This window comes from Ochlerotatus camptorhynchus, unplaced genomic scaffold, assembly GCF_037179485.1.
Source record: "Ochlerotatus camptorhynchus isolate MF236.1 unplaced genomic scaffold, CSIRO-AGI_Acam_v1.1 ptg000268l, whole genome shotgun sequence".
Lineage (NCBI taxonomy): Eukaryota > Metazoa > Arthropoda > Insecta > Diptera > Culicidae > Ochlerotatus > Ochlerotatus camptorhynchus.
Genome location: NW_027040758.1, coordinates 1,299,999 through 1,872,500, shown reverse-complemented (window position 1 = coordinate 1,872,500; position 572,502 = coordinate 1,299,999). Strand labels below are relative to the sequence as shown.

General features: G+C 41.5%; 14 protein-coding genes and 1 pseudogene across 21 annotated transcripts in view; 5 read left to right on the top strand and 10 right to left on the bottom strand.

Moving 5' to 3' along the window:
• Nucleotides 1–8,309, bottom strand: part of LOC135705577 (sodium-independent sulfate anion transporter-like) — a 31,226-nt gene extending 22,917 nt beyond the window's left edge. The window contains exon 1 of the mRNA XM_065227350.1: nt 7,902–8,309. Coding sequence (XP_065083422.1) covers nt 7,902–8,190 — 289 coding nt within the window. The 5' untranslated portion in view covers nt 8,191–8,309. The remainder of the gene's footprint in view (nt 1–7,901) is intronic.
• Nucleotides 8,310–9,779: 1,470 nt separating this feature from the next.
• LOC135705553 (uncharacterized) lies at nt 9,780–14,975 on the bottom strand. Its single transcript, XM_065227327.1, has one exon. The coding sequence runs from the start codon at nt 14,973–14,975 to the stop codon at nt 9,780–9,782; it is 5,196 nt and encodes a 1,731-aa protein (XP_065083399.1).
• A 15,275-nt stretch (nt 14,976–30,250) lies between these two features.
• On the bottom strand, nt 30,251–55,360 carry LOC135705519 (uncharacterized). The gene is made up of 7 exons (XM_065227295.1): nt 55,084–55,360; nt 45,592–45,683; nt 32,592–32,701; nt 31,298–31,874; nt 30,900–31,235; nt 30,512–30,826; nt 30,251–30,446 (listed from the first exon to the last, which is right to left on the bottom strand). Exons 1-7 carry the CDS (start codon nt 55,163–55,165, stop codon nt 30,330–30,332), a joined length of 1,629 nt encoding a protein of 542 aa, XP_065083367.1. The 5' UTR covers nt 55,166–55,360; the 3' UTR covers nt 30,251–30,329.
• A 32,289-nt stretch (nt 55,361–87,649) lies between these two features.
• On the bottom strand, nt 87,650–206,610 carry kibra. 2 transcript variants are annotated; one of them, XM_065227276.1, is made up of 9 exons: nt 206,136–206,610; nt 168,365–169,431; nt 95,125–95,426; nt 94,897–95,056; nt 92,927–94,827; nt 89,179–89,437; nt 88,957–89,117; nt 88,563–88,890; nt 87,650–88,500 (listed from the first exon to the last, which is right to left on the bottom strand). In XM_065227276.1, exons 2-9 carry the CDS (start codon nt 168,487–168,489, stop codon nt 88,278–88,280), a joined length of 3,459 nt encoding a protein of 1,152 aa, XP_065083348.1. In that variant the 5' UTR covers nt 168,490–169,431; nt 206,136–206,610; the 3' UTR covers nt 87,650–88,277. The 2 variants fall into 2 exon arrangements, with proteins under 2 accessions (XP_065083348.1, XP_065083347.1); XM_065227275.1 differs by lacking the exon at nt 206,136–206,610 and adding an exon at nt 169,511–169,644.
• Nucleotides 206,611–229,660: 23,050 nt separating this feature from the next.
• On the bottom strand, nt 229,661–268,254 carry LOC135705524 (serine-rich adhesin for platelets). The gene is made up of 5 exons (XM_065227300.1): nt 267,713–268,254; nt 248,566–248,787; nt 248,371–248,428; nt 247,799–248,302; nt 229,661–230,911 (listed from the first exon to the last, which is right to left on the bottom strand). Exons 1-5 carry the CDS (start codon nt 267,734–267,736, stop codon nt 230,703–230,705), a joined length of 1,017 nt encoding a protein of 338 aa, XP_065083372.1. The 5' UTR covers nt 267,737–268,254; the 3' UTR covers nt 229,661–230,702.
• Nucleotides 264,564–348,458, top strand: LOC135705514 (uncharacterized). 3 transcript variants are annotated; one of them, XM_065227285.1, is made up of 4 exons: nt 338,828–339,156; nt 345,948–346,030; nt 346,099–347,688; nt 347,759–348,458. In XM_065227285.1, the coding sequence occupies exons 3-4, from the start codon at nt 346,420–346,422 to the stop codon at nt 348,311–348,313; spliced, it is 1,824 nt and encodes a 607-aa protein (XP_065083357.1). In that variant the 5' UTR covers nt 338,828–339,156; nt 345,948–346,030; nt 346,099–346,419; the 3' UTR covers nt 348,314–348,458. The 3 variants fall into 3 exon arrangements, with proteins under 3 accessions (XP_065083359.1, XP_065083357.1, XP_065083356.1); XM_065227284.1 differs by lacking the exon at nt 338,828–339,156 and adding an exon at nt 339,454–339,713; XM_065227287.1 differs by lacking the exons at nt 338,828–339,156; nt 345,948–346,030 and adding an exon at nt 264,564–264,568 and having other exon boundaries at nt 346,207–347,688.
• Nucleotides 283,931–319,528, bottom strand: put (punt). Its single transcript, XM_065227296.1, has 7 exons — nt 318,625–319,528; nt 297,557–297,736; nt 297,181–297,494; nt 296,937–297,122; nt 296,535–296,874; nt 296,178–296,476; nt 283,931–285,046 (listed from the first exon to the last, which is right to left on the bottom strand). Exons 1-7 carry the CDS (start codon nt 318,662–318,664, stop codon nt 284,861–284,863), a joined length of 1,545 nt encoding a protein of 514 aa, XP_065083368.1. The 5' UTR covers nt 318,665–319,528; the 3' UTR covers nt 283,931–284,860.
• Nucleotides 348,459–358,622: 10,164 nt separating the features above from the next.
• LOC135705515 (eukaryotic translation initiation factor 4B-like) lies at nt 358,623–389,517 on the bottom strand. Of its 2 annotated transcripts, none has more exons than XM_065227289.1 (5): nt 389,424–389,517; nt 373,186–374,622; nt 372,898–372,982; nt 360,454–360,652; nt 358,623–360,392 (listed from the first exon to the last, which is right to left on the bottom strand). In XM_065227289.1, exons 1-5 carry the CDS (start codon nt 389,437–389,439, stop codon nt 360,336–360,338), a joined length of 1,794 nt encoding a protein of 597 aa, XP_065083361.1. In that variant the 5' UTR covers nt 389,440–389,517; the 3' UTR covers nt 358,623–360,335. The 2 variants fall into 2 exon arrangements, with proteins under 2 accessions (XP_065083361.1, XP_065083360.1); XM_065227288.1 differs by having other exon boundaries at nt 372,898–372,994; nt 373,192–374,622.
• A 5,533-nt stretch (nt 389,518–395,050) lies between these two features.
• On the bottom strand, nt 395,051–397,163 carry Bap60 (Brahma-associated protein 60). Its single transcript, XM_065227349.1, has 3 exons — nt 396,839–397,163; nt 396,583–396,779; nt 395,051–396,517 (listed from the first exon to the last, which is right to left on the bottom strand). The coding sequence occupies exons 1-3, from the start codon at nt 396,977–396,979 to the stop codon at nt 395,320–395,322; spliced, it is 1,536 nt and encodes a 511-aa protein (XP_065083421.1). The 5' UTR covers nt 396,980–397,163; the 3' UTR covers nt 395,051–395,319.
• Nucleotides 397,164–402,076: 4,913 nt separating this feature from the next.
• On the top strand, nt 402,077–403,289 carry WRNexo (WRN exonuclease). Its single transcript, XM_065227256.1, has 2 exons — nt 402,077–402,943; nt 403,097–403,289. The coding sequence occupies exons 1-2, from the start codon at nt 402,140–402,142 to the stop codon at nt 403,196–403,198; spliced, it is 906 nt and encodes a 301-aa protein (XP_065083328.1). The 5' UTR covers nt 402,077–402,139; the 3' UTR covers nt 403,199–403,289.
• Nucleotides 403,222–403,982, top strand: Lipt2 (Lipoyl(octanoyl) transferase 2). The gene has a single exon (XM_065227258.1). It carries the CDS (start codon nt 403,287–403,289, stop codon nt 403,980–403,982), a length of 696 nt encoding a protein of 231 aa, XP_065083330.1. The 5' UTR covers nt 403,222–403,286.
• Nucleotides 403,983–404,018: 36 nt separating this feature from the next.
• Nucleotides 404,019–413,423, bottom strand: Epg5 (ectopic P-granules autophagy protein 5). 3 transcript variants are annotated; one of them, XM_065227255.1, is made up of 11 exons: nt 412,963–413,422; nt 412,108–412,838; nt 410,299–411,667; nt 409,934–410,235; nt 409,044–409,875; nt 407,489–408,985; nt 407,104–407,430; nt 406,608–407,037; nt 405,490–406,546; nt 405,028–405,426; nt 404,019–404,686 (listed from the first exon to the last, which is right to left on the bottom strand). In XM_065227255.1, the coding sequence occupies exons 1-11, from the start codon at nt 412,990–412,992 to the stop codon at nt 404,158–404,160; spliced, it is 7,503 nt and encodes a 2,500-aa protein (XP_065083327.1). In that variant the 5' UTR covers nt 412,993–413,422; the 3' UTR covers nt 404,019–404,157. The 3 variants fall into 3 exon arrangements, with proteins under 3 accessions (XP_065083327.1, XP_065083325.1, XP_065083326.1); XM_065227253.1 differs by having other exon boundaries at nt 406,608–407,430; nt 412,963–413,423; XM_065227254.1 differs by having other exon boundaries at nt 406,608–407,430; nt 412,108–412,835; nt 412,963–413,423.
• Nucleotides 413,424–428,406: 14,983 nt separating this feature from the next.
• LOC135705531 (uncharacterized) lies at nt 428,407–429,489 on the top strand. The gene has a single exon (XM_065227309.1). The coding sequence runs from the start codon at nt 428,407–428,409 to the stop codon at nt 429,487–429,489; it is 1,083 nt and encodes a 360-aa protein (XP_065083381.1).
• A 65-nt stretch (nt 429,490–429,554) lies between these two features.
• On the top strand, nt 429,555–431,979 carry LOC135705499 (uncharacterized; annotated as a pseudogene).
• A 3,806-nt stretch (nt 431,980–435,785) lies between these two features.
• LOC135705509 (uncharacterized) lies at nt 435,786–527,138 on the bottom strand. 2 transcript variants are annotated; one of them, XM_065227274.1, is made up of 6 exons: nt 526,705–527,136; nt 480,070–480,087; nt 439,401–440,326; nt 437,505–439,343; nt 436,725–437,447; nt 435,786–436,653 (listed from the first exon to the last, which is right to left on the bottom strand). In XM_065227274.1, the coding sequence occupies exons 3-6, from the start codon at nt 440,202–440,204 to the stop codon at nt 436,228–436,230; spliced, it is 3,792 nt and encodes a 1,263-aa protein (XP_065083346.1). In that variant the 5' UTR covers nt 440,205–440,326; nt 480,070–480,087; nt 526,705–527,136; the 3' UTR covers nt 435,786–436,227. The 2 variants fall into 2 exon arrangements, with proteins under 2 accessions (XP_065083346.1, XP_065083345.1); XM_065227273.1 differs by having other exon boundaries at nt 436,725–439,343; nt 526,705–527,138.
• Between the last annotated feature and the right edge of the window lie 45,364 nt (nt 527,139–572,502).

Below are 572,502 nucleotides of genomic sequence, written 5' to 3'. Positions count from 1 at the left end.
CAATCCATTCTTCGTTTTTTCCACTCGCTCCAGTTCCACCCACGATCGACACCAGCTTCACTACGTTGCTAATATTCCCCACCAGTAAACGCATACTGTGTTTGGGCCGACTGCAGTTTTATTCAAATTGACCCTTGGCTATCTACAATTTGGTCGTCCTACAATACCATACCATATGCAAAACTAAATTAAGTTACCGTTGGGTAACAAATGTAAACGTTAATATCCATCAGCAGAATATTTCGTGCTGAAATCATAACATTCATAAGTTGACTTACTAAAAGCACAGTAAAAAATATTACTGGTTAATAACGATTTTGATTCGTTTCTGACCGACTTGAAAATACTAGTTAAAAAATTCTTTGATAATCCCCCTGTACACACCAAATTTTGGAATCGAGTTCCAGCAAAACAAGTTGCTGAATGGCTTCCAGCAAAACTAAATCTTACTGCATGTTCAGTAATTTGAGGTATTTTGCTGGATGCTCAATAATTTGTATGAAACGTCAAAATCATCATCGTTCACTCTCCCGCGTATTCTGTTTTGCTATTGAAGATAGCCACTAATAATGAATTACATGTAAAATATAAGTCGAATATTCACAAATGTATAGTTAACTCAATATTTACTATGGATAACATCGATTCTCTGTTTATCTGTAGCTGCAAGGATTGCCGGATTTAACATTAAATGAGTTTAAGAACCGTCAATAGATCCAACGAAATTATGAATCACTATGAAATTTATTCAACGCCTCAAAGTGAACAATCAATGTGATTGATATATGAAATTTCCATGCATGTAATAAAATACCAAATACAATTGAGTTTTATATCAGTTTGAACTCCAATCCCGGTTCAATTGTTTTGTATCTGATTTGTATATGATATTGTCTTTCAGCAATATCATTGCCACTCTAATTTGCTGGATATCCAGTAAATAGCTGTCACTTTTACGTAGAGTCAATTTACTGGTCGTTCAGCGAAAGCATTTTGCTGGAAGAATTGCTGGTTTTACAGCTCGGCAATATAAAGCGATATAAAAATAGTGTGTAGAGTAAGTCGAAAAGAGAATAACCGCATTACCTTGATAATATACAAATCGCTTTTTCGGCCACTCTGTAACTCTTTACTTCTATGGTAAATTCCGTCGTCAATGCTTACTGAGCATGCAACCATATATCTGCTTCTCTTTCAAAAGAGCAAATGTCGCAAATGTAAACAATTACTATTTCGGCAAATTTCTCGAGAATGAAAAACCACTCAAGTAAACCACCACGATGATTATGTAGAATTAGAGTCCCCCTATCTGATAGAATTAGTGGCTTACATAGATTGAGTTTGAACTACGAGAAATTTACGAAAGAAGCCATTGTTTACGTTTTCAACATTGGTCCTTGTGAACGCTCAGTGTCGCTATCATGAAAAATTTATTTTGACAGATCGATGGCCAACTATACCACTAAGGCAATACAAAAAAGGGGCCAACTTTTAGTCAGTTATTTTGGATGAAGTTTCACATATGTTATGTGCCCGCATGTATGTATAACCTCTATCAATTGGATATTAGTATTACACACACACTTCCAGTTTCAAAATATGTAAATTGTATCCTGGCACGTAGGGGAAATGGCTCTAGTGTTGGCCTATGGATCTAAGATTAGGCCCATCGCTAAAAATCTGCTATTTATCAATTTTATCTAGATGAACGCGTCATTGGGACGGTACAAATGGATATTTTTGGACGCTATTGAAAATTTAGTCGATTGCTGAATTTATGTATGGACCCAAATTAGGGGCATTTAGACCGACGTTACATCCATTTCCCCTATTTAGTTTATGTTTTTTTTTAAGTAATGAAATTGGGTTGTTAGCGGAATGCTTAAATAAAACAGCAAAAAAGGTTATCTTCCATTTAATTCAACTTAATTAATTTTGGTATCCATGACATATACGTACGACTGCACATAGCCGGCGCCGGTGGTGTAGTGGTAAGCGTGACTGCTTTCTAACACCCCGATGGGTCTGGGTTCAATCCCAGCCGAGGTCGGTGGGATTTTTCTGAGGCATAAAAATCTCTGGTCACGTCTTCCTTCGGAAGGGAAGTAAAGTCGTTGGCCCCGGCCCATGTGTGTTTGATTTGATGAATGGGTGCGATATCCTACGCAGGTGTGGAAGCTGCCTTCCTGCACATTCGATTGCCGTCAATGGATGGCAATCGATGTCCGTCGGTGATTGGCACTAGATTGCGGAACAGAGACCGACGTTAAATAAAGGAAAGAAGAAGAAGAAGACTGCACATTGTAGTCGAAATACGTATCTGTCATGGATACGAAAATTAATTAAGTGGAATTAAATGGAAGATAACCTTTTTTGCTGTTTTATGTTTTTTTTTTATTGTAAAAAGTATTTGGACTGGTCTCACCATATTATTCTAATCCATGGGCTCCTTATTTCTGTTTTTCTCTACACTTTGTATCTCATTTCGTGATTCACCTCCACCTCGTGAGACAGGTTTACTCTAAGTTGCTTTTTTGCAGCGAGTAACTCGCGAGTAACTCAATGTACCTCAATATTTATTCAACGTTCATCGATATTTTTTTTTCTCTGCTTACTCCGTTTAATCTCTTTAAGAATAGGCTTCTCATATTAGACGTCAGTTTTGTTTGTAAACAAAGTAATCCCAAGTGTATCCTGAGGCTTTCGAATAGCTTGAATATTATGGAAGAACCTGTGCTGGTGGCTGTTTACTACCAGCAAGAACTTACAGTTCCAGCCAGCTTTCAGCAGCTGTTCTTTCTTCTCAGCAGCCAGTCCCAGTTGTCACTTAAAAAAGATCATCCAGTAGTCGTAAGAGCAGTCCCATTGAAAATGGTAATAACTAACTCCGATCCCCTTCTCGGTAGCACGATGCAAGTTAGCTACAGCGTGAAGATTCCATCACAGCACATCAAGCATAGCGTGGTGAGCAATATTCCAACCGTGGCCCCTCCAATAAAATCCGCCGCTACAGTTTCCGATTTAGAAAACATCTCCCCGGTGGGGCAACAATCGATTAACACCCAATTCCAGCTCCGACGGCAACGCTACCAACCATTACCCCCGCGGAATGTTCAGCCAGAGTAGCCGCCGTCATTTCCCAAGCCGAAGAGGAGGAGGACGTTGAAGTAACCGCTACCAATGTTTCCGGCGAGTGCGATTCTCGTTTCTCAACCGGACGAAATCGAAGTGAAAACCGGTCAGGAAGACGAAGAACACAGCAAGCTGACAGATAATCTTCGTCGAGTTTCTCTTTTCATTCCCACGGCCATGTTAAGACCAGGACCGTCATGAGACGTGATTAAGTTCACAAGATCGCTACCAATCACTCGATATCGTCAGCGCTGCCGCTATGGACTTAGCCAACGAGAAACCGAAGAACACACGTATGTAGTGATGTTCTACTTTAAAGGAGACTGCCGTGGACGGCCGTAGCAAAATCACGGTGGTGTATCGCAGAAACGGTACCGTATCAGGATCATCCGGAAGGCACAGCAGAAGCACCAAAAGAGGAAGGATGGATGCCCGAGCAAAGTCGGTTAACAAAATGAAAGCAAATCGATATTAAAGTTTGCAGTTCGTATCATAATGAAAACTCATTTTGACTTCAATTGTCGCGACAGAAGTCTGATATCATATTGTGCGTTCATTATGCAGTCAATACTTATTAAACTTAACAACTTAACTTGAAATTCTGCTGTTAATTTCTTGTTTAAAATTTGTAAGTTCATCTGTCGTTGAACTAACGATTATTGTTTATTTGTTTTGTTTAACACATTTTAGGTCATTCGTGACTAGCCCGAGGTGACATTTGAACTCAAATCGTTCAGCGTAAGAAGCATGGATGCTAACCATTTACTACAGGCCCGTATTCAGTCAAATATTATGAATGCAAAATCAGTAATCAAATTGATTTCATTGAGAGCAGAATTAGTTTTCCATTTAATTCAACAGTGTAAAATTTTGCTCTCATTTTTGCTGTGTTAACCGTTAAGTCAACCAAAATGAGATCAAATGGAGTATTCAAAATAAGTTACATCATAACAGCAAATTCTGATTTCAATTTGATCTCTAACTTTGCTCGGGTGTCCACCGTTACTAGAACGGCACAGTGGTAATTTAGAGCTCGTTTCGCAATTTCATCCAGCGGCAGTTTGCCATGGGATTGCTTCGACGAGTATTCCCAACAAACGTTCAATGTTGAATAAGAGCTTATTCAGAGAAAACTGAACTTCGTCAGCTAAAAAATGGCTTATTCAGCTCTTAATCAACTCAAATTGTTTGTTGGGTTGTAATACGTGCGGGGTACGTAATTTGCCGGATTTTGAGTATTTTGTCAGGCAGATCGAGTTTTTCCGCCATATCAAGCCGGACAAGCATTCGCCCTTGGTAAGTGTAAGGCAGCTAGGCAGCAATAGGTTTCGTTCACGTTCAAAGTTGGTAAGGTTTGAATGAAGATTATCAAGCAGAGATGATGCAGCATAATCAAATCAATCAATTTAAGTGTCTCCGAGTTTCGCAGAGCTATTGAGTTCTGTAAACATGTTTTTTTATTGTTGTTTTGATTGACAGCAACTTTTCTGCTCCGCATGAAGGTGCGTCTTCATAGGTTGCTGTGAAGCGTGAGAAAGCAAATTACAGTGATCTTTCTCACTGAGCAATGTAAGTTACTCTAGGTGCATCAAAAGCAGCTCCGAAATTGCTCATGATTAGCAGCTGTCTTGCCCCGGGCCTTTGTCGAAATACTTCCTTCAACGAACACAAATTGTCTTGCATTGCCATGGTCATCTGGGAGGAGCTTCGAGTCTAGTGCTTTCCTCAGGAACGTTTCGTGGCTACCAGCTACCACCCAGCGAGGCATCTTTCATATTGCTTGCAATCTCCGACACCGGCGAGAGACCAGCAGCCGAGCACTTTTGCAAGCGGAAAACTTGCTGATTCACGGCAACGTCGGCCACCGCGTCACCACCAAAACTCGCGACGGACACATTATCAGCACGTTCCCGGGCTAATTCACGAACCGGACCGGTTTCAAACTCGCCCACGGTGACGAACCTCTCAATAGAACTACACGTCGAAAGTCTGGCATCCAAACTCGGAGAACTGGGCTCCCGGGAGGCAATGAAAATCGACACCGAACAATGAAACTGAAGCTGCATCGTAGATTTTTTAGGTTAGATTCAAGGTTAACCGAGTCACTCAAGGCAAATACAGACAAACACGATATATCAGTAAACGATAACTTTATGAACACTTAAAACTAAATTTCAGCACACAAATTAACAAATTTAAAGCAAAACATGTTTAATTCGCTGACGAAAAATACGTTGGTCAACGCAAGGGGTGAGACAGAATTACTCTGAGTTGCTTTTTTGCAGCGAGTAACTCGCGAATAACTCAATGTACCTCAATATTTTCTCTGCCTACTCTGTTTACTCTTTTTAAGCATAGGGGAAATGTAGGTAATGTCGGCCTACATGTCCCTAATTTGGGCCCATACATAAATCCAGCAATCGACTAAATTTTCAATAGCGACCAAAAATATCCATTAGTACCGTCCTAATGACGCGTTCATCTAGATAAAATTGATAAATAGCAGACTTTTAGCGACGAGCCCAAATTAGGGACATATAGGCCGGCATTACCTACATTTCCCCTATATGTACGTCTCAGATTAGACGTCTGTTTTGTTAGGAAATAAAGTAATCCCAAGTGTATTCTGAGCCTTTCGAAGAACCTGTGCCGGTGCCTGTTTACTACCAATAACAACCTACACTTCCAACCAGTTTTAAGGGTTGTTCTTCCTCCTCAGCAACCAGTCCCAGTCGTCACTCCGAAAGGATCATCTCTGATCAAAAAAGCTCTCCAATATTCTTCTAAACATCTGAAATTCCACCTATAATGCAGCGATCCCATCATCTTAGATTTCTCCAGTAGTAACAGCAGTCCTATTCGAACAGGCATCACCAGCCAATGTGGTACTAACTAACTCTGATCCTCTTTCGACTGAGCAATATTTCAACCATGGCCCCTCCAACGGCACCCGCCGCCACAGTTTCCGGTTTAGAAAATATCTTCCGGTGGGGCAACAACCGATTAACATCCAATTCCAGCTCCGAAGGCAACGCTGCAAACCATTCACCCGTGGAATGTTCAGCCAGAGCATCAGTGCTCCCGCTGCCACTGCCGAAATCGAAGAGGAGGATGACGATGAAGTCGCTGCTGTTTCCGATGAGTGCGATCCTCGCTTGAACTTCAAACCCATCAACGATCTACCGGACGAAACCGAGGTGAAAATCCGTTAGGAAGACGAAGCACAAATCAAGCTGACAGATTCTCTTCGTCGACTTTCTCCTGGAGACTTCGGTCGACAGCCGCAGCAAAATCTCGGTGGTGTATAGCAAAAATTGAACCGAATCACGACCATCCGAAAGGCCCAACAAAAGCACCAAAAGCGAGGATGGATGTCCCCCGTCAGCAGAACGGCGCCGTGGTAATTCAGAGCTCGGTTCGCAGTACCATTTAACGGCAGTTTGTCAAGCAATGGGACGGGATTGCTTCGACGAGTATCGATTTTGAGTATTTGGTCAGGCAGATCGGGATTTTCTACCACATCAACCAGATAAGCATCCAACACTTATAGCGAATTCGTTTATTATCGGGGTTGGAACCAGTTCCAACGTCTTTCTTGCAGGCAATCTTTCAGGGCATCTTAGCATACTAAAACATTTTCTCATTAATCCATTAGTAGTAATGAATGAAGTAAAGGCTGACGCCGCTAGCACGCCTCTAGTGTTGGGAATCGAAAATCTTTGACAGTGGTTTGTTTACACTTCTATAGAAAACAACTGGCACAGGTTTGATCAAAGTAGTCGATCGCGTTCAGAAATAACGTCAAATGGAACTCTCGAAAGAAGAAAAATATTGTTCACAAACACCTGGAAAATCCGGAGTAGTCCGGTTCCACGCTAGCTAAAGTGCTGAAGATGCCAAAAACAACAGTTTGTCGAGTGCTCAAAACCTACAAGGAAACCCTGAGTGTGAAAAGGAATCAGCAGAGCTACGAAAAAACTGGAACCAGGGATTATCAGCTGCGCAGCAAGGTGTTGAGGTGCGTTAAAGCCAACCCTGGTCTTTCGATCCAAGATGTGGCCAGAAGGTACAACGTCAACTTTCAAACGGTGCGGAACATCCTTGCCAGGGAAGGACACAAGTCGTACACAACCAGTAAACATCCGAACCGGCACATGAAGCAGAATTCCGTGTCAATTCAAAAGGGCTTAACCTCCTGAACATCAATGCAGAAATCTCCTATCGTAATTTCTATATAATCTTCAAATGGTTTGTGCCAAGTCAGTTTATTAGCAAACAAGTTCAAAGTTCCAGATCAAGATTCGATTTGAAACCGTTTGAGCACTGTAGAGCGAATTTTTTTTCATCACTTATCATTTCCGAAAAATATGAATGATTGTAAGAACAATTAATTTCTTGGGGCTCTTCGTCGCATGAAGTCTAATCATGTTTTGAATCAGCAGCGCTGTTGGTGTTTCTTGGGTGTGTTTTTTTGCAGCTTCAAGAACTTTATCTCATTGCAGGGGGTCTTCGCCAGTTGGAATGTGTTTGGATATTTTATTTCCTTGAAAGCACTGCGTAAACTTTGGGATATTCATGACATGAGTGTGATGCAAAGCTGTTCTCAAACCCATAAATCGTCACGATGAGCACTTTCAGCTGAATCCAACGTTGGTTTCGTTATCAACTACAAATCCAAGATAATCTCGGGGCTACCGCTACTAAACCAAACAGTTACACATTTCGCAAACAAATATGTAGCTACCACCTTTCCCTTAAAAAAAACTCACCCATGTACGCAGCATACAGCCCATATTGCGACGGCAATCCGGCAAGGGCCGCATACGCAATACTCTGCGGGATGATGGTCAATCCAAGGGTAACACCCGCGATAACATCTGATATCCCATCTTCTCGGTCGTAGGTCCCAATCCAGTTCAGAATATTGATCCGTTGCCGAAGGTGCCGTCCAATGCAATCGATCCCGCAAGACGCTGCAGATTTCCGATTGTCATATTTGGTTGAATTCCGCTTCTCGTCCCGGAGTTCCTTCAATTCTTCCTCCTGTATGGTACTCATCTTTCACACGCTTTCCCGAGAAGACGACCAGCGTCGAAAATTCATGTGCAGTTATCACAACCTTGCTGCCGGTACTAATCTTCTGCTAGGGAACGCAGCACTCACTTCTAACTACGGTGTTGTTAAACCTAGGAAGGTTTGTCTATCTTCGTAAAAACAGGCCACAAAGAATGTTGTAAAACAATTATCCCAATCGTCTCAGCGGACACACGAGATAAAGCCAGTTTAGGGTGGAGAATCCATCTCCTCACTGTGTCTAATCTAATTGTGAATTGATAGTAGCCGACCTAACCGGCTCGACTACCAACGGCGAATTGTGTATAAAACTCTACAGGTCTTCATCGCAACCACTCGGTATCAACGAGATAAAATCCCAAACTAAACCTACCAAGTCCCTTGTGCTGCTCATCGCTCGTTACCGGACTGTGACAGCACGGTGGAGACGTTTATTTGCATTAAGGGTAATACTACACTAATTAAATAATACTCGAGGAGATGTCATTGAATGCGAGCAAAAGAACAAGACCTATTACAAGTTCAGTTGATAACGCATTAGCGGATGTGAGAGACAAACACACATGTGTTCTCTAAAGTGTATTAGTTCAATTTAGGGAATTGAATTGGCCTCCACCGTTCTCTTACCTGTGCCATTTACTTATCTTTTCGATTGATGACCCTTATCTGCCTCTTTAATTTTGGCGTATCGACTTAAGTTGCAGATGTCCCTTGAGCTCCACTTTTTTTTTGCTTTGTCATTCTGGGAAGATGTTCAACATTCTTCTCATAATTTCAGTAATGGACTACACCTTGGTGGGCAGTTTTATATTTACCTAGAAAAATCGATTCCCGTTATGCTAATGGTAGGCATTAATTACAGGTGCATATAGATAACCGATTGGATAATTTTGCGGATTTCGTACCTGATTGGACTCTTGCGCTAAAAATAAGTACCCAGTAATGTTTTCGCTTATAGTCATAAAATTTAAATATTGAGCTTCTTAATGTTTTCTAGAGCTCGAATTAAATAGTATAGTTTATCACCCAAGTAACAATTCAACAGCTGACAACTCTGATTTATCGTAGTTTTATAACGGCGATAAACAACTTCTTCTGGTTCCACGGCCCAACGAACTGACGACGGAAGGGAAAAGGAATTGTTTGGGTATTAGCGAACTGTACTTTTGCTGATTTAAAGCTTGGACTGCCTTTCGGAAATCGAAAATATACTTATTTTTTTACTACGATTTCAAAACACGTTTATTATTCTGGACGAATGAAACAAAACTAAACTCACTTGACATTTCAAATTCTTTTTTCCGGAAATAGAAAATTGGTTCAACCCGAAGGTAAAAATACGGCGCTCGCAAAGTCGGGGGGTGCTTCGATACTGGAACATCCTCCCCGCCTTGAAGCCACAAGTGGCTTCAATCAGACGGCAGCACACATAACTTATGGATCGGTCGTTGGTACACAGTTGAGCCACGGCGCAAGGTCACCACCCGAACCACTCCTGATGCGTCTGGATGAATCATTTCCACTCTGGCTAATTCCCACTGTGCTGGTGGTGCGTTATCGTTTTTGACTAGCACTTATTCACCCACGTTGATATTTGGTTGAGAAGTACGCCACTTACTACGCAGTTGCAAGCTTGCTAAGTATTCGTCCTTCCATCTGTTCCAAATATTCACGGTATGCCTCTGCATTTCTTGCCACCGATCTAGGCGGTTAGACGGTAGATGCTTCATGTTGGGTTCTGGAACCAGGTTCATAGGCTGCCCGATCAAAAAATGACCAGGTGTCAGTGCCTCGGCGCAGTCAGGGTCACTGGACAAGGGGCACAAAGGCCGCGAGTTGAGGCATGATTCAATCTGGCACAGCACTGTAGACACATCCTCAAACGTAATTGCTCCTTCTCCCAACTCTGCCACCAGATGCTTCTTGACACTGCGTACCGCAGCCTCCCAAATACCGCCCATGTGCGGCGCCGATGGGGGGTTAAAGACCCACTTGATTCCCAAATTAGAAAGATAACGGCTGGCATCCTTACTGTTTGACATAATCTGTTCGATGAATTGCTGCAGTATACGATCGGCGCCAATGAAATTGGTGCCATTGTCCGATCGAATTTCGATAGGGTAACCACGCCGGGATATGAATCTCTTCAGAGACCCAAGGAACGTGTTCGATGAGAGATCGCTTGCTACCTCGAGATGAACTGCTCGAGTTGAGAGGCACACAAACACCACAATGTACCCCTTGGTGATCTTAATTCCTCGTATGCATGTTGCCTTCAGTTTCAAAGGACCGGCATAGTCTATGCCGACATGTGAAAAGGCTCTTGTGGCTAGCACTCTTGCCGGTGGAAGGGTTCCCATGAATTGACCAGCAGTCTTGCCTTTGAGTCGCACACATCGCATACATCCCTGCACTACTTTCCGAACTACCGTCTGGCAACCAACTATCCAATACTGTTGACGGACAATTGCAGTCAGAAGAGACGATCCTGCGTGAAGGTTGCGCAAATGCAGATCGCGCACTAGTAGCTCCGTAACTCGATGATTTTGTGGAAGGATTATTGGATGTTTTACTTCGTATGGCTGGGCCGAATTATGTAGACGGCCGCCCACACGCAAGGTTCCCTCTGAATCCAAAAAGGGATGCAATGCCGAAAGGATATGCTTAGGTTGGAGACACTTACCCTTCCGCAGCAAATCTAACTCTTGGCCGTATACCTCGTGCTGCACAGCTTGCAACAGATGTATCTTAGCTTGATATAGCTCGTCCAAAGTCAGCTCTCCAATGTGTCGCTCGCTGGTGCCTTGCTTGAGTACGACGGATTTGAAGTTGTAGATCACACGGTACACGCATGCCAAGGAACGAACCAAAAGTGAAAAGCTGGAACAATTAACGATTAGCTGCTTTTCAACCTCATAGTTGATTATTTTCGTCGTCAGTGTACACAACGATTTGATCGGTTTGACCTCCAACGAATCTTCGTCGACAACTTGTGGTGCTGGGCTTCGCTTCCAACCCGATTCATCTTCTTTCAGCCACGGTGCTCCTTGAAACCATAGCTGATTGTTGACAAGTTCATCTGGTGATAGTCCACGCGATGCAACGTCTGCAGGGTTATCCTTGCTAGAAACGTGATTCCAGCAGCTTCGTGGCAGGTAATCCAAAATTGCAGATGTCCGGTTTCCTACAAATGTCTTCCACCTTCGGGGATGCGAAGACAGCCATTGCAGAACGATGCTCGAATCTGTCCATGCCCAGTGTTCGATCTGCTGGTGTGGCAAGGCTTCAGTAATCCGACGCATCAACTCTGTGAGTAGCAGCGCTCCGTTCAACTCTAGACGAGGTAGTGACACTTGCTTGATTGGCGCCACCCGAGATTTAGCCGCAATGAGTACCACCGAAACGTTGCCTTGATCATCGACTGTTCTCGCGTACACCACCGCAGCGTATGCCTGTTCGGAGGCGTCCGAAAAACCATGTAACTGCACACGGTCCCGGCTTGGAAAAATACACCGTGGAATTCGGATGGACTCGAGTAGATGAAGATTTTGCTTCACTGCTTGCCATTCTTGCTCGACGGCTGACGGCAACGGGTCGTCCCAGGCGATGTCGAAAAGCCAGAGGTGTTGATAGAGAATTTTGATTTTGACTATTACAGGAGCCAACCATCCGAACGGATCGAATAATCTGGACGAATCTGATATCATCTGGCGCTTAGTGTTGACACTGTGCGGGGAAAAACTAACCTTGAATCCATATTCATCTCGAGACGGATACCACAGGATGCCCAGTGCCTTCACTGCCTCGTTGTAATCCGAAAGCTTCATATGTACGGGTTGTGCTTCGTCCGAAGAGTGGTTGGATAAAAGATTCTCACAATTAGACGACCACTTCCTTAGTTCAAACCCGGCTGAAGATAAGATTTCGACCACCTGCTGCTTCAGGCGGATTGCTTGTTCCTCGTCGTCTGCTCCGGACAGGAAGTCGTCGACGTAAAAGTCAAGCTTGATCCGCTTCACTGCTTCCGGATAAACGGTTTCGTACGGCTTAGCTGATTCTCTCATGGCCTCGATTGCCAAATACGGGGCTGTTTTCGTTCCGTACGTCACTGTACAAAGGCGATAGTGCTTCAACGGCTGATCGGGTTCTTCACGGAAGACGATACGAAGATAGTCACGGTCCGCTGGATGTACCAGTACTTGACGGTAAAATTTGGCAACATCCGCACGGAAAGCCACACGATGTGAACGGAACCGCAACGAAACTGTGAAGATATCAGCGTTATTGTTTGGTCCGGCCAACAATCTGTCATTGAGCGAAACTCCAGATGATGACACACAAGACGCGTCAAAAACAACGCGCAGTTTTGTTGTTGAGCTGTCTTCCTTGATTACGGCGTGGTGCGGCAAATAGTAGCACTCACCGCTAACCTTCTGAACTTCGGCTACCGGAACCTCCTCCATATGTCCGAGCTCCAAATATTCACGCATGAAGTTAGTGTATTGATTCTTGAACTCCGCATCCAGATGAAATCGTCTTTCGATACATGTGAGCCGTTTCGTGGCCACAGCGAGAGAATCGCCAAGCGCTGGCTTCGAATTATCAAAGGGTAGTCTGACAATGAAGCGTCCAGTATCATCTCGTGTCAGGGTTGAACTGAAATAATCAGTAACCAGTTGCTCAGAAGGAGTAAGCGATGGTGGCTTGAACATTTCCTCCTGTTCCCAAAATTGCTGCAAGGTGCGGTTCAAATCCATTTCGACGTGCAGGCTGAGAATTGCGTGGTTGCATTGAATGACAGCTGCAGCGTCGTAGCGGCCTGCTACGATCCATCCGAAAATCGTCCGTTGGGCCACTGTTTGGCCGCTCTCGTTTTTGACTTGATCTCCCTCCAAGAGTGCAAGAAAAACGTCTGCTCCCAGAATGATGTCTATCACGCCTGGTTGATTGAATTCCGGATCCGCCAACCCGTCCAGTTGATTTAGAAGCTTCATGTTATCCACATCGAACGGCTGAGACGGTATTGTGGTAGTCAGTTTGCCAAGAACGTAGGCCTCAATGTTCAAGACTAGGGTGTCCTTGAACCGAGATGCAAGGCGCAATGTCACCACACCGCGTGTCGTTCCGACCTCTTGTTGACCCAGACCGTTGACTACTAGCTTGCCGTTCCGTCGTGGTAGTTGCAATTTCCGGACACAGGATTCTGTCACCAACGACGCTTGAGAACCGGAATCGATGAGAACTCTCGCTGTCATAAAATCGCCATCCACCTTTTGCACCTTGACAACAGCCGTTGGCAGCAACGGGATAGATTTTTGCTTGTTCTCCGGAACTTCCGCCGCCAGTGAGACAATGGCACTTTCTTCCTTTGCAGGGGCCACCGCCGAATCTTCTTGTTGTTCTGCTTCCGGTTGTTCAGCCTTCTTCACCACAGGACACAGCAGCGTATGGTGCCGTTGCTTGCAGTCGGAGTTGTGGCACACAGACTTCGACGTACACGACTTCACCGAATGGAATGGCCGTAAGCAATTGAAACACAGTTTGGCCTTTTGCACTAGTTCACGTCTGTCCTTCACACTCATATTTTTGAATTCTTCACACTGATACGTATTGTGCTCACTGGAGCACTTCGCGCACTTTTTGTCCGTTGTTGACGTATACAGCGTCTTCAGCTTCGTCGAGATTGGCACCGATCTTTGTACTTCCTTCTTCGGTTCATTCACTGGTTTCTTCACGAACGCAGAACAAGTTTCGATCACCTCACAGCGCTTTTTGAGAAACTCCAGCAGTTCCTCGAATGTTGGGTTCTCAATCTCCACTACTTCTTGAGACCAACTGGCTCGTGTGTCCTTGTCCAGCTTCTCCAGGATGAGATGGATTAGCCACGGATCTCGGCTTTTGAACTCCTGCCCCAAAGCATCCAGCTGTTGCACAATCTCGTCCGATGTTGTAACTAGTCTGCTCAACGACTGCGGCGATGCTGGAGTTACGGTCGGTTGGGCCATGAATTCGTGAACCAACGAGAACACTGTGAAACGCTTTTTATCGTAGTGGTTGACCAGTGTCTCCCACGCTTTATCGTAATTCACACCCGAGATAGGGAACTTGTTGACTAAGCGTTTGGCGTCTCCATCCAGATAGGAAAAGAGGTATTGCATTTTGAGCGCATCTGTAATGTCAGCCCGATTGTGGATTGTTGACACGTAGAGGTCCTTAAACGTCATCCACTGTTTACGTTCACCATTGAATGGCTGAATCTGAATGGCAGGCAACCGAACATTCAACTGGGGTGCAGCATTCGACACCTGTTCTCCGTCGGGAAGTTTGATTGCAGCTATCGGAAACTTCGACAGATTTTCGACGGTTTTTGCTGTCATCGCCTGATCCAACAATAGCTTCCTCTGCGTCTCGATGAGCAGATGAAGTGCCTCCTTCCAATCGGCCGTATTGGCAACAGTTTGCTGACTCACGGAAGATCCAACCTCATCCAGATGACTTTCGAAAATATCCTTCACTCTGTAGAACATTCCGAAAAACTCCTCCCTGACCGAATGCACCGATGCGGTGGCTACTGGGTCCTCCTGTTTCTCCTCGATGGAGCTCTGCGTTTCCCGAAAACTAGCAGCAAGCTCGTTTAGCTGATTCAGTCGGTCCCTAACCTCACTTTGGGACGGATTCCGCTCTTTGATGTTGTCCGCGACTGAAAGCTCTTCATTGATTTGAGCCATGAGGGCGTTCCTCCGGCTAATCAGCTTTTGCAGGTCCGACATTATCCGGTTAGAAGGACCAATGTTTGGGTATTAGCGAACTGTACTTTTGCTGATTTAAAGCTTGGACTGCCTTTCGGAAATCGAAAATATACTTATTTTTTTACTACGATTTCAAAACACGTTTATTATTCTGGACGAATGAAACAAAACTAAACTCACTTGACATTTCAAATTCTTTTTTCCGGAAATAGAAAATTGGTTCAACCCGAAGGTAAAAATACGGCGCTCGCAAAGTCGGGGGGTGCTTCGATACTAGAACAGGAATCCAATTCCAGAACTTCATGGGAGCTCCGGCTGAACTGATAAACAACAAGAGAACAGCCTACTGAGAAGAATGAAGTTAATGCGGTCCATGAAGCACTGAAAGCCGTCAAATTCGACTCTTAAAATGTTGCGTCATGTTCTGAATAAAAACAGACCAGCCTTCTCCATAAATTGCGTTTCCATGATGATCTGAATAACATGTGCCATCCTTTGACTGCGGAAATCTGCTGAAACGGAACTACAGAAGTTGTCAGTCAACTGGAAATTGGCTGCCTTTCGACTCATAGCAGCGATTTCATTCGGCGAAAGGGTTAACTCTTCCAAAAAAGCCAAGGAAGCGCACATAAACTTCATTGCATCGTCCGGGAGAAGGGAAACCTTTCCGGAACGATTCAGCCCCTACCTGTTCCAATTTACACTTTCCAGACACTTTCTTGAGTAGCTTCCATTGGGAGAAAATCGTCCTTATTGAGGATGTCCGCAACTCGTTGACCCAACACTGTAGTAGAATCTCGTTGCAATTATCACACAACAAACCTAAGAACAAAACTATCGAAAGATAAACAAGTTTTGACGTTTAACTTTTTCCAGGTAACTTTGCCACCATTATCGTTGATCATTCTCTGATTGACCATCAAGCAGTACAGCTCGGTTTTTTACTCGCTATCTCGAGTGTTGACGCGACTGCTATTCGGGGAAGCGATCGGACAGTGCCAGTGCACAATTGGTATCGAAGAAGCTGTTGACGAATAATCGTTACGCCATGCTGGAAAACGGCGATGAGTCGAAGATGGAAAAGAAAGAGAAAGTTCCACCGTTCTTTGCAAAACGATTCCCGGAAGGCTTTCGGGAGAAAATCGATTTTTACATCGGCAAAGGTCTCAAGTGTACCATGCGCCTGTGCACTGAAGTCATCAAGCTGATGAACCACTAAAAGGGCGTCGAAGCGTTGCTGGAGCAAAAAAAAAACATGGAAGATTTCTGGACGTGGGGTATGGTCTTGCGTGGCCTTCCCGACATGTAAACAGTCAGATGAATTGAAGCAACATGATAAATCGTCATGATGCTTCACGTAAGTATCGCGACCGGCTGTATCTGGTTCACCTGGAAAGGAATTCAACATGCTTGAAGGACCTACAGAACGTTCCGGCCTCTTTTCCACATCGTGGTGATTTGGGAACGGTACAAGCCAGTCCACCGGGATGTTAACCAATGCGCAAACTGCATGCTGTTCAGGCCTGGAACGAGAAACTGCCACATGGCTTACCGCTGCAACAACTGTGGCAGCAGCACGCACCTGATGCCTACGAATTAAAGGAGGACTCAGACCCCAAATGTGCCAATTGGGGAGCAGCACATCGGGAAACCAGCTAGACATGCCCGAAACGAGTTGAATTCATTGCTATCCGCACCTCTACGCAGAATCAACCTGGCCGCAGATGAGTGCCAGAAAATGACGGGCAGAACTTTCCTCAACGGCGCCAAATTCCTGTGCTTCCGCCACTTCCACTCACTTACATCTGCTTACAACTGTGGAGTTTGTTACACTCGTGACAGAAGCCATTATGATCCAGCGCACCTGCAGTACCGAACAGAACAGCTTCATGATGCCGTATACCTCATCAATAAGTATGGACCGTGAAGTCATCAAGATTTCTAATTGGAACGCTTGCTCGCACAACAACAAGAGCATCAAGTTCGTTGAATTCCTCAACGAACGAAACATCAATATCGCCATAATCACTGAAACACACCTGAAGCCCGAGATTAGTGTCTTCCTTCCCGATTTCCGGTTTGTGAAGCTGGATCGATCCAGCTCCGGGGGAGGAGGAGTGGCTATCGCTCTAAGGAGAAGCACCTACTGTTGGCTGCTGCCAAGTTTCCAGCTGAAGATGATCGAAGCCATAGGGGTGGAAGTTTCTACTCCTGTCGGCCACATCACCATCGTTGTGGCTTACTACCCCAAACAGATCAACATCGGGATCTGAACGCCAAACATCAAGCTTGGGGAAACAGTCAGCGCAACCAAAATGGCACCATTAAGTACAATGACCTGCAGGAAGCGTAGTACAACATCCTGAGACCGGACACACGCCACCATCGTCATCTACATCAGCAACTTGGCCAACAACATCTCGCAACCTGTGGTTTATAACTCACCTAGGACCACTATCCAATGGTGGCCGAAGTGGGTTCCTCCATGAATCAATTCGAAGCTTCCTGACGCAACTATCAACGCGCTGACTGGGCGCAGTTCCAACGCTGCGTTGACGCCAGTATTGACTATGACGTCCAGCCGGAAACGACCAACGACATCGACCGGTGTCACCGCTCAATTGATGAAGCGATATCCCGGGAAAGGGAGCAACATGTGCCAGTATCCCGATAGGTGAGTAATGCTCTGAACCTTGACAGGCCCACTAATTACCTCATTAGACTCCGCAACACGATTTGTAGGCAGTACCAGCATAGAGGTAACTCTAAGACTAGAAGGTCCCGAAGAAACGTGCTCAACTTTTTGGCTCAGCTCTGGTACTCTTTTCGGTCCCTAGCTAATCGATTCACCCCTCGAAACATAGGAAATCCCACTAACCCCTCATTTTATCTGTCAAACTTTCATAGCGAATCAAAACAAACATTGTATAGTACTAGAATTTCGCTAGAATGGGGTACGTTAATCATTTGCTTGGGACCAATAGGCTAGTCAAGTAGTAAGCCAATTTAAAATCGTTAGTTTCGTATTGATCGTTGGTACCAGCGTACTCGGCTGCCTAATCTGAAGACCAATTGCAACCGTGTAAAACCAAATCATCCAATCCAGGATGGTGGATCTCAGATATAACGATTTTGCAAACAAGCCGTTCTGGAAAATGGCATCCTTATCAGTGTTCTTGGTCAACACTTTGTGAATTCCCATAACCTTGGCTAAGCCATGGTGAATCCCCACGAGCCTGTAGTATCGGAGGCAATATCTAGAGTAGCTGCCACCCCCGAAGTTAACCCTGACGAAAGTAGAATATCGGCTGATGCGGTGATGGCAGCCATTAAATCAACGAAGAACATGATGGCCGCTGGTGTCCATGGAGTGGTCAACCTCGAGTTGAAAAACTTGAGTGTTGACTTCTTCGAGCACCTTGCAACGGCCCTCAATAAGTTTTGGTGCTTGGCTACTTCCCTGCATTCTGGAAGTTAGCCGAGGTCATTCAAATCCAGAAGCCTGGCAAATACCCAACCAGTGCCAAAAGCTATCGCCCCATCAGCCTTTTGTCCTCCATTTCGAAGCTATTCGAAAAGCTGATACTCGGTCGTTTGCTGGTGTTTTCAAATGATAATAACACTCTCCTCAACGAGCAATTCGAGTTTAGAATGACCACTCTTCCATCCACCAACACTCACGGGTTACTAACATCATCAAGCGGAACAAGTCCGTTTCCAAGACATCTGCTATGGCATTTTTGGACGTTGAGAAGGCGTTCGACAATGTCTGGCATGATGGCCTGTGTACAAGAGCTGCATCGATACAACTTCCCGATCTTCCTTGTTAAGATAATCAAAAACTACTCTTCAAAGGTCTTCTTGAACAATTCACCTTCTGATACGTTCAACGTTGATGCTGGGGTTCCCCAGGGTAAATAACCTCCTTGGTCCTATCCTCTTCAGCATCTTTACGTCAGATGTTCCTCCACTTCCGGGTGGTGATATTTGTCAATGTTTGCGGATGACACTGTCATCATCTATAAGGGTCGAGTGATCCGTGTTCTGACGAGAAAACTTCAATCAGGCCTGGATGTTCGGTCCGACTATTTCAAAAGCTGAAAAATTTGTATCAATGCAGCTAAAGCACAGACCATACTATTTCCGGACTCCAATTCACCTCGGCTTGTCCTGCCTGGTAACAACTTGAAAGTCCACCTTGATAATACTCCCATTGAATGGTCGAGTGAAGTGGTATTCCCCCTCCGTTCCCATGTGGACAAAACATCCACCAAGTGCAACATCTTGATTAGGTCGCTCTATCCTCTTATCAACAGAAAGTCAACCCTTTCCCTCAAAAACACAAGCAAATCATCCTCCCAGCCATTGAATACGGAATGCCAATCTGAGAGATCTGTGCTAGGTGCCATCGCCTCAAACTCCAAAGGATCCAGAACAAGATCCATAGGATGATCCTCAACAGTCCCCCGTGGGCTCGAAATTCTGAGATCCACCACCTGGCTGGTCTTCAGACACTGGAAGATCGGAGTACACTCATCATCGAAAGCTTCAGAGACGCCTCGATCTTCCGAAGCACATTTCACATTAGATTTAATCTGGCACCTAAAACTTGGCTACAATGTGAAAACAGTTTTAATCTTTTTGGTAACTACTTCACTTTAATGAGGAAATATAGGAGGATTTTGTAGAGTTTCAGTTTAGATGAGTTTTGTTTTGTTTCAATTCAATTAAGATCGGATGATATTTTTGTATTCCTTTTCATCTTGATTGATATGGATTATAAAAAAAAATCTTGATTGATGCTTGTTTTTAGTGAATTTAGCAAGCGGCTAAGGTAAATATGGGTTTCAAATGGTTATCAATGCTTTCATCCATCATTTTGAAACAGATCAATCTTGAAGGGCCTCAAAAATATTCCCTTCAAAACCTTCTCCAGGATGCATCAACTGATTCTGGATGAGGAATGAGGTTTTGGTGGATGTAATAAAGACAAAGCTGTCTTCACCAGGGTTCTATGAATGTCGTTTACAGTAGTCTTGTAGTACTTCATAAAACGTAAAATGTTACTTGGACAGTACTGTTCTAAAGCTGCTACTGCTTTCAAATAAGTCAATTTTTAAATTTATTGGCCTGTTCGAAAATATTACTGTGCAATGATTTTCTACACAGGAGTCTAAAGTTGTGCAAAATGCGCAATATGTCTGGTGCAAGTTACATGTATCGCCGATATTTTATTGCTACAATTCATCGTCGTGTTGTCGCACATCATCTACACCTTCTTGACGTGCTATTTACACGGGTAATATTCCGCCAGACAAGCGTACGTCAAACGAAAGATAAGCGTAAGCTATACAATTTAGGGTGTTTCATTTTGAAAAAAGTGATGAATTTTTGATAGGCCACCCTCCAGTTCGATTCATAGCCCCAAAATATGAACCTGTGCAAAAAATGGTAAAGATTGATGAAGGTTTAGAGGTCGCGCCAATGATTTGGATTTTGTATGGAGATTTTGGTGAATTAGTATGGGAAATTATTGATTTTCGTTTACATTGCTCTAACTTTGGTTGTAGTTGTCCAAACGTTGAAAAAAAAAAATATGTGGTTGTCATGACAATGATCAACAAGCCTGTTGTTGTTGCGATGAAATTGGCGTTGTTGCCTTGTACATATTCATCTGTCAATTTACCCTATTTTGCCATTTTTTCACATTTTTATAATTCTTGATACGCTGCAAAACTGAGCGTAGCAACTGTAGGCTTTTTGTTTATTGCCATAGCAATAACATACTAAATTTTTTCGACATTTGGACAAGTAGAAGCAAAGTTATAGCGATATAAGCGATTTTTTAAATTCTTCCATAGTAATTCCCATACAAATTTCAAATCATTGGCGCGACCTCTAAACCTTCATCAATCTTTACCAATTTTTGCACAGGTTCATATTTTGGGGCTATGAATCGAACTGGAGGCTGGCCCATCAGAAATTCATCACTTTTTTCAGAATGAAGCACCCTACTATACATTCACAAATGTTGAATGGAATAGATTTTTTTTTAAAGTTCGTTTATTTACTAGGCTCAGTTGTATGTGACACTTTGTGGAGCCAAAACTCCGTATTTTTTTAATTAACATTTTAAACAGCAGTAAATCTAGGCTAGTATTAGGTACCAATTACTACTAGTGGCGATAGGAAGGAAAATGTGTGGAAAGGAGGGGATGGTCACATCAAACTCTAACATCAGACAAACAAAGGAATTCGTAGATCGCCTGCATGTAAAGGGCGAACACGAAATTATTACGACACCGAAAATGTCATGCTAATTTTCTTATAATGTTTAGAATCAAACCAAAATTTTAGGGTAGTTTTATACATATATTTACTTCAAAAATCAAAAGAAAAGTTAATCGATGGAGCCTTGAGTGTAAAATTGAACGCATTTTCGCTTAATGCCCTCCATCAAAGTCTTTACAGTGTCATCCGGTACCAGTTTCTCAGTTTTTTTTTTTCCATTTTCTTAACATGTCCTTCTCGTCTTTGACTGTCTTCTTGCTCTTCCGAAGTTCCCGCTTCATTATTGCCCAGTACTGCTCCACCGGGCGCAGCTCCGGACAGTTTGGCGGATTCATGTCCTTTGGAACAAAATGGACAGAATTGGCCTCATACCACTCCAGGACACTTTTAGAATAGTGGCATGATGCCAAATCTGGCCAAAATAGCGGAGCTTCATCGTGCTGCTGCAAGAACGGCAAAAAGCGCTTCTCGAGGCATTCAGATTTGTAGATCTCGCCATTTACTGTGCCCTTCGTCACGAAAGGCTCACTCCTCAGTCCGCAAGAGCAGATGGCCTGCCAAATGAGATATTTGGAGGCGAACTTCGACATTTTCTTCTTCTTAAATTTGTCGTCCACATCGAACTTGCTCTTGCCGGTGAAAAACTCCAACCCCGGAATTTGCTTAAAATCGGCTTTTATATACGAGTTTAAGCCGTCGATTGTTGCCGCTCATCGCGGTTTGGGAAGTTCTGTACCTTGTATGTATGTAGTCCAGCTCTCTTCTTTGCATTCTGGACGTAGCTCTGCGATATGCCGGTCTTTTTAGCCAAATCACGGCTTGAGACGTTGGGATTTGCTTTAATCATCCGCTTCACCTTTCCCTCCGTCTTTTTGTTCTCCGGTCCCGGTTTTCTTCCAGCTCCTTTGCCGTGGTCCAACGTCAACCGCTCCTGGAACCGCTTCAACACTCTGGAGACGGTTGAATGGTGAATGTTCAACATTTTTCCCAACTGCTGGTGGGACAGGTCAGGAAATTCCAGGTGTTTGGAAAGAATTTGTTCTCTCAACTCGCGTTGGTTCACCTCCATTTTCGTTGAATCGAAAAACACGACTTCGAGTTTGACAGCATGTACACAATACACATCAATGAGAAAGTGTGCAAAATTTGGTTGATTTTTACCCAATGGTAAAAAAGTTATGCCCTGTTGAATGTGTCGCAATAATTTCGTGTTCGCTCTTTAGATCACGGGTTCCCAATACATCTCTTACTCTTAGGAAGGGTTGTCTACCTCGGGCCACTAGGGTATCCAATAGTCGTGCTCTGGAGGCGTTATTACCCGGGCAATGCTGTGGCGTCCTACCATCCAATCCTCAGCGGGGGATCGGATGGTCGGACGATGCTTGGATGGTCGGCTACTTACTTGATAATACGTCCTATCCACGCGATGGTCCGAGGTGCAAAGAGGCAGAGTCTGCCTCGTGAGAATGCAAGTGCTCAGAAAGGGATTGAAGCGTAACAGGGGAGGGAAAAGGGAGAGAGAGAGAGAGCCGATGATTACTCTCCAATAAGATATTCACTTATGGCAGGGGTGAGCACTAACTGGCGGGATAATAGGCACGAGTGAACTCTCATTCAATAGGGCTGTTCTTATATAATAGAGTGGCCTATATCCCACATCTCTCTCCTTCTCCGAAAAAAAAATGAATTTTGTTAAGTAAACGTCTAGTCATTCGTTTATTTCTCAACATATAGCTACTTCTAGTGTCGATTCATACCTGGCTTTGATTTTCGGAATCGGTCAAACCTGATGGTGCATTATGCTTCTCTTCCTTAGCGCGGACATTCCGGATGCTCTTATGACGACAAGTTGAAGCAAAATGGCCTAGTTTGCCACATCCAAAACATTTCCTGTTCCTGGCCGGGCAAACATTTTGTGTGTGTGTTGAACTGTTACACCTCCAGCAACGAGAACGACGGCCTTGATTACGGTTTCCTTCATAATGCTGCATTTTCCTTTGACCAAATAATTCAGCATTTCCACTGTGCTTTCTAAATGGTTGGTTTTCTTGAGATGATTTCTGAGAAATAGCAAGAACTTCCGATCCACCCTCCGCGCTATTGTGAGCAATTGTGTTCACTGTGAACGCTTCCTTCCGTACAGCAGCCTTCACGATTAGGTCTATGCCGTGACCGTGGATTCTTGCATCTTCCGCCAGTTTTCTGTCACGCATACCTTTCAACAATTGGGTGCAAACAAATCGGTCTTCATCCTGTTCACTGTATTCACACAGCCTGACTTTCGATTTCAAGCGAGCATGGAAACTGATAATTGTTTCGTCCTTTCCTTGAGTCATCCTGCTGAACGTCTCGTGCTCAGTGACTGGATCCGTTAATTTCCGCAAGTGTGCATTGATATTATCGATCATTATTGATAACATCGTGGATCGTTCAAGCCTGGTCTCAGTTTGGCGATACTCACAATGTCTTGGAGTTCATCTCCCATGCACATGAAGAGATGTTTCGCAAGCTGAGCAGGGTCATTTACATTTGAAAGCGAGGCTGCGATCTCGAATTTCTCCAAAAAACGATGCCATTCTTCCCAAAGCCTATTCGTAGGTACATTCTTCGGAAAATGCGGGGCGTTATCCAAACGAGTACCGCCTGAAGTAAAGTTTCCTGCTTGCACGAGAGCGGCCGGTTGAGTGGAATAGCGCCAGCCAATCTCCGACTCACGAGGTTTTGCCATCGTTGACCGTTGATCCTTGCCGTTAACCTCACATTCCTGAGATTCCACCTCTACTGTGGCCCCGATAATTTCTGATTCCATGTTATCCAAATACTCTTCATCTGGATCACAAGGCTCATCAGAGTGACTCAACGACTCCACTGATGGAGCTCGTACGTATGTTCCAGCCAACATTTTACAGAAGTGACTATGAATTGAAAAAAAATAACACATTAATATCCCGGATAAATTGAAAAAAAAAGTAATTACGAGCAATTGCAAAATTGTCAGTAATCGAACAAAAAAAAACTATGCCATCAAATTTAACACTCCACTTTTGACAGCCACAGTCCTCTAAAGTGATTTACTCGTTTACACGTTATTTTCTGCCAAAATGGCTGTTCTAGTGGATCAAGAAATGTCAGTGTCACTGCTGATGCACAACGACTCAACGCACTCTGTTGGATTATCTCTCCTAGCACATGGAAGTACATGATCCAGCTTACTATTTACAAAAAAATACATAAATGTGGCTGTCACAGCGCACTAGACGGTCACCGAGGCTGTCACAGCACACGGAAGCGGTTAACCTAACACGCTATTCATTTATTCTCTCACAGTGGCTGTCACAGCATACGTAAGCGGTTGACCCAACGCGCTACTTTGTTACAGTGGCTATCACAGCGCACTGAAGCGGTTGACACAACGCGCTTGTGCAAGACATTATTGTAGAATTCGCCGAGGCTGTCACAGCACACGGAAGCGGTTAACCTAACACGCTACTTTGTCACAGTGGCTATCACAGCGCACTTAAGCGGTTGACACAACGCGCTTCTGCAAGACGTTATTGTAGAATTCACCGAGGCTGTCACAGCACACGGAAGCGGTTGACCCAACGCGCTACTTTACATAAACATGTCGCAATGGCTGCCACAGCACACTCTCAGCGGTTGACTCAACGCGCTATTGCTAGAAACGCTATTTCCAAGCTGATCCGTCGATTACCACAAACGACGATTGTAACTCTCCAAGCACACCCACACTACAATGAAATCGACGCGATTCACTACACTCACATGTTTGTAACAATTTTTTTCGTAGCTCTATAGCCTTGTAACCGACATGCATAACAATATTATTATTATTTTTTACTCTTTTTTTTTTTATTAGCCGATCCGAAGCAAAATTATTGAAAATGGCCGCACTACTAACCTCAGCCAGCAAAAAAAATAATGAAATTTCTACGAAAAGCTAATGTTTGATATCAAGAATGAAACGATTATCGGAAATACGGCAAATCACTTTCTGAGGATCTACATTAAGTTATTTCGTAATCACAATTTCCTATTTTCGATGCATAAATTCACAAATAATTTCGAAGCTGGCAGGATCGCCAATGTGGCGTCCTACCATCCAATCCTCAGCGGGGGATCGGATGGTCGGACGATGCTTGGATGGTCGGCTACTTACTTGATAATACGTCCTATCCACGCGATGGTCCGAGGCCGAGGTGCAAAGAGGCAGAGTCTGCCTCGTGAGAATGCAAGTGCTCAGGAAGGGATTGAAGCGTAACAGGGGAGGGAAAAGGGAGAGAGAGAGAGAGCCGATGATTACTCTCCAATAAGATATTCACTTATGGCAGGGGTGAGCACTAACTGGCGGGATAATAGGCACGAGTGAACTCTCATTCAATAGGGCTGTTCTTATATTGACGAGTGCACGGATGAATTTGAGTTCACTCACTCGACAAAAAGTGACACAACAGCGGGGCCCTGTTTACTAAAAATGAACACATGAATAATACTCACGTAACATTTGAAACGGGTCTATCAACTTATGTACACAAAACTTGTTAAGCCTTTTTCGCGCGAACCGAATACGCTCACGTAAACTACTAACACCATCGGGCAAAGGAAATTCTCCCCTTCCCCATAGTGCTCTTGGTTTGCGTGGGCGTACTTCGGTTCTCGTGAAAAGGACCTAGCAAATTATTTACAAAAGTTGATAGGCCCTTTTCAAATGTTACGCGAGTATTATTGATGTGTTCATTTTTAGTCAACAGGGCCCCGCTGTTGTGTCACTTTTTGTCGAGTGAGTGAACTCAAATCCATCCGTGCACTCGTCAATAATAGAGTGGCCTATATCCCACAAATGCCAAACTGCGTGATCGATGTCATCATAACCGGTTCTGCACCTACATATATTGCTGTCAACAAGGTTTATTCTGTAGAAATGTGCGTCTAGCGAGTAGTGGTTAGACATAAGTCTTGACATCACGCGCATGAAGCCCCGACTTACATCCAAACCTGTGAACTATGCTCTCAAAGAAACATTTGGAGTAATGAAATGTAACCACCGCCGAAGAGAACTACTTGTCCAATCGTTTTGCCAACTTAGAAGAGAACTCTGACGTACTAATGGGAAAATTCATGATGTGAAATTCTTCTATCATAAATCTCGCCTTCCTGCGCGCCCACCTTTGCGCATATAACGTCTGCCTTCTCATTGCCTGGGATTGAGCAATGTGAGTGAACCCATACAAAGGTAATCATATACGATCTTTCGACCAGCAAACTCATCTGCTCCCTTACCTTTGAAAGGAAATAAGATGAGTGCCTACCTTGTTTCATCGACCGAATAGCCTCAATAGAACTGAGACTATCCGAGAAGATGAAGTAATGGTCTGTGGACATTTCGGAAATCATCCCCAATGCGAAGTTGATTGCTGCTAGCTCAGCAACATGAACGGAACAAGGTTCATGAAGTTTCCGGAAGGCGGTTGAGTATTCATTGAAGACACCGAAGCCAGTGGATCCATAAATGCGTGATCCATCAGTGAAAAGTCTTCTAGGTATACTATATCATATATATAGTATTCTATACTTTCATACCCTTTTTCCACAGCCTTGTCATGAAGGTTTCTCTAGACAGTCCCTCGAGTTACTTACTGACCCCACTGACCAGCGGAAACTACGAACAACCAGCCATCAACATCTCGGCATGATCCACCAAGGGTACGGGGTATCACTCGCGTCAACTCCCGAGGACCCATCACTGCAGGAGATCGAAGCAGCTATCCGAAGTATGAAATACAACAAGGCTCCCGGGGCCAATCGCATATCAGCAGAGATGCTCAATGCTGACCCAATGCTATCCGCACAAATGTTGCATCTATTATTCTGCAACATCTGGGACACCGTGAATTTTCCACCCGACTGGATGCAGGACGTCTTAATGAAGGTTCCTAAGAAGGGGGATCTTACTGTGTGTTGTTCTCCAAGTTATGTACAAAGTTATCCTGAATCGGATATAGGAGATGCGACTCTCCGGCGGCAGCAGATAAAATTCCGTGCCGAAAGATCTTGTGTGGACCATATTTTCACGCTCCGCATCACACTGGAGCAAGTCAACGAATGTCAAGAGTTCCTCTATTTGGTATTCATTGACTGCGAAAAAGTTTTCAACCGACTCGATCACGAAAATCTGTTGAATCGTCGAATTTAATCAAAGCGGAGTATGAGGCTTTCACATGTAGAGTCCTACATAACGGAGCCTTGTCCGATCCTACCCGGGTAGTCGCATAGGAAATCAGGAGATGCTAGCGGTATGTAACGGCGACGTTTCCACTTAACTTTACACAAGTTTCTGATGGAACTTGGACGTCTGTTCTCTGTGGTAAGGATGTATACTATCACCGCTACTGTTCCTCATCGTAATCGACGAGTTCATAGTAGGTGCAATTGACCGTGTGTGCTTTGGCAGCCTATCACTAGGGAGCACCTCAGCGACTTCGATTTGGCTTATGATATTGCACTATTAGCACATTGGTGCTCTGATATGCAGAGTAAGCTCAACGACCTAGCCGAACGCTCCTATGCGGCGGGTCTCACCATCAACGTCAACAAGACCAATATCTTGGCAGCCAGATAGCGTCAGACGGCGGGACCAAGAGCGACATAGGTGCACGAATCAAGAATGCTAGGGCTACTTTTGCGAGTTTACGAAATGTATGGGGATCTATCTAGATAAGTTAACGTCGAAATTCGTCATTCAAAGTCAAAATTCGAATTTTCAATTCAAACGTAGAATCTGTATTGTTAAAGGATTACTAAAGGTAAATTGGTACGCCCCTCGTGCGGCGCTAGCACGCCTCTAGTGTTGGGAATCGGAAATCTTTGACAGTGGTTTGTTTACACTTCTATATAGAACAACTGGTGCAAGTTTGATCAAAGTAGTCGATCGCGTTTAGAAATAACGTCAAATGGGACTCGAAAGAAGAAAAAATATTGTTCACCAACACCTGGAAAATCGGAGTTGTCTCACTCCAAGCTGGCTAAAGTGCTGAAGATGTCGAAAACAACAGTTTGTCGAGTACTCAAAACCTACAAGGAAACCCTGAGTGTGGAAAGTAATTAGCGGACCTACGAAAAAACTGGAACCAGGGATCGTCAGCTGCGCAGCAAGGTGTTAAGGTGCATTAAAGTCAACCCCGGTCTTTCGATCCGAGATGTGGCCAGTAGTTACAATGCCAATTTTCAAACGGTGCGGAACATCCTTGCCAGGGAATGACACAAGTCGTACAAAGCGGGAAATCATCCGAACTGGCACATGAAGCAGAATTCCGTGACCAAAAAACGTGCAAGGCTCTTGTGCGACCAGGCATGGAAAATCATTTACATTCATTTCATGCATTCATTTACATTCATTTGCCTCTAACTTTTTTCATCAACAGCATTCCGCAAAATGATGTATAGAGCTTTAGTAGGTTTTGTTATTAGCTACAACTTTTGTTCATAACTCAAATCTGTATTTCTTATGCATCACGAATTAGAGCGGGCAGATCTTGTTACTGTTTTTCAGTGAATGTAAAAAATATTCACTGAAAAACTGTAGTGGTTTCTGTTCGCTCTGGTTCGTCATGAATAAGAGATATGGATTTGAGTTGTTAACACAAGTTGTAGCTACTAACAAAACATACAGAACATCATTTTGCGGAATTCTGTTGATAAAAAAGTTAGGGGCAAATGAATGTAAATGAATGCACGAAATGAATGTAAATGATTTTCCATGCCTGTGTGCGACCATGTTTTGGCGAAACACAAGGGCTGCACTTTAATCGATGACGAAACATACGTCAAGACAAGTTCGCAAAGAAGGCCATGATTTGGCAAGCGATTTGCAGTTGTGGCCTGAAAACGGAACCATTCGTCACATCCTCGACGATGACAACCCAAGTTTACATCGAAGAATGTCTGAAAAAGCGTGTATTGCCGTTCACCCGCAAGCATAGGGGCAAAGTCATCTCCAGTCTCCAGTCTTCAAGGTGGTTCTGGAGTGGTATGCTGCCAGCAAGATCGATTTTGTCCAAAATGGATGTTAACCACGTGTGAGGTTATTGTTATATTGCTTGTTAAATAAATTTCAACATGACATAAGCCCAAATTTTTACATTTTTCCTTTTACAATCTTGTTTTGAGTGTAAATAAAAGCAAGAAACTGAAATTGCGTTCGAGGGATAATCACACTACGGACAGTTCGAAAACAAAAACACACACCCCAATTCGATTCACTTTCATAAAAATATCATTTATTGTAATGTTGTATTATGCGTATTAGTACGAGTTTCAACCAAAAACATCCACTTGTCGCATAGAAAACAACACTGCTTTCCTACATTATTCGTAACTTTCTTAAAAGAGAAATAGAAATGGTTATAGTTATTGCACTAGGTGATAACGGAAAGGCTGTGTGTGTGTGTTTTCCGACTTGATTTAGAAGGTTTTGGTTCGTATGCTATATTCTAGCAAATGGCGAAAATGCAATAATGCTCCACAGTTCCTTAGGAAGATGGACGAAACGATAGGGTAGTTCTTGTCTCAAATTTACGTACTATGTCTATATTTAGGCAAGGTTGCAAAGACTCATTTCAGCTAAAATAATGTTTTTCGGAATAATAAAACCAAAAGATGGTATGATGGCATGTTTCACTTGTAACTTACAAGAAGAGGTTACAAAGTATGCGTTGGAAACATAAAACCTGTAAATTTTGCTTTCTATGAGTCACAATCAGCGATTATCTGATCGCTGAGTGAGTGAGTGAGTGAGTGAGTGAGTTTGTGAAAAATCGCTGATTGTGACTCTCATGAAGTGAAATAAACAGGTTTAATATGTCAAACACATTCTTTGCAACCTCTTCTTGTATCCTACCAATTCAAAATTTGATCATGGCATCTAATTATTTCATAATTTAAAAAAACATTGTTTTAGCTGAAATGAGTCTTTGCAACCTTGTATTTAGGTGTGTATGTTTGTGTGTGTTTTGTATGTGACTCTACAATTAAATTTTCAACTAACTACATAACGAAACGTGACGGGAGTTAACGGACTTTTTTGGAAATTTGATCAATCAGTTCGTTGATTCGATCGCTTTTGCCCCGCAGGGTCTTCGGGTGTGGTCCAATCATCTGGATAAACTGCGGGACATCTGGTGAGACCTGTTCGGGAGAAAAAGGGGATAATTGATTGTCGGACAGAGATGGCTTGCGATCGAGTGACTTACATTGACAAACTTGGCCAGGGCTTTCATCGTCCGGAAGAGGTGCTCCTCCGATGGTTCCGAGTTGAAGAACTGCAACAGTGCCATCGAGATCTCCACCGCCACGTCGTCGAAGACCACAGTTTTGACTTCCTTACATGCTAGATTGTGGACCAGGGCGGTGCCGATGTCCTTCAGTCGGGGACAGGCCGACAGCAGACAGTGTACGGCGACCTTGGTAGTGGCGCGGATGTTCGATATCGATTGGTTATTGTACTGCCACTCGGAGATGTACAGCAGCCATTCGGAAGCGTTGTCATTCTCGAAAAGATTGCACATCTGGAATTTGTTTAGGGGAGGTGTGTTAGGAAAAGAGTACGGCGATCTGTTTCGAGAACCAATCAAAACTTACAAACAGAGCCATCGCCTGTTGCTCCTCTGGAGTGTGTTTGTCAATGTCCTGGGCAAAGTTCATCAGGACGTGTTCCCGTCTGTCCTGGTGCAGCAGTAGAATGATGTCGTCCTTCAGGGCAGCGTTGGCCATGGCACGAAGCAAGTGGACCCGAACTTCGGTCGACAGCGAACTATCACGGAACATGCGTCCGACGAATACCAGGAAGCCATCACCCAACGCCCACGCGCCTTCTCCCAGCAGGAGATACTGATGAAGCTCGTCTACTGCCACTTGCTCCTCTTCAGAGAGCTTTCCATCGACCAGATTGACCAAACATTCCAATTCGACTTTTGGCTGAAAGAATAAGGAAATTATTATAACTCCAGATAGTCAGTGGCGAACTGTCAAGCCCTTACATCTACTTCCTTGAAGATAATTGGTGGCTCACGGTTCTTCTTCCGCTCCTCCTCCGCCAACCGTTCGGCTTCCTCTTCCTTCAGGACCTTCTCCGAAGGCAGCATCTCCGGTGGAATGGATCCATTGACACCGTTGACGCCGTTCATCGATTCCGCTTCACCCTCAGACATCCCGGTAGAGTTCTGATCACTGTCACCCGAGCTGCGATCCTTTTTGGACTTCTTCTCCTTCTTTTTGCTCTTCTTGTCGATCTTGTCACGGATCTTGTTCCGCCGTTCGTTCAACTCCAGCGACTGCTGCCGGGCCTGTTCGATTTGGTTGTTCAGCTGATCGAATCCTGGACTGCTTTCGCGCCCCGACCTAAGGAAATCCGACTCGTGTTGGAAGTTGGCCGTCGGATCACCACCCGAATCGAGACTGGCAATCAACGGGGCTAGAGTTTGACCCAACGGAGTGGATAGAAATTCCGTCGGTAGGTCTAGGATGTACTTTGGAATGCCGATGCCGCACAGAAACTGGCACAGGTCTTCACTGAAGGTGTTGCAGTTGTGACTCAGAAGGCTGTAATTGCTGCCCCTGTGGATGATAACGAGAATGGAAAGGAATGGTCAGTTTGAGCTTTAACTTGCTTTAAATTGCCACACAAATATAAACACGTCCACAAAATGTCTGCACAAACATATGCGATCCCATCCGTGTCCAACTGCCATCAACAATTGCATCCGCTCGAAACTGAATTGCAATCTAGCGTAGAGAAAATGCATCCCATCCCGATGATGACGATGGTATTAACGCCTTCGCACAATCACACAATCGCAGTACCAGCTTGCAGCTACGTTAGGCCTAAAACCTCTTCGATTTTATTTTTAGTGCTGCTTCAGGCCAAAAAACCTTGCCTAATTTTGTGAAAAACAACCGTCGAAGACGGTGGAAAAGAATCGCACAAAACCACAAGTTTTCCTCGTTTGTGCTGCGCCACTCACTCACCAATACACGGAGTGGTGAACTCACCCGACGCACCACTGATTCGAATACCAACACGACACAATGTATGACGGGACTCCTCCATTTTCCGCCACTCGATGGGTTATTTTTAAACACCCGGCAGATTTTCCTCGACACGCTCACACATTCACACTTTAAGCACACACACACACACACGCACATCCACGTAGGTAACGTCTTGTGTTGAGTAGGTGGGACCCAAATTAGGTTAAATGGTCATCAATCAACTGCGACGACCAAAATGGGAAGAAAATGTATCGAACTAGGTCGTCGCACCTACGCACTTACCTGAAGGTACTTTCCGCCAAGTCACGAAGGTAATCCGTGAGCAAGGTTTGCGGGATAAACGTCTGACCGATCACTTCCTTTCGCAACGGTTCATGGAGCACTGTAGTACCCTGAAATAAGAAAAAAAAGGGGGGAATTTTTCGTTAGTATCATTCCGGACAAAACTACGGTCTGAGAGAGGTAAGATCATTTCTTTGCAAAAACATCCGATCAAATTGGAGATTTATCAGTGAACGCACAACGCACCGGTCCGGAGAAGGAAGAAAATCCTCTTGCAGCGAAAGACACACACACGTTTTCCTTTTTTCCTGAATGGTTAGAATCCTCCTATGGTGAGAACCGCCGCAAGCGAGTAGAACTAACTAAGTAGCACTGCGAGAGAATGCGATCCAACTGCCCCGACTGCGATCGTTTGTGATCATATATTTGCAGTCGCATATGGTAGGCATGGGACGGTGCTCTCTTCTTTTTCTCGGCACGATCTCATTTTCATTCGCTTGCTCTCTCTTTTTCTCTTTCTCGTTCTCTCTCTCGCTCCCTCTCCGACCGTTGATGGCAACGACGACGGTCATCATGTGAACATTTTCACACGCCAGACATTGTGACCCAACAGGAGGCAGCAAAGGAGGCGGAAAACACACGGGAAAAACTCGCAGGAACGTTGGATCATAATACAGGGAGTGGTAATAGAATGGGAACGGTTTTGTTGGCAAAGTTAAGGACAGTTCCACTAATTTTAGCAAAACAGTGGAAACCATCAGAAAGTTTTGAAAATTTCAGTGAAGCCTAAAGAAGTCCAGGGAAGTTTAAAGAACTTCAGATTTTTTTTAGAAACATCGCAGAGGTTCCAAGAAAATCTTGAAAGTCCAAAGAACTTCTGGGATCGTTATTACAAGTCCATTCATTTTAGGGCAGTTTACGAATTCTGTAGGAACCTAATACGGATTGGAGTTAATTCCGAGAATTTCAGAGAAGTTTAATCAACAGACAGATTTCTTTTTCGGAATACATCTAGTATCTACTATACTAGAACCTATCTAGGTTTTCTAATAAGTGGAGGGAATTTTGGGTCAAAATCTTGAAAAACAACAAAAACCCGCTCGGTATGAAAAAGAGTCCTTTTCAATCATTTAGAAACCATCCAATAATCTGTGACTATGCTTTATTGTCAATGACCTAAATCAAAAACCCCTTAAAATGGTGAATCAAGAACACAAATAACTTGTTCGATGGCGGAGTAATCAATTCAAAAAAACAAAACAAAAATCTTAAAATATTAAAAATTCAGGTTTGTCTCGAGGGAACCAAGCACTTTAGAGCAAACACCCTAAAGCTGGAATGACCCGGGTGGTTTCATTAACTTCAGAGAAGATGCAGGAACTCTCAAGAAGCTCTGAGCACTTCAGGGATATCTAGGGAATTTAAAGGAAGTTCGGACTACTTCACAGAACTGCAGACAACTTGAGGAAAATGTGGGAACAGTTCCAAGAGCTTCAGGAAGCTTACAGATCTTTAGGGCAGTTCCGATAACTTCAGAGAAGTTTCAAAAACTTAAGGAAAGTTCAGCCTTTTGGGGTGAGTTGAGCATTTTAGAAAACTTCAGAAATATATCAGGTATATAACGGAAGACGAGTGCCCTGGTGTAGTGGTTAGCATCCATACCTCTCACGCCAAAGTCACGAGTTCAAATCCCAACCCCCGTACAAGTCACGAATGCCCAAGAGCGTTAAAGTGACTATAATATAAAAATATGGGAAAATCATTTCTAGACAGGATAGTTGGGAGTACTTCAAGAATGCTCCAATAGCCTCAGGTAACATTAAAAAGACCTCAGGGCAGTTTCATTAACTTCAAGTAAAGTGCAAAAACTTTCAAGTAGTTCCGAGAACCTCAACAAATTTTTCGATATATTCTGCAAAGTTCCGAGAGCATCAGGAAATTAGCGGAACATGAAGAGAATGCGGGAGCAGTTTAAGGAAAGTTCAATAAACTTCAGAGTAATTCCGAAAACATAAGAAAAAATATAAGATTTCCAACTGCAAAAACTTTTAACATGGTCCGAGTCCTTCAGGGTAGTTCAGGCAATTCATGAGAAGTTTAGAAAAATTAAGGGCAAATTTTATTAACTTAGAGAAAATTAGATTAGAGGAGTAGGCTGTGCGTGCGAATGAATTTCTTTTTTTTCCACGGATTTTTTAAATGTATATTCGGTTGCTGATCCGGTAAAAATTCATAGTCATCATCATAGCTCGATCGCCTGCGCTGTTTATAGTATTCATCGCTGACAGGTGAGGCATAATAGAGATTTTCATGTCCGGTTGTATTGGTGCGTTATGTGAGAACGTGTTAGTGAAAATCCGAGGGAAATACATAACAAATCGCTGTCAAACTCATTTAGGCAGATCTAATTTCATACATTTTTTAGGTTAGCCAGGGGAAAATAATAACAACAACTTCACACTCCGGTGCATCAGGGTTACCAAAACTACAAATAAATCTGTATTTCTACAGATTTTCAGAGTTTTTAAAACCAATATTCTGTATTCACAGATTACAGATTTCTAAAATTTTAACAACAGATTACACAGATTTTTACAATTTGATCAAACATTGAATGAATTAAACATGAGGTGTTTAGTAACAAAACATTATTTTCACTTCAGTGTAATTTTATCAGCACAATATTTTAAATCTATGCATGCTTTTTTTGCGGAATGAAAAAGGAGAATGAGAACATCATTCAATCACCGCATTGTACAGGTGAACCAGTACAGGCAGTACAAACGGGACCAACATCTTAACGAATGAGATAGGGATTCCATCTGAACCTGCAGCATTGGTTTGAACTTCCATAATCTTGCGTGACACTTCGTTGGCTGTAGTCCTTCGGAATTCGAACTGCATCCCACCACGGTCCGTAGCGGTACGGTGCGCCGGTTCAACTTCTGCTCTATTGTCAGTCACAAGCAGTCGATGTCCCTCGCAGAAGAAACGGTTCATCTCATCAGGATCAGCATGTTCAGCGGCAACGTTCTTCTTGGCGTTGTTATGCACACCCTCACGCCGGAGGTTGCTCCAAAGCTTTTTTGCAGGGAGGTTGTGTGCAAAATGCGTTTCCCCGTATCGCTTCTTTGCTGCTGAGATCAACGATGCTGCCTTACTGCGTTTTCGTACAAAGTCGTTCCACTGATTGTCGTTCCTTCTCCTGTTGGGATTTCGCGTGTAGAGTGCGTGTGCTAGGTCTCTCACGGCAATCGCCCTTTCAATTTCTGTTGTAATCCATGTTATAAACATCAATTCGAATGTTATATTGGAAGGATTTTACGCAGGCTTGATAAAAATTATGATTTAATGCTAATTTTCACGAATTTTATATGCAGTCTGCACTAGCGTGCACAGGAATCTTGTTAAGGAGGGGCAATTTTTTTCTTCTATGGTGCATTTAATCTGGGGATGGAGAGTACTCCAAAGTGCGTGGTGGATGGTGCTGTCCACCTACCACTAAAACAGTGCTACTTGTGTTCAATTAAGCTAATTTTATTTATTTTTTGCTCCGGTGGTGGTTCATCTTTTACAATGCAAACTGCTTTCAGACAGCCAATGGAAATTGGCAGTTTAATCCCATCGACGATGTTGATGATGATCGGTTCATCAAATGGTTGCGATAGTAGGTCTTTAACCATTTGCTGCAATGTTGTTGCCTTGGTGGTTGGATTCAGCTGAAGTCACGTCAGATGGGGTATGATAGCACAGACAAACCGACATGAATGACCAATATTTCGCATGCACACTGCGTCGACAAGCACAAGGTTCAAACAGTGCGCATAGCAGTGAATAAACAGTATATTGCTCTTGATCAATCCAATCTTCATCAGTGATGTTGTGTTGAGTACTTGGCACTGATGAAGTCTGCAAGTAGTAGACGCGTATCTGTCAAAAGATAAGCAATTATAACGGAATTAAAAGGAAATAAACCAACACACTCAAAGCCCTTCATGAAAGTATATTGCTGTTTTTGTCCTTGCACCTGGCTTGTAAACCAGCAGTGCTGCCAGCCATTGTGCTGGTATCGTTAAAACATACTGCCATCATTTGCTCCCAAGAAATCTGCTTCGCTGTCAGGACCTCAGGAATTGAGGTTTTGACATTTTTCCACGCTTCCATACTACCAATATGGGTATCACTGCGATTGTGTTTGCCCAGCAACTCGGTCGCTTTCTTCCAATGTCTGAACCCTGTAGGAATCGTTGTAATAATATTTTGCGTAATGTTTTTCTTTACAGGTTAAAAATATAAACCCAGAAAAATATATTCTTCAAGGTCCTGGTATCATCTTTTATTCAGTTACCTTTCTGATATTTTGTGCAGTACGTTTTTGTATATTTTGAAGGCATCGTTACAGTTTATTTTTGACTATTTCAAGGTTTTGTAAGCCTTATATGCTGTTGTAGTTACACTTTACCATAACCGTTGTGAGTACGTTAAACTTGGTCATTTTCAGCAAAAATCGTAGTTAATTTTTTTTTCTTCAAATTTTGATCTAAATGCCAAGGTGATCATTAAAAAGGTTTAAAACATATGTAATTATTGGAACAAAAGCGCACAAAACTATTTTGACAAGCGAGTACAGGATTGTTAACGGAATGATGACTTGTGCGAAGGATTGAGCATGTCAACTCTGTCCCAAAGTACCGCCAGTCGGGGTGACAGAAAGTTATGCCGAATATTTAACATGTTGTAAAGATGATATAAAGAACAAACCCGAAGTTATTGCAGCGCTGTAACATTATAACCACGGTAACAAATGACTTGACATTTTCAGAGAAGATTCTTAGACGAATTTTTAGTACGACAACAATAGACCAAGGTTCAATAGTAAACTAATACAAACTTTTCAATTAGGGAATCCAAAAGCTGTTTTTAAACTTTGTATAGTTGCGAAAAATTCCATCATCAGAATTCCTTGAGGTTCTTTTAGAAATGTTTAGAACTCTATGAGCTCTTTTGAAATTCTTCTCAGAAGTCCACTGGAATTATTTTTAGAACACTTCTTGACTTTTACTCATTACATCTTGGAACTGAAATTCCCCTGAAATTTCAGAAGAATTGCCTCTGTATTCTCCAGAAATTCTTCCCAGAATGAGCTTGAAATTATCCTACGAATTCCCGTGAAATTTTCCTCAACATCCCTTTTCATTCAAAATTTGATTCCCTCGGTATTATTTTCGAAATTATCTTGGAACTATCAGATGCAGGATTCACTAGAAATTATTCGCAGAATTTTCTTGGAATATTCCCCAGAAATCCTTTGGAACTGTCTTCAGAATTCAATATCCTTTACGTTTTTTCGATTTTTTTTAGAACGCTCCTACATGGTTTATTGACATTTTTCTCTTCATATTTTTTTTCTCCGAACACCTTGGAACTGAAATTCCTGTAGAGTCTCAGATATTTTTCCCGGAATGAGCTTGAAATTATCCTTGGAATACGCTTGAAATTTTGCTTAAAATCCCTTTGGAATTTCACTCAAAATTTGATTTTCTCGGTATTCTTTTCGAAATTATCTTGGAACTATCTACAGGATGCACTAGAAATTTTTCACAGAATTTTCTTTGAATTCTTCCCAGATATATTTTGGAACTGTCGTAAAAATTTAATATCCTTGAGGTTCTTCTCGGAATATAGTAGAACTCTTTTTTTCTCAGAATACCTTGGAACTGAAATTCCGCTAAAATTTCAGAAGAATTTCCTCTGTATTCTCCAAAAATTCTTCCCAGATGGAGCTGGAAATTATCCTAGGAATTCCCTTGAAATTTTCCTCAACATCCTTTGGAATTCCATTCAATATTTGATTCTCTCGATATTCTTTTAGAAATTATCTTGCATTCACTAGAAATTATTTTAGAGAATTTTCATGGAATCATCTCCAGAAATCTTTTCTTTTGGAACTGCCCTCAGAATTTAATATCCTTGAGGTTCTTTCACGAAAACGTTGTAGTTTTTTCTACCAGAAATGTTCAATAAAGCTTGTCCCTCCATTCACCAGAACTCTGCTATTTTTACAACAGGAATTTTCAATTCAGCTTGCCCCTCCATGCAGCAGATTGTTGCAAATCTTACACCAGAAATTGTCAATACATACTTGCCCCTAGATAATTTCAATTGACCAGAACGGTGCGAATTTTCTACTGTTAATGCTCAATAAAAATTGCTTCTCCAATGATTGGTGCAGATTTACTTTTTTCCATTTTCCACCAGACATTTTCAATAACTTGCTTCTCCTATCATCAGAATGTTGCAGGTTTTGCACCAAATAAAGCTTGCCCATATTTTCAGATTTTTCATCATAAATGTTCAGTAAAGCAGCTTCCCTCCAATCATCAGAATGGTGCAAATTTTACACCAGAAATTATTCTTAAAGTTTGTTTCTCTATTCAGCAGAAGGATGCAAATTTAGGACCAAAAATTTTCTGAAAAGCTTGCCCATCCATTCACCAGAACGGTGAAGATTTTCCACCAGAAATTTTCAATATAGCTTAATTTTAAATAAAACTTGTGCCTTCATTTACCAGACCAGTGCAAGTTTTCCACCAGAAGTTTTCTGTCCATTTCATTTATCAGACCGATGCAAATTTTGTACCAGAAATTTTCAAAAAAGCATGCTCCTCCATTCACCAAAACGGTGCACCAAAAATTGTTAGTGAAGTTTTTTTCACCATGCAGTTTTGTGGTGAAATTTTCGGGCTATGGCTCTTCATGTAATTTTCCACCATAAATTTTAAATGAAGCTTGCATTCATCAGAACGATGCTAATTATGCACCAGAAAAATGAATAAACCTTGCTTCTACATTCACCACGTTGCAAACTTTCCACCAGAAATTTTCAGTTAAATTAGCACCTCCAAATTTTTAGCGAGATTCCGATTATTCATTTTGATTAGTCCCTCCATGTACCACCTTGATTTTTTTCGATTTACCACCACGTAGGTGAATTTTTATAACCTTTAATTTACCCTCTTCTTTTAACCCTCCATAAACACCCTTGAAACAAAAATTTACACTTGAATTTTTTTGACCAAAAAAAATCATTGATGTTTGTCCCTTCATGCACCTTTGTGGTGCAATGTTCAGGCACCATCTCAAAGGAATTGACGCAATAAAAGGTTTTCAGTGCCCTTATATTATGAAATTGATTAATTATTTAATTTAACTTTATTAGGGAGGCTTTCAGCCTTGGGCTGGTTCACCTCCAATTTATGAAATGAAGTTATTTTACCTTAAATCAAGTTATCAAGATCAAGTTATTTTATATGATAATTTTGTAAATATGGAAAAATCTTATTTATAAAAGGAGGGGCAATTGCCCCACCTTGCCCCACCCTGTGCACGCCAGTGGAGTCTGTCAACATTATCATCATCATGCAGTGGCGACATCTGCGTCGAGCTTTTACGGCAATCTCCCAATAAGGCTGTGAACCATTTGCCTAGTTAAATTCAACTCGTGGTTAAAAGTGACGTTTCGAAAGTTATTCTGTATGTTCGAAAATCCCTGTGCTCTCGATCGACCGGTTTTCGAGAAGAACTCAGCCACGGTTGTCAAACTTTAACTTCTTGTCTGTCAGAAATAAGCACGTTCGGATAGCAGGGTTAATCGATAACTTTCCATCTGTCAAATTTTAACCAAAAGTTAAAAAAAAACTACCAAATGGTTCAGAGCCTAAGAGTCCCGCCAAGAGTGAAGCCTTAAGTACCAATCGAACTGTCAAGCGGGGTACCAAACAAGCAAAGTAAATAAATATTACTGTTCCCACGGCTAGTGAACTAAAAGTATTGCATTCATTACTGACAATATTTCAGTAATTTTAGATGAAAACCATTTCTCCGCTTTATTTAGTACATTGTGGGCGACCCTCGGTTGGTGAGAAAAGGGCCTACAAAGGTTTGTTTACAAAAAGCTTGTATGCCCTTTTCACATGTTGTTCTGGAAGTGAAGAAATGAAGAGTGAGATAAAAGCCAGCTATTCCCGATATTAGACAGGAGATCCAAGGAGGGTTTAACAAGCTTTCTCCAGCGCTACTATCTGCTCTTTCTCGGATTTTCAAGTTTGTTAAATCCAACATGCCAAAAAGAAACCGTGATGATGAAGACGCTTCATCTGATCAATCAGCCAAAATTCTACGTGGCATCGATCCGTGATCAACGTTCTGGGTCTACCTAACCAAAAAATTCACTTGATGTTTCACAGTCAGACATCGAGAAACTCGCCAAGAAATCTTTGAATGTGGATGAAGTTGTTGTGAAATCACTGATACCAAGAAGCCGGCCACTGTCTTTTGTATTATACAAGGTGAGAATCAGCCGCGAATCGAAGTCAAAAGCTATGGTTCCTTTATCTTGGCCACAAGGAATCGAATTTTTTAGGTTGATACAAGGACCCGACATTTTTGGAAGCCGGTGCTGAACGCAGATCCCGGTGCGTCGAACATCAATTAAAGCCAACCGTAACAAATACCTCTTCTACTGCTCTGCCGTTCTACGCATATCTGTCCCATGTTACTTTTGAGCGTTTTTCACTTTTGTTCATAAAACAGTACTTTTTAGGTAGACTTTGGATTGAAAATAGAAAAACATATTGTTTGTTCTGGGTTTGTATAAAAACAACATCAAGCCTAATTGTCCCATGTTGAAATTCTACGCATAACTGTCCCACAAAGATTTTCTCGACTGAATTTATTATTAACGAATCGATTTGTTGTTCACAAATTATTGAAACAGGATTTATACAAGCAAAAGAAACAGTATGAACCATTTTAGGAAGTGGCCGTTTTTATTTAATGTAGATAAATATTAAGAAAAATGGGATTTCATATTAAAATGCCAGTTTCTAATTTCAAACAATGCAATATTACACACTAATGTAGACATTCGCCACCCCCACACTCCCCGTATAGTGTCTACTAGAGACGGTCTAGTATAAAAGAGGAGCGGATTCAAAACAAACTGCCTTGGCAACCTATGCCTGGGTAGTTTCTAGCAACACTGCCAATGCAATTCAGATAGGCGCTGTTTGATTGACTCTGGCTTTGACAGTTCGTTTGGCTCAAAACCAACTTGTCCGCTCCTCTCTTATACTAGACCCTCTCTAGTGTCTACGTGTTTCATGAAAAGCCCCTTATATAATATGATAATACGTAGTATAAAGGTCAACTCCGTACGGAAGAAATATGCATGTGCATGTCAACTCTTCCAAAGTATTTCTTGATCTCATCGAAGCCCACGTTCAACGATCGTGTGACGTATTGATCTTTTGTCCAGAGCATGTCAGCCTTAAATCTATGGTCGGACTTAAATGATTCAGCACAATATCCATTAGGCCTACGTTCATCTTGCTAAGGAGTAGAACAAGATGCTAGGAAGTTTGTGTTCTAAATAGTGCACTCATCATTAGTTTCTTGAGATGCCCATACTTTTAATGGTTTTATAGAAGTGTCAAAAAATTTATTGTTGGTATAATTTAATGATGGAAAGCTATACAAACTATCCAGAATCTTCCAAAACTGCGGAGAACGCAAGCACGCTCATGTAATCACAAGAGTAAAGACGTCAAACGCAACGTGGCCATCAAAGCAACACTGACAGTAACAGTTTCTAGTGGGACTAACATGCGTAGAATTTCCTACTTCAGTGCAAATTTCTAGGCATAACAGTCCCAATACATATTGTTCGTATAAAAATAGGCTTAACTGATTTTATTGAAGGTAATTTCTGTAGTTTTCACTAAAACATATTGATTCTGTTGAAATGTGAACAATGTGTTAACTTATTTTAGCGTATATTTCTTCCAATGAGCAGAAATGATTCGAAGCATTATTCGCGATTTTCTCAGAAGCAACTTTTGAAATATGGGACTGATATGCGTAGAACACTCGTGCTCATTTGACCGTCTACTACCAAAACGTCCGTGTGGTTTTAGGACTAAAACGAATGCTCTTCTCCATTCGCTGCTTTCTTGTGATTTTGACGTCGTTATGGGTGATAACAACCTGCCGAATCTAGCTTGGGACTTCGATCAGGATGTCCAAGGATTGTTGCCTCTCAATGCTTAATCTGAACAGAAACTTGCTGTAGTCGAGTCCTTACTGTCTGCAGGACTTAAGATCTGGTCAACGCGAATGGTAAACTTCTCGACCTGGAGCTCGTCAGTGATTCAGATCCTATTGAGCTGTTAGAGCCGCCATCTGTCTTTTTTGAAAGTTGATCGCCATCATAAGCCGTTAGTTTTGAAAGTTGATATCCTTTCGAGCGACCACCCGTCATCGCATCCAACAGCACGCGTAAAATTTCACACGGTGTCATCTCGATGCTATTAATGAGAGCCTCTCAGCGTTGAATTGGGTGCAATAACTTAACTTACCTACCATTGATGCCACCGGGTCCGTATTCTATGGCAATATTTATAAAGTAAAGGCTGACTAAAAATAAATTGATACGCCCCTCGCACACCGCTAGCACGCCTCTAGTGTTGGAAATCGAAAATCTTTGTCAGTGGTTTGTTTACACATCTATAGAGAACAACTGGTGCAAGTTTGATCAAAGTAGTCGATCGCGTTCAGAAATATAAACGACAATTGGAACTCGAAAGAAGAAAAAATATTGTGCACAAACACCTGGAAAATCCGGAGTGGTCCGGTTCCAAGCTGGCTAAAGTGCTGAAGATGCCAAAAACAACAGTTTGTCGAGTGCTCAAAACCTACAAGGAAACCCTGAGTGTGGAAAGGAATCAGTGGACCTACGAAAAAAACTGGAACCAGGGATTGTCAGTTGCGCAGCAAGGTGTTAGTACAAGGTGCGTTAAAGCAAACCCCAGTCTTTCGATCCAAGATGTGGCCAGAAGGTACAACGTCAACTTTCAAACGGTGCAGAACATCCTTGCCAGGGAAGGATACAAGTCGCATAAAGCACGACCGTGTTTTGACAAAACACAAGGGCTGCACTTTGATCGATGACAAAACATACGTCAAACTCGATTTTAAGCAGCTTCCCGGTCCAAAGTTGTACATCGTGACTGGACGTGGGGATGTGCCGAGAAGATTCAAGATCGTGTTTGCCGACAACTTCGCGAAGTGTACCATCCATAATCGGGTTCTGGTCTACGAGACAGTTATGGGACAGAGATCGATTAGCTTTACGCCGGGAGTTCCACAAGGCCCCATCCTTGGACCAACGCTCTGGAACGGCATGTACTACGGCTTGCGGAAGCTCAAGCTGCCCAAAGGTATCGAGATCGTTGGCTTTGCGGACGATGTCGTCTTAGCGGTAACATGCGAGACGCAAGAACAGGTGGAAATGTGGGGAATACAAAACAATTAACGAAACAAAACAAAAATCCTAAAAAAACATTTGGCCAAGGACGTACCTTGACTAGGCAGAGTGGAGTTCAGCACTATTGTCTGCTCCGGTGTCCTGCGGTTCAATGTTGGTCAACATGCCAATCATCATCAAGCAGCGCGCAAAATTTCCACCGCACCAAAAAAAAAAAATAACCCCGTTTTGAGGAAAAGAAAAATATTTCCTGTTTTGATTTTAGATTTTTGCGCCATTCCACTAACGACCGGCACGTGAACCAATCTCTCTCGCCCGCGAAAACGCGTCAAAATGTTCCCCTTCTCCCACCCACGGGCCTATCCATTCATTATAAAGAGCATCATCGAAGACGAGGTAATTCCACTGCTTCTTCTGATGATGGTGAATGCGCCCCACAAGGCCCGAAGGTGCTCCAATTTTAGACAGGGAATCGTCGTCATTTCGGGTTACATTTTAGGAATATGCACTTGTATACGTGTTTAATATGCTAATGCACATATTGGTGTGCTGCATGCATGCACATTCACATATTGGCTCAAAAGCGGGAATATTTAAAAATAAAACGCATTCCTCGTTGCGCCCGGAGTTAATAATAAAAATGATAATTTGGAACAGATGCATCGTGATGTGAGTTAACGCAGTCTCGCTGTTTTTGGTGTATTCGGTTAATGATAATAAACGGGCAGGTTAATCCACGTTGCAAAGCTCAAAGGTAAACTACCACCTAGTAGAACAAAGGTTCATAGCAAACGCCTAGTTAATGTGCTTTCATCTGTCAAATAGTAGGCAATTCTGCGCCCTGCCGCTGCCATGGACGCAAGTGGCGAGATGAGTAGGCACAGGATTTGTGTTGTTGTCGTGGTTCTATTTTTAAAGTGATGATATTTCCACTGGGGCCGACGCGTTGTATCTAGAGAGGAGACACATATCCCTTAATTCTCGCTTGAAGAAGCAAAATAACGGTCAGGTAAGTGGGCGTTGTTATTCACTTGCACGTAGGTACAATTTCCCGAAACGAAAACGGCCTCTTCCATCGGGATTGGGATGGAATAGTGGAATGCTATTGCCGCAGTGGGAGCGAGCATCACGTCGTCTCGTCATCATCGGGTAAGTTGCGGAAAACTATTTTGTCTCACAGTGACGATTGAACGCTTTTGGAATGCTCCAGATGTTTGAATTTTGGCTGTTTCCGTCTCATTTTTACTCTCTAATGAGTAGTAAATTGAGATGTTTGGTTTAGCAGCCAGCTTTAGACATCCCTCCCCTTCGTGCTTGTTTTGCTATACCTTATTCATGACCGGTCACACCTTCTCCCCAATCAAATACTACATCATTTATGCATGTCCCCTTACCAACAAAATATTTCTAATTTTTCAAAGTTATTTCCAAGAGTGAGATCCATAAATTTGCCTACGTAAACAATTTCTATGAGACCGGGTTAGGCAGACATGCAAATCACAAAATTTATCCCAAAATTCCACGGCTCAAACGACACGGCTGGCCGGCTGGTTGGCCGGCCAGGCAGCGATATATTTTTATCCAACGTAGATCGGTTTTTTTTTTCATTTCCATTAATATGCCACCACGGTAAAGCAAAGGTGTACGTACCTAAAGGAAATCGGTCGATTTACTCACCGGTGAACAGCTCGTAATGCCGTGCGATCCGTAAAAGTACTCCCGGCCGAAGACGACCACAGCCGTGTGCCAAATACCGTCGATGTGGCGACCTGGAATGGTGAGGAGAAGAAGGGAAGTTTTATTACGATGTTACGATGCTCCCGGTTGAAATGGAAACGATTTTATTCTATATTATGGTGGTTGTCTGCAATATGCCCCTTGTCACAATTTATGTTTTTTTTTACTTTTATGTACTAACCAATGGACTGACTGGCCAACAGAATAACCAAATAACAATTAATAACTGATCAAACAAAAAAAAACAAAAGGTTGTAAATGCGAATAATGGTTATCATTGAAGCCCTAATTTGCTAATTTCTATCAGTAAATGACATTAATTTTGCGATAATCTTAACAATTCAAAGAGAATGAAATTGCTTAGCGAAGAATTTATAATTTATCTTTTCAATGCTTTTGCCGAATATTTACACTTATCACGAAGAATGGATCATAAAGGCTGACTAAAAGTAAATTTGTACGCACAAAAAAACCTGCAATTCGTGATTCAATAAGTTTAAAAAGTCCATTAATGGTTGCTTAGCAGTACTTTTATTAAAACTTCAAAGTTACAGCATTAGATGGTTCCATTTCTCCAGTTCGAACGAAATCTCGAACCTTCCTCTTGATCGAGCCCATCAGCGCCCGCACAGTGGAAATGGACACGGAATCAGCGCATTTCTTCCATTTTGTCCTTCGTCAAAGTCGCTGCTTTGAAACTGCCCAGTATTTTTCGATTGGTTGAAATTCCGGGAAAATCGGAGGATTCATACAAAATCGATCTTGTTGTCAGCATACCACTCCAGAACCACCTTAGAGTAGTGGCAGCTGGCCAAATCGGGCCAAAAGATGACTTCGATGTAAACATGGGATGTCATAGTCGAAGATGTGACGAATGGTTCTGTTTTCAGGCCAAAACTGCAAATCGCTTGCCAAATCATGGCCTTCTTCGCGAACTTGTCGGCAAACACGAACCTGGAATTTTCCCGGCACATCCCCACATCCAGTCGCGATGTAAAACTTTGGACCGGGAAGCTGCTTAAAATCGTATTTGACGTATGTTTCGTTATCGATCAAAGTGCAGCCTTTGTGTTTCGTCAAAACACGGTCGTACAAGAGCCTTGCACGTTTTTTGGCCACGGAATTCTGCTTCATGTGCCGGTTCGGATGTTTACCTGCTTTGTACGACTTGTATCCTCCCCTGGCAAGGATGTTCCGCACCGTTTGAAAGTTGGCGTTGTACCTTCTGGCCACATCTCCGATCGAAAGACCGGGGTTGGCTTTAACGCACCTCAAAACCTTGCTGCTCAGCTGACGATCCCTGGTTCCAGTTTTTTCGTAGGTCCGCTGCTTCCTTTTCACACTCAGGGTTTCCTTGTAGGTTTTGAGCACTCGACAAACTGTTGTTTTCGGCATCTTCAGCACTTTAGCCGACTTGCAACCGGACCACTCCGGATTTTCCAGGTGTTCGTGCACAATATTTTTTCTTCTTTCGAGTTCCATTTGACGTTATTTCTGAACGCAATCGACTACTTTGATCAAACTTGCACCAGTTGTTCTCTATAGAAATGTAAACAAACCACTGTCAACGATTTTCGATTCTCAACACTAGAGGCGTGCTAGTGGCGCGTGAGGAGCGTACCAATTTACTTAGTCAGCCTTTATCATTCGAGTGGTTTAAAATGACGTTTCCTACCACTGTATATTTACCATGGAACGATACTATGAGATTTTATCTTCTAGCACTTCGAAAAAAGAGGTCATTTATTTATTTAATCGCATAATTTTCTTTAAATATAGTCCCAAAACTGCTCGATTATGTGATTAATTACTAAGTTTGACACCGAACTAGTTATGTTGTTTGATAGATGCATGGAAAAGTTTTGACTAGGATATTTAAAAGGTAAAAAGTTGAGGGTTGTGTCCAAAGCACGACCGCATGTTGACGTAGAAGTACGAGATTATTTTGCTGTTCCATTCAATAATGCAATACATAAGTGACAAGGTTTAGAAATTTAATTGAAACTCGAAATCCTTGATATTTTTCACGGATGTCCCTTGAACTTTCGTTTGAATTCACTTCTAGCTGCACCGGTGGTGTATTGGTAAGCGTGATTACCTCTTACCCCAGCAGGCCTGGGTTCAATCCCAGTCGGGAAGTAAAGCCGTTGGTCCTTGGTTCATGAGTTGATGGATCGATAGGTAGGGTCCATATGTGGGAGCTGCCTCACTGGCATCGGTAGCATTGGGGCTCAGCACGGAAAACAAGTCAAGGAAAAAATCTTTCTTATTCCCTCAGAATTCAATACTCTCGGAATTTCTTTGAAGATCTCATATTTTTTTCCTGGTTCATCATCAAAACTCACGGACTTCTCCTGGTGATTTAGAATTTCCTGGCTTTTTCACGATTTCCCGGTTCACTGATCACCCTGTGGCCAAGGTCTTATCCATCTGAATAACATTACTGGAGATAGCAATCTCCTATCTAGTCAAAATACAGAAAACGAAACTTTTGCTCATTCGTAAGGATACATTTCTAAAAGCGTTGGTTACTCAGCGCATGTAGTGAATGTAGACAAGCGCATTATAATCGCCGCCAGACTCTAATAAAATATAAGCGGCGCAATAATAAGTCTAGCGACAGGAGCTCGCTGGAACCGCGATGAAAGTTTGAAGGTCGATGAAAGAAGTTCGGCGGAGCCATGGCCGTCGTGTCTGGTTCGATCCAAATGCACTTGGGGAAAACACATAGCGTATCTGAGGCAGAGATGCCAACAGCGAATCAATTTCCTTTGTTCCATTACCGGCACTTCATGGGGAGCCCACCTGGAAGATCTGATAAGACTCTACAAGACTACCATTCTCTCGATTTTGGAGTACGGTAGCTTTTGCTTTCAATCGGCGGCAGGGACTCACATATTGAAGCTCCAAAGGATTCAATATCGTTGCATTCGAATCGCGCTAGGTTGTATGCAATCGACGCATACCATGAGTCTTGAAGTTCTTGCGGGCGTCCTCCCCTTAACAAATCGTTTTGCAGATGTATCGTTCCGGTTCCTCATCCACTGTGAAGTCATGAACCCGCTGGTGATCGAAAACTTTGAGAAGCTGCTAGAGCGGAATCCTCAAACACGATTCATGAGCTTGTACTACGAGTACATGACTCTGGACATCGGCCCCTCCTCGTTCAACCCCAATCGCGCTGTCTCCCATCAGTTCAGTTGTTCTTCCGTGAGATTCGATCCCACAATGAGATTGTCCCAACTATTTTTGCGAACAAATACCGAGAAGAGATTTTTCACAGATGGGTCGGTGATAAATGCTTCCACTGGTTTTGGAGTATTCCACGATCTTCATAGCGCCTCATACAAGCTTCAAAAGCCGTGTTCGGTATACGTTGCTGAACTAGCAGCTATATCGTACACGTTAGAGCGTATTGCCTCACTTCCACCTGACCATTATTTCATTTTTACGGATAGCCTAAGCTCCCTGGAGGCTATGCGTTCAATGAGGCCGATGAAGCACTCGGCGTATTTCCTCCAGGAAATACGATCGTCATTGAGTGCTTTATCAAACAGCTCGCATATCATCACCTTGGTATGGGCAACAATCAATACGAAACTAACGATTTTAAATTGGCTCACTACTTGACTTGCCTATTGGTCCCAAGCCATCGATTAACGTACCCCATTCTAGTAGAAATTCTAGTACTACGCAATGTTTGTTTTGATTAGCTATGAAAGTTTGACAGATAAAACGAGGGGTTATTGGTTTTTCCTATGTTTCGGGGGGTGAATCGATTTGCTTGGGACCGAAGAGAGTACCAGAGCTGAGCCAAAAAGTTGAGCACGTTATTTCGGGACCTTCTAGTCTTAGAGTTACCGGTATGGTATGGGTCCCTTCTCATTGCTCTATCCCGGGCAATGAGAAAGCGGACTCGCTGGCCAAGGTGGGCGTTATGGAAGGCGATATTTACGAGCGACAAATCGCCTACCACGAATTTTTCACGATTTCTCGTCAGCAAGTCCAACTGGCAACAAAAGTGGAATGATGGTGATCTGGGAAGATGGCTACATTCTATTGTCCCAAGGTGTCGATCAAACCCTGGGTTAAAGGGTTGGATATCAGTCGTGATTTTATTCGTGCTCATGTCCAATCACTGTTCGTTAAACGCCCACCTCTTCCGTATTACGCTTGCCGACAGCAACTTGTGTACCTGTGGAAACGATTATCACGACATCGAGCATGTTGTTTGGTCCTGCTCCTTGCATCATGAGGCGAGATCCGTTCTGTGTGATTCCCTTAGGGTCCGAGGAAAACAACCCTTTGAGCCAATTAGAGACGTCTTGGCTTGCCGTGATATCGACTTTATGAAGCTTATTTACGACTTTCTTAAAGCTGTTTGTTCAGATCAAAGAAAAACAAAACCGTTTTTTTTTGTAAATCAACCGTAAATAAAGTTGATCAAACTGCAAGAATTCGTTTAATATAGTGTTAGTGTTTATAGTTTGTGGTTTTAGTTGAAGTACTCACAATTTTAGTTATTGTTCCTCCTGCAAACAACCTTTCTTCTACCTAGACCGCTCTGAAATGTTATTCCGCCTATTACAAAATTCAGTGTTTTAATTTAATTCATTTGTTACAGTGTTTATCTCGTTTTACCTATCTGTGAGTCGTCTGCTTGCCGTTCCGTGTTTTGTAACCTCCACTGACCTAAATTTGTCCACAAACTTTCTACAAAATGCCCAAAGCACAGAATACTAAAAAACTCACTTTTAAGCACTTTCTAATCGATACTGTATTGTTTGTGATTTTCTACCTTCCGTTCTTTGACAGATTATCTTCTATTCATCTATCTATCCTCCTCTCTTCAATCCGTCACTTCATCTGTCATACTACTTACTACCTCATCGTCCAAATTCACTGCAGCGATGGAGGAGGGCAACGGCCAGTGTTGCCAGAACATTCCCCGGCCCGTAACTCTGTCCGGGAAGCCACATCCGGCTCAGGGTTACCCTCTGCTATCTCCATCACGGCCAGTTTCGCTGTCGCTCGTTTGTACCTTCCGGCATTGGTACGCACCCATGCTTGACGGACCCTGCCGTCGCCGGATACGATGATCTCTTCCACCATTCCGCGGATCCAGCACTTCCGGTTGGCACCCTCCACGACGTAAACTAAATCTCCTGCTCGCAACGGTCTTGCCTCACCGAACCACTTCGTTCTTTGGTTCAACGACGGCACATACTCCTTAATCCACCGCTCCCACGTCACGCTGGCCAACTGCTGCGAACGCTGAAACGCATCCCGAAGGGCCACTGCCGGATGGGGAGGTGGACAGATACTACCAGGCTGGTTCGCTGACGCTCCCCGCAAGAAATGATTCGGGGTGAGCGCTTCTGCTTCGTCGGACTGCTGCGACACGTAGGTGAGCGGACGGGAGTTGATAATGTCCTCCGCTTCAAAGATGGCTGTCTGCAGTATCTCGTCCGTTAGTCGCCTTCCATCATCAAGCGCTGTCAGCGCTTCCTTCACTGAGCGGACTAAGCGCTCCCAGACGCCTCCCATGTGAGGTGCGGCGGGGGGATTGAACGTCCACTTCGTTCTCGCGTTCGTTAGCTGGTCTGCACAGTCATCTCTAATGCCCTGTACAGCCTCCACCACTTCCTTACTAGCTCCACGTAGGTTTGTCCCGTTGTCCGAGAAGAATTCGATCGGCCAGCCCCGGCGACCAATAAACCGATATATCGCCATCAAACACGACTGGGTGGTCAGCCCATGTGCCACTTCCAAATGAACCGCACGTGTTACCATACAGGTAAACAGCGCAATCCACCTCTTCTCTGATCTACGTCCTACGGTCACATCGAACGGTCCCATATAATCGACCCCGACGTAGCTGAAAGCACGTAGATTCGGTGTGACCCGCTGTACTGGCAGCGGAGCCATCCTAGGAACTTCAGGACGACAACGATTCACCTTGCACCATACGCAGGACGCTGATACCTTCCTGACTACTGCATCTATGTGCGGGATGTAATACATCTGCCGCAACTCGTTCTTCACTGCTTGACGGTACCCGTGGGCACTCTTCTCATGGTAGTGCTGAACTATCAGCCTCGTGATCCGATGGTCATCCGGCAGAATCACCGGAAATCGCAGATCGAATGGCAGAAATTCCGCTCGCTCCACTCTACCCTCCACCCGGATCAGTCCATTCTCGTCGATCAGCGGAGTCAGCTTGTATAGCGGACTAGACTTTTCGATAGTCATCCACTGGCTCACCGGACGATCCTTGTTTCTCGTTAACACTTTCAGTTCGTCGATGAAGCTCTCCGACTGCGCCACTTTCAGCAGACACTGCTCCGCTTTCTCGTACTCCTTTTGCTGCAACGGAACTCTGACCGATGCAATGGTTCTCGACTTCCGTGCTTTCTTTTGTCCGCTTGTCGCTCTTAGCGTCTCAATCGGCAGCTTTTCAATCCTTCGCTTACAGTTCGACACGAAACGGAACACGCACGCCATCGTTCGGACCAACACTGTCCACTTCGAGAAACGGTTTACGTCCACAAAAACCGCAGGCACCTTCACGTCATGTAATAGGAGGTGAATCCGGAGCTCCTCCCTCGTGTTCGCTGGTAGCATTTCCTTTTCTGGCCACTCCTGCTCACTCTTGTACAAAAACACTGGTCCTCGCGCCCACGTGCTGTCAGTATGCATTTCGGGTCCTTGCCCCACTTCGTTAGTTGGTCTGCCACGTTTAGTCTTGACGGCACCCAACGCCAGTCCGTCAACTTCGTTAGGCTGAGTATCTCGCCGATCCGAAACCCGACGAACTGTTTATACCTTCGCTGGTCATATCGAATCCATGAGAGCACTACGTTTGCGTCGATCCAATACACCACCCGGTCAATTGTAAAGCTATGACTCTCGAACACCATTCGTGATAGACGTGCTCCTAAAACGGCCGCTAGAAGCTCCAGTCGCGGTATTGAGATCTGTTTTAACGGTGCCACTTTGGCACGACTCATGACCAGCGCACACTGCACTTTACCTCGTACAGTTGCCCGAAAATACGCCACGCTTCCGTACGCCGCCTCGCCTGCATCAGCGAATACATGCAGCTGTATGTCCGTAACTTCATCTGATCTGGCATTTCCGAAATAACTCCGCGGTAGCTGGAACGATCCGATGTTCTTCATCATTTGTATCCATCGCCGCCATTTTTCGAAGGAAATCAGATTGATTTTCGTATGCCAATCACAGCCGGTCCGCCAGAGATCTTGGATCAGCATTTTTCCAAGTATAGTAACCGGAGTAAGGAATCCCACTGGGTCGAATTGCGCCATCACGTAACTGAGGATAATCCGCTTCGTAGGATACTCTTCGCCACCGATAACCATAAAGGATTCCGCTTTCGACATAGTTGTGAAACAGAATACGTCTTCCATCGGCTTCCAAACTATGCCCAGTACATGCTCATACTCGGCGTCTTTATCCCGGGAAAAATGAACAGATTATCTTCTATTCATCTATCTATCCTCCTCTCTTCAATCCGTCACTTCATCTGTCATACTACTTACTACCTCATCGTCCAAATTCACTGCAGCGATGGAGGAGGGCAACGGCCAGTGTTGCCAGAACACTGTTGATGTATGTATGTTTAAGTTTTAAATTAGTTCAAAATGCTTTCCTTTGTCCTCCCTCCAAATGATCAATAAATGTAATCCCTAATCTCGAGTAAGCCGCGAGTAATCGGCCCCCGTTCTACTAACATTAATTGTAAGAAAATGATATTCACACACAATCAGGTAAAAAATATTCGGCTCCGCAAAGCTAACGCATTTGAGCCTTGACCAATAACTGGATTATAAAAAAAAACATGTAATGTTTCACAATTCTGAGTAAAATTTTACTCCACTGTGAGTGGATTTCGATAGCCTTGTTGATACTGAGCTGTCAACTGCTAAGCGCTCAATTTACAGTGTTCTAGTCACCTTTCATATCACTAGTGGCGGGAATAATAGAAGAGTGGACCATATTGTTAATTTATAATATTTTCCACTACGCAACGTTGCATTTTTTTTATTTAAAAATGATTGTTTTTTCCTCAAGAGTAACTTTTTTAAAAAGGCGTTTTTAAAACTGTATTAATATTAAAAAAAGACAATCGTAGCTTGAAACAGCTTATCTGATCAAAATATCATCTAAGAAGATGATGTAGAAATGGTCTTTGATAAAAATGCACTGAAAGGGAAACAACAGTAAATGTATGAAATAATAAAACGTTGACTTTATCGGAGGACCCCTTTCGATTTTTTCTAATTTTTATTGTGAAGAAAGCTGATGTTATGTTCTAAAACCTGGAGGAAAGTGTTAGCCTGACGGAAAGTGTTATATGAAAAATGCAACCTTGGGTAGTAGCCAACATATGAGCAAAATTTAATTCAAATCGAAAACAATCATGTCCAACCGGTTTGCGTTTTGGGCTGGAAATGCTCTATTGTTGATTTAAATTAATTTTTGACAGCTTTAACCAAAATGCGCATACTTGCCGTAAAACGGGGTTAGTAATATCTGAAAGGGTTTCTCAAGACTTTTAAAAATATCTGAACCACATTTCACTTCGATTTTCATGAAGATCGATTTTATCGATAGTATTTAGGAGCCATCCTAGGGTATAGATTTTTCCTTAACCTATATCGTTAATAACTAGTTGTTTCGACAATTTAACATGTTTGATGTAATTTTGTTCAAAGTCAGTTACCACTATTGAAATTTGGTTCTTGAACTAATTTGCCTTCAATTTTCAAACTAATTTTCCCAACTTTCTCTTTCACCCGTAAATGCTATGGACACCCATAGGGACCTGATATTGAGAGTCCAACATAGACATCACTTATACAAGTTTTGGATGCCTTTGTGATGGGGACCGTAATGAAATGAAGCTATTTAATACCTTGAGTAATAATCATCGACAAGACATTTTTAGTCCAGATAGATTTATAACATGTTTCATCAGCTCAGTCTGAACCTAGCATAATATTACACGAGAAAGGCACTTGTCACCGGTAGGTTGATCAATCAGGATCAATCAGCCTAATCAAAGAAGCTTCAAATACCTAGAAAGTTTATCAAACAAGAGTTCGAGAAACTAAAGTTGATCGACTGAAGAAAAATCGACACCCACAATTATGTAGTACAAACTATTGAACTTAAGCATTCTACTTTCTAACGACTGGCAGCTTTAATTAGAGAAACAGGAAAATAGGTGTGAGTAGTTTCGTTTGGCGTAATTTCAACTATTTGTCTGTATCTAAAAACTATAAAGGAAAATTTATGGCACCAGCTCGGAAACGAAAACATTGTATTGCAAACGAACCACCACGCGTCTCCATAGAAACCGATTATGTACTTATGTGTGTCATGTAGGTACGATATAACTGAACTTACCTAGCAGCATCTGAGACATCATAGCAGCCATGCCTTGGGTCAAATCGTAAATGTACAGCACCACATCGTTGCTTTCCTCCATTGTTTCTGTTGTTTTATTTTCGGTTTTCCTTTTCACTTGTCCACTGTCAATCAGCAGCCCGATGAAATTTTCAATTATTTTCTAGAAACACTATCACAATTTCCTTCTCGTTAATACCAAGCACCAGGATGATTATGTCACTCAATTTGCACTTTCTTCTTGATTTATAATCAGTCGAGTCTCCTATGACAACAGATCCTGGTAGAGCAACTTTGATTAGAATACTTTATCTATTTGGATGACTAATTATTTCTCGTTCCTCATTTGTACCACATCAATCCGCTTCACTTGACTGACTGATTTCTCTAGTTCTGCTGACCAGCCGTTTCCGCACACAATTTGAACCATTTATCATCCACCTCCGTGGACAAACTGAAAGCACTGAAGTTTCCCTCCAATGATCGCTCTGCCACAACACCACCGGTCCCAGGAGGAAAATTATTCTCTTACTTACCACAGGTGTACCTACTTGGGTACCCGCTTGCTGCCAGCAGAGGCAAAAGTCACGATTCGTTCTCAAAATAAGCTTGCCAAAAAAATTAGGCCTATAGAGAGAAAATAGAGAAAGAGTGAGATCGAGTTTTCGGTGGCGCCTCATCGATTTGAGACTGTGATGGCAGTCCGTGACAGCGGCGGCTTATTCTAGTAGGCTGAGTATGAAATATGCAACATGGAGTAGCAGCAGTATTTAGCTATAGGACGTGTTTTCGCGAGGAGCAACAGCAAGTGATACGAGTAAATTTAATTTTAAAGTGATTGCTCGCGCGGCGCGCGCTCGCAAATACTTTCTCTCACAAACGGCGCGCGTGCGGCGAGGAATTAGTGTTTTCATATTCGGTCTGTATTTATCCTCATATTGCTTCGTCTGTAGGTACCGTAAAACCTGGGGAAGTTGATCACTTTTTACCGATACATCTGAATATTTTTCCTGTCATATGTTTGGCATACAAACAAATGCCTCTCAAAGCTGTACTAGCAAATGCTTTTCTTATGTACTAATTTAGTTTTGGAATTGCATGCTTGGTTTATCTTTTTAACTAAACTTAGATTAAAAATGCAAATGATTAATTCTTTTCAGTACAGTAACTCAAAATTTTTTCAGGCAGTTGATTTCCTTACCAGAAGACGGTACTTTCAATATTGAACGAAATGTTGGTTCATATGTCAGACAGGAAACAACTAGGTTCAACTATGATATAAATATAAAATAGGAATTTTGCCAAATATTCAAACTTTTCAGAGAAATTAATACAATAATAGTCTTCGAACTCTGCAGCGGTCTTGGGTCGTTTCGGAGAACCGCCTGGCTGACGATCCTTCGCATCCAACTGACTGAAAAACATATCTGGTTGCTCTATACATGCAATTAGATTAACATCCGTACCCTAATAAAAATTGTATGGTTAATTTTCTTAACGACGTGTTCTGGGTATCATCCAAACCATTTGTGGAATAGTTCAATGATTTGGGTTATCGTTCGTTTATGGTTATTTTTTATTAGGGTAGTCCAACGTTTTAAAAGTACTATTTAAAATTACTTAACGAAATACTAAACAAATTATTTTATACAATATCATGAAAAATATACTGTTGAGAAACGGAAATTGAACAGTGTACTAATAAACTTCACCTTAATGATCAACTTCACCCCGTTTTACGGTACCAACATTCTTCTGGTGGCATTTCAGTATTAGTCATGACACGTCATGAATACGTCTCTGGGGTAATAATTTTTTAAACAATGATAAGGTGTTCGGAATAGAATTAAAGGGTGAACCGTTTAAAATCCGCACACCCTCAAATTGCTCTAACTTATGATCCGTTGGGTGAAATAATTGAAAATTTGCGTAGACAAAGTTGGGAATCGCGAATTCCACGGTGTCTGGTATCATAAAACGGTTCGAAGAACGTCTGACTGTTGATCTGAAGCGAAGATCCGTCAGGTCAACGAGAACGATCACAAACGCGTGGATGGGGCCTTTAAACGGAAACCGAACGCCTCAGTTCGACATGTGGCTGAAAAGTTGCATGTGAGCAAGACTTTCGTGCAACCAAACCATGACGAGTAACAGAATACGGTCGCACAAAGCCGTGCCCGGAAGTTGTACGACCAGAAGTTAACGAAACCACACTGCTGCGTAACGGATGACGAGACATATGTGAAGGCGGACTTCAACCAGATTCCAGGAAACGTGTATGTGACTGCAAAGGATAAGTGTAATGTTCCCGAGAACCTCCGGACACAGAAGATGTCGAAGTTCGCCAAGAAGTTCTTACTTGCGGAAAGCGGAGTACACCTTTCGTTACAGCAAGCACCATGAATGGACAGGTGTATTAGGAAGAGTGTCTCCAAAACTGGCTTCTCTCTCTCTCTCTCCTGAAGAGTGAAGGCTCACGACGGTCCGACGATCTTCTGGCCGGATTTGACATCATGCTACTACACGAAGGACGTGCGAATGATGTCGATTTCGTGCCGCAAGATCTGAACCCCCCAAACACTCCGGAACTGCGCCCAGTTTAAAAATACTGGGCCATTATGAAGGAGCACCTTCTAAAACGACCTAAAGTGGTGAAGAATGTAGAAGAAATTATGAAATCATGGGTTAATATGCACAAAAAAAAACTGTCGATTCTGAGGTCGTGCAGAACCTTATGGCTGGGGTTAAGGCCAAGGATCGCGCATCCAGATATAAAGGCAAAATAATTTAAATGAATGATGTCAAAACTAACTAACTTTAATTGTTTCTTTTGACGTAGGACTACGTCTTTGATTTCTATATGGGGGTACACTTTGTGAAAACCGAAAATGGAACATGTAACAAATTAAGAAAGATTTTGAACGTTAATAACTCAGCTGCCCCTGGTCCAATTTCAATAATTTTATCACCAATCGATCAGAAATATGGCTACGCATCGATAACAATGCTTGATTTTCAACAAGAAACTATTGAAAAACTGGCAAATGTCCAGCATTGTCCAAAAGCGTCGAATTAACTAACAAATCTACCAATTACCTACATGCATATGCTGCTTCCCCAACACAGTCGTCAGAGAGTAGTAAGTAGACGAAACAAGTCGATGTGGCATTCGCCTCCGATTCTCGGGCGCGTGCGAATAGGGAGGATGGAATTGCGTAATATTTTGCACACTCATCGCCATATTCAGAACCAAACGCAAATTCTTCGAGATAACGAAAAATTCCCGAATTTAAAAAAGTAAAGATTGGATTCACTCAGTCTATTGGTACTACTCCGAGACTGAATAAAATTTTCGTCAATTTCCTCATTTTCTGGCAGATTTTTTGGTTTTCCACAGGAAACCATGAGACAAATTTGCTCATCGCTGAGTTCCTGCACTTTTGGCGATTATGAGTGAACTAAACTCAAATTTGGGTCGTTCTCATTCGCCGTGTACGCAAAAGGACAAGAGCCAGTGTCGCTACTTGATAGCAAACTACTCATAATGGGAGGAGTCTTTGTAGCTTTTATACCACTTGGTTGCACATCATTCTGCTTTAACCTGAAAAGATATAAAAGAGCGCTGAACAGTAATAGCAGCAGTAGGAAGGTGGTGACTTGTCCACTCCTTCACACCTAACAAGCAACAATTGACTGGTCGTGGCAAAGGAGGAAAAGGTCTGGTAAAGGAGGCGCCAAGCGTCATCGCAAAGTTCTTCGAGATAACCACCATCGGTCGTCTGGCTCGCCGTGGTGGTGTCAAACGTATCTCCGGTCTGATCTGCGAGGTGTGCTGAAGATGTTCCTGGAAAATGAGGTCCTTGATGCTGTCACCTACACTAAATACAGCAAGTGTAAGTGGCCATGGTGGGCTACAAATGGTGAGTCGACAAACTGGAAGGAGTGTTGTCCCAACAGCTCTGGTTCCTACCTCACGCTTCCACGGGTCAGCCGATGACAAAGACCGCCAGCAAAAGATGCTGGTAGCGTAGCCTGGGCAATGTCACCACGATAAAAACATGGATCCGGATCGTGGTGATAGCAAAGTGAGGAGGTGCGACCCTCGAGCGTCTGTTCACCATGGAGGTGCGGCTCAAACAGCGTCTGTCTCGGAGCGAGCGACTGAATAAGAAATGCTGTATCACGTCAGCTACACCTAAGGTGGCAGCCCCACCAACATGATGTAGGTATCGCGACCCCGGTAAGGTAGCATACTGAAACCCCCAACATTACTCAGAAAAACGAAGAAAGAGAAAACAACGAACGGAATTTTCGGCAACCGACCCGGCAACGAAATAAGGACAATGAATGGAAACTCGGTACTTGGAATGTCAGAACCTTAAATGAACCTGGACGAGCGGGCCTTTTGGCTCGTGAACTGCAAAAAGTGAATGTGAGCGTAGCTGCTATTCAGGAAGTACGGTGGCCTAGATCCGGAGAACGTGACTTCCGGGCGGTGGATCCCATCGCCAACACTTCCTTCAAGTACCATATCTATCACAGCGGTGGCGATAGGGCAGAACATGGAGTAGGGTTCATAGTGATCGGGAAGCAGATGAAGCGTGTTATGCGGTGGAGACCGGTAAGCGACCGCATCTGTGTATTAAGGATTCGGGGCAAATTCTTCAACTACAGCCTGATCAACATCTATGCGCCAACCAACGATAAATCCGATGACATGAAGGACGCGTTTTATGACAGTCTCGATAAAACTTATGATGAGTGCCCAAAACACGACGTGAAGATTGTAATCGGAGATGCAAATGCGCAGGTCGGGAGGGAAGATTTCTTTCGTCCAATCATTGGTACAGAGAGCCTACATACAGTAACCAATGATAACGGCCTGAAACTGATAAACTTCGCCGCTGCTAGAGGTATGGCCATCAGTAGCACCTACTTTGCACGCAAGAATATCCGAAAGCACACCTGGAGACACCCAAATGGCGAAACTTGCACCCAGATCGATCACATGTTGGTGGATGGCCGGCACTTCTCAGATGTCATTGATGTAAGGACTTTTAGGGGGCCTAACATTGACTCAGATCATTATCTTGTTGTCTGCAAAATTCGGGCGCGTCTATCGACCGTTACGAATTCAACGAACCGGAGATCGATGCGTTTCAATATCCATCGCTTGTCAGTAGATGTTGCTGCAGAGTACCGCCAGAAGCTTGATGAGCGGATTAGCGAAATCAACGTGAACGAGGACCTCAACAATCTGTGGAACACAATCCACGGAGCGGTGAACACAACAGCACAAGAAGTGATAGGTACAGCTCAAAGACGACCACGTAATGGCTGGTTTGATGAGGAGTGCCAGAGGTTGACGGATGAGAAGAACGTTGCCAGAAGCCGGATGTTAGTGTCTGGTACCCGGCTGAACAGAGAGCGGTACAAGGTAGCAAGGGCAGCTGAGAAACGAACCCACCGCAGAAAGAAAAGGCAATACGAAGAACGCGTGATTGCTGAGGCGCAAGAAAGTATGGAACAGAACGATATGCGAAGGTTCTACGCGACTGTCAATGGTGTGCGGAGTAAAACAGCGCCATCTCCCGCCATGTGCAATGACCTTGAGGGGAATTTGCTGACAGATAAAACAATGGTGGCTGCCAGGTGGAAAAAACATTTTGAGACATTGTTGAATGGAGAGAGTGAGGGAGTATCGAGGAACAGAGTAAACATCGCAGACGACGATCAAGCTGTGGAGCCTCCAACGCTAGACGAGGTTAAAAAGGCAATACGTGAGCTGAAAAACAATAAGGCTGCTGGGAAGGACGAGCTCCCGGCCGAACTTTTCAAACACGGAAGTGAGCAGCTGCATCAAGCAATCCACCGTATTCTAACGAAGATATAGGAGGACGAAGAACTGCCTGCTAGCTGGTTGGATGGCCTCATTTGCCCATTATTCAAAAAAGGGCACAGACTCGAGTGCGCCAATTATCGAGGAATAACTCTTCTGAATTCGGCGTACAAAATACTGTCACTGATTGAGACCGCTTGAGGAGTCCTTCGTCGGTGAATACCAGGCTGGTTTTCGTGAGGGCCGATCAACGACGGATCAAATGTTTACCCTGCGTCAAATCCTTGATAAATTCCGGGAGTACAACTTGCAGACTCACCATCTGTTTATTGATTTCAAAGCAGCATACGATTCAGTGAAGAGAAATGAGCTTTGGCAGATTATGCTAGAACATGGTTTTCCGGCGAAACTAATTAGACTGATTCGCGCAACGCTAGATGGATCGAAATCAAGTGTAAGGGTTGCAGATGAGATTTCGACCTCGTTCGTGACCTTAGATGGATTGAAGCAGGGTGATGCACTTTCAAACTTACTGTTCAACATTGCTCTTGAAGGAGCGATTAGGAGAGCTGGTGTGCAGAGGAACGGTACCATCATCACACGATCGTACATGCTCCTTGCCTTTGCGGACGACATCGATATCATCGGAATTGACCGTAGAGCAGTGGAAGAGGCGTTTGTGCCTTTTAAGAGGGAGACGGCGAGGATTGGGCTCACGATAAGTTCTACCAAAACGAAGTACATGGTAGCCGGTAGACAGCGTGGGAGCAATAGTGGTGTTGGTAGTGTAGTGTTGTTAGATGGTGAACAATTTGAGGTAGTGGAAGAATTTGTGTATCTTGGAACACTAGTGACATGCGATAATGATGTTACCCGCGAGGTGAAGAGACGTATTGCAGCTGCAAACAGGGCCTTTTACGGATTACGTAGCCAGCTGAAGTCCCGTAGCCTGCAAACGAAAACGAAATTCGCTCTGTATAAGACGCTGATACTTCCGGTAGCCCTCTACGGCCACGAATCGTGGACGTTAAAAGAGTCTGACCGGAGAGCATTTGGTGTCTTCGAGCTTAAGGTGCTGCGAACAATACTCGGCGGTAAATAGGAGAATGGCATCTGGCGGCGTCGCATGAATCACGAGTTGTACCAAGTGTATAACGGTACGGATATAGTGAAGCTTATAAAACACGGCAGACTAAGGTGGGCTGGGCATGTAGTGCGGATTCCGGAAGAACGACAAGCAAATATTATATTCAGCAGAGAACCCGGTAGAGGTCGTCGACTCCGGGGTAGACCTCGGACACGTTGGCTATTTGCAGTTGAGGAGGACATCAGGTCGCTAAACGTTCATGGCGACTGGAAGCGATTGGCTCAGGACCGAGTCCAATGGAGAAGAGTACTTCGTTCGGCGTTGAATCAACCTGGCGATTCGTAGCCCATCAAGTATCAAGTATCAAGTAAGTGGCCATGGATGTCCTCTTCAATAAAACGGCCCTTTTCAGGGCCATCAAGCTTACATCAGTAAAGAGTTGGAATAGAATTTATCTGGGCTTGTGTTTCTGAATATCGTTGTTTGTCCATATTCAGAACCACAAGCCCCCAACGACCACACAAAATGCTCTCCAGAGTTGTAATCTTGTAACCAAACCTGGAAGCAGGGGTGCAAGTGATTTTGATTGATTCTCTTAATCAACTTTCTCTTTAAAAAAAAATTACTACAAATTTGGTACGCCTACAATTCAAAAACGGAAAGAGTTGAGATAATAGAAAATTGATGAATTAAAAGAACTAAATGCTCTTCACATTTTTCCGTCCACTAGCGGTCCTACGTCAAGCTTCCGTTTGTGCCCCTAGGCACAGACCCTTCTACTTTTTTACATCCTGAAAATTTGGTGATGATCGGATAAAAACTCGAATTTTGAGAATGATTTTTTTGCGTGCGGATTTTGAACAGTACACCCTTTAAACTCAATCAAAATATCGAATTCTTTGGATGCTTAAATATAAGCAAAATTGAAACGACTGATTTTTTTGAGAAAAACATAATAGCCTAAATTTTCTGAAAAGTAAAAAATCTTACCAACCAAGACACCCTCTCCTTGGCCAGCCAACCTTAAATAACCGGGAATTTGAAGAGTAACCGGGAAAACCGGGAAAACCCTGGCATTCCATTTTGACATGGCAAAATATATCAATATATCATATTCAGAATTATCATACAATTCTCCTTCAAACTTATTAGTATATTCTCTCCTCGTAATTATCATGAACTTTTCTTTGGAATTTTCTAGTAATTCTCCTAAGAATTACCTTTGAATCCTTCTTAAAATTCCTTTGCAACTACATATTTCAATCATTAAATTCATTTGAAATTTTTCTCAATTTCTCAACTCAAAACGATCTCCAGAAATCCTCCGGAATTCTCCACAGAAATCCCTTGGAATTTCTTTCGGAATTTTGCTGAAGCTTTCCTATGAATTTAATTTAAATTGTGCTCCTTTTTTGTTGGAATTTGGCTGTGTTGGATCGCACCATGGCGCCAGGCTCTACGGCGTTTGAATATATAAAGCGTTACCAGTAAAAGCCCCCCGGCATGATGGTAGCGATGCGATCCACATTGTTTGGATCATATAGCGAATTCGTTTATTATCGGGGTTGGAACCAGTTCCAACCTAGTGCGAAACCGAACTTTTTGTCGGTGCGAACCTCAACCTGAGCTAGGTTTTAAAAACAAACGAACAAACTGACGTTTGTCAGAAAACAAGCAGACCCAATCTTGATACCCGATCCAGGTTGGAACTGAATAATAAACGAATTCGCTAATAGTGTTTTGTATGCATTTGTTATTGTTTACATTTTGTATAGTTGTTTTTAGTTGTAAATAATTATTGTGAGTGAGTTTTATTGTTCAGTTTTAATATTTAAGAACTCTTTTTTGTAAATAGTTTAAGTTATTCGTTCCTCCTCCGAGCAGGCAGGATGCCTCTTGGAGGCAATAAAACAGTGAACCAAGTGGTAATTGTAGTGTTTTAATTATACTCTGGAAAAGTCGCCTTGCCGATTTCCATCACACCGTAAAAAACAACGTAGGGCCGTATACTGGCCGAAACATTGGTGCCGTGACCAGGATTCACTTGGACGAAGATTTGTGCAAGTCGCCATCAAAGTTTAGTTTCTCGCCATCGCTCCATCATCGGCATGGGATACGTATGGATCAATTTGCCACCATGGCAACTAGCGCCATTGAAGTATAGATGCACTGCAGTTACACTAGCTGCAATTTCATCGGACTCCAACGGATCTGATGAATCCCAGTGTACTTGGCGGACCACTGCGTCCTCCCACTAGATCCCTACATCCATTTGCCGGACTCCTACGTGCACTCGCCGGACACCTGCGTCCTATCATCGGACCGAAGCGTTCACTATCGAACCACAGCGTCACTTTCTGGACCACAGCGTTAAAGGACCTAAGCGTCATTGGACCTTAGTGTCAAATGCAGACACCACCATCATGGTAAATTTAATTTTATTCAAGTTAATTCAAAACATTCGTCTTGGGGTGCCAATATGTTGGAACGCACCATCGCGATGCATCGGCACCGGGCTCTACGGCGTTTGAATATGTAAAGCGTCACCAGTAACAGCCCCCCGGCACGATGGTAGCGATGCGATCCACATTGTTTGTATCATACACAGAGAAAAAAAATACCCTAAAATTAAGTTCTTTTTACTTAATTTTGGGTAATTTTGAGTTTTGCATCCCACTCTCACTTTTTGCTGTTGTCAAAAACGGAACGAGAGATTCGACTTTCTCATGACTATCGTTCAATAAGCTACTAGCACAAACGAAGTGACAGACGGAGCGGCTCGAAAACTTTGGTGAATAACCTGCTATTGTAATTTTTCAGTGTACCACATGGCAACACCACTACTACTGGATTGTACCACATGGCAACACTACTACTGGATTGAACTAGCATTTTTACCAAATGTACTAGAATGTTTTGGTTCTATCTCTTTCACTCTACTCAAAACTGAAATGCATAAAAAAATGACAAAATGATACGCACTCTTTGCACACTGTCAAAGAATCATTGTACACAAAATCAACTTTGTTCAAATCAAAACAAAAAAAACTAGCCCATCTGGTGAATGATGGCACAAGCTTCCAAGAAAATTCTTTTACAGTGAACCACATTATTTAAATGGATTTCTTCGCCAGTTAGTCGTCTGTCACTTCGTTTGTGCTACTAGTGAGTATATGAGATATTCTCAAATTTGAGTTAATTGAACTTAATTTTGGGTAGAAAATACATACGAGTAAGTAATTATTTTTGCCGTAGCCAAATGCAAACTACTATAAGCGATTTACCGAAAATAAGCTTATTGAACGGAACATGGGAGATGAGTGAAAAGAACTTAATTTTGGGTAATTTTACGGTTCCGTGTAGTGTCTTGTATGCCTCCGCCATGGCAGGACGCCGAAGCAATCGGTGCGTTTTTTTTCCATCCGTCTTCGGTATTATCAAAACAATCAACACAACGTAGGGATCCCGCCCGTGCGCGATCAGGCTGATATCCTTCTGATATTTTGTTTTTCAGAATTCTCTTGAAATTATATGTTTGGACTGGATCAGTATTCCTTAGAAATTATCCTCAGAACACCCTTTAAATTCTGGTAATAAATCTCCTCGAATTTTCCTTAAAATTCGTCTGGTATTGTAATCACGGCTCAAATACAAGTCTCTTCAGAATCACTTAAGAATTCAGATCTTTCTTTTTGCTCCCCAAATATATATTCACCTCATGATTTCTTAGAACTAAATCTCGAAATTTTCTTGGAATTCTGAACAGAGCTCGTTTAGAATTTGGCCAGGATTTTTCCAGAATCCTCCTCAGCGTTCCCTTTAAATTAACACTTCAATTCCTATCAAATTTACCCTGCATTTCCATAGGCAAAAGACTGTAGAAAATCTTTAAATTGTTAGATCTCTGAAATTTCTTTCAATCTCCAAAGCATTGAAATTTTGTCAGGGTATAAATCTAGGATCTCGATTTTTTTTTCAAGATCCCACATTTTCTAGGGATGCTTAAAAGTTCAATTATTCGATTGACGATTAATCGTAAAGATTTTTCCAGCTATTCGATTAAATATTTATCGAATTTTCAATTATTCCGTAACCGACATCCTTTCTTATTTCTACTCGAATGATTTAGCACAGTAGATAAAATAAATAAAAACAACTAATTTATCTGAACAGGCATAGCGAAGAACCATGACGTGAAACAGGATCATAAATTCGCCGAAAAAAGTGTTAAGCGTCTTTATGCTAAAGGCTAAGATTTAACAACTTGTTGAGAGAAGGAGTTTAACAAGAAAAACTAAAAAGGGGAGGAGTCTTCCAACCTGTCGCAGACACCAGTTCAACCCTTGTCCAGCAGCAGACGGACCGAGACTCTTGCGAGTGCTCAATCATTGAACCGAAGAATATGGGATTGTCCGGTCTGATTTGCTGATCCAGCTGCCTACACGTCATAATCTTCTTCCAAAGGCTTTAAGCGTGTACTACCATCGGCCCCTTTCAGGGCCACCAAGATCTTCCAAAAGAGTTAAATTTTATGAACATTAAAATTCATATCAAAAGGTTCTTTTCAGCGCAATCATAGTCATACTAAAGAGTATCAACAGAGAGAACCCCGTTCAAAGATACCATCCATACCAGCTGCCTTGACGTTCCTTAGTTGTTTGGCAGTATCCCGAGTCGAATCCTTAACTTCACTTATCGTAGGAGTTGACATGTTTTCCTCGTCCACCGTAACGATAATGCCTTGAAGCCATTAAGATACCTCCATCCTTATCCCGACATATTTCAGCTTTCGGCAATAAGCCATCTCGGGATGTGTTGAGTGTCGTGCTCCCGTGAACTTTGTACAAATCCTGGAATTCATGCATCAGATAATCACTACAGAGCGTGACTTTTTGCCAGTTATCCTCGTAGGTGATGACAGAAGTATGAGGAAATTGTTTCCTCCTAACAGCTGATCAGTGCGTTTGAACCGGACATCTTGAACACGATACAGGCCCACACACTAGTGAGCCTCAAGATAAGTGGTCTACTTCTGTTTCTTGAAACGTAATCCTCTTCAAAGAGTCCCAGAAAGTTGAGCTACATAACTACGAATGTCGAATAAGACTCTGCCTTCTTTTGATAGCTGCTTGTTTTTTTAACGTTCGTGATGATGGCGTTCGGGGTAACATACACACTTAGTTTTTTTTTCTACCCAAGTCGGCTGTGCAAATCTCGGCAAAAAAGGATTTACTGAGATCTCAGTGAAACTTATTTTTGTCGAGATTTGCACAGTCGAGCTCGGTAGAAAAAACTAAGTGTGTAGCACAATCATTTAGCCTGCTGGACACCTGCTCACGGTGTTGATTGTACACACTTAATTTTTCGCCGAGATTCCAACAGCCGAGTGATTCTGCAATTTATTTTGCTGAGATTCAGTAAAACTATTGCCGAGACTCAGCTAACAAATAACATTTTGCTGAGATATCACCTAATAAACAGATATTTTGCGGAGATATCAGGAAAAGTAAGTGCAGAGGTAATCGGTTGTTGGAGATTTTACCGAGCTAGATTAAGTGTGTAGGAACGGTTTCCTTTCCTGCTCAGTTGGAGACCATTCCCCATAGGACTTTTGGTTACATGGCCATGCTGAAGCATTCGACAGTTAAGCATCGAACCCCTCATCTTGGTCGAGTTTATTCCCTGGAGGACATTGTCTCCCTACAACAAGCTTTTTTTTTTAATTTTTTTGATTGTTGAATCAATCGATCCATCACCGTGGAGTTGGATTCGAGCCGTACTTATACCTTTGGAGCATACATACGGTTTCTGGTATATATCTTGATATCTATAACTTGACGTCCATCTGATGCAAGTAGGAACCGCACTGATCATGATCTCATTTGTTTAGTCACTTTAACACATTTTAGATCATTCGTGACTTGTCCGGGATGAGATTTGAATTTAGCGTGAGAGGCATGGATGCTAACGACTACACCGGACCCGTTCCTAGTACCACATTGAACATCCGCAGACTCCAGCGCATGTTTCGGATGCCCGGGGAGGTTTTCACATTTTCAAAGAACCCCGGCATATGGCACTTCCTACATGACCTATGGTTGGCCATGCTAAAAGATCAGTACAAGATTAAATACCCGGTATTGCATTGAAATACCAGTCTAGTACTCGTTATCAAACGGTAATCAGTTTTGATCAACTCCACTGCTGAGGTAAATAATAATTTCTTAATTCTCATTCTATCCTCAAATACTTGGAAAGCCATAATCGAATCCGTAATTTAAAATCGTTAAAACCAATATTTATGCAACATCGATTTTACAGGTGACATTCGACTGGAATGAAATGAGCTGACTCATGTTATGCTCGAGTCCAGAAGAAACAGGTTGACGTAGCCTTCAACTCTTTTTTTTCTGAACTAAGAACGTTCAGTAGTCTGCAGGATTGATGTGATAATAGTACATTTTCACCTACTCAATTGGAATCACTATCGAACAAACTTTTTCTTCGGAAGACACTTCACATCGAAACGAAAATCACTTGATACTGCACCACGAATCCGAATTGTTATTTCATCACCCTCACTCACTAGACTCGACACCGACTGGTCCTACTATCGTGCGAAAACTGCCCTTACAACATTTCACAAGTGTTGTCTTTTTTTCGTTCTGTTTGTTTTTGTTTATTTTGCAATTTCATGTTTTCTTGACAGCTGCCGTCGCCGGGAAATGAAGGAAAATGAACACTGCGGTTTGCTTTGCTTCATGGGCTGCGATTGGCTCTAGGACGCAGCCATTGTAATGGTATACATTTAGGGTTTATCAATAGATACATATTTTCAGCCGTATACAAATTACAATATTTTTTTCGATTATAATGAGCTAACTCGTCTTTACTGAGTTTAAATGTATTTTTTTTTATTGATTTAACTAATTTTTGCATGATGAATGTTATGATTTGGGTTTTTAGTGGAATACATTAAAAATTCGCTGGTTGGGCCAGTTTACCCATATCGACTCTTCCATCGTCCCTTTCATCCAACGAATACAAGGTGATATTGTGCTTATGCTGCCCTCTCGGTAGAATTGTTCTTTCTTATCAAAAAAATCACACCAAAAATCAGAGATGTAGATGTTTTGTAGTTACTCCATCAATTTTTATTCGATTATACGATTTTGTTCGCTGTCCTGTCAATTTTTCCACCAATGAGAGTGCAGAACATGTTTGAAACAATGGGTGATGACGTGGATCATCCTCTGAAGAAGTTAATGCTTACTTTATATGATATAACGGATTAAAAATAGTTGATTTTACTGTTCGTTAATCGATTAATCTATTATTCGAATAAACATCGGACACGAATGAATGTGAAACTTCATTTCAAATATAAGGGCCGCACATAATTAATGAAACAATTTGAGAGGAACCGGGGCTAATCACAAATTACATCCCCTGGTAACTGAATAAATCACGAGTGCTGACCCTCTCAAATTGTCTCATTATTTATGAACGGCCCTTATACGAACAACAGTGTACTTTATATGTCTGTACAAAGTCTAAAATGCCGAGCTGATCAGTGGTGCCCATCTCGGCAAAAAATGTAAATGTGTAGATTAACATGTTAATCACCTTCTGGTGGTTTGGTCGGTTGGTGGCTCTTTTTTTTTTGCTCCAAAATCAGTGAAACATTTGGAAGTCGATGCAGGAGTGCATGAACTGCCCAATTCCGTGGCTATTTCTGTACTCCTACGTTGGCTTTCAGATGTATCACTTATTTTCACAATGGTTTCCTGTTATCACACAGAGATTCCCTAATAAAAATGCTATAGTTAATTTGCTTAACGACGTGTTCGGAGTATCATCCAAACCATTTGTGGAATAGTTCAATCAATTGGGTTATCATTCTATTAAGGTAATTTTTATTAGGGTTTCCGTGGTCAAGTACGCGGGGTGAAACGGAGGAGGATGACGCAAGCAAGTTAACTTACTGGTTCGGCTATCTCAAAGCTATCTGAAAGCGAATTTGACAGGTTTCATGTGTCAAATACTTGCCTTTCAACCTCTTCTTGTATCTAACAAATACAACATATGATTATAACATCTAATGATTTCAAAATTCAGAAAATCATGTTTTTATAGCAAGTGAGCAAGCCTGTTCGGCAATTTTGAAATTTTATTTGGTGACTGTACACACTTAGATATTTTTGCCGGCACCACCGATCAGTGAAAAACTTGCCGAGATTTTGAGCTACTATATCATAAACTTGAAAAGGAGGACATTTCACTTGAGGTTTGGAGATTAATGAGGACAACGATTCCTTTTCTTAACATTAAAGAAGGACAATGAGTTGTTATCAAACGTTTTATTAACATTTGCGCTATCACAAAATTCATGATTTGCAAAAGGTTCATTTGAGATTGTTCATGCCCATGCATTAAATATGTCACGCTAAATCGAGCAAAAAATTACCCTCTCCCCCCTATCGTGACGTTTTTCCTATACTTAATGTATTGCTTGTCACAAAATCTTAGACATACCCCCTCTCCCCCCCCCAGAGCGTGACATAATATATGCATCAACCCTAACTTGTAGTCGTTACCAATTCAATTCATCTTCTCGTTATTTTTCTGAAAAATGCATCAAACTACCGTGCCGATTCAAATTTCGGACACTTAAACTCGAATTTCGGACACTTTTAAAAGTTGATTATCTCGGTCGAATATGATCCACATGTCTTGTAAATTTTAAATTTTTTTGACTAGTGCCCTCCACGATCATCTAACATTATTACTTTGTTTCTAACTGGATGTAATATTTAATTAAAAATGAAAGTGTCCGAAATTTGAATCGTCCGAAATTTGAATCGGAACGGTATAGCCTTCATAATTCAATTGTTGATACTTGGAAATGATCTAGTCTAGCTGATTTGCATGAAAACTACAACTTTACTGCCTTAAAACCATCCCAACTTTTATCATGCACAAAAATCAGGATTTATGTCATCGCTGATTGAAACCAACATGGAACATCTAAGCAACCTGTTAATTTTACCATTGATTCAGCAAGGCCACTGCCATAGTGGGAGCGAAGAGGCGCGCTTAGCGTTCTATATAAAAAGAATTCCTATTATTGATATTATTCCTTGCACTCGATTTCACGCTTCGCGTGCCTCTTTACTCTCGTATGGCAGCGGCTTAAACAAATCAAGCGTAACTATTCAAATCGACGTATCTGCTTTTGTAAACAATCTCTTCGATAGACGATTTGCCTACTAGCTGGTGTTGTTAGTTTCTGTGAGTGAGCTTGCAGTTGCCACAAATCGTCGATTGAAGTGATTGTTTACAAAATCAGATACGTCGACAGGAATAGTTATGCTTGAAATACCTAAAATCCCATAGAACCCGAACGTCAAAATCGAACACATGTTGGATTCAATCTGTGTGGCTGCGGTCCATTTGGTGAATTTTAACTTATATTTGACAGATCGAAAATTTTCAAATAAACCTGCTATTCTACCAGACTTATTTCTGGCAGACCAGGAATCAATTTTGACAAACACCTCAAAAATCACACGATCAATAACAGAGAGATTTTCGACCATTATAATCCCCCTTATTCTGCGAGTCACGTGACTCTCTGTCACCAGTGAGGTGACAATTGTCACCTCGTGTGAGGTGACTCTCCATGTAAATCAAATGGAGAGTCACCTCACACGAGGTGACTATTGTCACCTCACCGGTGAGAGAGAGCCACGTGACTCGCAGAATAGGGGGAATGTATAGGCTACAAAATGGTGAGTTGACAACCTGGAAGGAGCGGAATACGTAGCTCTGGTCCTCACAAGTTCCTACTTCACGCCTCCTCGAGTCATATGATCACAAAAGACTACCAGCTGAAACATGGACACAGCTGGTTGGCGTAGCCTGGGCAATGTTGCCAGTCCGGCAATAGCAAAGTGAAGAGGTGCGACGCGAACACTGGCGCGGTAACCATAGTACGGTGATAGAGGAAATGCTTCACCAAACCTGAGCGTCTGCTCACCATGGAGGTGCGGCTCAAAACGGCGTCTGTTCTCCATGTTAGGAGCGGCTGATCACCGTCCTAGTGCCAGCGTGGGACTCTAAACAGAGCTGTGCACGATGGTCCCCCGGCGAGACAGGGGGTTGGGGCAGGCCCAACAAGCCGCCCTGGAAAAAAACAAAGTTGCAAATACCGAAGAAAGAAATACGGATCGGAACAATCGGCACAGACCTACGCGACGAAATAAGGACTACGATTGGAAACTCGGAACATGGAACTGCAAATCGCTCGGCTTCCCGGGTTGCGATAGGTTAATCTATGACGAACTTCAACCACGCAACTTCGAAGTCGTAGCACTGCAGGAACTTTGCTGGACGGGACAAAAGGTATGGAAAAGCGGGCATCGAGCGGCTACTTTCTACCAGAGCTGTGGCACCACCAACGAGCTGGGAACCGGCTTTGTAGTGCTGGGTAAGATGCGCCAACGCGTGATTGGTTGGCAGCCGATCAACGCGAGGATGTGCAAGTTGAGGATTAAGGGCCGTTTCTTCAACTACAGCATCATCAACGTGCACTGCCCACACGAAGGGAGACCCGACGACGAGAAAGAAGCGTTCTATGCGCAGCTGGAGCAGGTGTACGACGCCTCCCCGAGTCATATTATAACAAAAGATAATATAAAAGGTATACGACTGCTGTTCGCAACGGGACGTCAAAATCGTCATCGGCGACATAAACGCTCAGGTAGGGATCCGTACCGTAGGATGGGAGGCAATGTATAGACCGGCAATCGGGCCAAACAGTATGCATGCCGTATCGAACGACAACGGTCAAAGATACGTGAACTTTGCAGCCTCTCGGGGTATGGTAGACCGAAAGGATATCCACAACCAACTGACCAACACACAGAAAACCAAATCGATCACGTTACAAATCGACGGAAAATTCTTCTCCGACATTATCAACATCCGCACGTACCGCAGGGCCAACATAGATTCGGACCACTACCTAGTTGCAGTATGCATGCGCTCAAAATAACACCCGTCGAAGTCGAACGCCTCAACCCAACATTGAGCAATTACGGTACGCCGGAGTTGCCTAGGACTACGCGCAGCAGCTTTGCGCAGCTTCTCTTGAAGATGGCTGGAGGGACATCCGTTCCGCCATAGGTAGTACTGCTGGGGCATGAAGTAGTTCGCCTCCTCGTGGTGTGCCCTGGAAACGCTAATTATCGAACCCAAGGGAGAGATATTGCGGCTAAACGAACTACCGCAGAGTAGGGACGCTGGAACCCCATCCAGCTCGTCCCAGGAGGTTGAGAAGCCCTGCACAAACCCTCGTTGTGCAAAGGCAGGAGTGACGCCGGGTTCTTAGAGTGCTGGTAAGCGGTCACATCTGTCCTAAGCTGCCCTGTTGGACAGTTGGCTGGCTATCACGTCTGCTCTAGAACTCGGGCGAACAACGAACAGCGAGCAACAAGAGGAAGGCCCTGCACAGCTGCTCACTGTGCAGTAGCGAGTGTCACGTCGGACACAACACCAAGTGATGCGCCATAGCGCAACCGGCCCCCTCCCATGACGTAATGCTTTCGGGCGGTTCCGGGGAAGGCAAGGGCCTAGAGCACAGGGTTAAGGTTTAGTGGGTCGGGAGAGCTATTTCTCCCATCCCCACACCCTGAGTTATCTTCTCAGTTCGAAGTCTGGGAACAGATTCCCCCCTGTATAAAAAAAAAAGTAGTACTGCTGCAGCGGCACTAGGTACTGCGATCCCGGACCAAAGAAATGACTGGTTTGACGGCGAATGCAAATTGTTATTTTATTTTTTAATAAGCCGATATGTGCAAGGACAAGGACCTTCTCACGAACGAGTGTGATGTGATTGAGAGGTGGAAGCAGTACTATGACGAGCACCTCAACGGTGAAGCAGCAGAAAACGAAGGTGACACGGCAACAGACCTTGGAGCACGCACAGAAGACGACAGGCTACCGGCCCCTGATCTTCAAGAAGTAGAGGAGGAGATCGCTTGGCTGAAGAACAATCAACTACACACAAAAAACGAAAATTGTGTATTTAAAAATTATTCGTTTTCAAATTGAAAGTTTCCCTTATTTCGTAGTTTTAACCATGAAAATATTCAAAATGAAAGCAATACAATTGGTTTGAAAGTGTTTCTTTCATTATCGACTCGTAGTTTTAAAAGCGCCTATTTTCAAAACCAAATTGTTTTACTGTCAAAAATACCTCTTGGCAGCAAATCTAAAACCATCGTAAAAAAAAGCCAACAGGGCATATAGTGTTATCTACACGCCCAATTTTTTGAGTTTTCAAAGTGAGCAGAAAAAAGAAGATGGAATACAATGCAACGGAAGCCCCCGCCCTCAGCCAGATCCTTGACAGGAACCTTGACGGGATTCGATTCCAGTATCTCTCCTTGAGTTAATATGAACAAAAAAAAAACTAATTTGACAAAGAATGAAAGTTGCAAGATTGTTTCCGTTGGTGACTTCATAAAAGGTAAGATTGATAATAGTGTAAAATAACTAAATAATCGATTACTTTTCAGGTCACCTATAGTGTTTGTCTCGGTTCAACGACACTGTTGGGATCAATACCAACACGGCGAAGATCATTCCAAAAATGAAACCGGGATTGAACCGGTACCTATCGTTTAATTCATCGTTGTAGCCCAAGTGGCAGGAAATCATCGAAATTTTCGCTGCTATAGGACACTAACGTAGCCCCATCAACAGCCTTTCCATCTCCAACGAGGTACTGACCTGGTTCAGGATTACGATATAGACTTTTACCTGTTTTTCCCTCGGTTTTTCCAAGATTATCTGGTCACCGGTCAAAAGATGTGATTGGAGGAAATCAAATTTCACTATCGTAGCGTGAAGAACGACGATAAATGTCTCTCCCAGCTGGAACCGCATCACATACAGGGATTGGATATCCACCGGTGGAGGAGTTATTGGTCAAAAGGTCCATCGAGAAGATAAAGAAACGGGTAGCTTCATAGTTGCAGAGGAACGACTAGACCGCATCAGACGGGATATGATGGATGAGGTGATGGTGTTCAGGACCAGGATTTTCAATTGAGACAGATATTTTTGTGGATCGCGCGTAAACGGTTGTTGTATTATTGTTCAAAATATATAATAAATATAGTTTTGACCCTTTATATCTTATAATACAATTTTTTTATTTAATATTCAATAAAATTGAAAGTAAAAATACTTGTTTTTAAATTGAAAATATTCGATTCTTCAATTCAAAATTACACATATTATGTCAACTGTACAACACTTTCATTTCAAGAGTTTGATTTGAATTCGCTTTTAATTTCAACACTGCCATGCTTTTCGTTTGACAGTAGTACAATTCATTTTAAAAGTTTTAACTTTTAAAAGTTGTGGCTGCGAAACTTTTGACTTGACAGTTGGCTGACTTTTATTTTGAAAGCAAAACGCTTTCTACCAAAAAGAACCAACGCACACTTTTAATTCTACCAATGGTTTTTTTAATTTTAGCAACGATTTTTCTTTGTGTGTACCAAGTGAGCTATTAAAATACGGTGGTGAAGTACTGCCTAGAGCGCTGCACTGGGTAATTGCCAAGATTTGGGAGGAGGAGATATTACCGGAGGAGTGGATGGAAGGTGCCGTATGCCCAATCTACAAAAAGGGCGACAAGTTGGATTGCTACGACTACCGCGTGATCACACTGCTGAGCACCGCCTACAAGGTACTCTACCAAATTCTATGCCGCCACCTGTCACCATTTGCAAGAGAGTTCGTGGTCAATACCAGGCGGGATTCATGGGTGCCCGCGCTACCACGGATCAAATTTTCGCGATTCGGCAGGTTCTGCAGAAATGCCGCGAATACAACGTGACCACACATCATTTGTTCATCGATTTCAAATCCGCATACGACACAATCGATCGGGATCAGCTATAGCAGATTATGCACGAGTACGGATTTCCGGATAAACTAACGCGATTGGTCAAGGCGACGATGGATCGAGTGATGTGCGTTGTTCGAGTATCGGGGACACTCTTGAGTCCCTTTGAATCTCGAAGGGGGTTACGGCAAGGTGATGGACTTTCGTGTCTGCTATTCAACATCGCAATGGCACGATCTTCAGGAAGTCCATTCAGCTTCTTGGCTTCGCCGATGACATTGACATCATGGCACGGAACTTTGAGACGATGGCGGAAACGTCCATCAGACTGAAGGCTGAAACTAGGCGGATTGGACTTGCCATCAACGCATCAAAGACAAAATACATGAAAGGAAGAGGTTCTAGGGAAGACAATGTTAGCCTCCCATCCCGAGTTCAGATTGACGGTGACGAAATCGAGGTCGTGTATTTCGAACCACTGGTGATACCAGCAGAGAAATTCAAAGACGCATTATGGCAGAGAATCGTGCTTACTTTGGACTCCGGAGGACGCTCCGGTCGAACAAAATTCGCCACCGTACGAAGTTGACTGTCTACAAGACAAGGATTAAACCGGTGGTCCTCTACGGCCACGAGACCTGGACTATGCTCGTGGAGCACCAACTAAAGTGGTGAGCCAATTTAAAATCGTTAGATTCGTATTGATTGTTGGTTCAATCTAGTAGTAGCAACAATCAATACGAAACTAACGATTTTAAATTGGCTCACCACTTTAGTAGCCTATTGGTCCCAAGCAAACGATTAACGTACCCTATTCTAGTTGAAATTCTATTACTACACTATGCTTGTTTTGATTCGCTATGAAAATTTGACAGATAACATCAGGGGTGTGTGGATTCATGCAGAACATGCAGGGGTGAGTGAAATAGCTTGGGACTGCTTGGGACCGTTGTTCTGGTACTGAGTGAGCCAAAAATAATAATGATTTTCTTCGGGACCCAGTGGTCTTAGAGTTACCTCTATGGTAGTAGTGTTGCCATGTGGTACAATCCAGTAATAGTGGTGTTGCCATGTGGTACACTGAAAAATTGCAATAGCAGGTTAGTCACCAAAGTTTTCGAGCCGCTCCGTCTGTCACTTCGTTTGTGGTTCAACCATAGAGGTAACTTTAACACTAGAAGGTCCCGAGATAACGTGCTCAACTTTTTGGCTCAGCTCTGGTACTCTCTTCGGTCCCAAGCTAATCGATTCACCTCTCGAAACATACACACTTAGATTTTTTCGCCGAGATGGGCACCACCGAGCAGCTCGGCATTTTATTTTGCTGGATCTCAGTGAAAAACTTGCCGAGATTCAGCTAACAAACGGGAATTTTGCCGTGATCTCAGCTAACAAACATATTTTTTGCTGAATTTCCAGCAAAATAAAATGCCGAGCTGCTCAGTGGTGCCCATCTCGGCAAAAAAATCTAAGTGTGTAGGAAAAACCAATAACCCCTCATTTTATCTGTCAAACTTTCATAGCGAATCAAAACAAACATTGCGTAGTACTAGAATTTCGACTAGAATGGGATAGGTTAATCGTTTGCTTGGGACCAATAGGCTAGTCAAGTGGTGAGCCAATTTAAAATCGTTAGTTTCGTATTGATTGTTGGTTCAACTTTGCTTTATTTGGTATGCTCTTCCGTGGAATGATCAAGTAAATCTTCCTGACAAATAAATAAATAAATAAATAAATCATGGCTTTCTTGGCAAACTTGTCGGCAAACACGAACTTGAATCTTCCCGGCATATCCCCACGTCCAGTCGCGATGTAAAACTTTTGACCGGGAAGCTACTTAAAATCGAGTTTGACGTATGTTTCGTCATCGATCAAAGTGCAGCGGAATTCTTCTTCATGTGCTGGTTCGGATGTTTACTGGTTTTGTACGACTTGTATCCTTCCCTGGCAAGGATGTTCCGCACCGTTTGAAAGTTGACATTGTACCTTCTGGTCACATCTTGGATCGAAAGACCGGAGTTGGCTTTAACGCACCTCTACACCTTGTTGCGCAGCTGACGATCCCTGGTTCCAGTTTTTTCGTAGGTCCGCTGATTTCTTTCCACACTCAGGGTTTCCTTGTAGGTTTTGAGCACTCGACAAACTGTTGTTTTCGGCATCTTCAGCACTTTAGCCAGCTTGAAACCGGACCACTCTGGATTTTCCAGGTGTTTGTGCTCAATATTTTTTCTTCTTTCGAGTTCCATTTGACGTTATTTCTGAACGCGATCGACTACTTTGATCAAACTTGCGTCAGTTGTTCTCTATAGGTGTAAACAAACCACTGTCAAATATTTTCGATTCCCAACACTAGAGGCGTGCTAGCGGCGCGCGAGGGACGTATTAATTTACTTAGTCAGCCTTTAATTAATACTGAAAACTTGATACTATATTTTACTGAGTTTTAGTCATTCGCAGAAAATCTGTTATTTGACAGAACAGTCAGGACTTGCTCTTACCGTATTCAGTAGTTTGTCGCAAAAGTTACTGAAAATCAGTAGTTTTATTGAGAATAGTCGAATATTCGGTAATTTTTATGATTTACAGTTCGTGATGGGGCTTACCCGTTCCTTTTCGTAGGATTGTCCACCGTCGTGAAATATCGACGGCCCAAAAGATTGGTGTGCTGAAAACACTGTTAAAAAAATATTACCGAACAGGGAAGTCGTGATTAAGTGCAATCACACTAATTTTGAGATTCGGAGACCTTAAAACAAAATTAATTTTGAGACATAGCTTGAACATTGTTCAGGATTTTTTTTTAATTTTTGTTGCTGAGTTAGAGGCCGGCTGTCCCCCCCTTCTTTCTGACCCGTGACTATGTCTATGACAGACTTGCGAAGAGCGGCAGAATAGAGGTAGTTTGGCAGATGTTGCTGATTTCCAATAAATTCATTAATTTAATTTGAATTTGTTGTGAGATTTTTGCTTTAAAATGGTATGCTTAAGGAAGAACTGTCATCGAAACAAGCACATAATACACATAGTTTACATCTCAGATCTTTTTTTCGATTTTATTGGATATTTTTTTCCTGTAAAAACTATGTAAATATATAGTAATAGCTACAAATATAAAAATTAAATAACAAATTCAATATTCAAAACGTTCGCCCGTGTTTTCACTTCTGTTCACTAACTCAATTATTGGCAATCAAATTTCCGTTTTTCTCCAGCAACCTCCTTCTATTTTTATCGCTTTCTCTCTCTCTTTCTCTCTCGATCTCTCACAATCTAGCTTCTCTACTACAGCATTTGTAAAGGCATTTTAATTTGCGCTTTGATTTTCCCTATATTCCTAAAATTCCTACCCTCCTACCTTCGCTTTCCTATTGCAGTCGACTTTTTCGCTTAGTTTTGCTCAACATTTGCTTTCCACTTATACACTTATTGTACACAGCGACTCCACATTAAGGCGAAGGTCAAAAATACTAGATTTATACACAGCGGCTTTCGAAAATAATTTTGTGAAAATTTTCTTCCTTTTTCTTCTGTTAAACATTAAAAGCTCAACCATCATTATTTCATCAACCTGGTTTTTAGTTTAGTAAGGTCAAGGTTTTTTTTCTTTGTTAATTTGCGTCCTTCCGCGCAAGCGCGCATTCTACCAAGCTAATTTAATCTGCATGACTCTCTCCCGTCTCTATTTCCTCCGTTAAATATTATACTTTAGTTAATTTGATTTGTAATCCGTTACATAAGGCACATTTTATACAGTTTATCAGTGTTATCGCTCTTTGTAATAAGTTAAAAAAAAAAACGTTTAAAATCGTTCAAAAATGTTTTGATTTTCACCTAGCTTACTTAGTTAAAAAAAAACTATGTACGTTTCAAGACAAGAATCTAACGCCCTCTCTCGGTCACCACTCGATTTTCCCTCGCTCTCACATTTGCGATTTGTGTGTTTATTTAAAATTTGTTAAGTGCTTTAAACAATTTGTGGCAATCTCAAACTGATTGCGTTGATTAACTTTTTCTTGAGTTTTAAATAGAATATTTTCAAAGGATTAACTTTTTTCTTTGTAACAACAACAATAGCGACAAAAATAGACATTGATTCTTGAACTAGATATTTTTTTGTATAGAACAAACTAAACAAAATCGAAGGCAGTGTGGCAAATAGTTTCCCCGACAGCAGTGTTGCCTGATACGAGAAGTTTGAGAATGGCTGACTTTGGGAATAAGCAAAATTTGAATTGAGCGTCCGTTGGAGTTTTATCCCCGGTTCTTTTACATTTTACAGCTGAAAAATCTTGGTCACGACTCACGATGTCACGACAGGTTACACGCAAAGAGTTATCTCCAATTTGGGTATGTCTACGAAGACAAAAAAAAGTAAATTTAACAAAGTAGTTTGCGTTTAATTAAGTTCAATTGACTCGAATTAGAGTACCGTCAACTATCGCACGTTGGGCTAAACCCATAGCCCACTTAGGTAAAGGCTTTCGTTAGTTGCGCTAAGCTGTCAAGCTTATGAATGATGATCATCACAATCCTTGAGCAACTATCCAAAATGTTCATCCATGAGCCCCTCGAAATGGAATCTGCTCTGTCAGAAATGGCGTTTAACTTCGATTTAGGTGGGCAACAAGCCCAACTAAATGGGATTCCAACTAAAACGTAGCCCACGTGAAGATCTCTCGTTCCTTTTTTGAGAACTCATTCCAAATTTAAGTCAGAAGAACTAAAATTTCAAAGGTTTTATTTTTCATTCACTGACTAACCGATATGAATTAAAGCCCTATCGTAAAAGTATGGACGTCTGCCAAAAGATGTTCCAATCGAACTGTCAAAATGCACTGGTTTGCTCGATGGGAGAAACTTTTTTCAGTTTTATGGTTCCAGTCGTCCATACTTTAACTGTAGGGTTTTAATATGACTGAAAACATGGATGTATTTTGCGAGTCTGTTGCGAACGTGCAAGCTGGCGATGTATTGTACTAAATATCTTAGAGGAAGAGGGGACAATAGGGGGACTTTTATGAACCAATTTTCTGTCAAAGGTGAACCAGCGCCTGATTGGTCGGGCGAACGTATAGAAAAGCGAGAGAATTTTTACAACAGGGAATCTATTTTCTTGTATTTTGACAGACGACTGTGTCGCCCATAATGAAATACACTGAACGAAAACATCCACAATACTTCGACTGGTTATTGTATTGCTCGAGCCCTTCAACAATATGCTGTCGAGTTTCGGATGATTTCCTTATGGTTGAATTCGTCATCAACTGATGAGCATCCATATGACTGTCCTCCAAATAAAGGATGATATTTATTTGAAAATTGGCTGTAGAACATACAGGGCTATTGTTTACATTTCCATATTAACAGCCATGAACATCAGCCATTCATAATGGATACAAAAATAACTTGTTGGTCGAGGAAACATCCTCCACCATAGATAATATAATAGAAATAGATAAACTACGGTTTCCACGCTTTACCAATGTTCGTTCCAGCTCTGATAGCGATGCCTATGCTTCCACCTCGTTTGTCTGCTCAGAGCAGCAAATGACGTTCAATAGAATTATTTACATCATCGTTTTGAATGATTTGCGTTAAGGGGCTGAACCAATACCAAATGCATTTCAATTTAAGATGACTATCATTCTGAAGAGAGCAATACGCATTCCAACTGAAGGCCCTATCCCTTCTCATAACAATGTTCATCCTGTATTCGAGAGGAAAATCATCTGTTTTCAAAACAACCGTCATCCGGTTGCAGCTATCATTCGAAAAGGCGATTTCGATGTTTCGATTTGAATGGTCTGAGGTTTCATTCGAACAGAGGACGGTGGTTTGGTACAGTGTAGTTTTTGCACGATCGTTTCCGCAAGAGAAGAAGAACACGTCACAGACAAAAAGAAGCCAGTTGTCTCCTCTTCCTCTTAGTTAAATATCAGTAGGAGTGTCGATATAGAACTGGCGGTCTCTTCTACACCCTTGGTTTTCAATAGAGAAAAAAAACCACCATAAGCAAAACAGTGACAGCAAATCACCTTTTCCAGACCACGCTGTGTTCAATTTTGTTTCATTTTCATTTGTTTCATGTGAAAAAATAGTCTTATTAAACTTTAACATTTGGTTTGAAATCAGGGGGTGCGACACATCTCAATATCAATCCTAGATGTTTGAAATATCTCAAGCTAGCTAGTCAATCTACGAAAAATCTACATTCATTATTTGCATCTACTTGCATCACGCTTGATCTTTTTGCAGGAAATCTTCAAAATCTCATTTCTATCTATTGAGTGTGCACACAGCTGAGCACAGCAAATCGAAATGTTTCCTGCATCGAAGGTAGAGTCACATTGAAATATATCTAGATAGAGCTGGAATTAGGGCCTAGCAGCTTTTGTAAACAATGGCTTTTCTCGATGATTTCTAGGAATTCAAGGCGTGCCAACGCAAACCAACACAGGCATCGGGTAGGGGAAGACTTCCCATACCTGATGGTGATGTTGACTTGATTGAGCGAGCCTTGAGTTTCTGGAAAATCATCGAGAGAAGTCATTGTTTACAAAAGCTGTTACGTCCTAATTCCAGCTCTATCTAGATATATTCTCCACAAGGGATGGTCATTCTACACACTTATTTTGCGCCAACTTTTTTCTTAGTGTGCCTCAGTGTACCGCAGTTGTGCCGGCAGTGCCGAGAAGTCATTGAACTGACTTTTGTTTGCATGTGAATAGTGTATTGTTTGGCAACCCGGTATTTTAACAGCTCTTGTTTTTGTTTTGTTTTCCGCAACCTGAGATCACAGGGAGTAGGAACAACAGGTTGATTTTGCCAAGACGATCCTGCAACATTGAATGGTTGGTGTAGCAGCAGCAGTAGTAGCAACCACCGCCATGGATGGTATGTCTTCAAGCAGTTCTAGTCAGAGGTGCCGGATGGTATAGTTTTCGTTTGGTTATTGACTTTCAGATTGAAACTCAAACACCGCTGTCAGCTGTTTTGTCTTCTGTTCATCTCGAGGTTCATCTAATGAACGGATAGAGCCCCGATAGGATAAAATGTGGACGAGACTGCCGTCACGGGAGTCTGTGTAACAATTTTGATAACGGAGCTAGAGGATATCATGAACCCGGAAGGGATGAGGACTTTGTCGAGGGTTAAACCACAAATGAAGAGACAGACGACTAACTGGCGAAGAAATCAATTAAAATAATGTGGTTCACTGTAATAGAATTTTATTAGAAGCTTGTGCCATCAGCCAGAGTGTATCATTTTGTCATTTTTTTTGCATTTCAGTTTCAGTAGAGTGAAAATGATACCATAGTTACCTCTATGATAGTAGTGTTGCCATCCGTCTGTCACTTCGTTTATGGTACTACGGTTGTCACCGTATTTTTTGGCGTCATCCCGATCCAAGAGTCATGGGTTTCTCTTGATCGACCTCAACAGCTTCCAGTTCAGCAGCCGATCCAAAGTTCCAGCACGACGTTTGCTTCGACCTTCCGGGCCACACTCTTGCGATCACGGAACCGCTCGAGCACTTCTCCCACAGTAGAAACGGCAATTTTCAACTTTTTCGCTATATTCCGAATTGACCACGTCAGGTTTTCGTCAGGTTAAATTTTCTTTTCTCGTCTTCCATCTGATTCGTACCATCAAAATGATCGCAACTGAACATTTCAAAATTGTAAACAACGTGAAATATCGTCAAAAGGTGGCCAAAACAGGAACATGGCCAATACTGGTGCGTTTCCCCTAGTACACTACTGAAACACGTGTACTTTCAAAACAAATCGCTGTCAAAACATTCAAAATCCGACCACTAGAGGCGCTGCTATAGAATAAATAAAGGGTCCGGATTCGAGTCCGGATTCTAAGTGGTCTAGACTTTATTGCCATTTCAGGGAAAACATTACGACGGAACTGACAGCCGCAGCATGCTATATAAGCTGATAATGGCCCTTATTACCGATGTCACTTCACGGTGAAGTGACAACTTGTCACTCACGGTGAAGTGATTCCCATTTGATTTACACGGCGATCACTTCACCGTGACTGACAAGTGGTTACATCACTTCGTTTTTGCCGTGAAGTCACACGCCAAATGCCAATTTTTCTCTGAATTGGAAATATTGCGCATCTTAAGAAAAATTTCCGTCTGGCAGCTACCGTCAAGGGTATTCTACAGCTGGCAAAACGCCTATATTCAGTGTGAATTGACGTAAATTTTGACGTTCTGGAACCTATGGGATTTGACGGTTTGATACAGAGGTATATTCTTATTGAATGGAAAAATGTACAGGTTGCTTAGATCACCGTAGAGTTCTTCCGCAGCTGTTAAGGTTCTAAAAAAGCTGATAACTAAAAAGAAGCCTAGTTTATGTGACAGCTGCAGTAAATCTTCTTGTTCTTCTTTAAATGAATCCGTAAAACGGAAAGAAAACTCTGGAAACACCACGGTTTTCTTTCACTTATATCTTGAATTAACCTTAATGTTCAGCTGGCATTTAGAGAAGTCTATATTTGTCTGGAGGTCTTGCAGGCTCACTTCAGAGTGCTTCAGGTCGCGTTGTACTTATGGGTATACTTCAAAGACTTTATGGATTAGCTCCAGAGGTCTTTCACTTCTTGTATGACCTCAGGGTTCACTCATCAAGACTTATAGGGCATACTCTAAAGATGAATGGACTTGCTGTAAAATATCACTTTACTTACCCAATAATACCCTTGATATTCTCACTGGAATTAACACAGATCTCAAAACTTGACTTCATAGCTTGGAAATGTTCCACAGAGCTTGTTCTAAAATGCCTCTGAAAGATCTTTGTAGCTGACCTACATGGTTTCTTTACTCAATATTTATGATATTATGGCCTTAGGTGTTTAGGTGTTGATCTGATGGAGATGATCCTAAAACCATTTAGAGCCTTCAAAGTAGTGTACTCCGTAAGGTCTCCGGATCCTCGAAATAACCTCCCCCAACACACAATGACAGTTGAATAAGAGCGTATTCAGCTAAGAAATGGCTTATTCAGCTTTTAATCAGCTCAAATTGTTTGTTGGGCCAACGCTTCTGAAGTTGGCCTAAGATCACCGAAATAGTATAATAGGGTCTCTATACTGAAATCCTACAACCTGTGGAGCTTTGCAAGAGAGTCGCATGCAGAATTGCTTATCCGTAAGGCCTTTCTAGTTAACTTATTTATAAGACCTCCCTAGATGACTCTGGAGATGAGCCATAAGGCCTAAGAATTCGTCACGTAAGCTCTCCGAAGTTGACTAGCATGGTTTGTAGATCTGAGTCGTCAGGACGATGGGCCATTATATTTCCATAGATGATACTTATGGGCAGTGATGCAAAATATCATAACTCTCACGTGACACTCGTCTACGCATCAACCGACTATCGCTGACAGAAGGTTTTGTCACGCAGTGAGAGGCAGAGCCATGGCAAACAACAATCACCAGTAATGGCCGTTGCTCACAAGTAAAACGTTACACTCGCTGCTGATGATGAAATGCACAACGAAAACAGTGAAGACTTCTGCAGTACGATCATGAGAAAAAGTGAAACGACAGAAGAAAATGAAAACAATGCCTACGTATTCCAAGTTCGTCTCGACAGGTGCGACTGTGTGAGCTACAAACAAAGCAGGCACCATTAAACGGAAGCTGTTGGGCTCACTCACCAACACACTCACATAAGCAAGCAAAGCAGCAACTGCTTGAAAACGAGCACAGATGAGTGTCGTGATTGTCGGGAATGACCAGATCGGTGATGGATCACAACCGAAGACGACATTCACCATTTGCATTTTACTTCTTTCGTCAACTTGATGGATGATCATGGAGAGAGCTCCGACGAGCACATCGATAGGAATGTACAAAGCGTTACTACCATCAGCTGTTTGACGATCGTGATTGTGATAGGTTGCAACTCTGCTTATGGGGCCTCAGATAGCCTAGTCAGTAAAGGCACGGTATTACCGAACCGGAGGATTCGGATTCAATTCCAAGGAAATCTTTCGGGTTGGAAATTTTCTTGACCTAAGACATTTGAAGGTGACACATGAGGCTTCTGAAATGTAATTGTTAGGCCTAAAAACTTCGATAAGATCCTTTAATTAGACTTTCCAGATCTTTGAAGGCCCCTAGACTGAAGTCATAAGAACTGTGGACCTATGCCAAAAGGTCTCCGAAGTTTTCCAAAAAAGTTACCAGAGAGTATTTGCTATAAATCCATGATATTTTTGTAATTTATGATTTAAGGACCTACAGAGTTGACCCATAGGATCATTCCGTAAGGTGTTTAGAGTTAATTCGTTGGAATTGATGAACCATCGTATTGCTATAGTTGACAGCAGAAATTGACTCATTAGGAATGTGGACTTATTACGTGAGTTCTCCAATCTATGATCTTCGAATTAGACTCCCCAACCTTCTCAAGGTCATTAAAGATATTCAAACTTGATCTATAAGGCCTCTAGCCTGAACTCGTAATGCATGTGGATCTATACGAGTCGTTGATCCATAAGACCTTTGCTATGAACTCATAGTTCTCCTCTTAAGATTGCTGTAGACAATCCATTATATATCCCGCAAGCTGTCTATAGGTGACCAGTACGGTTTGTAGATTTTATTCATAAGGATTATATTTCTATAGAGGAGGCTTAAGGCATTCGAAGTTGACCCATAAGGCTTATTGACTGAACCCATAAGGTTTCTGGAAATCACTTATCAGATAAGGGCTCCGATTCATTAGATCCTCAAATTAAGATCACCGAAATCGATCGAAGACTTCTAGACTGAAATCACATCCAACTTCACCAAAAGGTCTCCGAAGTTGACTAAAAAGACCGGAATTGACCCATAAGATCGATGATCTAAGACCTCAGGACTTATCTCGCAAGCTGTCCAGAATTGACCCATAAAGTTCTAGAAATTTCAGAGCCTATCTGATATGTGAACATATCTCGTAAGATCTTCCTAGCTAACTCATATGTGATAATGTTTACACTGTTTTCATGAAATAAATTTTCCCTAACCCAGACGTCATAATCGAGTACCACTTGGTGCGTCCATTTTCGCAACGGGCTATGATGCGTAACTATGATGCTAACTATCAAAATATTGAACAGGAGGAGAACCTGTATCCGAGATTTTGCTCTGATTTTGAAATTCCCCTTAATTTCAAATAATGTTGTTCTAAGCACCTACTTATTGGAAACCAAACGTTTGATTTGAGAAAAGTCACTTCTACTTCTACTGTATTTTAAATCAGTATCAAGAAAACTGCGCGAGAAGTTCACTAAACCTGGAAAAACGCATTTCTAATCAAATCTAAGCGAATAAAGACATCCGCGTAGATCCCAAAAACCACGTAAAACAAAACTTTGTAAATTCCAAAATCCACGAAAAGCCGTGTAAAAAGAAACACAAACCACTGTCACATTCAGACTGCTCAGCCCAGCATAGTTGTCCCATTCATTAAAACAACAATATGGAAAAAATGCTGTTGAGAGCCATCTCATCCACTTTGGCCCCAAGCAATGCTCCCCAACACGGACATCAAAATCAATGGAGGTGTTCAAAAAACCTCCCAAATCCCCATGGCTACATGTCCCATAGTTTCAGCACTATTCTCACAACTCGTATCGCAACCCCGAATCGGCTGAACCCACCCAATTAGCTCGCTTTCCCCCCCCCCCCCGCACGCTCGTTTTAATTTAAAAATATGCTTCTTTCCTATCTCTGACGACACCGATACACTCACGCTCGCACACTCATCCTTCCTGTTCGGTTTTTAAATATATTTACAAAGTTATTGCACATTCCACCTTGACTCCATCGGCTGCAACTTTCTCTCGTTCTCAGTCAGTCATGAAACACAATTCCCACCCTCCGCCCCCACATTCGCACTCATACTCTCACTGGCTAAAATCGCGCAAGCTTCGTAGGAGAAATCCTCGCAACGCAACGCGCTAACTTTCCCTAGGTAATAACGCGGAGAACTAACTATACAGCTCAGTTGTAGTAGTAGTAGTCGTAGTAGTACACAGTAGTAATAGTAGTAGGTCTTCTCTCCCGGAAAACCCAACCTTAATCAGCTTTAAAATCTTATCTCGTAAATGCACGTAGAGCTTTGGTTCGCAGAACAAAGCACAGAGTTTGGCTTCTCCTAATGTTTAGTGTAATCAAATCCCCCCCTTTTTTTTCTTTTTCTTAGAACACCATACCTTCCCAGTGGGGTCCAGCATCCATTCCTGTATTGACGATCCCGGAGCCCGTCAAAGTTGTCATGTTCCGTCATTTTTTTGTTTTGTTTTGTTTTGGGTATGCATTTTTCATTGGGTTCAAACCTCGACCCCGTATGTCCGATCAACGTCGTCGTACGAAAACTGGCATCCCTTGCTGTTCGCAGAGGAGGAGGACGGTGGTTCCGCGCTGGGATCCACCGGTTTGGTTGGAGAATTACACGAACTGGTCGACAGGTCTTCGCCATCATCCTGCTGCAGGATATCGGCTGGCAGTTCCGGCACGGAAACTCCCCGGCGGGTGAAGAAGGCCATCTTTTCTCTGTAAATAGAAGAATTCCGGTTAGGCTCCGAACTAGGTGCTGATCGCTCCAAGAAGCGTACTTGAACGAAATTAGATCCAGCTGCCCCTTGCCGGCTTTGGTTTTTCGTAGCTTGTAGATCTCCTTGGAGGTCTTGTGCAGCAGTTTGGCCAGGTGCTTCTCCTCCGGCGTCGTCGCACTGCCGGCGCTCTTGATCAGCTTGAGGAAGTCTTCGTTCTCCAGCGCCCAGGTGGCCACCTTGACGTCGTTGTTGTCCCTCGCCAGCTCCAATCGTTTCTTCAGATCACGCAGCCGGCCGATCTCGTCCGTCAGGGTTTCCAGCTTCGTTTGCTGCGCTTTCAGATCCAGTTCCAGATCCAGACTAGTACGTGGCACTGCCGGGTGCATTTCTGAAATGAGAAACAGCCGCTGAGTAACTGGAATTGGAGGATCTGTCTCCGACGGGGGCTACTTACTGTGGTACACCTTGAGAGTTCGGCTGTGATACCGCAGGGACCGTCGCTCGACGGCCCCCCGCTTGAACGGATGCGGCGTCACGGGGTTGTTGAAGTGCATGGCCGAGTCCGAATCGCTTCGGTTCAACCGGCAGATGTAGCGGGCCTTGCTGGCGACGGCACTGTTTGAGAAACAAAACACATTAGTCACACACTGGATTGCAACAGACCAACGATACCCACCTTGGCGAAAAGGTTTGCGACCGCTTCACGAGCCGATCGTCGATGACTGCATTTTCATCGATCGTGCCGTTACTGCTGCGGGCCGGATCGTGCAAACGCCGGCGGCCCTTCTCCGGCAGGAAGGCACACTCCGTGTTCGTTTCCTTGTCGACCTTCTCGACGGCGGCCAGCGCGATTGCCTCTGCGACGTCGTCCACCTCGGAAGCGACCGTACCCTTTACGCTATTCATGTACTCCTCCAGCATCAGTTGCGTTGCCGCTAGAAATGCAAAAATGGGGGGATTGATTAGCACAGGTGTCGTCGAAAGCTTTGTTTGTTTCAGGAAGCCAACTGATGAACTTCAGTTGCGTTTCAGCTTAAACTTAGGAAGTCAATTGAAGTTCAGAGATCCCGGAGAGTTCAAACAACTTTCACAGAGAAATTCGGAACACTTCTACCAGCAATCAATACGAAAATAACGATCTTAAATTGAGTAATCAATACGAAACTAACGATCTACTTGACTAGTCCATTGGTCCCAAGTACAGCTATAAGCATATCCCATTCTCGTACTAGAATCGGTCAAAGTTTGTGTTTGTTTTGATCTCGAGGGGGACGTGCTGTCTAATCAGCCTACTAATCATTTTGGTATGAAATTGGTTCCAAACTTAAACAAACTGTGTAGGTTTATTATGGCTTGTTTACGTTTGGAACCAGTTAAACGAGGTAGGCGACGATTGTCCGTATTTGACTGCCACATCCATCCCTGGGTTTTGAAACGCCTCATAAATTTGACAGAGTTTAATGAGGATTCGTGGATTTTTCTACGAATCGAGGGGTGCTTCAATTAGCTTTGGACCGAAGGTCTGGTACTTCCTAAGCCAAAAGATTCAGCATTTTTCTTCGAAACCACCTGGTCTTAGTGTTAGCAACCGATGGAAACTAACGGTTTTAAATTGGCTCACTACTTGACTAGCATATTGGTCCCAAGCAAATCGATTAACGTACCCCATTATAGTCGAAATTCTAGCACTACACTATGTTTGTTTTGATGCGCTATGAAAGTTTGACAGATAAAATGAGGGGTTCGTGGATTTTCCTATGTTTCGAGGGGTGCATCGATTAGCTTGGGACCGAAGAGAGTACTAGAGCTGAGCCAAAAAGTTGAACACGTTTCTTCGGGACCTTCTGGTCTTAGAGTTACCTCTATGCTTCTACGGCAAATTTAGAAAAGCAGAAACAAACTAGAGAATTTCCAGAGAAGCCCAGATCTTCCGAGGTAAGACTAAGAAAGGTACCTCTTGTAACAGATGCGGAAACTTCTTTGCGAAACTCCGTGGAATATTTAACCGCTTGGGAGAACGTTCAGAAATCTTCCATGGGTACTTCTGTAGATTGTCTGAAGAAATCAAAATCCTTCCGGAACCTCTTGCGAATGCTTTGGAACTGTTCAGATATTCTTTAGGACTGCTCAGAAAATTGCCATGGTAAATCCAAGTTATGTCTTACCGCCAGTTGAGAAAACCCTCACAGAAATATTTTATTGTTGTTGATATTAGGTAACACCTGGTGAATGGTCAAGGAAGTCCACGTTACATCTAAGTCAAAATCAAGAACCTTCTGGGGTAAGAACCTTCCAGGTAGGTGTTCGGGGAACCTCTGGGATAAACTCCGGGAATGTCGAGACGGATTCGGAAACTTTATTGAGAAGTTAAGGAGGCTTTCAGGAAAACATTCTTAAGAATATTCCACGAAATCTTTCAAGAAAGCTCTAGTAGCCTTCAGGGCACATTTAAAGGAGAAGCAGAGAACCCTGAGGGAAAGCTTACAGACCATTCATTGACAATTCAGGGAACTTCAACGGTAAGTTCTGGGAACTACTTGAATGGAAAATTCGAAAAATCGCTTGTACGGAAACCTAAGGTGCCTTCTAAGGAATGGTCAGCGAAGCCCAGCAAACATCTAGGTAAAAATCAACTATATTCCGTGGTGAGCTAAGGGAGAGCAGCTCCAGGACAACTGACGAAAAATGTCGATAGGACATAGGGTCGAAAGGACAAAGGGTCGAAAGGACAAAGGGTTGAAAGGACAAAAGGGTCGAAAGGACAAAAGGGTCGAAAGGACAAAGGGTCGAAAGGACAAAGGGTCGAAAAGACAAAGGGTCGAAAGGACAAAAGGGTCGAAAGGACAAAAGGTTCGAAAGGACAAAGGGTCGAAAGGACAAAGGGTCGAAAGGACGAAGGGTTGAAAGGATAAAGGGTCGGAAGGACGAAGGGTTGAAAGGATAAAGGGTCGGAAGGACAAAGGGTCGAAAGGACAAAGGGTCGATAGGACAAAGGGTCGATAGGACAAAGGGTCGAAAGGACAAAGGGTCGAAAGGACAAAGGTTCGAAAGGGCAAAGGTTCGATAGGACGAAGGGTCGAAAGGACAAAGGGTCGAAAGGACAAAGGGTCGAAAGGACAAAGTGTCGAAAGGACAAAGGGTCGAAAGCACAAAGGGTCGAAAGGACAAAGGGTCGAAAGGACAAAGGGTCGAAAGGACAAAGGGTCGAAAGGACAAAGGGTTGAAAGGACAAAGAGTCGAAAGGACAAAGGGTCGAAAGGACAAAGGGTCGAAATGACAAAGGGTCGAAAAGACAAACGGTCGAAATTACAAAGGGTCGAAAGGACAAAGCATCGAAAGGACAAAGGGTCGAAAGGACAAAGGGTCGAAAGGACAAAGGGTCGAAAGGGCAAAGGGTCGAAAGGACAAAGGGTCGAAAGGATAAAAGGGTCGAAAGGACAAAGGGTCGAAAGGACAAAAGGTCGAATTCAACTTAGAAGGACAAATGGAAATTCAGGTGACCTTTAGCATAAATTCTAGGAACTATAGAGGATTTATGAAGCTCTTCAGAGAACTTACAAAGGAAGTTCAGTGAACCTCCGTTAGAAGACCTCCACGAGAAATTGAGGGTAATCTATAAGAAAATCTGGGTTTTAGGACAAAATGTCGAAGGACAAAAGGTCGAAGGACATAAGGTCTAAGGGCAAAAGATCAAAGGACATAAAGTCGATAGACAAAAGGTCGAAGGGACAGAAGGGTGAATTGAACTTAGATGGACGATTTTAGAAATTTCTCCATACCTTTGAGTAGGAGTGACTCTCTCTTTCTGAGTTATACTCAGAGGCCGTGCACGCAACTTCAAGGAGAAGCCCAGGGATACTCAGGCAGACGATTTTGAACTTCCAAAAATGGTTAATGGAGCTTTGAGCAGCTGTCTAAGAACTTTACTTAGAACCCTTTTGAGGCTAGGAAACCTTTATGATATTTCGAAACTCTGCAAAAGCACATCCACGGAATTCCAAAATTACTGTCGTAGTCCTCCGTGAAAAGTTCTTGAAAACTGTTTTGAAAGTCAATTTATCAGTTTATTCTATATTCGCACACAAACCCTGCTAGACATAGAATTAAATGATTTTTTAATAACAATGAACAAAGAATTATTGGCTCCGTAAAGCTAATTTGATTGAGCCTTAAAAACTGAACTAGATAAAAAATCAGCTTATTATTCTGAACATACCAGCATCTTACTGAAAACACTTCTAATTCACGCTTCTCTGGTTAGTTTCTGATATTTATGTAATTCGTAGTAATCAGACAATTCAGACAAACTTTTAGATGTAAAAAAATTTCACAAATCAAAGCTACCTTTGGTGAACATTTCAGGGAATCATTCAAGCAAACCCACACCCAATAGCTCCGAAGCATGTTGCATAACACAACCTTACCTTGACTGGCAGCCTCCTCGTCGATCACCACCAGCACCTCTTCCTCCTCCTCCTCGTTCTCCCCTTCCTCTTCCTCCTCTTCCTCCTCCTCCTCCTCATCTTCCTCGTCCTCGTCGCAATCCTCCACGCCCAGCCCGTCGTACACCATCTCCAGCACTGCCTGCAGTTCTTCCTGGCCTTGGTTCCGCGTCAGCGTCGACGTCTGGGACGAAATGATCGTCGAATCGTCGGATGATTCCTCCTTAATACCCGCCGAGCAGCCCTCCAGCCCGTCCAGCTCGTTCATCGACTTCCGGCTGATGATGTTGTACCACTTGCTGGTGCCGTCCGTCGGGATGAACTCTGCCAAGCTGATTTGCGCACTACCGACCCAATCCTCCCGCTGTCCGCCGACGATGATCATCACCTTGATGTGCAGCGATTTCGTGTACACCTTCTCCAGGGGCAGCTGCGTTAAGAGCGACGTCCGGAAGACCGGCTTCACAAAGTCCGTCACGCTGTTAGTTCGAATGAAGGGAGTCGCCGTACCGGGCAGAAGAATAGCCCGGATGAACAGCTGGCACCCGTCCGGTATGCAGAGAGCCGTCAAGTTCCGTCCCTTCTCGATCGCTATACGCAGGGTACTGTCTGCCGTGGTGTACCGTATGCCGATCTGAATCTGGGCGCACTCTTTGTTGGTGAGCAGGGCCCGTGACGCTTCAAAGACTCCCGAATCGCCGGCCACGGATTCGTCACTCACCGTGGTCGAGACAGACCGGGTATTGGAGGTGGAAGACGACCGACTCAGAATGACGGCAGGTGGGATATCTAGGTACGAAGGTTTCTCGTAGATTGGCGAGAGCGGGGCGATTGCGAGCTGACGAATCTTAAGATCCTGCAGCTGCTCTTCCAGTCTCTGTTTGTCCAGATTGTACTCGGAGTTGTAACTCGGCGCTGGAATGTTGTACGGAGCGGAACTCTTACTGGACGACGCTTCGCCGCCATTCCATTCCATCTTCATGGGAGAGGCAGGTGGAGTCTCTAGAGATAAGCTGCTACGTGGCGATAACGACACTTCCGAACTGGGGTGGAATAACCGCTGAACTCGCCGGTTGATGTCGACCATGTCGATTTGGGGTTCCGTCGAGAGTGGATCACCATAGATGTCGGTAAAGCTAAGCCCACTGAGTGATCCTTTGCTGCTCGCCGTTGATAGAGATCCCAAGCTGGAGCTACTGCTGATGGAGAGGGTGCTAGCGGACAGGGATTTGAGTTGGTTTTCGAGGTGAGTGAACTCTTTGAGCGCTTCCAGGAGCTTTTGAAGTAGGGCTTGTTTCTCTTCGTGCAGCTTCAGCCGGGTCGCTATGCATTGGTTGGACTCTTCGTACGCCATGTTCAGATCTGCTTCCAGCTTCTTGCAGATGCTCTGTATCCGCTTCATCTCGGTTTGCGATCGGGATTTGGGCGTAATGCTACGGTACTCGAGTAGGAGTTGTTTCTTCTCTTGGAACAGTAGCAACCGATCCTGGTCGGATTCAACCTCTCCGGGTCGGATCTTTTCCTCCAAAGCGGCCAGCTTTTCCTGTATCTCCTTGACTCGCCTTCGCCACTCGTCGTACCGTTGGCGCATCTTGGCCATCTCCCGGGCTCCCATCGGGAAGCTGTCCGAACATAGGTCCGTTTGGGAAGCGGCGCACACCCGATCCTGCGCCAGGTTGAAAGTGGACGCATCCGGGCTCTCTTGCCGCAGCTGAAGCCTCGTCAGATCGTCCTTGACCTGCGCCAGGCTCTTCATCAGTTCCTTCTTCTCCTTCTCGCCCGTTATCAGAGATTTCTGAATCATCTTCACCTCCTCCAGTATGGCTTGGGCCTCGGTTATGTTGTAGCAGCCGTTGATGTGGGAGTTCAGCTTTTGCTCGACACTGAAACGGAAAAAATGGGGAAGGGGGATTATTTAGGTTTTCACTGCGGTTTTACGCTTGTGGACTTACCCAGACAGGGTATCGACTCCCTTTTGAGTATTATGCATTTCTGTCTGTATCCGGGACAGTTCCTTCTTGAGTCGGAACACGCGCTCCTTGGCCAGTGCGAGGTCCGCTCGCAGCAGTTCTGGATCGAACTTTGTACTACATGAGCTTGTTGAAGAACATACTGTAAGGAAGGAAAGAGAGCGAAGGTCATTTCTGCAATGTTCAAACCGAAGGAAATTGGACACTCACAACTAGTTCTACTGGCGGCCAGGGCATTGAGGTGGTTGTACTCCTCCTGTGCCAGGTGCAGCCGCTGCGTTTTCACGTTGAAGATCTCCTTCTTTGCCTCCAGTGTGTCCTGTGCGGAGCAGAGATATTCGCGAAGCATCTCCTCCTGCTTGCTTTTCCACTCCAGCCGCGGGTCCTCGAGCTGGGTCGCTTGCGAGTTATGGTTAATGTAGTAGGTCCCGATTTGCGGGTCGTAACCCTCCTCCCAGCCGAAAGGCAGCTCATTTCCGATGCAGTCGGCAAACGTTTCTGGCTTGGTGAGTCTGAGCGAAAAAATAAGAAGGAGGGGAAAATTCGAAATTAGATTGGAAATGCATCACCTTTAAGGGGGGATGGGAAATTCGAGGTAAAAATAGTCACACGGAATAACCTCAACTCCGACGGCGCATCATCATCATCAGTATAGCCATCGTGCGAAGAAGAAATATGTGCTTTGCTCGTCATCAGACCAGAACGAGATATTTTATTAAGCGCGAAGTATACGTAGGGGAGATGGGGTAAAATTCGCATGCTAAGGAAGATCCCCGTTTAATCCACAAAGTGAATCGATATGTAAGTGCAATGCTATCTATATGTTGAATTGGGATTAGGTTATTGGCAAGATATTACAATTGATATGCGTAAAGAAGATTGTTAAATTCTTGTTTAACCTGTATTCGAAATACTGCGGGGCAAAATGAGCATAGTGATTTCATGCACAGGAAGCATACATTAAGGCTTTATCTATGTTATTTCGCAATTGAATTTCGAAGGTTCACGCCTGATGGTTATGCTTTCATTTGCATTAACTTAACATTTTCCATCAATCAAATCGTTAATTTTGGAAGTGTTCTGAGATAGTTTCAAGAAATTTCTATTCTTGCGTGATTTTCTGCTAAAAATTTTCAATTTAATAAATTTCCAACGAATTTCTTCTAACTGGTTCACCGTATGGTAGCAATTTTTCGACATCATATCAACTAACAGCTAAGATAGACGGGAGGCACATTATTCCCGCCATGGGCATTTCACACCCGTTTCCCCTACGCCACAACAGGGGAGGGAAACTCTTTCGGCGAGAAATTCTTGGTATGCGAAATATTTCCTCGAACTTTAAACAAACATTTTCCCCCGAACCGAGCTGAGCGGTACCGTTGCTGCTTACTGTAGGTATTCGTGACGATGACGACTGAGCTGACTACCGCGAAGGCGATAGAGAAGACTGCGGAAAAACGTTTCCCTTGACTTGCCGATGTCGGTAGCAGAAAGTGGAATGCGTGACTCATCGGGATCCCGTGCGTGGCCTCGAAGGGGTTTGGTAAACATTATCAGGAGGTCCTTAGAAAGAGGTTGGAAATTCATCCGAATGGGACGGGCAGAGGCGGAAACAATTGAGTTTGACGTTGATGACATTTGACGGGATAGATTATTCACAGCTTATGTTTTTTTTATGTTTTCGTCATAATTCTCATTTGTTGCTTTCGTCTTTTTAACTGTCAACCAAATACCGCGCCAAGTGACCGAGAAAAAATACAAAAATGTAATTGACCTCTTACGATTTGGATCAAATTTGGAGGAGATGTTCATTTTAAGAATCCAAATGTTTGAACCTCTCGGTCCAGGCGAGCATTTTCAATTTTTTGTTATTTCCACGATAGCACTACCATAGAGGTAACTCTAAGACCAGAAGGTCCCGAAGAAACGTGCTCGACTTTTTGGCTCAGCTCTGGTACTATCTTCGGTCCCAAGCTAATCGATGCACCCCTCGAAAGAAAGGAAAATCCACGAACCCCTTATTGTATCTGTCAAACTTTCATAGCGAATCAAGACAAGCATATTCTAGTTCTAGAATTTCGATGAAAAAGGGGTACGTTCATCCTTGTACTTGGGACCGATAGGCTAGTCCAGTGTGAGCCAATTTTAAATCGTTAGTTTCTACAGGTTTGCACTACCTTCTTTTATCAATATTTACGGAATATTTAAAGCTACAATTAATATTGTAGAATGTCTTAATGAGAAAATTAGACAAGGAATCTACATATAAATTTGTTATTTTTGTACAGTGTTGCCAAATATTTCATGTTTGAGTTAAAATCCTAAAACGCAATTTTCTCAGAATGAGTATATTTAGAATTCCAATCCGACAGCACCTCATCCTTTTTTACATAAGAAATTCTTATCGAAAAAAAGTAAATTGCGTATTTCCTGAGATACAGCATTTTTAAGTTAAGAATGTCAAAAACTATGAGAAAAAACATGCGTTCAATGTTTCTTTCCGCCCGCTCTTCGCAGTAAGAGAACTAATTTTTCTCGCCTACTGTTTCAAATGTTTTTTGAAGCAATAAACATGAAATCGAGTTAAAATAAATTTACAGTGATGCCAAATTTAAGTTTAATTTTCCAACTAAAAACATTAATGGAATTTGTCGTGCTTTCTATTTGATATTATAGCATCGTCGTGTTCCGCAGTCTTTATAAGATAAAAGATAAATTAAACAAAAAAGTTGAAAGTAATGTTGCTGTGGTATAGAGTTTTGGTAGTGAAATACAAAACATGACAAGGAGGAGTTAATTTTATTTTTATTTTTTCAAAACAAATTAAATTACTCTCCAGACACATTCTTTGGAATGGTAAACATTTTAATTTCTTTATTACCTCCATTCAGAGGCGTCACGTGACTCATTTTTTTACCTGTGTACCAAACTTTGTTCGTTATAGTTTACCACAACATATAAGTTTTTGTTTTTTTTTTTTTCAATGCTCCGTGAATTCAAGGGACATATTCTCAATTACTATATTAATCACCACCTAACGTAACATTTGAAGGGCCTATCATCTAGTGTAAACAAAACTTGTATGGCCCTTTTCGCACTAACCGAAGTAGGAGGAATTGCAAAACTTAAATAACTCTCGTTTTTATCACAAGGTTAACTCTTTCGACTGAAGTGTAATGAAGAACATCCGTCAAACACTTCCGAAAATATTTTTTGATACAGAACAGTGTCAAAATCTACAGAAAATTCATGAAGTCCCCTGGGTAGCAAACTTGAATTAATCAACTCTTTATTCATCATAACAACACTATCAGAATGAACCAGGGGAAGCTAATAAGTTTTGAAAGGCGCACCGGCGCAACCATCGATAATTGAGAGATTTACAACTGACAAGAGAGCGAGAGCGAGCCTTTGCGCTCTCACTCTCCATTACTTTCTTTGCCTGCAATCAGATATCAAAGTGCACAGTGAGAAATGCACGCTTTAGGCACCCATACATTACAAATCCGGAGAATTTTGAGATTTGGGCGTAATTGCTTTTGTAAACAAACACGTCAATCACCGATTTCGTGCGAATAAAAGAACAATCTAGCAAACAAACTACACCAAATGGTAGAGGAACCACTCCTTTACCTGTTTGTGTATTAGTTTTTGAGGTTGAGCTTCAATTCGCGAGAAATTGTCAAATCGTCGTGTTTACAAAAGCAATTACGTCTTAATCTCGAAGTTCTCCGGAAATGGTGTTCTAATTTCAACTCACACAATCAAACAGATCTGCAAGTATGATACACGTCCAAAGCGTACCAGACTGCTGTTTCCGTGTTGCTCCCGTTTGACGCGTGACTGCTGAAAGTTTTAATTATAACTAATGCTGCAAACCGTCATGTATTGTGGAAAATTTGTGGTATGTTTCAAGCGGTGATAGAAGGTCTGCTTGGCCTACATCAGACATTTGACCATTCACAAACTTGCCACCCGCTACCCAAAAATGCTCGCTTTTAGGTGCACTATTTAACAAGTTTTGTCATGGTAGTGCTATCGACATGCTTAGAAATCAATGCATTAGGGATTAGGAAGACCATCCGAACTGAATTTAATCCTTTTTGAAGCAAACCAAGGTCGAAGATTTAATTGAGCCACATTATAAAATAGTGTATTCATGGTCACTTGTGGTCTGGAGTAAAGAAGTACAGCTATAATGTGACCATACAATCTATAAACATCTAACCGCATTTTTTTTTTTAATTATTTACCCCTGTGTCGTGCACAGGTTGCACATGTGGACGCGACGCCACTGCCTCCATCTACAGAGGGTCTGGTATAAGAGAGGAGTGGACTGGCTGGCACTCCTCTCTTATACTAGAACCTCTCTCCATCGTCTTGATCCAAAGTCAATTATCACAGACAAACAGGCAAAATGCTTAATATAATGATTATCTTCACTAAACGGTTAGTTTAATTATTTGGTAAAGGGTAGCGTTTCCACAGGCAGCACAATTTGCCATCTACTATTCAGTTTTCTGTTTGAACACTACCACCATTTGTTGAGTATTGTGCCTTCGACAGTCTAGTCAAAATATGGCAATAGTGCTTTTTGGACGATGTTTTAAAGCTCGATTCAAAGTAAATCTGGACGCACGGTTTAATACACCACCGCGCCCCTGGTGGTTGGAACAAAAAACGTTTGAAAGGCATTTGTTGTTGTTTCATTGACGAAGAAATTGGCGAAAAGTTCCCAAAGTCAACGGTGAGTCTTGTAATCAAACGTTACAAGGATACTCTGAGTGTGGATAGAGCACAGCGCATCTATCATAAAAGTGGCACTAGGGACAAAGAGCGGATGAGAAAGGTGTTGAGGTACGTGAAAAGCAACCCAGGTGACTCCTTTCAAGAGAAGGATATAAGTCTTTTTGTGCCAGTAAACATCCGAATCGCTCCCTGAAACTAAATTTGGTGGCCAAAAAGCGAGCAGGATTACACTATACGAACGAGTTTTTACGAAATTTGATGGCTGTATTTTAATGGATGACGAAACATATGTCAATTATAAATAAATACCCGGACGAAAATTTTACCTGGCAACTGGTCGTGGGGATGTCCCTTCCAGGTATAAATTTATTTTTGCTGATAAGTTTGCTCGGAAACTAATGATTTGGCAAGGAATCTGCAGTTGTGGCCTTAAAACCAAGGTTTTCATCACATCTCATACAATGAAGTCGAAGGTTTACATTAAAGAGTGTCTGAAAAAGCGGATTTTACCCTTCATTCGGCAACACAAGACCAACGTTATGTTTTGGCCGGATCTAGCCAGCTGCCACTACCATAGAGGTAACTCTAAGACCACTGGGTCCCGAAGAAAATCATTATTATTCTTGGCTCACTCAGTACCAGAACAACGGTCCCAAGCAGTCCCAAGCTATTTCACTCACCCCTGCATGTTCTGCATGAATCCACACACCCCTGATGTTATCTGTCAAACTTTCATAGCGAATCAAAACAAACATAGTGTAGTAATAGAATTTCAACTAGAATAGGGTACGTTAATCGTTTGCTTGGGACCAATAGGCTACTAAAGTGGTGAGCCAATTTAAAATCGTTAGTTTCGTATTGATTGTTGCCACTACTCTAAGGAGGTACTAGAATGGTATAAAGCGGTGGTGTAGTGGTAAGCATGGTTACTTCTCACCCCAGCAGGCTTGGGTTCAATCCCAGTCGGTGCCGCCGGGATGTTCTAAGGCATAACATCTCTGATCACGCCTTCCTTCGGAAGGGAAGTAAAACCGTTGGTCTTCGGTTCATGAGTTGATGGGTCGATAGGGTAGGGTCCAGGTGTGGGAGCTGCCTCTCTGGCGTCGGTGGCATTGGTGCTCAGCACGGAAAACAAGATCGACGGAAAACAAATCAAGGAAAAAAAATGATCAATTTGTAAAACTATAAGCGAAATTTTCCAAATCTTCAGGGAAATTCGCATAACTTCAGGCAAGTCTAAGAATCTACAGTGAACTATAAAGTATTTCACAAAAGTTTGGAGATCCACTGAAAAAATATTCAACATCAGAAAAGTTCGTAGATCTTCAGAACAAAGCTACAGAACTTTGAAAAAAATTACAGAACTTCTGAAAAATCACAAGAATGGTCATAGATCTTTAGATAAATTTGAAGACCTTCAAGAAAGTGTGCAAATTTCAGAACTTCTGGGAAGTTCAGCGATTTAAAAATATATTAATACGATTTCAGGTAAATTTGTAGATCTTGAGAGATACATTTAAAACTTTAAGAAAGCTCAAATATTTGCAGATTAATTTTGAGAAGTTAAAGTAATTTAGGAGATCTTCAGGGTAGCCCGAGAGCCTACAGATGATTTTTCAAAACTTAACAGAAGTTTGCAGGTCTACTGAGAAATTCTTGATGGTTAGAAAGAACCGGAACAGCAAAGTTTAAAAGTAGAATGGATTTTATTTAACGACTAGCTTGAGTGGAGTCTTGAACAGGAATGAATAGTTTTTCACCGTTGTTTATTTAAGAAAACTTAGGTTGCTAGGGGTGACGTTCGGTCTCCAAGGAGGTGATCAGCACACTGCGTTACCGATTTACTCCAACACCCCCCCTGAATCGGTCAGTCCTAGGAGGGTCCTCAGTTCGCGGAAACGTCCAGGTTCCAGGGGCTTGATGAACGTGTCCGCTATTTGGTTTGCTGTATCAATTGCTTCGATTTGAAGTCTTCCTTGTGCCACATGGTCGCGCAAAAAATGGTGCTTTACATCGATGTGCTTGACACGCTTGCTTTCGGTGTTTGTGGCCATTGCAATGCACCCACGGTTGTCTTCGTACACCTTGAATGCCGTGTCCGGTCGAACTTGCTTCAGGTCTTCAAGGATTCCGTGCAGCCACAGCCCTTCGGAGGCCGCGGCACTTAAAGCTGCATACTCGGCTTCACACGACGACAGTGCAACGGTTTGTTGCTTGCGGCTTGCCCAAGACACGGTGTTCCCAAAGACCTTAAAGACGAAGCCACTAACGGATTTCCTATCCTCAGCATCCGATGCCCAGTCAGCGTCTGCGTACCCGACAAGTGCCTCGGCGTCGTCGTTTTGCTTGTACTGGAGCTTCAAGTTCTTCGTTCCCTTCACGTAACGGACCACTCTCTTCAGGGCTTGCCAGTGGGCCTCATCAGGTTGAACTTGGAAGCGCCCTAGGTATCCAACAGCGTAGCATATGTCCGGTCGAACACACAGCATCGTATACATCAGGCTGCCCAGCAATTGACGGTATGGATGCGACACAGGATTCGCAGCTTGTGGTGGCAGGAAACAGCCTTTCTCCACAGCAGCTTCTTGCGCCAGGTACATGCATCCGGTGGCGCGGTCGTATCGGATCTTCATTCCAAGGAAATGATTAACCACGCCGCAATCCGTCATCTGGAGCTTCTTGGAAAGAGCACGCTTGATCTCCTTCACCAGGTCCAGTCGATCGCCAGCAATGAGCAAATCGTCCACGTAGATGATTATGTATACCCCCCCTCGATCGTCGATCCTGGTATATAGACAGTAATCATGCCGGGAACGGGTAAAGCCGAAATCCAGCAGAAGGTCGTTTAGCTTGTTGTTCCAACAGCGGGGGCTTTGCTTGAGTCCGTACAGCGATCGATCCAGCTTGCAAACGAAGTTCGGCGGTGCTGCAACTCCTTCGGGTATGGCCATGTAGACGTCTTCTTCAAGCTCACCGTAGAGGAATGCGGTCTTCACATCGAGTTGGTGAACGTGCATCCTTCGGTGGGTTGCTACAGCAAGAACGGTTCGTATCGTGGCTAACTTTGCTACGGGGGAATATGTTTCGTTGTAGTCGACTCCGGGCTTCTGTTGGAATCCCTTCGCCACCAAGCGCGCCTTGTAACGGATCGGTTCGCCATGCTCGTCCGGCTTGATTCGGAAGACCCATTTCGATTTGAGCGGAACCACACCAGCAGGGCATCTCACCAATCGCCAAGCATGGTTGTCCGCTAGCGACTGCAGTTCCTCACGGACCGCTTGCTGCCAAAGAGCTTCGTCGGCTCGTCCAGCGATCTCCTTGTACGCCTCCGGGATATCGAAGATCGAACGCTCGGCCTCATCTCGTCCAACGGAACCGTCAAATAGTACATCGGAAACGTTATGGGGAACATCTGCAGAATGGGATTGCGCGGCAGTGAAAATTTTTCCAACTAGAAATTCTTTCAACTTACCGGGGAGTCTGCGCTCCCGTTCGCTGCGCCTCGGGGTTTCCATTTCGAGGTTTGAACCACGGTCTAGTTGCGAAGGGAGCGCTCCGGTTTCTTCAACACCGTCGTCTTCAACCTCGCCTTCTTCATCATCAGTCAGGATGTCGTCATGTTGAGCCACCAGCGGCTCATCGGGTTGAACGGACTGTTCAGGGGTTTGCACGTCTTCCTCATCTTGATCCTCGAACTCGTACGGAGCAACAACCAAAGGAGTTTCGTCACGGATCTGGGTGGCAAACGGAAAACTGTTTTCATCGAACTTGACATCTCTGGCTAGGAATAACTGCTTCTTCTCTTTGTTCCACAGGCGGTAGGCGTTCGGCGCATAGCCGATCATCACAGCAGGCTTGCTTTTCGGATCCAGTTTCTTCCTCTGTGCCGTGGACACCCAAGCAAATGCTTTACAGCCGAACACACGTAGTTTACTAACGTCCGGCTTGTGACCAGTCCACATTTCCGCAGGAGTCTTCCAATCAGATACCGCGGTGGTTGGACTTCTGTTCGTCAGGTATACCGCCGCTAGAACCGCTTCATTCCACAGATTCTTCGGAGTTTGGGCTTCAATCAGCATCGCACGCACCTTTTCGACGATTGTCCGATTGAACCGTTCGGACACTCCATTCTGCTGTGGTGTGTACGCTGCGGTTGGCTCGACTTGGATCCCCTTGGAAACGTACCAATCACGCTGGTCATTGGAGCAATACTCGCGCCCTTGGTCGACAGTCAGCTTCGAAATCGAATGTCCCAGAGCGGCACTCGCCATGGCCTCGTACTCTCGAAACTTCTGGAACACCTCGGACTTCTTCTTGATGGGATATACTACTGCAAAGTGCGTGTAATCATCAATAAAGGTGACGAAGTACCGAGAATCATCCCAAGCCGCTGGTGTAATTGGACCGCACACATCGGAGTGCACTCGTTCTAGAGGTCTTGTAGCACGGACTCTAGTACCCGTGAATGGTTCTCGGCACTGCTTTCCGAGAACACAAACATCACAAAAATCCAATTTATCTGGTTTCTCGGGAATACCTGTTACCATGCCATGCTTCGCGAGTGTCTGCAAACTCTTGCTCCCCAAATGAGCCAGTCGACGATGCCACAGGTTACCAGTCACAGCTCCACACATGTTGGCCGCCACCGTATCGACACGGAGATCGAGCTCGTAAAAATCGCCCCGCATGGGACATCTCGCAATCAGGTCACGACCTTGCTTCATGATCGCTTCCTTTTTCGTGAATGTGACATCAAGATCCGCTTTTGCCATCTTCTTCACAGATAGCAAGTTCGCTCGAAGATCTGGTACGAAGAGGACGTTCTTCAAGCTGATATAGTTACCTTCCTTGTTGACGCCGTTGATCGTGCCACTGTGCCGGGAAATCAGGGATTGATCATCCTTCGCCACGTTTATGACGACAGGGTGCTTCAGCTTCGTGAGGTCGGCGAAACAGTGCTTCACATTCACAAGGTGGTCCGAGGCTCCGGAATCCAGCTTAAAGGAAACTGCTCTCTCGTCCTTTGTTTGGGAGCATCTCCCGGTCATAAAAGCCACCGCCTTACCTCCAGCAGCAGCGTTAGCTTCAGCGCGCCCATCTGTCTTCAACTTCACACGACAGTCCTTGGCCTTGTGCCCCTTCTTCTGGCAACGGTTACACTTTCCGGTGAACTTACCAGGCTTCTGCTTCGATCCTTGGAATGCTGCAGGTTTCTCTTGGCAGGAATCCGCTGCCCGGTCGGTTTTCTTGAGCTCCTCGGCAAGAAGGCGCTCGCCAACAACATCCAGTTTTAGGTTTTCCTCACCTAGATTTTCCAGTGCCGTAACCAACGGATCGAACGACTCGGGAAGGGTAGCAAACAGCTGGGACACAATATCGTTCTCTTCAAGCTTCGCTCCGGCCAGCTTCAGTTGTCGGATCAGCTCTTCGAAGGTTTTCAGGTGATCTTTCACAGACGAACCTTCCATCATTCGTAGCTTCGCAAGTTGCTTCCTGACGAATGTCTGCGACGAGACGGACTTCTTGGCGTATGCGGATTCAAGGCTCATCCACATCTCCTTGGACGTCTCCTTGTCCCGCACCAAATGCAGCAAATCGTCATGAACAAATGACGTCAGCAGGAACGCCGCCTTACCGTCATCTTCCTGGAACTTCGTGAGCTCGGCCGCTTCCATCGGAGGATCCTTCTTGATGATATCCAACAGCTTCACGGACTTCAGATACTTCTCCACTCGAAATTGCCAATTGTCGAAACCGGTGCCCGAGAACTGCGGGATCCCGTGGACCAAATCCTTGCGTGAGTCGCCCATAACCTCTTGATTGTTAGAAAGAACCGGAACAGCAAAGTTTAAAATTAGAATGGATTTTATTTAACGACTACCTTGAGTGGAGTCTTGAACAGGAATGAATAGTTTTTCACTGTTGTTTATTTAAGAAAACTTAGGTTGCTAGGGGTGACGTTCGGTCTCCAAGGAGGTGATCAGCACACTGCGTTACCGATTTACTCCAACAGAAATTGATTGAGCCTCAAGGTTTTTTTTTTTCGTAGATCTTGATAATAGAACTACGGAGCTTCAGACAACTTTACAGAATTTTAAAGATATTTGTAGGAATTTTTCAGAAAGTTGCACAGTTTCTAAAAAATGTGAGATCCTCAGAAAAATTTGTTAAATGTCAGAAAAGTAACTCAATTCCAAAAACAAATCGCAAGTACAAAAGTACAAGATTTGCAGAACTCCATGGAAGTTTGAAATAGATAGATCTGAAGAACTCCAGAGAAGTCCGTAGACCTTAAGAGAAGTCTGTAGAACGTCAGAAAGTTCATACTTTTTAGAAAAATTTGCAAAACTTTTGCAAAACTCACAGAACTACGGGAAAGTTTGCCGATCTTTAGAAGTATTTACACAACTTCAGAGAAATTCGTAAATCTTCAGATAAATTTTTAAAACTTCAGCGAAGTTCAAATATTTTTAGATAATTTGTAGAGCTTTGGGGAGTTTCAAAGACTTTGCAGAACTTTATGGAAATCCAAGAAAACACAAAGAAATTTACAGAACTTCAGAAAAGTTCGGAGATCTTCTGAGAAATTTATTGAACTTAAGGGCAGTTCGTAGATCTTTGGAGCAAAAAGTTTACAGTACTTCAGAAAACTTTACAGAATTTGTAAGAAATTTTAGGAACTTCAGAAAAGTTCAGAGGGTAGATCGTAAGTCTACTGAAAAATCTGCTGAGGTTTAAATAAATTTTCAAAATTTTATTGTGGTTCTTGGATTTTAAGAGAATTTTCCAGAACTTCAGGTAAATTCGCTGATCTTTAGAGATAATTGCACAACTTCTGAAAAATTAGTAAAACTTCAGAAAGCTTCCGGAAAGCTCAAACAATTCTAGATAATCTTTTAATTCTTTAGGAAATTGTGTAGATGTTCAGAGATATTTGCAGATAAAGGGTGATACGGTCAAAATTTGGTCAATATCAACTTGACGTATTTCTTTCAATTTTGCATTTAAAAAACCTGAACACCCTTCATTTTGAAGGTGTGTGTGTGTAGAATGTTGCTCCTATTTTGATTTTGGAATTCACTCTTCAGTTGTCAAAATGCCGTCCAAGCAAGAAGAGCAGCGTATCAAAATTTTGGTCGCGCATCGCGAAAATCCGAGCTACTCGCACGCAAAGTTGGCAAAATCGCTAAAAGTTGCCAAATCAACCGTTACAAATGTAATTAAAGTGTTTGGGGAACGTTTGTCGACAGCCAGGAAGTCTGGATCGGGGGGAAATCGAAAACCGGAAGCCGCTGAGACGACAAAGAGAGTTGCCGGTAGTTTCAAGCGAAACCCTAACCTCTCTCTCCGAGATGCCGCAAATAAGCTGGGTGTATCGTCTACAACCGTGCATCGAGCCAAAAAACGAGCCGGACTATCGACTTACAAGAAGGTAGTGACTCCAAATCGCGATGATAAACAAAATACGACGGCCAAAGCGCGATCCCGGAGGCTGTACACGACGATGCTGACGAAGTTTGACTGCGTGGTAATGGACGACGAAACCTACGTCAAAGCCGACTACAAGCAGCTTCCGGGACAGGAGTTTTATACGGCAAAAGGAAGGGGAAAGGTAGCAGATGTTTTCAAGCACATGAAACTGTCAAAGTTCGCAAAGAAATATCTGGTTTGGCAAGCCATCTGTACCTGTGGCTTGAAAAGCAGCATTTTCATAGCTTCCGGGACTGTCAACCAAGAAATTTACGTGAAAGAGTGTTTGAATAAACGTCTGCTGCCTTTCCTGAAGAAACACGGTTGTTCCGTACTGTTTTGGGCGGATTTGGCATCTTGCCATTACGGTAAAAAGGCCATGGAGTGGTACGCCGCCAACAACGTGCAGGTGGTTCCCAAGGACAAGAACCCTCTTAACACGCCAGAGCTCCGCCCAATTGAGAAATACTGGCCTATTGTCAAGCGGAACCTAAAGAAGACCAAAAAAACTGCTAAGGGCGAGCAGCAGTTCAAGGCAAACTGGCTTTCTGTGGCGAAGAAGGTGGACAAGGTGGCTGTACAAAATCTGATGGCAGGGGTCAAGCGTAAGGCCCGGCAATTCGGATTTGGAAAAGCGGAAGCCTAACTGAATATTTTTCCTGAATTTTATACTAATTGAACTTGAAAAAGAAATTTAATTTGATTTTTTAAATAAACGATTTCACCGATTTACACGCGTTTTCCCTTGACCAAATTTTGACCGTATCACCCTTTATTCATTGAATCATGAAAATCTACAGAGAAAATTACAGAACTTTCGAGAAATTCGTAGATTATTAGAAATTTTGCAAACATCAGAGATAGTTGTTGAGAAATCTGTAGAACTACGGAGAAATTTGCAGATCTTCAAGAAAGTTTGTTCATCTTTAAAGATATTTTACCAGAGAACAGAAACAAAACTTCAGGGACGTCCGAAGGTCTTCAAAGAAATAAGCAGAATTGAGTTCTTAACAGAAATTTTCAGAACTCAAGGAATCATGTAGATCTATAGAGAACTTTTCCCACTAGCTTGTAGAAAGTTGGTATCGACATCCTGGCTTTCCTTCATATCGCAGCTCTTGAAGGACAAGATGAACCAGATCCCTGCCGGTGTTCCTCCTGAGCAACCATTTCATACTCCAAAAAGTTCACCTTCTCCTTCTCATTTTATTTAAAATAATAAACGCAAATACGCCTGCCGAAGCTAGAGAAATTTTCCGGAAATTCAAGATGGAAGTATTTACTTTTGATTTCTGATACAGTTTGTTTTGAAATCTAAATTGACAGTTCTTTCGACATGTGCAAGCAGTGTGAACACCAGCAAACAGGAGGGGGGTTCGAAAAAGGGTGTTGAAAGCAAATTCGAGCAGATTTTACATTATGGCCGCGGTCAAAATCAGACCAAGGAATCAGATAGTCTAAACGGACCTTAAGTATTATGTTTCAAACTAAATTATTGTCAGAACTTCTCGAGTAGCTAGTATTGTGATATTGTGAATTAGGCAGATACAAATTTCGTTATGTGTTTGTGTGATGTTTTGTTTTGATGGTGTGCTTGAAATATAGAGGAATTTGTACTATCCTTTCTACCGACTCAAAATTGTTATTAGAAACGGTTGATATTTTCTGGAGTGGGAAAGTGTGAGCGCCGAAATGGTGTTTCGTGGTAGTGGTAGAAGGGCTCTTCGAACTGCACTGTGCGCTGTCCTGGGCAGGCGTGATTTGCGGTGGTGTGAGAGAGTCAACTAGCTCTATTTGCTTCTTTCATACCGGCGCACAATGTAGGAATGCTTTTCCCCTCAAGGGAGAACCGTTGCGGGTTAAGCCCACTCGACTTTAGCATGATTCATATAGGCCTATTCTGCGCGGCATGTGAGGTGAGCTGACACGCTGTCACTTCTGAAGTGACAATTGTCACCTCGCGTTAGGTGACTCTCCATTTCATTTGCACGGAAACTCACCTCACCCGAGGTGACAATTGTCACTTCACCATCATTTCACTGTCATCTCACCTCACACGCCGCGCAGAATAGGCCTAATAGTAGATTTGTATTAGATATTCTTATTGTCCCTTTTCCTTTTTAATCTATCTCTTTCGCTCTCCTCCAGTTGCTCCGAAATTTTTAGAATTCATTGAGATGGTGGTCGAGTATTTGAGAATGGATGAGTAATAGATATATTACATAAATTAATAATACACTAGCTGAGTGTGCCCGGCCTTGCTCGCGATTCAATATTAGTTTTAGTTTATGTGCCGATTAAAAGAGCATACTATTTTGTACGTAGCCCCCCCCCCCTCTCTTATCTAAGGGGCTACCCCCTATGACCTCCACATGCCAAATTTGGTTCCACTTGCTTGATTAGTTCACGAGTTATACAGAAATTTCTGGTTCATTTGTATGGGAGCCCCTCTCCCCCCTTACAGAAGGGGGAGGGGTCTCAAACCATCATAAGAACCTTTCCCGGCCCGAGGGGGACGACTCTATCTACGATGCAAAAAAGATTGTGTTTTGCTGTGGCTAACTGCGCGTACGCTGAGTAGATAGAAAGAAGATTGATGACGATTCTGAAGATTTCCTGCAAAAAGATGATGAGCGATGCAAGTAGATGCGGCAAATGAAAGAAGATTTTCCGAAGATAGATTCGCTAGTGTGAGATTTGTTGAGCATCTAAACTTGAGATTTAGATGTGTCGCCCCCCTCGTCCCGGCCCCAAAAACCCCTGCATATAAATTTTCACGCCGATCGATTCAATAGTTTCCGAGGGTCAGACAGATAGACAGACAGAAATTCATTTTTATATATATAGAAGATAAAGATACACATAAGCTTAAAAAAACAATATATTCTGCCAGCATCGTTTATGGAGTGTTTACACTTGTGCTGATTAGCGTGCTGGTGAGCCTGTAGTTTGCAAACCCACGGTTATTAGCATGATGTAAACAGTTTTTAGGTGCTGATTATCATTGGCGCGTCAGGTTAGTTGTTAGCAAATGCTCATATAACTGCGGAGAGATTTTGTGTGTTGAGTCCGCAAGCGAGTGTCCCGCGCGTGGAAAGCGTTTTTTTGAGTATTTGAGTGTTCGAAAGTGAGTGCAAGGCAGATAAAACTAGGCAGCAGCAACCAGCGAACGCTTCCTGGATGTGGGACTAGGCACTGGAATGCTGGACGTGGTATGCTATGTCAAAACCACCAGGAATGCATTTGCCAATAGATGTGCGAGAAATTTAATTCCGGTTCAATTGGGGCATATTGATTTGACGTAGAACTACGTCTGTGATTTCTATATGGGGGTACAGTTGTGAAAACCGAAAATGGAACATGTAACGAAATTATGAAAGATGCTGAACGTTAATAACTCAGCTGCCCCTGGACCAATTTCAATAATTTTATCACCAATCGATCAGAAATATTAATAATTATTGATTTTCAACAACAAACACGTAAAAGCCAAACTTTTTATGTTTCACACATATTAGAGGGGTATTTATACACAGAAAAAAGTTCTGAACGTTAATCATCGTCTAATTTTGAGCATAAGTTGGAAAATGGAAGCTTAAGGATGACCACCAGTCTTTTCGATACGTTATCTTCCTTTTTATTGCAGTTTGAGTTTGAGTTTTTCCTATGCCTACTAATCGATTCGTACATTTCAGCTGTTCAGAAATATAGGTCCCGCCAACTTGACCATGGTAACCAGCGGTGTAAGTAAACATTGGACTGTTATCGAATCGAAAAATTCCAATCTTATCGATATCGATTTCAATAAAAGATAAACAATGCGCTGGCACTACTATTTCGATATCCATTGTCGTCATTCAAAACATCCTGCCACAGAGTCTAATTAAATCGAACCATTTTCGCCATGCACAAGTCGATCGAAAATATCATTACGAAACAGAGGCAAACCAAGCCGTACGTCGTCGTCATTGTCATTACCGGCTCCTACAATGCAAACAACGAGTGCGCTAAATAAATAAAAGTCTCGACATTCCATTCTTATCGCTCTATAAACAGTATATATACCATTATCTTCCTATACCGATGCGTCTCCGTCACCCAGCAATTTGACTGAAGATAGTCGACGCCTCAGCCCACTCCCCTTCGAACAAGCATGACACAAATAAACAATCGAATCGATTCGATTCGCTTGCAAGTAATCACGACATTGACGATGATAGCAGAGAGGCACTACCGAATGTGCAGATTATTGCAATCACCTAGCTATCATCATCATCATCGTCGTCGGAGGTGGCGAGGTGATTTACCTATGTACCTATAGACTCTTGACGATTCCGAATGGAATTCAACGTCCTACGTGATAGAATGCGCATAGCACAGCGTCCCGCAACGAAGTGCCACCGGATGGACAGACCGCGCGTCATAAGCCACCGTAAGGATTACGCTAATAATTGCTAAGGAATTTCAAATATTTGCATGTCCGAGACGGTGTTCGAAAATCAATCAAATCACGTTTTTCCATTTCCACACCGCACCGAACCGTCGTGATCGTGAATGGTGGACGTGGATAACGATAACGCGTGGTTTTGGCATTGATTGGCAACGGGTTCAGAAGGTACATTCCTGCTAGCTGCGTGCCCTGGCTGATATCATTTCCGTGTTATCATCAACCACGCGGAGAGTGGAGTCGAGTGGAGGATTTGTTTTATCTACGCAGCAAAAGCACTGATAGGTGTACAATTACTCACACGGTTTTCGATATCGATGGATAGCTGTAAGTACCTCTGGCATGCATGTGTACTGGCAGGATGAGATTAATTGGTAGCGATTAGTTATAACTGTGCGAATGGGCGTATAAACTAGTTTGAACAGGCTTTCGCTCGATGGTCTGGATGAAAATTGCGACCACTGGTGGCCTATTTTTCTGCCATTTGATTATGTAGAGCAAGGAAGCTGCCCACTGAATAGAGTTCAAGTGTTTGACACTACCATGGCATGATTATTGAATTGTGAAGATTTGTTGCTGGTCGGCATTCCACGAGTGTGTCGATAGACTACCATAGTCAGATCGAGACCGCTAAAGGCATCGATGCATTCGTCCAAGAAGCTCAGGAAGGCATCCATTTGGCTGAGGTGGACAACATCAGGGAAGTTCCGGTTATCCTACAACCAAAACAAAAAATCGTCCAGAATCTTCAAAATGACCTACGCTTTTGAAATTGGCTTATGGTCCGAAACACCAAAAAATTTGTCCAAAAATGTCAAAATGACCTGCACTTTCCAAAACCAAATGTTTTAATGACGCAGTTGAACCAAAAAACGTTAAGCTAACTAAACCAAAAAACGAGAAAAATTATGCTAAAAATAAGTATAGAAATGGCCAAGACTTCCCAAACTGACTTTAAATTCCTAAATTACTAGGAAGCGCCAAAAATGGTCCAAAGAAATTTGAATAATGAACACGTTAAAAATAATCCAAAAAATCGCTCCAAAAATGGTTCAAAATTGTCCAAATGGTCCACAAAAACGTAAAAACAAAAATACAAAATGGCCTAGACTTTCTCAACTGGCTTCCATAATAATCTTAAAATCGTTAATACAGATTGAATGGTTTATTGTATGGTCCTGAAATTTAATGATCGAAAAGCCCTAAGGACGTCAAAAACCCAAAAGATAAGAAAATAAAAAAAATAACTTTGAAATAACCTATTAATCACAAAAATGGCATTGAGAGCTCCCTAAAGGGTTTTGAAATACCAAAATATTTAGGAAAATAAAATTCTCGTCCGATTCTAGACGAATTAGCAAATCCATTAACTGTCGTATTTTTTTTAATTTGGCTGAAAATTTTCAGAAACGTTCTTCATGACCAAAAATGCCATTTTGCATCTTCAGATCCCCATTTTAAATCGAGCTTTAATCTTAAAATGTTGTAGGAAACATCTGGAACTATATGAAAAAAAAATGCACTCCAGCTTAAAATCATTTTTTTCAAAAAATGATTATTTTTTTTTAAATATGTTTAAGGGAACAATAAATACTCAAGATGTCAAGATGAAGAAATAATGGACATAAAAGTTATGATTTTTGAAAAAAACTCAAGTATTTGGAAAAATATCCAAAACTTACATAAAATTTTGCTAAGTCACATCGTTTTCAAGATGTAGCGGTTTGAATGTAGATTTTTTTAAACGTTGGTAGTTCGTGGTTGGTTGCGGTTCTCCAGTTCCAGCAATATTTTTTTTCAGAAAGATCGGGAAATTCTTGAAATAATGTCTTCTTAAATATAAAAATAAAATAATGGTGCTAAAATGCCAACATACTACCCATTGGTAAGCAATTAATGGTAGGCATGGTGTTTAATTACTAACATCCAGGGCACGATCACTCAATGCGCGCAACCCAAGTAACAATTCAAGCTGAATTGTAAGAATAAAGGTTGATTATTGGTTGATTTAAGGTGTATGAAGCTGATTAACACCAGGCTGAATATACAGTTGATTAGTAGTGCATGAAGCGAATTGTATCCCCGTAATTCAACCTCAGTAAGTTAGCTGATATAAAGACTGAACAAGACTTATTTAAGCTTAATACTACTCCACAAACCAGCAATACGCTACAAATATTCTGATAGCTTGATAGAATAATATGAATTTATTGCACAATATTGTTAAATGTCGTCAGTTGCATTCCCGACATTTTAGTTATTCTAAATTCACTGCCTACCTTTCTAATCCCAAGCAGCACCAGCAGTAGAGACAATTGACAAGGAAGAGGAGCTTTTTAAGAATAGTTCCACCTAGAAGTGGACTGCGACGACGTCGGAAGTATTAACATTAGTATTCCTGTGTTTTGTCTGTTCACCACTTTATATTGCACTTAATTTTCATATCGCATTTCAAAAATAGAATTCAATAATAGCACTAAAATAGCATCGAAATACATCGCGCACTTGTGTCCACTTTGTGTTTACTGCACTTGAAATGAGAGGAATGTTTTACTGTCACAATGTATTGTTTATAATTCGGCATTGCTGTATAATACTCTTCCGGTTGCTATTATTCAACTTAATTTTGACGTGCTTCATGTTAATGATCATACCTTCTGCCTCAAATATGCTTATGTGGTCGAGTGGGTATAGTTCACGCCTGTGAATCAGCGACTGCCGGTTCGAATCCCGAAATGTAAATGTAATTTTTAGACATATAATAATGTAAATCCAATTAGTCAGCAATATTCTAAAGCAGTCTCATAAAAAAATATAAGATATGAAGCGGTCTTCCATTATATTTTTTTTTAAATAAAAAATTGAGGCTGAACAAGAGTTGGAAAAGACTGTTGGTTAATGCATTGAAAAGCTTATAATTTAGATTGTTGTTAAGCTTTGGGCTGATTAAAATCACCAGATTTAGATGTTTAAAAGCTGAACAAAGGTTAAAGTGGTCTATGTACAACAATTATTAAAACTAAGCCTGAATTAAAATCGTTGAAAGAACACTTGTTAAGCATCAATTTGTTACCTGGAAATGTACTGATTTTCTGAAATATACAAAGTGAGAGGCAAGCAAGCACAAAGTTTTCACCCTGTGCAAGTTTAAAGCACATTGGCGTGCACAGGGTGGGGCAAGGTGGGGCAATTGCCTCACCTTTTATAAATAAATATATTGCCTGAAAATTGCACCACGAAGGTGCATGAAGGGTTAAACTTCAATGAAATTTTTTGGTCAAAAAATTGCGCCACATTCCTGGTGTAATTTTTTTTTTCAAGGAGTTAATTCTAAGCAAAAGATTTTAATTGAATATTTCTGGTGTAAAAATATCATCAAGGTGGTGCATGGAAGGACTAATCAAAATGAATAACTCTGGTTCTAAAATTGAATCGCGCAAAAAAATTGGAGGTGCACATTTATCTGAAAACTTCTGGTGGAAAGTTTGCAACACTGTGGTGAATGTAAAAGCAAGATTTATTAATTTTTCTGGTGCATAATTTGCATCGTTCTGATGAATGCAAGCTTAATTGAAAATGTATGGTGGAAAATTTACACCATTCTGGTGCATGAAGAGGCAAAGCCTGAAGGTGCATGGTGAAACAAACTTCACTGACAATTTTTGGTGCACCGACCACCATACCATTCTGGTGAATGGAGGAGTATGCTCTATTGAAAATTTCTGGTGCAAAATTTACATCGCTCTGATTAGTGAAATGAACAGAAATTTTCTGGTGGAAAACTTGCACTAGCCTGGTAAATGAAGGCACAAGCTATATTTAAAATTAAGCTAAATTATAAATTTCTGGTGGAAAATCTGCACCGTTCTGGTGAACGGATGGGCAAGCTTTTCGGATTTTTTTTTGTTTTTAAATTTGCATTCTTCTGCTGAATAGAGAAACAAATTTTAATAATAATTTCTGGTGTAACATATGCACCATTCTGATAATTGGAGGGAAGCTGCTTTACTGAAAATGTATGATTAAAAAAATCCGAAAATAGGGGCAAACTTTATTTGGTGGAAAACCTGCAACCTGATGATAGGAGAAGCCAGCTATATTGAAAATGTTTGGTGGAAAATGGAAAAAGGAAATCTGCACCAATCAGAAGATTGGAGAAGCAATTTTTATTGAACATTAACGGTGGTAAATTTGCATCGTTCTGATCAATTGAAATTTTCTGGTGGCAAGTTTGTATTGAAAATTTCTGGTGTAATATTTGCAACAATCTGCTGCATGGAGAGGCCTGATGTAAAAATTTCACACTTCTGGTGAATGGAGGGGCAAGCTTTGTTGATCATTTATGGTAGAAAAACTACAACGATTTGGTGAATGGGCGGACAACTTAAACTTGTATTCCGAGAAGAACCTCAAGGGTTTTGAATTCGGAAGACAGTTTCAAAAGAAAAGATTTCTGGGGATGATTTCATGAAAATTCTGCGAATAATCTCTAGTGAATCGTGCATATAGTTCCAAGATAATTTCGAAAAGAATACCGAGAGAATCAAATTTTTAATGAAATTCCAAAGGATGTTGAGGAAAATTTCAAGGAAATTCCGAGGATAATTTTAAGCTCATTCTGGGAAGAATTTCTGGAGAAAACAGAGGAAATTCTTCTGAAAGTTTAGGGGAATTTCAGTTCCAAGGTGTTCTGAGAAAAATAAATTCTAAAATATACAGAGAAGAGCCTCAAGGGAATTGAATTCTTAGGACAGTTCCAAAATATTTCTGGGAAGAAATCAAAGAAAATTCTACGGATAATTTCTAGTGCGTTCTGCAAATAATTCCAAGATAATTTCGAAAAGAATACCGAGAAAATCAAATTTTGAGTGAAATTCCAAAGGGATTTTAAGCAAAATTTCAAGCGAATTCCGAGGATGATTTCTAGTTCATTCCGGGAAAAAATTCTGAAACTCTAAAGGAATTTGAGTTCTAAAGTGTTCTGAGAAAAAAATCATGAAGAGTTCTAAGCGTAATTCCAGTGGACTTCTGAAAAGAATTTCAAAAGAGCTCATAGAGTTCTAAAAATTTTGTAAAGAACCTCAAGGAATTCTGAGGATGGACTTTTTCGCAACTGTACAAAGATTAAAGACAGCTTTTGGATTTCCTAATTGAAAAGTGGGTATTAGTTTGCCTTACTAAAAATTAGTCTAAGAATCTTCTCTGAATTTTTTTTTTGTCATTTGTGTTACCATTGTTAGAAAGCTACAGCTGTTTATGTGCAATAAATTCGGGATTGTCCTTTATATCATCTTTAAAACATGTTGAATGTTCGGCATCATTTCCTGTCATCCCGACTGGCGGTACTTTGGGACAGGGTTGACATGCTCAATCCTTCGCACAATTCGTCATTCCGTTAACAATCGTTCCAATGAACCTATTAGCCTTGGACTTTAAATCGAAATTTGAAAAAAATTAGAACTACTATTTTTGCTGATGACCAAGTTCAACGTACTCGCAATGGTAATAGTAAAGTGTAACTACAACAGCATATAATACTCCGTACAGACTATGGCTTACATCATGTAATAACCTTGCAATGAGCACTCATACATAGGATTTCCAGTGAAAACTATATGTATGAGTGCTCATTGCAAGACATGTATGAGTTTGCGATTGTCATCAGGTATATTGATAATGATCGACCGACGGAAACATTCGTGGGTTGGAGACGGGTGTTGAAAACAGACGCGACGACCATCTTCAATACTAAAGCTGAGGTCCTGACAGTGATGCAGATTTCTCGGAAGCAGGTGATGGCAGTATATTTTGACAGTGCGAGCCCAATGGCTGGCAGCACTGCTGGAGTACAAGCCAAGTGCAAGGACGAAAACAGCAATATACTTTTATGAAGTGCTTTGAGTTGGTTTATTTCCTTTTAATTCCGTTATAATTGCTTAGCTTTTGACAGATACGCGTATTTCGTCTACTACTTGCAGACTTCATCAGTGCAAAGTACTCAACACCACTGATCAAGATTGGATTGATCAAGAGCAATATACTGTTTGTTCACTGCTATGCGCACTGTTTGAACCATGTACTTGTCGACGCATTGTGCATACGAAAGAAGAATGCGAGTCTTATGGGTCATTCCTGTCGGTTTGGCGGTGCTTTCACAACCATCTGACGTGACTTCAGCTCAATCCAACCAACAAGGCAACAACATTGCAGCAAATGTATCATTTCGGTTAAAGACCTACTATCACAAACATTTGACGAACCGATCATCATCGGCATCGTCTCTGGGATTAAAGTGCCAATTTCCATTGGCTGTCTGAAAGCAGTTTGCATTGAAGAAGATGAAGCACCACCGGAGTAAAAAATAAATAAAATTAGCTAAATTGAACAGTAGGGAAACAGTGGTGGGTGGACAGCACCATCTCACACGCACTTTGGAGTACTCACCATCCCCAGATTAAATGCACCATAGAACAAACAATTGCCCCTCCTTAACAAGATTCCTGTGCACGCTAGTCCCTAAAGCAGCGGAGTAGAAAAGACAGACACACACACCCAGAAATAACGAAAGCTCAAAGTGTATCCATCGCTCCGACGACTCTGACGCAAAGAGCGCCACTCAGTGTCAGCAAAAAGACAAAATTCTGCAAATAATTCAAAGAAGGCATGAATGGTATGGTTTACACGTTCAATTCGCGTTCAAGTAAATTGAATTCAACTGACTTGATCAACTCACTTGAATTGATGAAAAGTTGAGCCTGGTTCAACTTTTTTCAACTGAGTTGATCATTTGACTTGTCTAGTCTAAACCTAGCTTAAGAGTAAAGATTTGAGAGTCTACGTCATCGTCAATGCTAACTGAGCATGCAACCGTATATCTGCTTTTCTTTCATAAGGGCCAATGCCACAAACGCAAACATTTACTTTTTCCGCAAATTTCTCGAGAATGAAATCTCACTCAAGTAAGTTACCAAAATGATTGTGTAGAGCGAGAATCTTCCTATCCGATAGAATTGAAGGCTTACATGGATTGACTTTGAACTACAATCAATTTACGAACGAAGTCATTGTTTACGTTTTCGACATTGGTCCTTATGAACGCTCAGTGTCGATTTCACATTTTATTTTGACAGATCGATGTCCAACTATGCCAGTTATACCACTGAGGCAACACAAAAAAGGGGTAAACTTTTAGTCAGCTGTTTTGCATGAAGTTCCTCATATGTTATGTGCTCTAATGTTGGCGAATACTCGCAAAGCGTTAAAATTGGACTTTGAAACAAATCTATATCTAGCATTTGACATCACCAATTGATCTGAAGAAAATGAGCTCTGTAAATTATGAAATTAATCGAAGAATTAGAAAGCACATCTTTGCACTTAATGCAGAAGCTAACTTAGATGATGACAAAACTGACGATTTGAATTAAATTATTGAACAGCTTACACAGAGAAGCTTTCGAAAGAAGACTCAACGAAAACTGATGAATTTTTCAGCTCTTGATGGTATTGCCTAGATCATGGATAGTTCAGAAAATTATGGACACATTCGATACAACGATAAATGTGTAACTCCACTAATAATTCGATGTTTTTTTATCCTTGTCGGGTATTTTCATCACTGCGACCATTTTTATGATCTATTGTGATATATTCCCCATTTTTAGCTATATCAAGATGCCGTATTACCAACAATCAATACGAAACTAACGATTTTAAATTGGCTCACCATTTGACTAGCCTATTGGTTCCAAGCAAACGATTAACGTACCCTATTCTAGTCGAATTTCTAGTACTACGCAATGTTTGTTTTGATTCGCTATGAAAGATTGACAGATAAAATGAGGGGTTATTGGTTTTCCCTATGTTTCGAGGGGTGAATCGATTAGCTTGGGACCGAAGACAGTACCAGAGCTGAGCCAAAAAGTTGAGCACGTTATTTCGGGACCTTCTAGTCTTAGAGTTACCTCTATGGTATTACTATTAGTAGGAGTGATCGCCATTGTTTGACTAATCGCATTATCCCAGCAAGGCACTACACTTCGAATAAAGTGCACTGCCGTACTGGGAGTTGTTCTCCAAATGTCAAAGGGTTCTATCAGCCCCTTGTCGAAGAACTTTCGCCTTTTATTAAAAATTGCCGGACAGTGGCATAGCAAATGTTCCGAGTCTTCCTTTGCTATGCCACAGAAGTGACATACATCATCTTCAGATTTTCCAATCAGCTTGAAGTGATAACGGCTCGGACAATAGTTATAACAGTTAACAGTTATAAGACCTGTATATATGCTAAGATCTTTTTTAGAAAGTTCCAGGATTTTGTGGGTCACAGAAATGTTTGGATTAATCATTCGCTTCGACTGCCTAGCAATGGAAGTGTTCTTCCAGTTTTCCTCCACTTTTGAAGATTTACACACTTTTAGCTCCATTCTAAAAGATGCAGCTGATAAGCCACAAAAGAGCTCTGGCCGTATGAACTTATGAGAAGATCCGAGTCTTGCCAGTGCATCAGCTCTTTCATTTCCATCATTGCGGGGACCAGGAACCCAATATAAATTGACTTAATTATGATAAGACAATTATTGAAATGATTGAACACACTCTCACACTCAGTGTACATCAACATGTAGCCGATTTTAAAGCATTTAGATCAGCTTGACTGTCGGACATTATGCATATATTTGAACTCTTATAGTTTCTGCGCAAACATATAATAGAACACTCTAAAATAGCTTGGATTTCAGCTTGGAACACAGTTGGCCATCTGCCCATAGGAACCTGTCTATCCTTGGGCCAGTTACTCCTGCTCCCACTTGATTGTTCATTCTTGGACCATCAGTATAGAAAACAATCGATCCTGGACGAAGAATCGGACTACCAAATTGCCATGAATTCAAGGTTAGGCAGTGGATTGAGTGATGATACAAAGGAACTTGTTCTACAGCGTGATTGTGTAACAATAAGAAAAAATGGTAAGCGTCAGTCAGTTCAAAAAAGATTAATGACGACCTCTTTACGGGAGTCCTACAACGCAAAACAGTCAGGTCCAATGAGTCATTTTCATATGAATAAGAGCTGCCTTATCATTAACTGCCTCGTGAGAGTCTGAATGATTGTGAAGTGAACTAGTCACTGACAGCCGAGCACTCATGATCAATAGCTCAGTCAGCACGTTTATTCCTTCGTAATGGTACCCAATCCTTGTTTTGAATAACTGAGCGTACATTTTCTATGGAATTTTTATTCTAAATTAAAAAAAAAACCAGTGAAATTTTTTTGAGTGCACTTTTTTAAATAGTTCCAGATCCTCCCTACAACATTTCCCAAGGTATCAAACCGATTGGACAAACATGTTTCGAGAACCATTTTTCTGAAGATACGCTTAACATTTTTATTTTTCTATAGGCCCTTTTCAAGATTAAGGTTCGATTTAAAATGGGGATCTGAAGATGCAAAATTGCATTTTTGGTCATGAGGAACGTTTCTTCAAATTTTCAGCCAAATCTAAAAATACGACAATTAATTTTGTTTGCGAATTCGTCTGGAATCGCTCTATACTGTCCGTACTTAGGTGGCTAGAGGGCTGGCAAATGTTTAATTACTGTTGCATGAATTACTATCTACGCAGCGGTAGGGTTCAAAATCTTTCAGAAACTGTTTACATACTTTATGGACTTATGCTATGTTCAGACTAGGGAGTTATAACATGTTATAAGGCTACTTGATGACAGTTTTCTTGTTGGTAATTACTAACACCCTTGTAACATGTTCAGCGAATCCAAACACATAAAGCAACCAACGATACAGACAAAACGCTTACTACTTACGACTACCACGAAAAACTCTCACTGCAACACAGCTTGATCGGAGTGGTAGAAGAATTATAATATATTGCTTGTCTGCTTTGTTTCAACATAAAGTCTGGTACGCGCAAAAATTGGTCAACTTCAAATTGGTGTATTTCAGTTAAAAATGCATAAAAAAAACCTGAAATGCTGTATTTGGAAGTTGAGTGTATAAACAATGGTTGCTATGATGAGTCTTCACCGTTTGCCAGTTTTCAAAATGACATCCAAGCAAGAGGAGCAGCGTGTCAAGAGAATCCGACGTTCTCACACGCCAAGTTGTCAAAATTACTGGTTGTGGCCAAATCGACCGTGACAAACGCTTTAAAAGTTTTCGGGGAGCGTCTGCCGACCACCAGGAAGCCTGGAAGCGGCGGCAATCGTAATCCGGACGTGGCAGCGACGACGAAGAAGGTGGCAGTGAAATATAAGCGGAATCCTAACCTCTCCATCCGGGACGTTGCTGGCAAGCTCAATGTTTCCCATACTACTGTCCAGCGGGCCAAGAAACGAGCCGGGTTGTCAACGTTTAAGATGGCGAACCGAGATTACAAACAAAACACGTCGGCAAAGCACCGGTCCCGAAAGCTATGTACGAATCTGCTTACAAAGTTCGACTGTGTCGTCATGGACGACGAAACTTATGTGATGGTGGATTTCAAGCAGCTTCCGGGAAGTTTTATACCGCAGCAGCAAAAGGGAAGGTGGCTGAAATTTTCAAAACCATCAAACTATCGAAGTTTTCGAAAAAAAATATCTCGTCTGGCAGGCCATATGCACGTGTGGTCTAAATAGCGGCATTTTCATTACTACGGGAACCATCAATCAAGAGATCTACGTCCAGGAGAGCCTGGAAAAGCGGCTGCTACCATTCCTAAAGCAACATAATAGACCTGTGCTGTTCTGGCTGGACTTGGCGAGCTGCCACTATGGAAAAAGGCAACCGAGTAGTACGATGCGAACAACGTGGTTGTGGTACCCAAAGACCACAACCCTCCCAACAGCCCAGAACTCCGCCCTATCGAACGGTATTGAGTCTTGGGAAAACGGAATCTAAAAAAATAAATAAATAAATCCATGGAAAGCGAGCAGCAGTTTAAATCTAACTGGCGTTCGGCGGCGAATAAGGTCGATGAGACCACTGTGCAAAATAAAAATAGTTATTTTAGTGACCATTTTGATGAAATAAGTGACCAAATAGTGACTTATACTCGTAAAAATAGTGACTAAAAAGTGACCTAAAAGTAAATTTTAATGAAAACTCTTAGGAATTTCTGAGGTGCTTCAGAGGAAAATTCCAAGGGCATTCTAAGCATAATTTCATAAAGTTTGTGGGAGAAAACGAATCCGGAGCATAAGCCCTTGGATTTTTTTTTGAAAATGCTAAAGGAGGATTACAATTAAATCTGAGAATTACTCCAGGACATCTTCACAGGAATTCGGAAAATAAATTCAGGAGAGTCTGCAAACAAATTATGAGAAGAAATCGAAGTAATTTGTGAGGAGAAATGCCAATTAATTCTTAGGAGACTTTCAATGTGAGTAGAATTCCAAGGAAAGGAGTGAGATTGAAAAGGAAATCTGAAATGAATTCAATGAATATTCGGAGAATCTTTCGAAAGAGTTTCTTATTGTGGAGAATTCCAAGGAAAACTAAAAGAAAATTGAATTCGGAGGATAGCTTCACCAAAATTTTGAGGAATATTTCAATGGAAATCTCCGTAGAATGTGGAATGGACTATTTTGAGGTTTTCAGAACTACTTGAAAGTTCCCATTTTTCCTGAAGTTAACGAAACTGCCTTGAAGTTCTTTTGTAGTTTGAGAAACTAGCCTGAGACTCACAATACTTCTCATCAAATTCTTAAACTTCCCTGAACTTTTTAGGACTTCATAAAGTTTCCTAATTTTTTTCAATGATCATGGATCTCCTCTAAACGTTTAGCAATTCGCTGAAGTTCTCTAAACTTCTTTAAGATTTATGTGACTTCTCTAATGTTAACGGAACTGCTCTGAGGTTCTTTGTTCTTTTCTGAAATTCTCAAAACTTCTCTAAAGTTTTAGCAGTTCTCTGTGTTGTATTGCGCTGAATTTAATTGAACCGCCTTAAAATGATTAAGCTTCAGTGAGCTTCTGAACGTAAGCGAAGACCTCAATTAACTTTTTAACGTCTCTGAAATTATCTGAAAATCTGGAAACTGCTTTATCTTCCCACTAATTTTCTGAAACTAAAGGAACTGGCCTCCCCAATATTCATAAAAAATCCTGAAGTTCGCGGATCTCTCCTTAAGCTCCATAGATTTCTATAAAGTTCTCGAAAGGTTTGTGAAGCCACAGTCCTTCTGTGAAGTTTCCGAAGTTTTTTCTAAATTTCTGGAACTTTTGTGCTACCGCAATTTTCATGGAATTAGAACGAAATAATTAATATAGTTCTATGATTTTCATTAAAGTTCACTTCCCTTAAATATCGACACTTATTTAAAACTTTTTCAATAGTCTAGACTTTTCTGGTGGTATTTAAACTGCCTAAACGATTATTGAATTTCCTTAAAGTTCTCTAGACTGCCCAGAATTTTCAGTATTTTTTTAAGAACCCGCAACTTTACTGAAATTCAATTATTTGCCTTGAAGTTTCGACAATTTCCCTTAAGTATTATAAAAGGTCCCTAATTTCCCCTGAACTTATCAGTGGTTACATGAAGTTCTCTTAATTTGTTGTTTAATAATCCGGCAATTTGTTTGATATATATTCATAATTCCCTGAGTTTCTCGTAACTTCTTTAAGGTTTTTACAATTTCCTTGAAATTGTTTGAACTGCTCTTTGATTCTATAATCTGTCTTGATGTTCTCGAAGCTTCCCTAAAACTTTCAATTCTATTGAAGATCTCGGTTCTGCTGCTCGGAAATAAACGGAATTCCCGTAAAAACCTTTAAATTTCCCTGAAATTCTCTGAACCTCTGTGAAGTTTCTGAAATATTTCTGAAGTTTTCATAAATTCTCTGAAGGACTCTGTACTTCCCTGAAATTCTCGGAACATCTTAAGGGTTCTCGATTTTTTTTCAGCATATCATGGAACTGTCCTGATTTTTTTCTAAATTTACAATTATAGATATTCAAACTGCTTCAAAAGTCTGGACTAAAGCTACGGAAACTACTCTTAAGGTCTGAAATTCCCCAAAAAAAAAATCTCTAGATCTAGGTTTTCTGAGGTACTTAGAACTTCTTAAAAAATTGCACAATACCCTTATGTTTTCTATATTTCTCAAGTTCGCTTGACACCTGTGAAGTTCTCTGAAATTCTAGGAACTTTATAAAAGTTCCCGAAAATTTTCGGATGCTAAAAGAACCGCTTTGAGGTTCTGAACTTGTACATGCAATACGAAACTTCAAGATATTGAATAATTTTCTATCTTGGAATTACTCAAATTGGTTAAGTTTTTTACAACTTTATTAAGTGAGAAACTATATAAGTGATAAACTTCAACATTCAATAGATTTGATTTTAAAGCTGTTTCTTTAAAACTGATTGACATGTCTTAAAAACTTTTGGGTAAATTGCTGTTGTTTTTGATTACAAAAAAAAAAAAAGAATATTTTTAACTCATTTAAATATTTACCTTCATTATAAACCTGGAATGTATCCGTTAAAATACTGGAAAAACCTGGACGTCAGATAATTTTATTTAGTAAAATGAATAGACACCCTGTAGATAGAGAAAGACGATTAAACGCCTAAAGCAAAGAATGATCAATCTTGAAATAAATTCACGCTAAAAAAGTTGCAAATAGTGACTGATTACAAGAAATAGTGACTTTAGTGACTTGGCCTTAAAAAAGAAACTTTTTAGTGACTGGCTTGAAAAAAGTGACTAAGTCACTAAAAAGTGACTCGCTACCAGCCCTGTGGAAGGGGTTAAGTGGAAGGCAACGCAGTTCGGATTTGGCAAACCAAAAGAATAAACGAACATTTTTTCCTTTAAATATATGGATTGAATTACCAAAAGTAAAAAAAGAAGATTTTTGTGATAAGAATTTTGACTGAAAGAAACGATTTTTTTTTGTCGACCACTTTTGGTGCGTTCCAGTCTTTACATGGTTGAGGACATAGCTTGATCGGAATCGGGAAAAGACATAACACACAAAAATCCCATTAACACACGCGTATCATCTTCGGCTTTACTTCGTGAAACAGCTCGCCAACAATTTGGTCGTTTCCTTCTACCGACCCGAGCGAGCTGTGTTGCAGAAATTGTTTGTCATTCTCAGTCATTGCTTTCCATTTCTGACATAGCTTTATCGTTCGGCTCGTTGATCGCTTGTCATTTTGCCATTTGGAGATATTTTTGATTCCTTGAACATGTTATGTTTGAACAAGGCATTAAGATCGCTGTAAAATATCATAGTCCTAGACCAGTTTTGTGTTTCTTAAATGTCGAAAGCTCTTCAAAGTGTTTAAATTTTTTGTTTAGGATCAAAGAAGCTAATGAAGGGTATTGACCAAAGAGTCGAATTTCGATCAGAATAAAAAGTGGAACTGTAATTATTTTAGAAAATTTCAACATGAACTAATTCAGATCACGAAGAGATGTCAGACTAAGATGAATCTTTAAGAAAGTGGAAGTAACATTAAAAAAAAACTGAGGTTTAATTTAACCACATTTCAAAACCTTGAAAGATCAACAAATTTTGTACCTTAAGAGTTGGTTGGAAATGCTATCTAACGTGAAGCTTTAGTGTGATAATTTATTAGCTCGAGAATGGTCTTAGAAGAGGGTAGGTAGATAGTTCCGTTAGAATGCGGCAGTATAAAAATTTAATAGATGTTGAAAATGAGCGAAGGGCCATTAATGCGACAGTACAAAGTCAAACGCACACTTCTTTGCCTAACCCGTACGATGTACGAGGAGATTTGAAGTATGTCTACAGGCCCTCTTCTAAGACCATTCTCTAGCTAATAAATTATCAGACTAAAGCTTCATGTTAGATGGCATTTCTAACCAACTCTGAAAATGGCAAACTTCAATCGTGAAATAGGTTGATAAAGGGTGTCCCACATCAAATTGCATCACGGAAAAACGCTGTAGAAAATTACCTAGTTGACCGATCTTTTTAAAACTTTCAAACAATAAAATTTAACCCATTAGCAAGCTTTTGGCATATTTATTTCATTCAACTTCAATACCATAACCGTACCTTACGCTTAACTCCACTCATTAGGTTCTGTACAACATCTGACTGCAGCTTCTTCTGTACGGAAACCCACTTTTTCTTCATGCTTTTCTCAGATTTGACCTCCTTGGTATGCTTCCGTAGTGCCTGCTTCATAATGGTCCAGTATTTTCCGATGAGCGTTGCGTTGGGGGAGGTTCATGAGGGTACGCAAGTGACCCCGTTGGCTTCGTACCACTATAGGACAACATTTGAATAGCGGCACGAAGCTAGATCCGGCCAGAAGATCTTAGGGTCCTCGTGTCTGCTTCAACAGAGGAAGCAGACGCTTCTGTAGACACTCCTTGAGGTAGATCTCCTCGATTACAGTCCGAACGGCGTACGCCGTTTGCCAAATCATGTATTTCTTGGCAAACTTTGAAAGTTTCTGCTTACTTACTTCCTCCGGAACATCAAACTTGTGCTGGGCGGTGAAGAACAGTAGCCTCGGAAACGGCGTTGACTGCACGATTCCGAGTCGTTTTCCGATGTCCCGATGAGAGAGTTGAGGATTTTCCAGGTGCTTGCGCAAAATCAATTCGCGACGATGCTTTTCGGGTGACAAACAATACAGTCTAAACTACTTCTACCCAGTGGGTAATTTTCTACAGCGTTTTTTCCTTGATGCATTTTGATGTGGGACACCCATTATGTCATCAAAAGTCTTCACAAAACATTAAATGTCGTCAATATGTCTTCGAAAACATGATGTCTAGTGATGCGCCGGCCAGGTATTCGGCATTTAAACCAACATGTTCCACGGGATCCATCGTCTTTTTGGACCTACGTGAAGAAACTTAGGCGGAATGGCGGTATACCACTCGATGTGTCCTATAAAGAAGCTCGTGCTGACTCCGCGGAAGAAGCTTCTGATCTCTTCGCAAAATTCTTCAAGGATGTTTTTTCGACTACCCCTCCCGCTCGTTCTCCGGATGATCGTCGTGACTGGATGTGCAGCATAGCTTATTACAACTTGCATTTGCCGCAGTTGGATGTATCTGTTGAAGAGGTGATGAAAGTTCTTTCATCTGTAGATCCTTCTAAAGGCCCTGGTCCAGACTGTTTGCCGTCATCGTTCATTAAGAAATTTTCTGCATCTCTCGCTTCACCTGTGTCGATTATCTTCAATCGTTCGCTAGTTAGTGGTGTTTTCCCCACAATGTGGAAGGTTGCGTCCATCACACCTATTCACAAAGCTGGAAACATCCACAACGTTGAAAATTATCGCGGAATTTCGATTCTAAGCTGCCTTCCAAAAGCTCTGGAGAAGATCGTATATGAGGTCGTATATCAAGCGGTTAGGCCAATAATTACCGAACATCAGCACGGCTTCGTGAGGAAACGCTCTACAACAGCCAACTTAATGGTGTTTGTCAACTCGCTGATCAACTCCATTGAAAAACGACGACAAGTTGATGCGATCTACGTGGACTTCAGTAAGGCGTTCGATAGGGTTCCACATGTGCTTGCCGTGGACAAAATGAGGTGTATGGGATTACCTAATTGGGCCACGAAGTGGCTGCAGTCTTACTTAACTGACCGCTCAGCCTATGTGAGCATTAACGGTGTTAATTCGTCTAGTGCCTCTGGTGTTCCCCAAGGTAGCCATTTGGGGCCTTTAATTTTCATCCTGTTCGTGAACGATCTGTGTAGTTGACTGTGTTCTTCGAAACTTATGTTCGTCGATGACTTAAAGATCTTTCGTACAATTAAGTCAAGACTTGACTGTTGCGCACTCCAGAAGGATATTGATTCCCTTTTGCGCTGGTGTACATTGAACGGTTAATGTCACAAAATGCTGCGCAATATTTTTTAGCCGTTCACGCGAGCCCTTACGACATGACTATAGGATAGGACTCAGTAGTTTGCTCTTCGTTTCTTCAGTTAAGGATTTGGGTGTTATCATCGACTCTAAAGACAGATTCAATGAGCACATCTCCATGATAACTGCTAAAGCATTCGCCACATTAGGTTTCTTGAAACGAAACACAAACGCATTCCAAGACATCTACGCGCTGAAATCACTATACTGTGCTCTCGTCCGCAGTCTTCTAGAGTATGCTGTTGTTGTATGGGGCACCCTTTCACGCTATTCAAGCTAACATAATCGAAGCCATTCAGCGAAACTTCGTAAGATACGCTTTACGTGTTCTGCCCTGGAACGATTCGGTAAATTTGCCGCCTTAAGAAGAACGGTGCAGGCTGATTGACCTGGTCACGTTGGCAGCAAGGAGGAAACTACTTCAGTGACTCTTCGTGTTTGGATTGCTTAACGGTGACGTGGATTGCAACTCTCTTGTGAGCCAAATCTACATCAATGCTCCTCAAAGAGTTCTACGTAGTTACACGCTTCTGTGGCAACCTACCCATCGGACCAACTATGTATTCAACAAACTTTGGACTTTGTGCTGTCGTGTGTTTAATGAAACGTTTGATGTATATGATTTTAACATAAGTAAGTCTACTTACAGACAAGGTTGCAAAGACTCATTTCAGCTAAAATAATGTTTTTCGGAATAATAAAACCAAAAGATGGTATGATGGCATTTTTTACTTGTAACTTACAAAAAGAGGTTACAAAGTATGCGTTGGAAACATAAAACCTGTAAATTTTGCTTTCTATGAGTCACAATCAGCGATTTTCTGATCGCTGAGTGAGTGAGTGAGTGAGTGAGTGAGTGAGTGAGTGAGTGAGTGAGTTTGTGAAAAATCGCTGATTGTGACTCTCATGAAGTGAAATAAACAGGTTTAATATGTCAAACACATTCTTTGCAACCTCTTCTTGTATCCTACCAATTCAAAATTTGATCATGGCATCTAATTATTTCATAATTTAGAAAAACATTGTTTTAGCTGAAATGAGTCTTTGCAACCTTGCTTACAGACATAGAATTCGGCACCTAGCCTAGAAAATATCTGTACAACATTATGTTGAAGATTTAATTAAATAAATATTACCTGGTATTCGGTTATTTTCCGCCTGGAAAGTAGCCGACAATGTGTTTGAGCGAAATTTTGAGATTGCAAAGTTTGATATTCGGCCGAATACTATGGTGGTCGAATATTCGGTGGATCACTAGTCTTCACAGATATTGAAATCTCTTCAAAATGAAGTCATGTCTTCGAATCTGTACAGCAGAAATTTCAAATATTACATCAGTCTAGTGGATGGCTCCATAAATTTGCTCCAAAACCTTTTAACAATATCCGGCAAATCCTCTCACCACGCAATTGTATAAGTAAACTGGATTGGTATGGAAGTCCTCTAAAGTAACCTTACAATGCATCGAAATTTTCATAAAACATTGACATACTGAACAATATCTAAAAGTCTTTTGAGAATGCAACAAAACGATTCTAGAAATACAATGAAACTCGTCTGGGTATAGACTGTTCTTGAACACTTCTAAATTTGCGTTGGGATTTTCCTGGACTTGCTTGAGGTGTGTTATCTATTTAAGCCACCATTTCCACCGGATAGAGGAACTCTCCCCCTACATAATCATCGTGGTTCTTATCAACAACCGATTAAATTTACAATAGCGACCAAAAACATCCATTAGTATCGTCCCAATGACGCGTTCATCTAGATAAAATTGATAGAATCTTAAATCCATAGGCTAACATTAGAGCCATGTCCCCTATTTCCTTAATTGCATTTTGTATATTTCATGAGAATTTGTCTGTCGTGTCGCTGTTGTCATCAAATAAAATAATACGCTGAAATACGTACATTTTAAATACTATGCAAATTTTCACTTGGTTTACCCCTCGTGAAGATAAACAACTACATTGATAGCCTTTTTGGCCACCGTGGCGCTTTCATCGCTAAAAATAAGGTTCGCGAACTGAACGAAAAAGTGGATCATATTGTTAAAATAATATATTTGAATTTGGCCAAGCTTCTGCATTCATTTTCCATCAGTTGTCACTGTTTGCGGTGACATCTATCGGAAGCTATGCATAATCTGTTTTGCGTAAATTGTTCGCAGAGGAAAGTGCAGTGCAAAACATGTCTGGTACCTTTATATATGGATTTAGATTAACATCCGAAGTCCCTAACAGGATTTCCCACCGTTTTTAGGAATGGAGAGGGGCTTAAAAGTATCTTTTGTGCAGAATATGTAAAAAGGAGGGACTTCGGATGTTAATCTAAATGCATATATAGAGGTACCAGACATGTTTTGCAGTGCTAGGTACTCTACTTTGTAATCTGTGAGAGTGAAATCACAAATCGAGTGACATCAACATAAATAGCATGGCGAGAGATTGAGCTCGTGAGAAAGAATTTTCTCTCTCGAATATTTTTTTTTGCCTCTGTACGGTAAAAAACCTTTTTACATTAATTTTAGCTAGGGTAAATTATGGCTTCGGCACCCATTGACTGTTTTCGGCAACCGAAATTGAAACGTTTATTTCACTGTATTTTCCCATCAAAACTCTTCGCTGAATGTATTAAACCGATTCCTTACCTTCTCAGCTTCAATCTGATTACATTTTTACGACTGTGCAATCCTGTTCTGCCATATTTTTCTTTAAATGAAATATACACACTACAAAATACGGCTGATTTCGAGTTGCCGATAATAGAACAGTTGGTTAACACGCAGTTCAAATGGAAAGGGTGCCGAAGAAAAAGAGACTGCCGACAATAGTCACACTCACCTGAGAAGTTTGGAGCGTTGTAAAAACATGTTCAACCCGTTTTGATCAATTCTGTCGATTGGAATTGGTAGAACAGCAAGCAGCAGATCAATGTCAACAAACAAATCTGTCATGTATGTGTGTGACGCTGAGAAATCGTCAATAGAAGTTCGGACGCTGCTTAGATTGACGAGAATACGTAAATTCCCCTAGTTGAAGTCCATGCATCAAAAGTGTATTATTTCCATTTTTCCAAATTTCTGTGCGGGGATTTTTATTAATTACTACCAAAAAATACTCGCAAAAATAGTGTTGACTAAATTTGGTTCATTTGCGGAAGTAGCCATTGTTTGCGTTTGCGACTTTGCGGCCCTTATGAATGCTCGGTATAGACCTGATCTGCTCACCAACCCATTGTTATTCAGCAGAAAATCCTACATCAGCATACGAACCTCTCGGCTCTATTCTTCCTTCAACCTGTCCAATAAGACAACATTCCTCAACGGCATCCATCCATACCCACAGGCCACAGGTATCAACATCCCGTATAGCATTTTTCCTCAGAACAACGCCTTCGCAGAAAACAGAAAAGATCAAAACACGAACATTCACCTCCTCGGTCCTTTCTCACAGTCACAGCCATGCACAGCTGTACCGCCGCCACACAGGTAACATTTCCTCCCGCTAGGCGACCGTCCAATCCGACAACTTCGGAGTCATATTTATACAATATCTGCGCTCTTTAGGTTGCGGCATTTCTTCTGTTTTTTTTTCGCTGTGCCCCATCCTTTTCTTCACCGGGTTTTTATTTATATTTTTTTGCCGTCTTGCGGAATACCTCAGTTCTCTAGATTGCATAGTAGTAAGCTGGTAGGAACGTAGGGTACCTTCATATATCGTGTTGTCCTCCTTCTTCTCTACCTTCGTTCTTCCAGGCAACCCAAGCATAGAAAACAGACCCACGGAACCGGGCAGAAAGGAAATATAAATTCTTTCCAAGTTATTGACCCGATTGTTTGGAATATTTTCCTCCCCGGCTACTGCGATGTGTCTCCTCATTGCCCTTCTTCGACACTGCCAAGAATGGGATTGAGAGCAGGTGCATAGAAGGATGAACGTGGTAGTAGTAGGCCTTGCGCGAAAGGATTCCGTTCACCAACTCCGATACTTAGCCTAACAACGAGGCTTACGAAAGTTTGAGCAACATCCCGTGGGAAGAAATTTTAACTTTATCGCTGCAACAGTGGTATAAATTTGGTTCTAGTAGCGCAAGAAAGGGGTCTTGAGATCCAATTTGCTTTTTCCCCCTTCAATAATCGAGCCGTCGTCGGCGTCGTCGTCGTCATGGGTCTTTGTTTTGCTCATTAGCCTTGCCGCCACATCGAATGGACAAATTCCCACCATTGAAGTGTACATTTCCTGTGGCGCGCGCAAGAACAAGAAGACGCGCTGCATAATAATGTTATCATTTTCAATTCAGATGTAGACTATCGGGGAGAAAATGTTTTACTTTGTGTAAAAAATTTTGCCTTCATTAAGCTGCCAGTGAACTCTTGTCGTTCGTTTCCCGGTGGTGAGTCAACTTCCTTAGGATGGCTTGAACCGGGCTGAACTGTCATGTTTCGTGTGTGTGTGAGTATGTCTTGCTGCGGAGGAGTTCTGCTGATTAAAAGTGCCGTTGGAATTGGGTTGCTTCTCCGATCTCCGAGTGCGAAATAGTTGAATGAGCCCGGTCGGTATTGGGAACTTGCCTTATCCGGTTGCGCACGTATAGAATCAGGTTCTTGGCCAGTTCCGTTCAAACTGGTTTGGGTCTCGGCGGCGGATGGGGTGTGTGTTGATGGTGCCGGTATAGGTAAAACGTTCCAAACTGCAGTGTAACGAATGCCAACTTGTTTTCGATGGGTTTGGAGCGAGGAGAAACTAGAAGCAGTTGGCAAAGCTGGTGTTGTAGCGGAAATGCACGTCAAATATTAGGTCCATTCCGGGACCTGGCGTTACTTATAGATTCCGTAACTGGTTTTAGGGAATAATATTCATTAGTCCATTAGCATAGGTACTGACGAAGAGTATCACGCGCTTTAAAACTCTCCTATTGGCAGATATTGTGGTACTTCCATTGGTGATAAATACCATCTTAAAAAAATTCTCGGTTATGGGTCATTAGGTAACGGAACATGTCAGGATGTGACCATTGTGGGCCAGGGAACTCAATATGACCACCAATGATCTTCTTCATTAGTTCTTATGTGATTTAATGTGTCGTTTAATGGGTTTTAGCCAAGTCAGAAAATGGAAACTACTCGGAACATAGCCGGGTAGGGAAATCACAGACAAACTGACATGAATGATCATACAAATTACAAAGAAATTTCTGATCAAAGCACGAAACTGACATCTGCCGCCGTGTTCGCGGGAAATATTTATCCTAGCCACGAACACGCGTACAAACTTTATGAGTTGGTTCGTGTCTAATCTATTTCGGACAAATTATTTTTATCTAGATACGAAATTTCTATGGTTTTGACAGATGGGATCGCTGCACATTTGAATCGATCACGAGTTAAGTTTAAGTTTCATGTCGGTTTGTCGGTGGGGAAATGTTGTTCTGGGCACCTAATATAACTAGGTTTTGAACTCTCATGTTATTTAAGATGTCGCATGATGGGTTTGGGTCCAAGTAAGAGACAAGTCACATCACGGGGGGTATCTGAATCATGTACAGATGTAACCAATGCCTGAGCACTTAATATAGATATCATTGATCTTGGTTTTTAATTTTTATGTGATTTGAGGTGTCGCATGATGAATATTGGTCCAAGTCAGAAGCTTCAGTCACTTCTCCAGTAGTAATTAACATTGTACTTGGTTTTGACTAGCATTGAACTTGGTTTTGAGTTCACAGGTGATTTGGGGTGTAGTATGATGATTTTTGGGCCAAGTCAGAAACTTCCCCTGAGATATCCGGAACATTTTCAGATGTAACCTATGTGGTCCTGGGCACTTAATATAGCTACGATTGAACTAGGTTTTGAATTCCTGTGTTATTCTAAGTCTCTCATGATGGGTTTTGGTACAAGTCACAAACTGGTCCCTTCCAAGGGAGCAGTGATGGTATAATCATTTGCAAATTTTTATTTTTCCGGTCTCATACGCTCTCAATATTATGCGTGATATTGGAGTAGCATAAGATGCTTGATATAGATTTTACAAGCTCCTTTGATGTTGCGAGACTATTCACAACGTGTAAAGTTGAAGCTGAGAGTTGAATCGACGCAAAAATGATTCCGTTGCACCTCGTTTTCTTAGAAAGAGAAGGTATGATCACAGACAAACAGACATAACGCTCGCTAGTTGTTCATCGAACAAGCATTTAACGGACATTTTAAAAGTATCGTAGTTGGTAGTGCTGCCACCTGTGGTAAACCACCAGTGTATGCATCTCCTTTCAATCTACGGTGGATAATTTAGACTCATGCAAAATTTGACTTTTTCGCTCCACAGTGCTTAAATGGTTTCAAATTGGGTCCTGATTAGCCTCCCAAAGTTACAACTCATTTAGTTAGAAACAGACTTCGCACAAGCCATTTGAAGTTTGCATGTAAATTACTATGGGCAATCTTAACTTTTTGTTCATTGCCTTCTGGTCTTTTTCCATATTGAGCTGCGAAACAGTTCGATAACCATTCTTATAGAAAATTTTCTCAGCTACAACTTTGCTGAAGATCGTTTCTATGTAAAACGAGACAGGAAAAAGTTATTAATTATTTAAGGGATTGGTAAAATTATGACATGATCAAGCAGCTGCTCTGTAGGCAACACTGTATTTTGCAGTGTGACATAGTAGCCATGATTTTTGTGTCCTATTCAACGCCCCAGAAACACCAATGTTGCCTACTGAGCAGTTGATTGAGCATGATCATAAGACATCAGCGCATTGATAACTTTCGATCCTTGCATTTAATCAAAAAGTGGTCTTCAGCAAAGTTGTAGCTGGGAAAATTTCCTACAAGAAGAATTGAAAGTTTTTGAAGCAGACCGATATGGTGAATTATTAGATAGACATGAACATAGTAATTCCCATACAAACTTCAAATGGTTTGTGCCATCTCAGTTTCTCACCAAATGGGGTCAAATTTTGAGATGTTAGTCAGGATCCGATTTGAAATCGTTTAAGTATTGTGGAGCGAAAATTTCAAATTTTGCATCACTCTAATGTACATCGATAACTTCACGCATGAACTAATACAAACATGATTAGTTAATGTGGAAACTCCTTTAGAACTTTCCAATTTCTTTTTAAAAAACTTCCTCAGCATAAATTTAAAATTACATGAACCAATAAATGCTGGGATGGGGAGAGTGAACATGTGAACTCCCTGTTGCTAACATTTCGTGGATAAAGGGCGGGCTCTTCTTCCCATTCATTGGGCTGTTGGATGGCTCGTTTTCGGACCAATTGACTGATCAAGTGGTTGGAGGAAGATTCTTAACTGTCCCAAGAATATGAATAGGCGAATTGCCGATCAATCCATCCATTCGGTTTTTGGCCCTTCATACAGCGATTTGCTGATGTCAATCAGAGGTTATTAAGCTTGATCAAGTTCAATAGTGAGGAGAGCCCACAGCTATTGGAATAGTTTCCGTGCTACAATGAGTGTAGACCATCATCATCATCATGAAAAAAATCGGATTCTGTAATAAATCTAGGATTACGAAGAATTCTATTTGTCTCAAATCTCGAAAAAAAGGCATGGGCTCTTAAGATTTATTCTATTAGAGAATAGATAGTGTTAATTTATATTTTATTGTTTCGACGTCTCCAATAGCGGCACCGGTGGTGTAGTGGTAAGTGTGATTGTCTCTCACCCCGAAATGCCTGGGTTCGGAAGCTTCGGAAAGTAAGTAAAGCCGTTGGTCCCGGTTCATGAGTTGTTGGTGGGGTCCAGGTGTGGGAGCTGCCTCCCGTCAGTAGCATTGGTGCTCAGCACGGAAAACAAGATCGACGGAAAACAAATCAAGGAAATTTAAGATTTCATTAACGATTTCTTCTCAGTTTTTAATAGGTAATCTCTCACTAATTACACTTTGGTCTAGTTAGTTACCCATTGAGTGCACTATGATTAGGCCAAATGACTCTGTTTCTCAGTAAATCAGGGAAATATGAGGTCCGGAGATTAAATAGTGATACAAATTTATTGCTTAGAGTATTTCTTGCCGACCCTCAATTGTAGGATGGCTGTACAACGAATGTAACGGTTAAAAACAGTATCGTTAAGATAAATGGTTTATTTTTAAATATTCAATGTGATCCATTCAGATGAATAAAATTCCCCTCGTTAATCCTAACAAATTACGGTTGGACTATCGGTGACAACTTTTGAATCGTACGTAGTCAAACCATACGAAATTCAAACATGAACAACTTAATTTACTAAGGAAAACTATCGATACTGTTGGATTGTAGCCTACTAGATATCAGTTTTCACACTGGCGCCCAATTAAACCATGGCCCACTGAGTAATGGAACAAACTCTTTTGCTTATTACAGCGCTCCTAGTGGACGTTTTCGTAAAAACTATGTAGTACAGTGCAGCGAATTCGCTATCGCGAAGGTTTACATGCATACCGCGCCAGTAGGAAACCAAATCGATCACTCAAGCAGAATATCGTAGCTAGAACCCGTGCTCGAAAACTGTATTACAACCTGCTGACCAAGCCCGGTGGGTGCATACTTATGGATGAAGGCCGACTTCGGACAGCTCCCAGGACCAACATTTTACAAGGCGAAGGCTCGAGGAGGTGTCTCTGGCAGATTCAAATTTGTTTTTGAGTATAAATTAGCACGCAAATATATGTTTCGTCACTGAGAAAATGATGTTACATGATGGTCCGGTGACATTTTGGACGGATCTTTCGAGTTGTCACTACAGTCTGGAAGTACAACAATGGTACAATGAAGACGGAGTCCAGTTTGTTCCGACGATCCTCAATCCGCCCAATTGTCGCCAGTTCAGGTCCATTGAAAACTACTGGGCAATTATGAAGAGGAAACTGAAGGTAAAAGGTACAGTCATCAAAATGGCAGCTCAGATGAAACATTGGTGGGAAAAAATCGCCAAAACAGTGGTCCTATTAAGGGAAAAGATCGAGAATTCCTTCGAAACCGTGACGAATGATTCGTTTCTTATTTTTTCTTTAAATATAATGCACTGGAGGGAAAACAGTTTTCAAATCCGAAAGAGATCCAAATGATATTGCTCCATTACTAAGTGGGCCATGCTTTATAAATGACGTTTGGGAAAGTTTTAATCTGGCATCTTCATATTATCGTCATTCATCCAAAGTTTTCAGATTGTATCAGGCGTACTATGATTGAAATCGATACTGCATAGTGCATGCAAGCTTATCTCCAATCAGTTACGCTAAATGTGAATCTATAATATCTATACTAACGTCTAAACTATACGTTTTACAGCCAAGGTATGTATATAAACACGAAAATTATAGATCATAGTTACCTAACCTCTAGCGATCAAAATTTTGCTATAAAAAATTATTTGGCATAGGTTTTCCAAGGTACAAGTGGAAACCGGAAAATCTTTGTGATTCGTACCGGGAAAAACGGTAAAAGCCGGAAATTTTAAGATGAAAATTCACCAGCCGCCCTGAATAAATAATTCCTAAAAATCTAAAAAAAATCAGGGCAACCAAGCTCTTTAGACTGCTGAAACGACCCATATTCATATTTCTTTATATTAATATTATCAGCGCTTAAAATTCTAATCATCGATAAAATTGATTGGTCAATTTTGATATAAATTGATATATTTTTGAATTTTTGACATTCATCTATTTACGTATTTACGTAGACCATCTATTTACGTAAACAATATTCGCATACATTTAAGCTGAAATAAACTACTGAATGACAAACATGATTAGATTCGTTTCTATTTTTAAAATTTGGCATTCCAATATACTTCGGATTGGCTGGAAGTTTGCACGAGTTTGTTCTAAATACAGATTTTTATGAGCACATTTAAATCTGAATATCACTATTAAAAGCTCTTTTTTAATATTAAATTGATTACTTGAAAAAAGTGTCATGAAAAAATGGAGCATCTAGAAATCTGTGACAAATCTTTCTCTTTTAGTAGAGACCCAAAAAAAGGTGTAAATATTAGAAAAGGGTTTGGTTGCACCAAATTTCGATGCTTCAGAAATATTTGTTCATCTATGACTATAAAGAGTCGACTATTTTCAAAAATCTTATCGTGGCTGCCTCTAAATTACGATTTTCAGAGTTGCCGCAATACAAGAGTTTGTTTGCAACATCCTTGGCTATCATTTGAAGGGTGAGCGCCAAGTTTCCAAGCAAAATGTTATTTTGGGCCACCCTAATGTTCATAATGGAGCTGCGGAATTTAGTGGTGAAACCACACAACTTCTGGCACAACAGTCGTATCATTTGAATATGAAACGAATTTCAAATTTTCCCGAGGTTACCTTCACTGGACCACGTGGATTCCCTGAGAACTTCCTGCAGTTGTCTTTTTCTGTCTCTAAATTGTCGATTGCCTCCTGCGGATTTTTGGGTAGATCCAAAGTAGGTATCTCCAATGCTTCGTCTTATTCTGATTGGGCTACCAATGTGTTTTGTTCATCCCCTTATTTAATCTGTATGACGTGCACTGAAAAATTGATCGGATCTTTAACTCTACGACAGTTGATGACAGGGCTTTCGTTCAAATCCGATGTCCAAGTTAAATCTAACTCCTCGATCCTGTTTTGGGACGCGAACATCGGACGAATCTGGAATGCCTTAAGTGGTTTTCTAATTTCGGGAACGATCAATGTAGCGACGACTCTTGTCTCCCTCCTACATATCATAAGAATGTATATTCGGTGTCATCTGCTGTACATATTTTGATGATTGATTTCGAAATTTTGAACTCATGAGATTGAGCAGTGCAATTACATCTGTTCCTAGTATGTTTACTTTTATGTGATGACACACACTAGGGTTAGTTTTAATTTCTAAAATCAGGAATTTCTTCTCACAGCGAATCGGATGGATTCCCCTTCAAACACCCCGCAATCAGTTTGTTTGACGGGCAATGTTCTGCATTCCTCTTAGGTTAAGGGAAGCATTATTTTTCTCGTAATTTTACCAGGGTTTCCACAAGCATAGCAAAATATTCGTTTTGTTTCCCGGCATTCCCTCCATATAGACCAGTCCTTTTGCAATTCCAACACGGTAACGCGCTGCTATTATTCGGTTGGTGATGTTGTTCTTGTTGCTGTTCCCTCTGAGTGCTAGGTGTCTTCTGTTGCTTCGATAATTTGGGTTGAATATAATTCCTTGCAGTTTTCCTAGAACTGCTATTCATATTTTAAGTGTTGACTTCCGGTGCTTCTTCTGAATGCTCACTAAATTAATCCTCGACACCTAAATGATGGAGCTCATTCCTGTTCCCCCTGATTTGATCTCAAGAAGCTCGGGTCATTAGCGTCGATCTTATGATTAACCTTTATGAAGGCTTCCAGATCTTCAGTGTCCAACACAGATAACCTTGAGCGATAATAGGGACCCATGTTATCCCCAAATCAGTTGGAAAAGTGTTCTAGATGAAAACGGACGTTGCAGACATTGGTTTAGCTTTTCTACCTCTGTCACATATGCTATGTCTCACCCTTTTTCTGCTTCAGTTCTCTAATCTTTGCTCGAATACCCCTGTCTCTATTTGGATTTCCGTAACGAAAACGAATCTCGTTCTAAAACTTTCTCCAATTGGTCAAATTACTTTCTCTCGTAAACCACCAGTCGTATGCATCTCCTTTCAATCTACGGTGAATAATTTAGACTGATGCAAAATTTGAATTTTTCGCTCCACAGTGCTTAAATGGTTTCAAATTGGGTCCTGATTAGCCTCCCAAAGTTACAACTTATTTGGTTAGAAACAGACTTCGCACAAGCCATTTGAAGTTTGCACGTAAATTACTATGGGCAATCTTAACTTTTTGTTCATTGCCTTCTGGTCTTTTTCCATATTCAGCTGCGAAATAGTTCGATAACCATACTTATAGAAAATTTTCTCAGCTACAGTTTTGCTCAAGATCGTTTCTATGTAAAACGAGACAGGAAAAAGTTATTAATTATTTAAGAGATTGGTAAACTTATGACATGATCAAGCAGCTGCTCTGTAGGCAACACTGTATTTTGCAGTGTGACATAGTAGCCATGATTTGTGTGTCCTATTCAACGCCCCAGAAACACCAATGTTGCCTACTGAGCAGTTGATTGAGCATGATCATAAGACATCAGCGCATTGATAACTTTCGATCCTTGCATTTAATCAAAAAGTGGTCTTCAGCAAAGTTATAAATTTCCTACAAGTACAGTTGAAAGCTTTTGAAGCAGACCGATATGGTGAATTATTAGATAGACATGAACCATAGTAATTCCCATACAAACTTCAAATGGTTTGTGCGATCTCAATTTCTCACCAAATGGGTTCAAATTTTGAGAGGTTAGTCAGGATCCGATTTGGAATCGTTTAAGTATTGTGGAGCGAAAATTTTAAATTTTGCATCACTCTAGTGGATATTCATGATAATTCCTGCTTCGATACTCCGATACTTCTCTGATCATCTTTATTCCTCTTTGCCTTGCTCGTTCTGTTGGAGTAATATTCATTACTCGAATCACTCTGACCTTACTATATTTTGGTTTACATTTTCTTGACCTGTCGGAACTACTAACAGAACTAAGACTCTTAAATTTGCTCATTTCAACACTTTTCCTCTCTACACTATCAGTTTTCGGCTCTTATGGTGGTCGTCCATCTTTCTTTACCTTGCTCTGTTTACTTATCTGCTTTCATTGGTTTCACTATTTCTATTTCAATCCTGTCGTAGTATCCTGTTCTTATTGCTCTCCGGCGACCTTCCACCATCATCACTACTACGTCCTCATTTTTATTCTTTTCTTTTTTTTATTTCCTCAACTGAAACTCCTTCCATTCGGTTTCAAATCTCTTCTTCTCTATCTTTTTTTCTGCTTTCTTCCTCATTGTCCCCTTCTTCACCCTCTTCATTCCCATCTTATTCTTCTTGCTCATTTTATTCCCCTCGTGTATTAATCCTGTATTGCCTGAAAATTCCTTCAATTTGATCACACATATCTGCCTAAATCTTCTTTTGTACATCATCTAAATCATCTATTGCAGCGGCGTTAGATGTTCTCACCAAATAATGACGTAATCTTGAAACTGTCGTTCGGTCTACGCGTCTGCTCAAACTCTCTTCTAATTCGCGGACTTTATTCGCAATCAGCAAATTCTCCTCCTTAATGTTCACGATCGACGGGTAAGGAACTTTCAATTTTCTGTCTTCCTTAAACAATCTCCTTAGCAACCGTTTGTTATCCTCTAAACTCTCTCTTTTATCCACTCATTGCTTACACAGTTTTTATTTAAAATCTACCTCATCTGCCAAGCGATGTTCCACAGCTGGTAGAATATAATACGAGCTCATTTTTGAGGTAAAAAATATGAATAATAGACTAAACTTCAACCCAAAATTCAAACTGAAACTCCCCTTTTAAAATTATGCTCACTTATATAATATATAAGTTAAATAAAAACAATGATAATCTAAGTATCTTCCACAATTTTTCAAAACGAAACTAGGGCTCTAAATGAATAAACATAATATACCAAACTTTGACTTTAAGCGAAGACAACATAACAAGCAGACTAGCAACTCTTCCAATTTCTCATACGCCCGCTAAGAGCCGCTTAATGGTAAATGCTCCGATCGAATGTTTTAGCGATGATACCAACCATAGGAGAAAGGTGTTGTCGTGCCGCTGCTGCGGAAGACGCTTTGGTGTCACCCTAAAGGTGTATTCAGATCTAAGCGTACATTAGCGGAGCGAAGCAAAATTTGCGTTGGAATGAGAGAGACAACTAGTACTTTTCTTCCTCTCGTATCTTCACAAAATCTCTCTCCGTGCGTGAAATATCGCCCAGATCTGAATACACCTTAAGCCTTCCTGATCTTCGACGGGTTCGAAATTGTGGTAGAAGTGTAAGGCCACCTCGTTCGAATCGCTCTTGGTCGCACAAATCGAGCACAGCTCGATGACTCTCAAAAAGAATCCAGCGGTTAAACTGGGGACAGATTGAAGTCAGCCAGCGGCAGATTAGGAGCGGCACTTTTACACAACTGCAAAGCAGTTCGGAGGCGTTCATTCTTCTCGTCCGGATCGTTACAGGTTTTGGATAGAAGCAAAATTTCTGTTGCTTCATGCGTCCTCGTGGCGGTACAAATTCGGACAAACCTCACGCAGTTTCGACGAAATGGAACCAACGCTGGCGTTGTCATTGAGGTAGGAATTCATCAAGGTAACAATCAGCAAACCACACAAATCCGAACGCGAGAGGATGAGATCCCGGAATGTATACTACTGCAGGATAGCTTGCTGCTCCTTGGTCAATTTGGAAGATACTCTACGAACACCAGTGCCACCAATTGGTGGTGGCACTGGTGTTCGCAGAGTATCTTCCAAAGGACCAAAATTTCGCAGGAGTGCTTAATCAGTCGTGTCAACGTGTGCAACGTGTGCAACGGCACAACGTGTGTGTATTTGCTTATTCTTCTCTACAGTGCTTCCACCTTCGCCCAAGCGCAGCGCTACTGTATCTGTCGCTTGGATTCTGGCAAAGTTGCCAGACTTCTTGATGTGTTGTCTTCGCTTTAAGGTTATTGCTTGTAGAGTCACCAAATTGCCACCACGTAGGCTATACATGCACTTCCACTTCGAATTTTCAATTACACACATCTCGGAAATTAATGTCCCATTTAACCTGAAATTGCTACTTCATGTATGCTACAGTACAGCAAACGTGACGTAACAGTTACATTGTGGTGTGTATCGTAGAAGCTGATATTTGTACACTTAAAGTTTCGACGTGGTTACGAGAATAAGGATCTCACAGCGAAACACCTTAAGGTGATTCCTTGTAGAGTCCACAAATGGCTGCCACGAAGGCTATACGGGCACTTCCACTTCGAGTTTTCAATTACACAAATCTTAGAAATTAGTGCCTTAATTCACCTGAAATTGCTACTTTATGTATGCTGCAGTGCAGCGAACGTGGAGTAACAGTTTCATTATGGTGCGTGTCCTGGAAGCTGATTTTTGTGCACTTGAAGTTTCGAAGTGATTACGAGAATAAGGATCTCACAGCGAAACACCTTAAAGCTAAATTAAAATAATGACATTCGGTGCCAATGCGACCACTTCAAAATGAACTTCTTGATTCAACTGATCGAAAGTAGGGTAAACTCTCCTATAGTTGCGGTACGTTAGAAGCATTTGGATCCTATAGTTGTGCATGGAGACTCCATACCTAACGCTTCTAACGTACCGTAGCTATAGGAGTGTTTACCCTACTTTAAAACCAATTTAACCGTTGGCTGCTAATGTAACCAACTCACCAATGTAGTGACGCCAATGACGTGTGAGCCCTTTCTATAATTTAATATATGCTATCAAGTCACAAATACTTACCAAGGAGGATAATACTAATTTTCAAAAAAAAAATCTACAGAAGTTTGATCGTTTACAACCTTTTAATACAAATCTGTAAGAGTTTTAAAAATATAAAAATAAATAGTAAGACGTACCATTGAACTCAACAACTACAAGAGACAGCCCTATGGGGTTGTACGCAAAAGTGACTACTTGGTAAATGTTATTTGTTAACTGCAGCAGGAGCTTGTGTTTTGTGTAGGAATAGAAATTTGAGCGGGGTTCTCTCTGTTTATACTCTATACCCTTCGGTTCAATTATTGGGCACTCGCAAGAGCTTCGGCCCGTCTACTGCTGGACAGGGGTTGAACTGGTGTCTGCGACAGGTTGGAAGGCTGCAGAATATCAGTGTCTATCGAGCTAATGCTCCTCCCCTTTTTAGTTTTTCTCGTTAAACTCCTTCTCTCAACAAGTTGGTAAATCTTAGCCCTTAGCAGAACGACGCTTAACACTTTTTTCGGCGAATTTATGATCCTGTTTCACGTCATGGTTTTTCTCTATGCTTGTTCAGATAAATTAGTACTTTTATTTATTTTCTCTACTGAGCTAAATCAAACGAGTAGAAATAAGAAGGGATGTCGGTCACGCGCTCGAATAATTGAAAATTCGATAAATATTGAATCGAATAGATGGAAAATTTTTTCCGATTAATCGTTAATCGAATAATTGGACTTTGAGGCATCCGTAGAAAATAGGGTAATTTAATGTTTTTTAGATGGTCCTTCGAAAATGTCGAACAGCAAAAATGCAAGCAGCAAGTGCAACCCAAGAACCAAAAGCGGTGCGATGCTAGTTTTCATTGTTTAGAAGCTGAGGGATGAAAGTCAATTCCCTCCATCGATTTCCTCTTTTGATGACCATGGCTTCACTAACCTATTTCGCACTATTTCTGCTATGCTCTTCTATCATCCAGAACAACAAACGTACCAATGAATGTGTTTGCCGTCGAGTTATTAACGAAACAGAAAATCGATGAAGAGAATCGATCAAAATCACTTGCACCCCTACTTTCAAGTTTGGTTACAAGATTACAACTCTGGAGAGCATTTTGTGTGGTCGTTGGGGGCGTGTGGTTCTGAATATGGCGGTGAGTGTGCAAAATTTAACGCAATATCATCCTCCCTATTCGCACACACCCCAAAGATCGGAGGCGAATGCCACTTCGACTTGTTTCGTCTGTTACGACTCTCTGATGACTGTGTTGGGGAAACAGCAATGCTACATGGACATTTTTCATCTAGAAACGATTCTCTGATGACTGTGTCGGGGAAGTCGGAAGCATTGCTATCGATGCGTAGACATAGTTCTGATCGATTGGTGATAAAATTATTGGAATTGGTCCAGGGGCAGTTGAGCTATTAACGTTCAAAATCTTTCATAATTTCGTAACATGTTCCATTTTCGGTTTTCACAAAGTGTACCTCCATATAGCAATCAAAGACGTAGTCCTACGTCAAAATGTTCCACTAGAATGCAGAGAAAGTCTACCAACTAACTCACAAGTCGAATTACGACTGGCATAAGAAAATTGCATCGTGATTTCATGGGTGTACGCCATAGCGAATTGTAATACAACGAAGAGGTACACCCTTTGGCCCAACAAAAATCTCGATATCAATGCAAACAAAAAAAAATGATCAATGCGATTTCAACCTTGACAGCTATCGGTTTGTAGGGACAAGCTGCCTTCTAAGAGCCGGACGCTTCCGCTCGGTGCAGATCGGAAAAGAGTCAACGTCGAAAAGAAAAAGACCAAGCTAAATAATCGCACTCACGGCACATATTTTTATCGCCGGCTAATCACCTGAGGAATTTTTATTATCTACAAACACAGGTGAATATAAGGTAAATAAACAAGTTTTTTCTTCCCCCGGTTTGCGGTGCTGATTCCACGAAGAGAACCGTTTCTTCGCCACGCCGCACCGCCGCACTAGACCCCAACCAACAACAGCAGCAGCAGAATGCAATGAGAAGGGTTGGTTCACTTGTCCTGGCCTGCTCCATGAATTAACTGACCCGGTCGTCGTCAGTCAATGTGATGACGATTCACTTCCAACACATTCCTATTGTGGTGGCTTGAAATGGCATCTATGCTAGCTGCCCCCGGGCGGTCGGTGTTGGTGAGACTGTGCTTGTGCACCGAGCCTAGTTTCAGTCCAGAGAAGGAAACTAGTTAAGTCATATGGGCCACAACACCACCACTACCACAGGAGACCCTGAAGGCATTCGAGAATGTATCCACACACCTACCAATATGCTAGAGTGCATAAATATTTCAATGCAAGCAAAAGCGGTTTTGGCTTCGGACCCTGCTTGAACCGCTGGATGATGTAGTGCAGCATGAGAGCATACGAGAGAGGAGCTTAGCAGTTGGTGGCGGCGAAGGGCCACGAAGGAGATGCTGCTCCAAGACGGATAATAACGCATAGCGAGCGCGGAGAGCGGAGGTGGTTGGTTGGACGGGGAGGGCGGAGGGTGCTATACATATGTTTTGCACCTCTTGAATCATCCGGTAAACCGTTTGCTATTTAGCGCGCGCCCGCCGTTCTCATAAAGAGAAGGTGCTGTTGTGCTCTTTTTTTTCTTTTTGCTGAACAAGCAAACACCGCTAACGGAGCTCTGTGCATCGGGTGTTGGGGGATTTGCATGTGGGATTGCAATGTGCTTATGGGTTTAAATTGGCGGGCGATGGCGATGGATTGTCGAATGGGATTGCATTCTTTGTGATTCAATAGAAATAGAGAATTTTAATTCATATTTGATGAATCGTGCAAAAATGTGGTTTTAATTGTAAAATGACCGCTAAGCTACCATTCGAGAAGAGCATAACGCGATATCCAACCATGGCCATTGCAATGTATATATGTAACCTCTGGTTGATTCTATTACAGATTTGCATGACAAGTATGCAGAATTTACAATGTTTCAAGACTTGAATAGACATCTCGTGAAGGTTTTATACAAAAATATGCATTCTGAAAAACTTGCTTGTACGCTGCAGTTCATTTTAAGAAATGCCATTAAATTTGTTGTATGAAACATATGCAGAGGATGCAATAAATCCAACCTTACATTGGATGTAAGAGAAATTTGTTTTGCTTGTAGAAATACAATGCGCTTTTATGAAAAAAATCGTCGCTGAAATCCCACGGTCTGATGGGTTTGGATAATCTCCAGGAAAAGCACATGAAACTACCAAAACAAGTCCAGAGGACTTTCTAAACATGTTCATGATTGCATGATCATAAACAGACTTGTAGAACAAACTAAATTCAAAGGTAAATTCAGTGAAGCTCTATGGCAAGTAAAGGGGACATGACATAAGGCATTTTCATAAAATTCATACAGGAAGCTCCGAATGCTGGTAGAGTTTTTTCCAGAGCAAGACTTCTAGACTTTAATTACGAGAAATTTATGTTAGAAGCCATAGACTCAGGCCCTTATAAATGCTCCTCGTCGAGGTTAGCATTTGACTAAGTTGAAATTATCACGGGAAATTTTTCGGGGTGGGTATCACTTCTACCGCAGACGTAACTCTTTGAAAAAGTTTTTCTTGAAAACATAGTATCTCAAAACATAGGACCTCAGTAACGACATCTCTCTGGCTTCTCGCGGAAAACAAGCTTACTCGCTAACTCGCAAACAGTATTGCATAAAAGTTCTATAGAATGTATAGAAACGTCAAAGGGATCCGATGCCAGCGCTGCCGCGCGTAGTTCGCGGAACTGATAATATTCAAATCAATCGTTAAACGCTTGAACGAAGATACACAATGAATCAATTAATCAAGCTAAAGCTCAAGCTCTAGATCATTGTTGGTAATCTACGGGTCACAAGTCAACGGTGAGTCGTGGGCTGTTCTTAGATGGGTTGCAGGAATTCAAACGGAAGTTTAAGTTTAAGTCCAATTTAAGATAATTTTCAAACAAATTGAAAAAAAAAAAAACATTTGTATAACAATCCACACGACCTAATGGAATCCTTATAAAGAACTTTAGATGAGTACCTAATTTGATTAAGTTCAATGTATTTTTTATTTACAATGATTTTTTACGGTTAATGAGCTATTTTTAGCATGTAGAACTGATTCGTGATTAAAGCGAACAAATAGATCAATCTACAATTTCTTACGTATAAAAGCTCCATCTCGCAAACAATCTATAGTTCGTCCAATCTTCTTGATGCCAGTAGGGAAGTTGTTCTGCAGTGTTACATAGTAGCCATGATTTGTGTCCTCTATTCTACGCGCCATGAACACCAATGTTGCCTGCTGAACAGTTGATTGAGCATATACATAAGACATCAGTGACTTTAATCATTGATAATTTTTGTTTCTTACATTATATCGAAAAGTGGTATTGAACAGAGTTGTAGCTGAGAAAATTTTCAATAAGTTCAGCAATCATTTTCTAAAGTAGAGTGAACTGGTAATTATGAAATTGATATGAACCGAAATTATGGTTTCCGCACAGTAATTTCCACACACTTAGTTTTTTTTTCTACCGAGCTCGGCTGTGCAAATTCTCGGCAAAAAAAGTTTCACTGAGATCTCAGAAAACATTTCATTTGTTTGCTGAGATTCAGCTAAGCATTATCCGAGACTCAGCAATCCAATGTCACTTTTGCTGAGATCTCAGTGAAACTTTTTTTGCCGAGATTTGCACAGCCGATCTCGGTAGAAAAATCTAAGTGTGCATGTAATCTTCAAATGGTTTGTGCCAAGTAAGATTCTTACTAAAGGAGTTAAAATTTTGGGAGGATAATCAGGACCCAATTTGGAACAGTTTGAGCACTGTGAAGCGAAAATTTCAAATTTTGCATCAATCCACAGTGGTCCAGAATGCAGTTTTGCTGGAATGATATGTTTTGAGCCTGAAATTGAAACTTTAGACTAAAAGTTTCTTCTACAAAGTTGTTCCTCATTTTTATGACATTGAATTCTAGGGTGGTTCCTATTATCATTAAAATCAAAAATCTAACTTTTTTGTTTGAATAAATTAAGGTATACATTCTTCGGCAAAGTTATAGCTGAGCTAATTTCAAGCAACTGTGGTGAAAATAACTTTTTTGTATCTCTTAAATTGGCCAATTTAGAGCTATTTTCTTGAATTGAGTTAGGGTGGCTCTCAAAAAAACAGTTTTTTTGCTCTATTTTTCTTATTTCGAATTTTTCAGCAAAGGTGTCTTCAGATAACTTTTAGATCGCAAGAAGGCGCAAATTTTTGCTGCACAAAGCTTGTCAATATCTTTCGCCGATCAAGAGTTATTGATTTTTTTATACTAAAATTATGCACTTTTCAAATGTTAATATCTCTGGTTGGGGCAAACAAAAAAAAAAGTTTTTTTGCAGTATTTGAAAGGGCGTATGTTATTCTCAATAATTTGAAAAAATTGGGGGTATTTTATTTTTTAAACTCGTATAAAATCAATTTGAATTTATTCATATTTTTTACTATATTTGACTATATCTTTTTTATTAGAAGAGATACAGGCAACAAATTCAGCTATAAAACATTCGTCTTAAAGAGTTTTAAAAGTCTCTAGAAGATGACTTTCATGATAAATTTCAAATAAAAAAGTTATTGGCAAAAGATGGATTTCATAGGACCACTCTAATGACAAATTTATATAAAATGTGCTAGTACATTTGTTTCAATATTTGGACATTTAGTGTCTTCGAAGAAGTTTTTGTTCTTAAAAATTCCCTTCTTTTGGTGTTTGCAGACGTCAGGGTGGTCCTCAAATTAAGGAATTTTTAAAACTAACTTTTTTGTTTTACAAAATATAAACATGTGTTGTTTGAAAAAGTTGTAGTTAAGTTACTTGCAAGCAACTTTGTCGAAGAAAATTTTTTTCTATCTCTTAAAGTTCTCATTTTAGAGTAATTTTTCGGAATTGACTTAGGGTGTTCCTGGAAAAAATAGTTTTTTAGCAATAACTTTTTTATTTGAAAATTCTCATGAAAGTTATCTTGGAGAGCATTTTAAAACTCTTTAAGACGAATGTTTTATAGCTGAATTTGTTGCCTGTATCTCTTCTAATAAAAAAGATATAGTCAAATATAGTAAAAAATATGAATAAATTCAAATTGATTTTATACGAGTTTAAAAAATAACATACCTCCAATTTTTTCAAATTATTGAGAATAACATACGCCCTTTCAAATGCTGCAAAAAAACTTTTTTTTGTTTGCCCCAACCAGAGATATTAACATTTGAAAAGTGCATAATTTTAGTATAAAAAAATCAATAACTCTTGATCGGCGAAAGATATTGACAAGCTTTGTGCAGCAAAAATTTGCGTCTTCTTGCGATCTAAAAGTTATCTGAAGACACCTTTGCTGAAAAATTCGAAATAAGAAAAACAGAGCAAAAAAACTGTTTTTTTAAGAGTCACCCTAACTCAATTCAAGAAAATAGCTCTAAATCGGCCAATTTAAGAGATACAAAAAAGTTATTTTCACCACAGTTGCTTGAAATTAGCTCAGCTATAACTTTGCCCAAGAATGTATACCTTAATTTATTCAAACAAAAAAGTTAGATTTTTGATTTTAATGATAATAGGAACCACCCTAGAATTCAATGTCATAAAAATGAGGGCCTAACTATAAGGAACAACTTTGTAGAAGAGACTTTTAGTCTAAAGTTTCAATTTCAGGCTCAAAACATATCATTCCAGCTAAATCTGCATTCTGTACCACTGTGCAATCTAATGGAGAATCATGACTAACATATGAAAAAGGGGTTTCTTCATGAAAAAAAAAACAACAAGGGACAGCCCTATGGGGTTGTACTCAATGGTGACGTAGGACTACGTGGTCTTATATAGTAAATCTTATTTGTTAACTGCAGCAACTGGAGCTTGTGTTTTGTGTAGGAACAGGATTTTGAGCGGGGTTCTCTCTGATTATATTCTTTAGTTTGACGCGCTTGACATATATGGCCCACAGCGACTTACAAAGGGCTACTGATTCCGATCAATAGCGGTGCGGCTTCTTCCTCTTTCTATCGATGCTCACGTGGGCTGCAGCTCACTGCTTGCAGGAAGCCTTTCGTTGTGTACTGGAGAACAATGTTCAACACTACACGCCGAAAGCACTGCCGCTGCTGCACCTGATGCCGAAGACCGGACACCACCACACACGGTGATTGAAACTGAATCCGATCAGCGGTTGAGGCCAGCCTTGGTAGCTAGCTGCTTGCGGGAAGCATTTCGTTGTGTACTGGAGAACACCACTACTAACCACGCGGTGATTGAATAAACACCGTTTGGTGAGACCGGATGGAATTCAACTTTGAAATCTGTGTTCGCTGTGGAAATCGCTTTTCGCAGGAACTCAGTGATACACTGAAGTCTTTTTTTACGCGGTTTTTTTTTACACGGTTTTCCACGATTTACACGGTACGTTTTTAACGATTTCTCGACAACGATACAACCTATCGACTTGATTCCAATCACATTATCCGTTTCAAGCTATAGGTAATCGAATGGCATACTTAAAAAAAATCACATTTTTTGGTGTAAATAGAGAAATTTTTAAAATATGTCTATATGGACCATATCATGCTTTAATTACAAATGGCATCAAAATCCGATTTTTTAAAAACATTTAAGCATGCGAAAAATCAAAATCTCGTAGGTTTTTTTTACACGGTACGTATCCCCCGTGTAAAAAAAGACCGGAGTGTAATTTTAATTATCAAAGCAACAGTTGCACATTCGGGCAATTTTCGATAGTGACATTTTGAAAAATGATAAAGTCTTAAATTTTAGCAGATGCGTAGAAATACATCTGATCGATTGGTGATAAAATTATTTAAATCTGTCCAGGGGCAGCTGAGTTATTAACGTTCAAAATCTTTCATAATGGTGTGACATGTTCCATTTTCTGTTTTCACGATGGATCGCAGTAGGCCGCGCTTGAAAGCTGACGTGTTTTTCTTTTGCTGCGTATTTTTCGTCACTGAATTAAATATTTTTCCTTTAAATTTGTTAATTTGTGTGCTGAAATTTAGTTTCAAGTGTTCGTAAAGTTATCATTAAGTGATATATCGTGCCTGTGTTTGCCTTGAGTGACTCGGTTGACCTTGAATCTAACCTCCAGAAATCTACGAAGCAGCTTCAGTTCCATTGTTCGGTGTCGAAAATTGCCTCCCGGGAGCTCGGTTCACCAAATTTTCGACGTGTAGTTCTGTTCTATTGATAGATTCGTCACCGTGGTCGAGTTTGAATCCGGTCCGGTTGGTGAATTAGCCCGGAACGTGCTGATGTGTCCGTCGCGAGTTTTGGTGGTGATTCGGTGGTCGAAGTTGCAAGTTTCCACTGTGTCGGTGTCGGAGACTGTGACGAATATGAAAGATACCTCGACTGGACAGGTGGTAGCTGGTGGCCACGAAAGGTTCCTGGGGAAAGCACTAGATGCGAACGTCCTTCCAGATGACCATAGCAATGCAAGACAATTTGTGTTCGTTGAAGGAAGTATTACGACAAAGGTGAATCACGAAATGAGATGCAAAGCGTAGAGAAAAACAAAACTACGGAACCCATGGATTTGCAGGATCAAATTAACATGGTGAGACCAGTCCAAATACTTTTTACAATTAAAAAAGAACATGAACTAATTACGTGCCAGGATTCAAAAGAACATTTTGAAAGTGGAAGTGTGTGTGTAATACTAATATTCAATTGATAGAGGTAATACAGTTAGCTGCCCATCGGTGTGCCCCCATGTTTGTCTTGTTCATCAGAGTGTTGCTTAGTTCGAGATCAAGAGCACATTGCTCTTCAAACCTTGTGTTCACAATCCCTACCCTGCCATCCATTTGTTACAATTTGTTACCCCTAAACCTCGAGATAGCCGCGAGTAAACGGCCCCCGCTTTACTAACGTTAGTTTTAAGTAATTTTGTAATCTAAACAATGAATATCGGCTCCGCAAAGCTACAGCAAATGAGCCTGGAAAAATAAACGCATTATAAAAAAAAGAGGTAATACATACATGCGGGGCTTATTGTAAGTGAAATGTAGCCTCGGAATGGGTGTAACTCTCCCGACATTCTGGAATGGGTTGCTGGATCTGCAATAGAGCTATCACCTTCTAACTCCTGGACTAAAGCTGTCTACAATGACCATATATGCGACATTGTAGAGAGATTTCTTCCATCATACCACTGCCGGCCAGAGGGAATACACACACACACACACACACATGTTCCATTTTCTGTTTTCGCCACCCCATTAAGAAATCTGTGACTGCAGTTGTACGTTATTTTGACGTAGGACTACGTCTTTCGGGATGATGGGGGTACAATTTATGAAATGTGAAAATTGAAATTATGAAAGATTTTGATCTTTAATAACTTTGCTGCCCCTGCAAAAATTTCAATTATTTTATCATAAATCGATCAGAAACATTTTTACGCATCGATAACAATGCTCTTGACTGTTGATTTTCAAATTGAAACTATTGAAAAAGTGGTAAATGTCAAGCATTGTCCAACAGCTTCGAAATAACTAACAAATCCACCAATTACGTACATGCATGTGCTGCTTCCCCAACACAGTTATCAGAGAATGGTTCCTAGATGAAACAAGTCGAAGTGACATTTGCCTCCGATCTTCGGGCGTGTACGAATAGGGAGGATACAATTGCGGAACATTTTGTTGCGAATTCAGAACCACACGCCCCCAACGACCACACAAAATGCTGTTTTTTTCCTTGGATTTGTTTTCCGTGCTGAGCACCAATCCCAAGTAGCGTTTCTTGTTTTATTGCACTCTATTAGTGGTTTTTGAGATCAATAAATAAGGTTTATAAAGCATGTTTGAGAATTCAGTTTGGTTCCTTTACCACTTGATGCTTGTTTGTCGTTGAACGGTTGAATCGACACTAAGCCAAAAGCGTAGATAGCAACCTGTTATATAGACAACCGGCTCTGCCGGTACCATATTTTCTCGCAAAGGCTTGGAAAAGGAGGCGCCAAGCGTCATCGGAAGGTTCTGAGTGAAAACATCCAGGGTACTACCAAGCCTGCTATTCGTCGTCTGACTCGACGTGGTTGTGTCAAGCGTCTCCGGTCTGATCTTCAAGGAAACCCGAGGTGTGCTGAAGGTGTTCCTAGAAAATATGCGTGATGCCGTCACCTACACTGAACACGCCAAGCGCAAAACCGTCTCGGCCATGGATGTTGTCTACGCTCTGAAGCGACAGAGACGCACTCTGTACGTAGGGCCACCAAGTTCATTTCAGAAAAGAGTTAGAATAGAATTTATATAGAGTAACCCATGATTCACCCTTTCAATTTGTCACTAAATACATCAAAATGATACAAAAATCAAATAATTTGTTAGGGAAATACATTATGTTATATTTGTAGGCATATCGGTTGGTTAAATTTATTCTGTTTCACTTTCATAAACTGAGAAACCCTCATCGTATGCATTCTCCTGCTGCGTGGCATCTTCGAAAACGTCCGAACCGTCAAATAATACAGAGAACAAATAGTACAGACTAGAAAATCGAACAAAAATTTCGTATCCCTACGTCAACAATGCGGTCGTGTCTTGTACACCACCCTCTAACTTTTTCTTGTTTTTATATTAAAATGAATTAATCCGTTAGTGGTTCACTAAGAGGAAATGTACCGTAAATTACCCCATTTTGTCGATTGAGAACGAAGAATCCGCACACTGAATTCAGATCACTAGTGTCGGTATAGTTTAAATTAATTTTTGAACAGCTGAAAAAGTCGGTAAAATGTCAAATGACTGTTTTATATAAATATATATAAATATTCTTATCTTTCATTTTAACTTAGATGCTCCTGCTACAACAGTAACTTACCAGCTTTACAGACAAACATTATTTTTTATCATTAACTGGGGTTAAGTGCACAGTCGTTACAAGTTTGGAATAAATTTTCTATTTTTTTCGCTGATTTTTAAACTTTTACCGAATAGTTCCGGAGTATAAAAATTACCAAACAGCGAAGGCCTGAATTAGAGTGCGTGTAAATTGATCTCGAAGAGATTATTCGTGAGCATAAGATTTTATGGGTTGAATTTTTCGATTGCATCTACAGAAAGATCAGTGCGTATTTTCACTATTAAAAATTTCTAGAAAACATTAAAACATCCGCACCAGGTGTGACTGTCCCACACGACATGATTCAATTATACGTTCTGTAGTTCAAAAGCTACAACACAAGCGCTTTAAGAGCGCAAAGTATGAATAGTTACTCTTTTTTTCTCAAAAACAAAAGAAGGACTCCAAGCGAATTATTTTTTTCCATTCCAATTATGTCTTCATAAAAATAACGAAGTAAATCCCATGACGTTCCTATGTGTTTTTACAAAATTGAAACCCCATAGGCTGAATTAAGAATCAAGTAGTGTTGCATTTTTAACAAAATATAAACAATTTGAGACTTTTTAGCAAAACCAACAGTGCATCTGAAAAGACAAATAAATTTAGACATCATTTGTTACAGTAGTGAAAACATTCCATGTTGTGTAAAAAATTCATTAAGTGCAAAGTAGGCCGAAAATTAGCCCCTAAGCCCCAATTATTTTAAAGAATCAACATTTGCCACCGAATTTTAAAGCGCTCGTTACATTCATGAATATATTGTTAAAAGAGGGGAAATATTCCCAATAATAACGATGATATTAAGTTACATTGTCATTGATAATGTCAATATTCAAATATTGATGAAATTGAAGGCAACATTGGTCATACGATTGTTGTCAATATCCATTGCACTCATCAAACGTCCGCTTTAGATTCACGCTTCAGCCGAGTGAGTGCCAATAACCGTGCCCTCGCTGAACCGCATCAATTTGACACACATTCCTCAGCTGCGGGGTCAACCAGCCGCAGAGGAAGATCTGGTGCAAAACAACAACACAATGTAGAAGGTACCTTTACCTTACCGCAGGAAAGCAAGCGTAGAAATGTAAACGGAACGCCACCATCGTGCAAACATACGCATGCGGTCGACTGAGCAATCGGACTCGACTCCGGCCCGGGCCCGGCATCATCTTGTTGTGTTGTGAAGTCGGCGATTTTTGGAGAAGCGATACGATGGACGGGACGGAACGGAACGGGACGCGCCGCACCAGTGAAGGATAGTACGCATTGTACCTATGTACAGCATCAGCAGCACAGTGGCAGAGCGAGCATCTTGATGTCTGATCTGATGGTGATCATGTTGGAGGATGGCATAGCATCTCCGAGGCACACGCGGCGGGTTTCGAACGGACCGCAAACGAACAACGAAAAATACAGTTGAAGAAAAAAAAAATGAGATGCTGCGGTATGCCAAGGTCATTAGCAAATATATTTTGACTGACGTGAGCTCTCCTTCCTTTCTGCTCCGGCTGGTTGGCTGGTTGGCTATGCTGTTGATGTTGTTGTCGTTGTTGTTGTTGTTGTTGTTCTTGTCTGTATTGCCGTAAGCTCACCGGTCAAGACTTGAGAGAGGCGCGAGTGTGACGATTTCTTAATAAGCGCGCGTATGTTGTTACTTGGCTTCGTGAACAGACTTGCAGGTTGGTAAATGGATACGTTGACAAATTTGGTAAAGTTTCTCATATAATCTGATTTCAATTGTTGAGGTAAATCTGAATTTTAATCGTCACCTTAAATCTTCTTCATGTGATTAGGACTTAACTTGGCATAGACAACGAACTTGTTTACAAGCTTGAAATACAAATTTGAAATTCACTTAAAAATACTGTACTAAGCTATTGTTTCGGTGCTCATTGTTCATTGCCTGTAGTTCGGTCCCGCAAAATTAGTGTTGTTACCGTGATCAAGCTCAATTCTAAAAAGACAGCGGGACAGTCGAGCTGTGTCACAACATCGACACACATTTAGCTGGTTTGGTGCTATGACGGTCAATTTTCTCATTCAGAAGAGGGATACAATTTATGACGGGAATAAACATAAATGCTTCTTATGCAAACCGAAGGGCACCGGATGAATTCTAGCCAGTGCAAAATGGGTTTTTTTTGCCGCTGGATGCGGTGAAATATTTATGCATCGAAAGATATTTTTTTTTAATGAGGAATTGAATGCCTAGGTGATTGTTCAGGGCACCAGTATTTTTTTCCGTTCCTCAGGGTTTTCACGTTTAGAAATTACAGGGTTATGAAAAACAACCCAACTTCAATGGGGTATTACATATTTCATTTAACCGATATAATCCGATGGTTTCAAACAGCTATTAACCCTACCCTACAAGTCATTAGCTGTCACTGTTTATAAAATAATCATATAATTTCTTCGGCAGAACTGCTCTAGACGTATTACTTTGCAGAAAGAAAAAAAAATATGAAATGGAATTTTCATCAGGACGTTGATGACCTAGATCTGCAAAATATCATGGAATTATGAATTCGCATAAAATCAAAAAGTTTCCTGCAAATAATGAGAGATCTTCAAATCATTGTGGAATTTAAATTTTGAGTTTTACATGCTCAATAAAGTATTATTCGATGGAATTTTTGAGATTATTTAAACCAAATAACATTTTGTATTGATAATCTTAATAGAAGTAGAACCAAAGACAATTTGGAACTCGGCAATCAAACCAGCAACGAACTCAGAAGAGCCGAAGAAGCACTGTTTAAAACAGCTCAAAGTGAGTACTACGCCGATGAAATCGTCATCTTCGTTAAGACCCAAGGGCCTCCAGAAAATTGCCACGCCCTCGTAGACAAATCCAGCACAATCTACAATAAATGTCCGTTCCTGGATGAGAAGGGTATCCTACGCAGTCGTGGTCGAATCGGAGCGGCACCGTATGCACCGGCCGAAGCTATGTTCCCGATCATCCTTCCCAAACAACACCTAATTACTTTCCAACCGAGAAACCATATTGAACGAGATTCGTCAACGCTTTGAGATCTCATCACTAAGAAGGCTCTTGGATAAAGTCGCAAATGCGTCTGCATTTTGCCGCCTAACGAAGGCGATTCCAAGACCACCAGCAATGGCTCCGCTTCCCGAGATGCGCCTGACAGCTTTCGTTCAACCGTTCACGTTCACCGGGTTGGACTACTTCGGGCCAGTACTGACCAAGGTGGGTAGGAGCAGTGTGAAACGCTGGTTGGCCCTCTTCACATGTCTCACGATTAGGCGGTGCACATGGAAAGCGTGCATTCACTAAGTACGGAGTCGTGCATTATGGCTGTTCGACGCTTCGTGGCATGCAGAGGCAATCCAAGAGAGTTCTGGACCGACAATGCCACCTGTTTTCAGGGCACTCGCAACGAGCTGAAAGCGCAAACGGATGCCAAAATCAAGGCCCTCTCGGAAAGGTTTCCAACTGCCGAAACTGCTTGGAAATTCATCCCACCAGCGGCACCACACATGGGCGGTGCATGGGAGAGGCTCGTCCGGTCCGTAAAGTAGCAATTGGAGGCTTGCTTAACGGTTCGCGCAAATCAGACGACGAGACATTGGAGACAATCCTTCTGGAAGTGGCAGACCAGGAGGCTTTGACACCCAACCATTTTTTGCTGGGCAGTTCTTCCGGGTCCAAGTTCCTACCCACCGAGCAGTGAGACTATCGCTCAACCCTTCGAAGCAGCTGGAAGCTAGCTAAGTATATCGCTGATGATTTTTGGTGCAGGTGGCTCAAGGAGTACCTTCCTGTGATCACACGGCGATGCAAGTGGTTCAACGATGTAAAAGATCTGGCAGTAGGCGATTTGGTTCTGGTCGTTGGTGGAACGGCGAGGGACCAGTGGAAACGTGGACGTATCAAGCAGGTGTTTCCCGGCAGGGACGGTTGAGTGCGTCAAGCTCTTGTGCGTACATCTTCGGGGATTCTACGTAAACCAGCCGTGAAGTTAGCTGTACTGGACGTCGAGGTGAAATGTAAACCTGGTTCGGGTGCTTCAGGTGTACCAGACCCTCACCCAGGTTTACGGGCGGGGGTATGTCACGACGAGACCCCTTATCGCGGCGGAGCTGCGAACGCTACGGCCCTGTTGAAGTTAAAATTAAAAAGCATTTTGAGTTCTCCAAAATAGCCTGGATCTAAGATCTTGATGCTCAACATTCCCAATGAATTCTTGTGCCATGTCCTGATTTATCTTACGAATCCGTAGAGCATTGTGGGACCTAATCCACGTCATGTGAGATGTCAGTTGTATTGGCATAAACATATCTTAGGTTCTCTAAAATGCTTGAGCTCCACCTTGATGTTTTACAAACTCGATGACTCCTAACTAATCTTGTGAACCCGGTGCAGAAATTAATGCATTAATTCATCCAGGAACTGCCACGCTCAGACTAAATACGGGAACTACTTGAATTGGGGAACTGTAGCAAAAGAACTCTCAATTCTTCAATGACAGACAAAGAAAATGATGATTTTTAAATGTGTACTTGTTGGCTCTCCGAGAAAGTTAACGAAGGCAAGCGCCGTGAGTGAATCGTCTCCCCATGAGTAACCGAATGTGTTTGTTTGCTCTTTCTTAGCTCCCTCATTCACCGTGTTGTGCAAGGTGTGTGGATAGGGTACCGAATTGCATGGTGCGGCTTATCGGAATCAGCCTGAACAGTCAATAATTTTACGATGTGATTATACCTTGTAAGGTCTGTATCCACAATAATCCAGATACATCAAAACTTAAGTAAAACACAAATTCCACAGTATATTTCAATAGTAGTTGTTTATTTCAGATTCATGGGATATGATTTCAAAATTCACGAAGTCAAAACATAGTTATTCGGTATTTGCATAACTTTTTCGAACTTTGCTCTTAACTCCATCCCTGATGGGTTTGAATAGGCTCCTCAGATGCCGTGGTGGCCGTCTTTGTCCAAATTTGTTGGAAGTGTTTAATATCTTTGATTCCTTGTTTCATCAGAGCCCAGTATCTCTCTATCTGTAGTGACGAAAGATTTACTCTTTCAGCCGCACGTGCAAATTGCTTGTCAAATAAGATATTTTTTTGGGAAATTTAGATGCATTCTTCGTCCTAAAATACTCAGCTATTGCATTTTTGGCCATAGCCAAATAGAAATCCAGCCCAGGAAGCTGCTTGAAATCGTCCAGGACATAAGTTTCATCGTCCATAACAACGCATGAAAAGTTCGTCAAACATTCGCAGTACAAACGTCGAGCCCGTGATTTTGCTGTCAAATTCTGTTTGTCGTTGCAATTTTTGGAACTTTTTTTACTTGATACGACTTCAGCCTCAAACGCTGTTTTTGATTTTTGGTCAAAACCAGTTGACATTCCTATTTTACGAGGCACCATTCGAACATTACCGGATTAGAACGTCCAATGTTTGTATAACTTCTCGGTTTCCTCTCGACCGTCAAACGTTCGGAAAATGATTTCAGCACACCGTGAACAGTGGATGTAGGTAAATCCAATTTTCTTGCAAGTTCCCGTATTGACAAGTCACGTACAAAATCCACTCGCGCACGTGTTTTTCATTCGTCGCCATCTTGAGCACTAAACATGAGATGTAATTGTAAACACCAATCATAGTCTTTTTCATCAATGACTTCCAGCTTTACCTCAGCGAAAGTTTTCACTCCTACGTGCAATATTTAAAAAGCTACAGTGATTTGAAGGTGTCCTGATTAATGTGGATGAAATGTTGGTCGATTCCAATGCCAAACATAGAACTTATTATTATTCAATCAAATATTAAAAATTTGAACTCTCCATAACGGCTTAGAATGAAACGCCGCTTATCAAGGGCAGTTCAATCGATGATGAAAATTAATTGCATTGGGTTTATGTGGCCTTTAAAATTGTTGAACGCATTTGGTTATGATCTAGATTTTGCTCCAAGCAGGAGAAGTTATGATTGTGAAAGATTAGTAACTTTTTGTTCCATGATCAAGTTGCTTTGTTTAGTATTTTCCAATCTAAGTCCGAGATTTTTTGAAATGTTGAGCAATAATTGGGATTTTTGGTAAGCAAATGCGTAGGACCATTCCGTTTCCCATACATTATAGCCAAATTCGTTCAAATTAAGCACAATTGTTGGGGACCTCAATACGCATTGAAAGAGCTGTGGGTAATAGGGGGTTGTAAAGTTGACCCACCCTAATGAGCACTCTATGCGCTCATCTGATGCTTTGAAGTCACCCTGAGTGGATTCCTGAGCACACTCAACTTAACACACCATGCTCCCCACGGCTGTTGGTCGAATTTGGATAAGATCTGAATTTGCAGGAGAGCTCCAACATTTTTATAGAAAAATGTTCGAAAATTCAAAAAAAAAATCAAAAGCAGCTCAATGTTTACCAAACCTTGGATATAGATTGAGTAACTAAGCGGAACAGCTTTGTCCAAAACTGTAAATCGATTCGACTTCTGGACAAAAAGTTATTATTATTCTACTTTATATCAAGTGATCGTATACTGCCTATAATTCCATATCAGTCCCATGTGGAAAAAGTAGGCATTGAGAAAATGACAGTCGAAGTTACGAAATGTAATTTCCATGTAAATATTTTAGAAAGTTAAAATTAGTTGCATTGAAGCTTGCATGTTATGTTATATCAGCGCAAAAAATTGGGGATCCAAAAAGCAGAACTGTAACTTGACCTCTGGACGATCAAATTTTAGGATGGGACTGATATGCAATTACTTTGCTTGATGGGACAAACTGACTTGATGTTGGTTTTACATTGTTCACGATTGAAGTCCGTAGTTTTAGGCAGTATATACACCTGTAGGTATGCGCGGAACACTTGGCCTAAAGTGAAATAATTATAACTTTTTGCCCAGAAGTCAAATCGATTTGCGATCTCAGACAAAGTTGTTCTGCATAGAGGTAACTCTAAGACTGGTAGGTCCCGAAGAAAAGTGCTCAACTTTTTTGCTCAGCTCTGGTACCATCTTTGGTCCCAAGTTAATCGATGCACCCCTCGAAACATAGGAAAATCCAATAACCCCTCATTTTACCTGTCAAACTTTCATAGTGAATCAAAACAAACATGGTGTAGTAATGGAATTTATAGTAGAATGGGGTACGTTAGTCAATTTGCTTGGGACCAATAGGCTAGTCAAGTAGTGAGCCAATTTTAAATCGTTAGTTTCCACTGGTTGGTATTACCAAGTTCAAGGTTGGGTCAAGTTTGAACCATTTAAGAATTTTTGAGAAGTAAATGAATAGTTTTGTTCCCATACACAATTTTAAAATTCTCCTGCAAATCCAGAATCGCTCAAATTTGGCAGTTGTTGTGATCTCAATACACATCTAAAGAGCAGTGGAAAGCAGGGGGTTGTAATCCACCATACAAACGTGACCCACTCTAGTGTTCATTGATCCACTCAAAATTGTGGGTGGCAGGCCTCTTCATGATGGAGGGCAAGCCAACCAATAGAGAGACGCTTCATATTCTAAGCGGTGTCGGTGAGTGCAGTTAAGACCGATAAGATTAGGGTTGAATGGCAAATGGGGATCTTCAGAATCGTACCTGATGAACCAAAAGTCTTGAACAAACAACCAGAGGGCTTCACGGACATCTTTTATCACCTGAAGATTTTTTTTAAATTACTGGTCAACTTGGCATTATGAGTGAACATCTATGGAATGTTGTTTGATCCAATAGGTCTTCAAAACATACCTGACAGATGTTATTTGGATTCCTGAACGGATAGCGATCTTCATAAAAAAAATACCTGGTGAACCAAAAGTCTTGAACAAATATCTAGAGGACCTAATGGACATCTTATTCAAATGGGTTTGCAGTCACTTCTTCCTAATTTGATATTGAAGGGAACATGGAGTTAGGGAGGATATCGAGTTAGGCCGATGCCATAGTGAGAGCCAAGCCTTGAAACAAATGTAAGGAATATCATTAATGGAAATTCCAATTATTGATATTATTCCTTACATTCGTTTCAATGCTTCGCTCGCCTCATCGCTTCTCTTCGCTTTCACAATGGTTTCAGCGTTAACAAGGTAAATTTGTATGGGGAAAGTGGTCCTAGTAGCCTGAATTTCCATTGAGTTTGGTAGACTATCGAGTAAAAGAGAGTTCACTGTATATCCAGAGGATTTTCTGGAGATGATTGATTACTGATTTTGACATGTTGGCCAATTTAAAATTTTCAGAATGAAATCTGATGGACCAGAAATCTTAAATATTTAAAAAAAAATCCAGATATCAAGAGGATTTTTTTGATATTTGATCAAGACTTCAGCTTGATCAGGCATCATTCTGAAGATCTTCAACTGTACAACAATTCACATGAAGATCTTCAACTAACAACATTTTAAATCATATATCCCAGGCAGGGTTGCTTCCACTCACTTGCTATAAAAACATGATTTTCTGAATTTTGAAAACATTCGATGTTTTAATCATATTTTGTACTTGTTAGATACAAGAAGAGGATAAAAGGCAAGTGTTTCACTCATAAAACCTGTCAATTTTGCTACCAGAGTGTTACAATAAGCGATTTTATGATTCGTGAGCGTTCACTCAGAGTGAGCGCTCGCGAGTTGTAAAATCGCTGATTGTGACTATCTGAAAGCGAATTTGACAGGTTTTATGAGTCAAACACTTGCCTTTTATCCTCTTCTTGTATCTAACAAGTACAAAATATGATTAAAACATCGAATGATTTCAAAATTCAGAAAATCATGTTTTTATAGCAAGTGAGTGGAAGCAACCCTGATCCCAGGTAGTTTTCAAGATACCAGGTATTTAGAAATTATTTTAAAGCCCTTCATGTGATCTTTGATCTCAAAAAAATGTTTAAGATTTTCGAAGACAACATATCAAAAAGACTGGCAACTTTGCCTGAATCCAAGCGACAGACACATTAGCGCTGCACTCGAGCAAAGGTGGAAGCCTTGCATAGAAAAATGGGCAAATACACAAACTTTTATTCTGAGGATAGAACCTTTGGTATCCAATTCGTTCGAAGCATTTACCTTTGAGCGGCAGATGTAGCGATTATGCCTGTCTCATACCGGACGTATGAGAAAATGGAAGAGTTGCCAGTCTTATTGATATGTTGTCTACGCTTCAGATTTATCAGGTATCATTCTGAAGAGCTTCAACTGAAACGTTTGTTGTGCTGTGCTGTGCAAAAGATCACTTTAAAAATTTCCTAAAAATTAACAACAGGTCATGAAAAATCTACATTTACGCTGTCCTCGATTCGTAAAAGTTTGTAACGGGAAACGATAGACATTACAACCCTTGAGAAAGACCACAACCAAACGGTCGAAACGTCGGGAATATAAAAAAAATAATCGTTTTTACTAAAAGACTGAGAAAGCCACCCCATAAAGTGATTCCAATCAACCAGTCGAAACCACCATTAGCATTCTGAAGATCTAAAACCACCAAACAATTCAAATCACCTCTCCCAGATATTCTCTCAAATAACAGGTTGCTAGGAAGTTATTTCAAAGACCTCCAAGTGATAAGAGATTTGCAAAATGTTCTCAGGATATTTGCTCAAGTCATCAGCTTGATCATGAATGATTTTGAAGATCTTCATCTGCCCAATCTTTCAAATCACATCTCTCAGATATTATCTCAAACAGCAGGTTGCTCAGATTTTTTAAGGTTATCACACAAGAAGCGCCGGTAGTATAGTGGTAAGCTTGATTGTATCTCATCCTAATGGGCCTGGGTTCAGTTCCAGTTAGCACCGTCGGGATTTTCTGAGGCATAAAATCTCTGATCCACGCCTTCCTTCGTAAGAGAAGTAAAGCCGGTGGTTCTCGGTCCATGAGTTGATGAGTCGGATAGGTAGGGTTTAGGGTGGGAACTGCCTCCCTAGCGTCGGTAGCATTGGTACTCAGTACGGAAAACAAGATCGACGAAAAACAAATCGAGAGATCGAGGTTATCAGACATCCCCAAAGTCCTCAAATATTGGTTCTTGACTTCAAGTTAATCAGGTATCATTCGCAAGATCTTAAACTGCACAACAATCTAAATCAAATTTACCAGATATCCTCTCAAGATACCAGGTAGCTCAGAAATTATTCAAAATACCTCCAGGTGATCATAGAACTCCAAAAAATCCTCAAGATACATGTTTTAGACTACAGCTTGGCCAGGCATCATCCTGAAGATCTTCAACTGCCCAACAATTTAAATCACATCCCCCATGTATTTTTCAAGATACCAGGTTGCTCGGAAGTTATTCAAAAGACCTCCAAGCGATCATAGATCTACAAAATATGGTCAAGATATTTGTTTTAAACTTCAGCTTGATTAGGTATCTTTCTGAAGATATTCAACTGCCCAACAATTCAAATCACATCAAGATATTCTCAAAGATTCCAGGTTGCTGTGCAATTATTTAAAATAACACCTAGTGATAAGAGTTCATCTTGAAAACCACAGGAAGTTTTTTCAAGATTCAATCTGACGATCAGGTATCATACTAAAGATATCCCAGTATTCCATAATCTATATCGCATCTCTCAGATTTTCTCTCACATGGAACATGGCAGCTTAGAAATTATTCCAAAATACTTCATGTAATTTAAGATCTCCATCATAAAGGCGTCTGAATATTTTTCAAAGATTTCAGGTTGACCAGGTACTATTGTACCTGAAGAAATCAAACTGTTCATCAATTCGAATCACATCTTTTGCTTATTTTCTCATGATGCCAGGTGGCTCCAAAGACAAATATTCAACTATACAATAGTTCAAATTAAATTATTAACTGACTCATTGCACATTGATTTGGTCGCTCAAAGCTTAGAATGGTATGGTATTGTCACCTCAGGATGCATTCGTCATCTTACCTATCTATATCTCTTTAATTATCTCCAGCATTCAAAGGGAACTACGATCAGAATTAACACGATCTTTTTCTTGTTGTTCTTGGCATTTCATGCATACTGTGTATCGCATCCAGCTCTCAACATAGTGTGCTTAGAGCACTTCCACAGTTATTAATTGTGAACATTCGATGCCTGTACCATTTCTACATTGGTATAATTGTATGACAAGTACAATCATATTCTATGCCCAGGGAAGTCGAGAAATTTTCCAACCCGAAAAAACCCTAAACCGGACCGGGAATCGAACCCAGCCACCTCCAGCTTCTTTCCTTTGAAACTGCGCCTTTACCGACTGAGCTAAGGGAGACCCGCGGACTTCTGAGGGTAACTTCAAAGGAACACTGAAGAGTATATCAAGGGAATTTTCGGGACGACTACAAGATCTTTCAAAAGTACAGGTTATGCGAATTGGGCAAAAATCAGCGCGGGTCGAGGAAGGTAGAAAAACTCGTGGAAGCCAATTAAGAGGGCCAACACTCGACTACTGCTTAGGTGTTATTTTGGAATACATTGGAAACGAGTTCATTTGAAGGGACAAAGCACGTGGGATTCGTAGAATTTCTTGTGAACAGGATAAAATTAGTACTAACATTTGAAAACGGCGCAAAAGCCATTTGTAAACAAATGGTTTGTGGGCCCTTTACTCGCTACTCGAAGTACACCCACGCAAACCAACAGCATCGTCAGGAAGGGGAAGATTTCCCCTACCCGATGTAGCTGTTGTGTTGCGTGGGTGTACTTCGAGTAGCGAGTAAAGGGCCCACAAACCATTTGTTTACAAATGGCTTTTGCGCCGTTCTCAAATGTTAGTACTGAAATGACCCAGCTTGAAAGATGGAAGACTCTAGAAGGATTGTGGGGAGGGAGTATAAAACTGCTTTGCGTTAAGAAAGTTGTTGTCAAAATGAATATCCATCAAGGGGATATTTCGTGAAGTAAACGATAGTTGAGGTACAAAATATTCTAACTTATTGTAGACAAAATCCTTTCAAAATAACGCAAAATTACACCTTTCCAACGCAACAGAATCTAAACAGAAAATTTTCTAATTTCTGTAATAAATCCAATGCACTTCAACCATGTCGAAGATGCGTCAGTAAAGAGACAATATTATTAGTAAACAACGCTCTTAGTCTACTGTGCCCCATCTTGAAAATAAGGTTTTACTGAATCCGAAAAGTGTCGAAAAAGTAGTGAACAAACGTTTAGTCTGAAAAAAGCAAACAAACGATTATTCTAAGTTTCCTCCGTCGCTGCAGTTAATTTAATCTGCATTAAAATGCTGCCCCAAAGAGAGCATTTTGATTTCCACACTCAGATAGATTGTGAAATGCTCACACTTTTGCAGAACAGAATTGAAACGAGCCCCAAAAATCCAGGTTGTATGGTAGAATGCCAGTTACGTTTCGCTAACACGGTCGACCAATTCAAATACCTGATTTGACGGTGTCAAGCGTGTCACTTTAGATTTAGGAGGGTGTATAACGGTTGTGAAAACATGCTGCCCTAACACAGACATCAAGGCCCAAGTGATAAAATAAGATTTTTTAAACATGCTTTCTTTTAGAAATGTCCTACCAAAATGGCTTGCGTTACCCGCTGCAAAAGTACATCGAGTAGATGTATTATTATGCGACATTCGACATTCGATGCGAAAACATGGTTTGCATTTTACAGTTCAAGGGGAAATTCAACGAAAATTAAAGTAAAAATAAGGAGATCGTTCTCAGAATATTCAGGAAGTGTTGAATTTATTGAGGATAATCGACCACTTTGTCAAGCAGTTTTGACGTGACTTTCTACCAGTGATTTCGTTAAACAGAATCAAAAACTATGATGTGCTCAATTTTTTTCGTGGTTCTCAACATATTGTTTTATTTCAAGGCAGTCGGGTCGTAGTAAACATCAGTTTAACTGCTCGAATGAAATGGTTAATAGAAAAAAAAATATCAAAATTACATCACCATGTCAGATTGGCGATCATGGTCATTTACCATGCCTATACCACTTCCCGTTCCAACCCAAATAGGGAAGCAAATTGTTCGCGCTTGTACTGAGCGCACTGTATCATTATCGCCCACTATCTAATTCTCGAAATCACACAGCTTAGTCAACCTTTAAGCACTTTTACGACAAGCAAATTCCATTTAGATCAATAACAGTTTACACACTTTCCTAACAACCAACGTCATCATAGGAATGTCGGTTAAAGCTAAGCCGTACATCGAACGTCCCGAATTGGCCGGAAAAAAAATACAGACGACTCATTGTTATTGCAAATCTTGCGTTCATTTCTGGCCGTAAGGTTTACGCATAAGAAAAAAATAAATAAAAAATATAGCACATGGGGATTCTTCTGAGCGCGAGTTGTTATTTTGGTTTCGCGGCAGCAGACGGAAAACCGCAGCGCGCACACGGCTTATCGAATTCCATTGCCCTGGCCTGAGCTGTGGAATGCTTTATGTAAATACACAACGCATACATACTAACGTGCACGCATACACATTTCTACTGACATTCCATAATCTAATCTGTATTCCGTGTGCGCTGCGTGCTCGCAAAGTACGCGAATTTTTTTTTCCTTCGCTGTTGATTTCAACATAAATATAGATAGGTAGAGCGACTATTTTGACTTCGAGGAGGTTTGGAATTTTCCATTCTAGCTAAAGTGCGTTCATACTTACTTGTCACGAGGATCGATCCATGTGGTCTTCTTGTTAATATGATCAATAAAATAAACCTTCCCATCAAAATCCGTGTTAATCTCCCAGCCGAGTGGTAAATCTGCATTGCTGGAACTTTTTGGCATAATTTATTCCGTCCTCCAGTGCGGCTTCCCTCTCGAACTGCTGCGGTTTCTGCCTGAAGTTCCCTGAGAGATCTTCGATTGGAACCTATTTCTTCGTCTTCTGCTTCTTCCGCTCGTTTCTTCACTTCTCGCTCGCTCCACAAACACTTTCTTATTAGCTATTTCGCGGCTTCTTTCGCTTCTTCTGCTTATGCTTCGGCTTCTTCTCACTCAACTCACTTAATACCAGCCTTTAACCACTTTCTTCACTTCAGCTCTTGGCTGCCTGGCTGGCTGCTAGATGTGGATGGATTTGAGCCACTTTGAAGAACTTTTTTTTTTCTCGCTTATACTTTGATTTTACCACGATTCAATCGATTTAGAGACACTTTTTGCTCACTTCCAATTCGATTCACTTGGACCAGACAATTTTCACTCGACGACGACGGTGACAATGCTGGATACGACGATCGCCTGCTTCGATTCACAAACTAGTAGGCTATGCGCATTTCTACTCCATGGTGTCCATGGAGCTCACTCACGCTCACGCTCGGCTCACACTCGAGACTTTCGATACCCCGCGAAGACGACGACGACGTTTCCGACACACAAGATCCTACATTTCCTTCGCCCAAATCCTCTGGAGCTCTCGCTGCGCAATCTCGAACGCCAAGTTGTTGCTCTTATTTTCCTCCACCGACCGTTGTGCACTGCACTGAATCTAAATCTTCTTCCGTTTTTCGCTCCAATCAAACTCGCAACGCACACTCACTCCGTGGAACTTTTCCCTCACTTCTTCCCAGGTTGCGCGGCGCCCTGTATTTTCCTCAGCCTGGGGTTGGCCTGGTTGCTGCTGATGGTAAGCCCGTTTTTCTTTTCTTGTAGCGCGCGTGCAGCTCACGTAAACAGCGATCTATCGACGACGACGGTGACGACTGCTGCTGCTGCCAGCATTTTCACACTCTGTACCGAGAGAGAAGAGAAAGAAAATCAAAGTTAAAAAAAAAAAAATCACACTTTTCCAGGCAATCACCGCACGCACTTAGGGAAAACGCACACGAGAACCCGAACCGCAAGAAACTGGAAATGTAGAGCAAACTCTGTGCTGCGATGCAATAGTCCTATAGGTAGGTACCACCTCCGTTCGCTTTGCAATTGCGACAAACGACGAACGACAACGACGACGTCGGAGAACACTCGCAATTAATAAACCATTTCAGAGCGCAGTGCCAGCCATATTGAATTAAATTGAAATTCCAATGTTTTTTCTACTCTTTTCTTCGAACCGTCCAACACTCACATACTGCAAACTGTGTAGTAGGCAGGTTATAGGCTACGTACGTACACGATCGCGATCATCGCATGCTTCTTGGTGTGGAATATGTACTTCTACGACCATCATAGTGAGGAGTCATTGCGCGACGAGAGCACCGCAGCAGGCCATGTGTCTGTGTGCCGTCGTCAGACGCAACTAGCACGCTATTTAAAAACTACCCAAATTTGAGTAGGATCCACTGAACTGAACTCGGTCAAAAATGGATAAAATTTGAGTTGCTAGTGACTAGTTGACAAACGATCAACATCGATTGGATTTTTCATCTGTCAACTTGTCGCTCCCAACATGGTTTATCCCTTTTTTGGGTAGGTTAATTTTTGGTCAATCTGGGTGGATCCTACTCAAATTTGGGTAGTATTGAAATAGCGTGAAGACACACCACGTTTGAAGGTGTTTGCGTTCGCGCAAATGCACTGTTGCCAAGCCTGTTGCCTGCTGGCGTTGTTGATATTGGTTTCGGCTCAAGTTCGGTGCAGTGCGGGATGGAAGTGTTGGGAACCGTCAGTTGGGTTATGATTTATGTTTTCTAGATCAATTTTTTTTCTATATACGGATTTAATTTGAAAAAATAGGGAATTAGTCTTCCACATTGATTTATTAAGCATTACATGATTTCAAGCTTCAAGACTTCTGAGTAATGTGCAGAGGACTTCTGGTTAGAGTCCAGATGACTTCTCCTGACTTTTTGGTGACGTCAAGATTATTGGGTGTCGATAGGACATCTCGGGATGTACATAGCAATTCTCAGAATTATTAGGAATGACTTTTCGAAGAAATTCATAAAGACTTCTGTGGATTCTTGGGACTATTCGGAAAAGTTCCCAGGACTTCACAGTCTATGGAACTTCTCACGGAAGTTTACAGAACATCTCGAGGTAGTTCATTGAACATTTCAGGACTGTCTACAGGACTTCTCAGGGGGTCAATAAGATTTCTCGGATAAGTTCATAGCACTTCTCGGAAATGCCCATAGAACTTCCCCGAATTTTTTAATTTTCAAAATGTTCGAGAATGTCCATAGATTTCTATTACCAGGAGTGCATAGTCTTTTCGGATAAGTTACATTACTCACTACTACAGCCATCAAACGCTGAGTCAGGAGAATTAAATTAACCTCTAAGATTCCTGAAGTCTTTTCCAAAGATCACCTGATTCCGGAAGACTTCCAAAAGTGACCAATAATACCACATGACCTTTCTAATTTCACCATAAAAAGGCTCTAGAAAGGTCATAAGTCTATCTTAGGTTAGACAGCGTTAGGTTTACATAATTTCATATTCTTTCATAATAACAACGATAATAACTGAAAACAAAATGATATCTGGAATAACAAGACTTATTTTCAAGATGATATCAGGTTGTTATTTTGCTTTGCTCGGGCTATCTCCTTATTTGAGGCCTAAATCGCGATTTGAGGTGTTGCGGGTTTGAAATCTTATACTACGTTCATCTCCTTAATTAAGGCCTTAATCGTGATTTGAGAGGTGTTCGGGGGTTTGAAATCTTTCATCGCGTTTATCTCCTTAATCAAGGCCTAAATTGCGATTTTTACATCGACTCGATGAGGGATGTAAGTATATGCGCCTGAATTTTCGAAATATTAGTTTAGTATTTTTTCATATTGAAATAACGGCGCGATAAAGTTAACTTTTTTTTAATATGTATAAATATGTTTTAAGCGGCATTGATTTTAAGCTTATCCAACATGGAGGGTGGCTAATTACAGATGTTATTTCCAGTTATTTGTTTAAATTTAATTCAATATTTTCCAAATAACGTCTCAAAAACTTAAATGAGGAGCTCGTGTAGCTTGATGGCTGCCACTTTTGCTTACTGAATAGAAGATCGTATGTTTAAGACGTACTGATCGGAAATCTCAAATCCTTCTCAAGAGCAGTTGTTGTCGGCGTCTGTGAGGTCACCGCCGGAACCGAAATCTAGTAACAGCAAGTTGAACTGCAACTTGTAATTTGTTTGTGATTTAAGGAGCTCGGTGGCCTAGTGGTAACCGGGTTTGCTTATTGAGCAGAAAATTATGGGATCAATCTCAAACTCGTTCACATTATAGAGCTTCAATGTGAATCGGATGTATTCTAAATATGAGATAAAGCGTATTGAAATTGGGTTCGGATGAGCGAGTACTTTATAACAAATCCTTCTCAAGAGTAGTTTTTTTACTGAGCAGAAAATCATGGGTTCAATCCCAAGCTCCTTAACATTTTAAAATTATACTTTAAATCGGCCTTCTTTCTTAATATGATGTAAAGCGTAACGAAATTCGGTTCGAGAGCTGGGTAGGTAAAAGAAGTGATATTTGATTTTTAGGAAAGGAAAAAGGAATCGGAAATCCATATCAAACTTCAAAATCTCAGTTGTTGTCGTCGTTGGTGATGTCACCGCCGGGATAACAGCAAGTTGACCGGAAACTTGATCGTAATTGTATTGTGCCTTTTGGCGACCGATTTTGCTTACTGAACAGAAGATCGTAGGTTCAATCCCACGCTCCTTCGCGCTATTGAATCGTTAGGGCATCAATTCAGCATATCGTTTACCACCACGAATCCTGCTGCAATCCCAACCCTTTTATTCAACATCCCAATGATTTCTCGTGGAAGTGTTCTCGGCTTTCATTAAGGCGAGTATTACGTCAACATATTCCTACCCATACCCTTTCTTGACCAGCATTCAGACGTGACCGGCGCTGGTATTTCCAAGTTTTAGACCACCAGTTCCCTAGTAGCACGCTTGTCACATATCAGTTGAAGAAACTTTTTTACATCTTATTTCAGTCATAAACAAGTTGCTGCAACTCTTCTTAACGGAAGTGCCCAAGCAACAATTTTTGTTTTATTTAAGTTTTATAGCAGTTGATATAACCAAATTATAAAACCTTCACTGACGACCACATTGCTTTAACAATCTCCTGAGAACCGCAATACAGCCATGTCATGGCTAATTGGCCCAGTTTTAATGCTGTCATTAAAACTTGATATGCGAACTACTTTAGGAGCATAGGATTTATGTCAGTTTTATCACACTCTAGACGTGATTGTTAAAAATGAAAACATAAAACCTCCTCCAGGTCAGAAAGTTTTAACAGCCTTCTAATGACTACCATAAAACTATATTACAACTGCATAAATCGCTCCTGAAGAAGTTGATAAAACATGATACGCAAAACATTTTGACAACTTTGAAGGTTTTACGTTGGGGTTTTTGGATGATAGTTAATATTGAGAAATATTTTATTGTGGTTTTATTCTTTCGATGTTTGATGTGAAATCATGATCCTTGTCAGTTGGTAATAATGGCTGATATTATTGTACATTGAAAATAAGACGACTTTATTTTAAACCAATCTGTATATGCTTCACAGCATGCCGTGCAATATTTATGGTGATTATTATACCAAATAGGAGCATAAATTTAGTGCACCATATGAATACTAAAATATACGGATATTTTTAATTTGTCTGCATTAGCACCATGCATTAAAGAGTCATTCAAAGATTATCTATTTAGTACAAAACTGTTACTACTATTGAGCAATAAGCAGTCACATTTTATTTAATTATACATAGATGTATGAAAGTGTTTTATTGCCTATCAATTAAAGCGTAATTATTCATACTGTGTGAAATTTGTTCATACGGCGACATTTTTTTTCGTTATAACTTGCTACTCCTTAAAAATACCTCAATATAACATATTCTCCTAGATTGGAATACTATAGCATAACATAAACCTAATGGTTGTATCTTAGCATTTCGTAGTCCAAATTGAGAGCGTTAAGTTATATTTAAGCTATATAACTAGCTTGCTGGTTTTATTCGGTACAGCGAATCAAAACAAAACAAAAACCATGACCACCTGTCAAAAAGTCAACATTCCAAGCTATCCTCCTATTTTCGCTTGTAATCAAGATGTAAGAAATGCTTATTGGATCCACTAAAAGCTTTTTCAATACAAGGTTTAAAGCCGTGATGTCAATACTGGCCATCTCCAAACGGATTTAGTGAAACTGTCGGAGTTGCATTAAGAAGGGTTCGTGGATCTTTCGGAAGTGTATCGGAAAGCCGCTTGTTCAATATTTTTAAGAGCTCCTTCACCGCACTGTGCCTTATGTAGGGATCGTATAACTGTAGTTCCTCCAGGAGTTTCATATTGTCGATCGTCTCATCTTCATCGTGTTCAGAAGCACTGAAGGGGTTTTCATTTCATATATCTGAATAGATTTGTTTTTTATAATGACAAAAAATTTCAGAGTATTTTTTGTTGTAGCAGTATATTTCTTATCTGTGAATGTTAGGCCTCTGATAAAGATGATAGTTGTAATGAAGCTTTAATGAAGGTCTAAGACTGCTTCAAGTTTTATATCGGTCATAAAAAGTGTACCATAAAATACAATTGTATGTTTTGTTTTGGTTTTATTCTTCAGTTATAAGCAGTGATGCAGAACCACCTTACAGCTACCGTTAAAACTATGAAGTCTGAGTTTTAATTTAGTAGTCATAAAACAGTTTTATAGACGACTTGACGGCCTGATTTTATGACAAGCACACAAAACCGTAATACAACCACAGGCTGCAAGGGATGCTATGATAAAACAATGATAAAATAAGAATAAATCTTCCAAGCATTTAGATTGTTACTTGGGTGTGCTACTCGGGTTTGTACACATTGAGGATGATTACTAGTCCCAAGCAACGTCTATTGGTTCTCTGTGTAATTACGGTTGATCTGGCAATAACGAAATTGCATCTACGGGCGGTCATTCATGCTCATGATCATGATAATTTCAAAAACATTTAAGAAGTTCAATTCCATTTATGTGAATAATGGGTTATTTCAGCTTTTTTAAGGTTGCCCTGGCGTTTTAGGGCTGTTCAGTCATTTTAAATTTCAGAGCCATTTGAAGGACCGTTTAATCTATTTTGGCGCCTTCAAGACCATTAATTACATTTTGGAGTGTAGATCACTTTGACAAATTTTTTTAAGAGTATTTTGGAGTACAATTTTGCATTAGTGTTTTCCTCGATTTATAGATTATAGATAGTTACATTTCTCCAGTTCGAACGAAATCTCGAACCTTCCTCTTGATGGAGCCCATCAGCGCCCGCACAGTGGAAACAGACACGGAATCAGCGCATTTCTTCAATTTTGCCCACATCTGCTGGATGTTTTTGACTGCCCCACCGCTCCGTCGAAGTTTCTGCTTTGAAATTACCCAGTAATTTTCGATTGGTCGAAATTCCGGGCAATTCGGAGGATTCATTAGCTTGGGGACAAAATCGATCTTGTTGGCAGCATACCACTCCAGAACCACCTTGGAGACTGGAGACTGAAGATGACTTTGCCCCTATACTTGCAGATGAACGGCAATACACGCTTTTTCAGGCATTCTTCGATGTAAACTTGGGATGTCATCGTCGAGGATGTGACGAATGGTTCCGTTTTCAGGCCACAACTGCAAATCGCTTGCCAAATCATGGCCTTCTTCGCGAACTTGTCGGCAAACATGAACCTGGAACTTTCCCGGCACATTTCCACGTCCAGTCGCGATGTAAAACTGTTGACCGGGAAGCTGCTTACAATCAAGTTAGACGTATGTTTCGTCATCTTTTTTTTTTTTTTTTTTTTTTTTTAATTATAGTCACTTTAACGCTCTTGGGTCATTTGTGACTTATCCGGGGGTGAGATTTGAACTCGTGACTTTGGCGTGAGAGGTATGAATGCTAACCACTTCGCCGGGGTCGCCCCCTGTTTCGTCATCGATCAAAGTGCAGCTCTTGTGTTTCGTCAATACACGGTCGTAGAAGAGCCTTGCACGCTTTTTGGCCACGGAATTCTGCTTCATGTGTCGGTTCGGATGTTTACTGTCCCACACCGTTTGAAAGTTAGCGTTGTACCTTCTGGCCACATCTCGGATCGAAAGACTGGGGTTGACTTTAACGCACCTCAACACCTTTCTGCGCTGCTGAGTTTTTTCGTAGGTCCCCGATTCCTTTCCACACTCAGGGTTTCCTTGTAGGTTTTGAGCACTTGACAAACTGTTGTTTTCGGTATCTTCAGCACTTTAGCCAGCTTGGAGTCGGACAACTCCAGATTTTGCAGGTGTTTGTGCACAATATTCTTTCGAGTTCCATTTGACGTTATTTCTGAACGCGATCGACTACTTTGATCAAACTTGCACCAGTTGTTCTCTATAGAAGTGTAAACAAACCACTGTCAAAGATTTTCGATTCCCAACACTAGAGGCGTGCTAGCGGCGCACGAGGGGCGTACCCATTTGCTTTTAGTCAGCCTTTATTTTGGACTATTATAACATTTTTGACGATTTTAGGCCAGAACAGCACTGAAACGGAAGAAGATCGTGTGCAATAGATACGTTGTCGAATGAAGAGGCGCTTTCCTTGTTTAGTTTGCAAGTAGAGGAGGCTTCCTGAACGTGTAATATAACATTATCATTTTAACAATATAACCATTGATCTTGTTGTCTCATGGAATTTGAATTGTCGGATTTTGGCCACTTTCTGGGTCGGCACATGACCAGGTGCAAATTTTGGCCACATCCACAATGTTACCCGGAACACAGAACCAAACATATGTGGAGACCCATCGAGTGCACAAAAGTCGATTTTTACAGTAATTAACCCCCTTCATCAATTGGCGATCGCAGTAGACCGCGCTTGAAAGCTGACGTGTTTTTCTTTTGCTGCGTATTTTTCGTCAGCGAATTAAACATTTTTTGCTTTAAATTTGTTAATTTGTGTGCTGAAATTTAGTTTCAAGTGTTCATAAAATTATCATATGAGTCTTGAGGTACTCAGTTGACCTTAAATCTACGACGCAGCATCAGTTTCATTGTTTGGTGTCGGTTTTCATTACCTCCCGGGAGCCCGGTTCTTCAAGTTTGGATGCCACATTTTCGACGTGCAGTTATGTTCTATTGAGAGATTCGTCACCATGGGCGAGTTTGAACCTGGTCCGGTTGGTGAATTAGTTCGAGAACGTGCTGATAACGTGTCCGTCGCGAGTTTTGGTGGTGATTCGGTGGCTGACGTTGTCGTTAATCAGTAAGTTTTCCGCTTGCAAAAGTGCTCGGCTGCTGGTCTCTCGCCGGTGTCGAAGATTGTGAGCAATATGGAAGATGTCTCACTGGATACGCCCAAGACTGGACGGGTGGTAGCCGGTGGCTTCGAAAGGTTCCTTTGGAAAGCACTAGACGTGAACCTCCTCCTACATGACCATGGCAATGCAAGACAATTTGTGTTCGTTGAAGTAACTATTAAGACAAAGGTGAATCACGAAATGAGATGCAAACGGAATACGTGAATTGGAGGATCAAATTAACATTAAAGCTGTTTTAAGGAGCTGTGCCAGGACGCTGATGTCAACCCCTGGGGAGACGCATATCAAGTCACGATGGCGAAGACCGGAGGTCCGATGACGCACACTGAAATATTTCCAGACAAGCTGAGGGTCATCGTTGAGGAGCTCTTTCCGGAGCACGACCCAACGACCTGGCCACCTACATCGTACAACGAGGAGGAGAGAGACAACGTTGACTAGCGTCCAACGAGGAACTCGTAGTAGTGACGAAGGGAGTGAAGGTGAAGAAAGCTTCCAGCCCAGATGGAATCCCCAACGCTGGCGTTGAAAATGGAGATCCAGACGTTCCCGGACATGTTCAGGATGGTGCTGCAGAAATGCCTGGATGAAGGTCACTTCCCAGACAGATGGAAGGTTCAGAATGCCAAAGCCAGGAAAAGCACCGGGGGATCGCGCATCCAGAGAGCCAAGAAGACGAAATCGATATTGCGCTGTTATAACGATAGACGTAAAAAAACGCATTCAATAGTACCAGCTGTACTCCGAGTGCTTGCAGGTCCTCCTCGAGCATAGTCCATGTTGTCAAAGAAGCACATGGTTACTTGTGTACGGTTGAACTAATAATGACTTTATTCAGGTTTCAAGGTATACAGAACAAGGTAAACTAATCAATGTTAATGCTTGTTAAGTGTGGTGCATACAGAAGGTATGATAATGGAAACATATTCTGTAACATCCCCTTTTCTTTACATTTAAACAATGAATCAAAACATATTATAATCCTGGAACTTCTTAGGCATTTGGACAAACCGTCTGGGGCGAGTGGATTCGGGAATGGTTGGTGAAGCAGTCACTGCAGCAGGATTGCGACCGACAGACGATGAAACTTCCTGTAGATCTACATTCGGTTCCACTTTAACTGGTACTGCATCCAGCGAATCCTGTCTTTGCGCAAACCTTGTCTTGATCATTGTATTGTCCCTACGATACTCAAGATCACCGATAGCTACGACTGTTGTCCTATCCGTAACTGGGTTGATTACGGTTCCGTTTTTCCATTCCGTATCTGTAGGCTTCATTTTAACAAACACAGGTTGTCCGATCTCCAACTCGGGAAGCGAGCGAGCCTTTCGATCATAGTAGGCTTTGGCTTGCTGACGTTGGAGAGTAATCTTCTCCCTCACGTTCTCCTCTATTTTCGGAAGATATTTTCCTTGATACATCGGAACTCCGAAGCGTGTTCGACGATTAAACAGGCGCTGAACTGGCGAACTTCCAGTTTTGTTCGGCTTATTTCGCCACTGTAGTAGAAGTTCCCAGAAATCCTGGTTGGATTCTCGAGCTTTCTTCATGAGTGATTTGGTTATTTTGACGGCAGATTCAGCCTTGCCATTTCCTTGCTGGTGGTATGGTGCTGAAACACTGTGTTTTACTCCCCAATACTGGCAGAACATGTTGAACTCTTCACTCATAAACTGTGGTCCTCCATCACTGCTGACTTCCTGTGGTTTTCCGAACCTTGCGAAGTTGCGCTTACAGACTTTTATTACTGCTGCTGATGTTTGCGTTGTGAGTTCATCTACGTCAAAATAATCGGAAAAGTGATCAACTGTAACAAGGTACACTGTTTTGCGATTTCCAATCTCGCACTCACATATGTCCATGGAAACTTTCTGATACGGGTAAGTCGGAATCTGATGACTTTGCATTGGTTGAACTCGCTGATTTGAAGAGAACTTTGCGCAAACATCACAATGTTGGATACGCTGCCTTCCCGAGCAAAATCCAACATCAAAATTACAGCAAATTGAAATCAAGTTTTGATATCAACATCAAACTGAAATCCTAATTTGATTTCAGTTTATGCAATTGACAAATTTTGTTTTCATTTTGCTGTAAATTTGCTCTTCAAAAATATGTTGTTGCGGGTTTGTTTTCATTGCCTCACCATAACATCAAATTGAACACTTGTTTTGTTATCAACAGGAAAAATTGACATCAAATTGAGTTTTCAGTTTGCTCTCACTGATAGAAGAAATAGTTTTCAATGTGATGTCACAGGAAGATTTTTTTGCTCTCAATTTTGATATTTTAACCGTTAAAACGACCAAAACGACAGCAACCTGCGTAATCATTATCAGCGAAATCACAACATCAAATTTAGATTTTAATTTGATCTCAGACTTTGCTCGGGTTATCTGGTCAGAGAGTCCTGGCCAAAACACCGTGTCACGGGCTAGCTTGGTTGTTGCTGCGATTCCGGAGTGCGATTGATGAAGTCTCTCCAGCATCTGTCCTCTCAAACACCGTGGGATTAGAATTCGATCATTTCTTAGAACGATACCATTGTGAGTGCTGAGCTCGTGCTTGTACTTCCAGTAGATTTGGCCAGTCATCAATAATGCAACGGATGACAGATTGGATATCCGGGTGCTCTCGAGATCTGGCTCGAATTTCGTCTACTCGAGCGTCTGAAATGGGAAGGTAGTCCAATGCACAAATAGTTTCAATATCGGCCATGAAAATGTCGTAGATTTCACGACTAGTAGAATCGTTGTCAATCTTTGCTGCTCTAGATAACATATCAGCGATTACTACTTGTTTACCTGGTGTGAAGTTCAGAGTGATTTGATAGCGTTGTAATCCTAGCAACATGCGTTGAATTCTCAATGGTGCCTCAATCAAAGGCTTATGGAAAATCTTGATCAACGGTTGATGATCCGTTTGAACAGTTACTGTTCGTCCAAGGATGTACATTTCAAACTTCCGACAGGCAAATAGAATGGCCAACGTTTCTTTTCCGATTTGTGCATAGCGACGTTCAGTAGCACTGAGGGTCTTTGACGCGTAGACGACTGGCTGTCCCTCTCGTAGAAAAAGAGCGCCTACGCTGCTACTGTCGCATTGGATAATCGTGCTCTTGGATGCATCGAAGTATTGCAGTACCGGTTGTTGAGGTTATCATCTGTTTCAGTTGATCAAAGGCTTCATCCTGTTCATGGCACCAATTCCAAGGCTGGTCGTGATTTGTCAATCTGCGCAACGGTTCCGCTACTGTGGACAGGCTTGGAAGATAGTGTGATAAGTATGTTACCATACCCAAAAACCTTTGAACGGCAGGAATATCTTCTGGTTTCGGCATATCCAATATGCTGCTCACTTTTTCTGGATCTGGTTTCACGCCTCTCGCTGTAAGTATGTATGTGCCCAAAGTACTTGACGCTATCCTGACACAGCTTGATTTTGTCCGGATTCAATTTCATGTTTTTTTCTTTCATTCTTTCCAGAAATGCTCGCAGATTTTTATTATGGCCGATCAATGCTTCGGTAACAGTATTACCACATCCAAAAATCATGAAGTCATCCATCAATGCTCGTACATTTTTCAATCCCTGTATCGCTTCGTGTGCTTTCAGTTGGAACACCTCCGGTACCGGGGAAATGCCCATTGGCATTCGGAGCCATCGGTACCTACCGAAGGGAGTCCAACACGTAGTAAGCTTCGAGCTTTCTTCATCAAGCTCCACCTGCCAAAAACCAGACTTGGCATCCACAGTCGTAAAAACCTTAGCGTTGGCAAGCTCTGGCAGTAGCTCATCTAGTGTAGGCATCTGGTAGTGTGATCTTTCCAGTGCCTTGTTCAACATTATCGGGTCAATGCAAACTCTCAATTTGTTGTTTCTTTTAACGAGTACTAGGTTACTTACCCAGTCGGTGTGTCGTTTTTCTTCAATGATCACTCCTTGGTGTTCCAAACTTGTCAACTCTTGACGAAGCTCATCTCTCAGCGTTACAGCGACTCTACGCGGATGCTGTACTACTGGTTTAACGCTCCTGTCCACATCCAGATGGACGCACCCCTCCAATTTTCCAAGTCCAAAGAAAACTTCAGAATACTGACCCAGGATTTGTTTTGCTACCGATTTCTGGTCCTCAGTGACGGAAAAACATAACTGAATCAATTTTAGTCGAAGACAAGTGTTGACTGACAACAATGGAATTTGTTCGAAATCCACTACATGGAAAACGGCTTTATATCGGGTTCCGTTGTGAACGCAATCTATCTCAGTGCGGCCCAAAGATCGGAACTGGCCTCCTCCAAACACCTTCAAGACTGCGCTGTGGCTGTCCAGCGACAGCTGACTAGTTCCGAGAATTGCTTTCGTATTGGTTCTTCCGATTACGTTGCAGGAAGCTCCGGAATCTAGGATGCACGATACCCTACGTTGGTGCTTTTTTACATCCAATAACGTTATCGTCGCCTTCAGCAAACCGTCGTTCTCCTTACGTAGACTGTACAGGTATTGACACATGTTAATAGATTCCTGGTCATCATCCCGCTGCTCACCAGTTGCTTTTTCTTCATCCGGCTTAACGGTGTTGACTTTGTTAGTTGGCTTCCTCGAAGAAGTGGGCAAACCCAATGGCCTATTTTGCTGCTTCTTCTTTTTGCACGCCACCTCGAAGTGGTTTTTCAGACCACAAAAATGGCATGTTGCTCCCCTGGCTGGACATTCCAACAAATTCTTGTGGTACGCTCGACCGCAAAAGCCGCACTGCTTGTTGCTTCGATTTCCTCCAACAATTTTGATGACGTTATGTTGCTGAGTTTCAAGCCACCGGTTGCGCTCCATTTCGGCTCGAGTGGCTTCCTCCGTTCGACATAGCTCGAGAACTTTCGCTGAAGTTAAGTCTTCCGTTTCGATGAATTTTTTCTTCAGGTGCACATTTTGAATGCCGGTAATAATTTTATCCCGGAGCATCTCATCTTCCAAAGCACCAAAGTTACACTCTTTCACCAACGTACGCGCCCGGTTGATGAATTTCATCAGACTTTCGGCTTCGTTGCTGTCGTCTCCGGGCTCTTGCCGGCATTGGTAAAACTCGTAGCGAGCTAGTTTTATATTTTTCTGCGGTGTCATGTACGTTGATAGCGATTGCACACAGGAAGCGACCGTGTCCTTTTCATCGTCGCGAAGGGGCCACAGATTAAAGATTCGTCTTGCCTCTGTGCCCAGCGCAGATTTGAAAGTTGCCACTTTCACTCTTTCATCCAGCTGTTCCACTCCTGATGCAATAATGTACGTTTCGAAAGCATCCTTCCATGGTTCCACGTTCTCCCGGAGGTTGCCGTCCAGTTTTAGTGGCTCCGGGAAGGGAATGCTGCTGTTTATAACTGGTGCCACTGGCGGCTGCTCCTGCGGTTGTGCCATTCTTGGTTTCGGAAACGATTATTTCCCCAACGTTTTTTCGCGTATTTACGACGAACGCTCGACTCCCGGACACTTAAACGGATACTCCGCGACAAATCCGGAACGTCCCGCAGAAATTGAATTCGGCTTACGGAACTACGCAGTAATATTCAATGCTTCTTTTGTTATTTTTAACTCTGACACCATGTGAAAGAAGCACATGGTTACTTGTGTACGGTTGAACTAATAATGACTTTATTCAGGTTTCAAGGTATACAGAACAAGGTAAACTAATCAATGTGAATGCTTGTTAGGTGTGGTGCATACAGAAGGTATGATAATGGAAACATATCCTGTAACACATGTCTCGTGTCCATAGAGGACCACCGGTCTTATTAGCGTTCTGTACATGGTACATTTGGTGCGGGGGTGAATCTTTTTTGACCGTAGTTTCTTCTGGAGCCCTTAGTAGGCACGACTTCCACTGTTGATGCGCCTTCGTATTTCATGACTCACATTGTTGTCAGCCGTCAGTAAGGATCCAAGGTAAACGAATTCCTCCACTACCTCGAAAGTATCCCCGTCTATCGTTACATTACTTCCTAGACGAATCCTGTCATGTTCGGTTCCGCCTACTAGCATGTACTTTGTTTTTGACGCACTCACCACCAGTCCGACCTTTGCTGCTTCGTGTTTCAGGCGGGTGTATAGTTCTGCCACCGTTCCAAATGTTCTTGCGATAATGTCCATGTCGTCCGCAAACCACACAAATTGACCGGATTTCGTGAATATCGTACCCCGGCTGTTGAGCCCGGCTCGTCGCATTACACCTTCTAGAGCGATGTTAAAGAGTAGGCATGAGAGGCCGTCACCTTGTCGCAGTCCCCGGCGAGATTCGAATGAACTGGATAGCTCACCCGAAACCCTTACGCAGTTTTGCACACCGTCCATCGTTGCTTTGATCAGTCTGATCAGCTTTCCAGAAAAGCCATTTTCGTCCATGATTTTCCATAGCTCTGTGCGGTCGAGACTGTCGTATGCCGCCTTTGTGCAGGATACTGATGCATTATTTCCAGAGCCGGGTTCTGATCTACGAGATGCAGATGGAACAGGGATCGATTAGAATCACGGCGGAAGTTCCACAAGGCTCCATCCTTGGTCCAACGCTCTGGAATGGGATGTACAACGCTGCCGCAAGGAGTCCTGGCTTTGCGGACGACGTCGTTTGGGTCTGGGTTCTACATTTTTGAGGCTCAGAAATGAACTAGAGTTTTATTTCTTTCATACAACGCTAGCTAGACTATCAGCACGAAACGAAAATGAAAAAGAACCACGCTTAGAACGAAAGGCTGGCTGTGGATTTTCTCGTCGCAGTTGTGCTCACCCTTTTCAATGAAAGTATCGTCGTTTTTCTAGTGAAACAAAACCTGATCATGGCTTTCGATCCCTTTCACAGACACTCTGTCACCGCTCTTTTAATTCGTTTAATATGCGTTACAGGGGATAGATAAAATGATCGGGACAGGCGAAAGTTTGTCAAAATTCAAATAACATTCTGTTTTTGAAAAATAGACCAATTTTGATGCAACCGGATGGATTTGACAGGAAATTTAAAGCAGTTTTAATCAATCATTTGAAAAATTGTATAGGTGTTCCGGATTTTTGGGAGGTAAGTCAAAAACTGACTTTTTTGATCGCTTGAATTTTTTTTTCTGGTACGAAAATTTGTTTAAATTCATATTTTTTCCTGATACAAGAAGCAGTTCTGAATTCAATGGTGGCTACAGTTCCAACATCTATTGAGAAACAACCGAAATCTGGCCATTTCCTTAAAATCGGTTCCGGAATCACGTCAATATGGATACCAAACTCTTCAAGATTTTGCAAGCAAATGCCAATGGTAGCTTTTTCAGGTCCACAGCTTTCCCTGCTTTCCGTGGGGCAGGTTCTGGATGAAACTGCTCCAGAGTAATTGGAGCAAGCTGTGGACATGACAAATGCTATGCTTTGAACAATCTTGAAGAGGAAGAAGTGGAAATGTGGAATCGATAAGATTGGAAACTAGATGCAAGGAGCGAAGTTGCAGATAGCCCACTAAAAAACGGAAGTTAAAATTGTCAGTAACTGTAAAGCGGTGCAGCGGGTAGAAATCACCGAAGGGAAGCTCGCCATAGCCTCGAAGCGTGTGCTGAAATACCTGGGAGTGATGACCGAAGACCGGCTAAACTTTGGCAGCCATGAGAGAAGGTAGCGAAGGCCATCAACGCGATAGCTAGAATCATGCGGAACGGCTCTGGTCCCAGCAAGAGGCGTCTTCTGGCTAGTGTGTCCTCGTCGATACTGGTCCAGCCAGGGTTGTAGCGCTGAAAACCAAGCGGGATCTAAGGAAACTGAATGGTACATTCAGGCTCATGACCATGCAAGTCGTGACGGGTTGAACAGTTTCTCGACATTTTTGGGCATAGAGCATGACTATACTTGCCACAGAATTGTACTAATGCAAAAATTGTACAGGCTATAAAACTCTCAATTAAAAACTGTAGATGTGCTCAAATAACGCTAAGTTGAGGACAGGCCTAAAGTCCCAGTGGGGACATAATAAAGCCAAAAACAAGAATCTACAAAGCAAGACCATGCTGGAGGTGGCTGAGTTCGATTCCCAGTCCGGTCTAGGAATTTTACGCGTTGGCAAATTTCTCGACTTCCCTGGGCATAGAGTATGATTGTACTTGCCACCCAATTATACTAATGCAAAAATGGTACAGCTATCGAAAGCTCTCAAATAATATCTGTGGAAGTGCATCTACAACACTAAGATGAGAGCACGCAATAAGCTAATATGCAATTAGCAATAAGCTCGACGTGCGTGGAAAAAGAATTAGAAGCAACCCGATGACTACCTCAATTTCAATTTTCCGACAAAACATTCTTAAACTCCGTATGCTTTTATCCTCCCCACTAGATATTCCCTTCATTTCCGGAATGGAATATTGTTCTAACTGGAACAGTCCCTTTAACTGCCTAGAAGATCAAATATTCAAGACTTCCTATCATGGTTGAACCGAAGTTCCCTGCTCATCAAGCAACATCACCCCGGCAATTATCACTTCCAATTTCCAATTAGCTTCCCTCGCAAGACTGCATGTCACACTTCCTCGAAAACTAGGCAAAAACCCTGCGTGACAAGCGTGCAACCAGCAGAATGCCTCACCACCGAACCAGCTCCGAACGCGCTCCGTCTGAGTTGGAGGTTGGTGTTGGTTAGCTATAATAGCTATGAAAACTGCAAATAAATATCAAACAAACTTAATAACGATGACTGAAATAGCACACGGAGAGCTCTTGCTTCTCCGCTCGGCCTCTCGACTTTCCTCGGTGAGGCAGGCATGGGGGCGACGCGGCGTGCGCTAAATTCCAACGTGATTTTGACATTCTCGGCGTATTTGGTGGATTTCAGTTTTGCACTGCAGCCCCAAGCTGGGCCGGGTATAGTCATATCCGAGGTTCGTCGGCAAAGATGATCATTGCGGCTGAAGATTGCCACGGGTTGGTGGGGCGGCGAGGACAAGGAGGGTTCTTGATCGCTTTGACCACGACTCTTTGACGAGATCGACGACGAGATACTACACACGTAGAAGTATATAAGGTGGGGTGTTGCGATCTCTGTCTTGTCTTTTACTACATACCCATATAGCGAATGCCGCTTGCTGCAACCGGGGCGGTAGAGAATTCCATCGAATGAGAATTTTCCGAACGAAATTTTATTCAAATTCCAATCGCACTACGTAACACAGCAAGTTCAACGAGCACCGAGGGTCTGCAGTTATGCAGTACACACTGCCGGGCGGGAGCGTTGGAAATCTCTATTTCAACTTGGGAACAAAGTCGAAATTTATGCATCTTTCAAAATATGCATACACAAATGGATTCAAGCAATTTAGAGTGAGCATTTCAAGCCTGTTGTTTATTCTATTGGAAAAGTTTGATTTTTTAATAAAGCAAGTCTCAAAATCCACCTAGGAGGTACACCTACATATTCCGGAGAAGCACAAAAGTTAGTGGAATGTCGAACACAGTATCCTATATGCACAGGTCTTTCGATGGGGTTCTTTCAAGTACCGTAAAACGGAGTATCTTCGATAATGCGGGTAACTTTGATAGTATAATATAAAGAATAAATTTACTCGCTGTGCTTTTTCCAAATAAGAAAAATAGGTTCCATATTGTAGCTTAGGATATTTCCGTTGATATGGTATATAATTTTATGTAGTATGTGTTTCATATTTTACAAAAATACTAAAAAAACCATTTTCGTGTTTTCGCCTTTTTGAAAAAAAGCACTCAAACCATCACTTATGAAATGTATTTCCGATATAGCCACCACAAATTCAATATTGTATTCTTATTGCTTATGAAGTTTTCAAAAATATTTAAGGAACTAAATTGTTGGAGTTTCACTCATTTTTTTCTACATTCATCGAGCATTATCAAAGTAACCCCAAATCAAAATACTGAAGTTCGGTCACAAAACTAAAAAAAATAATAGTACAAATGCTTTAATTTTCGATCAACAAATTACTAACGAATTAACTCTTGGATCCTCAGTACTTGTTTTAAAAATATAAAAAATTGAAAAACAGTCATTGCTGTAAAAAATATTTAGAATATACTTTACAAAACTATCAATGTTACCCCGTTTTACAGTACCTTCTAATAATCTGTAGGATCGTTATTATCTTGAACATCTTAATTCTAACGATCTTTTAAAAATGAATTCCTACCTTCATGGTCCGGATATGGAATCATGAAAATTTATTAAATTGATGGGACAAATACCAAAAAAGGCTCTAGGGCCTTATATGACTTCTTTGTGACTCTTCGGGAATTTCGAGAACTAAAACCGAAAGAACAAATTCTCAAAATACTTCAGCAGTAAGCAAATCAGAGACGTTGATGGCAATTTCATACGACCTCCGGGAAAGTCCCGTTTCCTTAGTGAACATTTCCAGAGGACTTGGAAGGCAAGCCTTGAAGACCTCCAAGCAAAATAGCAAAGTAAAATTGAATTTCAATCCCGACCTTCAATTATTTGTTATGGTCAATAATTCACATTCTTGCGAAAATTTGACCATTTTTCAATCAATAAGGTTTCACCGCCAGGGTTAACCACTCAATTAGATGACAGTTCACTGGTACTGTTTACGTGGACTTAGTCGATTTTTTCTTGGGTAGATTTTCTCAAAAAAAAATCTGACTGCACACGGGAAAAAAATCCGATTCCATTTTCATGAATAAAAAATCATGAAATGAAAAAAACTTACGATCCCATAGAATCATAGCAATGATTCATGATTTAGTGATGGAAATTCATGATTTCATAATACAACGGAATCATGACCACTACAAGCGTTACGTGCAGTGCTGTGTTCCTAAAATTTGAGCTAGGTAGTCGCACCCAATATTGACCAGCACCCTTAAAATATAAATCTGCCTTAAAAAAACGATGCGTCCACCCTCGACGTTGATGACGTTGTTTCAAATAGTGTATTATCTAGTTTATATGGTACGTTGCAAAACATTTGCACTTTATCGAGCAGCACCGTACTCTACAGGTGGCGAAGGTGGCATTTGCTACACAACAAAAACCCGAGGAGTGGAAAATCGCTCTAATGTTCCTTGAATATCTACAAAGTCCCTTTATCCTTTCTTCTTGAAATTATGATTAGTTTCCAAAAGTTCCGTCAGCATTTTCCAAGCGCGATAATTTGTGATATTATATCATATATCATACTTGACTTTTTCCTAATTTCAGGAAAAACCTTGAACAGTTTCTAGAATTTTCCTAAACATTCGTGAGCAAAACAAAGTTCCCGTATGTTATCAAATCAAAACCTCCCTTATTATATTCCCTAATGAAGCCCTTACTGCGCTAACCGAAGCAATGGCGCAACGGACTTTTGTTTCTCCGAGGCCCCCTTCTTAAGCCACAAGTACTAGGCTAAAGAAGGAGTAGATTGTGGATATGATGATAGTTAAAATCAAAAAACAAAAAAATGGATTCGCTTTATGCCAGGTGCCAGGTTTTTACGTTTATATCAGGTTCTTGTTTTAGACGTTCCCAAGAACTCGTGACATTACTGTCGAAAGTGTTAAATCAGTCCAGAAAATTTAACACTTTCGGAAGTGAGGCTATCTTTAAGCGATTCAACATTTTCCCTGTTGAACTCAGGCTTTTCTGAAGTTATTAAATATGTTATGAGCTACACGGATCAAGTGTTTCCAATTTTTCCGAAGTGATTGAAAACCCTTGTAAAGTTCAGTACTGTTCGAAGTTATTCTGTACGTGCTATTTTTTTTTCTTCTGAAATTGTCCAGTACTTTCCAAAGTGATCGTAAGCTTTTGTCAATTTATTCAGTACTTTCTGAAGTGATTCTGAACTTTTCCAAAGTGATTCCAAACTTTCCTAATGTAATGTTATGTCAGTATAGCCAGATCTCGTTATTGGAAACGTAACTACAGTGCACTCTCTACAACTAGAGTTATAGCATTATCGAGTAATAGATAATAATCTCATACAAATTCGTTATCGCAGTAGCCATGACACTCATTTTTATTATGATTATATAACTCGATATCGAGTTAGTGAACGTCGAGTTGGGGAGAGTTGACTGTACTTCATCTATGTTGCCAAAATCGAGACCTTTTTCGATGTATCACAATTGAGTGGCTTAGCGATAATAATCAATACTCCCTTAAGTGAATCCTGTTGAAAAACTATTGAAAAATTCGTGGAAGTGAGGAGGATCTCTCGGTTTTTGACGGTCTAATTGACCTACGTTTCGAAGCGGCCAGCGCTGTTATTGCCTATCGTAAAGTATGAGATCACCAGTTTTTACACATTGCAGATGCATGCTAGTCCAACGCATCGTTTGTTGTTTCTCTGTCAGGTGAGCTAATAATAACGGAATAGCAACCGCGAGTGGTTAATCATTCTCATGCTCAAATATGTCTGTACTATCTGAAGTGATTCAGTACTTTCTGAAGTTTTTTTTGCAGTAATTCAGTACATTTCAAACTGATTCCGAAATTTTCTTAAGTGTTTCAGTACTTTCAGAAGAGATTTTGAACTTTTTTTTTAATGATTCTGTGCTCCCCAAAGTAATTTCGATTTTTATGAAGTGATCAAATATTTTCTGAAGGGATTCCAAACTTTTCTGAAGTGCTTAAGTTATTACAAAGTGATACAACTCTTGAAGAAGTGATTGTAAACTTGAAAGAATTGATACAGTACTTTCCAATGATTCGAGACGTGATACGGTATTTTCCGAAATTATTCAGTCCTTATGGAAGCGATTACAAACTTCCTGGTAAGATTGAGTATTTTCCAAAGAGATTCAGAAATTTTCTTAAGTCATTCAATACTATCCGAAGAATTTCAGAGCTTTTCTGAAGTGATTCATTACTTTCAGAATTGATTTCAAACTGTTCAAAAGTGATTCAATTCTTTCTTTCTTAAGTGTTTCAGTACTTTCGGAAATGATTACATACTATCTGGAATTATTCAGTAGTTTTCGGAGTGATTCCTAACATTTCTGAAGTGATTCAATACTTTTCGGAGTGATTCCGAATTTTTCTGAAGTGATTCAGTAACATTCTGAAATTTTTGAACATTCTGAAGCGATTCAGATTTCCGAAGTGATTCCGAACGTTCCTGAAGTGATTCAGTGCATTCCTAACCGATTCAATTATTTTCAAAGTGGTTCCGTTCTTGTGGAAATTATTACAAACTTTCTGGGATGATTCAGTACCTTTTAATGTGAATCCGAAATTTTCTGAAGTGATTCAATATTATCTGAAAAGATTCCGAGCTTAAAGTGATGCAATATTTTCCGAAGTGATACAGTGCTTTCTAAAATAATGCAGTACTTTCCGAAGTGATCATGAACTTTTCCAAGGTGATTCCGAACATTCCTGAAGATATTCAGTATTTTCCGAAGTGATTCCGAAAATTTCTGAAGTGATTCAATTATTTTCAAAATGAACTTTCCGCAATGATTCTGTGCTTTCCAAAGTGATTCCGAATATTTATTAAGTGTTTCCGGTCTTTTTTCAAACTTATCTAGTACTTTGTGAAGTGACTCTTAACATTTCTGAAGTGATTCAGTACTTTCTGAAGTGATTCCAAACTGTTCTGAATCGATTCAGTACGTTCAGAAGTGATTCCGAACATTTCTAAAGTGATACAATACGTTCCTAAATAATTCAGTAAATTCCGAAAAAAAAAACTTCTAAGTGCTTATAAACAGTACCACCGAACTGTCAAAAAGGTTCAGTCGATTATCACTGAGCTCTTTTGTGACGTCACGCTGCAGTACCTAATTGAAGCACGAAAACGTAACTTCTGATCGAAATGACGTCTGAGACAAAGTTGTTGAGAAAAGGAAAGTCTTTCTGGGAAAAATATACACGGTATTTTCTAAAGTAATTTTGTTGTATATATATTTTGTTTGATAAAGCCCCTGCGCTTTGGTCAGAGAGCGTTATAGGGCAAAGTTGTGCCGATTTGGTCGTGGCACATTTCGAGTATGAGAGAGTGATTGCAGTTAGATCAAAAGTGCCTGACAAAAATGCAAGTACTTTCGCAGATTACCCGAAGTTGCGATAGTGAAGGTATGATCACAGGCAAGCAGACATAACACTCTTAAAACGTTCATCGAAATCGCTTTTAACGATCAATTTAAATGTTTATTAATTGATAGTACCACCACTTGTGGCGCACATAATCAATTTCTTTGCATTTGACGTTTACAAACTACAGCCATCTTTTGAGTGTACTGCCCATCACAGCGTATACAACAGTGTGCACAATGATAAATGTTCAATGTGTTGTGTCTGTTTGTCTGTGATATAAAGGGTGATACGGTCAAAATTTGGTCAAGGGAAAACGCGTGTAAATCGGTGAAATCGTTTATTTAAAAAATCAAATTAAATTTCTTTTTCAAGTTCAATTAGTATAAAATTCAGGAAAAATATTCAGTTAGGCTTCCGCTTTTCCAAATCCGAATTGCCGGGCCTTACGCTTGACCCCTGCCATCAGATTTTGTACAGCCACCTTGTCCACCTTCTTCGCCGCAGAAAGCCAGTTTGCCTTGAACTGCTGCTCGCCCTTAGCAGTTTTTTTGGTCTTCTTTAGGTTCCGCTTGACAATAGCCCAGTATTTCTCAATTGGGCGGAGCTCTGGCGTGTTGGAAGGGTTCTTGTCCTTGGGAACCACCTGCACGTTGTTGGCGGCGTACCACTCCATGGCATTTTTACCGTAATGGCAAGATGCCAAATCCGGCCAAAACAGTACGGAACAACCGTGTTTCTTCAGGAAAGGCAGCAGACGTTTATTCAAACACTCTTTCACGTAAATTTCTTGGTTGACAGTCCCGGAAGCTATGAAAATGCTGCTTTTCAAGCCACAGGTACAGATGGCTTGCCAAACCAGATATTTCTTTGCGAACTTTGACAGTTTCATGTGCTTGAAAACATCTGCTACCTTTCCCCTTCCTTTTGCCGTATAAAACTCCTGTCTCGGAAGCTGCTTGTAGTCGGCTTTGACGTAGGTTTCGTCGTCCATTACCACTTAGTCAAACTTCGTCAGCATCGTCGTGTACAGCCTCCGGGATCGCGCTTTGGCCGTCGTATTTTGTTTATCATCGCGATTTGGAGTCACTACCTTCTTGTAAGTCGATAGTCCGGCTCGTTTTTTGGCTCGATGCACGGTTGTAGACGATACACCCAGCTTATTTGCGGCATCTCGGAGAGAGAGGTTAGGGTTTCGCTTGAAACTACCGGCAACTCTCTTTGTCGTCTCAGCGGCTTCCGGTTTTCGATTTCCCCCCGATCCAGACATCCTGGCTGTCGACAAACGTTCCCCAAACACTTTAATTACATTTGTAACGGTTGATTTGGCAACTTTTAGCGATTTTGCCAACTTTGCGTGCGAGTAGCTCGGATTTTCGCGATGCGCGAGCAAAATTTTGATACGCTGCTCTTCTTGCTTGGACGGCATTTTGACAACTGAAGAGTGAATTCCAAAATCAAAATAGGAGCAACATTCTACACACACACACCTTCAAAATGAGGGGTGTTCAGGTTTTTTAAATGCAAAATTGAAAGAAATACGTCAAGTTGATATTGACCAAATTTTGACCGTATCACCCTTTAACATTGAGGTAACGTTAGGATAAAATCATAACATTGAGAAATATATCGCATCACTTTCAGGAACATTTCACTTCGCAACCGATGAACATTTCGGTTGCTCTTCCTCTTCCATTATTCTTGCGTAATCAGTGTTCACCGAGCTCCGATCCGAAAGCGCTGACGCTGAGGAAGGAAAATTTGCACACAAGCTGGAAAGTGATGTCCGTGCGAGAGGATATAGATTCATTCCATTCGTCCGCTTTTCTGATTAGTTCGTAAAATATTCCCATTTTGTTCGTTAAATTTTTCAATTGTTTAACTATTTTTACAATTTGTAATATAGGGAAAATGGATGTAATGTCAGCCTAAATGCCCCTAATTTGGGCCCATACATAAATTCAGCAATCGACAAATTTTCAATAGCGACCAAAAATATCCATTAGTACCGTCCCAATGACGCGTTCATCTAGATAAAATTGATAAATAGCAGATTTTTAGCAATGGGCCCAATCTTAGATCCATAGGCCAACATTAGAGCCATTTTCTCTACTTCAAAAAATTGCTGGATAAATTCTCCGTCGAATTACATATTGCATGACATATTTCCTATTAATGCTTTTGAGAAATATGCGTTTGAAAACTGCCCCCATTTTCGTTACATGCTACACTTTTGATTTCGTAATGTGACCTTCAGTATAGTATAGTCGAAATCCACCGACGAGAAGCTATTAAACCGGCTGATTGTTCGGTGCACTAGTCGATGAACCACCCGACGAAAACTGACTTCGTCTGCAGATTGATACATCGACGAAAGCTACTGACTTCGGTATATCAATCGGTTGATTTAGATTGATTTCGTCGCTCCCGAATTCGTCTACTGATTAATCAGTCGACGCCCCTTATACGTTGGTGCAACAATCGACCGATTAGTCGGACCCAAAATCGGTTGACTGTAAAATTTTCTTCTATCAAATTTTTATGGGAGTATCCATTGTGCTTGGCCCTTTAGACTGTGCTCCATTTTGGTGAATTTTCACTTTAATTCGACAAATAACGCTGATATTCCAGCATACTTATTTCTGACCGAAAAGAAATCAATTTTGACAAACACCAAACGAAAATTATGCAGTATTTTCTCACGAAGACACTTCGCTGAATGTATTTAAACGATTCCTTAATCTGATAACACTTTTACAACTAAGCAAACATGTTATTCCAGGTTTTTCTACAAATGAAACATATGCACTTCGATAAAGGGCTAATTTCAAGTTGCCAAAAATGGTTACAGCTGGTTAACACGCAGTTCAAATGGAAAGGTCGCCGAAGAAAAAGAGGCTGCCGACAATAGCAGCACTCACCTAAGATGTTTGGAGCGTTGGGAAAACGTTTTCAACCCGTTTTGGACAATTCTGTCGATTGGTATCAACTCCCCGGCAAGGGGACGGATAACCTTAGTTTCACATACCCACTTGCAAATAGTAGATGTCGCCACACAACGTAGACAATGGGATTGTCCTTCACCGCTGCGATGGTATTTCCATAGAGGTAACTCTAAGACCAGAAGGTCCCGAAGAAACGTGATCAACTTTTTGGCTCAGCTCTGGTACTCTTTTCGGTCCCAAGCTAATCGATGCACCCCTCGAAACATAGGAAAATCCACGAATCCCTCATTTTACCTGTCAAACTTTCATAGCGAATCAAAACAAACATAGTGTAGTACTCGAATTTCGAATAGACTGGGGTACGCTTATAGATGTACTTGGGACCAGTAGGCTTGTCCAGTGTGAGATGCCACCGGTTTGTATATTGACGAGAATACGTAAATTCCCCTACTAGAAAATCGGTTGACCAACAACAGAGGAATTTTCGATCATTTTAATATATGTTCCGTAATAATCGAAGCGTCCTAGGACCTTTCCAAAGACTCATAACTTTTACATGAATCCTCATTCAATTGTGCCAGATACCGACGAAAAATGCCTCGACATTTCTCCGGAGCTGGCAACTGAAAAGGTGTTTGGCATGCGGTGGAACACGAGAGACGATGATTTCACATACAAAGTGGGATGGAACCGCTACGCCCGGCTCTGTTAGGAGGCCAACGACGTCCCACTAAGCGGGAAGTGCTGCGTGTCCTAATGACCATTTTTGACCCTCTTGGATTGATTTCACACTTCCTATCGTTCCTGAAGATCCTGCTCCAACAAATCTGGCGGTCTGGTGTACAGTGGGACGAAGAAATCGACGACGACGCATACGATAAAAAATGGCAAATATGGCTACAAGTTCTGCCTCGGGTTGAACAGGTTCGAATTCCACGGTGCTACAACAGTAAATTCCCAACGGAGGAAGCCGACGACATCCAACTCCGCACGATGGTGGATTCCAGTGAGAACGGCATGGCCACCGTTTGCTATCTGCGATTTTTTAAGACCGAGACCATCATCTGCTTTATCGTCGCCGCTAAAACCAGAGTTGCACCGCTCAAGTTCACGTAGATCCCGAGAATGGAACTAGCAGCTGCAGTCTTTGGCGCCCGTTTGGAGCGCACCGTTGAAGAATCGCTGTCCATTCGAATTTGCAGAAAGGTGTACTGGTCAGATTCCCGAGACGTCCTATGTTGGATCAACTCGGACCATCGTCGCTATAGCCAATACGTCGGCCATAGGATTAGTGAAATAAAAGAGATCTCAGAGGCACATGAATGGCTATGGGCTCCGAGCAAGCTGAACTGTGCCGACGATGATGCTACCAAGTGGATGATTCAGATGGTTCAAGGGAGCAGATTTTCTCTGGCGCACTGAAGAAGATTGGCCACCATCGCCCACCCTTAACGGTTCTACGGAGAACGAAATTCACCCTACCCTTCTGGCTCACCATGCACCTTTGGAACCTGTCATCAATTTCAGCACGTACTCAAGCTGGAAGAAGCCCGTCAAGGTGGAAGCCCTCGTTCATAGTTTCGTGAATAACTGTCACCTAAAGCACTGCAGATGACTGGATCACTTACGGCAAACGACCTGTAGATTGCCGAGCGTTCGCTGATACGGCTCGCACAACGGGAATCGTTGAAAAAATCTGGGATCTTTTCAAATATGCACCTTCTCAGCAATCTTAGTGACAAAATCAAGTGATGATACTCAGTCCGCATCGTGCTTCCTTGCCGTGCTGATCTATTTGATTTTTTCTGAAGGAAGTTTTACTGCTATCTAGCTACAACAAATTTAAACAGCATTTTTCAGTGCTAAATATCACCTGCAAGTCATAAAAATTTAAAAATTATTCGATTCTTATTCCTCTTCGATCCTTGTTTGGACCGAGAATTGGACCCTACTCGAGGTAATCTTACTTTGATATCGATTTGGAAAATTCCTCTTCGATCCTTCGGATTTTTATAGCAATCTTTTTTTTTATCTTTATTAGAGAGATTTTTAGCCATAGGCTATAGTTCATCTCTTATTATAGTAATCTACTTAAAAGTCCATTTGGAGAAACGTTTTAATGCCGCCATGGCATCTTAACGCAAAAGAAAAGGCCAATCTCTTGTTCCCCCGTCTGATGAATGTTTTTGAGCAATCAATTTAATATGCTCACGGTTGATAAGAATGATCCATCATTCAGGAAAAATCCAATAAAATTTCCTAGCTTGGTTCCAAGAAAGAAACAGGTCCTCCCTATTGTGATAACCAATTCTAATTTCCATGCTCTTCGCACGGAATTTTTGAACTTTGTTAAATTCAAGTTGTCACTTCAAATTGATCGCCGGGGTGAAGCCATGCATTGGTTGCAACCTTGGACGGATTCAAACGTCTTCTCAAGTATCTTACTGAGAAAAAACACAATTTTTTTTGGCGCACATAATCAGTTTCCTTGCATTTGACGTTTACACACTACCAGCCATCCGTCGAGTGCATTGCCCATCACAGTGTATACGACAAATGGCGGTAGGGTTTACAATGAGAAATGTTCAATGTGTTGTGCCTATGAAATTCGTGCCGTTGTCACTGTACACTTCTCGCGGTGCACCTCTGCGTGCGACAAATCGTCGAACTGCCTTCTTGCACGAGTCGGTAGAGAGGGTGTGCACTACCTCTATGTGGAAGGTCCGAACTGTTATAGCGAATTCGTTTATTATTCAGTTCCAACCTGGATCGGGTATCAAGATTGGGTCTGCTTGTTTTCTGACAAACGTCAGTTTGCTCGTTTGTTTTTAAGACCTAGCTCAGGTTGAGGTTCGCACTGACAAAAAGTTCGGTTTCGCACTGGGTTAGAACTGGTTCCAACCCCGATAATAAACGAATTCGCTATTAGTCACTCAAAAATCGCTACCCAGCGCTTCACGGAGCTACGACCAACTTTCACTAGATAAGGCCTGCAGTAGTCTATGCCTACAAATGTGAATGGTCGAATGAAAGGTGTTATACGAAATTCTGGCAGCTGGCTCATCTTCGGAATTGCCGGAGTAGCTTTGTACACCCGGCACCATTGACAGCGTCTCGCCACGGATCGGATCTCTGTTCTCAGGTTTGGCATGTAAAACTTCTGACGAACTTCATTCACAACCGTTTCATTGTTGGCGTGCCGGAATTTCCGATGGCACCAGTCCAGCAACAGGTTAGTGTTTTTTGGCAGTATTACCGGGAACTTGGTATCTCGTTCTACGTAAACTGCGGCCGTAATTCGACCGTCTACGCGTAACAATCCGTGTTCGTCCAGCATTGGTGGAACATTCACTAGTGGACTGCTCCGGTTAAGGGCTCGCCTGTGTTTGGGTGCCGATAACGCGTTCCGATTCATCGTAGTCACTTCATCTGGATAGCCATCCGACTGCCGGACTGTCCCCAATGGAAATACTGTCCGTGGTGCGAGGGATCGATTCCGTAATTCCAGCTGGGACCCGCTGGTTACTACGTTCGGGAAATTCGTTGATTTCTATGGGCGTTGACGAGAAGACAGGCCGACTACTATGTTCTGATGGAATCTGTCGTTGTTCTTGTGGTGTTGATCGGGTAGCGTGTGAGTCGTTCCACTTTCTGTCGGCTGCTTGTCTGGCTCCGACTGCTTCGTCCACTTCGCACGCTTGCCAAACCATCGTCGTGTTGGCGCAGCAGCTCGTACTTCCGTACCAAATATTCTTTTTCTCGCCGCTCTTCTTCCAGCTGTTCCCGTAAACGCATTTCGTCCTCCAGCTTCTTCAGTTTCCAGGCCATCTGGGCACGCCGAGTACTTGAAGTGCTAGACCGGCCAGTCCTCGAACTAGCGGGGGTGGAGGGACCTTCGGTACACACTTCACACAGATGAAATCACTGGATCGTACTGTAACAATATCCACCTTTCCGCACGAGAAATGATACCAGTACTTGTATTTTCCGTACTGTACCATTGCTGGGCCGCTTACATTCCGCAAAATCGTATTCATCACCGTGCTCTACGTCAATCACCGAAGGTTGAAATTCCCCGGTAGATTCGTCATCACGAGACCGTGTCCGTGCACCGTCACTGGAAGGAGGCTGAGAACTCCTGGTATGTTGGGTCGCTCGAGTGGTCGACCGAGTTTGGCGAACAAACGATCCTTGCTGCATATTGATGCCAAAATGCCTCAAATCTTTGAGAATGTTGCACGCTCGTTCGTCTTCACAGCAACTCCAAGGCTCTCCACAGAGAAAAACTCTCGAACGTAGTCGTGGAGGTCGTTTGTAGCAGTTGCTGAAGGGTTTCGGGGAGCTGCCGTTCTGCCGATCCCGAAGCCTGACGTAATAAACAAAGTTGGATAGTCCTCCGCTGATCCGCTTCAGCTGAAGATCCTCCGCCGGGATGGTTTTCCAAGCACCCGTCAGATTTCGGATTCCGATTTGGATGCGGCTACGTCTTCCTGGGTTGGTCCTCGGGAGCTCCCAAGTTGTTCCACTGAAGCGCGCAGGTTCACCACCAAGTGATGATTGTCCCCCGCACAATGCTGTTGCGCCGCCTGACGCTCTTCTACCATAGAGGTAACTCTAAGACCACTGGGTCCCGAAGAAAATCATTATTATTTTTGGCTCACTCAGTACCAGAACAACGGTCCCAAGCAGTCCCAAGCTATTTCACTCACCCCTGCATGTTCTGCATGAATCCACACACCCCTGATGTTATCTGTCAAACTTTCATAGCGAATCAAAACAAACATAGTGTAGTAATAGAATTTCAACTAGAATAGGGTACGTTAATCGTTTGCTTGGGACCAATAGGCTACTAAAGTGGTGAGCCAATTTAAAATCGTTAGTTTCGTATTGATTGTTGCTTCTACGGCTACCCACTGTTCCGCTGCTGAGCGCTGTTCCGCCGTCGAGATCTGTCCGGCCGCTGAGCGCTGTTCCGCTGCTGATATGTTGTTGCTCAGAAGTAGAGCTTCCAACCGCTCGATCAACTGCTGCTCCTTTACCAGGAATGACTGCTTCTCTTCTGTTTGCCTGGCTTGCTTTTGGGCGTACTGTTGCTCGAAAAGCTTCAGTCGGTTCACCAGATCCAGTTCTCTCTTCCTCCGAACATCATTCTCCTTTTGATATTTCGCTTCGACGTCGTGCTGCTTCTCCGGCATGGCTTCGATTTGTTGCATACGTTGCCTGTCCCGGTCCCGCTGTTCCTCGGATTGCCTCAGTAAATGGATTAACTTCTGCTCACGCTGCTGTTGACACTGGGACACTGGCCCATCTCATCAGAGCGCGGCTGATCTTGCTGCCTCCGCATCTCGTTTGTCTCGCGTTTCCCTAATGTATATGGTATGGTTCCCATTAGCTTAGGGGCGACACTCGTAAGTTTGTCCACAATTAGCGGGTTTGGAAGTCGGGCGTTCTCCGAACTCTGAGCCTGTACTTCGTCCCGAAAGTGAACATACGGCTGGATGTTACTAACGGTAGAAGAAGGACATTCGCTTGACTATCGGCACGCCGTTGTTGCTGTCCGAATGGTTCCTTCGCGAAATCCCGGCACGCCAACAATGAAACGGCCGAGAATGAAGTTCCTCAGAAGTTTTACATTCCAAATCTGAGAACAGAGATCGGATCCGTGACGAGACGCTGTCAATGGTGCCCGGGTGTACAAAGCTACTCCGGCAATTCCGAAGATGAGCCAGCTGCCAGAATTTCGTATAACACATTTCATTCGACCATTCACATTTGTAGGCATAGACTACTGCGGGCCTTATCTAGTGAAAGTTGGTCGTAGTTCCGTGAAGCGCTGGGTAGCGATCTTTACGTGCCTAACAGTTCGGATCATCCACATAGAGGGAGTGCACACCCTCTCTACCGACTCGTGTAAGAAAGCAGTTCGACGATTTGTCGCACGCAGAGGAGTGTACAGTGTACAGTGACAACGGCACGAATTTCATAGGCGCTTGCAAGGAGCTTGAGGACGAATTCACGGACACAAACACCGAATGGAAATTCAATCCATCGGCAGCCCCACATATGGGAGGATGTTTAGAACGGATGGTTCGATCCGTGTAGGCGGCACTCGGTACACTACCCACATCACGAAAGCTGGACGACAAATCGTTCGTCACATTGTTGATCGAAGTGGAGCACATGGTTAATTCGCGGCGTTGACGTTTCTACCACTAGACAGCGAGGAGCAGGAATCGTTAACTCCGAACCATTTCCTGGTGTTCAACTCTAGTGGGGTCAGGCAACCTGTTAAAGCACCAGTGGATGAACGGTAAGCCCTGAATAGTAGCTGGGAGCTGATTCAGAACAGGTTGGACTCGTTCTGGAGACGTTGGATCGTTGAATATCTTCCAGTGATATCTCGACGATCGAAGTGGTTCAGCGATGTTGCACCAATCAGAGAAGGAGCAATGGACTCGTGGTCGCGTTTGCCGTACATATAAAGGCAAGGACGGAGCCGTGCGGCTGGTGGACGTCGAGACATCCAACGGAATTTTGAGGAGGAGAGCGGTCTGCAACCTAGCAGTTTTGGAAGTTAGCGGAGATGACGAAGTGGAATATGCGTACCCAAGTAACCATTTAGTAGCAATATAGCTTGTATTTACTTACTTTGCTTCAGTATGGTTCGTTGGGGAATCTGATTTAAACTATCATTTCTTGAAACTAATCGCTATCACCTTCTAACTCCCGGATTAAAGCTGTCTACTGTCCGGATTAAATGCGACATTGTAGAGAGAGTTCTTCAAGAAATACACACACACATATATATTTTGTTTAATAAAGCTTATGAAAAATGTAAAGTTTTGGAATATGTTAAGTGATATCACCGAGATTCGACTTGCTCCACTGTCGGGGGGGATGCCATTTGGCAGAAGCATTATGGAACGAAGAAAAGCAGTTCTTACTATACCATGCAGTGTACTTGCGGTGGTATGAGAGAGTAAACTAGCCACAAATGCCATTCGAACCCGGACACTGCACGGTGTAGTGCGCAGATCCATTTCCGCTGCTCCTCGTTTCCCTCTACTCTGACATTATCTAGTAGATCCGACCAGGTCAACTATCTGGAAACAGATAGACCCTTTTGTGGACAAACATTTCGGCTGCTCGTCCTCTTCCATTATTCTAGCGTATTCAGTGTTCATCGAGCTCCGATCCGAAAGCGCTGTGGAACGAAAACTTGCACACAAGCTGTAAAGTGATGTCCGTGCAAGAGAATATAGATTCATCCCCTCCGTTCGTTCTTCTGATTAGTTCAGTACAAAAATGCGAGGTTAAAAATTCGATTCAATTATAAAAGACGACGATCTTCAGTTCTTGAACCGTCTGAAAAATGTCCGTAGGCGGCAATATCAAAGAACACGTGATCCTGCCGTGAAAGTTATCTGGCGGGATTTGCAAAAACACATTAACAAGCGATTCTCTGCCCTGAGGAACAAACATTTTGAAAATAATGGTTCGAAATTACACCTTAAAAGCCTATTCATGGCCGGTAGTGCTGATGCGATATAATAGTAGTGACTTTAGTGACTAAAATTACTGGAATAGTGACCAAATAGTGACATGTAACTACTAAATAAGTAACCATTTATATGGTAACTTAGAAATTCAAATACGGTATGATATTGAAATAAACTTTTTATGTCGTGGAACTTAAAGTCAAATTTCATAAATTCCTCTAATTTAATCGAAGCTCACAACGGAATTTCCTGTGAAGAGCATTTGAAGTGATTTGAATAATTTACTTTTGCTTACGTTATATGATACGTTATTAGATGACTAGCAATTTCCATTTTTTAATGATCTTGTGTTTGATTCTGCGTTCGAGATCTTTTAAATTTTGATATATCTAGGTAGATAACTTTGATAATTAGCTAAGAACTTTTCTCAGAATTTATTCAGAATTATCTCAAGAACTTTTTTATAATAATTCCCCTTCTCTTAAATTTAGAGGCAAATAAGCTTTTACAAAAATAATACTGCATTCTTGATTTTTTTGCAGAACAGTCAACAAAATTCTTGGAAATAGATTATTTTCGTAGTTGGAAATGCTTAACATCAAATATCAGAATTAAAATGGACATTTTAGACGATGGATGAGGAGATGAAAGTAAAGAGTTGATAGTTCCGTTATAGTACGGCAGTGTGAAATTTGTATGTAGAAAGTAGAAAGCGAACAAATGACAATTTTGAGGAAGGTACAAATCGGATAGAGAATCTCCTTTACCAAGCTCATCCGTTAATGAGGAATGGTGAGGGGTGTTTCCCCCTGCCATCACTGGCAAAAGGGATGATCGCCGATTTGCTCATGTACCTCCGATGTGCGGAAACAATTATATCGATTGTTTCACACTCGATTCATACCTCAAAATTGTCCTTTGCTCGCCCGCTTTTTACTTTGTATATACAATTTTCACATTTCATTGCCGTACTATAACGGAACTATGAACTTTATAATTTAATCTCCTCATCTGTCGTATAAAATCTCCACTTTAAGTCTGATATTTGACGTCAAGCATCTCCAATTCTGTACATCATTAAATTCACGCATGAAGTAATAACACATGAGTAGTTAAAGTGGTACTTTCGATTTTGTATTGATTCTTCTAGGAACTCCCTGAAGGCCCCTTCCATAAATCCATTTAAAATGTATGTGAGTTCTTCTTAGAATTTCCATGCAATTAACCTCAGAAATTTCATAAATTTCTGCTTAGAATAATCTTGGACTTCTTCCTTGCATTCAATTGTAAATTTAATTCGTTAGAATTCCCATAGTATTTCCTCAGAATTCTCAAAACAAAAATCCACCACAGAATAACTTTGAAACTTTTCTTTGAGATTGAACCTTTAAAATTCGATTCCATTTAAATTATAGGAATTTATTTCTAACTCTTTAGAATTTTCTTGGAATTTCAGAATTTATTTTGAATTGAGGGGGTTAGAGGGAAAGGGGTGTAAGTGACTTTGATCGATTCTCTTCATCGACTTTCTCTTTCGTTAATAATTCAGCTGCAAACACATTCCTTGATTCGTGTGCCATTCTGGATGCTAGATGAGAACCTCCTTTGTCAAACTATGTGGCAGAAATAGCACAAAATCTGTTTATAAAGCTGTGACTATCAAAAGAGAAAGTGGATGAAGAGAATAGATCAAAGTCACTTACACCCCTTTTCTTCTAACCTCCTCAATTCTTATTAGAATTGGACCTAGAATCCTCATCAAATCATCATAGAATTCTTCTCAGAACTCTCGTTAAATGCACTCTCAATTATAATGGAATTATTTCCAAAATTGTTTCGGAGTTGAATTTTGCGTCTCTAATAATTTAAACAATAATCAAAAGCGACGCTGGTATGTGTTAAGCCAAGTTTAACTATACATATAGGCAAACCTGGCTTAAGATTTAAGCAGAGATGAAGAAATCAGTCGTCTCGATGAGTCTCATCGTCGCCCACTGGTCACCATAGCCGGTCGAACTTCAGACGAATCTAGAACCGTTCATACTGGCGACAACGCTCTGATGAGACAACGAAACCCTACTCCCGAGCTCCTCCCCTTTTCCTATCCTTCGACAATGTACCCCTCTAATCTCGAGTAAGCCGCGAGTATTCGATCCAACTCCTACTAGACATAGAATTAAGTGAATTTTGTTACAAGCAAAGAACAATGAATTATCGGCTCCGTAAAGCTAACGCGATTGAGCCTTACAAATAAACGAACTAGATGAAAAAAAAAAGAAATCAGTCCTCAGAACACTTAATTTTACATGAGACTTTCGTAGTCTGTACTTTGGTATTCTCCTCTGATATATCTTGGTGTCATCCCTAGAATCCTTTAAAAGTTTCTTAAAATTTACTTTGGATTTTTCAAAGTTCTTAATCATCCATTGAAAATCTATCACATACCTTTGGAAAGTTTTAAAGGTTTACAATTTATTTTCTGGGAAAAGAGATATCGGAGAAAATGATTTTTAATCGAAATTGAAGGCATTTCCCAATAGTTTTCCTGGTGTTCTTAAGTTTTGCGGTTCACTGGTCAACCTGGTAAAAATTTGAAGTTCAACAGATATGTATATTTTGTTAAAACTCCTGTAGACTGTCTTAGTGCCAAGTACTAAATTTAAACATTTTGTTGATATTTTTAAATTTTACTCTATTTTAGTAGTGAAAAAGTGACTTTAGTGACTATTTTTAGGGAAATAGTGACTTAAGTGACTTTTTGGTGTAAAAAGTGGCTTTTTAGTGACTGACTTCAAAATAGTGACCAAGTCACTAAAAAGTGACCTGCTACCAGCCCTGCTATTCCAAAAAAAATTAACTGGCAGAACTCTACAGGTAAATAATTAAAATCCCAAATCTGAACGACTACCTGTTAGAGCAGGATTTCCTGAGGGTAGCATTCTTGGGCCTATATTGTATAACATTTTCACTTCGGACCTCTCTGCGTTGCCTCAGGGTTGTCATAAATCTTTGTTCGTTGATGACACAGGCATTTCCGCTAAAGGAAGAAGTCTGCGTGTCATTTGCAGCAGAAAGCAGAAAAGTTTAGATATGTTCTCTTCTTATGTACAAAAATGGAAGATTTCTCCCAACGCTTCCAAAACTCAACTTATAATATTCCCGCATAAGCCTAGAGCTTCCTTTTTGAAACCTAGTAGTAGTTACATAGCCACTATGAACGGAGTTCCAATTTCCTGGTCAAACGAAGTGTTGTCTTGGATTAGTGTTTGACCAAAAATTAACTTTTAAAGATCACATTGAGGGCAGTCAAGCCAAATGTAACAAATTTATAAAATGTTTGTATCCTCTTATAAACAGGAAAACCAAACTTTTCCTGAAGAATAAACTTCTAATAATTCCTCCCTGGTAAAGTACTACTAAGTACTACCAAATGCTCAACAAAATAATTAATATTTTCAGGCAAAAATCGTTGCAATCCTCAATTGCAACGATTAATTGCCTTTATATTTAGAAAAGATTTAGTTTTAGTTTTTAGTTTTAAGATGACAATTGTCATACTGACTACCCAAGGCAGGAACAATGTAAAAACACTTAGATGTATATCATAACAATAAAGTTTAGTGAGTCACTCTAGGAGCTGGAGCTCCTAGATTAAAATGAAATGTAATTTAACTTAAATTGGTTGCAAATTTAATCAAGCTCTGCAAGCATCTCCAATTTCAATTACTAAAATACATGATTAATGAAAACCTGACACATTATAACACCTACCCAGTCCCCGAAACGATGTTGGATTCAAATTTCAACCTGACAACAGAGTTTCGTTACAGTCAATATTCCACTTAAGCAATGCGCGATTCCCTACAGCAGAGGAGCGCAGCGACCAAGCGACTTTTCCGCACACACACACACACACACTCTACATTCACATTTGCAATCATTTGTGCCATTCTCCTGCGTTCGGCGTCGCTGTGCCAACCCCTCGCGGCACGCTCGATCATCCGACCGTCGCGTCTATCACATTCACTGGCCGACTACGCTCGAGACCCTCTTGACGTTCGCTCGGAGTCGCATCGCCGCCCGCCCGAGAAGAGGCATAAAATTGTGCAGAGAAAAATATTTAAATTATTTACAGCTATTTTATAATCAGTATTTCATGGCATTTTACATTTGCCGTTTTGCCACCGTCGCCGTCGTCGTCGTCCCAAGTTCCAACCCAACAGACGACGATCAACGCGATCAAGTTCTGAGCGAGTGATTCTCTCCTCGCTTGCTCGCGCTCATTCTCTCGTGATGCTCGCAGCAGCAAGCGGCTGTCCCTCATTCCATTGAAAACCGTGGAAATCAAGGTGCGAGTGTGAGTGAGGCGACTCATAGGAGGCGGTGAGAGCGGTGGTGGGTGGGAACCCCACCTCCCGATTGACATATAGACGACGAAAGAATGTTGAACATTCCACTTTTTTTGCTGCTGTTGTTGTTGGTACTGTTGCTAGTGTACCTACATACATACTTGTTTTCACTTAAAATCACCACTAGCGAATGCGGTTCTGTTGAAACGTGAATTTTGCGAGAAACGCGATTTTGAAAAGGTGAAAATTGGGCTGGCACTGCTCTGCTAAATTTGTTAGCAAATTGTTTGACATTTTAACCCTAGGGTCCTAGGGTGGACTCCCGTTGGTCACCTAATGATTGGTTGTGGGTTGTTGAACTAAACTATTTTGTTGTGAAACTAACCGATAACACTCGTCGATCGTTGAAAAACGCTCTTCCTTAGGCCTCGACCTAATCCGGAGCCTTTGGTTCGCGCGTGTGGTATGTAGTACAAGGCGCCAATGGGATAAACACTGAAACGTTTTGTCCACAACGTTTCTGCTGCTGCTGCTGCCGTTCGAAAAACGTTCGAAAGTATGTAAAAGGCAGCCCTCGCGCGATGAAAGAAAACTAGTTTCCTCCTAAATATGCGGTCCACCACGACACCGTTGCTGCTATTGCTATTCTTGTTTCACTGCTTCACGATTGCTGCTGTTGCTGCTGCTATTGCTGGCGGCGACACTGTTTTGGAGCTCCGTAGCACTCTATACTAAGCTTGATTAAAACTCACTAGAAGCGACGACGATACACACAGCAGGAGCAGAAAAAAAAAACACAGAAACGAATGTCCACGACGGAGGCGCGATACACCAAATGACACATTCTCTCTTTCCCAAGAGGCGATCCGAAAGCAACTGACACCACCGCCACGCCGAACCAGCAACGAAAAGCGCTGAGCTAGTCGGAATTGGAAAAGCAAACACCACCACTACCAGTGGGCCTACTTTAGCTCGCTCAGCATAAACATTCGAGTCCAATACCGAAGTAACCTATGCAATGTGAACACTCAAATCAAAAATGCAACATGTCATTGCAATTGTCACCGATGCTCGGCGTGAATCACGGTTGCTCCGATCAAATGCCTGCCAAAAAGAAGGAAACACTGAAATCTGTCAAAATCCGCATTGAAGTCTGGCAGGGATCGCAATCTTTTGCTAGAGCCACCCTTTTCGGGTGTACAAGTATGCGAGAGGCTACTCTCTTTGCTGCCCCCCAAACCAGCTCTGAATCTCTCAGAGCGAAGTTCCCTGATGATGGCTCGTTGCAGCGGCACATTTTTCCTCCAGTAGGTAGCTATCGGTAATTTGAAACTTTTGCTACGGCATGCAACAAAAGCGTCAACAAAGTGCACCAAGCGACAACGACGACGACGATAGCTTCCATGCCGAGTTGCATGTCTGAAAAGTGCGAACGATAGATCTGCAAGTTTCGGAAGCATGGTTTGGCTGAAGGTCTGTTAATAGTATCCAAGGCCTTCATCAGAACTTATGCAGATCCACGCAAAAAAAAATCAAGAGACTCCAGGAAAACAATTGCATTCTCAAAACACCCCTGGAACTTCTGGACTCACAAGTGAGTCCCTGCGGCTGAAGATTCCGTCGACATTTCTTTGGAGAGTTTCCCCCCACCCGTTCGTGTTACTGGCAGAGGTGGTAAATGTCATGGAAATGCTATGGGTTAAAAATTTCGTGACATTAGTTTTCCCCATACAATGTAGTGGTGACATCTCTGCAGTTAAACTGTACATTTACCACCTTCGCTGTTGCTGGTATGCGTAAGTGAGTTCCGATTCAACGACTGAAAAGTATTAGATGTTTGGTTAGCTTTTTACGTCCCTACTGGGATTAAACGTCGGATCTAAACACATCCCGAAAAATGCATGGACTGAGCTGGGAATCGAACCTAGCCGCCTCCAGGATGATCTTGCTGAATAGCTGTGTCTTTACCACTTGAGCTAAGGGAGACCCCCTCGAGGATCCACAACATCCGTAAAATTAAGTGCTACTTAATTGTTGTATTCCTGGATTTGTCTCTATAACAATATACTGATATATTTATCAGCTAGTCATAGACTCTGAGTGGTCATGGTCAAGATCCAGAACATCCGTAAAATTCAGAACTTCTTATATTTGATTGTAGTATGCCTTGATTTATCTCTATAAATATATGAAATGTGACAAAATGTTGATTGTTGATATATCAGAAAGGGGACACTCAACAACTACGTAAGCAGTTAGTGGGGAGGGATATTTGACATTTCTAATGTTTCCTTACATGGGAGGAAGGGGGTGTCAGACATATCTAACAACTCATATACAGACCATACCAAGGGGTAGGTCACTCCGCACACCAATCTTGGGTCATATTTTAGGACAGTGTGCCGCAGGTTTGCCGATTGTGCCGGTCATAGAGCAAGCTGCGATTGTTTATGAAGAGCTTTGAGTGGGTTGGTTTATTTCCTTTAAATTCCGTTGTAATTGCTTATCTTTTGACAGATACGCGTATTTCGTCTACTACTTGCAGACTTCATCAGTGTCAAGTACTCAACACCACTGAAGAATCCATCTTTTATCTACGAGTTATATACTAAACGTAGATGGATTCTTCAGTGGTGTTGAGTACTTGACACTGATGAAGTCTGCAAGTAGTAGACGAAGTACGCGTATCTATCAAAAGGTAAGCAATTATAACGGAATTTAAAGGAAATAAACCAACCCACTCAAAGCTCTTTATAAAGGGATTCCGTTAAGAGGTTGGACAAATTTAAAGGATTGCGATTGTTTGTAAAATACCCATCCCGGCAACCCGGTATTTCTGACACCTGGAATGTTTTGGTTTGAAATCGCACTGATCGGATTAAGGATTAAGGATGACGCGGGAAGTGGCGGGTGTGCGAAATTTTGGTGTTTTATGTTCTCACGATAATAAAAGCCCTGTGTTTTAATAATAATACCCTCAAAGGTATAACAGAAACCTAGCCTATCGTGCTGTGACAAGCAATGGTCTATCAGCGGCCGGAAAGAGATGGAACCGGTAGGGAACATTGTTGGAGACCGACAATAAAGGATGAATAGATTTCTGTGGTTAGTTTCGTGTGAGCTGCATCATTATTTGAATTAAGGGTATTAATGGGGTCTGAATAACCACCTCTTTCTCTTGAGCCCACTCTAGAACCTAAATTTCGTACTTAGATCTAAAAGTGAACTGCTTGTCTGAGTTCCTCTGGTATATTCTGTAACAGTAAACCTGCTAGAAAGTAGACGACCCAAATTCAAAGCGGTACAAACGGAACGATACGATACCCAAAATCGCCACTTTCAGGGGGAATATGTTACGTATGGCTTTAACGGATTCTGGTACTCAGAGATGAGACGGAATCAGGCTAGGTTGTAGTAGTTTATACCGGACCCTTTCTAACCCGGACCAACGTTGACCAAAAACCCTGAATCGAAATCAACAAATCCGCTTAAGCGCCAACACATACAAAAATGTGATGCGGAAATGCGTGTTTAAGTTTGCCAAGCTAGCTCACTCAGGGCGGGTCTAATGTACGCGATCAAACTCATGCAATCAACGTGTGTCAAAAAAGAGATTAATTCACTAAAAGCATTCAATCAGGTTCATTTAACTATGTATATTTACGGGATCAAAGGTTGAGATTGAATTTGCAGGTTGGTTCTCGCTCACAAAGAGAAACTAAGTGTGGGCAAAGAATATAATTTTGGAAGCTACGTATTTCAGGTTGTTATTTGATACATGATAATAAACTTAAAACTAAAGCGCTCTAACCTTTTCTTTCGATGGCAACCCGGGTTACTTGCTGCTGCTGATGCACGTGGAGGTGATCGAGGTCGGCGGAATGCCAACGCCGTTGTTGCCAATCGCCAATCGGAGTGACGATTCGTTCGCTGAAGCGGACGGCCGGAAGCCGCGTGGGTAGCGTTGTTCGACTGCGGGATCGCTACAGTTCGATCGACGGCCTATTGCTATCGGCCGGGGGCCACAGCGTGCTCTTCGATGTGCTACGAAGTCACGGCGGTGGGAGTCGAGCCTCTCGCGGATCCCGTTGGCTACCCGTGCCGACGAGTGGTGCCGACAAAGGTTCGGAAACGTAGGCGGCGGAGCGTGAAACGATCACGGATTACTAGCGGTCGAGGGCCGCGGCGTGGCTTGCGTAGTGCTGCAGAAAGCAGAGAGCACTTCTTCGGTGGGTGACCACCGAACGACGGAAAGCACTAGAGGGCGTGATCCGAAAACGCACTGCACACCGAGATACTTTGGTGTAAGATGGCTGCTGTGTGCTTGTGTCGACCACGAGGTGGAACGTCGATGACGCCGATAGTTTTCGGTCCCCACCAAGAACCTTCTTTCGAAGGATTGACCTTCGAAACGTTATTAACCTAATTAATTTCTTGCCACACACTTCACTGAATTAACTAATTACCTGGTATGATTCACCGAATCGATAATCTCGGTGATACACTAGCACTATAAATTTAACTATTTGTCTGATGGTGATATCTATCACCCAAAACACTACATTAGAATTTTTATTATTTAATTCGATTAGGAAATCACTTACTTTTCAAAGTACCGATCTCCCGCACTTGACAGTGCCTTAGCACTCACTGCTCGGTAACTTTATAATTTACGGTTTAGCTTTAAATCTTCTAACTGTCTAGCTCGATAGCCAACTTGCAGATGATCTCACCACGCGCAGAGTCGTGTTTATATCCCCTCTGCATTTTACACGCGGCCGATTCTGATTGGCTGCTTTTGTTGCATAATCTTTTCTTATCAATCTGTAGATTGCATGGTATGAGAGGGAGACAGCTGATGTCTCAATACATCAAGAACACGAACGCTTCGCGATGGGTTTGGTTGTTGTCCGCGCTAGAAATAACGATAATGGGGTGTTACGAATGATCGTAACGCCAATATCAATCTAGCCTCATTATGAAGCGTCTCCGATATGCTGTCAGTCTGATGATAGCTAGCGGAGGCGTTACAATTCAAATAGAGGATGTTCCTGAATATACAGTCAAACAGCACGTAATGTTGTGAACAACTTCAATGACAGTTGTCCAGCAGTGCTCCCATTTTATTTACAACAATCCAATGCCTACGAGATTGTGCCGAAGGTATGCTGAAGGTGTGCTCAAGCTGTGCCGAATCTAATTTCGGCGCAATGTGCTGAGTGACTTACCCCTTGGACCATACACATATTCGATTTATGGTCTTAAAAATTTAGGGAGGGGGCGTTTGGTAAATAGTACTAATTCTTACACAGGGGGAAGGGGAGTCTTAAAATCCCAATAAATTGCTATCGTTAGAGGTCTTCAGAAAAATAAGTAACTAATTATAATTATTCATTGAACATTATGAAAGTCGTTGATCATATTTCTGATCAGCCTACTTTCTTGCGGGAATATCTAAAAGTCATTATTTGATTTATTGAACAATGAGAGATCTTCATAATAATTACCAATTAACCAAAATAATTGATAAAATATCCGGAGACCGTAGTGCAGGCACCCGGTGGAAACTAACGATTTTAAATTGGCTCACTACTTGACTAGCCTGTTGGTCCCAAGCAAACGATTAACGCACCCCATTCTAGTTGACATTCTAGTACAACACTATGTTTGTTTTGATTTGCTATGAAAGTTTGACAGATAAAATGAGGGGTTATTGGTTTTTCTTATGTTTCGAGGGATGCATCGATTAGCTTAGGACCGAAGATAGTACCAGAGTTAGCCAAAAAGTTGAGCACGTTTCTTCGGGACCTTCTGGTCTTAGAGTTACCTCTATGGTGCAGGTCTACCAAATAACAATCTTTGCTTTATGAGGGTTCTTTTGACCATGATTTAGACTTGTAGAATGCTTTAAAACATCGGCAAAACTTTCATTGTTACTTGGGCAATAACCTTCTGAAGGTCTTTGGAATAATTCCTGATCAATCAACTCTTTCGAGAATTTCTCAGAGACATGATTTGATTTATTGAACAATTAGAGGTCTTCAGAATAATAAGTCACTAACCAAAAATATCCAGAGACCTAGAATCTTCTGACGTTATTTGGAATAATGTCTGATCAACCTACGTTCTTGCGAGAATATCTAAGAGGCATGATTTGATTTGTTGAAAAATTCGAGATCATCATTATTTCTGGAACTCAGCAGGTCACAAAATGTTCTCATAAGTACGTATTTTCTAAATTGATTATCACAATTAAGTTTTCCTTAGGTAATCAACCATCCCATCCTTATAAAGTTGAGGTACCTAAAGGTACATTCAACCTGAACCTATGTAGATTTTTTTTTCTGTATATGCCCTTTTCCGGGTTTGTTAGTTATCTACATTCAGGGTTAGGCATCCAAGGGTATCGAAATACTTGGTTTAAAAACACGTTTTTTTTTCTAATAAAATAGTGTAGAATACACTTAAGTAATATGTTAAATAAATATTAAATAAATATATGTTAGGCTAAATATTTCCGAGGAATTCAAATCTGAGGTCAGATGTTACATATAATGCTCTACTATAACTATGGTGGCCTGCCGTTCCACAGAAGCTGCATCATCTGTGGGGTACCCTACATCGTCGAACACATCCTGTGCAACTGCCCGGAGTTCCAAAAAATCGAAGGTACGCTATTGGTACACATTGGTGAAGGTTTTTTGAAGATATAACAAGGATTTTGAGAGGTTCGTTTAACATCCTTGAAGGTACGCTGCTGACACACTACGATCCACTTTTGTGAAAAGTGCCCTGCTAGATAAATTGAGTCTCTCAAATTTTGCTCTATAAAATCTCCAGATGTTGTTTGGAAATCCATAAAACATACGACTTGACATCGTTTTTTAAGAACTTGCTTATAATTTCCTGAAACATTCGTTTATGTAAACAAGAAACATGTTATGTTGGTCCTTCAGTTCCATGGCAAATGTCAAATTGACAGTTTCTCACTTGCAATCTACTTGTGTGCTAATTTGGAATCAAAATGGCAACGCGATTTCCCAAACCCACAAAACGACAGGTGCCTCGAGTTCTGTATCACCCCTTCTCTAAAGCGCCAATTTGCGTACGTTCGATCGTTTGATTTCCATCATCGAACAGTTTACAGCTCTCGCGCCGTCGGCCGATGATGGCGTTGTTGCTGGCTGTTATTCTGCTACTATTTATTACCGGACTAATGAATACAATCACGTAAAACGCATAACACACGAAATGAAACATTCTCCACTCTCCTATTCATCACGGCGGCGGCGGCGGCGGCGGCGGTGGCGCGCGCAATAAGTAACCTTCAAACAATCACTTTATTTTCGACGTCAGAGTGCCGTCGTGCTCTGTCGTCACCAAAAGCCGCTTGCATGGGCACGGTGGTGATGTTGTTTGCTCTCCAAGCCGATGTGTAGTCACTCGTCGAGATACGACAAGAACCACATTTCGAGTTTGCCAAAGTGGCACATTTGCATAAATTTGTTCTACAGCGATCCCCCACATCCCACACACGCTTTTCGAAATCAACCATGAATGGTAAACAGGTTGACTTGAAGATCTGGCTTTCGACTGGAGAGTCCAATAGAAGAAGTCCGCAGCCATCACCTCTTTTCCGGTGCTTCTCGGTGCCGCACACCGCGCCTGTACATGCCAGTATATGTATGTCAGAGAATTACTTCCAACATCAACCTGCCTCCACTACAAGCTGCAGCAGATCATTGCGAGCATAACCCAAAAACGGTCAACCAGAGGCTAGTTTTTCCCTGCCGCTTGCTAGCCATATCAGAGCTAGTTTGCAGCGTTAGTAGGCGATATCACACTCAGCAGGTTGGTGCCCCGGCCTACTGATGGAAAGTTGGCATAACCGACCATGAGAACCGACTGACACAGCATTTATCTCGAAGATTGAGAGTACTAAATTTATTGAACACATGAATTGCTTGTTACCCCCGATGAAAAATGACTGTAGTAGTCGCAAAATGCAGCAGAAAGTATATTCTTTAAAATGCTCGGTTCTTCTGGCTTCCTTCAGAAGCTTCTTCTAACTTCCTCCGGAATTTTCTTCCGATTTCATTTGAAAGATTCTCCAGACTTGCCCGGAAGTTTTTTCTAACATCCTCTGAAAGTGCCTTCCGACTACTCCCAGAAGTTTCTTATCTGATCTTTACCAACAAGGCTCTCGGAAATTTCTTCAAACTTATCCCGAAGAGTTAGAAGGAAATGCTATACTTATATGAACATGAAGCTTTAGTGTGATAATTTATTAGCTAGAGAATACTCTGAAGAGGATAGATTGATAGTTCCGCTAGAATAAAGGCAGTGTGAAAATTGAACAGTAGTTGAAATTCTTTTCCAGACTTCCTCCAGATGTGTGGGAGATTCTTCGTCCTTCGAGGACTCTTACTGACCTACCCCGAAAGTGTCTTATGACTTCCTCCGCAAGTTGCTTCAAGCTTTCTCTGAACGTTTCGTCCAGGATGCGAGGAGTTGCGATATTTTTCCAGATTATCTAAAATAAACTCTGCTGCGCCTTTGAATTTCTTGATTAATTGCCTATTCACGGCTGATGATTGGCCCTCATCTTCTATTCCCTTTTTTGCTGCATGCAAATATATCATATCTCATGTCTCAAGCTTGAATCCAAGGGGTAATCAACTTTGCACACAGTGCTGAAACACATCACGGCACACATTGACAAGAATGACACAAAATTTAATATAAAACGTCATCACTGTTTTTTGCTGACGATTTTCCAATAGTTGTAAAGTTTCGCATCTTGTTGACAGTCTTTGATCTTTGCTTCACGATGAATTCAATAAATCCATCGGTCGAGACGATCAGATTTCTGATTAGTAGTCAAACCTATAGGACATTGCTCGGATCTCTCCCGCAGCCAGTACTTCGTCTAATTCCCTGCAAGCGTTGTTACAGTGTGGTGATAAATACCAGTGCCGAGATCATAACCACCAACAGCAATAATTAGGCCACCCTCAGGGGCATCCACTTTAGAAACCAACGTGATTGCAACAATTCCACAGGCATTGTGGGCAGATATATAGCGGCATACGAATCATCCTCCTCGGATGAGCGATCTTCATAGCCACCGGTAGCTCACCCTGTTTAATCAGGATTCGTTCAATAAATATAATGATGCCCTATTGTGCAGTCTGCGACACATTAGATAGGCTTTCTTTAAACATTGTTTTATGTTTTATTCGTCTAGCGATACAGATATACCCTTGGGGCGAGACAGCTTTTGATCATGAGCAATATTGGAGCTAATTTTGTGTTACTCTGAGTAACTCGCGTTGCTCAAAATCATATGCACATAGCAACCTGATTGTTGTGCCTAAACCGATACTGTCAAGCAAAGCAAATTTACGTATTTCAACAACATTTTAAACGGTGCGCTTGCAATGCTTAACCGAGAAGATATTTCGGTAATGGAAGGGCAATTGCACTTTTGTAAAGCACGCGTACAAAAGCAACTACAAGCTGCTGCACCCTCAAAATCGATTGAAAATTTTCATGATGACCATACGAAACAGCCAAAGATGTTTTGCTTTACTACCATGCAGATAACGTTCGAGTACTGCAAACATTAGTAATCGCATAGTTCGGATTCTGACGGACACTCCTAAGGAGGAGGATTCATGACAGTGCCAGGGGGATTCTGGAAAAAAAAACCTAGGGAGGATTCCATACAATCGCAAAGAGGATTTATGACAGCCTCAGGAGGTATTGCGAACAAGCCAAGGGGGGATCAAGACAATCTCAGCAATATGAAAGGTGATTTCGGACAATCCAAAGAGGGATTATGGACTCTATGGACTATCCCAGGAGAGATTCCGGACAATCCCAGGGAGGATTTCATTTAATATTGGGAGGGATTCATGACAATCCCACAAGGGATTCCGGACAATCCCAGAACGGATTTCGGACAATCACAGGGAGCATTTCAGTCAATTCAAAGGGGAATTCAGAATAGAATCAACTATGAAGTTGGCTAGAACTAACCTATTTTGAACTGGAATGATCAGCTAAATAGAAACTGCATTTTACAATGTTCCTTTTGTGCTAAATGTGGATCATTACAACATTATTTCAAACCGTTCCTGTTCACCCTTTTCAACCCGTGTCTATTGATGTCTTTTCCAGGGGTATCAGGGATAACAATGGAAGTTTCTGGTGACAGTTGACCATTATTCTGACTTTTTCTAGCTAAATATTATAAAGGATTTACAGCCCTCTTACGTTATACCCCGTTCACATTACAGCGTATATCACGTGATATACGCTGTCTTGCAATGAGCACTCATACATCTAGTTTTCACTGGAAATCCTATGTATGAGTGCTCATTGCAAGACAGCCTATATTACGTGATATAGGCTGTAATGTGAACGGGGTATTATGGAAGCTTGTATATATAATTTGGCTATTCATTAATAATTATTATTAATGTCGAGTTTTCTCATTTCAGGCATTTAATTCAGCAAAATGAGAAGCCTTTTTGATCGATATTGTGAGACTGAGTATTAATTTTCATGAGCTAAAAAGAATCCTCTCAGAAAATGGAGCCAAATTTTTGGCTTGAAATCACACCACCACATCACAAAAAAAAACTTCGAAGACATTACAGTTTAGCCATCGATTCCAAGAAATCAGAAGAGGCCTTGGTCCCCTGGAGTGGGCAAGAGCAATCTAACTTGGATCTTTTAAAGCATGAAACTAATCATTCTCTCTGAAGGCGGTTGTTTCCAGAATTTCATTTATTGAAAAATGTGAGGCTACTTTGTTTATATTTGAGTAAATATGAGTAACTCACATTTACTCGCTGCAAATATATTTACTCTGAGTACAATTGTCTTGCCCCTTGGATATACCTCAATAAAAGGTGAGGTTAGGTTTTCTTTATTAAGGACGCTTTCAGCCTGGGGCTGGTTCACCTCCAACCCAAGGGGTAGGTTACTCCGCACACCAATCTTGGGTCATTTTTTTGTCAGTGTGCCACAGGTGCGCCGATTGTGCCGGTCATAGGCAAGCTGCGATTGTTTGTAAAATACCCATCCCGGCAATTCGGTATTTCTGACATCTTGTATGTTTTGGTTTGAAATCGCAAGGATAAATCGGATTGAGGATGACGCGGGAAGTGGCAGGTGTGCGAAATTTTGATGTTTTATGTTCTAACGATCATAAAAGTCCTGTGTTTTAGGGTTTTATAATGCCCTCGAAGGCAGACCAGAAACCTAGCCTATCGTGCTGTAAAAAGCAACGGTCTATCAGCGGTCGGAAAGAGATGGAACCGGTCGAGAACATTGTTGGAGACCAACTATAGAGGATTATGAATAGACTTCTGTAGTTTGTTTTGTGTGAGTTGCATCATTATTTGAATTAAGGGTACTAAAGGGGTCTGAATAACCCATTCTAGAACCTAAATTTCGTATTTAGAGCTATACGTGAACTGCTGGTCTGAGATCCTCTGGTATATTCAAATAGAGGATGTTCTTGAATATACTGTCAAACAGCACGTAATGTTGTGAACAACTTCAATAACAGTTGTCCAGCAGTGCTCCCATTTTATTTACAGATTTTGCCGAAGGTATGCCGAAGATGTGCCCAAGCTGTGCCGAATCTAATTTCGGCACAATGTGCTGAGTGACTTACCCCTTGCTCCAACCTCAATATAACGTAACGGTCACTATTGACTTTGATCGGCGATATCTCCCAAATAACAGTTCAATTATTCGAATTGGCATGATCAATAGATGGAGGATTGCCTCACATCTCCGATGGTGTTATTACTTTGCTTGATTTTATGATTGTTAGCTATAAATCAGCGATTGAAGTCAAAAGTGACAGTTGCGTTATATTGAGATATAACTTATACATTTATATTTTAACCTCTTCAAACCGACGGGGGTGACCCTATCTATTTACAATGCAGAAAAGATTGTGTTTTGCTGTGACTAGCTGCATGCACGCTGAGTAGATATAAAGAAGATTGATGACAATTCTGAAGATTTCCTGCAAAAAGATGATGCGCGATGCAAGAAGATGCGAGAAATGAAAGAAGATTTTTCGAAGATTGGTTCGCTAGTATAAGATATTTTGAGCATCTAGAATAGAGATTTAGCTCGCTTCGAACCTTCCCCACATTTGACATCTCGAAGTTCACCTTGCTAAAAGCGGTCAGACGGATCACTTTACTGAGCCCTCGATCCCTGGTCTAGCCAACGGGGATCACTGATTGTGGGTTCTACAACAACCTCTTGTGTGGTGGCGTTAGCTCGAGCATGAAAGAGTACTCTTCAGGGTCAGTTGTGGACATATATATTTTTGTTCGATCAAGAATTCAAAACACTAACTCTCTTGTTAATTATTTGTATATTGTGTATTCGTGTAGTGTCTCACGACGCGGCCGAACAGAAGCGATTCGCCAAACTCGCTCGCTAGAAGTCCAATCGCACGCCAGAATGGAGGATCACCCACTGGACAATTGGGTCCTGATTCTCAGCCATCTTGTAACGGTGATTTCTAAACTTATTTTGGGTTCCTGGCCACTGTGGAATTGAAGGGAATGAAAAAGCCGATACGATAGCCCGGCTAGGATCATCACAGCAATTCATAGGACCAGAACCATTCTGTGGAGTTTCTACTTGTTCTCTTAAAATGGAGATCAAGAAATGGAAAAAAATGAAAATGGAGACCAATTGGAACAACACTTCCATTGCTAGGCAGTCGAAACGGTTCATAATTCCGAACATTTCAATGACTAGCAAAATTCTTGAATTATCAAAGAAAGATCTCAGTGTCTATACTGGTTTGATAACAGGACATTGTCCATGTAAATATCATTTGAAGCTAATAGGAAAACCTCAAGAGGATATGTGTCGATTCTGTGGTATAGAAAAGGAAGACTCTGAACACCTGCTATGCTCTTGTGCAGCAATCTTCAATAAAAGGCGTATTTTTCTGGATAAGGGGCTGGCAGAACCCTTTGATATTTGGAATGCAGGTCCCAGTAAAGTAGTACATTTCATTCGAAATGTAATACCTGGCTGGGAAAATGCTTTTGGTCAGTCTATGTCGGTCACTTCACAAAATAGTGATACGACATAACTGATAAATCAATATAAAAAAGGGGAATATCACAATAGATCAATGTAATGGTCGCAGTGATGAATACACCCAAAACGGAAAAAAACGGTCTATTTCAAACCAGTTTACATGAACTTTTTCTTTTTTATCTGGAGCACAGTAAACTTGACCTGACCTGAGAGCCGTGTCCAGTCCCAGTCCCTGTGTCTATGGCAACTCTCGTTTCCCCCTTTTGGCTCACTTCATACTGCTCTGTAGTGTGTGTTGTGGTGTGAAGTGTGTTAACAAAGTATTTATCAATTATTAGCATTCGCATTTACTAACATTTATAATTATTTACTTTACTAACCTACCAAGAAGTTGGTCACTCCGCCCAGTGTGCCAAAATTACAGATGGGCACACTCATTGGCACTGTTTGGCATCCATGGTTAGAGATGATCAAGATCTTTGAAGTTACTGGCAACACTGTTCTATATCTGCGCCTGATCCGCAGCGCATGTGGCAAATCATTTTTGTTAACTCAATTCGATTTTTGGATTCGTATACCCACAGACAAACAGACGTTACTCTTTGAATAAGTTTTTCTCGAAAACAGTGTTTCTAAAAAATAAGACCTCAGTAACAACATTTCTCGAGCTTCTCGTGGAAAATAAGCTAGCTCGCTAAGTCGCAAACAATGTTGCATGTGAGGTAAAGAGAATATAAAGCAACGTCAAAGTGTGGTGAGTACACTGAACCAAATCACCCTTCATTTATAGAATGAAACATCATTCAGTTGCATCCAATTTCATTTTTTTCTGAAAACCGTATGACAAAATCAGCCGGATGATTTTCTATAAGGTAACGTGTGATGCTCTTTTGATTGGTGAATGAATATTGACATGTTTTTGTATGTTTTTCGTTAGCAATACATATGTTAGATATAATGAAAAACATTCAGCTAAAATCATTTGGTTGCAATTATAAAATATTTCACACCAAACTGGATTAATGAGCGTGTTTTCACTTGCTAAAAAGTGTGATAAAAGTGCACATTTCCGTCTAATCGTCTTGGTGTCCCTGGTGAACTTATTCCTTGGCAAGTAAGCAATAGGTGCACCGAAAACACCAAAACTATTTAACGGAAACGTGCACTTTTATCACACATTTTAGATTATTTAAGCAATCCAATTTCAGTTGCAAGATTTTCTCCCGTGCCTGATCGATGACCAGCTTCACGTTGTCGTCAACTTCATCGATGTTGTATTTGTTGAGCGGTCGGAGGAACTTGATCTTCCGGTCGGATCAGTTTGTCCGGTATCAGCATAGGTGTGCCTCTTGGTCATTGTCTTCTAGTTTGGATGCCATTGCTAGTTGTGTTGTTGTTTCAAAACCAAACAACACATCTTGCCTGTCAAATTAACCGGGTTGCCAAACATACCAACATGCCTAATATGCAAACAATGTCAGTCCAATACTGGCACTCATTGCACTGTCGACACACGTGAGGCACACTGAGAAAATAATTGGTGCAAAATTAGTGTGTAGAGCAGGCCTGCCCAACCTTTCTAAACTTGCTTTTTCATATGGCTGTATCTATGTTCAATGCACATGTTTCTAGCTGCATTTTGTTTATTTCTCATTCATTCTGCACACTAAGATTTTGTTTCCGTGTTCGGTAAATTTTACCGAAATCAGAAAAGCTGAACGTTCGGTAAAACTTTGACCTTCATTTTAAAGGCTATTGAATTTGAAAATAATATCAAAACATGTTCAACCTTGTTTAAATCATCCAATCTTGTCATTTTAATAAAGATTTAGTTTCAAAGTAGCTGAAATGAAATTGAATTGAATAATTGCATAAATTTTACCGAAAAGTTCAGCTGTTCAGATTTCGGTATAAATTACGTCGGCAATAATTTCTAAGTGTGTGTGCAAAAAAATGGGCCAGAATGATATCATTGCTGAGATCCAGAGACCACGAGACGTTGGGCAGCGCTGGTGTAGAATGACCACCCCTTTTCACCTACTAACAATCAAACATTAAAAAAATTATTTATTTAATATATTACACAATCTAGGCTAAGTAATTTCAACAGTATCTCAACGTCGAGGAAATCGATAAACTTTATTTTTTTAAATCCCCACTAATTTGCATGTAGCCGTCCTCCGCTTGCATCCGATTAATCATGTTTTGTTGTTTTTGACATCATCCACATCCAGAGGGCCAGTCACTTCGAATGTATGGGAATGGTAGGGAACCATTTGGAAATGCATGAAAATTTTCAGTTTTTATTCATTATCGTTTTTATGGGCAGTTTTAGGTGCACAAAAATTGCACGAGTACATTACTATGGTGATAAGGTAAACACTCGTTTATTTGTTTCCTTCTGTGAAAGCATGTTTAGTCACAAATCGTGGATTTTCTGATATTCTTCATACTGCGAAAATGATTTTCCTACCACTCAAGGGGCGATATCTCTCGGATCTTCAGTATAGCTACTACTCAAATCATATAATTAATTGAACACTTCAACCTCCACCTCACAGTTGATATCGCTGTCGTAGTGTTCCATAATCAACGCCACGGATGAAGAACCACGTCCAGCTTTCCAGAATCCATCCGACGGAGTATAGCTAAGGAACCGGCATCCACCAGGGCTACAATCAGTCTTCTTGGAACAGATTTGGTTTGCTTTGCCCAGTTGGATTATTCTGGTGAAATTCCAAACAAACAAACTATCACAAAAGTCATTAAAACTTCAGGGTTGCCAGGCTCATAGGATACTTGATTGGCACGTTTCGACACAGCGTTTGGCATAGTTTTAGCCACGGCGAAAACTATCGGCACAGATTGAGTTGATTACCACTTGGTTGAATCTCTTCATACGTTTTGAAAATATGTCTAATTCTAATCTTCAGAATAATACTGAGCCAACCTTTTCATTGCTCAAGACTTTGAAAAACATCCAGAGAATTTTATTGAAATCATATTGAAAATCTATGGATATCAACTAAATTCTATGAAACTTATAGTACGTTCAGACTACAGATTTTTAACATGTTAAAGCGCTATCTTGATGGTGGTTTCTGTGTTGCAACCACCGACAAACTGACATGAATGACCATATCAAAAACAATAAAATTTCTGACCAAAGCACACTTCTGACATCTGACTTTGTGTTCGCGGGAAATGCCATCAACCCGACTGCAAAAATTATGAATTGTTTCGTGTCTGATCTATTTTGGACAAATTATTTTTATCTAGATCAAAAAATCCTATGGTTTTGACAGTTCGGATCGCTGTACATTTAATTCGGCCGTTTACGATTTTCGGCCATAAGTCAGATTTAAGTGTCATGTCCAAGGGGAAATCAACTCTGCACACTATGCCGAAACACCGTATGACACTCTGTTGGCACGTTAAGGCACACGCTGATGCAAATGAAATTTAAAAGAGATATTAATATCATAAACTATGATAATTATAATCTACAGGTCGATAAAAATCTTGTCCACTCACATCTGTTTCTTAACTATGCCTTGATGACAAAAACCCTAGAGGCATTATGGTTTTGGGTAACTTTTCACCATTGCTTCAATTGGAGAACTAACCTTATCGAATGATATTTATCGACAAGCAAACATTTGTGCTTACATTTCACTTATAGAGTCCCCAAAAATATATTTCAATAGCAACAACACCATCATCATCAGCATTATCAACATAATCCCAAATTTAGGAAAAAATAACATTCGTTTCCGTTTTTCAATGAGCCATCCATGATAGCTTGAAGTTGTAAACAAACAATCTCAAAAGTCATAACTGCAAGGTTGCCAAACTCATGGGGTACTGAGACCGATGGCTTGATTGCACCAATGCGGCACGTTCAGCGCAACTCTGGGCACAGCTGTCGGCACAGATTAAGTACCAGGCACAGATTGAGATGTGCAGAGTTGAGTACCTCTTGGTCATGTCGGTTTATCGGTGCCTGTATTTCAACAAAGTTTCTTTAATTCAATTCCATGGCTCGACTCCTACGAAGTTTTCTGAACAGATACGATTTGTTTATAGCTTACAAAAGCTACAACTAAATTTTGCTGAACATGTAAATATTTCCTGTGTGTCATTCACTGTTCCCGGAACTTTGACAAAGATCTCAGAACATCATGATTAATATCTACATTGTTCCCATCTACAAATTCTCGAAACTTCTACATTACTTGCTCTTCAAAGAAGTTTTGTGAAGTTTCTCGATTTTCAATTTTATTGGCTTATCTTGTACAAAGATCGCTGAAGTACTATAAATTCACTGCTCTTCTATGAAGCCTTCGGAGCCGTTCTTCGGATAAGAGTTTCGTTTATTTTCTGTTCCCTGCAGTTCTAAAGGGTGTATCCGTGGAAAAAATGGCACACACATTAACAGCTGTAACTTTGTAACTATTATACCAAATGACTTGAAATTTTCAGTGAAGTATAATTCTAAAACGAAAAAAAAAATGCTAAATTTCAAAAGTTCCGTACGAAGAGCAGGGAAATCGGAAGTGGTCATCACAATAGGAAGGATCTTTTCCTTTTCGGCATTACGCCGGGAATGTTTAATGTTGGATCATTTTCATCATCCGTGAGCATATCAATTGATTGCTCAAATAAATTTCATCAGAAGGGGGATCAAGAGATTTCCCTTTTCTTTTCAAATCGACTTTCAAGCAGATCACTATAGAAATCCGAAGGATCGAAGAGGGATTTTCCAAATCGATATCAAAGCAGCATTACCTCAGGTAGAGTCCAAACAACGATCGAAGAGGGCAGGGCTGGTTTTTATTGACTTGGTCACTTATTTCAAATCAGTCATTAAAAAGTCTTCTTTTTTTAAGGCCAAGTCACTAAAGTCACTTTTTCTTTTAATAAGTCAATATTTTCTACTTTTTCAGTGTGAATTTATTTCAAGATTGACTATTCTTTGCGTTGTGACGGTTAATCGTCTTTCTCTATGTACAGGATGTCTACTAATTTTTCTGAATAAAATTAACTGAGTTTTCCAAGTAAGTAAGTCCAAGATCTAAAAATATTCAATGTCTTGAAGTTTCGTATTCCATGTACAAGTTCAAGTGCCAGAATTAAGTAAAACAATTAATGATTTATTTCAAGTCCGTAATAAACTTGAGAAATATAGAAAACTTGAGGGGTATTGTGCAAATTTTTAAGAAGTTCTAAGCATCTCAGAAAAGCTAGATCTAGAGATCTTTGGGGAATTTCAAATCTTGTATTAATTTCCGATCAGAACCGAGATCTTCAGTAGAACTGAGAGCTGTATGGAAGCTACGAGAACTTCAAGACAAGTCAGATAATCAAAGGGCAGTTAAAATAATTTCAAGGAAATATTAAAAACCATAAAGAAGTTTCGAGAAACTCAGTACATTTCCGGAAACATAAGCAAAGCTCCAAGAAAATTTCTGGAACGTGATACAAATTATATGAACATCTGGAAAACGTGAGAGTATTTTAAGAGTGTTATATTATAGAGATTTAAAGAGTTTAAAAAAATGCGAAAATTTAGCTAAGTTGATTAGAGAACATCAACGAAGTTCCATTAATAAAAAAAAAGCGAGAACTTTTAGCAAGCAGCGATATCATCAAGAAATTCCCAAGGGGTAAGTCACTCAGTACATTGTGCCGGAATTATATTCTACACAGCTTGGGCACATCCATCGGCACATTTTCGGCATACCTTCAGGATAATCTCGTAGGCATTAGATTGTTGTAAATAAAATGGAAGCACTGCTGGACAACTACCATTGAAGTTGTTCAGAACATTACGTGCTGTTTGACTGTATGTTCAGGAACATCTTCTAATTGAATATACCAGAGCAACTCTGCTGGTCTGAGTTCACTTATAGATCTAAATACGAAATGTAGGTTCTAGAATGGACTCAAGAGGAAGAGGCAGTTAATCAGACCTCATTAATACCCTTAAAATGTTGCAAATCACACAATACAAACTAAAGAAGTCTATTCATAACTCTCTATAGTCGGTCTCTAACAATGCTCCCCACCGGTTCCAACTCTTTCCGGCGGAAAGACTAGATTTCTGGTCTGCCTTTGAGGGCATTATAAAACACTAAAACACAGGACTTTTACTACCCTATGGATCACAAAACACCGAAAGTTCACACACCCGCCGCTTCCCGCGTCATCCTCAATCCGATTGATCCTTGCGATTTCAAACCAAAACATTCAAGGTGTCAGAAATACCGGGTTGCCGGGATGGGTATTTTACAAGCAATCGCAGCTTGCTCTATGACCGGCACAATCGGCATACTTGCGGCACACTGACAAAAAAGCTGACCCAAGATTGGTGTGCGGAGTGACCTACCCCTTGGAAATTCCAGAGAACTAAATTTAGATGTTTTTAGAGAGTTTCATCATTTTCAGTAAATTTCCGAGTACTTCAAGTACGATCAGATAGCTTCAAAATAATCCCTTAAGGGGGTATTCCCGATCTTTTTTTTCAAAAAATCAAATTTTTTTTTTTCACGTTTTTTTGTACTTTAGACTATATACTTTCATCCCCCCAAGCCGTTTTCCGATCAGCGAATTCGGTGTACAGGCATAGCTGACTAATGGTAAGAACCCCCAAATGGTTTTAACTAAAGTCAAAACTTTAAACGCGTTTTTCTCGAAACCACATTTTTTTTATCGGGCGAAGATTTTTCTCAGAAACTATAGGAGATATTGACTTGAATCTTTGCGCATTTTGTTCCTTATTAAATTCTTTGGAGCTTCTCCCACTTTCAGCCAAAAATATTAACATTTAACATTGTTTGAAGCACCTTAAAGCTGCAAAAAAGCGGGCTAAAAATCGCCTGTTTTTTCATATGGCCGCCATTTTGTTAATTTGCAAGATTTTTTGCTGCCAACGGGAGAAGCTCCAGAGAATCTTATGCAGATTATTAATTTCATCACGAAATCTGTTTCAGATGAAGCCGTTCCAGAGAAAAGTCTTCGCCCGTCCAGGCGTTTGCGGCGAACAGGGGTCTGTTTGCCGCCATTTTGTGACGTCAATAATGTCTTTTTTATGTCGAAAAAAATTTATTTGTAAACTTTAATGTTAAAAAAAAACAAGAATCCCAAAGAGTTAGGCGCATTACTATTCATTTTCCTTGAAAAAAAATTAATTGAAAAACAGGCCGAAAAAAGGCAAAAGATTGGGAATACCCCCTTAAGCAAATTTGCAGCGACTTACAAGGAGTTCCGTGGAATTATCGAGGGGGACGACTCTATCTACGATGCAGTAAATATTGTGTTTTGCTGTGGCTAGCTGCACGTACGCTGAGTAGATAGAAAGAAGATTTATCACGATTTTGAAGATTTCCTGCAAAAAGATGATGCACGATGCAAGTAGATGCGAGAAATGAAAAAAGATTTTTCGAAGATTTATTCGCTAGTGTGAGATGTTTGGAGCATCTAGAATTGAGATTTAGATGTGTCGCCCCCCTCGGGAATTATAGGGTATTTCAAGAATTCTATGATTGATCCGAAAACGTCAGAAGCGTCAGGGAATTATGAATGTATATCAAAAGATTTGCTGGATTATTAAACAAATTTCGAGAACTTCAGAAAAGCATAGATAAGTTCAGGGAAAATAAGTGAGTGTTTATAATGGTTATAATACTTAAGGAAAATTTTCTAAACTTCAAGCCAAATTAATTAATTTCAGTAATGTTTCGGGTTCTTAAAAAAAATACTGATAAATTCAGGGCAGTCTAGAGAGCTTTGAAGAAAGTCAGTAATTGTTTAGGCTCCAGGAAAGTCTAGACTATTGAAGAAGTTTTAAATTAGTGTCGATAATTTAAGGGACCTTTTATGAACTTCAGAAAAATCGTTCTAATTCCATGAAAATTGCGGGAGCACATAAGTTCAGGAAATTTAGAAAAACGTCGGAAACTGCACTACTTCATAGACATAGAAATCTATGGAGCTTAAGATGAGATCCGCGAATTTCGGGAAATTTTATGAAAATTAGCAAAATTCGGGAGCATTTGAAAGAAGTATAATAAGCTCCGAAAATTTTAGGAATTTCAGGGGGAGGTCAGTTCCATTAGTTTCAGAAAATTAGTGGGTATATAAAGCAGTTCCCAGATTTTCAGATAACTTCAGAGACGTTAAAAAGTTATTTCGCATAAGTTCAGAAGCTCACTGAATTTTAAACATTTGAGGACGATTCAATTAAATTCAGCGCAGTACAACAAGCTTCATGAGCACTGCAAAAACTGTAGAGAAGTTTTGAGAATTTCAGAAAAGAACAGAGGACCTCAGAGCAGTTCCGTCAACATTAGAGAAGTCCCATAAATTTCAAAGAAGTTTAGGGAACCTTTAAAGGAGATCCATGAACATTAGAAAAATTGAGGAATTAAAGTCCAAAAGTTCAGAATTTAAGGAGAAGTATTGTTGGCTAGTTTCTCAAACTACAAAAGAACTTAAAGGCAGTTTCATTAACTTCAGAAACAAATTGAGAACTATCAAGTGGTTCTGAAGACGTCAAAATAGTCCATTCTATATTCAACGGAGATTTCCATGGAAATATTCCTCAAAATTTCGACGAAGCTATCCTCAGAATTAAATTTTATTTTAGTTTTCCTCGGAATTACCTTGAAGTTCTCCACAATTAGTTATTCTCACATTTAATTGTAATCCTCCTTTTAGTATTTTCAAAAAAATCCAAGGACTTGACAAAACAAAAAAGAAACATTTCAAGTCTCTGTATTTTTTTAATTTTAATTGTTACTGAAGATTAATCCACTGTGAATCTATAAAGTTCAAAGCGTGAATGAAAATAACGAGAAAAGTTAAATGCTTGTATTTTAAAATTTATTATTTTCTTCAAAATATCCTTAGAAAGAAAGTTTTGAAATTCTGTGAGACTTCCAGGTATTTTAAGGAAACAAAAAAATTCCTGATGATTCCCGGTTTTCCAGATTTTTGAAGTTAGTAGATTTGAGTCCCCTACTTTTTTTTCTATCGACACGAATGTTTCGTATTTATTTTATGAATCATTCGTTCGCAATAAAATCAGTACTGAGTGTGACCCTTAGAACGAAACTAGCTTCATAAAAACTTCGAATCTATTTCGTTGCAGATAACAACGCATCGATTCGTGGATCAAACGAACGATTTCATGGAATAAACTAAATTTTATTTTCAACGCGAAAAATACATAATGAATTAATAATTTCATCATCTTCTCTGGGGAATGGTACATTCTGGGACATGGTTTTCTGGGTAATGGTGCATTTTGGGAAATGGTTTTCTGGAGAATGATTTTCGGGAGAATGTTAACATCTAAATAATTTCATAATTCCGATAAAACATTTTTTGTGCTTCTAGTACGTTGCTTGCGATACTGAATTGAAGGAGTACAACGGCACTACAATCATGTCTATCGAAGCTATAATCAAGTCTGCTTTCAACTGTAGGAATTCAGGTCCATTGCGCAGCAATCGCCAATGAAACACCATCTCCATGCAAACAGCTTCATCTCCCACGCAACATGTGTCAATCGCAAATACTTAACAACCCGTTCTCCAGGATAATTGATCCATTCTTCGAAATCGACAACGACGACGACTAGGTACTACCCGTACACCATCATCTAACTCGAACTCACTCGACTCCGGCCATCGAAGCAGCGCGTCGTATAAGTGGATATTCAGCAGAAATAAGCAGCAGCAAAAAAGACGCATGGAAATCGCTGCCGTAGCACTTTCTGTCGTCGTTCCGTGCCCAGTCCCAGTCGTCCCCTCCACGCTCTCGGCAATGGCTTCTCCCTCTCTCGAATTGGCTCGTCGATTTCCCGCTCGCTAGATTGCCATTTTCCACACATAGCGGGCCCCTGGCCTACTAATGCTGACTGAATGTTTCTGGCCGTACACATGCATACCAAACCCCCCCCCCCAGTAAGAATGATTTCCAAATGTCAAAAAGCTTAATTTGTCACAACATTTTTGTTCCATACAGTCTTTGATTGCTTTCCAGCTAAAAACCGATTTGTCAACGTCTGAACCGATCCAGTCTTGGGTACCTACTTCTAACGCCTTCATCATGGTATTTAGTAGGCAGAAATATGTGATACTTGTTGAATGTGGGCAAACCGACCGACCGACCGCTCGACCCTGCGCACCCTTCCAGCCATTCCACCCATCCCCATACATGTTGAGGGGCAATTTTCCCGACTAGTTGACATATTTGCCACCAGTCAGCAGCACCGATCGTGTGCGAACTGCCGACGAGAACGCGATATTCCAATGCGAGCGATGCAATGTGCGACAGTGTGTAGGTCTGTGATCAATACAAGGAGGCATAGAACCGCGGTTGGGGCCATCGTCGTTTGCAGCGCGCACATGTTGCAATCGCTGGCTGCCTGTTGTTTACACTGCACTGGTATGCGAAGGTAATGAACATGCTCGCATGTGCTTGTGGTTTTTCGAGGGCATTGCATACCATGGTACCAGTTGGCCAGCAGCGTGGTTATTGTTGTGTGTATTGGGGGGATAGAGAGCTTACTGCTTTGGAGTGGGTAAAACTTGGGAGTGAATTTTTCAAATAGGTTCACCGGAAAGCTAAAACATTATCGAAGCAAGCTTTGCCGCTGTGGTTGAGTGCAATATTGCATGCAAATTTTGCATCCAGGGTAGTAGTTATTTAGCGTGAAAGGGAATGCGAGTGATATTAGAAATACAAACAGATAGAACAGCAGAAATGTACTAGTTACTTTGTTTTTATTACACACTTTTTTTTGTTCTGGTACATGCACACGTTGAGATAACAATAATTTCTTCTGGATCATTCCATTCTATCCAAGTGTCAGTTTTCTGTTGTAATGCGTTCCCATAATTCGAAACAAGTGTTAAACAATCGTACTTAAATTTGTATGCACGGTTTCTACACAAAGTAAACTTTGTTTGCACTCTGTTTCGCATTCCTTTCGTATGTGTTTGTATTATTGTGCAAATCTGCGAGATCCCTTTTACTAATAGTCTTCTGTTTTTTTTTTCACGATAAATCACGTTCATAAGGAACAATTCACTCTCTAGATATGTGCGAATGGGGGAAAAACAAACGTCAATCGAGTCTTTCTCCTTGTTCATCTAAAACGCAGTCCTATCTACTAAATCAAGTATGAATTTGAAAGGGCGATCTCCAATCAACTGCCGATGGCAGGAATTTGCTGTATATGCTATGTTGTTAAACATTCCGATTTCTTGCTAAACACACCCGCCAATCACTTATCTACTGGAAACTGAAGGGAAAAGATCAGTCATTTCGATTACACCGCATCGCTATTACTCGCGCGCACCCTCGTCTACTTCGTATAGTATAATTCACCTGTAAATGTACCTAAAATTGATGTGATTCTTCTATCTCCATAAGAAGTTGGTCTCTCGATGATGGTTATCGGTTCGAATGATTCACTACTCACCGCAAAGGGGTAAATAAACTGCAAATCCTCCTATTTGGGCTACTTGTTCTTCATTTTACTTTTAGCCAGCAGGAACTGATCATATGCGCACGCTATGTGTCACTTTACCAACTCTAGTAGGACCTAAATGTTTCACTTGGTTGATAGAGAGGGGTTAAATATTTGCCAATAATATAGATATATAATATTTTTTTCAGTATAATTAGAAGTAAAATACGATAAACAACAGTTTTATGGGTTTCTTTGGACTGATTTTCAAATATATATATATAGCAAGGCCCTAGGTTCGTTCGAGATATTGTGTGTTAGCTATTTGTGCCTACGTACATGTACATAAAGTATCTACGCAGATAGATCTAGAGATAGATTTTAATCGTTTGCAGAGGAATGTTTGGAAGGTATGACACGAGCGCGCAGCATGGCCACTATTTTCGATGCCAGTGGAGTGCTGGATTGAGTTTTGGGTGATGACGTTAATGACGGTTGAGCTTTGATTGGTTGAGCAGCGACCACCGATGATGACTGATGGGTGTCCACTTTGGAGGATGAGTGCGAAGCCCCGGGACCGTCGCCGGAATCTGAAACAGTGACAAATATGAACTGCTTCATTCTGCTAATATAAGTTATTTGCAATCTAATGGGCCACCATCCATTTTGAATCATAACCCCCAAAATACGAGTCTGTGGTAAAAAATGGTTATGATTGATGAAGATTTATATCATCGAAATAGATTGTTGTAATCCAGTACCACAATTGACGAACTGGATTAAAGGAGTACAATAGTACTTATTTATTTATTTATTCGTCAATCAATCTAATCGTACCGTATGCGTGATAATGTTTGCACCATTGAGCAATGCCAAATTAAAAAAATTCTCAAAAATTTCGTTTTCGAGTTTTTTGTTTATTTGTTCAAAAGGGGGATGTTTCTCAGAGTCTTAAACTATGTTAATCATCGATCGAGTTTTCACTTGCTGCAATTACGGCCTCCACACGCTTCCGGAATGCACGGCAGGTTCTAATATTGTAGTCTGGATACATTTCTCTCCAGGTACGGGTCAATGTTTGTCTGAGGCTTGCTGTACTCGGGTGGCGTTTAGAACAGGCCTTGGCCTTCATGACGCGCCATATTGAGTAATCCACATACCCTTCGCCTAGAACGGAAGATGTTCCTGCATCCACTTCTGAGTGCGGTTCGAGGTGTGGCACGAAGCCCCATCTTGTTGAAATCCAACATTTGGCTTCGGACCGTACTGTTCTTTGATCCACGGAAGAACATACTTACTTAAAATCCCGATGTAGACCTCCGTGTTGACCTTGTCGCCTTCTGGAATTAACACCGGGTCCATTTTTTACCATCGGAAGCCACCAATCCAAACATCATAACGCTAGCAGGATGCTTGGTCATATACACGTTCTTGTGCTCGTTGGCCACGTTTTTTATCGGAAGAGAACTAATATACTGGTCGGTTCTGGAATTTGATACGGTTTCGTCGGTGAACAGTATTACCGGATTTTTTCGCTTAAGGAAGTTCAAGATTTTCGTGCATCGTTCGACTCGTAGCTCCCGGATGCGGTTGGTTATCATGTGAGTTTTTTTCCGTGCCCCCGACTTCGTCCCGCAATCTTCCTTTACGATCTTCCGTGCCGTAAAGTCACTGATCCCGTGTTCCTTTACCATTTTCCTTATTGAACGCACTGGATTCACCCGAATCTTCCTTTTGATAGCAGCGATAACGCTCGGACGACCTGTGGCCACCTTCGCGGATAGTTGTCCTTTCTTTTCTCGGTCTAAAACCCATTTGACCCAATGTTCACCGGGACATTCCCACGGCGATTGAAATGTCTTTTTGCGACATTTGCGCGTTGGACAAATAACGAATACGCTGCCACTAACTGTCAAACTAAGTAAATCATTTTCTTTTATACACAGCCTACTACGGTATGAGCTATAGGTTACGTGCATGCAAAGAAAACCAAGGCATTGTATGCACAGGTGAAACGGGAACCTTATTTGTACGATGGCGCAAACATTATCACGCATACGGTAGACTACATATTAACATTAGGACTTATGTTCTATGACTTCGCACGGTTATATTTTTAATTCTGTTGAACATTAGTATGTTTGTCATTAGTATTAGAGATCGCGGAAATGGTTTGAAGTTTGTATGGCAATAGCCTAAATTTATCAAATAAAGCACTATTTGTCCAAACACCGTAAAAATTCAATAGCTATTACAAATATTTGACCATCAGTTGTCATTCTACAATTTTTGTCGCTTTTAAAGTGTCCAAAGTTTTTATTTTTCTGACTCATATTTTTTATTCAGAAAATTTAGATATTTTTAACTTTTTATTTATTTCTCAAAATTGCCGTGTATAAGGTAGAGAACTCCTTCGGCCTAATCACCCATTTTGAGCCTATCGAGCAGAAAACTTCAAATAAATCCATGATTTCAGAGCTAACAAGTCAATTATGTCAAAAAAATGTCAAATACTTTAGTCACAGACAAACAGACATAACTTCAGAAAATATCATCAAGCGTATTTTTCATGCACACTAGCACTCTCTATCATGTATATTCCCAAGCATTTTTCTGCAACCGGAGCATCCCTTGTTCATGCAATATTTTCACTAGTTGCTTTTCCCTCGTGCTGTCAACACGTCAGCTGTGTCGAATAAAAACAAAACAGATGCAAGTCAGTGATGTCAGTCTTACGAAATTTTCCATAGATCTATATAATTTTGTGTGATTTTTTTTCTTTTGCTGGAAACAAGTTTTTAAACGTGGTAATTCGTCACTAAGCGGTGAGTCGATCTATCCGTGCGCCACTCTATATTGTGTACTCTCCTTGTCGACTCACCGACATCGAACAGAGAGCGAGTAAGCAGAAGCTTCATTACGTGAGTGAGTGTCAAGCAGGTAAGATGCGTCCGGGTCAAAGATGGAAGCTTACGGAATGGGTGGTTTCCTGATGGCAGATCACATCTTCATATTTGGCCACCGTGACAGGTCTTTTCGCTGCCTATTTCATCACAGCGGAAAGAAACGAATACACATTTTGCCGTTGATGCAATTTGGAAGGAAATCACTCATTCCGCAAGCTAAAATAGAACAAATTTATTATACTGAAAGTGGAAAATCAAGATGGCTGCCAGAATGGCTAGTACGGCAAGGAATATTGGTAGTGAAACAAACTTTAGTTTAACACTGTGGAGGTAGTGCCAGTTAAAAAAAAAGCAAGTTGAGAGGACTGCAGGTTTTCGTGAACAACGCTGATCTCTGATTAATAAAATGCGAGTTGTGAGAACAGCTTGTTTTGAGAATGTGTGTGTGTGTTCAATAAAATAGCGTGTTGAGAGGACCGCAAAGCAGAGCGTGTTTAGAGGACCACTCAAGTATGGCGTGTTGCAAGGACCGCAAAGGAAGAGCGTGTTGAGAGGACCGCTACTTTTGGGAGAATGTATGTGTGTTCGATAAAATAGCGTGTTGAGAGGACCGCAAAGCAGAGTGTGTCGGAAGGATCGCAATAGCAGGCCGTGTTGAGAGAACCGCAAAAGAAGAGTGTGTTGAAAGGACCACAAAATTGATAGTGCGTTGAGAGGACCGCTGGTTTTGTGAACAATAGGAAGAGGAAAAGTGCGTCTGGAGCATTTTCCTGCCATTCCTGCCAACACGCCACGCATTTCATCAGCTCGCTGTTGAAAGCACTATCCGTTGGGATAACATCACACCTTTTCCGAAGAACGTCCCGACTACCAAAATGTGGGAAGCTTGGAAGTGCTTCATTCAGGACTTCGAAATAGCATCTTCATTGTCGAATGTTAAGAATCCAAAGCGTCGTGTTGATTTGCTTATATTGTCAATGGGCGAGGAACTGAAAAGTATTGTCCGTGCTGCCAAGCTGCGACCAAATTCAGAGGATGATGCTTGCTACGAGACTTTGGTAAATAACATTGACCGGTATCTTAAGTCCATGACTGATCCAGCTGCTGAACATGAAAGCTTTTCAAACATGCGTCAAGAAGAAGGAGAATGTGCTGTTAATTTCCATGCACGGTTGACAAGGAAAGTTCAATTGTGTGGCTACAGTCCGGATGATCAGGACCGTTTCGTTTCGTTGAGGGGGCTCCGTAATCAAGAGCTCAAGAAAGCTGCTCGTTTGTACGGTCATGATTCAAACTTCATCGTGCAATCAGCAACTCGGGCCCAAGCATTTTAAGCTTAGACTTCACCATCTGCAATTGAATCCATCGTCTTAGCAGCAAGCAACAATCAGTACCGTGGTTCACAATATCGATTCAAGCGCGGAAATTCAAGAGTATTTTAAGAAGACGTGTTTGGTGGCCAGGCATGGCGAGCGATGCAGAGAAGTGGGTTAAATAGTGTGCCGTTTGCGCTGTTAATGGAAGACCAGAAAGGCCGTTTGGGATACCATTGCGCTCGATTTTAATGGACCGTATCTGATGTTGGGAAGCATATAAATTTTTTTCGTGATTGATCTAAGGTCCAGATATGCAATAGCACGTCCTGTTAAATCAACCAAGTTTGAACACACCAAAGCAGTACTAGACTCGATTTTTGAAAGGGAAGGTTTTCCAAGAGCAATAAAATCGCACAATGGACCACCATTCAATGGCGACGACTATGCACGCTATTGTTCTGAACGTGGCATCCAAGTTATATTTTTGACGCCCTTTTACCCACAGCAAAATGGCTTAGTAGAAGGATTTATGAAAATTGTGAATAAAGCGATGTGCACTGCAGTGTCTACAGGCACAAACTATCAGAAAGAATTGCAGTTTGCAATTCAAGCATATAATGCAGCAAATCATACAACCACGAAATTGCCTCCCGAGGAAGTGTTGTCGGGTCGCAAAATCAAGCGTGGATTCACAGGAGTGGAACTTTGGATCAGAAAGTGGCTCCACTTGTCATATGCAAACACTAGCGCACCTAGCGGTAGAAGGCATCTTTTGCCTGCAGTTAAGATAGGCAGCATGCTATGATAGTGTGAGTGCACATAGAATTCTCGCGTGGAACGCTACCACAACACATCGCTTGTTGAGCAGAAAAACGAACCACTTTTTGATTCACCGATTTGTTGCACTTCCCCTTCTGTTCTGTGGTGGATTGTCATTTCTTCGTCCTGGAAAGTCAAATCATGACGAACACGCATTAGAAACTCGAGCTCGTGAAGCGAAATTGCAGTCAAAAGAACGAGAGGACGTTCGACGTGGCGCTAAGGCATGTAGAGTTAAACCAGGAGACACGGTTGCCGTAGAACGCCCATCTAGGACAAAAGATGAAAGATGATTTGGCATGAAGCGATACGTTGTATCCGAAGAACGTAACGGTAGTTTGGTTCTCTGCGATCCCGATGGTCAGCAACTTCGACGTCACGTATCGCAGACAAAAAAGGTCCAAGAATTTCGTGAGCAGAAATCGACAAACACATACGAGCCGATACATACGTCAAATCCAGATGTTCTCTCCGATGAAACTCGTCCTCAACGGCCTATCAGAGATAGGAAGATTCCATCCTATCTGTCTGAATACATGCGTTCAGTGGAAGATAATGTTTGTGATTATTGGAAAGAAGAATAGCTTTGGTGAGGAAACGATAGGTCGATTATTGTTACCGCTGCGTCGATATTCTTACTTAAAATAAACCGATTCGTGCTTCAGTTTTTTTTTCTTTTGTTGAACTTTACACTCTTCCGGTTTTACAATTTTGGTTTTCAAAATTCTTACCAGGGATCTTGACAGAGAATGAAACATGTCTTTTTGCTTTGGAGTCCACGTTGAAAATGGTTTGCTGGTTATTGTCAGGTTGCTATGTCAATTAGTAGAAGCATGGCATACTTTTTTAGGCAACGATTTTGTCCTAAGACACGCTGATGTATGCATATATATTTCTTTTTTTTTATTTCTGTGGAGGAGAAGGGGGATGTGTGGGGTGAGTCGATCTATCCGTGCGCCACTCTATATTGTGTACTCTCCTTGTCGACTCACCGACATCCAACAGAGAGCGAGTAAGCAGAAGCTTCATTACGTGAGTGAGTGTCAAGCAGGTAAGATGCGTCCGGGTCAAAGATGGAAGCTTACGGAATGGGTGGTTCCCTGATGGCAGATCACATCTTCACAATAGCAAACAATCATCATTCCAAATCATTCTCATGCATCTTCAAGATGAGAGTTTAAGGTATACTTTGGTGTAATAAGACCACTGAAAAAGCGAATGGGTTTCCTAGAGCATTAGAAGTTATTTTAAAAAGATTGGGTGTCAAAATCAGGTCATTACTGTATATATCTTGGTCCCCTTATCATTCTCAAGAGTCAAGAGCTGTGATCTACTAAATCGACCTGAAAAAGAACTGGCATCACTGCTAAGTTAGAAATGTAGTGGATTGTTTAACGCTTCAGTGGCGCCACCATGGCAAATGCGAACACATTCCCAACTAAAACCTTATTGGCGAAGAATGTGATTGTGAGTTATGTCTGTTTTTCTGTGCTTTAGTTAATAAGCTATAGACCTTTTTGACGTTTAATCGTCTTTCTCTATCTAGCACACATGGATGATTGCACGGTTTGTTTTCCCACTAATCTGTTTCCCTCTTGCTCGCACTCGTTCGATTTAAATCGTGCAGTAGTGTGCGCCGATTAAACGTCAAAAAGCTCTATGGAACGAAGTCAATGAGAACGCGTGATATGAAGGTTTGCACCCATTATTCCCAAAAACAAAAGAAGTGCTCCGACCAAATCAATTAATCATATTGTCGAGCAGTTTTGGAACAACCTTCTACCAGCGATTTTACGGAAATGAAACAATAAATTCCAGATTTTTCAAGCATATTACAAATAAGACCCTATTTTCTCTAGGTTGTAGAAGAAAAAATATCATAATATTGTTCCACGTTAAAGTTCGAGTGGTAGGAAACGTCATTTCAAACTGCTCGAATGATGTGATCCATTTTTATCTTCATCCGATAGGCATTTCAATGGCGTTCCGATGCGTTAGGCCGAGTTTAGAATCCGTACGCCGAGTTTGGCGTCATGAAGCAGTGTTAGACTTTTGACAATATCTCAACGATTGGTTCCTCTTTATCAAATCTTACGGTACATACGGAAAGGTAAATAAATTTGGAAGCCATCAGTAATAATAAGATTCCGTTTGGTGCTAAACTGCACTAGATTAAGAAATACTATGTGGGGGTTGTGCTTAATATGCCCAAAATGGGGTAGTTAACCCTATTAGAATGACATTGTTTTTTCTTAAGACTTTGTCACAGATATCTTTTGGATTATAAGTGATGTTGTCGTGCTATGATTTATTAAAAAATGTCAAATACGTTATTTTGGCGAAAAAAAAATCAAGATTCTAAATGGCCACATTATAGCACAAATGCGAATGTTTGCCCGGAAACACGAAAATAATTAGTTTGTTAGTCTTCATCTTTGTGATTCCTAATCTGCTTTTTGTTTAGTTTGAAGTGAGTAAGACTAGGGATCTGATACATGGTCATCAACGGTATCATTGCTTGATTTTGTTGCTACGGAATACAGTTTTGACCTAGATTTTGACTGACAACGGGGCACGCCTTTGGGTGGTAGTAGCCCAACAAACATTGACAGTTGTATAAGAGCTTGTTCAAACAAAAATGAGCTTCTTCAGCTAAAAAATGGCTGTTAATCAGCTCAAATTGTTTGTTGGGAGGCTCTGCCCACGAACAGTTGGTTTTGTTTTCGTTGTCGCTGATTTCATGCGTTTTTTTCAACTCGTACCAAGCCAAAACTACAATCGTGTTCGAGTGTATATTGTATTTATTGTGAAAATTCTTTGACAATAACTTGGATCGAGTAACTGTGGCGTCACGTTAGTCAGTTTGTGCCTCGGTCCAAGGGGTGAGACAGCTCTTACTCTGAGTTGCTTTTTTGCAGTGAGTAACTCGTGAATAACTCAATGTACCTCAACATTTATTCGGAGTTCATCGATTTTTCTGTCTGTTTACTCCTCGGCTTACTCCGTTTACCACAGAGCATTTTCTTTCCATACGAAATTTACTCATATTTGAGTTGAGTAACTGCAGTTTTTTTTTTTCAAATATAGCTAAATTTCGTATGAAAAAAAAGCTCTGAGCAAGAGGTAAATCACTCAGCACATTGTGCAAAAATTAGATTCGGCACAGCTTCGGCACATCCATCAGCACACCTTCGATTGTTGCAAATAAATTGAGAGCACTGTTGGACAACTATCATTCTCGCGAAACATTTGAAAAGGGCCTATCATCGTTGATCGATTCTCTTCGTCGACGTTCTCTTTGGTTTACCATGGCAACATAAACGAATTTCTCGCTCAGCTCGCAGCACAGTTCGACAGAAAATGATGTTAGCTTGCGTCTGAAACAACACACTTAATTGGAAATTCATTTGCAGTCAGGTTATTCGCGAAAGAGAAAATCGATTAATTAAAATCGATCAACAATGATAGACTCTTCTTTCGTGTGGTGCGAGCATTGAAGTTGTTCACAACATTACGTGCTGTTTGTTCCTCTAATTGAATATACCAGAGGAACTCAGACCAGCAGACTTCTCGGTTCACGTTTAGATTTAAATCCAAAATGTTGGTTCCAGAGTGGGCTCAAGAGATAGTCGCTATATTTATAGTCTGTGACGTCACGTTAGTCAGTTTGTGCTTCGCTCCAAGGGGTGAGACAGCTCTTATTCTGAATTGCTTTTTGGTGGCGAGTAACTCGTGAGTAACTCAATGTACCTTAAAATTTATTCGGTGTTTAACGATTTTTCTGTCTGTTTACTCCTCGGCTTACTCCGTTTACCACACGGCCAACTGCAATAACCCAGCGACTGAATTCAATTGACTCAGAGCATTTTCATTCCATACGAAATTAACTCATATTTGAAAAAAAAAGCTGAGTAACTGCAGTTTTTTTTTTTCAAATATGATTAAATGTCATATGGAAAAAAATGCTCTGAGCAAGGGGTAAATCACTCAGCACATTGTACAAAAATTAGATTAGTCGAGTATTAGTACAAGACACTGAAGAAGTCTGCACATTGTAGACGAAATACGCGTATCTGTCAAGGATAAGCAAATAAAGTAGTGGAATTAAATGGAAAATACTAATCCTTCTCTCTCTGGTCTAATGTGTTAAATTAATGAGTCTAATGTGTTAAATTAATGATTCAGCCATGCTGGATTTTTGTATGGGGCAGCGACCTTGTTTGTTTACAATTTGCACTAAACCCCACTTTTCCCCCTCACGCTCTCCTCGCCCATATAGTGACAAAGCTGTATCACCATGGGCTCGACTACGCAAACCAACATCATCATCGGTTTGGGAAAAGTTTGCCCTATAAAGGGTGTCCACGATGAAATTGCCACACACAAAATTGATTCGCAAAATTCGAGTTTTCATCCGATTGCCATCAAATTTTCAGGGATTGAGAAATAACGATTAAACTTCATTTTACCATTTTACTCGTATTTTATTTACAGTCCATACGCAAATGCCCGCACCTTGGCCTTAACCCCGGCCATAAGATTCTGCACAACCTGTGAATCAACCGTTTTTTGCATGTAAACCCATACTTTCTTCAGTTCCTCGACTGTCTTCACTACCTTAGGTCGTTTAAGAAGGTGCTGCTTCATAATCGCCCAGTACTTCTCGATGGGGCGGAGCTCCGGAGTGTTGGGAGGGTTGAACATTTTCGGCACGAAATTGACCTTATTGTCCGCATACCACTTCAGCACGTCCTTGGAGTAGTGGCATGAGGCCAAATCCGGCCAGAAGATTGTTGGGACGTTGTGGGCCTTCAGGAGAGGAAGCAGCCACTTCTGGAGGCACTCTTTTATGTACACCTGTCCGTTCATCGTGTCCTGGGTCACGAAAGGTGCACTCCGCTTCCCGCACGTGCAGATGGCTTGCCAAACCAGGAATTTCTTCGCAAATTTGGACATCTTCTGAGTGCGCACATGCTCCGGAACGCTGAACTTAGAACTTGGCCGTGAAAAACAGGTTGCCGGGGATCTGTTTGAAGTCGGCCTTCACATATGTTTCGTCGTCCATGATGCAGCATTCAACTTTCGTCAGCATGTTGAGGTACAACTTCCTGGCACGGGTTTTGGCGGACTTGTTCTGCTTCTCGTCGCGATTAGGGGCCTTTTGTACCTTGAACGTTCGAAGCCCAGCCTTAGTTTTGGCCTTCTGGACAAAACTTCGGCTTAGGTGCAGCTTCTTAGCCACATCCCTAACGGAGGCGTTCGGATTTCGGTTGAAGGCCCCAACTACGCGGTTGTGATTTTTGGTGTTGTACGGAATACTTTTTCCTTCACTTCTGGGCTTCCGATCGGTGGTCAACCGTTCCTCGAACCGCTTAATCACTCGCGACACCGTGGAATTCGCGATTCCCAACGTTTTAGCGATGGAACGATGCGAGAGATTCTTGTTCTCGTGATGAATGCGCAAGATTTTATCACGCACGAGTTGTTCTTTCGACTCCATTTCCGCGAGTTTTGATCACAGGACTTTAAAACTTGCAGGATGTAAATAATGCACTATGAACTAAATCTACCCAAATTTTCATTAAATTCTACCCAACGGTTAAAAAGTTAGAGCAATTTCATAGTGTGGCAATTTCATCGTGGACACCCTTTACGATGATGTTGTTAATATGCGTTCGGTTGGCGAGGAAAGAACTCCAAGTTTTGTTTATAAAAGTAGATAGTACCTTTTCAATTGTTGGTCTACAATATATTGAATTGGTTCCGCTTTCTGATAGCTCGAAATTCTATCCGCCAGACTATAAATATAGCAACTATAGTTTCAACTTTTTCCGGCTTTTGGACTAAGATCGGAAAATTCTGGAAGAAAGCTCCGGGGAATGTTTGAATTAGCTTCTGGAGGAAGCTGAAACCAACATCCAGAGAAATAAGAAAGAAGCTTCCCTGAAGGAAATTTGAGGAAAGTTCTGAGAGAAGTCGAAACTTCCAAGACATAAATTGAGAAACTTCTGGTGAAAATTAAAAGAAACATTTAGAAAAATATCGGATTTCACATTCAAAGGAAGGCAGAAAAGTTTCGGAAATCGGAAATAAATTCCAGAAGTAGCCATTTCCAGGGAAAGCCAGGAAGAGCTCGGAAAAACCTTCCAATAGAAGTATTTTAGAAGTAATTTCTGGGAGAAGATTAATTGAACTTCCTGGAGAAGACGGAAGAAACTACCTGTGGTAGATTGGAGAAAAAAATCTGGAGGAAGTCGGAAGTCAGAGCACTAACGGAACAGTCGAAAGAAACAAGGACATAATTCCGGAAGAAAGAGCTCAAGGGGGATGTTCTAATGATCCAGAAAATTTTCCAAGTGGTCCTAAAAATCCCTGAAGACCCCGCAATGCCCCTGAAGTTTTTGGAACATTCCTAAAATGTACTTAGGAATATTCCATATTTCCTCGGGCTGTTCTGGAGTACTCTGATCATCTTTGAAATACTTGGAACTTTCCTGATTATAATGAGACTACCGGAATATCTCTAATCAACTTTGAAGGTCTCTAGAATTTCTTGAAGATTACGAAATTTTTTAAGCGCTCTCACAATTTTCTTGAATTTATTGTAACATCAGCATTGAAGTTCTCTGATCTTCCCGATTTTTCTAATTTTTAAAAGTTATCAACACTGCGATTAATGAGCACTGAATTCCGCATCAAATGTTCTCACAATGTGCTGATGTTCATGTAACTTCCCTTACGTTCCTTAAATTTGCATGAGCCCATCGGAGCATTGCTGAACTTTTCGAATTGCCTGAGTTTCTCGGATTTCCTTGAAATTTATTGATCTGTCCTGATGTTCTCGGAGCTCTCTGAAGTTCTCTCAATCTCCTGAAACTAATGGAACTGTCCTGAAAACCATTAAATAATTTGTGAAGTATCCAAAATATTTATGATGTTTCCTTATGTTCACTGGAGTCCGCTGGACCGGGTTTTAGAATGTTAACAGAAGCTATTGAAACATTCTTTAATTTATCGAAACTTACTAAAAAGTCTGGACTTTTCTAAAGATTCAGAACTTCCTAAAAGTTCATGCAGCTAGTGTGGATCCGCAATAAAAATCTGGAAGCATCACTAAAGTTCCGGAAAAGTTGAAAAAACTGGCGGGAAAAGAATCATTCGAGCGAAGGTGGAAGAAACTTCCAAGGGAAGTCGAAATAAGTTTCCGAGAGGAATCGTAAAATAATTTACGATGTAAGGTGGAAGAAAATTCAGGAAGGTAAATAATGTTTAAAAGGTATTTCCCGATTCCCCCGGAATTACCAGAAAGAGCCATCGACAGTTTATCGATTCATGGGTAGCCAAAAACGGTGAGGAAATTGAAACATTAATCGAAAGAGTATCCATAAGACAATAATTTTCTCCGAACTTCGAGCGCGGGTAGGCAAAAATCATTTTGATTATTTAATAAAACCGGCATAAATCGGTATAAAACCTCAAAAATCGGTATGCTGAGGAACCTTATGTGTATACCGGTATCTAGTTCGGAAATCGGTATAAATACCGATAATTTGGACAATGGAGTCCCATGGTAATCTAGTCGTATTGGAGTAATGAGAGAAATTTCTAAACATGATAATTTCACAAAAATCGTAAGTCAAAAACGAAGAAAAATACATCGCTGATTTTTTATATATGTTATGTAGAAAAGCCTAAATTTAAAAACAATATAAAAACGTGTTACGCTTATTGTCTACAAACCAATAAAACCATAAAAAACAAATACAATCAAAGTTCTTCTATACAAAACTCCAATTTTTAAAAAAATTATATTTTTTTCTGAAAAGTTTTTTTTTTTTATTTTGATCATTCAAATCGGCTCAGTGGTTCAAAAGTTTTGATTTTATTCGTTCTTGTGCTCGTCGGCCACGTCTTTTACCGCAAGAGAACTAATATACCGGTCGATTCTGGAATTTGATACGGGATCGACAGTAAACATGCTCTCGTCGGTGAACAGGATTACCGGATTTTTTCGCTTCAGGAAGTTCAAGATTTTCTTGCATCATTCGACTCGTAGCTCCCGTTGGTAATCATATGAGTTTTTTTCCGTGCCCTCGACTTCGACCCGCAATCTTCCTTTACGATCTTCCGTGCCGTAAAGTCACTGATCCCGTGTTCCTTTGCCATTTTCCTTATTGAACGCACTGGATTCACTTGAATCTTCCTTTTGATAGCAGTGATAACCCTCGGAACCCGAGCTGACCTCGGACGACCTATGGTCACCTTCGTGGATAGTTGTCCTTTCTTTTCTCGTTCTAAAACCCTTTTGACGGTCCACCGGGACACTCCCACGGTGATTGAAATGTCTTTTTGCGACATTTGCGCGTGGGACAAATCACGAATACGCTGCCACTTCGTCATGGTGCAACTGTCAAACTAAGTAAATCATTTTCTTTTATACACAGTCTACTACGGTATGAGCTATGGGTTACGTCACGTGCATGCCAAGAAAACCAAGGCATTGTATGCACAGGTGAAACGGGAACCTTATTTGTACGATGGTGCAAACATTATCACGCATACGGTGTATATATATTAAATCTTAGCAGCCCTAGTAGTTAAATAAAACTTATTCTTGGAAAGATTCGAGCGGACTTTGGATAGTCGAGCCAAGCAAATGCGATGAAGCGACATGTTTGCCGATTGCATTTGCTTTCTCCTGTGGGGTAATTAAAAGCCGATCGTCATCATTTTCGACTTTGAGACGTGGAACGGGTTTGGGATGATTTTTCAGGACCTTGGCTACCTTCCAGAATGGTCTGGAGCGGTCGTCCAGATTCTGGACAACACGCCCGAAACTTTCATTTCGGAGTGAGTCTATTCTGGAAGCAATCTGCCTGTTCAGATCGGCCATGTCACGTTTTTTGCCCAGATCTCCAGTCCTCTGGGTGTTGGAATCAATAACAACAAACTTACCCCTCACAGGAACTTGTCGAACACACGCCTCGTCAGCCACGGATATGGCCTGTTGGAGTCCTTCCAACGCCCGGTCGATGTCATCTACAGTGTCGAGCAGTGGATTTTCATCGGTGTTGCTGTCCACCATTCGTCCGTACTGCACCCAGTTGACATGGTGGTAGTCTTTACGCAGGCAGCTTCTAGCAGGAACCACGTTGACACCGACTTCAGTCACCACCGGTTGGTGGTCGGAACTGAGATCGTTGTGCCCCTCCGGTTTGGATAGTACGATGTTTGACAGGAAAACGTCCAGGGTGGACGGATTTTCCGCCGGAGAGATAAAAGTTGGTTCGTCCGGAAACTGCACAGTGTACAGTCCATGTTGTGCGTGGTCGAACAATAGACATCCATTCCGCTGGTAGTTCCGCCAAGCTTCATGGCGGGCATTCAGGTCGCCCCCAACGATGAATCGGGAGCTAGTACGGGTGATGGCTGTCAGGTCGTTCTTGAATTGAGTTCCTAGTCCATTGTTGGCGGTGCACTGGCGTAGGCAGTAAACAGCGATAAACCGGACGTTTCCAGTTGGTGATTCCACCTCCACACTAACGGCCTCGATGATAGAAGTGCGGACGTGGGGCAGAGTGCAGAACTTGATTCCCTTTCTGACGATGACCGCTACACCACCCCCCCCCCCCCTGGAGCTGGTGCGATCAAGCCGGATAATGTTGTGGTCAGGCAACCAGAAGCTGTCGCCGGACTTTAGATGGGTCTCGGTTAGTAGGCCCACGTCAATGCTGTGCTTGCGGAGGAAGTCGGCAAGCTCAATCTGTTTTGCTTTTACAGAGCAAGCGTTCCAGGTAGCGATGGTTAGCGGTTTAGACACCATACTGGATGATGAACTTACCAAGCACTTGGATCTGTTCGGGTTTATTGCGGCACTTACGAAGAGCACCGGACATGTTGACGAAAATTTCCATCAGTTCATCCGCTGAGAACAGATCGGGGTTGTTGTTTTGCGCTGGTGGTTGTCTCCAGAATCCAGGGGGGGATGGAGAGCTTTGGCCAGCAGAATCACCAGAAGTTGCTTGAGCGGAATGCACCCGCGAATTCGCTTTCCTTTGCTGAGGAGCACGAAGAGGCGGGAAATCCTCCGTTTGAAATGCCAGGACTTTGTCCTTCTTGCGTCCTGGTTGGTTGTTAGTTGCCGCCTGTTTTCGGATGAGTTTGAAGTCATCGCGTTTGGAGCACTGTCTGTCGGAACCTTGGTGAGCACCACCACAATTGGCGCATTTTAACGCCACGGCTCCATCCGCAGGGCAGTCGGAAGTGGCGTGGTCTTGAGCGCAATTGCCACAGCGTGGCTTAATGTTGCAGTTACGGGTGATGTGTCCAAAGTTCAGACACCGTTGGCACTGAGTCACATCACGATGGCCGCCACGGTATGGCTCCCAGCGGACGATGATGGAATTGATGGAGCGGATGGCCTTCAGCGCGTTGAGCGTCACCGTTCTCTTCTGGAAGTGTACCAGGAAAAGGCTATCCGGATACGCCTTCACATTTTCGTCCTTCCTTGTCATCCGATAGACGGCACTTGGGGCCAGCTTGTACCGGTCTCTGATTTCAGCTTCGATAAACTTCGGGTCGAAGTTTGGTAGGCCCCTAATGACGACCTTGAATGGTTTCTCACCGGGAATGTCGTGGGTGAAGAATTCCACCTTAGAAGTCCTCAGGTGGGCGACGACCAAGTCATACTCCGCTTTGGTACGGAGCACCACCTTGGTGCCGACTCTGCCCAACTTGTATTCGGCTTTAACGCCCAGCGTCGCTAGATCTGCGATGAGCTTATTAAGATGGGCATTTTTCACTACCAATGGAGGTAGCTTCACTTTTGCCGCACTCGGGCCGGCAGAATTTTCGTTGCCGATGGCGTCGCTGAAATCACCGATGTCGCTGGCGTTCGTCGCAGTGACATCGGACTGGCCTCGATTCTTCTTCTTATTCTTGCTGCGTTTTTCCAACACAGCTGGCTAGATATTCCCATCCATGGGGAGAACAGCAAACCTGTTCGAGGTAAGCACACCGGAGCTTCCTTCACCGGGGTTCTGGACCTTCGCCGGGCTTCGCGACCGATGCTTCCCCATTTCGGGGCACACACACACGCACGACAAACCGCAAAAGAGAGAGCGCGAACACTATCGCCACGAACTTTTCAAACAACTCGAGAGAGCGAGCTAACACCGAACTGAACTGCTTGACGATCAAGCAGAGAATGATGAGTCTCGATAGTCGTTTCGACGGTGGTGTCTCGTTTTGTGCCCGTAGCATAAGAAGCGAAACTCCTCCCCTTTTCAGTATTTTACTTCCCACTGTATGTATTGTACCCTCCCTGTATTAATAATATGCTACTCGACGCAGGTATAAGTATACCCTCGACGAGTGAAATAAACCGACCTATCTGGTCGGTCTGTTTGCCATTCACGCAAAGCGTGTCACAAATATGCCAAAGGACATTCAGCTGGCTCTTCGTATTTGTGGTGAACGCTTTTAATTTCTCCGTCGAAATCTATCAAAACCGGCCCTTTACAGAGCCACTAAAAGATTTCACATGAGAGTTGGGAAGGAAATTTCTGCTCCTTACAACTGATCGCATCACAGTGATTCCTGATCTAAAATTGCAACCAGCAAGTGCCCTAGAACCAAAAGCGGTGCGATGCTATGACGATGACTGTAAGGGGCTTAGAAGCAGAAGGGTGAAAGCCAATTCGCTTTTTCGATTTCCTCTTTTGTGATGACCATAGCTTCCTATTTCGCACTATTTCTGCTATGCTCTTCTATCATCCACAACAATAAACGTATCAATGAATGTGTTTGCCGTCGAGTTAACGTTATCTGACCGTGTACTTCGTAGTTGCTCCTCCGTGAATGATCACAACTAATCCACTTGCACAGAGAACTACATAGATGGTGCATGGGATAAGCTTTCCATCTTCAATGTACAAGCACATTAATTCATTCTATAGATCAATTCACAGCGTTGATATCGGAGCGTAGCCCTGATCGATTGGTGATAAAATTATTGAAATTGGTTCAGGGGCAGCTGAGTTATTAACGTTCAAAATCTTTTATAATTTGTTACATTTTCCATTTTCAGTTTTCACAAAGTGTTACAGTACCCCCATATAGAAATCAAAGACGTAGTCCTATGTCAAAACGCGAAATAAATTTCCAATGGTTACTTTGGATATTAGTAAGTGATCGAAGTTCTCAAATGACTTAAATTAAAAAACATCAACGATAATTAGTAATTCTACATCTTGTTAGGTCAGTATTGATTTAAAGACTTTAAGGTCCTTTAAGTTTTCTTTTAACAGTAAAGTCCAAATAAACCAAATAAACAAATTTTCAAAAAAAGAGGATTAAGAGGAAGCTTCTAAAATTACAGAACGCATGAAGCTTCTACACAACGCATACCTCAAGTCCCCGCAACCCAAACCCTTACCATTCTCATCGTCCTCAATGTTCAAGTTGGAGATATCCGACAGTGTTAGGTCCTTTTCCTCCTCCTCCAGCAGCAGACTCGAGTAGGAATGCGACGTATTATTATCCGTAGCCGATTGCGACGGTGGCAACTGATCCGACTCGGTGCTGTTACTATTTATGCGATTCAGAGCCTGTTCATCCAGCTCTTCGCCTCCACTGCCGCTGCTGCTACTGCTGCTGCTGTTGTTGCCACCACTGCTGTTCGAATAGTCCAGAAACGAACTGCAGTTGGAGGATTGCTCGCTTTCACTGCTGCAAACCATCACCACCTCGTCGATGTTGATGTCGTCCGAATTGGACGACGAGGTACTGTAGTTGAAGTTGTAGTTCTCGTCGCTTTCTCCCGACAGCTGTTCTGTCCCACCACCGCCACCCCCGCCATTGCTCGCTTCCGAGGCTATTTTCGACAGGATATGCGGGTAGAAATCCCGAGCCGTGCTGTTGTTTGGCTCGTATTGCAAAACTGGAACGAGGAGTGGTAATTAATCGATTAGTGCTGTAGCAAATAGCCCCGCTTATTGGCACACATACTTAGCTTGCAGTACTTGAGGGCATTCACGTAATCACGCAACATCACCGCGGACAGAAACTGTGTGGGATGGTGGAATAGAGAAGGACAGTGTAAGTATTAATCAATCAGAATAAATTGATTGACTGAAATATGTAAATTTTCAACGGTTTGTCACTCGGGGTGTCAATTTGGAATGTCATACGTTTTTCAATTACCTCGGCGAGTAGTTCCGTGGGTGCCGAGATGCTTTCGTCCGCATCGGTGTACTCGGAAAGGCTCTGGCTGAGGTCATCGTTCGAGGCTGATTGAATGATAAGGGTTTCGTTGGCCACCACCGTTGCTGTAGTCGCCACTTGGTCTACCACCCCCACTGTTGCAGCTGCGCCCGTCGATGGATGGGTCAGCAGCGTGTTGCCGTTCGCTTCGTCCAGGTACGTCTGTGCGAGGGGGGGAGGGGGGAGGAAATTGTACTGACCGATTAGTTAGTGATTAGGAAAATTAGCAATGTAATGATGGACATTTGTTACATAGAACATGCAATTCCTGCACATGAATTGCCCTGATGCAATGTGGTTTTTATTTGAAAAGTGGGTTAATGAACTGCTTTTCAATTTCTTATTTGATTTGAGGGGACACATGAAGGGGCTCAGTTCAAGTCATGAATTGACCTCCTTTCTGGAGGTACCCGGAACATGTAGTCCAAAGTGGTTTTGGGCACAAAATGGGGCCACTAATGAGCTCAATGTTGAATTGTTATGCTATTTGAGGATTCGCCTTGTTATTTTTACTATTTATTCATAACTATACACACTACTTATAAAAAAAAGTAACATTTCAAAAATATAGTTAAAAATATGCATAGTCGGAATATGAAAACATTAATAAAAATACATTAATCTACAACTACAAGTCACTGACTCCGGCTGGGGAAAATCGATGCAAATCTACGATGAAACGCATCGCGTTTGAGGTGGAAGCCAAAGATAGATTAAACTCTGTTTAGACTCGCTGTAATCTACAAATCGCACCAAATGACGACGTAGAGCGCAGAGGTAGCCTTATCGTTAAATTAATCATATTGTCGAGCAGTTTTGAAACGACCTTCGTTCTACCAGTGATTTTTAGAAAATTAAGCATTATATTCCAGATTTTTCATGCTTAGCATAAATAAGACCCTGAGAAACTTCCATGAAAACGCTCTGGAATGTCGGCAGGAGAATGCATAACGTGCCACGTAACGGTCAACGAGGACAAGGAGTACCTACTCTAACAGATGGATTTTTGATTTCGCGCGCAAAGTTTGCCCTGATTCGGTTTCGGTCCGAAACAACACCCGCGATACGTCGGTGGAAAAGAATGACATGGACTCCCCGTTTTCGATGGTTGAATTCTCAATTGCTCTTCTTTCATGCAACAACTCGGCTCCGGGAATGGATCGAATCAAGTTAAACTTGCTCAAGAACCTACCAGACGTCACTAAGAGGCGCTTGTTGAACTTGTTCAATCAATTCCCTGGAGCAGTAGTTTGTTCCGGACGATTGGAGACAAGTGAGAGTAATTGCCATTCAGAAACCCGGTAAGCCCGCGTCGGATCATAACTCGTACCGTCCCATCGCGATGTTGTCGTGCATTCGGAAATTGTTGGAGAAAACGATTCTTTTTCGTCAGGACAAGTGGGTCAAGGCGAATAGCTTACTCTTAGATATGCAATTTGGATTTCGAAGGGCCAAAGGGACGAACGACTGCCTTACGTTGCTTTCAACTGAAATCTAATTAGCCTACAGCCGATGGATTCAGTTCAGATGGGGCTTTCACTTCTTACTTCCTCCTTAGTGAAGCCCACTACTGCATCTACTTACAACACTCGCCTGTTTCGTAGAACTCCTCTTGCTTTGCGATACTACTGGCTGCCTCAGGTAGTAGAGTCCTTCGCTCTTATCACCTACAGCGACAACCTTGCCAGCTTTCACAATTCTGCAGTCCTTCGCACCAAACAGCACATCGTAGCCATTGCTGGTGATTCGACTCACCGACAGCACACTTCCAGATAATCCAGGAACGTACAGTAATCCATTTAGCTTCATATCCACAGCTTCGCCTTCCAATACGGCACCTGTGATCCTTCCTTGCCCACTTCCTCTTGCCTTCACCGTTCTTCCGTCCAACAAAGTCACCTTCTCTTCACTGAACGTCATACTGTCGAAGCTCACAGTCGATCCAGTCATGTGCTTCGAACAGCCAGTGTCGATGATCCAACGACCGTCAATCGACACATCACTTGCAGTCGTCGTCGTGAAGCACACTCCTCGACTACTGCCACTGCTACCGGCATCCGATTGCTTGTCCTTAACCACTATCGACTTCGTTTGGTTTTGTCGCCTCTCCTCGCCGCAAATGCCCTTCTCACTTGCAGTGGTAACAAGCCCGTACAAAACTTCTCCGTTCTTCCGATCGCACTGTGGTTTTCATCGTCATTTCACTTGCCTTTTCATGCACTTTGTTCTCGCATCTTCTTCGCCACTCATCTAGAAGCTTATTTTTCACGTACTCCAGCTGCAGGTCTTCTTCTGGACGGCCTTCAAGACCTGTAACGAGCGGGTTGTACGTCTCCGGTAAACTCGACAGCAAAATCGCCACAACAAGATGTTCCTTGAACGGCTCTCCCATGTTTGACGGCAGGTGGAGTCCGGGGCCAACACAGTGGGAAAACAACTCAGGTGGAACGACTTGAAATCAATAAATGAAACTCGCGAAATTACATATGAACACTTTCTTTATTAAAAAGTATAAAAGAGTACACGCACGATGCGTTCGACTTGCGGTTCGATTTGGAGTGAGGAAAAATAAACTGTGTTATACCTGAGTACTGCGAACTAACTCAAAATGCTTGTCATCTGGGAGCCGAGTCAAACTGTCAAATGGGAGCCAAACATTCAAATGAGCTTAGAAGTCACGTAGGTAGTTACTGTTTGAACCACAAGTAAAGGTATTGCCACCTACTGAAAACAAATTAAGAATTATAATTATGAAACTGTCGAAACATCAACCTTAGTAGGCGGATAATGTAAATCATCGAATTCAGTGTTTTTATTTGATATTAATAATGCCAGAATTGGGTTGCTGAAACAAGAATGTAATCAAACTTTATAAGAGTCATGTGAGCTTTGTGGGCAGGTGCACTCCCATCACCATGTATACGTTATTTCTGGAGCAGAGGAGGAGGAGCCAAGAGTTCATTTGACAGCATGTATATACAATTTCGTGGGCTGTTTCAGCAAAACAATTTGAAACTTCGGAAGATTTTCAAGATGTTTTCTAGCTCACTTGAAAAATAAAATCGGCTGAGTTCGCAGTACTCAGTGTTGTACTACTTATGCTGCGATCTGACAGCAGCCGGCGTAAAACAAGGTCTGTGCGTACGAAAGGTACGCATCGACAGGTCCGGATGTTAACTGGCGCAAGGTACGGTGAAGAGGTGTGGCATTGCACCGTTCCACACTCTCCCTCAATAAAGCATCTCTTCAGCTGTACTCTTTAAGCCAAGCATCTCGCAGAACTCCTGGTGCTTCAGCGGACCCAAGGGCTTGGTCAAGATGTCAGCGATCATGCGATCGGTGGAGCAGTACTGCAACTCTATCTTCTTTATGACACACAACTCCCGCACAAATCGCTCACGGGTGTCAATGTGCTTGGAGCGTCTGCTGGTTCTCTCCGTTAGTACAAACGCCAAGCATCCTTGATTATCCTCCATCACAACCGTTGGTTTTTTTGCTGTTCACCGAAGTCGCTGAGTAACTGTCGCTACCACAGCGCTTCCTGGCACGCTTTGCTGAGGGCGACGTATTCGGCCTCCATGGACGAAAGTGTAACGGACGATTGGCGACGGCTTGCCCACGAAACAATGCTGCCTCCAAACTGGAACACCATTCCGGAAGTAGAGCGGTGACTTGTGACATATCCAGCCCAATCTGCATCGGAGAATCCGACCAGTGGCTGATCAACGGCTCCACCCATATTCAACTGATAGTCTCTCGTTCTCTTCAGGAAACGCAGCACACTTCGCTGCCACCCAATCTACTTCGCTCGGTGTACTAAACCTTCTTCCCAAAATTGCAGTGGAAGCTGCAATATCCGGTCTTGCTACGACGGCCAGGTAGAGCAAACCACCGACAAGACTGTGGTAGTTCGTTGGATCGTCGAAGGGGATTCCGAAATCGGCCAGTCGCAAATATCCAGGCTCCATTGGTGATTTAGCAGTTTTCGCTTCTTCCATCCCATGCACCTTCAACAATGTGTTGATGTAGTTAGGCAAACTGATCTTGAACGCATCGCCTTCACGCCAGCAGAAGATCGTCCACGTACACCAACAGGAGAACCTTCGCCTTTCTGTCGTCTCGAAAATAGAGGCAAGGATCTGCCACCGCTGCCTTGAATTTGTTCTTCACTAGCACTTCATGCAGCTTCTTGTTCCAGGAGCGAGCAGACTGACGCAATCCGTAAATGCTGCGCTGGAGCTTGCACACCAGCTGTTCCTTCCCGGCCTTCAAGTATCCCGGCGGTACCCGCATATAAACTTCCTCCTCGAGGGTCAGCTCACATTTCATCATCTTAGCATGGGTCCCTTCTCACTGCTCTATCCCGGTCAATGAGAAAGCGGACTCGCCGTGCTATTGAAGGCGACATTTACGAGCGACAAATCGCCTACAATGAATTTTTCACAATTACTCGTCAGCAAGTCCTCATCAACTGGCAACAAAAGTGGAATGATGGTGATCTGGTAAGATGGCTACATTCGATTCCCCCACAGGTGTCGATCAAACCCTGGTTCAAGGGATTGGACGTGGATCGCGATTTTATTCGGGCAATGTCCTGGCTCATGTCCAATCACTACTCGTTAAACGCACAACTCTACCGAATAGAGCTTGTAGACAGCAGTTTGTGTGCCTGTGGAAACGGCTATCACGACATCGAGCATGTTGTCTGGTCCTGCACCTCACAGCATGTGGTGAGATCCGAGCTACTTGAATCCCTCAGGGCCCGCGGAAAACAACCTAATACACCAAATTAGAGACGTTCTGGCTTGCCGTGATCTCGATTTTATGAGATTAATTTACGAATTTTTGACGTAGGACTACGTCTGTGATTTCTATAAAGGGGTACACTTTGTGAAAACCGAAAATGGAACATGTAACAAAAGTTTGAAAGATTTTGAACGCTAATAACTCAGCTGCCTCAGGACTAATTTCAATAATTTTATCACCAATCAGTCAGAAATATTTCTACGCATCTGTTAAACTTAAGACTTTATCATTTTTCAAAATGTCACTATTGAAAATTGCATGAATGTGCAACTGTTGCTGCGAACAGCGATTTTCCTAACACAGAATTCAAAATTGAATTCCATCCAGTCTGATGAGTGGTGGTGTTCTCCAGTAAACAACGAAAGGCTCCCCGTAAGCAGCTAGCTACCAAGGCTGCCTTCAACTGGTGATCGGATTCAGTTCCAATCACCGTGTTTGGTGGTGTCCGGTCGTCGGCAGCAGCAGCAGTGCTTTCGGCGCGTGGCTTTGAACATTGATCTCCAGTACACAACGAAAGCCTGCCTGCAAGCAGTGAGCTGGAGCCCCCATGTACATCCATAGGAATGGAGGAAGAAGCCGCACTGCTGTTGATCGGAATCAGTAGCTCTTCGTGAGTAGCTGTGGGCCAACTTTGCCAAGCGCGTCACCCTCATTCCAAACAACATACCTCATAGCCTCATCTGTGTTTAATATCCTAATGGCTCAGCATTACTCAACCCTCACGACAAAACGGTCCTTTTAAGGACCATCATAAATTTATACAAGAATTTTTTTTTGGACATTTAACAAGGTCATCAATCGGATGTCAGTTCCCAAGATAGAGCTGGAATTAGGGCGTAACAGATTTTGTAAGCAATGGCTTCTTTCGATGATGTCTTGAAAGTCAAGGCTCGCTCACGCAAATAAACATCACCAACAGGTAGGGTAAGACTTCCCCTACCTGGCGGTAATGTTTGTTTGCGTGGGCGACATTTGGGGTGCAATTTCAAAAACAAAAGTCGGTCGCGACATGAAGGTGGTCTGATTTTGATCCAAGCGAAAAGCGATTTCCCTAACACAGATTTCAAAGTTGAATACCATCCGGTCTCACCAAACGGTGTTCATTAAATCACAAGCAGCGAGCTGCAGCCCACATGAGCATCCATAGAAGGAGGAAAAAGCTGGAATCAGTAGCTCTTCGTGACTCACTGTGGACCATCTATGTAAAACGCGTCATACTTAAGACTATAAGCATAGAAAACCCCGCTAAAATTCCTATTCCTACACAAAACACAAGCTCCTACTGCAGTTAACAAATAAGATTTATTATATAAGACCACGTAGTCCTACGTCACCATTGCGTACAACCCCATAGGGCTGTCCCTTGAAGTTTTATAAAGTACTGATTTGTGTATTTAGTATTGTTTTGTGTTTTAATTTTCTCCTCACTATCCCAATCCAAGTCTCTTGTATCATTACAGCTGTGCTTTCAATGCTTCGAGATCCACAGCACATGCCCACCCGCCAATACAGTGCTTCATCCACAATCATCCGTCGAAAGAAGCAGAAAAAAGAAGATATCCCTTTCCCTTTGTCGCCTTTCAATCCTCTAAATAAAAGTAATTATTAATCTCGAATAAACCAAGAGTATTCGGCCCGCATTCTACTAACTTTAGTTGTAAGAAATTACAACCATAGAGGTAACAAGACTAGTATGTCCGGAAGAAACGTGCTCAACTTTTTGGCTCAGCTCTGGTACTATCTTCGGTCCCAAGCTCTTCGATGCACCCCTCGAAACAAAGGAAAATCCACGAACCCCTCATTTTATCTGTCAAACTTTCATAGCGAATCAAAACAAACATTGTGTAGTACTTGTGTAGTACTAGAATTTTGATACGCTAATCGATTTGCTTAGGACCATTAGGCTAGTCAAGTAGTGAGCCAATTTGTAATCGTTAGTTTCGTATTGATTGTTGTTACTGTTATGTCCTCACTTCTACGAATGAAATGTTTGCTATAATTGTATATGGAAGATCTGTAATTGTAACCATGCAATGTCGAAATCTATAACGCTTGTAACATCCCAAAAAAGGTATAAAAGAATACAAGGCCTAAGGGCTGGTCTCTTATTTGACTATCTGCCAGCAAAGTGTAAACAAGTATTTATTCATAAATATTGAAGGAAGTTATTCTACCTCCTGTTCGTCCCTTCTTGGATACTATAGTTACAACTGTATTACATGTATAGTAATTTGACTCCGCAAAGCTACCGCACAAATAAATGGATTATTAAAAAAATCAATAAGACCCCTTTTTCTCGAGGATTCCGAATATTTTTTTTCCAAAATATTGTTCCACGGTATAGGTCAAATGGTAGGAAACGTCATTTTAAACTACTCGAATGATGTTATCCATTGTTACGAACTAGTAAGGGTTTTTTACGTAGGGCTACGTTTTTGTGGCATATCCTGGGAATAGCTGTGGAAAGCTTATTTCAAATTTCTCTCATTATCACCTTACAACTACAAGAGCGAAAAATATCAACTGCCACAGAACATACAACTATGAAACTAGAACTCATCGATTGCTGCAATGTGCAGCATACAGAGAGTTCCAATTTCATGAGCAATGTCGCAACAGAGCTCGAGATTTGTGCTTTACAAAACTTGAAGTGATAGGCCACATCAGCCAGCCATCATGGCGGTCATTTTTGGACACTGCAAGGAATCACCTTAAACGCTTATAACTTGACCATTTCTGAATGGATTTCAGAATTCACATCATCTGTTTCAGATTTCATGTAAGATTCGTTTGGTATAGTAGTTAAGTCATCAAGGAAGTGTGTATTAGACTGATGCAAAATTTGACTTTTTCGCTCCACAGTGCTTAAATGGTTTCAAATCGGGTCGTGATTAGCCTCCAAAGGTTACAACTCATTTGGTTAGAAACAGACTTCGCACAAACCATTTGAAGTTTACATGTAAATTACTATGGGAAATCTCAACTTTTTGTTCATTACCTTCTAGTCTTTTTCCATATTGAGCAGGAAAACAGCTCAATAGCTATTCTTATAGAAAATTTTCTCAGCTACAACTTTGCTAGAGATCGTTTCTATGTAAAACAAGACAGGAAATAGTTATTAATTATTTAAAAGATTGGTAAACTTATTACATGATCAAGCAGCTGCTCTGTAGGCAACACTGTATTTTGCAGTGTGACATAGTAGCCATAATTTTTGTGTCCTATTCAACGCCCCAGAAACACCAATGTTGCCTGCTGAGTAGTTGATTGAACATGATCATAAGACATCAGTGCATTGAACCATTAATAACTTTCGATCCTTGCATTCAATCAAAAAGTGGTCTTCAGCAAAGTTGTAGCTGGGAAAATTTCCTACAAGTAAAATTGAAAGCTTTTGAAGCAGACCGATATGGTGAATTATTAGATAGACATGAACAAAAATCTTGGTTTTACCATAGTAATTCCCATACAAACTTCAAATGGTTTGTGCCATCTCAGTTTCTCACCAAATGGGTTCAAATTTTGAGAGGTTAGTCAGGATCCGATTTGGAATCGTTTAAGTATTGTGGAGCGAAAATTTCAAATTTTGCATCATTCTAGTGTGTATGTAATACCAATATCCATTTGATATCGATGATGCATACATGGGGGGCTTATTGTGAGTGAAAGTAATACCAACAATCAATACGAAACTAACGATTTTAAATTGGCTCACCACTTTAGTAGCCTATTGGTCCCAAGCAAACGATTAACGTACCCTATTCTAGTCGAAATTCTAGTACTACGCAATGTTTGTTTTGATTCGCTATGAAAGTTTGACAGATAAAATGAGGGGTTATTGGTTTTTCCTATGTTTCGAGGGGTGATTCGACAAGCTTGGGACCGAAGATAGTACCAGAGGTGAGCCAAAAAGTTGAGCACGTTTCTTCGGGACCTACTTGTCTTAGAGTTACCTCTATGGTAATACCCCGTACAGACTATGGCTTGTATCATATAATATAGGCTGTCTTGCAATGAGCACTCATATATAAGATTTCCAGTGAAAACTAGATGTATTAGTGAGTTTAGCGGTGCCGGTGGTATAGTGGTAAGCATGATTACCTCTCACCCCAAAAGGCCACCGGGATGTTCTGAGGCATAACATTTCTGATCACGCCTTCCTTCGGAAGGGAAGTAAAACCGTTGGTCCCCGGTTCATGAGTTTGATAGGTAGGGTCCAGGTGTGGAAGCTGACTCCCTGGCGTCGGTAGCATTGATGCTCAGCACGGAAAACAAGATCGACGGAAAACAAATCAAGTGAAAAAAAATAGATGTATGAGTGCTCATTGCAAGACAGCCTATACTACATGATATAAGCCATAGTCTGTACGGGGTATAACCAACAATCAATACGAAACTAACGACTTTAAATTGGCTCACTACTTGACTAGCCTATTGGTCCCAAGCAAATCGATTAACGTATCCCATTCTAGTCGAAATTCTAGTACTACACAATGTTTGGTTTGATTCGCTATGAAAGTTTGACAGATAGAATGAGGGGTTAGTGGATTTTCCTATGTTTCGAGGGGTGAATCGATTAGCTTGGGACCGAAGATAGTACCAGAGCTGAGCCAAAATGTTGAGCACGTTTCTTCGGGACCCACTAGTCTTAGAGTTTCTAGATATTCTGAAATGGGTTGCTGGATCTGCAATAGAGCTACCACCTTCTAACTTCCGGACTAAAGCTAGTCACTTAGAAATACAGGCCGGACTCGATTATCCGGAGGCTCGATTAACCGGAGGCTCGATTATCCGGGGCTCGATTATCCGGAGAAAATGGCTCGATTATCCGGAGTCATATTTTTTTCCCTATCTTGCAAATTATTTTTCATAAACCGCTCGGAAAACCGACTTTCGATCCGAGGACGAGTAACATACATCATTCGACTCAGTCTGACAAGATCGGGAAATGACTTTATTCAAGTGTTTGTGTGCCTTTGTTACAAAATCCGGCGTTAAAGGGTTTTCGATTAACTTTGACCTGAAAGGAATCAAACATATCATGTGGCACAACAACATACAAAAACTGAATCCCATGATGGTCCGTTCACTAATTACGTCACGTTTCAGGGGGGTGGGGAATGGCAACCAAAATTTTCTAAGATCCGTAAAAAAAATGTACCAAAGGGTCTTTAACCCTCCGTTACTCGTGCTGTTGTACTTTGTACAACACACATGAGTTTTCCATTGCCATTCTGTTGCTGAGTTACCAATCGATCTGAAACCAACGAGTATTCCTCAAAAAACTTGTTTTGATCTAAACAAGCTAAACTTTGATTACAGTAAACACCTAAAAAATGCGGATAATAGGGAAAATGTAAATGGAAACCGCGAAAACTGTGACCATACTAAGTGGGATTTGACTTAATTGATTACAACATGGAATATATCAAGATTCTGACAAGATGGAAAGTTACTGTCTCTGACAAAGTTGTTCAGGAGATCATAGCCTTGTCGCTGGCGGACAGTAGTTCAGAATTGTCTCACTACGTAGCGCTAGTATACATGTGAAATTCTCGCATGTGATATATCTCGAGATCCTGGCCAGATAAAAAGTTACTGTCTTTCACAAAGTTTTTCAGGAGATCAAAGCCTATTCAGAATTTGCTCACTACGCGACGCTAGTATACACGTGAAATTCTCATATAAAATATCTCGGGTTCCAAACCATATAGAAAGGTACTGTCTTCGGCATAGTTGTTCAGGATGTCAAGGCTTTTTCGCAGGTGGACAGTAGTTCAGAGTTTTCTCACTTTGCGGCGCTACTATAGATGTAAAACTCTTGCATATAAAATATCTCTAGATCCTGACCAGATAGAAAGTAAATGTATTCGGCAAAATTTTTCAGGAAGTCAAGATCTTTTTGTTGGGTGACAATAGTTTAGAATTTTCTCACTATGCGGTGCTAGTATATACGTGCCTTTCTCCCATATTCAATAGCTTGAGATCTTGATCAGCTAGAAAGTTGCTGTCTTCGGCAAAGTTGTTTAGGGGGTCAAGAATTTTTGTCTGGTAAACAGTAGTTAATAATTTTCTCACCACGCGGCGTTAGTATACATGTACACTTCTCGCATATGCTATATCTCGAGATCCTGATCAGATAGAAAGTTGTTCAGGAGGTCAAGGTCTTTTGGCTGGTGGACAGTAGTACAGAATTTCATGATGCTAGTATACATGTGAAATTCTCGCATATAAAATATCTCACGTTCTTGACCAGATAGAAAGTTACTGTCATGAACAAAGTTGTTCAGGAGTTCAAAGCCTAGAGCCTTGAAAATTCTAAACTATTGTTCACCAGCCAAAAGACTTTGACCTCCTGAATAACTTTGTTGCAGACAGTAACTTTCTATCTGATTAGGATCTCGAGATATAGCATATGCAAGAAGTGTACATCTATGCCACGTGGTGAGAAAATTCTTAATTACTGTTTACCAGCCAAAAATGCTTTGACCTCCTAAACAACTTTGTCGAAGACAGTAATTTTCTCGTGTTATAAAAGTTGGCGGCGTTGGCGCGAGTAACGGAGGGTTAATATCAGCATTGACTATGTCAGCATCAGACATAACATCGAATTCCGCATTCTCGTCTTCATTTTCGCCTGCAGCCGTTTTATCAGCAACCATCAGTTGAATTGTTACACTATCATCCCTAGAGCACTGGAACTAATATTTGCAATGTTAACATTTCAAAAATATTAACGGAAAATGGTCGAAATTGATCGAGTGTGTCAAGTTAGGAACCGCGTCAAATATGGTGCCTTCACGCCGTGATTTTTAGCCAAGCTCAACTTTGTCTCTACACACTCGTGAGAGTCGCGAGATTACGATTTTTCTCAAGTTGAGGGGTCCTATGGCATGGTTGGCTACACGTTCGCTTCTCAAGCGGATGGTCCATGGGGTTCAATTCCATTGATCTTCTTATCGAATTTTGATGTATTTTAATGTGCCTCATGATAGGTTATTATCCAAGTCCGATTCTGGTCACTTCCAGGGGCACCTGGAACTTGTCCGGAAGTGGCCAATATGGTCCAAGGTACTTAATTGTTTCCACCATTGATCTGGTTATCGAATTTTGATATAATCTGATGTGTCGCTTGATAGGTTATTATTCAAGTCTGGTTCTGGCCACTTTTCCGGAGGCACCCGGAACTTGCCCGGAAGTGGCCAATATGGTCCAAGGTACTTAATGTTTGCCACCATTGATCTTGATATCAATTTTGATTTAATTTGATGTGTCGCTTAATGGGTTTTGTTCCTTTCAAGTCATATTTAGCCTCATGGCCCATAAACGCCGGAACTTGTTCCGGCCATATCTACGAAACCAGTGGCCCGATTCCATAATCCTTCAATAGTGTTCAATGGGACCACTAAAAACATTAAATGAGACCACATGAGAACAAAAAAAAATTTTTTAATGACTCGATTATCCGGAGGGCTCGATTATCCGGAGTGAATTTTTTTTCAAGACTCCGGATAATCGAGTCCGCCCTGTAACTACTTTTACACGAGACGTAATCCATATTGGACGTAAATCATTGAACTTAAACAAACATTTCATGTAAAATTGATTGTTCTTAAACTGACACATAAACAACTCAACGAAGAGAACATTTCTCGATGAACATTTCAATCTGCAAATGGTCCTATCTGCTTTGATCGATTCTCTTCATCGACTTTCTCTTTTCATAACCACTGCTATGCAAATAGATTTCGCGCTAATTCTACCACATAGTTTGATAAAGTAGGTTCTTATCTAGCGTCCAAAACGTCAAATACAACAGGGAAAGGTTTTGCAGTTGAGTTATTGATGAGAGAGAAAGTCGATGAAGAGAATCGATCAATGCAGATAGGACCTTTTGAAATGTTTATCTAAATTTGATTGAATTGATTTTCTCGTTTCTTTCAACTGATTCTTATGTCAAAAAAGCCTCTTACATGTGCCGGTCTCAGGGAACCGAAATTTACACGACTTTTTCGTAGTGTGTATCTACAATGACCTTAAATGCGACATTATAGTGAGAGTTATTCCATAACAACACTGCCGGCCAGTGGGGGTTAAATGGAATACACACACACACACACATATAAATCTTACTTACCTAAATGAAGATTTATTCAAGAGCAAATTTTCATTACGTCGAATGTAACAAAGGTAAACAAAGTCGAGCTATGAGTGTCAATCGATGCTCCTGCTATTACACTATATACTGTCCGAATATAGGATCACATCCCATTTTTAAATTTATTTACCAGTCGAATTGCCTTTTGACGTAATCACCTTCCAATCAAAATAGTTTTCGATGTTACTTAAGTCACCCGATTTCTATGGAGATGCCGTTTGCCTTAAGTAACAGCACTGAGAAACCCGTGAAAAGCGTACTTTCGTCGTTTCGCTTTCTCATTATTAAAGTGTATAAATCGAACTGTTTGTTGCTAAGATGATTTCGGTGGTCCTAAAATGATGAATGGGCTGCACGTAAGGAGACGTAATTGATAATTCTCCCGAATATCCTGGTAAATACACTTTGACTTAAGTAACAATAGGGGTCACCAAACGACGTATAATAGCTTTTGACTCAAAAACCAGTATTTCTTAGCATGAAAGCTGGCGATTTGCCTTTGTATGATTAAAACCCGGCTAAATATGTTAAACATTGCTATCACTATGAGATTATATGTGTTTAATTGGAAATAGGAATAACTTTTCGGTCATCAAAACAAAACTTTATTTTTCTCGGATCGGTGCGAATGTTACTTACGACATAATGAAAATTTGCTCTTGTATTGATAGATTTGCAAAGAGCATAGACAGTGGTAGCGTGGTAGTGAAAAACCGAAAACAATCTACAAAAAATCTTTTTTTCATCTCTTGCATCTAAATTCATCTACTCATATCGCTCTCCACCTTTTTGCAGGAAATCTTCTAAATCCTCATCAATCATCTCTCTATCTATTAAGCGCGCACGCATTACACAACAGCAAAGCGCAAAAATTCCTGCATCTTAGATAGAGTCGCCCCCCTCGTGAAAAACAATAGCTGCAATTTCAAATCAATCGCTTATGTCAGATGGCGACTTGAGTGTCTAACAATCGATAGAACCGTTTTCGCACATCGGAGGCGTATCAGCGATCATTCCTTTTGTCAGTGGTGGCGGGGGGCAACACGCCTTACCACCTCTCACCAACGGGTGAGTTTGGTAAAAGTGATGCTCGATCCGATTCGATCAAAATTGTCCTTTGTTCGCTTTGTACTTTCTATATACAATTTTTGCACTGCCATACTATAACCATAGAGGTAACTCTAAGACTAGAAGGTCCCGAAATAACGTGCTCAACTTTTTGGCTCAGCTCTGGTACTCTCTTCGGTCCCAAGCTAATCGAATCACCCCTCGAAACATAGGAAAATCCACTAGCCCCTCATTTTATCTGCCAAACTTTCATAGCGAATCAAAACAAACATTGTGTAGTAGTAGAATTTTGACTAGAATGGGGTACGTTAATCGTTTGCTTGGGACCAATAGGCTAGTCAAGTAGTGAGCCAATTTAAAATCGTTAGTTTCGTATTGATTGTTGCTATAACGCGAGCTATAACGGAACTATCAATTCTTCATTCTTGTAAAGATTTTAATGAAAGAAGCGCTTTATATCTCAAATATCCAACCTTCTGGGAGTTTTGGAAATCTAGGTAATTCATCAGGCTGTATGCTTTTCGTTTTCTATTTTACCTATATAATTACAACAAAAAAGTATAACTTTAAATAAAAACATAAAAAAAACAGGCTTGACCGCCCACGGTAGCTGCTCTGTTATTACCAGATCAGCTGCAATTACACAGAGAACCAACAGATGATGTTTGGGACTAACATTCATCCTCAATGTGTAAGAACTGGTGATCTAATATTTAGCAATACCAGCGCCGGCCGTGTCCGAATGCAGGTCAACTAGGGAAAGGGAAAGAATGTGTTGACGTGGTACTCGCTGTGAAGGAAACCGAGAAATCCTCTGCGTTTCCACGAGAAATCACTGGGATGTTGGATGTGGGGAAAGGTTGCACGCACACGCAGGGATCGTTTTTGGTAGAGCGATTATAATATGCACAAACACACACACACACAAACACACGCGCGCGCACTCATCCAATTTCTATTTTTAGATCAGGACCCACACTGTGGTAAGTGATGCGATCGGTGTTAAAGAAGAATTTGTTTTCATTAAAATCTAGTGGGTATAGAATAAGGCAAAGTGAAAAATTGCAAGGAAGGGGACGGGCCTGGGATTGAACTCCCGATCTTCTGCTCAGTAAGCAGAAACGGTAACCACTGAGCTACCGAGCCTCGTCAACCACAAAAAAGCATAACTTTACTTAATAAAGTATGAAGCTATCAATCACCCATGATTTTACGCAGTCAATAATAGGAAGTATGCATTTAGACTATGCAGTCCAATAAGGGTTTTGCAAGTTATTTTTTTTTAATTAAAAATATGCTGAGGACCTTCTCAAGATGCTGCAATATAATATAATATTTTCAAACCTGGAAGTGTGTATGTAATACTAATATCCAATTGATAGAGGTAATACATACATGCGGGGCTTATTGTAAGTGAAAGTAGCCTCGGAATAGACGTGACCTAGGGGCAAGACAGCTCCTAATCATGAGCAATTTCGGAGTTGCTTTTGATGCACCTCGAGTAACTCACATTGCTCAGTGAGAAAGATCACTGTCATATGCTTTCTCACTTTTCGCATCACAGTAACACATGAAGGTGCACCTTCTTGCAAAGCCGAAAAGCTGCTGTCAATCAAAACAAAAATAAAAAAAAAAACATATTTACAGAACTCAATAACTCAGCGAAACACGGAGACACTTAAATTGATTGATTTGATTATCCTGCATCATCTCTGCTTAATAACCTTCGTTCAACCCTTACCAACTGTGAACGTGAACGGAACCTATTGCTGCCTAGCTGCCTTACACTTACCAAGGGCGAATGCTTGTCCGGCTTGATATGGTGGAAAAACTCGATCTGCCTGACCAAATACTCAAAATCCGGCAAATTACGTACCCCGCACGTAATACAATACTCGTCGAAGCAATCCCGTTCTCATGGCTTGGCAAACTGCCGCTGGATGAAACTGCGAAACGAGCTCTGGACATCCATCCTTCCTCTTTTGGTGCTTCTGCTGTGCCTTCCGGATGATCGTGATACGGTCCCGTTTCTGAGATACACCTCCGTGATTTTGCTGAGACCGTCGACGGCAGTCTCCTTTAAAGTAGAACATCACTACACACGTGTGTTCTTCGGTTTCTCGTTGTTTGTTTGTTGCCGTCGGACCTGGATTGGTTTTTAATCGGTTGTTGCCCCACCGGGGAGATGTTTTCTAAATCGGAAACTGTAGTGGCGGATTTTATTGGAGGGGCCACGGCTGGAATATTGCTCACCACGCTATGTTTGATGTGCTGGTGAAATTCCAGATGTTTAGAAGAATAGCTATTTGGAGAGCTTGTTTGATCAGCGATGATCCTTTTGAAGTGACCACTGGGACTGGCTGCTGAGGAGGAAGAACAACTGCTGAAAGCTGGCTGGAACTGCAAGTTCTTCCTGGTAGTAAGCAGGCACCGGCACAGGTTCTTCCATAATATTCAAGGTATTCGAAAGCCTCAGGATACACTTGAGCTTACTTTGTTTACAAACAAAAATGACGTCTAATATAAGAAGCATATTCTTAAAGGGAGTAAACGGAGTAAGCAGAGAAAAAATCGATGAACGTCGATTAAATATTGAGGTACATTGAGTTACTCGCTGCAAAAAAGCAACTCAGAGTAAACCTGTTTCACCAACAATCAATACGAAACTAACGATTTTAAATTGGCTCACTACTTGACTAGCCTATTGGTCCAAGCAAATGATTAACGTATCCCATTCTAGTCGAAATTCTAGTACTACGCAATGTTTGTTTTGATTTGCTATGAAAGTTTGACAGATAAAATGAGGGGTTATTGGTTTTTCCTATGTTTCGAGGGGTGAATCGATTAGCTTGGGACCGAAGAGAGTACCAAAGCTGAGCCAAAAAGTTGAGCACGTTATTTCGGGACCTTCTGGTCTTAGAGTGTAACTATGGTTTCACCCCTTGGCTATCACCTTCTAACTCCTGTCTACAATGACCATAAATGCGGCATTGTAGAGAGAGTTCTTCCATAATAACACTGCCGGCCAGTGGGGGTTAGAAGGAATACACACACACACACACACACACACACACACACACACACACACACACACACACACACACACACACACACACACACACACACACACACACACACACACACACACACACACACACACACACACACACACACACACACACACACACACACACACACACACACACACACATATCTGCCAGAATGACGCACGGTAGAGAACTGTCAGTCAACCTTCTCCTTCGCACGGAGGGGCTAATCTTCGAGTGCCACTTCCTTGAAGCGGATGAGCGGCAAACAGCTCGTTGGTTGAATATTATCACGACTTTTTTCCATCCTTGACTTGAAAATGACACACAATATCAAAAGTCATAAGTGTAGGGTTGCCAAACTCGTGGGTTACTGTGACTGATTGCCACACTTCGGCACATTCAGCAAAACGCTTGACCTAGCTTTCGGCACAGATAAAGTACTCGGCACAGATTGGAATGTGCAAATTTGAATACCCCTTGGAAAAAACACATGAAATGAAGCTACGACACGATTCTACAAAAAAAAAAAAATGAGCATTTGAGCTGTTTGACGTAGCTTTGTCATGATGTGAGAACATGAGCGTTGTACGGCATTTATTTCGAATGCAACTTTTGATTCAGTTTATCAGCTGATTACAATTCTTGGCCCTCCAATTGTTTTTTACACCACCGCCGGAAGACGACTGCTTCAGGGTTGACTTCTCTGTACTGATGGAGTTGGCTGTTTGTTGAGTCTTGCCCTTTTCTCGGGGTCTTTAACCTGCGTGTTTGTCGCAACCCGCAACCACCGGAATGGTGGAAGTCCTATCTTCTTCAGTGATGTGAAATAAACAAAATTTACATCTCTCTTTTAGGGGGATTAATCGCAAAATATATACTTTGAGAAGCAGAAGATAAATTCCCCCAGAAACTTCTCCAATGAAAACAACCCTCTGAGTCTTAGGTTAAACATAATTTCCGCCTTAGCTTTTGGGTTCAGGAAAAATCGTGAACGGTTGGTAAATGGTGGCGTGATGGGAAACAAGTAATTGGAACTTCCGTAGAAGAATCTTAAAATGCATTAATGTGGGGTTTAAGAACATTATACACCCCCGGACGATAAGGTCAACTCACTCTGCTTGGATGCTTTTTGAAACATACAAAAGATCGTAAATGTTTAGTTTTCTTCTTCTTCTTCTTCTTCTTCTTCTTCGCATTTCAAGCTTATTGCATATCGCATATTAGCTTATTGCGTGCTCTCAACTTAGTGTTCTAGATGCACTTCCACAGTTATCAATTGAGAGCTTTCGATGCCTGTACCATTTTTGCATTGGTATAATTGTGTGGCAAGTCCAATCATACTTCTATGCCCAGGGAAGTCGAGAAATTTTCCAACCAGAAAAAATTCCTAGACCGGACCGGGAATTGAACCCAGCCACCTCCAGCATGGTCTTGCTTTGTAGCTGCGCCTTTACCGACTGAGCTAAGGGAGGCCCAAATGTTTAGTTTTCTAAGTTCTTTATCCCGAAAAAAAAAATCCCATACAGATAAATACAAACGCCACTTAACTTTACCTTCATTTAATATGCTCATAAACAGATTGTATTTCACAACACACTAGCACCACTACTCTACTAGATGAATTCCAAGCCAGGAAAAAAAATCGATACCAATATGCGTTTCACACAACATCAACCCGAGTCCTCAGCATCAGGGCGACTAATGAATAGGAAAATAAAATCCACGATTTACTACAACCGGAAACGAAACAACCATGCATGCAGTCAACGAAAAGCTAAATAGAGTAACTAAATATGCAGTGCCACAATAGTACCATGGTCAGGGGGAACGAGAGGAAAACAAAAATCATAAATAAACACTGCGGGGGGTTTCCAAGGTTTCCGGCTCTGAATGTCCGAATGCTGTTTCTGTGGATCCCTGGGGATGTTTCTCACTACATATACTATAGCGGTAGTAAAAGCATTCATGCGGTGGTGGCGGAGTAACCCTGGCAATAAACATTTACCGTATTCATGAAGAGCCTCGACATTGGAAAAGTTTATCTTGTGTCCTCGCCTCTCAAGGTGCTTCACGGCGTTTTTTCTACTACTGGTCTAGGTATGTGGGCTGCGGGTGCAAAGTTATAAAGCCGTGGGAAAACAGATTTTCTTGCCTCAGAAAATAAGCCATTCGTAGCGAAACATAATTGTATTTTTTTTATATTGCTGATTGTGTGCTGTGAGGCGTAAAATGAACCAATTTTTATCGAAAAATGAAAACAAAATTCCGTACACTTTGTGAGCTTTTGCACTGAAATTACCACTTGCACTTGATCACTTTTCACACAGATTTTTTCAGAACACTGATATTGAACAGGAAAATTAGCTAAAATCAAATGTCACAGTTGAAGATTGGGCGTTTGGGTGCGAAATAATTATACTAGGTAGGCGGCGAAGGGACGATTTTCAAGATGAGCTGCTGCGAAATTTTTCCACGAATGGAAATGAATGTCGGGTGGATGAAGAGTGCGCACGCAGAAGGATAGTATAGCTGTTGGTATTTAACATGCAACCCGAAGGACTGACACTCGCAAACTGACGGTGCCGCGATTCAGGACTCACCGAAAGCGAGTTGTTTGTTATGGTTTTTTTCCTTTCGTTTTGGGTGGGTGGTAAAGTGGGTGATTTAGAGAGGTATGCGAGGTACTAGAATTTACGGTTTACGTTTACAGTGAGGTTCAGTGAAAATATTTCACTATAGGTTAAATAAATACACTATTATAAGGAAGACGAATAAGAAAACAATTGATTTTTTTATAAGACGAAAATAGGAAGAGATAATAAAAATTGAAGAACTACACACTAGGTAAGGCCTAAATCGCGATTCTAGGGGTGTTTGGATATAATGTGTAACCCCGTTTATCTCCGTAAATAACACCATAATCAATCTAATTTATCTCCGAAAATAAGGCCGAAATCGCTATTTGGGAGGTGTTTGGTTTTACAAATTTTTAAACCCATTTACCTTCGTAAAAATCCATATTTATCCACCGGGCAACATAGGTGAACACAATCGGTAGCGGAATCCCTTTTGTCAGCGATTTACTAATGTAGAAGAGAAAACATTCAGTGTAGTTATTACGGAGTTATTACCCCTCATTTCCATTTTCATACCCCTCACACATTTCAGTTCAGTGTCTGAGTAATAGCGCGGAGAAGGCGACTCCCACTCGAGGCAGACATTGTTAAGCTAGCTACGATCGAATACGGAAGCAAATAAATTCGTTTTAATTAAATCCTATAGAAATTTCAGAAGTGGGATACACCGCGGCTTTATACGTTGAGCTTCGATTCGCTAGTTGGATTACGTGATTTTAAACGGTGTGCGATTACGAGGAGGCTAATTCTCTGTCTAAGACGTAAAAACCTGACTGAGAAGGATGCCCAGACGAAGACGACGACATGGCGTCGACGAACGAGAATACGATTCACAGGAGGAAGAAGAAAACTGGCTGATGAGGAACGCACCGCAAGCTCAATCCCGTCCGCTCCATCCGGAGGAAGTGAAGGCTTTGATAAGCGAATTCAATGGCGAAAATGCTGTTACGTCATGGCTACGCAAACTGGATCATTACAAAACACTCTACAATTGGACCGATGCAGCTGCTCTTTTGTACGCTACCACAAGGTTGACTGGATCAGCAAAACTGTGGTACAACTCTGTGGAGGAGGACATTTTCAATTTCCATGATTTCAAAGAGATGATAGCTGCAACGTTCCCAAACTACGTCGATGATGCCGATATCCATCGAGAGCTGATGGCAGCCATGAAAAGCAACCAGGAAAGCTACGAAGGTTACGTCTTCAGAATGCAGAACATTGCGAGTAAAGGACAAATGTCACAGTCTTCGCTCATCAAATACATCATTAGTGGGCTGTCTCGTGATAAGCTTTACGAGCAAATAGTATCGGCGGAATACCGAACAGTTATGGAACTCTTGAAGCGTTTGAAGTGGTGCGAAGCAAATTTCCGGATGAAGAAACCAAACTACAACGTGGCTCGCATTTCGCAAGCAAGCCGTCCGACAGGTAACGACGGAAGAACAGCAGCACTGGTACCAGTAACATCACAAGCTGGGTCTAGTGATTGGGTTTGTTTCAATTGCAACGCACCAGGGCACAAATCCGTTAACTGCCCCAAACCGCAACGTCGTTCTCGGTGTGCTTGCTGCTCCAAGGTTGGTCATCAGGAGGATACTTGTCCAGACAAGAAGCCGTCAACTTTTGCACCGAAGTTGAGAGTCGCTATGATTTCTGCATCTAATCAGGATCAGCCGGCGGCAAACGAAGGAATCGATACGGATGAAGACGGAATGATGGAAGGAGAAGCGATTATTGGACGACGTCTCAAGCAACTCAAGCTGTTGGTGGATTCCGGCAGTGCGGTAAGCCTAATTAAGCATTCAGCACTGGCAGCTCTAGTTAGATTGGATAAAGAGGTAGCAAACAATCGAGAAATAATAGGTGTGAATAGTTCGAAAATATGTGTTGAAGGTTGTTTAAAAACAAAAATAGTTCTATTCAGGTCCTTAGTTTATGACGTTTCTTTCTATGTTGTTCCTGATGAGACAATGGAAGTTAGTGCAATTCTAGGTCGAGATTTTATGAAACGAAACAATCTATCGGTTATACGATTCTCGGAATCAGAAGAAAAACCTAAAAGTGAATACGACAGTGTACTAATGAACACAGCATTCGGAGAGAATGCTCTAAACCAGTCGGTCGAAGAAGAACTTTGCTTGATTGTTGGTGATAACGAGGAGACTGTGAAGTTCCGTGAAGAAATTTTGCGTGCTTATCAGACCAATTATTGCATCAAGAAGTCGGACTACGGAAAAGCGGTACAATTTACAGCATCAATTCGTTTGCGGGAAGAGAAATATTATAACGTCTCACCACAACGGTTGTGTCACGCAGAGCGAAAGGTGGTAGAGTCAATAGTGGCTGAATGGCTAGATAAAGGCATTATACGTGAAAGCGATTCTCCTTATTCCAGTAGGATTGTTCTGGTGAAAAAGAAAAACGGATCTTTCCGACTGTGCGTCGATTTCAAATCTTTGAATCGGTTAGTTGAACGAGATCATTTTCCTCTTCCGGTAATCGAGGACCAGATTGCAAAGTTAGATGGAATGAAGTATTTCTCTACAATGGATATGAAAAATGGGTTTTTCCATGTGGACCTTACCGAGGATTCAAAAAAGTACACTTCTTTTGTCACGGAAAACGGACAATTTGAGTTCAACAAGCTTCCATTTGGGTACACAAACGCACCCGCCATTTTTTCGCGCTATGTGGCTAAGATTCTGCATCCTTTTGTCAAGTCTGGAGAACTGATAGTGTTTATGGACGACATAATGCTCTGCTCAAAAACTGTGCATCAGCATCTAGATCTTTTGCGTCGAGTTTTTGCTACTCTCAAAGATAACGGAGTGAAACTAAATCTGGAGAAAAGCCGTTTTCTAGTCACTCGTGTTGACTTCCTGGGATACAGCATCAGCTTCAATCAAATCAGCCCTTGTGACCGGCATGTGGAAGCAGTTCGCGAAATACCAGTTCCTCAAAACGCGAAGAGCTTGCAACGTTTTCTGGGATTGATGAGCTATTTCAGGAAATTTATCAAGGGATTTTCTACGATAGCTAGTCCTCTTTACGATCTTCTTAAGAAAGATGCTGAGTATTTTTTGGGAGCACCGCAGTTGGAAGCTGTAGAAAAGCTTAAAAAGTTGTTGATATCGCGTCCTGTGCTTTGCATATATTCTCCAAATACTGATAGGCAGTTGCATACAGATGCGTCATCGCAAGGATTTGGAGGTATTTTGATGCAGCGTCAACGGATTGACAATAAATATCACCCGGTCATGTTTTTCAGTCGTAAAACAAATTCCGCAGAAAGCAAGCTCCATTCTTTTGAGCTAGAAACCCTGGCAATAGTATATGCGTTGAAGCGCTTTAGACACTATGTTACTGGTATTCCGTTTGAAATAGTAACTGACTGTAAATCCCTGAAGCAAACGCTGGAGAAAAAGGATATCAACTCGAAAATTGCAAGATGGGCCATGTTCCTCGAGGAGTTCAACTACAAGGTCGTGCATCGTTCTGGGGAGCAAATGCAGCACGTCGACGCCCTTTCAAGGATGTACGTTCACACAGTTGACTTGGCCAAGGACATCAATGAAGATAATTCGTTCGAGAACGCTCTGTACGTGGCTCAAATTCAAGATCCTGTCATCTGCGCATTGAAAGCATCAGCAACAAATGGAGACTTAAAAAAATACGAGGTTCGAGATAACTTGTTGTTCAGAAAGGAGAAAAACCGTTTATTATTGTACGTGCCTCAAGCAATGGAAGATTCTGTTGTATACCGATTCCACGACTCAATGGGGCATTTCGGAAAGGATAAAGTTATAGAATTGATCAAGCGAGCATTCTGGTTTCCAAATATGTCAGAAAAAATAGCTGAACACTGTAAAAAGTGTATATCCTGTATACTTTTTAATCCAAAGGCAAGGAAAAATGATGGTGTGCTTCAAAACATCGCCAAAGGAAACCGACCATTTTGGACTTTACATGCAGATCATTTGGGTCCGCTAGAGATGACGAAAGGGAAGAACAAGTATATTTTGGCGGTGGTAGATGGATTCACAAAGTTCGTGAAGCTGTACCCAACAAAAACAACCAACTCCAAAGAAGTAATGAAACATCTGAAATCATATTTCATCAACTACAGTACTCCAAGAATCCTTATCACTGACCGTGGATCTTGTTTTACATCGCAACCGTTCAAGCAATTTGCGGATTCCCATGGATTTTCGCATACTCTTGTAGCAACAGCATGTCCTCAGGCAAATGGCCAAGTCGAGAGGTACAATCGTACACTGCTTCCAGTATTGGCTAAACTTGCTGAGTCCTCTAAGACGTCCTGGGATACTGTGCTCATCGATGTTGAGTATTTTCTCAACAATTCGATCAACCGAGGAACTGGGTCGATTCCATCTAAGCTGCTGTATGGAGTGCAACAACACCGAAAAATTAACCATGATGCCGTTCAATACTTCCAGGACCTGCTGGAGTCATCTGATCGGCTAAATCTGGAAGATGCACGGAACATGGCAGCCGAATGCATACGAAAAGTGCAGGATTACAATAAGAAGTGTCATGATAGTAGAAGTCTCAGGACTACATTCAAGGAGAACGATTTGGTAGTTATTAGAAGTGTACCAGTAGTCGGGGAAAACAAAAAGCTAAGGCCTCGATTCAAAGGGCCTTACCGAGTGAAAAAGGTTCTTGATCAGAATAGATATATTGTGTCAGATATAGATGGGTATCAAGTGTCGACGAAACATTTTGAGGGAATTTTTGATCCACAGAATATGCGAATGTATAAGTCACATGAAGCTGGTAGTAGTTCGGATGTAGATCAAGAAGTTGAATCCGAAAGCAGTGATAGAGAGGATTAACGCTAGCTTTTATCTATTTCAGGACGAACATGAATTTGAATAGCATAACGACTGGAAAACGAAGATCAAACAATCATTTGTAACGCAGCATAGGGACTAGGTATCAGTGGGAGAAAAGTTCCGCAGGATGGCCGAGCTGTAGAAGAGAAAACATTCAGTGTAGTTATTACGGAGTTATTACCCCTCATTTCCATTTTCATACCCCTCACACATTTCAGTTCAGTGTCTGAGTAATAGCGCGGAGAAGGCGACTCCCACTCGAGGCAGACATTGTTAAGCTAGCTACGATCGAATACGGAAGCAAATAAATTCGTTTTAATTAAATCCTATACTAATGCATCCACCTGCTTCTCTGGACACTCCTGAAGAAACCAGCCTTTAGCAGTGAAACCATTTCGTCGCTTTCTACCGTAGGTACATGACCTTGGCCACCTCAAACCGTGCATCCACGTTTTATGACTAACGTCGTCATGATGTATTGACATGCTAGCAGATGCCACACCTCCACCACATCAGTGAGCGCCTGGCCTTAGGACTTGCGCTGTTGGGGAATCCAGCTCAGTTTTGGAGAATAAAGCAAAAAATTCTAGGTTGCCTTTCAAAATGCCAAAAATTGTCAATGAATGTGCCCAGGTGTGCCGAAATCTGTTTTTGACACACTGTGCGGAGTGACCAACCCCTTGATTAAGGTGATACTCCAAAGAAGCCTTAGCGTGAAACTTCAAGGACACAAATGTCAGCTTCCACAGAACGTACAAATATGAAATTGCTCCTCCTTAGTTGCAGCGTTACAACAAACAAAGAGTAGCAATTACATTATTGCATGTTTTGTGGAAGCTGACATTTGTGCTTTTGAAGTTTCACGCTAAGGTTTCCTTAGAGTATCACCTTAAGTCCTAAGTAACATTGACAGATTCTCTTCGTCGATGTTCTCTATGTATCCCCACGGAAATGTAACGACATTCCCAGGTATTTTCAGCAAACAGATCGATAAAATAAGCTTTTATCTAGCATCTAATACGACAAACACAACAAGAAACGGTTTTGTGCTCAAGCTAGTGTTCAAGTTTTTAACGAAAGAGAAAGCCGACGAAGAGAATCAATTGATGTTACTTAGGACCTAATACAATGTTCAGCTTGAATTATTGTCGTCAGGATTCGCTTGACGAGTTGAATAAACACTAGCGCACCTAGCGGTAGAAGGCATAGAAGGCATATTCTACCTGCAGTTAAGATAGGCAGTATGCTATGATAGTGTGAGTGCGCATAGAAAGCCCGTGTGGAACGCTACCACAATCATCGCTGGTTGAGCAGAAAAACGTGCCACTTTTTGATTCACCGATTTGTTTGAACTTCCCCTTCTGTTCTATGAATCTAGGCAAGCTTTCTCCGAGATGGATTATTGTGATCGTGATTGTATAGTATTGACTATAAATACTATATATTCCATAGATAAGTGAAGGCTGGGAACGTTTTTTAGCAACCATGGAAAATAAAGGATCTTACTGGCATCCGTGAAAAATGCGAGGGGGACGACTCTATCTACGATGCAGAAAAGATTGTGTTTTGCTGTGGCTAGCTGCGCGCACGCTGAGAAGATAGAAAGAAGATTGATGACGATTCTGAAGATTTCCTGCAAAAAAATGATGCACGATGCAAGTAGATGCGACAAATGAAAGAAGATTTTTCGAAGATTGATTCGTTAGTGTGAGATTTGTTGAGCATCTAAACTTGAGATTTAGATGTGTCGCCCCCCTCGGAAAAATGTTCATGCCATCATAGAGCTCTTCGTTGTGCAGTTTTGTTTTGTTCTGTGCGCAAAAGTTTAAAACGAATTGCAACCCGCATAAACGCAAACCATCACTTGACCTTACCGATAATGGTTATAAATTGTTTATAATCCCTCCTAAACTTTAACTGAAATGGTTTTGGAACCTTACATGAACGTTTGTGTGATAAAGTTTTAACCTTATGTATTATGGTTTTTAGGAAGCGGACCTTACAAATAATGGGTCGTTAAGAACCATTACTATTCCAAATTCTTGTTTTCTCCATACATTTTCGGAAAGAGAACTATATTAGAACGTTTTTACTTATGGTTTGAGAACATTAATGATTATGGTTATGGTAGTCAGTAAGGTCCATTAATCGTTTTGTATTATCGCTCAACTTTACGTGGAATATATCGCGAACTGATAATTATTAATTTACAGGCAACCAATTCGCGATATATTCCACATAAAGTTGATCGATCTACAAAACCATTCATGGGCCTTACTGACTACCATAACCATAACCATTAATGTTCTCAAACCATAAGTAAAAACGTTCTAATATAGTTCTCTTTCCGAAAATGTATGGAGAAAACAAGAATTTGAAATGGTAATGGTTCTTAACAACCCATTATTTGTAAGGTCCGCTTCCTAAAAACCATAATACATAAGGTTAAAACTTTATCACACAAACGTTCATGTAAGGTTCCAAAACCATTTCAGTTAAAGTTAAGGAGGGATTATAAACAATTTATAGCCATTATCGGTAAGGTCAAGTGATGGTTTGCGTTTATGCGGGAAAGCAAATCTTTGCAACAATGAATCGAGAAGTGGTTGGTGTAATATTTCCTTTTCAGTTTTCCACGAAATAAATCGAATTGTGGAGCTATTCCAGCTCTATCTAGAAATCTATAGTATCAATAGTATATACTAGTAATCCTATACACTCTAACATTATAGTAGCCCATTAATGAGTACAATTACACCTATTTTGAAGTAAAGTACGTTACCCTAATAAAAAATAACCATAAACGAACGATAACCCAAATCATTGAACTATTCCATAAATGGTTTGGATGATACCCAGAACACGTCGTTAAGCAAATTAACCATACAATTTTTATTAGGGTAACCCATTAAATGGGTGAAAGAACAACCCATTAATTAGTAACATTTACCCACTACTGGGTAACAATTACACATTTATGGGTATTAGTTACCATTAATGGGTACTTTCCAGTTACAGTGTATATAGAGATTCGCGGAAGTGGCCATCTTGAGCCAATCGAGCAGCAAGAACTGTCGAAATGTGAGCCAAACAAGCATTCTGATTGCCACCGCGGGTGATGTAGTGGAAAGCGTGACTGCTTTCTCACCCCAATGGGTCTGGGTTAAATCCGAGGTTAAATCAACAATCAATTCGAAACTAACGATTTTAAATTGGCTCACTACTTGACTAGCCCTGGGAGGGAGAAGCAGATAGCACGCACGGAATTCATTGTATACTTGTTTTTCTTGCTATGAAAATTTGTGCCACTGAAATCAAATCAAAACAGGCGCAACAAAATAGCGTGTTTTGCTTTGAGCGTGTAGTGATTGTTTGCGATTGTTCAGTGTGCAGTGAGAAACTGTACTTTTCTGTTTTGTAATTTATTATGCCGCTAGATGTGTTGACAAGACCTTCGTTAATGGTATCTTTCAATATTGATTTGTGTGTATTTTGAATGAATTAAAAAGAAATGGTGTCCCATTGAATAAAATAGCTGGAAACGACGGTTTTTCATAAATTACTTTACGCAAGATTTCAATACCACCTTGTGTATTCTTGTTCAACTGTAAGAAAAGCATCATAAAATTGCTTGGCTGCCAATGACAGTTCGTGACAGCAGCCGTCTGGCTGCATTTGAAGTTCCATTTTTCTCTCTTCGCAACTTGGGACGGGACCCGACAATCGAGCTTCTTACTCTTCTTAATAATGTTGATGTATGCCCATGGAAACTTTTCGCATGATGCTTGACGGACTCGTCCAGTGATGCCAGGATTACAGAATGTTATTTAAATGTTAATTTTTTTGTGTTATGTATTTATGTGTTTCATTTCATGACCAAAAGTATAGTTGTTTGTTTTTGTTCACATGCGTGGACAATCCATACCACAACGGCTATGTGCTACACGATAAAAACCACATACTTAAATATGAGTTTTCCAATACATAATGGACAGAGTGCAGCCCTAATAAACGGGTACCATACACTAACGATATCAGTTCGCAACTCTCTCTCAGGACTAGCCTATTGGTCTCAAGCAAATCGATTAACGTACCCAATTCTAGTATAAATTCCAGTGCTACACTATGTTTGTTTTGATTCGCTATGAAAGTTTGACAGATAAAATGAGGGGTTCGTGGATTTTCCTATGTTTCGAGGGGTACATCGATTAGCTTGGGACCGAAGATAGTGCCAGAGCTGAGCCAAAAGTTGAACTCGTTTCTTCGGGACCTTCTGGTCTTAGAGTTACCTCTATGGTTAAATCCCAGTCGAGGTCGGTGGGATTTTTCTGAGGCATAAAAAATCTCTAGTCACGTCTTCCTTCGGAGGGGAAGTAAGGCCATTGGTCCCGGCCCATGTGTTGTGTTTGAATGGGTGCAATATTCTACGCAGGTGTGGAAGCTGCCTTCCTGCACATTCGATTGCCGTCAATGGATGGCAATCGATGTCCGTCGGTTTTATTTAAAAAAAAATATTATAGCTGTAATATGCGTATGTTAACATAAGAGAGTTTTGAGCATGATTAACAATTATATAATAAATTGTGAATGGATATTTTTTGTACATTTTCCAGTTCGGTTAATATTGGTGATTGCATCTGCCCCAAAAATTTCAAATCGTTTTGGTGTCTTCGGAGAACTAATTGTTCGTATAGCGAACCCCACACGTATCAATATATTGACGCGAAGGGGAATTATTGACAATAATATTGATGATGTGAGTATAGAAATATTGTCAATATCGATGTATTGACGTCAATATTGAATGTATTGACAATACGATTATTGTCACTAAAAGCAATAATGTAGGGTCAACTTATCATAAGGAATGAGTGCACCGAAGACAACAAGACGATTAGAAGAAAACTCGCACTTTTATCATCCTTTTTAATAAGGGGCTGTTGATAAACTACGTAGACCGATTTTTAGAGGTTTTAAACCTCTTTAAGCCTCCCCCCTCCCCCACGCAGACAATCGTCCATACATTTTTTTGGAAATTTGTATCGACTGTAGACATTTGTCACCCCCCCCTAAATAGTCCACGTAGTTTATGTAGAGCCCCTAAGTGAAAACGGACTAATTTTTCAAGCTTGGTGTGAAGTGCGCAATAAAACTATAAGCAATAATTCTGTTTTTTCCAGCAATATATATATATATTAATTCTTTAGCAAAATACAATTGCGTGTGCCCGAAGTGGTACTGAAAGAAGCATTAAATTTTAACTAAATAGATACCACCCAATAATTACCATTGTAACATAAACTGCACAAACGCATAGAATCCACTAGGGAGAAATCTGACGGTAGTCCGCAAAACTCCGCCATTTTTGGCGAAGTTCAGTGTTTTTCGGAAACTGGAAAAAAAACCTCACATTTTTACACTTGGTTGCACTTCCACGACGGCGGTTCACCAGTTCACTAAGAATTCAAACAACGTAAAGAATCAAACTCATACAGTAGACAACGATAAAGTCACGCACAAAGCTAGAAAATTTTGCTCCACGGCAAGTGTTGGCAGCTTGTATAAACTAAACGAATCACGTTGCCAAATTGTCTGAAAATAAAATCTGGAACGCGCAAAAATTGGTCAACTTCAAAATGGTGTATCTCTGTTAAAAATGCATAAAAATAACCTGAAATGCTGCATTTGGAAGTTGAGTGTATATACAATGGTTGCTATGCTGAGTTTTCACCGTTTGCTTTGGGGCTGTTCATAAACTACGTAGACAGTTAATGAACAGCCCCTCTCCAGTTTTCAAAATGACGTCCAAGCAAGCGGAGCAGCGTGTCAAAATTTTGCTCGTGCAGCTAGAGAATCCGACGTTCTCACGACGAAACTTATGTGAACGCGGATTTCAAGCAGCTTCCGGGACAGGAGTTTTATACCGTATCAGGAAAAGGGAAGGTGGCTGAAATTTTCAAAACCATCAAACTATCGAAGTTCCCGAAAAAATATCTCGTCTGGCAGGCCATATGCACGTGGCATTTTCATTACTACGGAGCCATCAATCAAGAGATCTACGTCCAGGAGTGCCTGGAAAAGCAACTGATACCATTCCTAAAGCAACATAATAGACCTGAGCTGTTCTGGCCGGACTTGACAAGCTGCCACTATGGGAAAAAGGCAATCGAGTGGTACGATGCGAATAACGTGGTTGTGGTACCCAAAGACCACAACCCTCCCAACAGCCCAGAACTCCGCCCTATCGAACGGTATTGGGTCTTGGTCAAACGAAATCTCAAAAAACTAATAAATCCATGGAAAACGAGCAGCAGTTTAAATCTAACTGGCGTTCGGCGGCGAATAAGGTCGATGAGACCACTGTGCAAAATTTAATGGAAGTGGTTAAGCGGAAGGCACGGCAGTTCGGATTTGACAAACCAAAAGAATAACCAAACATTTTTTTCTTTAAATATATGAATTCAAGAGCAAATTTTCATTATGTCGTAAGTAACATTCGCACCGATCCGAGAAAAATAAAGTTTTGTTTTGATGACCGAAAAGTTATTCCTATTTCCAATTAAACACATATAATCTCATAGTGATAGCAATGTTTAACATATTTAGCCGGGTTTTAATCATACAAAGGCAAATCGCTAGCTTTCATGCTAAGAAATACTGGTTTTTGAGTCAAAAGTTATTATACGTCGTTTGGTGGCCCCTATTGTTACTTAAGTCAAAGTGTATTTACCAGGATATTCGGGAGAATTATCAATTACGTCTCCTTACGTGCAGCCCATTCATCATTTTAGGACCACCGAAATCATCTTAGCAACAAACAGTTCGATTTATTCACTTTAATAATGAGAAAGTGAAACGACGAAAGTACACTTTTCACGGGTTTCTCAGTGCTGTTACTTAAGGCAAACGGCATCTCCATAGAAATTGGGTGACTTAAGTAACATCGAAAACTATTTTGATCGGAAGGTGATTACGTCAAAAAGCAATTCGACTGGTAAATAAATTTAAAAATGGGATGTGATCCTATATTCGGACAGTATATAGTGTAATAGCAGGAGCATCGATTGACACTGATAGCTCGACTTTGTTTACCTTTGTTACATTCGACGTAATGAAAATTTGCTCTTGAATTGAACCACCAAAAGAAAAATCAGAAGATTTTTGTGATATGAATTTTGACTGAAAGAAAAGTTTTTTTTTCGACCAATTTTTGCGCGTTCCAGTCTTTATTTCCGCGAATCTCTGTAAATAGGATTACTAGTATATACCAATGCACGGAATGAACTCACGAAAATATTTGACGTTGTAGCGGTGCCGTGTTTACTAAAAACTACTACGTAATGCTCGCGTAACTTTAGAAAAGGCCTATTATCTTTTATAAACAACACCAGTAAATTTCCCCATTCCCGATAGTGATCTTGGTTTGCGTGGACGTTCTTCGGTTCGCCTGAAAAGGGCCTAGCAAGTTGTTTGTAAAAGTTGAAGCGATTTCAACATTAGCAGCTGTTCGCCCCGGAGGCTGTGAATTCCGAATGCCGTTTCGATGCTTTGCTAAGCATCTGCAGTAGTCGAAGTAAATTTTTCGAGGGGATCCTCCGGACGAGTCAGTTTGTCCACTAGAGTCCCAACAGACATTACATGTTGAATAAGAGCTTATTCATGCAAAAATAAGCTTCTTCAGCTAAAAAATTGCTTATTTAGCTTTTGATCAACTCAAATTGTTCGTTGAGGTGCCTCTGGAGCATCGCCTTGGTTCGGATTACACTGCTTGTTGTGTAGTTCCTTCAAAACAAAAAATTCGAACTGTCAAATTAAACGGATTTCCAAGCATGACTTTATGCACAAGCAGAGAAAACAAAATATGGACCAACAGGTCTGTGCCATAAAAAGGGAGAAAAAAAGCAAAGAATTTTTGTCGAATTGCATTATTTTTTGCATCTACTTGCATCGTGCATCATCTTTTTGCAGTAAATCTTCTATCTACTCAGCGTGTATTTCCTGCATCGCTGATAGTAGCCCCCTCAGTCCGACGACTTGCTCTCTCACGAGGGGGTGACTCTATCTACGATGCAGGAAACATTTTGTTTTGCTGTAATTAGCTGTGCGCACGCTAAGTAGATAGAAAGAAGATTGATGATGATTCTGAAGATTTCCTGCAAAAAGATGATGCACGATGCAAGTAGATGCGAGAAATGAAAGAAGATTTTTCGTAGATTGATTCGCTAGTGTGAGATTTTTCGAGCATCTAGAATAGCGAATTAGATGTGACGCCCTCTGCACTCTCATCACTTTCGACACAACTGCGGCACACTGAGAAAAAATGTGGCTCAAAATAAATGTGTAAAGCGAGGTGTAAAGTGACCACCCCTTGGACCTAATGCAATGTTCAGCTTGATATTTCTTCGTAAAGCAGCCAAAGTCGAACGAGTCCGTAGTATGGTGACAGTATTTTCTCTGTTGGTGGTTTAAATAGTGAGTTAATTTCCATACCATGACTTGAGCGTCGCAGATTGAGAGATATGAGCAATCCTTTGGATATACCACAAGATTCGTTAGTATTTGTTGAAAACGACGCTGTTTTAAATAATCTAGTTTTTTTTCAGATTTACCGATTATTTTTGAGTTTCCAAAGAACTCTGCTCAACACTGTGGAGGATGCATAAGAAGGTATTAAGGGGTTACGCCTACCTGCAAGACCAAAAAAAGCGAAAGTTTGGATTTTTTTTTTCTCGAAAACGACGCAACATATTGAAAATCGGTTCACTGCCGTTTATTGAACACACATTAAATGGTACATTTATCAGTCGATGCTGTAAAAACGAGGTCTTGGTGCCCCGCACGGCTGCTCCCCGTGGACGATGTTCTAAAAAACGCTTTTTGCGGTGCCAACTGCGGTTTGTGATGTAATCATCTGAAATAAAAAAAAAACCATGCCAAATCGTTAAGCATGGTTAAACTAGTCCTTGATCGTTCGGTTTTTTTTTTTAATGTTTATGACAAAATGGCGACCTTGCAAAGTTGAAGTGCCGATTTTTGATCCTTAAAATTTGTCTTTGATCGGCTGTAAAAAATCGAAATGAAATGATAGACGAAATCCGAACGATCGTGGACTGCACAAAATAGTACTGAACAGAAATCAAAACGAATCGGACAAATCGAATGTATACATTTCGAGAAATTTTTGGCACCGGTTTTGAAAATATGTTTCCGAGATAATCGCGTTTAAAGTTTCAAGTTGGGTTTAGTCCACTATAAGTGAATATGTTTGTACGTCGCATAACTTTCACAATGTTCATCGGATCAACTTGATCTTTTGAGGAAATATTCTTGACTTTATGTTTATATACTTTCGATTGGGAAAATAAAAAAAAAATCGATTTTTTGAAAGTTTGCAGGTAGGCGTAACCCCTTAAATCTTCATCTGTGTAGCCGATGTTAAAACTATCAGCAGCATTAAGATTCTACCAAAAAAGGTGTTGGCAACGATCTGTTTATAGGAATATTTAGCACAACCGACTCAATCAAAAGCATTAATTGTCAGCGGTTATTGATGTTTTTCAAGCAGAAGTTTCTCCATCAGCCATACAATTCCCTGTTTCAGATGACAAAAAGGGTGAAACCAAACTTGGATTCTATTAAAAAACGGATTCTCTTGTGTAATAGGGTGCGTTGATGGTACGCACGTTCGGATTTTCAAGCCGGTTAGCAATTTTCAACATCTTTATAGTATTACAACACGAAAGGATTTCGCAGTTTGAACGTTATGCTCGTATGTGTGATTATTTGTAGCATCACTATGAATTATTGTTTTTGTACACTCTTTACAGGTGTGTGATCATTAACAGATGATTCGATTCGTGGATGCTAAAAACCCTGGAAAATTAATGCATTGGATGTTGCGCTAAATCAGCAACATCAGAATGGGGAAAGAAATTCTTGGCTTTTGGGTAAAAAAACAAAAAAATAACACGTGTCAGATTTATTGAATCAAAACCTTTGCAGGATACCCTTCTTTGATCACACTATTCAGTTCTTCTGGCGATGCAAGGCAGACTAAATTTAATAAAATCCATTCAAAAACAAGGATGATAGTATCGAGAACTATTGGAGTAATGAAGAATGTGTTTAGATGCATCTTAGCAGCTCGTCAACTGCAATTACAGCCGGCTCGCAAAATTTTTGCCTTCTGGCAACCGACGGATGTGCCCGGTCAGCTAAAAGCTCAAATTGCTTCCTGTTGGTTGCGCGAACTCTAAAATCCATTATTTTCAATATTATATTCGCTTCCACGTTCCTTTATTCTAAACCGTTCTCGATTGATTCAGACGTACCGACAAGACTCGCGCGAAAACGTCAATCCGACTCGGGTTTTGTCGATCTATATCGGCAACGAGAATACATAGGCCTATTGTGCGCGGCGTGTGAGGTGAGGTAACAGTGAAGTGACAATTGTCACCGCGGGTGAGGTGAGTCTCCATGCAAATCAAATGGAGAGTCACCTCACCCTAGGTGACAATTGTCACTTCACTAGTGACAGCGAGTCATCTCACCTCACACGCCGCGCAGAATAGGCCTAACAGTGACAGTTCATCAGAATTCATTCATATCAACATTTGTCACTGCATTCGACTACCAGAATCGGGTGACATAAACGACTCGAATCAGCAGTGTTTAGACGCATAGATAAAAATGAATTGTGATAGAAAAAAAAATTTATGGCCACCCATGACTAACTCTAATTAGATTAACCTTTATTGAACTAAACATGGCATACAAGTACAATATTGGAGGAAAATTGTTATAAAAATATATCTTATTTTTCCGCGACGACTCACCGCCGCAATGGAGCTGTTACCTTACACAGTGATTTCTCCTCCCTTGGAGTATGGGAGCGTTCAACGACGATTGAAGATATACCCTATATTCATCAAACGAATGAATACAAATTCTACGACATAAAAGATGAAATTATATAAAACTATAACCCCTTGGCATTGGGCACCACCAGGGTTAACTCACTGAGACTTGTTTTCCGTTGTTTCCGATAAACAGTTAGGTAGCTTAATTAATTTTCATTTATTTTGATTCTCTCGCAAAGCCATCCTCAGGATGGCCGCCGCGGCTCTCCAGCCCAGTCCAAACATAGATCATCAGTCAAACCAGGTTTATTTTCCGTAATTTTTTTTACCGGTCGCTTGCAACCGGAAAAGGCCTCTCATGACATTCCTAGACATGTTGTTTAATTCACGCTAAAGCTGCACTCTTTCCACTATATATTGCTTGCCTTATAGAACACTACCATCGATTGTTATTTTAGTTTTGTAAAATCCCTGAACATCAAGTTCGTTCGGTTCGTCTGATGAATCCGTAAGTCCGAAACGGGGGGTTCCTTACCTACTTGCTACGTGATATTTGTTTTGCTCTTAAATATCTAGAGTTGAAATTAAAGTAAAATTGGACGATCCCTTCTGGTCGCATATGCTTGCATATGACGAAAAACAAAAAGAAAGAAAAGAAGACATGTGACAGCGAAGCGCCACAATATGGGAAGGGATTTTCAGGGGTAGAAACGAGGGAGTGGTAGTTAAATCTCTGTTTTTGTTGTTGTTGTTGTTGCTTTTAATGTTGTTTGATGAATCGTTTTGGTACTCTACGTGTTTATACGCTTTCCGAAGCAACCTTCGGTGGCAGGTCATTTGTAGTGTTGGTTTCGATCAGCAGCGGTGTGATGACCTGGTACCGGCTGTGCTGCGATACCCGTTCCATTACGCAGGACGACGAGAGGCGTGCCTCGGCGTCGTGGTCCCAGCATTCCTCCATCGTGTCGCACAGCGCGTTGAGACCCTGGAAAATTGGTTATGATTAAGTAGTGTGACGTGATTTGGTGCATATTTGAGGTTAGGTAGCCAACTCTTCATAACTTAGTGCTAATACTAAGCTGCTATGCTTCAGTGTATAACTAATAATAGCTAAGACAACTGTGGAAGTACAGTCGAATTTCGCTCGTTGGGTTATCTTTAGGTGGGCTACGTTTAAGTTGAGGCCACCTAAGTCAAACGTCATTGCTGACAGTGCTGATTCATTTTCGAGGGGCTCATGGATGAACAATTTGGATACATGCTCAAGGATTTTGATTATAATAATCAATCGGTGTATCCCTCAACACATTTTCAGCTTGACAGCTCAGCCCAACTAACAATAGTTGACTGTACAGCACATAGGTGAGAATAGATAAATGTAGCTAAAATATGATTTAGATGGCAAATATACAGTAAGGCATTCATTGATTTCATAAACATTTCTGGAAACGTGGGAGCGGGCATTCAGAGGCGTCTAAGCAAACTTCAGAGAACTTCAGAGGTCATCAAATAAATTTATAGAGCTTAAGCAAAGACAACATATCAAGAAGACTGGCCTTATCTCGTACGACCGCAGCCCAAGTAACAATTTCGGTTTTATGAGGGTTCTGTAGACCATGATTTACACTCATAGAATACTTTAAAACCGCAATAACACTTGCAATGATACATGGGAGGTACAATCAACAATCAATACGAAACTAACGATTTTAAATTGGCTCACTACTTGACTAGCCTATTGGTACAAGCAAATCGATTAACGTACCCCATTCTAGTATAAATTCCAGTACTACACTATGTTTGTTTTGATTCGCTATGAAAGTTTGACAGATAAAATGAGGGGTTCGTGGATTTTCCTATGTTTCGAGGGGTGCATCGATTAGCTTGGGACCGAAGAGAGTACCAGAGCTGAGCCAAAAAGTTGAGCTCGTATCTTCGGGACCTTCTGGTCTTAGAGTTACCTCTATGGTACACTCGCGTCATCTGCCGCTCAAAGGTAAATGCTTCGAAAGAATTTGATAGCAAAGATTACATCCTCAGAAGAAAGGTTTGTGTATTTGCTCATTTTTCTATGCGTTGCTTCCACCTTCGCTCAAGTGCAGCGCTACTGTATCTGTCGCTTGGATTTTGGCAAAGTTGCCAGTCTTCTGTATATGATGTCTTCGGCTTAAATACAATAACGAAATTGAACGAAAACGAACGAGAGAATTTCAGGGGATCTCAAAAAAGCTTAAGTAAAATATAAATTGGTTGAGAGGAACCTCCAAGAAGATCAACGTACTTCAACGTAGATCAACGAGGCTCAAACAACAATTCAGTAAACATGAGAGAAATTTTAGAAACCTTCAATAAAATCAGGAACCCCGAAGACGCTTCTGGAAACCTCAGATAGACTCTTTAAGGTCATCCAAAGGACCCAATGAGAAACGCAGTAGAGGGGCAGTTCAGAAGAGCCTTGGGAAATTCCAGTTTACTTCAATGAAGTGCGAGTAAGTGATCAGGAGACCTCAGAGAAGCCTGAAAAATCTTAAATAAAGTCAAGTTAAATAAAGTCAGAGAACCATAAAGCAGCTCAGGTATAATTCACAAAAAAAAATTAAAGGAACTCCAGCGTACTTCATAGAGGTTCAGAAAGATTGAAAATCTTAAATAAAATCTTTGATAAATTTATGGAACCTCAGATATACTCAGACTACATCAGAATATTTCAGAAAGCCTCAGAGAAGCTTTGAAAACATTTAAATAAAATCAGAAAACCCCAGAGGGATTATTCAAAGGCGTCCCACAAAGCCGAAAGAAATGCTCAAGTGAACTTAACAGAAGTTCAGGGGAATCTCAGAGAAGGTAATTGTTCAGTACAGTTCAGGGACCCCTCAGGGAAAATTCGACCGAAACCTCAGAGCGATTTATCTTGAAATACGTGTAAGTTATCATAAAGCAGTTATGGGAACATATACGAAGCTTTAGGAAACCTCAGAGCAGCTCTGTCGACTTTAAATTACATCAGGAACCTTGGAAGAAGCTTAAGGGAACCTCGGAAAGACTCTTCTAGGATGTCCACGGAAACTGAGAAGCTGAGAAGCTGTTATCCCAGTTTAGAAGAACCTTAAATAAGTTCGGAGAACTTAAAAGAAATGCATAGTCAGGGAACCTCAAAGAAGCTCTGGAAAAAATATTGAATTTCATGGGAACTTCAAAAAACATCCGCACTCAGAGAAGTTGGAAAACAATTCAGGGAACATGCAAGAAGGATTGACAACCTTAAATAAAATCAAGAATTTTTAGAGAACCTCAAATATGTACAGACTACTTCAGAAAAAATGGTCAGAAAACCTTCGAAATCCGGAAGCTTCGAAGAAGCACGATGGATCACTATTCACTAGGGTGCGCACTTTTATTGAGAACACAGAGTATGGCTCTAAGGTACGAAAATTTTGAAACTAATGAACGTTGTCCAGGAGGACTCTCAAAGACGTCTTTCAGAACCAATCAGAAGTTCAAAAGACCTTTAGAGAAGTTCAGGAGAACCTCAGAGGCATAGCATATCAGAAATATCCAGAGAACCTCAGACGAGCTTGAAAAACTTTTGATAAAGTCAAGGAGCCTCACAGAAGCCCAGGCAAAATTTAGAGAAATTCAGGGGATCCTCTGAGAACTTCAGTGTACTTCAAGAATGTTCAACAAACTTTTTTGAGAACATGGAAGATGCATTGAAATCCATAAATAAAATAATGAAACTCCAGCGTATGCTCAGGTATGCTCAAAGTGGAACCACAGAGAAGCTTTGAAACCAGGAAAGGGGCACCCCTATCTCTACTAATAACAAGTAGCCGCAGCGAGCATAACCGCGGGCCCACGCTTGGGTCTAGTTTTGATTGCTTTGTTTTAACTTTTTTATGCTGCCTACGAAAAGATGGCTGCGTGCCAGTACCTTGTTTGAAACCCTTTAATAAAACATTTAACTAAGGAAACATAGGAGGGACTCTTCAATGACGCCAAAGGGAATCCAAGGTTCTTTGAATATTTATGGAGATCTGTGGAGATCTAATTTGAAGTGTATGGAACTTATCTAAATCAGGCTTGGGAATTGTCAACCTCATGACGATAAACTATGTAACAACGACAACAACAAAAAGTCAACGGTCATCTGACAAGCACGATGCAACAAACTTCTGCTTGAAAGACTGATTTACTGGGCTGTCTCTCGACGAAACATTTTCTATTCTTGTCTTTCTCTCAATTGGTCACGAAACATCTGTTTCCAGAATGACTTACTTGTTTCACGTACGTCGGACGACAAGATTGACGGAAACTGTCGACATGGTTATTGACGAAAAAAGTCTGTCATGTCATTCTTCCATTCTGTCGCGACAAAACTGCCGCTGGTCATTTTCTAATAAATGGATGTCGCTTTGGATGCAAGACATAACAAGATAGAAATAACTGGAAGTGTGTTGTTTTGACGTGATTTCACCTCTGACTCGAAGTAGCTTGAATCTTGGCGCTGAACTTCGTGTTTGCAGTGATGGGTAATTTTGGAACGGACACAACTGAAAGCTGCCGAAAATCGATGTTTGGAATCCAAGATGGCGGCGTCCGGTTTTAGAAAAAGCGGGAAATACTACCAAATACCCTTCAATATGTATATTTTCAGAATCGGGATGACGTCTAGAGACCGAAAATGATGCTCAGCGCGAAATCCAAGATGCCGGCTACCGATTTCAGAAAAAGTGGGAAATACTACCAAATACCCTTCAACATGGGTACTTCCGGAATCGGGATGACGTCTCGAGTCCGAAAATCGATGCCCAGCGCCATCTGGAAATCAAAGATGGCGACTGCCGATTTCAGAAAAAGTGGGAAATACTACCAAATACCCTTCAATATGGGTATTTTCAGAATCGGGATGACGTCTCGAGTTCGAAAATCGATTTCCGACGCCATTTTTAAATCCAAGATGGCGGCTTCCAATTTCAGAAAAAGTGGGAAATACTGCCAAATACCCACCAATATGTATATTTTCGGAATCGGTATGACGTCTAGAGACCAAAAATGGATATCCAGTGCCATCTTAAAATCCAATATGGATTTTAGGTCACTCATTTACTATTTCTAGATGTAATTCTCTAGAAGTCGTTCCTTTTCCAAAAATACTCATATTGAAGGGTATATGGCTGTATTCATATCCTTTTCTGAAACCGGAAACCGCCATCCTGGATTTCAAAATGGTGTCGGACATTGTTATTCGGCATCTACATGTCATCTCAAAAATCTATATTATTGGGTATTTGACAGTTTTTTCTAAAGTCAATGGCCGCCATCTTGCATTACAAAATGGCGTCGGACATAAATTGTAGTTTTGTTCCGAAAATACCCATAATGTAGGGTATTTGGCAGTTTTTTCCGAATCTGAGAGCCACCATCTTGGATTTCAAAAATAGTATCGGACATCGGTTTTCGGCATCATACACGCGTCCTGTACCGAAAATATCCATATCGTAGAATTTGACAGCTTTTCAGAAAACAACGGCTGCCATCTTGGATTCCAAAATGGCGTCAGACATCAATTTTTGGGGCGTACACGTTTTTTTTTAAGTCACTTGCCACCATCTTGGATTCAAAACTGGTGTCAGACCTCGATTTCCGGGAATGTTCCGAAAATACCCAAATTTGATAGTTTTTCTGAATCTGAGAGCCGCCATATTGGATTACAAAATAGTATCATATATTTTCGTCGAACCCGTTTCGTGAATACCCATATAGTAGAGTATATGACAGTTTTTCAGAATCTGAGAGCCACCATGTTGGATTAAACAATGGCGTCGGACATCGATTTTCGGTCTCAAGACGTCATCCCGCTCCGGAGGGTATTTAGCAGTGTTTACCACTTTTTTTCTGAAATAGGCAGCGCTGGACAACATTTTAGTCTCTAGATGTCATCCCGGTTCCGAAAATATACATATTGAAGGGTATTGGCAGTATTTCTCACTTTTTCTGAAATCGGCAGCCGCCATCATTTATTTTAAGATGGCACTGGACTTCAATTTTCGGTCTTTAGACGTCATCCCGATTCCGAAAATATACATATTGAAGGGTATTTGCTGTATTGTCCACTTTTTCTGAAACCAGAAGCCGCCATCTTGGATTTCAAAATGGCATCGGAAATCGATTTACGGTTTTTAGACTTCATCCCTATTCCAAAAATATACATATTGAATGGAATTTGGCAGTATTTCCCACTTTTTCTGAAACCGGACGCCACCATCTTGGGTTTCAAGATGGCGGTAGGAAATACCAATATTGAAGGAAATTAACATTATTTCCGGCCTTTTTTTTAAATCTGACCTCCGTTTTAAAAGGGATGGTTTCTTGTCGTGATCCTACTTTTTAAATGACCTATAGACTTTGTCTCAGAGAACAGAATGAGTGACATATGACTAGAATAGATAGTCGCGACTGGATGGATTTTTGATTTTGTCGTGGTGATCTTGTCGTGCGACAAGAAATTGTTGTTTGACGAGAATTTTCCAGGATGACCATTTTTTAATGTATCTTGTCGTGCGTCAATGGCAAACGCGACAATTCCCATATCTGATCTAAATATTTATGAAGTTCAGATGATTCAAATTAGATCTCCACAGATCTCCATAAAAATTCAAAGAATCTTGAATGAGCTTGAAAATTCTTTAATAAAGTCAAGGTGCCTCAGAGAAGCCCAGGTGAAATTCAGTGAAGTTTAGAAGAATCTCTGAGTGGTTCAACATACTCCAAATGAGTTCAGAAATCAATTCAAGGAACATGAGAGAAGCTTTGAAGACTTTGAATTAAAAAAAGCAATCTTCAGGGAACCTCAGATATACTCAAAGTGCTTCAGATTTATTCAGAGATTCTTCAATGACGTCCAAGAAAACTGAAGAGGTTAACTTTACTTTAAAGAACTGCACAGTACTTAAGAAAAGTTATTGGGAAACTCAGAGGAACTTGGAGAACCTTAAATAAAATCAGGAAGCCTCAGAACCTCACGAAAAAAAAATATTGAAATTCATGGGAACCTCAGAAAACCTCAGTTAGCTTTAGAAAAGCTAAGAAAACAAATCAGAGGACAACCTCAAGTAATGCTCGGAAAGCTTAAATCCAAGAAGCCTCATAAAGATTTGAAAACATTAAATAAATTCAGAAAATCTTGAAGAAGCTTAAGGGAACCCACTTCAAAAATGTCCAAGGGAACCGGACAGAAGCTCAGGTGGACTTTGAAGAATTTTAAGAAGGTCTGGAAGAAGGTCTGGAAGAAGTTAGGGCACTTTTAAGAAATGAAAAAAAATAAATCAGGAACGTTCAGGGGAGCTCCGAAAACTTTAAAAGCTTTAAATAATATCAAGGAACCTCAGAAACATGAGAGAATCTTGAAAATCTTAAGACCTTAGATAAATTCAAGGATGCTCAGTGTAGCTTTAAAAACCTAAAATAAAATTCCGAACCTTGGAAAGACTCTTCACAAACTTCCAAAAGGAATCGAAGGGAACCGAAGGGAAGCGAAGTACAGAAATAAAATAGAAATTCACAAAAGTTCAGGGAACCTCAGAAAAGCTTCAAAAACCCTCAATATAATCATTGAGTCTTAGAGAACCTTACATAAAATACAGATAACCTTAGAGAAACTTCAAAGAAGTTCAGCGGGCTTCAAAAAAATTCAAAAAATATTTAGAGGAACATGAGATATGATTTGGAAAGCTTAAATTAATTCAAATATCTTGATCCTTAGATATTCTCAGAGTGCTTCAGATAAATAACCGGAATAACGGAACTACAAAGAAGCATTGAGAACCTTAAATAAAACCAAAAAAACCTCGAAGAAACTTTGGGACCTACGAAAAGGCTCTCCAAAAATGTCCGACAGAGCCGAAGAAAACCTTAGGTGACCTTTAGAGAAGTCTAGATAACTTTCTAAGAAGTATATATAAATTTATAGGTATTTAGGGAACCTCACAGAATTTCATGAAAATTTAGAGAAATTCAAGGGAACCTCAGAGAACTTTATCGGAAACTAAAAAAAATGGCAGATTACTCCAAAGAAGAACCGATTACAGCTGATCAGAAAACAATTCAATGAACTTGAGATAAGCTTTAAAAACCATAAACAGCAATCTTTGGAGAACATCAGATGTTCTTCAGATTAATTCAGAATCCACAGAAGAGCTTTGAAAATGTTAAATAAAAGTACACGAAGAAACCTCGCAGAAGCTTTGTGACTTAGGATGCGACTCTCCAAAGATATCCAACAGAGCCGAAGAGAAGCTCAGGTTATCTTTAGAGAAGTTCAGGAGAGTCTCAGAGAAGTTCAGGGAACTTCAAAGAAGCAAAAAGGAGTTCAGAACTGATCAGGGAACCTCTGAGGAACTTTGAAAATCTCAAATAAACTCAAGACACCTCAGAGAAGTTCACGAAAAATTTAGAGAAATTCAAAGGAACCTCAGAGAAGTTTGACAGGAATTTCGAATAAGTTCAGCGTACTCCAGAGAAGTTCAGCATACTTCACAGATGATCATAAAATAATTCAGGGAACGTGAAAGAAGCTTTAAAAACCTTAAATTAGGTCAGTAATCCTTGGAGAACCTCAGATGTACTTCAGATAAATTTAGAATCCACAAAAGAGCTTTGAAAATGTGAAATAAATAGAAGGAAGAAACCTCTTAGAAACTTTAGGAACTCTCTCGAAAGAACAGAGCCTCAGAAACAGGTGAAATTTAGAGAAGTTTAGAAGAATCTCAGAGGAGTTAAGAAAACTTCAAAGAAGTAACTAAAAATTCAAAATGATAAGGGAACCTCAGAGAAACTTGGAAAATCTTTAATAAATTCAAGGCATGTCAGAGAAGTTCACGGACAAATTTGAGAAACTCTAGGGAACCTCAGAGAAGTGTGGGGGAAACTACGAAAAGACTCTCCAAAGATGTCCAAAAAATCCAACTTTAGAGAAGTTCAGAAGAGTCTCAGAGAAGTTCAGAGAACTTCAAAGAAGCACAGATAAATTCAGAAATGGTCGGAGAACGTCAGAGAAACTTGGAAAATTTAAAATAAACTCAAGGCATCTCAAAGAAGTATTTCAAAGAACTTCAGCGTAATCCAAAGGAGTTCAGCATACTTCACAGATGATCAGAAAACAATTCAGGGAACTTGAGGGAAGCTTTAAAAACCTTAAATTACGTCAGAAATTTGTGTTGAACCTCAGAAGATGTGCTTCAGATAATTTCAGAATGCCCAGAAGAGCTTTGAAAATCTATCTATCTATCTATATATATAAAAATGAATTTCTGTCTGTCTGTCTGTCTGTCTGTCTGTCTGTCTGACCCTTATAGACTCGGAAACTACTGAACCGATTGGCGTGAAAATTTGTATACAGGGGTTTTTAGAGCCGTGGAAGGTTCTTATGATGGTTCGAGACCCCTCCCCCTTCTGTAAGGGGGGGCTCCCATACGAATGAAACAGAAATTTCTGCATAACTCGAGAACTAATCAAGCAAATGGAACCAAATTAAAGGGTGTCCACGATGAAATTGCCACACACAAAATTGATTCGCAAAATTCGAGTTTTCATCCGATTGCCATCAAATTTTCAGGGATTGAGAAATAACTATTAAACTTCATTTTACCATTTTACTCGTATTTTATTTACAGTCCATGCGCAAATGCCCGCACCTTGGCCTTAACCCCGGCCATAAGATTCTGCACAACCTGTGAATCTACCGTTTTTTGCATGTAAACCCATACTTTCTTCAGTTCCTCGACTGTCTTCACTACCTTAGGTCGTTTAAGAAGGTGCTGCTTCATATTCGCCCAGTACTTCTCGATGGGGCGGAGCTCCGGAGTGTTGGGAGGGTTGAACATTTTCGGCACGAAATTGACCTTATTGTCCGCATACCACTTCAGCACGTCCTTGGAGTAGTGGCATGAGGCCAAATCCGGCCAGAAGATTGTTGGGACGTTGTGGGCCTTCAGACGAGGAAGCAGCCGCTTCTGGAGGCACTCTTTTATGTACACCTGTCCGTTCATCGTATCCTGGGTCACGAAAGGTGCACTCCGCTTCCCGCACGTGCAGATGGCTTGCCAAACCAGGAATTTCTTCGCAAATTTGGACATCTTCTGAGTGCGGACATGCTCCGGAACGCTGAACTTATCTTTGGCCGTGAAAAACAGGTTGCCGGGGATCTGTTTGAAGTCGGCCTTCACATATGTTTCGTCGTCGTCGTCAATTAAGAAGAGTCTCAGAGCAGTTCAGAGAACTTCAAAGAAGTAAATAGAAGTGATCAAGGAACCTCAGAGAAACTTGGAAAATCTTCAATAAATTCAAGGCATCTCAGAGAAGTTAACGAACAATTAAAAATAATTCAAGGGAACCTCAGAGAAGTTTGGCGGGAACTCCTAAGAAGTTCAGCGTACTCCAAAGAAGTTGAGTATACTCCAAAGAAGTTGATTATACTTCACAGATGTCCAGAAAACAATTCAGGGAACTTGAGAGATGCTTAAAAACTTTAAATTAGGTCAGCAATCTCGAGGGGAACCTCAGATGTGCTGCAGATAAATTCAAAATTCACAGCAGAGCTATGCAAATTTTAATTAAAAATAAGGAAGTAACCTCGAAGAAACTTTGGGAACTACGAAAATATGTTCCAAAGAGGTCCAACAGAGCAGAAGAGAAGCTCAGGGGAACTTTAGAGAAGTTCAGGAAAGTCTCAGAGAAGATCAGGGAACTTCAAACAAGTAAATGTAAATGATCAGAGAACCTCAGAGAAGCTTGGAAAAATTTAAATAAACTCAAGGCATCCCAGAGAAGTTCACTGAAAAATTAAAGAAATGCAAGGGAACCTCGGAGAAGTTTGGCGGAAACTCCAAAGAATTTCAGCGTACTATAAACGAGTTCAGCATACTTCACAGATGATCAGAAAACAGTTCAGGTAATTTGAGAAATGCTTTAAAAACCTTGAATTAAATCAGAAAATGACGCTTAGGGGAACCTTTGACAGACTCTTCAAAGATGTCAGAGATATACTATCATAGAACCCAAGAGACGCTCAAGGAAACAGAGGAGAAGTTCAAGGGAACCTCAGAGAGCTTCAACATACTTGAAAGAAATTCATAAAACAATTCAGGCTTGAGAAAAGCTTTGAAAACTTTTAAGTAGGGTATTTTTTTTTTGGGAATCCCAGATGTGAAAATGTTAAATAAAATAAGGAAACCTTCAAGAAGCATAAAAAATCCAGGAAATACTCTTCCAAACCGACCAACATGCTTAAGCGAAACTTAGGTGAACTTTTGAGAAGTTCAGGTGGAACTCAGGGAAGTTTAGGGTACCTAAAAGAAATGCATAAAACTTCAGAAAAAAAGCAGGAAACAATTATAGAAGTTCAGATAAACCTTAACGAAATTGATCGCTGAAGTTCGCTTCAAGTTCAGGTTACAGTGCATGAGAAAAGCATTGAAAGCATTTAATACAATCAAGAATCATCAGGAAGCTTCAGATTTGCTCAGAATTCTTCAGATAAGCTCAAGAAACTGATTAAAGTCGGTCAAAGGATCAGAGTATTTCAGAAAAAAAGAGGCACAACTTGGAAAACTTTAAATAAAATCAGGAAATTACATTGGGCTTCAATGAGCCTCAGAAAAGTTTAGGAAACCCTCGGATAGACTCTTAATTGTTGTTCAATGAACCTCAGAGAAGTTAATCGTACTTCAAAGTAGTTCATCAAACAATTCAGGGAACATGAGGAAAGCTTTTAACAACTTAAAAAAAATCAGGAATCTTAAAGGAATCTTGTTTATGGAACTTCAGATAAGTATTGGACAAGAGAAGCTCAGTGAACCGCCGCGACATGCAGGGAATCGCAGAGATCTTCAAGGAGCCTCTTTCAAAAACACAGAGAATGCCATCATATCTCAGTTAAGTAGCCATATAAACCTTATAACACCTTCAAAAACTCCTTCGAATTTACCAATAAACCCGGTGACGTAGCTCCAGAAGTCATGTAGGCTTCTGGAAATTTACACCACAAATTTTTCGGAATCGTCTCTTAAACTCTTATGCAAAAAAACATGTTAGGAAGTTCTTTATCCCATAAAACTTACATTATGATTCCTCCAGTGATCGTAGATCCGCGGTCGAAGCTTCTTCGTGACAACATTTTCCTGCATCTCCTCCAACGTCGGATGGGAGCCAAGTTCGGCCTCGAACGGTAGTCGATACTCATCCACTATGCCACCGTGTACCGTGCAACGCGAAACCAGCTCCCACAGGGCCAAACCGCACGCATACACGTCGATCCGCAGAAACGCGTCCCGGGTGAAGTTGATAGCCCCTTCCAGAATTTCCGGTGCCATGTAGCGGCGAGTTCCGACCTGACCGTGAGTGTCTCCGCATGGTTTACCTAAAATCGATCTCAATCAGAACACAGTTGCACGTAAATGTTGTCACTCACGCAGTACCTGGTGTGAAGATCAGTGCCAGTCCAAAATCAGCAATGCACGCCGTCAGATCGTCCTTCAGTAGCACGTTCTTGCTCTTGAAATCGCGATGGGCAATCGACGGCTTCAGTCCTTCCGTTTTGCTGCTCTGAATTTCCTCATGCAGATGCATCAAGCCTCGGGACATGGTCTCGGCGATGCGACACAGCTCCTGCCACGTAACGGTATGCGACTTCAGATAGTCACACAGCGACCCGTGACTGCAATAGGCCGTGATTAACCAAAAGTCCGTGTTGTTCAGTTCAACGCGCTTCTCGCAACCGATGAACTGAAGGATGTTCGGGTGGTTCATACGAGGTAGCTGAAAAAATACGTGAAATGCTTGATCGAAGTCCAGGAATGCATAAACGTCACCACTCTTACCTTGAATATCTCCTGCTCCGTGAGCCACGATTGCTTCTCTTGCATGGGGAAAATCTTGACCGCAACCTCTTGGGACATCAGCTTGGCCTTCCACACTACACCGAACCGTCCCCGAGCCTTTAGATCGACCAACTGAATCGGTCTCAGGGCAATGTTTGGTGAAGAACTGGTGATTTCCGGCTCAATCTACAACGAGAATTGATAAACTCTTGCTTGACTACAGGCCCCTCCACGCCATCCTTACCGTCGGTATCTCGTTGAACATGGACTGCTTCCGACGGCGCAGCACAAACGCCACAATCGAACTGAGCAGAGCCAGCATTCCCGTTACGGCCGATGCCACCAGAAACAGATTGCTGGTTTCCTTTGGCACCGGATTGACCGTTTCCGGCGGATTCGTCACATTCGGAACCCATCGATGCTCTCGGTTGCACATGTTGGCCCGACAGCAGCAGTAGTTCAGGTTGTTCTTGGTCCCCAGTGACGTGTCGATGCATTCCGTCCCATTGCACTCGTTTGGATTGCTGAAGCAACCCTTCATCGTTACTTTGACTTCGTCTAAAATTAAACTCCAATTACAACCGCGACCCGTGAAATTTGAAATATCGGCCGAACCGTACTTGTCACATTGTTGGTACTCCACACGACGAAACATCCCATCGGTTTCTCGGACTCGCCCTCGTCGCAAACCTCGGTACCGACCGTGCAGTCACCATCTTTGCACTCGTACGTTTCACAGACCAGCCCGGTGCCGGTTTCCGTATTGCTCCGGCTGAGCGATGCTTCCAATCCAACCGTAACTGCAATGAAACAAAAAAGCAGAGAGAAAAGTCCATAAGAGTTTCCATTTTCCGGCCCCCAACATTGGTTGGTCGGTACGGCTCCATTCAAAGTCAAAACATAAGCATCATTTTAAAATGGGCCAACAGACGATGCACAGGGCTCGGTTAAGTTGTGTCATAATGAAGTTCATAAAGACGGCGCATCGCACAGATAGAAGAGGAGGCTTTTGTAAAGTGAGACGAATGAAAAGCAAAACAAGCCTACTGCCAATCGCTGACATTTTTGCCGACGTGGATGATTCTACGCTATTCTACGTTTACGACTTCCGAGGGGGAATTAATGGAAACTATTGTTAATCTTGGAGTTGTATAGAAGAGCTCAAGACATGATTGATTCTTCCAAGTCAAAAACATGTCTTGGAAATTTCAATGGAGGTTGTGCATGTGTTATCAAACAATAGCTTTTTTTCGTTTCTATCTAGAAACGTCGCAAATGACGGACTCGGCAATATCTTAACCTATTATCGTCAGCGATTTACCTCCGCTCGTTTGCAAGTTAATACAACATGTTTCAGAGCATCCTAGTTGAGCACTCATGGACTTTGTCGATCCCCCTGACGGTAATAGCTGAAGGTTAAGGGGCAAGACATCATAGATATGTTTGCATGTACAGTAATAACCCGATTTTGTCAGCGCCTCCGTGCATCAGACTTGTATCTTTCATTAATTTCATATAACCGTAAATGAAAATCTCCGTCATTCATCTTCAATATGGATTACTTTGTCTGTGTCATTACTGTATCATCAAATATTTCAAAATATCAACGACAAAATCAGAGCATCTCCAAAAACGGGACTGGGTCATTTCGCCGAAAGTCATCTCGCCAAGTGGGTCATTTCACCGAGGAAAAAAATCCCGAATTTTAATTGGGGAGTTAAATGCATATTCGTAATCTACTTCAAAAATAGAACCGAAATCCAAAATGTCTTCAATGTTGGTGCACTGCAGGGTTGCCAGGTATTTTTAGAAAAAAATCTTCAACGAGATCGACGAAACGTCGTCATATGTCTTCACTGCTACTTAAACAAATTGCGAGCGGGGGAATGTTTTCAATATTTCAGATTTATAATATGTACTGAGTCTTAACAGAAGTTTGAGTTGCCTGTAGAAGTTAAGGGCGATTCGTGGAAGTTAAGAAACCATAATTTGATGTCAGAGAACTTTATAGAAGTTCGATGAACTTCGTAAAAGTTCAGGTGGTGTAACTTCAAGGAACATCATAGATCTTCAGGATGCTTCGTTGAACCTTAGGAAACTTCTTAGACGATCAGGGAATTGCGTAGAAGTATTGAACACTTTATATAGCTGCAGCAAAAAGGTGCAAAAGCTAAGCGAACTTCGTAGTGGTGCAGATAATTTTGTAGATCTTCAGCATTTTTTGTAGAAGTTCAGAAAACTTTGCGTTAGCGAGCTTAAGAATTATTCCATCAATATTGCAGAACCCAGGGAAATTTATTGAATTTCAGGTTTTCTTCTTTGACTCCATTGAACATCGAAAAACTTCAGGGGACATTGTAGAAATTCTGGAGATTTAATAAAAATTTGGAGGACTTAGAAGAGCTTAAGGATTTCGTAAAATTTCTGTGTTTTTTTTTTAATTTGAAAAAAACATCGTTGAGGTGAGAACTATGTACAAGCTTGAGTAACTTTGTTGAAGTTAAGAGAACCTTGTTAAACCCGTAAAAGCCCAGGACAAAGTCCTTTTTTTTCAAAAATTTGTATCTCAGAGATGCCATGGCCGATTAAACTGAATTTTTTTAACATCATTCTGGTGAGTGATTCTTACATCTGTTGGGTAGTTCTCCCACAGGCCTGTCCCTTTTTGTTATATTTTCAAGAATGTGTTGGCACGGGGGTGTTTTTTTAATCTTTATCGTGTTTATCATTGCGATAACATACTGATTTTTTTCGTGGAACTCCTGAAATGATAGAGAACAATCGGATCTGGATGTTCCGGATTATGGGTCCAAATGGTCAAATTTATTATTTATCATAACCATATCTAGCGACATATCAAATCACATCTACTCGATGAAATATGACCAATGGCATTCAAAACGACAACCATTGATCCATATGGCCACCATCATGGTTCCACATGGTCAAATTTGATATCTCCCATAACCATATCAAGCAACATATCAAATCTACTCGACGAAATATGACAAATGGCATGCAAAATGACATCCATAGGGCCATCGTAGAACGGGTTCCAAATGTTCCGAATCATGGTTCCACATGCGCTTCTTTAAAAGGATACTTTATCCACTAGAAGCGCATGAATTGTTTCTTTGTAATAATCTCTCCTTATTGTATAATTCAAGGGGTAACCAACTCTGCACACTGTGCCGAAACACTGTTCGGCACGATAGGGCACACTTTGACAAGTAGGACACAAACAAAATAATATAAAACGGCATCACCGTTGAGTGTTGATGTTTAGCCAATCGTTGACTACTCGGTTGAATACTTCGTTAACCGGTTTCGAGGATCGTTCGAAAAAAAAATCTACAAGTATTCTCTGAACCGTGACCGGTTGAGAGTGTGTTTGCAATACGGCAGTCAAGACGGCTGAAACGGGTTACTTCCAGCGACAAGTGGTCAAAAGCCTGGAAGATCTGGTCATCCAATACGACGGTATAGTTCTGAATTCGATCGACGAAGTCGTTGAGTCTTCCTATGATGCAGACTGGTTGGACGCAAACAATCTCATCAATATCAAACAAATAGATCCCCTATATGCCAGCGATTAACCTCGACAAACTCTCACATCCTTCTCCACATGCTTTCATCAAAGGTCACCCAGGCTTTATTCCAGAAAACCCTTCTTATTTTTGGTCTAAATATTATATACAATCGTGGGCATCCAATCTCGAAGCGTACAACGAAGTATCAGAGCAGGATTTTCTTCGAGAGTTGAGATACATTTACAAGTTTGTTATGCAGAAGAATCAAGATATAAAGAAAAGCTTATCAAAGGAGGGTGACCTGATTCGAATACCGATCTTGCCGAGGATCATCCGCAATGGAAGTTTTCACGTTTTCACCTGCGTTTTCTCTCGGTTATTCTTGCCAGTCTCAATTGGTATGGACTTCAATGGGATAACCAAAGGACTTTTTAGGGATGTCCATATAATTTTGAAAGAAGTTCCAGTACTGCTGTGGTATGTCAATACGTATTAACCCCACATATTCTATCAGACCTGGACCGGTGTACGAATGCCTTAGCGCAATAGCATAAGAGATCCGGTTATTTTGCAGATGCATCGCTGTCACTATCCTTCTGTAGAACGAGCTCGAGGGTCCTCAGTGCGATGGGTTGCCTACCGATCGGTCAACTGTAAGGCCTTGGTATTACTGGAAAAAATCTGTCGAGGCTTTATTAAAAACTGGCTCGAGGATGCTGCTCTTAGAATCGGGAAGAATTAGATACGCAGCAGGTAACAATTTGATCCATCATTGGTCAAGCTACATCTTCGTTTCTGTACATCTGCAAAAAATCAGCACTTCATCGATCCAGAATCTGGTGGACGGGTTCAATTTTCTTGAACACTGTATAGGTTTCTGCCTTTCACGTCCTCTACCACTTCCCGAAGGGAAGCTGATTGCTTGTCATGATCCGTCAGAGAAATTGAGAATGTAAACACAATCACAAAAGTAGTAGCTTTCGGGCACACTTTGATTGACCCTTGATTGACAGCACAGCGCTAAGCACAGCTTTCGGCACAGCTCAATCACTCGGTACCGATTAAGGTATGCAGAATTGAATACCTCTTGGTAGAATTGTAAATTAAAATATTCTCTTCATTCCTTTATTTAACGTCGGTCTCTGTTCCGCAATCTAGTGCCAATCACCGACGGACATCGATTGCCATCGAATGTACAGGGAGGCAGCTTCTACACCTGCTTAGGATATCGCACCCATTCAACACACATGGGCCGAGACCAACGACTTTACTTCCCTTCCGAAGGAAGACGTGACTAGAGATTTTTATGCCTCAGTATGCCCACCGACCTCGACTGGGATTGAACCCAGATCCATTGAGGTTAGAAAGAAGTCACGCTTACCACTACACCACCGGCGCCGGCTAATTAAAATATTCTCAGCCTGTTGCAATGACAACGAAACAGTTTCCGACTTTTTAACCTCACTTTAGCAATAGTTTGAGTTTATAATTTTCTTAGTGTTCTAGTACTTACGTTTAGTGTTTCTATTGCAAGTAATTAGTTAGTGCTGGTTTAGCGCATAGGGTACCACAATGTATGCTGCAATAGTTAATCATTGTTGTTTTTTTACGTTTCACAATTTCACAATGTGTATCAGTTTTACCTGTCGTAGCGAATCGAATAGAATTAACTTTAGGAATAGTTCTCTGTAGATTTAAGTAGCAATAAGTTTTAGATGTAATTTAGCTGTAAATCTAAGTAGACATAATTATTATTTTTTACTATTGTTAATGACCACAAGTCTTACCAATCCACTTCTACGTTCAATTTTGCCAAGTAATACTGCATGACATTTAGTAGCAATAGATATTAATTTTAAGGTAGGTAACTTTTATTAGTTTAGTAGTGTTAGTTGTACTGCAAGGTCTGTTGCTATTTACGGGGTGCGGCGTAGCTTACTACACTGAAACTTTCCCGATGGTGGTTCGTTGCGGCTGCGGTCGCAACACTCCTCCCCAGTACGTCGCGATCATTGATCCGACTTACTTACTATCGAACCGACATCTAGGATTGCCAGCTTAACTGCTGGTCTCTCGAGAATTCCGCCAGCTGTTCGCACCGACGCCCGTCGGACCTGGCCGTCCTTAGATTTGACGACTCCGACGACTTTTCCCTTCGGCCACGAGTTCCTGGGTTGATTATGGTCAACCACGACTACGAGATCTCCTTCTGCCAAGGGTTTAACAGCTTGAAACCACTTCTTCCTTTTGGTCAGCGTTGGAAGGTACTCAGCGACCCATCGTCGCCAGAACTCATTTGCATACACTTGTGACATCTTCCAGGAACGTGTCACTACGGCAGCACTATCGTTAAATGCGATCGGAGGCTTTGAACCGTTCGAGGATCCAATAAGGATGTGGTTCGGGGTTAGCGGTGAGGCTTCTTCATGTTCGAGCGGTATTTCGGTCAGCGGTCTAGCGTTGATAATGGATTCGACTTCAACGAGCATGTTTCGAAGCAATACGTCGGTGGGAGTTCGGTTGGGCTTGATTTGGTTAAGTGTCTTCTTGATCGACTGGATAAGTCTTTCCCAGCATCCTCCGAAATGTGGCGAAGCGGGCGGATTGAAAGACCACTTGGTTTGGGCACTTACGAAACTTTCGATCAACTTGTTTTGGTCCATCTCCTGCAGGGCATCCTTCAATTCGCGGCTGGCGCCTATGAAGTTAGTTCCGCGGTCGCTAATTATTTCCAGTGGCATTCCTCGTCGTGCAATGAAATTCCGAATGGCAATGATGCAGGAGTCTGCCGATAATGAGTGGACAATCTCGATGTGTACTGCTCTGACGGTCATACACGTTATCAGTACACCCCAGCGTTTCTCTACCCTGCGGCCGACCATGATCTGCATAGGCCCGAAATAGTCGATCCCGACATATGAAAATGGTCTGGTGAAGGCTTGCATACGCATCGCTGGCAAATTTCCCATCATCGGCGGCTGAGGCTTCGCATTTCTGATCTTACATAGTTGGCAGTGACTTCGAACGCGACGGTAGATGGTGCGGAGACGTGGCACATAATATTTCTGCCTTACCTCGTTCAAAACTGTTTGGTGATTGAGGTGGCAGTACTTTAGATGGAAATCCAACACGATCAGATCGGTCACATGATGGCATTTGGGAAGCAAGATCGGATGCTTCATATCCTTTCCGACGAATTCACATGCATCTATGTGGCCGTGCATGCGTAGTACACCGTCGCTGTCGAAGTTCGGACTGAGCTTGTAGAGAGCACTGTGCTTTGACAGGTTTCGCTTGCTCCTCCATGGCTCTCGATCTGCTTCCTGGAGTATTTGGATCTTTTCCGAAAAAACTTCCGCTTGAACGCTCTTGTAAAGGTAGTTCTCAGCTCCTACTAGTTCTTCCTGTGTGAGTGGGCCAGTGACTCATCTCCTTCGAAAACTTCCTACGGATGTTCATCGGAAACCGCCTGACGAAAGCTGCATGTCGCACAAGACGTTTCCATCGTGAAAATTTGACTATATCGATGACAGGTTCCAAACACCTGTGGTGCAGCGCATGAGCTCGCAACTCCAAAGCAGTAGAACCGGGATCAGACTTGTTTACCGGCCATCTATCTTTCGGTTCCCAGAGAAATTGAGGACCTCGAAACCAGCGACCGTTTGACGACAGATTCGGTAGCCTCTGCCATTTGGTAGCATCATCGGCAACATTAGTTTTCGTTGATATCCAGTTCCATTCTGAAGCTTCGGTAAGCTCCAATATCTCCCCGATTCTGCATCCGACGAATTGACTGTATCTGCGGTGATCCGAGTTCAGCCAGCAAATTACATCCCGCGAATCAGAAAAAAGAATCTCTGCGATGGCTTCAGCTTATGTGAATCTGCTATACTACACGCAAGGCGCACTCCTATCACTGCAGCTTGTAGTTCGAGGCGGGGAATTGAGACGAACCGCAATGGAGCAACTCGAGCCTTCGAGCCAACTAGCGCACATTCAATGGTCTCTCCTTCCTCGAAGCGCAGGTAAGCCACGGCAGCGTAGCCATTTTCGGACGCATCGACGAAAACGTGTAGTTGGATGTTGCTCAACTCTGTTGCTGTGGTATTATTCCGGTAGCATCTAGGGATCCGGACGGATTCGATTCTGGGAAGGACTTTCAACCATAGCTGCCATTTATTCCATTCCTTGGTCGCTATTGGCTCATCCCACGCTACTCCAGAACGCCAGATTTCTTGAAGCAGGATCTTCAGGAACATAAGGAAATTGGCGATAAGCCCCAGCGGATCGTAGATCGTCATTAATGTGCTCAGAACTTGCCTCTTCGTCGGAATAACTCGGCCTGATAGAAGTTCGGAGTCATGTCGGGGGGAAACTTTGAACGTCAACTTGTCCGTTGAAGTACACCACCACATTCCTAGCACCTTGTCGGATGCATGCTCAGCTGTGGTGTTTTGGCTTTTCTCTTTCACAACTTCCACACCAAGGGCCTCCAGCACACTCTTGGAGTTGGATAACCAATTGTGAATCTGGAAACCTGCTTGGCCGTGAATGTACTCCACTTCCTTCGCCAATTTTTCTGCTTCAGCTTCTGTCTCTACGCTGGTAAGCATATCATCCACGTAATGCTCGTGAACTACCGCTTCCACCGCTCTTGGTAACTGGTCTTGGAAACGTTGCGCGTTGAGATTTTTGATAAATTGAGCGCAACTCGGTGAGCATGTCGCTCCGAATATCATAACCACCATTACGTAGACGTCCGGATTTCAGCTCTGATCGCAGCTTCTCCAGAAAAACTTCAAAGACTGTTGATCAACCGCATTCATCAGCACTTGATGGAACATCTCGACGATATCGTCAGCAACAGCAATCCGAAATTCTCTGAACTTGTAAAGGACTATCACGATAGATGCCAGCCAATCAGGACCCTTCAACAGCACGGAGTTCAGCGAAATACCGTTGACTGTAGCGGCTGCATCCCAGACTATGCGCAGTTTGCCAGGTTTATTCGGGTTTCGGACAGGAAATATTGGAAGGTACCACGACCGAGGGTAGCTGACATCGAGCTCGTCAGGGGACAGTTTTCGAATGTATCCTTTCTGTTCGTACTCACGTAGCTTCTCGGTGAACGCCTTCGCTAAATCAGGTTCCTTTAATAGCTTCTTCTCCAGACACAGCAATCTCTTCATGGCCATTTGCTTGTTGTTAGGCAGCTGCACGTCGTCATACTTCCACAGTAATCCCGTTTCATATCGGTTCTCCTTCATCCTCGTTTGCGACTTCAATAGCTGGATCGCCCGATCATCATCCTTCGACAGGAGAGGCTTCTCTGGCCTCGCTACACCTACGTTCTCCAACGAAAAATAGTCCTTGACTGAATTGTGCAGCTCTGCATCACACTGTTCACTGCATGGACAAATGTGAAAGCTATGATATGCCGAATAACTCTTGTTTATCGGTCGCACTGCTATTGAGCACGGCCCGTAAACTAGCCATCCAAGACGTGTTCGACTAGCTACGGGTTCATCTTCTCGTCCTTCATGACTGTTCAAAGCATGACCCAGCCGACAGTTGTCAATTCCGATGAGTATTCTTGGAGAGACGTTCCAGTACGAATCGATTGGTAAACCCTCGAGGTACTTATACTCCGATGCTAGCTCATCAATTTTCACTGTTTGATGTGGCAACGCAAGACAACGGACTGTGTGCACCTTCGGGATCCGATATCGCTTACTTCTTCCTTCAACTCCTGAAATTTCCAGAGATAGCTTCACTGAGTCCTCCTCTTCCCGATGCTGCTCCGCCGTCCAGTTCAAACAGAGAGGGTTAGGTTTCCCATCCAGCTTTAGCTCCTTAAGCAGGCTATGCTCCATCAACGTTGCTGACTAATCATCGTCCAGAAAGGCGTACGTCTTAACGGACACGCCACGTCCATGAATTGTTACTGGAACATATCGAAAAAGGATCTTCCCGGTCTGGCTTACGTGCGTGTTGCAGTTCTGTGACGATTCTCCTTCGCTCACCTGTATTGTTGCTGGTGAAACTCCTGCTTGATATCTTGAGTCATCATGCAGAAGCTCGTGATGCATATACGAGCACCCGTTCCTCCCGCAAGGATTCTTCACCTCACAGGCTCCAAAATGCCTCTTGAGACACTTGCGGCACAGCTTGTGTTGCTTCAGAGCCGCCCAGCGAGCGCTAACATCGAGATGCTGGAACCTCTTGCAAGCAGCTGCACTATTGCAGGTTCCATGACAGACGAGACAACCTTTGTTGATCGGTTTCTGCACTGGTTTCGACGACGAATCGATGTCCGAATCTAGATGCACGTTCACGTCTGCTTTCCTGCTACGTTTCTCCGTAATCATTGTACTGACCGGCGCGCTAGAGGGTATAGTAACCACACACGCTGCTTCCACTAGCTTTTCCAACCATGCTCCGTAGTCTGAGAGTGTCACGGACGCTAACGTTTGTCGATACATTGCCCAATTGAGTTTAATCGTCGACGGCAACCGATCAACTAACTCTTGGAGTAGCGCCACATTACACAATTGCTCTTCCAGTCCGCAGGCCTTGATGGTCGCACACATGTTCTGAACTGCAACACCGAAGTCGATGAGCGTAGTCAGCCTTTCCGTTTTCGGCGATGGCATGCTCCGAATCCGACACACCAACGAATGGATTATCACCTCCGGTCTTCCAAACAACGTACGCAATGTATGAATTACTCCTGCCAATCCTACCGGGTACAACAGCCGGCTTCGAACAGCTTCTAGAGCTTTTCCCCTCAGGCTGCGCTGCAAACGAAGTAAGTTCTCTTCATCACTGTATCCGCACATACGAGTGGTGTTCTCGTAGGTGGCGATAAACAATGGCCACTCCTCTGGTGTGCCAGTGAAAATGGGAAGCTCCTTTGCTACTGCTTGACGCGCAGCAAGCTGACTTCTGCTCAGATCGTGGGACGAATACGAGAAAAATAATGGGTCCATCGTCGGAAGGAACTCCGGCACATTGGGATCCAATCTTGCAGCACCGTCTCCGGGTCCATCGCGATCACCGCTATTCATCTGCAGAACTTTTAACCGCTCTTCCATGTGCTTCATTTCAAGTGCCTGCTTCTCAGCTGCAACTCTGTACTTGCCCTAGTATTCCAACGATTTCCAACTGCGCCATAGGTACCACTGATGCTCGTCGAATTGGCATTCGGCGGGATGTTAACGTTCGGTATCTGTAGCCGAGATGCAAACTGCTCCTTCATTGCTTTAAGCTGTTTCTCGAAATGTTCCTGCTGCTGTTTCAAAACTCTATTCTGTTCCTGTTCTCTGATTTTCAGCAAACGCTCGTACGATTCCTTCTGTTCCCCATCAGCTCCGTCATGTTTGACATCCGTTTCTGCAATGCCTGGATCTCCTCTGACTGTTTCGGGATTGTGTCCAGTGATGTGGGATTTTTCTTCGCTGGTGCCACCGACGTCGAAGAACTAGCTGCGCCCCGAGCCACTCGTTTTGCTTCGCAATCCTTGCAGTTCCAGTCTACCTTCGCTATGCTCTCATCAACGCCCACACACTCGAAATGAAACCAATCTCCACAGGTATCACAACACACCATCCGACTGTTTTCCGAGGAGCCACATATTTTACAGGCATCGTACAATATCACTGACGATTCGTTTCGTCCATGAGCTTCTTCGGAATCAGAACCTTCACCGGAATCTTCGCCGCGATTCGACCGTTTTGACATACCGTAAATTGACCGCACTCCCCGATCGCATAAACGAAATTTCTAAATTGTTGCAATGACAACGAAACAGTTTCCGACTTTTTAACCTCACTTTATTTGGTGTTGTAGGGTTAGAAATTTCCTGGGGTATTAACATAATTTACCAATTTTTAGCAATAGTTTGAGTTTATTAATTTTCTTAGTGTTCTAGTACTTACGTTTAGTGTTTCTATTGCAAGTAATTAGTTAGTGCTGATTTAGCGCATAGGGTACCGCAATGTATGCTGCAATAGTTAATCATTGTTGTTTTTTTACGTTTCACAATTTCACAATGTGTATCAGTTTTACCTGTCGTAGCGAATCGAATAGAATTAACTTTAGGAATAGTTCTCTGTAGATTTAATTAGCAATATGTTTTAGATGTAATTTAGCTTTCTCTGTAGATCTAAGTAGACATAATTATTATTTTTTACTATTGTTAATGACCACAAGTCTTACCACTCCACTTCTACGTTCAATTTTGCCAAGTAATACTGCATGACATTTAGTAGCAATAGATATTAATTTTAAGGTAGGTAACTTTTATTAGTTTAGTAGTGTTAGTTGTACTGCAAGGTCTGTTGCTATTTACGGGGTGCGGCGTAGCTTACTACACTGAAACTTTCCCGATGGTGGTTCGTTGCGGCTGCGGTCGCAATACAGCCATTTTAGATGTAGTATTTTGTATTTATTATGTTGCCTATGACTGAGTTTTTGAGTGTCCACTACAAGGGGGCTCAAAATGGAGCTATTTGCTGTGGGGGAGAGTGGAGGGTACTAAAAAAAACCATCTCTCATAGCCACATTATAAACGACTCTGGATATACCGGATTGTTGTTCCAAACAGTCGAAATGATTGTCTCTCATGGTTGTCAACACTTGTCATAAGTGAAATATCAAATCACATCTTCTTGAAATATGACTAATGACACTCAAAACATTATCCATATTAATGATTTGTGTCCAGTCAGTTTCTTACCAAATGAGTTCAAATTTTGGGAGGCTAATCAGGACTCGATTTGGAACCGTTTGTGCATTGTGGAGTGTACATTTCAAATTTTGCATCACTCCAATGTTCAGAGGGGTCATTGTATGAGTAAAAGCAAATTCGTAAAAGCTCAGTAAACTTTGTAACTTCATAATAGTTCCCGGACCTTCTTTTAACCTCTGGGCACTTTGATGAAGTTGGAAAGGACTAAGAAGTTTTTTTTTATTCAACCAAAATCGGTCGCTACAAGGCCACCGAGCTCCTCATTTCACAAAACAATTATGCCCAAGTTCCAGTTCAACTTGCTGTTACTAGAATTCGATCCCGGTGGCATCCTCACCGACGACGATAACAACTACTCGTGAGAAGGATTTGTTATAGATTTCCGATCAATACGTCTTACCTAAGGCTCGAATATTATTTCTTTTAAGTACTCGGTCCTCCAACCGAATTTCGCTTTATCCTCATATTAAGAAACAAATCCGATTAAGGGGTGGCTTAGTGTCAGCATTGTTACGGTATATTTCGTAGATTGGATGCTAGTGACACTCTCGTCTCTTTCGAAATTCTCAATCAGACTGCTTCCAGGAATAATGCTGGGGAGTAGTTTAGTTTTAGTTTTTGCTTTATTATAGAGACTTTCAGCACCTGGCTGGTTCGTCACTTTGGTAAAAGAGGGTTGGAGCTCCTGAAGGGAGCCCTCTAGTTACAGAATTTTGAAGGGTGGAGATTCCAGTAGGGAGCCACCCTAGTTTCGGAGTTGGGGGTTCCAGAAGGGTAACCCCTATAATTACAGAGTTTTTGATTTACAAAGTTAAGTACGGAGTTGTATCTGGGATGTAGTCTTAGTTCGTTGCAGTGGTTCAGTAAACGAGTATTCTGTAGTTGGTTGTATTGTAAGAGCAGGATCAGGGGGTAAGTTTCTGCCACCTTGTGTTAAACACATCAAAAACACACTTCGACACACTCAAACACCCTTCAACCACCATGAGAACCAATGTTTCAATCATTTCTGACAGCACTGGCGGGAGCTCCAGCCGAGACTCCAGCAATCGGTAGGATTCCACAAAAAACTGATCGGGACACGGAAGTAACCCTCACCGCAATCGCAATTGGAAGAGAAGATTCAATATCAAGGTCAACATTGAAAAAAAAACAGACAATTTCAGCATCTAACAAGCTAGAATATCTGTAACTGTATAGGAATGAATGCCTTTTCGTCATGGATTCTATATACATAATACCAAATCAGAGAGATCCATCCTACTAGCTGCCGCCTACAATAATAAGTTTGTTTTCTTTGCGAAATTTAGATCCAGAGATTGCTTAAAAAAGGACATGTTCAGTTGGGTTAAATATCTGGGCTTGATTGCGACAGAATTCGTTTGGGATGGATTCGAGAGGACTTTACTGGTTTGAGCCAAAGTTGGTTGAATGAACACTAATTAAAGCTTTACAAAACACGAAAAAACGGGGCAAGAAACTGACGGCTGTGATTTTTCACGACGTTTGAGCATAGCACACTAGTCATTGTAAGACCATTGTTTCAGTCTTCCTTCTTACCATAGGCAATTGCTCGAACTTTTCTTCGTTCACGGCCCATCATCTTTTGCACGAGCCCTGTTCCCACTTCTTTGGTTACCAAATTCCATTTCCGCTTGAAATCCTTCAGGTCAATTACAGTTCCACCCTTTTTCTTCACAATATAACTCTCCGTGTACACAGCTCCGCGAATGCTTTGTTCACTGTTTGTAAACATTTTGCTTGTTTTCGTTCGAAATATATTCGTAAATTCACAGTTTAGTGATCCCGTCCTTTATTAGTACCCTGTGCAGTGAAATGGTGCGTGTGAAACTAGTTTTTTTTGTGCTTGAGTGGTATTATTTCTGAAAAGTGTTTTGGTCATTCGTGGTGTTTTGTTTTAATTGTACTGCCCAAGTAACATTTCCAGTTTTATAGAGGTTTTATAACATTCTACAAGTCTAAATCATGGTCTACAGAACCTTCATAAAACTTAAATTGTTACTTGGGTGCTATACTACCGTCACGTTTTTCGTCTGAAGCGCCATCTGCTGGTGAATAGCGCAATCGTGCTTTGCGACGCGCCAATTGAAATAATTCTGGCAATAGTTGAACCCAGTGTACTTTGCCAACCCTTCGGCGCATTTGCATAGCTGTAGTACTTACACCATCGACCAGAAATTTTCGACCATGGCTTGTAAAAAGTGCCGAAAAGGAACGCATTTTTTGTCGTGGATTCTGCGGTGATACTTTTCACATCATTTGCGCCAAGGTTGTACTGGAGCTTCTTGACCAGCTGGGACTGTACGAGAAAAACGTGTTCTGGATGTGCGATCACTGTTCCGAGCTTTTCACTAACGGTTATTTCCGCAACATCGTCAGCCGGGACAGTGCGCAGAGCTCTTTAATACCGGAAACTGTCGATTCGATGAAGGCGGACATTGATAAATTGAATTCGGCAGTGGCCGCCCTAGCGGCCAAAGTAGACTCGAAACTACCATCCGCTTCGACATCGACATTGTCTTGGCCTAGATCGGATCGTCTCAACTCTAATCGTAACACCCCAAAGCGTCGTCGGACCTCGATTAACTCGAACGATAAACCGATTCTCAGCGGCACGAAACCACCCAGTGAGTCGATTAAAACAGTTAACCAAAATGCGGATAAGGTGTGGGTATATTTATCGGCGTTTCACCCCAGTACCACGAACGAAGATATTGCGTCACTCGTTTGTGACTGTCTGGCACTGGACCCTAGTGAAACACCAATGGTGGCCAAACTGGTACCCAAAGGTAGAGATCCAACAACGCTGAACTTCGTATCGTTCAAAATTGGCGTCAAGAAAGAACTGCGTGACCTGGCACTTTCTTGCGACTCTTGGCCTGAGAGTATCCAGTTCCGTGAGTTCGAAGATTCACGAAGCTTGAAAATCACCCAATTGACGAATGCTGCCCCTATGGAGTGACAGCTTACACTTCCAGAAATTCAATCGAGACGCACCGTAGAAAGCCTGATGGAAGCTCCCAATCGCCCCAACCCAGTCCGGCATATCGCAGCCTCCGTTTATCACAGCCGTCTCGGTGCTGTGGTTGGTGGTGGAAAGGGAGTCTTCCACCATGCTTGCACAGGCAAGTACTGTCTTGATTCGAGCTTTTCGTTGCGTGACGAGTTTTCCCGCACCCAGGTTATCATTAGCTGTCCGGACCATGATGAAGTGAATCCTGTTGCTGCTGCACTTCGGACAAATAGACGCATCGCAGGAACGAACGATGAGTATTTTCAACCGGGACGCACCGTAGAAAGCACTTGGGAAGTCCTCGGTTCCTCTAACTCAGTCGTGCCGATTCCTGCCAGCGTACATCAATGTCGTCCCGGCCCTGAGCTTAGATGTGAATCGGGGGTCTTCCAACTTGCTATGTCAGGCAAGTACAAATATTATTCTGAACATTCGCTGCCTGATGCCGAGTTGAATTTCAGCACTCTGGATGTCACCGATCGAGGAAATGCTTCTACTCCTGTTAATAGGAACCTGGGACGCGCTGTAGAAAGCATTGTGGAAGCCCTCAATCCCTCTGACCCAGTCCTGCCATCTGCCGCCTCCAATCTTCATAGTCGTTCCGGGCCTGTGGTTGGATGTGGAGAGGGGGTCTTCCAACCTACTCACTACGGCGAGTATCCACTTGAGATTGTTCATGTCCATTCGCCACCTGATATTTCCATGACTTCCAGGAAAAACGCCTTACCTCGTGCGACCACCGACCGTAGTAAACACGACGTCATTTTCTACTACCAAAACGTAGGCGGAATGAATTCTGGTGTTCTTGACTACCACCTAGCTGTATCGGACCGGTGCTACGATGTCATCGTTTTTGTCGAGACTTGGCTCGATTCTCGAACGCTTTCCATCCAGGTGTTCGGATCCGAATACGAGGTTTTCCGCTGTGACAGAAATCCGAAAAACAGTCGGAAATCTACTGGAGGTGGTGTTCTCGTGGCAGTTCGTTCCGGGTTAAAGGCGAGAGCTATTGAAAACGTCTTGTGGAACAAGTTTGGGTGGCCGTAGAACTGAGCGATCGCACACTGTACCTATGTGCGGTGTATATTGCACCTGACCGGGTTCGTGACAACGAACTTATCGATACCCATTGCCGGTCCGTTTTCACCATAATGGAGAGTGCGGACACCAACTGATGAGATAATCGTTCTGGGTGACTTCAATCTACCCGGTGTTTCCTGGAAACCATCTTACAGCGGCTTTCTCTACCCAGACCCTGTACACTCTGTATTTCATACAGGATCAGTTAGCCTTCTCGACTGCTATAGTACAGCAACACTATCTCAAATAAACCACGTAGTCAACGAAAACAACCGTAGCCTGGACCTCTGCTTCGTTAGCGTTCAGGACACCGCTCCTTTCATCTCCACGGCACCTTCTCCACTAGTAAAGCAAGTACATCATCACCCTCCCTTGGTTGTCACTGTTGCTGACAATCACGATCGGGTCTTTGACGACATTTCCACGACCGTGTCATACGATTTCCGGAAAGCCGATCACCGTAGTATCGTCAACGTGCTATCTAGTATAGATTGGGAGAGCATCCTCGATCCTGATAATGTTGAAACCGCTGCGCAAACATTTTCACATGTCTTGGCTTATGTCATTGACAGGCACGTTCCGAAAAGAGTTCACTGTAAAATTTCTCATCCTCCCTGGCAGACGAGTGAACTGCGTAGGTTGAAGTCGACCAAGAGAGCCGCATTAAGAAAATTCACTAAGTATCGTACGCTTTCGCTGAAACGTCACTACGTTAGGCTCAATTATGAGTTCAAGCGAGTTAGCCGTCGATGCTATTCGCGATATCAACGAGGGATTCAGAGGAAACTCAAGTCGCACCCGAAGTCATTCTGGAATTACGTAAATGAGCAGCGCAAGGAATGGTGTTGAAATGGAGCAGTTGCTTCCACTACTCAGCAGATCTGTCGCTTGTTTTCTGAGAGGTTCGCCAGTGTTTTCACGAATGAGAGATTAACTGACGAACACGTTACCCTAGCAACTAGTAATGTTCCACTGTACGGTCAAACACTGGGTGCGATGGATGTCAACGTCGAGATGATTTCCACTGCCGCATCACAACTCAAGTCGTCCTTCAATCCAGGACCCGATGGCGTTCCATCCGTATTCCTGAAAAAGCATATCGCCAGCTTGCTGATGCCCATGCTTCACCTATTTCGATTGTCCATCTCGAGTGGTACATTTCCATCTTGTTGGAAATTCGCACATATGTTTCCTATCCACAAAAAGGGCAGCAAACGGGATGTGGACAATTATCGTGGAATTACGTCGTTGTGCGCAGTTTCGAAGTTATTCGAGTTAGTCATCATGGAGCCTCTACTCTCTCATTGTAAGCAGTATCTAAGTGGTGATCAACACGGCTTCACTTCCGGTCGTTCTACTTCCACAAATCTGCTGTGTTTGACATCGTATCTTACGGAAAGCATGGCAGAGAGGACTCAAACAGACGTCATATACACCGACTTGTCAGCTGCCTTCGATAAGCTAAATCATGCCATCGCGATTGCCAAGTTGCATAGACTTGGGGTCAGCGGCAACCTCTTGCGATGGTTTCGTTCATATCTCACTGATCGGCAACTGATGGTTGCCATTGATGACAACCGGTCCAATATCTATCTAGCTACGTCAGGAATACCTCAAGGAAGTCACCTGGGACCTTTGATTTTCTTACTCTACTTCAATGACGTGAACTTGGTCATCGAAGGTCCACGACTATCGTATGCAGACGATCTTAAAATCTACCTACGAATCCATTCGATTGATGACTGTTACTTCCTTCAACGTCAGTTCGAAGCCTTTGCCAGCTGGTGTAATTTGAACCGAATGGTGGTTAACCCCACTAAGTGTTCAGTGATCACTTTTACTCGGAAAAAAGAACCAATCACATTTGAATACAAACTTATCGGCACTGTAATCGACCGTGTGAACCATGTGAAAGATCTGGGTGTTATTCTAGATTCTCAACTTACGTACAAGCAGCACATCTCGTACGTTGTCGACAAGGCGTCTAGGACATTGGGATTTATCTTCAGGATAGCAAAGAATTTCTCCAATATCTACTGTTTGAAGTCACTGTACTGTTCCTTGGTGCGATCCATTCTGGAATATTGTTCTGTGGTCTGGAGTCCAAACTACAACAATGGTGCTGAGAGAGTTGAGTCCGTTCAACACCGTTTTCTTCGATTCGCTCTGCGGAAGCTGCCTTGGAGAGACCCATTTCATCTGCCCAGCTATGAAAGTCGTTGCCAGCTGATTGATCTGGAGCCTCTCCGAACTAGAAGAGACACCTCTAGGGCCCTGTTCATTGCGGACACTTTACAAGGTAGAATTGATTGCAGTGCAATCTTGGGGCAAGTCAACATTAACGTCCAACCCCGTGCGCTACGTAACAACGTTTTGCTGAGATTGCCACTTCAGCGCACAAACTATGGCATGAACGGTGCAATAGGTGGGCTGCAACGAGTGTTCAATCGAGTCTCGGGCATCTTCGATTTCCATATGCCTCGACAGCTGCTACGAAGATACTTCTCATCGTTCTTTTCTGGCACAGTTAACCGTGAATGATTGTGTGTTTTATTTATGTATTTTATTCTTAGTTTTTATTTTTTGATTAACCTATATAAGTTACTTAAATCATCATTGGGGCTTTACACAGCCTGTTGATGCAGACAAATAAATAAATAAATAAACACTTCAGTACGTGCTTCACAATTGACCAGTATTCCTCAATTGTCCTTAGCTCCGGAATATTGGCAGGATTGATCTCCTTGCCCAAGCACCCCGCATGTTCTATAACAGTTTATATTACCTTTGTATAACTAGTTTTGGTTGTATAGCAGTTTACTCAATTCTATGAATTTGTGTTACTTGGGTGGAACCACTTACTGAGACGCCATTTTCGCTGTACCACTGTTTGGTGGAATTTGAGTAGTTGCAGCTTGCCAATTCCGGCCAGAATAGGAAATCCACCTCATGCTGCTCCAAAAAAGGCACTAATCTCTTTCAAAGGCACTCCTCCTGGTAAATTTTGCTGGTTCATGGTCCCAGACGTAACGAAAGTTTCGCTTTTCAACACACAACTGTAGATTCTTTTTGATTTTACACTCTTCCAGTCAACCGAGGTATAAAATTTCTGCCCAGGAATTTGATCGAAAACTGCCAGGAGCGGATAGACCGAGATTTTCGTTTCGAGCGTGCATGGTCGAATCGCGACATGCTTGCTCCGGCGAAGCCATGATGTAAACAAATGAACTTATCCTGACAACCAATGCCTACTGTGATTATATAGACTGTTCCAGAAAGTATAAGCACACCTTATTTTAACAGTCATTTTGAATATAATGAAATATTTCAACATGTTTTGGCTGCTTCTTTTTGTTTGCTCATTTCTGAATGACATAGCATCAAAAAAGTACTCAGTTTTGTGTTTCCTGTCAAAATGCGTGGTCTTACTCCGGAACAACGAAAAAGTATCGTGCACAAATGGTGCACTGTGAGCGGACTCTCCTTGAGAAAATTGGCCTAGGAAGAGGGTGTAAGCGTCGGAGCGGTACGAACTGCGATTAAAAAATATAGAGAACAGTGTACGTTTGAAGATGCGCCGAAGAGTGGCCGGAAATCCGGTCCTGTAAGGATATCGATAAAAAGATCAAGGATGCCTACAAACAAAAACCAGCGACTTCCGTTCGGGATGTTGCAAAAAAACTAGGGACCTCGTCGAGTAACGTCATGCGTGCCAAAGAAAGACTTGGGCTAAAAACATACCGGAAGCAGAAAAAACCCAAAAGGAACTCAAAACAGGCCGCGTCCGTGAAACCACGGGCCCGCAAACTCTACGATTCGTTATTGTGTCGAAATTCTGGGTGTATAATAATGGACGACGAAACGTACGTAAAACTAGGTTACAAAACGCTTCCCGGACCACAATTCTATACTGTAAGCGAAGGCAAGGACATCCCCGAAACGGAGAAGGCAATTTTTACCGAAAAATTCGGTAAGACGGTTATGGTTTGGCAGGCAATATGCGAGTGTGGTAAAACATCTAGTCCGTACATCACAACGGAGACGATGAACACTCAGAAATACGTTTAGGAATGTCTCCAGAAGCGATTTTTGCTGGCAGGCAGCACGAAGGTCAAGTAGTATTTTGACCTGATTTGGCGTCATGTCATTAGGCAAAGGACACTTTAGAATGGTACAAAAGTCAAAATGTATGTTTCGTGCCGAAAGACATGCAGCCGCCGAACTGCCCGGAGGCATGGCCAATCGAGACTTTTTGGGCTTTAACCAAAGCAAAGCTTCGAAAATTAATAAAACCAGCGGACGACATCCAAAAATTCAAAAAAGATTGGCCAAAAGTGGTCAAAATGGTGGGAAGTACCACTGTGCAGAAGCTAATGGGTCATGTTCGAGGAAAAGTTAGGAGTCTTGGCTATGATTACATATGTTGATTAAACGAGAGTAAGATATCATTTGAAATACAAATACAAATATGATTTGCCAAATAAAACTATTAAAACTTAAAAAACATGACTTTTTTGTTATTTTGAGAGTGTGCTTATACTTTCTGGAACAGTCTATATACACCTTAGCTTAATCCAGTGAAATTTAAAAAAATACTCAAAAAATGCCTTGATGGCATCGTTTTTAATGTGTCCGATTTTTTTCTCGTTCAACTTTTATCATGCATATTCACCCACTCACACTACAACGCCGAAAAATCATTACAGCTTTAAACTCATAAAAACCACTCCAACGTCAATTGATAACAAGCTTATGCATTTTTTGTTAGTTTTCCAACCCCACAAACAATTGTAATAATCATAAATAACGCCAAAATATAAAGAAATTAATCCTGAACCTGAAAACTCATCGGTGAATGATATGTTTAATGAACTTCCAACTAGGAATCAGGCATACCGTAGCACTATAACAACTTTAATTTATTTATTTTTTGAACGAATTTTTCATTGCAATTCAAGCAGGAATGTCTTTGTTCTTGTCAAGCAGGAGTGAACTTTTTCCGTGTCTCTTTGTCGAAAATAGGGACTTTTTTGTGACCCGCTGCAATCGTTAGATCCATAGGCCAACATTCGAGCCATTTACCCTACAACAGTCAAAACATTCGTCAAACATCCAAAACTGCTTTACGTCACAAACTTCAACTTACAACGCAACGCTGTCGATCTTTGCCCTGAACATCCCCATCACCCAACTCGACACGATCAAAACACAAACATACACACACACACACACACACACCTCCAAACTTCCGTCAGCAAAACGCAGTAGATATAATAGTAAGATCCAAATACTTACATATTGCGAGACTCGCTGCTATGAATAGAATAGTACGCATTCTTGTTTGTTGGCTTGCCTGGCGTATCTCTCACTACTCGGAACGTACAAATCTCTTGGCACGGCTTCACTTCCCCTCCGCCTGGATCATATCCTGCGATTTAGATTCAAATCTGGCACGTCGCACTTCCCCTGGGAATAGTTATTACTCACAGCTGCTCTCTCCCTCTGTCTGTCTGACCGTCTATCTGTATTACTGGGACATCCAATGCAACTATTATGAGCTGATCTTCAACCGCACAACAGCAGCATAGCGCGATGCATCCGTAAAATTATGATCTTCCTTAGCACGGGACTGACCCCTATATGCAACACAGCCAGTTGCAGCACTTGGACACCATTGTCATCGTTTTCGTCACGACGATAGATCAAAACACACAAAACATCAACCTCTTGTACGCGCACTACACTACTCGGCGCCTCACGTTTTTCACCCACAAAATTAATTCAAATCACACTCCTCAGCGAGCGAGGGCTGAGGAAATATCCGAAAATATTTACGACGACTGCACTTTCAAACGCCAGTCTGGCGCTGACCATCAGACATGGAAAGGAATTATTACTATTTGTAATATTCCTTCTTCTCGGATTGACTCTGCCTGGCGCTGGTCGTGTATTGGTGTGACCTTTTCTCGATGTTTAGATACACTACATCAGACAGAAAGCAGAAATCAGAAATCTGCCCTGGATGCGTCGCAGGTTACACTCTTGAGCGGATATTGCACTGCTTTCTCCGCGGGCCGCGGTCTATTTTCGGACGCGGAAATCTCGAGATGGAAGGAACTTGGCTAAACAGGGAGGAATACTTTGCCGTCGCGAATTGTAGGAACCGATAGACACACAAAAAAAAAGTGTTAGCCTCTTCTGGAAAGCTATGTAGGTAGGTAGACCGTCGTCGTACTGTCATACGGTAAAAATATCTGCCTCCGTTGCCGTTATGTTGGTAGTCAGAGAGAGCAGCCAAGGTATGTAGATGTGGCTTGTAGGTAGATAGAGCCGGTTGGTGTATTGGTTTCGACTACCAGATGGTGGATTCGAGCAGTTTTGAACTGTTTTTTTTGCCATGGAGACGCATGGTGATTTTACCGAGAAGGGGGTGGTGGTTTGTGAGTGTTCACTCGGCTGTCGACAGAAGCAGGCCACTCTCGATGTGTGTTACGCGATCGTCTGTGTTTACTCGGCAGCAACCATTGTGTGGTTCTCCTCATTACTCTTCATCAACAGTTCTTTCGGTCGATGCGTCGTCGACTTTGGAAAGCAACCGTTTCGTGATGAGTGTGTGAGTGCTGACCACGTTTTGCGTCCATTGCTGCGATACTGACAAACAATGAAACCGCTGGAAGCGGCTCCCGTTCTGATGGAGGAGGCTTTTTGAATAGCGGAAGAAAAAGTTTTTATTGTGTTGTACCGTTTGACTATAGTTTTACGATATTTTGTATAGTGAACAAGAATCCTCGGCTCTGTAAAGTTAATTCGGTTGGGCTTTATCAAATAAATTAATGAACAAAAATAAGGGGGGGGGGTTGTTTCATCATATGATTATACATCCAACGACGTGTATCACGATCAACCACCCGACGTAAAGCCCGAAGCACACGATGATATGCTAGTTCCTATATTCGTATAGCACGGTGAAAAATGGCGACTTCAACGCACGCACTATAACAAAAGGCGACGAACCTTTCAATTCAAATAAGAGTTATACAGTCAGGAATCCTTATTGCCGGTATCCCTTATTGGGGGATCCTCATTGCTAAGCTATCCGCGAACAAGCATACTCACAGCTTATGGGATTTTAAATAATAGGGGCTGTGGTGGATTATCTCAAATTTGGTTGCTATACTGTCTTCGACAAAGTTGTCGTACTAGGTTAGACCAACAAGCCTGTGTCATTCGATTCAGGTTTAAATGGGAACTACGCCACTAGAGGCGCATCACTTTCATATTACTTATGACGGACGCTATATTATATGGAATTTGATTCCAACACAGGATATCTCTTGATCCTGGCCATGTAGAAAGTTGCTGTCATGATCAAAGTTGTTCAGGTGACCAAGTCCTTTCGGATAGTGGCCATATTATAACTCTCACACTACGCGGCGCTGAATTTCCTGTAAATTCTGTATCTCGAGATCCTGGCCATATAGAAAGTTACTGTATTCAGCAAAGTTGTTCAGGTGATAAAGTTATTTCGGAAGGTGGCCCTATTAGTTAAGAATTCTCACACTACGCGGCGCTAGTGTACACATGAACTTCCTGTATAAGCTACCTCGAGATCATGGACATATAGAAAGTTACTGTCTTCAGCAAAGTTGTTCAGATGACCACGATCTTCCGGATGGCGATAATATTAGTTCAGAATTCTCTCATTACGTGGCTTTAGCATGCATGTGAACTTCCTGAATATGTTATGTCTCGACAGCCTGCCCATATAGGATGTTGCTGTGCAATTTTAGTATTTCCGGAACGGAGATGCCATTTTCGAATCCAATATGGGTCTTTCCGAACGGGTACGACGCGTTGTGGTCGAAAATTGATGTTGGACGCCATTTTGGAATCATAGATGGTTCGGTTTTAGAAATATGTACTGTCAAATACCCTACAATATGGGTATTTTCGGAACGAGGACGCCGTGTAATTGTCAAAATTAGATGTCCGCCGCCATTTTGAAATACAAGATGGCAGCCATCGGTTTTCTAAAAAACCTGTTTAAAAAGGTTTTTTTGTGGAACAGGGACGACGTGTAGAGGCCGAAAATTGATATTGGAAGCCATTTTTAAATCCAAGATGGCGGCAATTGGATTTAAAAACTGTAAAATACCCTACAATATGAGCATTTTCGGAACGTAGACGACTTTTAGATATCAAACTCCGATATCCGCTGCCATTTTTGTATCCAAGATGGCGGCCATCGGGTTTTGAAAAAACTGTCAAATACGCTACAATATGGGTATTTCCCAAACGGGGACGACGTGTAGAGGTTGAGAATCAATGCTGGACACAGTTTTAGAATGCAAGATGGCGGTCATTTATTTTAGAAATTCTGTCAAATTCCCAACAATAATGGGTAATTCCGGAACGAGAACGACACGAAGATGTCAAAGTTCGATGTCCACTGCCAGTTTGGGAACCCAAGATGGCGGCCATCTGAAATAGAAACACTTTTAAATAGCCTACAATATGGGTGTAGACGTCTAAAATTGGCAGCCACCGGTTTTACAAATTCTGTCAAATATCCTAAAATATGGGTATTTTCTGAACGGGGACGACGTGTAGACATCTAAAATCGATGTTGGACTTCATTTTTGAATCACGATCGTGGTAGGCCGCGGAGAAAAGTTGACGTGTTTTGTTTTTGCAGCTGTATTTTTTTCGAATGAAGTTTCAAAAGTAATGAGTCCTTGTCGAGGGGAACCCGTCCCGAAAAATTAATTTTTAAAGCATGCTGCTTGTGTTTGTCGAGGAGAAAACGTTATTTCTCTGAGGGAATCTTCCGGAACCGATTCGCGGGCAAAACGCGTACCTCTAGAGTGCTTGAAAAACCTGGGTGAAGTGCCTTAAGAAATTTTAGAAGAAGAGTGAAAATAGCGCATACTCGCAAAGAATGAGAGAAGGAAGATTGGTGACGGCTTTGGATAATATTGAGTAACTGGTGGAGTCTGGGGAGACTTTTCCATTTGGATTTCTATACAATTTTTGAAACAATTTAATGAACTGAAATCGAATACGGGGATTCAAGAAGAGATACGAAAAACATCGAAAAATGATAGAGAAAGAGAGAGAAGAGTATTCCACTACAGATGCCGACTATTCAACAGGACTCAACGAGAATCGATGACAAAGACACAATACATAAGCGGTGAGATCTAACTGATTACAACTAGATCTAAAAATATGAAATGCATCCTACTAAATACGTGACATCTACAAAGCAGGAATTGCTTTGCAGATGGAAGTGTACACGCAGTACCAATAGACATTTTAAATCGGTGCTACGTGTATGCGGGGCTTGTTGTAAGTGAAAGTAACCTGGGTATGGACGAATGAATAGAGCTATCACCTTTCAACTTCCGGGCTAAAATTGTTTGCAATGGGATCAGTATAAGATAATAATAGATTATATTGCAAACATTTTTCTTCCATAAAAACACTGCCAGACAGTGTTGTATTTTTCAAGAATCTTGGAATCCTCTTCACTCTTGGATCTAGTAAAAACTCTTCTAGAGGTTTTTCTAAAGCTCCCTAGAAAATATTCTCTGAAATACCTAAGAGTTATCTCTAGAATTCATTCTAAAATCTGCTCAAATTTGTTTTGGAAAAAAACCAAAAATTCTCTTAGTAGTTCTTCAAAGTGACTGTAGTTATCCTAATCTAGACCAGTTCAAGGGTCTTGAAATCTTATTGTTTTCGAAGAGAGGACGAGGTATATTTTTCCATATTTGTAAACTAAATTCATGGGATTTTCCCGTCGACTTTGAATTCCAGCTTTTTCCGGTTTCCCCGGTTCACTGGTCACTCTGAATGTCACATATGAAACACTTGTTTTTAATCCCATTATATTTGTTTTGCCTTGAGCTGGGTCTCAAAGCTCCGTAAGAAAATTATTCCGGATAATATGCTTAACCAAACGCTAATTCGCGGGCGGATTCCTCCGGTGGAAAATAGTAAAACAACGCTTTCATCTCCAAAATTATGTAAGGTAATTCTATCTAAATTGCAATAGCAGCAACATTACCATACTAAAACTTTACTGTGAAGCTAATTTTACGAGCTAACCAGGTTTGCAATGAAGACCTGGAATACTTAATACAGCCACTCTATGCTTTCAAAGCAATGCGTATCTATGTATCTTTGAATCAATATTCAATCATAAAAGTGCTACTCCTAGCAATAAAAAAAAAAACTCCCAAACAAGTGATGTGCTGTTCGAGTATCGGGGACACTCTCGAGTCCCTTTGAATCTCGAAGAGGGTTACGGCAAGGTGATGGACTTCGTATCTGCTATTCAACATCGCGTTAGAAGGTGTGATCAGAAGAGCTGGGATAGACACGAGTGGCACGATCTTCAGGAAGTCCATCCAGCTTCTTGGCTTCGCCGATGACAACGACATCATGGCACGGACCTTTGAGACGATGGCGGAAACGTACATCAGACTGAAGGCTGAAGCTAGGCGGATTAGTCTTGCCATCAACGCATCAAAGACAAGATACATGAAAGGAAGAGGTTCTAGGGAAGACAATGTTAGCCTTCCACCCCGAGTTCAGATTGACGGTGACGAAATCGAGGTGGTCGATGAGTTCGTGTACTTGGGCTCACTGGTGACCGCCGAAAATGATACCAGCAGAGAAATTCAAAGACGCATTATGGCAGGGAATCGTGCCTACTTTGGACTCCGGAGGACGCTCCCTCGAATAAAATTCGCCGCCGCACGAAGTTGACTGTCTACAAGACGCTGATTAGACCAGTGGTCCTCTACGGCCACGAGACCTGGACTATGCTCGTGGAGGACCAACGCGCCTTTGGTGTTTTCGAACGGAAGGTGTTGCGTACCATCTACAGTGGAGTGCAGATGGATGACGGAACGTGGAGGCGAATTAAGCACAAATTGCACCAGTTGCTGGGAGAACCATCCATCGTCCACATTGCAAAAATTGGGCGACTACGGTGGGCTGGGCACGTCGTAAGAATGCCGCACGACGACCTAGTGAAAATGGTTCTCAAAAGCGACTCAACAGGAACAAGAAAAAGAGGCACGCAGCGGACAAGGTGGATCCGCTAAGTAGAAGGCGACCTGCGGATCCTTCGCAGACTACGAGGCTGGCGAAGTGTGGCCATGGATCGAGTAGAGTGGAGACGACTTCTCTGGACAGTAGAGGACAACAAGCATGATTGGTAAGGTAAGGTAAGAACAAATCAGTAATAAAGATAGTAGATCATCGTAAATAATTTGAGAATATACTGGGCTCCAGTAAGTCTTTTCACTGTGTGCGGTTTTAAACTTTTAAAAAGGCGATAGCGTTGCAATTTATTAGCTTTGCTGGGCTTAGCCCGCTAAAAAAAAGTACCGAACATCGAGTATGCCATTAAGTGTGTAGGTTAGGTTAGCCACTTCCAATCGTTGAAGTCTCCCACCTCTACGATCGCACAACACTTGTTTGTGATCTTTAATAATTTTCCACTGTTTTCACAATCCTGATGGAGGCGCAGGGTTACTTCATCCACCAGACCAGAATGCACTGCAACGGATGGTACAAGTGCAGAAGGAGGCGCCCAACTGCTGACTCCCGAGTTCAATGCTCACATTATTGAGTCAACTTTCCACAACTCGATGTCCACTAACACGATATCGAGTTATAGAACCATAGTAAAAATTAATTTCATGGCTACTGTGATAGCAATGATAGTATTTAATTGTATTTGTGGGGCCTCCCTTAGCTCAGTCAGTAAAGGCGCAGCTACAAAGCAAGACCATGCTGGAGGTGGCTGGGTCCAATTCCCGATCCGGTCTAGGAATTTTTCGGGTTGGAAAATTTCTCAACTTCCCTGGGCATAGAAGTATGATTGGACTTGTCACACAATCATATCAATGCAAAAATGGTACAGGCATCGAAAGCTCTCAATTAATAACTGTGGAAGTGCATCTAGAACACTAAGTTGAGAGCACGCAATAAGCTAATATGCGACATGCAATAAGCTTGAAATGCGAAGAAGAAGAAGAAATTTTGGATCGAAATTGTGAGAACATATCTGGATCAACAATAGCCCATTCCTCACAAATCGAAGGCCGCCCACACAAACCAACGCCATCATCGTGTAGGTAGAAGTTTCCCCTATCCGATGATGGTGTTGGTTTGCGTGGATGGCCTTCGCTTTGGAACGGTTTGTTTACAAATGCTGATGGGCCCTTTTCTATTGTTGATCCAGATATTGCCAATTCAGAGAAAAATTAGCATTTGCAATGCCAATGAAAGTTTGAAGCATCACAAAACATCAATAAAACAATTGAAAGTTCGGATTAAAAATCGAAGATAAATGAAGTTTGTGTGCGGATTTATAGCGTTACATCCCCGATTTGCATCATTGAGATAGAAGAAAGTAAAGCTTTAAAATATGTTAAGTACAAAGTGATGCAGTTGATAATCGAGCTGACAATCCAACCGCCGTTCGACCCAATAATGCCTGAAAATATATCGAAAATTCATCTTGCATTCTAGCCTGCAATCTCGTTAAATTAGGATCCTTGAGCGATCCAGCTATAATCAACACGTTCGAAGCTGTCAACCAAGCCTAGCGGGTCAGCGGAAAACAGTTCTATAAGTTTATCGTATGCGTGAGTGCGTGAGTACCGCTGATACTATATCAGCAATCCGAGAATAAACTCAGCTCAGTGATTCTGTGCTCGACTGTTGAGCTGTTCAGTCCGTATTTTCGCTCGAGTTCTCGATTCGGTTTTGTTTCGTTTTGTGCTGTCGCGTCACGCCGTGGAAGTGTCGCCACCTTCTCGCGTTCTGGCAAGTTTACTTGAACTTTCAAACACGAAACAAATGGTGCGTAAACGTGCCAATGAGTCAGCAGCGGGCCCTTCAAAGAAGGAGCTAATTAAGCCCAGCGCGTCGCAGGATGACGCCGTGAAACGAGTACTGCAAGCCAACCAGTATGCAGTACTCCCGGAAAAAATGGTGAAGCCTTTCCCATTGCAAGAAGAGAGCGGATTCCCCCGCTGTTCACGCCGGTGAAAGATGTTGCTAAGCTGGGTGCTGAACTGGCAAAACACAAGCTGCTGCCTCGCTTCAAGCTTTGCAGCATCGGTACCAAAATCATGTGCTCCAGCCTGGAGGAGTACAAACAAATAGGATGTTTCCTGAAGGACAACAACGTGGACTTCTTCACGCATGATCTGCCATCGAGCAAGCCACTAAAGGTGGTTTTGCTTGGATTACACGTTACACGGATTACACATCATGCGCACCTGCAAGACTCGATCTGAACAGCTTCATGCTGCCTTGTCACTCGTCACCAAGTATGGACCGTGAAGGCATCAAGATCGTAAATTTGAATGCTTGCTCCTTGAAGAGCAAAAACATCGAGTTTGTTGACTTTCTCAACGAACGGCACATCGAAATAGCCGTCGTCACCGAGACTCACTTGAAGCCCGAGCTGAACGTCTTCCTTCCCGACTTTCGGCTCGTAAGGCTTGACCGCACCAGCTCCGGGGGAGGGGGAGTGGCCATCGTTGCGAGACGGAACATCAGCTGCCGGCTACTACCAAGCTTCTAGCTAAAAAATATCGAAGCCATCGGAGTTGAGGTGAGCACATCGCTTGGTCCAATCACCATCATCGCGGTCTACTGTCCCAAGCAAACCAACATTAGGGACCACAGTGGTATAAAAGTGCCAAAACGTGCGTTTTTTAGTTTATGTGAAAACGGTCCATTTAAGCCATATAGTGTCTTCGGAGAAATTTGTGCACTAAAAAAGCCCCTTCTTTTGAGCATAGCCATTTCATGATTAATCCACCTAGCAGGGAGATGAAAAATTTACTTTTTTTGTTTGTCGATATAGCAAAATGGCGTCTTCAGCAAAGTTTTAGACAATATTAAAACAAACATTTTTTCTCAAGACGTCAACCCTCTATCTCTTATGTTTACAGATATATGTCATTTTTTTGATAAGAGTCTTCAGAAAATCAATTTTTTGCTAATAACTTTTCAGGAAGCAATTTTTTGACATTAGTATGTTCTACACAAATGTTTGTTTATTAAAAATACACCATTTTGTCTTGGGAAGCAAGTCCCTATCTTCAATATTTTTTGAGATATTCAAGGTTTTGATCCAAAATTAGCACTATTTCCAAGGCCAATAGCTCGAAGTTGGGCAAAATTGGGCAAACCAGGTTGATTACATTTGAAAGTACATATAAAATGCAGCCCAATGCATACCAAATCATAAGTCTTCTTTAGTATTCTCTGCCGATCTGCTTATTACCAAACTATAGTAACCCGTGTTCAGATAATCGTTTTATTGCATTTGTACATAGAGCAGCTACTTCATACGTCACTTACTGTTGGTGTTGAAGGAAGAAAATTCGAATTCGGTTAAATCGAAGTAGGCATGCAAAAAAAGAGTAGGCGTTGCAAACCAGCGTGTGATAAAACTTTTGATTCCAAATTCTAAATTGTAGTGACCGGTTGACAACACAAGAAGGTGATTCGTAGTGTCTATTGTAGTGATTGGTTGACTGAATGAACAGTGGTTCTTGCTTCTCGTGGCAGGTGAGTCCCAGTGTCTATTGTAGTGATAAAAAAATGACTGAACTACGATTGGTCTCTGTTCCCCCCGGCAGGTGATTCACAGTGTCGGTAGTAGTGACCGATTGATTGAACGAACAGTGGTCCTTGTTCTTCCCGGAATGTGATTCTCGGTGTTTGTTGTATTATTCGGTTAACTGAACGAACATTGGTCCTTGTTCCTCCCACTATTTGAGTCCCGGTGTCTGTTGCTTTTGAACGTGAGCGGTTGTATCTAAAATATCTTTTTTGGTTGGTTCAGGTAAGTGCAATTTGTTTAGATCACTATTTAAAAAGTGACGAAGCACAAATATGTGTTTTATTTCAAATATTTAGAAACTATTGACAAACCTGAGTTGTTTAATCTTTGGAGGAAAACCGCAGGGAACCAACATACAAAATGGGGCTGCGTAGCCTCCGAGGTTATGGCTCTTCATAAAATAGATATGAACATCATGCCAGATGTCGTTTCAGAAGTAGAGGCATATGTCAAGAGCATCTGTCACTACTTCCAAAAGCTGTGGGTCAAACATAATCGCACAGCTAAGAATGTGTTTGGCTATAATAAGGCATACTTTGATAATCCGGTACAACTGCCTCAAGCTATACGTGTTAAGCTTCCATATTCTTCCAATTCTCAACGACCTGGCCGAAAAGTATTGCCTTTTGATAAAAGCACAGACAGTGTGAAACGGCAAAAAACGGCCGAATTGCGGGCCGAACATGAAGCAGATGAGCTTTGCTTTGCTGCGCAGATGAAGCTTCGAGAATCCGGAAGAAAAGACGAAGCTGCACTCATCAGAGACGTTATTCAGGCAACTCCTTCGCGAGCAGAACAAGTACTGTCGAGTTTTAAAACATCCCCCAAACTCAATATTGTACAATATACACCAGAAGAGGCTTTGGCGATGATGCTGGATACTAACCTAACAAAGTCGCAGTACACAAAACTTCAAAAAGAAGCTAAGGTGAGGAATGCGAACATATATCCAGCATATCATACAATTCTGACGGCGAAAAAAAACTGCTACCCTGATGCAATAACCGTGACTGAAACTGTTGCCGAAATTAAACTGCAAGAACTGGTTGACCACACATCCACTAGAATTTTTGAAGCGGTTTCCGAAACACTACCAAACTTCCGTGATGAAGAGCTTCTCAACGTTGTGTTTACAATCAAGTGGGGATTCGACGGCAGCTCATCGCATAATGAATTCAAGCAAAAATTTACAGGTGAGGTTTTTTTTTCTGTGTTGGAGGCATAATACCACCACGACCAATATTTTGATCTATTCTGGTGTATCCCCTTTCTACTTATGCCAGAACTTTATGATAAGCCTCTATTTTTGAGTAAATACCACTACTGTTATAGGTGATGATGGGTCCTTTTCTGATTCACACGTCTTCATTACATCCATCGTGCCTATTAAGGCAGATACCAGAGGAAAATTTTTATTTCAAAACCCACGACCCTCTTCAACTAGATATTGCCGGCCTCTCCGTATACAATTCGTTGCTGAAACGGCAGAGATTTCGTTACTGGAAAAAGCTTACGTGGAACAGCAAATTTCAGAACTGAATCCAACAACAATCTCACGTAATGGACGAACAATCGTAATAAGGTATGATTTTATATTTAGTATTAAGATCTTGTTCTGTTAGAATTTTTTGCACTATAGATATGAAATGCTGATGACAATGGTGGACGGGAAGGTATGTAATGCAGTTACATTGACGAAGTCATCACAGAGATGCTACATTTGCGGTGCTGTTCCATCGCAGATGAATAATATAGCTCAGGTAAAGGAGCGTAGGGAAAACGAAGAAGTATTTCAGTTCGGGCTGTCCACGCTTCATGCATGGATACGTTTTTTTGAGTATTTTATACACCTGGCTTATCGCATGGACATTAAAAAGTGGCAGGCCAAAGGACCGGACGGTGATACAATGAGAGAACGAAAAAAACTTATTCAACAGAAGTTCCGCGTGGAAATGGGTTTACATATTGATAAGCCGAGGTCTGGAGGTTCTGGAACATCAAATGACGGTAATACCGCTCGGCGTTTTTTTCGAGAATGGGAGAAATCTGCGGAAATAACGGGACTGAATCCAATACTGCTATATCGTTGCAAGTCAATATTGCAGGCATTGGCATCCGGATGCCAAATCGAAAGCACTAAATTTGATGAATACTGTCTGCAAACGGCACTGATGCTCGTGGAAGAATACCCGTGGTTTTATTTGCCTGTAACGGTGCATAAAATACTTATCCATGGCTCGACGATCATACAATCTTTTCTTGTGCCAATTGGGCAGTTATCCGAGGAGGCCCAAGAGTCAAGGAATAAAGACATCAGGCGCTTTCGCATGGGCCATACACGAAAAATCTCCCGAACAGTAACAAACGTTGACCTTCTGAACCGTCTGTTTGAATCATCTGACCCGTTAATTTCTACAATAAGACCCCTTCCAAAACAAGCAAAACTGCTTTTGTCCGAAGATGCTCAAACTCTTCTAGTTCCATCTACCGATGCATGAACCCATGGTGAAACAGAAGTAAGCGACAATTCTGAACGTGACGACGAAATGGGTAGCGATGAATAATTTTTTTCTTTGATGTTGTATGAAATGGTTGATGAAATATAACTATACTAAGATATAGGTAGTAATCATTTGAGGTAGTAATGTTGTTTTTAATGTTCATAAAAAAAGAACAACAGTAACACAATTGACGGGATTGTTTGTTTTAATATTGTCTAAAACTTTGCTGAAGACGCCATTTTGCTATATCGACAAACAAAAAAAGTAAATTTTTCATCTCCCTGCTAGGTGGATTAATCATGAAATGGCTATGCTCAAAAGAAGGGGCTTTTTTAGTGCACAAATTTCTCCGAAGACACTATATGGCTTAAATGGACCGTTTTCACATAAACTAAAAAACGCACGTTTTGGCACTTTTAGACCACTGTGGGACGGCTCGGCCGCAGACCTCCGAAGAGACATCATCAAGCTAACACGACGGCGGCAAAATTTCGTCTTCGCTGGCGACCTGAACGCCAAGCATCAAGCCTGGGGCAATAGTCGGCGAAACCAGAACGGCACAATATTATTTAACGATCTGCAGGAAGCCCACTACAACATCCTATGTCCGGACACTCCCACCCGGTTGAGTCGATCCGGAGCTCATGCCACCATCGACATCTTCATCAGCACCATTGGCGATAACATCTCTCAACCTATCGCCTATGAGGAACTGAGCTCGGACCACTATCCGGTGGTGGCCGAAGTACACAGCAAAAAATTAATTTTGATATCACATCAAAGTGGATGCACTACAATCATGTCGAAAATTTCATGTAATTTTTATGACCACATAAATAAACAAATGCAGTAAAAGCAGCGTAATGTCAGTTCATGCATTGTAATAATGATAATTTTGTCCTTTTTAGCAAGTAATATTACACCATATTTTCGACATGATTGTAGTGCATCCACTTTGACGTGATATCAAAATTATTTTTTTGCTGTGTAGGTTCCTCGGCCAATAGGTTTCAAGTTTCCCGGCGAAATTACCATCGTGTCAACTGGCAGCAGTACCAGCGCTGTGTGGATACAGCAATCGATTACGACGTCCTACCGGAGTCGTTCGAAGAAGTTGATCAGTGTCTGCAAACCATCGAAGAGGCGATATCCCGTGCCAGGGAGCAACACGTACCAGCATCCAGACAGATGAGTCATACTCTGAACCTTGACAGCCCAACCAAAGAACTTATCAGGCTCTGTAACACCATTCGTAGGCAGTCCAGCGTTCTGGGCTGCCCCACTTGAAGACCAATGTCAAAAGACTAACCAAAATTATCCAGGCCAGGATGGTGGAACTCAGAAATAACGATTTTGCCAACAAGAATCGCTCTCTCCCAGATTATGCAAAACCATTTTGGAAGATGACCAAAATTTTGAAAAATAAGTCGAGAGCGATCCCTCCGCTTTCCTCTGTTGATCATAACTTAGACCCATCCCTACTCATAACCCCGCTTGAAAAGGCCAATGCTCTTGGCCAACATTTTGTGATTTCACATAATCTTGGCCAAACCATGGTGAGCCCCCATGGGCCTGCCGTACTGGGGGCAATGTCTAGAGTCGCTGACACTCCCGTAGTAGTGCATGATGATAGTAGAATATCGGCTGATGAGGTGATAGCAGCTATTAGAAGAACTAAAAACATGAAGGCTGCGGGTATGGATGGTGTAGTCAACCTCTAGTTGAAAAAGTTGAGTATTGACTTTTTCACCCATCTTACAATTATCTTCAACAAATGTTTGGAGCTTGGCTACTTCCCTGCATGCTGGAAGTTAGCCAAAGTAATTCAAATACACAAGCCGGGCAAAGATCCTACCAGTGCCAAAAACTTTCGCCCCATTAGCCTCTTGTCCTCCATCTCGAAGCTATTCGAAAAGTTGATACTCAGCCGTCTGCTGGTGTTTTCAAATGATAATAACATATTTCTCAAAGAGCAATTCGGGTTTAGGAAAGGCCACTCTACCATCCACCAACTCGCACGGGTTACTAACATCATCAAGCGGAACAAGTCCGTTTCCAATACATCTGCCATGGCATTGTTGGACGTCGAGAAGGCGTTCGACAATGTCTGGCATGATGGCCTAGTGTACAAGCTGCATCGATACACCTTTCCGATCTACCTCGTGAAGATCACCAAAAACTACTTGTCGGGCAGATCATTCCAATGTGAACAATGTCCCCTCTGATACGTTCAACGTTGATGCAGGGGTCCCTCAGGGTAGCCTGCTTGGGCCTATCATATTCAACATCTTCACGTCAGACGTTCCTCCCCTGCCGGGTGGTGGTATCCTGTCAATGTTCGCAGACGACACCTCCATTATCCATAAGGGTCGAGTGATCCGTGCTCTGGTGAGTAAACTACAAGAGCTGGAAGATTTGTATCAATGCAGCTAAAACACAAACCATTTTGTTTCCACACTCGAATTCACCTCGGCTTGTTCCGCCTGCTAACGTCAAGATCCATCTTGATAGCACTCCCATTGAATGGTCGAGTGAAGTAGCCTACCTTGGTCTCACTCTCGATAGCAAATTGCTATTCCGATCCCATGTGGACAAGACATCCACCAAGTGTAACATTTTGATCAGGTCACTCTACCCTCTGATAAACAGGAAGTCCACCCTGTCCCTCAAAAACAAGCTTGCTGTCCACAAGCAAATCATTCTGCCGGCTATTGAGTATGGTATGCCAATCTAGGAGAGTTGTGCTAAGTGGCACCACTTAAAGCTTCAGAGGATCCAAAACAAGATCCTCAGAGTGATCCTTAACAGTCAGAGTCGCCTGTCTGCGATCAAACCACCAGATCATTCGTGATTTGACAAGCTAGTTTAAGTAGTTAGGCAGGTTCCTGTGCTCAAGTAGGTAGGTTATCAAATTTTTTAATTCAAACCAAAACAATCCCATAAAGGGTATTCTGTAAATTAGCGCTAAAGAGGCATTCCACGAAGGTTCGCAAATCGATCCTGACCGATCATTTCCAATTACGCTGAAACTTTGCACAGTTGTTCCTTTTTAGTAAAGGCGCCATTTTGTGCTCTCAGTTTTTCATATTGAATTACGACTACTTTTTGAAAAGGGCCTGTGTAAAATAGTACTAATGAGTTTAAAAATATATATTGCCGAAACGCTTTGTTCGATTGATTTGGGGTCTTGAGCAAAGTTGTAGATATTATTTTGGCAATTGTGTATAAAATATACACTGTAAAAAATTTCGTTTGTATCAATGAAAAAATTATATTTATTATTAAAAAAGTTAATTTCTCAAAAAGTACATGGTTTTTTGGTTTTTTGAATATTTCACGAATGAAGTTTTCATTAAAAACACATTTTTTTTAACCGTGTATATTTTTTCAAGAATTGCATTTTAATTTTGCACAACTTTTTCGAAGACACCATAGCAATCGAGCAAGCCGTTTTTGCAATGTATTAAAATGTTTATTTTATAAGCGCTTTTCTACACAGGCCCTATCGGAAAAGTAGTCGGGGTTCGCTATTACAATTTGTAATAGCGAATCCCGACTACTTTTTTATTTTAAAATCTCAACTTAAATCCACAAAATACATTTATCTGCTCTTTTTTACTTTTCTTTTATTCGAAAACCTTATGGACAAATGATACATAATTTATTTTCATTGTAATACACTTACTTTCTATTTTTATTTACATCACTTCTTAAATACATCGGCATCATTATCATTACAGTTTGAGTATCGTTTGGCTTTAATTTTATTTTCTGATACAGGAATGAAAGAATGAAACTTTTGAGTTCCTTGAATTATTTTTGCATTATTATATTGCTCGTTGAGGTGTGAAGCCATACATTCGTATTCCTCTGTTGTGGCAAAACTAAATGATAATTTTGTTAATTCTTCTTCTTTTCGATTATTTGCCCAATTATAAAGCTCTCTTGCATTTTTATTGGATGTTCACGTTCTTTGGCCAAACTTGCTCTAGTAGCCATACGTTTTATTGTACCTCCAATAGCGTCACAAGGACCTTTCCCATGTGATGTTGCAAAGAAATGCCATTCGGCTTCAATTCCATACTTTGATTTAAATTTACAAAGGCTAGCAAAATTTTTCCGGTTCTTGTACTGTGACGCGGCTCCATCGGACATAAAATAAATCTTGTTGATATTTTTACTTTGGTTAATGCGTAAAAAACTTATCATTTTAGAAATAAATAAGTTAACAGCCACTGAGTCATGCCTTAACTCTTCAGAAATTATAATAAAACTTAAATGTTTAACTTGCATATTTTCTCTAAAATATATAACAAATGGATGAATGGTAGCTTGTTGGACATTCCAGTGATGAGACTGAACTTCATCCTGTAACACAAAGCTGTAGTTTTCGGAAAAATCGCAAGTAACTAAAAATTCACCTTCTTGCAAATTATTTCGTGTAGTTTTCAAAAAATTAGATTGCTGTGTTTTTATGAAATCATGTGGTATCAAACTTGTCAATTTCAAGCAGAAAAATGAAACAAACTCGTCTGCAGGCTTTACAATAATTTCTAAATCACATCTATCCGTGATAACCCACTGTTCAAATAAAAGCTGATCAATGCATTTTTCCTCTAATTGTTTTAATAAAATGTTTTCTAATGCGGAAGAGTCTGGACAATCTTCACAACACCGTAGATAGCAATATGTTGTCTTGTTTTCTCAAAGTAGGCTGTCAGTGAACGTTTTTACATCATTTAAATGGTTAAGTTTTTTCAAACTGTGTAAAATTAGACTGATGTTTTCATGCGTTGTGCACACACAAACATTGTGGGTTCCAGAGCTGGTTAAAAGTTTACATTGCTTAGGGCGGAGTTTTGCAAATGAAGAGAATCCAATTTTTACATTGCAGTGAATTTCATTGAATCGTTTATAAGCTTCTCTCAAAGTCATCATTAGTAATCTTTTTTGAATGGCTTGTCGTTTTCCTTCTTTCTGCACAGACACATAATCTTTTTGACCAGGCATTGCCCGGCTTATATCATCATCTTCAAAAAAATGTATGACTGCCAATTTTGTTTCATCACTTAAGGCTGTGCCATATTTTGCGGTTTTTGACGAATGACCTTCCTTTATCAACTTAGCCTCTGTTGCAATATATCTACTAGCTTTAAATTGATCCATAACTTTTTGTGTTGACCATGAATAAGGCAATAACGATAAAATTAATAATTTTTCACTTCTTGCAGTGGATGCATTGGAAAACTTTTCCTTCATGTTTTCTAAAACTTCTTTGAGTTCATTCACTTCGTCAGCCTCAGGCTCGAAGTTGAAAAGATTCTTTCTAATACCTTCATTGATTTCACGGTGCTTCTTTTCGGGGTAGTCGTTGTAGTTGAGTTTTCCCACGTCTATCGGTGATACCTGGATTCCTGCAATGCCTCGGTTGAATATCTCGATGTTGACTGGTTGAGTAAATTCTTGGTACGATTGAACTGAAGTAACTGATGTCATTGATGGTACAGTTGTAAGGCTTTCACAGCTCGGTACGACAGGTACTATCACTGTAGTTGGCATCTTTGAGCTTCCGGCAACATGCTGTTCCTCGTTTGAGATGAAAAGAGCTTGTTTATCAACACGAAGACGACAGGACGTGCAAATGCGAAAATCAGTATTCAATATGGATGCTTCAGAATATCCAATCGATTTTAATTTCTGGATGGTAATATTCGAAATATTCCTCAGCTCTTTCGAGCACTTGACTTCCTCGAACGGCCGAATGCACCTGATAAAACATGCTCGTTCACTCATGTTGCTTCCTGTATTAAAAAAATTAAAAATAATAATCTTTAAAAATGATTTCATTGAAATACAACTGAAGGTTATGCTTACCTTTTAACCAAATGGTGTTACACTTATTTCCTATGATAACTTTTTAAGATGTATGTGGTAAAAAGCAATCTTTGTGATCAAATGCTTGTTTTCACCATTCAAACTCATTTAAGTATCAGATCGATAGGTATAATTTCTACATTAGGTACAGACAGATGTTTTTGGTGTTCACTACTACAGTGTTGAGTATTTGACTTATTACCGTTAAGACCACTGATACAACTATGCAAAATTGAAGACAATGAATAAAAAAGAAAATTAATCGCTAGTTTGAGCATCATTTCACTTTTATTTAGTTCTAGCTCAATATTCATCAAATGTATTTTTTAGTTTTGTTAGTAACGATACCTTTTCATGGTATCAGATGTAATGAATCCTAACTTTTCAATAGGGCCTGTGTAGAAAAACACTAATGAAATAAACATATCTATATTGCAAAAACGGCTTGCTTGATTGCATTGGTGTCTTCGAGAAAGTTGTGCAAAATTAAAATGCAATTCTTGAAAAAAATATACACGGTTGAAAAACATGTGTTTTTAATGTAAATGTAAAAATCGTGAAATTTTCAAAAAATCATAACTTTTTTGTTTTTTTTTTTTGAGTTTACCATCACCAAACTTTGCCAGTTTGTAGCAAATATTATGAGCTTCAATGAGGCTTAAAACGAAAATTTTCAAAAATGTACTTTTTGAGAAATTAATTTTTTTAATAAGAAATATATTTTTTTTTTCATTGAAACAAACGAATTTTTTTACAGTGTATATTTTTAACATTATTGCCAAAATAATATCTACAACTTTGCTCAAGACACCAAATTAATCAGCAATATAAATTTTTTAACTCATTAGTACTATTTTTACACAGGCCCTGTTAGAAAATTAGTCGTGATTCAATTTGAAGAACTGATAACACAAATTGGCATCTTTACTAAAAAAGAACAACTGTGCAAATTTTCATCAAAATCGGAGCCGACTAATTAAAAAAAAAATAAAAAATTCGTCAATCTGTAGAGAATTGCTCTAAACGCAATCATCACATTAGAATAACCAATTAACTATAACAAAGATGAAGAGCCAAAGGCTAATCAATTGAAATGTTAAACCAAATGTTGAAACATAAAAAAACAGAAAATAAACGTAAATTTTACTACTACTAACTCAGCTCAGTCGTTATCAGAGCGTGCAAGCGATAACATCGGTGTTATACCTCGTACTAACATCCGAAGTAACTTTAAAACCTAATACCCATCATTACCCAGACATTACAAGTTCATTTTGTCCTTAAACGGACAATAATTGTTACTCACAAACTTCCGAAATATATTTCATGGTAAAATGCTTGATATTCGGGACCAACCGAATTCTATCATATCCACAGAACCTCTCTTGAAAGGTCAGAAAATGAGGTTTAAGAATCAGATATAATTGATCCAGTTGTGATTACATATTAGTGTCAAATATGCCCGAACCTGTGCCAGAACGTGTCTCAGAAGAATTTATTTAGATTTGGATTTTATAAAATTTGAAGGCTCCAAAATTTTTAATTATTAATTATTTAATTTTTAAAATTAATTTAATAATATGGTTTTTTGTCAGTGTTTGACATGTATGACAGCTGCGATTGTGTCTTGTTCTTGTTTCTGAAAAATCAATGAATGCTCAGATTTATGTGAACTGGCAATAACAGGTAACACATTTTACGAATCATCATTTCGATCGGTCCAGTACCCCTCGTTGCATTGAACTGCTCGACAGAAGTGCTTTAATCTTTTAATACGCACACAAAGCCGTTTATAGGTTTTATAACACAGGAGTAAGCGAGAGGCAGCTATGTTTAACACACCCATTCCGACAGCCGTTAAATGGGATTGTCCATGAGTGCGAGCTACGCTTGAAATTCTTCTCTCCACCTCAACGTTAGGTTATATGAGTAGTGGAACCAAAAACTACAAAAACAAATCCCCATGTCTTTGAGCTGAGATATCAGATGAGTCTACTCCGTATGGAATTGCATCACTTTTCCTAAAACTACGAACGAAGACAGTCACAAGTGTTACGATTTGCTATCTTTGCAAAGTTTTCCAATCAACCATTTCCAGCCGAATTTATGATACAAGCGCATCAATTAAAGTCTAGACAAAGTTTTAAAACGATATTGTCAAACGGGGCACAAATTCTATCGGGAGAAACAAGGCAGCTAAGATACAGAAAAAGTAAGCATGGAAGAAAACTCAGCAGCTCTTATATAGTCTAACTGAAAACGTACAGTTTCGATTAAATTGTAATTGTTTAATCAGTTCAAATATAAGAACGAAAAACTTAGCACACATAACATTGTTTGGTAGTGGACCAATCGTGGTCAAATTCGTGATAGACTTAAGAGATTTTGAAAAGTCTGTACATTGTTCAAACTCAAACTGTGTAAAAGTGATATTGTGACAAACACAAGTGAAATCTATCCAAAGCTGTTTTGCGAGATCAAAGTGATAAACGCTATCATCTATACAAAAACACTCAAAGTGCAGTCACCGGCAGTGATTACCATGCAAGCGCCAGTGAGCCAAAAGAGCAACATCATCATCAAGTCCAAGAACAATTTTATCGGTTCCATCACCAAGTCCAAGAACATTCGAAAGTTTAAGCCCAAGTCGTCGATGGTGAAGTTTATGTGTACTGTCGGTGGAAAGCGTAATATTTGTATGGTGGGTACGAGAACTATTATTGGTACGATGACGATGGGTCACCCTTTGCAGCATCGTGAGCAGTATCTCGTCGGCGTCGTCAATTCAATGTAAGTACCTATTTCCAATCATCAGCGAGTTAAAATCCAACTAAGTTCACGTAGTACCAGAATTTGCGCCAGTGTTGGGATTTTCACTGACCAGAAAGTCGAATCTATGGTGACCGCTTTCAAGCGAGCCGATTCAAGCCGAACCAATCACAGCCGACTGTGACGTCTGCTGTCGTAACCAATCGGAGGCCATGGATGTTGCACAACAAAAGGCAAGCTTTGAATGGGAGGAGTACTAGATTTAACTTCGTTTTCATTCACACTTCTGCACTGCCTTGATCATTTACTTTCGAAAGTTTGAGACAAGCGGTCGCATTTTTCGTGCGCGTGGCATTTTTTTCGAATCCTGTGGAGAGATAGGAAGTGCTTTCAAGAGTGAATAAAGCGAATTGAACGAATTGATAGTTGGTGAATTTTACCGCAAAACGGAGGCAGGTTTTAACTAGTGATTGGTTGTGGTTTATTCTGGACAAACTGGGCGATCCACGGAAGACTTGGAGAATAGGGACCAACTACGATTGGAAGGCGTTAGATCCTAAGGAGATAATTTCGCTCGAGTATGTATAAAATTTCTGGTTATTTTTACATTTAATTTAGTGATTTATGTTTGGGGATGAAAAATTCAGGTGTAAATCTAATGTGAAAATCAATAAATTTCACGCCCACATTCGGCAGTCTCAATGACGTAATCAACAGCGTAGGCACTGGTACAGCTATGCGAACAAACACGTTCGAACACGTTCCAACAAGTTCAATCCCGCCGAAGAAAAGGTCATATGGTTGCCTTTTTTTCCACCTACTAAATCCATTTGAAAACATTTGCCCGGTGTCTGGTGAGGGGATATTTTTGGCGACGGTTCAAAATAACATCGGAAGACGCATTCGAGAAACTTCCACCTGGTCTGGTGGCGAATAGCTTGAATTAAGCGACACGCACAAACACATCAAGGTTAGCCATCATGGGTAGCTCTTTTGTCTCCTTTCGAGTTCGAAGAAGCTTCTCGAATAATTCGCGAAAAATGCTAATGTGATGATGATTCGCGTAGTCGGGGCTGTGGATTTTTTTAGCTGGCAATTAAAATTTAAATTCAGAAAAAAAAACAGGTCTTCTACGCATTAGTGCCAAGTGAAAAAAATCGCTTTCCCCATGAGTCATCCATTTCAAACGAACATACACGTGCACTCGTCATATGACTGTAATCTACTAACACATCGATCGTGTAATTAGATACCCACTCAAATGTCATCAGTCAGATACTTTTGTTGAAAAAAAAAATGAAAACCCTCACCAGAACAACAACGCCATTGCAGTTACACTAGGCTGATGGATTGCGCTATATTTATCGCTGATCAACGACCGGATGTTGATAACAACAACAAATACCGTGCGCAATTGACGAAAGAAGACAAACAAGTTGGTATCTACTTATAGTCCGCTAGGCATTGCTTATCTTTGAATTCAACGAATGTGATCGATAATGTCCGAACGCCATTCCTGTGTACGGTAAAGGTGGTAGTGTGATGTCACTGCCGCCAAACCAACAGCCATTCGCACACAGCCAATGGCTTACGGTTAGCAACAGTCAATGTGATCCTCAACTTTTCCAATGCGCTGATAGGAAATGATTGGACCTACAAATATACGTGTTACACATATAAATCACGCCATAGTCACGAGTTCAAATCTCATCCCCAAGTCACAAATGACCCAACAGTGTATAAGTGACTCTGATGAAAAAAAAATACGCATATATATACTGTCTATAATCGCATGTCAGTCCTATATGGATTTTTGTCAATTTTAAGATAACAACGTTAGCTACCAATCGATAATCTACTGTCATAATGCGTGATAAAATTATGGACTTTGGGAAAAATGTGACAGCAACATGAAGGCAGTTTGCCCCTTTAAGCAAAGTGATCGCATATCAGTCCCATCGAAGAAATTCAATCGTCCAGAAATGGGACTGATATGGGATTATAGGCAGTATAGGTATATATTAGGGTGCCACGAAAAAAAAAAGTTGCTACCGACCACACACAAAATGTTTATTGCTTCGAAAAAAGACCCATTTCTATGCAAAATTTGAGCTCAATCGGACATGATTTGGGGTGACGCAAAATCATATTACATCTGGAGAATCTCCCATAGTTTGATCAAATTTATTTGGCAGCAAACAAAATCGTTTCCGAAATTTAAGATGAAAAAAATTAAATTTTGACGATTTAGCGCTACCCCAAATCATGTCCGATTGAGGCCAAATTTTGCACATGGTCTTTTTTCGAGGCAATGATCATTTTGTATATGGTCGGATTGAATAATTCGATGGTAACTTTTTCCCATACATTTCATTGGCACCCTAATATACACACATATACTTCGAATCATGCGAAACGTAGGCAAAATTTCCCCGACGATCGTTTACTCTCTGCCACGGAAGCGAGCTTTTAAAAATGGCGGATTTGCTGATTCGAAGCGGCGTCGTTTTAAGTCGGTGGAAATTTCCATTCACTCGGCTCGGTTCCAGTAAGGTATTTGTGTCATTTGGCAAACTGCGCACCACCGTGGCTGTTTTTGTCGTATTCAGCTTAATTTCGTGATCAGCTTTTTATGGGTCCTGTGGCATCCATCCTTCTCTTGGGGCTACTGCCCTTGAAGCGATCCCCCCTCCCCACCGCCTCTCGCACATTGCAGTAGCTAATGGATGCCTCTGGGGTTTTTCGGCGACAGTGACTGTGGAATTTAGCGAATTCGACTCAGATTAAAATTTTAAATTTAAGGCTATGGGAATCAAAGCTAAGTTTCAAAATTTCAATGGGATACTTAGCGCATCTGCCGAATGAATGATGATGATATACCCCTACTGGTTAACCTTGCTTCCAATCTCGTTCGATTATCATTTTGAACGCATTAAGGATGGGTTGATCAGCGGACCACACTAGTGTACGATTAATCAGAGATTTATGAGAGCTTGTTATAAAACAAAATACATTTATACATGGGCCAGAACATGGGCGTCTACTTGGGGGCACACCCCGGTTATGCATTCTGGATTATTATTCCACAATTATTAACATACCGGAATTTACGTATTCTCGTCAATCTAAGGCTGTGTAGCATTTGGTGAATTTTCACTTAAATTTGACACTTCGAAAATTAATCATACTGTTCGAAAATCCTTGTTGTTGACCGTCCGGCTTTTGAGGATGTATGTGTGTATTCCCTCTTACCCCCACTGGCCGGAAGTGTTGTTATGAAAGAACTCTCTCTACAATGTCGCATTTAAGGTCATTGTAGACAGCTTTAGTCCGGGAGTTAGAAGGTGGTAGCCCTATTGCAGATCTAGCAACCCATTTCGGATTGTCTGTAGAGTCACGCCCATTCCGAAGTTACTTTCACTTGCAATGTATGTATTACCCCTATCAATTGGATATTAGTATAATACACACACACACACTTCCAGTTTCAAAATGTTCTTTTGAATCCTGGCTAAATACGTGCCGTTTACTATTTTTTGTATTGTAAAAAAGTATTTGGACAGAGCTCACCATACTAATTTGACCCTCCAATCCATGGGTTCCGTAGTTTGGTTCTTCTCTACGCTTTGCATCTCATTTCGTGATTCACCGGAATGAGCTGTAACAAGCCTGATTTCGATTGTAGTTGCTCATACACATCCTCCTTAGCACTTAATGGATCCTGCTCTTCCGGTCATTATAACACACTTTCGCGTATATGACTTTACCAGCTACCGAACACACGGTATGGTGGTAACATGCGACATTATTGGAAACTTTTACTTAAATTCAACGACCCTAAGGGAAAATTCTCACCGAAGCAAAAACGTGACAGCCAAATCGAAAATCAATCACTCTCGAGCAGAGCCTACTGCGATCTCCATCCGATTTTTGAAAAGGTGTTTGTCAAAATTGATTCCTGGTCGGTCAGAAATATGTAAGTATGGTACAATAGCAGGTTTATTTTTTTCTTTGATTTTGATTTCCGTACTGAGTACCAATGCTGCCGACGACGATCAGAAAATCCCGGCGGCGTCGACTGGGGTGAGATGCAATCACGCTTCCCAAGTAACATTTCAAGTTTTATCGAGGTTTTATAGCATTCTACAAGTCTAAATAATGGTCTAAAGAACCTTCATAAAACCCAAATTGTTACTTGGGTTACCACTACATCACCGACGCCGCTAGCAGGTTTATTTGAAAAAGTTCCATCTGTCCAATTTAAGTGAAACTCCACCAAGTAAGGTCATGCTGGAAGCGGCTTTGTTCACTTACCGATCAGGTTGCAAAATTTATTGAGTTCCCTTGGATATAGAGTATGGGGCTGTGTCATTTCGCCGAAGGACGTTTCGCCGAATTTGAATCATGAATCAATATACAATTAAATTTAATTTGGAACGCATTTAAAGTAATACACTGATTGTTTAAACATTTCCGAAACACGAAAGAAAGAAGCATTACATTTGAATAATTTGCTAGGTTGAAAAAATCGAACCTTCTTAATCTTTTTTCGAGACTGATTTCAAAATTTACTGAGCTTTGAGAAAAGTTCATAACCGTACAAAAAGGTTTGCTCTTCGGCGAAATGACCCATTCGGTGGAATGACCTTCGGCGAAATGTCCCGCTCCCACTTATACTTACGCAATTGCCAAACAGTACACTAATGCAAATATGGGTCAGGCTTAAAAAGTTCTCAATTAACAACTATGGAGGCACATCTAGAATATTTGAAAACCGGCGTAAAGTCCAAGCAGCGATGTAATAAAACACCAAAATAGAAGGAAGTCTTGTTCATCTGAATAAATTTGTCGAAGACGGAAATCTTTTATTTAGCCCATATATTAGGTAAGGACAAACAATTCAAAATGAATGTCACACAAGCGCTTCCTGGTGAGTGAATTCTGAACTAAACTCTTTGAAAAAGTTTGCCAAAGTCTTCTATCAAGTCAAGATGTTAAGTTTGGTCAAACAATTCAAAGTGCATGCCACAATAGCGAAATAAATTCTTCACCTTAGGATAGGTATTGTTCGTTTGAACAGGTTTGAACAACTTTGTAGAAGACGGAAATCCAGTGGCGTCGCGTAACCTCACTTTTTACCTGTTCAACGACTTTGAAAACGTTATTTAGGGTCATGCTTACATTTAAATCAGTTTCAAAAGGCACAGGACCTTCTAGTTTCACTGATTTGTATCCATTGGAAGTCATGCCTTTTAATTTTTTTAGGTTTTGAGAGTTGTTGAACAGGTAGATTGAGGTTAGGGCGACGCCACTGCGGAAATCTACTATCTAGTCCATATGTTAGTTTAGGGTAAACAATGAAAAGTTAATTTCACACTAGCGCCGCCTAGTGAGTAAATGCTGAGCTGAACTCTTTACCATAAAATAGGTCCTGTCCATTTGAATAACTTTTCCGAAGACAGGAACTTTCTATCCGGTCAAGAAGTAATGTTAGGGCAAACAATTCAAAATGAATATCACACTGGCGCTGCCTGATGTGTGAACTCCGAACTAAACTCTTTACCTTAGGATTGGTCTTGACCATCTGAACAACTTTACTGAAGATCGATACCTTTCGGTCATTATCAGTAACTCGTAGGTATCTACATCTTTTCCAAATTAATTCCTCTCCGAGTAGGCAATAAGCCAGCAAGAAAAACACCCACTATGCACTGCCCCTGCCTACGTCATTGTGCAAACTGTAACCTCGTTTACGGTGCACGGAAACAAGACAAAGGTAGAAATTTATTCCATTCTCAGAACTGTATATCAGGCTGGCATTTGCAGATAAGAATGGTATTAAATCTAAACTCCTCCACCACCACTATCAACTAGCGCTATGATAAGCGGCGAATCAATACTGAGAAGTCACTGATGGGCGATGGCTCGGGTTTTTCCATCACATGCTTGGATACTGGTGGAACGCTTCTTCGAACAGCGAACCATGAAATGCGTTGAAAGAAAATCAACCATTTTGTTCGTTAGTTGATAAATTTTACACACTAAAATAAATATATCATAGACGCGATTAAATAGGCCTACAGAGAAAACAAATCACATCTAGCTGATCTAATTATAGGTCAATTGTGTAGCGAGTAAATGGTACCGATGTGCGCATTGACGTCTGTAAAATAGAATTTAATTACGATGTGCAAATAATGACGTGCAAGACAACGAGCCTAATGAGCTCCATCACTGAACGCGATTACCGACAAGCTCCACCCTTTTCACAAAACAGAAAGTCGGCTCCTCCTGTGTCATGCAAGCAATGTAAAATAAAGCCAACTCACAGTGACGAAGCACTTTTCGGAAACTTTTCGCGATTCGCAAAAAGCAAACCATAAGAGTGACGCAGCAAACTTCTCTTGCGGTTTAGGCATCTCGTGATCGTTTTTTTTTAATGAGCGGCATCACGCATGCGCGACAGCGAACACGTTTTCAGTGAGTGCAACTTTGGATTGACTTTCAACTGACTGTTGGGGGTATTTCTTGGAATGAACATGAACAAGAAAGCAATTCTCAGAAGCCCGGTTGACGATACGTTCAGTAGTGATTGGCATACCTATCTGTTTTTTTTTTTTTTCGTCAAAATCATTGAGGATCACAACGTCAACCCTATACGGACCAATCGAATAAATCCCATCCTCTATTATTGATTCCATAGGATCCACTTTGTCAATCCAGGTCATGAAATCTAGACTTCAGCGAGATTCCGTTACAAATATTTTAAAACCCAACTAACCAGCATGTTTCTCTCTCATCTCTATTTTCAGGTTGGGGGGCCAAAACTCTCAGCTCATTGATTGGTGAAGCTTAAGCTTTTAAAATTTCTATAAAACTCAACGGAGAACACATTGTAAGTAGCCCCTAGGCCATTAATACTATTGAGCCCCGATCTAATTCGGCCTTTCTACTCCCATCTAGTCTGTATCAAAATGGCACAGACAGCCGGAAACGAAAGCGAATGTCGCACATGGCGAGAACCCCAGGTTTACAACGACATACAACAATCACCAGTATCAGCAGCAGCAGCAGCAGCAGCAGCAACAGCAGCAGCACCAGTACCAGCAGCTAGACAACTTCGAACAATCAGAAATCCAGCCGATCAGCAACTACAACTGCAGCTGGACGAGTCCGACCTGGAATCGGCAGCCGTACAGGTCGCAACAGACTACTTCAACGCACCCGACGATCAGTGGTGTGTTCGGAGAGGTTGGGTGCAAACCGACGCTGAAGGTAGAGAATATGTCACCGTCTCCTCCGCCTCTCCGGTGGTCATCCTGCAGTATGTTCATGGTCGCTCCAGAAGCCTGGCCGGATGGCATCAACAACATAAGCGATACAACAGGTGAACAACTCAATACACCTAGACCGGAAGACGTCTGCGGATTTGAGAATGGAAGTTTCGGAGGGTTTGTACCATCCGACAACAACCCCAGCAATGTTATTAGTAAGAACAACATCAACAGCAGCAGCAGCATCATCATGATGAACGAAGAGGATCACAGTAACAGTAACAACAGCAGCAGCATGTACGGTAGCAAGAAGGAACAACTATTCGATTTTAAGACCAGTCCGATGACCCCACCATCACTAACTTTGGACGAAGCATTCTTTACGGCACCGTTAAACTCCTCATGGCAGTTCGAACCCTGCCCGGAGGAGACAATGCTTAGTCCCGAGATTAGCTACTTGACGCCACACCAGAGTCCTGGTGTCGCGTCCCCCGGCAGCAGTTCGGGCGCTGCGGAATACCGCGAAGCAGATGAATTTGAAACTTGTGTCGATTTCAGTAAAATCATATTCACCCCCAACACCGACGCGGTTGAGGGCAGCACCGCGCTGTCCGACGAAATCGAACAACTTTCGGAATCATACTACTACAAAGCGAACAACCTTGTCTCCGTCAACAATTACACCAACGACGGAGATAGTTCCTTATCGCCCAGCTTCCTGAAGGTACTTCAGGAACAATCACCTACTGCCTGCGACGAAACACCACTATCAGTCGCCGCGAATGGTACCGTGTTTGAAACACACCCTTCTATTGCTACCATACTCCAAAGTGATGCTGACAACGATGATGAAGATGATAGTGAGCTGGAGAAGCCAGTAAAAGATGCATCGGAGACAATTGCTTGGACGCAAGAAGCACTGCAGAATGTCTCCAGTAAAGATGATACTCTAGAATTAAAAACGCAAACTCAACTAGAACACAACTACTATACGATTAAGCTACCACTTGATGGGGACACCCAAGGTCACAATCTAACAACACGTAATACGGTGAAGGAACCTTTGAAACCTAGAGAGACAACACCAAGCGTTAAACGGCAGCTCTTCGAGAGAATGGCGCCATGGCCCAAGCTAAAACTCAACACGTCAACCGAGGCCGATACCATCGCCACCCCACACCTAAACGGCATCCTCAACACCCCAGACATTACGAACCAAGTGTTCGAACTCGAAGCAGATGCCAGATTCGACCTTCTCACCTACATCGATTCGAACTTCGTAAGTCTGCCGCCTCTTTAGAAACATCCCTTAGAATCAAACTAACCTCGATACTTCCTCCAATCCACAGGACTACGATGATATCGTGCCAACCTCCCCGGTCGAGGAGAAACCCAAGATTCTGGCTCCAGCTGAACCCGCTCCACCATCACGGTCCATCTGTGCCACCACACTGAGCGATCTATTCAACCCGGCCAAGCGCAAGCTGCCGATGATTACGATCGACAACATTGACGAGCTGACTGCATCGACTAATGCCAAGAAATCGCGCTACGCAACCTCGTCGACAGCCTCGTCGCTCTGCGGAGACAATGCCTCGGATACGTCATCGACTCCGCACGCCCAAAAGCGTCGTGGTCGACCTCCAAAGCAGGATAGTACTATACGGGACCGGTCCGAATACCAGCACCTGAACGAAGATGACCTACGCTATCGGGAGCAACGGGACAAGAACAACGAGGCATCCCGGCGGTCACGGCTCAACAGGCGGGACCGCGAACTACGGCTGGAGCATGAGGCAGATGAACTGAAGCGGCAGTACGAGGAGCTGAAGGGCGAAGAGCGCACTCTGATTCAGGACTGTGGTCGATGGCGCAAGGCAGTCATGCGGTTGGCGCTGTTGTAAAATAAATGTCTCTCTGGAGTAAAACATAATTTGTATAATTTTACGCCTGGCGAGAAAGAATGTTATATTTTTTATCAGTAACATAATTACAATTATAAATGCAAAAAAAAATTAAAAAAAAATTAAATAATTAATGAAAAAAAAATTTGATGGATAACTTAGAGAAGAACAACAAAAAGATTATAGCATATATAAGGCAAACTTTATAAGAGATGCACTAGCCTGCGGCTAAAATCTCTGTAATAAAGTACAAAAAACACTTTAAATTACAATAAAGATACAAAAACTACAATTTTATCGTATTTTGACAGAAAAGCCAGAATCCTTCATGTATCGTTCAACAGAAATTAAAACATCTACATTCTGATTAACCTATCTGGTTACTGAATATAATTATTTAAAGATTGCAGGTAATCCCCGGGAAGAGCCAACTGCAGTTTCCCGATTCCCGGATAGCTAAAAAAGGCAGGGAAACGGAAACACTACTCGTCCCGGTCCTGAGCCTAGTGCTGGCGATGGGGTCCTCCAAGCTGCCTATCTTATTAGTAACGGCAATCCTCGCTCTGACGAATCTTCAATTCCTAGGCCTGCGCCCCTAGCAAGTAATGCTGTACCTGCTTCTTTGAACTTCCTGATGCTCCTCTCGCCGAGTACCAACTAGCCTTCAGCGACGGTTCCTATGATGTTTAAATTCTCCACGGGATGTGGTCCGGATGGCATTCCATCGTTTGTTCTTAAATGCTGCGCGGATACACTTGCTACGGCCCTAGCAAAGAGTATTCAACCCATCTTTGGCTACTGGTGTATTCCCGAACGTATGTTTTCCTAGTTTTCAAGAAAGACTGCAAGCGGATTGTTTCGAACTGGAATAGCAGCGTTGAGCGCCACGGATTTATGCCTAACCGTTCGACAATTAATTTTACTTGCTTCACTTCGTTCGTGATCTGCCAAATAGAAAATGGTCAACAAGTAGGCGCAATTTACACAGACTTTGATAAAATGATACATCAAATCGCAGCAGCTAAATTCGGCAAACTGGGAATGAACAATAACTTGCTTTCCTGGCTTCGATCCTACCTAACCGGTTGAAGTATGTCCGTCAAAATTGGAGACCACGTTTCGCCCTCCGTCCAGACCGGTTTGGTCTGGTGTTCCCCAAAGAAGTCGCTGTATATGCACGATGTCAATTTCATCTTAAAATGCCTAAAACTCTCGTATGTCGATGACCTGAAGCTTTACTAAACGATTAAGCAACCACAAGACGCGCTTTTTCTGCAACAACAACTGGAAGCCTTTGCTGAATGGTGTCATATTAATCGAATGTCGCTGTGCTTGGTCACAAGCACTCACACTTTCATTTTGGCCATGATTTGGGAGGCGTGAATCTACAACGCGAGTCGACAGTCAAGGACTTGGGGATCCTGGTGGATACAATATTTACCTTCAAGGATCACGTGTCTAAAGCCTCATCGCAACTAGGATTATTATTTCGTTTTGCAAAAAAGTAGGACATCTACTGCCTAGAAGCGTTGTATTGCTCAATTGTGCGCCCTATCTTGGAGTATTCATCCTTATTACCAGAGTGAAATTCATCGCATTGAAAATTCATCTGCCGGCACCGGTGGTGTATTGGTAAACGTGACTGCTTTCTCACCCCAATGGGTCTGGGTTCAAACCCAGCCGAGGTCGGTGGGATTTTTCTGAGGCATAAAAATCTCTGGTCACGTCTTCCTTCGGAAGGGAAGTAAAGCCGTTGGTCCCGGCCCATCTGTGTTTGAATGGGTGCGATATCCTACGCAGGTGTGGAAACTGCCTTCCTTGCACATTCGATTGCCGTCCGTCGGTGATTGGCACTAAATTGCGGATCAGAGACCGACATTAAATAAAGGAAAATTCATCTGGTTCGCGTCATCGTCATCTCAGCAGGAGCAGAAGAGATGATAGCCGTTGTTTGCGAATAAACCTGAAGTTACTGGAAGCGAAAAACAACGTGGCAAAAACATGCTTTGTTGGCGATCTTCTGCAAAGAAAAATTGACAGTTCTACGCTTCTTAATCTTTTGGACATCCACGCACGTCGTCACAATCTTCAGTCGTATACGTTTATCGCCATCCCTTCGGCAAGAACTAACTATGGCTTTCACGAACCTTTGCCCAATTAATAAATTCAATTCCCTTCAAATTGCCTTGGAAATCTCAGAGCTTCCCTCAGTTCGAGTTCACTATCGTTGGATTGCTCGTGGAAAGTAATTCAAGATCCCTACGGTAGTGACCACTTGCCAATCAAAATTTCTATTACCAATGGTTCATCGTCCACCCACTCGGTTGATATCGCGTACGATCTCACGAAAAACATCGACTGGCTAAAATTTGCGTCTGCGGTTCTCGGTGGTACTGATTCGGTTGAGATACTCCCTCCGCTGGATGAGTACTCCTTTTTATCGCGAATTATCGTTGACTGCGCTCTTCAAGCACAGACAAAACACGTTCCGGGTGTTTCCGTTCGCAAACGACCTCCCACTCCGTGGTGGGATAAGGATTGCACCGACGCACAGCGAGAAGTCCGCCGCGTTTAAACGCTTCCGCAAACACGGTAAGGTCGGGGATTTCAAGCGGTACACCGACCTCGAGAAAACTTTTAAGGGTTTGATTAAAGCCAAAAAACGCGGTTACTGGCGTCGGTTCGTCGATGATTTGTCACGAGAGACTTCCATGAGAACACTCTGGACTGCCGGCAGGAGAATGCGAAACGCGTCATCACCGGTCAACGAAGACAAGGAGTACTAAGACAATTGGATATTCAGCTTCGCGCGGAAAGTTTGCCCGGATTCGGCCCCGAACCAACGTTCGTGATCGTCCGTCGTGTAGTAACGAAATAGATTCCCCGCTTTCGATCAAGGAATGTAACAACCAGGAATGGATAGAATCAAGTTCAACTTGCTTAAAAATCTCCCAGACGTCGCGAAGAGACGCTTGTTGAACTTATTCAATCAATTTCTGGAGCACAACATTGTGCCGGATGACTGGAGGCAGGTAAGAGTTATCGCCATTCGAAAACCCGGTAAACCCGCGTCGGATTATAACTCGTACCGTCCCATCGCGATGCTGTCCTGTATACGGAAATTGTTGGAGAACATGATCCTTTTTCGTCTAGACAAATGAGTCGAGTCGAATGGTTTACTTTCAGACACGCAATTTGGATTTCGGAGAGGCAAAGGAACGAGCGACTGTCTTGCATTGCTTTCAACTGAAATTCAACTGGCCTATGCGCAAAAACAGCAAATGGGTTCAGTTTTCTTGGACATTAAGGGGGCTTTTGATTCGATTTGCATCGATGTCCTTTCGGATAAACTCCACGATAGTGCGCTTTCACCAATTATGAACAACTATTTGAGCAACTTGTTGTCTGAGAAATATATGAGCTTTTCTCATGGAAACTCGACAAGTTCACCAATTAGTTACATGCACGCATATTCTGGTCAACTCAAAATTGAGTCGAATGTACTCATCTCAGCGGCAAGTATGGCTACTCAAAATTGAGTAGCCTTATGTTGACTCACTTTTGAGTAAACTACGTTCTCACGTAGACTGAGTCAAATCCACTCGCCGGTATTTTCAGTTGCGGGGAGGGTGTTTGTTTTGATTTTCATTCAAGGAAATGGAAATTGCCTGCTCCGGATTCATTCTACTGGAGCAAAAAACGGTTAACACCGTTTCCCTAAGCAATTCGTACTTACCTGAAGGCATTTCAGCCGGTTTTGAGTAACATTTTCTAGGAGGTTTCCTCCGACATGACTGGCATTTTTTCCAAGTCCAGGATTTTGCTGACTGAGTGGCTTTTACTCAGTTTGACATTTCTCGTTTACTCAATTTTTGACAACTCGATACATCGGACGAAAGTGAGTACGATCGACTCACCTGGTGAGTTAGCAGAAGTTAGCGTGTGGGTCTCCCCCAGGGCTCATGTTTAAGCTCCCTTCTTTATATTTTTTATTTAAAAGACATTGATGGTTGTCTTGATGAAAATTGCTCGCTAAGGCAGCTTGCAGATGACGGCGTTGTGTCCGTTATAGGGCCAAGTGCACCGAACCTGCTAGGACCATTGCAAGATAGCTTAGACAATTTGTCTACTTGGGCTATGAAGCTGGGTATCGAATTTTCTCCGAAGAAAACTGAGTTGGTTGTTTTTTCTAGGAAGTATCAACCTGCACAGTTACAGCTTCAATTAAAGGGTAGAACAATCACTCAAAGTATATCTTTCAAGTATTTAGGTGTCTGGTTCGATTCCAAATGCACATGGGGAAAACATATTGCGTATCTGAAACAAAAATGCCAGCAAATGATTAATTTTCTTCGTACATTTACCGGAACTTGGTTGGGAGCACACCCGGAAGATCTGATAAGGTTGTGCCGAACAACCATCCAACCAGCAAAAACACACATCCTTAAGCTGCAACGGATCCAATACCGTTGCCTTCGTATTGCGCTAGGCTGTATGCACTCGACTCATACGATGAACCTCGAAGTACTCGCGGGTGTTCTCCCACTGACAGATCGTTTCGCTGAGCTATCTATCCTTTCTAGCTCATCCGTTGTGAAGTAATGAATCCTTTGGTAATAGAACACTTTGAGAAGCTGCTCGACCGAAATCCTCAAACAAGATTCATGAGTTTGTACTATGAGTACATGACGCTGGAGGTTGGCCCTTCTTCATTAATCTCCAATCGTGACTACTTTCAAGCCTTCTATAGTACCTCTGTAAATTTTAATCTGACCATGATGCAAGAAATCCATGGAATACCAGATCACCATCGGTCGATGGTTGTTCCCTCAATTTTTGCAATCAAGTACCACCATGTAAGTAACGATATAAGATTTTTCACAGATGGGTCAACCATAAATGCTTCCACTGGATTTGGTGTATTTAATCAATTTCATAGCACCTCCTATAAACTGCAGAAATCATGGCCAACGTGAAAGACTTCCATCCTGGGTGGCTGCTCGCTTTTGCCTTGACCTGGGCCCAGGACAGATTCCTATCGACATGCTTAATTTCCTTATTGAGGCTCCGCCGCCATAAGCCCCTGGGTCTGCCTCTGCTGCGATGTCCTGCCGAATTCCAATCCAGCGCTTGCTTGCAGATTTCGTTTCCGCCCCGTCGGCCGCCCCAGTTCCACTTTCGCTCTCGAATTTCAGTTGCTATCGGCTTCTGATGACATCGACGATGAAGCTCGGCATTCGAATTCGAGATCCAGTTGTGAGGCCACCAGGCACGAATTATATACCGAAGGCATCGGTTGATGAAGACCTGCAGCTTTTGAGTGTTCTTCGCTGATACACACCACGTCGCGCTGGCGTATAACAACACAGATTTCACGTTCGAGTTGAAAATTCGGATTTTGGTGCGTTGACTTATCTGCTTGGATCTCCATACGTTTCGTAAACTCGCAAAGGCAGTCCTAGCCTTCTTGATTCGTGCACCTATGTCGCTCTTGGTCCCGCCGTCCGACGCTATTTGGCTGCCAAGATATTGGAAACTTTCGACATTCTCCACTGCTTGCCCGCTACCGTAAAGTTGGAAGGGTTGCCCGTGTTGATATCCAACGATTTGGTCTTGTTGACGTTGATGGTGAGACCCGCCGCAGAGTTGCGTTCGGCTAGGTCATTGAGCTTACTCTGCATATCAGAGCGCCGTTGTGCTAGTAGAGCAACATCATCAGCCAAATCGAAGTCGTTGAGATGCTCCATGGTGATAGGCTGGCAAAGCAGCCCACGGTTCGGTACACGGTCAATTGCACTTACCATGATCTCGTCGATTACGATGAGAAACAGTAGCGGTGATAGTATACATCCTTGTCTCACACCAGCGACTACCCGGATAGGGTCGGAAAAGGCTCCGTTATGCAGAACTCTGCACGTGAAAGCCTCATACTGCGCTTCGATGAGGTTGACGATTTTATCCGGAACTCCCTTGGGTCTCAGGGCGCCCCACAGATTCTCGTGATTGAGACGGTCGAAAGCTTTTTCGTAGTCAATGAATACCAAATAAAGGGACTCTTGGAATTCATTGACCTGCTCCAGGATGATGCGGAGCGTGACAATATGGTCCACACAAGATCTTCCGGCACGAAATCCTGCCTGCTGCCGTCGGAGAGTCGCGTCGATCTTCTCCTGTATCCGATTCAGGATAACTTTGCACAGAACTTCGAGAACAATACACAGTAACATGATGCCTCGCCAATTGTCGCACACAGTCAGATCCCCCTTATTTGGGACCTTCACTAAGATGCCCTGCATCCAGTCGGCCGGAAAAGTTGCGGTGTCCCAGATATTACAGAATAGTTGATGCAACATTTGTGTGGATAGCATGGGGTCAGCTTTGAGCATCTCTGCTGATATGCGATCGACCCCTGGAGCCTTGTTGGATTTCATGCTTCGGATAGCTGCTTCAATCTCCTGCAGTGATGGGGCCTCGGAATTGACGCGAGTGATGCGCCGCACCCTAGGCGGATCATGCCGAGATGTTGATGGCTGGTTGGCCGTCGAAACTTGAAGAAGTTGTTCGAAGTGCTCAAACCAGCGTTTCAGCTGGTCAGTGGGGTCGGTAAGCAATTGTCCAGTCGTGTCCTTAAATGGCATCCTCGGGTTCATCCTTGCTCCACTCAGGCGTCGTGAGATATCGTAGAGGAGGCGTATATCGCCAGTGTTTGCGGCTTTCTCCCCTTCGTCGGCCAGGGAGTTCACCCACGCTCGCTTGTCATGCGTGCAAGAGCGCTTGACTTCCTTCTCTAGAGCCGAGTACCGTTGACGGGCTTCGTTCTTGGCTCCCGCTCTATCGCGGCTTTTGCTTCTCTACGCTCCTCAATCTTCCGCCGTATTTCATCTGTGATCCACTCTTTCCTCTGGGTGCGGTTCCAATTTGGGTCCTGCTTAGCCTCCCAAAATTTGAACTACTTTAGTAAGAAACTGACTTGGCACAAACCATTTCAAGTTGCTATGGGAATTACTATGAGAAAACTTATATTTTTGTTCATATCTATCAAACAATTCACCACATCACTATGCTTTTAAAAATGATAGCAGTGATTGTAGCAAATTTTCTCAGCTACAACTTTGTTGAAAACTACTTTTCAATCAAATGTAAGGAACAAACGTTATAAATGATCCAAGTCACTGATGTCTTATGATTATGCTCATTCAACTGTTCAGCAGGCAACATTGGTGTTTCTGGTCTGAAGAATAGAGCACAAATATCATGGCTACTATGTCACACTGCAGAATACAGTGTTGCCCACAGAACAGCTGCTTGATCATGCCATAAGATTATCAATCTCTTAAACAATTATTAATAATATATTTTCGAAAAAACAAAATGGAAAATGGGTAGAAGACAATGGACAAAAAGTTTGGTTATAGAAATTTTCGAAAAAACAAAATGGAAAATGGGTAGAAGACAATTAACAAAAAGTTTGGTTTTCCCATAGTAATTTCCGTACAAACTTCGAATATTTTGTGCCAAGTCAGTTTCTTACCAAATGAGTTTAAATTTTGGGAGGCTAATCAGCACCTGATTTGAAACCGTTTGAGCACTGTAGAGCGAAAATTTCAAATTTTGCATCAGTCTAATGGCCATCCATTGTTCTTCTACGCTGCCACCTTCTGGAACGTCCGCAGCTCGAGTCTCAGTTTCTTCAACAAAAGACCTTTAACCGCTGGATCTTCAAGTCGGCGTGTGTCGAACCGCCGCCCGAGTCTCTCCTCCCGTCGCTGGATCCGCGCCATGCGTAGGCGGATTTCGCCGATTAGAAGGTGATGGTCAGACGCGATGTCGGCGCTGCGTTTATTCCGGACCTCAAGAAGGCTCCGTCTCCATTTTTGGCTGATGCAGATGTGGTCGATCTGATTTTCGGTATGTCCATCACGGGAAACCCACGTGACTTTGTGCACTGGCCGATGGAGGAAGAGCGAGCCCCGATCACCATGTCGTTATTGCCACAAAATTCTGCAAACAGCTCACCGTTCTCGCTCATTTCGCCGAGACCATGGCGTCCCATGACACGCTCATAGTCCGTGTTGTCGGAGCCGATCTTCGCATTGAAGTCGCCAGTTTAGATCTTGATGTCACCCTATGGAACCTTATCCACGACGGCATTCAGTTGACTGTAAAAATTCTCCTTGTCCTGTAGCTCGGCAGCATCGGTTGGCGTATAACATTGGATTATGGTAAGGTTACGAACCCGTGTTCTAAATCTGGCAACGATTATCCTCTCATTAACAGGCTCCCACTTGATGAGCGCAGCACTTGCCTGGACGCTAAGTAGGAGACCAACTCCACGATGGCGGGGAGCGTTTTCACCTCGGATACCAGAGTATAGTAGTACCTGTCCCGACGGCAGTTTGTGTTCTCCAAAGTTTGGCCAACGAACTTCACTCAGTCTCAGGATTTCTAGCTTCATGCGTCGCGCCTCGTTGGCGAGTTGTGCCAGTTTACCCTGCTGGGCTAACGTCAATACATTCCATGATCCAATTCGTGTCCGTTGTTTTGCGCTAAAAGTCGTTGCCGTTAAATCAGTTCAATGTCTTTCTCTGATGGTTTATGTAACAATTGTAAAGGTTTCAGAGACAGTAGATGGTTGGCCTAAGGTCTCCAGCGAATTGCCTCACCAATTGCCTCACTACCTTCTGACCATGGTTTCATTTTTACGGTTAGTCTAAGCTCATTGAAGCACTTCTCGTATTTCCTGCCTGAAATACGATTTAAACTGAGTGCTTTATCCAACTGCTCCTATACTATCACCTTAGCTTGGGTCCCATGTCATTGCTCAATTCCGGGTAATGAGAAAGCGGACTCGCTGGCTAAGGTGGGCGCTATGGAAGGCGATATTTTTGAACGACAAATTGCCTTCAACGAATTTTTCTCCATTGCTCGTCAGCAAGTCCTCATCAGTTGGCAACAAAAATGGAATGATGGTGATTTGGGAAGATGGTTATATTCTATTCTCCCACATGTGTCGAACAAACCATGGTTCAAAGGGTTGGACATGAGCCGTGACTTTATAAGCGTTATGTCAACGCTTTTGTCCAATCACTGTTCGTTAGCCTCGCACTTCAATCGAATTGGGCTCTCAGGCAGCAATTTATGTGCGTGTGGCAGTGGTTATCATGATATCGAGCATGTTGTTTGGTCATGTATCCTACATCGTGTTGTCAGATCTGAGTTACCCATATCCCTCAGGGCCCGAGGAAAACAACCCGAGATACCCGTTAGAGATGTCTTGGCTAGCCGAGATTTCGACTATCTGAATTTAGATCTGAGGATTTAGTCGTTTGTGTCATCTTGTGTTCTTCCAAGTTGTTAGCTGCCCATCGGTGTACCCCCATGTTTGTCTTTTTCATCAGTATGTCGCTTAGTTCGAGATCAAGAGCACATTGCTCTCCAAACCTTATGTTCTCAATCCCTACCCTGCCTTCCAATTGTTACAATTTTTACCCCTAACCTCGAGATAGCCGCGAGTAATCGGCCCCCGGCTTTACTAACGTTAGTTTTAAGTAATTTTGTTATCTAAACAATGAATATCGGCTCCGCAAAGCTACAGCAAATAAGCCTGGAAAAATAAACGCATTATGTAAAAAAAATATGTATCAGAGCTATGTAAAAGTTATTCTCAGAACTTATTAAGAATATTCCAGGGCGTCGCGTAACCTCACATTTAATCTGTGCACCAACTTTAATTCAAATCGATTGCAAAATGCAATCGTGCAACATTTTCATTACATTCAGTAATAGGTACTGCGGTGGAAACAAATGTTAGCTATCTACGCATCGTACTCCATGAAAAACTAACAAAATTAACATGGGTGAAGCGCATCGTTTTCGATGCGATATTACCAAACATTTGTTTACTGTTTCGAAAACAAGTAAACGATTGTGGACACTTACCTTAACAGGTGATTTAATAGAGCAATGATGCTTGTCCTGTTACTGTCTATCACATGACCATTGTTGAACGGCATGGCGAAAATGTCCTCCCTACATTGATTTTTGACAGCTACAGCAACACCGAGAGGATAACTCCCAAAAATGTGCGTCTTCGAACTATAATATAAAAATAATTCTTAACATCAGGACCCATGGCTATGTCAACCTATGCCAATGGAATATGTTACTATACCTGATTATTTAAGTGATACAAATAACGGTTAATGGCCAGCTTGGGATCCCTTACTGAGTCTTTGCGGTACGTCAAGCCGACCAGTGCAGTGCAAGGGAGTGTGATATCAGCACACGTCAAACAGTAGACTGACAGCGCTTCTTTCCTTAGTTATGTTGTATTCTGAATTTGCTTTTCAGTATTTTCCTGCGGTTGTCTATATGTACGTGTAATTGTAAATTAAATAATTCCATTCTGCGCCGTCCAAAACGGAAAATCAGCATCAATATAATTAAAAAGCAGCAGACATTACAACAAGGGGTGTGGGTGTGGTTCAACACTATTTCACCCACATGTTCCTTAAACAAGTAAATTAACTATTTTCATTTTTTTCTCCTTGATTATCTATGAGCGCACAAACACGTCTTGCTTCTGTGTATAAAGAAACGCAGCGCAGTTTTTGATGTGTATGTGTGTGTGTGTAGGTATTGTATTGTTTGTAAGAGTCGTTAAAGATATTCTCCTTGGCTATACCTGACCCTATTAATAGCGCGTTTCTAACTTCAGCGTATAATTGTTTTATAACTAAGCAATTTCATCCCCACTAATGATGGTTCGCAGCAGCTTATTGCGGGTTTAAACTCAAAAGAGAAAAATACGCATATATAAATGTTATACATTCCTATATAGAAAAACAATATTTCAAACAAACAGGAAAATCGTTACCGAAAAGAAATAAACATATCATCAGCACATATTGGAATCATTTCTTCACACCTTTTTCCGTTTTTCATTTATGATCAACACACTCTTTTCTATGTATAATAGTCACACGCATTGTATTCTAGGTTACACCGAGACGCACACACCGAAGGAAATCAACGAACAAAACTAATAAAAAAAAAATTGAAGTCGAAGGTCAAAGTCATTGCGGGATCGCGGGACGCCCACGGCAGACGCTCAAAAGTGGCTTTTACATCGTATTGTTTTAAAGTTTATATATTAATCATACTTTCGTAGTGAACGAGTATTGGGTTATCATATTGCTCGCTTCCGTGCTGCTGTAATGTGTGTAAAATTGTCTTATCAAAATGTGAATGCTGTCTAAACTCCTTTTCGTTTCTCTCCTTCCTTCGTCAACGACTTTTTAGCACATGCCTACAGATAATGCGTGCAAAGAATCAAACTCCGATTATAGCTTCTTTTTCTTAAAAAAAAAAAGTCTATACATTCACCACATTCATACAAACATCATCAACACCGGCTTGCATCATCATACTACTACTTCTTAACACCGCGAAGATAGTCGAATAGTACATTTTACACATCGAATAGAATATTTTACAGACTTTGATCTACCCCCACGGGCCCACCCATGTGTAATAATTGCCCACTGCCCGTCTCCGTCCTCCGCGGATTCGGTATGCTGAAATTGACCGGGCGATGAAAATGCTCCAATCGATCGACCTAAAGCTCCTTCCCATTGCCAAGCACTTTCATCGCCCTGCCAACTTCTAACTAACGGCAGCATTGTCTTAAAAGAGTCCTAAGCACTATATCAATCCTATATCAACGACCACCAAATTGTATATGTGTGTGTGTGTGTATGTGTATGAGTGTGTTAAACCAGCAATCAATGCGGCGTCTCCGTCTCTTGTGTCTTCTGTCTATTATTGTTTTGATATTTTCTCCTCCTGTAAAGAATTTCCGTTCCAATCGAAAAATGGTTCTACTCCAGTGTCGCTTTCCCGAGAGTTGTATAGAATACTAGTAGTTGTTCTCGTCCTGTTTATGAATTTTAACCGCGCTGGGCTGGCTTTCTTCGGCCTTCGGGCCGGATGAGTTGATTGGAACGCACGCTCACACCTGAATCTAGTCATCGACTTCATCGGCCGACAATCCCTCGAAGGTGTTTTTCATTGATAGGTTCTGTTGAGAGGGAGACATTACGCTCGAGTTCACAGGAGCATGGGGAGAGAGGGATACTTACAGGTCCAGTTGTTTCCTGGAGTTTTGGCATTCGCTCCTCGATCGGCTTCTGCTCACGATCCCGATCCCGGACCTCGACCTGCCGCTCGTTGTCTCGCCGGTCGCGATCTTCCCGCGGTACGTCACGGGCGGGACCACCACGGGTGATCTCCCGATCGCGGTCTCCCCGGTAGCCACGATCGCGATCGCGATCGCCTGGTCTATGTGGAGAAACAAGAACGGACGGTTACTACATGCTGGCGATATAAGGACATGGATTTCCGGAGTCACAGAACTATTGGAGATTCAAATAGCACTCTCTTAACCCATTAACGCCCAGTGATGTATTTATAGATCAGAAGCCTCTAGCGCCTAGTGATCTATTAATAGATTGGGGGCTGTTCATTAACTACGTATACAGTTTTTTGGGATTCTTGACCCCCTCCCTCCCTCCGCGTAGACAATTTGTATGTGCCGCGTTTTCGTAACTTTTCGTAATCTGTGTTAGATAGAAGGATGCGGTCTTCTGCAATATTTATTGGATTACAACCCTAAAATTAATTTTTTAATTCAGAATTCTCTCCGTAGGCAGCTCTAGCGATCATGTAATATTTGTGTACATGCAATATCTCATGGTCCAGGCTATATACACAGTTACTGTTAGCTGCCATGTTGTTCAGGAGGTCAGTACCTTCTGAATTGTGGACAGTTTAGTTCGGAATTACCTCGCTAGATGGAACTTGTGTTCTTATACATTTCGTGTACATGCAGAGTCGACATCTCGAGATCCTTACTAGATACAAAGTTGTTGTTTTCTGCCATGTTGTTCATGAACCTAAGAACTTTTAATTTATGGACATCGTATTTTGGAATTCTCTCGCTAGGTGACGCTAGTGTTCTTATGAATTTCATGTCCATGCAGAGTCGCCTCTTGAGATCCTTAGTAGATACAAAATTACTGTTTTCTGCCATGTAGTTCATGAAGCTAAGACCTTTGGAATTGTGGACAACTTAGCTTGAAGTTCTCTCGCTAGGTGCCGCTAGTGTTCTTATACATTTCGTGTACATGCAGAGTCGACACTCGAGTTCCTTACTAGATACAAAGTTGCTGTATTCTACAAAGTTGTTCATGAAGCTAAGACCTTCTGAATTGTGGACAGTTTAGTTCGGAATTGCCTCGCTAGATGGAACTTGTGTTCTTATACATTTCGTGTACATGCAGAGTCGACTCTCGAGATCCTTACTAGATACAAACTTGCTGTATTCTTCAAAGTTGTTCATGAAGCTAAGACCTTTTGAATTGTGAACAGCTTAGCTTGGAATTCTCTCTCTAGATGACGCTAGTGTTCTTATACATTTCGTGTACATGCAGAGTCGCCTCTCGCGATCCTTACTAGATACAAAGTTGCTGTATTCTGCAAAGTTGTTCATGAAGCTAAGACCTTTGGAATTGTGAACAACTTAGCTTGAAGTTTTCTCGCTAGGTGACGCTAGTGTTCTTATACATTTCGTGTACATGCAGAGTCGACACTCGAGATCCTTACTAGATACAAATTTGCTGTATTCTACAAAGTTGTTCATGAAGCTAAAACCTTTAGAATTGTGAACAACTTAGCTTGGAATTCTCTCTCTAGATGACACTAGTGTTCTTATACATTTCGTGTACATGCAGAGTCGCCTCTCGAGATCCTTACTTAATTCAAAATTGCTGTTTTCTGCCATGTTGTTTATGAAGCTAAGACGCTACCCCATCATTCCACGGAACTCCTTGTAAGTATCTGCAAATTTGCTTAAGTTAATGGGATTATTTTGAAGCTATCTGATTCGTCCTTGAAGTACTCGGAACTTCGCTGAATATCATGAAACTATCTAAAAATATCTAAATTTATTAGAAGTTCTCTGGAATTTCTTGAAGATATCACTGCTTGCTAAAAGTTCCCGCATTTTTTTAATTAATGGAAATTCGTTGATTTCCTCTAATCAATTTAGCAAAATTTTCGTGTTTTTTAAGTTCTTGAAATCTCCACACGTTTTCCGGATGTTCATAGAATTTTTATCACGTTCCAGAAATTCTCTCGGAACTTTGCTGAAGTTTCCGGAAATTCCATGAGTTTCTCGCAACTTCTTTAAGGTTTCTACAATTTCCTTGAAATTATTTGAACTGCCCTTTGATTCTCTAATCTGTATTGATGTTTTCGAAGCTTCCCTCAAGCTCTCAATTCTATTGAAGATCTCGGTTCTGCTGCTTGGAAATAAATGGAATTCTCGTAAACATCTTTAAATTTCCCTGAAATTCTCTGTTCTTCTGTGAAGTTTCTGAAATATGTTTAGCTTGGACTTACTCAAATTAAGTTCTTTTTTTTTAAACTTTATGAAGTGAGAAATTAAGTAAATGTTAAACTTCAACATTCAATGGATTTGATTGTAAAGCTGTTTCTTTAAAACTGATTGCCATGTCTTAGAAACGATTGGGTAAATTGCTGTTGTTTTTGATCCACAAAAAAAAGCATATTTTTCAAGCATTTAAAAAAATGACATTTTTATTATAAACCTGGAATTTATCCGTTAAAGTACGGGAAAAACCTGGAAGACTCATGTAATTTTATTTAGAAAAATGAATAGACATCCTGTAGATAGAGAAAGACGATTAAACGCCACAAAGCAAAAAATGATCAATCTTGAAATAAATTCACGCTGAAAAAAGTGACTGATTGAAAGAAAAAAGTGACTTTAGTGACTTGGTCTTAACAAAAAGAGACTTTTTAGTGACTGGCTTGAAAAAAGTGACCAACACTAAAAAGTGACTCGCTACCAACTTCGAATGACTGGATCGGCTGTTAAATAGAGTGACATTTGTTCAGCCCTATCGTTGACGTAACCGGAATCCTACGACCCGCTTGTGACGGCGCTAGAGAATCTTCCGAGGCAGGATATGACATACGAGCTGATGAAGTCACGATTAATCAACGAAGAGTCGAAGCGGAGCGATCGGATGCTGAATTCATAGTCTACTGCGTTTGCCGGAGACAAACTGAAGAAGTTCGAAGACCAACAGGAAGACTGGTGCTTGGAGCTTGACTCTGGATCGAGTGATCACCTAGTGAATACGACGAACTTCTTCAAGTCTTTGAGCTCATTGGACCAACCAGTTGTTATCAAATGTTACTAAAGATGGACAGTCCCTAGTAGCTAAGCACGCTGGGATGATTTCTGGAAGATTCATATTGATTAAGATATTCATTTTTTGGTGACTTCAATCTGCCAGGCGTTTCGTGGAGTCCATCTCATAGCGGATTCCTGTACCCATATCCTGATAGCTCTACATTTCACGCAGGAGCTATTAGCCTTCTCGACAACTACAGCGCAGTGACGCTTTCTCAAATTAACCATGTACCTAGTTAACGAAAATGGTCGTAGTTTGGAACTCTGCTTCGTGAGCACACAGGACAGGGCTCCATCAATTTCCTCGGCTCCTTGTGCACTAACTAAGCTAGTTCCACAAACTCGTGCGTGATTTCGACGACTATCCTGCTACGGTTTCTTATGACTTCCGTAAAGCTGACCACCGTAGCATCATAGATGTATTGTCTAGCATGGTATGGGAGAACATCCTTGATCCAGATGACGTTGAGGCTGCAGCGCAAACCTTTTCACATGTCTTGGCATATGTCATTGACAGACACGTCCCGAAAAGAACTCACCACCCTCCCTGGCAGACGAGAGAGCTACGTAGGTTGTAGTCAATCAAGAGAGCAGCATTGAGAAGATTTACGAAGTATCGCATGCTTCCTCTGAAAGTACATTATGTGAGGCTGAATCACATGTACCAGCGAGTCAGTCGTGAATGCTTTTCAAGTTTCCAACGAGACATCCAGCGCAAACTTAAGGTACACCCGAAATTCTTTTGGAACTACGTGAACGAGCAACGCAGGGAATCCGGCCTCCCATCGTCTATGGAATTCAACGGAGAAGTTGCTGCCACTGTTCAGGATATATGCCACCTTTTTTCCGAAAAGTTTGCCAGTGTATTCACTAATGAGATACTAACTGACGACCATATTAACCTGGCTGCCAGGAACGTTCCAGTAAACGATCAAACGCCGGGTGCAATTGATGTTAATGCAGAAATGATTTCTAAGACCGCGACTCTGCTCAAGTCATCCTTCAATCCTGGACCTGATGGAGTTCCATCTGTATTTTTGAAGAGACATATTGCTAGCTTGTTAATTCCGCTTCTTCGCCTCTTCCGAATGTCTCTCTCAGGTGGCATATTTCCATCTTGCTGGAAGGAAACGAGCTGTGGATAACTATCGAGGAATTACATCGTTAAGTGCCGTTTCGAAGCTATTCGAGCTAGTTTATTTGTTTATTTGTTATGGTTGCATCAACAGACTAGAAATAGTCCCAATGATGTGTAGAGCTTAGTGTAGTGATTATGGAACCGTTGCTGTCCCATTGCAAGCAGTATTTGAGTGCTGATTGACATGTGTTAACTGTCGGCCGCTCTACACCACCAATCTGCTGTGTCTCACATCGTATGTAACCGAAAGCATGTCGGATCGGATTCAAACGGACGTTATTTATTCAGACCTATCCGCAGCATTCGACAAGTTGAACCATGCTATTGCGATTGCTAAACTCGGCATGCTCGGTGTATGCGGTAATCTTCTGAGTTGGTTTCGATCATATCTTACCAGTCGGCAACTAAAGGTTGCCATAGGAGATTGCAGATCAGCTAGCTTCATCGCCACATCAGGTATACCTCAGGGAAGCCACATGGGACCGTTAATTTTTATACTGTACTTCAACGACGTGCATCTGGTCATCGAAGCTCCTCGGTTATCATATGCAGATGACCTCAAAATCTTCCTACGAATCTGCTCCATTGCTGACTGTCACTTTCTTCAACGTCAACTGAATGTATTCGCTAGTTGGTGCAGGTTAAACAGAATGGTAGTGAACCCAGCCGAATGCTCCGCTATTACGTTCTCAACCAAAAACAACAACCGATAATATATAGCTATGACCTGCTTGGCACGACAATCGAACGCGTGAATCAGGTGAAAGACTTGGGTGTGATCTTGGATTCGCAGCTTTCATTCAAGCAACACATTGCATATGTTGTTGATAAGGCGTCAAGAACTTTAGGGTTCATTTTTAGGATAGCTAAAAACTTCACTGATATCTACTGTCTAAAATCTCTCTATTGTTCGCTTTTTCGATCGACGCTTGAGTATTGTTCAGCGGTTTGGAACCCAAAATACAACAACGGTGCCGAGAGAATTGAATCTGTTCAACATCACTTTCTTCGTTTTGCGTTGCGTAGATTGCCTTGGAATGATCAGTTTCGATTACCCAGTTACGAAAGCCGTTGTCAACTTATCGACCTAGAACTTCTCCGGACTAGAAGAGACACAAGCAGAGCCCTAACCGTGGCCGATATCCTGCAAGGAAGGACAGATTGCGAGGCTATCCTGAAGCAAATTGACCTGAATGTTCAACCCCGACCGCTTCGTAATAACCTTATGCTAAGACTGCCTCTACGTCGCACAAATTATGGAGCGTACGGTGCGATTTGCGGACTGCAGAGAACATTCAACAGAGTTGCATCTGTTTTCGACTTTCATCTCTCCCGTGATGCGCTTCGTCGAAAGTTTTCTTCTGTCTAACCTGTGGCCATCACAGTGAAAAGTTGGACTTCTGTAATGCCTGTGTTCAAGGAAAACAGTGCCGAGAACCGTTCAGTGGCACACGAAACAGAGCGGTACGACCCCTTGAACGTGTACAATCTAGCGTGTGAGCCAGCGACATGGGACGGATATCGCTACTTTGTTACATACATTGATGACTACTCCCACTTTGCGATGGCGTTTCTCTTGAAGCAGAAGTCAGAGGTGTTTGGATCATGTTCGGATGGACGATTTCCTGAAGTCTGCAACTGCCGGTGGACTCGGGCGAGCAGAAGAAATTTTAAAAGAGCAAGGAAATTCAGATAGAATCTACAATAGCGTATTCTCCGCAACAAAACGGGGTAGTGTAGAGATACAACAGGACGTTGGTTGAGAAAATACGGACCACGCTAATCGACTCGAGTATACGTAAAGCAATGTGGGGAGAAGCAATGCGGACTGGTGTATTTCTGCTTAACCGAAGTCCGACTGCTGCCCTACCAAGAAGAACAACACCTGCGAAATGCTGGATGAAGAAAAAGCCTAATCTGGAGAAGCTGAAAGTACAGTACTTGTTCGCTAACTGAGTTAAAAGCGCAGCCCAGTTAGCGAATTCCACTCGCTAACTGGGCTGGCTTGCGGAGGACACTGAGGGGAACTTCAATGGATTGTTTAATCGACGTTAAACAATTTCACGTGCATTGAATTGAAACAGTGTAAAGTTTGTTATTGTAATTTTCACAAGCATTCAAACTCGCGAGTTTAGAAAAGCTTAACGCTTTCGCTAATACCGCTTTGCAGTCTAGATTGCAGGGTGGAATGAAAATAATCTCAAATTTATTTATATTAACACTTAATATTCTATTTGAATGCCCCCCACAAATTATGCCAACGAAATGTCAGACTAAATGTGTCGTCTAGTTTTGACGTTAAACTGCTTTTTAACTGAACTGCAGCCCACTTAACGAACGCCCAGTTAAAAAACAGTCCAGCTAAAGAACGCGCAGTTAGCGAACAAGTACTGTATTGTACTGTACTATTGTACTGTAAAGTTGGACGCTCAAAATAGAGAGTTGATAATGATCGGTTACGCCACTAACGGATACCGGCTGTGGAACAAGGACCGATCTAAAAATTGTTATTGCTCGTGACGTTAAGATCAATGAAGCCAGCTTCCCATATGCAGATAATCTCATGACTCAAACGAAGGAGGAACTGATAGTTCCGGTAACGTTCGAACAAGAGAGGGATAACAGCAAGCGCGATGGATTCCAGGTCACTGATGACGAATCGGAAGAAGAATCCCCGAAGTTCTGCACTCCCTTCGCAACAAGAGCGGGACGTGCACGCCGATGAGACGTCCACGAGGCACAGCGAACGAGAGCGCCAATTCCCGGGTAAGTTTCTTAACTATCTTACCGGTTACGGAGCGAATGCTGTTGGTTCTTCTTCCCTCTTCGATGTTCCTGAAAACTACAGTCAAATCGAAGGCCGTGATGATCGGGAGCTCTGGTATAAGGCGGTACAAGACGAGCTGGAGTCTATGGCCAGAAATGAAGTGTGGAAGCTGACGACCTGTCCCAACGATGCCAGGCCACTGAAAACGAAGTGGGTATTCTGTTTGAAGGAGGATGAAAATTCGACCGCCTGATGGTGAAAGACTTCCTGCAGCATCCCGGAATCGATTTTGGTTCTAGCATTAGTGTGCATCAAGGATTCCATATACATCAGATGGATGTGAAGACCGCCTTTCTTCACGACGATCTGAAGGAAGATCAGTACATGGTAGTACCCGATGGAATGGAAAAGGGAGTGAATACTGTCTGCAAGTTACGAAAATCAATATATGGACTTGTGGTGCTTGGTATTGCTTTCAATCAGCGCACCCCTCGTGAGCGAACAGAGAGAAAAAGAAGAAGTGTCAGAGTTCTAAAACACGTGAGACAATAAAGAGCTCCTTGAGATTGTCGATTAAAAACAACAAGTTTTATTCGTTTTATTTATTCGCGGTCCGCGTTCGCGCCCCACATTGGTGTCGGGGTCGGGGAGAAGAACCGACTGGATAACGTTTCCATACATTTCTTCAACGAAAATGGCAAACCCGAACGAAAACGCTGGCGTCGCCGTAAAACTTCCGGACTTTTGGAAGAACGATCCTGACTTAGTGTCGAATCCGCCGGCGGAAAATAAGTACAGTGCGGTGAAGAATCGTTTGATCTCGCGTTTTCAAGTGTCTGCAGAAGGAAGGTTGGAACGTTTGCTGAGTTCCTGCGATTTGGGTGATATGCGGCCAACACATATGCTCGCAAAAATGCAAGAGCTGGCAGCAGGATTAAACGTAACCGATGAGCTCTTGAAAATGTTGTTTCTTCAGAGAATGCTCCCAAACGTTAAAGCCATTCTCACCATCAGTGACGGAACTATCGGTAAATTGGCGAAAATGGCCGACAAAATGTTGGAATCTTCGCTGTCCCACGTCGCAGCTGCGTCGATGCCCATTGGAAACAACGATATGGAAGAATTGCGAGGCCAAATCGCGGCTCTCACTACCGAAATTAAGCACATCAAGGCAAACCGCTCATCCCGTAGCCGTTCGACATCACGTTCGAGTCGAAATGCAAGCGATTTCGAAATATGTTGGTTTCATCGCAAATTCGGTGGTCGCGCTCTCAAGTGTCGAGACCCGTGCCAGTTTAGTAACCAAACAAACTAAACTCCCGTTCACCCGAATCGGCGGGGGTGGACGGAGCTCCGGAAAGTCGCCGTATTTGATATCCATGCTGCAAACGGTTCCAGAATTAAAGTTTACGACAAACGATTTCTCACGGTCGATCTTGGTCTACGTCGGAGATTCAATTGGCGCTTCTTGATTGGTGATGTAGGTGTTGCGATTATTGGAGCAGATTTTCTGGCGTCGTACGGAATCCTCGTCGATCTTAAACACCGACGGTTGATTGACGGACTTACTAAATTATCCTCTATTGGGGGTATAATAGACACAACTGTTCACACCATAACCGTGGTCGCCCTAGATCATCCTTTCCGAGAATTATTGACTGAATTTCGAGAAGTGACGTTGCCAACTACAATTAAAACAACGATCCAGCACGATGTCACCCACTACATTCAAACGAAAGGGCCTCCCATAGCAAGCAAGTGTCGTCGCCTCGCCCCAGACAAACTAGACGCTGCTAAGAAGGAGTTCCAGGTGATGAGTGAGCTGGGTATATGCCGTCCGTCTAGCAGCAGTTGGGCTAGTCCTCTCCATTGCGTCCCGAAAAAGAACGGTCAGTGGAGATTCGTCGGTGATTACCTTGAAGCACGGTAACACCAGGTAACTGTTCCAGATCGCTATCCCGTACCACATATCCACGACCTGTTGAATACGTTTCAGGGCAAAAGCATTTTCACCACACTGGATCTCGAAAGGGCGGACCATCAAATTCCCGTGGAAGAATCAGATATTCCGAAGACGGCCGTCATAACCCCGTTCGGGCTTTTCGAATTTACGAGGATGCAGTTCGGATTGTGCAACGCCAGCCAAACCTTCCAAAGATTTATGCATCAGGTGTTTGCCGATATGGATTTTGTGGTGGTGTTTGTAGACGACATCTGCATAGCTTCGTCGACGGAGGAGGAACATTATCAGCACGTACGAGCAGTGTTCGAACGACTCCGATCTTACGGACTTGTGATAAATGTTGCCAAGAGCCATTTTGCGGAACGAAGTGTGGAATTTCTTGGTTACCTGGTTAGCAAGGATGGAGTACGTCCACTTCCAAATCGCGTCGATGCCGTCGTCAAATTTCCACTTCCGACGACTGTCAAAGAGCTTCGAAGGTTTCTCGCACTGGTTAACAGTTATAAACGGTTTATTCATCATGCCACTGACATCCAGATCGAATTACGGAGACTTATCCCAGACAACAGAAAAATCGATTCCAGAAGCTATCATGGACAGAAACCGCCGAAAAAGCGTTCCAGGAATGTAAAACTTCGTTAGCGGACGCCACATTGCTGCATTTTCTCGATGCTACAAAACCGCTAAGTTTGCTCATCGACGCGTCGAACACAGCAGCAGGTGCGGTTCTCCAGCAGTTAGACGAAGGACGGTGGAAGCCATTGGGCTTTTACTCCGAAAAATTTTCGCCAGCGCAGCTCAAGTACTCAACGTTTGGTAGGGAGCTTACTGCGATGAAAATGTCCGTACAGTACTTTCGTCACCTACTTGAAGGAAGGAAATTCGTTATATTCACCGACCACAAGCCACTCACAACAGCGTTAACTTCAAGTCCAAATTCCAGATTGCCGCACGAAGAACGATATCTACAATATATATCCCAATTCACCAGCGATATCCGGCATATCAGCGGTGAATTGAATGTTGTTGCGGATGCACTGTCAAGAATCGAAGCAATCAACGTTCCTATGGCAATTGATTACGAAACGGTTGCCAAAGACCAACAGGCGGACGTCGAATTGAAGCATCTTCTATTAACATCAAGTTCACTGAAACTGAAACCTCGGAATACCCCCTGGCATCTGTACCCTTGTATTGCGACGTTTCACAAAATAAGGTAAGGCCGTACACCCCTTGCAACATCGCCAGACAGTGCTGAAACACATCCATGGATTAGCACATCCGGGAATTCGCTCTACTCGTCGATTGGTTGCCGATCGATTTGTTTGGAAAAACATGAATAAGGACATCAAGCAATTTGTTCAGAACTGTTTATCCTGCCAGCGTTCTAAGGTTCATCGACATACGAAAGCACCAATCGAAAAGATTCCCCTACCGGATAGCCGATTTCGTCATGTGCACATGGACCTAGTGGGTCCGCTGCCCCCTTCGAAGGGATATCGTTATCTGTTAACAATCATAGACCGTTATTCTCGGTGGCCGGAGGCGATTCCATTACACGATATGACCGCCGAAACAGTGGCTCGCGCATTTGTCGATACGTGGATTGCACGCTTCGGAATACCTGAGACTGTAACGACAGACCAGGGAAGGCAATTCGAGTCGGACCTTTTTCGTGAGTTATCAAGAGCGATAGGATCAAAACATGTTCGAACGACAGCTTACCATCCACAGTCAAATGGTTTGGTGGAGCGATTCCACCGAACACTCAAGGCGTCCATAATGACAGTGAGTCAAAAACATTGGACTGCTGAACTTCCTATAATCTTGCTTGGACTACGAACGGCTTATCGATCCGATTTCGGATGCTCGGTAGCAGAGTTGCTTTATGGACAGACGCTGCGTATACCCGGAGAATATTTTGAGTCAACAGACGAATATAACGATCGCACTGAATTTGCAAAACAACTGAAATCCACTATGCGCAAATGGAAGCCTGCTGACCCAAACCATCATGTCAAACCGGCTGTATTTGTAAATCACGAACTCCAAAAGTGCAGTCACGTGTTCGTGCGAATAGATGCTGTGAAGAAACCACTTGTGCAACCGTATGAAGGGCCGTACGAAGTAGCTGATCGTCACGAAAAGTTCATGGATCTTCGAATTAATGGGAAAGTTCAACGAATCTCAATCGACCGCATCAAACCGGCATTCATCTGCGATGGTCATCCACAGGACGATAAAAATACGAAAATCACACAATCAGGACACAAAGTTAGATTCCTGGTGTAACTGGGGGGGACTCTGTGGTGCTTGGTATTGCTTTCAATCAGCGCACCCCTCGTGAGCGAACAGAGAGAAAAAGAGGAAGTGTCAGAGTTGTAAAACACGTGAGACAATAAAGAGCTCCTTGAGATTGTCGATTAAAAACAACAAGTTTTATTCGTTTTATTTATTCGCGGTCCGCGTTCGCGCCCCACAGACTCAAGCAATCTCCACGTTGTTGGACCGAGTGCCTCAACGGCATATTGTTGAAGTTGGGCATGACCAGATCAAAGTGAGATTACTGCCTCTACGTGTCAATAAAGAAATCCGACGAGGTTTATCTGGTGCTGTACGTGGACTATTTCCTTATTCTCGGAAGGAACTTGGAGATAATTCTAAAATTTAAACAACGAAATTTGAAATGTCCAACTGCGGTGAAGCTAAATTTTTCTTGGGGATGAGACTGGATTATCGTCTGAATTCAGGTGAGCTCAAACTATCCCAGACGTTCAACGTGAACAAAATATTGAGCCGGTTCCGGATGACAGAGTGCAATGCTTCGAATAGTCTGATGGAAAAGGCAGTTCAACTAAACCAGGAAGGAAAGAGGACTGCAGAGCCATATCTGGAACCTAGGCGAGATCTGTGCTTCCCAATTAGTTTCCAGGGAAGATTTCAACAAAACTAGACGGATAACCATCGTTCGGTCCCTGCAGGGTACCAGTAGCATGGGACTGCTGAATCATTGGAACCGCTTGTGGGATTTGTCGATTTGTGCTTCTACAACGTTTGCCGAACACTAAGAGATGAACTAGCCTCAGGCTAAAAATCTCTAAAATAAAGAAAAAAAAAAAAAAAAAAAGTTTGCCGAACATCTACAAAGTACACTGAATTTTTACAAAATTCCCTGTACTTCGATGAAGTTTAACGAAGTTCGTTCAATACGTTTTCCTTTGCAGGATTTTGTTTATTAACTTTTTTCCACAAATAATGTACAGTGAATTAAACTTTTTTGTTGCAATAGAAATATAAACAACATAGGCGAAGGAATATACCTAACGCTATTTCAAAGTTGAAGCATGCTCTATTAATGTTCCAACATTTAAAGTATGTCTTGCCGTTCACAATTCCAAGTTCCGGATTCTTAGTTTCCCAGAGCCCGCACACTTACCGATTGTAGTCACGTCTGTTGTCTCTCATGGTGCGATTGTCCCGGTTCATTTGCCTGTCGCGATTGTCCCGGTTGTCCCGATTATCTGAGTAATCATCTGCAACGATAAGCAAAGACCGGATCTCTTCAAAACACCGCGCACCACCATTGGAAAGAGCCTTTTTGGCCACTTCGTGTGCGCAGAACACGCAGCACTCACAGCCCAACAACAAGCTTCAAGGCCCTTTCGAATGGTGGCACTTAAAAAACGTTGAAGACGGCGGCGGCAAAAAATGGAACACTACGAACACTTACCGGGTCTTTTGTTGTATTGTCTCGACGGGCTGTACCTCCGCTGAGGGGACTGTGCACGCCGTTCGCCATCCTTGTCATCGCTTCGTACCCGCCAGTTGACGGGTTCCTCCGGTTTTTTCGGTTCCGGTTGCCGCTTTTGTTCTTCGGAATGTTCTTCGGCGGTTTCCTCTTTACTGGGATCGGTTTTCTCCTTGCCGTCTTCATCGGCCGACGAGCCAGCCGCAGCCGATGCATCGGAGGCAGCTGCAGCAGCAGCTGCAGCAACCTTCTTGCGCTCTTCCCGTGCCAAGCGATGCTTTTCGGCCAACCGTTCTTCGAATTCCTTCAACCGAGCGGCAGTATCCACCGGCTTGGCATCGCCAAAGATATTGGCTGCGGGAACTGGAGTAGGTTTTGGGCGGGATTCTGCATGCTCTTCATTTTCCTTGTTCTCGGATGTTTCAGAATCGTACTTGCGTTCCTGGCTGGCATCTCTTTCCTCCGAATCATCCGGCTCGGATTCCGGTTTGGGTTTCTCCGGCAATGGCAAGGTACGTGGCTGCAGTACGAGCTTTGGTCTTTCCATTGGCGGTTCGTCATCCCGACGGCCACCGCGGTCACCGGAGAGATCACCTCCTCGTCGGAATCCACGGTCTCCGCGGTCGCCACGATCTCCACCACGGTCATAGCCTCTCCGACTGGAAGGCGGTGACTGTGGAGCAGCCTGCGCTGGGCGATCTCCAAGGCGCCAATTACCACCGGCACCACTGTCCGATGGGTAGCGTTCACGATCCTGGTCGCGATCACCACGTTCACCACCGCGATCCCGATTATAATTGCTGTTATAAGGTCTTCGCTGGCCCTGGTCACGTTCAGCGTTGATACGAGGTGCGTCACGCCAGTTGCCCATCGGACGGTCGGAGTCACCGCCATAATTGTTGTCGTACCGATTGCGTTGCTGACGCTTATTGTCACTCTCACTGGACAGGTCGATCCGAATGCGACGGCTATGGATGATCGGTTCCGGAATGGACAGCGCATCGATCAGATCCTGACGCTTGGCAAACTCAACGTAGCCGAAACCTCTTAACCGTCCGGAATCACCATCGTCCCGCGGCAGGCGCAACGAAGAAATCTCCATCTTATCGAAGAACATGTACAGATCGCTCTCGGTCAGATCGTACGGCAGATTGGAGATGTACGCCTGGAACGGCGGATTGTGCGGAACGGAGTCGTCGTTCAGCAACCGAGTGGCCCGCGGCGCAGTCGGTAGGGCAATCATCTGAGTGCGGGTCGGACGATCGTCCTCGTCGTCATCGCACTCGTCGGCCCAGTTGCGCAACTTGACCGGTACGGCGACCTGCACCTGTGATACGGCGGACGCATTTCCGTCGGTAAGGAACTCGCCGAGCGAGAGCTTGTTTTTCTTGGAAGTCTTCTTCCCTTTTTTGCCTAGAAGGGGGATTGTACGGGGAAGAAATAAAAAATTATGATTAACGTTTAATTACCTATGGGGGAAATGCGTGTTCAAACAACCGGGAAAAGGTGGCCGGTTCAATTAGGAAGTGACTTTCGGGCAAACTGGCAGCACTGGTTGCTAACGCATGCGAACTTCAATGTTTAGAAATAATGGGAAATATGATAACCAAAGTGTTTGCACTCTCCCCTAAATATCGGTCAATAAATCAATAGCTTCTGATCCCACTGCAGAAACTTGCTCAAATTCGTCGTTGTTACAGGAAAAAATACTTAGTCTCAGGCATCGAATGTTATTTGGTTTCGTTTTGCGCAGAATAGTACAAGATTGCGCAGGGATGGATCGCTCTTTTGGCACTTTTTCATAATTTTTTTTTTTATATGGAATGCTAACTTTAAATCCAATTGTATTTTCAGTTAACCCATGTTAAAATAGATAGTATAGTGCTGTTAATCTGCCTATAAAATATTAAAATTTCCGCACGATTGAGCCACACTCTGTGTTTTCCCGGAAGGTACACTTGAGAGCGCTATCGAGTGCACCTTCAGTGAAAACAGAGAGTGAGGCTCTACGGTGAGGAACTTTTGCATTTTAATAGGGCGATTAAAAGTCACTTTCAATCGAAAATCGTCGAAAAGCGACGATGAAGCTGTCAACCATCACTTTCAATTGAAAGTCAGTATTTTTTGGAATCAGCATGTCGTTTAGAGGCCGGAAATCGATACATGAAGCCATTTTGAAATTCAAGATGGCGGCTTCCGATTGAAGAAAAAGTGGGAAATACTTTCAAATACTCATCAATATAGGTATTTTTGGAATCGGGGTGACGTCTAGAGAATGAAAATCGTTATAGGGGAAAAGTTTTCTTCGGCAATACCTTAACCTATTATCGTCAGGAGGGTAAACAACGTCCTTGAGAGCTCCATTTTGACATGTGAATACATTGTGTTTCAGAGCAACTATTGGCCAAATTTGAGTGCTCTAGGACTTTGTTTACCCCCTGACGATAATAGGTTAAGGTATTGCCGAAGCCAACTTTTCCCCTACGACACCATTTTGAAATCTATGATGGCGGTTTCCGGTTTAAGAAAAGAGGGAAATTCTATCAAATACCCATACATACGTTTTTTTAGAATCAGGCTAATTTTCAGAACGAGGATGACACGTAGATGCCGAAAATCAATGTCAGACGCAAGGAATCAAAAATATCTCCAAATGACAAAATAACAAGCGATCAACGAACCGAATAATAACGCTATGTCAGAAGTGGAAAACAATAATGATATAATCTTCACCGTTCTTTTTCATTACAAGCAGCTCGTGCGACCCAACTCATTCGGGGCGGTAGAAGGAAACGAGCAAATTGTTGGCAAGCTGCTTCACGAAGTAAAGCCGAAGATGATACACGTGTGTTAATGGGAATTTTTTTGTTATGTCTTTTCCCGATTCATATCAAGCTATGTCCTCATCCGTGTATATTGCAACAAAGCAGGCAAGCAATATATCATTATCCTTCTACCATTCGGATCGAGCTTTGTTACAGAGCGAGTTTGTCATAGTAGTCGTAGCAACCGTTTTGTCTGTATCGTTGGTTGCTTTATGTGTTTGGATTCGCTGGTCAGACGCCATCTTGAATTCAAAAACGAAGACTTCTAGTTTCAGAAAAAAGTGGGAAATACTATCAAATACCCATCAATGTGAGTATATTCGAAATCCCAGTAACGTCTAGATGCCAGAAACCGATGTTTGACGCCATTTTAAAATCTAAGATGGCGGCTTTGGTACAGAAAACGTGTGAAATACTGTCAACCTGAGTACTGCGGACTCACTCAATCGTTGTCCGACGCCACCTTGAAATTCAAGATGGTTGCTTCCGATGTCAGAAGAAGTGTCAAATACCCTACATGACGTCGAATATTGGTGCCTCCCTTAGTTCAGTCGGTAAAGGCGCAGCTACAAAGCAACACCATGCTGGAGGTGGCTGGGTTCGATTCCCGGTCCGGTCTAGGAATTTTTCGGGTTGGAAAAATTCTCGACTTCCCTGGGCATAGAGTATGATTGTACTTGCCACACAATTATTATACTAATGCAAAAATGGTACAGACATCGGAAGCTCTCAATTAATAACTGTGGAAGTGCATCCAGAACACTAAGTTGAGAGTACGCAATAAGCTAATATGCGATAAGCAATAAGTTTGAAATGCGAAGAAGAAGAAGAAGACTTCGAATATCGATTTTCAGGGGGATATTTAAAACTTTTTCTGAAACCTCATGTTCGCCCTCTTGGATTCTAAAATGGCGTCGAATACCGATTTTTGGCATCTACGCGTCGTCCACGTTCCGAAAATAATCATATTATAGATTTTACCTGAGCCTGATGACCGCCATCTTGGACTCCAGAATGGCCTCGTTAATTTAATTTTCGTTTAATATAAAATAAGATTTTATTACTACATGTAATCCGGATGCCATCACTATCGACAACCGATATTGCGCGGATACTATCCGGATACTGTATGTTGCTACCTGACGACGTGACGCGTGACAAGTCGAATGAGCCCCGTATTGAAGTGAAAGTGGAAAAACGAAGGAAGCAGTTTTCGAGTCATTCATTGCGTCAATTGAAACAAGTATTTGCTTCAAATTAAATGAACTGATACACTTGACGAACTAAAATTATATTGCTCGAAAAGAAGCGATTCTGCGAAGAGTTCATTTTCTTTTCTTTGTTTCGAAAATGCAGAACCCTGCAGATGCCACACCCCCACTATAACGTCGGGCTCCTGGCCTAATGATGTGACAGCCACCAACTCCAGTTCTTTCAGTTCTCTCGCTAGTTGTAACAAGCAAGCAAGCACGTGATTGGTTGAGTATGACTTATTGGTAAATTTTTAATAGTTGGCTAGTGATGAACTACTATAGCCAAACAAATGCTTAGTTTGCTAGTGATGAACTACTATAGCCAAACAAAGCTTACATCAAATCTGAATCAAATAGTGTGATAAGAATTGAAATCCATCCATAAATGAAAAAACTTATAAGCTGACAATATTTCGTAAAAATATACTACCCATAATCGCATATCAGTCCCATATGGATAGGAAATCAAGCAAAGATGGGACTGATATGCGATTATGGGCAGTATATTTCACGTAGACTGCCGCTATTCGCATAACAGTCCCATGCTAATATGAATTCAAAGCATGGGACTGTTATGCTAATAGCGACAGTTTGACAGTAGTCAAAAAAAATCATCGTTTAAGAACATTTCAAGACATCAATTAAGGTCATAGTAAAAAGATATAAGTAAATTTAAGGATTCAGAATTGTTTATTTTTTAAGATTGTGGGATCTAACAAAAAACGAGAAGGCTAACCAAGAAAAATTCCACCATTCTGCTTCGAATAATATTTTTTTTAAATTCATCAAAAATTTAAAATATTAAATTTGTTGGACTTAAAACCAAATAACGAATCGATCTGAGGCGACCTTCTCCTATTTGCATGAACCTTTGCTTAATTGTTAGTTATGGGTAATGATTCCCATGAGCGAAAATTCGGCCATTTTGAATCTTACAAAAAAAATCAAGGTGGCGTATTCCATATTTTTCAACAAATCATAAACGTCACTTGTAGAAAAACTAACTTTTTTTTCAGAAAAAATAAACACGGTAAAAATATAAAGAAATTTTGGTTAAATTATTTTAAAACTTAAATAACTGTTAACAAAGTAGGCGTTGGATTGCTGTCTTGAACACTCCAATCAATTTTCTAGCGTTATTCCATATCAAGACACTGAAGAGAGCAGTCATACCAAGATAACTTTATCGTTAATAAAACTTGTTCATTGTTAAGTGTTGTCCTGGTTATTTCCTGTCCGCCCCATCCGCACCGTATTCCTTTAGGTTATGGGCTCGTCTACGAAGGAAGGCTCTGGAATTCCGCAGCTAAACGGATTGAACTTTGAGAACTGGCGTTTTCGCGTTCAACTCTACCTGGATGCGGCGGAAGTTTCAGAAGCGCTTACGGGGCAAGTTCCTGGTGCAACGGATGCTGGAAGAGCGAAGTTTATGCAGACAGATCGGAAAGCGAAGTCACTACTGGTCGGATTCCTTTCCGATGAATGTCTTGGCATAGTACGGGACAAGGAGACGGCTCGCGATATGTGGAAGGCACTCGAAGACACCTTCGCGAAGAAGTCTGTGGCAAGTCAGACTCTGTTACGGAAGCAACTGGCAAGACTTCGGATGAAGGAGGGTACTTCAATGCGGCATCATTTCCAGCAGTTCGACGACATCGTACGGCAGCTCAAGACCGCTGGTGCGAAATTGGAGGAGAACGATACGGTATCACAGTTATTTTTGACCCTTCCCGACAGCTACGACTCCATGGTAACAGCTTTAGAGAATATAAACGAAAAGGACCTGACGTTGGAAACCGTGAAGCAACGATTGTTGGCGGAGGAATCCAAGCGGTCTGATCGGATGGAAGATTCTTGTGAAGATAGGAGTGCAGCGTTTGTCGGAGGACGAAATAAGAAGACCAAAAAGTTTACCGGAAAATGCCATCGTTGCGGAAAGGTGGGACATATGCAAAAAGATTGCTATGTTAAGAAGCCAGAAGGTAAGGTGAATGCGGCCGTTAACAGCAAATCAGTTTCATTCATGGTGAACAAGATGCCGACGAAGACGGAACATAAGAGGTCAGTTTTCGTTGTGGATTCTGGATGCAGCGACCATCTGGTGAACACTTTGGAATGCATGCAGTCGGTGAGGAAACTCAAACAACCGTTCGTGATCGATGTAGCCAAAGATGGTGTTTCAATTATTGGAAACTACGAAGGTGAAGTTACTGGACTATCAAGAGAAGGTGTGAAGTTTGAAATGAAAAATGTGATTTTCGTGCCCGAGCTGAGAGGAAACCTGCTATCCGTGAAGAAGATGTCCCAAGCGGGAATCGACGTACTATTCACAAGCCGTGGTGGAAAGCATCAAACGATGATGAAAAAGAATGACTCAGTAATTGGAGTAGCGCATCTACGAGGTAATTTGTACGAATTGGATTTAAACTTGGACGTGTCAGGAGCTACCGCAAATCTATGCGCATCGGACGCTGGAAAACTCTGGTATCGTCGTTTGGGTCACGCCAGTCAGACCACGATGAACACGTTGGCCCGGTATAGTGTGGCGGAACGATTTGGTCCGAAGGTCAATGCTATCGGGTTCTGTGACACTTGCGTGCTCGGTAAGCAATGTAGAGAACCCTTCGACGGAACCCTTCGTCTACTAGAGCGGATTCACTCGGACGTGTGTGGACCAATCAATTCTCCGGCCTGGGATGGATCGAAGTATTTTGTTTCATTCATCGACGATTATAGTCACTTTGCGTGTATCTATGTGATGAAGAAGAAGTCCGAGGTTTTTGGTCGTTTTCAAGAATACGAAGCGATGGTGACCGCCCAGTTCGAAAAACGAATCAGCAAGCTAACCGTGGATCAAGGGCGTGAGTACGGCTCTAAGGAACAAGAAGCATTCTACAAGCGAAAGGGGATTCAAATCCAGCCAACCGTAGCATATTCTCCGCAACAGAACGGAGTTGCCGAGAGGTTCAATCGAACGCTAATTGAAAAGGTAAGGACAATGCTGATCGACTCGAATATGCCCAAGTACATGTGGTCGGAAGCAGTGCTTACCGGTACGTATATATTAAATCGTTGCCCTACTGCTGCTCTATCGGACAACCGTACGCCTGCTGAGTATTGGACCGGTGTGAAACCTGATCTATCGAAATTGAGGATTTTCGGATGCAAAGCATTTGCATGGGTGCCAGGTCAACTCCGGAAAAAGCTGGACAACAAGTGTCGCGAGGCGGTGATGGTGGGCTATGCTCCCAACGGATACCGCCTTTGGGATAGAACGTCAAGAAAAATCCTCATAGCCCGTGACATCAAATTTGACGAGAATTCATTACCGTACGCTTTTGAAGACAGTCAAGATTCGCGGGTACCGTTGGTGATTCCAATGCTGTATCCGGCCGTCGAAGATGACCAGCAAGCTGAATTGGAAGAGCAGCCAGATGACCAGCAAGTTGAGTTCGAAGACGCGATGCCTGTGCTAAGTGATGACGAGGATGAGGTTGAACTAGACGAACAACCTGAGGAGCAACTTGAAAAACCTGGGGCGCTTCCTTCACAATCAAGAGGTGAAGACTGTTCAGAGTCAAACACTAGGCGTGGTGAACGGGAGTGCAGGCTCCCAGGTAAGTTTCTTGACTTTCTAACTGGGTTCAGAGCAACGTCTGCTGGAAAAATTTCAACATTCCCAGATTTCCCGGATTCGTACGATGAAATCAACGCGCGGAATGACCAAAAACTGTGGCTGGATGCAATCGATGAAGAACTGAAATCCCTGGAGGCCAACAAGGTATGGGAATTAATGCCATGCCCAACCGGCGTCAAACCGCTGCAGTCAAAGTGGATCTTCCGCACGAAAGAGGATGAAGAAGGAAACCCTGTGCGCTATAAAGCAAGGTTGGTCGTCAAAGGTTTCTTGCAGAAAGCCGGTTTGGACTACAACGAAACCTACGCACCTGTGGCGAAGCTGACGACAATCCGTATTGTGCTGGCTGCCGGTGTTCAAAAAGGGTTCCATTTCCACCAAATGGATGTGAAGACGGCGTTTCTTCACGGTGAGCTGCAAGAGAAAATATTCATGGCGGTTCCGAACGGCGTCAAGACGAGAGCTGGCACGGTGTGCAAATTGAAAAAGAGTCTGTATGGCTTGAAGCAGTCCCCTCGCTGCTGGAACGAGAAGTTCAATCAAGCGCTGCTGAAGTTAGGTTTTATTCGTTCCAAGCACGATTATTGCCTGTACACCCGTACCGACGAGAGGGGGGAAGATGCCATTTTCGTCGTACTATATGTTGATGACCTTCTCATAGCGGGAGCGAAGCTGTCAACAATTTTGAAATTGAAGAACGAATTATCCCGGATGTTCGCCATGACCGACTGTGGAGAGCTTAGCCATTTCCTTGGCATGAAGATACGCTACAATCGACAAGACGGAAAGATGATGCTGTCTCAAGAAGTAAGCCTAGAAAAGATCTTCCAGAAGTTTGGCATGTTGGAATGCAATCCTACAAGGACCCCGATGGAGAAAGGGTTGCAGCTTTATCGTCAAGTTTCCGAAGCTAATGGAGTACCGTATCGTGAGCTACTGGGAAGTTTAATGTACGTGATGGTATCAACGAGATCGGACATTTGCTATCCTGTCGGGTACCTGGGGAGATTCCAAGCTCAACCCGGACAACAGCACTGGACTGCGCTCAAGCGAGTAGTGTGTTACCTGAGAGGGACGATGGATCATTGCTTGACTTTAACCCGGGATGTTCAAGCAAAACCACTAGTTGGGTTCGCGGATGCAGACTGGGCTACCGATACCGAGGACAGGAAGTCAGTGAGCGGATTTGTCTTCCAGGTGTTTGGATCGACTGTTGCCTGGTCTAGTAAAAAACAAACGACGGTCGCCACTTCATCAAGTGAAGCAGAGTATGTGGCGTTAAGCGCTGCAGCATCGGAAGCAATATGGTTGATTGGTGTCCTAGGCGATTTGGGTGAAAAGCAGATCGAGCCAGTTGCCATATATGAAGACAATCGTGGGTGCATCGGCATGGCTAAGAACGTGGAGAGCAAGAGAGTGAAGCATATTGATATCAAACATCATTTTCTTCGGGATCTTGTCACCGCTGGGAAGCTGCTGATAGAACCAATTGCAAGTGAGAACCAATTAGCTGACTTCTTTACCAAGTCCTTGGACGCTGGCCGATTTGAGGAATTAAGGACGAAGCTAGGAGTATCCAAACGAGAGGGGGTGTTAACAAAGTAGGCGTTGGATTGCTGTCTTGAACACTCCAATCAATTTTCTAGCGTTATTCCATATCAAGACACTGAAGAGAGCAGTCATACCAAGATAACTTTATCGTTAATAAAACTTGTTCATTGTTAAGTGTTGTCCTGGTTATTTCCTGTCCGCCCCATCCGCACCGTATTCCTTTAATAACAAATGACAAATGACCGTTCCAGAGAAGTGAAAAAAGAACATCAATGGTTCTGGAACTTATGAATTTCCCTTTTTTTGTGGCAATTGTTATTTCATCGGACGAAGCAAGCAAGCGAGTTGTTTATTTCCTGCAAACAAATAATCAAGCGTTTAAGGTGATTCCTTGAAGAGTCCACTAATGGCCGCCACGTAGGCTATGCATGCACTTCCACTGCGCATTTTAAATTACAGTGCAGCAAACGTAGAGTAACAATGTAACAATGCACGTGTCACAGAAGCTGATATGTGTGCACTTACAGCTTCGAAGTGGTTACGAGAATGAAGATGTCACAGCGAATCACCTTAAGGCGTTCAAATCGTTTCAAGCAAAGGCTGAGCGACAGACGGGTAAGGAAATGAAGATTCTTCGAACCGACAATGGAGGGGAATTCCCTAAGCGACGAGCGTTGGAGGACGATGATATACATCATCAGAAGACCTGTCCTTATACACCGGAGCAAAACGGTATGGCGGAAAGGCTGAACCGCACATTGGTGGGGAAGACTCGCTGTATACTAAACGATGCTCGACTAAAGAAGGATTTTTGAACATAAGCGGTATCAACGGCAGCATACTTTGGTGAATCGCTCTCCTGTTATGTATATCAAAGGGAAGACTCCTGATAGGAGGAAGTATGAACAGTGAGAAAGTCAAGCTTGAAGCATTTACGACTTTTCGGTTCAAGCGTGATGGTGCATGTTCCGAAGAAGAAGCGTACAAAGTTTGATCCAAAGGTGGTGAAAGGCGCGTTCATTGGATATTGCGAAGATACCAAGGGCTATCGTGTATAAGATCCGGAGCGAAACGATTTCATAATCAGTCGAGATGTAATCGTTATCAACGAAAGCATTCCAAAGACCGTTACAGATTGTGAACATGATTCGAAGCCAGTCGAATTCGTGGAGCTGTTCACAGAAGAAGTCATAGTTCCTATCGAATGTTCTGATGAGAACGAAGCCAGCTCTGACGACGAGAAGCGGAATCAGCGGACAGCAGCTCAAGCACATCTTGTGACGATTTCTAAGATGCCCGCAGCGAACCTGCGCTCCCACCGCATCAAACAAGACCAGTTGAAGAAAGTCAACCCAGACAAGTATGAGGATTTTGTTAGTTACGGTTCCTTTTCTGGTGATGATTCGATGATTTTCTCACCCAGCCTTCCGATTCATCAACGATCGCTGTTTCCATGGATGATGATCCACAATCCTACGACGAGGTCATGCGGCGAGCTGATCGAAAGCTGGGGAAGCAGGCGATGAAGAAAGAAATCGCATCGTTGGACCAGAATCAGACGTGCATTCTAACCGATCTACCTGAAGGACGTAAGGCAATTTGTAGCAAGTGGGTTTTTAGCACCAAGCGTGGATCCAACGGCAACATACAGCGATACAAAGCGAGTATCGTGGTGAAGGATTGCTCGCAGAATCGACTTTGAAGATGTGGCAGTGAAAACCGATTTCGATGTATATCAGATGGATGTGGTCACTGCGTTCCTGCAGGGGGAGCTAGGTGATGAAGAATGGTACATGATGCAGCCGCAAGGATTCGATAAGGTCAACGGTATGGTGTGCAGACTCAAGAAAGAGCTGTACGGCCTCTAGTAGTCGAGCCGTATATAAAACGGAACGCTGGATGCCGTATTGCAAGAATTCGGACTGCAACGATCACAAGTAGATACGTGCTTGTACTGAATCCTGGATGGTGACATTATGCTGTTTGTCACGATATACGTAGATGACCTGCTGATAGTTACAAACAAGCGGGCGTTGAAGAAGCTGAAGAAATTTTTGATTAAGAAGTCCAAATGAAAGACTTGGGTGAAGCTTCACATTGCCTGGGAAGTCGAACTGTCAGAGATCGAGTGCAAGGGCATCTTTCGTTGGACTTGTTCACCATGCAAGTGGCGGAATTCATGGCACTTTCGCGGACCATTCAAGAAGCGATGTGGTGGAAGAATCTGCGTTCGGAGCTTACCGAAGTTAAAGCAATGCCAATCTGCTGCCATAATCAGTCGGCAATCAGCATCGCAAACAATGGTTCGTATAACCAATTACCCTTTTGAAGCAAGCCGAGTTACGCCAATTCTTAGACATCGCGGATTAGGGAGGAGTGAACACCAAACCATCAGCGATTTTGTAACGTTAGCAAGTATTTAGAGAATAAACGTCAATTCCACTTTGTTCCTTCAAACCTGATGCACCGTTTTTCTTTTAACTCTGCAAGAAAATCGGATCGTGAGAATTCCAATCCAATTATTCAGTTTTGAGGTTAGGTTATCTAATGATGAGATGGGTCAAATTAACAAGTATTTTAATAGTTGCAGTTAAGTACTCGCGTTTGCTTACAATTTTCACTTAGTTGAAACTAATTCTTTTGGCGCTTCGAATAAAATAGCAATATTTTAGCTTCAACTGCATGAAGTAAATCAATGATTATTTATACTGCGCAATCACGGAACTTTCTCCAACTCTATCTAAACATGTATTTCTTAGCTAAACCACAACCCTTCACTAACAAGTAACTTTAAAACACCTTTACTAGTTTAAGTAAACAATTGCTAATAGTTTTACCACGCGTTCTTCTGTTTACTTCGGTTCGCTATCGAAAACATTCGACGTTGCGAGTCGACATTCGTCCGAATCAGGGAGAAAGCGAACCGAATCGCCCAAGTTTCCCAACAACCTGAATTTTAATAGGTGTACTGTTTGGATCTGAAAATATCGTAAACAATACCAAAACTGGGTTGTCCCAGTCATAAGATATAAGGAAAAATAAAAGTTGCTATTTCTCGACATGCTGTTATTCCACATGGGAATGTTATCCGTGTATAGGCAGTATGCTAGATAAATCAAAATCTAGGACTTGCAGATATTTGCGTAGGTTAGAAGGAAAGGGATGCAAGTCACAAACCAGGAAAAGTGTGAAAATTACAGGTCACTAAATATGCTTGTCAACTGGGAGCCACTATGAACTGTCAAACTGGAGCCAAACATTCAGAAGCCACAAATGTAGTTACTCTTCTTACCCATCGTGACGTATTCTCATCTCATTGAAATTAATCAAATTTGTGGGACAATGGGGGACCAAACATTCTTCCATGATCATTTGTCTTTTATACAGACGGCTCTAGATTGGATAATCGTGTAGGAGCAGGGGTAACAGGTCCAGGTATAAATATCTCAATATCTATGGGCTACTGGCCTACCGTGTTCCAAGCAGAAGTCCAAGCAATTCTTGAATGTTCTCAAATTTGCATGCGTAGAAATTATAGACATTCGAATATCTGCATTATGTCTGATAGCCAAGCAGCACTAAATGCTTTGAAATCAGCAACATGTAATTCTAAACTTGTATGGGAATGTGCAATGTCACTCCAAAAATTGGCCTGCCAAAACCAAGTGAACATATTTTGGGTTCCTGGTCACTGTGGAATTCAAAGGAATGAGAAAGCCGACACACTAGCTAGGCTTGGATCATCTCAACAATTTATAGGACAAGAACCATTATGTGGAGTTTCTGCTTGCTCTCTTAGAATGGAGTTCAAGAAATAGGAAAAAAATGAAAGTGGAGACCAATTGGAACAACACTCTCATTGCTAGGCAGTCGAAACGGTTTATTAATCCGAGCATTTCAATGACTAGCACTAGTATGTACACTGGTTTAATAACAGGGCACTGTCCATGTAAATATCACTTGAAGCTAATAGGAAAACTTCAAGATGACATGTGTCGAATATGTGGCATAGAAAAAGAAGACTCTGAACACCTGTTATGCTCTTGTACAGCAATCTTCAATAAGAGGCGTATTTTTCTGGATAAGGGGCTGACAGAACCCTTTGATATTTGGAATTCAGTTCCCAGCCAAGTAGTGCAATTCATTCGAAATGTAATACCTGACTGGGAAAATGCTTTCGGTCAGTCTATGTCGGTCGCTTCATAAAATGGTGTTACGACATGCTGATAAAGCAATATTAAAACGGGGAATATATCACAATAGATCTAAGTACTGGTCGCAGTGATCAAAATACCCAACACGAAAAAAAAACCTCAGAGCTTTCGGCTGGATTCAACTGAAGAAGAGCAAAGCAATTCAATACTTGAGAAAATTTTCAAGCAGTTTTCGATTGGCTTGCAAAATAAAATCGATTGACTCCGCAGCAGTTGTGGCACGAGCACTGGCCACTGGTGTTTAATATTTTTTTCCATGACATTTTAACTTTTCGCAATGACCGTAGTGTGTGAAGACACACAAAAACAAACTAGCAAGCGGCAAAAATGTCGTGACATTTATGAACTGTTTTTTGCCAGCGACTGAACATTTTAGCACACAGACATTTCAATAAAAATTAGATTTTTTTAACACGTCACTTTGTATGGAGTTTAGTCATTTAGTTAGTTTTGTTTAAAAATCGAGATGGAAGTAAATGGGATCGAATCGTGCTCAAAAAACGAAGCCCTTTCAGATAATGTATAGTATTAAGCGATATAGAGGAAATGGCTCCAATGTTGGCCTATGGATCTAAGATTGGGCTCATCGCTAAAAATCTGCTATTTATCAATTTATTCTAGACGGTACTAATGGATATTTTTGGTCGCTATTGAAAATTTAGTCGATTGCTGAATTTATGTATGGGCCCAAATTAGGGGCATTTAGACCGACATTACATTCGTTTCCCCTATTTTTTTTGTTCAAAATGAAAGAACCCAAATGATCAGCCCCGACTGACTTGAAAATAATAACCTAGCCACTAAAAATGATTTGCTACCAGCCCTGTCAGCTTTGAGTAAAATTTTGTAAACGCTATTCACATTAGGGCTGTCCATACATTACGTAGACACTTAAACAGGGAAATGGGGGTGTTAAGAGAAGTCCTCATATTATCGCATCAAAGTATCTGGTTCTGTTTGTCACTTGCACCCCTTTCCTTCTGACCCTCTGATTTCAAGATTAGGTTCTTGAAAAGTTTAGTTTTAGTGACTAAGAAAAATATTCAAGATGCTGGAATTTGACCAATTTCACTTTTAGTCAAAAATTCCGGACACTTTTTAAAGAGTATGACTAAAGCCAGATATGCTCTAAATACCACGAACCAGTGCTGCAAAATCTCGACAGTACACGGTGATATTGACAATTCTGCTTTGGTCACTCATTTGAGCTAACAGTCATAGTCAAGGCAAACCATGTCAATTGTCAATGACAATGGTATCAGTGACGAACATGTGTAGATTTGTTTATTAGCTAAATTTGTAACGAAATTAAATGACTTGAGCAAAACAATTACATGGATCCATTTTAATGAACAAGTATCTACGTCCTGAGCTACTTGGATAACAATAATGTGACACAGAATGTACTAAATTACACTTTTTGTTACCAGGTGAATCTTTGTCATTGACAAAAAAATGAATGAGATTTTGACGAAGGTTTTTTTGAGGATCAAGTGTGTCAGTGACTATGTGACGAACAATTTTGTCAATATCGCGCGAAAGTCTGTCAATGACAATGACAAATCTCAGCACTGCCACGAACATTTTATGATGATCCTATTGTATCATCCATGTTCATTATGTTGCATAGCGGATGTACAATTGAATTAAAAACTTAAATGCCGGGATTTAAAAACCGTACGACATTCGGTGCTCTACAGTATCGGAAATCAAAAAATCCGAAATACGTATAAAAACATGTGTTTCTATATCCTGATGAAAATTATTTCATTACTATTTGAACAAAACACTTTTTTCTCGAATCTCGCATAACCTGTAACAGTGTCTAATTCACTTGCAACAGTATTTTGCTAAACAAAATTATTCATCATCTCATCCTCATGATGACTCACGCCTTGTTTTTATACTACATACTTCCAAATCACCCCACTGAAGGAGCCGAGCCAATCGGGCAAACTACCTCGTTATCGGTCCGCAAACTGTTTGTCAAACCAAAACTTTCAACCTCTAGCTGGCAACCCTTCCCCATTTCCATTGATCATCGTCGGCAACGAAAATATGAAAGAGACGCGGAAAGGAAAGCAGCAATGTGTGAAAAAGAATAAGAATAGGCGCTTGGCGACTGCGCGCGCCTTTACGGTTGTAGTAGCATTCTTATTCGGTCTAGGCCAAACATTTTCTTCTCCTGCAGCAAATTCAAACAAACTTCTATCGAAAATCGTCCCATCCTCGCTGCTGATAACAACAGCCCACTAGTATCAGACGGTGACAGGGCGCACTCTATTCTTCAATGAACCAAAACGCAGATTTTACGGAGTTTCTAGTCGTCGTGAATTGCAAAAAAAAAGCGTAGCCCCATCGGGGGATTCACTGCCCGCCCATTGGTGTGAGCAAGACAGCACATCCCCTGAGCCCGGGAGAGTGGGCCGCGACGGAGGCTGTTGCTCGGGTGCAAGAGCGAGAGGTGCAGCGCGGGGAACACGGCACTACGAAAAAGATTTCGCCACGCGGTTATTTTGTCACTTCTTTTCCTTCACCGTACTTCCCAGCAGGAGAGTTACGACGGACGACGAATGGGAGTACCACCGAGATTAGATAGGCAATTTACCGCGCCGCCCACAGTCGGCGATCACTTTTCCCAATCGAACCGGATGGCCACGGCCCGGGGGCACCTTTTCCGCACATTTTTGGTCACTTTTGGCGCACTGAACACGGTGAAATTAGCGGATTTTACCTGACGACGTAGCCATAATGGTAAACTTCGTTCACTGAAACTGCAATGAAAGGGCGAGCTTTTTCTCTTTTCACTTCATCCAGCGATTGGGGTCGCTCGGCAGACGGAGGGAGATGGAAAGTTTTTTTTGTACCTAGCTGACAGCTCTGTCAAAAGTGACGGTTTTCGATGAGGTGGTAGCAGGGGTGGACACGACGTTCGGGTCGGGTAGCACGATGGGAACAGACGTTTGCAACAGTTCGATCCCATTTATCCGGGTTTTGCAGCACATGATCGCGCACGAATTGCATAAAAAATGCTTATTTATTTATAACCGTCGAAGCGAGCGTCGAAGTTCCAGTTGAAAATAAAATATTCGCAGATTATCCCAACAAACAATTTGTGCTGATTTCAGCCTGAATCGAGGGGCAAATCATTCAAGTATTTTCGATGCAGCTTTACGTATATTAAGAAGCGAAATGAATATACTTTTTAACGTCAAATTTAAACACGCATTTATCAGCGCATTGGCATACTTTACACATATTTGTGTGCATTGAGATGTTTTGAGTATATTTTTGATACACTGTCATGTATTTTGTAACGCATTGATTATTTTGCACACATTTTCATCATTACGCAGTAGCTAGTTTTTACTGATTTGTCCCTCGCGCTGAATAAGCGATTTCCCAACAAACATTGAATGTTGAATAAGAGCTTATTCAGGCAAAAACAAGCTTCTTCAGCTAAAAAATAGCTTAATCAGCTGTTCATCAACTCAAATTGTTTGTTGGGTTGTTAGCTGAAGAAGCATATTTTTGCCTGAAAAAATCTCTTATCCTGTTTGCACACAGCAAAAAAAGTTGTTGAATATTACATCGAAACTGCTGCAACCAGGTCAATCCCGAGGTCAATCCATCGGTTGTGTAATATCACATTGTACGATGTACATCGATTTTGCGAACAAAATTACATCCATTGATGTAATATTGTATCTGCTTTTGCTATTACATCATTATTTCATACATCAGCTTGAATTACGTTGATCGATATTACATTTTTTTTTGTTTGCTGTGCAATGTTTGATGGGCAATAGGCGGACATTTAGAAGTGGAATCGTGTATACGTCAAACGACATAACCCAAACATTAAATCGAATGTTCCCTACCAGCAAATCAGCCAGATTGTGGCGGCCATGAGCGCTCGTAAAATGCTGGATAGATTTTAAGGTGAAAAATTTAGATTTGTGCGAAACCGAACTTTTTGTCAGTGCAAACCTCAACCTGAGCCAGGGTTTAAAAATAAACGAGCAAACTGACGTTTGTGAGAAAACAAGCGGACCCAATCTTGATACCCGATCCAGGTTGGAACTGAATAATAAACTGTAGTATATATATGATAAGGTAGCATTTAATTAATTAAACATAAATTTACCGTTAACTAGTTTGATGTCGGCAAAATGCATTTGGCAGCACTAGAAGTCGACATTTATGAAATAACAAAATGACAGATACACGAAAGAGTGGTCGAAAATGATTTTGGAATACAAGAATGCGGTTCGTGTTATGAAAATCGAAGTACGTCAATTTTTTAGCAACAATCAATACGAAACTAACGATTTTAAATTGGCTCACCACTTTAGTAGCCTATTGGTCCCAAGCAAACGATTAACGTACCCTATTCTAGTTGAAATTCTATTACTACACTATGTTTGTTTTGATTCGCTATGAAAGTTTGACAGATAACATCAGGGGTGTGTGGATTCATGCAGAACATGCAGGGGTGAGTGAAATAGCTTGGGACTGCTTGGGACCGTTGTTCTGGTACTGAGTGAGCCAAAAATAATAATGATTTTCTTCGGGACCCAGTGGTCTTAGAGTTACCTCTATGGTTATAACATGTTATAGCGCTATCTTGATGGTGGTTTCTATGTTGCAATTATTTGACAACCGTTATAACATGTTATAACTCTCCAGTCTGGACAGCGTTTAAGGCCTTGATGTTCCCTGCTGTCCAAAGAAGTCGTCTCGACCTAAGGTCTTTAGGTCTCCACTAAAGAGGCTGAGTATATTCACGGTGAATGAGAACTACCCAAATTTGAGTTTAGTTCACTCATAATCGCCAAAAGTGCAGGAACTCAGCGATGAGTAAATTTGCCTCGTGTTTTCCCAAGTTTTTCCAGGGAAAAATTCCCGAATTTGAGAAAAGTAAAGATTGGATTCACTCAGTCTATTGGTTCTACTCCGAGACTGAATAAAATTTTCGTCAATTTCCTCATTTTCCGGTAGATTTTTTAGGTTTTCCACAGGAAACCATGAGACAAATTTTACTCATCGCTGAGCTCCTGCACTCTTGGCGATTATGAGTGAACTAAACTCAAATTTGGGTCGTTCTCATTCGCCGTGTTCCAATCGAGCAGAAGATCTGTCAAATGGATATGGAAAATCTAGAGTCGGTGTATAATGAGTCACGCCAAGAGAAAAACAGTTGAACTCGCAACACGGTTTTCGAAAGATTCCCTTTCTTTTAACTTGGCAACAGAGGACTTCTGCATCAACTTTAAATGACTTCTAGCGAGGAAAAAAAATAACGGCTGTAGTATATCATTATATCAGTGATTTTGTGGAATTATCTTAAGGAAAAATAGTAGAAATTGTCATTACTGATCATTACAAAACGTATCGCATGACAAATGTAATGCTCACTGCGTGTATATGATCATTTCTTCTGTTATATTTAATATTTAATTGCAATACCTTTCGTGGACCTTTCATAGCATCGTAATGCTTGTTTACTTTGCACGATAGGTAGCCGGTTTGACAGTTCAATAGGTAGACTTGGCTTCACTCTTGGCGTGACTCATTATACACCGACTCTAGGAAAATCAAAGTTGGCACTCGTGGAGAATAGAAGAACCACAGACAAACAGACATAACACTCGGAAGTTATTCATCGAACAAGCATTTAACGGTCAATTTAAAAGTATTGTTGTTGGTGTTATCGCCACCTGTGGCGCGCATAGTCAATTCCCTTGCGTTTGACGTTTACACGCTACCGCCATCTGTTACGCCGTACTGCCCACCACAGTGTGCTCAACAGATGGCGGTAATGTTTTAGAGACGATGTTTTACAGTGAGAAATATCGACTGTGTTATGTCTGTGGAAGAACTATGAGTGTGATGATGTTCAAAATTTTACACGGTTAAGTAAACGAGTGCTATCTTAAAATGCTTTTATTTTGCAAATGGAGCATTTTATTTAAATCTGGTTAATGCTACGTTAGTCGAGACGTTAGTAGAAAACTTAAGGACAACTCAAAGGACATTTAATATAGAAAAAGAATTTCTTTTCAGATTTTTAGGTGTACATAGATTTCAGCTTTTCTACCACTGTAGCAGATGTGATGAAACCATCATCACGTTCATAGTTCTTCTATTCTCCACGGGTGCCAACTTTGATTTTTCAATAAGATATCGCCTCTTCACCCATTTCATTTTCTTCAGTCTCCACTCTAGGCAGCATGTCCCGGGCTCAAATCATTTATTTTGTTGTGCTAGGCCCACCGTCACTGCTTAACATGTTGCCTACGCGCCTGCCACTGGCTGTTTTACAGCACTGGCCACACGTCGCCATCCTCGTAGTCTGCGAAGAACCTGCAAGTTGCTTTCTACTTGGTCAATCCACCTTTGCCGCTGCGCGCCTCATCTTCTTTTTCCTGTTGGGTCGCTTTCGAGAACCATTTTCGCTGGGTCGTTGTCCGGAATTCTTACGACGTGCTCAGCCCACCGTAGTCACCCAATTTTTGCAATGTGTGCGATGGATGGTTCTCCCAGCAGCTGGTGCAATTCGTGGTTCATTTGCCTCATCCACGTTTCGTCACTCCGCCGTAGATGGTACGCAACACCTTTCGTTCGAAAACACCAAGGGCGCGTTGGTACTTCACGAGCATAGTCCAGGTCTCGTGCCCGTAGAGGACCACCGGTCTAATCAGCGTCTTGTAGATAACAAGCTTCGTGCGGCGGCGAATTTTATTCCAAAGTAGTCACGATTCCCTGCCATAATGCGTCTTTGAATTTATCTGTTGGTATTATTTTAGGTGGTCACCAGTGAGCCCAAACTAATCTCGTCGACCACCTCGGTTTCGTCACCGTCAATCTGAACTCGGAGTGGGAGGCTAGAACCTCTTCCTTTCATGCATTTTGTCTTTGATGCGTTGATGGCAAGTCCAATCAGCCTACTGTCTTACCTGACTTATAACGAATATACGTTGTATACGAGTACCCCGAATACAACGTACGACTCGTCTAATTTTGCATAGCATTTGCAATGTAAAACTAGACGAACTATACGTTGTATTCGGAGTACGCGTATACAACGTATATTCGTTATAAGTCAGGTAACACAGTAGCTTCAGCCTTCAGTCTGATGTACGTTTCCACTATCGTCTCAAAGTTCCGTGCCATGATGTCGATGTCATCGGCGAAGCCAAGAAGCTGGATGGACTTCCTAGCTCTTCTGATCGCACCTTCTAACGCGCGATGTTAAATGAAAGTCCATCACCTTGCCGTTGCCCCTTCGAGATTCAAAGGGACTCGAAAGTGTCCGCGATACTCGAACAACGCACATCACTCGATCCATCGTCGTATTGACCAATAGCGTCAGTTTATCCGGAAATCCGTACTTGGGCATAATCTGCCAAAGCTGATCTCGATTGATTGTGTCGTCTGCGGATTTGAAATCGATGAACAAATATTGTTTGTGAATGTTCTTGATGATGTGAATTTTCTTGCAGCTGGGTTAATTGACGAAAGCGATAGTCAATGGAGAAAATCGATCAAATCAGACAGAAACTTATGAAATGTTTAGCTAGAATTATGCAAAACGTCCATATTTGATGTTAATCAAATGGAAGTGTTCTATAATTGTGGTGGTACTGTACAAAGTTTACTGAACTGCTACAAAATTCGCTGAACGATTACGAAGCTTTAACTGAAGTTCAACGAAGTTTGCTAAGCTTGTAAAAAGTTAGCTGAACTTATATTAAATTCTATAAGACACTCAGCGCTGAGTACCTGCAGTTTTCAGAAATTTCTCATACAACTGAGTAGAAGTGAAGTGACTCTCTCATTCTAAGTTATTCTCAGTGTCCGTGTGCACTTCTAAAAAGTTTCCTGAACTTCTAGGTCGATCTCAGAACTTATATAAAGTTCCCCAAAGTTCTACAAAGCTTCCTGAAGATCTCCGAACGACTGCAATGTTCCCTGAAACCAAACGATGTTCCCTTAAGGTGATTCCTTGTAGAGTCCACAAATGGCCGCCACGTAGGCTATGCATGCACTTCCACTTCGAATTTTCAATTACACAAATCAAGGAAATTAATGCCCCATTTAACCTGAAATTGCTACTTCATGTATGCTGCACTACAGCAAACGTAAAGTAACAGTTTCATTGTGTTACTTGTCGGGGAAGCTGATATTTGTGCACAGTTTCGAAGTGGTTACGAAAAAAAAGGAACTCACCGCGAAACACCTTAACCTTAACCAAATGATGTTAAAAATTTGAAGAATAGCGTTGCCACGTTTTTGTCCAATATCCATAAACGGAAGTGTGATCTTAAATAAATGACTGACCGGTTCTTGTCTCTAGAGCATAGTTTATTGATCATAATTACTTGTATGTATTAATCTAGCACATTAAGACTAATCGTTCAATAATTTGTTGATTCCAGATTCGGAAAGATCATATTCAATCAAAAAAAAATCACGACGCACCTCGAGAAACGAAGAAACTTACCTGACGATCCAAAATGTCGGCTCGTCCGCACTTCCTATAATACGAACATTAAACATACGATCCAATGATAGCAAAGCATAAAAAGTAGAGTGAATGCTGCAGCGGAGAAAAAACCACCTCACACCTAAGAATTTCGAATTCCCAGCGCCTGCTCCAGCTCGGCTCGCTTCTGGTTGACCTTGGTGAAGAAGTATCTGGAAACGGCCTCCTGAGTCCACGGTTGGTAGTAGAACTCCGCCCGGCGTTCCTCTTCCGGATTCCCAACGATATCGGTCATCGTCTTGAGATCGCGCGTCTGCGAAACGATCCACTTGTGGATGAACGTCTGCGGATCCTTGGCAAAGCTCAGGAAGAACTCCCGGTTCGTCTTGAGCTGATTGATGGTCTCGACCGTGTCGTGGATCTTGCTGTCCAGAGTTTGAATTTCCTGCTGTGATGCAGTGCTCAGCAGGAAGTTGTTCATCTGGTTCTTCAAGGTGTCGTCCACCTCGACGTCAATATCGTAGCAAGCAGTTTGCTTGTTCTCTAATCCACCTTCCACGGTGATGACGTGGTTGATAACGATCGGGTCTGGTGGATGTAGCAGCGGGTTCAGACGCTGCGGAATCTCCGCAAACTTCATCCGCTGACAGCCGAAGATCTGCTCCAGATACTTATCGCAAGTAATATATTCGCGTTCGTGGGCGTCCTGAAGCTTGTGCGTCTTGATGTACTGCCACAAGGCGGAAATGATAACCGGTCGTGTCTGGGTGTGCACTCCCAGCAGACGAGCCAAGCGGGGATCCAACTTAAACTGCAACGGCTGATAGTCCAGCAGCAGCAAAATAGTACAACGGACGTTACGATCCCCAGGGCGTTTTACCTGGAATCCGTCCGTTTCCTGAGTGGAATGTGTGCGGTGCCACTCGACCAGATGATTATCCGGTCCATAAAGCTCCTTGTCCAACTCGATTACCAGCGATTTAAAGAAGCTCGAGAACTTACGCTTGATCTTGTTCGGATCCGATTTGTTGTCCTCCAGAAGTCGTCCTTCGACTCGCAATTCCCACGATGCAACCGAACTCTCGGAGCCAGGGTCGGCTCCCTCGTTCTCCTTGCTCGGATAGAACGTATTGGAAATGAAGATCCGCAGCTTTCGCTTCTGCTTCATCGGACGCTTCAGCGCTTCCTGAATGTCCAACCGCTTGCGCATGATCGTAGCGTCCAACTTACGCTCAAATGCCAACAGGTCCATATAGGCTTGCGACTCCGGCACCAAATCACGCACCTTCTGCGGCAGGATCTTGTCTGCCAGTTTTTTCTTCTTCTTGGTTGGATAATCGCTACGAAAGAGAAAACTTGAATCCTCACCCATTTGTACGATAAAAGAGGTCACTAAACTACTTACCTCTTCGGTGGCGGCTGGCTCATCGAGCTTCGATTGTCCGCCGGACGTTTGTTGCTCCCGGGTGTTCCACTCGGCATCGGTGAGCCACGCATGCTTCCCGCCTGAAAGCCCGGTTGCATCGGGCGCGGGTGCATGGCCGGTTGATTCGGGGGCGGAGGTCCACCAGGCATCTGCGGCGGAGGAGTATAGCCCCGGGGCTGCAAAATTTCCTTTATGATCACCGCTATCGAAAACTGAAATTTAAACCATAACTTACCGGAAAGTTATTCGCTGGACCGTACGGGCGCATTCCCGGTGGTGGCTGATTCGGTTGTCCGGCCGGAGACGGTGGATAGCGCTGCGGACCAGGAGCCCCCGGAGCGCCACCGGGCCCGGCTGGTGGGAAACGTTGGGACATTCTCGTGCGCTGCTAGCAGTGGAAGTACTTTCTATCCGGTCAACACTTTAAGCTACAGAATAGAAATTTTCTGCGGTAAGACACTTTTTCAATGGGAAATTACACAAATTTCACGGAATTTGCGAGAAAACCAAGCCGCGACGTCAAGTTTTTCTCCGTCCCTGATGCGTTTGCAACAAATTTTGACAGCTCTCGGCATTTTGTTTTCCACGCACGCACACTATCGAATAACGTTACGCTGCAGGCGTTACGGAGATGGATTTTGATACTGGGAGAACGCTCCCAGAAGTGCTGCCAATTATGTTTTCAAATATGATTTGTCTGAATATCTATTTTATTTCCATCATTAATTTTAATGTGATGCATTTGTTTTTACAGTTTAATTTATTTAGCCTTAACCTTCCTACACCGAGGTGAATTTCCATATACCTTTTATGTGTGAAACCACATAGTTTTTTGCAATTCGACTTCACAACAGGGGGTAAGTCACTCTGCCACCTTCTGTTAAACACATCAAAAACACTCTTCGACACACTGAAACACCCTTCAACCAACAATCAATACGAAACTAACGATTTTAAATTGGCTCACCACTTTAGTAGCCTATTGGTCCCAAGCAAACGATTAACGTATCCTATTCTAGTCGAAATTCTAGTACTACGCAATGTTTGTTTTGATTCGCTATGAAAGTTTGACAGATAAAATGAGGGGTTATTGGTTTTTCCTATGTTTCGAGGGGTGATTCGACAAGCTTGGGACCGAAGATAGTACCGAGGTGAGCCAAAAAGTTGAGCACGTTTCTTCGGGACCTACTTGTCTTAGAGTTATCTCTATGCTTCAACCACCATGAGAACTAATTTTTCAATCTTTTCTGGCAGCACTGCCTAGAGCCAAGAATGTTTACATTCGTTTGAGGCCCTTTTTTGTTTTTGTTGATTTTTTTCTGAAGGAGACATCTCCCTCCAGCAATCGGTAGGATTCCACCGAGGATTCGACAGTGAGCATGCATAAGGGCCTATACGCGATGATCGATTCGTCGATTTTCTCTTTTGGTAATAACTCGCTAGATTTAACGTTTCTCGGTGCGTTTGCTGTTGCTTTTGATAGCCAATACAACCTGTTACTACTCTGCATTGAACAAATTCTAGAAAATTGTTTCGCTTAGCTGTAGCAATGCAAAGAGAAAATCGATGAAGAGAATCGATCATCGCGTATTCGCCCTTATGCATGCTCACTGTCGAATTGATCGGGATATGGAAGTAACACTCACTCCCGCAATTGGGACATTTAAAAAACAGACAATTTACAGCGAATTCGTTTATCATTCAGTTCCAACCTGGATCGGGTATCAAGATTGGGTCTGCCTGTTTTCTGACAAACGTCAGTTTGTTCGTTTGTTTTTAAAACCTAGCTAAGGTTGAGGTTCGCACTGACAAAAAGTTCGGTTTCGCACTGGGTTGGAACTGGTTCCAACCCCGATAATAAACGAATTCGCTATTAGCCTCTTAGGACCAGCTAGAATATCTGCAACAGTCAACTGATTTTCGCTCAACGTTTTGACAGGTAGGCCGACATGCAGAAACACGCAGAAACACTTTCCGACACCAAAAAGCTCACATGAAACACAATCAACACAGGCACAAGGTGGCAGAGTGACTTACCCCCTGATTACATATTTAGCTAAATGCATTTAAGGCCTTCGAAAGACGCATACAGTTAACCACTGTACTTTTTTTAAGCTAGTACCTAATAGCGTCGAAATCACCGATAGGATCCTCGCTCAATTCTCATTTGTTTCCATTAATTCGATGACAATCACATATTTTCGTTTTACAAATCATGTGTTTAAACATTTGGTTGGTTGTTCTACTCAAAGACGCACGAGACTACAAAAAACTACCTATCGACCCATCAACTCATCAACCGGGGACCAACGGCTTTACTTCCCATCCGAAGGAAGGCGTGATCAGAGATGTTATGCCTCAGAACATCCCGGCGGCGCCGACTGGGATTGAACCCAGGCCTGCTGGGGTGAGAGGTAATCACGCTTACCACTACACCACCGGCGCCGTTTACAAGCTTGTGTTAGTTTTTTTTTTTGTTTTAATTTGAACAAAGTTGATTTTGTGTACAATGATTCTTTGACAGTGTGCAAAGAGTGTATCATTGTGTAATTTTTTTAAGCATTTCAGTTTTGAGTAGCATGAAATGAGATAGAACCAAAACATAGTAGTGGTGTTGCCATGTGGAACACTAAAAATTGCAATAGCAGGTTAGTCATCAAAGTTTTCGAGCCGCTCCGTATGTTACTTCGTTTGTGATCTAGTTTGTGATACTACCGCCATCTGGTGAAAACACTGTCATGGGCAGAACGCTCAACAGATGATGATAGTGTGTAAACCTAGGGGCAGATCACTTGAGGTGCATTTATTATAACAAAAAAATTAAATGAATTTTCTCAGTGCATTTTTGGCTGCGTGTAATTGTAAGTGACACCTCCCACTAATACATGCATGTATACATGAAAAGTTTTGTCCTGTTTTGTTGTTCGCTTCGGTTCGCTCAAATCCACACTCTTGACTTGAGAAAATTATTCCGCAGAAAAAATCCGTTGAAATTTCCGGTGGCAGCATTAAAAATCTCCACCGGAATAGTGCAGAGCCGCCTCCACCGAAAACGGGAGAAAACTCCGTCGAAGCTCACTGGAACCTCCTTTGGTAGCACCGAAAATCTCCACCGAAATCTCTCGGAACCCTCTTCGCCGTGAATATCTGAAAACTCCGTCGAAACTCCCCTGGAAAATTCAGATGCTGCCAACGGAGGTTCCCAGAGACTTTCGACGAAGTTTCCACGCATTGTCGGCGAAAGAGGATCTGCACGATACCAGTGAAGAGATTGGATGCTCCAGACGGAAGTTCCAGGCATTTCCCCCCCTTTATCGATGGACGAAGTTCCACGTGATTTCGGTGATTTTGGATGCTGCCAGCGGGATTTCCTAGAAGTTTCAACATATTTTTTTGCCTTCTCAGCGAATTAAATTTTGTATGATTTCTAAGACGATTCTAGCAGCTGCCAACGAAGGTTCTAGGAACTTTGTCTTGTTCTGATAATGGGATCATCCACCAGAATTACGTTTGACTTGATTTGACTAAATAAAATACATTCAAAGTGTTTTTATGTTACTTCATACGCGAAGTTAACGATTTTCAGAGTTGGTTGGAAATGCTAACATGAAGCTTTAGTGTGATGATTTATTAGCTAGAGAATGATTTTTAGAAGAGGGTAGGTGGATAGTTCCGTTAGAGTACGGCAGTATGAAAATTGAATAGAAGTTGAAAATGAGCGAAGGGCCATTAATGCGACAGTTTTAAGATCGACGCACATTTTTGCCTAACCCGTACGATGTACGCGGGGACTTGAAGTATGTCTCCAAGTCCACAGGCAAAAATGTGCGTCCCTCTTTTTGCTCATAAACTGACTGCGGTTGTGGAATAGTTCTAGCGACTGGAAATGTTCTCGCAACGTGGGGCTTTAGGTAGTGACGAAAACGTCGCTAGAACTATTCCACAGCCGCAGTCAGTTTATGAGCAAAAAGAGGGACGCACATTTTTGCCTGTGGACTGTAACAAGAAAAGATTTTAAAGCTTGTGTTTGACACACAAAACCTGCAAATTTAGCTTTGACAGATCCACAATAAGCGATTTTCTGATCGCCTCTTCGCGATGAGTGAAGAGCGAAGAGTGGGTGAAATAAATGACAAAATTGCTTATTGCGACTCTCATGCAGCAACATTGGCTGATATTATGTGTCAAACATAAACTCCACAATATTTTCTTGTTGCTTACACAAACAAAATATTATTATAATATCTTATTATTCCATAATTTCATAAAACATTTTTTTAGTCTGAATTTTTTTAGAATGAATGGAAGGCACCCTGCTCCCCTAGGTGTAAACGTAAAATTCAAGGGAATGGACGAGTGCACCGATGAATTTTAGTTCATGCACTGATGAAAAAATTACAGGAGAGTGGGGCAATATTTACTAATCATGAACACTTAATGTTAATTGTGCATTATTCATGAACATTTAGTGTTAATTTTTAGTAAACATTGCCCCACTCTCCTGTATAATTTTCATCAGTGCATGCCATTGAAACGCTGTATAGACTGGAGAGTTATAACACAGACAAACAGACGTAACTCTTTGAAAAAGTTTTTCTTGAAAACATAGTATCTCAAAACATATGACCTCAGTAACGACATCTCTCGGGCTTCTCGCGGAAAACAAGCTTGCTCGCTAGCTCGCAAACAATATTGCATAAAAGTTCTATAGAATGTATAGAAACGTCAAAGTGATCCGATGCCAGCGCTGCGGCGAGTAGTTCGCGGAACTGATAATATTCAAATCAATCGTTAAATCCATGAACGAAGATACACAATGAAGAGTTACGTCTGTTTGTCTGTGGTTATAACATGTTATAACGGTTGTCAAATAATTGGAATACAGAAACCACCATCAAGATATCGCTATAACATGTTATAACTCTGTAGTCTGAACGTACTATTAAATCCATTCTTGAATTATCAATGCACTATGTCAACTATGCACGTCACAGCCCTAATAAAACTGTTAAGGTCGGCGCACAATGGATACGTTTTCAGGTTTTTTGACAGTTAGCCCCTGCATTATCTGTCAAAAAGCCCAAAACGTATGAATTGTGCGCCGGCCCTTAGAATTTGAAACGTATGTAAAATTAGCACTAGTGGATGTCTTCAGGCTGTAAAACTTCATACCAAATAATTTTTAGAGCACAAAAACTCATATCGATAACACCACAAAAATTATATGTAAATGTAATCCTCCATGTAAACAAGCTCCTCGACAAGCTCCCTGAACTAAATTAGAATATGCTATAAGATGAAGCAGTCAGTCTTTTTTTATCATGTTCCTGATATGTAGAAAATAATCTGGCCACCCTGCTTTTAAATAATATCTCAATAGTAACGAAAGTAACGCTCCTTCTGATTTTAGTACAACTTTTGTTATTAAAATAATAAAAAAAACAGCGCGCGAAATGTTCGATTTATTCTCGTTCGTTGTTGTTCGCATATCCACTAATTATTTTGCAAAGTTTTCTCAAATTTCAACCGGAAAAAAATGTCCAAACGAAGTTTACCTATTTGGATGCGTGACGCGGAACTGTCCCCGGCACCGGTAGTTAAAAAGCGTGTTCTCTCCGAAAGCAAGTTGAACGAAATTGCCGTAGAAAAATCAATCCCGGAGAATACGAACGTGAAGCCGCTTCCCGCCGAGGACGATACACCTCGACGAAGACTTCGAAGCAATCACAAGATTCCGGACGACATTCCGAAGCGGGAACCGGCCGTTCAGTTGAACATTGAAGATGTTCCATTTATCGACTACAAGGGAGAAATTCAATACTACACAGACATGCGGGACATGGCCTTTGCGTGCGATCAGTTGGTACAGTGGGTGGAAAGGCAACCGGACGAGCAAACCCAGGTGCCGATCGCGTTCGATTTGGAGTGGCCATTCAATTTTCAGACCGGCCCCGGGAGAACGGCCCTGATGCAACTTTGTGCCGAGACGAACGTTTGCTATCTGTTCCAGATGTCCTGCCTGAAGAAGCTGCCGGCAGCGGTACTGCAGCTGTTGACCCATCCGCGGGTGCAGTTGCACGGGGTTAATGTGAAGAATGACTTCCGGAAGTTGGCACGGGATTTCCCGGAGGCGAATGCCGAACTGATGATCGAAAGGTGCGTGGATCTGGGCGGGTGGTACAATCGCATTCACGGGTCAAGTGGGGTGTGGAGTATGGAGCGTTTGGTGCTGCAGGTTTGCCGACTGCGGGTGGACAAGAACAAGAAGGTTCGGATGAGCAAGTGGCATGTGTTGCCGCTGAGCGAGGACCAGAAGATGTACGCTGCGGTGGATGCTTATGTGAGTAGATGTTGGTGGTCACCCTAGTCGTGAGTTGTGCTAAAAATGTGTGGGTTTTATCGTAAACAAATCACTCACGGGGCACTCACTTGGGTGAAGTTTGTTATCAATTTCAATTTCATAACAAGAAAACCTCAAATTCTTGTGTTGCAGATCGGTCAGGAAATCTACCTCAAGCTGAAGGAAAAGGAGCTTAAATTGAAGCTGGAACAACAGGAGCTGAATCTTGCTTTGAATCCGCCTTCGGCGGAATAGAACCTATTGCCTTCAAACTTGACAACGCATTCAAAATAGCATTTAGTTCCTTAGTAGTTAAGTCCACAGTCCACATCACTGCCGGGTCATGTCGCGCGTAGTGCACGTTCTACGAGCCGGTAAGCTGGGCTATCAAAAATCGCTGAATCTCCAAAAAGCCGTGTCCTCAACCATTCTAAACGACCAAACCGGTCCGCTGCATAATGTACTCATCCTGACCGAGCACGACCCTGTCTATACCGTCGGAATCCGGACGAAAGCCTACGGACCGGAAGAGGAACATCGACTCAAGGCGCTGGGAGCCGAATTCTTTCGTACCAACCGCGGAGGTCTTATTACGTTCCATGGTCCGGGGCAGCTGGTGGCCTATCCGGTGTTGAATCTGAAGAACTTTCAACCCAGCATTCGGTGGTACGTTTGCCACATTGAGAAGACAATGATCGAGATGTGCCGGAGGTATGGCATACAGGCCGGTACAACTCAGGATACGGGAGTTTGGGTGGGGGACAGGAAGATTTGTGCCATCGGAATACACGCCAGCAGGTACGTTACAACCCATGGGTTGGCTTTGAATTGCAATAACGATCTGGGGTGGTTTGAGCATATCGTTCCCTGTGGGATCGAAGGCAAGGGGGTAACTTCACTTAGTGGGGAATTGAATCGAGAGATGGGGGTAGCGGATGTGACGCCAACATTTTTAGACAGTTTTCGGGACATTCTAGAGTGTGATTTGGTAGAGTTAGAACCGGAGAAGCAACGCGAAATTTTAGGGCAACTCGAGTAGGGATGTTCTTTCGTTCAGACTAAAAGTCAAACAGGAGACAGGTCACAGCCGAACAAAGCCAATCGTTATGTTTTATATTGCGAATAAAGCTAGCTACATATTTTTCAGCTACTTAAAACTGTCGGATGCGTTTAACATTTGAGAAATTCCCTTGATTCTTAAAAACGTGCCTTATCTAACACCGCCAGACGTCCTCAACCGAGTGGAAAAAGTGCTCGTCACAAAACAGTCGAATGATTTTGCAAACATTTTCACCAATGTTGGCAACCATCACCGTATGTTCGATCAGATTGATCGCTGCCTTCGTTTTGATGTGCATTTCACTGTATCGCTTGTTGGCCAATGTCTGCTTCAGATCCCCCATGGCCTGGGCATATTCCTTGCAGCAATTGGTGCTATCGATCGACGGAGGGCCACTTTCCGTCGCTTCCAGTGCCTCTCCGGAATCTTCGCCGAAGAGCAGAAACACGATGCACGAAAGACATTTGGCAATCACCTTCCGGCGAATGCTGATACCATCCTTCCGGATGCCTATGGCACCGAGCAGGCCTTCGCCCCAGCCCTCGGATTCCTTGGAACAGGTCTGCAGATAGCGGGCCAGTGTTAGCAGGTGATTTTGACTGCTTGATGAGGTTTTCATGATTTCGACGCCGACCACCACCATCAGGCTCCACAGCAGGATCAGCTTGGATTCGATTTGCTCGCTAGGAATGGGAGAGATTGGCGAAGAGGCATTATTAGCAGGTTATGATCGACTTGAAAATATAGAAATTCGCCGATCTGAGACTCAAAAAATGGTTTACAAGAACGCAGCACGGCTGCTTCAACAGGTTCCCGATGTCTTCGTTCTTCAGCAATGGGTAATTTAAAGGTAATGGACCATATACCATTCAAGTAGTTTAACGTTTACGTTTTAGATTAAATCGTGATTTGTTGGTCCAGTTTTGTGAAATCGCTGGTAGAAGGTCACGCCAAAATTGCTTGACAAAGTTATTTATTGAGTCTCTCGTCACTCCAAAGAGAACGAAGCTAGCGAAATACTAACCTCACTTTCAGCTCCTCCAGCAACCTGAACAGCTTCTGCAGAACCAAAATCCGCTCGCCACTACCGGACGCCTCCTGCAACCGCTGCACCGTCAACAAATGCAAAGCCAGCAGGTACCGATTCTTCGCCAGCATTTCCTCGTCAAAACCCTTCACCGTTCGCAATCCGATCTTGTGCAACGCCTTCGTCCAGGATGCATCCAGCATCGGGTCACCTCCATCCAATACCTGCCCGTTCCAAGATTTGCCAAAATAGTGAAACAGCATTTCCTCCAGCAGCAGGTACAGATTGCAGGTGAAGCTCTTGCACATCCCGGCGGCATCCAATACGGATGGAACGATGTAGCTGTCGCTGGTGCGACAATTCTCCGTCCACAGCACAATTGCTTCGATGAACAGCCTGAAAATGGCGTGACTATCAAATCCAATCCGATTAACCAACCACCCAAATCATCAAACTTACTTGGAAGTGTATTCACCCTGCGACTGCAGCGAAACGATCATCTCTCCCATCAGGTTTTTCGCTTCAAATTCCCGATCCTTGACGGCTCTTATCTGCAACAGCACCGTCTCCACGATGTTGAATAACCCCAGCACAGCATTGTGGAAGGCTTGCACTCCTTGCTTCGTTCCCAGCAGCTTCTGATACTTGGCACCGCAAGCGTTCAGCAACCGCACCGTCGTGCGGACGTACAGAATTCGCTTGGCTTGAACCTGCGACTGCAGCGCCGTTGATTCCAGAGGATTACCCGGATTGAACTTCATCGAAGAAGCCACCTGCAGCAGATCCAGAACGGCGCTGTCCACGACCTCCCTTTCGGAAGGCATTTTGAGAACGACGGACGGTTCAGCCGAAAGGACGAACCAATCCAGTACTGCTTCTACTCCCTGATATTCCAGCATGTGCCATGGGTAATCGCAAGCTTCCTGTAGCAGAGTAACGATCCTGAGGCCCTCCCGGGCCTTTGGTTCGTAGGATATCTTGATAAAAATCATCAGCATAGCGGAGAGCATTTGGTAGCGCAGCTGATAGTCCCAGGATTTGATGTTCTGCTGCAGCCAGGGAGTCCATGCGATGCGGATGAAGATGTGTCCGACAAACATGTGTGCTTCGGGGATGAACTGCTGCAGGATGCGGCTGAATCCGGTGATGTGAACCGGAGCCGGCCGGAAGCGATCCCACGCCAGATTCATGAGGTTCGTGTGAATGGGAATGGCTACATACCGCGGCAGAGCCGGATGGGCAAAATTCAGTTCATACCAGTAGAATAGGTGGCCCAGGAGGGCACTACTGGCAGGGAATGTGTCCAACTGAAACTGAAGACAGTGTTCGAACACCTTGACCATGCGGAACGCCGTATCGGCGTGCAGTTCGCTCCACGGAGGAAGCATCGAGCTATCGCTGGCGACCTGCTGGATCCAGTTAGCTACCTGTTGTTGACCTTTCATGTTCTGCGGGAAGTACGGTGTTAGCCAAGGGGAGAACATATCACACAGGGATGGCCACAGCCAGGTGATCACTGGGAGAAAAAAAGAGGAGATTGACGAAATGTTCTGGTTAAGGGCGTCATAAGCACTTACGTTCATCAGCTAGTACTCCCGGATAGGTGTGAACTGCTGCAACGACTGCCGCATGTCCCACCGAACCTAGCAATAGGGACAACACCTCGCAGTAATCGCTGTGCATCGGGTAGAGTCCGTGCAGGCCGTGATTCAGTCGTTCCTGTTGAAAGTGCTGCGTCAGCAGTACCGTCGTATCGATTAAATCTTTGTAGGACAGGATGCTCTGTTTGGTGGCAAAGCTGCGGAAGTCTTCCTTGATTGCCACAAGTCCCATTCCGAATGCCATCGGTTGACATCCGACCCGTCGTCGCATTGAATTAATTAGATCCAGCAGAACCTGTGGCATGATCTTCTTGCGCGAACAGGCTGCCAAGCTCATTTGCAGAATGTCTCCGTAGTATTCCGGAAAGTCGTACTCGAACAGATGCATCAGATGCCGTTGGAGAAGCTGTTGAATGCCGGTTAGACTTGCTTGAACTAGATTGGAGGAAGTGGTCTGGGGAGGTCTACTCACGTCCTGAATTAGCACTGCATTATTCTGATTCCAACCTTCTAATCCCCGGAGGATCAACTCCACCAGACGATTGATGTCCACCAGCTTGGGTCTGTGGCGATTCATCCAGCTAACGATGTCGAACTTGGACAGCATCACGAACAGAACCTGCGTGTCATGGTGTTTGATGTGCGAATCGATCACAAACTCATACATCCGCAGGAAGTACTGCGACGGACAGCTAGCCGGAACGAGCAGTTCGGAAATCAGGTTAATCATATCCGGCCGTTTCAAAGCGATACTCAGCAGCTTGATACCTTCCACGTTTTGGTTCTCCTGCATGAAAAACTACACAGAATAAAAAAATCCATTAACATTGAAATCCACCCGAAAGGCGAGGACTTACCCCAAGCTGGCTGATCCCCATCGAGCAGACCTCCTTCGTCAGCGGACACAGTTGATTGTAGTCATTCATCTTATTCACGAATTCGTAGAACAACGTCGAACCCACCTTGTTCAGCTTCCCACAAATGTTCACCTCTCCACTCAGCTTCCACTCCCGGTAACCATCGACGATCTGCCGCAGGAAGGCGTCGATCCGTACGGAAGCCATCACGACCCGATCCGGTAGTTTGCTTTCCCGCTGAAGCAGAGCATCGTGAACTGATCGGTTCTCCGCAAGCAGAGCACTCAGGTTCTTGTCCAGCTTGGACACCTTGTATCGAACTTGGACCTTTATGGATTCGCTGCAACCGCTCGAGCAGGTGACGTCCTTGTACAGGACCTTGTCTTCGGTGATGTAGAGCTTCGGAACCTGTTCCAGGTAGCACGAGTCGAGCAGCATGTGTTCATTGTACATGACGTGAAATTCCTTGCGGGCATACGAGTCCAGGAGGGAGAAGTCGGATTTGAGCGCGGAAATCAATGAGCTGGACGATTGTGAGGTGAAATTGGCCGGGGATATGTGGGGAGTTGATTTGACCAAGGGTGGAGGAGATGCCGGGGCGTCGTAAGCTTCGAGACGTTTGAACATGGATTGCTTGACGTCCTGAAGATCGGTTATACTTTGGCTGGATGCGAGCGAACGGGCTGGAGAGTTTGTTACGACCGCGGAGACTACGGGTTTGTATCGGTAACAGAGCTTTTGCCAGCCATCTGCGAGTTCACGATGGTCTGAGCGAATGCCTCGAAAATCGATGAAGTCCGTCCAGTGGTCACGGTTGCCTCGGAAAATCGAAGCCAACCGGTGACAGTCGAACTGTGGGGGAAGGTCGATGGACTGGATTTGAATTCGATTTAGGTGAGTGTCTTCCAACCACAGCTGGAAGGTTTTGAACAACCGCGTGCAATGGTTGTAGAAGGAGCGTTGTCGTTCGTCCGTCTCGCTGACGGATGTTGAGTTGTAGTAACATTCCGCGTCATAGAGCTGCTTCTTGATACGCTTCATCAGGCCGAGGTTGTACTCGTAGAGACGATCGGCAACGCCGAAGCAATTGGCGAATCGTTCTTCGTCCTGGGCGAGCGGGATTCGTGAAAGGTATATGGTGAAGAACAGTTGGCAGACTATCGGATACATGAAGTTTTTGATGGTGCAGTTCGCTACCAGGTTGGCGAGTTTGAAGACAGTCAGTGATGCAGGTGGGAACGAGGGATAGCCTAGGATCGAGCAGGATTTTTTAATGGCCGTATCGAGCGAGAGCTGAGGAGAGCTAGGAAGTCCGATCGCTCGGAGGACTTCGTGCCAGATGCGGGTTTGGATTTCGGTGATTTCGTACTCTAATTCCAGGGTGAAGATCGATAGGAATACGGTCACAGGGGATGGGAAGTTGAACAGGTCGGATGGATTTGCAGCGAGCAGGTTGAGCAATCCTGAGGGTTTGGATGTCTTGATGTCTTCGAAGCGCTGAAAAGAAGCAAGGTGCTGTGTTTGAAAGGAGCCGTTGATGAACATTGCAACTTACGGAATAGTAAGGCCGGAAGAACTCCTTCATCGAATGCCACGCATCGGGAAACTGATAGGCGACTCCGATCATGGCGTCCAGCAGTCGCAATATTGATGGGTCTTTTGTCCAATTCGGTAACTCGGTTAGGCACTGCAACCAGATGTTGATCAGCAAAGTGGGTGAAGCTAGCCCGTACTGTACGTAGTTGGTGATTTGCGAGAGGATCATACATTTCAGCATCTCCGTTACGGGAGCGTTCGTCTCAGGTCGAAATTGGTCCTTGGTGAATCGTGCATAGTACTTGTTTGCCGCGATCAAGCTGATTAGGATCGATTTGAAAGCTTCACAACGACTCAGGCTGTCGGGGCATTCCAGGAATAGGGGGGTAATAAGTTGCAAACATCGAACGACTACCGTGTAGCGGTGATCGTTTAGCAGCAGTCGGATCTGTTCGAAACCTTTGTGACAGATCTGCGGTACCGAATGGCCCCATGTGCTGATGAGGATCGCTAGATAGACTGCCAATGGCCGATTTTCGGTAACGCCTTGGTAGATCTGCTGAGCTCGTTCCAATTCGAGAACGTGCCTCAGGATTAGGGCGGGGTTCTTGATCATACCGTTGACGATCTCGGAACTCTGGTCCATGCAGTGAAGTCGCAAAAGGCTGACCATGTTCCAACACCAGGCTAGAAATTGCTCTTGCGCTGCTTTGCCCTTCACCAGACTGCTCACCGAGGCGGCCAAGCCTTGTGAATTTCCTAGGATCTCTGGCACGTGTTTGCTGTAAACCTCGGTAACCAGGCACGCAATACGGACGTGGATGTCGTGGGGTAGGAACAGCTCGTTGTTTCTGAAAATATTCAATTTGGTACGGGTTGATCCAACGAATTGTCAACAGAGGTACTCACGTATCAAAATTGTAGTTCAGATGAATGAGGATTATTCTCGCCGTCGAACTCTGGATCGCGTCGAAGCCATAGTTTAGGATCCAGTTGGCGAGCAGCTCGAAATCTTCCCACTGCGGACGCCAGCGATCCAGCGGAAGAGCCTTGAAGATATACAACGCCGAGAGGTCCGCATGGGCGACGTCCTGCTTGAGCGATTGAAGAAGATTCGAAACCAACGATGGATACTTGAACACGATGTTGAACAGCAGATCTTTGACCGCTTTGTAGCAGAAGTCCTTGGTATATTCATTGAGGTAACCGATCTGGAAGTTGGAGTTTCGGTTGTGACTAAACGTCTCAGAAACTAGGAGTGTTGAGATACTTACGTCAAATAGATTCAGAGCAACCGTCTGAATGAAGTCGATGTCAGATATTTCCCTAGCGAGTGCCATGTTGGAGAACACCTGCAGCAGGTAGTACAGATCCTCCGAAGGCATCCCCAACAAACCGCTTCGAACCTTCTCTCGTTGATCTTCACCGACGCACAGCGCACGGAAGTCCTTATCTACGGCTGTGATCGAGTCTTCGTTGAATTCATCCAGATGCAAACAGTAGTACAGTTTCCACAGTGCATTCAAGCTCAGTTGATCGAAAGGGAACCCTGTCAAGTACTGCCAGGTGCCGATTTTCCGCGATCGGTAGATGTACTGTGCCGACCGCACTACAAACACATCCATCTCCAGGTGGATCCGCGTGCTTTCGTACGGATCAACCACCACATGGGCACTCCTCGTCCGTTCCAGCAGTATCCGATATAGGTCGCTCACATAGAATACAGTATGCTTGATCAGTCGAGCCAATCTCTTAGCGAACTGTCGATAGCGATCCGCATCGTAAGTAACCAGGCCATTACCCAACAATTCCACGAAAACTGTTCCGAATGCGATCGCCTTGAGCAGAAGAGACCCTCGGATCGCTTCCTCGTTTATCCGCAACGTGCCGTCAAGTTTCCGGTCTATTAGAGTGATCGCACGGAAAATCTCTCCAAAGGGAACCTGATCGATCAATGCCACCAGATCGCCCTCCTTCAGTTCGGAAATCGAATCCGATCCGGAACAATCTTCCCCATCGCTATCCACGATCGCCCACATTTCCTCCTGGACCACGTCGATCGAACGGTTCATATCTAGTTTGAGCTTTTCGAGAAACTCGTTCCGGTTCTTGATCGGCAACAGCAGACAGGCCATCACCACTAGGACGTGTTGGAATTCTGCACCGCCCCAGCTTAGGTCTCCCGTTACGGGAAGTTGGACCAGAGAGGTAGCCCAACTGGCTATCCCACTGGGGCTCCGTAGAACGTGGAACAGAACAAAGAGATGATCATGCACAGTAGCAATCCGTAGCTGGGTGGCGACCAGCTTGACGGTCCAGCAGCGGACGTCTTTTAGGAAGCGCTTGTCGGTTATGCCCTTCCGGAGGAAACTGAACAGGATCGATATGCAGAGGCGAAGTTCGCCTATGGCTGTGGCCAGTTGGGTGGGGTCGAAGGTCGGGTTCAGGATGACCGGAGCGTTCACCGGGAGATTAGTTAGAAGCGGATGAATGTTAAGGGTTTCGTAGACTTTCTGCTCGATTTTGATACGGGTGGCGTCGACTTCGTAGGTGCACTGGTTGCATTGGAAGCAGGACTGTTTCATGAGCTCCTTCAGGGTGGAGCTTAATTCGGACAGGGTGGATTCCTGAAGGTTGGCGACGCTGTTTTCGTCGGGGAGTGGAAAAATTGATTAAGTATGTTAGATTTTCAGTAGATTTTCTTCCTTTTTCAGATGTGACTTGACCAGATTTGTACTAACGTACACGGTCAATTAGAATGAGCCAAATTTGAGTTTAGTTTGCTCATAATTCAAATAAAGTGCAGGAACTCAGCGATGAGTAAATTTGCTCCATGTTTTCCCAAATATGAGAAAAGTAAAGATTGGATTCACTCAGTCTATTGGTACTATTCTTAGACTGAGTAAAATTTTCGTCAATTTTTTTTTTATTTTCCGGCAGATTTTTTAGGTTTTCTACTGAAAAACATGAGGCAAATTTACTCATCGCTGAGTTTCTGCACTTTTGGTGATTTTGAGTTAACTAAACTTAAATGTGGGTGCGATGCTAACGACATGATTGGTGTGAATCGGTTTTCCACTTACCTCCCCTGGTAGCTCGCCCGCAGCACCTTCCCATCACCGCAGGTATCCGTCCCGGTGAACGTTTGCTCCCGCATCGTCCACAGCTCATTCGCCAGCACTTTGCACTTGCGCCGCAACGCTTCGAACTCCAACACGTTCAAGCTCAAGTCGGCTCGAGCTTTCGCGTACCGCTGCAAAAGTTGATACAGTGGATGATTCATGCACTGGTCGTTCTCATCCAGTTCCCTCGTGAGAAATTCCCTCTCGAAAGCCTCCGCCAGGCCCATTTCGCCGTCGACCCGGTAGAGCTGAGCCAACTGTTGCCGCGTCAACGGTTTCATCGCTTCCACGGGAAACCGAATCACCTCCTCGGGAGCAGTTTCCTTAATCCTCATCTCCTGAAGGTTCGGATACAACGATCCCACTTCCATCGTTTCATGTTTCACCTCTAGACTCGAAACAACGACTTCCATCGCCGGTTCACTATCGTCCAGCATTGGTGGTGCTGACGGTGCCGTCGCTTCCAGCGATGGCACTACCTTTTCACTGTCGATCAAACTGTATTCTTCATCTTCCGGTTCGACATCTTTCATCTCGTCCACTTGCGCTGCGACTGGAGGAGCTTCCTCCGAGGTGGACGTACTGGGGAAATCGATGTCCACCACCGGTTCACCACTGTCTGCATCCTCTTCCTCAAGGTCATCGATCGGAACGTCAGGCAGAACCAGTGGTTTGAGTTTGGGTTTCCTCTGCTGGCAGTAAAACAAATATAATTTCATTACATCAACAACACAGCGGAACGAAAGGGGGAGGAAGCCTTTGTAATGCGCACTTTCGCGGAAGAAGTTAGTATTCTAAATCACGACGGGTACTTACCTTTGTTTTGGACTTCTCTAGCGTTGCCATAATTTGCGTCTACGTTTAGGCTAAGCAGGGTAATTGGTTTAGTGGGGTAACACGATATCAGTAGTTAGAGCTGCTTGTTTATTGGTGGATTTTGTCCGAAACGGCGTCGCTAATCCTTCATTTCAGATCGCCAAGTGTGAGTGAGCTTATCTCCGGACACTGTATGGCGATTGAATTTATGATGAATCAACAAACCACATACAGGGTAAACACAGGTCGTGAGGGATCCAATTACGACATTACTGAGCTCAATGCTTTGCAAGACACCATCACGTCACCACACAGATGCGCTTAAAACAAGCTTCACAATTTACTCTTTGTTGTGTAAAATAAACAACAAAACACGAATTGCAATTAAATCTTAACCAGCCACTTGAGAAAATCGGAATTAAGAAACGAGAGATTGAAAACTTCTTGCTATATTGATCAGTTCACGAAGATTTGCCGCACTCTTCTCTCACCCGTAAGCTTTGACAGTTTTGGGTGGTTTGTTTTGGCTCCCATTCGTTGCTATCTCTTTTACTCAGAAGCAAAATGATAGGGAGCAAAAAGTGAGGTTAGGGACCGTGCACTGATCTATAGTAGTTGCGTCTCGTCCACATCTATGACACAAATCTCGCGTCACTTTTCAAATCGACCAATGTAACAAATGTAAACAAACCGAGTTAAGCGATACAAACTGTTGCTCTTCTAACATTGTATGTCATACAAAAACATCCATCTAAATTCACTTTCATTTATTTAAGATAATCATAGGTAACAAATTGTCCAATGTACAGTTTGAAATGATGGGTATATGATTGTTACTTCGGTCATTCGGACTGCCTGACATGATTGGTGCTCATTTTTCAAAGGCGGGGCCAATCTAAAGTTAGGTACTATACTCTGAAATCTGTGAAAGAGAATCTAGTATCATGTAGACAAAACGTCCAATGTAACACTCATTGATTATGTCATTGAGAAAAATCGTCCAATGTAACATGTCCGATGTACAACTCTACTTGTCAAAACGTCCTATGTGGTTTTTTCTATGTTGTAGCATGAAATTCAAAGTAAAATTGTGATTTAACCGTTTCTTCTGAATTTTCAACTTAATAATACACTGGCTACATTAAAAATAGTATTGCAAAATGTATTGTTTTTAAACAGTTAAATTAATAATCTGTCGAACTTCAACTTCGATTTTCTCAAAATGGTGGATATGTTACATTGGTCTATTTGAAAAGTGACGCGAGAAATGTCATTCCCACACTGAACCTAGAAATCATGTTAAATTTATCTGAAAACACACATAATTATTTTCCATGTAGCTTTTCACATAACTTCTATGTGCAAATCACATAAAAATTCGAGAGATGATTTTGATAACATTCATTGGAACAATCACATACATCTTATGTGAAATACCCATGAGGGTTATTGGTTTTTGTTAATAAATTTTATGTGAAATACCAATGAAAATAATTGGTTTCGATAATAAATTTCATGTGCTTTTTTAATACTTTTTAGATGAATTCATTTTTAGGTTTTATCATACATGTCATTTCAGTTAAATAATCAAACAATTAAAATAATGTTTCAAATTATTTATTTAACATAGCTTTGCTACTATTTGTTCCTTACAAACTAATTACAATCGTGTGTATTAAAATTAGGTTTTAAGCGAAAGTAAAACTGTTCTCCTATTCTATGCACCATAATTGGCGGACAACTGAAAGCGTCGATATGAATAATTTCAACTTGTGGTATCGCTTCGATTGCTGTAAAAGCCATGTAATGGTCGTCAAAGATCCCTGATTGCCATGTTTTAGCTACAAAAAAGTATTCTTCATTTTCCTGAATAATGTCTAGTATTTGAAACAAACATAAGTCAGTGCTCTTAAATAGCGTTACAAAGTTTCCAGCTTTATAACTAGTACCTTTATATGTGATTTTACTAGATATAGCAACGTCAAACCCATTTTTAATGATCATAGGTTTAGTAATATTGTCATAGTAATTGCGCAAACGAATATCACTGATAACAAAATCTCCATGTACTTCAACCTTTAAAAAAATTCCGTTAGATAAATTGTAAGCAAATTGCAAGGAAGCTTTTACGCATAATGTATAACAAATATTTTTGCGTGACGACATGATGTGAGCATATTGCTTGAAATTTTTGTGCATTGCTTCGTTTCTGAAACACATCATCTTTTCTATGGGCCCAGAAGTTCGTATCAAAGTTGGATAGTGCACGATAAAATGATGCTTAGGTTTTAACTCCTTTTTAAATAACTGTTTATACAGTTCGTGATGTGTTGTGATAGCTTCCTTAAGATAATCAATTTCAATTTCAGTAAATGATCGTTTAAGGCACATATCAACAAGTCTTATTAACGCTTTACAATAGTTCCAGACTTCATCTCCTCTTGGTACAAAGTAGCCCACGATAAAAGGAAAATAATGAATCAATGAACGCATTTCACTGGATGTTAGTTTAAATGATATAGATTTCCTTTTCTCTTTGCTATGGTACGAACTTGAAATATCGGGCATCCTTTGCAACTCACTATCCAAGCAATGCTTACTAAAAGCTTTCCTCCGATTATTGAAATCTTGAACGGTAAAATATCGTTTTTTGTATATGCAATAATCCAAAACATCTACCAATCCATACTTGCAAATGCCACCGCTGAAGAGATCATGCATCGCATCTACGCTCTTATTCTCCGTCACGTGAAATGATGGCAGCTCGTTAAAAATGGATCTTCCAGCAATACCTGTTTGACTCTGTTTGTTTATTTCAACGTCTTTATCATAATCATTTCTTCTGCGTATGCAGTCTGCATGTTCTTTAACATCTACTTTGAGCAGTTCTTTAGGTCTGCAACAAAACCGGCAGTAAAACGTGGCGTTGAATCCACTGGAAAATTGCAACATTGTATGCAAACCTAAATTATCGCCCTGAAGTAAGCACAAAACAATTCTTACATTAACTGATTTTCCCTTAACATCTAATTGTATTCCTTTCTCTTCCATAGACTTGAAGTTTTCTATCATTACAGCTAACAGTTTGTTGATGCCAGTATTTTTCATATCCACTTTCTTGATCATTCCTGCTACAAAAATATGAGAAAGCTTGGCGAGGAACTGATCAGGTACGGTTGGAAAATTATAGTAAATACCACACACTGAGTGCCTATTAGAATGAGAACTTTGTGAGTCGTTGACTTCAAACTCATCGGCATAAAGCCAAATTGGAACAATTATGTCTCCTTCATATTTCTGATTTATTTGTTTCCATTTAGATCCGTTAACGAAATTCAAAATGCCGTCTGATTTTTCGAGCATTGCAGTGTTTTCCAAAATTGTATGTATTGTATCATTTGATTTCAAGAAAGACTTGATTTGAAATTCAATAGGCATCATTATCATATAACTTTTTGTGCTTTCAATTTCTACATCATCTTCAATATCTATTCTTCTGGACACAAGATCTTCGTTTTTATCTATGGTGATTATAGACGGCAATTCTAGACCTTCATTTTTCATCAAGTGATTGAAAAGCTTACAGTCGGAACCAATGGACTTAAACATATTCTTCATTTTTGAAATGTAACTTTCGTAATAAAATTGTGATTCTGCATTAGGTGCAATCATTTGAAGATCTTGAAACTGATTGGCTATCTCAGTAAACATTAAGGTTATTCCTTCTTGAATATCATAAACGTCTTTTCTGCTGACATTCGTTTTCACATGTAAACTTAGGGTGAATGCTGTAGCTGATTTTTCAAGTTGATTCAATTTGTCAGATGATCCTCCTCCATAATCGCTGCTGACTTCTGCGCTGTTTTTCTGTCGTTTTATTTGGTGATCTTGATTCTCGATCTCGATTCGATCGATATCCGGAGATAATGGACTACATTCCATGGCATTTGATTGATCTGCGCTTTCTGGGCTTATGTGACCGATGATATGTTTTTTGAACGGATACAATTTAGAAAAAATTTGACTGCATGACGATACGGTGCATCTGTAACGATAGTGCACTGGAACCCTATGATGATTTTTTAAATGTTCGAGATATACGACAGCGGTCTCGAAAGTGACGTTGCAGTGTTCGAACATACATTTAATCATGGTTCACTGTTGTCGAATCTTCAGTTTGAATTAGAAAATTGTGTAGGCGATTTACACTTGCGTAGGACTCGCGATGCTCAATGTCGTAGATAGAGCAGCTGATGAAATGCCAAATAAGTTTTGATATCTTCGAATAGGGTAAACCAAACAAGTGTGTGGTTTTAATAAGTACGTCGATTGCCCTTGCAAATGATGTTAACTCGAAGCAAAAGTCCGGGTAGTATACATAAAAACGTCCGGTTAAGGTTTCCAGTCCTGTCCCCACGGCAACTAGTTTTGGGGAAATCGGTAGCTTCCTGTCAACATACGATGTGTAAATCGCCTGAACTTTCAGAACGACTTGATCACTAGATTCAACAAATAAAATCGTATCCTCTTGAGCCAAACAAATGGTTGGCTTGAACTTTGAGCTGGCAACGTTCGGAGGAAGGACTGTACTCAAGCCAAGTAGAAGTGCGCACAATTTGGTGTCTGCAAAGAAATAAAATATGGAAATTAATTGAATTGGTTGCATACATTTTTTTTTCGATTTAGGTACCTTGGTTTACGTAACTGCTCGTTAAATATTTCAACAGTTTTACAGCTGAAGGATCGGTGGATTTCTTGGCGATGAATAAAGTTATTGCAGCCGTTGCCAATTCAAGCTTCCGCAAACCATCGAAGGAACCTATGCTCAACAACTTACAGTCAATATCCACCTTTTGAAAGAAAAATGTCAATTAGTACAAACAATGTGCTTTTCACAACTGAAAACAAATTAAAACAAATGTTTGCAAAAAGTTAAAATAATTAACAACAAAGTTAGCATACTGAGGAAAATCATTACTCACTAGTTGATATCCATGGTAAATCTTGTAGTGCGAGTATCTGGAAAACAGCATAGGCAGTGATTCCGCACTTTGAAGATATTTTCTTCTGATCGGGAAACTGGATGTCCACTTTTCAAGTACAACAGACCAAGGTTCCTGGTTTAAGGCCAACCATTCAGCTGCTTCGATAGAAGCCGGATCAGAAGATGTATCGATTCCCGCTGCCACTTTGGCCTGCTTGCAGTGTTCCTTTTCTTTTACATCAGTTTTACGTTTTTTTTGCTTGAGGTTCGAAATTTTGTTGGCGATTTTGCCTCCATGGTTGCGCCGTTGGCCGCTTCGGCAGATGAAGTAGTTTTCCTATGAGAATATAAATAACTAGCATCAAAATTTGCCTGACGAACATTTATTTTTTATTATTACTACCTTTCGCTCGAACTTGAAGAGACTTGTTACAGCCAGTGAATAACTTTCCAGATCCTCGGTGCGTAGTTTATTTTTGTGTTTCAGATGAAATCGAGCGATGGTTCCGGCAAGCTGGAGCTGATTACTCTCGGATAATTCACAAATTTGTGCCTTCTCAATTATATCCTTTCCTTCTTCGCTACTATCCAGAAGAGACAGGAGGAGATTTGGTGTAAGTGTGATGATCTTGTTGTCCGTTGTTCTACTAGTATTTATTTCCACCTTAGAATGCTCTCCACGATTCTGAGCTTCAGTGTTGTCACCAGTCTCCAATATTGGATCGTCATCATTCCGCGTGTTGCTCGTTCCAGTTATGACCCCACAGACTTCATCGCCAGGTTTAAAATCTGTCCCATCTTCTGCTTGGGATTGTTGATCTGGATTGGCCGTTGTTCCTAGATCACAATCGTTTTCGACGATAACTGAGCGCTTGCTTTCTTTCAAGCAGGTGGCTTCAGAATACTCTCCAGCAGTAATATTTACAAACTCTTTCTCGACGAACAAGTCAGGCGCTAGAGATTGAAGAATAGTCGTCTTCTGTAAAATACAAATCCAGAAGAGTTATAGTCAGATTGTAGAGGATTTTATTATTAAACAACACAACACTTACATTGCGTTTCCTCCAGGCGTCAATGTACTCGAAAATGGTTTCACAATTCCATTCAACGTTGCTCTTCCCCAAACTGGATTCGAAATCACCGATCGAATAGGTTATTAATTCGTACAGCTGAATTCCACACCCTAACATAATAAAGAGATTTAGTTTTATATCATCTTATATATGGTTTCAACAAACATACGCTGCAAAACTTCCAGTGATTCCTCCGAGAAACCTAAATCTGCCAGCAATTGATCACACAGATTCGCCATCTTGAAAACACTGCTGGAACACCACTGATTTTTTCACATCTGCCAATCACATAAGATTCATCTGACAATACACATAACCTTCGTTCACATACAAAGTATGGTATTGACAAATGAATATTATTGGTGTGTCATAATGAGTCTTATGTGTTTTTCACATGACTTTCAATGGATACACATAATATGAATGGGAATGTATTCAGTGTGAAGCTATGTGATGTTTTTAATAAATTTTATGATATTTTTTGGTTCAGTGCATATACTTTGTGTGAAGCCGAAAAATCCTGGTTCTCTGGTTCGATTTTACGTCAACATTTGACAGCTGCTGCAAATTTTCGCAAGCAAGCTCTGTTCATACGTGATACGTTGTTAGGAACGTTTGTCGCGAGCGGCGGGAAGGATTTTTTAAATCTTTGTTGTATCATAGGCGCTGTTTACTGTGTTGAAAACGAATTATCGTTGCCTAACAATTAAGTGCATTATAATTGGATGTGATAGCAGCATTACCACACCAGTAAAAACTTTTAACGCGATATAACCATGCGGCACACATGAGTGTAGCTTAAAAACGTGTTGTCAACACTAACACCATCAAAATCGGTTACGGCTTCAGCGAGTACTAGTCTTGCCCCGTCTCGAATGCCAGTCAAAACAGACAAGAAGTTCTTTGTTTTGATTATGTTGTTTGGGTTCTGTTTCGTCTTCTTTCGCTTTTTACGGAACTCGTTTTTCTTGATGTGTGATGCGGGGCGCGATGATTGTCAAAGTCAGCTGATTTTGAGTGAGATCCCCCCGTGAGAGCCAGTGAGTGCCTTATTTTTGCTGATGCGTTGCAAAGTCGATCCCTTGCAATGACGGTTATATACACTGATAAAAATAGTATGGTATCACCTAAGAGGAAGAGGTGACAATTGGCTTCTTCCTCTTTTATTTCTATCTCTATCTCTATCTTTATCTATCTCTATCTCTATCTTACGCACATGAAATCGGCCAATCAGGAGCTGGTTCACGTTTGACAGAAAAGTGGTTTTTTTTTCGCCCCTGTATTGTCACCTCTTCTCTTGGGGTATCACGTAGAAATACTCAGAGATGAGCGGAGAAATCAAAATACAATTCTCGCCTAACTTTTCAAAAGGTCCTATCTAACATTTCACTCTTTTCGAGAAAAACGAGGTTGAAGATTGACAAAATCTTTTTTGATACTATTTTAAACAAAATCAACTTTTGACATTTTTAAGACCTTTAATAGTAAAATGCGATAGTAAAATTGAAATTGAAATTATAATCTACCCGTTTCATACATTTTTTTTTTCTATGAAAACGTGAAAAATGTTACATAGGACATTTTGATCTTGTCAGGTGTACATTGGACATGTTATATAGGACGTTTTGTTATAATCACAGTTACATAGGTCATTTATGTTTTCAACATTATTTGTTTGTTTTTAAGCATTATGAGTGCATAATTTAAGTTATACGAGTTAAACGAACAATATGAGTATTGGACAATGAATCAACTTTTTTTTTAACGGTATATCGCAACACTGCCCACAGATTGTTGGACCCCCACCCTCCCCATGCGTAGACAATTGGGTTGTTTAGGGGTATTGAGGTAAATACATTTTCGTTATCTGCATTAAAAATGGAACCGAAATCCAAAATTTCATCAACTTTGGTACACTGGAACTATTTTAAGTACATTAGCAAAAATCACCATTTTAGCGCCCCTTGGTGGAACTTTGTATGGGAGCGAGCTGTCAACGAATAGATTTAGTGTCAACGATCAAAAATTTAAATCTTGATTTAAAAATCGAGATGGATGTCTACAGGATCGATAAAAATATCGTTGTGCTCAGAAAACAAAGGTCTATCAGATGCTGTATAAAAATCGGTATATTTTTCGAAGTTAAACAACCCAATTGTCCATATAATTTGTTTTTTAATTTGTATGGGCCGTGGATAATTGTCACGATAATTGCGCGAAGACTGAAGCCAAAAGTTCTAATGCGTGTATAGTCACTATATTAATAGTCTGGCGGATAGAATTTCGATCTATCAAAAACCCTAATAAAAATTGTATGGTTAATTTGCTTAACGACGTGTTCTGGGTATCATCCAAACCATTTGTGGAATAGTTCAATGATTTGGGTTATCGTTCGTTTATGGTTATTTTTTATTGGGGAAGCGGAACCAATTCAATATATTCAGGCATAACATTTGATAACGGCACAAAAGCATTTGTAAACAAACTTTCTAAGGCCCTTTACACGCGAACCAAAGTACGCCCACGCAAACCAATACCACTTTCGGAAAGGTGATAGTTGCCCCTATCCGACGATGTTGTTGGTTTGCGTGGGCGTACTTTGGTTCGCGTGTAAAGGGCCTTAGAAAGTTTGTTTACAAATGCTTTTGTGCCGTTATCAAATGTTATGCCTGAATATTGTAGACCAACAATTGAAAAGGTCCTAGGGTAAACGCTCCTATAGTTGCGGTACGTTAGAAGCGTTAGGTTCCTATAGTTGTGTATTGAGTCTCCATGCTTCTAACGTTGATTATTCTTTCCTCGACAATCGAACGTAAATTACCGGCATCATCGGGTAGGGGAAACTTTCCCCAACCCAAAGATACACAGCGAATGAGAACGACCCAAGTTTGAGTTTAGTTCACTCATAATCGCCAAAAGTGCAGGAACACAGGGATGAGTAAAATTTGTCTCATGTTTTCCATGGTTTTTCCAGGATTTTCCAAGGAAAAATTCGCGAATTAGAGAAAAGTAAAGATTGGATTCACTCAGTCTATTGGTACTACTCCGAGACTAAATAAAATTTTCGTCAATTTCCTCATTTTCCGGCAGATTTTTTAGGTTTTCCACAGAAAACCATGAGACAAATTTACTCATCACTGAGTTCCTACACTTTTGGTGATTATGAGTGAACTAAACTCAAATTTGAGTTCTCATTCACTGTGTAGTGTTAATTTGCGTAGGCGAGCCTTGAATCACGAGAAAACGGTTTCCAAAGTTTTGTTCGCAATAGCTGGTGTGCTCTTTGCTGTTTTTTTTTTATTTTTTTCTTTGGTTTGTTTTCCGTCGATCTTGTTTTTCGTGCTGAGCACCAATGCTACCGACGCCAGGGAGGCAGCTCCCACACCTGGACCCTACCTATCGACCCATCAACTCATGAACCGGGGACCAACGGCTTTACTTCCCATCCGAAGGAAGGCGTGATCAGAGATGTTATGCCTCAGAACATCCCGGCGGCGCCGACTGGGATTGAACCCAGGCCTGCTGGGGTGAGAGGTAATCACGCTTACCAATACACCACCGGCACCGCTAGCTCTTTGCTGTTGTTGGCCGTGATTTGCTCGATTGGTTCCGCTATTTGACAGCTCAATAAGGCTGTCCACGAGACAGTTGCGATCAGCTGACTTTTTTTGTTTACCAAGAACTTTTGACAGATCACAGTAGAACTGACAGTTCACTCTCATATGAATTTCTGCTTATTAGGTTTTGCACCGTCGGGGTTAACCTCAATCTGATGACAGTTCAGTGGTACTGTTTACGTGGACTTAGTCGATTTTTTCTTGGGTGGATTTTCTCGATAATTTTTCAGACTGCATTGAGATGTAAACAGCATTTCTGCAATGTTTACGAGCAACATCCTTGCAACGCGCTGTTCCTCAACAATTTTCAAGTTAAAATTCAGAAATTTTAGAAATTTTTTTTTCGAAAAAACGACTAAGTGCTTGTAAACAGTACCACTGAACTGTCAAAAAGGTTCAGCCGTTTAACACTGAGTTCATTTATGACGTCACCCTGCAGTACCTAATAAGGTGATCCAAGAGACGTTTCTCAGTGGAACTGAGAGCTAGAAATAAAGAGTAATCTGGTGTTAATGGTGCTGAATGTAAACATAAACAAAGCAGAAATTCATATGGGATTGAACTCTCGCGTCACTTTTCAAATAGACCAATGTAACATATCCACCATTTTGAGAAAATCGAAGTTGAAGTTCGACAGATTATTATTTTAACTGTTTAAAAACAATACATTTTGCAATACTATTTTTAATGTAGTCCGTGTATAATAACGTTGAAAATTCAGAAGAAACGGTAAAATCACAATTTTGATTTGAATTTCATGCTACAACATAGAAAAAACCACATAGGACGTTTTGACAAGTTGAGTTGTACATCGGGCATGTTACATTGGACGATTTTTCTCAATGACATAATCAATCAGTGTTACATTGGACGTTTTGTCTACATGATACTAGATTCCCTTTCACAGATTTCAGAGTATAGTACCTAACTTTAGATTGGCCCGCCTTTGGAAAATGAGCACTAATCATGTTAGGCAGTCCGAATGACCGAAGCAACAATCATATACCCATCATTTCAAGAGCAAATTTTCATTATGTCGTAAGTAACATTCGCACCAATCCGAGAAAAATAAAGTTTTGTTTTGATGACCGAAAAGTTATTCCTATTTCCAAGTAAACGCATATAATCTCATAGTGATAGCAATGTTTAACATATTTAGCAGGGTTTTAATCATACAAATGCAAATCACTAGCTTTCATGCTAAAAAATACTAGTTTTTGAGTCAAAAGTTATTATACGTCGTTTGGTGGCCCCTATTGTTACTTAAGTCAAAGTGTATTTACCAGGATATTCAGGAGAATTATCAATTACGTCTCCTTACGTGCAGCCCATGCATCATTTTAGGATCACCGAAATCATCTTAGCAACAAACAGTTCGATTTATTCACTTTAATAATGAGAAAGCGAAGCGACGAACGTACACTTTTCACGGGTTTCTCAGCGCTGTTACTTAAGTCAAACGGCATCTCCATAGAAATTGGGTGACTTAAGTAACATCGAAAACTATTTTGATCGGAAGGTGATTACGTCAAAAAGCAATTTGACTGGCAAATAAATTTAAAAATGGGATTTGATCCTATATTCGGACAGTATATAGTGTAATAGCAGGAGAATCGATTGACACTGATAGCTCGACTTTGTTTACCTTTGTTACATTCGACGTAATGAAAATTTGCTCTTGATTTCAAACTGTACATTGGACAATTTTTAATCAATGATTATCTCAAATGAATGAAAGTAAATTTGGATGGATGTTTTTGTACCACATACAATGATAGAAGAGCAATAGTTTGTAACGCTTAACTCAATTTGTTTACATTTGTTACATTGGTCTATTTGAAAAGTGACGCGAGAACTGTCAGTTCTACTGTGATCTATCAAAAGTTATTGGTAAACATAAAAGTCAGCTGATCGCAACTGTCTCGTGGACAGCCTTATTGGTTCCCGAGATTCTATCCGCCAGACTATGAATATAGCGACTATAGTCAAACGCGGTTCGAAACGAGCGATGTAAATAAACACGAGCGCTTCACGAAGAAAAGCGTGGGAAGTATTAAGATCTGAGTACTGCGAACTCACTCAAGGTGCTTCCCTAATAAAAAAATACCATAAACGAACGATAACCCAAATGATGGAACTATTCCACAAATGGTTTGGATGATACCCAGAACACGTCGTTAAGCAAATTAACCATAACATTTTTATTAGGGTTGTCACTTGGGAGCCAGTGTGAGCGGGAGTCAAACATTCAGAAGCAGCAAATGCAGTTACTGTTCTTATCTACCGTCAAGCATTGTAATCTCATAAAAATTATCTATACTTTTTCATAACACATACTTTTTTTTTCCTTTGGTTTGTTTTTTTCCGTCGATCTTGTTTTCCGTGCTGAGCACCAATGCTACCGACGTGCCAGGAAGGCAGCTTCCACACCTGGACCCTACCTATCGACCCATCAACTCATGAACCGGGGACCAACGGCTTTACTTCCCATCCGAAGGAAGGCGTGCCTCAGAACATCCCGGCGGCGCCGACTGGGATTGAACCCAGGCCTGCTGGGGTGAGAGGTAATCACGCTTACCACTACACCACCGGCGCCGTTATAACACATACTTAATGTTAAGCTCAAAGATAAAAACCAACAGGCTCAGTGATGAAAGTATAAAAACCAGCATAGTTTTTATGAGGCAGCTGAGTTTTCAATTACAGTAAAACATACTTTGGCGAAACATGTATGTAAACAAACTTTGTTAGAGTCATGGGGGCTCGAGCACTCCTGGCTCAGAGCTTTTGGCGGGAATCGACTGAGAAAGAGCAAACCAGTTTTAAACTTGAGAAAATTTTCAAGCAGTTTTCCATTGGCTTGCAAAATAAAATTGGTCGACTCCGCAGTACCCAGATTGAGATTGGTGTTGAATTTAATTGTTGAGGTTGGTTGTCTTTATTAAGGAGATTTTCAGCCAGACGCTGGATAACTGTTGAGATTTAAATAATTATGATTAAATTTGCGTAAAATGAAACGTGAAATTAACCACTTCATTCGAGCAGATAAAATGACGTTTACTACCACTCGAACTTTGAAATGAAACATTATTTTGAGATTTTTTCTTTTAGAGCCTCGAGAAAAGCAGCCAAAATTTGTGCGTTTCATAAAAAAAAATAGAAATTAGTTGGTCCAGTTTTGTGAAATCGCTGGTAGAAAGTCATGCCAAAACTGCTTGACAAAGTGGTCAATTGGACAGGGAATATTATTAGTCACCAGCTGAATTCTCGTTATGTTCTCACGAAATATTTGCTCCAGGACAACGAAATACATCTACATAGGCTCTGTTACAAAGATCGGTATGTATAATTTTTCAAGATAGTAAAATTTGTGAAAGACTTCAAAAGAGAGATTTCAATCATACATGATAGGAAACTACAATCGCAGATTGAATAATTTTGTGCAATGCTCTGTAGAATATACCCTTCAATGTGGTATATTTGGTTTAACTCAGAGTTGTCAAAAATTCAGTCTTCAAATACTTCCATTAGGTTTTGCACCGTCGGGGTCAACCTCAATCTGATGACAGCTCACTGGTACTGTTTACGTGGACCTAGTCAATTTTTTCTTGGGTAGATTTTCTGGATAATTTTTCAGATTGCAGTGCGATGTAAACCACACTTTTGCAATGTCCATGAGCCACATTCTTTCACCACGCATTTCCTCGACAATTTTCAAGTTAAAATTCGGAAATTTTAAAATATTTTTTTTCGAAAAAACGACTTTAAGTGCTTGTAAACAGTACCACTGAACTGTCAAAAAGGTTCAGCCGATTAACACTGAGTTCATTTGTGACGTCACGCTGCAGTACCTAATTAGGTTCTGCAGCGTGACGTCACAAATGAACTCAGTGTTAATAGGCTGAACCTTTTTGACAGTTCAGTGGTACTGTTTACAAGCACTTAGGCTGTGAACCATTTGCCGAGTTAAATTTAACTCGTGGTTAAAAGTGACATTTCGAAAGTTATTTTCTATGTTCGAAAATCCCTGTGTTGTCGATCGACCGGTTTTCGAGACACGGTTGTCAAAATTTAACTTCTTGTCTGTCAGAAATAACCATGCTCGGATAGCAGGGTTAATCGATAACTTTCCATCTGTCAAATTTTAACCAAAAGTTAAAATAATCCACCAAATTATTTTAACTTTTGGTTAAAATTTGACAGATGGAAAGTTATCGATTAACCCTGCTATCCGAGCATGGTTATTTCTGACAGACAAGAAGTTAAATTTTGACAACCGTGGCTCGAAAACCGGTCGAGCGACAGCACAGGGATTTTCGAACATAGAAAATAACTTTCGAAATGTCACTTTTAACCACGAGTTAAATTTAACTCGGCAAATGGTTCACAGCCTTAGTCGTTTTTTCGAAAAAACAAATTCTAAAATTTCTGAATTTTAACTTGAAAATTGTCGAGAAATAGCGCGGTGAAAGGATGTTGCTCGTGGACAATGCAGAAGTGTGGTTTACATCTCGCTGCAGTCTGAAAAATTATCGAGAAAATCTACCCAAGAAAAAACGACTAAGTCCACGTAAACAGTACCACTGAACTGTCATCAGATTGAGGTTAACCCCGACGGTGCAAAACCTAATTGAATAGCGATACTACCGATACGGTTAAAAAGTATTCATTTTACCGTGATGCTGAAGCCTCGGCTGAAGCAGACGACTGTCGCTCAAATTAAAAGTCACTTGAAGTAAACACAAAATTCCAGAGGATGAAAGAAACTTCTGGGACACAAGTTCGAAAATTAACCTTCACGTGCGGTCGTTTTTTGATTTTGTTTGGTTAAAAAAATCGATTTAGTGGCAGAAAAAGCAAAGATGAATACTAAGATGAAACTGTCGGAAGAAAAACTTTCTATTTTAGTGTCTTCTTTCACAGTCCCTTTCATCCAATGAGAACCCCCCGTATTCAAGGTAATTTTGTGGTTTTGCTGCCCCCTCGGAATAGATGAAATTTTGCGCTCATTTTTATCAAAACAATCACACCAAAATCAGAGATGTCCCATTTTTTAATTACTCGATTAACAACTAATCGATTATTTTTTGTTCGCTGTGCTGCCATTTTTCCACGAATGAGAGTGCAGCACATGTTTGAAACGATCAGTGATGATCCTGTGGAGATGTTAATGCTTATATCGGCATGATCTAACCGATTATAAATAGTTTACTTTTCGGTTCGTTAATCGATTAAACGATTATTGGAATGAAAATCGGACATCACTAGATGAATGTGAAACGTCATTTCAAATATAAGGCCGTTCATTAATAATGATACAATTTGAAAGGGACCGGGGCTAATCACAAATTACGTCTCCATGGTAACTGAAATAAACACGAGTGTTCACCGGTTGGAAAAAGTGTGTGAACAGCTGATTTTCGACCAGAAAGTTTAAGTGGAACGGATTGCAAGGAGGTCGAGTGGTTCCGGTGTGATGGAGGGCCGGATGGCCGAACCGGCCTATCAAAAGTGCTGCGGTGGTTTCTAAAAGAGAAGAAGAAAAACTAGCTATAACCTAGAAAAAGTTAAGTGTCGGTGAAGAGTTTGATTCCGTAAGGTGTCATGGGGCAATAATACATACAAATACATAGAGAAGAAAAAATATAAATTAAGTGAAGTGGCATTAGGATTTAAGTGAAGAGAATATAGCAATTAAACGAAGAAAAGTAGAAGATAAAAGCGAAAGAAAAATCAAAAAGCAATCCGCAAAGAATGCAAGTGAAAGAAAATGAGCACGAAATCGCAAATTGAAACAAGGAAGCAGTACAAGAATAAGGAGGTGAAAATGACGGCAACGGGGAAGGCCAAAACAGGACAAGGTCCAACGGTATCGAAAGGAGGAGGAACATCCAAAGCAACAGAACACGGAAAAAACCCAGGAAACAGCAGCAACCAGCAGGATAACCAACAAAACGACACGGTGTACCTGGAGCCATGGGACTACGAGAAACCTACCATCAGACACCCAGTCAGTGTGGGTAAAGCCCTATCCAGTAAGGGAATCAAAACCTACACCGATATCACGGCGATTGGCAGGTTTCGATTCAAGGTATCGTTCGGAGCACCACAGGAAGCCAAAAAACTAATGGAGATTAACATGGAGGAGCTAAACCTCAAGTGCTACGTCCCGATAATCCTCAGGCAGACAGTGGGTTTGGCTAAAGGAATACCGAGAGATTACAGCGAGCAAGAACTGATGGAAGATCTGTTGTCGGAGGGCGAAATCATCAAAGTGGAAAGGATGAAGAAAATGGATAGGAACAAGAAGCTAACGGATACGGAAAACGTCAAAATCATCTTCCGAGGAAAGCAACTACCAGACAGCGTGTCGCTATACGGATGCAGGTTCAAGATTGAACTCTACCTGTTCCCGGTGAAGCAATGCTCAAACTGTTGGGGATTTGGACACCGGAGAGAAAAATGCTGGAGGACAACAAAATGTAAGGAATGCGGCGTTCAACACGAAGACGACAACTGCAGGCAGAAAGCATGCATCAATTGCGGAGGTCCGCACAGTCCGACGGATAGCAAGTGCCCAGAGAAAGAAAAACAGGTACAAATCAACGCGGGAATGCAGTTGGAAAAATTGACGTACAAGGAAGCAAACGAGAAATGGAGACAGGCTAATCAGTTCGACTTGCTGTCGAATTTCGACGAGGAATTTCCAGATATGGGTGAGCAGCGAGACGAGCAGTGTCGCTCGCAGAGAAACGCAAACAGCAGTCAATACAAGTTCGTGTGGAAAAAAACAGCAGAACACCACAGAAAACGACGCCAGGCGACAAACAAGGAACTTACGCAGATAAAGTAAAGGAAAAGCAACACCAACGACAGTTCACAGAAAACCCACACAAAGCAACAGTTTTGGAAAGGACGATGATGGAGCTGAAGCATTTCTGGAGAAACCTGAATCTAGTCAGAAAGCTGATGAGACTGCAATCAGCAATCAACGCGGAGGTGGTTGGACAGGCAGCCTCGGAAGTCAATCTGGAGGAAATACTAATGAGGATAAGTTCCACACTGAACGAAATCATACAAGAATTCATGGAAGATCTAGCGGAGTGTACGGAATCGCCCAACAAGGAAACAGAAGAGCCCCTAACACATAATGATGGATAATTTCAAGATCATGCAATCCAACGTACAATCATTAAGGCCCACCGAAACACGAGAAGAACTAGCGGTCTTCCTGAATAGAGAAAAAGTGCACATTGCAAGCCTGCAGGAGATATGGATCAAGCCAACGGAAAACTATAGAATAAAAGGATTCAGCATCGTCAAGAAATGCAGAGAAGAAGGATACGGAGGTGTTGCCATTCTCATCAGAGATGACGTAACATACGAGGAAGTGAAGCTCCCTAACTTCGACCCGATAGAAGCGGTCGCCATAAAAACAAAAAGTATAAGCACCACCCTAATAAAAATTGTATGGTTAATTTGCTTAACGACGTGTTCTGGGTATCATCCAAACCATTTGTGGAATAGTTCAATGATTTGGGTTATCGTTCGTTTATGGTTATTTTTTATTAGGGCAACTTCACAATACTTTCGGTGTACATTCCACCGGATCAGAGCCTAATTAAAAACGAAGTGCTAAAAATCAAAGAAATTTTTAATTTCATCGAAGGTCTAGATGGTGAAGTCATCCTTACTGGTGACTTCAACGCCAGACATCCAATATGGGAGAGCGGGGCAAAGCCATGCGTAAAAGGCAAGGCGATAGCTGAAGAGGTTGTAGCATCGAAAATGGTGCTGCTCAACGACGGAAGACCAACAACGATCCCACGCATAAACGCAGAACCAACGGCGATCGATCTCTCGATGGCTTCTGGATACATAGCGAGCATCACGGAATGGGAAGTAGTAGAAGAGGAGTTTGGAAGCTGTCACATGAGCATAGTAATGGACCCGAGGGGGACGACTCTATCTACGCTGCAGGAAATATTGTGTTGTGCTGTGGCTAGCTGAGTAGATAGAAAGAAGATTGATGATGATTCTGAAGATTTCCTGCAACAAAATGATGCGCGATGCAAGTATATGCGAGAAATGCAAGAAGATTTTTCGAAGATTGATTCGCTAGTGTGAGATTTTTTGAGCATCTAAAATTGAGATTTAGATGTGTCGCCCCCCTCGAATGGACCTGCAACTAGACGTACCTACAGTGCCCGGAAAGCGAACCAAGGTGAACAAAAAGAAGGCAATGGAGCTCCTAAACAGTATACAACCCCAATTTCTATACAATCCTGAAGAAATGCAGGATGTTTTCGAAGAAAACATTAAAAAAGCCAGCTATACCATAACAAATAAGAAAGCGAATTATCTTAAGCGATGGTGGAACCAGGACATACAATCAGCGTACAACGAAAAGAGGGAACAACTGAGAATCTACAACCGGAACAAAACGCTGGAAAACCAACTTAAAATGCAGAAGACAAGGGCGGTGTTCAAGAGAACAGTAAGAAAGGAGAAAAGGAAGCACGACACGGAACTAAAGGAGAAAATCGACGAATCGACGCCGGCTAAACAGATATGGAACATCATCAGAGGTCTAGATACGGCTTTAACAGGCAACAAAAGAGGGGCGGACACGAACCCGTCTAAAGAGATTGCAGAGAAGTTCATAGGGATGAACTACGAACAAAAAAAGACGGAACTGAACACTCATAAACTTACCTTAGGACTGAGTACGGACGAGGAAGTAGAAGCACCACTCCAGTTCTCGGAATTCATGCGAGTTCTCAAGAGCAAGAAGGACCACTCGGCGGCAGGCATGGACTACATCTCGTACCACATCCTGAAAGGATTAAGATGGGAAATCCTAATGGAAGTTTGCACACAGCTGGATCGAGTCTGGAGAACTAACAACATACCGGTAAGATGGAGACAAAACAAACTAGTTTTAATTCAAAAGCCAAACAAGGACAAAAGTGATGTAGCAGCAAAACGAGGGATCGTTCTAATGAACGTGCTCCTGAAGACAATAAACACTATAGTAAACGACCGACTATACAAATACGCGGAGGATAACAACATATTTCCAGAGCTCTCCTTCGGTTTTCGTAAGAACTACTCGGCAATAAGCTGTGTAAATCATGTAAGGAGCGACAGCTTAATATTTTGTCCCCAGAAGCCACAGTGTCAATAACAGTAAACAGCGGCCACCCCCAAGGATGCCCACTATCGCCGTTGCTGTTTAACATCTATACAGCTAAACTTCACTAAATTGAAGAGGAAGGAGTGGTATTAGTCCAGTTCGCAGATGACTTCACGGTATTCGTTTCAGGAGATGGTCCGGAAATAATTGGTAGAGCAAATAGATTCCTGCAAAAGCTAACAACAAAACTAGCCACACTAAACCTATCGGTAAATCCTACAAAATGCGCTGCGATCAATTTCAGCAAAATCAAGGACGAAAACATAAATATAAAAGTTTGCGGAGAAAAAATCGAACTTGCCAACACCCACAGATACTTGGGCTATACGGTAGATCGAGGACTAACTCACAGAAAACATATAGAGACAGTATCCAACAAAGCAAGCAAGAGCATAAATATGCTCAAGATGATAAGTGGAAAAAGGAGTCCAGCTAACCCAGAAACGATGCTAAAAATTGGAAATGCATTAGTAAGATCGAAAATAGAATACGCGGCTAAAACGAATAGGCAAAAAGTAGAGACTGTACAAAATTCCTTTATGAGAGTAGCGATGAGATATCTAAAAAGCACACCGGTAAATGTAATGTTGGCAGACTGTGGGCAATTACCGATGGAAAACAGACTAGAATGGTTAGCACTGAAGGAAACAATTAGGACGTCACACGACGCGAACCCCAACAGGAAATTTGCAGCAGAGGCATTGAATAACAAAAACAGCAACGGCTCCTTCATCTCAGACCTGGCATGCGAGCACAGTGAGGTTATCCAACAGCTATCAACCAATCCGGAGAACGTCCGGCAAATAATTCGTCAGCTGGAAAACAAATCAGCGTGGGTGAAGACAGGGATACCAGGAGTGGACAACAAAAAAAGACAATATCAGCCCAGAACAATGGAGAGGAGCAGCAAACGAGCTTCGGCAAACAACGTACGGCAAGGTCAAGAAAATATTCACGGATGCATCCAAGAATATCAACGGGACAGCGATCGCGGCAGTAGACTGGACGGACAAACTCTACAAAGCAGTAAAGATCAACGTCAACACCAGCATAATGAACGCGGAATTGATAGCAATTCGCGAAGCAATATCAATAGCCGAGAGCAAAGGCTATCAGGAAGTGGTCATCATCACGGATTCGAAAAGTGCATGTGAGGCCCTGAAAAACAAAGAAAAATGCAGAACAAACCACATAGTAAGAGATATCCTGGTAATAAGACAGCGATTAGAGGAATTCGGAAAAAAACGGTTAGCATTCAGTGGATCCCCAGCCACGTAGGGATTCAGGGTAATGAGTTTGCAGATAGGTTAGCAGTACAGGCGACTTCCAACACAGCATCAAATGAAGAAAAACTCACGCTGGGCGACACCCTAGCATTAGCTAAAAAAGGCAACGGAGGAAAAAGTGGACCAGTAACTACCAAAACATTTCTTTGACCAAAGGAGTTAAACATTTTGAGTTCGTCAAAGAACCCCTAAGGATACCATGGTGTAAAGGGTTAAATCTCACAACGGAGGAAAAAATCACCCTCAGTCGTATAAGATCCAACCATGTGATGACAAAAGAGAGGAAATTCAAATGGAAATGGGAGGACGACGAAATGTGTAATCTGTGCGACGAAGTAGAAGACTTGGAACATATACTGTACCAATGCATCAGGTGGCAGCACTCAAGGGCGAAGGCGCAAGTGCTAGATAGCATGAAACCGCTTTCTCAAATATTCATGGACCAAAACATAGACGAGCTGGAGAGTGTAACTCAATTTCTGAAAGATATCAACATGAACATCTGAACCAAACGTATCGATCAGCAAGGCAACCTACAATCAAAGAATCAGCATAAAATACTGAAGATAACCAAAGGCAAGATGGACTAACCCATGGTCTAAGCCTGACATAGCAGACAAAAAAAAACTTCTGGGAGAACTTCCTGTAGATGATGGAAGAAACCTTTTGGAGGCGCTGGGAGAAACTTTCTAAGGTAGATTGGAAGAAACTTCTGGTAAAAGGCGGAAGACAGAGCGGTTACAGAACAGTCACAAGTTACTTCAAGGAGAAGTTGGGAAAAATCGGGAAGACATAGATTTCTGGGCGATGTTAGCAACATTCCATGAAGTTCCTTACATGCTCAAATGATCCAGCAATATTTCTGATATTTATAAAACATCCCTGAAACCCCACAATTTCTCTGAAGTTTTCAGAACATTCCTTAAATGCACTTCGGAATATTACTTGATTCCTTGGAACTCCTTCAAAGTTCTTGCAATTTTCCAGAAGTTTGAAGATTACAAAGTTTTCGAAACATTGCTGAAGTTTTTAAAAATTCCCTGAGTATCTTTTTAAAGGTTCAGAAATTTTCATGAATGGATGTGTCCTGATGTTCTCAGAGCTTCCCTAAAGTTATCTCAATTCTCCTGAAATAAATGGAAGTGTCCTTAAAACCATTTAATTTCTATGAAGTTCTTTGGGCTTGTGAAGTTTCCAACATATTTCAGATGTTTCCTTAGTTCACTGGAGTTCTCTGGACTTTCCTGAAATTCCCGTTTTCTCGAATTTGAACAGCAGTTAATGAAACTGTCTTTAATTTATCGGAACATACCCTTACATATCTTTAAACTGAAGCTAATGTAACTACTATAAATCTCTGGAAGCATCCCTGAAGTTCCTGTGAAGTTAAAAAAAAATGACGGGATAAGACGAAGTAGGCGGACCCTTCGCAGACTACGAGCAGCAATCAATACGAAACTAGCGATTTTAAATTGGCTCACTACTTGACTAGCCTATTGGTCCCAAGCAAACGATTAAAGTATCCCATTCTAGTCGAAATTCTAGTACTACGCAATGTTTGTTTTGATTCGCTATGAAAGTTTGACAGATAAAATGAGGGGTTATTGGTGTTTCCTATGTTTCGAGGGGTGAATCGACGTGTGGCCATGGATCGAGTAGAGTGGAGACAACCTCTACGGACAGCAGAGGACAACAAGACGTGATTGGTAAGGTAAGGGAGAAGGCGAAAGAAGCTTCCAAGGGAAGCCAGAAGAAGCTTCCAAGGGAAGTCGAAATAGATTTACGGAAGAAATTGTAAAATAACTTACAGGGTAATGTGGACGAAAATTCCTAGCGAAAGTTGAAAGAAACTTCGAAGGGAAGATTAGAGAAATTTCAGGAAGTTGAAAAATTAACATTTTGATGGATTTATTTGTTCACTGAATAAAACTATTTCCCGATTTCCAGGAATTACTCAGCTATTTTTCGACCCCTTGGTAGCCAAAAGAGGCGAGAAAATGGAAGTATTAGTCGAAAGAATATAAAGCATAAGACATTTTTAAAGAAGACATTTTTTTTAGAGCTGGCTCAAAAATGTAAAAGATAAAAGCCTCTCACAATAGTTTCAGCGCGGGCGAGCAGTAAGGGGTGCATCGATTAGCTTGGGACCGAAGAGAGTACCAGAGCTGAGCCAAAAAGTTGAGCACGTTTCTTCGGCATCTTCTGGTCTTAGAGTTACCTGGTAATACCATAGAAGTAACTCTAAGACCAGAAGGTCCGAAGAAACTTGCTCAACTTTTTGGGTCACCTCTGGTACTCTTTTCGGTCCCAAGCTAATCCACGAACCCCTCATTTTATCTGTCAAACTTTCATAGCGAATAAAACCAAACATAGTGTAGTACTAGAATTTCGACTAGAATGGGGTACGTTAATCGATTTGGAACAGTAGCCTAGTCAAGTAGTGAGCCAATTTAAAACCTTTAGCTTCCACTGGTTGATATTTTTCCAAGGTTTAAGAAGCATTTAATCGTTTAAATATTGCAAAACACTATTTTCTCATTGATTATCGGCACAGTAACTGATGTAGATTCCACGAAAAAAAAAAATAGATTCCTCCATAGGTACTTAAATCCAGCTATCCCTGAAGCTCCTGATCTGGACGTGTCATCGCATTTACACTCTCATGCCTTTGAGTAAAAGAATCGAAAAAATTTATTCAACATTTCTTGTTAATGCGCGGTTTTGTGTTAGTGGTCCTTACACACTAAATAACATGCAGATTGATGTTAATCGGAAAAGAATCGTACTCGTTGTGGATAATTATTTTCAGCATTAAAAAAAAAGAACGGTGTCCCGATCAAATAAGTACGGATATGCCCAATCGGAACCACCGCTACCCTAAACTATGTCGAGCAAATTTTAAATACAACCTTATTTTCATTCATTGTGCAAGAATGGGTGCCCTGCAGGGCCCCCTCCGATTGCTGCATCTGTGCAAACGTACTATGTGAGTATGCCGGTTTCATTTGAGCTTCATTTGTTTCGTTTAAAATCTCTCCAACCAATCCTTCCGTTTCGTTTCGATGACTAGATGGCGGTTCGCTAGTTGCTGTGAGGCGATTGCGCGCGATCACTTCTTCAAACCACCCAAGTAGCTTTTGCTGCTCTTGGCCTGGATGATGCGCGAGATGTACGGCGTCCGGGTGTCGATGTACCCCAAGCTGCTATCCGCGTCATCGTCATCGTCAACATCAGCGTTATTGTTTCCATTTTGGTTGTTGCCATTGTGATGGTAGTTTCCGTTGTCATCGCTGTTGAAATCATCTTCCATTTCTCGATCAAAGTTCGCAATTCCGCTGCCCGAGGAGTATTTCCGCTCCAGCGTGGCCGCCGTTCCGTGGAAACGCGACGAACTCAAACGCCGTGCCTGGCCGCCATTTTGGAACGATGGTCTGTCCAGCGTGGAGTCCTTCTTGCGATACATCCCGTTTGGTTTGGACTGATGCGGTGCCAAACCGTCGCTTTCCGGTTCAGCACGTTTGCTCAGTTCGATATTCTTGAAATGAGAAAAAAAAGCTGTTAACGAAAATATTGGATTGAGTATAAACTTTCGATGGATCACTATACCTCTTCATCATCGTTCCCGTCGTACGCTTGCCCAGTTTCCTCCATCGTGAACAACCGCAGCTGATGTCTGATGGAGGCCTTCTCGCGTGCTCGCTTCTTTTGGAATTCCTCCTCCACCCTACGCATTGCCTCGAGCTCGCTTAACCTCAACGCTTCCTTAACCTCCGCCTCCCGGGACAATTTCTCCGCAACGCGGCGCTTCTCAATCTGCCGAATCGTACTCTGGAAGGTGAAGCGATGATTCTTGCGAGTGGATATCTTCACCGGGAAGCTCACCCCCTCCGGTATCGGATCCTGCATGTTCTCCTTGGTTTCCTTTCGCTTTCCAGCGTAGGACGAGTTCACGGTAGGCGTTTCTGGCACGTTATTGTTTTGGTCGTTTTTGCCACTGCCGTTGATGGTAACGACCTTGGTAGCTTCCTTCGGAAGGTACATCATGTGTTTGCCGCTGACCAGATATCCAATGGCGCTGTGTTTGGCCGGCATACCGAACTGTGTTTCGTCCTTTTGGGCACTGGTCGGAGGCACTTCCGGTGGACTTTGCTTAGGGGCGGTTGGGCTAAGCTGCCTTTTCTCGTAGGCGTTCGTAATCGATGGCGACTCCAGCCGAGACAAGAACCAGTTGTCTCCGCTTTCCAGCGGGCTTACATCCGGATCGCTCGTGAACACGTCCGAGACCGACTTACGCAACTTCTGCAGACTATTGAACATCTGCTTCTCGACCTGAGGTGAAGAAAGTGCCGTGAATGTCGACTGCAAAGCTCCGGGACCCATACTTACCTTATCTCCGTTGGCAGCTCCTGTGTAGATCGACAGGTGACTCTCGCGAGGTAGAGACAAGCTGAAGATGTGTCCTTTGCTGGAGAAATCGTTAGGACCGTTGCTGATTGGAGTTTCCTCGATGAGCTGCCGATTGTCGCTGCTTCCGGTTGTATCGTCGTCGTCTTCCAAGTCCTGCTGCGGGGTCCAAGGTGTCAACCGTAGTGCATTCGAAGACCACCCATTATTGCCACCATCGTCAACCGGAGAACTCTCCGGAGAATCTCGTTCCTTGCTTGAATTCAGCATCTGTGCCTCCCCTAGGTCCGGAAGACCTGCATCGCCGGAAATTCCGCTATCTCCACTTTTGTTATCCTGCAGCCCAGGAATCGGTTCACGGTAGATTCGTTCGATGCGGTCTTCGGCCGCGTCCACTGCCTCCAGACTGCGAAGCATTGTTTTCTTCTCTACAAACGGGAACAGCTCGGTTGAGTCCCGTCCGAAGTCGTCCTCGGTGGTCAGCAGTCGCCAAGCAGCTGCCGGACTGAACCGAGGTATCTCGAAATGTTTACGCGGCAAGGTCGGTCGGAGCTTGAGCGAAATTTCATGTGCGTCAGAATCCATATCCCCGGCGTTTGTTCGAACGTCTACGTCGGACGAAGCTGCCGAATCCGATCCGGATGCAAATTTGGTGCCGTTCATTAGGCTCGCCGCGAAACGATCGATGGCGTCCAGTTGGGTTTTGTCCATTTCTTCATCCAGTTCGTTCTGGAAGTCGTTCCGCGCAATCGGTAGTGGTTCGTCATCGGACGAATCAACGTCCGAATCGACACGGGTTTCCAGCATTTTGGCCGTGGCCAGGAGGGTTGGAGAGATACGTGGTTCATCATTGGGCGACTCCTTGGGTGGTGTTGCACTCATTCCGAAGTAGAAGCTCGTCTTCGGCAACGGAGGTGGAGGCGGTGCGGGACTAAGGGATGCCTTCTCTCGCTCCGGTGATGCCTGCTTGGGTTCCACCGAGATGACCAGATTGTTCTTGGGTGGTGCTTCTACCTTGATGGTTTGCTTGGTCTCCGATGCCTTGCGTTGATTGGTAGCAACCGTGGTTGGTTTCTGTTGAGGTTGAGCAAGATTCGGGCTGCTACCGTCAACTGTGGTTTTCCGTCGGGTGGCAAGTTGTAGCTCCTTCTGGAAGTCGGTCATTGGAGTCACCGGTGCCGGTTGTGGTTGCGGTTGTGGCTTCCGTTTCTCGTTCTGGATCTTCGGTTTGAACTTTGGCTCAACCGCAGTGACACGGCTCTGCTGCAACTGCTTCTGTTTCTGACGTTGTTCCTGCTGTTGCTGTTCGGCCTGGTCCTTCTCCAGCAGCGACTTGACGATGGATTTTCGTCGTGAAATCGGTGGCGACATGGTCGGCTTGATTTCTGGCACATGGTTAGCGGCCCCACCGCTACGCAGCACCCGGTCCCGCTCGAGCACACCAATGTCGAAGGTCTTTTCCCGTCGGAAAAACGACGTTGGATTCAGTCGGGATTTGGGCTTGTCCAGGGTGCCGCTGTCACAGTCAGGATCCTTGCGAGCCGTGAGTTTGTAGGTACTGCTGTTGGTCGGTGACAGGGGTAGTTTGTGACCGTTCGGTTGGCCGCCCTTGGCCGAGTACTTCGCATCGGACGCTTCCGGGAGTTTGGTGATGTTTAGGTTCTTCTTGGTTTCGGCACGGGTTTTGAACAGCCGGAGCTTCCGGGTTGGGTTGTTACTGTTGCTGTCGCTGGATGGCTGCGTGGACGAGGCGTCCGAGTTGGTTTTACGCAGGGGAGAATACGCGATGATGCGTTGCTTCTCGACGACTTCCGGTTCACGCTGAAAACAAACCGAGGATTAACACTGTATAAGGGTTCATGAATTGAAAAAACTAACCTTTTCCAAAGTCGGTGGTACTGGAGCTTTCTTCTTGTTCTTTCCCTTGATGATCTTAGACTGAACGGGTTTGATGTTCCGATGGCCAGCTTGGCCGCCGCTTCCGCCGCTGGAGTCGTCCTGCATTTCGTTGTTGTTCTTGGAGATGCGTAGATCCGGCTCCGAGCCAAAGCGTTTCTTGTTCAGCGTTCCGTGTTCGTAGCTCGGTTTCCGCTGGTTGTTAGCGAATCCACGGGGACCTGGACCCCTGGAAGTTGATTCGTCGAAGTTTCGCCTTCCAGGTGTCATCATATGCATCTGCGTCCGAGAACGAGTCATAGCCAAACGCGGAGGAAGCATGGTCATGACTTCGCTTTCTTCCGACTCGTCGAAAGCTTGCTGTTGGTGCTGTTGATACGTCGGTGACGATATGCTCTTCGATCGCTGCAGGTTGTTGTTCTTGCTGATGGTTCCACCGGAGTGAAGAATGTTGCCGTTGTTGGTCGGACGGAGTTTCGCCACCCTACCGGGTATATCCGGAAGCACTTTCATTGGAGGTGGAAGACTCGGACCACTGCTAGTAGATTCCCGGTGTCCACCGCCGCCGCCACCGTCATGACTGTGTCGGTTGTCGAAGGTGCGATGACCTCCTCCTCCGCCGTTCCGGAGGTCCCGCTGGTAGGACTCTAGCCAACCGGGTGGAGCTCCATGATGGCCGTTGGCTCGCATCATTTCATGGTACCTCTGGTACTGGTGGTGGTAGCTCGGGTGGTGATATCCCTCATCGTACCCGGGCAAACCGTGCATGCTGCCGGAGTTGCCCATTTTGAAGCGCTCTGGTTCGTTGCGTTGCTTTCCGCTGAGGTTAGATTTCGGAGTTTGAGTATGTTTTTCTTGAGTGGTTTGGATGAGCTCTCTTGTGAGGGTCTCTGGTCACCTCATTTCGTCTGTTGATTGAATGGAGAAGATAAATTGAATTAGTAAGTTTGTCAAGCTCATTTACAGGTCCCAAAGTATCAGAAAATTGTAATTTTTTCAGTGTATCGGTTCGTTCTTGATCTGGCAATAAAAAATTCCAACTCAAACGATAACCACTTTCAAAACATTCGATCCATTCCCTGGAGGTGGAAATCGCTGAGAGAGACCCACACCTTCGAGCAACTCGAAAATGATCGCACGTTGTCTTCTTCCAACTTCATGCCCCTCGGTACCAACTCAACCCAATAACAGTGAATGAAACGAAAGTAACAATTCAAAATTGATAATTATAGACCCCTCGGCGGTTGGCGGCAGGTCGGTCTTTATGGCGGCACATTGGAACTGAAATCGAAAGTAGCCTTCTTCCAGCAGTGTAGTAGCTTCGAATTCTAAATAATCGAAATTTTTCCTCTTCATTTATTGCATGGTTCCGAGGGGGAAAAAATGGTCTTTCTGCTGGGTTCTCCTCTGCGCGCCGTCCGTCGCCACACGGTCTTGTAGATCAAATTAGGAGTAATCATCGACACACAGAAAAAAACAAGGTTATCTTCGCCTGCTTCCATACAGGCAGGTACTTACGACTTCCCTCCAATAGATTCGAGTCGGAAAGCCTGTGAAATGTGATGGGAAAAATATGGATCATATCGTGTTGGCAAGAAGGCATCAGAGAGCTTTTGTAATACTAGCACTTTCGTATCGTTGGAGGATGGCTTCAAGAGTTTCAGAGCTGCAGAGGTGAGTGATAGGTGTGAAAATTGTATGTCATTATCATTATTATTATTATGCTGTCTTTATCGCTGTAATTACTGCGCATTAAACACTACTGATTGATTAATCGAGTAGGGTGCTCGAGATTATATTATCGCTAAGATTATGGAAATGGCTAAGCGAAAGCACTTTAATCCATTTGAGCGACGAGGTCTTCCATTTTGGTGTGCAATCAAATGTCAACGGGTGATTTACTCTCACCACTATTTTTGAGTTAACAATTCGACAGAACATTAATGAAAAACTTCAGTGTAAATTTAAATTTGTATACTTGAGTAGGAGTTCGGTGAAATGAGAATTTTAAAAAATGTGTGCAAATTGATTGTAAAAGTGGAACACTGTGACTAAAGGTCGTCTGTCGCAGCCAAATCTATTGTCTAACTGGAGGTCTAACTGACAGATTTGCCGCAACGGATCACCAACGGATGCAATGTGAGCCAACCGTTTTCAACCGTTTTCGAGCCAATATTTCGAGGAAACTTCAGTGGTATGCTCTGAGTCGCCTCGGTGATGAATTTGATCGATTTGGCCTTAATACTTACGGTGTTCTGTTTTTGATTCAAATTATATAATTTGTCCGTATAGGTAATAAAATAACAGCACATATATGCGAACCATCCGCGGTACGTGATTCGCAACCGAACAGAACTCCCATTATTAAAAGACAATTTCGTGCCGTCCTTCAACGGGTGATGGGTGGTTGTAAATGCAAAATATGATGGATGAGAAAGATTTCTTCCAGTGGTACCGTATGCTGAAAACAACGTTTCTGCGTATCGTCTCAGACCTTGACTCACATGATGACTTTTGAGGCTGCAATGGGATGCCATGCCTAACTACAACCACATAAGGCAGAAGTAGAGCAACGGAACAGCATTGACGGTAGTGTCAGAGATAGAGTTTGTTTCACGGTGATCGGATGAACCAAATCAAAATTTTAAACCACCGCTGAAGATGCCCTTAGTGTTTTAACCTTTTCGGGACGCCGCACAGAGGAGTATCAATCAGGGGCCTGGCTGGCGACCATGTTATTGATGCTTTCATCTGCTCTTGTCTTGCTGCTAACAACACGATTTTGCGTCCCTGTCCTTCATGTATACGTCAGGAGGGCCGTAATTAAATAAGGCCCGTGTTCATGCCTACTGTCAAACGTAAAGGATTGATATGGGGTTGCCAGTCTCCTGGTATCAATCGATGGCAATTAACGATTTAAAATTCGCTCACTACTTGACTAACCTATTGGTCCCAAGCAAATCGAGTAACGTGCCTCATTCTAGTCGAAATTCTAGTATTACACTATGTTTCATCTTCTTCATTCCTTTATTTAACGTCGGTCTCTGTTCCACAATCTAGTGCCAATCACCGACGGACATCGATTGCCATCCATTGACGGCAATCGAATGTGCAGGAATTCAGCTTCCACACCTGCGTAGGATATCGCACCCATTCAACACACATGGGCCGGGACCAACGGCTTTACTTCCCTTCCGAAGGAAGACGTGACCAGAGATTTTTATGCCCCAGAAAAATCCCACCGACCTCGGCTGGGATTGAACCCAGACCAATTGGGGTGTGAGAAAGCAGTCACGCTTACCACTACACCACCGGCGCCGGCCGTGCCTCATTCTAGTAGAAATTCTAGTATTACACTATATTTGTTTTGATTCGCTATGAATGTTTGACAGATAAAATGAGGGGTTCGTGGATTTTCCTATGTTTCGAGGGCTGCATCGATTAGCTTGGGACCGAAGATAGTACCAGAGCTGAGCCAAAAAGTTGAACATGTTTCTTCGGGACCTTCTGGTCTTAGAGTTACCTCTATGGGAGTACCTAGAACAAAAAGCTGGCCAAAATAAGAATACATGTTTTTCTTTAGGTTTTCTAAGCGGTTTTATTTTGACCTATGACTACGTCTTCTATACATTATCTCTCTATGGCCGGAACAAATCACAGATTTTCTTTTGTCACTCGATGCTCGCACCAGTCGAAGGGGGGGGGGGGGGGGGGGAGATAAAAAATAAAACAAAAAAAAAAATAAAACATTTAAAATTCGTTTTACATTATATCTAAACCGTATATTTAAAAGGCTAACAGTTTTTCTTAGCCTCCGCTTTAGCCTTATACTTCTTTGAAGCCGTGATTTTTGACACTAATGCCACAAATGTTGACTTTATTATGTGTAACACTCGAGTTATCAACAAGACATTTCGCGCATAAGTTTTTGTATCCTTTCAAGGAAGAACATTGGTAATAATGTAGATGAATAGGATCAAAGCAATTGATTTTTGGGTATTGATAAATTCCGGATAAACCATCAAGCGGAATACCACAAACGTAACAGTTCTTATGAAAAAAAAAACGTTCTGTTTGCGATACTTCTTCCTTATCCAAATATAACTCAGTTTTCTCAACAATTGTTCGTGCTTCAAAAAATCTAACTAGACGTATGGATTCAGGAAGGTCTATTCAACAAAATCCAAGCGTAATATTCAAAGAAAGGAGCCAAAATCCATCTTGGCTGAACATAAAAACCAAATTTTAACAAAAATACGTAGTTTTGTCAATTTAAACCTGGATTTGGGTGTGCTTAAATAAATAATCATCACATATGAATTCAGCATGGTCAGTTCTATAAAATCTAAGCATAACTTTCAAAGGACTGTATCAAAATCCAACTTAGCAGAAAAGGAAAACAAAAAAAAAACCTTTTCGAATTACAAACCCGGTTCAACCTTCACGTATGGATTCAGCAAGGTCAATTTTAAAAAATACAAGCCTATTTTTAAAAGATATGAGCCAAAATGCAATTTGGCAGAACCGAAAAACCAAATTTCTATGAAAATACGGATGGATTCAGCAATTCGGTAAAATCCATTCCTATTTTTCAAAGGAAGGAGCCGAAATTCAACTTAGCTGAACAAGAAACCCAAATTTCTATAAAAATACGTGCTTTTGAGAATTCAAACCCAGTTATCTAAAAAATTGTGCATGCTTCAAAAAAATTACCATCACGTATGGATTCAGCAAAGTCCATTCTATAAAATTCAAGTCTATTTTCAAATATGGGAGCCGAAATTCAACTTGGCAGAACAGAAAATCAAAGTTTTTATGAAAATACGTACTTTTGTGAATTTAAACTTGATATTCTCAAAAAATGAAGAAATTCAACCCTCACATATGAATCAGTAACTTCTATTAAAATACAAGCATATTTTTCAAAGATAGAAGCCAAAATTCAGTTCGGAAAACAGAAAAATTAATTAACTATAAAAATACCTTCTTTTGTGAATATTAACCAGGTTCGTTCTTCCGGTATTCAGCAAGTTCCATTCTATAAAATTCAAGCACAAATTTCAAAAGATTGAACTGAAATCCAACCTAGCTTTAAAAAAAATCTACCATCACGTATGAACTCACAAAGATCTATTCCATAACATCCAAGGTTGTTTTTCAAAGGACGGAGCCAAAATCCAACGTGGCTGATCAAGAAACCCAAATTTCTATAAAAATACTTGTACGTACTTTTGTGGATGAAAACCCAGTTTTCTCAACAATTGTGCTTGCTTTAAAAAAAAATCTACCATCAGGTATGAACACACGAAGGTCCATTCTTTAAAATCTCAGCCTAATTTTCAAAGGGTGTGAATCTCACAAAAACGAGGAAGGGATCTAAGGGAGCGGAATCTACGTTAAGAGCTAGTTTAATCACTTCAGGAAAGCTCAGACTAACATTCAATATAATTCAATCACTCAACAGAACATTTTGGACTCCCTAAGGAAGGTTTTGAACCACTTCAGAAAAGGTTGGAGACCATTTGGAAAATTTAAGCTCAAAAAATTGTCGGTTCACTTCGGAAAAGATTGCAAGATTGTGTCCTTGCCAAACGCCAAAGCAGTTAACAAAAATCTGGAGCTCACTTAGGAAAATATCAAACCCGTTCTGACTAGTTTGGTTTCAGTTCGGAAAAAGTTGAATTAATGCAGGAAACCTTGGATTCATTTAGGAAAAGGATTAATCAGCTAATGTTACCTCACTTCAGAAAATGCGAAACCAATTCTTTAAAGATTGGATTTGGAATATGTTGAATCACTTCAGGAAAGTTTTGACAACTTTAAAAAGGATTGAATAACATAAAATAAATGTTTAGACTCAGTTAGAAAAAATATTGATGACTTATTCGGAAGTTTGAACTCACTTCAAAAAAGTTCAGACTCAGTTTTGAATCTGCTTTGAAAAGTGTCTCCTCAGTTAGGAATTTCCTGAATCGTTTCTGATTTGGTCTCACTTCTAAAAATTTTAAACCAATTTTGAAAAGATTGGATTTAGCTCGGAAATTGTTGAATCACTGTAGAAAAGAAGTGAATCATTTAGTATCATTGCAGATGGTTTGTAAGTTAAGAAATGTAAGAAGAAGTCATTGTTTACAAAAGCTGTTACGCTCTATCTAGTCTTAATCTTCTAGTTTACTCGATATCTATACATTTATGTTTTAAGAGATGATGCACAGGTAGATTGAGGTTAAGAAAACGCTACTGACATTATGAAATCGAAAATGAGGCATGTAACGAAAATACGGCAGTTTTCAAAGGCATAAAGCCCGATTCAAAGTAAATTTGGACGCATTCAAGTGACCATAACTCAAGAAATAAACAACATACACGGTTGATCAAAACGTCAAACAAAAGGGTATTTATTCAGCTTTCAAACGATATATAACAAGTTATTACATTTCACCGTTTCGAACGAACTGTCGCACTTTACTTGTGATCGATGTCATCATGATCTGCACAGTCGCTGGTGACACTGTACCGGCGAACTTATTCCACTTTAAACGCATTTGTTGTGCATTTGTGTTCTTTGACAATTGTTAGTTTCCGAGCAAACTTATCAGCAAAAACAAATTCATACATGGAAGGAACATTCCCACGACCTGTTGCCAGATAAAATTTTCGTCCGAGGATTTGTTTATAATCCATTTTGACACATTTTTCGTCATCCATTAAAATACAGCCATCAAATTTCCGTCAAACCTCGTTCGTATAGTAATCGTGCTCGCTTTTTGGCCACTAAATTTTGTTTGAGGGAGCGATTAGGATGTTTACTGGCACAAAAAGACTTATATCCTACTCTTGAAAGGATGTTACGCACGGTGGAAAAATTGAAATCGTATTTCTTTGCCAAATCACGTCTGGAGACACCTGGGTTGCTTTAAACGTACATCAACATCTTTCTCATCAGCTCTTTGTCCCTAGTGCCACTTTTATGATAGATGCGCTGTGTTCTATCCACACTCAGAGTATCCTTGTAACGTTTGATTACAAGATCAAGTTCCATGATCCGTAATTTCGGGATGCGTCGATCAATTGAGAAAAACTTTTCACCAATTTCTTCGTCAATGAAACATCATCAAATGCCTGTAAAACGTTTTTTGTTCCAACCACCAGGGGCGTGGTGGTGTATTAAACCGTGCGTCCAGATTTACTTTGAATCGAGCTTTATTTCTCAAAAGCATTATTGGGAAATATGCCATTCGTTGGAGAATTTATCCAATAATTTTTGGTACACGGGAAAAAATTCGTTCCGAAATTCGTCAACCTCAAGTCACGAATTTTGGAACAAGTCAATTTTTCGTTTACGAATATACAACATGAATAAAAACCGTGGAATCGTGAACATTAATCCAAACGTGAACTCTAAATAGAGCTAGAACTAGAGCGTAACAGCTCTTGTAAACAATGACTTCTCTCGGCGATTTCTAGAAATTCAAGGCTTGCCCACGCAAATCAACATCATCGTGAGATAGAGGAAGGCTTCCGCTATACGATGGTTATGTTGATTTACGTGGATGTGCCTTGAATTCTAAGAAATCATCGGGAGAACCCTAACCATTTGTGGAAGGGTTCAATGATGTGGGTTATCAGTCGGTTATGGTATTTTTTTATTAGGGAAGTCATTGTTTACAAAAGTTGTTTCGCCCTAATTCCAGCCCTATCGAGAACTCTGTTTCGAAAATCACGATTTTCAGTTCTGGTGAACGTGATTTAAGTTCATGCGTTGTGCTTGATATCATGAACCTGTTCTCGAAAACGGAAACATGGTTCATGGGCTTTAAAATTTTAAAATTAATATTATTTTCAATATGTTGACCATGGATAATCGGTGCATCGCTGCCAGTAGTTTACCAGGATCTACCGTAAAACTGAGGCAAATAAACTTAAGAATTTCATAAGGTTCGACTTATGAACGACACATATGAATTTCATAAGCGTGCCTTATGAATTATTCTCGTCCAACATGAGATAGCTCGTATACCTTATCGTATACGCCTTTAACGATCACATTTTCCCAAGCGTTGTAAGACGAGCGAAATTCATACCGATTTCTGCTGACTAAAATGCATAAAGTGGTTATCAAATTCTTATGTTCTTTTGCCTCAGTGTAGCACCACCGAAAGGGCTGCTGCTGAAAAACGACGACGAAAGATCAGAACCTGCCAAAGTGGTCATCGATACAGAAGAACAAGCGGATGTAGGACGAGCGGAGACGAACCAGCCCAGGGCTGAACGTCTCCTTAACCCTCCGTTACTCGCGCTGTTATACTTTGTACAACACACATAAGTTTTCCATTGCCATTTCGTTGCTGAGTTACCAATCGATCTGAAATCAACAAGTATTCCTCAAAAAACTTTTTTTGATCTGAACAAGCTAAACTTTGATTACAGTAAACACCTAAAAAATGCGGTTGAATGGAAACCGCGTAAACTGTGGCACATACTACGTGGGATTTGACTTCATTGATTTGACATGAAATATATCTAGATCCTGACCAGATAGAAAGTTACTGTCTCCGACAAACTTGCTCAGGAGCTCATGGCCTTGTCGCTGTTATTGTCTTTCACAAAGTTTTTCAGGAGGTCAAAGCCTATTGTTTGGTACTCAATAGTTCAGAATTTGCTCACTACGTGACGCTAGTATATACGTGAAATTCTCATATAAAATATCTCGAGTTCCCAACCAGATAGAAAGGTACTGTCTTCGGCATAGTTGTTCAGAAAACTGCATGAAACTGTTCTGTGAAAAATCCCTTCAATTTGATGCTAATGCATGTGTATATGGTTTCTTTGTTCCGTGAAGGAATCGATCTTTCACGCGAAGGTGTTTTTACCGGGTTCTAGAACCGGATTGTAGGTTGCAGGAGATTTCGACTCGCTACGTCTTCTTCTCTGGGTGGACCCCGAAGCTTGGCGGCTTGTAGGCTTGCCCTCGTCGTCCGGCCAGTGGTTATCAACGCATCTACGGGCCAAGGGAGGAACTCCATGACTCCCAGGAACCGTCTTCGGAAGCCAATTTCCGATAGCTAATACCACTCGAACACGTGTATGTTAGTGCGAGCGCGCTACGGTTAGTCTTGACAACAACCACTCACAGCATCAGAAAAAAACACCACCAGTACCATTACCAAGCATCACCGAACAGCACCAATACTCCCAGCATCACCACCGTCATCACTACTACTACCAACCGAAACGCATCCATCATTGGACGTCGCACCGAGCTCGAGCCAGGCAGAGAAAAATTCAAGGTCAGATAGTTTTTTTGTTTCTTCCACTATATATAACTTGAAGTAGTAAACACAGTCAGTATGGCGATGTCGATATTATATACCCAGACTGAGGGACCATCATCGCCATCGTCGTCGTCGCAGTCATCATCGCAGTCATCGTCGTTATCACTGGTTGTGTTGTTTTTGTTATTGTGTTTTGTTTTTGTTAGTGGGGTATTTGGCTCCAGATTCGGTTCGTCTTCTTCAGATGCTGATGAAAATGGTGGAAACTCGTCTCCATTCAACTTTGGATCACCTGACCTTCTGGGTGCTGCTTGTGGTGGTGTTTTGGTGTTACTAGCTGTTTTCGGAGTCTTCACAGTGACGACATGTTTTGGGCTGATTCCGGTATGTCACCAGTGTTGTTTCGCCATCGATGGTCACACTGGCGACTAAGCTTCATCCGAAGGACTCGTACACCATTGTAGATTCCCGGGAAATGGTACTTCCACCGTTCCCGTGTGATAGATATCACAACTCCATACTGCCTCATGAAATTGATGACGGTCAAATGCTGCGTGTGAGAAGGAAGGTCATGCACACGCACTGTCACGGCTTCACTTTCAACATACACAGGAATCTTGAATTCCTTGTTATCGCAAACAACAGTGTGCTTGTTGTGATTTGCACTTTCATAGCGTAAGGCGGTTTCACCATCGAACGCCGTCTGAGAGGAACTCTCTTATAGAGAATTCGTATAGTTTGTTGTAGAACAACAAACATCGACAGAATCACCACTTTCCAGAAGTTGTTTAGCAGACAGTTCGCTAGACAGTTGAAAATGAATTTAGTGTCAACTTTTAAAATGAATGGCCTACGATGATGGTCGATATCCAGTAACGGGACGTGAGACGGTTTTATCACAGGTGGGCAGGAGCTCACGGTCTCCCAGTGCTGGTGAGCTCTTTGCCGTTAATGTTCACGAAAATTTCACCATTTTGCAATACAGAAATTCAAAACAAAAAAAATTTTGGGCAGATTTGGACGGTTTTAGATATGTTTCCCACGACCGGAAGGTGTATGCTGGTCACAAATGCCGTGAGAAACTGATTTCCTACGCAATTAATCAATCTTCGATGTGAATTTCGCTTATAAACACGAGGAGCATTTCTTATAGCAAAACTTGCCATGACAAAATGGGCATAGTTCATTTTAGTAAACAAACTAACACTTCTTCCTTGTGTGTCACCTTTGTATTAAGCGCCTAGAACGGGACCGGGGGTTGCAACAGCTCGACAGCATCCGGTTTGCTGATGAAAGCTAAGTCTAGAAGCCTTCCATTCAAATTAACGAATGAATTGACTTGATTTTGTTTTGCTATAGGGTTTTTGATCTAATTTCCGTCCTACTAAGCACAACCCGCACTTTACCTCTCTTTTCTGAACCAGTTTAAACAAAAAATGGAATATTTCGGTCAAAAATGACTTCTAAATTTATTCACCTTTCCATACGTACCGTTAGATTTGATACAGAGTCACAAATTGTTGAGATATTGTTTAAAATCTAATACTGCTTCTTGATTTTAAATGCGTTGTACGAGTTTCAATTTCGTCCTAATGCATTGAAACGCCATTAGATTTTCTTCGTCTTACGGATAAACGTAGAAAAAGGGGATTCGCTGGGAGCGCTTCTTTTGTTTTGAGAACAATGAGCGTAAATATTCATACAATGCACTCTAACAGGATTTATGTTGTAGCTAATGAACTAACGCATCGGAACAAACCTATTATTGATTCGTGCACGGTGAAATCATTGATATTATTAATCTTTTCTGATCGATAGAACGGAAATGGGCGATTACGACGAAGTAGCGCTCTACTCTATGCGTTACGATTTTTTTTTTGGTTGCACTGCACAGGCGTGAACTATGTTCATGGATTTGTTTTGAATCCGAATTAACCTATCACGTTTACGGGAACAAAGTCATAAATTCAGATGAACTAGCAGTTTACGAAATCATGATTTTTAGGTTCACGAATAATGGAACGGTTTTTTTTCTCGTGTATTAAAATATTAATTGTGCGCTTGTGTACTAGATCTGTACTAAAAAGTAACCAGCATAATGTAAACATTGCGTGTGTAAACAGCACATAAATCAGAATCAGATGGTCAAAGCACGTGCATGAAAACTGCACACGCATGTTTTGAACAGGTTCTAGGGATGTCTAGTGATATACAATGAGACGATTGTAAAAATGAACTTTTCATTAAAATTTAATTTACCGCGGCCAAGAGGATTGTCCCGGCTTTTTGTGTGGACTAATTTGTTCGAAAAATTACGATTTAACAGGGTATTCGCAGTTGTGGGAGGACGATAAAAGTTATTCTAAATGATCAGATTCAACGGTACCATTAAGAATGCCATCATGCAAGGATTTTGCCGTTTTATCAATCCCCTGAATATCTGGTCAGATCTTGCCAGCGGTCACTATACCCGGTTGGATCTGCGGTCGTACCAAGTCAGCAAAGTGATCAAACACATCAACCCACCCAATTGACCTCAGATCCGCTCAATCAAAACATTTAGGGCTACCGTCAACTGAAAACTATGGAAGTTACCATATTTTAATCCATCGGTAATGCAGAAGTAGTTGAGTACACCATCTTCACTACCACGACACCATGATTCTAATACCACGGAATGTTAAAATACCCATTCCGTTGACTCATATTAAATAATCGTAATAAGTCAATAAACTCGTTAAAAACTCTGTTCGGTTGGACTGATTAAGAACCTTACTTTCAATTTGCGCGCACATTAGTATCATTTCTGATCACACTATCACTGGAACATTTTGTGAAATTTCCATCCGAACCGTAAACACAGGGTTCACTTTCTGTCAAACACTTTTTTTTGCATAGCAACGCTTGTTGAAACGATCTATAGAAGTGCAGAAGCTGCTTAGATTGACGAGAATACGCAAATTCCCCTATGGTTGTGCAATATAGTAACTTAGAATACGTTTATTTTTACCATACTTTTCTCTCCGTGATCAGTTGAACTGCTTGTGAAGTGGAAATACTGGTGTACTTTTTCATGTCATGGGAAACAGAAAAAAAAAAACATTTTTCGTTTGAAATATGAGGCTCTGTTCGGCACCTATTTGATGGAACCTTATCTCCGGAAAGTGAAAATCCGGCAAACGCTCAAGCCATTTTAGATGTACATTCTTCAACGCGTTGAAATCCTGCCAGACCCAAAAGGACAATAGCTTTACTAAGCTAAAATAAGAGGAAGGATTTAGTTGATGTGAGAAGAAATGCAGATATCTCGGAAAATATAATAGATAGGTTTTACAGGTCCTTTTGTAAAAGAGTTGATACAGCATGGTAGCATCTGCAGTTCATTCTGGTTCCGAATTGGAAGAATTTTACAGCTCAGATCACGAAACAGTCCTGATTCCTGATCATACAGAGGCCCAAGATTTCAGAGCTATAGTAGGATTTACTAAAAGAACAAAAACATTGACCTCTTCACGGAAGCTCACTATCTTCAGGGTACGATGCTTCTACCGCTCCACTGAGCTTGATGCCAAATAAAAAAAAAGCCAGAAGTAGTACTACAGAGCCAAACCAGAGACAAGAGTCTTAAATCAGCGCGCTCTTATCTGAACTGTCAAGGAATTTCTACGCGAGAACGGTTCCCAACTATTTAACAAAGTTTCAAAGACTTAACCTCATAAAAGACCACTTTGGCGTGCAAATTTACGGAGAAGGGTACCGACCGGTCCGTTCGTGCACAATTCAGGTTGTTGCAAAGATCAAACGAGCAAATAAAAACCGTAAAACTCGCCACTTGCCGACCACTGGTTTGGCTCATTTTTCAAGTTCAGTATCAGTAGTTTTGCACCGTTCCTCGCCACAACACAAATACAACACTGCCGACTGAACTGGCAGTGAGAACGGCAATAAAAAAGATTCAACTCATTAACAAATCTACGCCTTCCTGTCCATACCTGACTGCGTCGTGGTAAACAGTGAATGGAATCTTCAAAAAAAAAAAAAAAAATAGGAAAAGACCCCAGCACCATTTAAATAACAGGAAAAGAAGGTGATGAAGACGACAGTGACGCGGTGGCAGTAGCGCCTTAAACTTAACATACAATTTGATTAACTGCGATTTTGGGCTCTTTTGTTTATTTTTGACCCATGAGAAACGAACGTACGTAGAATGGGAGTCCCCCTTAGCCGTAGGGGGTCTTTGTTTACGGTTTGCCGATTCCGATTTCAAAGCCTACTAGGTATAGCTACAGAAGTATTTATCGTGGATTGGTCTAAAGCTTAAAACGAGATTCTTTTTTTTTACTTACTATCGTGGTTGGTGTTTCAACGTTACAAGGAATGGAATGCACTAGAAAAGAACTGTTTATTTTTCGGGCACGCGTCGTTGAGCAGAAGATTAAATAAATTGCTAGTGTTGCGGATGGCTGCGATTTGAAATTAGAACGTTAATTTTTGTTTACTAGCTTTGCGCAGTAGGCCACGAATGTAGTATGCCCCGTTCACATTACAGTCTATATTAGGTTTACACACTGGAAATAATGTGTATGACGCTTGATATCAAGATACTCTATATCACGTAATACAGACTACAGTGTGAACGAGGTATTAAGATTGAGCTGCGTGCCATTGTCATCATCAAGTCACATTTTTCTGTGAAATTTTTGTTTCGATCACAAATTTAATTGAAGCTGCAATTGTGTGAAACTTGAAACTGGTCACGAAAGAATGCACCATCAGTGACACAGACAGCCTGTTGTAGTCTGTATTTTATGCAAATCCCACGCGGGGCGTCTTTTGTTTGCAAGTAATGATTGTGTAAGAAGTGAAGGAACAATAAGGAGAAACAATAGCGCAGTTTCTCGGTTTTAGTTTTCCATATTTAAGAGGTGTGCAACGCAACGCAACGAGGGCTAACAGATTATCATTTTGTCTCCTGCCCACCCGCCATCACCCTTCCGCATGGTGCCGCAAAAGTAGTTGTACCTTCAAAACAGAATCAAAAGAAAGTACACACGCCAATGCACGAATGTGAACCATCAGGTGGTGTTTACGAATCGTCGCAGACAGTTTGTCTGATGCCGTGAATCGAAGCAATCGCTGGGATAATTATCTGTCAGTCACCTGTCAAATTAGTACTCTGGTTGGTCCTAACGCAAGGTTGAGCGTTTGTCACATACGTTGAAACAGAACAAAAAATATGATTAAGGGCACAACAGCCGACCCAGAAAATGATGTCTTCTTGCGCTGCTTTTCATTATTCATAGGAATATGTATACAAAACTGAAACAATGGGTTCACAAAATGACGTTTGCATATGTGGTGAGAGAGATATTCAATGCGGCGTGCAATTGCCATGTGAACGAAAACAAAATTGAGATGATGACAGGGTGAGGGGTGTTCAGTGGATCACCAGTTTCACCGGCCAACGCAATGTCGGTCTGTTGGCATATGTGACAACCGACGGCAGCAATTAGCCATCAATTGGGCTTCGCTTTGTAGGTCAAAGGGTGATGACCGTCAGTTTCGTTTAGATTGGTTTAATCAAAAATATGCTCAAGGTTATTTTAAAAGAATGGTGGTCGATGCAAGCAAGCTGTGCAGCATTTATTCAGGCCTGTCACACGGCCTGACGTGATGCTCTTAAGTCTAACACGTTACTGTCGCTCTGCTATGATGCCGGTCAGCGCTGTCCCGCGTATTCAAATCTATGCTTGTTAATGATTCATACGCAGAAACCACGGTGAGGGGCGCCAACAAGTCAGATAAAAATGCCATTCATTACCTAGTAGACGGTTATACGTCTCAAAAATGGTCGTTCCCATGACATTGAAAAGACTTTTTTTTCGTCATCTCAGGGGCTGCTTTGCGAATTCTTGCTCGTTTGAATAAAAGGAGAGGAAATTAGACTGTCAGCCACCAGTGTACCAGAACCTTCAGAAATGATTTATCGAAACACAATAGGTTCCGTTGAAGGCGGAAGATTTTAGTGGAGAGATTGTATAATTGGGTCCTGCTTATGGAGATAAAGCTAAATTTAATTGGAGAATCATAACCAAATGGGAAAACACACAACACTCGCGAAATTCAACTCATCTTTGACCCAATGATGCAAGATCTTGAAAAGCAAATCCAAATAAAAGAAGGAAAAACTATAATGAGCTGCTGCTCAATCGAGAGCACTTGTCGGTGTTACTTGTTACAATTTTGAATCGGAAAAAAAGAGAAGCCTATAACTACCCACCCGATCGAGGCTCTCCTCCGCCAATCGAAGATTGCAATACAAAATTTAGCAAAAAATAAAATGGGGGTGAAATGATGATGTGTTAACCGGTGGCTCGTGAAAATAATGGTTCATCTTGATTCGGGGAAGTTATGTGATCGGCTCAGTTTTGCTAGTTGCACTAAGGGGACGATAGTTTTTTAAACGAGGCGAATTTTGAAGATCGTTTTTACAGACTTATATTATACGCTAAAAAAAATTCATTTTAATCTCTCTCTTTTTACAGGTTTGCATTCAACTGAGATGCTCATCAACGCCAGATGTTCACAACTGTCACCACGATGAAACAGAAGTGCATGGCAACCAAGATGGCAGTGTGTTTACTACGTTCGTCTAACATTTGCGACGTTGTAAAAGTTGGATAAGCGCAAACAGATTTATAGTTTGGATAGTGAATAACCGTTTAAAGACGTTCATAGTCGGGACAGATTCTCATCTCGCGGCAAACAACATAAAGTTTATGCGATGCTGTAAAAGGAAAAGTGAATGTGACTGCGTTTGGCTTACGGCGGCGATGCAGGTTAAGTTTTTGTGAAATAGGCATTGGAGAGGTGTGAATGCGTCCTGATCCGTAAACTGCCGGTGTACTTCAACAACGACATCGAGAGCAGTCTACTCGGAATTATTTCCGGGATCTAATCTACTACGAGTTACCTAGAACATTTCCTAAAAGCCATCATTCTCGGCTCAGAAGCAGACAAAAAGCAAAGGAACTAATGGATTACTGTATGCTGCAAGGGGTAGGTCACTCCGCACACCAATCTTGGATCATCTTTTTTTGGATGTGCCCAAGCTGTGCCGAATCTAATTGCGGCACAATGTACTGAGTGACTTACCCCTTGGTATGCTGTCAGCTTTGATCTCACGACTACTGAACTTTGCGCCACTTTCCGAAAAGGCGAAAACTAAACCAGAAAAATAATTTATTTATTGATTTGCTTCATCTTTAAACATACTACATATAAACTTATTACTTACTCAGTTAAACACATTTACATCAACTCAGGTATGCTCTTATAGAAGATTTAAAAATTTGTCTTGAAATATTGAAATCGAACGCGTCACAACCATTGTTGAAAATACGAATACAAACACACAGGGGGTTGTAATAGCCAAATGTTGACTTCGAAGTTTATTTGTTTTAACTACTTTGAAAAATCACTCAAAACTTTTTACAGGATTAAAAAAAAAGATAATTGACACCGTCTTCACAACCAGAGGTTGCACAGACTGATCACTTAACACTAGACAACACACAACACACAACACCCAGTAGACCAGTAGGGAAGGAGCGAATTCCAAATCCTATTAATTTTAATATTGTTTGATTCGTCTGAAATTTTTTAAACACGTTCCTCATGACCACAAATGCCATTTTGTATCTTTAGATGACCATTTTAAATCGAGCCTTAATTTTGAAAACATTGCCGAAGGTACCAAACCGATTGGACAAACATTTTTCGAGTAACAGTTTTGTGAAGATAACATTAACAAGGCACTTTTCAAAATAAAGGCTCGATTTAAAATTGTGATCTGAAGATATAAAATGGAATTTTTGGTCGTAAGGAACGTTTCTGAAAATTTTCTTCCAAAATACAAAAAATAATGGATTTGCGAATTTGTCTGGAATTGCTCGGAATCGAACCCTCACTTCATGGCACTCACAATACGCTCGAATGACGGGTAACACCGCTAACCGCCAGCATGTCCTTTAAAATCATTTCTTTTCACATAGTTTATTTCAGAATTCATCTAAAATAAGTTTGAGATTCTCTTTGAGAGTCCCTTTAAAATTCATCCTAAGATTTACTTTGAATTTCAAATCTAGGAGTCCACTGAAGCTTCCTGCCATGATTCTATTTAAAAATCGCTTCTAGTCTCCTTATAATTTCAACGCAATTCACCTCCAAAATCACTTGAAATTTTGTTCAAAATTTTCTTGAAATTCTCCTCTAAATTTTGCTGAATTTTGCTTGGAAATTTACATAAAATTCTCTAGAAAGTCTTTTCGTGATGCCCTTGGCATTATCCTAGAAATTTCCTTAAAATTATTCCCAGAATCCCTATGGAATTCTGGAACATTTCCTGAAATTCTCTTCGAAATGGTCAATGATGAAAAATGAATTTCCTGATTTTACAGTCGTTTTAAGGAAAACATGCAGACAGGATTGGATGGATAGAAATAAAGGGGGGAAAATAAGCCTACTGATAAAAGTTGCATACGTGAAGCTACGGTTTTGGTTCGTCGGTGGTTTTGGTACCACACTTTACAGAAAAATTGGGTTTATCTGCGTTGTTTGATTTTTTCTCCCGGACCAGAAGTTTGTGGCATCGCGAGTGATAATTTTAATTTCAGTTTATGATGTTGGTTTGTTTGCAACTATTTTTGAAAAAATTAAGCACTTTTGGACGTGTTTCGCAGTTGGGTGTGGTGAAATTCGTGCATTCCCGGTTGATTTTTAAGGTGTATTCAGATCTAAGCTATATTTCACGCGCGGAGCGAGATTTTGCGAAGGTACGAGAGGGAGAAAAGTACTAGTTGTCTCTCTCATTTCAACGCAAATTTTGCTCCGCTCCGCTAATGTACGCTCAGATATGAATACACCTTTAAAGGCCGTTCGACGACGACGTGTGTGCTTTCGCGAGAGTGACGTTTATTGGATCCGTTTCTTTGCATAGTTGTGTTTTTTTTTGTAACCAGCGGTTGTAAGTGCACCGAAAATAGTTTTCATGTAGCTTCCATTGGAAACGCAAATGATTTTCATCCATAAGCAAAATTAATGGAATTCATTCGAATTTCACATAAGAATTATGTGATCACGTTAATTTTATATGATTTTTCATATGAATTTCAACGACCTCATAATATTCATGTGATTTTGTGGTGGGATTTTTAGCTATGTGATCACATGATAGCTATGTGAAATTCACATGGTTTTCATCCATTAGATATGTGATAAATTTTTTGAGTGTGTGTCTGCGAATTGCATTGCCTCCTGGGCGGCCGGTTCACCGTGTTCGGATGTCACGCTTTCATCGTGAGAGTCTTTCAGATACGATAGTTTTTGTTTAACTGCAGAAGGATATAAATCGTCCTCTACTCTATGGAAGCTCTTCGAAATCGCCGTGAAGTCATGGATTTCTTTGCAACATATCGGGTGAGACCTTTGTGGTTTCCTTTACATACATACATACATACATACATACATACATACATACATACATACATACATACAGGAGTGGGATGCAGCAGAGAACGGTAGATGGACACACAGGCTAATACCGACTCTTTCGACCTGGGTGAACAGGAAGCATGGAGAAGTCAACTTCCACTTGACGCAGTTCCTGTCTGGTCATGGCTGCTTCAGGAAGTACCTGCATCGGTTCGGACACACAACGTCACCCTTCTGTCCGGAGTGTGGGAATGTGGAAGAATCACCAGAGCACGTGGTCTTCGAATGTCCTAGATTTGATGATGTGCGAGAGGATATGCTCGCCCTTAGCACGGAGAATATCGTCGAAGAAATGTGTCGAGAGGAGGGCACCTTTAACGCCGTCAGCAGAGCAGTAACGCAGATCATGTCAGCGCTGCAGCGAAAATGGCGGGAAGACCAACTAGAAAGTAGTAATGTGCTCACACAAGTGCGAACTGAAGCCGGGAGAACTCTCCGTCAGAGTAGGCTGTATCCACAACCAGAGATAACCGAGTAGAACGTGACGCTGGGAGCTAAATGGCTCACAAATTGGAGAGACGATCAGCGAACTGGAAGCGCCAATTAGCTGAGGTAAAGTGAGGTGCGTAATGCACGGCCCCCTCCGAAGTAATACGACAAGTGGTTCCGGGGGAAAAGGGCAAGGCGTCTAAGGAGGTTTTAGTGCGGTAAGAATCCCACACACCGTGTCACCGCGACTGTGCGCCCAGTCGGCAGCGGTGGCACGATGGCCTTTTTGAAGGTTTCCTCCTTGCCAAAAAAAAAAAAAAAAAAAAAAAAAAAAAAAAAAAAAAAAAAAAAAAAAACATACATACATACATACATACATACATACATACATACATACATACATACATACATACATACATACATACATACATACATACATACTTTACAGGAAAATTGGGTTCCCATTTGGCTTTCAAAGTTTTCTGTGTGTGCATTTTTGTTCTTCCCTTTGTTTGCTGCGTGCTGGCGTTCCGCCTCCCGGACGAAAGGCGCTTGTCGAATGGTGTCGTCGTCGTGTTTGTGCGTTGAGGTTGTGTTTCAGAAATGCAAGCGAGGTGTGCAGTGGCCGCTATTTGGACACGTTTATTTTCGGTCGCTGGAGTTATCGGTTCTGATGTCGGCATTGGTCGCGAGTTGATTCGGCCAGTGAGGAGCTGGCGCTGCGTCTTCCAAACTGTGTACTGGTGAACTGAAGCCGTTGTGTCGCGAGTAATTGGTTATGGAAAGTGGACGCAGTCTTTTTTTTTCTCTGATGAGATCCCGCTAGTTGGAGCAGCTGGAGTGTGTTTCATGGTTGATGGGGGTTTGCGCTGCTGTGTGAGGAAGGGAAGGCGAGAGTGCTGTTTTTAACACCGGTTGAAGAAGAAGCGGCAGCATATTTTTGGGAGCTCTTCGAATTCATCGTGATGTCATGGATTTCTTTGCAACATATCGGGTGAGATCTTTCCTTTATTTTTCTCTTAACTTTCATTACATTGCTGGGCACCCAATTGAAGCGAAATGGATGGAGAGAGTGGAAATGCCAACTCTCTGTCTGTAACATTTCGTGAATATAGGGTGGGCTCTTCTCCCCACTCATTGGGCTATCCTCCTGTTGGATGGCCTGTTTCTTGACCGGCAGTAAGATCCTGTTGTTGGAAGGAGATTCTATTTTATCCCGTGGATACACGTGGGCGATGTTGCCCACGGATTCACCCAAACCGTTTTTGGCCCTTCATAAAGTGTCAAGTTGAGTACAATTAGAGGTTATTGAACTTGATCAAGTCTACCGGCAGTTTCCAAATCGATTGATATAAAAATGTTATAATTTCTCAAAACCCCAAGATATCAAAAGTCACAGAATAAATAGCTTAGTTTTTGATCTTGGAAATGTTTCTGGGTCTAGAATTCCGAGGATCATGATATTTTTTGGAAGTCCAGGATCATAACAAAATTGGAATATTCTTCTTGGGAAACTGAAATTTTTACATGTTGGAATTCCAAGCTCGAGATGTTGCTATATTTGGAATATTTTTAATATTTCAAAGCCCGTGATTTTTTTTTCTTTTCTAAATCTAGGATCTTGATTCAAAAGTTTGTTTTACTCTGAGCCTTGATTTTTTTTATAAAGACTGTATTCGAAAAAAATAGAGACACACTCATTTGTTTGTAACTTTTTAGCATGTTGGTAAAAATGCTGGAGTTTTACCTGAAGCTAGCTAACAGTGTAATGTTTACGCCGGCAGAGTTTCATCACAATCGTTCAAGTGGCGTCGGAACAAGAACAGAAGCGCAACAAAATTGTGTGCACTCACTTTGAAAATCCAAACGGAGGATAGGAGTTCAGGTTGGCCGTTCCTGAGACCACCCGCAACAAGAAGCTGTCAAAAATTGCCAAAAAAATCCTTGTCTGGCAGGCGATCTGTGGGTGTGGTAAAATGAGTCAGCCCTTCATCACATCTGGCCCCATAATGGGGTAATTTTACAAAGATGAATGCCTCCGCAAGCACCTCCTGCCCTTCCTGAAGTCCCATGGAGGCCGGATTTGGCGTCTAGTTTTGTACCTAAAGAGGTCAACTCTCCGAACACGACGGAACTTCACCCAATCGAGAAATATTGAGCTATCATGAAGGCAAAACTATGCAAAACCCTTAAGGTGTTAGAAAATGAACTGGATTTGAAGAAAGAGAGGTTGAAACTGTCGAAATAAATTTTCGACATCGATTGCTCAAAATCTAATGAGCAGTGTCAAGGCAAAGGTGCGGGCATTTATGGAGAAAAGGTTCCATAAAGTAATGATGTTAAAACAAAACCATAATGTTATACTTTATTTCCTGAAAGTTTGAAGAGAATCGGACTTAAACAGAATTTTTGGCGACCATTTGTGTGTGTCTCTTTTTTTTCGAATACAGTCTTTATTCTTAATTAAGCTGTTTCCAAGTCCGAGATCCGATAAATTCCAAATGACCCCAAAACCTTGGTTTTTGGTTTAAGACAACTTAACAAAACTAAATACAAAATTTTGAAAAATTTCATGTGTACGAAACCTTGCAAATCTTTCTGGTTCAGAATGTTAACGATATTTATCGTAAATCAAATGATCCAGAATCTTGTTTTTCCTTGGATTTTACTAAAAAGCTAAGTTCGCAATCTTCAAAATATGCCTAAGTACGAAACCTTGAAACTGAAATACGTCCCAGAACCTTCGAAATTGCTATCATATTTTCACTTAGCTCTAGTATGGTTCGTAGGATAAGAGCTAGACATTTGTAATGTCTAAATAAAAGAACTTAATGCATATCCTGCGAAAGAAAGAAAGAGCTAATCCCATCAATTTTCTTGAGTATATAAATAAACAACGCTAGCCTTGCGTAAAAACGCATGATCGTTCTTAAATCAAGCAATATTTCAATCCAAGAACTTTCTCCTCGATTGAAAGAGTTCAAGTCTAAGCCTTGTAAAAAAAATCATTGTTTCACTTTTCTACTTGATTGGTGATATAATTATAGTTTGTAATGCAGTTATGAATAAGAATTGAGAAATATTTCCCAGAATTTAAAGAAAATTCCATAAGATTCCCTGAGTTTCCAGGTTATATGGAATGGAATTCCTTGAGATTCCCAGATTTTTCAGGTTTTTACAGGTAGTCGACACCATACTTAAATTCTTCTCTCAATTCACTTGGATTGGAGTTAATGCCTAAATGATCTTCGAGTTCTTTCCAAAATTCTATTTAATGTTCTCTGTAATACCTTAACCCTCGACCGAACACTGAGCTTCAAACATCTCTGTCAAATGGTGAAGAAAACGTGCGAACCTCGGTTACGAATCCTCCAGATCATCGGTGCCAAACTTCCGCGTGGCGATCGAAAATCGCTACTGCAGGTGGGCTCGGTCCTAGTGACCGCGAAATTGATGTACGGAATTGAAGTAGTTAGCCGAGGAGGACCAGTAACCTTGCAGAACCTCGCCCTAGCCTACAATACAATGGAACGGTTTGTTTCGTCACGGACAACTTGTGCGGCAGACCGATCGTCCGTCGTGGCACACACGAAAATCATCGATCCTGTGGGACGTCAAAAAATGTATACGAGCCGGCGATCCACCAGATACACCGATGGCGATAGATCCAAACACGACAGCACTGTAGGTGCCGCATTCCATAAAGCGGGAAAGTACAGCCTCCCGAAGGAATGCAGCGCTTTCTCTGCGGAGGCGTTCGCCATTAAGAGTTAAGTTTCCATCCCGAACATAACGAACGAATTAGTAATACTTACGGACTCTGCTAGCTGTCTCCAGGCCTTGAAAGCGGTAACATCTAAGCACCCGTGGATTCAGGGAGTGAAGCAAACAGCACGAAACAAATCCGTCAGTTTCTGCTGGATACTTGGACACGCCGGCATCCACGGAAATAACGAAGCTGATCACTTAGCAAACATGGCGACAACACAACCTCCCATTGGTGCACCTATCCTAGGCGATCATGCGTTGAGAATGGTGATGCAAAGAATACGGCAACGATGGAACGACCAATGGTTCTCGTCCAGAGACCCCAAGCTGAGAGAGGTCAAGATGACACGCACAGGTAGACGGAAAGGGGAGGCACTTTTGACCAGCGAGCGCTAACACGGCTGAAAATTGGTCGCACGCGGCTAACCCATACGTTCTTATTGAAAAAAGAAGCCCCGCCCAGTTGTTGTGGAACGGTTTTAAATGAGCGATACGTGATTCTGCAGTGCAAAAAACTACGAAAGTCATCGATAAGAAAAAAGACATTGGCTAGCAAGCCTACAAGATGCTCTAAGAAACTGTGAGGAGCAAACCACAAATTTGCTAAATTTTCTTCGTCAAACTGAACTGTACCGAAACATTTGAAGGATGCAGAGAAAAGAAGGAGGAGCAGCCGAAATCCGGTGTAGCGGCAAGAAGGTTAAGCAGATAACGGCGCAAGGAAGGAAGAAAGAATGTGAAGAAGGAAAACATGTAACAGGATGAAGGTGTAAGAAGGTGAACTAAGTTGGAGAAAATTGATCAGGTCATGTAATGAAGAACACAAGAAGAAGAAGAAGAAGAGAATATTTTTGATGAAGCGAAGCATCAGATGAATGCGGAACGGAAAACTATGCGGTAGAAGACGAATAAGATCAAGAAAATAAAGCGGAAAATAGCGAAATGAAGAAAACAACACCGAAGAAAAATTGGAGAAATCGTGAAGACGTAGAAAAGAAAAACAAGGCAATGGAAATAAAAAAGGATGAAGAAAGAAGATGATGAAGGAATAAAGAAAATAAACAGAAGGGTGAAGAGAAGAAAGAAGATGATAGATTAAAGAGTGAATATAGAAGAATATCAAAAAGCAACAAAAGATCAGATAGCAGAAGAAGTGGAGAAGATACAAGAAGACGATGCAGCTGATTCAGTAAAACAAGGAGATGAAGGAGACCCGTCAATAGGATGTCAAGATAAGTGAATTGAAAGAAAGAATTATCACAATTGCTAATCAAAATGAATATGACATGAATGCATGCATGCTTTGTAATGGTATTTGCACGCAAATACCTTGATGAAATTCAATTTTAAAATCTTTTCAAAATAACTTTGAAAAATTGTAAAATTTTCTTATACTATGGATGTTTTAGTTCTTCTAAGTAACTGTAAACTAAAAATCTAGTCCAGTAAAAGAATTTTAATTCAATTGCTGGACTAACGAGATCCGGATTATCAAGTCGTCGGATTAACGAGTATCAGATTAATGGGGGAAAATGTATAGGGAATTATTCGGAAAAGCCACGAATTTTGTTAAAAGAGTTAACGTGACTGAGTTCTTAGCATTTAAAGAATTTTGAATTATTGCTTCAAATTACATATGTAGACGATAAATGATTACCGGCCATCTTTCATAAGCGTGTGCCATTGAGTCGAGCTGACAAACGACGCGTATTCGAGCAAACGCAATAAAAACTCGATCTATTTACAATCGTTGTTCAACCAGTTCTCTTGCCTACACGCAACTAAAATATTTTTTACAATTTTGTGTGATTTATTTGTTGGTATTTATGTTCATTTATTGCAGAAACAAGTTATACATCAAGACATTCCGATTCTGTCTGGCACTTTATCGCATAGGTAATATGTATTACGAACGCGCTTAGGACCCCCGTCTACAAGAAAACCGGAACCAAATATAACCGATTTTTTACCTCCTTTCAAATACCATAAAAACGATGTAATCGAACATAAAAAAGCTAGTTCTCGTGCTACAATCTATCGATCACCAGTTTTAGCCAGTGCACTGACTTTCACTCTTGTGCTATTGCTGTGCAAAACAACCGAAAAAAAAAACAATAGCCGTACATGATTGGCGCTGTTTGTTGTTGTAGGCTGTTGTAGGTTGTAGCGCTTCGTAGTGGACGATTGGCTCCAACCACAGTGGCGAGATAGAAACAAATATCTATGAGAGAAATAAGGTGGGATGAGCCGAGACCATGCCGTGCAAGCGCGGGAGGGGTTCTCCAATGTGAGAAAGATCATTCGCAATAATGATCGTAATAATCGAAGCTTGGTGCTTTTGGTATGGTCATAATTTCAAGTATTTGAGTAATCGCTGTTGCTACTAGATGCAACAGCAGGTGGGAAGGATAATTGAAGGTAACAAATCTGTCCGATTTCCGATACCGATCAGGGTCATCGTTCGTTTTTGAAATGTGCATTTATATATACGAGCTCGCCCCGATTGAACAATGCTACTGCTGTTGTCGTTGGTCTGCTACGGTGAGGTGAAATTGCTAATTACTATGTACTCTAACTGTCTGGGCAGATTGGACGCAATTGCGGGAAAAGTTGTCCGGTATTGTCTTCAGGCGAATCGAATTTGAAAAGCGACGAGGGAATCGTGATCCAACGGGTTATTTGGTATCGTATGCGTGACTTTGGCATTCGTTGCTGGATGAATGCACCAATGATGAATCGGAATGGTACAGAGCCGAGGTCGATTTAAATCAGGCCAGTAGCAGGCCCATACACCAACAACAGAGTTTGACAGCAGACTGCATGCGGTACACTACTGTACGCGACACGAAAATTCATGTGTTTCACTTATACATTTTTGCCAAAACATCAGCCTTAGATATTCCATGAGACAAACCACATAGGTCCTATAAGAATGCATAACCGGTACCATTTACTCATTTCATTTGACACATGATCTTCATTAACTTTTTTGCAAGGCGTCTGCTTATTAGTTGACTTATTCATTTAATGATAATCAGCAATAGAAAATTGTCAAAAGGTATAAGGGGACTTCTATCCGTGAAAGGGGCCTCAGATAGCCTAGGCACGAGTAATAACAACCTTAGTGGGACTAAATGAAGGTCTAAATTATGGACAACGCATCGCATATAAAACTTCATTGTACGTTAAAAAGTGCAGCAGGTGGAGTCTCTTAGCAACAAATCAGTCACATGTAACATGATATTTTGATGATGCAAGTTGATTGATATTTTGATATTTTGATGATTTAAAAATAGAATTTTGGGAAAAAGCTTTTAAATTCGAAGAAAATCTAAGCATGAATTACAGACTTCTTTGGATTGATATGCAGATAATTTCTGGACTTTCAATTATTCAAAGGACTCCCAGAGAGAATCTCAAACTTATTTTAGAAGAATTCTGTTGAGTGCAACTAGCCAACGAGCTAAAAATCTCGCTAATAAAGCTTCAAAAATATATATAGAAGAATGCTGAAAATAAATCTGAGAAGGGAAATGGTTCTAAAGGAATTACTTGAGAATAATCTAATACAATCCTGTAGAGTTTTGACTGAATTTTCATGGTATGTAGGGGAAATGACGGCTTCGGCATGACAGACTATTGTCGGCAACCCAAATTGAAACGCTAATTTTACTGGTTTTTCTTAAGAAAACACTTCGCTGAATGCATTCAAACTATTTTTAATGCTTTCAGCTTCAATTTGATTATATTTTTACCACTAAGAAAAAGCAATCTAGCAGGGTTTTCTTGAAATGAAACACACGCACTACAAAACGCTGCTGATTTCGAGCTGCCGATGAAAGCACAGCTGTTTAACACGCAGCTCAAATAGAAAGGCTGCCGAATAAAAAGAGGTTGCCCACAATAGTCGCTCTCACTAGAGAATATTGGAGCTTTGTAAAAGCGTTTCAAAACAGTTTTTGACAATTATTTCGACTGAAATTGTTAGAGCAGCTGGCAGCAAAAGATTTTAAACAAACCAATACTGTATATGTGTGCGTTCCGTAGAGAAAAAGGCTATAGAAAGATGGTCGCTGCTTAAGTTGCCGAGAATACGTAAATTCCCCTTTTTAAAACACAGAAAAAATCATAATCACCGAAAAGAAATGCCCAAAAGGAATCGAAATTATCGTCTGTCACTACCGAGTGACATGAAATTATCATGGCTACTTTGCTCGAGAAATTTGCTTTGCTTGAACAAAGTTCTCAGTTTGCATGGTTTGTTTTTTTAAAAGGTCTTGTTACTTTGGTATTTATTTGATATTTAACAAAAAATTTCGATAACTGAATAATATCAAAAAAAGGTTTTATACCTCAAGCATACCTAAATAAGGTAGCATACCACATTAAGATATTCAAATGTTATCGGTTAGTTATCACTCCTTGCTCGGGTAGCCCACGTTTTCGAACGCATCAAGCTTTATGGTGCATTTTACTTCGATTCGAATTTAATTCGAAAATTAACAAATTCATCACAAATGAAAATATTATAGCTGTAATACTTACTTCGAGTTTTTATATTAATATAAAATCAAACATTAACAGATTGGAAAATTAATTTTTTGAATTTATTTCTGGTGGATTACATATGGCTGCCAGCAGGATTACTTCCACTCACTCGCTATAAAAAAATGTTTTTCGGAATTATGAAACCATGTAATAGTATAATGCTAATTAGTACTTGTAAGTTATAAGAAGAGGTCATGAAGTATATGTTTGACACATCAAATCTGCCAATATTGCTTTCAGTGCGTCACAATCAGCGATTTTACGACTCGTGATCGCTCACTCTGAGTGAACGCTCACGAATCATAAGATCGCTGATTGTGACGCTCTGTAAGCGGAATTGACAGGTTTTATGAGTCAAACACATACTTTACATCCTCTTCTTGTTACTTACTAGTACAACATATCATTATAACATCTAATGATTGCATAATTCCGAAAAATATTTTTTTTTATAGCAAATGAGTGGAAGCAACCCTGGCTGCCAGTCTTACCATCAGCATACTAATAGTGTAAATTGTGGGTCAGAATTTCCAGTACAACAGTATTTCTTTGCAACGGCGCCGGTGGTGTAGTGGTAAGCGTGATTACCTCTCACCCCAGTAGGCCTGGGTTCAATCCCAGTCGGCGCCGCCGGGATGTTCTGAGGCATAACATCTCTGATCACGCCTTCCTTCGGATGGGAAGTAAAGCCGTTGGTCCCCGGTTCATGAGGTGATGGGTCGATAGGTAGGGTCCAGGTGTGGGAGCTGCCTTCCTGGCACGTCGGTAGCATTGGTGCTCAGCACGGAAAACAAGATCGACGGAAAAAACAAACCAAAGAGAAAAAAAAAAGTATTTCTTTGCTGATATGCTAGCGCTAGGGTACTAGAACTGTACTAAAAAGCAAGGAATCAAAAATATCTTCAAATGACAAAATGACAAGCGATCAACGAGCCGAACGATAACGCTTTGTCAGAAATGAAAAGCAACAATAATATAACCTTCTTTCTTTTTTCATGACGAACATCTCCTGCAACACAGCTCATTCGGGCCGGTAGAAGGAAACGACCAAATTGTTGGCAAGCTGCTTCACGAAGTTGAGCCGAAGATGATACACGTGTGTTAATGGGAACTTTTTTGTGATGTCTTTTCTCGATTCCGTTCAAGCTATGTCCTCAACCATGTATATTGCAACAAAGCAGGCAAGCAATATATCATTATCCTTCTACCACTCCGATCGAACTGTGTTGCAGAGAGAGTTTGTCGTGGTAGTCGTAGCAAGCGTTGAGCTAGTGATTATGAATAGCGTATATCAAGAGCCACATGTGAAAAGGGCATACAAGATTTTTGTAAACAAACCTGTATAGGCCCTTTTCTCGCCAACCGAGAGTCACCTACGCAAACCAACAACATCATAGGGAAGGAGAAAGCTTCCCCTTACGGGTGATGTTGATGGTTTTCGTTGGTGACATATGGGTGGCGAGAAAAGGGCATAAGAAGGTTTGTTTACAAAAAGCATGTATGCCCATCAAACCCTGACCATGGATGTGTTATAGGTTGCTGGGTGAAGTATGCGACAAGACATTTTGGAGTAGTTTGGACTGGTCGGCAAAACGCTGAGTATCGTTTAAGAGTACGCAGGAGAGGCGCCACGTGACAATGCAGGACTATTCCATTAATAAGTGCGAGATGCTCTAATAATAACAACCAGTCCAAAACACTCACCTTTAAGTCAATCACTAAGACCTTTTTTTTTAGAGTGCAAGGCTTGATGTTAGACCGAATATGCAACACTAATCACTAACAATCCGACGAGAAGTTCAGGGAACTTCCACCAAGAAGGTCACAGAACTTCCTTGAATTTCCTACGAAAAGTTCATGGTACTTCTGATGAGAAGTTCAGAGATCTTGCAACGAGAAGTTCAGGTAATTTTCGACGAGAAGCTCAGAGAACATTCGAACTTCGAAGAGCGGTTAAGATAACCAAAAAGTTCACAGAACTCCCTTGAATTTCTTACGAAAAGTTCCGAGGTTCCGAGAACTTCCAATAAGAAGTTCACAGAACTTTTGATGCAATTACACAGAACTTCCCTGAAGTTCAAAAAACTTTTGACGAAAATTTATCAGAACTTCCGACGAATGTTCACATAACTTAATTAAAATTTCTTAAAGTTTCGACGAGAAATTCATAGTGTTTCTTCCGACGACAAGTTCAGCGAATTTCCGACGAGATGTTCATTAAACTTCCAACGAAAAGTTCAGAGAACTTCCGACGAGAGGTTCAGAGAGAAGTTCTGAAATCTTGCAACGAAAAGTTCAGGGAAATTTCAACGAGAAGCTCAGAGAACATTCGACAAGAGGTTCAGATAACCGAGAAGTTCACGGAACTCCCTTGAATTTCCTATGAAAAGTTTAGAGAACTTCCGAAGAGAGGTTCAGAGAACTTCCAATAAGAAGTTCACAGAACTTTTGACGAAATTTCACAGAACTTCCCTGAAATTCAAAGAACTTTTGCTAAAAATTTCACAGAACTTCCGAAGAACGTTCACAGAACTTCCGATGAAAAGTTCTTAGAACTTTCAGCGAAAAAATCACAGAAGTTCATTAAATTTCCCCAAAGCTCACAGAACATCATTAACATCGCTGAAGTTAGAACCAGAAGTACAGCGAGCTTCCGTCAAGAAGTTTATAGAACTTCCATCAAGAGGTTCACAGAATTTCCGTTGAGATGTTCAGAGAACTTCTGGAGACAAGTTCAGAGATCTTCTAAATAGAAGTTCCGAGAAGTTCACAGAACTTAATTTAAATTCCCTTAAGTTCCGACGGGAAGTTAAGAGAACTTCCGACGAGAAATTTAGAGATCTCCTGACGAGAGGTTCACAGAACTTAAAAAAAAATAAGTACACAGAACTATTGACGAAAATGTCACAGAACTTCCCTGCAGTTCACAGAACTTCAATAAAATTCCTTGAAGTTCCCACGAAAAGTTCAGAGATCTGCGTTGAGAAGTTCAAAGAACTGCCTACAAGTGGTTCTGAGAACTTCTGACGATAAGTTCAGAGATCTTCTGACGAGAAGTGCAGAGAATTTCCTAGGAGAAGTCCAGAGAACTTCCTGAGATTTTCTGGCGAGAAGTTCTGAAAACTCCCGACGAAGAATTCAGGAAATTTTCGACGAGAAGCTCTTAGTACTTCTGACAAGATGTTCATAATAAATCTGAAGAGAAGTTCACAAAATTTCCGAGGAATAAAAATATATTTTGTAAAGTATCACATAAATACCAAAATAAAAACGCCTAAAATTGTTATTGGATTGGAATATGAAATTTTTTTAAATTACAAATTATTGGTTAAGTTATTTTTTCCTACTTGGGATAAGAGGTAAAATACCAAAATTGCATGCGAAATACTTTCTAAACATCAAAAATTGATATTTTGAATCCAAAACAATTTCTGTGTGGTGTCGATTTGGAATTGCATTTTCATAATTTTGCATTGGAGTGATATTGTGGGAACATATTTTTGGTATTATTCTTTGCCATTTTACCTCTTATGGCAAGCTAATCCTCTCCAATTTAAGGTTTCGAGATATTCGTTCCTGCTCGGATAGGATCTGCAAACACAATCAATGTTGGAAGAACGAATAGGTTTTTAAATTTGATTCGTGTCTAATCACATTTAAGCAGTCCGCTGTAAACCGGTAATCAAACCAAAAAATCAGCTCCAATTCGTGACCGAATTCATTGGTCAATCACCTAACCAAATTTTATAACACCCGGAAGGCTCGCTTTGCCATCTCCCCGAGCGAAATTTTTAGTATTTTTACGACACTTAAAAGTTGGTCACGTTTAATCGATAATTAACATGTTTGCTGTTGTTATAATCACCCAAACATTCTCCGTTTCTTATACAAAAAAAAAGTTACGCATCCGCACGTGCGCTCCCCTTTTGTTCGAAGCTTTAGAAGAAAACAAAGATGTTTTAATTAAGTCATTTTTCATAACCCAAAACACAAATCAAGTGTCGAGTTGTCACGTTGTCGCTGGTTGCGTAATGTTCCTTCCCTGGTTTTCTCTAGAGTCACTGCTTCTAGTTCGGGAGGCAGTCATTCACAATCATCGATCGATCGTAAAATGAACAGTTTTACAACTGCCGTTTGAACGCGCCTGGATAAGATCACTCGCGGCCACTAGGCAATCGGGGCTTGATATTTTTCTCTTAATTGATTCGTTGGCTTTATGAGTTAGGTAGTAATCTGAAGTTATGAAATACCCCGTTCACATTGCAGCGTTTGTTTAGTCAACATAACTGCCTTAAATTCACGTAACTTCCCTTAAGATTTTTAAACTAAACTAAGCTCAACTAAAGATCCTGTAATTTTCCTGAAGTTAATGGAACTGCCCTGAAGCTCATCGTTCTTCACAGAAGTTCTCGCAATTTTCCTGAGATCTCTGGAACTGCCCTGAAGCTATCGGAATCAACCGTAAAAGATTTTAAATCTTCCCTATAGTGTAGTTCCAAGTTCTTGGAACTACTCTGAAGTTTACGATACTTCATTGAAATTCTTAGAGGTTCTTCAAGGGTTTCTAATGTTTTCCAAATGTACCTGATGCTTTCGGAATTTCATTCACGTTCTCGCATTTTTCTGACGTTCAAATTATATATTCAAGTTATCGGTTGTCGATAGGGATGGCATCCGGATTATATGTAGTAAAAATATGTCATTTTATATTCAACGAAAATTAAATTAATGAGCCCATTCTGAAGTCCAAGACGGCGACCATCGGGCTAAGGAAACGTCTATAATACCCTTCAATATGGGTATTTTCGGAACAAGGACGATGCAAAGGTTCCGAAAATCGATGTCCGACACCATTCAGAAAAAATGTCAAATACCCTGATATCCACTTTTTGGCTCAGGTCTGGTACTCTCTTCGGTCCCAAGCTAATCGATTCACCCCTCGAAACATAGGAAAAACCAATAACCCCTCATTTTATCTGTCAAACTTTCATAGCGAATCAAAACAAACATTCCGCAGTACTAGAATTTTTACTAGAATAGGGTACGTTAATCGTTTGCTTGGGACCAATAGGCTAGTCAAGTAGTGAGCCAATTTAAAATCGTTAGTTTCGTATTGATTGTTGCTAATACCCCGTACAGACTATGGATTATATCACGTGATATACGCTGTCTTGCAATGAGCACTCATACATCTAGTTTTCACTGGAAATCCTACGTATGAGTGCTCATCGCAAGACAGCCTATATTACGTGATATAGGCTGTAATGTGAACGGGGTATTAGAAGCTGAAAATCGATAGTCGACGCCATTTGTAGGATATTTGTCGCTTCTTCTAGAATCGGAAGCCATAATTTGAAGTTCATCTAGAGGCCGGAAATCGATGTCCAAGATTTCCAGACTCTAGATGTCACCCCGATTAAAAAAAAAACCCACATTGATCGGTATTTGACAGTATTTCACACTATTTCTGAACATAAGCCTCCATCTTAGTTTTTAAAATAGCGTCAAACATCGGTTTCTGGCCTCTAGACGTTGCTGGAATTTTGAAAATATCCACATTGATGGGTATTTGACAGTATTTCAAACTCTTCCGAAACCAGAAGTCGACATTTTGGATTTAAATATGGCGTTTGACATCGATTTTCGGCATCTACGTGTCATCCCCATTCTAAAAATTTCCCTTTTTTAGGGTATTTGACACTTTTCCTCAAAACGGAAGCCGATTTCTTGTATTTCACAATGACGTCGGATATTGATTTCCAGCTTCGACACTTTACTCTGATTCTACTAAAAATATTTGATAGAATTTCCCACTTTTTCAAAATTTCAAGAATTTCAAAATGGCGTCGGATATCGATTTTCATTCTCTAAACGTCATCCCGATTCCAAAAATACCCACATTGATGGGTGTTTGACAGTATTTCCCACCTTTTCCTAGACTGAAAGCCCCCATCTTGGATTTCAAAATGGCGTCGCATATCTATGTTCAATCTCTAGTCACCCCTATTCAAAAAATACCCATATTGATGAGTATTTTACAGTATTTCCCACTTTCTTGAAATTGGAAGCCACAATCTTGGATTTCTGGCGGCGTCGTACATCGATTTCCGGCCTCTAGACGTCATCCCGATTCCAAAACTACCTAAACTGATGGGTATTTGACAGTATTTGCTACTTTTTCTTAAATCGGAAGCCACCATCATGGATTTCAAAATGGCGTCGGACATCCATTTACGGCCTCTAGATGACATGCCAATCCCAAAAAATACCAATACTGAAGGGTTCTGATAGTATTTCCCACTTTTTCTGACATCGGAAGCCACCATCTTGGATTTCAAAATGGTGTTGCATATCGATTTTCAGCCTCTACACTTCATCTCGATTCAAATAATACCCAGATTGATGGGTATTTGACAGTATTTTCCACATTTTCTTGAACTGAAAGTCACAATCTAGGATTTCAAAATGGCATTGCATATCTATTTCCAATCTTTAGACCTCACCCGAATTCCAAAAATACCCATATTCATGGATCGGCATCAGTATTTCCCCCTTTTTCCAAGGGGGGCGACTCTATCTAAGATGCAGGAAAAAAATCGATTTTCTGTTGTGAGATGCGCGAACGCTCAGTAGATAGAAAGAAGATTGATGGAGATTTAGGAGATTTTCAGCAACAAATTGGAGAGCGATACGAGTAGATGGATCTAGATGACAAATGAAAAATGATTTTTTGCAGATTGATTCGCTAACGTGAGATTTTCTGACCATGTATAATTGAGGTTTAGATGTGTCGCATCCCTAGCCTTTTTCTGATATCGGAAGCCACCATATTGGATTTCAAAATGTCGTCGGATATCGATTTCTGGCCTCTAGACGTCACTACAATTAAGAAAATATCCATATTGATGGTTCGGCATCAGTATTTCCCCCTTTTTCTGATATCGAAAGCCACCATATTGGATTTCAAAATGTCGTCGGATATCGATTTTCAGCCTCTAGACGTCATCCCGATTAAAAACATACCCATCTTGTGGGGTATTTGACAGTATTTCCCACTTTTTCTGAAATAGGAAGCCGTCCTATTGGCTTTCAAAATTGCGTTCGTCATCGGTTTCAGGCCTCTAGACGTCATCCCGATTCCAAAACTACCCATATTGATGGGAATTTGGCAGTATTTATCTGTTTTTAAACTGGAAGCCACCATCTTGGATTTTAAAATAGCGTCGCATACCGATTTTCAATCCTCAAACGTCATCTCGATTCCAATAATACCCATATTGATGGGTCGGTATTTCCTTGATTTTCTGATATTGGAAACCGTCTTCTTCGATTTCAAAAGGGCGTCGGTCATTGATTTCCGGCTTCTAGACGTCACTCCGATTCCAAAAATACCCATATTGATGGGTAAACAAACCACCCGACAATGATACATTTGACATCCACGTGCCCACATCTATGTGCATGCGCTTAAATGAACCGAGTGAACAATCAACAAAAGTCAGAAACACTGCGCGAATTTGGATCGAACAGCTTCGCTTCAATGCGAAAGTAAAGGGTGGAACGGTCAAAAATTGGTCAAATTTAATCAAGTGCACCCTGATTATGTTATTGTATAAATGATCAAACTTAATTTCTTTTTGAAGTTCAACGGCTACAAATTACAGGAATATTTTTGTATTAGGCTTCCGACTTTCCAAATGCGAACTGCCAGGCTTTACATTTCACACCATCCATCAGATTTTGTACCGCTGTTGTATCAACCTTATTAGATGCTGAACACCAGTTTGCTTTGAACTGTTTCTCATTTTCAATTGTTTTCTGAGTTTTCTTGAGGTATAAGGTTATACCTATAAGCCATAGGATTAAGGTACGGACACTAGACTGATGCGAATTTTGACATTTTCGCTCCACAGTGCTCAAACGGTTCCAAATCGGGTCCTGATTAGTCTCCCAAAATTTGAACTCATTTGAAAAGAAACTGACTTCGCACAAACCATTTGAAGTTTATATGGAAATTACTATGGGAAATCCAAACTTTTTGTTCATTGTCTTCTTACCTTTTTCCATATGGCACTGTTCAAAAATTCAAAAGCTATACTTATGGAAAATTTTCTCAGCTTCAACTTAGCAGAATGTAGTTGTTGAGTCAAACGTCAAATAAAATAGTTATTAATTGTTTAAGAGATTGATAATCTTATGGCATGATCAAGCAGCTGTTTTGTGAGCAACACTGTATCTTGCAGTGTGACATAGTAGCCATGATTTTTGTGCTCTATTCCAAGCGCCAGAAACACCAACGTTGCCTGCTGAACAGTTGATTGAGCATAATCGTAAGACATTAGTGGCTTGAATTATTGATAACTTTTGATGCTAACATTATATTGAAAAGTGGTTCAGGACAAAGTTGTAGCTGAGAAAATTTTCTACGAGCTCAGTTATCATTTTTTAAAGCAGAGCTATATGGTAAATTGTTATATGGATATGAACAAAACATTTGGTTTTCCCATAGTAATTTCCATATCAACTTCAAATGGTTTGTGCGAAGTCAGTTTCTTTTCAAATGAGTTCAAATTTTGGGAGACTAATCAGGACCCGATTTGGAACCGTTTAAGCACTGTGGAGCGAAAATGTCAAAATTTGCATCAGTCTAACGGACACCCACCCCACCCAGCGTAGTAAAGAGGATGGAAGCAGAGTTCATCAAGGATAGCATCAGACGGCTATATAGCAAACTGGACATGAAGGTTTTGGAATGTTATTATCTACATCTCAAATTGGCCAAGGAGTTTCTGTCTAGAGCCAAGGTAGCAGAGAAGTGCGAATTGGATAGGAAGCGGAAGCTGCAGGATACGAAGCTAAACAGACTACGACAGGAGTCTCAACGGAGACGGACGACACACCGAACGGGTGAGCAGATCCCATCAACCATAACCACGACGCCGAGGGTTCACTCCATTGATGAGTTAGTTGTCAACCGATCGACGACCGCATTCACGGAAGAACAATTGACACACCTCAACAAGGGGCTAGGATACGCGGTTACAACCAAGCCAGACGTGGAGCAGATCATCATTGACGTAGAAACAGCGATTACCAAGACACTTCCAACATCAACACAGAATACGGTTAGGACTATCACATCGAACATAATCAAGGACGGACAGGAACAAAGTCGCGCCAACGAAAAAGAAATTCGGATTGTAAAGGAGCTAAAAAGTAAAGCAGTATACTACGTGAAGGGAAACGCGGTCGTTATCATGGACAAGGACGATTACGACACTCAGATGACAACGAAGATTAACACCGGACCGTATAGACAGCTTCGAGTAGACTCCTAACAGAACATAGTGAAACGCGTGGAGAAAGCACTGAAGGAGTGCAAATCGATATTAGGAGATGGAGCAGGTCGTTTACGGGAACCCAATCCCATTCTACCCAGGATCAATGGTCTCCCCAAAGTCCACAAACCGAGAAATGAAATGCGAGAGATCGTGACTGCAGTTGGCTCCCCCACCCACAAACTAGCGAAGTGGCTAGTCAAAGAGTTCCAGAGTATGCCGAATCAGTTCCAGAGTAAAGCAGTTAGTAACACCCAGGAGTTAACTACAAACTTCAGGAGACATCAACGAGGACGAGATTATGGTATCTTTCGACGTCACAGCTCTTTTTCCCAGCGTACCGGTCAAGGAAGCGATCAACCATTTGGAGGACTGGCTATTAACACAATGAGAGGATGCAGCATGGAGAAACAAGGTTCGAACGTACCTTAAGCTGACCCGCCTTTGTATGGAAGAGAACTACTTCTCTTTCCTAGGTAACTTCTACAAGCTATCCCCTATCCCCCTTCTTGTGTGAACTTTTCATGGCCAACTTGGAGACAATCCTCAAAGAGAAAGGACTATTATCAAACCGTTGGTGGAGGTTTGTTGACGATATCTTCAGCGTAGTTTAGTTCGGATTAGATTTAGTTTTCACCAGTAGACATAATCAGTTGAAATCATTGTTAGGATCCACTTAAGACCCAGTTAATGTTTAAGGTAAAGCAGGTGTATATAAAATAAGCTGTAATCATTGTAACAAAGTATATGTAGGACAAACCAAGAGAATTTTAGCAACTTGATTTAAAGAACATATAGCGGAGGTTAATAAGACCAAAAAGCAAGAGGGAAAAGGCCTAACATATGATTTCAAATGAAAGGTTGTAGAACACATCTTCACAGAGGACCACCAACTATCGACGGAGGACATCACGATTTTACGAACCGTATCTACACCATGGAAACTGGATGTTGCAGAAAGCCTCGAGATCAACAAACAACGTAATTCAACTTTACTCATCAAGGGGATCAAGGAAACGGACACACGTGGCTTTTCAAGTTACTACCTAGGACACATCAACGAGTCCTACAGGAAATTAAATTTAAGTTTACCTAGTTTCTAAGTGAAAATGTAGCTGTGTTGATATATATTCGGTAAATGCGATGTTTTTCTTCAGTCGAGTATTAGACACTGAAGAAGTCTGCACATTGTAGAGGGGGAGAGGTAGCTCATCGATTCTTCCGGTTCGCCTCCTAGCATCGTGCTATAAGGTACCAGGCGATAACCAGGGTAGTTGATCGATAGCTCGATGACGTCATTTCGTTGGCGTCTGCAATGGGAAATTATCATAGCAGGCGTTGACGATGGGACGTTGTCGAGTTGTTGAATAGCAACTATCGTTGTAACTCACCGATTACCTGTCGATCTGCCAAATTTGGAAAGACGTCTGCATTGAATTGTCTCATATAATAATATTCCGCCCACTATATCACAAGAAATTGCGAGTAGCTGAGTGGAATGGAGATAAGTTAAGCAGGACCAAGTCTCCCCTGGGTGGTGCCAAAAGATGAGCGCAATAGAATCATCAAGTTGCCATAAGGCACGGAATGAGACTATTGCATGGCTGGGTAGTCAAAGTCTTCCATTCGTTAGTCATTTCAGGTGGATTAGAACAGGTTTAGGTGGGCGTTGGCCAGATTTGGATTTTTCAGATGTAATCCTGGATAGGACCCTGTCATTGAACGTTGCATGAAAATGGAACTTAATGAAGGCCTAAGTACTTTTTCGTAGTTTTTAGTTTTCGGATTTGAAAGATCGTCGGTTACAGTGGCCTGCTTACTGAGCAGAAAAACGCGGTCCCAGGTCCTTGCATATCAAATAGATTTATGGTAAAATCGCTTGTGTATCGTGTATTTTGCGAAACTCGTTGTTGTCGTTGGTTCCGGGATTGAATGGATACACAAATTTGAGCAACGGTATTATGTGATATGAGGGGCTCGGTGGCCCTAGAGCAACCGTTTTTGTTTACTGAGCAGAACATCATGAGTCTAATCTCAGGCCCATCCACATTCAAGATTCGTCAATCGTTTTATTTGTTAATATGACTACATGGTAATAACAGCAACTCGGTGATTAAAAAGGTGCTCGTCTGCCTATTGGCAAACGTTTTTGCTAACTGAGCAGAAGACAATGGGTTTAGTTCCAAGCTCCTTCGCGTTATATGATTGTTAGGACATCAATTCAGCTTATCGTTTACCAAAACGAACCCTGCTGCAAACCCAACCCTCTTATCCAACATCCCAATGATTCCTCGTGGAAGTGCAGAGGTGTTCTCGGCTTCCATCAAAGCGAGTGTCATGTCAACACAATCCTTCCCATTCCTTTCTTGACCTGTGTTCGGGCGCGGCCGGCGCTGGTATTGCCTAATTTAAGATCACCAGTTTTTACACATTGAGGATGATTGCTAGTCCCAAGCATCGTCTATTGGTTCTCTGTGTAATTACAGCTGATCTGGCAGTAACAGAGTAGCAACCGTGGGCGGTCAATCAAGCTCAAGCTCAAGCAAGAAGTCTGCACATTGTAGATGAAATACGCGTATCTGTCAAGGATAAGGTAGTGGAATTAAATGGAAATTACTAATCCTTCTCTCTCTCATTATAAAAAAAAAAATACACCAAATTTTAGTTTGACCGTTCCACGTTTCATTTGACAATGAAAGACAAAATGAACACGTGTCAAGCCTACACAAAAGGCATGCAAAATTGAATGAAAGTGGTTCTGCTGATGTTGAAGAGGATCTGCTCGAAGAGAAGACAGAACGACTTTCAATTTAAAGTGATGGTTGACAGCTTCGTCGTCGCTTGACGATTACCGATTGAAAGTGACTTTATTTGGCCCTGATTGTATCTGCTTTTTGACAATCAAACCTTGTAAACAAACGTATAAAAATCGACCAACTCAATCGATATATCGTGGAATATTTATGACTCACTCGTGACCTTATCGACGTTCTATCAAAACCGTACTGATTACACTGTCATCTGCGTCGTCCTGGTCTTGTAGTCAAAACTGAAGCAGGGGTCTCTCACCTTACATCTTCGGGCGAGTACACGGGAAAAAAAATCCGATTCCATTTTCATAAATAAAAAATCATGAAATCAAAAAACTTGCCATCCCATGAAATCATAACATGGATTCATGATTTCGTTATGGAAATTCATGATTTCATAATGCAGTGGAATCATGACCGCTTCAAGCGTTACCTGGAACACCGTGTTCACCGCACTACAACGGTATCTGTTATACGCCTGTTGCCTTCTATCTTATACAAGTACTGATAGTCTAGTGGTCAAAGTATGGGTTTAATAATCGTAAGGTTCTTGGTTCGAATCCAGTATGTTGCTTACTTTTTTTTTATATGTTTTGGCTTACAAACTAAAAGTTAAAATCATGAATTTAGTTCATGATTTTAACTCGGATGATTCATGATTTCGGGAATCTTGGGTGCGTTACGCAAACATAGCTCATGATATCATGAATATTATTCATGGAGTATTTTCATAACATGAAAATACGCTATGTTCATGACATCATGAGTAATTTTTCTCATTTCGGATTTGACTACACAGGGATTTGTTTTAGGCGCTCCATATAAGAACTAGCCAATAACGTTGTGGGGTTATTTGCTATTATTCGTTCTGGCCATTAGGTCGAATGTCAGTAGGCAAAATGGTCACTAGATAGAATTATTTTACACTTACCAAATAATAGTTGCTGGTCTGAAAAAAGAAGAAGAAATTAAGTTAGTTAGCTAGTTTTGATTGTTACAGGGTCAAGAAGGAATTAAAATATATTTGAACATAATGTAATTTATTGGCCGAAGAGCTTTTCGGCCAAATATAAATTGCAATGGAAGGAGAAGGTAAATATAGGAAATCCTAGTCAGAGTAAAGAATTAGTCTTAGAAAAACACAAAGTCTTACAGTTGCAGAGATAGGGAGGATGTCTAAACAAAGGAACTGATTTCTGTACATAAAATATTCTTAAAAATTCAAGTGTCACGAAAATTTTTCTGAAATACAGAAATTTATTTTTTATATCTGCAAACTACAGCATCATGAATTTTTGTCTTAGGATCTATTTTTTTTGACCTTATTATGGAGATTACGTCTGGAAAATCTCGTGAAGGTTTTACACAAAAATATGCATTCTGGGAAAACTTGCTTGTACGCTGTAGTCCATTACAAGAACTGGTATTACCTTTGTTGTATGAAGCCGTTGAAATTTCTCGAAACGGACAAAAATCAACGAAACTTGGGGACCATTGGATTAGCATACATCCATATTTGTTCATAATTATTTTCGCTTTCGATAGCGAATGATGAGTAACAGAAAAATACCCCGTTTTGCTAACAACAGCGTGATTGCTCTTACCGAAAATTGGAAAATAAAATTCGGTGTGCTGCGATCCGATTTGTCATCTTGCACAGGGTAAAGTCCGATCGAATGACTGCAACGATGCTGAAAGCGACGAACCCAATCATCGTCCGACTGTTACGTGTGAAAATTAACCAATTCCCAGGATGAAAAGATTACGCGTTCATTAAATTTTATTTCGCTAATTTTTACTGACATCTCCCGTCAAGGTGGGGCAATTTCCCCCTGGAGGTATTAATTCCTCAACAACATAATTAAACATACAAAAACCAATCTCACGAACAAGTTGATCTTGCATGACGTGTGCGCGAAACGTTTGCGCCCATGATTGCGTAACATAGGGGGAAAACCTTCGTCGACAAAACCGGCGACCGTTGATTGTTGTGATCAAGAGGTTAATTCCACATTCGCGAAAAAAAAAAGCGAAGAAATTAACGACCCTTCTTTCTCCCTCATCGCAGTGTCATAATTGTTCACCTTACGATGATGTGAACACTTTCGCTCGGGGAATAAACATATGTTATAATGTCTATGATACTTCTTTGCGCTCAGTCTAATATGGAGACATTCCTCCACCGGTTATTGCATCGGAGCAACAGCTAAGAGATAAAATATTTGTGTTTGCACCCAATGATGCGCGACGAAATGTTAGAGAGAAAGAGCATACTCGTCGCAGCATCCCGACGGCGGCGGCGGTGGCGGTCCCAAGAGGGAGTGAGTGCGTGACAAATTCAGGTTTGCTACCCTCTGTAAGTTGGTCCCCATCCATTCAATAACCGAACGAAATTGTGAAAGTTTTTATGTAATCTCCATCGCTGTTGTCTGGTTCGCACCAACCAAACATGTACACATACACACATGAACACGTGCCCATTTCGACGAATTCATGTGCGGTCATCGGTGAAGCCCTCCGGGACTCCGATTTTCTTCCATCTCGTAAGATGTTATGATCCTGGCCGGCGGGCGGGCGAGCGGTCGTTCGGTCTGCTTGTGCTCCATCTCTCAACACGTTGGTATCCATTTCCACAAACTTGTTTTGCGCGTCCCGTCGTGGGTCACTTCTCAGCGAGGATCATAAATTTATGTAATATGTGCCGCGACGGGTGTGTGAGAAAGGTGAAAGATATGGAATGTTTCTTTTTTTTTCGGCAGGACCACACGGCATATAAGCCTAGATAGGAAAGTTGCTCGAGGGCGTTTCGAGGGCGAGGAGGTTTTGTTTTCGTTCCGAAAGTGGGTTTATGCGATAACCTGTTGGTTTGTGAGAGGTTTTTTGGTTGATTGATTTCGATTGGCTCGTTGGATGATTGAGTACCTGCAAACAGGGACATGGTGGGTTGCGTCATGGAAGAAACATAAAACGACCGGCTTTTGATGCTTTCTTCGCCTTTATGGAAATTTTACGATCGATTAGCGGACGATGGAATCTTTGGTCGGTTTGCAATTTGTACGATAAAATTGATAAATAGCTTTGCAAGAATAATAATACGGTGTAACTCGACTGAAAAACTTTTCAAATGACCTGTTAAGGTTGTTAGTCTAGTCGAGTACAACATGAAATCACAATTGAATTTGTTCAACTCCCCCAAAATTTAAAGTTATTGTTAAAAAACCGATCTGGGGAAAGAGACAACATACTAATGTCCCTAACCTCGGTCTAATATGAAGGCTTCAATTACAATCAATCTTTCACTGTGAACATGTAAGCTTAGATATTCTTATTATTTGGATATTTGTTAGCCACGACTGACAATTGTTTAATCTCACCATTTTAACATGAACACATTGAATTTTTCAGGTATGTGGATGTAATGTCGGTCTACTGTACTCAAATTGGGTCTATAAATGGATGCAACTTCGTTCTATCGAAGATTAGCCTCGATCTACAAAGGATCTGCATGTGAAATCGCGCTTCTTTTTCACTCCTTATCATTCATATGTAACCACATTGTTGACGTCACTTTCACTTCTTGAGCTTGAGCTTGAGCTTGATTGACCGCCCATGGTTGCTACTCTGTTACTGCCAGATCAGCTGTAATTACACAGAGAACCAATAGACGATGCTTGGGACTAGCAATCATCCTCAATGTGTAAAAACTGGTGATCTTAAATTAGGCAATACCAGCGCCGGCCGCGCCCGAACACAGGTCAAGAAAGGAATGGGAAGGATTGTGTTGACATGACACTCGCTTTGATGGAAGCCGAGAACACCTCTGCACTTCCACGAGGAATCACTGGGATGTTGGATAAGAGGGTTGGGTTTGCAGCAGGGTTCGTTTTGGTAAACGATAAGCTGAATTGATGTCCTAAAGATCATATAACGCGAAGGAGCTTGGGACTAAACCCACGGTCTTCTGCTCAGTAAGCAAAAACGTTTGCCACTACGCAGACGAGCACCTTTTTAATCACCGAGTTGCTGTTATTACCATGTAGTCATATTAACAAATAAAACAAAACGATTGACGAATCTTGAATGTGGATGGGCCTGAGATTAGACTCATGATGTTCTGCTCAGTAAGCAAAAACGGTTGCTCTAAGGCCACCGAGCCCCTCATATCACATAATACCGTGCTCAAATTTGTGTATCCATTCAAACCCGGAACCAACGACAACAACGAGTTTCGCAAAATACACGATACACAAGCGATTTTACCATAAATCTCTTTGATATGTAAGGACCTGGGACCGCGTTTTTCTGCTCAGTAAGCAGGCCACTGTAACCGACGATCTTTAAAATCCGAAAACTAAAAACTACGAAAAAGTACTTAGGCCTTCATTAAGTTCCACTTTCACGCGACGTTCAATGACAGGGTCCTATCCAGGATTACATCTGAAAAATCCAAATCTGGCCAACGCCCACCTAAACCTGTTCTAATCCACCTGAAATGGCTAACGAATGGAAGACTTTGACTACCCAGCCATGCAATAGTCTCATTCCGTGCCTTATGGCAACTTGATGATTCTATTGCGCTCATCTTTTGGCACCACCCAGGGGAGACTTGGTCCTGTGCCCAATGCTTAACTTATCTCCATTCCACTCAGCTACTCGCAATTTCTTGTGATATAGTGGGCGGAATATTATTATATGAGACAATTCAATGAAGACGTCTTTCCAAATTTGGCAAATCGACAGGTAATCGGTGAGTTACCACGATAGTTGCTATTCAACAACTCGACAACGTCCCATCGTCAACGCCTGCTATGAGAATTTCCCATTGCAGACGTCAACGAAATGACGTCATCGAGCTATCGATCAACTACCCTGGTTATCGCCTGGTACCTTATAGCACGATGTTAGGAGGCGAACCGGAAGAATCGATGAGCTACCTCTCCCCCATAAGAGAAATTTGTTTTGTGTTTAGTTGAGAAATACAACATAATTTTGTCGGTCAATATCGGTTTAAAGACTATCGACTCCGTAAAGTTATTTTTTTTCTTTTAACAGTGGAGTCTTACCAAAAAACCTTAAGTATAAAAAATCTTAAAAAGTTCAAAAAATTCGTTCAGTTTTTTGGGTGCATGTTCCCAAGATTTTACCTGGGACGGGACCCGACAATCGGGTAGCGATTTCGAGCCAATTTTCTGTCAAATCCGAGCCAGTTGCTGATTGGATGATTTGACAGCAGCAATCGTAGAAAAATGAAGACAGAGGGAACGCAGCAATCTGGCTGGCAGTGATGCCGAAATCAACATTGACGTGAATGATATTGATGATATTTGAAGATTTTATTTGCGAAACGGAAGTGGAATGAACTGCGTGCTTTGAAGTGATCGATACTGTAAATTGTGTCTATTGTGCTCTGATTGAAGATGAAGTGCAAGGCGCTACACTGTAGTAGAAACTTAATGTCAAATCCAACTTTAAAGTTTTTCCGGTTTCCGAAAGATAAAACAATTCGTAGCTGGAGCAGCTCAAGAAAACTCTGCAGAATGTAAACAAGGCAGAACACGCTACGAATCATTTACGCGAATTAAAGAGTCAGTTAACCTATTTTTGAGTTTGCCGGATTAAACCTCAACAGTTAGTAAAAGTTATCTAAATATGAGTAAAATAAATGTATAAAAAGTTAAAATTTATATATATTTGATTTTACACGCAGTTTACTCATATTATGAGCATGGCCCGCATAAACAATAACCATAAGAAGCGCCTAACCACCAATTCCAGATATCATCCCAACTTTATGTGGTATGGTCGTACTATCTATGATATCGTTAGTGTATGGTACCCGTTTATTAGGGCTGCGCTCTGTCCGTTATGTATTGGAAAACTCATATTTAAGTATGTGGTTTTTATCGTGTAGCACATAGCCGTTGTGGTATGGATTGTCCACGCATGTGAACAAAAACAAGCAACTATACTTTTGGTCATGAAATGAAACACATAAATACATAACACAAAAAAATTAACATTTAAATAACATTCTGTAATCCTGGCATCACTGGACGAGTCCGTCAAGCATCATGCGAAAAGTTTCCATGGGCATACATCAACATTATTAAGAAGAGTAAGAAGCTCGATTGTCGGGTCCCGTCCCAGGATTTTACCAGTTATGTTTGAAAAACTATTGGCAACCCTGGCTATAAGCAAGCTGTGGTGGATTTATTTACCAGCCATCTTCAGTGGTCAATTGCCAAAACAAATATTTGAAGATATGAAAACGCAGCTGATAGACAATCTACTACAGATGCGCAGCGAAAAACACCTTTACGGCTGATATTCCCTCTGCCGTCAAGTAAAACGTCTCTGTATTCACACGCAAAGGTACCCCTTAATCGAAAGCCTGTTGACGTAACTTTCACTTCTCGCGTAAAAACTGATGACGATGATAGTGTTTTCCATTGACCCAGATAACATAAATTACGAGCCAAATAGATCATCATCAGATTCTCTCGACCACACATATAACGAACTACAAAGTCAAGTGATATGCTTTACTAACTACAGTTCCCCCATTGACTATGATCTCTCGATGAAACAGGCTATTCAAGGAGTTTCAGATCAACTTCGACCTATCTAAATTCCCCGTATTTTTGCTGAAAAGTACCAACAACAAGGTAGGCACTCATCTTATTTCCTTTCAAAGGTAAGGGAGCAGATGAGTGGGCTGGTCGAAAGATCGTATATGATTACCTTTGTATGGGTGCCAGGCAATGAGAAGGTAGACTCTCTCGCAAAGGTGGGCGCACAACAAGGCGAGATTTATGGTAGAAGAATTTCACACGATGAATGTTCCCATTATTACGTCAAAGTTCTCTTCTAAGTTGGCAAAACGATTGGACAAGTAATTCTCTTGGGCGGTGCACAGTGGTGCAGAAGGTCAAATACATGAACTTTTTTCATAAGCACCTTTCACAGTGGTTTTTTTTTTCAATAGGGTGTCTTGAGAAGAGTTTTTATAAATAACAAGACCCATTTAATGAAGTTAAGATTTAGTTCGGAACTTCACCACAGGTGGCACTGCAGATTCTAAATTTTTAGTTTGACCAGATAAAGATATGAAGACTTCAGCTAAGTTGTAGGTTGCTTCATAACTAAAAACTTTGTACAATACGCCATGTCTCTATCTGCTTGTGATTTTGAGTTATGAAGCGTTTTTAATAGAAGGACCTCAAAAATCATTTTTTTGTAAATATTTCCGAAATTATTTGTTTTAGAAGAAAAAGGTTCTATCTGCAAAACAGAAAATGTTAGAGGCAATATCAGCTCAAAAATATCCAAATTTCAAACATCAACAAACTTCAAAGAGGCAAAAAGGGGCAGACGGCTCCTCAATATGATAAAACTATAGTGAAAATACTATCATTTCATCTAGTAGTCATCTGTATCCCGTTGTACCCACAGGCCTCAGATAAAATCATATAATCTGGATATTTTATTCCATTGGTTATTATTATATTTTATTTATTTTCGTTACTCTGATAAAGAATTTCCCGTTGAATAAATTATTTTAATATCAGCTTTGTTCAGTTGGAATCACTATTTTCGTTTGACTCCAAATCAGTGTCTTCCTTCTGGTGAATTGATTGTAGATCCTGCATATATTTAGCATCCTCAACCAAATCCATCTATCGCTTGTCGCTAACATCTCTTAAACTATAAATGAATGGATCTGACGATTCTAGAAGCCGATGGATCAAATTTTCATTTACTGTCGTCCTAGATATCTTCCTGGTATGATCGATTCAGTAGCTTTAAAATATGTTTTTATTAGTTGATTAAACGCAATATTAATAGAAAATATCTACCTCTTTAAGTCTTTATTACTATTTATTTATTGATGGACTCCTTCGTGTAATATCATGCACAATAGTCGCGGAATGGTGTATACTAGACTGATGCAAAATTTGAAATTTTCGCTCCACAGTGTTCAAACGGTTTCAAATTGGGTCCTGATTAGCCTCCGAAAGGTTAAACTCATTTGATAAGAAATTGACATGGCACAAACCATTTGAAGTTGGAAATTACTATGGCAAAACAAAACTTTTTGTTCATTGTCTTATAGCCTTTTTACATATTGTACTGTTAACAAATTCTATTGCTACTCTTATGGGAATTTTTGTCAGCTACAACTTTGCAGAAAATCGTTTTTCAGCCAAACGTCAAATTAAATAGTTATTAATTGTTTAAGAGATTGATAATGTTATGGCAAGATTAGGCAACTGTATTGTGGGCAACACTGTATTCTGCAGTGCGACATAGTAGCCATGATTTTTGTCCTCTATTCTACCCGCCATAAACCCCAATGTTGCCTGCTGAACAGTTGATTGAGCATAATCGTAAGACATCAGTGAATTGAATCATTAATAATTTTTGTTCCTTACATTTCATCGAAAAGTGGTCTTCAACAAAGTTGTAGCTGAGAAAATTTTCAACAAGCTTAGCTATCATTTTCTAAAGAAGAGGAAACTGGTGAATTTTGAGATCGATATGAACCGAAATTATGGTTTCTCCATAGAAATTCCCATATAAACTTCAAATGGTTTGTGCCAAGTCAGTTTCTCACTAATTGAGTTTAAATTTTGTGAGGCTAATCAGGGCTCAATTTGGAATCGTTTGAGCACTGTGAAGTGAAAATTTCAAATTTTGCATCAGTCTAGTGTATACCCTCCTCTCTTTGTTTCGTTTGAGCAGCATATGATGAACGCAAATGCAACGAACGTTTTGTACCATGAAGCTCGAATGACAGTTAAAAACTGGTAATCATGGGTTGCTTTGGTATGTCAAAAACTAACAAACAAAACATGGTGGGTGGTTAGAATGCTGTTAATAAAACATTGGTCAGCTCACATGGATACAACGGGATACAAATGACTACTAGATGAAATGATAGTATTTTCACTATAGTTTCATCATATTGATGAGTCGTATGCCCCTTTTTGCCTCTTTGAAGTTTGTGGATGCTTGAAGTTTGGCTATTTTTGAGCTGATATTGCCTAGAACATTCTCTGTTTTGCAGATAGAACCTTTTTGTCTTGAGTAAAGTTGTGTATTTTATTGATTATTAAAAAGTTGCGGAACATTATAGTCATCTGAAACAAATAATTTCGGAAATATTTACAAAAAACGGAACGCTTCATAACTCAAAATTGCAAGCAGATAGAGACATGGCGTCTTCTACAAAGTTTTTAGTTATGAAGCACCATACAACTTAGCTGTAGTCTTCATATCTCTATCTAGTCAAACTAAAAATTTAGATTCTGCAGCGCCACCTGCGGTGAAGTTCCGAACTAAATCTTAACTTCATTCAATGGGTCTTGTCATTAATATAAACTCTTCTGAAGACACCCTATTGAAAAAACCTCTGTGAAAGATGCTAATGGAAAAAGTTCATGGATTTGGCCTTTTGAACCACCGCATTACATTCCATTACGTTGTTCAAAGGGCTGGATGTAAGTCGGGGATTCATTCGCGTGATACCAAGACTTATGTCCAACCACTACTCGCTAGACGCACATCTTTACAGAATAAACCTCGTTGACAGCAATAAATGTAGGTGCAGAACCGGTTATGATGACATCGATCACGCAGTTTGGCATTCTCCGGGTAATGACGCCTCCAGAGCAAGACTATTGGATACCCGAGGTAGACAACCCTTCTGTGAAGTAAGAGATGTATTGGGAACCCGTGATCTTCCCTACATGCAGGCAACCTACGAATTCCTTTGTTTGTCTGATGTTAGAGTTTGAGGTGACCATCCCCTCCTTTCCCCACATTTTCCAGCCATTGTGTCCCAGTCTTATTATCCACCTGTTTTTGTGTTACTTGCCCCTGCCCAGCCAGCATTTGGTCAACCGTTCGAGAGTAGTTTCTGAAGCGGAGATGAACCAGCCTACGGTTGAAAATCTCCTAAATAAAGAAAAAAAAATAGTATCTGAAGGAGGGTTCAGAAACCTGTTTCCTACCTAGTTCCTTCCAATAAAAATTGTTACCCATTAACCTCGAGTCCACCACGAGTAATTGGTACCCAATACTAACCTAGATTTACTGCTGTTAATCTGGATAAATGTTAATTCAAAAATTACGGATTTTTGGCTCCGCAAAGTGTCACACACGACCGGTCCTAGTAAATAAACAAACTAGTTAAAAAAGTCAAATGATATGGTAGAGCGCTACTTCGTCGTAATCGCGCATTTTCGTTCTATCGAGCTGAAAAGATCAATAATATCAATGATTTCACCGTGCACAAATCAATAATAGGTTTGATCCGATGCGTTAGTTCATTAGCTGCAACATAAATCCTGTTAGAGCGCATTGTATGAATATTTACGCTCATTGTTCTCAAAACAAAAGAAGCGCTCCTAGCTACTAGCGAATCCCCTTTTTCTACGGGTATCCGTAGGACGAAGAATCTCATGGCATTTCAATGCGTTAGGACGGAATTGAAACTCGTAGGACGAATTTAGAATCAAGAAGCAGTATTAGATTTTAAACAGTATCTCAACAATTTGTGACTCTTTATCAAATCCATTGTGAATATGTGAAATGTGAATAAATTTAGAAGTCATCTTTGGCAGAAATATTCCATTTTTTGTTCAAACCCGTTCAAAAAATTGAGGTAAAGTGGGGGTTGTGCTTAGTAGGACGGAAATTAGATCAAAAACCCTAGCAAGCCGAACAATGCATTAGCTCCTAAGCAACATTGACGACAATCTCGGCAAGAAACGGATTTGTAGCCAAGTTATTAACGAAAGAGAAAGTGGACGAGGAGAATCGATCAATGTTAATTAAGGCCTAATAGATTGTTCGTCTTCATAGTTTTTCGAAAGGCCTATACGGTAAATAAATATGACTCATATTTGAATCCCGATCACTCAAATTCACAAAAAACGTAAGTCACTCATAGAATGATAATAATTTACTCACTATACGAGTGATTTACACTTTTGCGAGTTTGAGTATGCGGTATTCAAATATGAGTAAGTCTCATTTGCCGTGAAGTTTGTTTTGACGGGAGGATTAACTGCACGCTATTTCTAAACAACCCAAATTTTATTAGGATCCCCTCATATCCGATGACAAATGTACAACATCATTCGGATTCGGGTCAATGTTTTCCATTCGTCGTCTTATTAGTCAAAACTTTGTTTACTCAATTTGGGGTACCCTACTTTTGTCGAATATGAATAGATCCTTCTCAAGTTTGGGTTGTTTAGAAATAGCATGTGTACCGTGTCGACCCCTCCCAGGTATCTAAAACGGTGCCATTTTTTACGTAGGACTACGTCTGTGATTTCTATATGGGGGTACACTTTGTAAAAGCCAAAAATGGAACATGCAACAAAATTATGAAAGATTTTGAACGTTAATAACTCAGCTGCCCCTGGACCTATTTCAAAAATTTTATCAACAATAGATCAGAAATATTTCCATGCATCAAAAGCATTGCTTTCGACTGTTGATAAACTATTGAAAAAGTGGTAAATGTCAAGCATTGTCCAATGTATAAATAAAAAGTGATAATTTTTTCACTGTTTTCATGAAATAAACGTTCTACCCAAACCCAGTCGTCATAATCGAGTACCACTTGGTTGCACATCATTCTGCTTTGACCTGAAAAGATATAGAAAAGCACTGCTGTCTAGCCTCAACTAATTTTCGCGTCGGACGGCGTGGTGAGCAGACAGCAGAAGCAGCAATAGCAACAGTAGGAAGGTGGTGGCAGGTTTGGTAGTCAACTCTTCTACATAACAAGCAACAATGACTGGTCATGGCAAAGGAGGAAAAGGCGCCAAGCGTCATTGCAAGGTTTTTTGTGATAACATCCAGGGTATTACCAAGCCCGCCATCCGTCGTCTGGCTCGCCGTGGCAGTGTCAAACGTATCTCCGGTCTGATCATCTGATGATCTCGTCTAGTCGCATAACCAACAAAGCAACTACCCCTGTGTGGAAATGGAACCATCGCGACGATCAGCAAAAGGAACCAGCAAAACGGTAGCAACCAAGCTTCTAATCCTGAAGCAACCGGACCGAGACTATTCTAAGTGCCGATTTCTCGTAGTGAAGTTGAGGTATCCTACGATGCGCCATTCGTCGTAGCCACCAAGTCAACCCGTGTTCAGCAGCAGTTGCGCAGAAGCTCTTCCGAGTGCCCATTCGTCGTAGCAAGGTTGAGGATTCCCTCGCTGCGGCCTTCCAACCTGTCGCAGACACCAGTTCAACCCCTGTCCAGCAGTAGACGGGCCAAGACTCTTGCGCGTGCCCAATCATTGAACCGAAGCATATGGGATTGTCCGGTCCGATTTGCTGATCCAGCTGTCTACACGTCATCATCATCATCCAAAGGCTTTAAGTATGTACTACCATCGGCCCTTTTCAGGTTGGCTACCAAGATTCTCCAAAAGAGTTAAATTTCTGAACTTCTAACTAAAATTCATATCAAAAGTTTATTTCCAGTTCAATCATAGCCATACTAAATACTAAATATGAACAGAGAGAACCCCGCTCAAATTCCTATTCCTTACACAAAACACAAGCTGCTGCTGCAGTTAAAAAATAACATTTATTATATAAGACCACGTAGTCCTACGTTTACCATTTCGTACAACCCCATAGTGATGATGTTCTTTGTTTTGATTTTGATCGCTTCAAAAAATGTGGTAACTTTGCCGATATTAAATATTTTCGTTCGATTCGTTTGATAAGCGCGGTTCACAGCGTTTCGCCACAACATGAAGTGTTTCGTATCTACGAGTAAGAGGGATTTCCATGGGTACACGTAAATTGGTTCCCAAACTAAGCGACCGTCATGTTCATTTTGAAAAATCAAAGATGAAGGTGCTTTTGGCCGTTCAAGTTATTAGCAACAGCGTCGCCGGGGCACTCAATCGATTGAGTAGTATTGATCCGGAATTTAAGAACTGTACTGCAACTGTGGAGCTTTTGTCCCTTTTTAACTACCTTTTCGACGTGATGAACGATGCTCACTCTATCAAAAAGCCTATGTCGATCGATAACTTTGACCATTATCACGAAGCCTTCAACTACATCGAGGATTACATAAGAGCCCTCTACATTTCAGATGGTTCCAGTATTCTACAATCTCATTGCAAGCTTCAAGAACATCTTCAGGATATACGTTGAAGGAAACGGAGAGCTCGAACAAATTTTTACGTATCGGTTTAGCCAGGACCATTTGGAACATTTTTTCGGGGCTATCCGATCAAAGAATGGTTCGAACAATAATCCCAACTCCATACAATTCAAAGCAAGCTACAAGCGCTTGATTGTGCATAACGAAATCAGAAATGCGGCTTACGGCAACTGTCAAAGGTTCGAAAATACAAAAGCCCTAAGCTCTGGAACACAGCAACATTCGGATCCAGCGGATCCAATTCATCGACATCAGCTCCAGTTGGAGTATAATAACTTCATTTTGGATGCCGGCATAAACGCAGCAATCAACACACATGTTCTGGAAGTGCTTCGAAAACTTGTAAACGAACTTAAGTGCCAAGTCTGTTCAATAATTGCCAACAGAGATGCTGCAAGATCTTTAGTCTTAATGTAAAGTATATTGAGGTTACTAGTTTTAGCTCTAATTGAATCATCTAACTTACAGATTTTCGTCGGTGACCAGCAAAAAATAAATGTGAGTAAATATTGTAACAGCACTTTCGCAAATTCACTTTTCCGCACACAAAATGATTATGAAGAGTTATGGACGATCATAAAATTGATCTAATAAGGCGAACGATCGTTATCTACTTGGATATTAGGATGAAATTATTCCATTTATACCAACAAACAGGCAAAAAGGCATGTCCTTGGGTACGAAAGTGACCCCGTACCACTCCAGAACAACATTTGAATAGTGGCACGAAGCTAGATTTGGCGAGAAGATCGTAGGGCCCTCGTGTTGCTTCAACAGAGGAAGATCTCCCCGTTTACAGTCCCGGTAGTCACAAACGGCGCACTCCGTTTGTCACATGAGCAGATCGCTTGCAAAATCATGTATTTCTTGGAAAACTTTGAAAGTTTTGTCTCATCCATGATGAGACAATGAGGCTTCGTCAGCATCTGGGTGTACAGTTTCCGGGCCCGTGACTTGCCCACCGTATTTTGCCGATCGTCACTATTTGGAGCCTTCTGTACTTTGTACGTATGCAGTCCCTCCCGGTCCTTGGCTATCTGAACGAAAGACTTGGACAGATTCAACTTGTTGGCCACATCCCTGACTGAAGCATTGGGATTCCGCTTAAACGATTTCACGACACGCTTGTGATCCTGATCACTAATAGAACATCTATTCTGACTGCATTTCTCCTTCCGTTCGATGCTCAGAGTTTTGTAGTAACGTTTAATAACACGACTCACCGTTGACTGCACGATTCCGAGTTGTTTTCCGATGTCCCGATGAGAGAGTTGAGTATTCTCCAGGTGCTTGCGCAAAATCAATTCACGACGTTGCTTTCGGGTGACGCTATTTTTTTCAACTTTCGAAAAACTGACGGCAATAAAAATACAGTGTAAACAATACACTCTAAACTACTTCTACCCTAACTTTCAAGAGAAAATACCCAATGGGTAATTTTATACCCATACTAATTTGATGTGGGACACCCTTTATACTGGGCCTATAGTCGTTTTTGTCATAACTGAGTTTTTCAATGCAAATGGTAGCTAACTACCCATATTTTCATAATACTGAATGAACTCATCAACTTTGTTCTGAAAAGGTTTGGAAAGACAGTCACATTGGTTGTCCCAACACATAAGAAGCAATGGTACGAAGCAAACTTAAAACGCGATTTTCTCGGTTTGCCGATTTTTGCTATGGGACGGACATGCGAAGAGCGGTGGAATATAGGTCAAAAATCTTGATCCGCCTCCATTTTGAAATCCCAGATAGCGGTCTTTTGGGGGCTGTTCATTAAATACGTAAACAGTTAATGGGGGGTCAATTTTTCACGGTCCATACAAATATTAAAAATTGTGTATGGCAATTGTATATGCAGGGGGAGGGGGCAATAATCCCAAAAAGTTAATAAACAGCCCCTTTCTGGAAGATCACCTGGGACCATGCAACATGGGTATTTTGGGTCTGAATAAGATGTCCAGAAGTAAAAAATCGCGTTCCTCCGCCATTTTGAAATCCAAGGTGGCGGACCGAAGTTCACGTTGGTGGTCTTTTCTTGACCGATTTATCATCTGAAACCATGCAATATGGGTATTTTGGGTCTACGGAAGATGTTCAGAAGGTAAAAAATCATGGTATGCCACCATTTTGAAATCCAAGACGGTTAATCGATATTCAAGATGGCGGCTTTTAATGACGCTTTATCATCTGAAACCATGCAAAATGAGAAATTTTTTAAATGGGGAATTCGTCTAGAATTAAAAATCAAGGTCCACCACCATTTTTAAATCCAAGATGGCGGACCGAAATTTAAAATGGCGGCCTTTTAATGGCGATTTATCATTTGAAACCGTGCAACCGTGGTCTGAGGAGGATGTCTACAGGTCAAACAACAAGGTCGCCGCCAAATCTAAGATGGACTGTAATTAAAGATAGCGGTCTCTGTGATAAGACCAGTGATATCACAGAAAACCACTGCGAACGACGATCGATAATGACCGCTCAAGCAACATGGCAAGTTTATCAGGGATTTGTGTGGTAGATAGAGTTGGTAACTAAATATTTTAATTCTAAAAAAAAAGTTGAGTCGTATAACACCACATTCAAGTTGAGTAAATTTGTGTCAGCATATAGTCGTACAATAATGTCACGAAAGATTTGAGCATACTTGAGTCAGTGTGTAGCGTTGATTTGATAATCAAAGAAACGCACACATATACATGCGATGTGGGACCAAACTGAAGCTTGACTGCTTCGCCTTTGTGCATGATTGAAGCGCATACTATTACTAATCGCCTTACCGATGCTTTCAATTGTTCTTAGATGAACAATATTTCAAGTGTGCACTTTTGTTTTTTTCATACTGATTTTTTAGATCAAACCTCAGTAATTTGATGGTAAATGAATTTCCTTTTTATTTCAGTGTTTTACGAATGAGACTTAAAAAGAACATAATAGATATAATTTCAGTAACTGTTACCAGGTATTTACAACTTTTATCATCAACATTTTTGAAAGAAATTTTCATCTCACTTCAAGGGGAATTAATCAAGAAACAAATAGCGTCAGCTGCTATACCTTTCAATTTCAAGAAACTTTCCTCAAGACACCATATACTTAAATCAAGTTTTCCCACTCAAATCTCAAACGATTACGTTTCTTTTTCGGTTTTAGACCATGCACTGCAGTGAAGTGATAGTCTAATGAACCTGCCGTGTATGTACTCCATAACTAGCTACAAACACTAAAGTCCGCTGAAGAACCCAAAGATCGCTCTCAGCTTCTTCTTGTGAATTCACGAAAATTCACTAGACCTGAAGGCTCCTAGACCTGTAACCGGAATACACTAGATTTGCCAGCAATGCCCTTTGGAACTTCCCTTCATGTATCTCGGAACCAGTCCTTGAAGATCACTCTAGCATCAGAATCCCAAAGATCTTCAGACGGATGTACAATCAAAGTGTTTTCTGTACTTGTCTTCAAAAAGACTCGGACCAATCTTCCAACATCCTTCAGTATCTCCATCGAGTGTCGTCTAAAGGTTACCCGCCAAACCACACCCATCGTATTTGTCGGACGCTTAAGCAGTTGTATGTGTTGAACATATGAGGTCATATTGTTTCGCACAACATGAGTGCTCGCAAAACGCTAATTGCAGTCGAAGGTTTTTGAAATGTCAATACCTACCGTAAATGTCGATTCTACCAGTTCGCGATCGAATGCATTGACTGCATTAGTTCAGCTTTGTAAACTGTAAACTGCACAAATCTGTTTATTCCGCTTATTTTTGCACTCTAAATATATTTTGAAAATTGATCGAAACTGATTAATTAATTGAATCAATTTGAAAAACCTGCCATGATTCAGCAATTTCGAATTCAAACCGAACCGATCAATTCCACTACAATCGGGCCGCAAAAACCGATCTTCACAGTGGCAAAACGGAAAACAAGACCCTTTTTATTCGCAGTTGATTAAACAAACTTTCCTTTTTATAACGCACACATCATTTCGTCCGACGTCTTCAAGGAAAGACTGCTTTTTGAAAATTAGCTTAAGGGAAAATACAAAACACAAAACAAAAACAAACATGAGCTACTCTTGGTTGTTTTCTTCTTTCCACCTGACTGAATAAAGAAATCCATCGGACTATGTCCATACCGAGAGAGCCCTTCGGGCCCAGCATGTGTTGCTTTAGTAGCCGGAGCCGCGATTATGAAAATATGTGTTTTTCTTATTCGCTTCTCGGCGTTGTTTGGTCAGCCAGCGGTTTAGCACGGCCGGGGGGCTCAAGCTCTAGCGCGGGTAATAATACTAATAAAAATCCACGATCCACGAACGGATGATGATGATGATGATGAATGGAAACTGAACGTAGAGCGTAAAACACAGGTGTAATTCGCGCAATGATCTCTTTTGTGCTGCGATTCGCTTTCCCTGCGTTGTCGTCGTCGTTGGCCGTCACAGCAGCGTAAAACCGTAATAGAGTGGCCCAAATGACCGATTCTGCCGCCGCCATAATCTTCTACCTGCTGCGGTTGCGATCATTCGATAATCGATGGAGATACCCCGTACAGATCTACAGATATGGATAATTATTGTAAATAGTGGAAATTTCACTAGCGATTGAAATTCGTGTCACCGCACACCTTTGATGCACCAACTTTGCGCCCGCTCGCGCAGTAGGCTGTGATTGCGCGCTGGCAGCGCTGACATTCTTAACGAAAACATCTGAAATATTTCGAATGATCATTGCATTGCTCGAGCCCTTTAATAATATACTTTAGAATTTTGGATGATTGCTTTATGGATGAATTCGTCATCAGCTGTCATCCCAATGAAGGATGCCATTTATTTGAAAATTGGCTGTAAAACATACAACGCTCAGAGGGCAACATTTTAATAATAGGATGACTTGGCAATGCTTCAAATTAGATTTATAATTTGATTGTATACATTTCCTTGTTGAATAGCCATGAGCAGCCATGGATACAAAAATCGTTTGTTGGTAGAGGAAACTTCCTCCACCACGAAATAGGCAATCTTCGGTTTCCACGCTTTACCAATGTTCGTACCACCTCTGATAGCGAAGACTATGTTTCCACCTCGTTTGTCAGTTTTGATCAGTAAATGACGTTCAATAGAATTATTTACATCGTCATTTTGGATGATTTGCGTTATGGGGCTGATCCAATACCATATGCATTTCAATTTGGGATGACAATGATTCTACAGCGAGCAAAACGTATTTCAACTGAGGTCCGTACGCTTCTCGACTCAATTTTCATCCTGTATTCGAGCGACAACCTTCATTCGGTTGCAGATATCATTCGAAAAAGTTGTTTCGATTTAAATGGTCTGAGGTTTCATTCGAACAGAGGATGATGTTTTGGTAAAGTGTAATGAGATGTCAGCCATACAAGATTGTTTTAAAGCTTTTTAGGCAGCATCTAGTTCTGGGAAGAACTTTCCTCATGTTCTGGAATGAACTTTCTTTAAGCTATGGGAAGAACATCTGTTGTAATTTAGCCGGTAAGACTTACGTTTAGTTCCTTTAGCATATAACTCCCGGCTGGGATTTAAGTGGGTTCTCGACCTTATTATTGTGGTTGTCCTAATGGTAATAGAGTTTAGCGTTTATTGTGTTTATCACTGTACCTATGTATGACCTTACCGATTGGCTTTCGTAGGGTAAGATTAATATGGTTTAATCCTCTCGTGACCTTTGAAACGCAATTCACGGCAATATCCTACATAATTAGGTAGATTAATAGTAATTTTCGAGGAAACAATGTAGTCTAAGTTTCTCACCGATTGTAGTGTCTAATAGAATGGCGGCACTATTGCAAAGCTGGTGTTATTGTTGTGGGTAACCTAATTATAACTAATAGCAATTAAGTTTCGTTTAAGATAGTTTTAAGTGATCTCAGCTTACCGGTTCAAACAATTTCACGGTAAATTTTAATATTTAGCACCTAGGTTCACTAATTTAAGATTAATTTAAGTTCAATTTAATAATAGATGCATAAGATACATTTAGGACTGAGAACGTTATAATTTTCGATTCCAATCGTGTGGCTCTATCTTTTTATCCTCTTCCTTACTCACCCCGGTGTCAGATCGGTACCTGTCACTCCGCTGTCAAACCCACTGCAAGGATGTTCTGACACAACGGTAGGTGCACTCAGGCCAGTGCGGCCAACACTCCCCCCAGGGTACGACAACCCCTGGTTGGCTTACTACGTATGGTGCGACAGCAAGCTTCGTCGCCGGGCGATCGTATACGCCACTCGCTGTCCTCACGGTTGCGGACCGAACCTGGTCATCCTGGCTGACTTTGGTGCTGATGACTTTACCCTTCGGCCAACAATTGCGGGGCATGTTGCAATCAGCGATGACTACAATATCGCCCACGGCGATCGGTTTTGTATGACGAAACCACTTGGTTCGGCGAGTGATTTCTGGAAGGTAGTCCGACACAAACGCTTCCAATATTGGTTCGCTAAAATTGACGAGGTACACCAGTTCTGTCTCAGAGCTGCGCCGCTATCATCGAGGCTTGTGATCGGTTTCGAACCGCTGGACGATCCAAGCAGAAAGTGATTTGGAGTCAACGCTGGGGCCGAATCCTCATCAATCGGCACGTGAGTTAGTGGACGCGAGTTAACGGTATTCTCCACCAGATTGCGGAATACTTCATCGGACGTCTTCTTCGACGAACAAACAACCATCAAGTTGTTCTTGACAGTGTGAATCAATCGCTCCCAGCTACCGCCCATGTGTGGTGACAGAGGTGGGTTGAACACCCACTCAATCCCAGAGCTCGTGAAATCTCTCATCAGTTCGTGTTGGTTTACTGCTTCGTTGGCTTGCTTCAGTTCCCGATTTGCACCGATGAAGTTCGTACCACGGTCACTGTAAATCTTCTGGGAAGTGCCACGCCGTGCAATGAAGTTACGGATCGCCATGATGCAAGAGCTTGTGCTAAGCGAATGTACAACTTCAATGTGGATTGTCCGCACCGTCAGAGAAGTGGCTAACATTGCCCACCGCTTCTCAACCCTCCTTCCGACGACAACTTTAACCGGCCCGAAATAGTCAACTCCGACATGCGTAAATGCAGCGAGGTGGGCTGGCGGAAGATCGGCCATATATGGTGGGCTGGGTGTTGTGTGCTGGTTCTTGCACCACTGGCAATCTTTCCGTACTCGCTCGTAACAGGCGCGTAGATGAGGGATGCGAAACTTCTACCGTATTTCATTGATAACGGTTTCGTGGTTTTGGTGGTGGTAGTATGCTACGATCAGGGTGGTGGTGTGGTGACTTCGATTGAGAATGATTGGCTGCTTCGCATCATCGGTGGCGTAGTGACAAGCAGCAATCCGCGTTCGCATGCGCAGGACTCCACGTTCGTCCAACCATGGCGATAACTGGTATAGCGAGCTGGTTTTAGGGACAGTACTTGTGGAAGAATCGGCTCTGGCTTTCTGAAGAGCAGCAACTTCGTCTGGATACGTTTCCCGTTGCGCGAGTCGTATCAGCATGTCATTTGCTGTAAGTGTTGCCGTGTTAATCGGTCTCCTGGCGTGCTTTAGACGACAGTTATTCGCGAAACGATGAACAAGTGCTGCAACTTTAACCAGCCTCTTCCAGCTTGAGTATTTGCTGGCACTGATGATGGGTTCCGACGGTGCGTGATGACCCAGAAAGGAAGGGTGAAGTTCGGTCTCCGTAGATCCACTAAGTGTTGGCGATGGCGGCCAATCTTCTTCAGCGCGCCAGAGAAAGTCTGCTCCTTTGAACCATCCATGATCTGATGACATATCTGGTAGGCTACTCCACTTGCTAGCGTCATTAGCGCAGTTTAGCTTGCTCGGGACCCACCGCCATTCACGTGCTTCCGAAATCTCTACAATATCACTGATCCTGTGACCAACGTATTGACTATAGCGGCGATGGTCCGAGTTGATCCAGCATAGGACGTCTCGGGAATCTGACCAGTACACCTTCCTGCAGATCTGGATGGACAGCGATCCTTCGACAGCGCGAGCCAAACGGTCGCCAAGGACTGCAGCTGCTAGTTCCATTCTTGGGATCGACGTAAACTTAAGCGGTGCGACTCTTGTTTTTGCGACGACGATGGAGCAGATGATCGTTCCGGTCTTGACGAAACGCAGATAAAAAACGGCGGTCATGCCATTTTCGCTGGCATCCACCATCGTGTGGAGTTGGATATCGTCGGCTTCCTCGCGGGGTATTTGGAGTTTTAGCATCGTGGGATTTGAACCTGTGTAACTCTAGGTAGAACTTACAACCATGTGTTCCATTTTTCGTTTGCATTGTCGTCGATTTCTTCATCCCATTGCACACCGGACCGCCAGATTTGCTGGAGCAGGATCTTCAGGAACGATAGAAAGTGGGAAATCAAACCAAGTGGATCGAAAATGGTCATTAGAACACGCAGCACTTCCCGCTTCGTCGGACGTCGTTGGCCTTTTAGCAGAGCCGGGTCGTAGCGGCTCCATCCGACTTTGTAGGTAAAGACGTCGTCGCTCGTGGCCAGCTCTGAAGATAAGTCGAGACATTTTTCGTCGGTGTTTGCCTCCTGTAGCAATGAAAGTACTTTTCTCGAGTTACTTACCCAATTTCGGATCTCAAAGCCACCCTGCTCGTGTACATGCTTAACGTCCTTCGCCAACTGGTTTGCTTGCTCTTCGGTATCCACACTGACGAGCATGTCATCTACGTAATGCGACTTCATGATAGCTTCGCATGCAGCTGGATATTTGTTCGCGAATCTTTCCGCATTGGTATTTTTCACGAACTGTGCAGTGCTTGGGGAGCAGCAAGCCCCGAATATCATAACCTGCATCACGTACACTACTATGGCTCCATGGTCGTCTATCCAGAAGAAACACTGACATAACTGGTCTTCGGCTCGGATCAGTACCTGGTGGAACATTTCACGGATATCACCAGTCAGTCCGATGCGGCGTTCCCGAAACTGAGGTAGAATTGCGAGAAGTGAGCTCAACAGATCCGGTCCTTTTACCAGCGCTGAGTTCAAGGACATGCCGTGAGCGATAGCTGCTGCGTTCCACACAATTCGCACCTTCCCAGGTTTGTTTGGGTTGGCTACGGGAAAAATTGGCAAATACCAGCGTCGTTGAATCTTCTGGTTGATTTCTTCGTCTGTAAGCTTCCTTCTCCACATACTCGGTTATTTTTGATTGCAGGATCTTTGACATTTCCGGGTCTTTCTCCATCCATTTCTTTAGGCACTGCAATCGCCGCAGCGCCAATGATCGACTGTCTGGCAATCGGGTGTCATCGTATCGCCACAGCAATCCGGACTCGTATCGATTATCTTTACGACGGGTTGGCGTCATTCCCGGAACCCCATCCTCCGCATACCGTCCATCCGAGGCGCATCTTTATAGCGATTGGTTGTCCGATTCCCCCTTCACGATTTTTCAGGCCAAGACTGAGCTGGGCGTGCTTCATCCCTATTAGAATGCGTGGACGAGCGTCGCGATTAGATTCGATCGGCAGATCTTGGAGGTGTGGATGCAACTGTGACAACTCAGCCATGTCCATCGTTTGCTGGGGCAACAGTAGCTCTTTCACCGTCCTAACGTCACTCAAGATGAATTTCTTGCTTTCGTTCTTAACACCACCAATGTGAAGATTGTAGATGCAAGAATCCGCCTCTAGTCGTTCAGTTCCTCCAGTCCACCGGAGACACAGAGGGCTTACAGTGCCATCAAGCTGAAGCTCGTTAGCAAGCTCCTGATCGAGCAGCGTTAGCGCAGAGCCTTCATCTAAGAATGCGTACGTGCGTATTGCTCTCTTGTTTCCATACAACACTACTGGGAGATAACGGAACAATACTGAGCTGACGGTTGTCTCATGGGTTTTGCATCCAGACTTGCTAGTGCTGGGTTGCGGAGATTGCTCACGCCTGGCCGTAGTTCCGATGCTTTTCGGGTTGTCCTTCGAATCGTTGTGCAGCAGCTCGTGGTGCCGGTAGGTGCATCCATCTTTGCCACACGGTTTCTATTGTTCTAGGAAGAATTTTCCCGAAGTTTATTTCAGGATATTTTATCAAGTCTTCAGGTCGATCAGGGTTTATTCTGAAGATCTTCAAATGTCCAGGAATTCAAATAACGTCTCTCAGATATTTTTTCATGATACCAGTATGATCATAAATTATTTCAAAACCCTACAAGATCATAGATTCTGAAGATCTTCAACTGTCCAACAATTTAAATCAAGTCTCTCTGATTTTCACACATGATGATCAGAAATTATTTAAGTTCTCAGAATTTTTATGAAGTTTGCCACCGATACTAAAGTTGGCACAACATTTTTGAAATTCGCAGAATTTTCTAGAAATTTGCAAACTTTCTTGAATTAAGTAAAATTATCCTGAAGTTCGTAGACTTATTTGCAGTTCACAGACTTCCTTGAAGTTTCCAGATTGCAGATCTTTCCAAAAATATGCTGAACTTTCCTGGAGTTCTTTAGGTTAGCTTCGAGTACATCAGGGAAGATCAGTGAACATCAAGGGCAGTTCAATTAATTTCTAAAAAATTAAATGAACTTTACAGAAGCTCCAAGATACTCTGGGAATAAACGAAAGCTTTAGCAATGTTCTGAGATCTTCAGGGAAGTCCAAAAAAGTAAAAAAAAAGTTTAATGATTTTTTAGCAGTTTCATTATGTTTAGGGATGTTCCTATTATTTCGAGGAAGATCAGAGAGCATCAGTGCAATTCAATTAATTAATTGCAGGAACTTTCAAGAAACTCTGAGAAATCATGGAATATTCGGAGAATTTCATGGATGTTCAAAAAAGTTCTAGAAATTTGGGGGGAAAACTAATGATTCTACAGTAAGTTCTACGAGCTTCAAGGAAATCATCAGGAAAATTGTGAGAGCTTCAGGATAGATCAGTTAATTTCAAGGTGAGGCAAGAAAAATTGTGGGAGCTTAAAAAAGTTCAGTGAAATTTAGGGATATCTAGAGAATATAATATTTTAGTTTAGAGGTCCAATTACTTCAGGGAAGCACTGACTTTCCTGAAGTTTCCAGATTTTTCCTGAAATTTTCAGAATTTTCGCGAAGTTTGCAGAAATTTCCTAAAATTAGCTGAACTTTCTTGAAATCCGTATAATGTTTCTAGAGTTTTCAAAACTTGTTGAAATTTTCTGAAGTTCGCAGAATATTCGTGAAGCTCACCGACTTCACTGAAATTGGCAGAATACTTTTGAATTTTGCAGAATTTCTCAGCGATTCCCGGGCCTCGCATAGGTTCGCAAATTTCCGTGAAGCCCGTAAAATTTCTATAATTTAGTACAATTTTTATGAAGTTTTATACAATTTACAGACTTCTCAGTGTTTTCCTGAATTTTGCAGAATTTTTCTGAAGTTTGCAAAACTTAGCAAAAATATGCTAAACTTTCCCGAAGCTCACAGAATTTAATTCGAGTTAATATCTTGAAAGTTTCCAGCAGCTTATTACAATTTTCAGAAGTTCTCGGAATTTTCCTGAACTTCTCTGATGTTCCCTGAAGTTATCACAATTTTTCTGAAATTTGTTGAATTTTCTTGAACATTCATGTAGACGACCTCCGATTTTTTTCTTAATTTGACAGAATTTTTCTGAAGGCTAAGAATTCCTTTGGAGTTTGCAGAGTTTTTCCAAAAGTGAGCTGACCTTTTTCAAAGTTCGCCTAATGTTCCTGAAGTTTGCAATATTTTATGATAGCTTTTAGAACTTTCTTGTAGTTGTGCACTGAACTGTAGGAAAGTCACAGATTTTTTAAAAGGAATTGTTGGGAGACTAATTTGAGAGTTTGTAGTCTTTTTTGAATTTTGAAGAATTTTTCAACAATCTACAGACTTTCCTGAACCTCATAGAATTTTCCTGAAGTTCATACAATTCCCTAGAGATACAAATTTCTTAAATTCATTAAATTTTTCCAAAGTTCACAAAAGTTCCCTGAAGTTTACCAAACCTTCACGTTGTTCTCAGAACTTTCCTGAAGTTCGCCCATTTCGCATGTTTGCAGAATGTTCCGGAAGTTCACAATTTTCCATGAAATTAACAGTTTTTTTAGGTCCTTGATATTTTTAGAGATGTCCTGAAGTTCACAGAATTTTACAATAACCAGAATTTACTGAAGTTATCAGTATTTTTCCTAAAGTACGCTAACTTCACTGAAGTTGACGACATATTTTTGAAGTCCTCAGACTTCCCTAAAGTTTGCAGACTTCCTTGAAGTTCCTGAATTCCCAGATTTTTCTTGAAGTTTTCGGACTATGAACTTCATGGCGTATTTTTATGGCATGTTGCTCCTGAGGTTGATGTCTTCGCTTTGCGAAAATTTGAACATAGCGGCAATGATCAATTATTGCTCTATAGTGCCAGGATGGATTTGAGTTCATGCACTGATGAAAATTAGACAGGAGAGCGAGGCACTCTTTACTAAAAATGAACACTAAATGTTCATGAATAATGAACATTTAGTGTTCATGATTAATAAACATTGCCCGCAACTTGTGTCATTTTTCCTCGAGTTAGTGAACTCAAATCCATCCGTGCACTCGTCTATAGACGACTGCACCGATGGATTTGAGTTCATGCAGTGATGGAAATTTGACAGGAGAGCGGGGAAATGTTCATTAATAATGAACATTCAGTGTTAATTTTTAGTATGCATTACCCCCATTACCCCGCTCTCCTGTCAAATTTTCGTCAGTGCATGAACTCAAATTCATCGGTGCACTCGTCCATGGCCCGTGAAGATCAACTTTTGTGTGATTTTCAGTTAAAGTGCAGGAACAGTATTTTGGGTGTATAGTAAACAGGTGAGGCCCAGAGAATTTGTCGTTCCTCTCGTTCCTCCGCTGTTTATTAAATGGATGACGGAGTTTGACGCCACACTCCGTTAGCCATTTAAACAGCGGGAGAACGACGGGTACAACGAATTCACATTGCCTCACCTGTTTACATCACATTGGTCCGGGTGCTTATTAGATTAATTTGATAATTTAACAAGCTCTAGCCCTGCTCGGCCTTGCCACTGACTGCCTTCAGCCGTTAGGGTAGCGGGTGTACTACTTGCAGTGTAGCGCAACAGGTAAATTAGCCTCGAACCGGTGGCGGACTTTGCGGCTGAACTTGGATCCCGCTGTAGTAGCAAGCGTGCTTGCACCGGTCGGTTTCAGTCTCAGTGCAGCATTCCCACGAACCGAGCAGGTTATGTTTTTGTTCCGTACCCATTTCTCGCATGCGCGCGCCTATCTATTATGTTACCGCGGCGGTTGCACGATATAAACAGATTAGTTTCGAATTAAAACGAAGGCAAATTCTATCTGCCAATCTCTGCATCAGTTCCGCTTGTGTAAAAACATGTTTTGAATTCAGTAGAAGCTGCTTTGAGTAAACCTGTGGTGATGACAGTTGTGTCCCCTTGACATCATGAGCTTTGATTCCTGATGACGTATGGGCTGTCAAGAAACCCCTTTCATACGTTAAAATCGTTCAATTTTTAACAAAGAATTCTCTTCGTCCCTTTTTCGGAGATGTCATTTCTCAATTTCCGGCCGTCGTAAAAATATGACACATTCACCATGTCAAAATAAACAAAACTCAACCAGTCCTGGAGGGCATTCCGCTTGTCGAACCGAACCCATGGGAAAGAAGAAAGTTTTTCAAGTTTTTCGTAAATTTAAGCCTTTTTCGCTCAATTTCTTCATTTTTTTTCCCTATCCAACCTTCCGTTGGCCCCCCCGGGGCCAACCGGTGGTCATCGACCGGTGGTATTCCACGACGCGAGTTCAGCAAATGCTGTAATCCCCTTCAGTCTATTAACTGCTTTTGTCGGTTCATTCGAGCCACACACTTTCTTCCAATTCGGTCCGACGAAGACAGATTGACGAAGAAAAAGAAGGAGAGAGAATGTGACTCATCACGCGAATTTTCCGATCGTGATAACATACAAATGCCCCTCGGTGGCGGCGGCGGCGGCGGCGATGGCGATGCAGGTTTAAACAAAACCTGAAATGGATTACTTTTAACCTGATGATGATGCTGCAAGCGAAATGCAATGAAAGATGTAATATAACATATTTGACGTGATGGTGGTGATGTTGTTGTGGAGCTGGTTGAACCAGATGAGATGAGGCGCACATGGCCAGTAACATGGTGAGATTGCACTTGTTTTGGTTTTTCTTATTTTTCTTCACGCACTGATTGAGTAATATCGCTGACTCTCTCGCCCTCTCGGTGCTTTATATCTTCCTTCTTTTTCTATTGAGCGATTTTTATCCGTAGTCTATGATCGCAGCAGGGGTTGTTAAATTTCATGCAATCTGGAAGCTTAATCGCGGTTGATTTGTGATCTTTCGGAAGCTGGCCGTTTTTTTGTTGGTAGAGGAAATAGTCATTGTGGGGGCAGCATAAAAAAAAAACTAAATTACGACTTTGATTGACGCACGTTATTTGATTACTTAACATTTGTCAGACGGCTGAGGAAACTGGAAATCTGGTTTTTGCAGATGTCAATATAAGCCGAGCATGTTTTGATAATCGTTTTATGCTCTATTGGCAGTGTATCTTAGCTGAATATTGAGTCTTTTCATCGTCATAATCAAGAGACATGTGGAAAGACGAGAGTTTGGTCGACTAATCTACTCACCATTATGGGCAGTGTTTGTGTATCACACATGTGGCTTTATTTTTCTGAGTGTAAGTAGAAACTGTCAAATTATATATTTATTACTACAGATTCGTGATTCGTGAAGTGAACGCTTGGTGCAGCGCAGCGCAGAAGGACACGCCAGGCAAACGTGTAGAGTTTGATAATCTGTTATGGTTTGATTTGTTGTTGAATTATAAAATTCGCACGTTTTGATCGTATTATTTGCAATATTAAATTGAATTTGTGGTGCTGCAGAGCACGAATGGAGAAGTATTTTGACATCAGCACAACAGTGCGAACAAGAGAAAGGTTAGTGATAGTTGTCTCGGTATCGGAAAAACGCTCCACCCTGTTGGGGTGTTTACATCTGTGCTGGTGTTGGTGAACTAAAACTACTAAAAAGTAGTCATCATAAAGGGTATACAATGAGAGTGGCATAGCGGCACAGCGGCACAGCGGCAAACGCGCAGTGTACTAAAATCGCGCTAACCGCTGTACTGCTACCACTTTGCTGCATTCCTACCCAGAATGCATGCGTGCAAAATCTATTTAATTTTCTTCTTCCACTGCCTAAACGGGATTATTTTGATTGCAATTTTGAGTTTGAGCGACTGATTTTCGTATGGTTTTGTTGGTAAGTACTAACAATTATTTATAATAGAACCAAGCCAAAGAAATTAATTTAACTTTACTATCTTGATTATTCCAGCCAGGGAGGATCAGTCTATTTCTGTTTAGTCTGACCTCGAAATACAGCAAAAAGCAGTAGATCAGAATAATGTGTTCAATCAGATCGAGTCCAATTCTGGTGTCCGGAAGCAGAACACGATCCTCAGTTGGGTATTTTTTTTAACCTCTGTTCGGGACATAACACCACTGCGACCAGTAATTTGATCTATTATAGTATATCCCGTGTACTTAGTTTAGAGCATGTCGTTTTACTCCATCACTATTGAGAAATGATGAAGTATTCGGTTTTGATACAGTTGTCATTCTTGGCTTCATCGCACGGAATCGATTCTAACTTTGTCAGTCAAAATTGGATTCCTTAACAACAAAAACATGCTATGAAACCGATAATGACCATGCATCAGAACCCTAGTCTTAACCACTTCAAACTAGGGAACAACGAATAGAAGATTAGGAATCACATACATAGGTGAAGACTAACTAACTCATTTTTTCCTTGTTTCAAGATCATCCTCGGTCCAGGCAACCCGAGGACTTATCACTATCAACAAGGCATAAAAAGTAACAAGGACTAAGATGTGTTCCTTTGATTACTGAAAAAAAACCTGTTCCCCTAGTTTGAAGAAGTCAGGACTAGGAATCGGTGGTAGATCTTACATCCCGTAACGTACCACGAAAAGGTGATCTACCCACGTTACGGGGCTCAGTTGGGTATACTTTTGGCGGACAAGCTTGTTGGTGGTGGCAGTGTGTGTACTCCTTTCGTCGACGGGAACTGCATGGAATCATCAAAATCCTGTAAGCTTTAACATTGTAACATTCGAACAGTGGTGCGCTACATGGACAATATTATATTTAAATAATTTTTATTTAACTAAAATTTATGAAGACCATAATTTGATTTTTGTTTCAGTTACCAGAATTATCCATAATCTACCAGATCTCTGGAGATCTTTTGAGTAATCTCTAATCCAGCTTGCATCTTCAAAAAAATGCTTACGAGACGTCATTGATTTTTTTGATCAGTCCAAGATCTTCAATCAGTTGGAGATCTTCAAACTAGCTAATCGTCATGAAGTCTAACGGTTATTTGAATAAACTCTGATTCAGCTGACATATTGAAGATATATGTGAGGGATAATTTGATTGAATAGTTGATCAGGTCTTCTGAATCATTAATCAATCTGAATCCTTGTACAAATATCCAATCGTTATCGTCTCTAAATTTGCATTAACTTCACAACATTTGGGAGCACTTTGAAGAAATACCATGAACCGTGAAGAAATATCGAGAGTTTCGGAGAGGAGTTATGAATATCAGCAAATCTGTTGGGGCTTAAGGAAAGTTCCGTGAATTTTAGGGAAGTCCAGAGCTCTAATTCATTGCGAAGTTCAAAGACATTCTAGGGGAGTAAAGAAATCTTTAGGGAAGTGACTATCGTGAAAGTTTAAACTTCAAGAGAATATTCAGACAACTTCGTACATTTCAGGAAATTGTTGAAAACTTCATCGAAGATCTAAAGTAGTTTTTGTGAGAACTTCAGAGTATTTCTGTCGAGAACTTAGTTCTGAAGAGAACTTCTGAGTAGTTCTGAGGAGAACTTCAGAGTAGTTCTGAGGAGAACTTCAGAGTAGTTCTGAGGAGAACTTCAGAGTAGTTCTGAGGAGAACTTCAAAAATTTTCTGAGGAGAACTTCAGAGTAGTTCTGAGGACAGCTTCAGAGTAGTTCTGAGGAGAACTTCAAAGCAGTTCTGAGGAGAACAGCAGAGTACTTCTGAGGAGACCTTCAAAGTAGATCTGAGGAAAACTTCAAAGTAGTTCTGAAGAAAACTTCAAAGTAGTTCTGAGGAGAACTTCAGAGTAGTTCTGAGGACAACTTCAGAGTAGTTCTAAGGAAAACTGCAGAGTAGTTCTGAGGAGACATTCAAAGTAGTTCTGAGGAGACATTCAAAGTAGTTCTGAGGAGAACTTCAGAGTTGAGAAACTTTTTGGAGTAGTTCTGAGCAGATCTTCAGAGTAGTTCTGAAGAGAATTTTCGAGAACTCCAGAGAAGTTCCATTGGCTTCAGGAAAATTTCGGGAAATTTATGACACTCCCCGGGAGCACCTGGAACATGCCTGGCCAGCGTGGTCCTGAGTACTTAATATGGCCAACAATGTTCTTAATTTTGAATTCTCATGTAGTTTAATGCGTAACATGAGGATGTAGGTTCAAGCTTCACTTCAATCATCTGGCGATCTTTTGAATAATCCCTGATCTAGCTTACATCTTAAAAGAACGCTTACGAGACGTCATTGATTTTTTTGATCAGTCCAAGATCTTCAGAACAATACCTGATCTACTTGAAGGCATCATATTCGAAAGTCGTCTTTTGCGCTTTCAATCAGTTGGATATCTTCAAACTAGCTAATCGTCATGAAGTCATACGGTTATTTGAATACTCTCTGTTTCAGCTGACATAGTGAAGAAAGATGTGAGGGATAATCTGATTGAATAGTTGATCAGTAGAAGCTCTTCTGAATCATTAATCAATCTGAATGATTGTAAATATCCAAGGGGCTTTGAAATTCTCCGAAGTTCAGTGATCGTCTCTGAATTTTAATTAGCTTCAAAAATGTTGGAGCACTTTGAAGAAGTACCGTGAACCATGGGGAAATATCGAGAGCTTCGGAGCAGAGTTATAAATATTAGGAAAGCTGGGAAAGTTCCGTGAATTTAAGGGAAGTCCAGAGAACTCTAATTTATTGAGAAGTTCAAACTTCTGTGAAGTAAATATATCTTTAGGGAAGTCCCGACTATCGGGAAAGTTTAAAGATCTTCAAAATAATATTCAGACAACTTTGTACATTTCAGGAAAATATTGAAAACTTCATCGAATATCTAGAGTAGTGTTTAGGAGAACTTCAGAGTAGTTTTGAGGAGAAATTCAGAGTAGTTCTGAGGAGAAGTTCAAAGTAATTCTGATGAGAACTTCAAAGCAGTTCTGAGGAGAACTGCAGAGTAGTTCTGAGGAGAAGCTCAAAGTTGTTCTGAGGAGAAGTCCAAAGTAATTCTGAGGAGAACCTCAAAGTTGTTCTAAGGAGAAGTTCAAAGTAATTCTGATGAGAACTTCAGAGTAGTTCTGAGGAGAAGTTAAAAGTAGTTCTGAGGAGAACTTCAAAGCAGTTCTGAGGAGAACTTCAGAGTAATTCTGATTTTTTTTGGTGTAGTTCTTAAGAGAACTTCACAGTATTTCTGTGGAGGTTTTCAGAGTAAGTCTCAGGAGAACTTCAGAGTAGTTCTGAGGAGACCTTTAGAGTAGTTCTGACGAGAACTTCAGAGTAGTTCTATGGAGAGTTTCAGAGTAGTTCTGAGGAGAATTTCAGAGTAGATCTGAGGAGACCTTCAGAGTAGTTCTGAAGAGAATTTGTGAGAACTCCAGAGAGGTTTCATTAACCTCAGGAACATTTCGGGAAATTTTTGAAAGCCCCCGGGAGCACCTGGAACATGGCTAGCCAGCGTGGTCTTGAGTACTTAATATGGCCCCCAATGTTCTTATTTTTGAATTCTCATGTAGTCACATCAGGATGTAGGTTCTAGTTTCATTTCTAGTTCGTGATGCATAAGAGATACAGATTTGAGTTATGAGCAAAAGTTGTAGCTAATAACAAAACCTACAAAAGCTTTATACATCATTTTGCGGAATGCTGTTGATGAAAAAAGTTAGAGGCAAATGAATGTGAATGAATGCACGAAATGAATGCAAATGATTTTCCATGCCTGCCCGGGGATACTCGGAACATGTCCGGATCTGGCTAACGTGGTCTTCAGTACTTAATATGGCCATAAGTGATCTTATGTTTAAATTCTGATGTAGCTTGATGCGTCGCATGTGGGTTTTGGTTCATGAAGAATCTGACCAGTTCTCCGGGGGTATCCGAAGCATGTCTGGATATGGTAATTGTGGTCCTGAATACTTAATATAGCCACCAATGATCTTATTTTTGAATTCTGATGTAGTTTTATTTGTCGCATGAGGGTGTTGAGAAGAATGTGTGAACTTCACCGGGGGTACCGGGAACATGTCCGGATCTGGCCAACGTGGTCTTCAGTACTTAATAGTTTTGTAATTGGGTGCGTCGCATGAGGGTGTTGGGTCAAGAATTAATCCTGATTAACGTCCCAAAATGTAAGCTCATTTAGTAAGAAACTGACCTGACACAAACCATATGCAAATTACTATGGGAAAAGCAAACTTTTTGTTCATTATCTTCTACCCTTTTCCATATCGTACTTTTAAAAAGTTCTATTCTTATGGTAAATTTTCTCAGCTACAACTTTGAACAAGATCGATTTCAGGCAAACGTCAAAATAAATAGTTATTAATTGTTTAAGAGATTGATAATCTTATGGCATGATCAAGCAGCTGTTTTGTGGGCAACACTGTATTGTGCAGTGTGACATAGTAACCATGATTTTTGTGCTCTATTCTACGCGCCAGAAACACCAATGTTGCCTGCTGAGCAGTTGATTGAGCATAATTGTAAGGCATCAGTGACTTGAATCATTCATAACTTTTGTTGCTTACATTAGATCTAAAAGTGGTCTTGAACAAAGTTGTTGCTGCGAAAATTTTCTACAAGCACAGCTATCATTTTTAAAAGCAGAGTAAAATCACAGAAAAATAGACGTAACTCTTTGAAAAATTTTTTTCTTGAAAACATAGTATCTCAAAACATAGAACTTCCTCAGTAACGACATATCTCGGGCTTCTCGCGGAAAACAAGCTTGCTCGCTAACTCGCAATCAATATTTCATAAAAGTTCTATAGAATGTATAGAAACGTCAAAGTGATCCGATGCCAGCGCTGCGGCAAGTAGTTCGCGGAACTTATAATATTCAAATCAACCGTTAAATGCGTGAATGAAGATACACAATGATGGGTTACGTCTGTTTGTCTGTGGTGAAATGGTGAATTTTGAGATAGATATCAACCCAAAATTGGTTTTCCCATAGCAATTTACATATAAGCTGCATACGGAGTGTGCCCAGTCAGTTTTTTAATAAATGAGTTCAAATTTTTGGAGGCTAATCAGGATCTAATTTGGAACCGTTTGTGCTCCGTGGAGCGAAAATTTCAAATTTGTATCAGTCCAATAGCCACCAATGATCTAATTTTTGAATTCTGATGTAGTTTGATGTGTCACATGATGTGTCCCGGAACATGTTCGGGAGCGGCCAACATGGTTCTGACTACTTACTACGACTTTGGATGATTATTTGGTTCACTTCATTAAGATCTGGTTAATTCGAAATAACAAAAAAATGCAACTGGAAACCTTGAGCACTTCTCAGATTGCCGCTCAACCACACCGCGTATTTCCAAAATGTTAAATATTCATTGTGTTCAGTGCTCAACACTTTAGCAAGAGTACGCAAGCGGCAAAAGTACGCACTGGTTCGAAAGGCAGATAAACAAAATGATGGACTAATGATTATTAGTGGGATTGAAACCTCTAACGAAGACATCAAATCAAGAAGACTGGCAACTCTGCTAGAATTCAAGCGACAGATACAGTAGCGCTTCGCTCGAGCAAATACACAAACCTTTCTTCTGAGGTTGTAAGGTTTGCTATCAAATTCGTTCGAAGCATTTACCTTTGCACGGCAGATGACGCGACTGTGCCGGTCTCATAGCGGTCGTATGAGAAAATGGAAGAGTTGCCAATCTTCTTGATATGTAGTCTCCGCCTCTACTGAATACAAGCATACTAGAATTTTTTTTTGTATTTTGAATAATCCACCTAAAAGTTTTCACTAGAAGCATGAACATTTTTCGATTTTTGCATTTTGATATAAAATGTCCGAAGTGTCATTTGTTTGAAGTGTCTAAGTATTTTAGAATTTCGATAAGTCTGTATGATAGAAATTTTAAGGCATGTATAGGAAAGTCGTTATTTGTGGTAGACACTTTTCATTATAGACTTCGAGTGGGGCATTTGTACGATTTTATGCTATTTTCCACAGCTAAAAAACTTCCAACTTTCAACACTTGAACAAAGAAGACAGATGAGGGCATACAAATACTATGTACGTAAAGATGACGAACTAAGGCCCAGTTTTGATTTGTTAATGATTTAATAAGCCCCACATGTGGGGCAAAAGTACACACTCAAAACCCTTTTACTTCATCAACATTTTAAGAAAAATATAATGATTTTTTTTCAAATTGGGATTGTTGCCAAACAGTCATGGAATCGACTTTTGTTTTGCTACTTATGTTATGCCATTGTTGCGCGAAACACACGATACGAAGACTTCCTAATCAAGAAGTGACCGTTGACGGTTTATCCGCTTAGGTATACTTTCATTACGTGGAAACCCAAAACAAACGTGGCCCGTAGCTTTCTTTTGTATAAACAAAGCGGATCAAATAATCTCCTATTTGTCACGCACGATGAAAGTTTAGCGCATACGATAATAGGCATCGGATCAGCGATGGCTGGTGCGCAGCCTCAGTGTCAAACGGAACCAGTTACGAGCCGAACCCGCGATAACTCCCGCAGCAAAATGAAGATAAGAAAGTGCAGACACTGCAGAGCCTACTAAGCACATGCGGAAGATTCAAGTCACGTTTTCCATAGCGCACTCTGGCGCTGTAGGTGTGAGGTCATACAAAACATGGCACCTGGGTGTAAATTGTTTACTTTGACAGTGGGTTGCTGAAGCAGGAACCTTCGAAAAGACCTTTGGCTGACAGCTTTACGCCGTGCAACCGGTCTTCGAATCAATCGCAGCAGCTGAGGCCGGTTCAAACGACCGAGACTCTCACTCTCTTTCAATTGTGTTTTTTTTTCCACAAAACAACACCTGAATTGAAGCGGAGGAAAGGTCTCCGCGAAGATTAGGCAAAGCTAGAGAAAAAATCGCACATTTTAAGACATTTCTTCTTCCGTTCATTATCTTTCGAAATGTGCCGACAACAAAACAGAGGACGTGGGAGGAGGGAGGGTTGGCCCTGCACTCGGGTTGCCATTGTTTGCCGCTTAGAAGCGCCACCTGCTGAGGTGCGCCGCACCTACTGCGATTCTTTACTCACAGTATGTTACCCAGGGCGGGAAAAAGTGGATACCATAGTGCCTTCTTTTGTGGTCCATTGTCATGGAGGAGGTGAAAAAATCCTACAGCATGCATGCGAAGAAGAGGGAGAGTGTAGAGCGCTAGGTTGAAAGGGAAAGGGCATTCGCTCCGTAGTAATTCAAACTGGGAAAGTTCAATTTGTGTGAAGTATGTTAATTGTATAATGATAGGGCTGGGGATTGTGTCAGACACGGTGGGTGATTGTATACGAAGATTATCGGAAAATATGGACAATACATATAGCGATAATTGCAAGCGTTTCAACGGATCCAGTCCAGAATGAAGTCTGCGTGCTCGGATCAGTATCGGTATCAATGAACTACAGGTTTAGTGCTCGTTGACAAACACCGCATAGGTGCACCATAAATGACATGTTTCGACCGTGCCCAGTACTAACTCATGTTGCAAATCTAATCATATTACACAAACAACAACTGACCAATGAAGGTAGAGGGAAAAAAAAACAGACAGATCATGTCGCAACGAGTGGGCTCGATAAGGGCAAAACGATCGACTCTACATTCACCGGTAGCCGATCACATTTCCAAACATCAGGCCAAAGCCTACTATTACTGCAGCCAGAGAGGCTCGGATTTTGTTTTTGTTATGGTCCATCTGTCAAGTGTACGTTCACCCGTTTTGGTCAGCACAACTTTCTTCGATCGATTCATCGATCCGCGCGATCGGTTTCCCCGTCGTTGCATTATTAGGGTGTTTGATTTACTAATAGGGTCTTGCATTACTTGGCCCTTGCTAGAACTACTGGGTGTCTTAAAAAGGAGCCGACTCACTCATGTCACGTTTACGTAACCACACTTTTTTTTGTCTGGCTTAGAGTTGTACGGTTGTACTGCCGCGTGTTGCGTGATTTAGCACGTTTAGTGGAATGTGCTTTTTTACAAATCTACAAATCGCCGCCGCTGCCGACAACAAAAAAAAAACACCCCGAAAGATGTCGTAAGTGAAAACATTAAAACACACTGATGCTACATCAGACCGTACCTTCAGGACGGCACCAGCAAGTATGTAGCGATTCGAGACCGGCGATTTTTAATGCTATAGAATTATCGAAACAAGTGCCGCCGTCCCGCGGCTGGACTGGCCATTTTCGTTGGGATTCCGTTTTATATCGGGGTTTGTTTTTCGTCATTATCGATTGTACCTGTCAATTTGCGCGGATGCAATATGCTGAAAAAGTTAACAAAGCTACATGCACAAGAATCCGGGGCACCTGTCGGGTGGGAAAATGTCATAACACTCATGCTGGATCTAGTGTGCTGTGGACATGTTGTTGTATGTACAAAGCAGACAACGAGAAAATTGGCGCTTCAAGGACCGATAATGGTAGAGTACCTACACGACAGTTTGCAATGGCAATGGAAAGTGAATTTGCGGGATTTTTTTTTGTGAAATTGATTGTTACGGTATCGGGCATTTGCGAAAGCAGTGTGGTTACGATGATGGAATGCATAGTGTTGTGTATATTTTTTTTTTTTAATACTCAACGTTAAATGGAAGTCATTTAAATGATATACATTGAGTTAAAAGTTTTGAAAACACATCTACCACAAAAAAACAAACTAGAATTCTTAGGGAACTCTTCATTGAAGGGTCACACAGTTAAGAAATATCAACATCTTCTGTGGATCGAAACAACCTGCAGGAGCATCGTAACATGGTGCCAAAGGTGGTAATAGTTCCTGCAAGTGAGGAAGCGCATTCAGTGAAGACGAAGGATTCCATCCAAAGGCCAGCATCTTCCAAGATGTCATCACAATCACGACCGAAGATGCAGTTATTGAAGTTGGAGGAGGAACGAGCCTTCGAAGAAGCGCAAGCCAAGAAATTCCGTGATTATCTGAAGGATAAGTACGAGCTGTTAGAGCAAATGACAGACCAGACAAGGTCTAGCCACAGCGAATCTAGCAGCCGGGTGAGAAAGCGATTCGAAGAAATAAACGACGGAAACGTAGCTGGAGGTACAACAGAACCGTTTAATCCTGATGCACACTCCACCGCTCATCCGAACCCAACTAGTGGAAATCGTCGATCAGTTCTTGTAGGCCGCAGCTGGATAGATCACAACATCAGTGCAACAGAACATCCCGATCCATATGCAGATCAACGGCAATTGATCACTAGTCAATCGGGTCCGAGAAACCCAAACAGTTCTCCGCTGTGTGGTGTCAAAAGTTCTTCCAGGATAGCCCCAATCTCCTCCCCACGGGTGTACAGCACACGTCTTCCGCTGCTTCAGTTAATCGAACTCAGCGAAATACTTGGTACAATACTAGTAATCCTTGGCATAGCCAACTCGCTGCTCGACAAGCTGTATCTAAGGATCTTCCTCCTTTCTCTGGGAATCCTGAGGATTGTCCGATATTCTTTTCAACGTTTGAGAGTACCACCATAGAGGTAACTCTAAGACCAGAAGGTCCCGAAGAAACGAGCTCAACTTTTTGGCTCAGCTATCTTCGGTCCCAAGCTAATCGATGCACCCCTCGATACATAGGAAAATCCACGAACCCCTCATTTTATCTGTCAAACTTTCATAGCGAATCAAAATAATGGCGTGTAGTACTAGAATTTCGACTAGAATGGAGTACGTTAATCGATTTGCTTGGGACCAATAGGCTAGTCAAGTAGTGAGCCAATTTAAAATCGTTAATTTCGAATTGATTGTTGGTACCACCGCTATGTGTGGATACTCAAACGAGGAAAACATGATCCGCTTGCAGAAGTGCCTCAAGGGAAAGGCATACGAAGCTGGTAAAAGCTGCTCGATGTACCCGATGAACGTGTCTAGTGTAATGAACACCTTAAGAGTACTGTATGGTCAGCCTGAAGCGGTAATCCATTCATTGATCGTAAAAATAAACGCAATTCGAACGATCAAGGAGGATAAGCTGGAGGCATTAGTGGATCTTGCGGTCAAAGTGCAGAACTTCTGTGCAACCGTAGATGCATGTCGATTTGATGACTATTTGCATAATGTATCCCTCCTCCACCAGTTAGTGCTTAAGCTACCACCTACCCTGAAGCTAGAATGGGCTCGATATCGCTTACAACTTTCAAGGGTCAACCTAGCAACCTTTGGTGAATGGATATTCTCGCTCGCCGAGACTGCCAGTGTTCTACCGATACCAGCCATATTTAGTACAGCCAAGCTGTCCAAGATTCTAGACGATCTCAGCCTGGGATTCGAGGCGGTCCTTGTGGAGATTCCCGACGTTACCGACGGAGGTACAGGACATTCCTACTGAGGATTCCAGACTTTTCCAACTAAGATTCAAAGCGTTTCTGAGGGAGATTCCAGAAGATCCCGAATATAATTCCATATGTTCCTGAAGATGATTCTGGGCGTTCCTTACGCATATACCTATCGTTATCAACAGGGATTTAAGACTTTCCTGTATGGAGATTCCAAACGATCCTGTATTAGATTCCATACGTCCTAGCGCTTCCGAAATTGTTCCTGAAGATGATTCCAAATATTTCCGGAAGATTGATGAATACCAAACTTTCCCACTGAGGGTTTCAGACTTTCCCGACTGGGATTCGAGACGTTACTGAGGGAGATTCCAGACGTTCCTGATGATGCTTCTAGACGTTCCTAACTCGTTCTCAATACGCTCCCGACTTGGATTCAAGACGCTTCTCGATGGAGGCTTTAGACGTTCTCGAAGATGTTTCAAGACGTTCACGACGGAGATGATTCCAGAACTTTCCAATGATGATACTCGGTGCTCCTGACGAATATACCAGACGTTGTCTACGGAGATTCAAGAATGACCAGACGGGGATCTCAGACGTTCCTGTGTTAGATCCGAAGTTCACGAATGCAATTCCTTCGAAAATCGCAACCAATTCGTCAAAGAAGATCAGTACTTTCCTGCACACTCACTCCGAATGCTATACAGGGAATTCTCCAAAATCTTCGAAGGATAAACCTGACGACGATAGCTCGAAAAAGACAACTCCAAACGTCGATAAGTGCCCCGTATGTGATGGAAGATGCAAGTCTGCATCGAGCAGTAAACATTTCCTTAAACTCTTTCGACATTCCAAGTGGGCTGAGATGCGACGCGAAACCACATGGAAGAAATGGTTGTGCGTTCTATTACCACGAGCTACTGCATAACGAGAACAGATCCCAACACCTTGCATCGAGCCACCCGGCAACTACAGCTGCACCCGCAGTCCCACAAGCTGGACCCAGCGCAGCCCATGGATATAACACCCACCAGTCCGCTGCAAATGCCGTATTGTCCCGCTATCTCCCCGTTATTCTGTACGGAAACGGCGAAACTTACGCCTTCCTTGACGAGGGCTCATCTGTGACTTTGTTGGACCAAGATCTAGCTGACCAACTGAAGCAAAAAGGGCCCTATCAACCCGCTCTGCTTTCCAGGGACAGGTAGTACTGAGCGCATCGAGAAGAGCTCTCGCGTAGTGGATCTGAAAATTACTGGTACACAGAACCACGCTAAGGAGTACCAACTAAATGGAGTTCGAACGGTGTAAGAGTTGTTGCCACCATGCCAGTCCCTCAAAACGGAGGAGATTGCGCAACAGTACCCACACTGTTGGAATTTGCCGATCGACTCCTATTCGAACGTTCGTCCACGAATCCTCATCGGCCTGAGGCACGCTACAGTTGGCTTGGTGTTGAAAAGTAAGGAGGGAAGTTTGGAACAACCTATAGCCGTCAAAACCATAGTTGGCTGGACGAGTGCAGCCATCAATCTGACGAAGACGTACATCAAATGGTCAAGGAATACATCTCGATGGACAGTCTAGGCATGATGAAAACGAGCAAAGATCTGCTGTCAACAGACGATCACCGAGCCGTTTCACTTCTCCGATCTCTAACCAAGTTCAAAAGTAACCGGTATAAGACTGGACTACTATGGCGCTATGATGGTGCTCGTCTGCCAGATAGTAAGGAAACGGTATTACGTCGGCACTACAGCCTCGAGAAGCGAATGCGGAAGGACCCGGAGCTAGCCAGTGCGCTTGATGAAAAGAAGTCTGATTACAAACTATCAAATGTCAAACTGTCAGATGAAGAGTTAAACAAACACTACCCAAGAGTGTGGTATTTGCCAATCTTCTCAGTTTTCAACTCCAGAAACCCTGTAAAATAAGGACTGTGTGGGACGGAGCTGCGAAAGTATTTGGCATTTCCCTGAACTCTGCGCTGCTAACCGGTTTCGATCAGCTGTGTTTAATCTTTGTAATATTGATGAAATTCCGTGAATACCATGTTGGCGTCACTGGGGACATAAGGAAAATGTTTCACCAGATCCTTGTGCGTTTGAAAGATCAACAGTGTCTGCGGTTCTTCTGGACTGACGTGATCCAGGTCTACGTAATGAATGTAATGTCATTCGGCATACGTAAAAATGTGAGTACTGCGAACTTATTTTTCAAGTGAGCTAGAAAACATCTTGAAAATCTTTCGAAGTTTCAAATTGTTTTGCTGAAACAGCTCACGAAATTGTATATACATGCTCTTGGCTCCTCCTCCTCTGTTCCAGAAATAACGTATACATGGTGATGGGAGTGCACCTGCCCACAAAGCTCACAAACACTTTTTCGAGCATCACGCTCGATGATTTACATTATCCGCCTACTAAGGTTGATGTTTCGACAGTTTCATAACTATAATTCTTAATTTGTTTTCAGTAGGTGGCAACACCTTTACTTGTGGTGCAAACAGTAACGACCTACGTGACTTCTGAGCTCTTTTGACTCGGCTCCCAGATGACAAGCATTTTGCGTAAGTTCGCAGTACTAAGGTAAAAATATTAACGCAGGCCGGTTTGCTGAGGCAGCTGATGTCATACAGAAGCGCCATTACGTGGACGATGCGATGTATAGCACTGAGCATGCCATTCGCCTTGCGCAAGAGGTTCGGCAAGTACATTCTGCATGTGGCTTCGAAATACGCAACTGGCCCAAGTAACATTGCAAGTTTTATCGAGGTTTTAAAGCATGCTACAAGTCTAAATCGTGGTCTCCAGAACCCTCATAAAACGAAAATTGTTACTTGGGGGGTGAGCAACTCACGCCAGGTGTTAAACGCGCTGAACGAAAGCAGTACTATGGAGAAGAACATGGATATGTCGGTGGGACCGATGGCTACGGAGAAGGTGCTAGGGATGTGGTGGTGTACAACATCCGACGAATTCGTGTACAAAGTTGGATGGAATCGCTGCGATCTGCTCCAAGTCCTCATGACTATCTTCGACCCCCTTGGACTGATTTCTCACCTCCTGATGGTCTTGAAAATTCTTCTTCGAGAAGTGTGGCGTGCCGGTGCTCAAGGAGACGAAGAAATCTGCGATTTTTTGTACGAGAAGTGGGCCAGATGGTTGAAACTGTTTCCGCTGTCGAAGCAGCACACATCCATCAAAATAAGTTGCTGCAACTTGATTGATACCGAAATAAGTTACATACAAGTAACCACAATTGTTCAGTGACAAGTGTGCTGCTAGGAAGGTGGAAAGCATCAGAATTCCACGGTGTCTTCGATCTTCAGTGATCCCCAGTGACTGTAAAGTACAACTACATTCGTTCGTAGACGCTAGCGGGAACCAGGGTGACCCTCCTGAAGTTCTACTCCATTCCACAACTGGAACTACAAGCAGCTCTCATAGGAGCTAGATTTCCGTGCTCAGCTGGATAAATACGGATCATCGACGATACATCACGTATGTGGCACATCGTGTAAGTGAAATACTCAACGTTACAGAAAAGAAAGATTGGTTAGAACTAAACGTTGCAGATGATGGTACCAAGTGGGTTACGCAACTTGATCTTACTCCCGAATCCAGGTGGTTCAGAGGTCCCGATTTTCTCTACCGTAGCAGAAAGTCTCGTCGAAGTCAGAGCGTACAGACAACGAGTTGCGGACCTCCTTCATGGCACATCATTCCTTGTCCGATGCCGTGATCACCGTCCCGAAGTTCTCTAGCTGGAAGAAGCTCATCAATGTGGTTGCTTACGTTCACCGTTTCTCCGGAAACTGCCGTCGCAGGAGTACAAACAAGCCCGCTGAAAATGGACCGCTGTCTAGAGATGAGCTGTACGCTGCTGAAGGTTTCCTGTTTCACCTAGCGCAACTAGAAGGTTATGTCGTTGAAGTAGCCTTCTTCTTGAATAACGGCACTGATACCTGCTCCATGGTAACTATGGAAAGTGGTGTACATGAAAAAATACGGTCAAAATTTGGTCAATATCAACTTGACGTATTTCTTTCAATTTTGCATTTAAAAAACCTGAACACCCCTCATTTTGAAGGTGTGTGTGTGTAGAATGTTGCTCCTATTTTGATTTTGGAATTCACTCTTCAGTTGTCAAAATGCCGTCCAAGCAAGAAGAGCAGCGTATCAAAATTTTGCTCGCGCATCGCGAAAATCCGAGCTACTCGCACGCAAAGTTGGCAAAATCGCTAAAAGTTGCCAAATCAACCGTTACAAATGTAATTAAAGTGTTTGGGGAACGTTTGTCGACAGCCAGGAAGTCTGGATCGGGGGGAAATCGAAAACCGGAAGCCGCTGAGACGACAAAGAGAGTTGCCGGTAGTTTCAAGCGAAACCCTAACCTCTCTCTCCGAGATGCCGCAAATAAGCTGGGTGTATCGTCTACAACCGTGCATCGAGCCAAAAAACGAGCCGGACTATCGACTTACAAGAAGGTAGTGACTCCGAATCGCGATGATAAACAAAATACGACGGCCAAAGCGCGATCCCGGAGGCTGTACACGACGATGCTGACGAAGTTTGACTGCGTGGTAATGGACGACGAAACCTACGTCAAAGCCGACTACAAGCAGCTTCCGGGACAGGAGTTTTATACGGCAAAAGGAAGGGGAAAGGTAGCAGATGTTTTCAAGCACATGAAACTGTCAAAGTTCGCAAAGAAATATCTGGTTTGGCAAGCCATCTGTACCTGTGGCTTGAAAAGCAGCATTTTCATAGCTTCCGGGACTGTCAACCAAGAAATTTACGTGAAAGAGTGTTTGAATAAACGTCTGCTGCCTTTCCTGAAGAAACACGGTTGTTCCGTACTGTTTTGGCCGGATTTGGCATCTTGCCATTACGGTAAAAAGGCCATGGAGTAGTACGCCGCCAACAACGTGCAGGTGGTTCCCAAGGACAAGAACCCTCCCAACACGCCAGAGCTCCGCCCAATTGAGAAATACTGGGCTATTGTAAAGCGGAACCTAAAGAAGACCAAAAAAACTGCTAAGGGCGAGCAGCAGTTCAAGGAAAACTGGCTTTCTGCGGCGAAGAAGGTGGACAAGGTGGCTGTACAAAATCTGATGGCAGGGGTCAAGCGTAAGGCCCGGCAATTCGGATTTGGAAAAGCGGAAGCCTAACTGAATATTTTTCCTGAATTTTATACTAATTGAACTTGAAAAAGAAATTTAATTTGATTTTTTAAATAAACGATTTCACCGATTTACACGCGTTTTCCCTTGACCAAATTTTGACCGTATCACCCTTTAGGTTGACATCCATATTGTTATCCCAAGTAGCATTTCTTGTTTTATTGCACTCTATTAGTGGTTATTGAGATCAATTTCATAAAACCACCAATAAAATTAATAGCTCCAGCACAACCTTTTGATAACCGCTATAAGATCGTCATACAGCTTAGTGGACCACTCTTGATAAGGTTTATAAAGCATGTTTGAGAATCACAATAAAGCTGTCTTAAAACCTTTTGTCAGGAAGCCTCATACTCTACAAAAGGTTCTCATAGCCTCTATAAGAGTAATATTGTATCCAAGCAGTTTTATTACGCTTTGGTGAAAATCAGTTATAAAGCCAATTTAATTTGTATTGGCTTCAAAGCAACCGCCATAAATTAGCTTGTTGTTGTTCTGTTCTGCTGAAACCAAATGGAAATCTTTAGCGGTTAAAATAGGTTTGAGTGTTGGTGTCAAGATCACCATGCAATCAATTTTGTTTCATGGCGACATTAGTGAAAATCTTAAAGAAAATATATTACTTTTTAGAAGTTCCAAAACATATGCGCTTGAAATGTTTTCGTGTATATTGAGATAATATGAGCGTTAAATAAATGCGCCTCCAAAATAATTCAAGTTAACAAAAAAGATTGTTTCAGAAATTAAATGAATTTGTTGGAATCACCTTAATTTTACAGAAAATAGATCTCAATACATAAATTCATACCAATGCACACTGGAAATCATTTCGGATCTCTTATTTAGCCATTATTTTATTGAAATTTCTTGGATTTTATTCCAAGGCTAATGGCATTTTCATAATGACAATATGGCGACAGAAGACAGCAGGCAAGAAAAACACCAAGCGCAATTTCTTAAAATGTCTAATGCTTACATTGCACACTGGGTCAGGAATGCAACCTAGCGGAGCAAAATTAATAACTCCGAAACGAAGCATTTCCGCGACTTGGTGTCTTCGGCAAAATTTCTCATCATAATAAGGACCATCTATTGACATAAACAAATAGTTCAAAACTCTTCCGCAAAGATGGTGTCACAATCTAACTTCTTTCTCTGACGTTTTGGAAACTTGATGTCTTGGGCAAAGTTGTTTATCTTGACAAAATAAACAGGTCTTTCAAAGACGTAAAATTTCCACAGTCTACTGGTTCCAAGTTATATGGAGTTAAAGAAAAAAATCTTGAAAATATGGTTTTTTTCTGTTGCTGTTTTTTTGCTTACAGCTTTATAATGTTATATTTTTCTCTTATGAAAATACATTAAATAAATAGCTTTTGTGAAGAAACATACTGGATTAAGCTTCAAATTTCAAAGACATTGTTGAAAAAACGAGAAAAAAAAAACACAATTTTGACATTTTCAGCAAAAATTAAGCAATACTCGATAAACAAAATATCAAAATTTGAGAGAGGTATATTTTGGTGTTTTGTAGATTTCTTCATTTTAGTGGAACATGTTTTTTTTTTTCTATAACTTTTTTTAATGCATTGAATTTGTGTTTCGAAGACTTCACGACTTTGTCAAAGTTGGTTATCTTGATAAAATAAACAACTTTTCTTAATACGTTAAAACTTCACAGCCTACTGTTTTTGAGTTATGTGAAATAACAGAAAAAAAATTGCTTCGTTTCGGAGTTATTAATTTTGCTCCGCTAGGTTGCATTCCTGGCCCAGTGTGCATGGGATGAAAGCAGAACAGAAAAGGATAATGCATGATTTTATTACGAGAACTATTTTTTTTACAAGAGCAATTCAAGCTGAACTTTGCATTAGGTCCTAAGTAACATTGATCGATTCTCTTCGTCGACTTTCTCTTTCGTTAATAACTTATTCACAGAACCGTTTCTTGATGTGTTTGTCGTATTGGATGCTAGATAAAAGCTTCTTTTATCGATTTATGTGCTGAAAATACCTGGGAATGTCTTTACATGACCGTGGGGATGCAAAGAGAAAGTTGACGAAGCGAATCTGTCAATATTACTTAGGACCTTATGCAATTTTCAGCTTGAATTATTTTTTTTATTTGAGGGCAAATGTATATTCCTATTCTACGAGTGCAACCGATGAATTTTAAAAACATTTAGAAAAGTTTTGAATGGTACATTAACCTTTATGAAAAGTTATGCGTGATTTCAACCTAGGACTGTCACCATTCCATGTATTTCGACCAAGATTCGACCGTGTCACCCCATGTATATGCGAGCGAGAACGGAAGAATCATGGAGATTGCTGACGTTTTTCTTACGCACACTACGTCGCGTATACGTATACACGAAATGTTTTCATGCTCATGCTAACAATTTTGTTGATTCTCTTTGCGCTCCGCTTGGAAGTACCGGAAAGTTTTTATTCTTTTCTATGTTGTAAAAATAAACCACCTATTTACATTTCTGACAAGTTGCAACTGAATGCTTATAATTGTTTTAAAATAACTGTTTCATGGCCAACTAGTTTTATTGCGCTTACTTATAAAGCAACGAAAGGATTTATTTTTTGGTTTTATAAGGGCAATTCATATTACTTTTTTGTATACTTCAAAGCAATCATAAAACCTTTCATAAGTGAAAATAGCATAAGCATCAGTTGGTTTTTTAATTAGCTTTATAGGGGTTTTGTAGATAGATATAAGAATGTTTCATGACTTGCATTGTATATGACCGTCATAAAGCTGTAGGTAATGGTTGCAGCTGCAATAAAACCTTTATAAATTTTGAATATAGCCAAGCAGCTCTAGATTTGTTACTTGGGATGGTTCCGGTCATGTACCAAACCTACTTCAAGGAATGAATTCATACCAGAAAAAAATACAATCCATGGAAAAAAATCAGTTTTTGAGTTATGGCCAGCGGCATCAAATGATTTATAAAAACTGCTATAAATTTGCCGTCGAATGCATCCTGGTTTCTTTAAAATTGGTTAAGTTTTCAAAAATTTAATGCCAATTTGAATTTTGGCAAAATCATGCCTGATCATTTTGTCTATCCCCGGTGGTTCGTTCATGGAGGCTTCAGGACTGGGTCTCGAATGCTGAGCTCCACAATCGATGTCATCAGAAGCGTGATCAAAGTAGCCTGAATTTTGAGCTAGGTACATAATTTTTAATACCACCTGATTTTTCTTTGATTTAGTTTTGTGATATTTTCAAACAAGTTGCAATAAATTTGGTTGCAAATTCAGATCACACGATCACATACAGAGCCGAAAAAAAAATTGCGTAAAAACAGAATTGAGTGTATTACCACATATTATGGTAGGCACTGCAATTTCCCATTCTGCTTCTATTGCACAAGCTTAATGGTCGAAATCTGCAGCCAATCATAATGAAGAATTTCCCTTTCCCATCAAACTCCAACCGGAAACTTACCGTTATCGATGAGAAAAATGCAGCATCCGTCAGTTCGATAGTCATCACCTCTTCTTCTTCTTCTTGTCCACCTTCCCACATGTGCGCACACCCACTGCCGGTCAATCCTATCTAAAACAATCCGGCCAAATGTTCCAGCCTCATATCCATATCCACTGGCCAGCCTCTTCCTGCTTTTCTGCCGACGATCGACCACCCCGACGTTAGTTCCCGCTATCTTCCACTTGTATCCACACTCACCACCCGAATTGAAATTCGATAAAGCACACTCTTTCCGGGTAAAATTGAACAACTGTTGTTCAACCCTCTCCGCGCGTGAGGAAATTTGCCATACAACAGTGCACCGATTCCGATTCCGATTCCGAACAAATTCGTTCGCACTAGTACCGATCGATGGATGTTTGGGGGTCAAAAACTTCCACTAACAACACTTGGAAAGGAACACAAACACACATGCACGCATATGGGCAACACTCGTCAAATCCGGGCCGTCTGTCCGCCGAAACAACGCCTGCGGGAAAACAATGGAAAGAAAACAGAAAGATCCAAATTAGTTAATAATTAAGTAATGACGTTCGATGCTGGAGAAGATCAAGTGATGAAACCGCTGAGTAAGAGATAGAGGAAGCGAAGTTAAATTTACGCTTTTATTAGATCAAACAGCTGGAGCTGGTGGAATTGGATTCGAATTCAAATTTTTTGTATCTTCTATTTTTGGATTCGACGAACGGGTTTGTTTGAGTACGGCTGTAATTGCTTGCAAATAGGTGCAGATTTTTTTTTCAACAACAACAAACGGACTGCTGATAGCAGAGCTCTGCTACCGAAGATCCCGGGCACCTGTTTAGGACTACCAATAATGGCAGCACTTGGTAATGCATAATAGCCCATGCACAAAGAGGTACACGTGCGTCCGTCGTGTCCAGCACGTCTGTCAATAAATGGACGTCAGAGAAAAAAATATACGAAAACGATGGAAGGGGTTGTGGCGGCGGTGAAAGATGAAGTGAAGTGATTGTTTTATGAGCTGTTAATAGCACCTATTTAGAATGGGAAAGTGTGCTTCTAATACGTGTGAGAAATGGGGCTACGGGCGTTTCGACATTCTGACGCGGGTTATGCTCTGTTTGTTTGGTTAATTGGTATAGAATGTGATGATTGGTTTGCAATGTAAATAGAAAGGTAGGGGGCGTCTACAAATAGTTCATGCACTCTAATTAACAAATTTAAACTTTATACATACTCCAATAAGTGTTGTGTTCTATGATCTTATGGAAATTTGATTTGTGTGTATGTATGTGTGTAGTCTATCTAACCCCCACTGGCCGGCGGTCTTATTATGGAAGAACTCTCTCTACAATGTCGCATTTATTGTCATTATAGACAGCTTTAGTCCGGGAGTTAGAAGGTGATAGCTCTATTTCAGATCCAGCAACCCATTTCAGAATGTCTGGAGAGTCACGCCCATTCCTAGGTTACTTTCACTTACAATAAGCCCCGCATGTATGTATTACCTCTATCAATTGGATATTAGTATTATGCACACACTTCCAGTTTCAAAATGTTCTCTTAAATCCTGGCACGTATTTAATTTAATTTAATTTAATTTTTTTTAATTGTAAAAAGTATTTGGACTGGTCTGACCATGTTAATTTGATCCTCCAATCCATGGGTTCCGTAGATTTGTTTTTCATTTCGTGATCGGTTTGCATCTCATTTCGTGATTCACCTTTGGCGTAGTACTTCCTTCAAAAAACACAATTTTCACATGGTCATCTGGGAGGAGGTTCGCGTCTAGTGCTTTCGTATCTAGGGGTAAGACAACTGTACTCAGAGTTAATATATTTGCAGTGAGTAAATTTGAGTTACTCAATATTTACTCAAAAACAAACAAAGTAGCCTAATATTTTTCATAAAATAATGTTCAAACAATCCCCGTCTGACAGAATGTTTTGATTTCAAGATTTAGTTTTCATTCATTAAAAGATCCAAGTTAGATGGCTCTTGCCCAAGCCAAGGGATGTTTAGGTCTCTTTTGCTTTCTAGGATGGATGGCTAAAGTGTAATGTCTTTGAAGTTTTTGGTGATGTGGTAGTGTTAGTGTTTCCATATCCCAGCCATTTATAATTACCCGGGAATCTTAAAATAGCTGAAGACTCTTCCCGGAAATCGGGAAATATTTTTGGTAGTTATTTATTAAAACTTGAACTTCGTCAGGATTTCTCCAGGAAGATTTTTCCGACAATTTCTGGATGTTTCTTCCAACTTCCCCTTGAAGATTTCGACAAGCTTCTTCTGAAGGATTCTTATGATTTCTCTAGGAGGTTTCGTCTGACTTTGCACGAAAGTTTCTTCCAACATCTCCTGGAAGTTTTTTTTTAAACTTGCCCTGGAAGAATCTTCCACCTTCGTCCATTGTTCAACGGAAGTTTCATCATCTTTTCATTCCAACAGTATCAGATTATAATCAGAAGTCCTAGATTACAATCAGAAGTCCTACCGCTGGAAGTGGAAACTATTTCCCATTTCATCCGGACATCCCACGGATTTTTTTTTACTGAATTATTCTGAAAGTTTCATCCGGCTGCCTAAATTTGCATGGAAGTCTCTTCTAACTTTGCCCGGGAGTTTCTGACTTCGCACTAAAGATTCGTCAAACTTTCTCCGGAAATTTCTATCAATTTTCCTCGAAAGTTGTGTGGCCATTTTTAATATAATATATGTTTAACATGCTTTTCGTACAAAAAACTGCTTCTCGGGAATAATTCTGGTAAACTGCCCGGGAAGGAAACACTAGATGGTGTGATTTCAAGACTAAGGAAGTAAGAATTTGGCCAAATGTTTTCAGAAGATTAATTTAACTCATGAAAATTAAAACTCAATCTCACAAAATCGGTCAAAGAGGTTTCATATTTTGTTGCACTACATGCCTGAAATGAGGAAACTCTTTCGTGATAAGCAACATTTTATTTACCAGCATTCATTAAGAAAGAGGGGTTTAAATCTCTGAGAATATTTAGCTAGAAAATGTCAGAGTTAGGGTCAACTCTCTCCAGAAGCGTTCGTTGTTTTCCCTGATACTCCTGCAAAAAGACATCAATAGACACGAGTTGAAAAAGGTTGAACAGGAATAGGTTGAATTTTCATCGTCTTGTGTTGTTGTGTTGATCGACACAAAAGGAGCATTGTTGAATGCAGTCTTTTATTTAATTGTTCATCCCAGGTCCAAATAGGTTAGTTCTGGCCAACTTAATAGTTGATTCTATTCTGAAACATATATGAAGTTTGTCAATGAGCGATCGTCGAATGGATGTAGGAACCATCACATACCATTTTTTAATACTGGGATTGTCCAGAATTTACCTTTGGATTGACTGGATTATATGGAATCCCCCCTGGACAGTCATGAATCCCCGTCAATATTGAGTGCAATTCTTCCTGTGATTGTCCGGAATCCTCCCTAGGATAGTTCATATTCCTTCTTTGGATTTTCCGAAGTTACCTTTGATATTGTTGGGAAACCGAACTGGAATTGTCTGAAATTCCCCCAAGGCTTGTTAGGAATCTCTACTGAGACTGTCATAAATCCCCTTTGCGATTGACTGGAACTCTCCTAGAGATTGTACAAAATCCCCCTAATAAAACGTCATCGGCATGGCAGTAAAGCACGACAGCTCTGACTGTTCCGTAAGGTCACCATAGAAATCATCCATCGATTTTGAGGGGACAGCTTGTAGTTCCTTTCATACACGTGCAATTGCCTTTTAATTGCTGAAAGATGTTCCCAGTAAAGCATTGCAAGCGCACCGTTTAAAATGTTGTTGCTTTGCTTTGCTTGACAGTATCGGTTGCTATGTGTATTTTATGTTGAGCAACGCGAGTTACTCAGAGTTACTCAAAATTAACTCCGATTTTACTCATGATCAAAAGCTGTCTTGCCCCAAGTTTCGTATCCAGCGTGGCATCATTCAGATTATTCGCAATCTCCGACACTTGCGAGAGACCAGCAGTCGAGCACTTTGGCAAGCGAAAAACTTGCTGGTTCACGTCAACGTCGGCAACCGAATCACCACCAAAACTGACGACGGATACATTATCAGCACGTTCCCTGGCTAATTCACCAACCGGACCGGGTTAAAACTCACCCGTCCACGGTGACAAATCTCGCAATAGAACTACACGCCGAAAGTGTGGCATCCAAGCTCGGAAAACCGGGCTCCCGGGAGGCAATGAAACTGAATTAACGTCATAGATTTTGGAAGTTAGATTCAAGGTTAGCAGAATCACTCAAGACAAACACAAGCAAAACACGATATATCACTAAATGATAACTTTATGAACACTTGAAACGAAATTTCAGCACATAATTTAACAAATTTAAAGCAAAAACTACGCAGCAAAAGAAAAACACGTCAGCTTTCAAGCGCGGCCTACTGCGATCTTCTGGTCTTATGGAAATTTGAATTATTTCAAAATGCAACACCCCAACGAAATGCTTAACACAGTATCCTCCGACTAAACTGACACTCGATAGTCAGACGACTCGATAATGCGATAATCCTAGTAAGGGAAGATGCATAAATGACGTTGCATTTTAGGGTGACTATCCATGTAGAAAAATACGCTACAAGGAGGAGGGGGTCCAAACTTGTTGCTTCATGGAACGTACACAAACGTTTAACATTTATGCATCTTCCCTAATCTATAAAATATTCCATTGAAAGACACAAACATGTATGGGTAATTTCAGCCTCCTTTAGCTCAGTCGGTAAAGGCGATGCTACAAAGCAAGACCATTTTTGAGGTGGCTGGAGTTCGATTCCCGAATCGGTCTAGGAATTTTTCTGATTGGAAAATTTCTCGACTTCACTGGGCAATAGAGTGAGTAGGATTGTACTTGCCACACAATTATAATAATGCAAAAATTACAAAGCTCTCAATTAATAACTGTGGAAGTGCATTTAGAACACTAATTTGAGAGCACACAGCAATAAGCTTAAAATGCGGAGAAGAAAAAGGGTAATTTAAGGTCCAGTGTGTACCAATTTTTCGATAATTGGAGACGGTGCTGCAAAATTTTGACCGTACACGACGATATTGACAAAACAGCTTTCGTCACTATTACGGAATGAAAACGATCTTCAAAGGATGCCATGTAAGGAAGCCTTAGCGTGAACTTTCAAGAGCACAAATGTCTGCTTCCACTTAACATACAAATCCGGAGAACTTTGAGATTTGGGCGTAATTGCTTTTGTAAACAAACTCGTCAATCACCGATTTCTCGCAAAAACGCTCAATCTCAGAACAAACTATACCAAATGATAGAGAAATCTATCCTCTACCTGTTTGTGCTGTTAATTTTCGAGATAGAGCTTAATTTCGCGAAAAAATTGGTGATTTACGTGTTTGTTTATAAATGCAATTACGCCCAAATCTCAAAGTTCTCCGGAAATATGAAATTGCTACTTCATGGTTGCTGAGCTACAACAAACAGAGAGTAGCAATCTCGGGGCAAGACAGCTTTTGATCGTGATTAAAATTGGAGTTACTATGAGTAACTTTGAGTAGCTCCCGTTGCTCAACATCATCTGCACATAGCAAACTGGTTGTTGTGTTGAAACCCATACTGTCAAGCAAAGGTAATCTAGATAGGGTGGGTGTTCCAGTAATAGTGGTGTACCTATAGTTGCGGTATTGAGGTTGTGCCGGAATAGTGAGGAAGACCCGGATAAGATTATTTTTCATCGGTAGCTCTCCTAAAATAAAGCATATTTGCATATTTCAAACTTTAAATATGCCCAAAAGTGATGGAAAATAATATTTTTTTCTAAGATTTTCACTCCTTTGCACCTATAGTTGCGGCAGTGTTCCTATAATAGTGGAATCCATAAGATACCAATGTTCCACTATTATAGGAACCAAAGTTAGCAACTACCACAACTACTGGAACAGTGTTCCTATTAATGGAGGACGATTTTTCTAAAAGTGTATGCAATTTTATTGCAATGTAATATTTTTTTCCAGGGAAATATAGCTTGAAAACTATAGATTGACGTATAAAATATTCATGTAGATCGTATATTTAGTTTTTTGATAAATAAATTAAATAAATTGCCTTAGTACCACCACTACTAGCTCACCCACCCTACGTATTTTAACATTTTAAACGGTGCCCTAACCAAAGCCTAACCGAGAAGATACTTCTGGGAATGGAAAGGCAACTGTACTTTCGTAAAGCACGCTTACGAAAGGAACTACAAACTCGCTGGAAAATTTTCATGGTGACTATACGGAACAGCCAGATATGATTTGCTTTAATGCCATGCCGATGACGATCGAGGACTGCAAACATCAGCTACCGCATAGTACGGATTCTTATGGACGATTACATATAAAGAGCATTCATAACAGTCCACAATGGGGAAAAATTGACGAAAATACACATTTTATTTTGTAGCATTTCCGGAACTAGCTGAATCAAAAATATGGTCCATAAAACGTATAATCAACTCTGCATACTGTGCCGAAAAACATCGTGGCACACTGATCGGCACGTCATAGTACACGATGACAAGTATGACCCAAAATATAATATAAAACGGGCATCCATGTTTTGTGTTGACATTTTGCCGTTGCTAAGGTTTACTTCTTTGTTTACTTGAAAATAAGTGGGAAAGGATTTTTTTATAATTCAACGCCATTTTTATTTGTTTGTAGATTTTCCAGCGAAATTAAGAGATTGTATAATTCACGAGACTCTCCAAGTCCTAATGCCTTCTGTGGGATGAACCTCTACAGAAAGTCCACCCGGCTATTGAGAGATGTCCATAGTTTCAGGGAAGGTCAAACGAATTAGTATAGTCAGCACACAAAATACACACTTAGAAATAACTACTTTTACACGAGACGCAATCCATATTGGATGCAAATAAATCATGGACCGTAAACAAATATTTCATGTAAAATTGAGTGTTCTCAAACCGAAACATAAGCAACTCGACGAAAATAACGTTTGATTGAATTGATTTTTTCGTTTCTTCCAACTGATTTTTATGTCAAAAAGGCCGCTTACATGTGTCGGTCTCAGGGAGCCGAAATTTACATGAAATTTTCGTAGTGTGTAGGCCAGAATACATATTAACTCAATGGCCATAGATTAGAGAGTCAGGAGCATTGCAGCGCTAATGTATGGTGTCAACAACAGCCCGGTGCCGAAGGATCCTACCATTCCACAGATATATCTACAACCGCAGCTGTTTCTCCCGCAGAACCACTCGGTACGATTGATGGTTCACCAATTAAGCTGGGTTTAGATTAGGCAAGTCAAATCATCAACTCAGTTGAATTCAATTGGCTTGAAAAGTTGAGCGTGGTTCAACTTTTTTCAATTCAAGTGAGTTGATCAAGTCATTTGAATGGCATGGTTTACACGCTCAATTCGCGTTCAAGTCAGTTGAATTCAACTGACTTGCCCTGTCTAAACCCAGCCGTACAACTCATTCTATGGACGGAACGATCTCGCATTCGATTGACTGTGGAGGCTGGTGGACACAGTTAATCCCGTATTACCGTTTGCGCTCTTTCGCAACTGTTTGTATCACCGACGGCAACAGCAACTTTAAGAAAGATAGTCAACAGAATTGTAGGGTAACCACACCCATATGCGTTACCGGCAAGACCAAGGATAAAACATTCGAAGAAACCACAAACAGATACAAGGAGGAGGTGGTCATCAAACGACTGTAATCATTTTGTATACTTTTGAAAATCATTCGATGGAAGATGTGGATAAACGGGTTAAAAGTAAGATGTTGAGAACAATGAGGAAGAAGAAGACCAACAGTTAGATAATTTGTTACCGTAAATGACCAATCTCAGCGGTTTCCTGGGTCTCCTGTTTATTTATTAAGGTGTTTAAAGGTTCCAAGCCAGAGGCCAGTTAGACGAATTTAGTACCTAACCATGAGCTAACAAAAATCTCCTCATAACATTAGGTCAAATTCCAACTTCCTTGGTCTTGAAATCACACCGCCACATCATCAAAAACTTCGTAGATCATCAACTCTTAGAAAGCAAAAGAGGCCTAGGTATCTTCTGACTAGGCTTGATGGAGCCTCACTCGCTCGAGTTTGAAATGAGTCGAGCGTAGCAGTTTTCTGAGGAGTAGAATGCCTACTGCCAAATCATGAGCTTCAGAGCTTGTGAGCGAAGGGGGATTAAATGAGAGTGAGGTTTGCTGCCATTCATGTTCATGTTTATTATCACACGTTCTTACTCTCACTCTGGTTGAACTCTGAGCTTTTTGCGTCGAACAAAAAGTCATCCGGAGTCTCGAAAAGCGCACCTCACGTCAAATCATCCTCTCGCTGAAGTTCACTCTCCTTTTCTCTCTCGAGGAATTTTTGTTTACATCTTCCATATTCCTGCCGCCACTCACTCGAGGTGAGGGCTGGCTAAACTAACAGGACATGTGTTTTTTTAAACCTCCAGTGAGTTAGAGGAGTTTCAGCAAGCCTGCTTCTGACCTGGACAAGAGTAATCTAACTTGGATCTTTTTGCTCATGAAAAGTTAATATTTCCGGTTGTTTCCAGAACTTCTTTTGATGTAAAATACAAGACTACTTTGTTCATTTTACAGTAAGTATGAGCAACTCAAAATTTACTCGCTGCAAATATATTTACTCTGAGTACAGCTGTCTTGCCCCTTGGTAGCAATTTCATTATTGTATATTTTGTGGAAGCTGACGTTTATGTTTTTGAAATTTCACCTTAAGAGCTAAGCAAAATAAATCCGTAGATCCGTCGAAGTAAACATGTATATACGTCCTAAACTGTATGAATAACAATAATGTGAATAAAAATACTCAAAATCACACTATTTGTTAGGGGAAATGAATGTAATGCCGGCCTAAATGCCCCTTATTTGGGCCCATACATAAAATCAGCAATCGACTAAATTTTCAATAGCTACCAAAAATATCCATTAGTATCATCCAAATGACGCGTTCATCTAGATAAAATTGATAAATAGCAGATTTTTAGCGATGGGTCGGAAAATGAATGAGATTTTGACAAAGGTTTATGTGAGGGTTAATTCTCTCAGTGACAATGTCAAACATGATGTTGTCAATATCGCGTGAAATCAATATATCTTTTATCTACATTCTAATTATTCGACTTTTTGTCCATTTGACCTGTCGTAGCTCTTGCATCATTCAACCTTTAGTTTAGTCCATTTGACTTTTTGTCAAAAAAATAAAAATAAAATTCCCTGAGTATTCCAGGTTTTTCGGGACTTCCACGGATTACATTTTACAAACTTTATAATAAGTTGGTGCAGTAAAACACATCATCAGCTATAATAATCTTATGCATCCTTAGAAAAATAAGATCCAACTTATAATTTAAGTGAACATATATAATATTAATTAAGATTAAGGATTCTTCGTCAAATTCTAACAATTTCTAACCGAAAAAAAATTTACCTTGAAAAAACTTTAACACCCTTGGACTGGATTATATTTTTATCATACAGTCACTTTAAACATTAAGAGAAGTTTAGAAATTTCTTCCAAATCAATTTTGTGCAGATTTTCGAATGAATTCAAGAGATAACACCAAGGTATTTCAGAGAAATATCCTAGCGATGAATTCTAAGAGAGTTTTGATCAGAACTCCAAATCAATTGTGTGAGTTCAGAGTAGTTTTTAAGTAGCGCTGTAGAAAATTCCATGGCGATTGTGAAGAGGATTCCGGTATCGGAGAAATATGCTTTTGGCCGTAACGCCAGCTTGAGGCGAATACCCTACCCAATTCTTCTACTCCGTAGCACTTATGATGGTGTCGCTAAGTCGGTGGTCTCTCGTTAAGTCAGTACTACATCAACATTTCCTTCCCTATCCCTAGTTACGGTAGTGATGAGCGTAACTGGGAATAACGACAGTCATGCTTTTGGTATCCTTGCTTAAATTGGAATCAATGTCTACTCCTCAACATTATTCTTGAATGCAGTCTGACTGAGAATTTAAAACTCCAAACTTTCTAGTATCCAATCTACGAAGTATACCGTATACGCTGACGCTAACGCTAACACTAATGCAATGTTTATCGCTAACGCTAAATCGGATTTGATTCTTTATATGAGATAAGGACGTGTTGATCGGAAATCTAGGACAAATCCTTCTCAAGAGTAGTTGTTATCGGCGCCGGGATTGAAATCTAGTAACAGCAAGTTGAACAGGAGCTTGGTCGTAATTGTTATGTGAAATGAGGAGCTCGGTGGCCTAGTAGCGACCGATTTTGCTTACTGAGCAGAAGACCGAGTAACTTCGCGATATTGAATCGTTAGGACATCAATTCAAAATATCGTTTACCGAAATGAATCCTGCTGCAGTCCCAAGCCTTTTATCCAGCATCCCAGTGATTTATCGTGAATGTGCAAAGCTGTTCTCGGCTTTCATTAAAGTGAGTATATGGTCAACATATGCCTACCCATTCCTTTCCTGACCAGCATTCGGACGTGGCTGGCGATGGTATTGCCTAGATTTAGATCACCAGTATTTACACATTCAGGATGATTGCTAATCCCAAGCAACGTCTAGTGCTTCTCTGTGTAATTACAGCTGATCTGGAAATAACGGAGTTACATCCTCGGGCGGTCAACCATGCTCACTAAAAAAAATGTCGTTCTATGATTTTGGTCGATTTTGAAAAAAATTGGCGTGGGTCAAAATGGCCTAGTTCCACCACAAACTTGGTTCGTTGCCTCCTGGTGAACAACTATGCGAAGTTTCATTGAATTCGGAGACGGAAAAATAAAATCGATTGGTCAGTTGGCGTGGAACTGCTCAGCTGCTGAATGTTCATGTGTTCATTTATTTGGTTAAAGCAGGGGGCTATCACTAAGCACCCGTTTGAAACCAACATGACCACTGGATCTTCAGGCTCAGTACTTGCTGGTAATTCTGGATCTTCAGGTTCGGATTGAACTTCTTCTTCAAGTTTGATCTCAGCTACAGAGTAATCTTCCGGGTCACGTTCTGGAACTGGACTCACATTCGGTCCGGGTTTGGATCGCAACCCAAACTCATCCACGAGTATGCTGAGCGGAGATGGTTTTGAAATACCTGGAGCAGTTTAGTCACTGTAACGGTGTTTTCGCATGAGAACGAATGAGTTTGCGTCTACCATGCCAATTGTCTAAGAGAACGTTGAAGTTGACTTGACCGATGAGCTCGATGATTATTCCTGGAGCCCAGGTCCATTTGGAATTGCTTCGCTATACATTTGCATAAATTGAATCACCAGCTTGGAATGCGCTTGCCGTTAAATTGATCGTTCTGTTCTTGATTAATTTCAGGAATATTGGGAACCATTGTAGGTGGCTCAAGACTGATGGCATGTTTCGTCCAAGCATCAACTGAGATGGTGTTTTTCCGTTCAGCACACGACTGGAATCTGTAGGTTTGAAGAAAAATGTGGAGCAATTCGGAGATATTTTCCCCCTCATTGATCTTGAGCAACGATCATGTCAATGTACCCACGATACGTTCAGCCTGTCGATTTGATTGTGGATGGTATGGAGAAGTACGTATATGCTGGACTCCATTTTTCCTACACAATGCTGCGAATTTTTCCGATGTAAACTGTGTTCCATTATTGGAAACGATAATGTTTGGAATTCAAAAATAGGCGAACGATTCACCCAGGAACTCGATTACTGCTGCTGTTGTTGGTGAACGAACAATGCGAATTTCAGGCCATTTCGAAGAAGCGTCGACTACCATCAGAAAGTGTTGACCGTTGAAAGGACCAGCAAAATCGGTATGGATCCGTTCCCGTAAACATTTTGCAAGTAGCCACGACTGGAGGGGATCTTTCGGGGGAGATTTCGTATGCGTGGCACAGCTATCGCACCGTTTGACATAATCAGCAATATTGTCGTCAATTTTCGGCCAGAAAATATGACTGCGAGCTACAGCTTTCATTCTCTCCATTCCTGGATGTCCTCGATGGAGCTGCTTGAGGATACGCTGAGTGAAGCGCCACAAACCATAATGAACGTCAGAGCTTGTAGCGGAATTTCGATGTCATCTTCCAGCTGAATTGAAGCGATGATGAAATCTTCCTCCGATCTTGAATGCTTGCTGAACAGACGAGATATCACATCGGCCTAACCGAATTGAGTCGTGGTCACGTAATGGATGTCGAAATCGTAGCAGAGAAGCGTAAGAGCCCAACGTTGCAGTCGATTGGCGATGTGGATCGGAATTCCCTTTTTCGATCCAAATATTCTCAGCAGCGACTGGCGATCAGTTTGTAGTGTGAATTTTTGACCAAGTAGCTTTCGGTGAAATGTCGTAACTGCAAATACTAGCGCTCTGCTCTACTTGTCCGTATCCTTTTTCAGCTTCGGTAATTAAGCGAGATACATGCGAGATAGCTTTGAATGTGCCATCCGGCAATTTGTGCAGTATGCAAGCTCCGATTCCTGTCTGAGATGCATCCGCCGCTACAACGATCTCAAGCGATGCATCGTAGTGCGTCAATAATAGATCTGACTGGAGCACTTCTTTGAACCTTTGAAACGACCTTTAGCAATCGTTGTTCCAAATGAACTGGGCGTCTTTCTTGAGTAGTCCGTCGAGTGGTTTCCGAGGTTGATGCATTTCTGAGACAAATTTTGCGTAGAAATTTACAGCACCAAGGAACGAACGGAGGCTGGTAACGTCACTGGGAGGAGGCATCTCCATACTTCGATCTTGGACATGTCCGGTCGGAGACGAGAGGCTTCAATGATATGTCCAAGGTATTTAATTTGCGGTTGGAGTAGATTGCACTTTTCTTCACGGAGAATGAAACCGTACTCTTGTAGGCGTCGGAAGAGAGCGTTGAGAATTTCGTGGTGTTCTTTCTCGGTTTTGCTGTATACCATCACATCGTCCAGGAACGAGTCAACACCCTTGACACCCGCAATCATCGTGTTCATCAGTTGCTGGAAAGCTCTGGGAGAGGATTTCCCTCCAGGTGCAAGCCGTTTAAAACGAAATAGTCCCCGGTGTGTATTGATGGTGAGTAGTTGTTTCGATTCGTCATCTACTTCCCCTTGCAAGGTAGGCATCACTGATATCGATTACTCTGAAATACTTACAGCCGTTTAGATTGCTGAAGATGTCGTCAGGAACTGGCAGTGGGTAGTTGTTTGGCTCCAGGGCAGCGTTGAGATCAGTGGAATAATCGGCGCAAGTTCGGATCTTCCCTCCAGGATTCTTATCTACCGGGGTAATGATTCCCAGCAAGCGTTCCAGTTCAGCGTCGATCTTCTCCACTGATGTGAATAACACGGACCGATTTATGTAATTAAACTAGAAATTATGTGTTTATTCGTCAAGAGCGGAATACAGCATCAATCATTTGCTGTTTGTTGGTTTAACGATAGTTCCTTGGGTATTCTTCCATAGCGACCACATCACCTACCCTTGGTGCTGCCTGATTGGTTGTATGCAACAAAATCATCGAATCCCATAGATGCAGAACGTCAAAATTGAAGACATGTTGAATTAAACCGAAATATAGGGGGGTTTTACCCCTTTGAGGTAGGATTAAAGTATTGTTCAAAGCCTAACTAAGGCCTGTACTCGAAAAAAAATCACCAGACAAAAGTGTTCGCCAAAAATTTATTTTAGGTCGGATTTTCTTGAAACTTTCAGGGAATGAACTAATACATATAGATTATATTTCGGCATAATTACTTTATTCAATTTCCTTTCAATCGCTGAAAGCCCTCACCTTTCCCTTAAGACCCCTCATTACCTTTTGGGCAATGCCACAGTGGTCCAGGATTGGAAGTTAGCTAGACAAAAGTCCATAGTACTTTTGTTTTTAGGATTTAGGCATTTGGTGTCTTCAGTGAAATTTTCATCTTAAAATTATCCTTCTTTTGATGCCTTCAAACATTAGGGTGATCCTTTAATTTTTTGAAATCCAAAAACTAACTTTCTTATTTAAAAAAATAAACACACACAGTGTTCAAAGAAGTTGTTGGTGAGGTAATTTCAAGCAACTTTGTTGTAAAAAGTTTTTTTTTGCATCTCTTACCGTTTTCATTTTAGAGAATTATTTCCGAACTGCGTTAGGGTGCACCCAAAAAAAATCAGTTTTTCAGCTCTAACTTTTCTGTTTCAAATTTTTCGTAAAAACTGTTTCCAGAGAACTTTTAGAACTTGTCAAAATACACAACTTTGCTCAAGAAATAAAATCTGTGTCTCTCTACTATCAAAAGATATTGAAGATTTTCGGTTAATTTACAATTTTACATAAAAAGGTATTAGAAAGACTTTTGGAGTTTAGCAAGACACACGTTTTGCTTTTAAAATATAATTTCTTCCTCTATTTTAGAAGGAGTTATTACCAAATTTAATTGCAAAAGTGAGTGAACTTAAATAAGTTTAACTTAAGATAAAGAAAAATAAGTATCTCCAGTTTTCCATATAACATACACTAAAATATGCCCTTTCAAAAGATGGCTAAAAAATGTCTGTACGTTTGCCCCATTTTGAGTGGTTGACATTTGAAAAGGGCCTATTTTGTATAGAAAATATTTAATATCTTTTGATAGTCGAGAGATACAGATTTTATTTTTTTAGCAAAGTTGTGTATTTTGACAAGTTCTCTCAAGACATTTTTTTCGAAAAATTTGAAACAAAAAAGTTAAAGCTGAAAAACTGATTTTTTGGGTGCACCCTAACGCAGTTCAGAAAAAAATCTCTAAAATGAAAACGGTAAGAGATACAAAAAAACTTTTCTCAACAAAGTTGCTTGAAATTACCTCACCAACAACTTCTTTGTGTGTCTTTATTTTATTTAAATAAAAAGTTAGTTTTTGGATTTCAAAAAATTAAAGCATCACCCTAATGTTTGAAGGAACCAAAAGAAGGATAATTTTAAGAAGAAAAACTTCACTGAAGACACCAAACGCCTAAATCCTAAAACAAAAGTACTATGGACTTTTGACTTGCTAAATTCCAATCCTGGACCACTGTGCAATGGTGGAGCCGACCTTTTTGGTCACTTTAATCCATTATTTCTTCAACTCCAGCTCGTTCTTAAGCACCTTGGACGATTTTCGAATTTTGGCCTTCATTATGGCCCAAAATCTTTTCACCGGACGAATCTCTGGTGAATTTGGGGGGTTGGCGGTTTTTGGCACAAAAAGAACGTGATTGTCTCTGCACCAATCTAACGTCGATCGCGCGTAATGGCATGATGCCAGGTCCGGCCAAAATAATGTCTCGCCTCCGTGGGACCGCAGGAAGGGCAACAGACGCTTCTGGAGGGACTCGGTGCGGTAAATTTCACTGTTGATGGTACCCATTGTGATGTATGGTTTAATCAGTTTACCGCATAGGCATATGGCCTGCCAGAGCAAGTATTTTTTGGCGGATTTGTCCACTGTCTTCTTCCTTATGTCTTCCGGAACATCAAACCGTGATTTGGCAACGTAGAACCCCAGACCAGATATCCACACACACATCGGTTTCGTTAACCACTCTTGGTACAGCTTCCTTGCGCGGGATTTGGCCGCCGTGTTTTGTTGATCACGCCGGTTCGGTGCCTTCCGGACCTTGAATACACGAAGCCCAGCTCGTTTCATGGTTTGCTAAACGAACCAGGCGGAACACTTTGCCTTCAGAGCCGTGTCGCGAATCGAAAAGTTCGGATTACGCTTGAAATAATCCAACACCTTCCGGGCCTTCACAGGGTCAGCTGTCTTCGATTTCCTTCCACTTCATGCCTGTCGCTCGGTCGTCTGGGACTCCTTAAACGATTTTACCACCCGAGACACAGTTGTATGGGTGATTCCCAGTTGTCTTCCGATCCATCTCATGGTCACAGTCGGATTTTCCATGACGTCCCGCAAAATTCTCCGGCGATTTTCTTCTTGTTTCGATGACATCTCAATAACCACTGAACCGATTGTTATGAAATTTTGAACATGTAAACAATTCACAATTATACCCAGATTTTCATCAATTTTTACCCACGGATAAAAAAAGTTACACACGGATAAAAATGGTGCATTTTTTTCTAGTACAAGCCTTAGACTGGACTGGTAGGACAACGTTTGTTTTAAATTAATTTGCACATGTAGATTCCAACAATCTGCAGTTCCAAACTTAACCTAGCAAGTATTCAGCATGTCACAAAGATCTCTTACACAATTTAAATGAAAATGTACCTACAATGGCAACCTGATGACAAACAAAATGCACCCATTTTCAGACCCTTTCTCACAGTTATAGCCAATCCCATCCGTTACTCAAGGCCTAATCTCCTCTGACAGAATTACACCCCGGCCAAAATGATACAAACCCATCGGACAACAGACCGAGAAAGGCCTTCTCTCCGGCCGCCTGAATATTTATTATCATGATTATGCTACATTATTCGCCGGGCCACAAATTAAAATTATATAAAACAGAGCACTCTTCTGTCCACATTACCCCCCCCCCCCCCCACCCGGCAGCCTCTCTCCAAAAGGAATGTAGGTCCACGGCCGAACAATGATCACGACGACTACGACGATTCATTCAACGTGGCCGTGGCGAGATTAATTCGCACCTTGTCGTCTCCGGCCCCGAGCCCGGGGTGAACCAATTCAGGTGCATAAATATACCGCTGCACGGTGGGTTGGGAACGGAAATAAGGTGGGACAAAATTTAAAAAAAAACCTTAAAAATGACACTTTCCTCGCGAACTGATGAAGTTGATCAGGAATATTGACAATAGCAAATAGTTCTTAACTCTAACATTTCATGAACAGTAGGTTGTGAAATGTTGACGTTGTCGTGGAAATGATCTTTCTAGCCCACTGTGCACACTGACTGCAAGAAAAACGACTGAAACAAAAAACAGGTCGAAAGTAGTTTTCACCTCAAACAGACCGACCGGCGGAGGAGTGTGCGCAAATCGGCTAAGGGGATGTTGCGGTGATAGTTCCAGACGGGTTTTGGACCAGCAGCAATTGCACAACAACACCGTGAACTGGATCCCCTTGCGTAAAATAATTATGAAAAAAAACGGAACGAGTTCGCAGCATGGACAATTTGCGATTGATTTACGACTACGCAATTAAATATGTAGATACATTGTAAAGATGGGTTTATTGTGATGGAAAACTAATTTGAGTGCGATTGCAAAATTGATCAGCTCTAAGCGTTTTGCATAATTAAAAGGTAAATTTATGGTGAGAACGACAATACACTAAGTGCTCGTGACTGTTGTTTGACCACGCAGTAAATAGCAGCAATCGCAGACGACTTATCGTTGTTTCTCCGTCAAAATCTCGTCTCGTAGCTTTACAGACTGATTTCCATTAAGTCAAAGCAATCGCGTTTTTTTATGGCGTCCATTAAAGATGCAATAGTTTGCCACAAACTTTTACATTCGTCTAGTGTCACTGCGGGTACACCTTCTAAAGTCCTCAAAAAAAATGCTATTACGAAACTAATTAACAGAATTATTTATGTTTATCTTTTCTACCTCTCTCTCTTTACCACCACTTGCATCAGCGCTTACGGCAATTTTGGAGGAGAGCGAATGGTATTGTTGGAGTAGTTACAATTAACAAAAAAATATGCGTCACATTGCGTCGCATTGAGCGACGCACGCCGAATCACCCCCCTGATGACAGTAATAAAGCGATTATGTTTCGATTAAGGTATCTTTGCCCCATCGGCTTCACGTGTCCAGCTGATCTGGGCGCGGACTTTGGGTTGTCGTTGTTATGTGGGTGGGAATGTCGTTACATAATTTGGGATTGTTCGGCGGGCACTTTCACAATACTGTCCACCACGGAGGAATCTATAGTGAGGTGCCTGCCTGCCTGCCTGCCTACCGCAACCGTGCGCGGTGACGAAAGCGAAGCGTGAAGCTGAGTGATTAGATCCCAAATTGGGACTTGATGTCGTCGTGATTGTGATTTTTGTCGGTTGATCGAGATTCATTCATTATGATAGTCAACAGCGAGTTGATGGGTCATCGTGGAAAATGGTTACACTGCTACTACAGCAGCCTCCTTTTCCTTTGTACATCGTTGGCCATGATCGATCTCTTTCTCTCTCCTGCCTTGTTTCAAATCTAATGCCAAATTCACACTTGCTTCGGGTGACCCCAAAAACCAGCCGTTTTCGGATTCCAAACCGGGGAGACTCTCAAAAAGACGCCCGAAAAAAAAATAACAGTCCTTCAGCGAAAACCCATTCCATTTCGCCGTTTGCCCGCACGTCTTTGTTTATTGGCCGTTAAAGCCAAATCAAACAAAACCAAATCCAACCAAACACAAAATTGCTGCTTCTTGCTGATGTTGCTGTTGTTGTTAAGAGTCGAATCGCGATGGAGAGAGCGCTCAAGCTTTGCAAGTGCATCAAACAATTCCCCGGGTAACTTCACTATGCCTCCTACCTACACTGTCTAATGTGTGTTTAGTGCGGTTGTAAAAGTGCGCCCAACAAGCGGAAAGAAGGTCGAGCGCGCCTTCGGTTACCAACAGCAAAAGCGGGCTAAATAAAGTCGGCCTTTTTCGCCGACTCTTGTTCCACTGTCTGTGGGTACTAACATTCGTGATTCGAGTGTTTGTTCAATTGATTGTAATGGAAACGATCAAAAAGAGCTTTTCCCTCCGGTTGGTCCGACCTCCAACTACCTACCACCAATATCGCCAAGCTGCTCTGCAAACATTTGCAAGCAACATTAGATCGCGAGCACAACAGGTTCCTCTAATATACCCAGCAGTCATAACAAGGTTCGCCGTCTTCTGGGGGCTGCTCTTGTTCCTTCATACCGCGCTAAGCAACTTGAACAAAAACAAGAGAGCCTGCAGCCGCAGTGGCTCTATAACAAATGTTGATCGAGTTCAAACAATCATCCGCACCGCAGCAGTGAGCCAAAGTCGGCCCGTGGTTGGTACCACGAGCGAGGAAAAGTTGCGTAAGATCCGCCCTGAAAATATGTGCAAGATCTCTTTTTTAGGAGAACAATAGAATTCCGAACACACTCCTGGTGGCGATGCTTGTTGGGCTTTGTGAGAGTGCAGTTGGGTACGGTTTTAGGTACTTTGGGAGAAAAATCGCATGCTTGAACTGTTTGCTACTCAGCTGGTTCGAATCTTGTTCCAAGAAGCCGGCGAAGAAGGAGGTGGAATCTGTGCCTCCGAGAAAAGTATGTGGAACTAGTTTGGTGGAAGGCTCATTACGGCACGACCCAATTCCACAAGATGCTAGCTTGGTCATGGCAAGATGTTGTTCTCGATTATGCATGATTTTGAGCGTGATCATTTGTTATTTTAATTAAATTTAGGACCACAAATCCTGAAGTTCTAAATGCATTTTATCATTTATCGGTCGGTGATTTCATTACAAACCGTTATTTAAATATTGCAGAGCAAGGCTTACCATAACTGAAATTAGGGTTGACAAAATCATCAATCAAATGATAATTTTACGCTCTCATACCCTCTCAATATCACTCGTGATATTGGAACAAAATATGACACCTAATATTGGTTTTACAAGCTCCTTTGTTGTAGCGAGATTATTCGCAACATTTAAAAATGATGCTAAGGGTTGACTCAACACAAAAATTATTCCGTTGCACATCGTTTCCTTAGAAAGAGAAAGCATAGTTTCATAGAGGTAACTCTAAGACTAGAAGGTCCCGAAATAACGTGCTCAACTTTTTGGCTCAGCTCTGGTACTCTCTTCGGTCCCAAGCTAATCGATTCACCCCTCGAAACATAGGAAAAACCAATAACCCCTCATTTTATCTGTCAAACTTTCATAGCGAATCAAAACAAACATTGCGTAGTACTAGAATTTCGACTAGAATAGGGTACGTTAATCGTTTGCTTGGGACCAATAGGCTAGTCAAGTAGTGAGCCAATTTAAAATCGTTAGTTTCGTATTGATTGTTGATAGTTTGCTATCTCTCTTTACTCTTCAGGGCCACTCCGACCAGCAGCGACGGTAGTTTCGGGTCGCGTTCGGATGTAAAGCAAAAATCATGAAACTCAAACTCACCACGGTGTGGTTAGACTTGTAGCAGGTGAGTTTTGTTAGCTTGATATTCGTAGCAACGATATCACAGCTTGTAATATCATCCGCAGTTGCTTGCTTGTTGATTTTTGTCTACGAAAATCAAGCGTGTTCTTGGGCATTGGTGAGATTTGATTTTTTGATATTTTTCCAACACTGACTGTTATTCAACTGATGTGGGTGCTCTGTGGTTGACATGATTGCCAAACCTAAACCCAGGAGCTTTTAAATAAAAAACTACTATGGGGTTGTACGCAATGGTGACGTAGACTACGTTGTCGTCTTATATAATAAATCTTATTTGTTAGCTGCAGCATGAGTTTGTGTTTTGTGTAAGAATAGGAATTTGAGCGGAGTTCTCCCTGCTTATATTCTTTAGTATGACGCGCTTGATATAGATGGCCCACAGCGACTCACGAAGAGCTACTGATTCCGATCAATAGCGGTGCGGCTTCTTCCTTCTTGTATGGATGCTCATGTGGGCTGCAGCTTGCTGCTTGCAGGCAGCCTTTCGTTGTGTACTGGAGAACAATGTTCAACGCCACGCGCCGAAAGCACTGCTGATGCTGCTGATGCCGACAACCGGATACCACCACACACGGTGATTGGAACTGAATGCGATCAGTGGTTGTGGGTAGCTTTGATAGCTAGCTGCTTGCGGGGAGCCATTTGTTGTGTGCTGAAGAACATCACCACTTACCACGTGGTGATTGAATAAACACCGTTCGATGAGACCGCATGGAATTCAACTTTGAAATCTGTGTTAGGGAGATCGCTTTTCGCAGGCAATGGGTGATAATTTTAATTATCATAGTAACAATTTTCGTAACGTGCAATTTTCAATATTACCATTTTGAAAAATGATAAAGTCTTAAATGCGTAGGAATATTTCTGATCGATTGGTGATTAAATTATTAAAATTGTTCCAGGGGCAGCTGAGTTAGTAACGTTCAAAATCTTTCATAATTTTGTTACATGTTCCATTTTTAGTTTTCACAAAGTGTATCCTCATATAGAAATCACAGACGTAGTCCTACGTCAAAAAAACTTCGGAAAAAGCCGGAAATTGCTATTTGCTGGTCATTATGTATAACGTAATCAAAAGGAAATTATTCAAATCACTTCAAATGCTCTTCATAGGAGATTCCGTTGAGCAATTTGATATAATTAGAGGGGGGGGGGGGTTCATGTCCTTGGGTACGAAAGAGACCCCATTGACTTCGTACCACTCCAGGACAACATTTTGAATAGTGGAACGAAGATAGATCCAGCCAGAAGATCGTAGGACCCTCGTGTTGCTTCAACAGAGGAAGCAGACGCTTCTGTAGACACTCCTTGAGGTAGATCTCTCCGTTTACAGCCCCGGTAGTCACGAACGGCGCACTCCGTTTGCCACGTGAGCAGATCGCTTGCCAGATCATGTATTTATTGGCAAACATTGAATGTTTCTGCTTCCTTACTTCCTCCGGAACATCAAACTTGTGCTGGGCGGTAAAGAACAGTAGCCCAGGAAGCTGCCGGAAGTCCACCTTGACGTAAGTCTCATCATCCACGTTGAGACAATGAGGCTTTGTCAGCATCTGGGTGTACAGTTTCCGGGCCCGTGACTTTCCCACCTATTTTGCCGTTCGTCACGATTTGGAGCCTTTTGCACTTTGTACATATGCAGTCTCTCCTGGTCCTTAAATCTCTGAACGAAAGACTTGCACAGATTCAACTTTTTGGGATTCCGCTTAAACGCTTTCACGACACGCTTGTGATCCTGATTACTATAGAACATCCATTATGACCACAGTTCTCCTTCCGTTCGATGCTCAGAGTTTCGTAATAACGTTTAATCATACGACTCACCGTTGACTGCATGATTCCGAGTTGTTTTCCGATGTCCCGATTAGAGAGTTGAGAATTTTCCAAGTGCTTGCGCAAAATCAATTCACGACGTTGCTTTTCAGGTGACGCCATTTTTTTCAACTTTCGAAAAACTGACAGCGATAAAAATACAATGTAAACAATACACTCTAAACTACTTCTACCTATATATTTCAAGAGAAAATACCCAATGGGTAATTTTCTACAGCGTTTTTTCTGTGATGCAATTTGATGTGGGACACCCTTTAAAGATTTAATTTAAAAAATATTTTATATTTTCAATTCAAAAATACAGGGATACTGCATTCGAGCAGCTAAAATGTCGGTTACTACCACTCGAACTTCGAAGTAAAACAATATATTGAGATGTTTTCTTCGAGAAAAGTAGCCAAAATTTGTTTGTTGCATAATAAATAGTTATTTGTTCGTCCAGTTTTGTGAAATCACTTGAAAGTCACGCCGAAACTGCTTGATAAAGTTGTTCATTATTATACATATTTTACACTGTTTTAGAAAAAAATTGATACTTGGTTCACTTGACTAAGAGAATACGCGCACCAATTGGTTTATTTTTCTTAGAAGGAAATTTTCCCAATAGTATACTAGGAGTTGTATTTCATCCTTTGTCGAGTGCTATGTGTTCAGTCTGGTTAGAGTGTTTTTGAAAAGTCAAATAAAAATTTGAATCGGCCTAACACAAAATAAAAACTTGAATGTTTTCTATCGATTTGTCCGGTGACCCAACTATTTAATAATATTTTCCTCTATTCGGGACCTCACACCGCTGCGACCAGTAATTTGATCTATTGTAGTATATCCCGTGTCCTTAGTTTAGTGCATGTCGTATTATTCCATCACTATTGAGAAATGGTGAAGTATTCGATTTTTTTACAGCTGTCATTCTCGCATTTATCGCAAGGATCCGACTCTAATTGAAAGGTCCCGCTATTTATACCCTTCGGAGTGTTGAAACACCCTCCAAAGACGCGCCCCTTTGTCAGTTAAAATTGGATTCCTTAGCAACAAAATTAGGGAATGACACCGATAATGACCAAGCTTCAGAACGCTTGTCTTAAACACTTCAAACTAGGGAACACGAATAGAAGATTAGGAATCACATAGATGAAGACTAACTAACTCATTTCTTCCTTGTTTCAAGAGCATCCTCGGTGGACAAAGCCAAGTCTATCAACAAGGCATAAAACGTAACAAGGACTAAGATGTAACCAAAAGTTGCTAAAATGTACTTCTTGATATGCTTTTTAAAGTGATATGTATCACTATCGGTTGAACTTGCGCCATTTTGAAATATTACGCTTGAAAATTTGAGCTAAAAGACTACAAAACTGACGATAACTTTTGACAGGAGACTTGTACTGGTACAGTGTCTTTGGAGCAAATATGTATTTTAAAATTAACTATAATCGTTCTGAACATAGTAGGCCGAAAAAGTGATATTTAAAAAAAATATGACAGAAAAACTGATTTTTGGCTTTTGTTTTTTTTAAATGGCTTATATCTCCAAATATAGAAGAGATAAACAAAAACAATGTTCAAGAAAGTTTTCTAATTTTTTATAATTCACAACTTTGTACAATATTTAGTTTCTCTATCTATTGAAATAAAAAAGTTAGAGGCCAAATTACGTTGCTGGTAGAATTTGGCGTTTAGGACACTTTTGCAACCAACGCGAATAAAGTTCACAAGAAAATGTTTAGAAGACGTCAATACGCTATCTCTAATATTTTTCGAGTTATTAATTTATTCCACCTAATTTTGCTTCCTGGACCACTGTGCATGGGTATAGGTATCTTGTAGGCCTTCAAACTAGCGCCATCTAATTAAGTACGATTACGAGCCCGTTTTTTCCCCCACTGTGCCCTTGTGGGTCGCTATCCCGTTGGTATTCCTGCGACAAATAACAGAAACTATTGAATGGGATACCAAGAACAGAGATCCTTATTGATTCAATTTTCTCGAAGGACACGATCACACGGCCAATGAGGGTAGCTCTAAATTGAGTGAAATTTGACACAAAATTGCAAAAAGTGTGGTTAATTCGAGGGGGACGACACATCTAAATCTCAATTCTAGGTGCTCAACAAATCTCACACTAGCTAATCAATCTTCGGAAAATCTTCTTTCATTTCTCGCATCTACTTGCATCGTGCATCATCTTTTTGCAAGAAATCTTCAGAATCGTCATAAATCTTCTTACTTCTTCTTCTTGAGATTCTATGGTTCCCAGTGGAGATACCTATGTAGCCTGGAATTTGGGAGAGTGCCGAAAAATACTCCGGAGAATCCCAACAGGAGTTCCGGTCAATTTAAATGGAAAATTATGAGATCCGAAAAATGCTTTCTGAGTCCCAAACAGATTCGATGTTTTACCGGAACGAACAAGATGTTTGGAGAACTGATACGGGCTTCCGTAAGAAATCTCCAGAGCTTATTTGAGATTATCCGGGTGCCAATCTATACAGTCCGGATCCTAGTTAAGATTTTCAGGATCCCATTTTGGATTCAATGCAGCGATGCCATGTATCCTGATTTTGGCACACGAGAAAAAGTTGCAACCCCCTTGATTATTTTTATACCGTACACACTTATTTTTGCTGGAAACCATGGAAAACTTTGAAATCTAGAATCCATAGAAGTAGAGAATTCAATTTAATTTAAGGAGCTTCGTAGAATTTAAAGGAACATTATTTTATTTTAGAGAAGCTCATTATTGACCGGGAACCTCTACATAATTTCAGTTTTTTTTTTAGCCTCATGGACTTGGAATAGTTGTGGAAATTCAACAGCAAACTTTGTAGAAGATTTTCGAATTTCGTAGCATTTTGAGGAGCTGCGTAAAACTCCATATAAGTGTAAGGAATTTTGAAAAAGTTCAGGGAATTTTGTAAAAGATCTAAAAATAGTTCAATAAAATTCTAAGAACTTCAGGGATCTTCGCTTCAGTTTAGAGAACTTCGTTGCAGTTTTTCAGAGATCTTACTCCAAAAAAGCTCCATGAACTTCTTGGAGGTTTTGGGAACTTCACTAAATTCAAGTACTTTCTAGGTGTTCAAGAATATTTGTAGATGTCTTAGGTGTCCTTCCCGAAGTGCAAAGATGTTCAGAGATCTTTGTAGAATTTAAAGAAATGGAAAAAATATGGAATTCGGAATAAATCCAGGGAACTTCGTAGAAGTTGAGGAAATTTTGTAAAACTTAAGTTTTGTAGATGTTCAGGAAACGTTGCATAAGTTACAGGATATTCTTTCAAACATCCTTCCTAGACATCAGGAAATATTCGACAGATCTCCCTATAGTCCAAGATATTAGTAAAGTTTACTGGATATTTGGTAGGTTGTAGGTTGATCAGGAAGTATTAAAAAGTTTTCCAGCTAATGGAATCAGAGGGAATCTTGAATGATGAATCTTGATTTTATGGCCATATTTGCGAGTGGGACGACTCTATCTACGATGCAGAAAAGATTGCGTTTTGCTGTGGCTAGCTACGCGCACGCTGAGTAGATAGAAAGAAGATTGATAACGATTCTGAAGATTTCCTGCAAAAAATGATGCGCGATGCAAGTAGATGCGACTAATGAAAGAAGATTTTTCGTAGATTGATTAGCTAGCCTGAGATTTGTTGAGCATACAAAACTAGAGATTTAGATGTGTCACCCCCCTCGCATATTTGTACATTCTCTATAGGGAAGACCCGTGCCTTGGTGTTTTAGCTATATCGTCACAAATTTGCACTCCATCAGCTAAATTCCGGGCAGAAATTTCAATTACCTTATACGTATAAATTTTTCTCTTTTCGATGAATTGTATGCCCGGAATCCAGCTGCAGGATAGTTTGCATGGATCAGCACATAAAAAATTCCGTGCTTTTGTGTGTATTTTTTTTATTAAATACATTACCTGAAAAAGCACTTTCCTGTATAATGTACGTGTAAATAATAAGTTGATACCAAATGGGTTTAACCACAACTAACTAAATTTAAAATATTAAAAACATCCCAACTTTTGTAAAAATAAGTTAAATTACTATCTAGTTATAAACAGGAACACAATCATGCATGTTTAGAGCTCATTCCTTTAAAATTTAAAAAAAATGTTCTGGATAAATGCTTAATTATTTTTTTTTTTTTTACTTCAAATATCAGAATCATGACATTCAAAATCCGGTATCTTAAAAACCTGATGAAATTAAATTATAACCTCATTATTCACAATTTTTGCCACATGTCAAGATTTTTCAAAATTTTTAATTCCTAATTTTTTCTTACTTTCTTATCTTGAACAATTTTTCTTTCGAGAAATGCTGTGAGTCACAGAATCTAGGTAAGTTTCCTAAGATCTTGAATAACGAATTTTGAAGACCAGGAGATTCAAAACTTGTCTAAGCCTATGATATCGAATTTTTTTTAAATCCATTAAATTTATTTTGTACAAAATTTCGTCGACATTTTTTTAGAAGGCACATTTATTTTGCGGAGTTTTTTTAAACTTTCGATTAGGTCAAACATACTATAAGTATTAAAATTCTTATTTTTTTTAATATTAATGTACTAGAATTTTGATGAAATGACTGTCCAGGAAGGATATTGCGATTTTATCTTATATAAGACTTAACTTCGTTGACTTTTAGGAAACATTTGTATTCGAAGAATTTATGCTTACAATCTGTATCAGAGATTTCCTCTTGAAAACATATGGGTTTGGGATCACAAAACTATTTTCATTTTAACATTAACAATGTTAAGAATTGTGCATCTGCAGCATATGCATGTACGTAATTACTGGATTTGTTAGTTATTTCGATGGTTTTAGACAATGCCCATTTTTTCAATAATTTCTTGTTGAAAATCAACAGCATTGCTATCGATGTGTAGAAATACTTCTGATCGATTGGTGATAAAATTATTGAAATTGGTCCAGGGGCAGCTGAGTTATTAACATTCAAAATCTTTCATAATTTCGTTACATGTTCCATTTTCAGTTTTCATAAAGTGTAGCCCCATATAAAAATCATCGACGTAGTCCTACGTCAAAAAATTGTGCACCTTGAACATTTTCTTACGTCCTAAATGAATTAAATTTATTCTGTGTTCACTTTACCTTGGAACAGACAGAATTTTATAAAATTATAAAATTCAAACTCCTAGAATTTAATTTTGGTTCCTATGTCTGAGATTTGACTGAAGGTGATATATTCAAAATAAAAAATAAATCTAGTTATAAAATTCATGAAAATACCTTACCCTGGAAATTTTCTTAAGTTTAAGATGCTTACAGTTAGAAGATTCAGACTGTGATTTTATTACAAAAAACATGAACAAACGATCATTGATTGTTCAAAATCAGTAAGCGTTTAAGGCTCTCCCAATCGAGGTCCCAATCGTTGTTATGGAATAAATATAATCAAATTTATTGTTTCACCATTAAAATAATAGTAAGCCCCTCAATGACATATTATTGGTCACCGAAAAAAATGTATCCAAAAATAAGATGCCTTGACGTAATTTGAGTGAGTTTTTAATAAACCGTAGTTTTGCAAAATTAAAAAAGTGCAGTAGGCCCCCTCCAGATAAATTTTCTAGCTACACCAATGGTGATGATGGATTTCAAATATTTGATTTAATAGTAGATTAATTAAAAAACTAGTAGTCTACAAAGGTTTGAGCCTCGCGCGCGTATTACGGATATAGAGGACTGAATTTAACATTTGAAAAAAAAAAAATGCAATTTTGAAGCTTATTTGGAAGATACCTTGAGTTAGTAGTAAGTTTTCTGGCAAATGTTGGGGGTTCGTGAGCATTCCTGACATTGCTGAAAATCATGATAGCATCAAATTGCGATAGGATGCTTTGTTGATTGTTCATTAACTCTTGATTGCTTGAATATTTTAGGTGGACAAAAAGGCGAACTAAGAGGTGGACGCCTGAGCTTTTCCACATTTATATCGCTGTGAAGCAACTGTAAACTCTAGTGGGAATTTATATCTGTAACTGTAACCAGTTCGATTTTGTTTGCTAACCTGGTTAAAATGTCATATTTAATTATCTTAAAGATAAATCGTTCAGCTCAAACCTTTGTAGGGGTAAGAGGTGAGACCACCATCATCATCATCATCACCAGCCAAATTTTACTGGATTTTACCGACCTGAAAAGCCAGCAAACACCAGAAGCTTGCTGAAAAAAAAAGCATTTTTTTCCTGAAAAGAGCTGCGAATTTTACTGAAATTTCAGTATTTGGTTTGGCATTTGGTAATTGTGTTTATTTGTGTCTTGTACCATAATGAAATGCAATGAAATGTAATTACAATTCATATATATATATATATATATATCTCCTTTATTTAATTCTCGGAGTGTTTAATTCAGAGCATATATCTAGCATTCAGAATCATAAGGGCCTAACTGCGATGATCAATTCTCTTAATCGATTTTCTCTTTTGTTCAAAACTCAGTAGGTTTAACATATTACGGTGCGTTTGATGTATTAGTCCTTTTAGTACACTGTATTGGAAGAATTTCGGAAAATTGGTTCACTTAACTGAAGTAATGCGCAGAGAAAATCTATGAAGCGAATCGATCATCGCAATTAGCCCCTTATACGAAATTTCAGCCATTAAGCGGAATTGAAAACTGATATTTTAGCCAGTAAGCGGAATCGTCAACAATACTCTTCGGGGAACATTTTAACGACTATTTTGATCAATCTAAAAATAAAAACAAGCTAAGCTATAATATTTTCTTACCTAAAAATGTTCTTGTTTTACCGTAGTAATAACAAAAGGGGAATTTGTCCAAGCAGTAAATTGTTCACATAGCATGCTAACTAATGAAAAATCCCTGAGATAATCACAAGCCCATATGACAGGTCATTTTTGCTGTTTTCCAACAATGACACTGATTTACTGGGTTTTCAGTAATTATAAAGTCTGTTAGCTGTTATTTCAGCGAAAATCCTGTTGCTGGATCATTTTCAGCAAACGATTTTGCTGAACGAAGATATTTGGTGTGTACAGCAACAAGTTGTTGGGACCTCCCTTTTGCTCAGTCGGTAAAGGCGCAGCTACAAAGCAAGACCATGCTGGAGGTGGCTAGGTTCGATTCCCGGTCCGACTAAGAATTTTTCGGGTTGGAAAATTTCTCGACTTCCCACACAATTAAATATACTAATGCAAAAATGGTACAGGCATCGATAGCTCTCAATTAATAACTGTGGAAGTGCATCTAGAACACTTGAGAGTTGAGAGCAAGCAATAAGCTAATATGCTATATGCAATAAGCTTGAAATGCGAAGAAGAAGAAGAAGCAACAAATTTGTTACCTAAAAAAATAGTTCCAAAAATTAAACTATTTTTTGAGTTAACATTTGTTCCGGAACCTTAAGGTATCAAAAGAAACAAGTTTTAAAAAATCAGGATACATGACACCGTTGGTTCTATGTGTTAAATTAGAAATTCACTCGTTTCATTTGGATCCCATTCGAGATTCTCGAATGTCTAGTCTGGATCTCCCGATTACTAGTCAAGATTCCATGGATTCCAATCGAGATTTTAGAGATTCCACAGAATCTCAATAGTAAATTGAAATGGAGAAATATGAGACCCGAAGAATGCTCAAATTTAGACATAATAACAGCAGGGACCTTTCGAATTTGCCCCTTTTTCCGAAAAAAAATCCAAATTACCCACCACTAGACACCAAGCGACGAACCTGCTACAAATAAAAAAAAAGTGCGTTCTGCACGCGATACGGTGCATCATACTGCAGTCTTCATAAGTGCACATTCAAAAGCTCATTTCACACGCTCACTGCGGCCGCCATGGCAACAAAAGGTGACAACGTGAAAATGCTTCCCTCGTTCCCGCGAGCCAAGCGCGAATCATCTGTCTTATCGCTCTTGACAGTCGGGACGTAGTTACATGTGCATATTAATCATTCGTCTTTTGCATTCACTTTCACTTTCGCCGTTTGCAAAAAATGCCAATTAATGACGCTTCTTTTGTTTGGCTGGTTTTGGGTTTTGATGTTTCTATTATTTTCACCGGACGATCGAATGACAATAATTGTCTGTTCTAGATGAAAATTTCAAAAGGTCCTATCTGCTATGATGAATTCTCTTCTTTATGCCACCCGTGCTTTGTTTTGGTTTTTGATCGAAACACTCTGAAAGCTATATACCTACTACGTATTCACAGACTCAGACCCCGTCACTTCACGCTGCACCCATTTGCGATCGGTTTTGTTTTTATGCGCCGTGATTTTGCACCAATTCCCACCGGTTTTTTAATCTGTCACGCTGCTTTTTGATTCGCTGTAGCGATTGCAATTTTTCCCTTTAGTGGCATTTGCACCACCAGAGCGCAGAGTTGGCTTGGTTTGCGGTGGTGAACGGGAAACCTGAAGCCGCAGTCACATGTTTTGATTGAGTGGTCATAGAGGGCGCAGACACGTCGGCGGGCACATTCCAAGTGGCTCCATCGTGCGGTTTTGGAATCGGAAATGGGTGCGGGTTTAAACAGCCGAACCGAAGGAATTCGCACGGAAAAATATATATTGATATTTGACCATTATGTCAATGAGATTTCGGGGTTCGTCGCTCAAACCACGAACTCGATTTAAATTCACTTAAAATTTCCCTTTGCACAAAACAAATAGAAGCACCAAGCAGTGACGAGCTTCGTAGCCATCCCCGCAGGTTATTTGTTTTGCTTTCTCATCTTTCCAGCTGCGATGTACATGCCTCCATTACTTATCGGCTATTCGTACCATATTCGGGGCTCTTAATTACCGAACTTTTCACCACTTAGGACTGATCCCAGAGAGGGTTCAAAGAGCTGGACCGCAGGGTCCCCAGGAGACCCAGTTCGATAGCCTCGGGCACACTCGACTAATTGGAGTGAGTGCTCGCGGAAGTGACCTCACCACATCAGAAAAAAAGGTCCCATACACCGTCGTAGTGTCAGATTATTAATCGATACTCGGTTTTTTGGAGGGGGACTCATTCACAGAGAAGCGGATTTCATAATCACTGTGTGCCCCACCGGAAAGTGAGAAGTGCCCGATCATTGTTGGCGTTGTTGAAAAATGACTGTGACGAAAGTTGTTGTTACTTTGTTCGGTTGATTAAGCCGGCGGCGAGGTCCGAAAAGATGACGCGTTATCTTCCCCAATAACTTGTATGTGTTGGCTTGGATCTCGATGAGCGGTTTCCGAGAGGGTCTCCTCGGTCCGTACGTGCCTACGTGTGTCAATAGGAAAGAAAATGGCGACGCAATCGACGAATGGTGGAATTTGATTAATTTGTTGCTGGGAACCACCGATCATCGGCGTTTGAGATGAGATGCATGTAATCAAGTGTGCACGGTTATGTCATTTCAACGTTTAGGATTAACTTTCGATTATAATCGGTTGTTATGAAATATGATTAAATCGCTTTCGTTGGTAGGTACCTACATGGTACCTTTATCTACAGACTTGAGCAATTCTTTCCGCATTTCACCCGAGCTTGCGCGGAACGCTTCTGAAACTTACATTGATGTGGTTAATGACCTTTTTGTTTGGAAATAGAGTCATAAATTTGCTCTGCTAGACAAACAGAAACAATTACGATTGTATGTAAGTGAAAACAATATTTATAGCTGAATATGGATGGCACGCGATCGAAAAATCGGAACAATGAAAGAATCACACACAAATAGAAGGTTACAATTACACTGAGCGTTTTGAGCCGTATTTTATGGAAGTGCGCACGAATGTACGATTTGGTTGCTAATTATCACGTAATAGCTGGCGAAAATGGCAATTTTGTGTTAGGGACATGATCCACGCACGGTTTCTGGATGATGGCATTTGTGCTTCTGTAAACGTGAAGTGGAGAGTGACTTCACTAAACATTGCACGTCCGAAAATAAAAAGTTCCTCATTATCATAAGGTTTTCAGCGGTCATTTGTGAACAAACCTGAACTTGAACCTGAATTAAACCACCCATGGTGAGATCTGACCCATCATGCTAATAGTAATTCCGAAAAAAGTGCTCATATGATGTGAGAAACAGACCCTTCTCCTGGGATACCTGGAACATGTCCGGATGTAGCCAGCGTGGACTTGAGCACTCCAAAGGAATACAATTGAACTCGTTTTTAAATTTTCATATGATTCGAGGTTTACCATGACTAATCACTTCCCCAGCGTGGGCCTGGGCACTCCAAATGAATGCCATTCAACTGGTTTTAGAATTATCATGTGATTTGAGATGGGGCCTCCCTTAGCTCAGTCGGTAAAGGCGCAGCTACAAAGCAAGACTATGCTGTAGGTGGCTGGGTTCAATTCCCGGTCCGGTCTAGGAATTTTTCGGGTTGGAAAATTTCTCGACTTCCCTGGGCATAGAAGTATGATTGGACTTGCCACACAATTATACCAATGCAAAAATGCTACAGGCATCGAAAGCTCTCAATTAATAACTGTGGAAGTGCATCTAGAACACTAAGTTGAGAGCACGCAATAAGCTAATATGCGATATGCAAAAAGCTTGAAATGCAAAGAAGAAGAAGAAGAATGTGATTTGAGATATCGCATTGACCCTAGTTAGAAACTGGCCACTTCCCCGGGGTATTCAGAACATGTCCTTTTGTCCCTATTCGGATCATTGGATCTTTTGTCACCATTTGACGATTAGTCCATTAGACTTTTTGTTGCTCTTTGGGCCATTCGATCTTTTGTCTCTTTTGAACCATTCGACCATTTGTTTTCTCCTTCTGTTCGGGTCATAATCACTGCGACCAATATATTGATGTTTTGTGATATGTCCATCTCCGTGTCGTAGTACCTCATTACTATGGAAAATTACCGGATCGTTGATGATGGGTATATGCTAGATGTCGGACTCAAGGAATGGAATGTGATTGTGTTGATCTGTTCTTATTAAAGGGTGATACGGTCAAAATTTGGTTAAGGGAAAACGCGTGTAAATCGGTGAAATCGTTTATTTAAAAAATCAAATCAAATTTCTTTTTCAAGTTCAATTAGTATAAAATTCAGGAAAAATATTCAGTTAGGCTTCCGCTTTTCCAAATCCGAATTGCCGGGCCTTACGCTTGACCCCTGCCATCAGATTTTGTACAGCCACCTTGTCCACCTTCTTCGCCACAGAAAGCCAGTTTGCCTTGAACTGCTGCTCGCCCTTAGCAGTTTTTTTGGTCTTCTTTAGGTTCCGCTTGACAATAGCCCAGTATTTCTCAATTGGGCGGAGCTCTGGCGTGTTGAGAGGGTTCTTGTCCTTGGGAACCACCTGCACGTTGTTGGCGGCGTACCACTCCATGGCCTTTTTACCGTAATGGCAAGATGCCAAATCCGGCCAAAACAGTACGGAACAACCGTGTTTCTTCAGGAAAGGCAGCAGACGTTTATTCAAACACTCTTTCACGTAAATTTCTTGGTTGACAGTCCCGGAAGCTATGAAAATGCTGCTTTTCAAGCCACAGGTACAGATGACTTGCCAAACCAGATATTTCTTTGCGAACTTTGACAGTTTCATGTGCTTGAAAACATCTGCTACCTTTCCCCTTCCTTTTGCCGTATAAAACTCCTGTCCCGGAAGCTGCTTGTAGTCGGCTTTGACGTAGGTTTCGTCGTCCATTACCACGCAGTCAAACTTCGTCAGCATCGTCGTGTACAGCCTCCGGGATCGCGCTTTGGCCGTCGTATTTTGTTTATCATCGCGATTTGGAGTCACTACCTTCTTGTAAGTCGATAGTCCGGCTCGTTTTTTGGCTCGATGCACGGTTGTAGACGATACACCCAGCTTGTTTGCGGCATCTCGGAGAGAGAGGTTAGGGTTTCGCTTGAAACTACCGGCAACTCTCTTTGTCGTCTCAGCGGCTTCCGGTTTTCGATTTCCCCCCGATCCAGACTTCCTGGCTGTCGACAAACGTTCCCCAAACACTTTAATTACATTTGTAACGGTTGATTTGGCAACTTTTAGCGATTTTGCCAACTTTGCGTGCGAGTAGCTCGGATTTTCGCGATGCGCGAGCAAAATTTTGATACGCTGCTCTTCTTGCTTGGACGGCATTTTGACAACTGAAGAGTGAATTCCAAAATCAAAATAGGAGCAACATTCTACACACACACACACCTTCAAAATGAGGGGTGTTCAGGTTTTTTAAATGCAAAATTGAAAGAAATACGTCAAGTTGATATTGACCAAATTTTGACCGTATCACCCTTTAATCCTATCAAGAGAAATTCAGAAAACTTTAGAAAAATTTAGTGAATTTTGTAGAAACTGGGGGAATTTCGTTGAAGTTCAGGGATTACTATGGAAAAGTAATGAGGTATTAGTTTTCGATACAGTTAAATCATACATACATGCTCTTTTCACAAGAAGCCTCATTCAATTGTAATGTTTAGCAATATTGAAAGCGTTCTAGGACCTTTTCAAAGACTGAATGAATCCTCATATTGGTCAAGGCGACGATGGATCGAGTGATGTGCGTTGTTCGAGTATCGGGGATACTCTAGAGTCCCCTTGAATCTCGAAGAGGGTTAAGGCAAGGTGATGGACTTTCGTGTCTGCTATTCAACATCGCGTTAGAAGGTGTGATCAGAAGAGCTAGGATAGACACGAGTGGCACGATTTTCAGGAAGTCCATCCAGCTTCTTGGCTTCACCGATGACATCGACATCATGGCACGGAACTTTGAGACGATGGCGGAAACGTACATCAGACTGAAGGCTGAAACTAGGCGGATTGGACTTGCCATCAACGCATCAAAGACAAAATACATGAAAGAAAGAAGCTCTAGGGAAGGCAATGTTAGCCTCCCACCCCGAGTTCACATTGACGGTGACGAAATCGAGGTGGTCGATGAGTTCGTGTATTTGGGCTCACTGGTGATAGCCGAAAATGATACCAGCAGAGAAATTCAAAGACGCATTATGGCAGGGGATCGTGCCTACTTTGGACTTCGGAGAACGCTCCGGTCGAATAAAATACGCCGCCGCACGAAGTTGACTGTCTACAAGACGCTGATTAGACCGGTGGTCCTCTGCGGCCAAGAGACCTGGACGTGGAGGACCAACGCGCCCTTGGTGTTTTCGAACGGAAGGTGTTGCGTACCATCTACGGTGGAGTGCAGATGGATGACGGAACGTGGAGGAGGCGAATGAACCACGAATTGCACCAGCTGCTGGGAGAACCATTCATCGTCCACATTGCAAAAAAATGGGCGACTACGGTGGGCTGGGCACGTCGTAAGAATGCCGCACGACGACGCAGTGAAAATGGTTCTCGAAAGTGACCCAACAGGAACAAGAAGAAGAGGCAAAGGCGACTTCTTCGGACAGCAGAGGACAACAAGGTCTTAGGCTGATTGACGCACGGACGGATGAATCCTCATTCAATTGTGATTTTCGGTATCATTTTAAGAGTTCTGGGACTTCTCCAAAGACGTCAAAATAGATCTTACATCCCAAGTAAAAATCCAAATGTTAATTGGTTTTATTCATATTTTATGGTGGTTTTACCAAAGCATGGCTCAGTCTATGTGGTTTTATCATTGCTTTTTTCAAGTAAACTTAGTCTCATATCATTGATATTTCTGAAGAGTGCTTCAAGAATACTTGTAGAAGCGTCCATAAAACTCCATCTTTTGTATGTGTGATTGACCTTATGAACAGTTTTAAGAGACACTTCAACTCCCTTTCAAGCTTTCTTTTTAAGCTTTCATAAAACTTGAGAACGGTTTTGAAAAAGTTTTATGGCATTCTTCTATAAATTTAATGTATCTTGAGAATGCTGGCATAAAACTTTCTTAAAACAAAAAGGTTTTAATCGAGAGTCTCTTGAGAAAGACTTTCCTAAAATACACACACTTAGAAAAATTGATGTAAATTTAGGTGCCCTGAGACTGACATATACGAGCATCAATTTTGACATAAAATTGAGTCATAATAGACGCGAAATTCAGCTCAATCAAACGTACTTTCAAACTTTTCAGTCTCAGAGAACTTAATTTTACATGACATGTTTGTTTACGTCTCATCCTTTATTTCAAAGATGGATTCGGTCACGTGTAAAATTAGGTTTTTCTAAGTGTGCATGAACAAGCTGTCACAACTAATGGACGCCAACAGGTGGAAAAAAAAATTAAAAATAGTGGATCTTACAAACCGAAATTGAGTAAAAACCTATCCAATATATTAACATGCCTTCATCTCAGCAAGCATCGACTTCAAAACAAGACGAACAGGTACGAATAGGTATACAAAAGCACAAGGAAACAAAGCCGGAGAACATTCCTTCCGATGCTCAAATGACAAACTCGATGACGAGCTTTTTTCTAGCCTACTGCGATTTACATACCAAAAGGTTCTAAGCGGTATAAGAAATATTCCAAATTAAATTATTCATTGCAAATCACTTTACTTCTCAATACTTTATAAAACATTTAATTACATCGCGATTCGTTGTACAGTTCTACATAAGTTGTGTCGTTTATAATCATTAATAAAATCAAGATGGAGTTGGAATTAGTAACAACAATTGATTATAAGATCTTTTCATTTGAACGTTAACATTTGCAATGTTTGTGATAGAAGCACTGAACTTATGGCGATCTTACATAAAACTTATCTGTCTTGAATATCAATCACTAATTGTATTCAAGCCCAACTGATCTTATTCAAGAAAACAACAAGGTTAATTGAACTTATCACGCTCCTCCATAGTTCTGTGCAAGAAAGATTAGTCTTAACAGAATCTTGTTAGGGGTTTATTTCAAACCATTGAAAATAATGGCGATTGCTTTTGACATTCTCGGAATGTAGCCATTAACACATAAATGACAATAATAATCATTCGATTTCAGTTATCTCAACTGATTATTACCGTTCCTAATAAGGTTCTGGATTTGACAAAGGAATCTGTAAAATCCCTTTCAAAATCATAAAAAATCTGCCTGTTTCAAATTTATCACTTTGCCAATAAGATTTTTATTTTTAAATAAATCAATATTTAAGCAATATCGTCGAGGCACGTTAGATTTTTCGAACTTTTGTATTGCTTAACGACGGTAAAAAAAAATATAGCATGGAAAATCGCTGAACTACAAGCTCGAAAATAATCGTCTTTGTTAATATGTCCATGACCAATTTTTATTCACATCGTTATAGGTAAAGGAATACCAAATAATCGAAGAATTTATAACTCGAACAGATTTTCCATCAAGAAACAAGCTGCCTATCTAGCAAAAACTGGAACCTGTGAAACAAACTTATCACGTACTGGAAGCACTCTTGAAGAGACAAAACATAACACAATGGCAACATGTCGTAGTTTTATCAGAGGTTTAAAGAGATCTTGAATGCCATTATAAGCATGTATCGATAGGAATGTCAAGTTTTAAGCGAACCTTAAAAACTAGTCTTGAGAACCTTCTTTAGTATGGGCCTCCTTCGTCTAATGATGGTTTTATGGCTGTTTTAGAGTAGCTTTGTAGTATAATTAGTTTTATGTTCAGTTTTATAGAACTTGTCTTGAAAACTTCTTCAAGTGTACCATAAAATTCATTTTGTTACTTGGGATGAACCCTCATTCAATTGTGATGTTCCGCATCATTTGAAAAATTCTGGGATCTCTTCAAATATGCACCTTCTCAGCAATCGAAATAGGTCCTCTAGGTGAGAAAAACAAGCGATGATACTGATATTTGACCATGCATCGAAACTAGTCCGAACCTTTTATTGTATCCAATCTCAAAATCGAGGTTCATAACCGTCAACAAGAAGAGCTTCGGGCCAGAGTTCGATATGGTAGATCTTACATCCCGTAACGTACCACGAAAAGGTGATCTACCCACGTTACGGGGCATTCAACCATTAGTTCATTTGACCTTTTGACTCCGTTATCATCATTCGATCTGTTTTCCCCTTTCCAAGGGGTATTCAACTCTGCAAAAGCAAGCATGATTGACCACCCACGGTTGCTGCTCTGTTATTACCAGATCAGCTGCAATTACACAGAGAACCAACAGATGATGTTTGGGACTAACATTCATCCTCAATGTGTAAGAACTGGAGATCTAATATTCAGCAATACCAGCGCCGGCCGTGTCCGAATGCAGGTCAACTAGGGAAAGGGAAAGAATGTGTTGACGTGGTACTCGCTGTGAAGGAAACCGAGAAATCCTCTGCGCTTCCACGAGAAATCACTGGGATGTTGGATGTGGGGAAAGGTTGCACGCACACGCAGGGATCGTTTTTGGTAGAGCGATTATAATACACAAACACACACACACACACACACACACGCGCGCGCACTCATCCAATTTCTATTTTTATATCAGGACCCACACTGTGGTAAGTGATGCGATCCGTTGTTAAAGAAGAATTTGTTTTGATTAAAATCTAGTGGGTATAGAATAAGGAAAAGTGAAAAATTGCAAGGAAGGGGACGGGCCTGGGATCGAACTCCCGACCTTCTGCTCAGTAAGCAGAAACGGTAACCACTGAGCTACCGAGCCTCGTCCCAAGGGGTATTCAACTCTGCACACCCTTATTTGTGCCGCGAGATTTAGATGTTCCGAAAGCTGTGAAGAAAGCTGTGCTAAGCGCAGTGCCGAAGTGTACCATTAATGTTGTCAAAATCCTATGAGTTTGGCAACCCTGAAGTTATGATGATTTTTGTGATTGTGTTTTCATTTTCAATTTATTGATCGCGAGCATTGGAAGAAGAACTGGAACCCGTCCAAAAGAAACGTGTGCATCAACTTCCCTACAAAATCAAAACAAGAACTCGACTGGGTGAAAGTTCAATCCCATCTTGAAACAACAACTAGGTCATCTAATCGACTCAGAAGTACGTGACTTCGAAGACATGACCCAAGCCTATCGTGTCGCTGATTATGATGCCTTCCACAATGTACTACTGATGAAAACCAATGGCCAATGTACCACCGATGAAAACCATCCAATATCCCCCCACTCCAGATCAGTCGTACTTCGAGAATGGATTGTGATCAAGATAAGCTTCGCTTCCGTAGTTCTTCTGTAGGCTTAGTGCGGTCATGCGGCAACCGTTGACCCCACCGAAACCCCCTCTACTGCGAATACAATTTTAGAGATGAGCAAGGTCTTACTGGCCGTACAAGAACTGATCGATATGACCCATCGCATCGGGGCCTCTCGAGACAAATTAGTTCAACAGAAGGACGATGACATAGATGCATCTGCAAAATGACCGGATCGTTGATGAAGGGTATGTGCTTGATGTCGAACGCAAGGAATGGAATGTTATTGTTTTGATCTGTTCTTATTATCTATGCTATTGCAGTAAGGCAACTGTACATAGGTCCAGATCTGACGAAATATTTGAGGTTAAAATATCAACATCCCCCAGCAGTACAGGGACTTCTATGGACATCCCTATAAAGTCCAGTGGATTTCCCATCGATGTCCATGACCCATTCAAATCAATGACCAGAATGAATATCTGAGAAAAAAAAGCGGGGGAAAACGAAAAAATTCCCATCCCGGAAGACCCTTGGCAAGATTGGGATTTGAATCTAAACGACATACGCCCACCCCAATCCTCTATTGGACAACCAAATTTTCCAGGCATTTGACCAGCCGTCGTTGTAGGTAGCCCATTTCAGCCGTCTTGACTGCCATATCGACAAGACCTTCTCTACCGACGATAATGTTGGCATGAGGACCAAATAGAAGCTGTTCTGGACGAAACCAGCTGGGAGTTCTGCTACGAATCGGGTGGTATTTATTGGTTTTGAGAAGATTCATGGTGCATAAAATACTTACGAATGTTTCCTTTGAATTTTTCGAAAATGGCAAGGCACGATCCTCGAACCCATTGTTAAGCCCAATGAAGTTAACAAATTAGTCAACCTTATACCCCGATTATGGCTTATATCATGTAATATAGGCTGTCTTGCAATGAGCACTCATACATCTAGTTTTCACTGGAAATCCTATGTATAAGTGCTCATTGCAAGACAGCCTATATTACATGATATAAGTCATAGTCTGTACGGGGTATTAGCAACCATTGGCAAATCGTCAACATTCGACAGTGATGCCGTTTTATACTATAATATTTGTGTCCTACTTGTCAACGTGTGCCCTAGCGTGCCGAACAGTATGCCATGCTGTGTTTCGGCACAGTGTGCAGAGTTGATTACCCCTTGGACTCCACAGTAACTGAATAAAAACACGAGTGCTGACCGGTTGGTTCTACCGCAGCTGTCAAAGCTCTACCGCTAGTATGAAGTTGAGGTGATTACTGGAAAAACGTAGTATGCATTAACTAATTTGAAGTATATTTCTCTGACGATTCTTTAAAGCCTGCGGTGGAACTTCTTCTTATTGGAATTAATGCGCAAAACGGAAATAAATGGCAGCCCTGAGTATGCACCTTTAGAATTGATAAAACGATCCATAAAATAATGAAAAACGTTCTTTAAAAACATCAAAATGATCCATAAAACACCGCAGGAAATCTCTTAAAAAGTTTGAATGATCCTTAAAAAATATTAATATGATCCATAATTTATGTAAAATTTAGCCATACAACTGTACAAATGTACCGCTATTTCTAAAGAATGAGCATTGAAATTGCACGAATTACCCATAAACATATTGCAAATGATCCATAAAGCATTCAGCAATGAACCTTAAACTAATGAAAGTGATCCATATAAAATCAAGCTTGCGCACTTAAAAATATAGGCACGATCCACAAATTAGACATATATTGTTCATGTTTTTAACACTATATTTTTTTTAATTTGATCCATTTACCTAGGAAAATTGCCCCATTACTGCGTAGCTACTCTGGTTTACTGTTCTGCCCGTGTTTTTTTTTTGTCAGAAGAGCGGAGCGATGGGTCAGCATTTAGAATATGCATCTAAAAGAAGCTTCTAAAAAATATTGCCTACACGAAACGAAAATTAATTAATTTATCCATGTGTTTCAGTTATACATTTTTGCCAAAACATCAGCCTTATACATTCCATAAGGCAAACCAGGGTTACTTCCACTCATTTGCTATATATTTTTTTTCAGAATTATGAAATCATGAGATTGTATAGTGATAATTAGTACTTGTAAGTTACAAGATGAGGTTGTGAAATAGGTATTTGACACATAAAAGCTGTCAATATTACTTTCAGTGCGTCACAATCAGCAATTTTACGACTCGTGAGTGCTCACTCTGAGTGAACGCTCACGAATCATAAAATCGTTTATTGTGCAGGCAGGTTTTATGAGTCAAACACATACTTTAAATCCTCTTCTCGTTACTTACAAGTACAGCTTATCATTATATCATCTAATGATTGCATAATTCCGAAAAATATGTTTTTATAGCAAGTGAGTGGAAGCAACCCTGTGTGTGACAATTTGTAAATTTTATTTGACACATAATCTTCATTAATTTTTTGCAAGGCGTCTGGTTATTAGTTGACTCATACTTTTTATAAATAATCAACAATAGAAATTTGCCAAAATGTATAAGGGGATTTATATCCGTGTAGGATGCTTCTTTATACTCCGAACACGATGCAACTGGTAAAATATGTAACGGCAAATTGGTAATATTTGAAAAATCATTACTCAGCAATTTATCAATAGTTTTTAAACCTATTCATACCGAATAAATCTTTAAAGTCTTAAGTTTCAAGTAGCACCCATAGATTTGAAGTTCGTCAATAAATAGCTGAGCTATGATTTTTCAAACATTACAAGTTTGCCGTTACACATTTGACCAGAGGCATCGTGTTCAGAGTGTTAAGAAGATTATGATAGAAGCTTTTTATGGAGGCTAATTCTAGACGCTTACCCGTCGCTTCGCACTTCTAACTAAAAAAATACTGGTATGTCAGTAAATCTAGTGTCTAGAATCTAGAGTGTCCAATACATGAACTGTATATGTATAGTTTATGGATCATGCCTATATTTTTAAGAGCGCCAACTTGATTTTCTATGGATCACTTTCATTAGTTTAAGGTTCATTGCTGAATGTTTTATGAATCATTTGCAATATGTGTATGGGTAATTCTTACAATTTCAATGCTCATTAATTAGATATTTAACGGTACATTTTTACAATTGTGTTGCCAAATTTTACTGAAAATATGGATCATATTGATATTTTTTATGGATCATTCACACATTTTAAGAGATTTTCCCTAGGGTTTTATGGATTTGGGTGTTTTTTAAGGAGCGTTTTTAAATTTGTTATGGATCATTTATTAGTTTTTATATTCAAAAGTATGTTTGCCGAAATAAATTCTGGAAGCACAGTATAATTCCAAAGCAACTCATAGACTGAGTCTAATTGACTGAATCTATTTTTTTTTTCGCATATGTGTAGTGAGTAAAATTGGTATGCGAAAAAAGAGATTCATTCAGTTTGACCATAGAGGTAACTCTAAGACTAGAAGGTCCCAAAGAAACGTGCTCAACTTTTTGGCTCAGCTCTGGTACTCTATTCGGTCCCAAGCTAATCGATTCACCCCTCGAAACATAGGAAAAACCAATAACCCCTCAGAGTTGGTTGGAAATGCTAACATGAAGCTTTAGTGTGATGATTTATTAGCTAGAGAATGATCTTTAGAAGAGGGTAGGTGGATAGTTCCGTTAGAGTACGGCAGTATGAAAATTGAATAGAAGTTGAAAATGAGCGAAGGGCCATTAAAGCGACAGTTTTCAAGATAGACGCACATTTTTGCCTAGCCCGTACGATGTACGCGGGGACTTGAAGTATGTCTCCAAGTCCACAGGCAAAAATGTGCGTCCCTCTTGTTGCTCATAAACTGACTGCGGCTGTGGAATAGTTCTAGCGACGTTTTTTCATCACTACCTAAAGCCCCACGTTGCGAGAGCATTTCCAGTCGATGGTGTGTTATAATGCAGTTCTTCTTTACCCAACTATTGTGTTGCTCCTCTCGTCATGACCAACGTGATCATCTCAGAGAGAAAGCAGTAGGGTGGTTGTTGCGTGCTGTACCATCATCAGCATTGTTGACGGCTACTCCCGCCATTTTATCTGTCAAACTTTCATAGCAAATCAAAACAAACATTGCGTAGTGCTACACTGTACACAAACATCATCCTCTGATCGAATGAAACCTTAGACCATTCATAACAAATCATCGAAATCGCTTTTTCGAATGCTACCTGCAACGGATGACGGTTGTTTTGCAATCAGATGATTTTCCTCAAGAAAATAGGATAAAAATTGTTATGAGAAGGGATAGGGCCTTCAGTTGAAATGCGTAATGCTCTCTGCAGAATGACTGTCATACTAAATGGAAATACATATGGTATTGGTTCAGCCCGATAACGCAAATCATTCAAAACAATGATGTAAATAATTCTATCGAATGTCATTTGCTGATCTGAGCTGACAAACGAAGTGGAAGCATATGCATCGCTATCAGAGTTGTGTCGAACATAGGTAAAGGATGAAAACCAATGTTTGGCTAATTCGTGGTGGAGGAGGTTTCCAACATCACGAAAAAAATTGGTATCCATAGTGGAATGGCTTATTATATTATGGCTATTCAGTTTAGAAATGTAGATAATCAAATTATAAATCTATTTAAAAGCACTTGCATGTCACACTGTTCTTAAATGTTTGTCCTCTGAGCGCCGTATGTTTTACAGCTAATTTTCAAACGAAAATCATCCTGTATTTAGATGACAGTCATATGGATGTTCATCATCTGACGACGAATTCAACCATAAGAAAATCATCCAAAATTCGAATGCATACTGTTAAAGGGCTCGAACAATACAATAATCAGTGGAAGCATTGCGGATGTTTTCGTTCAGTGTAGAATTTCGACTAGAATGGGGTACGTTAATCGTTTGCTTGGGACCAATAGGCTAGTCAAGAAGTGAGCCAATTTAAAATCGTTAGTTTCGTATTGATTGTTGGTTTGGCTCTGTCTGTGAGTTACTTTGATTGTCCGTGTGGCTTTGCAAATAGATACAGTGTTGTCAATCTATCGTATTATTCTTCTATTGGACAGTTTTATTATTTTTCAATCACCAAAGCTGTATACCATCTCCGTTGACAGAAAAAGAAACAATCATGTTCCATATGGCCTTCTCCACCTCCCTGCCTGCTACCTCGAGAGTTCAATGGTCAACTGCGGTACAGCTCGTAACATTACCCACATGTTCACATGGTACTTGACTCCTTTCGGATATTTACCGATAAACAGGTTCACCACTCGCTTACAATGAAGCAGTCATCATCGCGACCTCAACTCTATCGGAAAATTGAAAGTTATTTGTTGTTATGGCGGTGGCTTGCAATCGTTTGCCGATATCATTACAACACACAACAAATGGCAACTCGATGGCGAGTAAAAGGAGGTAAACATTTGATGAATGGCTGAATTGGTCACTTCGTCGCTTGGCGATGTGCCCTCACACTACCCGTCCCGCCGAGAGATGGTCCTACTCCGACGGAGAGTGAAAGTGCTGAAAAGCACCAGCACCAGTCGTGCAATAATGGTTGTCGATAAATCTTGATTGTTTTATATCTCGTCGTCTCTGGTCGTCATCGATGGCTGATTTAAGTGCGCGCGAGCGCCTACCTACCGGCCAATTGCATATGCAGCGGTGGTGACGGCGGTAACGACCTTTTTGGAAAGCTTTATTGAACTTGCAGGCACCATCAAACTTCGGTAATGGCTTTGGCAGCCAGCGCTGAATTCGCATGCAATTGACCGTGAATGATGGCGTTTATCCGGTGGATGGATTTGCTATGGTGTAATTTGAACGATAGCTAGGCAGATGACAGTGGAATCCACCGGAGGAATTTGCATGCACGATCAGTGGCGGTGAATTATACGGGTTTCAATCACAATTTAAGAAAGCTAAACGGACAATCACGTGTTGAATCATTAATCACGCAAAAGAAGGTATTTGATTTCATCTGCAAAGTGGCTGTGGGAGGTAATGAGGACTAGCCAAGTCTGTTAATAGCCCGATAAGGGCCTTTTTTTTGCAATATAAGACTGATATACGGCCTTAAAATTACCATCGTCAATAAGATCCGTAAATGAGCGATGGCAACACTGTTCATCTGTCAAATATTCCCAAGATAAATAAAGTTATAATATTTACATGGGAAACTACCAACTCCATTCCATTTTAGAACAGAGTGATATCCGGTATTGAATAAATCACCCTTTTGATGTTGCTTTAAATTATAGACCGCTTTCTTTCGATATAAATCCCCTTTTCATTCACAAATCAAATATACTCAAGCCAACCAACAACCTTGTTCGGCTGACACTAATAGACCTCTGCCAAGGTGAATAATTCGCTCGCGCGGCCAACCTGGCTGGCAGCTGGCAGTGGGCTTTCCGAAAAATTATTTGGATCAGTTACTTTTTTGGCTAATCGCATCCATATTGCACACACACACACACACCTTGTGCTCTGCTTCACCCAAAAATGGGAAGAAAGATAGGTAGGCTCGTGGAGCGAGGTATGGAAAGAGAGCAACATTTTCATGGTTGCCATTCGGTTTATACCGGCTACCTCTTTCGGGCTTCGGGGCGTTCAAGTGCAAGGTTTTAACTGCGCCTGCTTGGATCGTAAAAATCAGTCCGCACGCCTATCAGAGAGCAGCTAAATGTGAAGAAAGCAGCGAGGAAAACAGACAAACTCTGACAGTTACAATTTTTTTTTAATAATAATTTCAATTTACGCCATTCTCCCTTTCTTTCGGTGGGAAGGCGGTTAGAGGTGGCGCTTGAGATGGTGAAACCAATTCCAACACTTTCCTCGAA

Excerpts from the sequence above, each read along its gene's own strand:
- LOC135705519 (XM_065227295.1), bottom strand. The coding sequence starts at position 55,165 with ATGGAGGAAAGCAACGATGTGGTGCTGTACATTTACGATTTGACCCAA. Across the intron at positions 45,684-55,083 it reads GATGTCTCAGATGCTGCTAG|GTCGCCACATCGACGGTATT; the intron begins GTAAGTTCAGTT and ends TCACCATTCCAG. Across the intron at positions 31,875-32,591 it reads TTGGCGGAAAGTACCTTCAG|GGGCAGCAATTACAGCCTTC; the intron begins GTAAGTGCGTAG and ends TATCATCCACAG.
- LOC135705553 (XM_065227327.1), bottom strand. The coding sequence starts at position 14,975 with ATGTCGGACCTGCAAAAGCTGATTAGCCGGAGGAACGCCCTCATGGCT.
- WRNexo (XM_065227256.1), top strand. The coding sequence starts at position 402,140 with ATGTCCAAACGAAGTTTACCTATTTGGATGCGTGACGCGGAACTGTCC. Across the intron at positions 402,944-403,096 it reads ACGCTGCGGTGGATGCTTAT|ATCGGTCAGGAAATCTACCT; the intron begins GTGAGTAGATGT and ends CTTGTGTTGCAG.
- LOC135705509 (XM_065227273.1), bottom strand. The coding sequence starts at position 440,204 with ATGGGCAACTCCGGCAGCATGCACGGTTTGCCCGGGTACGATGAGGGA. Across the intron at positions 439,344-439,400 it reads TACCACCGACTTTGGAAAAG|CGTGAACCGGAAGTCGTCGA; the intron begins GTTAGTTTTTTC and ends GTTTGTTTTCAG. Across the intron at positions 436,654-436,724 it reads ACGGGAACGATGATGAAGAG|AATATCGAACTGAGCAAACG; the intron begins GTATAGTGATCC and ends TCTCATTTCAAG.
- put (XM_065227296.1), bottom strand. The coding sequence starts at position 318,664 with ATGCGTACTATTCTATTCATAGCAGCGAGTCTCGCAATAT. Across the intron at positions 296,875-296,936 it reads CGGAGCAGGAGATATTCAAG|CTACCTCGTATGAACCACCC; the intron begins GTAAGAGTGGTG and ends GTATTTTTTCAG. Across the intron at positions 296,477-296,534 it reads GGCACTGATCTTCACACCAG|GTAAACCATGCGGAGACACT; the intron begins GTACTGCGTGAG and ends GATCGATTTTAG.
- LOC135705514 (XM_065227287.1), top strand. The coding sequence starts at position 346,420 with ATGTCACCGTCTCCTCCGCCTCTCCGGTGGTCATCCTGCAGTATGTTC. Across the intron at positions 347,689-347,758 it reads CCTACATCGATTCGAACTTC|GACTACGATGATATCGTGCC; the intron begins GTAAGTCTGCCG and ends TCCAATCCACAG.
- Lipt2 (XM_065227258.1), top strand. The coding sequence starts at position 403,287 with ATGTCGCGCGTAGTGCACGTTCTACGAGCCGGTAAGCTGGGCTATCAA.
- LOC135705515 (XM_065227288.1), bottom strand. Across the intron at positions 372,995-373,191 it reads ACAATACAACAAAAGACCCG|ATGATTACTCAGATAATCGG; the intron begins GTAAGTGTTCGT and ends TTATCGTTGCAG. Across the intron at positions 360,653-372,897 it reads AACAGACGTGACTACAATCG|ACCAGGCGATCGCGATCGCG; the intron begins GTAAGTGTGCGG and ends TTCTCCACATAG.
- LOC135705531 (XM_065227309.1), top strand. The coding sequence starts at position 428,407 with ATGAGCACGAAATCGCAAATTGAAACAAGGAAGCAGTACAAGAATAAG.
- Epg5 (XM_065227253.1), bottom strand. The coding sequence starts at position 412,992 with ATGGCAACGCTAGAGAAGTCCAAAACAAAG. Across the intron at positions 412,839-412,962 it reads TAGAGAAGTCCAAAACAAAG|CAGAGGAAACCCAAACTCAA; the intron begins GTAAGTACCCGT and ends TTTTACTGCCAG. Across the intron at positions 407,431-407,488 it reads TGGGGATCAGCCAGCTTGGG|TTTTTCATGCAGGAGAACCA; the intron begins GTAAGTCCTCGC and ends TATTCTGTGTAG.
- kibra (XM_065227276.1), bottom strand. The coding sequence starts at position 168,489 with ATGCCAAAAAGTTCCAGCAATGCAGATTTACCACTCGGCTGGGAGATT. Across the intron at positions 94,828-94,896 it reads GGAGTCGATACCCTGTCTGG|TGTCGAGCAAAAGCTGAACT; the intron begins GTAAGTCCACAA and ends TTTCCGTTTCAG. Across the intron at positions 88,891-88,956 it reads AACTCTCAAGGTGTACCACA|AAATGCACCCGGCAGTGCCA; the intron begins GTAAGTAGCCCC and ends TTCTCATTTCAG.
- Bap60 (XM_065227349.1), bottom strand. The coding sequence starts at position 396,979 with ATGTCCCAACGTTTCCCACCAGCCGGGCCCGGTGGCGCTCCGGGGGCT. Across the intron at positions 396,780-396,838 it reads GTCCAGCGAATAACTTTCCG|CCCCGGGGCTATACTCCTCC; the intron begins GTAAGTTATGGT and ends GAAATTTTGCAG. Across the intron at positions 396,518-396,582 it reads AGCCAGCCGCCACCGAAGAG|CGATTATCCAACCAAGAAGA; the intron begins GTAAGTAGTTTA and ends TCTCTTTCGTAG.
- LOC135705524 (XM_065227300.1), bottom strand. The coding sequence starts at position 267,736 with ATGTCGAGGCTCTTCATGAATACG. Across the intron at positions 248,429-248,565 it reads CCACGGAACTACTCGCCGAG|TTTCTGTCCGCGGTGATGTT; the intron begins GTAATTGAAAAA and ends CATCCCACACAG. Across the intron at positions 230,912-247,798 it reads CATTGAGGACGATGAGAATG|ATTCCGGCGACGGTCCCGGG; the intron begins GTAAGGGTTTGG and ends TCACTGTTTCAG.